This window comes from Coturnix japonica, chromosome 19 (assembly GCF_054131305.1).
Source record: "Coturnix japonica strain WE chromosome 19, WE-NBRP24, whole genome shotgun sequence".
In the NCBI taxonomy this organism is placed as follows: domain Eukaryota; kingdom Metazoa; phylum Chordata; class Aves; order Galliformes; family Phasianidae; genus Coturnix; species Coturnix japonica.
In genome coordinates, this window is record NC_140681.1 from 13,508,144 (window position 1) to 14,082,120 (window position 573,977).

The 573,977-nt window shown below is 44.1% G+C and overlaps 11 protein-coding genes and 9 long non-coding RNA genes across 65 annotated transcripts in view; 11 read left to right on the forward strand and 9 right to left on the reverse strand.

Annotated features, from left to right (window-relative positions):
- The window catches only part of LOC146757862 (uncharacterized), a 197,732-nt gene extending 122,125 nt beyond the window's left edge, over window positions 1–75,607 (forward strand). The window contains exons 4-6 of the long non-coding RNA XR_014935835.1: window positions 55,792–56,112; window positions 65,544–65,623; window positions 71,316–75,607. This is a non-coding gene — a long non-coding RNA (uncharacterized LOC146757862). The remainder of the gene's footprint in view (window positions 1–55,791; window positions 56,113–65,543; window positions 65,624–71,315) is intronic.
- Window positions 75,608–80,863: 5,256 nt separating this feature from the next.
- ZFP64 (ZFP64 zinc finger protein) lies at window positions 80,864–90,228 on the forward strand. Of its 2 annotated transcripts, XM_015882035.3 has the most exons (7): window positions 80,864–80,979; window positions 84,535–84,794; window positions 85,192–85,431; window positions 85,983–86,144; window positions 86,835–86,897; window positions 87,116–87,367; window positions 88,225–90,228. In XM_015882035.3, exons 2-7 carry the CDS (start codon window positions 84,746–84,748, stop codon window positions 89,523–89,525), a joined length of 2,067 nt encoding a protein of 688 aa, XP_015737521.2. In that variant the 5' UTR covers window positions 80,864–80,979; window positions 84,535–84,745; the 3' UTR covers window positions 89,526–90,228. The 2 variants fall into 2 exon arrangements, with proteins under 2 accessions (XP_015737521.2, XP_085375958.1); XM_085519832.1 differs by lacking the exon at window positions 85,192–85,431 and having other exon boundaries at window positions 80,884–81,025.
- Window positions 90,229–147,992: 57,764 nt separating this feature from the next.
- LOC146757863 (uncharacterized) lies at window positions 147,993–161,261 on the forward strand. 2 transcript variants are annotated; one of them, XR_014935839.1, is made up of 5 exons: window positions 147,993–148,248; window positions 149,925–150,023; window positions 150,653–150,780; window positions 157,280–157,351; window positions 159,422–161,261. It is a non-coding gene; the product is annotated as an uncharacterized LOC146757863 (long non-coding RNA). The 2 variants fall into 2 exon arrangements; XR_014935838.1 differs by having other exon boundaries at window positions 159,089–161,255.
- Window positions 161,262–165,813: 4,552 nt separating this feature from the next.
- On the forward strand, window positions 165,814–180,631 carry SALL4 (spalt like transcription factor 4). Of its 3 annotated transcripts, none has more exons than XM_015882030.3 (4): window positions 165,814–166,804; window positions 174,246–176,771; window positions 177,394–177,701; window positions 178,456–180,631. In XM_015882030.3, exons 1-4 carry the CDS (start codon window positions 166,735–166,737, stop codon window positions 178,876–178,878), a joined length of 3,327 nt encoding a protein of 1,108 aa, XP_015737516.2. In that variant the 5' UTR covers window positions 165,814–166,734; the 3' UTR covers window positions 178,879–180,631. The 3 variants fall into 3 exon arrangements, with proteins under 3 accessions (XP_015737516.2, XP_015737517.2, XP_015737518.2); XM_015882031.3 differs by lacking the exon at window positions 165,814–166,804 and adding an exon at window positions 167,187–167,441; XM_015882032.3 differs by lacking the exon at window positions 165,814–166,804 and adding an exon at window positions 169,535–169,707.
- On the reverse strand, window positions 180,031–182,763 carry LOC116654285 (uncharacterized). The gene is made up of 2 exons (XR_004309407.2): window positions 182,590–182,763; window positions 180,031–181,809 (listed from the first exon to the last, which is right to left on the reverse strand). It is a non-coding gene; the product is annotated as an uncharacterized LOC116654285 (long non-coding RNA).
- Window positions 182,764–184,318: 1,555 nt separating this feature from the next.
- ATP9A (ATPase phospholipid transporting 9A) lies at window positions 184,319–231,726 on the forward strand. 2 transcript variants are annotated; one of them, XM_015882050.3, is made up of 28 exons: window positions 184,319–184,507; window positions 189,749–189,893; window positions 190,642–190,755; window positions 193,018–193,126; window positions 198,497–198,555; window positions 199,357–199,408; window positions 199,972–200,066; window positions 200,807–200,887; window positions 201,541–201,616; window positions 204,060–204,136; window positions 204,752–204,912; window positions 205,651–205,793; window positions 206,344–206,456; window positions 207,799–208,011; window positions 211,233–211,394; window positions 215,980–216,072; window positions 216,933–217,016; window positions 217,780–217,950; window positions 219,555–219,653; window positions 219,757–219,846; window positions 219,938–220,082; window positions 220,693–220,757; window positions 221,486–221,641; window positions 222,729–222,793; window positions 223,570–223,678; window positions 224,953–225,010; window positions 226,075–226,278; window positions 227,401–231,726. In XM_015882050.3, exons 1-28 carry the CDS (start codon window positions 184,440–184,442, stop codon window positions 227,535–227,537), a joined length of 3,144 nt encoding a protein of 1,047 aa, XP_015737536.1. In that variant the 5' UTR covers window positions 184,319–184,439; the 3' UTR covers window positions 227,538–231,726. The 2 variants fall into 2 exon arrangements, with proteins under 2 accessions (XP_015737536.1, XP_085375959.1); XM_085519833.1 differs by lacking the exon at window positions 184,319–184,507 and adding an exon at window positions 184,678–184,817.
- Window positions 231,727–241,247: 9,521 nt separating this feature from the next.
- LOC146757864 (uncharacterized) lies at window positions 241,248–243,834 on the reverse strand. The gene is made up of 2 exons (XR_014935845.1): window positions 243,649–243,834; window positions 241,248–241,956 (listed from the first exon to the last, which is right to left on the reverse strand). It is a non-coding gene; the product is annotated as an uncharacterized LOC146757864 (long non-coding RNA).
- On the forward strand, window positions 242,086–319,700 carry NFATC2 (nuclear factor of activated T cells 2). Of its 6 annotated transcripts, none has more exons than XM_085519845.1 (11): window positions 249,543–250,047; window positions 257,172–257,666; window positions 257,986–258,154; window positions 269,461–269,663; window positions 271,013–271,185; window positions 280,541–280,681; window positions 294,008–294,063; window positions 294,957–295,083; window positions 296,436–297,131; window positions 314,604–314,689; window positions 318,303–319,084. In XM_085519845.1, the coding sequence occupies exons 2-10, from the start codon at window positions 257,185–257,187 to the stop codon at window positions 314,645–314,647; spliced, it is 2,091 nt and encodes a 696-aa protein (XP_085375971.1). In that variant the 5' UTR covers window positions 249,543–250,047; window positions 257,172–257,184; the 3' UTR covers window positions 314,648–314,689; window positions 318,303–319,084. The 6 variants fall into 6 exon arrangements, with proteins under 6 accessions (XP_085375969.1, XP_085375968.1, XP_085375967.1 ...); XM_085519839.1 differs by having other exon boundaries at window positions 249,651–250,047; window positions 256,655–257,666; XM_085519843.1 differs by lacking the exons at window positions 249,543–250,047; window positions 314,604–314,689 and adding an exon at window positions 242,086–242,345 and having other exon boundaries at window positions 318,303–319,700.
- A 1,905-nt stretch (window positions 319,701–321,605) lies between these two features.
- On the reverse strand, window positions 321,606–408,164 carry LOC107323218 (uncharacterized). 3 transcript variants are annotated; one of them, XR_014935842.1, is made up of 7 exons: window positions 407,913–408,164; window positions 407,377–407,497; window positions 405,280–405,384; window positions 345,871–345,932; window positions 327,044–327,258; window positions 325,152–325,509; window positions 322,967–324,889 (listed from the first exon to the last, which is right to left on the reverse strand). It is a non-coding gene; the product is annotated as an uncharacterized LOC107323218 (long non-coding RNA). The 3 variants fall into 3 exon arrangements; XR_014935843.1 differs by lacking the exon at window positions 325,152–325,509 and having other exon boundaries at window positions 321,606–324,889; XR_014935844.1 differs by lacking the exons at window positions 322,967–324,889; window positions 325,152–325,509; window positions 327,044–327,258; window positions 345,871–345,932 and adding an exon at window positions 403,954–404,007 and having other exon boundaries at window positions 407,913–408,050.
- Window positions 401,230–412,756, forward strand: KCNG1 (potassium voltage-gated channel modifier subfamily G member 1). 3 transcript variants are annotated; one of them, XM_085519847.1, is made up of 4 exons: window positions 401,230–401,341; window positions 405,680–405,795; window positions 406,946–407,749; window positions 408,254–412,756. In XM_085519847.1, exons 3-4 carry the CDS (start codon window positions 406,991–406,993, stop codon window positions 409,028–409,030), a joined length of 1,536 nt encoding a protein of 511 aa, XP_085375973.1. In that variant the 5' UTR covers window positions 401,230–401,341; window positions 405,680–405,795; window positions 406,946–406,990; the 3' UTR covers window positions 409,031–412,756. The 3 variants fall into 3 exon arrangements, with proteins under 3 accessions (XP_085375973.1, XP_085375972.1, XP_085375974.1); XM_085519846.1 differs by lacking the exon at window positions 401,230–401,341 and adding an exon at window positions 401,557–401,686; XM_085519848.1 differs by lacking the exon at window positions 401,230–401,341 and adding an exon at window positions 402,857–403,504.
- On the reverse strand, window positions 408,751–426,689 carry LOC107323204 (uncharacterized). Of its 2 annotated transcripts, XR_004309422.2 has the most exons (3): window positions 426,287–426,615; window positions 425,737–425,852; window positions 408,751–408,886 (listed from the first exon to the last, which is right to left on the reverse strand). It is a non-coding gene; the product is annotated as an uncharacterized LOC107323204 (long non-coding RNA). The 2 variants fall into 2 exon arrangements; XR_014935841.1 differs by lacking the exon at window positions 408,751–408,886 and having other exon boundaries at window positions 423,782–425,852; window positions 426,287–426,689.
- On the reverse strand, window positions 416,911–418,646 carry MOCS3 (molybdenum cofactor synthesis 3). Its single transcript, XM_015882055.3, has one exon. It carries the CDS (start codon window positions 418,644–418,646, stop codon window positions 417,144–417,146), a length of 1,503 nt encoding a protein of 500 aa, XP_015737541.3. The 3' UTR covers window positions 416,911–417,143.
- DPM1 (dolichyl-phosphate mannosyltransferase subunit 1, catalytic) lies at window positions 418,706–422,916 on the forward strand. The gene is made up of 9 exons (XM_085519849.1): window positions 418,706–418,839; window positions 419,343–419,442; window positions 419,634–419,667; window positions 420,003–420,079; window positions 420,192–420,217; window positions 420,645–420,740; window positions 421,403–421,471; window positions 421,746–421,860; window positions 422,583–422,916. The coding sequence occupies exons 1-9, from the start codon at window positions 418,733–418,735 to the stop codon at window positions 422,685–422,687; spliced, it is 729 nt and encodes a 242-aa protein (XP_085375975.1). The 5' UTR covers window positions 418,706–418,732; the 3' UTR covers window positions 422,688–422,916.
- Window positions 426,690–427,759: 1,070 nt separating the features above from the next.
- On the forward strand, window positions 427,760–449,963 carry ADNP (activity dependent neuroprotector homeobox). 9 transcript variants are annotated; one of them, XM_015881855.3, is made up of 8 exons: window positions 427,760–427,900; window positions 431,960–432,077; window positions 435,575–435,733; window positions 437,058–437,103; window positions 438,225–438,531; window positions 443,654–443,766; window positions 444,485–444,577; window positions 445,762–449,963. In XM_015881855.3, exons 4-8 carry the CDS (start codon window positions 437,065–437,067, stop codon window positions 448,891–448,893), a joined length of 3,684 nt encoding a protein of 1,227 aa, XP_015737341.2. In that variant the 5' UTR covers window positions 427,760–427,900; window positions 431,960–432,077; window positions 435,575–435,733; window positions 437,058–437,064; the 3' UTR covers window positions 448,894–449,963. The 9 variants fall into 9 exon arrangements, with proteins under 9 accessions (XP_015737341.2, XP_015737343.2, XP_015737346.2 ...); XM_015881857.3 differs by having other exon boundaries at window positions 435,578–435,733; XM_015881860.3 differs by lacking the exon at window positions 437,058–437,103.
- A 14,543-nt stretch (window positions 449,964–464,506) lies between these two features.
- Window positions 464,507–477,851, reverse strand: PARD6B (par-6 family cell polarity regulator beta). The gene is made up of 3 exons (XM_015881775.3): window positions 477,559–477,851; window positions 473,781–474,003; window positions 464,507–468,897 (listed from the first exon to the last, which is right to left on the reverse strand). Exons 1-3 carry the CDS (start codon window positions 477,622–477,624, stop codon window positions 468,074–468,076), a joined length of 1,113 nt encoding a protein of 370 aa, XP_015737261.1. The 5' UTR covers window positions 477,625–477,851; the 3' UTR covers window positions 464,507–468,073.
- Window positions 477,852–477,892: 41 nt separating this feature from the next.
- RIPOR3 (RIPOR family member 3) lies at window positions 477,893–521,016 on the forward strand. Of its 13 annotated transcripts, none has more exons than XM_085519850.1 (24): window positions 477,905–478,007; window positions 482,274–482,344; window positions 489,243–489,289; window positions 496,653–496,781; window positions 500,059–500,205; window positions 502,851–502,929; window positions 503,616–503,639; window positions 503,771–503,824; window positions 504,392–504,541; window positions 505,056–505,119; window positions 505,464–505,507; window positions 506,179–506,304; window positions 507,389–507,534; window positions 512,524–512,653; window positions 513,105–513,683; window positions 513,927–514,066; window positions 514,688–514,820; window positions 515,575–515,683; window positions 516,439–516,600; window positions 516,747–516,905; window positions 517,935–518,137; window positions 518,383–518,466; window positions 519,331–519,421; window positions 520,045–521,016. In XM_085519850.1, the coding sequence occupies exons 4-24, from the start codon at window positions 496,681–496,683 to the stop codon at window positions 520,143–520,145; spliced, it is 2,826 nt and encodes a 941-aa protein (XP_085375976.1). In that variant the 5' UTR covers window positions 477,905–478,007; window positions 482,274–482,344; window positions 489,243–489,289; window positions 496,653–496,680; the 3' UTR covers window positions 520,146–521,016. The 13 variants fall into 13 exon arrangements, with proteins under 13 accessions (XP_015737252.2, XP_015737248.2, XP_085375976.1 ...); XM_085519853.1 differs by lacking the exon at window positions 489,243–489,289 and adding an exon at window positions 497,825–497,895; XM_015881762.3 differs by lacking the exon at window positions 489,243–489,289 and having other exon boundaries at window positions 477,899–478,007.
- LOC146757866 (uncharacterized) lies at window positions 479,559–482,017 on the reverse strand. The gene is made up of 2 exons (XR_014935848.1): window positions 481,880–482,017; window positions 479,559–480,298 (listed from the first exon to the last, which is right to left on the reverse strand). It is a non-coding gene; the product is annotated as an uncharacterized LOC146757866 (long non-coding RNA).
- On the reverse strand, window positions 482,959–485,856 carry LOC146757867 (uncharacterized). Its single transcript, XR_014935849.1, has 2 exons — window positions 485,728–485,856; window positions 482,959–483,411 (listed from the first exon to the last, which is right to left on the reverse strand). It is a non-coding gene; the product is annotated as an uncharacterized LOC146757867 (long non-coding RNA).
- A 963-nt stretch (window positions 521,017–521,979) lies between the features above and the next one.
- On the reverse strand, window positions 521,980–548,581 carry PTPN1 (protein tyrosine phosphatase non-receptor type 1). Of its 11 annotated transcripts, none has more exons than XM_085519863.1 (13): window positions 548,435–548,581; window positions 538,887–539,103; window positions 537,606–537,751; window positions 536,523–536,618; window positions 532,999–533,155; window positions 532,071–532,161; window positions 530,477–530,577; window positions 530,207–530,305; window positions 528,757–528,894; window positions 527,695–527,904; window positions 527,232–527,393; window positions 526,416–526,651; window positions 521,980–525,497 (listed from the first exon to the last, which is right to left on the reverse strand). In XM_085519863.1, exons 5-13 carry the CDS (start codon window positions 533,065–533,067, stop codon window positions 525,290–525,292), a joined length of 1,314 nt encoding a protein of 437 aa, XP_085375989.1. In that variant the 5' UTR covers window positions 533,068–533,155; window positions 536,523–536,618; window positions 537,606–537,751; window positions 538,887–539,103; window positions 548,435–548,581; the 3' UTR covers window positions 521,980–525,289. The 11 variants fall into 11 exon arrangements, with proteins under 11 accessions (XP_085375989.1, XP_085375986.1, XP_085375987.1 ...); XM_085519860.1 differs by having other exon boundaries at window positions 532,999–533,268; XM_085519861.1 differs by lacking the exon at window positions 537,606–537,751 and having other exon boundaries at window positions 532,999–533,268; window positions 538,887–539,098.
- LOC107323065 (uncharacterized) lies at window positions 532,738–555,286 on the forward strand. The gene is made up of 6 exons (XR_014935847.1): window positions 532,738–532,889; window positions 534,894–535,019; window positions 543,867–544,179; window positions 545,721–545,947; window positions 546,399–548,943; window positions 552,091–555,286. It is a non-coding gene; the product is annotated as an uncharacterized LOC107323065 (long non-coding RNA).
- Window positions 555,287–573,977: the final 18,691 nt, after the last annotated feature.

Sequence of the window (573,977 nt, forward strand, 5' to 3'; positions counted from 1 at the left end):
ACAGCATTCTTGATGGTTAGCATCATTTGGCTTTCTCCCCCCGCCCCAAGAAGAAAAGCCAAAGAAAGAAATAAAACCTGTGCACAGTTATAGCATCCCAAAGGGCCTCAGCTTCGTCTTGTAAGGGGCATATCCTGACTGTTGTGTTTTAGTGTAACAGGTCTGCAGATTTTAAGCTTACACCACTGCACCTGCAAAGTTATTTAACTTTTCTTAGACCTTTCACACTACAGATGACACTAGCAATCTGACTCTGCAGAGGTTTGTTAAGGAAAAAAAGGTTATTTTGATTTTCCAATCGTTTTGTGGCAGATGTATCTGTCTGTGTGTAAAAGGGACCAGAGAGTGGAGCTGCCTTCCTGGAAAGGTTGCTCCGTGCTGAATGGCTGACCTGTACTTTAACGTGTGACTTCAGCACTGTACAATTTGAGCTGGGTTATAAGTGATAGCCCTTGTTCTAAGCAGGTCTGAATATGTTTTACATTTGATACAACCAAATTGTTTGTATGTGTTCTGTCCCTTCTGCTTAAATTTTTTTCATCACAGGTAGGTGAGGAATGAAACCAGCAGCCAGCCTTCCCATGGCTTCCCACTGCCACTCTGAGAGTCAGCTCAGAGTTGTGCTGGGCAGTGGATTTGGGAACAGTGGGACAGAGTGTGTTCTGCTGTGATGGGATGCAAGCAGATCCTCCTTCCTTAGCAATAAATAGCAGTGGATAAACTGTTCGGCCTTGAACTTTTGTAATATCAAATTTTCAGAGGAAGGGAAGAGAAAAAGTTGGAATAATTGTTTAAAATTATGAGAATGTTTTTTTTTTTAAGAACAAAACCAAAAGAATGAGGAACACTGCAGCTTTTCCCTGCAAGTTTTTAATCTATCTCAGATTCAAAAGACAGCTCACATTCTTCACTGGTAAGTAGGAAACCACTCCAAGAGTGTAATCGTTCTGAAATTCACAGCTAGGATAATGTGGGACTGGAACTCTATCAAGCCTATCCTGAGGAACTGAGGTATGCCTTGGAGGAATGCATTAGATGCTATGGTTAATTAACTAATTTACTTAATCAAGTTTAACAGTGGTTTTAACTTTAATGGCACCATTACGTTTTAATATGAAAATAGCAGGCTGTATTCCGAGCATTCCCTGCCGACCGCCTCCTCTCTACCATCCACTTTACAATTTGATTTTGATTTGTGAAGTCTTAAACCTGCTCATAATGTCAAGCGCATGTAATGCAGAATGTCTAGTGAACATTATGCATGCCCACCTTGCAAACACAGTTGCTTGAAGTCATAGCTCCTGACAGACAGTGTGCATTCTTCAAGAATCATTGAGTTTGCATGTGTTCTTCGAGATGAAAGTGGTATACATGTGTAAATAGAAGTAAGCTAATTTAAGTGTGCTTGAGTGGTTTTCTCAAAGGCCCCCAGTCCCTGCTGCCAGCAGAACTCTCTGGCTTTGTGGCAATGCATTGGAGCGGCTGTGAGGCTGTGTTACGAGTGAAAAATGAAACAAAGAGAAAGGTACTTCAGTCTGTGTTCCTGAGTGCTGAAGGCAGACGCTTCATTCTGCTTATAACTGAGTACCAAATCCTGTCTGCTTGGTGAAGTCCATTCTGGCTGCAGTCTTCCCCAAACTTCTTTTTGTCTGATCTAATCAGTCCTAAACGCTAAACTGAATGACAGAAAATCCTGTTCCCCAATACGGGATAGAAGGTTTCCAGTCTGAGCCCGGCAGCAAAGAAATGGGTATTTGTGGGGGAGGAGTGAGCTGGCATCAGGGGACAGCTGCTGCCTTATCACTGCAGTCCAAAATGGACCCTCACTTTGTGTCAGGCAGCAAAGTTATAGCCCTCCATGGACATCCTTGTTGATGGATTGCTGGGTGACACTGAAATAGTCCCATTTGAGCCTTTCTTTTGGCCGGCAGAACCCTGCAGTTCCTGTGCTCACAGGTGAGCCCAAACACAGCTGCTGGGTATACCAACATTTTATCTGCACAATAGAAATCCCACTGAGCCAAAGGCAGTGCCACACATCCCAGCACTGAGAAGGCTGTCCCATGGACAGGTTTGGTGCTCAGACAGCGCCCAGCACATCCATCACCCCACACACCTTGGCCATGTGCTGCTGCTGGGGTCCCACTGAGGCTGTGGGGAGGCACCACCGAAGGCAGAGATTTCGGGTGTCAGTGAAAACTTGCTGCTGGATGGCCAGATCCAATTTGTAACAGGTTTAATCTGATCCCAGGAAGGGACAATAAATCATTGCTAAACAGCTATGTGTGATTTTATGGCAAATTTTTACTATCGCAGATACAAAGATTGTATTTTGGAGATTAACTACGAAAAGTTTTACAAGAAGTGGAGATAATGAATCACGAAGTCTGTAAGGGTGAACCTCCCGTGCTGGATCCAAGTACAGCTGTCTCATAGTGCTCCGTGTGCATTTTGCTACCAGTAATTTTGTCATCAATTTTCATATTTTGTTTAAACATATTTGTCTTTTGGACAAGATAGGTCATATTTCACACATTTGATGAATTTTCTCCTTGGTCCGGTTTTACAGGATTTGCACTTAATTAATTGCACAACCTTTAATTCGACAGACTGTTTTTAATGGCTGCGTAGTTTCAAGTGCATAAACACAGAGGAATTTCAAAAAGTAATTGTTTCTGTGTCACTCCCATTGCAAGTTGCAATTATTAAAATACACAGATAATAGCGCAGCATTTCTTAGCTCCTTACACTAAATAACGTGCAGCTTTTTTAGACATGTTTTCAAGGTTTTGTTTGGAAGTTGGGGTCTCACCTCAGCACAGCAGTTGCTCCTACACAACCCCTGCAGCCTTGCACAACTATTTGGTTCAAATGTGCCAAAGCACTGGAAAATGGGGCGTGTGTAATCCTGGAAATGTGAATCTTTTTTTTCCATCTCTTCTGAGGGGATTATACCACAGTGTCATTAATTGCTGTTGATGAAACTGTTTGACTGGGCATTTGCTGGAGTGGCTGCGCTTTAAAGTGCTAAACAAATTTCATACTTGCAAAGCTCACACAAGCTTAGCGAAGAGAAGACCACCTTTTACTAGGAGAGCTGAGCACTGACAGCCATGGTGCTCTTAAAAGCTTCTTTAGTTCTTAGCAGAGTCACAGAAGAGGGCCACCTCGCCCGTCCAGACAGCACGCTGTCTGGAAATGTGCCCATCAAGGCTGTTTGTCAAAGCCACCAGGCTTTTCTGCGCCTGGTAAAAGGCAGACAGGAAGGAGTAGGCAAAGGTCAATCCCTGTCACTTCGCTGTAAATGTAATTGTACTGGCAGTTTGCAAGGCTTGCTCGTTCCCTAGCAACTTTGTGTATGTGGGGAAGAGTTAAATACATATTTTTCAGTATGTTGCTTTTCCACTAATGTTGGTGCTGTGGTTTTTTGGTTTTTTTTTTTCTATTTTATTTTATTTATTGGTCTTTGTGGATATTTAGAGGCTTATGTGCATAAGCTGCAAACTCCCATAAGCAATTGTGTGCACCTTTGAAAAGAAATCTGTTGCAGAAGATGGGCTGACTGACTTCTGAGTCGGGGTATAATCATGATAATTAATCTGGATTCTGGCTTCTTTTGCATGCGACTCTGAGCAAATGCAGTTTATGATGCAGATGCTTTACAGACTGTTTTTTGTACTGGTGGTGGTGAGAATCTGGGAGCACTGAGGATACTGAGTGGTTTCTGGTGGTGAGGATTGTTAGCTGGGAACTGTTTGAAATACGTGTCACAGGTGACTTCTACTCATGACAGATATAAGAACAGTGATTTGTAAGATGGATTTTGGTTCAAAAGGATGAATTTAGGGATTAGGCAGAGACATACAACTCCAGTCTGATTTCTTGGGGTTGTCCCCACTTACACAAAGGATGAATTAAACTCATTTATCTTACTCAAGGCTGAGACAAAACGGAGGGGCTCAAGTGCTGCTGCAGCTGGCACAGACCCACAGAGCACAGAGGGGCTGCCCGGGGTGCCCACAAGGAGCAGGGAGAGGTGTTCCACAAGAAGAAATCCCTCTGTAGAGGAGGAGCACCGTCCTGGTTTGCAGCTGTGAGTGGCAGTAGGTCACCTTCCAGTCCAGATGCACTTGCAGTGAGAGCAGGCTCAGGTGCAAGCTGTGTGGATTGGGAAGTGGCACGAAGAAGAAAGCGTGACACTTGGAAAGCCTGTCCTTGTTCAGAAGTGTCAGCTCTGCAGGGAGGGGATGAGGAGTGGCTGTGATAACCAGCAGCTAATCACACACACACCTTTATAAACCAGACCCTGAGATAAGCAGAAAAAGATTGTACTTGATTCTCTGTGTCTGTTGCCTTACTGTGGCTGCAGAGCAGCTAAATGCAACATACTTTTTAAGTGCAGTTATTTGATCTGCCAAGTCATAGGTTGGTTCGTTTTCAGTAGTTAATATTCCCTTTCACTTAAGTTGCCAGTGGAGTCACAACACTTCCACAGCACATAATGGTAATATTGATGCAGAGACAGAAATGCATCCAGATCGCTGTATTAATCCATATTGTTTTAATTTACCAGACCAAATTTCCTGACATTGTTCCTCTGACTTCAGTAGAGTTACACCAGCAGAGAATTTGTTCCAGTGAGTTTTACAGCGTTCCTGACTCTCAGTAATTTATCACTATACACGTCTGCTCGCTTAACTGATAGAATCTAAACGACGGGCATGGTTGTTTAAATTTCTCACTCGCTCACCATAGGTAGCGATAACTCTTTGTTCTCCATTCTCTGTAGTTTTCTGCTCATCTGCAGATCCCAAAGTGGTTTACCGTTTCCATAGCCTTCAACATGCAGTCAGTCGCAGTGTGTTGATGGGACTGGAGCAGCTGACCCCCAACTTCATTGCTCCTGGCAGTGGAGCACATCCCTGCACCCTATGGGCTCTGAGGGGTTTGCTCATAGCAGAGGGCAGATCCATAGCAGGCAGCGTTCACTGGTTTTGTTTGTTGCAACAAGTCTCAACACTGCTGTACTATTACACCAGAAAGAGTTACAGAGGAGGAGTTGGAATCCAGGCTGTGTCCTGGTGAGTTTCTCATCTTTGTTCGTTGCAGATGTTAAGTCACTTTGAGATGCAAGTCATTTCTTTGAAAAAGCTTTCTTTGGGGCTGAAATATAATGGCAGGAAATTAGCTGTTAATCCCGTCTTTTCTTGGACAGACTAGACATGCATAATAAACTCCCCCTTTCCTCCTCCTCGCTCGCCCAGCAATTCAGTTTGACCTGAAAGAAAACATTTTCTTCCAAGAAAGACAATGTTTATGAGGTGCAACCATAGTTTGGCTCTGATGATTAGAGACACATGTATCAACCTGTGCAAAATTTGTGATGGCTGTTTAAAATGAACTCTGGTCAGGAAGACTGAGATCACAAACCTTGTCACAATCAAAACATGGGCAAATGGCTTAAGATAATATTCCAGAGGTGCATCCAAACTCACAAACCCTGCTTTATTAGCCTTGCTCTGGTTTGCAGAGCACAAAGCTCCCTAGAGTGGCTGAGAGGGAGCCAACCTGCATCCCTCCTGCCTGCAGGGCTCAGCATGGAGAGGCCAGCAGGAGGAATACCTGTGTGGCATCACCTCACCTTCCAGTGTTTGCTGGCCACTGGCCAGTCCTGCAGCTCCCTGCCACGTGGCATGGAGGTCTGATAGGGATAGGCGGCAGGCAGGCGATGGGAAGGGCAGGACCTGCCTTAAAGGGCTCACACGGCCTTTTGTTGTCAGTACCAACATACTTGTATTAATGGACTTAAAGTAATTATTTTTCCAGATCTAATCAGGAAAAGAAAGCAACCATGACTATACATAGTGGTGAACAGCCACATCAGTTACAACTTTGAGGTTTCCCCATGTGCATAGCAGAGCATCCATCTTCCTGTGATGGAAGAGCTTAGCTTTTCCATTTCCCTGTTTAACTCTCATAACTGCTTCAGATCATGTTGTAACAGCATGCTGGGCACAGGTAAGAAGGTGTCAGTATGAGGAGACAGCTAGGTTATTTTCTGCTTATATGGCTGAGAATATTTTGTTATTTTAGGGTATTTCAGCAAATGAAGGAGATACCTTTGGGAAATTGGGCAAAGTTCTTCTTCCGAGCAGGGGCGTACATTCAGTCTTTAGTTCATTGCTTCTGGTGGGCAAGCATCAAATCAGGCTGATGTCTGATCAAATCCCTGGCAATTCTGTCAGCTTTTGTTAGCGCTGCTTGATCCTGCCATGCTCAGAAAGCTTGAAGAAAAGAAAAGCAATGGGAAATACAAAGTTAATTCATGCCCTCCTAACTGTGTAGTGAGAGTACTGTAACACATAAGTAGGGAAAATGGCAGTGGAAATTAGAGATCTGTGAAATGTACTTGGGGTGTGTATGAAAGCACGGTTGTGTGTGACAGCTGACAGAGCAGGGGCAATGTTCAGCAGCCTCTCCCTCTGTTGGGCTGTTGAGCATTTAAGGCTTTCTCCCTTAACCACGTCTTCCTCTACCCCAGAATGTTGGGTTTTACATGCCTGACCTGAGGAGTCACCCAGTGGGACCCTTTTCTCCTCCAGTGACTCAATCCCTCATTGAGTTCAGTGCCCAAGAGCCACCACAGGGCCCTTCTGGGCACAGCACTGCTGGGGCAGCATGGGGTGATCCCGAGCCCTGCAGCTGTGCATCCCTGCTACCACTGTCAGTAAGCAACGCTCCTTTTCAGTTTTAAAGCATGGTGCTTTATGACTGTTCTGCCTTATCCCTAAATATAGCAGTGCCGGAACGTCCGCTTATTTAAGTAGTTCCATTTGGTCCTAAATCCATCAGGTTCCTGTAAAGGACTTTAATAAGTCATTGTAGCGAATAGCTGGGAGCTGCTATGGCTCCTTGGGATGGGAAACAGTATGATGTACTTTCAAACCTTTCCATTGGGTAGATTAATTATTTTAAAATAAATAAGCTGCATTTAAAGTTCTTTTTCATCAAAACAATAGGACTTGAAGTAAAATTCATGTGCCAGGCGGCAGCCTTGTGAATTGTAAAGTGAGTTATAAACCTATAGAAAAAGGATTTTATTATGGAAATGTAAACTGTCCCCTAAGCATAGCACAGGGAGGTGATGCTGTAACAACATACTGGTAAGTAATAAACAACAGGCAGTATTATATGAGATGACTGGATACAGCCAGAAATGTATCTGTTTGGGTGTTGAATTATCCCCAAATTTGAATTATGGGCATATAATTCAAATTATCCCCTTCTAGTAATATAAAGTCTGACAGACATATTTTTTTAATATACCTCTTGTGCTGTTTTGCATTATGTCACATCCTGCAGCGTGAAAACCACAGCTTTCCTAACATGATTCATCAGAAATCAGGGGGGAAAAATAGTTGAGATCTGATATACTGAGTACTCTTAAATTACATAGCAGCTTCAAGTATAGTGTACGAGGAGATAGAAGCCGAGTGAATAAGTATGTCTTGGGCTGTCATGTCCATGAACTGGGAAACTCACTGCTCATTGAATCATTTCCTGGTACTTCTGCTCATCCATCGATACAGAGAGCAACCAGACTGAGTTTGCAGAGATGAAAGCCAGAGTAATTCAGAGCCAGCTGTAATTCTTTATACAGCATACACCAAGTATTTTTGTTGACTCCTGCATGACATTTCCAAGGTGGCTGGGAAACCAGGCCATTTGTTACACGGAGCCGAGATCAATAGAAAGCACAGAGGAAAACAAGTAAAGTTAACATCCAGGGGAAAGGACACACAACTTCCAAGTTTGCACAGCTCAGATGTGCGCAGTGTACGTTCCATGGGAACATCCTGTTCTCCGGTGCATGGAGCAGAACATCCTATTCAATTTACTGAAAAATATGAAGCACGAGGAAGCGCTACTGCTTTATGTACGCGGAATTGTCAGCTTGTAACCGCATCTCGCACACACACATCACACACCCTTTCTCTTCTGAGTTTTCTGTGCTGTTGCAGTGCCTCCCATCTCTTTGTAATACATACTCCTCGTTATTTTGAATTCTTGGACCCATCAGAGTTCTCCTTTCCATGAACGCTCTCTGTCCCATCACTAGAAAACATAGAGATCGAACATAGAGTGAAATCTAAGCATGTTTTTGATCAGACAGGACCTATCAGGGATAAAAATCATTTGCTGTAACAGCGGAACTTAAATAATCTAATTTAAATGTTATGGTACAGGGCCTTGTTGACTTCAGTGACTTGAGTGGAAGTTTACAGGGAGTTTGTGCTCATGTTCCAAGGCCTGATTTGAGAGCCAACTTCTCCAAGATGTCTCAGCGAAGCTTTCATGTATTCTCCATTTAAAGGAGGAATAAAACAAACCCGATAGATTGGTCTGCTTAAGAGTACTCCTGGCCGAGGTTTACAAAGAATTAAAACATCACCTGCACTCTACGTGTAAAGGCTTAACTTTTTGATAAACAGCAAACTCATCTACTGCTGCGCTAGCTATTTTTAACCCACCTTGTGAGTACGCTTTTTTTATTGCTTTATACAGCATATCTGATTCTCTCTAAAGCACAAACTAAAAAATCTATCCGGCTGTCATTTGCTGCATAGTGCCATCTATCATCATGCAGCTTGGCAGCTGTAGTGCATGAGCGCGGGGGGAGCTGAAGCAGGAGGCACAGTCAAGGACTTTCGCATGTAACAAAAAAAAAAATCCTTGTCACAATTATTTATGGCTCTTGCTGGGGCACATAATAGGACACATAAAACCTCTGTTTCAGTTTCAAGCACCCTCACATCCTCGCTCCCTTGTCGAAGTTGGTCGCAGGCAGTTTTGCTTTACACATACAATTTCCTGAACAATGCCGAGCACTTGTGAAGTGACAGTGACAAATACTGGAGATGCTGGCTGCGGCTCTGCAGGCTGCTGCGGGAGCAGCGGTGTCAATAATCGGGGAAGGCTGCCAATGAGACCAAAACGCCGCTGTGATGTTCCACTTGTTCAACCTGCTGTCTGCAATGTTTTTATTTTGAAGCTGCAGGAAACTTCTCCTGTAAGGAAATAAAGTGTTAGAGGAACCTGGGCCAGGAAATAATTCTTCATTGTTTGATCTTCGCTGGAGTTTGATTTTGTGATAACTAATATATGGCTATTGCAGAGTGGCTTGATGAATATTTAGCAGTTCCCTATTGGTGTTGGCCTTGTAAGAAGTCCTGTTGGTGGTGGCTGTTCTCTCAGCTCTCCACACAGTCTGTCTGAACTTTGTCCTTCTTGGTGTAACCGTAACCCTGGGCTCGGGGGCAGCTGATGGAGCTATTGGGAACCCTGTCCGCTCCCTCTCTAGGTGTCAGGCCATGGAGAACTGTGCTGCTAATGAAGCTGCCATACATGGAACCCCTCACTTCGAAAAATTCTGCCCAAGAAAAGCCTTGTTGATGCTCTTACATGTGTATCTGAAAAGCAGAGGGAGGGGGGTACCGTGGGATACAACATCTGCCACGCTCGATCCTTGGCTCACAAACAGTTCCAATAATTGCACTGTATTTTCATACTTTTGGGCTTCCACAAGTGCACTTATAACCTGCCTTACCTTCCATAAGATAAAATGTTATATAGTGTAATGTTATATAGCAAAAACATCATTTATCATTTACATCAGTGGGAACAAAAAATACCGTAGAAGCCCATCTATTCCTTTGCACAAAGCCTGCTGCCATATGAGTGCATCAACTGATGTTTTCAACAAGCTGAAAAGTAAATTCTTGTCAGAGGGTGCCTTTCAGATTATTTAGATGGAAGATCTTTATTTACTGTACAAACACATTTACCAATACAGCCAGCTAATGACTCTTTTGCAATCAACCCTTTGACTGAGTTACTGCACAGTGATTTCAGATATTTTTAAAAATTATTATTTAATAAACTTTAAGCTTATTTGGGTTTTTAGTTCTTTTGATGCCACACCACGTTGTTCTTTGCTTGAGATTGACACCAATTTAGTAAGATGTGGCAAACATGCAGCTACCAAGGAAATAGTTTCCTTAGCAACGAGGAACCTACTGACAACGCTCAGTGCAGAACCCACTTTAACCCCAATCTGCAGTTCTGCCTGGCTGTTTCCTCACTGTTCCTCACAGCTGTACACATCAGATGTTAGAGTCCCAAATTTTCCTCATAAGTAAACACAGGCAGCGTCATCTTTGATATATTCGGAAGCAGGAGTTGGCAAACAACTGCTTGCACCATCAAAACTTTTGAATTCAATATTGCATGGCTATGTGTAAAACGTGCGGTGTGCAAGTCTGAGCTGAAGTCAAGTTACAGCACCTGTAAGCTGAGACTGACTGGCATAACCTGGATTTAACAGAGCTTAGGATAAATAATAGGAATGATGTCTGCTGCTGACACTCAGCTTAGGTCACAGGCCATGTAAATGCCAGTGATGGAAGAAACCTGTGTAAAGGCAACATTAAGTTTAGGACCGATAAAAACAGTGAGAGAAACATAAAAGTGTTTCAAAACATTGTATTGAGAATTGCTTCATCAAACTCCTCTGTCACCTGAATAGCAATAACAGTGCTTGTCTTTGATAGAAGAAAAGGCTTACTCCACTTAAATGGAGTTTTGGTTAAAGAAATCTGATTCATGAAAGAAAAATATTTCACTTCATCATAAAGTTCCTTATTTTCATAGAACATAACCTTTATAAATGTGGCCCTGCTGGCTGTGCTTATATTGACTGCCTCGGTGCATCCATCACATGTTCTCCGGCTTTTTGGTTTAGGGGTTGTGTGAGGTGGTCCATTGTCACCAGTAGTAACCCAAGCCCAGGGGATGTTTGAATGCCAGTCCACGTTCTTTTGTGCAGGCCCCTGCAGGCTCAGATCCTAATGAGATTAACAATTCCAAGTGTTCCCAGTTTGGAACAGTCACCTGGAGCATTTGGGAATTATTTTTCTCTAAGACAGTATCAACATAATAAAGGTACATCCTGAAAATCCATGTCACAAACACGCCTGCTTTGCTTTGGTTAATTTTTCCATTTCTGTATAATTTTCTATACTCAAAAGTGTTAAACCTGTGGCATCTATTGATGAACTTTACTCTTTTGCTGTTGTTCAACTGCTGTAATTAAGTTGCTGTATCAGCAGTTCCACACTGAGCATCTCTCTCATTCTGAATGGTTGTGATTTGATTATCTCTTCCATGAACCCCTGCAATTCTGTGGATATGCTTTCGTATAATTAGATGAAGTGTGGTCTGAAAACCAACAATATTTCCTAACCAGTGGGTTTTGAAATCCTTGCTAGAAGGAACACCAGTGATAAAGCGGGTTTTTTTTTTTATTTTTATGCAAATTACAAGTATTATAATCTGCCATAGACTTTAGCATCAGTTGTTCTTCAATTTGAGAAAATGCTGATTTAAAGCATAACTTAATACAAATTATTCAGTGAAGCGTAAGAGTGGGGGAAAAAAAGAAAGAAAAAACAAAAAGAGAGGGAGAAAAAAGAAACATTTTTCCTTTCAATGATTGCAGCCATTTGGTCAAAGGCAGGCAGAGATTCATTTAAACAAATCAGCTGGAATGGTCTATAAATATTTTAAAAAATAATCTTGGCATCAAAATCTCAGTAATGATGGTTCTAAAGTGTGAGTATTTGTAAATAGATGCATGACATACAGTGTAAGGCCAAATCTGGGCTTTCTTTGTGCACTTGTAATTAACAAATAACTCAAACATCATTCATTCCCTATTCTAATGGATAGGCCATTCACTACAGTATCTCTGCAAGCTGATATTATGGGATATTGAGTGCATCTGGAGACTGACATGTCTGCTCTGTGCCCAGAATGCGTACCAGGAGGCTGCAGAGTGCCGGTTTCCATCAGATGCTCTACCAGCTTGTTTCAGTCATGTGGATCACCACACTTCTTCCCTGGTTATCAGACATCTCCTGTCTCCACTGCCCCACTTCTCAGTGCTTGAAGCCAAGTGATGCGGTCCCTCTCAATTCCTGTGTGTCCTATCACACAGGGCAAAGTGTCAACACCAGACGTAATAAATACCAATGCAGTCACCTCTTCATGAAGCCAGCAACTAATGTCATTGGTATCTCATCCCCAAAGGCAACTACAAAGCTTGTTTCAAAGTGTGTGCCTTTGTGGATGTCAAGTAGCAATAATTTCCCATTGACCCCTGCTGGATTTGAGCAGGCAAGTTGGAGGGGATTTAACCTAATCCTCATGCACATTTCTTGAGCCATTCATTCCCTCACACTCAGCCCAGGTGAGACTTCTTTTTTTTCTCTGAGCAGACATTTCAATTTCATGCTTTCATCTCTAGTGGGTAGTGATGCCAAGAAGTAACATGAGGGGTATGTGAGTACTTCAGCTTTCCTGACAGTTGTTAAAAACTCCATATGACCGCACCGCTGCCTGTCGGGGTCACTCAGGCAGAAATTCTGTGACATGCAGCCATGGAAAACTGTGGATTAGGCACTAATGAACTTCCATTACGTTGTAAGTTACAGATGTTCAAGTGTTCTCTTAACAGCCCAAAAAGGCGATAAGAAGAGGTGTGCATCTCTTGGAAAGTTTCTTCTAAACTGGAGATGTTGACTTCTGTGTAAAGAGAGGGAATCCCCAGAGACAGATCCTATCAGGCAGGGAACCAGCAGCTGCCTAGAAATTGCTGTGTGTTACTGAGATTCGTGGGAGGGGAATGAAGCACGTGCACATAGGCGGTATCTCTGCATGGTTTCTGCAAGAGCTGTTGATGTAGGACAGAAGTAATAAACTAGTAAGTTAAAGGCTTTTAATTATCATTAGAAAATAATGCTATCTTTAAATGCAGATGCAAACTGAGGGGAAAAAAAGCAAAGAACTTTGTTTTTAAATTAGCACAAATTAAGGGGAAAAAAGCCACAATTCAGATTTTGTTTCCTTTTAGTTTTAACGGGGGAAATGCTGAATATGCAGTGATTTTTATTCTTACTTTTTGCATTAATAATAATAGGAAATAGTAGATAGTGGCATCTCAGCACAATTCTAATTTAATGAGAAACAATAAAATAGTTTTCCAAAGGGGCCTATTTAGGTCCAAGAAAGGGGGATATTAAAGTTCCAAGATTTATTTTACTTTCGTTAAGGTGTGCTGATGTGCATTTTTTACGGCTGTATTCTGTCTGCTGATTAGATCTGTTATAATTTCCTCAGCTGGAAGAGAGCTGATATTCTTCAGACTGGATAATTTTAGTCATGGTGGTGTTGATCTACGTTGCAAAACATTTCCTTTGGCTTTGTACAAAATGATGTCACAGAAGGAAAGGGAAGCCAATTCTGCAGCCGCTTGCGCAAGTCAAGTTCTTGTTGCATTTAGGAAAGGAAGAGAATGGTAACACAAAACACAGGATGATATCAGAGGAGCTTCTTCATAACTCTGCCAGAAAAATTCAGACTCAGTGCAATGCAGGTCGAGGGATGGGATGGAAAGGCAAGGCTCAGCATCCACAAGCTGGGACTGAATATAGTGTGGAATGGGGTTTGGACACGAGAGAAAGGAAGTGTGATGCCTAAATTAAAGCATATTTGGTATACAGGGTGATTCAGATAAACTTTAAGTCCTCCATACCAACTACAGTCATAAGAAGGAAAAAGAGGAGATCCCTTTGGTTTCTAAACTCTGGTGCTCACTCAGTGAGGCACTGCTGTGTGCTCTCCTTGGGCGGGCTTTTGTTGTTCCTTTTGTTGGTGGTGGTTTTTTGTTTTATTTTAAGAACAGAAAGCTCAGAACTGCTGACTGGAGATGAACGTTCCTTAGCCTTACATGTGAAGGGAATCTGAGGAGGTTGTTTTCTTCAGTGTTTCACTGGGTGATTACAGATCATATTTCTCTTCCTTTATAAGTCCCCTTTGTACATTTTTCAGGCTACAAAGATTTAAAACTTCCTTAGGGAAGCCATAGTCATTCTCCTTAGATAGATGTTGGAAACATAACTGGTATTACAATTTTGTCGATATATTCAAGCATATAATTTTAAATCAGAACATCGGTTATTATTACTTGATACTTTAATATTTAACGGGTACTGTGCTAATTCTGCAGTGTTCTGTGTTTCCAACCTTTCCCCTCTCCTGGAAATGTAACCTTCTGGGGCTATTCCTTTCTAACTGTGGTCAGTGATTCTGTCTGGCGTCGATACCGTGACCATACTTCTTGGGTATATTTCAGTAGACATCAGCACAATCAGAAGTAATACGTATTTGTATACAAAGCACATCATTAACTATTGGAATTCGTATGTAAAACATCATTTGCTAGTTTCCACCTTCTGTAATATCTCTTTAGTTCCCATTATCTTTTTTGTTCCAAAGGTCTGTGTTAAAAAAACGCTTTTTCTTCCAAAGGACACTTGCTGTATAATCCTTTGTTAGGATAACAGGACCATCTGGTCCCATCCATCTCTCTACAATTTGATGCTGGGTTAATTGCACCCTGTCAGCATCATTGATTGACACTGTGTTTTCTCTCTTCACTAAGAGTAGTCTATTAACAATGCCGTTTTTCTGAATTCTGGGAGATCTTTTCACAGCTTCTTGTGTGGGACCTTATACTCTTCCTAAGTTTTGCTATCAACCATCACAATAAAAATACATAAAAAGTAAATTAATAATAGCTATCTTCTGATTTGGTGGATAGGTGCAACCCAATGCATTCTTCTCTAAAGCAGAATAAGTGGGATTTGAATCACTAAATTAGAGGGTCCGTTATTTCTCTAGCAGCTCAAGAATGGGCATCGCTCTTAATCCTGTTGTTAGCATATTCTCACCGCAGAACGCGTGAATTAATGGGCACAACTGCACTGATTTCATCTGAGTTATATTAAGTTACCCTGGCTTCCACTGAGCCCCAGTACTTCTTTGTAAATAGAACCAACTGTGTAGCAGTCCAGACAGCTGCTCTGTATACCAAACGTGATCTCACATTTTAGCAAACACCACCATAGGTTGGTGTATCCCAGTCAGCTCCTGATTCTGCTCTAACATTTGAATCTGTGGGTTTGGCTCTGTTTGTGCTTTGCCATAAGTGTTCCTGCGTTCTCCCTGTGCTGCATTTTACAACACATCCACCAGTAGATGCCTGAAATTTGCTGTTTGCCATGAAAAGAAACAGGCTAGCCAAGAATTTCAAGCAAACCAATTTGAACAGCTCTATTAGTTTTGCTATTCAGACTTTGCACATTTCAATTTGTTACCTTTAAGGTGCTGTGATAGGGAGGACCTCAGATTCTGTTGTCCTGATCTTTTATTCCTTTGTGCTTTATGTAGCTGTTATCAGGCACAGCTCTGCAGCCATGTGTGACATCAGCACACCAACACGTGGGGTACCTGCACTCAGTTCTTCCTTTCACACAAAATGATTCCAAAAGAAGGAATAGAAAGATCTCATACGTAATGTCTGTGTAAAACCGCAATGCAGAATCAGGACCCATGGATCCCATATCCCAGCAGGTGCCAAGCAGTTGACATCAGACTCGGGAGAAGTGATCTTCTTTCTCTCTCTTTTTTTGTTTGTTTCTCGGTTGGTTGGTTTTAATGATAGAATGTCGGAAGTTGGGCTTTATTCTGACTTAGAACAGAACTTTTTCTTACCAACACTTCTTTCGATAATTTCCTTCTGCTATAGTTCTTCTACAGCTTCAGCAAACTACTTCTACATCTCCAGATTCCATTTATCTGGTGCAAGCAATTGAAAAATGCTTTATCTTCAGTGAATATTAGGCCTTCACATAACATATGTGCGTATCGCTTTCTTGGTCTATATTTGGGCTTATATACTTACACTATGAAAATGTTAACTGCAGACCATTTGGGGAAATTTCTTTCTTGTGTAATTGGTGGTTATTTATGTTGTGAGTTGGTTATTATTTATATTGTGAGAGAGCACAAGAGGTCCGTGTCTCTGCACTGGATGCCACCGCTTTAAAAAAGAAAAAAGATCCTCCTCGAAGATCAGTCAGAAGCTTTAGTTTTGATTGTCACATCCTAACTGACAAGGCAAGTGCTGTTCCCCATTGTACTGTAACTGAAGCTGGAATGGGGCTCTTTGTTTTCCCCTTAGATGTTGGATAACTGGCACATCTCCATGTGTGAGGAGATGTGAAGACTCTGTGATATTATCAAACATCATTTCTAAAGGAAATGACAATTCTTTTTGTTACTTTCATTGGTACTTTTACATGGCAGTTGCTATAATTTAATGTAATTATATCTTTCACTGTTTTTCATTCTTCTTTTGTATATATATTCATGCTTCCTCTGATGATAGTTTTCATTGCGGCTCCTGGTTTTCCTATGGAGAATCTTACTTATTACCTCGCTGCATCTCAGGAGATATGGCCCCTAATATCCTTGCTGGATATTGCTCCATCTCGGGGCTTCTCACTGATGAAACAGCAAGATGCTCTCAACATTTCTGTTCTTTCTAACTCTGTCCCCTACCGTATTTTGCAATTGTCATGAGAATTGTAGTTCACTGAATTAATCTTGTTCCTAGTCATCAAATTATTATAACTTAGTTTCAGCAAATACAGTAGCTACTCAAAAAACACATTACGTTGTGGCGCGGGTTGAAATATTGTGCACATACAGCAAATGCGACAAAATTTGCCACTTCACTGGGTTTGCGAAAAGGGAGAAAGGGAGAAAGAAATCCCCTCCTTTTTTTCTGCTGTAATATCACTAATTACCTCATTAGTGAAAGGCCATTCCATCAACAAAAATGTGCTTTTTGTACATTTTATGTGTGTGACCTTGAAAGCTATACACGAAACAGAGGTTTTGTAGCACTTTTTATTCAAGCCAATGAAAGCAAATACCTGCTGGTGTGAGAGATGGTGGAGAAGAAACCCTTCCTGAGTCCCACTCAAGGCAGTGGTGGTGTGCTCAGAGCTGCAGGAGCAGCTGCATGCTATGGCACCTCGCCTGAGCTCCTGTTGCTGTGGGGCAGCGCTGCTCAGGCTCCTGCAAAACTGCTTCTTACTCACATTTTCTGCCTGTTGTGCACGGTTCCATGAGGAGAACTTTGGTGCACCAGATTGTCCTCTATTATTCTTTGCGTCTTGGCAGTTTTAGTTCAAAAGCCTGGTAGGATCTGTAGAGATACAATATGTGTAGTGTGGGATGGTATCACGTCGGTCTGTTGGAGTGTGCTGATTCACACTATCTGAAGAGCTGTCCCTCGCCATCGTATCCTGTCTATAGGAAATATTGTCCACCCTGATTTCTGCAGCATGATGGTACTATGAGAAGAAGCAGATGAGCTACAGGCAGAGATTGTGACTGTGCTTATTTCTGCAGTAGTACTACATAGGTATCACGAATATATGATAGATCACAAAATTAATAATCTGATCACTTAGTTCCCTTCGTTATCTGACTCAGCAGCTTGAACAAGTTCCATTCTTGTAAACATAAGACACATATTGACTGAATCCTATTGATATTCCTATATTTCATGTCAGAAGTTGATACATTTGATCTTTTCTATGGCAAATACCCACTTACAGCGTTAGGCTACTCTGCTGTATTCTTCCAGTTCCCATGGATATAAAGCTTACTCATTCAAGAAGTTGCAATTGGGGTGATTTTTATTCAGGTGAGGCAGGTAAAGAAAATCCATACATTTTTATGAACCTGTTGAGGCTTATTGGCTTAAGAACCTGAAATAAAAGCTCAGAAATCAGTCCCACTGAGGCAGGAGGGAAAATGTAAAATATTCTTGGAGAATTTACTGCTGTGTTAAGTTACCCACAAAGTTTCAGGGAGGGCGGTTGTCTGATTTGATTGTAGTACAGGCAGAACTGGGACTACATTGAAATCAACAGCAAAACGTGATTCTGATGGAATCAAAGCCAGAATTTCTCTGTTATTTCTGATACTGATGAAAATAGTGCTTCAGAATCATGCACCGAGAGAAAATAAACGATCAATCCATCTGCTTTTCCACAGAGCTGATCACTGGGACATTGCAGTTGCAGAAAGGAAGGCATTTGTAGCTGCACTCAAAGCAGCACTCTGAGGAAAGCTCAGTATGACCTTGCAAATTTACCTACATTTGGTAAAAAAAATGGAACTTTTCTGAAGTTTCCTGTGGAGGTAGAATGCAGGTGCTTGTTTGCTGTTGTTTCTTCGTTGTGCTGTAATCTCGTACTGAGCTCCTGGATGGAGCAGCTCGTGCCATTTTCCAGACATGCATCTTGGACAGGGGCTCGTGCTTCTGCCCATTGCTTGGCTCACAGGGCAGCTTCTCTCAAGGGAAGACTGAAGGAATGACCAGCCAGTGTTCACGTTTGATCCCTGCAGGCCTGGGGCAAGTGGGCTCATTTGTACTGTGAGTCCAAATTAAATCGGAGCTACAGAACCAGAGGAGAGGTGCCAGTTACAAGTGGGAAATTCAGAAGCATTCTGCCAGTGTTAATGAAGATACTGTGGGCAGGCAGCAGTGGAAAGCTCAGCATTCAGTCTGGGGTTGCTTCTGCATGTGAAGGTTTAAAATGAAATCAAGTGGCAGGGATTCTTACTGGCTTGTCTCCCCTCTCCAGGCAGGCAGGAGGTGCCCTTAACTCTGCTTCCTTTCCCACACAGCCAGAACGTTCTTCTACTTGTGGAAATTAAATGAGGCAATGTAGCAGTAAGGAAAAGAGTGTAGGCAGTAAAACACAGCTATTGGGATCGCGTATTCCTGCTCTCTAAAAAAAAATCTATGGAGTGTATTTAGGAATAGTGGCAGCTTGTAAGAACAGTGTTTTTTTTGTTCCTATGTCCAGAGACTGTGAGGTTTCACTTTCCAAGACACAGTCATTTTTACAGTGCACTTTCATACTGTCAGAGTTGCTGGGGAAGAAATTCAGTCAGCCATTAAAAGGTGGGAAAGCATCCTGCTGTTATGTATATGAGAGCAGGGCTTTGTCTTGTCACATGTCAGATATGCAGCAGTAGAGGGAGAGAAAATCGTACTGGTACATGATGGAGTTTGCAAGATGTCCTCCAAACCTTAATTATTGGAATGTGTCCTGGGATAAGTGATGCTGTCATTGAACCCTGATTAGTTCAGAGGCAGGGTGGATGCAAGAGGGAGGCAACATCATGTCAGACTGGTTAATTAGCAAGCAAGAGCAACCCAAATTGTACAATCTGATGAGCAATTTGTCACCCACTCGTTTTAAATAAGAAATATGGCTCTGCTTTGCATTTCCTTTTTAGTTCCCATTTTTGGATCTCTCAATGTACAAACCTACTTCATGACTCCTCTGTGGGGTAAGCAAATGTCAGTGTGTTTACTGGTAGGTGAGGTTTACGGAGGGCTGGGAAAAGTGGCTTGTCCAGAGGCTGCACAGCAAGATCACTGCTGAGAAACCTGTGAGTCTAAACTGGCAGCCACGCATTGTCCCCTGGCTTAGAGAAAAGAAAATGTGGTGTAGAAAACATAAAGAGATGGAGAAGAATGTAAAATTCAAGGTCAGAATATTTCATCTGCAGATTAGACTGTCCTCAGCACAGTCAAGGTTTCAGCTCATTTAGCATTCCTAGGGGACACGCCAATTTTTAGGACAGGAGCTTGGGGTAAATAAATTGTGTGTTTTTCTGGGGATGCAGAGGATGCTGAAAGCTGATTTAGCTGATGCATGGGGGTTTCTGTCTGCATAAAGATACTCTTCCTGCCATGGAGATTCCAAACAGCTTCTCCATCGCCTTTCCTCTCAGCATTGTGAACCTGCATGGGGGAAACCTTTGCTAATGCAGTCCTGCACAGTGCAGTCTATAAAGTCAACAGCAACCACACCAAACTGAGAGGACTTTTGTTACTATAGGGACTAGGCTAACAATTCTTTCTTCCGCTGTTAAATTCCTGGGCTGCATCTCAGGAACTGCTTGGAACCGCTTGTGAATGTCAGACTTCCAATATACTTGCAAGCCATTCTTCCTGACATCAATTAGTTCAACTTGATACAAGTTACTGCAATGTTTCATGAAGGAAAACCTAACTCTTAGCAAACTGCAGTTTCTTCGTAAATGATCAGTAAGCATTGCTCTTTCAAATGCAGAAGAATGATCACCTTAACATGTAGCTTGGAAGGTGCTCAGCCAAAAAAGAAGCAAAACCAGCTCCTATTGCTCTTTCACAGCAGGAAGATTTTTTTTATTATTATTTTATTTATTTATTTATTTATCTATTTTTGGCCTGTGAGAAGTACAGAGTACTCTGGCATTTCCTGGATCACTTTGGAAGACTTGCAGCTTCTGAAGGAGTCCTTGAGTGGCTGCAGGAACGAGCATTGCTTTAAAGCATCGTGTCGAGCTTTTATAGGGGTGTCTTGAAGATGGCTATTGCATTTAAAGGCTGAAGAAGGGCCTGTCTTTCTGAAAGCTTGCCTTTTTCTGGTAGCATCAGTTGATCTTGTAAAAGGTATTGTCTCCACCTACAAGCTATGTATTTCTTGTATCTTTGGAGCATCAGAACAATCATGTTATTACTATTACCACTGCAATAGGGACATATATAAAGTGTAAATATTTCCTCTAACTATTTCCCTGCTGTCATAGTATTCAAGATTCATAAATCGCCCTGAACTGCATTGTCCTATTTTCTCTCAGTTTGCTGCTGTTTGTAATTATTAATGCTTGTTATTGGTAAGCGCTTTGCAGGTGTGGAGCAGATGTTTTGTCGGTTTTCTGGATTGAAGACCCTGAGTCAGGGATGCCTGCAGTCTTAATTCTTCAGTGGTCCTTTCCTTTCTTTCTGTGTCAGTATAACTCAGGACCTAATAGTGACCTCTGGGCTGCAAGGGTGTAGGAAGAACTTCCTTGAATCCGTGGCTCTTTGGAAACATATATTCAGAGCCCCTGCATGAACTGAGCTGAACCCAGAAATGATGTTGAGTGCTGTAGGTATCTTGGCAGATCGGTTTCTGTGGTGCTTCCTGAGTGTGATCCAGTGGGTACAATGGCTCCCCACTACTGACTGCTCCACAGCACAGCAATGAAGTGCAGAATGTCTTGTGTGTCTTTTATAGCAGCCATACAATAAATTTGGGTTTTCTTTCAATAGTTTTAACCTGGTGCAGTATACAAAATGATGATGTGTCTCATGTGATGCTAGGCCAAACTCTGCACATGTACCGAATGTAATCCTATAGCAGTCATCTGGAATACAAGAGAGAGAGATGAATTCAGAAATGATGTATGACAAGATAAAGGAGGGGTGAAGGAGTTTCTTTCTCTGAGTCACTCTAAGTTTCTTTGTTTCTCCCTAAATCCTTCAACATACTTTACTTCCAGTGCCAGATGAATTTGATAAAAGAACAAAATATTTATTTCATGGAATATTGTGTTGGACTTCACACTGAGAGCAGGTTGTAACCAGTAAAACCAGCACAAATGTTACCATCACCTACATTTGACCATTAGATGGCTTCTTCCTGTCCATGTGTTAAGCCCTAACCTCCAGGACCTTGAACAAAGTGAGGTTGGAGCAGTTTTGGTGTTGCTCTCCATGTTACGTTAGAACCAGTTTGGGATGTGTCTGTCCCTGCAGCCCACCTGCACCTGCAGCTCTCTGCCTGCTGCTTAAACACGTTTCTCCTCACAGCCCAGAGTCCCGTAGCAAATTCTCCAATGCTGAACGTGGGCTGCACAGCGTGCCATCCAATTGGCTTTATTTTTGAAAAGATAAACTGTGGCATGGTCAGATTTAACCTGATGCAGTGCTGCACTATTGCTTCTGATTGTCTTAAGCTATTTCAAGTCAGTTGCTTATTACCATTTTGGCTAACAAATATTGACACATCAGTATTCCAGCCATGGCTGAACTGACATGAGCATATAAACATGATGCTAAGCAAGCTGGCAAGTACCTTTTGTTCACAGCTACTCAAATTAAAGACAGGTACTTTGGTGTGTCTTCAACCAGAAACAAACTGTGAAAATTCATTTCCCAGTGCTATTTGGGTATTTCTGTAACTCACTATGATCGCACTGCGTATGCAGATACAAGTTAAAAATAAGCTTTTCAACTCTTGCTTGTTTACACAATATTAGAAGCACTTTATAAAAGTGGATGTTAATTAATGCTGTATTTTAATGGTATTCCTATGAATTTGCAAGTAGATTCTGGAGAGACTTTCAGATGTAATTTACTTTCAAAACAATTGGGTTTATCGTGATCAAAATAATTCAAATATTGTTTTTTGATTTGCACTACCCTGATGATGCAATTGGCTGGGCTGAGATGGCTCAACACACACAGAAAAAAAACACATTAAGAAAAAAAAGATACATTTTTCCAGAGTGTTTTTGAAGTAGACTTTCCCCCTCTTCATTTCAATCTGCTCTATTTCAAAGAGAGGTGGGTATGCATTAATTCTTCAGAAAGATTAGCCACGCATTTGTGCTTCTGAAAAAGGCAGTTATATATGAGAGTGTGTGTTTAAGACACCTTGCATGCCCCCAGCCATCAGCCAGTGCAGCCGAGGCACTTGTAGGGTTGTGCAGCCCCATTGAGTGGAGCAGTGCTCACAGCGGTGCGCTCATCGATTGCTCTCCCTGCAGTACTGAGATGGGGTTTTACATGTTTGGAGAGGAATTCCATGAAGTTGTTGAATTGTTACGCAAACTGTGGTGTAAATTATCCTGCTTTGGGGATGTTGTTCTGTAGGATTAGTGCAGAGCTGTGTTAAATGGTAACCCGAAGAATAACACGAATGTCGGCATAGGGCCGCACAACACACCTTGTCTTTGAGTACAGACCAAAGGGGAGGAGCAGGCTTGGCTTGTGTGCTTGCTTAAACACAGCTTTCAGGCAATCACTGAATCCCCAGGTGTGGGCTGTCTTTGGCCCGTGTCTTCATGCTCAGTCCCACAGCAAACCAAGAGCAGATGTCCCTGGGAAACCCTCACAGGCTTTTGGAGAAAGTCCTGTGGTGGCTCAGGAGAACAAGTCCATTAAGTCATTTCTTGCCGATAACAGAACTGACGTGGTTAGAATGAACTGTGACCTCTGACTCACCTGAGTGTGTCATCTGTGTTAACTGCAGCTTTCTGTTTTTTCATACTTGCAAGTTCTGGATTGAGCCGAAGCCAAAAATGCCAAAACATTTTGAAACTATCTGTGCCTGCGGTCATCTTCTTGCCAGAGCACACTAGAAATGTTAGTAATAATGTCTTCTCTCACAAGATTTTTCTCTCTTGCACAAAGAAAATGTTCTGATAAGCACTTGGGACCACATCTGAGCAAGCTGCACAACCAGACATCAGCTGTGATCTGAACAATTGCTTAACTATGTAAAGTTTAGACCTTGAGCTGAGCTTAGAGTTTCCATCTCCGTTAACAACAGCAGACTGGAACCAAATCCTTTATCCAAATGTCTGAACTTCTGAAGGGTTACATGAAGATGTGAATAGAAGCCTTTGGGCTTAGAACCACCTTATTTTTAATTGTTGTTATTTTTACTTTTGTGTCCATTTTCAATGTGTTTAACCAGTACCAAAGGGAGCCCCACTGCACAACGGCTGCTTGCAACTCCAGCGATTCTCCTTAAGCTTAAAGGATGTGCGACCCCTTTTTAATTTTTTTTTTTTATTTAAAGTACAATATTCATCTCTCAATATTCATCTCTCTTCTGAAAGACTGTGGCCCAAAATCTCATTCTTGCAATTACTTTCCCAAGATTCCAAGGGAATGGGGAACAACCAAACTGCCAGATGCCCCCAGAGGTCACAGTTCTCTGACACTTCTGACTAGTAACTGTCTAAGAAGAGCTTCCTCTGCTGTCTACCTATTAATTAGAAAAGGAAGGACAGCTTTCAAATCCAGCTTGGACTCCTTAACTTGAACAGAAGTCTCGGAGCTTTTTATCCAGTCTGTCATTTTCAGAGCACCAAGAGGGGAACGGGACATGTCAAGTGCAAAGATTGAGGCAGCATAGTCAAATATCTTGAAGACATTTTATGCTCTGTGCAGAAATGATTGCAAATGCAGAGACAATAAAACTTGAAACATGTTAAAATCTAGCACGGTTACACATCTGAGTTTCCATTTATTATGGTTCACTATTTTAAAATGGATCCTGAGTCATAAACATGGCTGCCAGGAGGTCCACCTGGGTCCCATGAAAAAGATAATAAATACCCCTTCCCTGACTTTCTTCTGTCATATCACAGATATTGCAGTGATTGCTTTGGGGCTTTCAAGCAGGGCCCTAGGAACCGTGTCCCCTGTGCTTTCCTCTTCTCCATAAGTCGTGGTTATAAAACATTTTCATCTGTGTTCTGTATCAGAAAGCATCTGCATTTTATTATATTTCGTCTTTGTGCCAAGAAAGGAATATGTTTTGGAACTTCCGAGCACCGTTGTATAATTTTCATTAATAAAAGGAGGAGGGAAGAACCATCATCCAGCACTTGAAATGACCTTAAAAGGGGACCCATGCAAAACTGCACAGAAACAAAAGCTGAGGACTATCAGTGTGCAGGCTGCCATTCCTTGATGTCACACCAAGAATGGCTTAGGATAAGCAGTCAGTGCAAACATTTTAAGAAATGAAGGGGGGGGGAAAAAGGAAGCAAGGAAAAAGAAGAAATACGCTGATTACTCATAGAACATAAAATGCCACATCCTGTAGTAGCCACATGTCAGCTCTCTTTAAATATGTTCAGCAGTATAACTGAACCAAGCAGTGACTGTCTGCTCTTTGAAATCTTGCAGGAGAAAGCAAAGCCTTTACAGCACTTCTTATTATCATTTATTTCTAGAATAATCTGTCCCAGCTTGCTGTCAGCAAAGAGAAAGCAGAACTCGCCTTTATTTTTCTGGTAGGAAAAAGGCTGTTGTGGGGCAGCCACAAATCCAAGGAGTCTGCCAGCAAAACGCACAGGGATGTCGTCAGGGTGTGAAGAGCACTTTGCTCTCTCCAGGTCTCATCCTTCCCTTTGTAGGGGGGGTTGGTAGAAGTCCTGCCCACAGGGCTCCATGCCCAGTGCTGCACATGGGGCAGCAGGCAGCTCAGCCCACCTGCTCTCGTCCTGCCCAGGGTTTTGTGGTTGATGTTTATTTTCTCCATGACCAGAGGAGCTCATTTGATCTACCTCAGTTTCCCAACATATAAGAAGAAAAAATACCATTGGTCTTAAGTAGACCCTTTTGAGGGCAAAGAGGCCGTCAATAAGTGCTCTAAACTGAGCAGAGCTTTGCAAGTGCAAATTATTTGTCTGACATTGACTTTCCTGCAAAGTTATGGAGCTAATATTTTAGCTTTCATTTTTTTATCCAGTTTTAAAATGTTATCTTGAAAACGCACAATAGCAAATTTTTACAAACTTTAGCCAATCAGGATCGGCCCTCCCAGATAATGTAAATACAATTAGTTGATTTAAAGCACATTTCATGTTATGCTTATCTGCTAAGTGTTTCGGTTATGGCGTTCATACAGAATGAGTCACTCATACATATTCCTCAAGGAAGAGCCAAAAGATGGAAGGAAAATACAGCCTGAGGAAAAAGTCTATAAAGATTTCTCGCTTTTCTAATCCCTTCTCTCTAATGTTTCTTTGTAAATTTGTCAGATGGGAATGAAATTGCCTCATAACTCTCCAGACGTGAAGAGCATCACTGCACAAAATTACGTACTTGTCAAAGCAAGGGGGAATTTATGTTGGTGTTCCTGAGATGTGATTTTATTCAGTCTATTTCCTTTGTGCACATCATAGCAACTAGAAAGACAAAAACAACTAGTTTATGTATATCTTCCTTTTTTTCCCCCCTGTTTTTTCACCTCTGGTGAATTTTTTAGCTTCTATTTTTCCCTTTTGTTTTCTTATTTCCCCCCTCCCCTCCTTTTATCTACTGCTTATTGCTAGTGACAGTAAACTTCCATCCAACAATGCTGTGATGAGAGCAGCAATGATTGTACCAGCACCAGGCAGTTCAGACAAGTACTAGGTAATTTCCCTATGGAGCTTGTGGAAAGGTGTGGCTTCTGTCTGCTTAAGATCCTGGTTTAGAAACCTGAAACATTTCTTGTAGGCAGTTTAGTTATTCCTTAATGCTATCCATTATATTTTATTCCTTTTAATTTGAACTCTGTGCATTTTCACTGCAAAGATTCTGCTTTTATATGTAGCCACTATGGTTAAACTTACCAGAAACGTCTTCTCAAAATACAAGTACGGAAGTTCAGCTTCCTTGTGCTATTTTGGATGTTTTAGTTCTTGGTGTTTGTGCAGCATTGCTTCCTTGAGTTAAAATCTCTGCTATCACATGAAGCCTAAACCTCCCTGAATTTCATGGATCCTGGCCATGACTTTCTCAAGACATTTAAAAAAAAAAACAAAAAAAACAGGTTTTTAATTATCTTGTTTGTGTTTGTCCAAAATAATGAAGATGGTTCAAAGTGGCATTAATAATTAAAATAAATAAAATACAAATTAAAAAATGACATGAGAATTGGGCCTTTAAAGCATTATTTCTGATGGATCTGTGAACATCTTCCAAGCAGCCGGGCTAACTCATCTCACCTTTTAGACTCCCTCTCGAGACAGAGGTTGAGAAAAGATTCAGATATACCTATACTTCATATTCGGTGTCCTAAATACAGCCCAGGGCTTGCTTCCTCTTTCATGCCCTTCTCTGTCCATCAGCAGTGGAGGGGGTCTGGATGAGTAGCAACTTGGACATCGCTCAGGTGAGAAGAATTAGCCACTTTGATCTGTTTTTCCTCTAGCCTTTTGTTAGGCTGTGTGACCTCCCAGTCTTATTTTGGTAATGAAGAAGAGATGGTTTTGTCTTCCTTGAGTAACAAATACAGTTTGGCTATACTGATGTAGCCACATATGAAGCTTTGTATTACTGAAGATGGGCACAAGTTACAAAAATCAAATGTCTGTTCTTTCCCTTCCCCCCAACCTTTCTGTGTTCACCTCTCTATGTGTATTCAAATCTATTCATATTCCAGGAGTACTAAAGAGTAGCTTTGGTTTGCTTGCACACCAAGACCTGTCATGTTTTTACAAGTAAAAGAAATATTCTTAAAATGATGAATGTGGTGATAGAAGAGGAGGTGATATGCTGAGGATGTCAAGTTTTTGCCAGGCAATGTTGGAAAAAAATGATTTAACTGGATGTTACATTTTCTGGGAGATGGACTGTAAGTTTATTCATTATCTAGCAAAGCAGACTCCTAATATATGCTTCTCAGTACATTATAAAAAATAGTAGGTACCAACACCTGACTTTGGTACCGTCTCTGCTAAGAAGGTGTACATAAAAATACATCTGAATGAGTTTTCACACTGGCTTTGAGCTGCAGTCTCCTCCTCGCAGAGTTCCTCACCAACACTGCTGAAGTCGAATCTGTGGAGGTCGTGGGTAAGGCCAGGTCTGTGGGTCCTCCACAGCATCCTCTCTCTTTCCATCACTGGGCTCTTCAGCTTTTTATGTGACCTTGCAAAAATTATCCATATGCAATGCCAATTGTTCTTTGTGTCTCCAAAAATAAATACATGCTGTATTATACAAAGGGATAAAAGGAAAGGCAGTGTCTGCCCCCGTAGAAGTGGCATAATGAAGGAACAGAGTGTATGCCAGGACAGAGCTCTGCACTACCTGTTTGGTCGAAGTATGAGTGCATTTCTTTTGCCTTCATCATGGTCTGGTCCTGTAGATGTCTGTGTGTGAAATGGTCCTTGAAGACAATGAGCTTTTAATGCTGTTGGTTACTGTAGGTATGTGTCAGCGTTTTGTCTTGGTATGAGTGTAAAATAATGGCTTAGGACAGTGAAGAAGAGTTCCTAGTGCCATCCCAGTGACTTCTTAAAGCAGCTCTCCCTGTGGTCCCGGTGCCGTTGGAGCTGTGTGCCTGGATGAGGAGCTTAGAGATCCCTACAAAAGGCGGGGAGGTAAATACCAGGCTGCATTTTGTGAGGTAACAAGAAGAATTTTTAGCATTGCTTTTTTTTCCCCCTTTTGTGTTGTCCTTACCATTTTGATCAGATGTACGTTGTTTATAACCCCTCGTTTACTGGCCCCAAATATCATTACAACGTCTGCACTATGATATATGTTTGGTTGTTACCCTTTTAATGGATAAAAAAAGATTTAAGTACTTCATTCTGTTGCATTTTGACAGCTGTTAGCCATCATTTTTCCATTCACCTGCATTTAGCAATCCCATAAAGGGAGGCAATCTTAGAACTAACAAGAGCTGGGCACTGCAAGGTGATAATTCTGTATCACTTTGGCCTATAAATACCTGCCAGGCTTTGCGCTGAGTCAGCAGTCTGTAACAAAGTGGCAGCCATGCCCTTTTATCTGTGTGAGTGTTTCACAGCAATTGGACTATCAGCCCCTGCAGTGAAAATCCATAGTATCGATCAGGCTATTTCTCCACTGTAATTCTTTTGTAGGAAATCCCTGATGACAAATTTTATCTGCACCACTTTTTGATCGCTGGTTTGATGTAAGCGATCTCCAAGGGCAGAGTTAAGCTCCTGGCCGTTCCACATTATCAAGCACCAGCTTTATTTACTGAAACTACACTTGTGGTCACCAACGAAAATAAAAAGTGAGAGAGGGAAAGGAAGAGGCGGGGGAGGCTGAAAATTAGAAGTGAAATAATATTTCAAAATGCGGGAGCGAGAGGGAAAAAAATGTTGCATCAGCGACTTGATTGTTAAGTGTAAGTTATAAGAGCATGTGCCGCATTCATAAACACATAAAGAGGAGAAATGTGTTTTGATAAAAACGCCTGCATGATGTAGGGCTGCATCTCATAAGTGGTCTTGGACCTGATCCTGCACGCTTTTGATCTTGTGAGCGATCCCACAGGTCACAGTAGGACTGTACTGCTGAGATAGAGTCATGAGCACAGTTAAAGGGGAAGAAAATGGCTTTACTCTGGTTTTGGACTATTGAATATAGTCTCTGAATTGTTCACGTGCACTTCCTGCAGTGTGCCTGAGCCACACAAGGCTTTCTTGCTGTGTAAGAATGCAGGTCTTCAGTCACGAGTGGTGCAGAGCTGGATTCCACTCGGATGTACAGAAAGGAGGCCAGATGCTCATGACACATCTTTACTTACAAGAAACTGGCATTAGCAGTTCCACCCTGTGGATAAGTTTTGCTCATTAATCTAAACATTTGTCTCTAAACCCTATGCACTGAAATATATGAATTTCCAGTCTACCTGTGTTAAGCATCAGACATTGGATGGAGCCATGGGCAACCTGGTCCTGTACCAGATCTGGAGGTTGGTGGCCGTGCCTGTGTCTGGGGTTTAGAACTTGGACATTATATGGGAGGAAGCATTTTGGTTTTACACATTGTTGAACACAGTCAAATTTCATCAAGTTCAGATTTTCAGTAAGTTTGATCCATAGAAGTTGAACCACAGAGAGACAAAAGGACAATGTTTGCTGCTGTTACTGAATTATAAATCCCAAACACACTGCACAACAATTTCCCTCAAAAGTATCACAGAATAAACATTCATCCTTTTATACATCCATGAATGTGATTTTGCCTTGTCTGTATCTGCGACTGGACCAATGTAAGACCTGATTCATTCATTGCTGCCACATATGTTCCAACTTTGGTTTAAAGCAAGGTATTTCTGGTGCAGTTGCCTCCATGATCATCTTGGTGCCAAAGGAAGGAGAAGGTCTCTTGCACAGTGCCTAGACCATTTTATGTCCTCGTAGGCTGTCATTCCTCAGGAACAGATGACATATTTGAAAGAACACGTGACATGGATTGTTTATAAATTATTCTGATTTATTTATGTTCTATCTTTAAATTTATTCCTGATGAAAAGTACTTAACTGACATCAGTAAAGGCTCTTTTTCATGTGTGTGGTAGAGACGGGTGATCACTAGACACGATATTAAGACCACCAACCCATGTCACTTAAACTACTGAACAGCCATCAAGTAATAACGACTTCCAATTACTACCAACCTGAGCTGGCGTTGAACCAGTGACCTTGAAATACTCTGTATCCCATTAACAGTTCCCTAAGCCATCCAGTCTCCTGGTGTTTGATTGTTCTGAATACAACAAAAGAGCTTCCCTTCATTTTTCTTCATTTCATTTTTTTTAAAAACTGCTTAAAATTAGGGGTGGATAGGTATCGAAATACTCAATTTGCAGTTTCTCTGTATCTCTAATACCACATCTAGAAGAACAGCTTTCATTTTCACTGAGAATGCCTCCTGCTGAAAAGAAATTCTCTTTTCTCAGTCCTTGATGCCTTGTCTGTCACTGACGTATTTTGCACACCTACATCTCAAGAATCAGTAAAAGCTGCCATGCTTCTGCCTTGCTTTACATTGAGCTGTGGTCTTGGACTCGCACAGTGAATCCTGGTGTATCTTCTCTTTTATGTTACAAGTGGACCAGATAACAAGAAGTGATAAATTAGGTGTTAATTTCTGTTTGTGGAATAGCTGACATTAGACTTCCTTAATTGATTAGATTTTTTTATCTGTACTCAGAGACATGAGCTCAGATATTTGACATGTTCACCAGGTCAGGCACCACAGTGCTCCGTTGGGTCCCATCTCCAGCACACCCCGTACCAGAGTAGTGCTTGTGGGCAGAAGGCAGTTGGCACCACAACCAGCACCCAGCTCACCCATTGGAACAGCTTGGCCTTGTCTTATGTGCCCAGATAGGCAGCCTGCTAATGGTAGAAGCAAGGGTGGCAATTCCTTTGTACTTGTCTATTAGAAAATAAACACTTTCTGTAGCATCCACCCAGCTGTAACATTTTGCCTGTTCGTTCACACATTTACGATCAAAAATAGTTTCAGCTGCAGCACTTCAGTGTACCTTTGTGATACCTTCTGTGAGGAAAAGGTGTCAGTTCATTATGGTCCGTACCCCCCAAGCTGCCTGTCTCATAGCCACATCAAGAGATCCTGTGATATTGCTGGAAATTATCATCCTACTTTCTCCTGGTGCTTGGGGCAAATTCACTGTTTTCATTAACATTTAAGATAAATCTGGAAAGAGCACAGGCATTAATGCAGATTACAAGCCAGAAACACTAAGCAGTTACAGCTTCCTTTGAACCACTCAGATATGTTGTAAATACTGAACATTAGTGCTGTGCTGCCCTTGTCCAGATAAATGAAGAATCCAGCCATCAAAATCCAGGCAATTCCCATTCTGCTGAGCACATGCATCTGCAGTCCCTTTCCAAGCTCCATCATTTGGGTTTGATTCTGGGCTGATACGGGAAAAGGGAATTTTGGCAGGGATGAGCAGTCCAGTACTCATCTCACACCCAACAGGATTTTGGTCTCTGGGAAGCAAGGCCCCCTCTGAAGGGCTCATTCCACATGTTTGAACCTCACAACCATGCTCTCCCCTTGAAAATGTCCCAGTGCTACCCCTCTTTTAACACACAAACAAGGCGGCTTTTACATAATAATTCCTCCTTATTTGCTTAGCAAGCAGCAGACCTGAGCTGAGCTGCTTTGACATGGGGCATTTAAATATATCAGGCCTCTCCTAGAAGTGCATCTTTCCTCATCAAACTTCAGAGGGTTTTGTGCAGAACAGTTTCCAGTTTTTCTTCTGAAGTTGTTCTACTGTGCAGAAGTGTCCATCTCCAACTATCCCATCTCCAACTGTTTTTCTTCACCACAAAATAACAAGCGTGTACCCATGTGTTTGTGTCAGTCCTGAAAGTGCTGTCTGTAAAAGTCATGTCATAACCTCAATCAATCACTCAACATTGGCCAACACTTTGGTAGATGATCCAGAAATACTACTTACTGGCATTATACTTCAGCAAATCACTTATTGCTGGCTGACAGCAGCAGCAAAATACTTTATAAGGAGGTCAGATAACCCAAAGTTACCCAAGGATTTTCTTTCTGTAGCTTCTAGGACTGCATCTATTTGCACACTCCTGGGTGGCAAGAAGAGTTCCTAGGGCTATTTAGTGCCATGAATATACACATACTGATGGCAACTAGTTTTCAGTGTCTTTCCCAAAGGAGTGCTGAACTTCAAAACAGAGCTGTAAGGATAGCAGAAGGGATTACATGCTATAGAGGGTGACAGAAGCAGGGTACGCTGATGCAGCAAGGAAGCAGGGTGCTGCTGCGCACTGTAAGTGCATCAGCACAGAGGGGCTGAACCCTTTCTGTTGCCAAACTGAAGTACAGAAGTGGTCCTCAGTCATCTTCCCACCTCATCATGATCCTACGGGCAGTCACCACTGTTTGAGCAGACAGAGAGGACCTGAGAGCAGCAATCTGCAGCTGCTCATTGGAATCACTTTTCTGGAACTATTTCCCTAGAAAATCTGTTTCAGAGAGAACTTCAGAGAGATCTGTGTAGCTTAGGAATTAAATAATTGCTGCAGGGTTGTAATTAAACCAAATTAACTGTTGCTGCCTCTTTCTCTAGAACTAAATTCCAAGATGCAGACACTCGTTTTTCTTTCACTTGCTCAGAAATACGCACATTAAGTTTTCTGTATGTCGACAGAGCTCACTCATTAATCAGTCCATTATGGACTGCTGAAGTGCCACTGACCATTTAGACCACGGAGAACATAACCTGTAGATTTTAAGTTTGCCCTTTCTGAGGCTGGATACTCAAAGTTTATGGATCTGCCAGTCAAGGCATAACAAAATGCAGAAATATGCTTGTAAAAAGAAATGTGATATTTACTGCTCAGCCATGCAATGTCTTCTACTTATACATCTCCCTTGAGGATAACTTGATGCTTTTGGAAGTGTAGTTTGCTTAGGCATGCCCCATTTTCCTCTTTCAGGTTCTCTTCTTCCTTTCCGTTGTTTTCTCTTTCTTCTTTAGATCCCCTTTGAAAAAAGTCAGCCCTTGAAAAAAAGTAGCATTGCAATATTAGCAATGAGTAGTGTTTGAGAGGTAATAGCAGTCTTATTTTAAATAATTTGAAATATAAAGCTGAAGAGCAATTTAGAATGATTATGTTTAAGATCACTGAAGCTTTAGACTTCGATTCTTGCTTGTGCCAAAGCCAATCTGAACGCAGACGTTATGTATTTCTGTCATGGCAAAATCAACATAACTAAAATCAGAACTGTGGTCTGTCAGTGTTTTCCTGGTGAGTTAAGCCAGCAGGCAGGGTATGGGCTCTGTTCATTAGCATATGCTGGGAATTACAGATGTATCGCTAACAGGTAAGTGGCTAAAATGAAAGGTCAAGTCTCCAAATTGAATACGGTTCAGAGTATGAAATCCTCATAACTTGCCTGAGTTACTGTAGTCTGCTATACATAGAGGAGCTATAAGGTCTCTGGTGTTCCCTCTGTCTGTGTATGTGAGTTCATCTGTATATGCACATTGTATTCTGAACACTGCAGTGCTGAAAGGATGCCAACTTGGGGTCATGAAGGCAGCCAACAGTGCGTGTTTTGTGATGCTCAGTAAAACAGAATGTCATTTGATGATACCTGTTGGTGAAAGAATAGAGAACACGCCCTTCTACATGCTGTAACTTTAGGTCTCCCTGCTTTTAACACTTTACTTGCTTTTACGATGTGTGCAGTGAAGAAAATCTCCTGTAAATGAAAGTCTGGCTTTCACTGCGAGGGTTATTCAATGTGGAGAAGCAGTGCAGGCCGCTCTGCTGTGCATAAAAGGTGTTGCCTATGTGCTCAAACAGCTGGGGAGTGGGACTGGGCTGCCCCCTGGCCACAAAGCCCGACTCCATGACAAAGTATATAAGAGTTTGGGGAAATCCCTGTGGTGGGCCAAGGAAGATGATGTGGATCTACTCTAACTTAAAGCACTACTACCAAATGCAGTAATCTGGAAGAGATGTAACTGCTTTTCCAGCACCCACAAAACCCTGCACCGCATGCCAGATTTGTTTCATGAATTTCTCTTTTCTCATCGCCTAAAGCACAATTACAAATACATTATGCAGTGTGAATTTTCACCCTTTTTTAGCATTCAGTGGTGCTGTGAAGCACAGTCCTTTCCCCTTAGTATACTGGGATGAAATTTGTGCATTTCCCAAATATCCCACTGCCTGTGCCATCTCACCATGACCCAGAGAGGGGATGCTACAACCAAACGCTTCCCCTGATGGGATTTAGTCAATCACATCCACAATATCTCCCGACCTCAGCTTTCACGGGGGTCAGGCACCAAGTCTGCGGCTGCTCCCAGGTCCGCACACAATGAGCTGCTGCCAGCCGCAGTGATAATCAGCTCTTGATTTCCAGCTGGGAGAACAGTACCATGAACAAATCAAAACAAAGTCAGACTATTTAGTCAGACTAGTTAGCTATCAGAAGGGGCACTGCTCCTCCCTCCTACCAGAGGGCTTCAACTGCTCCTTAGGTTGCATCTTTCTCTGCATAGTTTTGGCAGAACGGCATGGCACATCACCAGGCGTTGTGCTCCACTTCAGCGTGGTGCAGAACATGACATGGTGTGTTGGCATCTCCTGCACGAAACACGATTTGACAGAAATTTAGAAAAAGTTGTCTTTGGATTGAGAGGCGGTGATCAATTCTGACAGCGTCCTGCTCGCCTCAATATTATCTCTGAGCCGCCTGGAGCCAAATGGCAGCGTGCAGTGCATTTCTTCCCAAAGTTCAAGAGGGTAGATGTAAACACGGGCCGTAAAAGACCTGCATGTCTTGAGCTTGTAGGGGTCGTAATTCTTTCCAGCAAAGTTACCTTTCCTGTTTCTATGAATTACTCTTACATTCTTGTAAGAGATACGGTTTGAGGTATTTATGGTGCATTCAATTCTGCTATCATTGATTTACTGGACTAAACCTGCTCCAGGATATGATGTAAAGCCCCTAATTCCAAAAAACTCTTACATCTCAGCGAGAACAGCATTTTCTGCCCTGTTGCCCTCAAGCAGATGACCAACGGAGATAAACAGAGGGTACTCCACTCTCGGTTGCAATGTGCTTGGTGATGTGAAGGAATCAATCAGACAAAAGCAGATTATTAGAGTGTCTGAGAGAGATCAAACATTGCTGGCATCTTCACCCACACACGGTTGATTTACAGGCAAGCTGATAAAGTGCTGCAGCTCACTGTCAGAAGTACATGACAGCTCCTCTAGCTCTACGGATAAATTATTGCTGAAGCCCATGATAACATTTCTCCACCTAGCAACCAAACATAACAGGATGTGGCTTTTAGTACTAGGAGCCAGAATGATACAAAGAGAAAACACAGAAACTCTTCAGGCAGTGAGGTAGCACATGAAGAAAGGAAGGCATGAATAGATTTTCACACAAATGCACACGCACACACAATGTGAATGTCTGTATCGGCTCTGCCTGCATAAAATTGACTCTGTGCTAAGCTGTGTGTTTGAAAATACATGTGCCAAACTGCATATAATTAGTGCAGGCAGTTGTTGCTGCAGAAGCAGGGTGGCAGTGATGGTAATCATGTAAGAGCAAACGTGTGCAAACGGAAACTTGGGGCTATGGGAAGAGTCTATAGGTGTTTGTGACTGTGTGGCTCGCTCACATGCCTGAGGCTATGATGCACAAGTACATGGGAACATGTATGGGAAAGCATCAGCTATTTCCTTTCATTTGGAAAAGCGCCAGTGATAGGATCTGGACTTTAAATAACCCCATCTTGCTTTTTAAAAAGGCAAATTGAAATAATCCCATTATTCAGAAGAGGGTGTTAAAGGAAGCTGTAATTCAGATGCTCACTGTATTTTTATCTAGCGTCTTATAAAATAATAAGCAATTTAATCTGCTAAATACTGCATCATGGCTATTTAGACATTGGGATTGCTCTCAGAAGTTAAGTTGGGTTAATTAGAGCATGTGCTGTGCACCTATAAGAGGCGACATCAGGCTCTGCCAGACGTGAATGCTTTTCCAAAACTGAGTGCAACCTGGACAAATGAAAATCTGGAGTATATTGACAGTGCGTACAGGTCTGGGGCTCTGCTGGCTCCAAAGCTCCTTCAGCATTTTTTTTGTTAACTTTGAAAGATCCTTCCTTATTTAAATAATGTTTTTCTTTGTTGCTTTATCAGAAATCAACCCACAGAAGAGTAGGGGAATGAATATGGAAATAGCCATATGAAAGAAATTATGAAACCTGTTTATAGGCAGCGTTCTGCCAAATGAACAATCAGAAAATACGATTCTTTTTCTCCCTATGGCTTTTTCAGTTACAAGAATTTAGAAAAAGTGAGAGGTAAGTGATAAATTCTGAGATGTTAACATGTAAGCTGGTGGTATCCCTTAAGTAATTCTTCATATTTGTTAGTTTGTCATGTTAGGGATTCAGTACTGCTTATATTAGGGGCTCTGTATTGTTCATCTGCAAGCTGGGATCAAAGACCAATTCACATTTGTACATTTGATTGTATTTCTTTAGTCAGTGTTGTGATTGAAAGAAGTGCCAGCAAGCAAGCTTGCTGGTTGGCTTAATTAACCGCTTGCACTCATTACTACCTGCACAACTGCATTAGCTGCACACACCATTATGAAAGTGAAGACCTGACTGGAGTGTTTTCCTTATTAATAAGCACATTTCTGGCTTGATTACTTGAAGGACACTGTGATTTTCTGTCTACTGGGGGATAAGTGCAAGAGGAAAATGTGTATTTTCATCATATTTTAAGATCTCCATCTGATTTTATCACACACGACACAGACTTGCAGACGCATTACAGATCGGTTTCTGCTGGACCTCATGGGGAGGATTTAACAGTGCAACTCCTGTAAAAGCCAGCAGAAATTGCATGGCTTAATCCTTGCATGCTGCACTGAAAAATTACCCATAAATATTTCACCATTATGTTTTATTATTTCAGTCAAATTTGTTTTATGTACTTATTATTTAAGGGATAATAGGGCAGGTGTCCCATTTTATGAGGCAATAATCTGGTTCACGTTGGCTCCGTAGTTTATCCCTACCAGTGAGCTGCATTATCGCCAAGGGACGTGGGGAGCTTGTCTTATTATAGTACTAATAATACCTTACATTTCTACAACACCTTTCCTCTAGAATGATCCTAAAGCACCTTACAAATCCTATTAGACTTTTGGCAACTGGGGTCATCTCAAGGATTATTTCAGCAGTGCCTTTTCTGGAGTCAGGATGGAAGCCAGGCACCAGCCCATCCAGCCTCAGCAGCCATCGCCTCACTGAAATTGCCAGATTTCCATGCAAAATTATAATTTTATTATCTGAATCTTTCCCACACACAAAAAAAATCTTTAGAGAATTCCAGATGTGTGTTTACTTGTGTTTTGCATGACTCAGTGTTCGCAGAACGTACTTTTTCATTTGTAGAGGATGGAAACCAGTACCCATTTTTGCCATCTCAAAGGAGACTGAGTCCACCAACCAGAGCTTTTCAATATTAGTGCCTTACTGTGCCAATGGTTATTTAAGAGGAATTTTATTGGCCCCTACCTGTGTTTTCGAGTAGCTAAACAGCTCAGAATGTTTCCTCGTAGCAATTCACTCCAGATAAAATACTTCAGCATTGCGGCTAAGGGTAGTGCTTTCATTAGATCTATCATCCATTCACAAAATATGGCTCTATACGACATTTACATCAGTAAAACAAATCATACTGTGCCTCAACTTTCCCCCATTAGTAACCGAATGGATGTCTTGCCTCACCCAGGCAACAGGATGTGTCAAAAGTTCATTGGATTTACGGATAACAAATCACCAGCTATCTCTCAAGCATTGTGCAAATTATCAAACATTATTTAATGTCACGGAGTGAGCTGACTAGGCCATGATTCAGGCATGTGCTGAAGCACCTTGTTGACTTCACCATCTAAATATCTAAAATGAGAATTCAGAAAGCAAAAAAAAAAAAAAAAAAAAGAAGAAAAAGAAAAAGAAAAAAAGAAAAAAGGAAAAAAAGAGAGAGAAGCTTTTCTTATTCCCTGGAACAAAGTGAACAAAGTGTAGTGGATTAGTTCCTAATCTTACACCCATCTTCTTTTCTGCTTTTTCTTTGGATTCATTTTATTGAAGAATTTCAAGTTTTCATAACTTCAAGAAAGTTGATATTGCAAGGAAAAAAAGTTGCGTATATCTCATTATATTGAAATGTTAACATTTCTAATATTTCCTAATGGCACTACTATAAAGTAAACATTGGAATGAAAAGTTCTATGACAGAAGTGGAGCCTAGAGACATTTAATGTGAATGCGTTTCTGGGGTAGCTCGAGATTTGTTTGGGGAATGTATAGAAGATTATAGAAAATTGGTTCAATTATAGCCTCAATTACGATGTGTAAAGTCATTGTACCCTGCAACTGATGGCAGAATTGGGACCAGGCAGTATATATTGAGAAATATGAAGTAGCTTTTATGTTGATTTCGTACATTCTGCTTGTGTATCGTATTCTATGTTACTGTCTGTTATTTATGTGAAACAGTTTTCCTTTGTTATCCCATTGTTATTTTTTGAAATGATAACCCGGATAGAGCCCTGAGGGTACGTCTCATGAATACCCACACTACAATGCTTTATTGATTGGGAAAGGTCCATTCCTGAAGGAAACAAAGTGTTTTTATAACACATCCAAGTCCAGGTGTTCAGACTCTGTTGGAACCGCTAATGGAAGAATGATTAAAGCAACCAAATTCTCTTCTCAGCAAACAGGCACAGTGCAGGCAGCAGCGCGCAGCCCCGCTGGCACTGCCCTGCCCTCCCCACCCGCAGCGGTGCCCCCTGAGGAAGCAGTCTTCTTCTTCTCCAGAAACCATCCAAACCCAGCTGCCAGCAGCAGCAGCAGCAGTGGTTTTGCTGGTTCTGGAGGATGGTTTTCTGCTTTGTCAGACGCTCCTGAGCAACCGTTATTAATAGATGAGGAAATGTCAGCTGTGCTGGGAGGTTGGCTGTGATGGAGGTGATGGGGACTTGACTAACACTGAGGTTTTTGTTACTGCTCACATCATGGGACTCACTCCCAGGAACTGGAAGTTTTTTTGAGTTTGATCCCTCTGGCCGGAGCCAAGCAGTCCCCAGCAAAGCATGCCAGCACATGTGCAAAGTGTTCAATAAATGCCATGGCTCATATTTGCAAAGAACATTGTGAACATAAATTACAACTTACGAAGCCAAAGGAAGATGTCAGAACAGGTAACAAACATTGCTTGTCACCTAAGTACTCTGTTGATTGGCTCTGAGAATACACGGATCTGTGCGTTTCAGTTAGTCCTGTGTGCTGATCACATTTAACAAAAACTGCCAGGATCTTCTTGTACCCCATAAAATGAGCTCCCAAAATGTCTATCATAGAATCACCTCTTCTTTTCTCTTTCTTTTTTTTTCTTTAATGAAAGCCTCTGGCAGCTGAGAGCTTCTGCAGTTCTCTGAATATTCAGACAATTGAAAGAGGATAAATAAAGAATTCTGTGGCATCCGTTTTTTGAGGCTGTGGATATCGGGACGTAGATGTGTGATGCTTTTGTGATCAGCAATACAATTCTGTATTCATGAGAAAGTAAAATATGAAGTATAGCATGAAGTAGCTGTTGCGTTTATGCTTTATCTTGAAGTAGTAATTGAATAGCTGCTAACTGCTGAATCCTGAAGGGAAACAACAACAAAAAAATCCCTGTATGGTTCCTTGGCATTCTTTTATGCTACAAAAGTTCATCTATCCATCCTAATTTATGAAATGACTTCATATTTTGTTCTTCCAAAATTTGACCAAATACGTTTCAGAAGTGAAGTCTTTATTATCTTGTGCTTTATCAGAGGGGAAGGAGGCTCTGAATTTCCACAAATTATCATTGCTGTTATCTCTTTGAATATGCAGCCCAGACAAAGAGCCCTTTGAATGTAAGGTAAGAGAAGTGCTAACGCGCAGCTATAGGTTGATGCTGAACTCCTACAAGCATAAAAATCCTCACATTTCAGTGCACGCAGCATCTCTGGCCGATAATACACAATAAAGGAAGGCAGAGTGAAGCCCTAGCACCATGGAAAGTTTTTAGTAGTCTGTTGAAGGTGCCATTCATCATGTTATTGAGTGCCTCCGTGATCTGATCGGCTTCCTTGACTCCCATTAAAATGGAAAATAAGGGCTGCATAGGTTCAGTACCTTATAGGTCACAAGAAACTTGCAAAACCTGCGGCTCCTAAGGGCGTCTGACCTGCAGTGGAGGAATGTGGGCTAATTTGTCCACGACAAATGTATTGGCTGCTTTGTTCCTGGTACTTGAGCTACATCAGCACGGCTCAGAAGTCACTTCACTGTACTGCTCTGCTGGATGGAGACTAAATGAAACCACAGTGCTTTCCCAGCAGGTCCGCCCTCTCACCACACCTTTGATGCTGTGGTGTTCCACAGGAGCTGTGAACAGCCTGCCTCCGCTTGGGGGTGAGCAACAGCCAACTTCCAGGCCAAAATACTGACAAAAACCCAAAGCTCCCTGTAGTCACAGAGTGTCTCACACAGCCTGGGACGGATCTGTGCCCTTCCAGACCGCGGGAGGCTGTGAGAACTGTGGAATTTGACTCAGCTGGGCTGCTTCCTTCCTGCACCAAAGTTTCAACACAAACGTAGAATGAAAATTTCTTTCTTCAAACATGATTAATTGCTTTCAAGTTTTGGCACTAATGTGACTATTGGATTTCCAGGGCATCCCATGGTAATGATTAGAACTAAGCAAATACCTCAAAATATTTTCCATAAAAACTCCCTTGAATAAAACATTGAATAGCCTTCAGCTGTGTTCACACCCCTTCTGTATTTGCTTTCTCTGAATATTCCAGTGACTGATTTACGGGCAGAAATCTTAACTGAAACAGCAGTTTTTAAGGGAATGTTGCATACCATTTATGGAAAGCAGAGTTGAAACTCTTAAATGTGAATATAGTAACCAAATGAAGACTAACCGGAGCAAAAACAATATCAGGTGACTTGAGTCCACCCAGTGTCAGTAATCCATGTCAGTGTTCACAACCGCAAAGAAAATTGAGATGGTGTCTGTCCACCATGAAGACTGCAAATTAGGACCAGGTCGAACTTGTTTGGTACTTCACGACTTTTGAAGAAGCTCCTGAGCAGCGAATGTCTGCGTCTCCTATTGGCAACATAACAGCAAATTTGGCTGTAACTCAAAGTGATGTTGGGTCCTGAACAGAGTTGAGAATTTGAAAGAAATTCAAAGTTAACTTTGAACAGGAAAAGAGGCTGAGCTCATTAACTTGGTCGTTTACTACAAATTAGCTGATTGGCCTTAGTAATTTTAAAAAGTGCTTGTCTGCATCCTCAGGATGTCGTTGATAAAGAAGTATTGGCACATCTTTAGTTTTCTTCTGGATTATACAGTTAAGACCTACAGTTAAAAGTGCGCAAATATTGCATGTCTGATTTACATCAATCAGGTGAGATTGTACAGAGGTGACCATGGCATCCTTGGACCCATAAGAACACACAGAGAACTCATTATCAGCTATACTGAAAAGAAAAAAAAGAAAAAAGAAAGATGAACAGTTCTAAAAGGTGGTCTTTAAACTCTCTCTCCATTTTTTCTTTTTTTTTGTTCCACATTTCAAGCTCTTATCCATTCTGTAGCATGTTCCAGAGAGAGATAACTTTGCTCGTACAGAGAACCTCAGAAAGATCTGCATTATTCCCCTATGAGTGCAAAAATATCTTCATGCAATATCTGAAAAACCTCATTTAAATGCTCTGTGAATACAGCCCATCCCAAAGGCCAAGATGTATTCATGTATTTTGGATGATCTTCAGCTAGAAAACTGTGCAGCTAATGCACCCATCTTACCACGTAAAAGATTTAAAATAAAAAAAAAATAGAGAGAAGCTGGAAAAGCCAGCCTAGAGCCTCTAACCCAGATTCATGCTTTTAAATAGAGATAGTCTGAGTATGTTCTTATTACCCAGTTCAAGCAATGGCTAAGGTTCTTTCTTTAAAAATGAAGGGCCAGAGTATTTTCTTTGGGATGCTTAAACTTTATTGCACCTTTGTAACCATTTTTGTAAGGTCTTTTTAAAATAACCAGCATCAAATGACAATTTGAAGGATGGGGAGTGCTCAGCGTTCTTCTTCACAGGACAACAAATGGAAGGATTTCTGAGGTTGGATGTTATGAATGGATATCAAAGGTACTTCATCACAGCCTGGCCAATTCAAACTCGGACTTAGATTATCAGAATATTGAATACAAAAGGCCACCAGCTCTGAGGCAGGATGCATAAGCACACTTTAGTTTCCTTTTTCCCATCTTAAAAAATAATTGGTTTGCTCCCGCCATCACAAGCTAAATGAAGTCGTGCCTTTCTTTTATTAATGACAGCTATTTTCTGAGCATCTTAAGTTTTTCTAAATTTCCTTACCATGAACACTGTTCACTTCACTCTTCACTTCTCATCCTAAGACTGATAACAGGGCTTCTATGAAAATGAACAATCGTGATCAAAGAGCAACTCTAAGATAAACAAATTACAACAACTGGGCATGCTTTGAAATAGCTTAACCTAATTAAACTCAGACACATGCACAAAAGCTTAAAAAAATGGATGTGATTGGAGCTCCATTCAGGTTCAGTGTTGCTTTCCCATGGAAAATGTTGGTGCTTTTGGAATGTCAAATTTCCCAATAAAATGCCATCCTAATTGCTCATTTTTACAGTTCTTTTAATTGTTGAGAGCTGTGCTTGCCAGATGCAGGTCTAACTGGCATGTGACTGTTTTGTGGCTGTGCATATCCCAGTTTGTTTGCGCCCATCTTGCCCTGGAACACCACAAACCTGGTGTGCACATCTGAAAGGCACTTGTGTGTGTTTTCTTACCAAACCCAGTTACAATGTGCAGGATTCACTTTGGGGATTAAAATGGAGATTTCTATGGCATCACCTAATGGCATTGCCTTGACCTGTGCTGCATTGCAAGCTACGTGCATCACTTCAGCCAGGGGATTCTTGATGTTGATTCATCACAGGAAACTTGGGTGGAGATATCAGGCACTGAGATTTTGGTGTCTAATTTTTAACCTCGCTTTCTATCTCCATTTTAAAAGTGTTACGTAAGCTTTTTTTTAAAGAGTTTATATGTGCTAAAACGCCAGGCTACCTGAATTCGTCATCTCCTTCAGTATGATCCTGACATGCAGGAATGTTACACCTGGTTCCCTTCCTTACTCAAGTCAGACACAGAAGCGCTGAGACGCCTGTGAATGGTAAAATGGCACAGAAAAAAAAAAAATAATTCTTCATTGAAGCATCAGTTATCTTAAAATTAGAATTAATAGATTTCTGAAAATTCTGTAGAGCTCAGTATTTCCCTCACTGCCATAAAATCTGGATGCTTTCTATGAGCTTTAAACAGCATGGTTACTATCCAGCCTGTGTTATCTGCTCTTTTTCTGAACTTTTAATTTTATTGATTTTTAATTTCATAATGAAAATAATTTGCTATTTGCCATAAGAAGACAGTAATTTTCTCATTGCTCTTCCTTTTTTCTCTACCTGTTCTGCACTCAGATAGCAAAGGACAAACTGTGACTTGGGGGATAAATGTCTGTGCCAGGACCTCAGCCATGATGTGTGTCTGTCCGGAATATTTGCTGAAAAGGACTTTTCAGTTCATTCTTATCTGCTCCCTGTATTCCTGCATAACTATCTGTACTAACTTTCAGTCTTGGTATATCCTTGCTTGTAAAAGTTTACTGTACTTATGATTTCTGAAGGCCTTAATTGAAAGAAATTGATGTATACATTCCCACAGATATTTGTGCTCTCAAATGCTCCGATTCTGCCTATTTATTATTTCTTTTTCATTTCGTAAGAAGAAAATCTGCAGTAAAATTTATTTTAATAATTGGGAAGTATTAGAAGTGCTATGCCAAATTACCTGTAATTATATAACCTTCTGATTCTGACTGTGTTTAACAGATTAAATGTTCTGTCTTTACAACTTTCAAGGTTAAGTGCTCATAATGGGACATGCTGGTGAGTAGGTCGTATAATCCACAGCAAGTGGTACTCAGCAAACCAAATGGAAGATAGCTATTAAAATCTATAACATACAACTTTAATCTAACACTCAAATTATAAGGGAACCACTTGGAAAGAGCTAAAGGCTATTTGCAGGTTCAATATATTCATTTCGCTCTCAACAGTGATCAAAGTTTGGAACTTCACATGTCTTGGACTGGTGTAAGAGCTAATTTGGAGGAGCTGAAAAATTTCTACTGTTATACCCCCAAGCTACGGTGGTTTTGTAATTGGAGTCTTATACCTGTGAATGAGCAGCTGCTTGCATTACTTGGCTCTCTGCAGATTTGCATCACTGCATTTGTAAGGGTTAAAAGTCAATGAAATGAGTCTGAACACTAAGACAAATGGCACTTCTGTTTTTGCATACAATTTTCTAACTGAAATAGCTCTTTTTTAATTGTTGAACGTTGCTTTCTCTTGAAACACAAGATTGAGAGTCTTTCTGCAGGGATATTTCAGTCACTGTCAGGATCTCCAGATAAGTTTCTGTCTGCCTTTGTTCCATGAATTTCACTTTTTTATCTTGAATTTTCTTTACTTTTCTGATATTTTCTTTTCCTAATCTGTCCTGAAAGCCATGTGAGTCAATGAAGTTAGGTCCAAAGTCTCTTTAGCCTTGAGCTGACATATTAGAAAAGAAGATTGTTTTCTTTATTCTAAATAAATAGAACAACTTTGTGTAACTGTTACACCGAAACTATCGTATTGAAAGCTATCTATCAAAATAACCACACTACTTGTGTGCTGCTGTTTTTCCTCTGTCAGTCCTTGAAATGACCTTGGTTTAATTACCTGCATCTCAATGAGTGAATCTACATAGAAAGTGAAGGTTAATTAATGAAGGATCGTTTCTTACTTTAAACCCATCAGGCAGTGGCTGACAAGCAAGTCTGGTCCACACAGTATTATCCTATATCTCATTAGAAATGGTCAGATTGATGTGCTAGCTCTGGTCTAGAAAAAGGAACAGGGCAGTTTGTTAATGAAGAGAAATGAGGTACTCTTGCAAAATAAATAAAGAAATAAATAATTTTTTTAAAAAATTAAAAAAAAAATAAATAAAAGAAAGAAAAAGAAAGAAAGAAATCCTGTATAGGAGTCCATTATCACTAATGTTGAGATGCAACTTCTTTAACCAGCTCTTTAATTTCAGAAGAGTTTAACTTACTTCTCTTCAACTTACCAAAGCCGGAGGTCTGCTGCAAAGTTTTCCATCTTGTAGTTGCTGTATTTCTTTAACTGAATGAATAATTTTGGCCAAAATCAAGCACAGAATTTAATCCTCTCTCTCATACGTTACTGTAGTTGTCACAAAACCCAGCCAGCCTGTATCATCCTGCAGCTAGTGGCTATAAATGTGCTGCAGATGTTGATGCTTTTGACCTGACTCTCTGAATATCTGAGGAAATCCTTGCCAAGGAATGACCAGCTTCATTTTAGGGCTCATGGCAGCTCCATTGTCATTGCTCATGGTGTCCACCAGCACATCCATAACCATGACTGTCCCCATTAGGATGTGCTTTCCTGTATGCTTAAGGAAGCTATTTCACAGCCCTATAAATGCATGAGGAGAGTAATAACAAAGCAGGTTGAGGAGGGTCTTGCTGTCAGGTTGTCATTCCCATAGTAAATCGGTGATTAAATAATGGTTACTGTCACATGTACCAGAGTATCAGGCCCCCTAAGCTATGACCTCTCTCATCTCCAGCAAACTAAACTCTGTTACTGTGAAACTCAAGGCTTTCGGTTCACTGAAGGCTTTTGGTTTTTCTCCAGAACTGGAAAGTAGGGTTTTGTGGAGATCTTGGAGTTGGACAAAGACCTGAACACCAAGATGTTTCCTTTGGAGAAGTTTGTGGGGTCACTCATGGCCATGGCTGAGCTTTGAACAGATGGTTCATCTAAAGTAAATCATAAGTCATGGCAAATTACTTGGTTTGATAAGTTATTTTCTTAGTTGGGAGCTTTCTGATGTGTTTTTTTACATGTTAAACATTCCTTTGGATGATAATGTACTGATAATCTTCATGGAGTAAAATGCCCACAAAGAATAATGATGGCCAAAACAGAAGTCCAAAAAATATGGATTGGAAGAAGATAGTTTCTCAAAACAAGCAGCAGAAACCAAAGTCCAGAAGTTTTGCTGAAAGCCCTAAGAGCCCTTTGGACGTTGCTTGTAAAGAGGCAGACATACTCCACACATAATTTTGCTATTCCCTGTCACTCGTGTTGTACCAAAAATTATAGATCCAGGCTGCCTTGCGGTTGGAGGGGAAAGCATCAGTTCTTTGTTTTCAGTCATGCTTTGCTCTTAAACGCTTTGCAACTCCTCTACATTTTTACCTTCTCCCCTTCTCAGTTTTAACTACTGATTAAGAAACAATAATGTTAATGAAAAAAGTCTGAAAATTTTGATCTTTTACATCATCTCATCTGAAGGTTTACATAAGAGAAGGCAGGGCTGAGATAAAACCTTTTCTTTAATATGCTGCATAAAACCAAGCTGTTAAAAACATCTAAATGGTAAATTACTCCCACCGTAAGTCAGAAATGCCTTGTGTGATCGTGCTGCTGTCTCTTCCATCAAATGGGACTTTTCTATATGCAGAAATATTAGGAATTGTTTCTGTTTTGGGTATGTGCCAGAATTTAACTCATCACACTTTAATGTTTTCAAGTCCTGAAAGAAAAATGATAGAAAAGTTTTTTGTAATTGTGAAACAGAGCTCATTTACCTTTGTAATTTTCTATTAATTTACTACTAGGATTCATTTTGCATTTAATTCAGTCCTCTAATGACTTAAAACTGTGTCTTTGGTCTTTACACATTTGTGGTCTCAGTCGTGTCAAGCTTTTTCATCTACTTTATGTTCATTTATTTTAACTTTTAGTGGTCTTCTAGCCAATTCTTTATCCTTTTTATTACAAGAGCATGAAATTTTATAATGCCCTAGAGCTTTGTTAGTCAGCTGCTACAAGGTTCTTAACCTTAGTTAATTTATTCTTTCACTTTTGACTTTCAGATATGGAGCATGCTTTAATATTTTGGTTTTGAATATGAAAGTAACTTTTATTAAGTAGGTTTACTGCATTAATAGATCTTTATTTCGTTTATTCATAAATCTTTTCTTCAGGTTAGGTATCCTGCTAGCCACACAACGTATCATTGTACACGATTATTTATATCTGCATCATATCATTTAAACTTTATTATGTTATAATGCTGCTAGCAAAAGAATCATAGAAACATTCAGTAATTTACTAAAGAATCATTGCAAAAAAAAAGATAAAAAATGGGAGAACCACTGAAATTGTCATCTGCTTCATTTTACACGATTATCCAGAAGATATCTGGTTCCGCCATGCAATGACGTAATGCTGGCTGCTCTTGCAGTTTGGGTTGTCACACGGGGATTCGTTAAATCCCCACAGCCACGTTATTATCCAAGAGCTCCATAATTTTATCTTTCAGAAGTAATTATTAGCATTTTCAGCCTAAGAGCAAAGCTTGGAAATCTGAACACCAGACTCCAACTTGAAAAGACAAATCAAAACCAAAACATTACAAGAAAAGAAGTGTGCATTTCTATTTTTATTTCTGTTTTTAATTCCTTCCATTTTAAAGTTGATATTCAGATTTTGTGGGTCTGACTCAAACTGCATTCGGAGTGAGACCTTCCTTCCTTCCTTCCCTGATTTGTGACAGGCTTTGGAGGTCTGCACTGGAAAAGAATCAAAGCTAAACAGCAGAAGATGAAGGTGATACTGTGAAAGATTAGGCATGTGCTCAACCGAGCTACCTGTAAGCATGTTTTGAAGGGAGGGGCTCAGAGAAGAGAGAGGTGCATGAGATCTGGACCTGGAATTAAGTTGTAATATATTCAGCTCTAAATGCCAGAGCCCATCCCCAACCTTATTATTAACACAGTACTGACAGGCTGTTTTTATTTGCCTTCCAAGCCTGCAGCATGTGTAGTGTTCACATTGTCAAACCTTGTCTTTTATGCACAGCTACACAAACTGCTCTTCCTTTTGTCTTAAATGAACTTTCTGAGAACACTGAGGCTTCAGCCACTCAGCCCCAAAAGCCTTCTTGATGAAACCATAGCAGGCAGGCATCTGTTGAATGGAGAAGGCACAGTATTTATAGTCAAAATACAGGCAGAAGTGGTGGTTAGGCAAATGGAGTGGTATGGGCAGCTGCCGAATAGTCACCTCTCCCCATGGCTTTGTGCAGCAGGGGCTGCCCGCACTGCACGGCCATCGCCACCTCAGCACAGCAGAGCTGACACAAAGGTCTGCAGTAGGAAATCAAGAGCATAGGAGAAAGGAGTCTTCAAGGCTTGTGCTGGCCAGGCTTACAAGAAGCAAAACTGTCTATTATTGCACTTCTATACCCTTTGTTTTACATGGATCTCCATTAAACTGTAATTTTAATAGAGATGCATTTTCGTTTCAAAACAGGTAGGAGTGCTTACCATAATTCTCATTCTCAGTGTGGTATAGTTGTGATTCCACCTACGTTATTTACTTGTGTGTAAGTATCAAACTGACTCCAATACCTTGGAGTTTCTTTTCTGTTCTACGGGGAGCTAACATTTAACGTGATTTTTTAATATCTCTGTATATTAATAGATGTATATATATGAACACTTCTTTGTCAGGTAGAAGCTTTTAGTCATTCTGACATGAAGCTTTCATACAGCAAAAATATTACTAATACTATTTTGCCTCTAAAGTGCATTTGTTATCAATATGCACTTAAACTAGTGATCAAGAGTTGGTGGGAGAGACACCTGCTCTGCATTTCTTATCTTTTTAATACCTTAGGGATACATCACTTAATAATTTAGTGCTAAACCATTTAGCATTTTAGCCCATCATCTCTTATATTACACATAGGATTTCAGTAATGTCTGATAAAATTATGTGTTAGCTGCCTTATGTGTGTGTAAAACTTAATAAGTCTTCTTCCCCCCCTCAAGTTTAATAACTGATTTCTTACATTTATGGATGTGAAATTTTATTGCTCATGGATATAGTTTGAACCTAAATCTTCATATCTTATAAATTGATTTTTAGTTTCCTTTTTGACCTTATGAATTTCAATCAGACATTGACCTCTTGTTGCTCATGAATCTGACTGATTTAATGCCATATAACAATAATACTGTAGAAAAGCATTATCATAAGAGCCCACAGGGTTTGCTGAAACCCATAACTAGATTTTGGAGGCCTCTAGCAATAATAATTCTTGACCCAAGTCTATTCTCTAATGCTTTCATCTGTTACTGTTCTGGACCGGCCAGTCCCTCTTTTAGTATGTTCAGGGAAAGTGGTGGAGGCTCCCAGGAGAACACAGGCTAAAACTGCATGGAGGAGATAATGCTGAATATAGTCCAGGAACGTGAAGCTTAGGACAGAGCAGCTCGGCCTGGGATTTGTCACGTTTTGAAGTGACGGGGAAAGGCTATTTAAAAGAAATCAAAAATTCCTGTTTTCAAAGTGGCAGAAATGATGTTTCCTTGTGGTTGCGATTTCCAAAAAATAAAATCTTGATACTAATTTTCTTCCCAGGATGTCTTGTTAATCTTCAGCCTATCGTTATGGCTGCAGCCTGAATAGAGGACTTGAATGATTACTGCTTTGTTTGCTTGGCTGTGCTAATTTAATTTAATTTAATTTAATTGCTTATATGCTTACTGAATAAGTGGGTGTTGATGTTCATTATTCCTTATTTAGAAGCTTACAGTGAAAACAAAAGTGTGAAGGACGTGGGACTTTGGCAGTAATTTATGAGTGCTGCATGTGACTGACTTTGGGCACGAGTGGTCACCGTCTCTTTGCCACATGTGTACATATGCACGCAGATGGGAGTTCCATTAAGAAACTGATGGTTGGGAAATAAGCAGAGAGTCCACATCAAAAATCCTGATAAAACTTCTTCTGGTAAACAGGGCAGGGGTTAAGAAACAGCGCGTGAGCTATGAGCTGCGAAGTACTGCTTCCAGACCCTGGCCAAAACTGGACAGGTGTTTCAGCATGACGGGGCAAGCAGATCAAAAGGGCTATCGCCAGTTTAAAACTCCTGCTGTTCTCAGGCGGTGGCCGGTTTATCAGGGATTTATTTACGAGGAGCAAACTGACACGGTCGCTGTCTCTGAGGGCTGGAGGATAATCTGTCTGAAGCACCCGGAATTAGGTAACACTTAGGAAAGAGGGAGCCCACTCACAATAATCCTTTTCTTTTATGCTTTGTTATATTCTGACTTTTGATGGTAAATTCTATATCTCTTCATGAAAAGCATCAGGTTGCTGTATTTCTTGCTGATCTGAGTGCCTGAAGGAGGCTGAAGGTGCCTGGCAGCACCGGGCTGCTCCCATCAGATGTTCAGAGCCCTGCTGGTGCAGCCCAGACCTTAACCAATGGTCCCAGAAGCTGCCACAGGGAACGCCAGGACTGGCAGCATTGCTTTTCATTTTGAGTGCACACTTGGATCCAGACTACACGCACCTATGAAAGCCTAAAACTGTCTTATTGCTTTGTGGTGATCTGTAAAGCAAAACTCCAGACTGTTTCCTGCAGGGTATGTGCTGATCTGTTCACATCTACATCCTTTTGTGTTATATTTTACAAGCATGTATGCTTGGAGGTACTCTCTCGTTACATCCAGCAACTGTTATTTCATGTCATATTTCAAGACAAGAGAAATGGGAGACGGTCCTGTACATCTCATTAAGGCTATCATGTCCTTGATGCTCCGTGTTTAAAAATTAATTAAAAGTGAAGACCTCTTCGTGACAGTCCAAAAATGTGCTGGCGCAGAGCCATGTCCATTCATCTTTCTCCAGAGAGCTGTTCTTTCCATGCTGATGGCACAGGGCATTATTGGCACGTCCCGTCTGGTTGCTGTGACTGTAAGACCAGCTTCCCAAGGCTTTGGGCGCACACAGTAAGGTTAAAACGTGTGTTCCCAGTGTTACTGAAGCTGCTAGGGCTTCCTCCAGACATCACTTATGTGATGTAGAGTGTAAAATGAAGGTTTGAATTAGTTTTGAATAAAGAATGCCAAGTGTTGCTCGAGAGCCAGAAGTTAGACTAGATGTAATCCAGCAGTGAACTCACACTTCACAAACAGCTTATTACCACTCCCCTATGCAGAGGGCAGTGAGCTTTTTAAAATAGAAGTTTGAGTCTGGTATAGTACTGCTTAAGGGTTTCCAGGTTAGACATGCAATTCAATAGGTGAGTTGTTTAAAATCCAAATGTGCAAGTGGAGCTGTGTGATATTACCGCTCTGTATGGGACGCCAAAGCATCAAAACCCAGCCAAGCCATTCTGTTCTTTTATAAACTAATTAAATTTATTTTGCCATGTCAGGCTAATAATGTCCTGTGTTTATTCCAGCTTGTGCTGATATCTGATATGAGTGAAGCTCTTTGGACCTCGCATTTGTATCTAATTCTCTCAGTGCTGGCAATAATTTTGCTGTTTCAATAACTGATCTTATTCACCTGCTGCTAAAAACACTTGTCATGTCGAATTACTTACCCTGCGCAGATATTGCCGCGATTAGCAATTACAGAATATCACAAGAGAAGTGTACAAAGGTTGGGGATCCAAATTTTTAACTGTCTGTGATCGTGTCCTCATTTGCTGAAGCACATGCCAAGGAGTTCTGGCCATTTGAACGTGCTGGTCACTGGGCTGTGTGCACAGACATAGTAATGGAGCAACGCGATGAGAGCATGAAACCAAAATTCCACATGCCGTCCCCATGCCCAGCATCTCTGTTTGGCTGCTGCCCAGCCCATCAGAAATGTGGGGCCAGGGGCTTGGAGGAATTCATCTGATCCCGTGCTGTGTTTTCTCCATTAGGGAGTGGAGAAGGGAAAAGTAGCAGGAAAGGGAAGACTGGAAATGTTTTCTTCCTGTGGTTCCCAGAGAGTTCTTGATACAGTACTGAGCAGTCAGTTACAGTCAGGGGATCATCAGATATTTCTTCTTTTTTGGCTCTCCAGCTACAGAATCTATTTTGATTTCTCGATGCTTGGTGTCCTTTCTAGCTATGCTGCATTACTCATAACTGCAGCGCAGTGGTAGCTGCCAATACAAATTTAGTCTTTTCTGTTTATTCCATACTGTCCTGTCAAAGCAGATAAGTCTGCTTTGCATTAGAGCCCAAAACTTTAATTGTGGGAAAGTGATGAGTCACTTCAGCTAAGGTAAACCAATGTCTGTGTCAGAGAAGGTTCTTTTGATGTACAAAGCAATGATGTGGCATTAGGGTATGAGCCAAAATCACAGAGTCACATGAAGGCATCATTTCCACTTCCCTGGGACAGGGAGGCTTTTTGAACCAGAGGTAAGGCTGATTTGGGGTTAAGCTGAAAAAAGAGAACAAAACAAGAAAGGGGAGTCTTCCAAGTTGAATTAGCAATTCTAGCTGCCTACTTGTGAACATCTAATGAGATGCTCTTGGGATACACAGAGTGTTTTCCTTCCTTAACTCTGATGTTGTGTTTGCTGAGCTTCATTCACCTTCCTCTGTGTTCTGGTCTGTTGAAGTAGACCTTTACAAGGACGAATGTAGCAAGTCACAGAAGAGTAAATTGTCTGCAGCATTCCTTTGTGATATGACAAATTTTCAGCAGAAGAAATAGCAGAAATTGAGCAGAAATGCATAAGGAAAGTCCATGTAGAAATGATAGAAATGAATTCAAATTCTTTCATTCAGTCTAATTTGGGCAAGACATAACACAATCCACAGTTTGCATGTGAGAAGCACTGAATGAGAAGTATATAACTGGTAAAATAGTACTCGATTAATTGACATTTTCTGCTGCATCTTTATGGTTAATCTCAGCTGTGTGCTAATGGTTCTCATAAGGATCTAGACAACAGTGATGCTCTACTTATATTTCTTATTAAGGGTAAAATTCACCCAATTGAAGAGGACAAGCTTAAGATCTATGCACCCACTTAGTACCACTTATCCCAATTTTCACTTAACAAGGGCGTAAGTAGTGTATACATCTGGATTGTCCTTCTGCACTAAAGTGAATTTTCTCCCTAGTAAATTAGATTGGTCTGATGTGTGCTTAAAAGGAAGAAAATCTTTGCTTTCATGAGGGGCTGTTCTGGGAAATTGCTGCTTGACCTATAACTTAAACAAAAATTCTCAGTTCTTTCCAACTGCTCTGACACTCACACGTGGTGTATTTACATGATTTACCATTTGATCAAACAGCAGAGTTGAAGTAATGGAACCCATCAATCATGAAGGGGAACGAGGTTTTTGAGGGAGCTGCTTGTTCCCTTGCTTTTCAGATCCTTCCTGGGGACCGAGTTTTTAATATGCTTTTATTTTGATGTTTAAGTAAAATTGGTATAGAGTGGGTTGAGTAGCATCATAAGACCATAAGCATATCCCTTGGCAGAAAGCACAGCAGAGTGGAATGTTGTTATATATTTAACTTACATGCAAGTGAGATAAACATAAACAGGATAATTTTGTAAGCCAATAAGCCACAGCAAAGTTGAATTAAATGGAAGGTCCCGTGTGCACTGTAGACGTCTGCCTACTTCTCCGCGCTCAGCCTGTTGCTGATGACAGGTGACACCCCCCTGAGTGTGCATCTCTCTTGTGCAAGTCCCACTATTGTACAAGTACACATTCACCCGCATGAGATGCAACTATACAGAGCCCTCTAGCTTCTGACTTAGAAACAGGCAGCTGGGTGGATGCATACACATCAGGGCCTGCAGAACACCTTCCTGTGGCCTCAGATGCATGTTTTTATTTGCAAGAACACAGGCACTGCAAGATATTCCAGTCACAGTTAATGAAGTCCTTAATGAACCGATGGGCCTGTTTCTTATCTCACTTATGCCAGCTTTAAACCCATGTAACTCCATTAACTTGTTGAGTTGATCCTAATTTTACATAAGTGTAAAAAAGATGAGAACCAGACGTTTTATGTTCTCATTATCTAAGAGAATACGAAGTATGAAGTTCTTACAACCCCTTTGTCTGTTTTCTATCAGTTACAAAGAGCCTTCTGCACTCGCCCACCTCTGGCCCTTCCTGCTTCCCCATCACCCATTTCTGTGCCGTTTCCCCAGTTGTGCTGATCACGCTCCTTTTGATCTCACTGTGGTTTTGAACCTCCTGAAATGGGTTTTGTAAACGTTATTCCTAAGGAGCACGTTCCTTCTCACATGAGTCAAACTCCGCATTCTTTGTCCTTTGCCACACAGCTCTCCTCTAACATTCCGAGCTCATCCCTGATGTAGAGAAATTGCCAGTACTGGAAACATTCATAGAACATGAGTGTAAAACTGTGGAATTGAAGACAAAATCTTTTTCCTATTTACAGTTTAACTGCCTCAAGTTCAATCTCGTCCATCCTCTTTAACTGATGATGATGCTGAACTTTCTCTGTCTGCAGTAGTTTACTTTCCATGTGTACTCTGAATTGAAAGATCAGTTTTACCCCAAGGAGATGCACTCTGTGTACACAGAGAAATTATTTCAGATGTTTTGTTTAACTCTTACTCTGTTTTGATATTGCCCTGATATGACTTACAACGTAGCAATGTACTGTATGTTTCTGCCTCCATAATCAAGTTCAAATACCAGTGTGAACCTGATCTTCAAGAAATTCAAGGCAATCACTTGTGTGATAAGCACAGGTATAGGGCACTTTTGCCAACTTACTCTAAGCACGTACAAAGCTGAATGAGAAAAGTGACCAGCAATGCAACAGGAGCCCCAGCCAGACGTCTGAAATCCCAACAGCATGAATCTGAGCTGACCTACACCATGTTAGCTCTGGAGCAATGCCTCTGACTTTGATGGAGTCACTCATAATTTACAGCTATGTAAGATCAAATATATAGCCCAGAGAACAGAAATGTTAACATGGATAGCCTCTGTCAGGGAAGGGATGCTTATTCTAATGGTACCTCCTGTCAGTCAAGTCAAGACTAGATGTCACTTGTGAGGACAATGGGTCACTCTTGTTCCTCTATTCTGAATATGATTAAAAATATAAAAATGAGAGTTAGGATGGAAAAATGAACTATTTGTAAAACAAATAAGAGAGAAAAACATGTCAGAAAGGAGAATGAAAGGGAACTGCCCTAAACAGCCCCTGAGCAATTACCTCGGGCTCAGCAGAGGGTGAGGCTGTTGTCGGAGCAGCTCGAAATGAACCACATTACTCAGCTGTGTTGCAGAAGTCATTTCCTATTTCATCCTCCCAAGGCTCATGCAAGACTTGTCCAGAAAGTGCCAACTTTCTGCCAGTGGAGGCAGTGAGAGCTCCAGGATTCCTCTGCAGCCAAAGCCAATGTGCGATGAGGGCAATTGCCCTCCAAGGGCCACATATGGCCAAGTCAGACCACGTCAGTGAGAGATGAGCAGGGGCCATCGAGTAACGTTGTGTCAGATATGACCAAATAAATGCAGGGTTCTGGTCAGGACTGAGCTGGGGAAAAAGTAATAAAAAAATAAGATTCAGGAGGTCACATGCTGAATTGAAAGCTATTTCCCCTCTGTGGTAGTGCTGTGGTATGTCTGACTCTTTCCATCTGGAGGTGACCAGGGGTTCAAATCAAGGCTAGCATCCCTTTGTGCTAACTCATGCATCAAATGAGGATTTTTTTTCTGGAAAAGAGAACCTAAAATTTTATCACTTCTCTGTTCCAGATTGCAGGCCTCGTCTGAGATGTGCAGAAAGCTCACACCAGTTTAAAGATACATGAATTGTGCTGTCATAACCATACGATGCCAAAAAGACCTGCTGCTATTTGAGTGACTGACTGCTCATCTGATGGGTCTCAGTTCTGAAGTCCAAAATGAGATTCCTCTGCTTAAGTATGGGCTGTACAGAGATGTGCTTGGAGTCCTGCGACTGCTGCTGAAATCAGTGGGAACCGACTTCAAGCACCACTGAAACACACTCCTGGCTCTCCCAGAATCCTTTTTTTAATTGAAGACGCTTGGATGTTACAAGGTGCTTCTAACAAGGTAAGCTGGAGATGACAGCGCTTTCAAAGCACAGCAATTCCCAAGTATGACAAATACAATAGGAGTGCTAATGCTGTTTGGCAATTTCCTGAAAGGTCTGTGGAGTGGAAATTCAGTTCATTAACTGATGCTGATACCTCCAGAAGTCATTTCAAATTGTTTTTCTGAAATAAGACTTGAACCCGGGTGGCAGAGGTGAACCTGCTCTGCGAGCCTCTACCAGGAGATGTTAGAGGTTCAGAAACAATATTTATACTCCCAAATCTCTCTCTCTTTCTCTCTCTCTCTCTCTTTTTTAAGCTTATTAAAATTAAAAGCATGACCTGCCACATCACATTACATCAAAACATGATGTAACTTCTTAATTTAAAAAAAAAAAAGTTTTAATTTATGATGTTGCATTATGCCACAAAAAGCTTTTGTTTTCCCCAGAGTAACTATAAATTTTTTACAGCGACTGTTTATCCAGTATCTTTGGCAGACTGAAACAGTGAGCGTTGGCAAAAAGCAGATATTTAACAGCTACTGATGAACAGCTTATGAATCACCAGGCTTGAATCCTGGCACACATCTCCCCATAGGTACCTTCCTGAAACCACCCATCTTCCCTTCAGCTCCTTCTAACTGCAGTAAGAGAAACTGACTGATCCTGAGCCATTAAATCTGATCTACTTCATCCTTTCAGGCCTTTATGTTTTTGGAGGAAAGTGTTCTTGCTGGAAAAGCAGCAATGAAATAACATTCCAGGAGCAGTGTCCAGTATGGATTTCCCAATAATTCCAAATCACCCACAAAAATATTTTTGTTATGACACTTGGCATCTGTGTCTTTCATTTACAGATGTGAAAGGGATTTGCAAAGTAGCTTTATCAGCGTAGTTGGATAGATGGGGAAACTGTGGCATGGGCAATAGGAGATGCCATCAGTTGAGCCAAGAATAAGCTGCTCCAGGTCTGCTCTGCTGGTATCTTCCAGATGATGAATTCCTGATGTTTGGCTTCTTGTTCCAGATGCTCCTGCAAGGCAAGCTGGGCTGTGCATGAAAGGCTGCGTTTGTTGGCCTGCATCTCATATACTCTGTTTACTTGTCTGGTGCTTTTTGGGAAGATTGCTCGAGCTAATGGGAAGGAAGCTCAGTGGAACTTGGAACAAGGACTGCTTGTCCGAACAAGGATTTTAGAGCCCTTGGTTTCTGAACAATTGCTTTATAGGGTGGGCTGAGCGCCATAAATCTTTAGCATAGGAGCATGGTCATATTGGCTTAACTGTCTTACTAAGACTGGACTTATTTATCCTACAACTGATAAAAGTCATAATGCTGTCAGTCCCTAGTATACTAGCTGTATTCAGCTTTTACTGCTTCCCAGTTCCATGATCCATAGTGCACATGTGGGGTATAAAGCCTTTTAAAATCACAGCCCCTTAACTAAAAGCTTTTTCTGAGAGAGAGTGTGGTTTGAATTATATTGAGGACCCCAAACAGCAATTGCTCTTGGGCCACTGGCTTTGAAATAGATCTATTTTAGGCAGATATTCCTCTTTTGAAGGGGTACTTCTCTTTATGAGCCTCACTGCTTGTACCAAACAACCTAACACCAAAAGCTCCATGAGTACTTCTGAAGTAAATGCTCAGCAAGGATCCCATCATATGCAGTGCCACAGGAGAGGAGGGGATGGGTTTTCTTACCGTTGTTCAGCTGTTGCTTTGGGTGCCCTGCTGAGAGCCAAATGCAGGGCTAGCACCCAGCCTTCATGAAAATCATAGAGCAGTGTCTGCATTGAGCGAACCTGTAAAACATGCCCTTGGCCAGGAAACCATCCCTCACATCACCCCCAGTAACGAGCACCTGTTACCACTAAGGCACCAGCACGGCTGTCAGCAGGGCTGAGGGCTGCCCAGGTACATCGGGTAACCCCACCTGCACAGCCCAGGGCAGGGGACTGCACCGGCAAGAGCAGGATGGGAAGGAGGAGAAGGTGCTGGGTGAATCCGAGCCAGACTCTGAGCTGTTTTGTAAGCATGGAAGGAATTATCATGATGGAACCTCCTGTTGACTCGACATAAGCGGTTTCAGGTTTTATGGCATCTTACATTATTGTTTAAATTTGTTTCAGGCAAGAAACATACTTTTTAAGGTCAGGAATACAGATTTGTTGGATGCTAAGACACCTGAAAAGCAAGAATACAGATTGTAGGATGAATATTTTACAGAGTAATTATTTAAATATATTCAAGTATGAACATCTTTAGATCCTAAATTTAGTATTCCTTAAAACTATAATCTCACAATAAGATCTAGCCCACTCTCACATTGTTCGTACCAGTCTAATTGTCATTTGCTTTGAGAAGTTGTACCTGGCTTGTTGATTTGAAGTGCCCGGGCCAGTTTGGATGTTTTTGCTGTAAGAGGCTGAGGGCATAGAGGTGCAGCTGGGAGGAGGGAGTCAGTATTAATATGAAATATTAATAAAAGATAACTAGCAGTAGCAGCTGCTGTTGTGAACTCCTGAGTAATGAGTAATCTGGAGATCACTGTAACAGTGATAAGAGATCCAGTGGCTCCCTGAATTACTGGATCATAAATGACATTTTCAGCTCAGTTCTAGTCTGCAGCCCAAGTTGAACTCAGATGTTAGGGTTTGGGTGTTTCGCTTTGGCACTGTACTCAGCTGGATCTCAGAGCTGTGTATCTCTGCTGGTACCGCTCATGTCTCTGAGCTTTATGTCTCATTGTATCAATGAAACAGGCACCTGTGGAAATGTGAGCCTGCCTGCATCTGGCTGAACACAGCATGGCTGGAATTCAACCACACCTGCCCTATTTAAAATCAATGATAAGTGGTTAATACACTGGAACTGAGAGAGCTTCTATTACATTATGTAAAGATATTATAGGATCACACAAAGATCTTTTGTCATTCATGGCATTGCTGAGCCTAATAAACAGCTTACATTTCAGTGTAAGTAGAGACACCATATTAGCAGGTATTGGCCAGGATATAATTGCTGATAACTTTTTCTGGCCACCTGCCCTGCAGCATGGCCTGTGTCCCTGTGTCCCATTGAACCTGAGCTTGCTCAACCACATTGCAGCCAGAGAATGAGCACATGCGCTGCACTGTGACCTCGCTCTAGCTCTTGTATCCTCAGTTTGCTGGAAGTAATAGGTAGGAGTCGCAGAAGAAATTCTTGTCTCAGCCCTCCAGGGTGTTAATCAAAGGGTTTCACACGGACCCTTGGCTTATTTCTCCAATTTGTATCCCTGTTACTATGCCCTCCACTAACCCGAACTGAATCTTCTCTAACAGAAAGGCCCTTTCTCAGCAAGATTAAAAGCAAAATACTTTAAGTAATTTAGAATACAAATGTGCAATGAAATATCATCCTGGGTGATGCTATGAGAAGGAAGAGTGTACAGTACGCTTTATGTGCTTTTAGCTGCTCTACCCTACATGTGCACCCACTCTTGTAACCTTTACTGCTGTGCAAAGATGATCTGTCATTTCTACCAAATTTATATACACAGACACTCACGTACTGAGGCTGCTTTGAATCCTTACTGCCCTCTAGAGAAATTCTGCTAGAAAAGCTCAAACTGACCAAATCAGCAAAAATAATTGCAGTCCTAATCTTAACAACGCGGGCTGTGTGTGGTGTGTGTCACAAGGTCTGCAGGCACAGAAATGAGCCTTGGAGACCCTTTTCTCACACCTCTCCCAACGACCTGGAGCTGTGGCCTGGCTCAAGCAGACTTGTTCCATTTGCTCAGCAAAACCTGAGTTTCCATTATCTGTGGGTTTGGGTGAAAAGAAAACTAAAAGATCGTAATGAAATGACAAGCACAAAGGCTGCCTGCCTTACCTTCTCCATGCCAGCATGGGATGCTTAAATATTTACACTGTCCATCTGTAACTGCCTGGCTTTGCTTTGCTGTTCCCTCCTGTCCCATCCCAGCAGGACATCCCAGTCTGGTGGAGCTGAGGCACTGCTGAGCGCCTCCTGCACAGCCATGTCAGCTCCAGCACACGCAGCTGCCCACTTGCATTCAGAATTGCTGCTGGCCTGAGAGCATTTGTTTATATGATGTAATTCTGTACAACCAAACGATTGCAAGACACGGCAAAAGATGTGGAGGTTATTCTATGGGGTTGGGCAAGGCAGACAGAACAGCAGTTGTAAAGCTGGCAGTGAATGATAGCGCACAGCAGCTAAGAATGTATTCAGCAAACTGAGATCCTATTTTTACACTGACAAAAAAAAAAAGAGAAAAACTGTAACGCGTGTGTGTGCGTGTGTGCGCTTTTATCCCAAAGCAGCTGAGTCCCACTATCCTGCACAACCTTCCTCATTTAACAGGCTGTCAGTGCCGGCTCCTTTCCGTAGCTCTGCCTTTTCATGCCTAATGGGGTTTGCCCTGTACCAGACAAAGCCTATTACGGCGGCGGATCGCGGATGACGCGGTTGGCGGTGGGAGCAGCGCGGTGACGGAGCGGCGGCACGGAGCGCAGCGCGGAGCTCGGGATGCGCTATGGGGTCCGGGCCGTGCGGAGCGGAGATGAATTAAGGGGCTGCAGCGCTCGGAGCTGCGTCGGCACCGTGAGCCTCGTGATACGGGCGGAATCCCGAGGGCTGAGTTACATCGCCCGCGGGTGTGTGCTGAGCCGGAGCTTTACAGCCGGGTGCCCATCGGGTTTGTGAGGTGCAGAAGCCTGGGAGTGCAAGCAGAGGAAGAACGGTCACCCAGAGACAACAGTAGAATTAGTATTACTGTTCGTTTGCTGTGTTAGCACAGTGGGATTCAGGGTGCCTCTCCCTACTCGGGTTCTCTTGTGTTCTGAATAGATCAGGTAGGAAAGGAAATTCAGCCTTCACTGCTGTCAGCCCCTCAGCAGATCAGCCACAGTCCTGAGCTGGACATTGGTTTGAACTGCAGAGCCTTGCCTCCTCCAGCAGACCTTCCACATCCCTTCATGTTGTTTGTGTTTATAACACTGTGCTCACTGGAGTGCTCAGAAAGTGAAGAAGGAGCAGATTTTTATTCTTTTTTTTTTTTTTTTTTCTATTTATAAGAAAAAAAAGAATCAGAACTTTGGGAGGGATTCTGCTCACTTTGAGGCAAAACAAGAGACAGCTCAGAGAGCAGAATTACCATTCCACACCTGGGATGCACAGGTGATGGAGGATGGCCCCTCCTCTACACAGAGGCTTTGGGTTGTGACCATGACTGTCCATTCACTGCTGGACCATCCCACCACTGTTCAGTTTAAACTTCCTTTTCATCTTTCCATCATTAAATTTTTCTTTTTTCCTAAAATCCTTCGAACCACGTTAACAGGGAAGACACCAACCTGCTGACTTGGAGGTGAACAGACAACTTCTCTGAGGCAGTTCCCATTGACCCTGAGACAGAGGGGCACTTTTCCATGGCTTTCCCATACAGACCACATGCTGATGCCTCTGGCGTGTTTCAGCTTTTTGTGCTCCCATCCAATGGGGACCAAACAGGATACCTGGAGTACCCAACAGAGGCAGCTTTTCTTCATGGCAGTTGCCAGCTGCATTATTCCAAACACCTTACCACTGCACGACTTCCTGCACAGAAATGCAGCGTGCTGATATAATATCCATTGCCTTTTTTCCTACCTTTGTCTCTGCCATTATTATAATTCTGTCCTACGCTTTTTCCTCTGCTGAGCTTTCAGACACCTTCCTAATCAACATTAGGCACGGTGAGAGAATGGGTCGTACCGCTGTGGGTGATGTGTGCCGCCGTGTGCGCGGCTGTGCAGTCAGCTGCAAGGTGTTGGCACAGCCCAAGCAGCACACACAGCTCGCTCTCTCTGGGAAGAACTACTTGATTTTTATATAAATGTATTTATATTTATGTGCATATGTTTGTAGGTGTCAAATATTAATTTCCTTTATTCTGATTTTCTCACATTTGCATCTGTCCCAGTGCCTTGTGGTTCTGGGGCTGGGGCGGCTCTGCACAAGCCTTGCCTTTGAGATGCCACAGGGTAACGGGTTTGAACCCATGACAGACGATGTTGTCCTGTGGCATCTCAAAGACCACCCTGCCTTCCTCAAAGCCCTGCTGGAGGCCGGCGGGTTAGTCCATGGTATAAGCACGGATAAAAGGGGGGATAAGAAGAAAGAACAGGTCACGATGTGGCAGAGGTTGAGACGCTTGGCTTTAAACACTTTATGGGAAATTGTAAAACTTCTAAACATTTTAATAGATTAACTTCCCCTTTCAGTGGCATCAGTAAAACTGAATTATCATCCTCACTTTTAACTGATGCCCAGACCCAAAACTCATCCATCAGGGATCATTTGGTGATAAAGCAATCAATCCTGCCGTGGTGCAGAGGGGACAAACTGTGCAAGATACCATCACCAAATATCCTTTCCACCCAAAGCATTCTGTGAGTCTTTGTCAATGAAAGTGCATTTGTCTAACCTTATCTGCTGCAGTATACGTGGAATACAAAGGAAGAAAGTAAAACATGCATTTGATGTACATGTGCAGATGGCAGACACATTACCAGCCCGAGGAGGACTGCCTTTCTCCCCAGAACTGAACACAGCACCTGAAAACCAACCACTGCACCACTTTGTCAGGTACCAAATTAAAAGATGAAAGAAAACACAACACTGTCCTAAAAAATTCTGCAACGTATGAGTGAGTGGAGAGAGCAACTTTTACCTATGGCTGATGTAGGATTCCCATCAACAAATGGGTTTGGGTTAAATTAAGAAGTTCAGCATAGCACAGTTCTTCAAAGGCTTTGTGTTTGCTCAACTCCAACTAAAAGTCTATTGAATTGGACACTGAATTCCCATTTGTGTCCATGAAATTCACTCTTCTGCAACTCTGTGTGTTACAGGTCTGTGATGCGAAGCAGGTGCACAGGAATATTTGGGAAATACTGTGCATGTGCTTATTTCGAGGAATAAGGAAAACCACAGCTATGATATAATACAACTGCCTTGTATTTACAGCATTTAACAAGTAGCATCTCCATAGCAGAACACACCTAACTAGATAAAAACAAAGCAGGGCTTGTTTGGTTGTGTAATTTTGTAATCACAACATTGAGAAAAAATGTTGTAGATTTTGTACAAAAGCAGTGGAATATCTGCCTCTAAGCAGCTCAGCCCGGGCTGACAGTGCAACACAGCCCTGCTGGTGCCACATAACTAAATATCTTTTAAAGGGAATTAACAGGGGCAGCAACTGCAGTGGGGCTCAGAAGTGATGACAATAGGAAATTCTTCAGGGAAGATGGTCTGACTCTGCAGAAAGTTACTGACATATGTAGGACAGTAGAAACAGCCCAGGAGAAAACACAAATCCTATCTGAAGATCGTGTGGCGAAATGTATCAGAAGGAATTACAGGAGATGAAAATGCAAAGGTTGAGTGTAACACAGAACTGTTTGCCTCCTGCTGCAGAGAAAACTGCCATAGCACGTGCACCCGGTCTGAAAGGAGCCAGCAGTGTCAGAACTGCAGGGGATATTGTAAGGGTCCAAACCTGACATCCCAGGAGCAGCTGATAGGAAGTGATGCGCTGTGGCTGCAGCTCTTCCCCGTCCTCCCCATCCGCAGTTTGCTCATGGGATGTTTCTGAAGATTATTTCTTCAGTGGTTTTGAGTGGCTTTATTGAACCCGCAGATAATCTGTCTTTAAAGAGACAGTCCGGGCTCTTAGAACAGAGAGGTAATTATGAGGAAAATGAATTGCATCCTTGAGGTGTGACCCTGTTGAGCACCATTTGGTCAGCAGCAGTTTCAGATGCTAACAGCATGAATAAGTCAGGCCCTGTGGCTGAAGGATTGTTCCTCCAAGCTCCCAGTCTGGCTTTGGCCCTGGCAGCCAATCACAGAGGACACCGAGCACCGCTTCCTGAGATCAACTGTTCAATGTTTTTAACTGTATTAGAACTGACTTCTTGCCTCTGTGCATACGCATGATCGTAGCTATCCCTGTTTATCACCAAGACAGATACACGTGCTAATTAGATATTCCCCAATACATGCAACCAAATCCCAGACGTTCCACAACCCAGAGCCTCCATGGAGCTCCTCAGCGTGGCACTTCCCTGCAGGGAATGCTTTTGGAGCACCTGCGTCCTGCTGCCAGGAAACCGTGATGCTGCATGAACAAATGAGCACTGGTCGAATAAACACACTGGTGAGGTGTGATGATTTCAAAGTGGGAAACCCAGCTACTGCATCGTCACAACTGAGAGGTGGAACCACGAGCAAGAGGCTGTGCATTGGTGTCCTCCACAGTAACAACTGCTGTGCTGTGCTGGGAGCAACAAGGCAGGAGGGCTCTGTGCACACTTCGTTCCTGTTTGTGTCCACGAGTGTCTCTCCTGCAGCACAGCAGTGCTGGGGCTCTGTCTGGCTCCTTGGATGTGTGCAGGGAACCCTGAGAAATGGAAATGATTCTGGAGAACTGGATCAACAACTGTGAATGGATGGAAAGCGTGAAAATCTGTGAAGGGCTTTTGGGTCAGTTTCTGTGTGTTGTTACTCACACTCAGCTCTTCACTTCCAAAAGCACTTTGTTTCTATTTAATTAAATAAGTGAGAACCAACTTCTTCCAAGTGCTTCATGCGTCCCACCCCACTGTGATGGCACTGCAGAGCTCTGCTGGGAATCTGGCTCCAGGGGCGCATGCTGAGCACTTGCAAAATAGAGCTCGTTGAGATGCTGATTCTGAAATGATTTCTGGAAATCTGCTTGCAACATTGGTAATAACTCTCCATTTGCATACACAAAAGCTGACTTTTGGCATGAATATAATTTTCTTACTCCTTCCCTTTGAAATTCTGATCCAGATTGTCTAGACAAGTCATAACTCTCATTTGTGCTTAATGTTTTTTAATTTATTGTTTTACTTTGCTTTCTGATTAATTTGGAAACATCTCTTTCTTAGTGAAGATCTAGTGATAGGAGGTTGGAGTTTTATAGGCTTCTCTCCTAATCCCACTGCTCTGGTCCTACATATCCTTGAAGTTTGCTCTGAAACTCAGCCCCATAAATCTAATCCTACCTACTGGGGTGCACTTTCAGACCTACAGTTCATCCAAACACAAACCAGTGTGCATTTGCTTTCTGTTCCTCCCAATGCTTTTCACTGTAAATGTTGAAGGAGGTGAACCCTGCAGAGCTAAAAACCATTTAACCATGTCGTGAATTTGCTGAGCAAAGATAGCATGGCAAGGCACCGAGACACCTCCAGCGGGGTCTGCCTCTCGCTTCCTCTCTCTCTTTCTTACTCAAAATACAGCTTTTACAAATATGACATCTTAAAATTAAAATGTTTGTTCTGAAAGTAATAGCCAAGATCATAGAATATTTATGTGATCATTAATATTTGAATTTTGAATAATGCATACTTATATATTTCCACAGAAGGATGCAGTGTGCGTCGTACACCGAAGTCATACTGCAACAGGAGCAGAAGCGGCTGTGTTTGCATTACCCGCTCACAGGTATGTAATATCAGATTGTGCTGTTAATTCTCTTTGTTTCCTGGAAATATCCATGTCGGGCTTCTATCCCTTGCACACACAGGAGGTCCACATTCATAACAGTCAGCTTCAAATGCAGAGAAGTTCTGCGCACGTTGCTGTTAATTCTGAAGCATTGGCAGTGCCACTTTTGTAACTCACCCTATTTCATTTGTTGCTAATTGTGTCTGCTTCTTCCCAAAAGTTTTGTCTCTGGGAAATCTAAGCCACATCCTCCACATCCTACCTCTTAATCAGCAATGGTACATCTGTGTGCAAGGACATACGGCTGCATATCAAATAGCACTGCCATGCTCTGCCATTCACCATCACTCTTCGGGATACTGATGAATGTGCTGACAGACAAAGGCTAATTGGCAGACTGTACGGAGTCAGTTTTTGATGACACAGTAGAAATAATAGGAGATGGAGCAGGTAACAAAGAAAGTTTAGAGGGAATAATAATAGAGAGATAGACAGAGAGCATTTCATGCAAGGTGAGCACACGGTCTGAAATACAGCAGGAGGGAACTGCAGGGCCCCAAAATGCACACACACACAAATGGAAACAGGTAAAGGAAAGCTAACCCTGATAACCCGAGGAAGATGTTGCAAAGCAAAGCAAAGCCACTAAGTTGTCCACAGACAGTTCTTTGAAGCTGATTGGTAGAGGACTTCCTATGCTCGACTCTGTAATTAGAAGGAGATTGGCGATCTCTAGAGCATTCTCCCATTAGAAGCCTTGTATGTATTTCTGAAGCTGAACTTTGAGCCTTAGAAAATGAGCCTGAAGTATTGGCTCACATCAGTCACTGTTTATCCACTCCTCTGAGCTGAGGATATGTGTCTGTACGTCTAAATCCGTGGTACAAGTAAGTGCCTGCCAACAGAAACATGGGAGGGTTTACCTGCTTGGTCAGCTAACGGGTGTAGCTGGCTGAAGAAGAACATGTGCACTTCAATCAGTTGAGCCTGTAGCTGAAACCTTTTGCCTTGGTTTTTAAAGGGAGCTGGAGTGCTTGGCTGCTCCTTCCCCAGCATAATCCCATTGAGCCCAGCAGGCTGCGGCCAGACAACATGTCTGCACTGCTGACAGCGAGCTTCCATCAGGGATTTAGACATCTGCCCCATCTAAACTCCGCTTGTAAATAACTGCAGGTGAAGTACGCACCCATAATTATTGTTTTCCTCACAAAAATGTTGGCATTTGATCCTTCCCTTTCTGTTTTTTTTTTTCCTTCATCACAAAGCACAAACATGAAAAATATACCATCACACACCACTCTGTGCACAGAGACGTTTTACCCTTTAAGCCTCAAAAGGAATACAATGCCCAAGTAAATGACCTAATTACTGTGTGTGCGTTCAGCGTGTCCCAGGTCAGCGTGTAGATATATGCATAAAGGCAATAGCGGCTTTGGGAAATAACCTTCCTGATTATAAAACAGCCATATACATGTTCTCCTGTGTGTAAATGTGTGCTGCTGACCGAAATGTAATCACACAGCCTTGCTGATGGGGTACCACAATGGATGGGGAATATGTGCGTGTGTGAAGGAGTTTGGGAAGCTATTTGTCTCCTAAATCACAGACAGCATTGAGTCAGTGCGAGTTACCCTCTTAAAATCCAACCTTCATGTCACCCATTATTGTCCTTAGGTTGGCCCATTTATTGGTGAGCACAGCACTCTCCCATAAAGATAACTTGTGCGCTTGCTTTTAATTTGCCCGCGTCCATAATCTGGGGAGTTATGATTAAAACTGAGCGGTTGCTGTTGGCGGAGGCAGCTGAGGAGTCGTGTCTTTTTCTCCCCTCTTGGCACATGAATCGGAGTTCTAAAAATTCACCGTAGTAATCACAAAATGCTGCTGCAAAGAATGACTTGAGGAAACCTTTTGAGATTTCAGCCTACCTCGTCCCTTTGTTTCATAACTAGGAGGAGTATAATGAATGCAAAAACTCGGTGAATAGAGCTCAGCAGGGCCTACTTTTTTCTCATGACTCCTGTGATTATAATAATTTGATTTTATAGGTGTCTATCCTAAGACCCCAGCTAGGGAGCAATCTGTACTGAGTCATGAACTTTCACATCATTAAATCTCTCCACATTTATTTTAAACATATCAAAAGTGTCAAATAACTTTAGATGTACTAAATTTTATTTGCATTGGGTGAAATGAAGTTCAGCCACGTGGGACAAGAAATGGAATCGTTTCCTGAGCGCTCAGGAAGGCGGTTCTGCTCTCGGATCCGCGCCATTCAGCCCATAGGGCAGCACAGCACATCTCCCATATAGGCCAGGACACATGTTTACAAGGACGGGAATCTGAGTAATTTCCTACACGTCTGAAGCGAATATTAAGCCCTTCTGTCAGAGGGAGGCGTATTATTTATGTTCCTTTTTTTATTATTGTTGTTGTTGTTGATTTCAAAAAATATTTCTTTGTTGGTTCAACGCTGACTCCCGATAGAAAGTGATGAAATGCCCAATATGTTAAAAAACCTTATCACTAAATCAGAAGCAGAACTATAAATTTTGGCTTTTGAAACCGAACTGACTGTTGAGGATCATTTTGCTCCTGAAATATTACAGCAGTGATCAATTTGCTGTAAAATTAAGCAGTTTAGCTCTGCAATCTATAGATGGAAAACATGTTGTTCTTGAGCAAAGTTTATGCCCTGCCCAAGGGATAAATTAAATTTTATGGGTAAGACATGCATTATTATATGCTTATCTGTTTAACATATCATTCTTTTCCACATCAGTATTATAAATATTTTTAATCGTGCATTTGATCTCTTGTGCATATAGCGATATGGTAATTCCCTCTGCCCCCCTCAAAAAAATATGACCAAACACAGTTAATTCATCACAGAACAGGGGAGAATATTCTAATCTTCCTAAGAAATATGCTGAAGATGGAGGCAGAGGCGCTTGAAATTGGGGCTACTTTGCAGTCATTGGGTGGAGCAGAGTTTTCCTGAAGGAAAGGTGCAGGCATGTGACTCATCTTTAGTGTGGTTGTTATTGCTGAATGTTTCTAAGTCTCTAATCAGAACCCGGGGCTGTGATCGGAGACAGTTTACTTTGAAAGTCAGGGAAAGAAGCTGAATGTACACCTGTCATAACCTTCTGACTGGTTTTGTACTCTGCTGCTGGTTTCCTTTGAAGGGTCTGGACTTGACTCCAAGCTCCCAAGCAGAGTTACATGAGATTCAACTAATTTCATCTGGAACTGTACAACTTCTTTACAGAGCTTTGAAAATCTAAAGCATGAGTCCATGCAGTGTTATCTGCATGGCTGACAGCCCTTCCCTGCCCTTACCACCGCTTGTTTCCTTTCAGTCACATCAGCTTTCTACCTTTTGGTGCATGCATTCCACTGACGTTTCCAGTTCCTCTCAGTCTGCTATTGTTTCTTGTGCTTTATTTCCTGTAGCATATGTCACCATGTTTTTTTTCTTATCCAACATGAGTGCTTTAAACAGATACTTCTTAGCCCATAGTTTAGTCCGCCTATAATATGTTTCCATGTGAATAGTCGCTCCGCTCACTCCTGGTACTTGTGTCACTGCCTACAGTATGGGTTACTGAGCAGGATGTTGACAAAGACCTCACTCCATTAATTGACTTCCATGATAATATGCTACAACCTTCTATGAGAACTGGACAGGCTTCCCAAAGGGGCAGAGAAATCCTTCGTGCTCCTCCCTGTCACAGGGTGGAATGAGGCAGAGGAGGTGGATCCGGGACTCCAATATCTCACACAACTCAACTACACTTGATTATTATTTGCTTCTCACAACCTGAAAAGAAACCTACTACCAGATTTGTCTGTCTCAACCCCGCTGAAGCTGAATACTTTCATACATATGTATGGATAGCTTAAGTTTTTATGAGCATAATTTGGGCTTTTCAAAATAGTGACACAATAACAAAGCAAAATTGAGACACGCATGTAATTTGAATACTGATTTGGTTTTATCTCTTCCTGGTGCTGGCACTTTTGATGCTGCTCTTTTCCATTCCATCTCCTCTCTGTTCTGATTTCCCAATGAATGGAATTAGCTGTGAGTGCACTCGCTGCCTCTACCAACCAAACATGAAACATGAGGAAATGTGTGTCTATGACCTCCCGAAGAGTTTTGGACAGTTACTCATTGCTCTTAAGTTCGAGTTTTCTATTGACTTCTTAAAGATGTGTTCCCCATCCCCTCCTCCAGTAGGAAAATGAGCACTGTCAGACAGCTCTCACTGTGCTTCGTGGCATTTTCAGAAACATCAGCCCTGATTTTTATTTGCAGCCATGCAGCATTGCCAGCAGGTTATTGCAAAGGGTGTCATCTGCCTGCATCTCAGGGCAGATGCCTGCAACGTTGTATGCAGACTTGGGGCTGTGTTCACCTTAGAGTGAACAGAAGGTGCTCCACCACCCATTTACTGGTTCACAACATTCAAGTCCATGTCTGCACCTGATGCTGGGTTTTGCTGTAATTAAAGGGTCCTCTACTGTGGGAATTAGGTCTAAGGAAGCTCTGCCATATCTCCTCACCCTTTGTTGAGGTGTAGGAATAGCAGGCAAAACCCCAGTCCCACCCCATCTACATGAAAGCCCACAGGCACTTCACATGCAGCTGCAGCAAGATTGGAGCAGTTTAATGCTGTGGAGAATTTGGTCCTAAAAATTATTCACAGAAAGTACTCAGTGAATAATTTCAAAGAGAAAATTAAAAAGTGCTCAAGGGCAATCTATGAAGAACAGAAAAAGGGGGTTAAATTCACCTAATAAATTATTTGCAGATTGAATAATTCATGGAAAATACAAGCCACATATAGAAGGGTTTGATTCAGAATGTCAGCCTACTCTGCAAAGTGCAGCTACCTCAGAACCTGCCTTTCTCAGGCACCATGTTGGTGTGTTACTGCAGCTGAGTCCCCGTCTGGAGTCAGATGAGCAGTTCCAGCTTTGTGTACCCAACACCCAGCAGCACTTGGTGTCAGGGGGAGATCTGCAAGATCTTGTAAGAGGTTTATTCCACCCCTGTCTGTTGTGGACTTCTTGCACTGGGCACAGACTGGCATGCAGCTTTCTTCATAGCCAGATCCACAGCCTGGCAGATATTTCTCCGTGTTTAAACTTTCAGAATTTGAGCATAGCTTTGCTCACTTGTTTAAAGTTAAACAGATACATAGAATGTGTGCAAGACTACATGTGTGTATTGTTCGCTGATTGCCTTATCATTTGACAAATTGCTATGTCCTGGACCTGCAGACTTAAAACCACTCTTATATAAATGTAAATGAACATCTAAAACCTTCTTGAAAGCTGTTAAACACTTGGCTTTGTCTCGTGGCAAGGAGTTGTGCTCAGCACAAGCAGGGCGCTTTTAATGGTGGATAACATTCTCAAAATGTTTATGAAAGCAGGAGCAAGTGTGAGCACATGCAATGGAAAGCCCAGCGTTTTCATACATAAAGTAGGCAACCAAGGAAGCGTATGAGAATTCGTAAACAGAGTTTTTAAAAGAAATTTAATAATAGACTTCTTAAACTCCCAAATCACTGTCAGACAATATATATGTTCAAAAACCTATAAAAATATTTTAAAACAGTGTATTCTCCTTTTGCTTGGCTGCCAAGATCTCCATTAGGAGGTTTGTGTTTCCTTCCAGCATTAAAGAATATCTCTAACATCTGTAGCAATGAGCGGTGAGGAGTGTCAGTTCTGCTTTGGAAACAAGCAGTGCCATTTGGAAGGGGAAGATGTGAATGATGACTGCGCCTTCCGAGATCAGCCTGCTGTGCAGCAGGAGGTGTGCAGGGCCTCTTGCAGGGCTTCGCTTTCTGAGTTTGCTCTGCACGCCCCTGAGGAATGCAGTCAGGTACGCGGGACTTGGTCAATGGGAAAAGCAACGCCTGGAGATGCTGAGCCCAGGCTGCACGCTGCTGAACACTGGGTTGTGTGTCCATAGGCAGCAGGAGCGAGAGAAGCCCATCACATCGGATAGAGCCGATCTCACCTGGCAGCAGCAGCCACAACCTGAGCAGCACTTGCTTTTTGCAAAAGAAGAGAGGAATTCACTGGGTGCTGGGGAGGGTCACCTCTATTGCTGTCCATATGCTGCTGGCCCCTCTGTGCTTCATTTACACAAGAGTAAATACAAGCAATGATGTTTTCTGATGCCTCAGTAGCTGTCAGTATACAGGTCAGCATACCATACTGCAATTGCCAAATGCTCAGGCAACCACAATAAGGGAGGTACGTACAACTGTAATCCAATGAGCAGTATTTTCTCATTGTAAATTCCTTTCAAAAGAAAGGGCCTGGGTCTGATTTCTGGCTGAGAAATGCCACATGATCTGCAGAGCTGACAGGGTCAGAGCAGTTCACAAACACTGCCCAGCAAAGAGACCTCACCCTCTCCATTTGAAGAAGGAAACACAAACGGATCCCACCAGGTGTTTAGAACTGTGCAAGCAGTGCCCAATGTTCTGAGAGAGCTGAGTGCGATTCTCGTTCTTCGTTACACTGCACCATCACTGTTTAGCATGACAGCTCTCACAAATATTCCAGGTTTTCCCGAATTTTAAGTGGAAAATCACCTTGAAATAAAGCAGCCGGAGGATGCTGCCCCTTCCTTAAGGAGCCATGTAAACAGGTGTGAGTGACACTCAAACTTAAAGACAACCAAAAGGGAAAAAAACCAAAAGTCAGAGTTTCCAAACCCTTTGGGTGCACCTCAGTCTCAGAGCTGCAGTGCCCAGCTGTGCTCCCAAGAGATTCCTGTTGGTGCCAGCAGTTGGGACAGCAGCTGGCAGACATAGCAGCAGAGGTGCGCACACATCGCCCACAGAGGCGCTGCTGCTGGAGGGGCTGTGCCTGCAGGGTTTGTCACTGGATTCCTGATGTTTGTGTGTCACAGACGGAGGCTGAAATAAACCATGACAGAAAGGAAAGATGATGCTCTGCTCCTCGACCTGAGCTACAGCGGGAAGGGGGAAATATCAGTGTTAATCTTGCTACTTCAGCCTGAATCTATGTTCTATTTTGCTTAGCTTTTTCAGCTTGCTTGTAATTTCATCTCTAATAAACATGCGGTTCTGTAGTTATTATCTGCACATAGGCTGACTCAAAAATGTGAATTCATCCTTAATTTTTTTTTTTTTTTGGTTAAAGTTACACCCTCAGTGTTATTTTAACGTAGGGCTTTTTTGTAATGTAATGATATTTAATTTGCATTAGCACAAGTGACATACAATAGATCATGCTATTATCATGATTGATATCAGATGAACGGGCATAAATTCAACATTATAAATTGAGCCTATAAATGAAACTATTATTTTACAGGAATTACTGTAGTAGAAAGGCTAAGGACCCTCAAGTCAACCTTAGTCAAACCCACTCTTTAGACTTTTATATTTTATGCCTGCAATAAATGCTTTTGTGAAAGCCCATAACCGGCAAAAAAAAGTCATTGGAAGTCTATTAATTATAATAATACTATCCAAAAAGCTGCGAGGGCTTATTTTTGTGACATCACTCTTTGATTTCTTACTGCCTTAAATTATCCCTTTGTTGGCTGGGTGAGGGTAACAGTCATACTTTTGTCATTAAATATAAGGAGTTTTAAAGCCTGATCCACCTTAGCTCTAATTGATATTGCTTTCATTTGGCAGATAGTGACCTGATTTATAATTTAAATATGCATCATTATATGCACCTCTTCTGTATAATGAAAAAGCAAAGTTACTCTCATCTTTTCCTGCAATGTTAACATCAAGGAAAAGTATCTTTCTTTTTTCCCTTTTATACTCAGAGCCTAATTGAAAACTGTTCATTGAATTTCAACATGATAGAAAAGTCTTTTTATCTCTCAATTTGTCCATTAGCTATTATAATTGAAGTATCTGCTACACGGCTGAGCTGATATTGTTCTTGTTTAAATTCTGGATTTCTCTAAATTTCCTATGAGGCATCAACTACAAAAATGTGGGTTAGGAGACATCAGCCAACAGTGCTGCCGAAACGGGACGTTAGGAGAGCGCTCCACATGTGTACAGCTACAGAAAGTAGGAAGTCATCTAATTTTACTGGAGAACGTGTTGCATAATAATCTTAACAGCATGACCATAAGGTTTGCTAATTGCCACATCTGTTTAACAGCTGTCAGATGTTTGCCATATGCTGCCATCAATATTACAGCAGAGTACATTACGGGGAGTTTTATTGTGTTCAACTGTTATTTATTTGCCACAGACATTACTGCAGCCAGTGACGTCTATTTATGTTAGATCACTAATTATATTTTAAAGGCTGCATGTAAAATCCCTGTTTTGCAGCTTCCTTAGACCCTATTCCTGATGATGTAACTAATAACTTTTTCCTTACAGATCTCTGGACTGATTTATAAATTTCTCTGTCTGGTAAATAATTCTTCTGTAGAATAACTTATTTATGCTGTTTTTGAAGGGTATTTCTATACCCAAGTTAGGTTTTAATGGTGTTGTTTGTAAGAGCTCAGAAACAACTTTCTTTCTCAAAGAGCCCACTTAATCCCATGCTTTTTCTCACCAGTACAATGGACCGTGGGTGAAAGGTAATTCAGTGCTTACAGCTAAGGATGCCAGGTGCCTTCATTCTTGGCTCCAGGCTGCCCTGGACCCACCACATGACCTTGATTCCTTACAGGACCTTAATTCTCATTTGCCAGTCTGTAAGCTAACAGCACTGCGCAGCTCTACCTCCAGAGCTGTAACTCCAGAGCTCATTCCTTGAAGGCAGGAAGTACGAGGTGATGCAGCAGAGTTACCACTGAAGCACAGAAATAGGGCTCATCTTTGCTGGTCTTTTCAACATTCTTTCATGCTTTCTTTAAATGACCTTTCAATTGGTCTCTGCATTACTTTTGCGTTACATGTAGCTGCTGCAGCAGTGAAATAGGAAGCAGAGATTGACAAAGTGCAGAGTAGGCAAAATATGCGTGATGTGATTTAATATGAGTTGATAGGTGTCACTGATCTCTATTATAAATAGACTGTGTGAATTCCATATGATGTATTATTTATCCGTTGTAGATGCCTTTTTGTTTCATTAATAAAGCTGGAAATCAGACATATACGTTTCCAATGATGAGGTTTTGGCAATACAAGGCATCGTGGTATTTGTCTGCAATTGCTCAATTATTTTGATGATTTTCTTCTTCTTTCTCCATAAATGATTCATGCTCGAGATGTTTGCTCAAGATTCTTCTGATTTTAGCTCATTTGTCCAGCTGAAGTCTTTTTTCCCTCTCTGATGAAAGGAGATTATTGCAATGTAAGGACTCACCCTTTGACCTGAGCTGTATCTCCTCTGGAACACTGTGCTTTAGCGCACAGCATCGTTCCTTTGACTGAGGTTTATGAGGTCTGGTAACTCCAGCAAAACTCACACCAGCACTGTGTGTTCAGTTTAAATCTCCTTCAATGCAGAAACTCATTTGCTCTTGTTCTATCTGCAGTTAAAAGCTTTCTGTGCTTGAGAAAGAGCGTCCATCGCTGTTTACATAGGTAGAAAAAACTTCACATTTCAGAATCCCGAAGCCAGCCGTAAGCAGCAGCCAGCAGTGCCTCCTGCCTACTCTTTCTGAAGATGCTCAAGCCAAGATATCCTCCAGGCTGTTAAAGTTTAAAACAAAAGGCAGAACCGGGGATGGTGCTGGGTGCAGGTCAGTGAGCCCCCAGCCCTGGGGGGCGGATGGCACTGACAGCACTGCCCGCAGCTGCTGTGCTCCCATGGGATCCTCCTTCCCAGAACGCCTCCATCGGTAACTGAAATTTGTCTGCCTTCTGCATCTGATCTCCTTATTTTCTTCTCATATGCCTTTTTAATGCTGTTTGTAGCCATTTCAATTATGTGATTTCCTTATCTGTATACCATTGAGAATACTGTACAAGACTTTATAAACAGCTACTAAGTCTATCTGCCTGTCATTTGGTTTTCATTACGCGAGATAACAATCCTTCTCATATCTTATAAGAAGATATAATATGATTGTTTCCAAACGGAGAGGGGGAAAAAGTCTAGTCTGCATTATACTTAGCCTGTTAGTATTTGTAATGTTAGTGGTGTCAGCACAATCTCCGACATTTTTCCCTTGCTGTGGTCTGGGAAGAATTATCTCCCCAGTTTTCTGTGTTTGCTGCTATCTGCTCTTTTTCTCCATTTTAGACACGGTGAGTTTCTTATCTGGAGCGTGGTTACGTGGCCACGGATTTGCCTATATTTAGTCTGATCACTCCTAACTGTTTCGTGGGGCTGATACACTGAAGAGAAGGATGAGAGGCAATTGTCAACAGCTCACTGTATTAAATATGGATAGATATTATTCATGTAATTTGACAGTTCTTGACTTTCAGCTGTATAATGACAGCAAAACGGTAGGAATTTCAGCAGCAGAACTTCTGTCTTACTTCAAGATAAGCTTATCAACTGTAGCCTGAATCCATTCAACTCATAAGCAGATCAAAACTCATGTCATGCTGAACTGCGGCACCAATTCCTGCTTCCTACCATTGCTTTACTTGTCCATATGGTCTCACTTGTTTGCCATCTTACAGTTACTCTGAGAGGTTTCTGGGAGACCGGCTGTCTCGTGTATTTGTCCAGCACCTTGTACAGTGAAGCCACGGATCTTGCTCCATGCCACCAATTGTTCATGTAACATAAATGCCATGTAATGAAGTGATAATAGATGATGGTCAGCCCTTGGCTTTTCTTCTCTCTTCATCAGTTACACACTTGAATTACAAAGACTAGCTGCTTTCTTTGGTCTCCCATTTAACGTGAAACAACAGCCTGGAGTTTATCTTACACTATTTATCCCAGAACTTCAGTGGGATCCCTGCAAATACGCAGGAATTGCGCATTTCTTTCACCATTTGTGCACTCCCAGTGCTGCAGCGTGGCGTGGCCGCTGCAGACTAAACAGCGTCTTTAGGTTAAGGATTGATCAAGTGTCTGTGGAATTTCCATGCTCCATTACGTGCCTTCCAGATTACAGCACTGTTTCCAAACTGGTGGGATTCAGTGGGAGGGGGTGGAGGTGGAGCAGTTCACTGTAGAAATTTTGGCAACCAAATGTTCAACTTCAAAATAAAAACATAAAAAATAATAATACTTTAAAAAAAAAAAACAAAAAAAAACAGAATTGTAAAAGCGAATGTGAAATCTCTCTCTTGTCGACTCCACCTTCATTTTCTCCTCTGCCAGCTCACTGGAGTTTTATCTCATGGGCTGTGAACTCCTCCAGGCCAGGCCTGTCTTACTGTTTCTGTCTGTGCAATGAAAAGCATAAGAGCATATAAGAACGTACAGATGTGGTTGCTGGCTCGGGCCGTGGGCTGGTGTCCTATCTGCCATCAGCCTTCATCCCCCTGCTGGGTTTTCCATCGTCCTGGGGATGCAGCGCGCTGATGGGAGCCGATCGCTGCAGACTTTGCCAGAATGTTTTCCAAACAATTATGTTTATTAATTTGCCATTGATGTGTTTTTCTTCTCCAAATTTTTCTACTCCCTCCTCCAGTGCCCTCCTGAGCAGCAGAAAACAAAAAATGATCGCTATCAGGATAAGTGATGATATGGAAGTTCTGCAGTTTCTTAGCAATGAGAAATCCTCAGCTGTTTGACTTTTTCTGTAATACATGAGAAGAAATACGACTTCAGGTTCCACTATTAAATGCATGCCTCAGTGGCTCAGATTATGCATTCATAATTATATTTACAATTAGAAATAATGTAATTGGGAATAGATTTTTTTTTACTGGCTGACTGCACAAAATGAGTTGGGGAGAAAATGTAGTTTTCAGGCAGGCTTTCTTCCCCACAGTTTAGGATCATTTAAGTTTCATCTCAGTCATACGTAAGGAAATTACAGGCTAATGAAGTCCGTATGCGGCTGTATTAGATCTAAAGATTGCCAGGCCCATCACTGGGTTCCCTCCTGCACAGCAAAGCCCCAGATCCTGAGGATGCAATGGCAGAAGGACACAAAAGCACTGCAGAAATTCTGCACTTACAGTGTGCAATGGTTTCCTGTAAGTATTTTAATTCTTTTGTAATGGAAAAGAGAAGCTTTAAATGGAGAAGCAGATGAGGAGGGAGTGTGAGGCATCTGGTAATGGAGGATTTGGGTGCCCTGCTCGGTGGGGTTAATGGGTGCTGTCCTGCAGTCAGTCTGCTCCTGGGAACCCCTGAAATGTCAGAGTGGTGCAGAACAAGATCGTGAACTGAGTCCTGCTTGTTTCAGATGGAGGCTGCAGGGCAGCGCTGAGCTCAGATGCAGACTATTGAGACACAGGATGACATTTATGATTACTTTCTTCTCTTGAAAACTAATCAGGAAGTTATTTCTGTGAAAATTTGATTCTTAATTGACAAATGTTAATCTGTTAACTTGTTTTGGTTTTTCCTTGACCATCATTTCCCATCACTGGAAAACAATGGAGAATGCCTTTGTTTGCTGATATTTTCTAAAGCATTTTCCTTCACTCTTTGGCCAAAATATGCAATGAAATGTACGTTCACATGCTTTGCATGGTGATTTTTGTCAGAAAAGCCATTTCCCATCAAAAGGGTTATTTCAAGGAGTGTTTTCACTTGCCAGATTGAGAAGCACGTTGATGCTGGGCTGCAGTCGGAGGGCACGCTCATACAGTGGGCTTCCACACTTCTTGTGATACTTTTCAACAGGGCTGTCACTGGCAGCACAAGGTGCAGCAATGTCAGCTTTAATTAAAACCTTTCTCTTACCTGCTGCACAGAACAGCTGCAGCATAAACTGAGAAGCAGAGGCACCACAACATGTACAAGTGCAGGTTTTGTTGGGTGCAAACAGGAGGCATTACTGATGTGAGCTCTGCTAGGAGACGATTAGCCCCACAAATTGTGTTGCTCCCTGAGATGCTCAATGCAAACTTTTGCTGGTTTCCAGAAATTGGTTGCCAAAACAATATGCAGTGGAGTCAAAAGCACAACTTGGGTAAAAGCCAGCGCTGGGTGGAGAGGCCAACACAGGTACCGTGCGTCACACTGACACTTGAACTGATTGCCAGTTCAGGTGTGTAGAGAAGGGATGGGTGAGCAGCAGTGAGCAGTGCAGAAGGACCAGTTCACCAGCTGTGAGTGGAAAGGACACTGTGGGCCAAGGAGCCCGACCTCTGTGCAGCCTCTGTGATGTCTGGGTATTTCTGAACCCCATCCCCCAAAAGAACCAAGGCTGTCTGCACAAACATGGGAAGTGAAAGACAGTAGGGAACATAGATGATGTCTGCCCTGTTGTAAGCAGATGGGGGGGGGAAGTTCCCTGTGTGAGGAGTGGTGTCAAGGAGCTGAAAGTGACAGCATCTCCAGGCAGCTGGATCTGAACGAGGATGTTTCCCTACAGCCTCAAGCTGCTGCAGTCTCCTCTTCCACTAGATGTGATCTGCAGTGTATTTCTCTTTCTTTACCTGTTTTTTCAGAGGGTTTGTTTGTTTGTTTGTTATTTTGTGAGCGCTGCCAGCAATTGCCTTGTGAAATGTGCATCTCATTTCCATGAGCATCTTCTGAATAGCCCAGGGAAGAGCAACTATAGTACCTAAGTTACCTTTATATAAGATACAGGTAGCAACTAGTTAAGGACGCTTGGAATTTAAACTTGGTAGGTGCTCTGCCTAATATAGCTGAGCTAGAATTGATGCTGGTGTTGAAGTTTTCAGAGGCAGACTATGCTGTTTAGAATGGAATTTCACACTAATGGGTCTAAAACAAAATAAGGGGTGAAAGGAGATTTCAAAGTATACTCTACTGTATCAGTCATTCTGTGTGAACAGGGAAAAATCACAAACACAACCAGACAGCACCCTCTTCTGGACAATACCATTTATGCAAAACTCATACGTAAGATACTGTGGAAAGTAGAGCAGTGCTGGTCCTAAAGGAGAAAGGCAGAGAAGGCGAGATTCAGTAATTCATGCTTTGCATTCAGTTTTCCAAGGAAAATACAGGGGAATATTACTATGCTTTTATTCTTCTGAATGTTTTATATCTAAACGTGAGGACTGGACAGACGCAGTGTCAGCTTATTTCAAAAGCAGATCCCAGTTATGAAAGATTCCTTTTCATCACAGCTTTCCCATTACTGCAAGACCCTTCGGAGGGGTCATGCCCCGGATCTGGGTTAATAAAGTTTATTCAGATGCCCAGGCCAGGGTATTTAGTGAATGATTACATGGTACAAAAGGAATTTTCTTGTTTTTATCTAAGATCAGCTAACCTAGCTGAAGGAGAAGTCTTTTAATGTGGAAGTTGTAAGGGTTTATCCTGAACAGTGAGGATATGAGCAGAACCTTTTCCCACCATTACCTGACATTAAAACAATCCTTTTTGTGGCCCTTCCCACAAACTGCAGTTGAGCACAGGGGGAAGCTGAGAAAGGTGGTTTTGATGCACTGTGCGCACTGAAATTCTGCAGTCTTTTTGTTTGCACAGACTTCACATGTGACAGCAAGATTTATAGAGAGAAACTGAAAGAAGCAGATGATTTTTGGTAAGATTTGGGGTGTATGAATTCATAAATCCTTGTTGTCCTGGCTCGTAGGAATCCCATTCTGTCTACATTTCAGTTTTGTTTTCTGCTTTCCCTCCCCAGTAGAGTTGAACCTGGGAATAGCATCGCTCAATGGCTCGTTAGGTTGATAAAGTGGTAAAAGTGACGATAGCTACAATGGGTACTTCCAGCTCAGAAGCATTTATAGATCTCGAGGGAATTCTGAAAAACACCAGAAAGTCTTTAGGTACTGAATCACATGAAAGTATTTTGAATCTTTAATTTTTTCTTTATATATGCTTTTCTATGAGAATGTCAGAACTGAAATATGGAATATGCTTTTCCCACTTGGTTTCTATTACTTGTAAAGCATTCAAAAGCTTCTAGAATAAAATTACCTCTATGCCCTGCAAGGGAGCAGGCAAAACTCCGCTGAGTATCAAGGGAGTCCCTCTGCTGGTGTTTCTTTCCATTTTTAACCCAAATATAATAATAAAAATGACTGAATATTAGACCAGAGCTGTACAATCTCAGCTCCTGCATCTATTTGTTATCATGTTTATCCCAGCGGAGCTTTACTGTACTTTTCTATTTGCACAAAACGTGCTGAAATAAATTGCACAAACTGCCTTGTTTCCAGATGTGTCGTGTGCGTCGTCACCAGAAGTTCCGCTTCCTTTGGAAGTCTTTTCCAGAACAACCCATCTGCATCCAGAAAAAGAAAGAATCGAAACAGAAATGTGACGAGATGAGATGTGCAGGAAGAGTAAGTACTGCCAACAAGCAACTTGGAAATGAAAACTGTATTGCAGGTAATAGATGATGATGATAATAATAATAGTAATAATAATAATAATAATAATAATAATAATAATAATAATAATAATAATAATATGGTAATAGTAATAAAGCTTTTATTTTAGAATAGTTTAGAGATACTCCCAAGTCTCCACAACTTAAAAAAAAAAAGATTTAAAAATGGGGGGGGGAGGGGGAGGGCACTAAACATCTTCTTAAGGGCAATAAGAGCCTGAGCCCTTCCAGGCCACCACACAAACAAAACTGGGTGGTCTGGGCATGTGCCCAGTGGTAGAACTGCCATCCATCCATCCTGCACCCCCAGAACAAGGGGACTGCATGAACCAAGGCTGCCGGGCAATGCAATCACACACTGCGTGCTGCAAAGCGACTGCACATGATCAGAAATTCCCTGAGTTTAGCCCTGAAACAAAAGAGGGAACTTTTCTAAACGTGGCTGGATTTCCCATTGCGTGAAGGATGCTGGAGCACAGCTGTGTACTTAACCCCATAAAACACTGAGGATTTCCCACGTGTGGGTTTAGGTCTGCTTTCTGACAATGAACAATTAGACATCTCAACATCAAAATGCATTTCTGTTTTGTTAATATTTATTTGAGGCTTAATCACAGTTGTCAATGTGCTGTTTCAGTGAATAATACTTTAATACTGAGTTATTTTGCAGCTCATGCAGCAGTAAGACATATCTGAAGGTACTGGGTGATTATTTGGACTTTATTTATTGCAGAGGAAAACAATGACATTGAAAATATTGTATAAATACCTCATACATTAAACAGCAAAATACCTCCCGTGCACTAGGAATTGCAATGACATTGTTTTGAAACATTTGAAAAAAATAATATAATTATATGTTATCAAGACAGAGACAGATTACCTATTACTTTAACGTAATTAATTTGAGCTCAGTGGATTTCTGTGGCTGTGTTTGTCATTATCCATCAATATAATTACAAAATGCTGAGAATTGGTTTTTAATCTTTAAGTTACTTTAACTGGCTGCTTTTTTTTCTCTGAATCCCCCCTTCATTTGTCTCCATCTCCAACATCTGAAGTGTTTAATTACGATGCACATTTCTCTCTTCATCAGTTCCCCAGCCCACATTCCAGTCTCACTCACGATGTTTTCACATCAGGGCATTTCAATGAGATAAGCTTCCCCTCTTCAGTGGCCACAAGCTCAGAACCAAGTTCATATTCTTTTCCTGCAGTACTGTCGGGTGTTCTCATATCTTTATTTATCTTTTCATACCTCTGTTTTCTATTGTACATTTTTTTAACCTTTTAAAACTGTCTCATCCAGGCAGTGTGAAAGGCAAATGGAACAGCAAATGGCAACATATTTTAAAGAGATTTCTCTGTTTGCCTCCTGCCTGGCTCAGCTAATAGCTCTCTTCCCATTACTTGAATAAGTTTGAGGTTTCCTTTTTCTGAGCTTGGAAGGCAGATTACATTGCCCTGTGTGATCTCAGATGTGGGGCTGCTCGGAAGCTCCTTTAGAAGGCAGAAATGTGCCCAGTTCTTGTCGTACATAAATGTCTGTCTCCAGCAAAGCACCAAGGCCATGGCAGTGCAGTGCAGTGCCCAGAGATGCCTGTCTCCAAGGCCTGATGAGGGCTGACTTTTTTATGCCTCTATCTGACTTCTTTCTCTTTCTCTCATGATTGACATTTGTCTTTTCCGGGCCTTGTTTGCTTGAGCTGCACTCGTAGGCAGCCTGGAGCAGTGCAGTGTTTTCATTTCAGTCAGGTTAAGGGTGACAAAGATTACACATGCATACTGATTTATGCCTTAAAGGCTGGAAATAGTGTCAAGTGTGATCTCAGCTGAGCTCTGCTCGATGACTCAAGTGCTCAGCACAGTGTTATACTCCCAGACATCAATCCTCATCCAGTGAAATGAAAGCTCTGTCCAGAACATCGTTCAATAAAGTCCTGATCTCTAAGTGTTATTAGTTATTAATAAGATAATAATGATACTTTCAATGTTCATGCCAGAGCCAGAGTTGAGCCTTTATTGGGCTAATAGTGCTGAAAGACAAAGCAGTGAGCAGTGCCAGCCTCAAAGAGCAATGTGCAAAGGTGCACTACACAAACAGTGTGCACAGCTGTGTGAGCTTCTGAGAACCCTGCACTGCAAGGTTCTTGTGCAACAGTATGGCCAAATTATCTTTATATAACCTAATATCTTTAAAGATATAAGGTCTTTACAGATGGATACTTGCAGATGCTGTGTGTCAGGGGTTCTTTGAAAACAGCAGTGGGTTGGAAAGTGGATGTTATCCTAAAGATGTCAGACACTTAGTAAACATTTCATACTCTGCATTAGGCTGAAGTCAGTGCTTATGTGACTTGAGACGTCATGTTCTCCTGAGGTACAAAAGGCCAAGGACTTGAACCTCAGGTGCCCACATTGCAAGCTGCCGGTTCTTCTTGTGCAGGTGTCTTTCTCTCTCTGGTTTTAACCTCACACAACTGCCTGGACCTGAAAAACAAACACTTCCCAACACAGACATCATCAAAACCTTAACAGCCCCTCGGAAAACGTCCCTGTGGTCCTCACCCCTCTGAGAATGACAGAAATTCCCATCTGACTGCATCTGCAGCATTATGCAAAATACCAGAGATGGGAAGAACAAGGCGAGCAGTCCAAGACTGAGCGTTTCCAGTTGCTTCCAGCCCTTGCCAGCATAGGAGACTAAGCAGTTCATTTTGCTTCTGACCAACAAGACAGCTCTCTACAAAACGGCTGGAAGGAACAGCGGAAAGGGGTGGAGAGAACTACCCTTTAGGGTGCCAGTTAGTCATATATTCTGCTCTGAATCCTTCCCCTTAAGTAAATTCAACACATCTCTTTAATATTGCCCAATTTAATAATGAAGCACATGTTTCTAAAAGAGCTGGTCATGCACCAGATGTGAAGCCATTCATATCTGACTCAGCAGTGCAACCTCAGATCATTTCAATACTGTTTCCCTGAGACATCAAGCATGTCAGTGCTGTTCCATGCTGTATTTGCTGATCTGCCAGCCTTTGGATAAATGAAAATTCACTCCTAACCAAACTTCTAACCAAATGCTGCTCCTTTTCCAGTCTGAACAAGCAGGCTTGTATTCTAACGAAAAGCTGTTAAACCAGGAGGGAAATAGATTAAAATACGTTACATTGCACTCCATGGCACAGCTGTGACTGCAGCTGGAATGGGTGGCTGTGCAGCCAGGCAGTGTCAGCTGTGGAAATGGGTCACGGTGTTCTGGAAAAAAACAGCAAAACAAGTGAGAAAAGGCAGAGTTTGGATCCGGGGCTCGATATGGAAAATAGCTGTGGGTCTATTGCTCTCACTCAAAGACATGGTTCATTTTGGGTATATTCCCAAATCAGCCTCATCAGCACTGAGCGCATCCCTGTTTCTGCTCTGTACAGGCACTGGCTGTCACCGGACTAACATCAAATCAGCTGCATGTCCAGAGCCAACACAAACGCTTTGATTCTTATCGTTTTAGGAACGTTGGATTCTGAATCGCCTTTCAAGCTCCCAATCCCAGGAACTGGGCGCAGTAACCGGGTACAGCCGCAGCTCCGCTCCGACACTACTGAGCATGCTCGGCTCCTCCACATCCGCCCCCGTTCTGCCGCCCCGACCCGGGGGTTGCAGCTCCCGGCGGCGACCGGCCCCTGGCGGCTGGTGGAGGCTCCGTGCGGGGCTCGGCCGCCATGAACCCGGCCGGGGGGGCGGCGCCGTCCTTCCCCGGCCCCGTGCAGTGTAAGTGCCGCCGCGACGCGAAGGGTTGGTTATGCGCGATCCGGGGCCCGCGCGGCGGAAACCGAGTGGAGTATGAGGGCCGGGCAGGCCCCGAAACCTGAGTAGAGCAAGAAACGGGCGGGAGAGGTGCCCGGGAACATGGGTGGGGGGAACCCGGGAATCTGGGTGAGCGGAGCGGGCAGACGGGATCAATGGGAGTCAATGGGAGTCAATGGGAGTCAATGGGAGACAATGGGAGACAATGGGAGTCAACGGGCCGGGCAGAGCTCAGCGCGGCCTGCACCGGGCGGCCATGGAGCCCATCGCCCCGTCCCCTGCGGCTCCTCCCCTCGGTCCCGATGGGAACCGGGCTCTTTGGGCTCGGTGTGAGCTGCCGGCCCCGCCGCTGTGCTTCCAGTTCCAGGAGGCACCACGGTGCTGGTGGAGCTCACCCCGGACATCCACATCTGCGGGCTCTGCAAGCAGCAGTTCAATAACCTGGACGCCTTCGTGGCCCACAAGCAGAGCGGCTGCCAGCTGAGCGGAGCGGCGGCCGGGGCCACCAGCACCGTGCAGTTCGTGTCCGAGGAGACCGTGCCTTCAGCACAGGCACAAACCACGGCCAGAACCATCACCTCGGAGACACAGACCATCACAGGTAGCGCTGCAGCCGTGGCTGATGGGCAGCAGAAATGCTGCTCAAACTTTCAGACATGCAGACATGTAACTAAGACTAGAGTTGCCTCCCGTGGGTGAAGGTTTGCCCTTCTATATGTAGTTAAAGTTTATTTCAGACCGAGGCCCTGTTGAAATCCAAGTCTTTTAAGTTGGGCAGACAGGTTGGCACAGAGAATGTGGAAGAGCAGTGAAGCGAGCTGAATTCAGGGCTCCCTTCCAGGGATTTTATGTTGCAATCCCTCCACTCTGTGTGGATTTCGGATGAGCCACTTTTCTGCTTTCTCTTCATTCATCTTTAAAATGGGAGCTGTTTTGCTCTTTTGGGGTATAACATTTGCTTGATGTAAGGGCTGGTACCTGGGCTGACCAAGTCTTACCTGTTACCAGGTGACATCTGAAAGCAGTACAGATCTGAAAGAACTGCTTGGCTGTAATTAATGAGCCCTAATTAATGAGATAAGAAAATAATTGGAAAGATTTTACGGATTGAACAAGTTAATGTTATCGAATTGAACTATTTTACGTGTTTAGTTTCTGCACCAGAGTTTGTTTTTGAGCATGGCTACCAAACATACCTGCCTAGTGAGAGCACTGAGCCTCCGGCTGCTGCTCTCGTCTCCACGCCACCGAAAGCACGTTCAAGAAAATCAACTTCCTCACTTGCACAGAAGAAGCTGAACTGCTGGTATCCAGGTAAGATGTGGACTGTGTTGTGCATGTACCACCAGTGACAACAGTAATAGTTTTGCTATTGATTTCACACATCCTGGGCTTTGGTCCTGACCTGTGATGTATTCTGGTGGTGCACCAGCAGGCTTGTATGCAGACGCTGGCCTTGGCCTACAGTCATCCATCACAATGTCAGGACAGCCTTGTCACATTTTTGCTAACTGCTGTGCATGAAAAGTCAGTGTTCAAGGGCAGGTTGGGTGGGGTGTCGAGAAGCCTGGTCTAGTGGAAGGCATCCCTGCCTATGGCAGGGGGTTGGAACTGAGCAATCTTTGAGGTCCCTTCCAACCCAAACCATTCTGTGATTGGGTTTCTTAGCATGTCTGTAAGGGTAGGCTGAGTGAAAGTACGTGGGGAACTTAACAAGTGAGAGTCATGCAGTAAACATATGGAGACACTCATGTAGATGAGAAGTGATATTCATGGGAGCAGAAGTTGAGGTGCTTTCTTATATAAGCCTGCCTTCACTTGAAAGGCACACTTTGATTGTGTAGATAATGATAGACTTGTTGGTTTATTTGTTTTTACAACACAAGTGATGCAGGAAGCATTAAGAAAAAACAGAATGTCCAGAATAGGGTAGGTGGTGGTGGTTAGTTTGTTAGATTTTTCCATGAATTTAATGGTGTGCTTTTCTTATCTTACTGCTGCCAGGTTGCCAGTTCAAGACTTCCTATGGTATGAAGGATATGGAACGTCACCTGCGAACACACACAGGTTTATGCAGTTGCTTTATTTTACTTTTTGTGGGTTTTCTTTTTGGCTTCTTACCAAATGACATGTCTATACCGAGGAATGGCCCCTTTTTAGTAAGCCGTGTGCCGCTATGGGGCCTAGTGCTCACAGCTGGTTGGAAGTGTTTAGCGGGGTTTGTTTTTCAGTGACATCCTTATGATGCAAAAATTCTTCATGTTTTGATGTTCTGTTTGATGCAGGCGACAAGCCCCACAAGTGTGATGTTTGCAACAAATGTTTTAGTCGCAAAGATAAGCTGAAGATGCACATGCGGTCTCATACCGGGGTGAAGCCTTACAAATGTAAGCACTGTGACTACGCAGCAGCTGACAGCAGCAGTCTCAACAAGCACCAGCGCATTCATTCCAATGAGCGTCCTTTTAAATGCCAGATCTGCCCTTATGCAAGCCGCAACTCTAGCCAGCTAACTGTGCACCTCAGATCCCACACAGGTAAGCTTATACCAAAGTTCATGTCTGTAGAAGTTTGTAAGCCATTGGGAGCATCGAGGGTCTTATCTGCGTCTCTCATGTCTGGTCCACCATATATGAAATACTGAAGTTATTTTTGAGCTTTGAAATTGCAACTCAGCCACTTACATCAGGGGAAGCTTTAGCTGGATAGATTCATTTCTTTCATCAGTAAACTTGCCTGTAATCAGCAATTTAAGTAGCACCTTTTTTGACCTTTTTTTATGGTTCTTCAGTTGTGTACGACTGCAGTGGCAGTGTTGTGCTGCAGTCCCCTGACACTGCCCATGCACTTCCTTGTATCAGGGACATAAGCTTTCAGTACTATTCTGTTTCTGTAGTAGCCTGGAACTTACCTGGTCTCAAGGTTAACCCAGAAGTCTCACTGCAGGTCTTGTACTTCAGGCCTGAGATATGCACGTGTTTGTGTTCTTAGACTTCAAACACAGCAGCTGTTGCAGTGTTTATTTTAAATGGTGTTTTTCAATGCTAATTGAGGCACTGTTGCTAAAGGGGGCTGAATGAGAAGCTCCAGTTGCTTTATAGAGTACACTGAACGGTTTTACATACAAAACAAACTAGAAATCGTGATTATCTGAAATACAAATGAAAACAGTGAGTGTGGGCAGGCATTCTCTTGAGAGTCTACACACAAATATGTCAGACCAGGCAATAAATCCTGTGCTCTTAACGTTCCCTGTGTCTTGAAAATATATTGGAAGGTTACAGATATTTAGAACAAATCAACTGTATGTATTTCACTATAGCCTTGGTCTCTCAAGGAGAAAAATGGGTCTCTGTGTCTCATCTGTAATTTGAAATGTGTTCCTTGTTGGCAGGAGATGCTCCTTTCCAATGCCAGATGTGTCCTGCTAAATTTAAAATCAACTCAGACTTGAAGAGGCACATGCGTGTGCATTCTGGGGAGAAGCCTTACAAATGTGAGTACTGTGAGGTTCGGTGTGCTATGAAAGGAAACCTGAAATCACACATCCGTATAAAGCACAGCATGGAAAATACTCTCAAGTGTCCAGAGTGTGAGTTTCAGTGTGGGAACAAAACAAGTCTTCGACACCACATAAGAACTCATCAGCCCGAGCAGCCAGTGAAGTGCTCAGAGTGCAACTACTCGTGCTCCAACAAGGCAGCTCTGAAAGTGCATGAGCGGATTCACTGCAAAGATCGTCCTTTCAAATGTGAGTTCTGCAGCTTTGATACCAAGCAGCGGAGTAACCTGACGACTCACGTGAGGAAAGCTCATGGAGACAAAGTCAAGACCAAGAAGCAAACTGTGGATAAGAAGGAGGGAGATAGGCCAAAGCAGGGCAGCTCCAGGCAGGTTGCCAAATTAGATGCCAAGAAGGCATTTAAGTGTGATCTGTGTGACGCTTCCTTTGTCCGAGAAGATTCTCTCAGGAGTCATAAGAAGCAGCACAGTATGTACAGTGGATCTAAGAATAACGAACTGGCTGTTCTGCAGCTCCAGATGGATCCCGGTCGACAGGCCAGTGCCCCGATTACCGTCAGTCACCTCCAGGTCCCAATTCAAGCTGCTCAGGTTTCTCCATACAATGAGGGAAGGGTCAAGATCATTGTGGGTCACCAGGTCCCTCAGACTAACAGTATAGTTCAGGCTGCATCAGTGAACGTTGTGCCACCTGCATTAGTCAGACAGAACCAGGAGGAGCTCTCGGCCAACAGCCGCCTGCAGCTTCTGGGCCAGGTCAGCTTGTTGGCCCCACCACCACCTCCCATCTCTCAGAGTGAAGCAGGGCCTGTAGCCCAGCCAGCAGTTCTTCTCACAACCCATGACCAAAGCGACGGAACTGCTTTACATCAGACTCTGATTCCTGCTGCCACTGTCAGCAGCCACGAGGCTTCAGCAAACCAAGCTTTCATCACCAGCTCTGGAATCAGCTGCGCTGACTTAGAAGGCCTTAATGCTTTGATACAAGAAGGAGCAACAGAAGTGACTGTGGTTAGTGATGGAGGTCAGAGCATTACTGTGTCCACTTCAGCCCCACCTCCTCCCATTTTCTCTTCCTCCTCTCACACAGAAGCCCCTAAGCAGACCTACTCCATCATTCAAAGTGGAGCCCATACAGCTTTACTGTGTCCTGCAGACTCCATACCAGATTAGCCACAAAGTAACTAAGCAAATTTCAGCAGAAACACTTAGGGTGTAAGTGAATACAGATTGTGTCCTGTAAAGCCAAATAGCCACATACACATTTTACTCATCTGTACTTGGAAACATACATCTTGTATGTGGAAAAAGGTGCGTGTATTTACACACCTCTATTGAAATTGAAGGATGTGTCCTTTGTAAAATGTGTTGCATATTTCACTAAGCAGTAAGCTTCCCAGAAGATGATTCTCATTGTGCTGGCTAAAATAAGAAAGCATCACCTTATGATGAATTATCTTCACATTGGACTTCTTTCCTGTATATGCAAAAAGGTGCAGGAAATAAATGGTCCAAGCCACTCCAAAGTATATTTTCAAGTAATGCCCGTTTCAATCGCAGGCTCTGTCTGCATTGGCTGGATGTGGCCAATAGCTGATCTGTAAGAAATGCCTTCAACCAGGACTAATGCAGGCCTAGTATAGGTTATGTGACCTGTTCCTTTGTATCACTAGAAGCTGGTAGTGTACGATGGTTGATTTGGAAGTTCTTATGCAGAAGACCAAGTTAATTGTTTTTAGAAGGCAAAAGAATTTTGTCTGTTCATCAGTAATTACTGTCAGCACTGTTGCAAATCCTACCAGTAGCACAGTGATCTGTGTCAGAGTTACCTGTGTTTTAAACAGAACCATCGCAAATATATTTTTTACAAATGCTGCTTCAGTTTTGGTTTTATTTGGATGGTGTACGTTGAAGCTGCGTGGGTGGAGGCACCCTTCCATGTTGGCACTGTTCTTTTCAAGTTAAAGGGGGAAAAGGAAAAAAGTGAGTTCATTCAGTTAAAAAATAAGATTTGAATCCAAGCTTTGCAACTCTAGCATTGCATCACAAAATATTAATTTACCATTAAATGATGTGCATATCTAGAATGAACGCTGGGCTGTATTTTGTATTACACAACATTAGAGCTATTTGACGGTGTTCTTGTCAGTAGCAATACCATCACTATAGTGTCACCCAGCTGGAAACAGGCTCTCAGCTTGGGACAACAGGTCCCTGGGTCTGCAGGAATGAATGATGGTTTCACAGCCGAGCAGCGTCCCAAGGACAATTGTTAACATGCATGAAGGCTGGAGAGAGGCTGTTATCAAAACTAGCTCTGAAATTCCCTCCTGAGGAATCAAAGTCAAGTTAAATTTTATGGTATGTGCCAGTGGACGACATTGAGCGATTGCTTTATGTGCTAGAAACATGCTTGGGAAACTTACAAGGATTATATTATTAGGGCCACTTTCTGAATTGGTCTTGCTTGAGTTTTTTCCTGTTTTGTTTTGTTTTCCAGCCTTTATTTTGTGTATGTGGCAGTGCTCCCTGCTGCTTCCCTCTGTGGGTTATGGACTTGGTATACAGCGCAAGGCTTTCAGCTTTACTATTCAGATAGGGAAATTCCATCATAACTTGCAAGTACGTCTTGTTCAAAGGCTGCTTAAACTGTGAGTCTTCCAGTAACACTGTCTTCATCAAAAGGTCGGTTTTCCTTCACTCCTGGGTGCATCTGAGTTCCTGGGCAGGGTTTCCTGCATTAAGTATTTTGTATCAACTATAGGTGGTGCTAGTGATCCAGAGAAATGCAAAGTGAGCCTGTTCTTGATGATATCCTCCTTCCTGTTAAACAGGTCCCTGCTTTTAACTCTCTCCCAGGTACAGGTGGTAAAAATACTTCAGAATCCACTTTAAGAAGTTTCAGAAAGCACAGGTGGAAACATTTTACTTTAGAAGCAACTGATTTTCTAAAAAGTAGCGTTTTGTACTGTTGATCTCCTATGAAGCAGAGCTGCCATCTCGTAGTTTAACAGGAACTGGTCATTTTTGACCCCCTGATGCTGGTTATGTCCTGCATGTATTTTGCTGTTGCAGAATTGCAGTACAGTGCAAGAATGAGAGAAAATGAGATTTTCACAAATCTGATGGTTGGAATTGCATTTAATGTGAGTTTGCACTTGTGCGCTCAGGGGGTGCAGCAGCACGTCCAGGAAACTCATCTTCCATCTCACGTCACACTGGATGTTGCACAGTTCTCTTATCTGCAATTCGGTTTAAGAAAGAAAGAAAAAAGACGTGTTTACTTTGTGAGATGGGAAAGCAGCAGGTTTGTCATGCTGTAAAGACTAGCCTCCATGCTGCTCCTGTGGCTGAGATAAACAGGAAAGATAACAAATGGTGTGAATGAATAGACAAAGCTTAGCGCTGCTTCTTCAGCATTGTTCAGCTGATTGCATTATGTTGAAGTGAACAATCTAGAGTTCCTCCCACCACCCCCAAAAACAGAAGTGATAAGCAAGGCTGAACTGGGAGCAGTTTTCAGTTTTGTTTGACTGTAATGGTCTTTGTGCTCTGGAGCCGGTATAAGCAGATTGTTTTAATCTCTGATGTTCATTTAATACATTCTCCATGTTATCAACAGATTTGTCCCTTGAGAGAGCATGGTAATTCATAACAAGTGTCTGTTGTGGAGTTTGCTTGCTTTCAGGCACGTGGTAAATAAATTGTATGTCCTCCCAGAGTTCTGCCACAGCCACGGAGCTCCGTAGCAACGTTCCAGGAGGAAATACTTTGATGGGTTTTGTTCCTGTTGCTTCAGGATCTCCGTGCCCTGCCTGGTAAGCACCAACATGTGCTCTGCACAGAGCAAGCAAACAGGGCTGCTGGCTGGGAGCACACCTCGCACTGTACAAAATGGGTGTCTTAGAGACTTCACAAAGCAAGGCGTTTTTTTCATGCTGTGTAGAGTTAGAGTGCTGTATAACATGGATCCCATTGCCTGCTGCTGTGACGCCACTGGATGCTGTGATTTGAGATAACTTCTTCCATAAGTTTCAGGAGTTGGGGCTGTGTGTAAGGAAGTTACACAGGGCTGCAGGAGCTGTGCTGGGAGCAGTGGGTTAGTGCGCAATGCAGAACAGACATTGTTAGCAGATGAAAGTTCTTTGTGAGACATGCTTCTTTATTCTGATAAGGGAGAGGGGCTACAAATGGTGGCTCTGTGTCAGACCAGCCAGGTGAGGTGCCATGTGATGGCTGTGAAGCAGAAGAGGTGCTGACCAGGCACCAACGGGACCCATTGGCTGCTTATTGCCCCTCTGTGGCTCTGCAGCCAGGTGGGGTTGTGAGGGCATTTCCCACCTTTGATTCCTGCTCCCATTGAAAACCATCCTAACTTGTATGAATCAATGTTCCTAAACAACGTTAATTTCTCCTTAGTTGTAAAACCACATCTATCAGCCATGATATAACTTTAATTGGGTTGGGATACTCGTGGTTCTTATTTTTTTGTTCTTAAAGCCTGCCAGCAAAATTGCTTTTTGGTGATGACTCTGTGAGAAGTGCTCTGCGGGGCGTTCCCCATTGATTATCTTTCACAGCTAATAGCTTCAAAGGCTGCTTGGTGGACAGTCCAGTTTTACATTTAAATGTAAATCTCGATAGCCTTGACAGACTGATGATCAGACAGAAAGGGAGGAAAAACAGTAAAATTAATGTACAGCTGGTGTAACTTTCACCAACTCCTCCAGGGGCAATTGTAGTAAAATCGAAATGGTTACAGTTTGACAAAGCTCTTTATAATGGATGCTGAGTGAGAGCTTTCCTCTAAAGGTCCGGCATTAATAAGTTGCTAACTGCCACCCAGCCCCAAAGGTTCAGTACAGTGTCAATGGCTCCTGGTTGTGCTTCGCTGGGATTCAGGAGGAGTTCAAAGCGTTGCGGCCGCTGGGGTGAAGCGGGTTTTGGAAAGGAAAAGATGGAATTAAGAAGGTAGCGTGGTGTTGTGGGTGAGTTCTGCAGTCCAGCTCTAACAGATGAACACGTTGTCCAGCTGATGCTGAACAAGACAAAGGGAAGTTGCAGCGTAAGGGATTGGTTAGAAAAGCAAACAGTTTGGGCAGCAGTTACAGAGATGGGGCTGCGGCCCTTCAGTGACCGCGTCTCCTCATGCACAAACAGCTGATAATCCTATCAATGTGAAGTTCCCTCCGTGCTGCGTTTAAAAGCAAGCTGCCTTTATTCCAGCTTCCACTCTGCTGCAATCCGCTATAAATTCCTATTTTATAACACCGACCCAACATATAAATGGCTTAGTTCAAAAGAAAGGCTTTTTTTGGAGGAAGGGGGAGAAGAGTGAGCGCAGTGCATTGTAAAAGCTAAGTGGTTTTATTGGCTCTTTAAAATACCCTTCTGTGCTGAGCTCTATCAGCTCTGATTATATAGAACGCCAGTAGTTATGTATTAAAAAGGTGTGTCTATGGCTGTATTGATACCAGGGTTTGTCCTTTCTGTGCCAGAGGACCCAGCTCTACCAATGCATCAATGGGATCAGATGCTGGAGTTCATTATTTGCTCACTAAACTGTTAGGAGGCACCAAATTAATTATTTAAATTTAGAAACATCACCTGTCACCCATAAAAACACTCAAACGTTCTGTGCTCACACACCTCTGCTGGGGGCCTGGTTGTGATGCTGGTGGAGAAGCATCGTGCTGCAATGCCCCTCGTGTGAATCCCCGTGTTCTTCCATCTGTGTTTGCCTGGTTTTGGATCAGATGTTCTCAGATTCACACGTAGGAGGGCTGTTAAATGCTGATGTTTATTCTGAACTGGTCCAAGCTCTGCAGCCACTCAGCAGCAATGTCACTGGCTGCCAGCTGTGACCCACCCGCAAACGCTCTGAGCAACAGCAGCGCCCTGGTTCTTCTCTTCGTACCAAATGCAGCAAATATAACGTAGCCAGTTCTGTGAGCAGCCTTAAGATGTCACTCACTGACTTGGCCTTGGCTTTTTGCTGCTGCCTTGCAGCAAAGCTCCGGCTGGAGGAGCGGAAATTGGCTGTTACTTTTAACACATCTCCCCCTCCCACAGTGAGTGACAGACAAGGTGCTGATGTCAATTGGCTAGTGTTACAAGCATTAATTAAGTCAACTCAAAGTCCTTTTAGTTCCTATTTCCTTCTGCGGGGACAACCAACCTGCAGAGGGGAAGTGCAGGAGGAGAGGGCAGAGCTGGGTGTGCCAGGGGCACCCACAGGGCTGCACTGAGTGCTCAGTTGTGGGAGCACTGTTATGCATTGCAGTGTTTGGGTCTTGTTTGCCCTTTGCTTGCATTCAATCCTGGCTGTACTGCAGGCCCTTTGGATACACAAGCGTGGTGGTTTTTCAATTTCCATGTTCACTATGTCTGGTTGGATGCTACAATCTAAGCTGACTTTGTACCAAACTGCTCACTGCTGTCCAGCCAGTGTAATATAGTATGAGCAACTGTTCTCTGTCTTTTGTTTTGATAAGCAGGATATGTCTTTGCTTTCCAAGCACAAGGAATGCTGCACTGAAATACAAACTGCATCGGGAGAAGAGAAATGGTGGGCAGTGGGGAAGGGCTGCACCCGTTTTTAACAGAGTTCATCCATTAGGGAAATGAGAAGAGTCATTTCTACTTTTTCACGTTTTAAAGTTTCACTGCATGAAAGTTGAGATCTCAGATAAATCAGTGTATTCGCTTTTTATAAGCTTTATTGCCTTTTATTTACGTAATAATGAATGGTAATAGGCAGCATGGCAAAGCACAGCAAGGAGGGCACACTGCTGCGGGTTGGAGCAGCTCTGATTCAAGGTTTACTACTCTACCGTGCCTTCCTGAACCTTTTTGTGACCCCAAGCGAGTTACTCCCATCTCACCATTCTTCCATTTCCTCTTTCTGTGAAATGATATTAATAGCACCTCGGCTGCAGAGCAGGTTTATTGTACAGGGCTTAATGAATGTTTGTCTCCCTCTGATTGAGACTCTTTCCCGCTGGGGGCAAGAATTTTAAGCAGGTTGATTAAATGTAAAAGGGTTTTAACTCTGAAGTTGCTATTAAAAGCAGAAGGAATTATTTCTCAGAGAATTCTTAATTTGATAGAATTTTCTAAAACACGGCAGCTTCAGTTCTTCTGTTATTTGGTGACTTCAGCTTTCATTCCCATAGGAATGAGCAGGAATGATGTCCAACCTGGGAGGGGGGCTGTGCTGTTGGTGCAACGTTCTGGATGAAACCTTCAGGGCTGTGCAAGGCTTCACATGGTTGCAGGAGGCAGCCGGGCAGCCCCGGAGGTGGAGGGGAAGCCTGGTGTGTTTGCAGCTGTGGTCAGGCAGGGGCTGAGCAGCACAGTGCTGTGTGCCACCTCAGAGCCCCTCTGCTGTGCTCAGAATGCAGCTGGAAGGAACCTGCTGCAGGAGCTGAGCATGCTGCCCTCAACACATCTGCAAATTGCCACAGCACTGTGCTTTATAGGTACTGTGCACTCCCTGAGTCCACCTCCATAAAAACAAAGCCATCTTTATCACAGTAATAAAAGTGTAACTACAGAATCCTATCTCTCTTCTGTGACATGAGAGTAGGAAACTAAATGTTCCCTAAGCTTTCAGAAAAGCTTCAAGAAGTCCCCTGGAAACTGAGCGTGTCCCACATCTTTGTTGCTTTCTGGAGCCAGCTCCCATTGACTGAGAAATGGAGCTCTGAGATATGCATACATTGGCTGTTTTCCCACTTGTATTCGCTGATGTCTCTAATTAACTGTCCTGGTTTTGTAATGTGACATTAACGATGGGCAGCAAAGTGGAGTTTTGTAGGGAAGTCCCACAGCTGGGTGGGCAGGACTGGACAGCAGGTGTTGTGTGCAGCTGTGTGACAGCGGCAGTGATGTGAATTCAGAAAGTGGAGCATGTGGAGCCTCTTCCCAGAGCTGTGCAATGGAACTTTGCTGGTATCTGCAGAGACAACAATGACAGAAACTACTGAAAACATCTTCTGTTGTTACAGTAACGAAGTGCCCGGCCTTGTGCAATGATCTGCTCACACGTGGAAGGCAGCAGCTTCACAGACTGCCATGAAATGGTGCCGGTTTTGCTGGGCTTTGGATGCCAAGTAACAAGTCAGGCTCAGTTCAGCAAGGAGGCTGTTCAGGTTTTAATGAATTCGCTGTTTGCTTTTGTATCCACATGGTGAGTAGTATCATTTTTTGTTTGGCAGTGAAACGTGTGGTCAAACAGCTCGGTTCCAGTTTAAACCTGATGTTGGAGAGTCATTCACACCGTGCTGCGCTGGAGGTGTGACACCATTAGCATGAAACCTCCCCAGAGAAATCCGGGTTTCACGGAGCATGGCTGTGGAAGAATAATATTGGTGATCACTTACTGAAGCTTGATCAGAGCCTCGTTTCAATTTTGGGATGAAACACACTCACTTTGGATAACTGGTTCCCTCTCCAGTTATTGCATTCTCAGCCCCTGCTATTCCACCAGAGGCAGCAATCAGAAAAAGCTGTGCTTGCCCCTCCAGGTTTCTTTTGGGCTAATTATCCCGATGATTAAAAGAACAGCTGAGTGGACTCACAATGCATCACAGGGCCGGCACACCCGGCTCAGCCCTTTGGTTCCCTCTGATTAATTTAGCAAACGAGGCTCCTGTAAACCCGCACAACGTGTGCCTACGAGCAGCTGTGGGTGCCCTGCGGTCCCGGGGAGCCTCGGGCGCGGTGCTGTAACGCGGTGCTGTAACTGAGCGCTGTAACAAAGGCTGCTTGTGAAGTCGCGCTGTCTGTCGGGCCGCACCGACGGCACGAGGCGAGGCCGCCCCGCACGAGAAGCGCCTTCAGTGCCGTGCACGAGGAAAGCGGCGCCGCCCTCGACGCTCCTCGGGGCCGGTAAGTGCGGCGTGTTCGCACGGTTGTGTTCACAGAACGATTTTGCTGCATTTGCTGGCAGAAAACACTGTATGTACATGTATCTAAAATGAGCGAATGCCGCGGTCCGTTTAGCGAGGCTCAAACCCCAGAACCTCGTCCAGCCCAACACAAACCGCCCCGGGGCTGCACGGACCTCGCCGTGCCGTGGGACCGCCCGGAGCGGCCCGCAGAGCTCAGCCACTGATGGTTTAAATCTTCTCTACTTCATCTCTTTCTTTGCTGCTTGGAATGCTATTGATGCCTCCTTTGTCTTTGTAATTGTTTTAATTAGCCACCCAGCATGTGCCCCTGGCAGCGCTTGTGATAGAACGCTGGGGCGGCCCAGCAGGGCGGCGCGGCCGTTAACTCCTTGGGCTCGCGTCGCTTTCCCCCTCTGCCCTTTGCGTGTGCGGCAGCGATGGGCAGCAATAGGCAGCGATTGGGAGCAATAGGCAGCGATAGGCAGCAGAGAGCTGCAGGCGGCCACCTCTGGGAGGCGATAAGGCAGCAGCTGATGCCACATGTGTGATGGTCCTTTCTGGTCCTTGCACGCGGTGTCTGCAGCGATTGCACTGATATTTATGTCACTGTACTCTCAACTTTGCAAATCTCTCCTTAATTATTATTCTTTGGCTCGCCGCTCGTGTTTGTTCTTGCTGACCACATCCTGCTTTTGTGAATGGAAATCTGGATGGTCAGTTACGATGCAGATCTGCAGCTCATTAGCAGCGAGGTTTCGTGCTGGTGCCATTTGAAGACAGTTCTATCATTATGTTGTGAAGCTTCTGGGGAAAAGCAGCAAAACCCAGAGGTTTGTTTTGCCGTTGAATTGTTTGTCTTCAAAGACATCAGCCAGGTCACTGTAACGGCACAAGAAAAAAAGTATCTTATGTCGTTTGTCATCTTAAAATAGAGATGTGAATAGCTGAGGCAGGTAATACCTGCTGAACTAATATTATGTGCATGCTGAGGTATTTCTGGGTTTCAGTTGGGTGATCGTTTTCTGGTTTCCATCCTGAGGTAGATGGAGAAATGTTTACATCTCCTATAGGTACAATTCATGTGGAGAACACTATAATCTTTTACTGGGTGAGCAGGTTACTTAGAAATGTGTGGTGAGGTTAATCCCAAAGCTTCTGTCCTTCTGAAGTGACCATTGTTATTGATGTATTCATAACACTGGACATATCATACAGGCCTCACCTATCATACAGGTGGCTCTGTTTTGTTTTGTTGTTCTTTGAGAGCACTTGGTGAGGTGTTACTTTCTGCTCAGGTGTGATTGAAATCCTGGGTCATCCATTCAAGAATGTTGTTGCCTACAGGATATTAATTGCTTCTCAAACCTTAGAACTATTCCAGCTCCCAAAGGTTAATGAAGCAGATAGATGTAGGACGTGTTCCTAACCACGCGGGTTATCCTCCCTTCCAGAAATATGACACTCACTGGAGATGGGTCATTCATTTTTATTGTTTAAAACGTAACGAAGCATGGCGCTCATAATCCTCTGTCTGGGAACATCTTACTTGTGGAAAACAGAGGCCACAGGGGAAATGGTTTCAAGTTGAAGGAGGGAAGATTTAGGTTGGATGTTAGGGGAAAGTTCTTTACTAGAAGAGTGGTCAGGTCCTGGAACAGGCTGCCCAGTGAGGTTGTGGATGCCCCGTCCTTGGAGGTGTTCAAGGCCAGGTTGGACGGGGCCCTGGGCAACCTGATCTAGTAAAGGTGTATGTTTGGTGGCCCTGCTAGGCAGGGGGGTTGGAACTACATGATCCTTGAGGTCCCTTCCAACCCGGGTAATTCTGTGATTCTGTGATTCTGTGATTCAGTACGTGCACCAGTTTGCTCTTCTGTAGCATAAAACATACTTGGTGGAAATCTGGAGTGAAATGTTAGTTTCTTTAGATGCCAGCAGGCCAGGGCCCTTCAACTCTGTGCTAGACAATACTCCTGAACAGCAACAGATTCCTCACGTGAACTTCATTGTCTGCTCCTAATTTCCAGAAGTTACCTAAATTCCAGCCATTGTGTAAAACAGAAAGTGTTTTAGTGGCTTTGCCTTCTGTATACATCTGTGAAATGGGACAATTTAGTAGGCTGGAAAGGTGGTATAAAACTGTCACACCTTCTGCTGTAACAGGTAATTAAAAATAACGATTAAAGACATCCTTAGAATGATATGGAAAATGAGAGAACTTCATTATTGTTTTCTGAGATCCATGTACGTGTTCAGCATCAGCTGCTGAACCATCCCAGGGAGAGCAGCTCCATCTGTGGGCATCATCCAGCTGCCCATAGGGAAGTATAGTAAATTATGTGGGGGGACTTGCTGCAAAACCCGAAGTTCACAGACTACAGAGTTGAGCACAACACTGCAAAGCACGGAGGGGGAAATTCTACGTCTCCATCTCAGTGATATTGGGGATTAAATGATTTCAGTACTTAGGACAAATAGTAAGTGGGAGGTCAGTAGATAAAGAGATTAGGAGCCCCCGAGAGGTCAGCACATCTTACTGTGGAGTCAGGAAGAAGGCAGATGAAAGAGATAAGTGTGCTGAAGAGCGAGTTGTTTGCTGGCTCCCAGTGCAGCATGTGCTGCCTCTGCAGCTGCTGGAAGTGCCGCCCATCAGGCGAGTGCAGGGCTGTATAGATCACAGCAGAGCGGTTGCTTAACAGAATTTCTTCACTACTGCATTTGGATTAATAGAATCCTGTGTAAGGCCTTATCAGGAAGAGCTGTCAGCAAAGAATTCCAATAATCCAATCAGGAGGTCACGAGTGCACGAATAAGTATCTACAAATCGGATTGAGAGAGCCAAACCTGAAGCCAGGCAATATTCCAGAGATGACAGAATAGATGATTTCACCACGCTGCTGATATAATTAATGGAGATTGATAAGTTCATCACAGCACCCAAGTTTTGCTTGTTGTGCTGGAAAGGCGATAATCTAAACCCTGACAAAAAGACAGATGGACAAAACAAGCAGTGCAGATCGGGTGAGGATCGTAGCTAAATGTCTGTCTGTGATGTTCAGGGTGTGAATATCAGGCATTCTAAAGCAGGTGCGTCTGTTCAGCACCGCATCAAAGCAGATGATAACTGAGCAGCAGCTGAGTTGGAGACTGCAATAAAAATCAAATGACATCAGGGCTGTTTGTGTCAGCATCTTCACCACTTGTTTTGTACAGATCCGTTAATTGGGAATATCATATCAGGTTGTTCTTAGGAAGAAAGAAGCATTTCACCTGGATGACTTAAATATTGGCCTCTTCTCACAGCTCTTCTGTTTCCTGCTGTGCTTATCAGAGCAGCTATCTCGCTGTTTTAAGATTGTCCAGAACTGCATGAATGGCAGAAACTCCAACTTCCACTCATCTATTGAAGCAGGGCTTTTGTGATTTGTTTTTGTTTCATTTCTTACATGAAACATTTCTGTAATGCAGTGTGTGCTCATGGCTGGGTTTTTACTGGGAAAAGCACTGTGAGTGTTTATCATTCTTAATGCGTTTCTTGGCCCAACTGAAAGCCACTGCTCAACTCAGATGGGGATTTCAAAGCCTGCACAGGGAAAAAGACCTGAGTTCTCCCACGTGGAGCAGATGTAGCTCCATGCCTCAGCAGTGTGGGTGGAAATACCATGAGATGTGCCGTGTGCCTTCCTGACCTGGACTTGAAGTTGTACAATGTGATGTTCTTCAGTTTTCTAAATACAGGTCCAAGACTATGTGAATACATATCTATGTACTGGTTGCTTTATTTCTGCTTTGGTGCTGCAGGACAGTAAAATCTGTCTGTGCCAATAAGTAAAATGAACCAGACTTAAGATCAAGGGAAATACGCGAAGTTCAGCTTCCCTCTCACAGGAGGAACTGAGAGTGACTTTGTGATTTAACCCCGTGTGACTGAGAGTTGATTTGGTCCATTGCAGACTGTATAAAGGCTTTCCTGATCCAGGAGATACTTCATATATTGTAAAACTTTGTATTTCTAACCTTTAACATCTTACCAAGAGTACTGTCCATTGCTTTCACGTCATTATCCGAGTTTAAATAGCTCTCATCAGAGCTTGTTCTTCCTAATCTGTAAACCCTGCCTAGTGCTACCTTCATACTTAATCATTCTCCCGCTTTACAAAGCACTTGGGGATCATTCCAATGATAAATTTCAGCTTCATCAGCTTCTGACCCACATTCACTCCACAACCAGACGTCAACCGCTCGTCCCTATCGGTCCTGGGGTGATGTTATAGTGGAAGAGCAGCTGCTGGCATATATATGCTGTGTCATCAAAGGGCAACTGATGTCCCACATTAACCAAATGGATCTCTAAGGAATTTCAGTGATAGAAATCAACTTTCCTTCCCAGGAGAAATGAGGGTAGCTCTGCCTCATCGCAGCTGGGCACTGCACGTGTCCTGGCCGTTGCCTCCCCTGCACCACAGCTGTGCCTATGGCTGCAGGATGGAGGTTGCAGTATGAGGGGACCCTCCATCCTGGGGGGTTCCCTGCAGCTATCTGAGGTGTTTCTGTGCAGATCACACAGTCAGGCTGTGTGGCTAATGGCATTTATGTATCTGTCTGACGACTAAAGGCAAATGGTAGCTGAATTTAAAATGTTCCTGTATATGTCAACAAAAATGGATAAAAGAAAATAATCTTGTTCTTGGTGTATGATTAACCTGTGGAATTTACTGCAGTTGGATATTACTGAGGCAAACAGTTTAGTAGGATTTAGGGATTAGACACATGAATAAGAAGAACATTGGCCGGTTACCTTCTCTAGATTTAAGAAAGGTAATTTCTCCCCAGTGCAATCTGATAGGTAAGGTCAGCAAGTGATCGGACATGAGGGCAGGTAGCACCTCCTGCCTGAGGTTCCCAGCAGGTCTCCCAGGGAAGGAATGGCTGTGCTGCTCAGTGGGGCAAAGCGCTGCGCTGCCAACACTGCTCCCTCCAGCTGTGGGTTCTTTTGGCCCTGTGGGTCAGGACTGTTCCATACTCCATGCAATTTGCCCTCCCACTTTTTGTTCCTTCTTTGTTAATTTCAGTGTGGCCAATACCCATCCCCAGCACTCATTATAACTAATGGACAAGCCTACTTATTGTAGAGTCTGTTAGAGTAATTAACAAGCCCAGATTTCTGTTAAACTGTCTCTCTGAGCAGAGCTGCACTCCAAGCACCACCACCTCTTAACGTTCCTTATTTATGTACTTAAAGGCAGTGTAAACATGTGGGGCAGAACTGTGGGTGCTCCAGTGCTCCACAGCAGTGTGGGGCTGCTGGAATCTGTGGGGCTTCACTGCCCCCTGGCCCTTGAGAAGCTCCACAGAAAACAAATTGCAGCCAGGAGCCATGAGGGCTGTGTGCATGTGGTTGGATAAATCGGTGTTTGCGTGGCACATGGACGTTCCAGGGTCAGTGTTATGTATAGGAATCAGAGTTCCTTTGAAAGGAGACTTAACGACTCATCCAACTTATTAAACCTGATTTATGTTTGTTAAAAAGTCAGGTGACAACTAACTGATGCGTATCTTTATTTGCTTTGTTGTAATCCTGCATTTTTGTTTTGCGCTGGTGGAGATGATGTTTCACTGCTTTAAGGTCAGAGTCTAATTTCAGATGTCACAAGAATGGTGTTGTACTGAAGGCACTCTGCTGCTTGGCGTGCATGCAAAGAAAAACAGCTATTTTGCAACACGAGCTCCTCCGCAGTCATGGCAGCTATAAACTCTCCTGCTGACCTTAACAACTACAAGAAACCAAGTTAAAATCACAAACTTGCAGGATGCGTTTCAGGCTGGCATTCTGCACAGCCGAGGTTTGGAGTTGTTGCAGTAACCCTAATTCATTTTTTCTCTTGTTGAATTGGTCATCAGAAAAATGCATGGGGGTTCTGTTCCAAGTGGGACGGGTGCACATGTGGAGCTCTGGGGCCACAGTCTGTGCCTGTGTGCGAATGGAAGTTGGCTCCATGACCGCAATTAACCAATGCTGGTGTTGTATATTGTCAGTACATAATCCGAGCGGACCCGTTTCTCTGCTGCTCCCACCCCTCCCCCCGGGAGAACGGACAAGCCAGAACTTCTGGCATAATTATTTCAGTGGCTTTTAGTGCTGCCTCGTAGGGCATGAGTGCTGTACAATGACTTATCATAGTGCTGTGCCATGAAACACCCCGTAAAATAATGCTATTTCCTCTGCTTTCTTCTGGACCTTTACAGGAAAGTTGCTCTCGGCCTCCTTAAATCCTCTCACTTTTCATAACGGTGTCTTACAAATAAGAGCAGTGCAGTTACTGGGTGCGTGTTAACAAACCAGGGAAATAAGGCTGAGGTTTAATTCTTTCCACTGTTTTGTTTATTGCTTTGTCTCTAACAGTTGGAAGGAGGGGACAGGGGGGAACAACAACAACAAAAAAAAGTAATTGGATGTTTTATAATTTGAGACCATTTAAAAGAATAAATGACCTGAATCAAAGGTCAGAGCCTTTGTGCTTCATGCAGGAGGGACGTTCGGGTTTTGTGTTCCCCCGAATCTTTTCATACTGGAAAAGAAATAAATAAATAAACAGGCTAAAATAAAACTCCTGCAATCCGGCGAGTCCTGCAGGATCTTTAAGGCTTCTGATTGAAGCGCCTCTTTCCTTAAAGGCTGTGAATATCAGCAGCATTCCTGCGCACTGTAATCAAATACTTTCCCAAAAAGCCGTGGAATGTGCCATAATTTGTCAAAGATCCTCACTGACAAGTTTTTAGTAAAGTCCACTCCTGGCAGCCCTCCCGGCCCCCTGACCCACGTAGCCGCCGACCTCTGACCTTATTTGGGCCCCTTTTATGAGCTTCTTTCACTCTGACCAGATGGCTAAACTATCAAAGCTTTTTATGAGTAAAAACTGCTTTTCAAACTTGCGAGTTGTATATTTCTCTCCATGTTAATGTGAACTATCAACCTAAAGGCTTTAAATGGGAGCACAAAAGGTGCGGCGCAGCTGCGGGCCCTGCAGCATTGTGCCGGCTGGGTGGGGATGTTTGCAGAGCAAACAGCTGATGTCCAGATGAAGACAGTTTAAGGCCAAATAGTTTTAAAAACACCCATCGGAAACCCTAATAAATTATTTCACCCCCCGCTCCGGACGTTGGACGGAGCCCCCCGACGTTGTGTTTGCATATTCACCCTCAGCTACTGCTGCCCACCCGCTCTTCTGTGTGGAGACAGCTACCAGGAGAGGCAAATTAGGACTAATTAGACCAAATTGTGTCAGAAACAAAAATAGGGAGATTACAGACTTCTCAGCCAGTTTGAATTTCAATGCAAACATCTCTGAACACCTGGCTGTCACTGCTGGAGCCCACTGTGCTGCGCCCAACCGCCCTGCACTCGCTTTTGGTTGGAGGTCGTTAATGGATGCTGGTCGTTACTGTACATCTCATCTTGAATATATGCTTGCTTTACCAAAAAAATATTCTGTATAGAATATTAATGTAATACACATTTTATGGTGTTTGACCTTCCTACTTTAAGGATCTTTAATAATTTTGAAGTCAAGCTACTATAAATCACTGGAGGATTAATGAAAAAGAGTTGTACCTTCAGAGGGCTTCCCAAGGGAGCCAGGGCTACGTAATCTGCTCTTCCTCTTTCTCACAGGTTTCCAACAACCCTTTGTTTAACCCCTGCCATTCTGGCATGCTATTCTTGACAAATTTTGTTTGTTCCATGAATGGAAAATTATATATTGCTAAAAGGGTGCAAATGCAAATAACAACATTAGTTCAATGTTGTTAATCAAATGTCTCTCGTGAAGGGTATTTAATTCAGTTTGAAATGAGGGTATTGATAGTTAGGTCCGTTTAAAGTCAAATGTCCTTTCTCTCCCTTTAAATCACAAAAGGGTTTGTTTGCAAGAAAACAATGGTTTCAGAGCAGGGTGGGAAGAAATGGAGTTGGTGTGCTGAGCCTGGTGAGCCAAGGGTGTCCGCTAACAGCGCGCTGCTGGGCTGGATGCTCACCCGTTCAGGAGCACATCAGCCAATGCTGTGCTGCATCTTCCACAGCTCGTCAGCCCCACTGTACTCAGAGCCATCTCCAGCACATCACAAGTGACAATAATGTACAGAAAAATGTGTAAAAAATATGTCATTTTTCCTTTTCCCTCAGAGAAAAACTAAGCTTGTCCTTCTGTCTAAAGCTTTTCACTTTCTCAGATTTCTCTACATGTGACTTGTTAATCCATCAGTCCTGTTTATCCAACCAGGTTTATTAATGACAAATGTTGCTAGCCTTGCTGAGTTATGACTGTAAACTGAAAGAATATGAGGGCCAAGGTGAAAAGGTGATTTCTTTATAACAGCTGTAATTTATCCTGGGCTTTGGCCAGGCCTTTGATTTTGGACTGGCCCTGGATATAGTATTCCTACTGATTGCATTAGAATAGCCCTCAGGGGTCATGCTGAATTCCAGGGCCCTGGAACCAGTTAGAAGAATGGAAGATGACCATATGTGCAGGGTTAGAGAATGATAATAAGGTGCAGCACAATACAAGTCTGGGTGTTGTGGAAATCCTCCGCTATGCCTTGTGCATGCTGTCATTCATACGGACATTGCATAAGAAATGCATCCCAGCTTGGGCAGGAGGAGGAGAAAAGAAAGCAGGAAAAAAGAAATTAAGTCTCTTAGTCCGTGGGTTCATTAAATGTCTCCTGCAATGGGAAGATTTAAGTCTGCCGTGTTACTTCTGTTTAGATTTTGAAAAGCTGAAAGAGGCCAATGCCAGCTAAAGCAGTTTCAGCAATTGTTTCCGAGTATCACCTCTTGTGCAAAAGCCATCTGGTCCTTGTCCCACAAAGAAGAGGGATGGAGAATACGAGGGCCTCTTCCCTGGTTGGGGCTGTGTTCTGTTTCATTGCCAGCGCTCATTTTGGAGATGGGAGCTCTGTCTGTGCAGGGGTGACCATTCTGGTCCTGCCCAGCTGTGGTCTCCTCACTTGGGCCAGGAACCTGGGCTGCTGGGGATCTCTCAGCAGTTCATTTTCTGATCTACTTGCATAAAACCACATCTCCTCCTTCCTGGGAGCCCATATCTTCACCAGGAGACAATTCTCAGTCTTGAATATGTTCCACTTCTTATGGAGTAATTAAAGCTGAAAAAGAGTTGGTAGGAAAGAACAAGTGTACATGTGTTTATCCTGACAAGGTGTTAGGGCACCGTCTTGGTAGAAGTAAACCTGAGCATGGGGCTGTGCTCCAGCAAATACCGACACCATTTCTATTAAGTGCTCACAGATAAGTCACTGCAGGAATTTTCTTTACCTTTTAATGTTCCATTCTGATCTATAAATCATAAGAAATGTCAGGAAACAGGAGGTCTGTGCCCACGCATCCTGCAGTTGGCAGGATTGTCTCTTTGTAGATGCAAGGAGATGATTGCGCTGCCTGAGCAGTCCTGCAGGTTGGTGGTACATGCTGCCACGGGCGAGTTTTCACAGGTGTGAGATTGCCTTTGAAAGAGATCAACCTCTTAAAGTACGGTTTTATTAACTGTTGACAATTCCCATTATTTTCAGGCATGGCTGGTTACACTGTCACCTTTGGTAAACACTGATGCAGCTCCTGATGTCTGCCAGCTTCAAAGGCTTTGCATCAGGGCAATACTGTACCTGAATTCTACAGAATGCATCTGGTCTCTCAGTAAGGCACAGCTGCTGACTGCAGGCCCGTTCATCGAGCTCTCTGGCTGCACATGAAGCTGTGTGCCGTGCTGCTAATCCCTGCACCTACCAGCCTGTCACTAAGTGCCAGATCTGTGATTTGCAGCCATTGGGAGTGCTTGCACGGCTCCGGTGACCACTTTCACGTGAGATCAGCATTGCAGTCAGTCTGTATTAAGACATTTCATTAGCTCTTCCTTGAACATGGTGCCTTTTAGCCTCCGCAAAGCTTCATCACTGTGACCATACATTAATTTATTGCTGCACCAGCTTTTGCCTACTGTCAGTACGAGCCTTCCCCTGCCCAGTAATTCTCCCTGTTGTGAAGCTTCAGATCATTTGCCAGCAGTGCAATAATTGTGTCCCTCATCAATGCAGCGTGCTTGTCCTCCCACATGGGTAAACATATACATTGGAACAGAATAGTTTCAGGAGGAAGAGAATAAGATTTATTTTATTTGTTTTGTGTTTTTTGAGATGCAGGAAGGAAAGGGTGAATATTCCTAATGCACTCACTGCAGTAATGTGGTGCAGAAAGACTTTGGACCTCTGAATTAGTGGGCAGGCATCAATCTTCCCGGGCAGAAGTACTGTGGGTTATTGGAGGTTTCATTAATAAGTGTGTAGAGGCCTGAGGAATTTATCTCAATAAATCCTAATTAACACTAGAAAAATAATACACTTTATTACTTACTATTCTTTCTGTACTCTTCTCCCTAAATCATGAGACTTAAGAATAACTCAGTACTCATTTGGTGCTTTATTTTTGAGTTCTTAGTTCAGGTCCTTGAAGGGTTGGGCACAATTCTGAAAAGAATGAAATGAATTCCCTCTACAGGTAACTGCACCTTGGGCTCGCGTCATGCAAAGCTGCTGCTTTATCTTCACATCTGACATACCACCAGCCTTGTTTGCAGAAGGCTGACCTTGTGTCAGACAAGATGATCTGACTGACGTTTTCTATTTCTGGGAATGATTAATCTGTTTATTAAAAGTGCAGTAAGAAAATCCTTAAAATTTCCTGCTGCATCCCCCTGCATGGAAGCACTCAGGGCCAGGCTGGGTTGGGGCTGTGAGCAACCTGGTCTGGAGGGAGGAGTCCCTGCCCACAGCAGGGGGTTGGGACTGAGTCCCTTCCAACCCAAACTACTCTGTGATTCATTCTATGATTCCATGATTTTCATTGACTCCTTACAGCCTGTGTTATGTTTTCTGAAGATGTGTGCAGTGTGTGGTGTGTGAGATGCTCAGACAGCCATATTGATGTGGGTCTGGGTGACCCTCCTGAGCTGCCAGCTTGTGTCAGCAGTGTGACACACCTCTCCACAACCAGCAAAGCTGGAGGGTTCTCAGTGTTTAAAAACGTGGTGATTAAGTACTAATGAGAGTCATTCCCACCCCCTAAACTTGTACTAGTCCTCCTGGGAAGTTTAGGATGTATAAACCTATTGACTGCACCCAAATGCTCACAGGCACAGCTGGATCTCATGGACCAAGTCCTCTACTGAGAAATTCACCTCTGGTCTGAGCTGTGCAGACATGTGCAGATGTAGCACTTCGCAGCATCCGTGAGCAGCTGTAGCTGCACGTTCACCTTCACTTGCAGTCTTGGTGACAGTCGCATCTCGGAAGCTTTGTGGTGCCTCCTTTGTCCCACAGAATGGCAGTGTGGAGCCTCTGCTAATTCATTTGCACTTTGTTTTTTAATCTCTTCTGAGCTATAAACGCTCTCGGGATTCATTAGATTCGTTTCAGATTTATTCATATTTCCTCTTCTTGTGGCATTCCAGTTCCCAGCTGAAACTGATAAGCACATCAGTCACTGCCATGTCAGCGAGGAGCAATGCTGTACCTTAATGGCTGTCATCATTGCCCAACACACCCATGCGAAGCAAGCTGTGAGGAATGCGGGTTTTCATGCTTTATCAGCTGTAACTAAACATCTGGTTACAGGGAAAAAAATGAATCACTCAAAGTTAATGACGTTTATGATTTCATATAATTCCTTTCAAGCAAAACAAATTCCATTGGAAAAGTATAATAGATTAACTGCAGAACTGAATCAATGGAGGTTTTAACATCGGTGTTATTTACAACCCATCCATTTCTGTTCTAAGCTCAGACTTTGTTTTGTCACTGCCAGCAGATCTTCTGCACTTCTTTTTAAATGCCATCCAAAATGCCTTCATTTTGTAGTTTCCTAGAAATGTAACCGCTGTGAATTCAAACAAATTAATTCACTTTATATTACTGAAACATTGACTTAAAAATGAAGAAAACAAAACAAAACAAAAAAAAGCATTTATATTCTTAAAATGCAGGTACTGCGTGTAGCCATGACAGTTCTTCTCTGAGTGAGCGGTGAAGCAGTGGCACAGCTGCTCAGGGTGCTGGGGTCACCATCCCTGGGGTGTTCCACAACTGCAGAGATGTGGCACTGAGGGATGTGGGCGCAGTGGGGTGGGCCGTGACCGGGTTTGGGGATCTCAGAGGTCTTTTCCCACCTTAATGATATTAAGATTCTATGATGAACAGCTGCAAAGGTGGAGTAACGCAGCCTTCTATAGCATTTCTAATCAGTAGGAAGATCTTAGCAATGCTCTGACAGGGTGTGAAAGAAGAACTGCATTTCCCTTCTGTAGGTGGCAGGAACTGGGTCATGTGCTGCAAGTGGTGGAATGAGCTGCATCTCCTGAGGACGTGAGGTTTGTGTGGCTGTGCTCCCTGCACAACTCTGTGCCTATCTCCCTCATTCCACTGTCTTTGGTTTGCAGCACTACAGGACTAAAGCTGCTGGAGGAGGGAATGAAGGGCAAAAGCCCAAGTATCTATTGACCAAACCTGCTCCCCAGCTCCACCCTGTAATTCCATTCTCAGCCATTGCTTCCTGGTCCATGAGGATTGGGGAGCAGGCAACATGTCAGATATATGTCCTTCCTTTTAATTAGCACTAGGAAATTGTTGTGAAACAGAAGCAGGTGGTAGCAGAGAACTGTGGTAGAACACCAAGGGAAAAGCTGCTGTGAATGTGTGCGTGCTGCTGAGAAGTCAAGGGCTGCCCAGCACTGCAAGCTCTTCAAGCTGCCAGCAGAAAGGATGATGCACAGATTGGTAGACGATGGAGCTTCTCTTTGCTACCCATCGTTACATATGGGGAAAGCAGGGAGATATTCCATGCTGCTGCTGTCTAGGAGATGTCTGGAAGTGGTATAAGAGCAGAACAGAGAACAGGCAGTCTGACAGTACAGCTATGAGCTGAGCAGGAGCAGCCAATGGCAGTATTGTGGTTTCTTTTGTGACAGGGAGCAAATTGACTGAACTGTAGCCTTTTGAAATGAGAAGGGATGTAAAAATACTCTAAAATCATTAAAAAAAATCATCTTTCCTGGGAAATGGTTGACAGATAACTCTGACAGGCCTGACATGGGCTGAATGTGCTTTAGTGAAACCTCTGGCTTCTACTCATTATCAAATTAACATTTGCCAAACTGTAACATAAACTTTTTTGTTGTTGTTGGTTTTTAAGCAAAAACCAGATTCAATTACCTGCATCTTAAGAACGTTGTTCTCTGCACCCCTGAGTCTGGAATTTAGCAGACTAATGGGATCAGTCATCCCCTACTTAAATACATCCTGGACAGCAGTCACAGGAATGTCCTTGTTTGTGTCCCAAATGTACTGTTGTCCTCTTTTTAGCATCTCTGAAAATAAGTGAGAACTGTGGCAAATGCAGACCACAGCAGGTCTTGGCAGCAGGGCTGTCCCGTCACACCTGAGGGTCTATCTCTCCTATCACATTAGTCTGCGTTTCAGGAAGATCTGCTGACCTTTGCTTATTCCAGTTGTCATTTCTAGGCTTGTGGGTTATGACTTAAGTTCAGCAGGTCCATATTCTTCCCTGCACGTCGCTGGGCACAGACTCAGCCTCTGTCCCCGCTCAGTGCTGGTCCCAGTGCACTTGCCACAAGTGGGGCCGTGCCAGCTGCCCTGCTGGTGTGGGAGTAGGTGGGTCGTGTGAGCCCCTGGGTCAGGAGATGGGCAACAGGCAAAGGCTCCATGGATAGCAGGGGGAGAAATGCCTCGGCATCCCCTATGCTGGAAAAAAAGACTGCTTCTTGAGTCTCGATAAACTCAGCTCAGCTGAAATGCCAGAAGTTTTATGTTAAAAATTTGCTGTTTGGTTGCACGGCAATTTAATTACATGAAGTTGAATTGATCCCCTACAGAAAATTAGAAGTTCTAAGTGGAGAAATCCCCAGGCTCCGCTCTGCCTTGTCATGCTGCAATGCAAATCCAGAATAACTTGCTTTAATGAATCTGAGGATAGAACAAAACCAGTGAGTATGAAGTGAAATTAACTGCTTAGTGGGAAGGCACAAAATCAGATGGATTCAGGACCTTTCTGGAAGTACAACGGGAGCCACAAAAATGGACATGCTTTAACAGCCCTTTTTTGCTGGGTAGAGTTTCACATCCTCCCAAATGACACCCAGTTTTCTTCACAGTGCAGCAAAGATCCCTGACTTCTTTCACTGAACTTCCACAACTTATCTATTTCTGGATTTTTCCCAGCTGTTGCTGTAAAATCTGTTATCTTTAATGTATTACCCTGAAAAACAACACACCTTTGAGAAGGCCAGTGGACTGTGACGTAATTAGATGCAAAATGCACATCTAAAAGCTGTTTACTTCCTGTAACACTAGGATAACTACTAATGAATCACCGACTCTGGGGATTCTCAGTTTGTAACTGGATACTCCACAAACCTCTTATCAGATCAACAATGATTTCTGTCAAAAAAAAGAAGAAGAAGAAAAGTGGGGGTGGGCAGGTTTTTTCCCCTCAAACCAAAGTTTAGCCAATATGCGCTGATTCTAAAGCATTTTCAGCATGTCAGGAAGAGTAGTCATGGTGAGTTTGAAGGGATAAGGGAAGATAAAGTGTATCAAAGCAGGATCTGACATTCGTGATGCTATGCAGACCTTTCTTTCTGAGAGCATCTTGCAGGCCGGACTGACAGCAGGGATTAATCCATGCAATGGCAATAAACAATAGTTGAAGTGGGGTTGAGGCCTAACACCTGGATGCGATGTTGCCATCAGTAAGGAAGCCTGTTTCATGCTGTGGGTGAATACTTATGATCCTGACACTGTTGCTTTCTCAGGTAAGGCTTCTCAGACCTCTTTTGTGAACAGATTTTTTTTTTCCTTTTCATATTCAAGAAAGCTGCAGGCTGTCTGATTCAAATAGAATGCTTTGGCGTGCTTTGCATATCACCCTTGCTGTAAGGTATGAGCACAAATAGGCAGGCTGACAGCTTGTGTCTATCTGTATGTGCGTATTTATTCCTTTTAAGCCCGAGTTTTCCCTTGCTAGACACTGGTACCCCCAGGCTGTTCAGGTGGGTCCAAGGGGCACAGCTGGGTTTCCCACTCTGAACATGCTCCTGGCAGAGCAGCTGGGTCCAGGGCCACCACTTTGCATCACCCCAGGCAGAAGGAAGCTGCCAGCACTGCAGAGGGGTGAATGAAGGACGGGACGAGGAAATGTTCCCTCATCACTCTCTCACTCGGGTTACCCATTTTGGCTGTAAACCTTGCCAAAAATGTATGTAAAGAATCTGAGAGGCCTTTAAAGGACACAGAGGGTGAAACTTATCCGTGCACCGGGCAGTGCACAGGAAGTCGTGGCCCTGCAGAACCTTGCTGGGACATCAGCCACGTGGCGGCTTTTTCACCATTTCTGACCTCGTTTACTCTCATGTATTATCTCTGACTCCTCAGGGTCAGCCCATGTAGGTCAGGGATTCATTGACATAGAGGTTCATCTCTTTTTTACAAGGGGAAAAAAAAAAAAAAAGGCAGGGGAGAAAAGAGAAAGTGGGTTGGACAGACTGACAGGAGGCCCAGAGCCATGGCCTGAAACTGAGAGCAGGCGTGGGGGGCACAGAGCGAGGGAAAACGTGCTCCAAGGGACTCCTTGAGCCAAGCAATGGAGAAGTGTCCATGTGGGAGCTGATTGGAAATACCTGCCTGTGCAGACCTACAGAGAGCACAAAAATGGAGGCACAGCATGCAAAGAACTCCATCTCTCCCCCTTCTTAGTGTGTCAGGCTCTCATTTTCCTCAGGAGAAAAAGTTACCTTCCAGACAGTGTTGTGCAGCAGAAATGTCACTGCGGGTTTCTCAGTGAAACACTGCCTCCTCTTGGAGCCGGTTCTGTGTGCTGTGTGGGGAAAATGAGTGTCCCTGCACTGAGAGCTCTGAATCTCAGATGAAGATGTGGTTGAAGGCGCCACAAGTTTTGAAATCTCAAAAGCAGGAACAGAACTGGCATTATAATGATCTGGTGTTTTATAGTATGTTTTCCAGGCAGCAGAAAGTAAGCTCATCTCCTACGACGTGTTTTATGATGGTACTGAAATGATGGATGTTGATCCAGATCCAGACTGCTCCAAATTCCCAAATGTAATTTCCCTTGTAGTTAATTTCTCAGCCTCTTGGCAATGAACTGCCACTAATCCTGGCCACAGAGGTGCCAGGCACTGCCTGATGGGCCATGTAGACCCGGGGCTGGGGTTGCTCTTCCAGCTACCTCACTTCAGTAGAATTACATGGAGGGTTTAATTATCGCGGCCATATGTTAGGATATTCCCTGTGGAAACTAAGGGAAGCACGATAGGTTTGTTGATTTTGTGCCTGAATGCAAAACATGTTTGTAACAAACACCAGAAAATGTGTATTGAAGGTCCAGTGCTGAAGTTGCTTCGTCAAGGAAGGTTTTGCTTAGAAAAGCAGGGAATTAAATCCAGATTTCCCCAGGCCATGTGCTAACTCCATCCTTGCCAGTCTGGACTCTTCGCACTAAATATAAATCAACGTTTAACAAGAGACAAGATCGCTTTCAGCTGTAGTTGTCATCAGGAAGGTACGAATGGCCAATCCACTTTCACCTACCTCATCTCGCTCTTTATAACTGCCCAGTTCTATATCAAAAGTACCACTGGGAAATATCAAAGTGACTCCTTTGAACTGTTCGCTTTGTGTCAGCTCCTACAGAGCCGTTCACCTCAATAAGGAGCTACGATTTTATTTTCTTTTTTACTTTCATCCCTTTGTCCAGATACTTAACACAGATTTATCTCCTTCCCCTGCCGGTTGGCTGCTGTATTTAGATGTTGCAGGACAAATTTCATGTTTTCTGAATGCTCGCAAGGGCTAAAATCTGCGGCTGGTAAGCAGTGAGAGTCTGGAATATAGAAGTCAGTCCGACCAATTCCGTTCTGCTCATCTGTTACTGGAAGCCTTTCTGCTAAATTCAGGCTCACAATTACCCTGTTAATGTTTACAATGTGGCTCTTTTGGAATAGATGGGAAGGATTTGCAAAGTGAATGTGCCTATAAAATCTCTTATTTACATGCATCATTTGAGTGATTGTGTGCGCAGGGGGACAATGACGTGAGTTGTTTCCTATGCGGTGTATTCAGCAGTCTTTTTCATGCAGCGGAGTGGGCACAATGGGTTTTTAGGGGCATTCATCGTGCCCTTCTCCGTAACCCGCCTCACGGAGCTTACAGCAACTTCATTTCAGTGTTCGATTTTCAGAGGAAAGAAACGCACCAAGCAAGGCTTGCAAACCCACCCGCGTAGGGCAATGCCGCAGCTCCAGCGGGGCCCCGTCGGCCCAATGCCCGGCACAGCCCGGCAGAGCACAGCCTGGTCTGAACGCTCTGCGATCTGCTGCGATGCGTTTGTCGTCGTAGCTGAGCCGGACCTGCTGTAAAAGCCCGAGCAGCAGACACAAGCCGGTATTTCTCCCCAACTTTTGTACAGAGTGTATTTCTGGACCCGGTGATAATTTTACCTCCCAGATCTGCAGTGTTTTTTGATTCTGTTCCAAAACACCTTCAGACTATTTACCACTAAGTTCTCGGAGCAGCCCCGAGTGGCAGACAGCCGCTACCGAGCTGCTACTTTAGAAAACAGATAAATAGCCCGCATTCAGTCTCACTCAGCGATGAAACCTCCGTGTCACTGCAACGGAAATTAACCTTTTGTCAACAACTGTTAACAGGAGGTTCGCAAAGACCCTGACTTTCCAAACTGCGGAAATAGCTGAGAAGCGGCAGCGCTCTGACATCTGAATTTTAATACACTGCCTCCTCGGAAAGCTCATCAGGCGGGTAGGGGGAAGTATTTGTGCCAAACGCTTTGATTTGACTGTTTTCTCCCCATTCAGGGAGAGTAGTTGCCCTAACAATGGCATGAATCCAGTGCATCGGTGAGTTGTGTCCCTTGAACTCCAACTTAGGGAACAAAAGACTTCTGAGAAGCATCCATGCAGCAGATGTTTAGTTATCTGAAGTGTCAGAATGCCAATTAGATATTGAACATGGCAGGAGGAGGGTGGAGTTTCCAAAACAAATGAATGATGAATAGGAACAGTTCCCGAGTTTGGTCTCAGGTCCTGCTGTTCTTTTGTAAAATGATTTGTGGCAAATTTGTTTTGTCGCTGAGCCATGGGTCCCTGCAGGATTTCAGGGCTTTATAATCGCCCCAAGAAAACTTAAAAATAAACTAATAATTAAATAAAAAGAAGAGAGAGAGAGAGAGAATGGTATAAGGAGAAAATCCCTGTTTGTTCTAAGCAGACTCTGAAAACGAGCATGATTTAAAGTGTAACCAAGTAATCCCATCTTCCGTGTGGTTCCTGCATAAGGGCAGTTGCAGTCCCAGTCTCGCAGCCTGACAGAAAGAGAATTCTTGGTTCTTTTTGGAGGTCAGACACGAATGAATTCAGTGAAAATTCTTTGTTTTCGAGATTCCATTTTAACCATTTTAATTTTGTTACCCCTCAGTGCCAGGGTAGTCCTGTAGGGCATGGAAGAGGATTTAAAACACCAGCCGGGTTACAGGGTGCCTCCCAAGCTGACTTGCATTTTTATCATCACTGACCTCAGCAAATCCTCATTAGAAATTAACGTAATGGGGACGTTTTCAATTCAGCGTTTTATGCGGCTTTGGGTTTAAAGCCGTTTTCTTTGACTTGCAAAATGCTCGGGATCGTTCTTGCTTAATAATCACAAACAACTTGTAAGTGTACTTGGGACAAGTAGTTCTGTGTGTGTCTGTGTCACAGACGAATAACGCCGGGCAGTATAAAATACCAGGCAAAACAGCAGAGAGGAAATTGGACTTGCATTGACTTAAATAAGCAAGTGCTGTGACAAAATTGTTTAGTTCTCTTTTGACCTCTCGAGGTCACGTTTGACTATTTATGCTATCTCCTAATGCTCTGCTTCTCCCTGCCTGGTAACAATTATGTGTTTATGCTGTTCTTGGCCTTCCCATTTGGCATATTAAACAATTGCTAATTACTGCATAAAAATATGCATTCCTACTTTGGAGCTTCCTGTAAACACCAAGCCACTTCAAAATGCCCCATTTAAACAGCTGAATCAAAACTTGTGTGTTTTATCTATCTGTGTTGGTTGATTTGTTTAAAACAGACGTAAACTAAAGTACTAAAAATTAGCTTTTTTTTTGTTTCCCCCCCATTCAGATATAGATTCTGTAGAGTGAAGAGTAATTTTGGGGGCGGGTGGAGGTCAAACTGCTCTGTGCAAGGCTGTGTATGGCAGCTCCCTGCAACCCCAATGGAAACGGTTTGCAAAAGTGACCAATTCAACCTAATTCAGTATTTCAGTGCATTTCAGTAAAATTGTTAGGCAACAAATAGGTCACGCGCTTTGCCCACCTGGTTCACTGTTGGACTGCTTAAAAGCATTGAAGACTTACCAAAAATTGTTTACAAAATAGGGATTCTTTCCTCACGTTCTTATTTCTTAGTTCATGAACTCTGTTTCCAAACTGCACATTCCTCCAGAGAAATTTCAATGTGAAGGTGACAATGCCAGACGAATCACCAGCTTCCTGGGCACATTTCAGCTTTCAGCTTTTATTTTTAAATGTGTATGCAGGGGCAAATGGTTCAAAGGGAGCGCTAATTGTGCCCAACTAGTTCAAACATGTCTGGTTTTCCAGTTAACCACAGAAACAAATCACTGCCAAAATCTGAACGTGTCTCTTGCTGTCTCGCCCAAAATCAAACCAGCACTGTATCTTTTAATAGATTGTCCTGGTAATACAGCGGCAGGGAGCAAAGCGATGTGACACGCACGCTCCAAATCAGGTATGCCAACATAAACAGGCAGAATCTCTGCACTCGATGACGTTACAGTACGTAAAGCAGTGAAATGGGACAGGAAAGCCATTTCCCATGCTATTTCCTGATTTCCTGCTCTCTGCATTCCTGCACATAAACCTTTAATTCATTTCAGAATGCAGAGGTCATGACAAAAAGTCAGAGGATAAATATACCCTTTTGACAAACAGAAGGTTGACAGCAATTTTTACCCTAATGTTTCTGAGGCCAGGTGTTTCCCATATACTGTATAGAAGTGTGTACCTCTACATGTTTTGTTGGTATTTTAACTGTAAACACTCTTAAGTATTATCCTCAAAATAATTTCTTGGTGGAAAGCAGCTACATTTACTTCTGCATTTGTGCAAGACCAGTGGTCTGCTTAGCAATAAGTCTGGTGTTCCGGTGACTGGGGGTTGCATGGCATATAGTAAATGTCCCATTTGAACACCGTGGATGGAGACTAATTACATACTTGTTGTTCTCTTCTGATTGAGCAAATTAAGTACTTACTTTTGAGTAACGAAGCAGCTGAAGGTTTAACTGAGAAATCATGAAGGAGATGCCAGTGCTGAAGCAGAAAGCACTCTGCTCCCCAAGGCATCCCAGTGCCCCACAGGAGACAAACACAGGCTCCAGGGCAGGGTCCCACAGGAGTGGGCTCTGTGTACCCTCTGTACCCTCTGTTAAGCCTTTTGTAAGTGCATGGAAAATAAGTGTTCATTGTGGAGGCCAAGGCAGAGCCATCTGGTCTTGTCCTCTACAACTTAATACCTTAGCAGTGATGCAGGTAACTGGACATTGTAAAACCACATTTGTCTCTCTGTGAAAATATGGCAGGGTGAGAAAACATTCATTTTGTGGAGGTTGGAGGTGTGTGTAGGCCGCGCTTGTTGGCAGGTGTCAGGAGGGACTCACAAAATGTTTTCTCTGTCCCTTGCTGGCAGCCAACCAAACCCTGCCTGTTTTTCAGTTGAAGAGGCCTTACACGCTTAGTGGATTTTGATGCACGTACTCTTGTGTTTCTAATTCCACCTGGAACCAAATATTCAGCATACAGATATTATCAATCTGTGCGTTTGTGAGCGCCCAAAGTGCCGGCGTGGTTCCATTTGTATACAGTCAACCATGGACACATTCTCAGCTCGTCACCCTTTGTTCTGTTTGCAGAATATCAGTGGATTCAATTGTACTTTCTTAAATAAATCCTTTGTCAGCAGTTCCTAGAACTGGAGCCAGCGGATTTACTGGAAATATTCCATTTCTCTGATATCCACATTTAATTCTACTATGAGCAGTTGCAAGCCATGCCCTCCCCAGTCTTCATTTTTCTCCCTGTTTACAAGCTCTGCTACTGTCTTCATCTGTGAGGTATGAATGAAAAGTTGGGTAAAATAATACTGTACTTCTTCTAGAAATGAATTGGTAACAATTGTCTGGGGGTCACTGGCTTCCTGGCTTTTGCCCTCCTAGCATCTTCTAATGTAACTTCTTCCCCTGAAGAATTAAAGACTACTTAGCCTCGTGCATTAGGACTCCCAAGGGAGATGTGGGCATTACTCTGCCTTAATTTGGCAAGGGTGTTTGTAGTGGCTGACCTACTCAAACACACTCTGCAGAAGGTAAATCCTACACACAGCTGCAGCCTGTTTCAAAACTTGTTTGATGAAGCCTGGGAAATGCTACTGAAATGATAAAACAGTCCTCTTTGCACATAATAATTATTTGCTTTGGAAGTCAATTTGGACTCGTTAGATATCAAAGTTTGAAAGCAATCTTCAAAGACAACTCTCCTTGCCTCCATCCCCCAAATAAAATATGAAGGAGATAAATAGATTTGGGCCCTGTTTGCATATTGATAAGAAAATGTGCGTTTACATCAGTGTAACCAAATACTTATCACAGCCATTACAGACTTCAAGGTCTCTATTAATGTGAGAGGAGGGCAGATCTTCGTTGATGAAATCACTCAATTCATCAGGGTGGGTTTTGGTTCTCTTCAGTTCTTATGATGTGATGTGGATTATTGTGCCATAGATTTACTGAATTTGTTGTATCCTCTCAGCTGATTCAGCTGATCTGCGTTTCCTTCAGTTCCTCACGTGCTCTACAGTGACTTATGTGCAGAAATTTTCCCTGAATTTTGCAGCAGGGCTGCTCCAGTTTCTGTGAGACTGGACCTGAGTTCTGTCTGTACTGTAGGAAAACCTCATTGCCTCTTTCACAATGAGACTTGGATTGTTGGAAGACACATGGGTAGTAGGTGACAACAAATATACAGAGGGTGTACATTGCATGTTTCTGGTAATTTTTGATGGATTCTAATGGCTGTAAACCAGGATATGAATGCTATTCTGGGTTTGCTTACTTTCATTTCTTACTGTTTAAATCCAGAACCTTGAACTACAATGTGATGCCTTGAAGTGTGTTTTCAAGTGTTGTGTCAGATTCTGTGAAACCAGTAAAATTAAAGATATATGATGCAGTTATCATCTGACCCCACACTCCCCAAGTGTGATACGCAATTAGAGGGTGGGCTACAGGCTGTGGAACAGGTCTGCTGCTATGCACAGGAACAACTTAGACTGGGGAAGCAAGTCCCAAATGTTGTAGATATTACCTGCAGAACTGGCGTGACAAGGTGACATTTTTCATGACTGGAGTTTGATGCCTTAAACATACCAGAACAATAACACTACTGCAAAGATTGTGTCCAAGACCCACTTGGCATGCATGTGTTCAGCTCCCAGACTGACTGTTCCTATGAATAAACCCCAATGCTTGCGCTGGCAAATTGCAGTTTATACCATGGATATAAACCATCAAGCCTTACCTACTACAGTGAAAGACAACACAGATTTTCTTCCCTCCTCCCATGCACTGAATTTGAGGTTGTGTTTTTGTTTCTGGAGGAACAGAGGTGGATTTTCTGTACGTCCTGACGTGTTTCAGAAGATGAGCACATCAAGGAAAATTCATTTTGCTGTAAACTTCCATTGTTTCTGTTGGATCCAAGGAAACCTTTGGGGTGCTGCCTCCTTTGCAAACTCTTTAAAGGAAGTACTGTATAGTTCAAAAACAAAAATACATGGGAACTGGCAGAACGTGAGTCTTCACAAGCTCAGGGCTTGCATTAATTGTAGATAAGTGTGTTTTTCCCAAATCTCTCAACCTCCTGAGTCTACAGAACTGTGGCAGAAAATCTCTTTTAAAAACAAAAGGTTGTTTTTGTTGTTTTATTTAAGTTTAATAACACATTTTAGATCCAAACCAAGCAATGTTGTCTCATCAAGTTTCAGAGCATCGTGTAAATGTGGTTCATACCGGGGCTTAACCAGGGCTCGCTGAAATTATGAAAGCATGGCAGCAAAGACAGACAATCTTCAGAGGGTTTTTGGATGGCTCTCTGTGCTTGCAGACCTCTGGGACAGGCTGGTAGTTTCACTCTCAAACTGCAGAGACAATTTCCAGACCAGTAAATGGGTTTGGAGAAGGGAAGCACAAAATAGTGCTTTAATTCGAACTACAGGAAGCCATAGGAGGGATGGGGGAGAGACATTCCCACTTCATTTCTGTTCCCCTATCTCTGCTGGGGTCTGTATTATTTTTGGACGATCACTCTGTGAGTCTTGGCATTGAATATCTGTAGTGCAGGGCAGGGCCACCAGGCCGGCCGTACCAGGACCGTGGTGACTGACACCCGACTCCTTCCCACCCAACTGGGAGCCAGGATGCAGATCTCCACCTGGGAACAGACATCTCCAAATCCCTTTCCCCCTCCTTGGAAAACAGGAGCCCTTTCCAACAGGAGGGCAGTCAGCAGAGCAGCATCCCCTTCATTCAGCAGCTGCTGGCACTAAGGCAGGGTAGTTGTATTTTCAGGATTTCTCGTTCTGGAGGATGAAGGGAATTGAATGGCTTTGGGAGAGGAATTTTTTAATCCAGGATGTCAGAGTTGTGAGAAGGAAGCGGTGGGTTTTGTTCAGCCCTTCCTCTGAGTTGGTTTTCCTGTCCAGCCACCGCTACAACTTCTGGTTCTGTTATTTACTCTGGATGGCAGCAGATTTGGTGTCCTGATTTGGTGCCCTCCCCTCCCCCCCAACGTTATTATCGCTCAAGCTGTACAAAGTGAGCGCAGCATTCCTATGCAGATACTGTTTTGTAATGTCAGCAGTGATGTCTTTTAGTGTTGACTGTTGTCTGCCTGGACCAGCCACTGGGGTCCAAACAATGGCACTTTTTGTGGTGAGATATTTACCATTCACCACAAAAGCTGTAAATGGATTACTATCTGATAAATGGTCAGTCACAAAAACACGCTTTGTGACCTTCCTTCTTCCTCTCCTCTTTGCAAATAGGGTAACACAATGAAATTCAACTTGCACTTAAAACACCTGTGATCAGTTTTCTATTGCCAAATTTCCCCTGAAAATAATGGAAACTGGAGAAGCGTTACGGGATCTGACACAATGAGAAGGTGCAAAATGCACTCAGAAAGAGAGGAGAAAAATGAGTAAAAGCAAGACTTGTCTATATTTAACCAAGATTTAGCTGTAACTGAAGGGAACTAAAACTAAACCCCACATATTAACTGCGAGGCAGTGTCAGCCAGTCCTTTCCAGAAGATATGAGTGTGGAGCTGTCCTGGGGAGCAGCTGGGTTGGCAGCTCTGGCACAGCAGCTGCATGCACACCCGCTGCTCCCTGCGCTGATGCAGATGTGGCTGCAGCTGCAAGAAGCCTCAATCCTAGCCCTGTGACTTTTGCCTACAACTATGTATAAACCCAGGTCTTCTGCTTGAGGTACTGCTCTGATCAAGTAACTCACAACAAAATGCTTGAAAGACATTCAGAATTCTCTTTTTGTTTCCTTTAAAGCACTTGACATGGTTTTGCCTATAAAAAGACTACACAGAATATGTGTATACTCGGGTGTCCTTATTGTCACTGTTGATATGTTGCCATGGAGGAAGGCTATTAATGAGAGGAAATTAAATTAGATCACCTCTGTGCACATTTATCTGCACGCAACACAGCTTCAGTCTTAAGGAGAGGGAGTTCTTGTGGGAAAGCAATTACTAGATGCAGGTGCACAGGAAAAAATGCATTTCTTATACACCTCTGAGGTGCAGATGGTAGTGAGGCGTATGCTGCTCTTTGGCAAGCTGATCATTTCACCACGTTTCACAGATGCAAGGTAATTTACTTTGCACAAATTTCATAATTAGCAACACTGACTGGTTTTCCAGAGTTGTCTTCAGTGTATAACAGATACACTGTTGTTTATGGCAGGGATTGTAAATCATTTGCAGCTCTTCTGGACACCTTCTAAAGATCCTGCAGCCTTGTCTGATGCAGCGTCCCACTGAATGCAACAGGTGGCTGATTCCAAAGTCCTGCAGTCTTGCATCTAGGAGCAATGAGGGGCAGCCTGGGGAAGATTAAGATTGTGATTATCAGGGGACAAGGCTGTGTTTAAAACAGTATGGACACTGTGAAACAGAAGCCCCTAAGAAAGGTCTGTGTGTCAGTGAGAGCTTTCTGCCCCTGGCCTATGGCAATGAAGATGAAACGTGGGTGAAACCTAAAGCAGATCCGCAGCACTTATAGATGCAATACTTTTTCTTCTTCCTTTCTGTCACGTGTTTTGCAGCATCTCAGCCCACAGTATAGAAGCAGAGGAAGAATGAATCCCACAGGTGTGTCCCTGGAGGGGCAGCACTGGGGCTGTTCGCTGGACCCCTACATTGTGAAGCCGGGTCCCCCTGTGAGGGGTGGGTGTAGGGATGGATTCATGTATGGATTTCCTTCTTTTCAGTGCCATTAAGAGGTAGGGAGGCTAATTATTAGCCTTTTGAATCTCTGACCAATCAATTCTGAGTCCATGACAATGCTTCAGGACTCCTTTTGCTTCATGGAAGAACAGATTAAATATTTTATAACTGTGGGCAATTATCCTCAGTTTGTAAACAACAAAATTGAGCCCAAGGTGACAACGTCGGGTGCAGCTCGAGGCATTACGTGTACATGGTAAATATCCACTGTGCTGTGATCTCAGTGAGAAATGGCACTAACTGCTTATTTCAGATGTAAACCTGGTAGATCGTGAAGAAACAAAAATCATACCAAGTACATATGTTGCATGATAACGGTGTTTTTGCAATGAAGGAATGCAGTGTGTACAGCTGATTTAGGTACCTGTGTCACCCTGAGAGTCAGCGATACTTTTTAATTGCTTCTGGACTCCTGAGCTTCTTAGGAGATGTATTTAAATTGATTTGTTTAAATAAACAGTACGGTCCATTTTCTGAGGTTTTGTCACAAAGGAGAATTAAGTAATGGCAGTTTTTCTTCTCTGCTCAGCCATAATCCAGGCGCAATCTGCACAATAAATTTTGCTTCTGGGCCAAAATCCTGTATGACCGCTTGCAGCCCAGAACAGGATCCCACAGATGAGCCACGTAAGCCCTGAAAACAGGAGCTGATACTGATAGCAATCAGTGACCAACCTTTAACTGAGTCTGCGCTACTGTGTGTCACCAGAATACAATTTTGTATGTTAAACAACAGATGTCAGACAGAAGAAAGGAATGAGGCCTTTCCTTTTCTTCTGCTGTGGACCTTGTTCTTCCAAAGCAGCCATTTTTTCAGTTGCCATGACAGTGTTAATAGGAGTTTATCATTTTCCCATGCCTGCTGCATACTAATGAGGGATCGATTCATGAACGTTATCTGCAGGGTGAAGCATGGCCCGGCCGTGCATCCAGGTCCTGGCAGGGCAGCCCTGTGTCTGCAGCATGTTTGTGCCACGCAGGGTTTCTGCTCCTCCCATTTTGCTGCATGCCCACAGTGGGATGTGGAGCAGACAGAGCTAAAGACTGCAGTGGCCAGAAAAGTTTGACTCGCTGTTTCTCATTTGTCATGAGGAAAAAGAGCTGTGATGTATTCATGGAGACAGGGGAATGAGTTCAGAGGAGTGCCATAGGGAGAGCCACGGTTTCTGTCAGGTTGGCATAGCTGGCAGCTGGAAACTTCTCGGTGCCTGCTGTTGGGAGCACTCAGATTCATGCAGGCGGTGAGAGGCAAATTAGACCTCATGCAGGAGAGCACAGGGGTGTCAGATTGTGCCTCTCAGCAGCGTGCTGTGTGCTGCGGGACCAATCCTGACACTGCCAGACATTTTCCTCTGCTCCCAGTGGTGAAAATAGATGGAGAATCTGAGCAATAAGGAGCTGCCGGGAGAACTGGTGGAGGTGCAGCTGAGCAAACCTAAGCATTTTTCTCTAAAAGTTAAAGAAAGCTGAATTCCATGGTACCAAACAGCACGGCAGCACACACTGGAAGATGTCTGTCCGAGATGCAGACAGGAAGGGCTCTTTTCCTTCATCAATTTATCAGCTCCACTGGGAACGTGCTTTTGAGTTGATGATTATTTATATTGATGTTATGTTTTATTATGGGCAGTAAACTGAAAGCCAAACAAGGTCTTATTCGAGCTATGTACGACTTTTCAAATCTGTATAATCGTATTTCTCATGGCCTTGATTCCTATGCGTAAATCAGCAGTTTTCTTTATGGGTTTGTATTTTACTTTATTTTCCTACTGCAAAATGCCAAAGAAATGAGGAGAGAGTTCCACCTCTTCCCACACCCCACACCCATCCATTTATTTAAAAGAAATCTGAAGGTATTTTGAGCTTTTCTTTTTTTGTTATTTGCAGTTGTTCTTTTATCATTATCTTCAGGAAGCAGCATTACCATGTTGTAGATAAGAGGCGCATCCAGATGTGCATATCAAAGGATGAACAACTACTTATTAAGAAAAACTTCTTTTACGCTGAGCGAGGTTCAAAGGAAGAGTAAAGTCTATGGCATAAGCGACAAAACCGTCTGGCAATTCTGTGCATTGTCAACCTAATGCACAGGACTGGGGGAGAAAACACTTTATCAGAAAGAAATGGTGGTGAAATGCATGTAGGAAAAGAAAAGGCACTCAGCTCAAAGGGCAGACGCCCTCCTAGCAGTGACAGTTTTAGCCATTCCTTTAATGCTAGAGCGATGAAAAACTTGGTTGATATTTAAAAAAAAAAAAAAAAAAAAAGGTTGGTTTGCCCTTGAAATATGATTCTTAAAATATAAATTATTTTTAACAAAAATGTCCCAAAGTATTTAAAGGTTTTCATGCCTATATCAAAAGATACACAGCGCGCTTATTCACTGGGGCGGAAGGCAGATTAGGAGGGATTGTGTGCCAGTTTGTATAATGCTGGGAAATGCATGAATTTGCAGTGAGTGGCCAGCAATAGATTCAGGTGTTACTTGTCATCTTCAAAACAAACTGCGCTCTCTCTTCCAAACTAAAGGAAACGTACATATGTTTAGTTGTATGTGTAAATGTGCAGCTCCAGAGCCATGATATGGCTCAGAGCTTCAGGCTGGATTTGGAGTGATCTTAAACAGTGACCTCTCCACTGGCTCTGCTGAGTAGAGGCAGTGCCCTGGGCATCCCTGATTGAGTGTGCACACCTCACACAGACAGCTGATGTTAAATGGTTGTACTCATAAACCGGCTGCAAACACAGTTTATCTTCTTTTCTTATTTTTGTCTTCTCATAATAAGGCACGGACAGTGCAGAGCAACTCCACCTCCCTCCTTTGTGGTTGCCCATAGCATAAGGGGCCAGGAAAGGTTAAAGGAACCATCACTGTGTTGCTCCTTCTGGTTCACTTCCAGAATCTGCCTGCTAGTGTGCTATTTTATTAAGCAAACTCCAACATGTTTCATGCTTACTGTTAGAGCCACGGGCTTAGATTTGCTAAAGTGGGTGAAAATTTGACTGTTTCATCTCTCTGCTTCACTGCATTCACCCAAAAATGTTTGGGATGATATCTTCAGGGAGGGGTTGGATTCTCCAAGGTGAGATCTGTGCTTTCTGAACATCTGCCTACATTGGTGCAACAGCCAGATTCAGATGTCCAAAATTACCTTCCACATCTATGGTTTGGTGTATGTCAAAGTGCTGCTAAGTTTCAAGAGTTCCAGGTTTGCTTTTGTGGGCTCACATGTGAGGAGGTGAGCAGGATGTACTTAGGGCTCATCTTGCAAAGTGCTGGCTGAAATTCACTTGTAAACAGCGGTATTTTTTGTGGTTATTTGAAAGACCATTTGATAGATTGATTGTTCATAATCAATCTTTCACTATGAGTGAAATTAAATTCCATTCAGATTCCTGTAGCTGTAGCACACAATACGGTAGTTTAACAGCTGGCACAATCATTCCAAGTTTTCAAGTTATTTTCGTGTTTAGCTCTATTGAAAGTACGAGGTCGCGATAAGGTGCTGCAATTGATACAGCATCCTCACATGGCTTTACGTTATAATTTCACATCGGTTTTACCTCAGAGTTTCTAACAGGTCAAGTAACCTTCTGATTTCATTTAAAGTTTCCATTATTCTCTCCTGAAAGGGAAAATCTAGCTCTTGTTTGGACAGCTTTGGTAAGCCCAAAGGAAAAATTGGGCATTATAGTGAATACAAAAGATTCACTTTCCATGCATTAGGCTTTTCAATTGCTTTCTTAATGCAAAGTTGGACAGGAGAGTATGGGCAAGAAAAAGAGATCATTTTGTGTCCATGGTCAGATGTCAATATTGACAAAAATAAATGGAATATAACAATAGATTCTTGCAAAGATGAAGGTCATATGACTAAAATGTCTAACTAGACCTTGCACTACAGCTGTATCTTATTGGTGTTGGTGAAAAACTGCTGCTGATGTTGATTGGTCGGGGTTTGTTTTTCATGGTTTAAAGAACGTAAAAAGAAAGTTCAGAATGTTAAAGTGATCCTACTTTAGGCAATAACACCAACGGCAAATCAGAAATAAAGCGCTCAGAGAATTAAAAATTGAAACAGAAGAGCCCAGGGAGGTCAGCAGTGCTCGGCTCATGTGCACATCTCTGCGCTTCTCAGTTTCTTTCTTCAAAACTGAGATGCTGCAAGCTGCTCCCTCTGCCTGCAGGAATGCTCTGACTTCCAGTTTGTATATTGGGTTAATTAGTGATAGTCTGAAAGGCCATTGTGTCTTAAGCTAAGACTTTTCTTCACTTCAGACTTTACTGCCTAAATCAAACCATTTATGAAGTCAGCCTTTGGGGTTCTTTTGGTTTTTGTTTTCCTAGTTAACACCATTGTTTTAAACTTCAAACACAAAGAAATAACTCAGATGCTGTTCAGCTTTTGGGATTTTTCCCTTGGATTTTTTCCCAAGTGGGACAGCAAAATGCAGCCCTGGACAGCAACTTCAGGCTGCCCCAGATGTGTGGCTGTGTAGGTAACTTCTGTATCTGTAGAGGCATTGAGCAGAGTGAACAAAGATTAAATGTCAAGCAAAACCTACTTTGGTTTGTAGAGGAAATAGAAAATTTCATTCATTATTTAAAAATGATTTGAGACCTTTGGCTCAGAGACTCTTGAGAATTTTGAAGAGCCATAATTTATGTGGTATACAAGCTCAGTCTCATTACTGCTGCAGCATCTCGTGTCACTGCTGCTACCTCCTTCTCTCTTACTACGAGAGGGGCTGTAATACAGGCACTGCTTGGTTATCTGCATGGTTGGATATCCCTTGCAAGACTAAAGGCTGAAGCCAGCATCAGATGTTCAGAAAAATATGGACAGTTACCAAATATAAAAAAGGAAAAAAGGACTTCAATTTCTGTCTGATTTGTAGGTCTGATGAAAGCTATTTCTGAGACACAATCTATTTTCATTTTTTATTTTTTAAATATAAATGACTCATTTTTATTAACAACACAGTCAGAAAATATCCTTGTGTCTTGTCTTGTATGTGGGAAAACTGGCCATTAATTTAACTCCTACAGTCAAAGCAGTTGGCCAAAGATCTCTAACCAGGCATTGTTCTTCCAGAGCACTGAACAGCCCCACCAAGTTTGTTTCAATTACACTGCCATTTCCTCACTGAATCCAAAATATTTCTTCAAAAGGCTCATCTGGTTGAGGGTCACGATCATAGGTGGAAGGTCAGTTAGTCATTTGCTGAGACATTCACTTCTCACTCAAATAATCTTTAATAAATCTTAAAGGAATGCAACAGTTTATGTCAGAAGTAGGGGAGGTGAATGGGAAGAGAGGGGTGAAAGATACTTATACAAAACACATTGCTTCAAATGCGATGTAAGTTATCAGTTCTTCCTCTTTGTACCTGTGAAAATTATTATTTTTCTCATCTCCAAATATGAACCATCTACATCACTCCCAGACACAGGGAGCCTTCTGAGCTGCCTTGGTGCAGGGGCCTCCTGGAGCTCTCATAGGAAAAGATCCTCCTGAAAATCCAGCAAAAATACATCAGGGTTGTGTGATCAGCTGAGTTCAGCTCATGCCAAGGCTTTGTGTGGCCCAAGCCATGTGAGGGAGCTTCTGGCTGAAGCTGGAGGCCACCAGTGTTTGTCCTAAAGCAGTGACCTCAGCCCACCTGGCTACCAGGGGACCCTCCAAACTGCCACCTCCTCTCCAACCACGACCAGACCTCAGGTGCTATTTTAGCAGTGCTTCCAATTAATCATTGTGGGTAGAATAAGGTGCCTGGTTTAATCCAGGGAAGCTTCCAAGTGCTGCTTTAGTGCAATGCCAGTGGGCTTTTGGAGAGATTAGACAGATTTATTTCTCTGTTTCTGAATTTGAATAGTAACACTATGAGAAATTCTTATTCTAAATGCAATCAGTCTGGCTCCCAGATTGCAGTAAGTGAGCCTGGTGCTTATCTGATCCTGGGGTGAATGCCGTGGGTCTGTCCTGAAAGCCCGCAGTGCTGTCACCGCATGACAAAAGAAAAGTATGTTAAATAAACTGTTTATCAGATGCAAATAGTGGAGGAAAATGTTTCAATGAACTGCTTGTTGTGCCAGAATATGTGCAGCAATTGAGTGCTTCAGTTTTCTCACATAGGCAGATTTAATGATATTCATTTCATGTGAGTTTATTTTCCCCACATGCAATAGTTGGTGAGGTTTGTTAGATGGAAGCTGCCAGAAAATGTCAAATCTTAGTGCCGATATATCCATATTGGTTTTGCTGCTAAAAAAATAGGCTGATTTCATAGATCTATACTGTGTATATGCTACAGATTTATCCACTGAAAACGAACGTTAGTTTTAATGAAGAGGGTCTGATTCCCCCCCAGGATTATCAGTAATGAACAACTGAAGAGTGTATGAGAGGTGACATCCCAAAGATTATTCTTGCTATAAGAGGCTTTTTAATTTCTAGGCTGGTGAAAGGAAGCTGCCCAGCTTTTGTACAAAGGTTCAGACAAGTCTTTTTACAACGAGCAGCCCTACACCAGGCAGACCCTCTGCAGGTGTGAAAAGGGAGCGCGGCCAATTGAAGTGTGCCAGTCTGCAGGAGGGCATGATCCACTGGGAGATGAGCCGAGCACAGCCTGGCCTCCAAAGAGCCTTGTCAAAATAGGTGTTTTTTTCCAGTATCATGATCAGAGGAGGCAAAACTCAGAGACAGGCTTCTCTTTTCACGACACATTAATTATGTCAGGACAAGGTGGAATCAGGTGTTGAAGGTGAAAAATGAGTACGTGTTATCCCAAGCAGGCTGTGTCATTGTCTGCACAATTTCCACTTGCAATGGCTTTGCTCCAACACTTGTGACTGCAATTCATTGCCAGTGGGAGGATGCAGTCTGCTTGTGCGTCATGATCCATGGGATCTGCAGGAGATGACACAGCCTTTGGTAACAATAATGTTCCCTGAAATCTTGGGGGACCATGTCCACCAGCCATCCTTTGGAAGTGGAGCCTGGAGCATGATGCTTTGTGTAGGGAGGGCATTCATCTGGCCAGCACAGAGCATGGCATTCCCACACATTGCCGTACAGCAGCAAGCCTTGAGTTTGGGAGCTCGATCTGAGCTGCAAATTGATCAAGATCTGATAATGCTTCTTTTGAGTCTCCTAACTTCACAGTTTTGGTACTTAGGATTTGTTGTGCTAAATTCTTCCCTTTTAGGACATTATAAAACCTCTGCTTTCGTGTAATGCATTTGTAAGAGAGTTCTGCTTTGTATTCTGGGCATCTCACAAAATAAGTTTAAATGAAATTGTTGTTTATACTCATAACAGTTCCTTTCCTGCTTCATTTTAAATGTCTGCTCATAATAAAATACAAACCAATCCCGGTGGTTGAATAAGCTGATAAGGCACATAAGCAATTTGGGGATTTTCTTGTTTCCATTAAAAATACCCGATGTCCTGTATTCGCATGGTTGCTAACATGATTTAGGTCTGTCCCACTAAGCTCTTTTCAGCATACTGTAGGTCTAATTGTATGCTTTTCCCAAGGAGGAACGCCAGCTTTTCCCCTTTCTCCACCAGGATGCTCCCGCTGTGAGCCTGCAGCAGAGCTGGGCTCCTCGGGGGGGAACTTCCAGCCCCACTTCCTCCACCAGGTGGGAACAGGGGGTCCCAGGGGCTTCCCCACCCCTCCTTGGGCTCTGCCTCGTTGGTGGTTGCCAGCTTGCAGCCACACCTGCTCAGAGCCACTGAACGGTTTTATGAGAAAAGCAGCTTAATACCTTCCAGTAAAAATCATTTTGGAGGTTCCCACCCCCCTGAGCCTCCCTTTCCTTTCACCCCTGCGTCTCCTCCAGGCTCTGAGCATAGACCCGAGTCCCCTCTAGCACCAACAATCCCATCTCTGGTTTTTATACTTTCGGTATAAACATTTCCTGAAGCTCATAAACACCTTTGTCGATTATCAATGCAGTGAAAGATGTTTATTGCCTAAATATGAAAACGGGGATGGGATTAGAGCTTAAAGGGGCTCACTGCCTGGTGATGCTCTCCAAAGGAGGGGTGGCTTCGGGACCCAATTTCCAACGCGAATACAGGGGCCCCACTTTTTAATTACTTGTAGCGATGATTGCAGCTTCCAGCATTAAATGGTGAGCACTGTCTGACCAAAGCTCATTTTACAGCCGTTCTGGTATGTACCAAATTGAAGGAGGTAAAAGAAAATGGTCGGGGCAGTGGGGGAGGAAGAGGAGATCTATAACTGGCATGTTAATAAAACTCCAGTTTGTCACTTCAGCAGCACACCCCGAGCGTAATAACTAAGCTTCCTTTCTATACCCCCTATGAGCCCCTTTGTATTGACAGATGCCATTTGTTCATTTACGACGTGATAATAAAAACCTTCAGTTTTACTGAATGTTGTTCTTTTCCTCCCCTGACACTGGGGCACCAAATGGTTTGTACTGCACTCAGCAGGCACTTTTCATTAGAGATCATGGCATGAAAATGAACTGTATTTGAAAAGCATTTAGTAGCGAAGTTCTGGTATTGAATGGGCTGCATATAAATCTTCCCTACCTAAGAAGCAGCTTCCTGGGTGCCCCCGCACGCATTAAGCGGCGCGTGCTGAAATAATGGCTGTCTTTATGTGCACTGCTGCATTTGGGAGCCCAAGTGCTCGGATTCCTGTAGTGGTTATTGTATGTTGGTATCACTTTCCTGCGCTGTTTTTTTTAAAGCCCCCATCTAGCTTTAAACGGCTGAAAAATATTTCTTTTGGCTCATCTGTGCTTCCCGAAGCTGGAGATCCTGAGTGCTGCCAGAAGTTTTCACACAGGCACACAAATGAAGTGAAAACTGTAAATTCAGGCATCTGGAAACCAGCAGCTGAGCTGATAATTAAGCCTTTATTCAGGAATGCTTGTAAACATCATCTCGGACTTTATTTCTAAATACCATTCACAATTCAGGCTTACAGCACCCAACCAATGTGACTTGATTTTCAAAGACACCAAATGCTCAGAATTCTGACTGACCTGAGTATATATATGTTCATAGTTCTGTGTTTGATCCAACTTTGAAATTGCTACCCAGAAGTTTGCAATAATGAGTGAAAAATGCAGCAGATCAGTGAAGGAACATCATTTGTTCAGCACGTTTTATTTGTTTTAATGCTGGAGGATAAGGCTCCTTCTCATTCTGTAAGGGAATCCATAGTGACTATCCATACATTTTGCTGGGAACAGCATATCCAAGTGCACCCTAACTTAATACGTGGCAATAATCTGTATTAGTTATTCACAGTTAAGCAAAACCAAAAAGTGCTAATTATAGCAAAGCTAATTTGGCAGTGGAACAAAGGCGCACACCTAGCAGTGTTCTCGACATTCTTTCCAAGACAAAATTCTAGCAACATATCAGAAAGTTCTGCAAGGCTACAATATGGCAATTAGTGTCTTTAATCATTATTTTCTTTTAATCCCTCTCGTTTCACTGTATTTGGCAAATCATCTGTCAGAGAAGTATTCACTAACCACAAGCAAGGCCATGGTAGCTGTTATCACCCTTCCCTGATAATCCAGGAGAGACTTTTATCGCCAGCATTATCACTTGTTGCAGGAGGAGGACGTTGATGTTAGCCCGGAGGATGAAATAGTTGAATCATGGGGAACCGATTTGCAGCGCGGAGCTCAGCTGGTTCCCCTTTCATCTGCGCGCAGTTCTGAGCCGCTGCTGAAAATCTGCTTTGTGGCTGTAATAAAATTCATTCTGCAGCCTCGCACGCACACACCAAATGGTTTGCCAAACTCGGGAGTGTTGCAGTCATCTGGAACAAAGGGAACTCATACGTTCTGGGGGGGTTGTTCTGTGTTTTTTGGTTTTGTTTTTGTTGTAAATCGAATGAACTTAATTGTGATCTTCTAGAAAGAAACTGAATGGCGGGGATGGGGGGAGGTGCTGCTCCGTTCTGATCCCTGCAAATAAAGCTCTGCAGTGAAGTTTGCCAAACTGTAAAGGAGTAAAATTGTCGTCAGGCTTTGTGCGACCTGAAAATCACAGCACTCAGTGCTCCCAAGTGTCACAGCGCAGCCTGCCCCTGGGTACCCCTGTGACATTCACACTGCCTTTAGCCTACAGAAGTGCTGGTGGCTGCATCCCTGGAGCTCTGGAAAGGCAGAATTCAGGTTCTAGCACAGGTAAAAGCTTGTGTGACGTCTCTGTCTCATCTCTGTGTCTGAGCAGAGCTCCTGCCATGCTGGAAGGGAGGCTGCCCTGCAGCTCACCTGCCTGCAGCTCAGTGGGAGGATTTCCTCTGTGCAGTCAGTGTAATTATGTTCATTTGGCGTGGTGACTTGTAAACTGCTGCCTAAATAGACCTGTTTCTTAGACACTGATTGGACTGGAAATGTATAGAAGAGTCTTTTGTAATGCATCTGAAGAAAGAGCTCCATAATGCTCATTAAACACCTATACATCCAAATGCAAGAAATGGAAATAAATGTAGAATGTTTTTCGTATCTTATCTCCTGCTGTTGCACAAAAATGACTTCTGCTGAGCACCAGATAACATCTCCCTCTGAGCACAAAGCGCTGGGGTTAACTCAGAGATCCCCCCTCTTCCCAGGCTCTGCTGCTCCTCGCCGTACTGTAGGCCGTTACTGTGGTCATGCAGCAAGCAAAGAGAGAAAGTGCGTGGTGCACCCTCAGAAAGGAACTAGTAGAAACCTATCTGCAGCAAATCACAGATACGGCAATGCAGTGGGAGCCACCTACAAAGGAAAGCAAAGGGAACCTTCTAATTCTTGCTAGCAACAGCAAGGAAGTTCAGTTATGCAGGGAGGCCTCTCCACCATCAGCTTTTCAGAGTGTCTATGAGTTACATTAGCCCTGAAGTGGTGCCTGTTGCTTGTTTCTTTACAAAGGAGACCTGCAAGACATAAATGCTGAAGAAAGACAATGAGCGAGGGTACAGCAGGCAGCCCTGAGGTGGGCTGTGTGAGGCAGGGCAGAGACCAGCAATTAAAGTCATTGAATTACCCAGGTTGGAAAAGACCTTGAAGATCATCAAGTCCAACCACAGTTAGGTGACTGCCAGCAGCTGGGTGCTTTTTGTGTCATTACAGCATCATGGCTGCCCTTGCCGTGCCCTATGCCTCTTGTCTCCTTACCCACCCTGCTTACACTGCTGCTTGTACCCTGCACAGCTCCGGAGACACCATGAGTGGAAATCTCATGGGCATCATGAGGAATTTCTGAGCAGGGCAGAAAGAGGAAGAGCTGAGCAGGGCAGGGTGTTGGCTGAGGACCCTGAGGACTCTCCTCTGCTGACATCTTCCTGGGCAACCTGAAGCAAGTCACCTCTTCTCCCCTTGCCCTAGTTTCACCCTTTATACAGGGAAATGCAGATGATGTTTCCCAATGTCGGTGTGATGTTGTGACATATCATACTCAGATACTGCATAATGGGGACACTATAAATTCCATAGCTACTTTATCTGATCCAGCAGTCATGAGTCTGCCTGTCTGAAAGTTGCTGCTGTTGATAAGAAAGCATTCCTGCTCTGACATTCCTTCTTGAGAAAAGAGTAAGGAAGGTCTCTGCCATGTCCTGGTGAGCAGGTGCCTGCACTGCAGCAATGGAACGCTCCCATGCTGCGCTGCGCTGTGCTGCGCTGTGTGAGAGCCTCTGGATGTGTGCACTGCTGACCCTGCAGAGCCTCTGCTGCCTTCCTGCAGGGCTGGGCTCATCCCTTCACAGCAGACCATACAGGGATTGAAAGGAACTCTTCTCATGTTGGTGTTTTATTTCTGAAATAGCAAAATGATGGAAATTAATGATCAAAACCTGTCTGAAAAGTAAAACAAACAAACAAACAAACACAAAAGTATTTAAATATGCATGAAAGGTATTTCCTTTGCTATTTAATGAAGTTATTTCTATTGCATTTGACCTATTTGTAGCAGTTTTACACCAAGTTTTAGCCTGCTATAACACATCAGTAACCCCCTGAATATCTTTGCTCATCATCCGCTGACAGTGGACTCTCAACTCCAATATGGTGCTGTGTTATTTATCTTCTGGTGTCAAACTAACTACAGGACCTCCAGAACACACACATAGATTACTCTGTGAGCAGACAGGAAGGGGTTTCCAGGTTACCAATACCAGTGGCAGCACTGGAGGCTTCTCCACTAGGCAGACATCATGACCGTGGCCGTGCACCTCCTTGGACAAAAGCTGTTTGTGCCACTTTGGTGGTGTGACCATCTCAGTAGCTCCAGCGCTGTCTGTATGCCTGAATTTCTGACCCCGCAGCAGCAAAGTCAGAGAGGTTTGTCGATTTTATGTGTTTATTACCAAATTCTCACCTCTCTTCTCAATTTTTTCATTTCATCTTCATACAGGCAGCCCTATGGGGTTATCTTAAATAGCACGTTTGTCACTTCAGCAGTCTGCAAGGAACGTGGCTTGTCTCACTCTGTTTACTGAGCATGTAATGATTAGAGTGAAATGACAGCTAGGATCAAAACTCTGAAATCACTATCTGTATTTTAAACTGACCCCAAGTCTTTCCTGTAACAGAACCTCGGCCACAAGCACTTCAGAAGCTGCAGTGCCTTCCATTTTTAACACCATACATCACTGTTCTTTACTACGGTGGTTTTTGCTGTGTACATTTTCTGATATTTTGTTGCTGTGGTTTTGAAAGGTAGGGATGTACTGACAGACAACTGAAATCAGATTCATTGAGCTCCTTCCGATATATAGGTCTCAGATCAATACACAGCTCCCCTTATAAAGATCATGATTTTTGTGGTTTTTTTCCATGCCTCCTGAGATCTCACACATCACAATGCACATGGAACTAACTTTTCTTTCCCTTCGCACCCCCACACTTCCCCATATGCGGCTGTTTTTCCCCTCAGGGTAACTATGGGAGGTCTGGAAAACTCCTGGGAGCTTTCTTAGAGTGTTAATATGTGGTTTTAGTTTTAAATTAAATATATATATACATAGATAGATTTTTCTTTCTAAGGATAAACAAGTAAAGCTGCTAGTTAAAAACTGTTCTTACAGGAAAGTTCCCTTTTATCATAAAAAGCTTAATACCAGTCAATTGTATTTCACAGCGTTTGGCAACTACGGTATTAAGCATTTACAATTCCTTGTAAAACGTCTGGGCAACCCTGACTGCATTCTCCTGGATTGCATTTTTTTTTCCCTTAATAAGTAATTTCTACCTAATGATCCAATCCAGCATTTTCTGTCCTGCCCTGAAGCGTTTTGTTTGCCTAAAGCAGAATTTTGTCCCTGATATCTATGCGGATCTTTATAAACCTCATCTCTGTGCCGTGATGCTTACTGTGAGCACCGTGATTGCAATCACAAGTGGGAGCAGAGCTTTTTGCTATAAGTAATTCTACAGATAACGAGAATAAGCGTTTACAAGATCAAACTCTCGAGCTCAAAGACGTATACCAGCACAGGAACACAGGCGCCTTCGGATAGATGACAATTTTTTGATGGCAATCAACATGCATTAAGTTATTGGTTATAGCTGCGCTCCCTCATTTTACCCTCGCCTGAAAAATTGGCCAGTCAGTGCTTCAGATAAAGGCTGTGAAATCTGATCACTGGAACTAAAATGGATGGCTTAGCTGCCTAATCTCCTCCATCCCGTTATCATCAGCTCGCAGTCCCCTCCCCAGCCATCGTCACAGTTGGGAAATAGCCACAGACCTTTGGGAATATTCTGCTGAGGCAAAGTAAACAGTTCTCCAAGGCTGTGCGGCCATGGGATGACATGGTGGGGAGACCCAAAAAGGGGAAAATGACTGTTGGAGTGATTTCAGCACTTTCATCTGTCAGATCAGCTTGTTTAAGTGGATAATTTGCTGTGCTGGTAGTAAAGAGTCCTCTGCCCCCACGGCCTCTTCTTCAGAGACCCAGAGCAGCCCAAGGACAGCTGAGGAACTGCTGGGTTTCTGACTGTTGCTCCCATCACCTGCTGCACTCTTTCCAGCTTTGCTGAATGCACACAGGGTTGCTGTCTTGTCAGTGCACTGAATGAGAAGACAGAATCCTGCTGACATCACACTTGTCTTTTGCATGCAGACCTCACTGAGCTTCACAAAAGGCAAAAATCAGTTGTTACTGTTTTTCATGGTATTGTAAAGTATGGCCTGTCTCAGTTTGGTTTGAGGTGTTTATTCCATTCTGCAGGAACACTCAGGCACTGCCATAATATATATCCCACATTTAAACTATATTACATGCTGGAAATTGTTGCAGCAAGAAACAAAGCCAACAAGTGTTCTGCAAATTACTGCAGTCCCTGAGTAAGAAAACATAATAGGGCAGAAAACTGATGGATTGGGCTCACTTTCTGAACCTCTGGAAGTTTCAGCAGCATACATTTATTAGGCTTTAACTGGGCACTTTATTGGTGATAAAGTATCCCTCTCTGCATCCTGTAATAACATGAGCGTGCAAAGAACATGTGAGCTGCTGCTAATTAATCCAGTTGTGATTATCTGGAGTGTTTTACAGTGTGTCATTTTGGCCAGTGTGCCACTGCTCTGTGAGATCTGTGCTCACCCTTCTGAATGAGAGCACGAGCTGCTCCAGATTATAGCACAAATCTCCCAGGTAAATGTATGGGACTGGGGACTTGGCTTTAGTCCTCACCCATGGCATAAGGATTAGTGCGGGAGTAAAAAGGATGCTCTGTTATTATTATATGTTCTATATAGTGTAATATTTTTAGTATTTAAATTCATGTTGAATGTCCTCTGTCAAAAAATGGAGGTATTTCCTACTCTGCACTCCCCGCCCCCCTTACACAACCAAGGGCATATTTAAAACTTAAGGGCAAATGTTCCATAAAAAGCTGCCCAACCCTTTGCAAATTCCCTGCATAACTCTCGTATGCATCCTCTAACTTTAGTCCATCCCCACTCCAAAGTTGTAATTTGCCCTCCAGTCCTTTTCTCTCTTTTTTTTTACAATCGTTGAGATGGCAATTAGCTCAAGAGAAGCACTAAGAGCTTTGCTTCAATCACAGATCCCTCCATCTCAAGGTATATGCTCAGCTGTTTGATGCTAATTTGAATGTTGTTTTACATGAAACATCAGTCCAAATTCTGAACTGTTCCCCCCTTATCTGAGATTTGTCTCATGCTTTCCACCCATGGGTGTGGTGATCTGTGTCCCACAGTCCCAAAGCTGACTCCTTCACACAGGACTAGGTTTTGTTAAAGAAAATCCCTTTAGGCAGAATGCTGAAGCCAAAGAAAAAGCAGAACTAGTGCTGACCATTACTACAGTCCTTTTCTCTATTGAACTCAGAGCTTCACAAAGAGAAATAAATGTTTTCATAAGAGGCCTGGGGGGTTTGGTGGCTCTGAGGACATTGTACCCCATTTTTCTTTAAATGATGTTATTTATCATAAGGATGATGTAAGTGGGGAGAGCTACAGGAGTTACCTACATTTTCCTTTCTCTGTGTATTCTTTTTTTTCCCCTTCTATTTAAGAATAACTAATTTATATGTAAACACATAAATGCGATAAATGTGATAACTTGAAGTAATTGTTACTTGTACTGTGAACCTCAGTGCCAACCCCAGTCCTGTGTAACTCTATCAGTGCTTCCTATTCTATCCTCCAAAGATATCCATTCTTTCTGTGAAAACCCTTTGGGGTAGAACAGATTTAAGGAGTGTTTTGGGGGAGAAATACTATTTTGGGAACCAAATATTGGGGTGCTGAGTGCTGTGAAACGCCCATCATAAGAAGCAGTATGAGGTGCCCTTTGCAGTTTTAAGAAAGCAAAGGCTGCTTGTCATCATGGAGGTAATTGTGGCTGAAAAATGACACTGGACTTAGAATTGTATATGACACTTTCATTCTTGGCCTTCACCCCCCCCCCCTTCCCAAATTTCTACTGCTGTATATTAAGCATCCCCCTTGTGAAGTTAGAGTAGCTCATAAAAGTGTTAAGTAAAAAGTCAAAACTTACATGGGAACAGTTACATTTTCTCTGTGTGGCCATAATGAGGTTATTTATGGTACATGTAGGAAAGATTAAAGGTTTTCATAATAAAGGAAAGCAAGAGCTCAAGAATTGGGTGCCTCCTAACAGCACTGACTCTCAAGACAGGATAAATCACCCAAGCAACCATTAAAACTTCAAGAAGATTGCTTGTAAACCTCCAAGCAATGCCAATAAAGCATATTCCTTGGCATATAGCAGTCCATATGGTGGAGCTCAGCAGTTTTTCAGAACTAAGGGCTATTCACAATTTAACCCTACTGTCTTTTTCCTTATAGGGCGTAGTGCCAATGAACCACTATCAAATCAATGCAGTCTTTAAATGCTGGAGGGTGGGGGGTGTGGAGAGCAGACTGCAACCTCAGGAAAAGTTAACTTAGCAGGAAGGAGCTTCTTGAGAGCATGAAGATGTTTTTAATTCCCGTGTTTAGGAACTCAGTGCCATTTTTCATTATGTTGCTTCGTGGGGGTCTCCCATCATAACAAAATGTTGGAGACACACTTTTATGGGCCATCAGGAAGTCAGGAAAATAGTCCAAGGCCCTTCAGGGTTCTGGTTCATTTACATTTTTTAGAAAGCCAGGTTTGCCCATTCCTTCCACTCTGAAAGGCCAAGGCAGTGAGAATGGCAATAAATCACAGTGTAGGTTTGCGTGTGGCATAACATCAGCAACCACATGGGACAAAGCCAGAAATGCCCTCTTACTTTTTAACAGCAATGAGAAATGCCCAAAGCCAACGGTGTTGTTTCTTTTGTTGCTGTTGTCCCTTGTCAGGAAACCTAAACCAGGAGATGTGACCCTGCAGGCTCAGGCTGTACCAAAGTAGGCTTGAGAAAATGCAGGTAGGGATGTACTGTGGGTTGGCGCTGGCAGCAGGGAGAGCCTCAGAGATGGACCCCGTAGTTCTGCAGAGCCTGTGGGTTGCTTTTTACTTCCTTTGCCACTCTTAACTCAATGGAAGGTACCAAGTGTGACCTCCATGTTAGTTCTTGACCTTGATTTAAGAGAGTACTACAAATTTATGAAGCCTTACTCCTGCACCCCACAGGCTCCATGTGGAATCTGCAGTGAATTTCTGGGGGACAGACTCATTTCCCACCATGACATCTGGATTCTCACTGAGGGGATTTCTGGTGTTGTTGCACAATAAATAACAGTGATGAGGAATACCTGCTGCTATTCAAACAATGGAAACTTAAGCAAATGTTTAGTCTATGGGAAATAGTGGTTTTTGTTTGTTTGTTTGTTTGTTTCCAGGCAATAATATAAGAAAGAAACATAAAGTAAATCTAAATCCCCTACAAATTTGTTAATATTAGTCAGTGGCAAATATATCACTTGATATAAATGGTCATTGTCATATTAATGTTCATGGAGTTGCTCTCAAACTGTGCTGCAGTAATTGTCCTATTTCACTGAGCTCATGGGATGTGCTCCTTAGTGACTGTGTGTAAATATGGACTGAGATTTCCCTTTGGGGGAGATGGATCCCAAATGTCTGTCTGTGCAAACCACGCAATAATGCACCCTCCAGGGCAGTCCTCAGGTGTCACAGTGATTACTACAAAGACTACTATCAAATCTGACTTAGAAAAGCAATGAGCACTCAACCCCCCACCGCCCCCCCACCCTCCTCAGAATGAAGGAACATCAAATTGCATGCCTTGCATAGGCAAGGAATATTTTCCTTGTTTGTGGGGGGGGTCAAAAGCACTAAAGAATCAGAGCTAAAGACTGAAACAGTGAAGTGAATGGGAACCAATACTAAGAAAACAGCAAGTGTGACCCAAGTCCACTAAAATCTCATGGCTATTTACTTGGTCCCCCAATCCTTCTCAGAAACCCATGCGTTACCAGCACAGTATCTGATATTTTGAAGTTCCCCTCTGAATTAACAGTCTGAATTTGCACGTAGCAAAATCTCTCAGCACAGCACCCAGAAATGCCCATGAGACTTGAAGGTAGCCTGGAAATCTTTCAAAGGACACCGAAGATAACTGCACTGGGTCTTCTATTGCATTTCCATTTTATGGCATCTTTTTATATTCTGTAGTAGGCTTTTCTGAATAAAAATGAGACAGCCTCTTAAGAGGCCTTTTTATTATTTGCATTTGGCAAAAACAGCCTTAATGAGCTGTTAAGAGTCATTCCCCAGTCCTATTGTTGGCGATGCATGGGAGCCTGTAAAGTGCTGAAAAGCCAAAAGACAATTTATGATCCCTGATGCTATCCCTTCCTGAGACAATTCTTCAGAAAGGAAGATATCTGGGGAGGAGGAAGTTCCATTATGTAAATGTCTGAGTAACTTTCACCGGACTCATAACTGTGGAATTTGCTATTTTCATTTCACAACTGTTTACGCTCTCTGAGTTCCCCTTGAAAGCATCAATGCCATCATGAGCTGCACGGCCCTTCAGCTCCACAGCGCTGGAGAATAGGAAGATGAGTCAAGTGAAATTCCCCATTCATTCCCAGGACTAAATTCCAAGCAGGCACTAATTAATTTACATATTTTCTTTCTTTTTTTTTTTTTTTTAAGCACTGCTCATGTTTAATATCTGGCGGCAGCAGCCCCTTTGTCAGCACTGGTTGCATTAGCCTCATGCACACAGATCTGGAAAGTGTAAGGGAACAAGAATTCACTGACATATGGGACAAGGGGGTTATTCAGCACCGTGGGGGGAAAAAACCCAACCCTGAAACAAAGAGTTTCACAAGTTTTTGCAGCAGATGGATCTGTGGTTCTTGGCATTGTTTTCCCTTTGAAAATGGACAGCAAGCAGTGAGTGTCGGAGGTGTTTGTTATTGACTGAGGTGCTGAAAAGGCAATCAAATATTTGTGGCAAAGGCAAAGACCTTGGATGTTATCATTGACACCCAGACGTCTCAAGAAAAGAGCAAATATTGCATTCATTGTCTTGTCTCTTACTGTAAAGGCAAAATGACATCTTGCACCAGGTTTCTGTGTATCGATCTGCTTCAGCCCTTCCTAACAAATACTGTAAATGGACGAGGAATAGGTTTGTCAGTGCGACAGTAATTAAGTGATTCTCTCGCTGTCTGAACAAAGAGATGACCCGATGAGCTCTTCTGTTTGTGCACTTTTTCCTGTTTTGAGAGCAACATTCACCTTCTTTGGTAATAAAAAGAAAGGTGGCATTAAGCTGGTGAAGGCTGCAAGGCAGCTGCAAGCTGGCCATCCCGACAAGCTGTCAGGGCCTGGCCTTGGTGTGCGGCTCCCTGGGGCAAATACAGATGGGAACAGCCCTGGTGAGCAGCAGCCCTGTGCCTTCCCCTGCCTGGGTCCTGCGGGTTGCAGCCTGGCAGGCAGGCACACGTGGATGCAGGCAGTGAGAATTCAGGCCATGGTTACATTCAGCTTTTCATCTGGTTTCCTAGCGTACACCATGTTCCTGATTTGCATTTGGAAGTGTAATTTTCAAGCAGTTCTTGACTAAACAACCAAATGTCTGTAATTTGATTGCCTTCCTTTTGTTGGTGCACATAATAGTCACTTCTGTTCTCCTGCAGCAGAATAAAGTTTCCAAAATTAAAGCGACTTCACCTTCCTGAAGGCGCCAGCCCAGGTGAGACTTTTTGCTCCCAGGGAGGACAGCACGGCGTCACATCTCTCTCTTTTTCAGCCATATTTTTCTGCTTGTTTGAAATCCCCTGAAGTGTTGGAGTCTGATCCCGACCTCACATCTTAAAACCAGCAGAGTGACTTTAAGACTCGTTCCTTCTTCCATTAACAGCGACATAACTGCAGTATAATTTTTCCCCATTGGGGAAATATCGCCTTGTTGTTTTGTTAAACCCAGAGTGCTTTGTCTGCAATGTAATCATCAGCAATTACTCATGTGCTGAGCGTTTTGTCACAGTTACTTACTGCTTACAAGCCAGTTATACATAGCAAACAGGGCCAGACTCTCGCTGCTGCAAGCAGCTGTAAGGAGTGTGACAATACAGCCATGCAAATTTGCAGCAGCTGGATTCTTGGCTCCTCACTTGGCTCCTGATTATTTAAAAACGTTCTCTCCTTCTGTAATTTTATTTGCATAAAAACACAGAGCAATAATTTGACGACTGCTCACCCTCATGCTGTGCACGGAAACAAAACATCCCGCGACGGAACTGAGCAATCCCTTTTTTTCCCCCTGAAATCACACATCTTTCGCTTTCTCTCCTATGGTGTGACTTACAAAAGTGGCTTACAGTGCAGCTGGGTTACGTGGGGAAATGAGTAATGCGGAGTTGTTAAAAGAAAAGGATTATTGTTCTGTTAGCTCCTGGAACAAAGCTTCCCAATAAATGTCGTGTTCTGCCGGGCACCGAGTGCTTTGTGCAGTTCATACCACAGTCATACTGTTCCCAAGTGCTCATCCACAGCAGTATTCTTTAATGCTTAACTCAGTGACCTCACAAAAATAATTGGTGTGAAGCAAATTTACTTAGCCCTCTGCCTTTATTTGCTGACTGAATGGCTCCGAGAATTGTGCATATTGTTTATGGAAATGAAGAGAGAAAAGAAAACAGAAAGTTGCTCTGCAGATAAGACAGCCCATGCACAGAAGGAAGGCGGGGGCTCAGCGCCAGTCCCCCCTGCACTGCGGGCACCTCAGGAAGGATGCTGACACACTGATAGAACTGCAAATCAGCTCCGTGACTGCGAAGGTCCAGGACAGCTGCTGTGATTTAAAGCAGTTAACATTTTTGACATTATTAAGTTAAAATTTTGGTTTTATCTGTGAGCTTTGACCAGTAATTATCCCCCAGATACAAACAGCAGTCATTTATAAGCAGATCTCCCAGCTTGGAAGTGAAAGGCTACGACAGATTCTCCTTTCTCTGCAGAAGTCTGTACAAATTCTGGCACAGCCCTAATCGAGCTGCTGGGGGAAGAGTTTTGGCACCAGTTGTATTCCAACCTGAGAGCATCGTGCCCAGCTGCACCTTGCCCTGCACCAACCACAGCTCCACACACCCCAAAGTGCTGCAGGAGGACAGGGCAGGCTGCTGAGCAGCAGGGCAGAACTCTGACAATTTGCTTGCAAATACATTTATACACACATATATGTGAATCTTCCCCATGGAAAAATCCACTCCCGTAACTTAAATCGGTGATAGACTTAACAGCATCGTTTGGCCTGATGTGCATGTGATAGAAGGGCGCTACAAAAGCAGCTTACCAAACAGCTTGCAGAGATTAGCTAACAAGAACTAAGTTATTCTTTTCAGAAGGAGTTATTAGCATATTTTTCATCAATACTATACTTAACAGCTACTACATAGCAGGAAGTGGTATTTAACCTCTTGTTACAATGTAACAAGATTACTTTGTATGGTTATGTTACATTCCATTCATAAAGGCCCTCCTGTGTCCAGTTAATTAGATTCACTGTTTGGCAGTATTAGCTTGAAGAAAATGCAACAAAACGTATTTGGAATATTTAAATGTTAAGCCTTTGTTTTGCCTGTCTTTCTTTCAGGCTGTACTGAGCTATGTAAAATTTGATATTGAGCGATTGGCATTCATTACCCCCTCTGCTCTGCACGGCCTGATGAATGAGGAGCGTTAACCATTTAAATCCCCGCAGCTAATTCTCACACTTATCTGAAACGCGAGAGCCCAAACCGGGTGGTTTTGGTCTTGTTCGGCTGCAGCTCTGTACTGTCAGGACTCTCTTGCTGCAGGGTTTGCTTTCCAGCGAGCTCAGGCTCGGTTTGGACAGGGGCAGGGGCACTTGGAAGGGACTGATCTGATTTCAGAGCCTGGAATCAAGCAGTAGGGCCGGGGTTTGGAATGCCCTATTTCTGCCTGAAATGGCTCCTGTGGTCTTAGCAGTTTTTCTGTGAAAAAGGTGTCCTTTTCTTCTTTTCTTTCTTTTCCTAAAGATTTCCTGGGTTGCACAGCTGGTGCCAGGAGTTCTATTCATCTGAAAGATCCAACAGCAGTTAATAAAAGAATGAGTGAAGAAATAAACTTGCAAAGGCTGCAGGTAATTTGGAAGAGATGCATTGAGCCAAGAGGAATCAGCATCTCCCTATTCCAAGAGCTGATACGCCAGAGGCATAATTCTGCTTGCAGAGGGAAGGGGACATGTGGCCACCTGTGGCTGTGGGCAGCCAGGCCACTGTCCATCTCTGGGGCAGCCTCAGCCACGAGTCTGATGGGAAGGGCCCTCCCATGCATGCACTGGTCACACTGGGCAACAAATTCCAGCTTTTCCACGACTTCTTTCAGATAAGAAATTCTTTAAAATATTTTGTTTGCGTGTTTCCAGACTGCAAAATTAATTTAAAGGGACACTGCCAAGGTTAGCAAGCTCAGAATTTGATTTGAGTGACTGTGTGTGTTTCCTAATGACTTTGTAAAGTCTGCACAGTTCTTTATGTGATGCTCCTTCATTTCATTGTATTTTTTTTCTCAAGACAAAGAAATTTCTCCAGGGAAAATGTATAAAAGCTGCAGGTCTGGCTTCATGGGCACTCCCGCTAGATCTGCCTGGTGCTCATAGGTAACGAAGGGAAAGCAAATTAGAAAGATAGATAGATAGAAAGAAAGAAAGAAAGAAAGAAAGAAAGAAAGAAAGAAAGAAAGAAAGAAAGAAAGAAAGAAAGAAAGAAAGAAAGAAAGAAAGAAAGAAAGCTTCTTTTTCAAGCATTAAAAAAAAAAACACATGAGTTTATTTTAAAAAGCAAAAGGAATTGAACCAAGAGTGCTGTGCAGCTCCTTCAGCAACACGCTTTGAAATTTAAAAACCAAACAAACATGGCAAGTGTTTGTCGGTGGATTATGGGGCACTTACTGACTCCTGCAGCAGTTCCCACACTTCCCAGGGTTGCACTCTCCCAACATCTGCTTCAGCCCTTCCAGATGCAACCAACTAATCCCCACTTCTCCACCATAATTGCTGGATTTATCAGTTATTCAGTTGATAACCTATAAGACGTGTATCCTCCTGTATGCAGTTGCAGAATCTTCCTTTCCTGCTCACCATGACCTTGCTTGATGAAACAAGGAAGTGATGCTTTTGGCTTCTTTGTTGGCCTTGCCCTCAAATACATGGGCACAAATGTTATGTGCCACCTTTAGCTCTGGAAATATGTCTCATTCAAATATTTTACTGACGGCGTGGCTGTGGCCATTAGCTGATTGCAGAAATGACCCAGTTGGAATAACAGAATGTCCCATTCAATACAAGCCCTGGAGTCTTGCTAAAAATGAGGCGATCTGCTCTTGAACTGTGAATTATCATAGAATCAGCAACAAATAACTTCATCTTGAAGGTAAATGCCTATTCCTAGGGCATCACTTCAGAAAGGAAACTCAAGGAATGTTCCCAAAATATACTCAATTAGTTGAATTAAAGAGGTACTCTTACTTCTACCAGTTCTGAAGTTCCCTAAAGCCAGTATAAAACATGTTTCTATAATGTTTTCTGTTACAACTTTGTGTTTTATTGGTTGTTCTGGTGTTCTGTCTTTATCTCAGGAATGAAATAAGGGCACATACCTACTCACGTGGACACCTATTCTTACCTGTATAGATTCATAAGTTGTACAGAGCAGTGATGTAAGCTTGCTCTGCTGCTGAGTGCCCTCTCCAATGTTTTGTTCTGTTTCTGTTCATTTGCAGCAGCCAGCAAAAGCGCACATGGAACTGCACAGCATGGTGAGCTGCTGCAACACAAGGATGGGCTGTCGTGACATGAGGATGGGCTGTCATGATATGAGGATGGTCTGTCGCGACACACCAAGTTTCTGGGTGCGGGTGGGAGCTGTCCAGCAGGGCCCAAAGCTGCAGGGCTCCCAGCTGCTGTGCTGCCTCACACCTTGGGAACCACCATCTCTGTTCTGCTGCACTGGGCAAACACCTGGAATTGGTTTCATCTTCTGTAAAAGCAAGAGAAATGGTGTGTGGTGAGTCCTCCCTTCTTTATGAGCACACATAAGCACACACACACAAGTTTGTGGCCTTGGTGTTAGTGCCAAACAAGTATAGCACAGCTGTAGCAGCCCTCCATCCCTGCAGGAAAGGAAGCATCCACCTGCACAGATCACTGTGGGAAACACAAAGCTGGTGGTATAGGGACCTGCTTAAGGCTACATTGTATCCCTTACATGAAAGAAGTATCTGTAGGAGCACTCACTATTCCCTTCCTGCAGGGCTTTCTCAAGTATCTTTTTTTCCCACCTGTGTTTTAGGACCTTTCCCATTTCACTTCCTACTGGTAAACCATTAAGCTCAGGACCAGAAAGCAACACAACTGCTCCTCCATTTGTCCAGTCAGAGGTTGCAGGAAGCTATATGTGATGAAGCTCAGCAAAGTATTATGTCACACAACAAAATTTAAAGTCTTTCTATCAGGATTGCAGATATGCACGATGTTGGGCATACAAACAAGTAGCTTGTTGAATGGTGGCCTAAAATGGCACGCTATTTGTCAGTATAAATTCTACTTTAACACTTATTCTGGACCACCGTGGTAAAATAAATCATTATCTTTGCCACTTAGTACTAATGAAAAACAATATTATCGGTATTTCTCCTATAGCAATTCACTTAAAGAGAAATGCTGTGCAATTACAGAGGATGGCTAACCATGCCTCTTGATCAACCTGATAATTAATCGGAATAGAAGAAAAAGCCCTGTATTTCTGAGTGCCAATCAGGCAGCAAAGGCACTCCAAACATCTGAAGAAAAAACAGTTTGTTAATTGCTGTCTAGACAGTTTATTGCTGCAATAAGATCAAAACACAGAATACTGAGGTTTGGGGTATGAATCATGCAGACTAAACAATTGTTTTATTGCATTTACAGAGCACTTGATTTATAATGCAGTCAGTTTGGTAATAAAATTCCTCTATTGTATATCCTGAATAATTTCACTTCTTTCTGCATCTCTCTCTTTTAATTCTTTATCAGGATGTTTTAAAAATGTCCTTATGGAGGGGAGATTACTGTTGCATACATATGAAGTTGCCTATCTCAGACCTTAGTTATATCATTGCTGAGCATACAGTGCTCAGCTGAGCCTTTATCAGCTGCTGGTATTAAGGACACGTTGAAGAACAGATTTATTGGGCTGCTGTCTGCAGTGAGCACACTAGAAGAGAAATAAGACTGTCCCGTTGCAAGAGGTTTCATTCCACTTCATGCTGAACCAAAAGGAATAGATCAGGCAAGTGACCTTTTTTTCTTTGGTACTTATTACTCTGCAAAACATTTTTCCTGAAAGAAACGACTCATCTCTCTCCTTGTGTGGGTACCTCTGGAAGACCAAAGTTTATGAGGGGCTTCCCCAGGAACCCAGAAATTATTGGGATGAAGTGAGTTACTCTTGTCTTCACTGAGTGCTGAAGTGAGACAAGGGAATAGCTGCATGAAGCTGAGTCTGCACAATATGCCACCTTTCCTTTGGAACATAAAGTGTTGTTGCCTGTGTCTTCATAAAAGAAAACTTTGTACTGTTTTTCATTTCCCAGTTTTGATCAATTGTGATCATCCCAGTGCCCATGAGATGTAAAGAAATAATGAATCCAAACCAAAGCCCTAAATTTTGAGGCTCCTAACTTCGCAAATCAGACTGAGGCTTTGGTCCCATTGAGCTCATGGGAATGTTGGGTAACTTGGTGGGCACTGTCTGTCTCATGACTGATCCTACAGCTTATGTGCTCTTAGGAAGGCTGGAGCCTCAGGAGTGTGCTCAGATGAGGAGTCTGTTGGAGGCCGGGGTCCACCTGGTGGTTCCACAGGTTCTGGGACATCTACTGGAAGTGTGCACCGGGCACAGACAGTGTGTCCTGTGCTCTAAAACTGTCCTTGGGACAAAAATGCAGAGCAGAGCAAGTGAATTATGTCTAGGGAAAGGCACCAGTGTTGTAGGTGATATGAGCAACAAGTGTAGATGCTGAGAGGAATCAGGGACCAAAGACCATGGAGACTGCAGCACAGCAGCCAGTGTGCAACCCTGTCACTGCCTCCTCCAGCAACACACCTTCACTCCATTGGTTCTATGTGAGCTGTTACAAGAACACGTACCTGGGGCAGTCAACCCGTTGTGCTTTCTTTTACATGGCTTTAAATGCTGTTGGAAGTACTTCTGTTGTTTATTGCTGCTCAATAAAGTTTTATCTTGTGAAAGTCATGATTTATTTACTCCATCTTGCAGAACCGACATGTGCTTTCTCCCGCATCAGCACCCCTTTACCAGATTCATAAAATGTGTTAACAATTCATTTAAAATTCATATAGAAGCCAAGTACAGTTCCTTCCCAAAGCTGCACCGAGTAATATAAAGCAGCACGTGCCCTGACATATGGCACACTGTCAGCATGTGCTCTTAAGGTCTCCCTCAGCTCTAAGTACTGCAGTGTGCTTTTGCAGTTGCTCCTGTGACCAGCCAGTCAAACAGCATCCTCCCATTCCCAAGTTACCACAGAGTTTTTCTTAATTTTGCCTCTTGGCTACCTTGAAAACACAGATTATGGGAATAGTTGGTTTAGGGAAGGACTGGCTGAGAGTTTATCTCCAGCTTTTATCAACCTCCCATTTAATGGGGGCTTTCACCTTCCCAGAGGAGATCTGCTTTTTGCTGGAGTAGGTATGCGTTATGCAAGGAAAAAGGTGAGGTGAAAATCAAAACAAGAATTTCTGTCTATCTCAGTGTGCTCCTCTGGGATAATCAGCTTTGTAATAGCTCTACCAACAGTCTTTGTTCTGAGAGGTGCCATCATTTTGTGCCTTCTGTGACCTTTTACTAATGGCTGTGAAATGTCCCTGGTTATTCCCTTTCCCTGTTATGTTTCGTGTTCTTGCAGTGTAGCCACTCACATCACTGATATTTTCCCTTTCCAGCACCAAGAGCCGTGGCTGTGAGCATGACCCAGGACTGTCCATCTCCAGGCTCCTCACAGCAAGGTGCTGCTCCTTCCAAGTGGAGCCACAACAAGACAGGTGTGGAAAAGCAACCTCAGACTTTAGCATCCTCTGGTATCTCATGATACATACATAGTTCCCTGCCAAATTGTATGTAAGGAATCTGCAGTGCCTCTGCTATACTCTTTTTTCCCTCTCTATTTCTGTTTTAATATTGCTGTGCACTGGGAGAGGCAATTTTGGGATTTCCAGAGGAAAAACTATTGGCAGTTCTGTGCTGGCCCAAACAGTAACAACACAGTTTTGGGGTATGGGCAGGTCCCAGGCGTGTGCTTCAGGCTCTATCTGTCCTTCAGAGGAGCACCCAGCTGGGCAGCTCTGCTCAGTGTGGAGTTAGGAGTCCTTGCTGCATTCCTCACAATGTTGCTACACATGTTTGTGCAATATTTGGCTTATTTGTGCAACATAATTAATGAAACATGTCTCATTGGCACCAGCATCCCTAGGGACCCTAAGCAAATGGGAGCCTCTGAAGCATTAAAGGGTCTTAAAAGCAGAAAATATTTACCACAAGTTTATTAAACCAAGCTTTACTGGTAATAAATTAGCAGCCTGTAGACATGCCTTTTTCTTGCAGAGCTGATATTAATCTTTCGGAAAAATCCAGCAACCTCTTACAGTTTTCATTGCACTTTCCTTTCTTTCAGCTCCCAGGCACTTCGCTACCCAACCTCCGATGTTTGTTAAGCTCTCCCTTCCTATGATGAGCTCTCTGCAGAAAACAGCAATGAGAGAGAGGGACCCCCGTTCGTGTGCCGACCTCAGAAAGTTTGAGGTAGGCACCAAAGGCACCCAGCCTCATACAGTGCTCACAGGCGCGTCTGAGCAAAGCCCCACACATAATACCACGGCGTTATTCCTTTTCACGTAGCCGCTGATCCATGACGCTGGAAGTATTTTAAAGACATTGACCCAGAGTCTCAGTAATGGAGCTGGGGGTGATGGAAATGCCTGTTCGGTTCCTACATCTGCAGTTTAGGTTATGTGATCTTACCATGCTGCTTCAAAACCACAAAACACTGTGGGGGTATTTGCGGATTTGCACATCTCTTATACTGCACCATTGTATGGTAAGTTACACTGGAGCCTCTCCTGAGCTCATGAACAAAAGCCCATTGTGTAAGGGTGTTATACCCCACGTGCTCGGCCCGGGACCTATATGTGTCTCATGAAAGTAGTGGGGATCTTGCATGAGAACTGCTTTCTAGTATTTCTGCTTGGATTTTAATGACATTTGTGCAGGTGCACAGCTTATAAAAGGAATCTTTCAATTCAGCAGCCATTCCTAGTGAAGATGGGTTTTTAGTAGCAGCCTCCAGAATTGTAGCTGCATCACTCAGTGTTACTCCTTTGTGTTTTTTAAGGGGGTGCTTGAGTGTATTTCCAGTAAATGGGGTATGTCTGTACATGGCCGAGGGAGGGCTTGTGCCACTCCATGAAAGTTAAATCAAGTCCAGGACAACTGCACAGGAGGACATGTGCAGAATAAGCTCATCTTTTCAGCACAGTGCTGTTTCACATTAGTAGACGATTAAGTTTTATTGCAAGATCAAACACTTATTTCATGCAGGGTATTCCTAACCGTGTTTGATATAACTTGATAAGAGCTGAAGGTATAAAGTGGTGGGTGTGATGGAAGAGGCTGGTGACAGATCCAGAAATGGATCACAGTTCAGTGGATCAGCTTAAAGGGACTGTGGGGAAAACAAAAGGTGGAGGGGCTGCTGCTGCCACTGCTGCCCCACGAGTCCCTGTGTGGTGCAGCTGCAGACTGGGCTGCTGGGAGCCCACCGTGCTGCTGGGCCATGGCAGTGGGGCTGCCCAGCTGTGCTCTGCAGGGCACCCCTCCCCCTTCCTAAATCCCGCAGGGCCCAAGCTTATTTGTACAACAAACAAGGCCCGACTGGAGTTTACCATGCAGAATTGTGCTTCTGTAATATAAATCAGCTGCATGCGTATTTAATTGCAAAGAAAATAGAGCGGTGACTTCCACGAGGTTCCTTCATTGGTGGCCATTGCATGAATACTCAATGCCCATTTGACTTCATCGCATTTAAAGAAGTGCATTGGGCAGGGTTCTCAAAAAATGTCCATCAGCAGTGGCTCATTAAGGTATTTGGAGTCGCAGGCACAAGCGGGATCAGAGTCACCGCTTCTTCTAGTTTCTGTCACACAGGCACTAACCCTTTATAAATCATTAATTTCCAGACTGTTTATTATCCGGGGGAAGTAACAAAGCAGTAGTATCACGTAACACATCCTAAGAATGCCTTGTTCATTTTAAGAGCAAATAAAACTAAATAGCACCAAGTTGTTAGTGATGCAGCCTATGAGACGGAGCAGAAAAACAAAAAAGGGAATGAATCAGACTGGGGCCAAAGAACAAACAGGGGAACGGGTCAAAAAAGCTCCTGTGCGAGGGAGCCTCCACGTCTGTATCTTCATGCAGGCACTGTTTGTTTGCTACCAGGTGGAAATTGGCTCTGCTGGCTGCTGGGACAGCACAGCGGTGCTATGGGTGGGAAGCTTTCCCCAGCTGCTGTTGCCATCCGTCGGCATTCTCACAGGAATGATTTAGCTCCTGTCTGTGCTGCGGGGAGCAGCATTTCAAAAAATAATAATCAGAATTAATTACTTTGTCGAGAAAGCAAACTGCTGTTGTTTTGCTTACAAGCCCCTTCTGTAATGCGTTAGTCGCATGTTGTGACACAGAAATCAGTGCTGTGTTTGTGTCAGCTGTGCCACCCAGAGCTGCAGTGCAGGGCGGGGGGTGAAGGCAGGAGAATGGGACCCAGCTCATAGTGCTCCCGGGGCACTGCTGACAGCTGAGCCGTGCACCTTTACTTATTCCTCTCAGTTCTGCCACTAACAGCAATGCCAGCCACTGTCGGGCCTCATGAGCACAGAGCGTGTTGGCTTCTTGTCAGCTTAGCTTAAAGTCCCTGGTTCCAGAGGCAAAAAGCCCTTTTCTGGCCAGCATTACTGAGCTGGCACTGGGCTGGCTTTTTTCTCGCCTCATTCAGCAGTCTAGTATTATATTTCTGAAGGTGATGCTAACCGCAGTCCAGGCCTCTGAGATGATGATGGTCCACGTGTTACTTATTTTCATCTCTTAAGGTTCCAAAACACTCTGTTTTTACAGTTGCTATTTGAAGTTATTGTCAGTTACAAAATATTAGAAACACAGTTTCACCTATAAAATGCATGATTCATTTAATCTTTACCATATTTTGTTTTACATCGTAAGGAAGCATTTTAGTCTGACGAGTACCACAGACGTGTAATTAGTGCTTTATGCACTAAACTTGATTATAACTTACACCGTCCTCCCTGGCTCCAAAAATCCTTGCAGATTTGCATTCGGTTGCTGCCCTCTCTCTGAATGGAAACATTTCAGTTCAACCATTATCATTCAGACCACACTGGTACCTTTCCATAGCTCGGATGTGGTGGCAGTTTTAATACAAGAGTTTAGGGGAAGTCTCCAATTAGGCATTTGCTCTATATCTGGCATCTACCAGACTTTAAGTGATGACCATCTGATTTCTCTAGCTGAGGTCTGCCTAAGTCAGAGTTTAATGGGCATCGGGACTGGGAGATAAAAGGAAAGGGAAACTGCCTCTGAGGTATTTCTGAATTTCAGTGAGAAGGAGGCACCTGCCCTGGCTGAACGAAAGGCCCTTTATCCGCTTATGTCCAGCTGCCAACACCTTTAAAACTCGGGCAGGATGCTTTGGCTAAACACGTAACAGCAAATCCATTAAGAAATCTCCTTGTTCCTTTGATTTGTTCTTTGCACAGGCTGAGAACTGTTGGCACTGAGACGGCCCTGAGGCAGATCTGCCCTTTGTAGCTTTGGCTGAAGAGGACTGAGGTGTATGAGCAGCTTTAGGGCATCTGAAAAAAGGGCTCCTCTGATGAGCTCTGTGCTTCTGGGTGAGGCATCGCGGGGTGGAAGCACCCATGTGGGCAATGGGCCGGCTGTGTGCGGGGGGGGCCTCGCCAGGAGGAGGGGGCAGCAGGGAGAGTGGGGCAGGCCATCCATTCTCCTATTACAGGCCATCCCTGTGTTTATATTATCTTGTTTAGCTTACTCCTAATGCACATCCTAAGACGTACCTCTAATACACATCCTAAGACATGTTTATGAAAATTCTTTATAAGCAAAATATTTTACTTCCATGGAGGAAGTTCACATACAGAGCAGCCTCAGCGCTGCGCGGTCCCACCGTGCTGCTGCCCTCTCTCCCTGTGCATCTTTTCCTGAAAGATCCAGCCTCCAGCCCACCCACATTACTGCAGCAAGAGCCAATAATCGTAACATATGGATTCTCGGCCAGTCTTGTTTTGTTCTTGCTAACATGTTTGCAAGCAGTAATCATTCTTCAGAAGATTAAATACTAATTAGGGCTGCAGAAGGTGAGTTGTTAGCTGGACAGCCGGCAGTGGGATTTTGGATCCATTTTTGGTTTTCATTCTTGAAGTGCTCCTTCACAGCGGCCCCCATCCCTTCGTGCTGCTTTCCTTCCCTTGGTGTGATTCTGCACCGCCCACAAACTGGGAAATCTGAAACATCAGACGGGCTCAAATCAACGGCATCATCGAACTGGCCGAACATCAAAACACACCTTGGTCTGAAAAGGATTTTGAGCCTTTACTGAACCCATTGACTCCATTTGTGAGTGCTCAGCAATTCTGAAAAACAGGCAAGAAGCTTTTAAAGATTAAACAATAGCCCGACTTCAGCAGGAAATAAAATCATTTAAATTTTGAAGAGAGACACATAAAAAGGGGACGTGACATTCGAGAGATATTTTATTATGTTAGACAGCAAATTCATAGGAAATGCTTTTTCTGTGGAGAGATTTATGGTGCTGAGGGACTCACGGCCATAGAGACAAGGTTTTAAAAGTTTCAGGCGCAGACTGGATGACAGAACTATCTTTGTTTAACTGTAATTGCTAATAGTGTATCTGCAAGGGTTGTTTAACCTCAGGCTTCGGGGTCTAATCTACACTCTGGTTTTCAGGTCAAGATGAAACCTAACGTGGTGACTGGTTATCTCACATCAGCTTAATGCAAGATCCTTCTTACTGCCTGCCCTGAGCACCCCATCAAGCACTGGTGCTCAGACGTGTCAGGAGGAGGTGCTGTGCAAATGCCCTGCAAAGGGATTCTGCCATTAGAAGACAGGAGACAACTAGACTTAGAAGGGCAGCAATAATGGGCAACTTCTGCAGAAGTTTTCTTCCCTGCTGCTACGATGCAGCCCCAGAGTCTCATTCTACACAGACCCAAGTCCTACACGCCCAAATCTCAGACTCATCAGAAGGCAGAGGAGCACAGCTTGCTGCACTGCTGCACTCAGCCTTCTCCTGCATTATTTATGGTTATTCTCTTTGGGAAAGAAAACAAACAACAACAAAAAACAGTAAATAGTTTACACGCTTTTAAAACTCATAAATATAATGAACCCAAGGCAACTTGGCAAAGCTGCCTTATGGCTGGTGGCCCACCTTGGACCTGATCATGTGGTCGTGTTGACATGTCTTTCTGCCTCCAAGGAATCTGTCACTTGGAGCCAATCTGTCACAGTGACACACCGCCCAGAACTCCTCTTTCTCTTTATTCATCCATTACTTTACTTCCTGCCATCCATCTCCCTCGAGATTTCCTTATTTTTGATACCTGTGCCAAGTTGTATCACTGCCATCTATTTACCCATTAGACTAAAACCAGAAAGAGACTGAAGCCATCAGGGCAAAATCTGATTACCTGTATCTCTTTTTATTCATGTATCATTGATGGTATCTGGAGAACTGAACGTGCACTGGGTTTGAATGAATAAATTTCAGATACAAGTGAGATAAACATAGAATTCTCATACAACTATTTGTTTCTCTAAGAACTTCAGTTCTAAATGAAACGTCCCAAAGGAAAAGTTGAAGAGCCCATTCCTTGGTCTACACAGGTGAATTTATGGATGGTTTTCATGCTTCCTATTTTGCATTATCAGTAGCACGCTTTTGCTGGGCTGAGCATCAGGTGAGCTAAATGTGTCTTCATTGGCACAGATTCAGGGCAGAGCTGTACAGGAATTAGGGGACAGCCTGCAGCACCCCTGGGATGAGCTAACTGGGGTTTACACTGTGGTAGATGCATGTGGGCTGCAGACACTGTCAATCCTTTCTTTGTTTCCTGAAATTTCAAGCCCCTCTCAAGCCTTTAGCTATATAATGCCTTATTTTAGCATAACTGTGCCTGATAAATCCCCGTAGATACCAAAATATGTGAAAAGCTGCTTAGCCCTGGGGAACACCCCCAGTACTTCATTAGAAAAAGATGGGGTAGGGTATCTTAAAGCAAACAAAAAAGTGATGTCCCTATTATGGAATTCCGTGACTTGAGGTAAACCAACCCGAGCCCAGGAAACTGTATCCTGGGTTACTCATTCAGAGTGTTCCTCCCCAAGAGGCAGCTTGTTTGTGTACGGCTGCCCCGGGGCTATTGCTGCAAAATTCCTCGTGCTGAAGCAACTCCATTCATACGGGCAGGGCCTGAAATAACGCACAGCCAGGCTGACTCCCAGCCAAACACGGGGAGCTGCAGTTACAGCCCGACTGATCCGAGTTCAGTCATCTTTACACACAGCACTATCTATTGAATTGAAAACACAGAGAAACAAAGCTGGAGGGAGAAACTGCCTGTGTTTGTCTAGGCTGTGCATCCAGCCGACCTCCCCCACATCTCCAAGGGTTATAGAATGTATTAACTGAGCTTCAGAATACCTAATAAATACATAATTGCAGACGAATTTCCCCTTTCCTAGATGTGAATTTACAGCGGTGACAAAATAGAAGAAAAAAACCAAAAAACACAGCTTTCTTCAAACTGGAAAGAAAGAGCTCTGAGTTGCTGCCCCAGTGAGCTGTGCTGGTGAGGGTTTGGCACAAGAAGGGCAACTTGGAGCAGATAATGGCTGCATCCCCCAGAGCCACCCACGCCTGCTCCAGCCCTGTGCCCGTACCCTGCACCCACAAACTATTTCTTTGTGGCTGTGGTCTGAGGAAATGATCCAGCTGAGTTTGCAGCTTCTTTGCTGTCTGTTTCTCAGCCACTGCAGCATAAGAAGCACAGGGGAAAGGTGGGAGCACATAGCTGTGATGCTGTGCAGTGCTGATGCTAAATGTCATCAGGCTAAAGCTGGCTCCGTGAACATGGAAACCCAAAGTCTTATGCCATCCAAACTAAAGCCTTCTCCCATCTTTTCACAGTAACTTCACCCCGAGAGGAATCACCGCTCCTCCTGATTGCTTCTTTGCCATCTTCTGTGTTCATAAAGCACTGTGAGTACTGACTGCCCAAGACAGAAGGGGAAATGAGGGTGACAGCCTGCTTGCTGGTCAGACAGCCTCTAACAGCAGACACAAAGATGGGGATCTGGTGCACAGGGGGTGTGATGAGCAGCTGAGCTGCCTGAGTTTGTTCAACCCGGAGCAGAGACTGAGGGGAGGCCCAGCAATGGCTGCAGCTCCTCATGGGGCAATGGGGCCTGGGGGGACGGCTCTGGGGAAGGGCTGGGTGGGGGAAGGCTGCACCCCAGAGAGCGGTGGGTACTGACGGCCACAGCGGAGCTCAGGGAGCAGTGGGACACTGCTGGGACACAGGGTTGGGCTCTGGGGTGGTGGGACCGGGTGCTGTGCTCCCACTTGGGATGTTCTGTGATTGTACAATGTTGAGGGAACACCCTGCAAATTAATGATGCGTGATCAAGTCTTTCAGCCCTCGAGCAACAAGTGTTACACCTCGTTGACACAGCTGCAGGGCTCATAAATAAATGCGTTTCTCAGGGCTGCCTCAGGTGGCCCCCAAGTTTTCTCCCCTTTTATTTTTCTTAAAAAAGAAATACAAAGAGCGTTTCAGCTCCCAAAATCTGCCAGCAAACCTCCAAAATCAGACTGCAACCGGAGCAGCTTTGGAGGAAACTTAGTGTATGAAAAATGATCTTCTAAAAACCATACAGATTTCTCTGTATTGATTCCTGCAGCAGCATCTTCTGTCTCTTTTTCTTCTCTTAATGCATTTCTATTTCTTCCAAGCACAGGGGAAAAATAAAAGCCACCAAAAACCAAAACAAACGTTTCCTTTACAAAACAGAACAAAGAGTTTTTTCTTTCCAATCAGTAATTTCGTTTTCTTTTGTAAATGTAAGAAGAAACTCCTGAAAAATCAATATATCGTTGCCAAGTCATACACAATCGGGAATGGTGCAAGCTTAGTAAATAAAGGAAATTGCAATGTTTCCTCTCTTCGGTCGGCCTTTACTGCATCCAAGGTGACCGCCCAGCTCCGCCGTGCTGCTGGTTTGTTCCTCTCTGAAAATGTAAAAGCTAATCTCGGAGATGAAAAGAAAAGTTTGAAAGGAATTGTTCTTGGAGTCAAAATTCCTGGTGTCCTAAATTACAGCAACCCCCACCCGGAGCGATTGGCTCCTCGAGGTAATCTGAGCTCTCTCAATTAACTGGCACAGAGATAAAGATTGCTCATGCTAAAGTTGTCACATAACACCGGGCTTAGAAATTGGAAAATCTCAAGCACAAGAAAGATACCTTTTCACTTCTATCTGTAGCTTCAGCGTGTATCAATATTTGGATTTGGTTTATACTCTCTTGATGTGCAAAACTGAGGGAATTATATACTGAGACAAAGGAACGGGACTTTTCGTTGAATTACCATGTTAATTGAAATGTAGAAGACACCATTTACTGTCTGAACACTTCAGAGTTTCAGTCTGTTGCTTTCGCAAGGCACCGCTGCCATCTGCAAAGTACATGTGGAGTTCTGAAGCTCAGACCGGAGCTCCTTACAGACCCACGAGGGGGGAAAAGATGTTTTAACGAGTTGTTTTGCACCTGCAATTAAAGAGACATGCAGGCTAGTCTAATTTACACTGAACCTTAATTGCAAGCATAAATCTTGGTGTTCATACGACAGAAATAAAACCTCTCCTGGCTATTCATGTTCTGTTACAAAGGAGCCGAGAGTCCCACAGCTTCATTTTGCTTTGTTTTTCATGATGACAGGATTTCTTTTTGGGTATGGCATTGCTTTAATGCATTTGTCACTGTCCCTGAAAATACCCAGTTGCGGAGCGTCAAAAAATACCCAACAAATGAGAAGCAGTTTGTCCTGGAGTTCCTCTGAACCCTGGTGCCACTAACAGTCAGCAAACGGGGTGGGTGAACACGGGCGTGTGGGCTATCCTTTATGAAGTGAGCATCCTGCAAAGGGGCTCTGCTGCCCTGGCATGTTTGTGGAGGGAGCCGGGATCGAGAGCATTACAAGAGATGGCTCAGGGGATTATAGGACTGCTGAGGTCACTTTTATCTTCTAAACAATATTTCATGTGTGGAAAGGCACTTTGAGCCTCCTGGGGTGAGCACCGTATGACACCGGGTCAGCAGCCCTTACACAAAGAGCAACTGCATGATGAAACCTAAAGCAGAAGGTAACAAGAGATCATCCACAAACCAACCAAGAAGCACCCCGGGGTGGGCGCCTTCCCCCAAAATGTCTCCTGCAATTTATTTCCATATCAGCTTGAATATTTGGAGGTTTTTGAGGATCAGGAAAGGAGACTGAATGAGGCCAAGATGTAGAAGACTGAAGAGACCCAAAGCCACTGTGGAGCACCACGGCCACCCTCCACATAAAGCTGATATCTTTATGGAGACTCACGCTGCAGCAGGACTGGATGCTCTGGGGGTCACATTTTGATTTAGTTTTAGTGAAAGGAGGGGCAGTGAAGGGGCTGCTGGATTTGTTTCACTTCTCTCACAAAATGTATTCCTGCTTGAATTATGAACCTGCTGTTATGCTGATAAGCCTGTTTATGGTGTGACCTACTTAACCACAGCTCTGGTGGCTCGAGGCTCGCAGCAGCGCAAAGGCCAAAGGCCCCAAACAGGAAAAGATATCATATGGGGAAAAAAAGAAGTTTCCAAGCCTTTGTCCTTTACATGCTGCAAGGTGTCAAGCACTGAACCAGCGCTGAGACCATTGTTCAACCAACTGCTCCTTTCAAATGGAAATGTCTGCAAAAGCCATGTCAGCAAAAGGAATTCATTGCTTCAACGTGGCTCCCAGCTTATATCCTACAATAAAACCTGAGGCCTATTAGTTCATACTTAGGACTTGTTACTGGGTTTTAAAGCTCCTTTCAGGCACAGTTTTAGCCTAATCTGGCCGGATCACTAGCAAGGTTATGAAACTGCAAGGTTATGTTGCCTTTACTTGGGAATGTGTGTCGAAAGGCTGTTTTGCCTCTTGTTTTTTTAAATAATGTCTTTCTGCTGAAGGCAGAGGAGCTGTACAGGAGCAGTACAGGACTAGCTGCGTTCACACAGGAAACAGCATCGAGGCTTTCCCAAAGTCTCTTGATTTTTCAGCTTCCATGCTCTGAAGATATAATTCCTTTCAAGTGCCTCACATTGGGTAGTATCCAATTATATTTGTAATCCCAATCTAATTCAATCAGAGACTCCAATTATAGCTGATCTGTCTTTTAATCTAGTTAAAGTCTGTAGACTGTGCTTTGGCTAACATGACAAAACTAAAATTCAGGCTGTTGAACACTTGTAATCAGGGATAACCATGTTACAGCTGGAACCAGCAGAGAAGGGGGAGGTTTGCACAGGACCTTTCCTCATCTAACAGCCAAACGCTGCATCAGTTTTACCTGCATCTAGCTATCTGCCAAGCTTCTAATTACAAACGAGCTTAATAAGGACTTCTGGGCTGAGACAGATCCATCAGATATTTTAGCAGTGCACTTTAAGGGACAGGCCAGCTGACACACACAGAAGTGTAAGGCCATGGTGCAACACCACAGACGCATTAAGGGTTTTGTAGGTATAGAAGCAGACGGTGTGAAAGAGCTGTGAGGGGAGCCAGACAGATGGAAATAGCTCTGCTAGCTGCTCCTGCTGAGTTAGTATGACATCAGAAAATACAACTAACCAGTGTCAAAGAAACCAAGTCCTAAACCAGTCTGACCAGCCAGCATGGATGAGGTCACAGTGAAACAACTAATCTTCATAGAAGGAAATAACTTTGCAGTTTTTTGCTTTAAATTTATACCAGAGTTGTTATAAACTGCTGAAGTGACCCTGGCTCGTGAAACAGCAAAGATGCCCTATTGTGTTTAATCATACTCAGGAGCTGCTATTAAACTTAATTACTTCAGTCCCACATCTCACTTGCTCAGTTTCAGTGTGTTTATCCACCGATGCCAGGTCCCCTCAGTTCCAAGGGTTGTACTTCATCTGCCCCAGTGAAGAGTAAAGTGTGCTCCAGCCATGTGGGGAGGTGGTATACAAACAATGTATGACCTAACACTAAAAGATCGTTTCCTGCCCATGGTTAAGCGTGTAGTTTTCCATTTGGTGAGCTCACAGCTCACTGCTGTGGCACTCCAACATTTGCATGAATCAGACAAAATTGTTATAATCAAAATCATTATAATCATTCATTTCAAATAGTAGCACTGGACATCTCAGCAAAACTAGATTAATACATTTAAATCAGAGTGTTTTAAAAGAACATTACTTGCAGCACAGAGAATGTACTGCTGTCATCAAGGCTTGGTCAAGAATTAAGCTGCAGGAAAGATGGAATGAGGAGAATGGGTGATATTTTCCCAAACCTTACACTCAGTACATGATCCATACATTGTAAAAACAGGAAATAATTCAGATGCAAAGTTATCACACTCTTATATTCCATCAATTTTCCATCTTATTCATGGCATTAAAAAAAAAACACCAACAGAACTCGCTCCTTCCAGACATCTAACTCACCATTCTGCCTACAAGCTGACACTTCAGGCCAGGCAATGCATGTATGTCCTTCTTCTGCTTTCAGGCCCTCATTCAGATAACTTAGTGTTGACTTCGTTCTGTGTACGATTTAAGTGATAATGTTTGGTTCTTGGTGTTTTCCCTCCCTGTTGTCTTCCAACCAGACAAAGCTGGAGGGCTCAGGTTTGAGTTTGTCTGGTTTGGACCAGAATAGAACTGATAAAAGTAATGGAGAAACTGCTGTAACAAAAGAAATAGATCTACAACGTTAATTAGTATATTAGTAATCATAAGTCATAGAAGCAGAGAGTGAAAGCTAATCTCACTAAGTAGAAAACCCTGCTAAGTGGTATTTTGACATAATTCAATTTTGATCTCGTTGCTTCATTGACATAAAGAAGGAAACACATCATCCTCTGAGCTGTTGCTTTGAGTCTTCCCTGCATGAACTCAGCAGACTTTCCTTACAACCTGGGAAGAGATGTCTTGAAACAAAGCCAGCTCTGTACCACAACAGGCAATGTGTGTCATGTGCCCCTCACCAGGTGCAAGGAGCAGCATTTTGGGAGAGCACAAAGTATTGACAAACAATGAAGCAATAATACCTGCAAGTCTCTCATTGGTTTTCCAAGACAATAAGCATGTGGGGGGAGGACATTCCAGTTAGTTACCCACTGAATTGCATTCAACATAGCCACTTGATTAAAGATTTTACCATCACATTCAGATATGGTTTGGCACTCATTAAATATACATATATCTCTCATGATCAAAACCCATTGACTTAACTCCTAGTTCTGAAAATGCCCACCCTGATGCCCAGGGTGCACGGGACTCCTAAATGCACTGCTAGGTTGTCCCCTGCAAAAAGGTCAATAATGAGACTTCTCTGAAGGCTCCATTGCAGCTTAGTGTTAAAAAGAGTTTGTGTACCTTGTCTGGAAGGAAACGATCTCACAGGATTCCTGTTACTATCCGGGATGTACCACTGGGTCATGAAATTCAATGAAGGCAGCACCACAATGATAAGTTACACTTACTGCTGATCTTAGTGTTTATTCAGAAGAAAATGGATAAATGTTGCAGAGCAGAGTGCAAGCTGCTCACTAAGCAAAGTGAATCCATTCCTTAAAATACGTGGTTTGTACGCTTGGACAATGGTGGATCCCTCATTTCTGCCACCAAATACAAGATATTACAGTAGGACTCTTCTCACACTGTGAGAAATAGAGCTGATAGTGTTTACTCTCGCCTAGATGAAACGCTGGGGCATTTTAACAAACATCCCCGCTCTGTTTGTTTACCTGCCGAGCCCACATGCTTCTCATTCCTCCTGGCTGGAGCCAGTTGGTGGCTCTTTCACAGTTACAGTTGTACCCCTCTGCTCCCTCACAGCCGCTTCCTGCATCTTCAGTCAGAGGCAGCTGTGGCAAAATCTGTTTTATTTGTGATGGCACAGAATGCACAAGGACTGGTGCCCCATCAGGAGCGTTGATGTTAAGGAGGTGGTATTTCTGTAGCATTATAAAACGCCTTAGAAATAGCAGCGTGGCCAACCTGAGTGGGACAGGCTGAGTACAGGATGAAGAGGGAAGGGAACTCCAATGGGTATTTCTTACAGCCCCAACAGCTTCTTTCTCCTTCACCTTCCCACGCTTCAATGGAGATGATATGGCCACCTCCAAACTCCTCAGCCCCACAGTCGATGTTCAGGTATTGCTTCAAGAATGCAAAATAATGTAATCCCTCCACAGAAATCCCAGCTGGTGGAGCGCTGTTATTGGGAATGGGGCAAAGAGACAACCACAACCCCACTCATTTGGCAGTGCCACTCCTGCACAGAGCGACCCCCTGGCCAGCAGGGCAGAGTGCTGTGCTGCCAGCAGTGAAGGTGCAGTGGGTGCAGAGCTCACTGCACAGCACTGCAAGCTGCCATTAGTGCTGGCAGCACGCCTGTCACCAGGGATGCTCAGTGCTGGAGGTGGGTGGCAGGAGATCATCCCTCCAGACTGTTCCTAAAAAAATAAATAAACATGGAGCCAGAAAAGGAAGGCTGCTGTGTTTCAAGTCCAGAAGCTGTAATCGTGCTAATCCATAGGACTGGGCTGAAGCTGAGCCACATGCCTTCTGCATATGATGTAGTCACTCAGCTCTGCCTATTCATAATCACTGCTCGATGGGAACAGCTCCTGAGCAAAGTTTGTTGGGCACATTTCTGTGTGCCCTTATTTCCCAGCCCGTTGAGCTGTCTCCTTCTCTTCCTGCCTCCCCATCCCCTAATACAGCATCTTGCTTTTTTCTTCCTTAATTCAATGCTTTCCAAGTCCCCTTCGGTTCCCTCACTGTGACAGAGCCACACTGACTGAAACCCCTGTCCTCTGAAATCAATACCAAAACTTCCATTGATTTCATATAATATATTCTTTTAAATTCAGTACAAATGCTCCATGTGAGATGCCCATTTTAAATATGGATCTACTGTACAGGGCTGTCTGGCTCTCAGCGTGATACCTAAACCAGCGTATTTAATAAATACACTGATGTGGGCTGGCAGCATTATTTGTAATAAATGAAAATATGTTGGTTATGCTGAGCATATCAAGTGTAAAAGGAGAAAATTCATCAATGTAAATACCCATCTGCGGATCAATTGCTATCAATCTCGTTTAACAGTCTATTTCCCCAGGACACACTTTGGAGACAAAGAGCATTTCAAACTGCAGGCTAAACAGATCCAGGGAGTTCCTGGGGAAGTGTCAGGGTGGAGCAACACCAGACAAAAATTATTTTAAATACCTGTTAATCTGTGCTATTCTATATTACCAAACACAGAGATTCTCCTGTGTGTTAACAATACCCCATGGAGAGGAGGACTTTGTGAGGCAGTGATATTTGTCTGCAGATGAAAGGACAAGGAAAATGGTGTGAAAAACAGAATTTTCCCCCAACCTCCAACTTGTCCAAGGGGGAGGGCGATACCTTCTGCTCTGACGGATTTGTGTTATCCTTCCCTAAATAAAACCCCTCAAGAGACACTACAAAAGAAAACAAAACTCCAAGAGTACATACAACCAAGTAGATCGTGGTGCACTGTTCCCCCAGGTCTGCAATACTGAGGTCCTTCCATGGCTGGCCCACACAAACCATGATGCAGTCAGTCCTGCTGTCCTACGGGCACCTGACGTGGCCGTGTCCACAGCACAGACTTTAAGATAATGGTACAGATCCCAATTTCTGCTGATAAAAATGCTGATAAAGTCACCCGTAAAATGAGACTGTGGCATTGTGCAATGGGCTGCGGCAACAGCACGGCCCCATCATGTACCATTGTTTCCTCCCCCCACCTTCTAGCAAGATTTGGCTTTTTCTCTCTAAATCACTCTCCTGAGTCATCCCCCCGCCCCCTCCACCCGCAGCTCTATGGATTGATGTTTGCACTCCCGCAGCTTTACAGCTGGGGAAACGCTGTCCTCATTTTACAAGTGGGACATTGAGGCACAGACCCCAGTAAGCAGTTTGCTGAGGGACGCAATGGCAAGAAAGCATGGAGTCCAACAGGCTGAACCTCCATCTTCTGAATCCAAATCAATGCAACCAAGGCCAGGCTGGATGTGGCTCTGGGCAGCCCGGTCTGGTGGTTGGCGACCCTGCACGCAGCAGGAGGTTGGAAAGAGATGATCACCGTGGTCCTTTTCAACCCAGGCCATTCCGTGTTTCCATGATTCAATCACCCCTTGACCACATCAAGCACTCTCCGGTGCCTTCTGTCACCCCACTCCATTTTTTCACAGCAAAACCCCCGGAGGGGATTCAGCAGGGAAGCCGAGGAGCTCAGCACTCCCACGCCCGTTTAGCAGCCCACGCTTCCAACCCGTCCCGGAGCCGCTCGCCATTCTCCGTGCCACGCCGGTGGGCTCCGCCGCGCTGCGATGGGGGCGGGGGCGGCGGGCGGAGCGCAGGGCTCCGTGCCACGGATGGCGGCGGGGCGCTGACCCGGCTGGGGCCCGGGGGGGGGCAACGGTGGGGCGGTTTTTTTTTTGCGTGTGATCAAACAGGAGGGAAAATACGCAAAGGACTCGGCTCTGTACTGACACAATGAACGCGGTGCCATCACCCGCTTCGAGTTTTTCACACGAATCTTTCACGCGTGCAACGTTTGTTTGGTTTTTTTTTTTTTTGCTTTTCAAAACGCGACCGGCTCCATTCGGTCGCTCCCCAGAAAGCGAGACTTAAAAGAAGGCTTGAAACAAACGAACCAGCGCCACGCGTAATTACGCGCCGTGTGGATCCGCTCGTAAAGCCCCTCAACGTGCAGCACCGGCAGACCCCGCTTCGGACAATCGCTGCTCTTTCCACCTTATCTAACGACAAGGGGGGTCAGCATTGTCCCGAGCTCCTGCTTTAGGGAGGAAAAAAAAAGGGGGGGGAAATAATCTCAAAAGTACAATATAAAAAGCGCAGGTGAGATAAGGACGGTATCACAGTATCGTCATATCGTATATCGCTATATCGTTATAGTGCCCGGCCGCCGCGTGTTTGTTTACTCCCGGTGGGGCTCTGCGCTCCCACCGCCCCCCTCCCGGGGCCGCTCCGCCTTTGTCGTCGCCGCGCGGGGCCGGGCCGGGCCGGGACTACATCGCCCAGCGTGCCCCGGTGCGCCCTGATCAATGGACCTTATTTGAATAATCTGTGAGCCCTTGGACTCAGGCCAATCAGCTGTCAGGGACCCATGATAAATCGCAATGCATTATTGATAATCATAATTACTCTGACATGCGCATTCCGCCCAATGGGGGTAATTTCCCAACTCTAGGAATTTGTTGTGAAGAGGAAAATAATTGCTACTATTTTGCTCCCGATGCTGGTGCACCATGTCGCGACGGAAGCAGGCGAAGCCCCAGCACATCAACTCCGAGGAGCAGCCCCCAGATGCTGCAAGTGGTAAGGGGGGGGTTGGGGGGGCGCAGAGCTTTGCAGCCCGGCTGATGCGCGGTGGAGGCAATGGGGCGATCTCTTGGGGGGGGGTTTCTTTACCCTCGTGCTTCACCCGGATCCCCGCTGCCTTTCTGGGGACGCTCCGCTCCCCTCCGGGGTCCCACCGCGGAGTTACTCCATAGGGTTGCCCTCCCGGGCGGTGGGGGGGCGGGTTGGCGTTGCCTGCAGCGCGGCCTCTGATGCCCCGCTTCCCCCCACGAGGGACCCCCCCCGTCCCGCGGAGCAGCGCCGGGTCCCGCGTGGGGGGCGCGGGGTGCGGCGGCCCCGTGGGAGGGGACCCCCAAACCTTCCCTGGGGCGGAAAGGATTTTGAGTGGGGGGGGGAAGGCGGGGGAGGGGGGGGCAGGCGGAAGGAATTGTGAACCATCTTCTCGGGGGTAGGAAATGAGTCGTTCTGTTTCCCCGTTTTGCCTATTTCTTGGTAGTTAGAAGAAGACTTTGTAGGGCTTTTAAAAAGAGAAAAATAGAGGTGTGTGTGGGGGGGAAGTGCTCGGACTATTTTTGTTGGAGATCACAATCGCCCTGGACCTTTTGTAGCTTGACCTCCAGCCATCTTTGATTTCCGACTTCCTAAAATAACTCCGGTGAGCTAATGCGGGGTGTGCGGGAGCGCTTTGTATTTGGGTGGTGCGGGGGATTTCGCTCCCACAAATAACTCTGCCTCCTTTTCGGTGAGCTCGAAGCCCTTTGCCTTGCGAAAGAAAGAGGAAAGGACGTACTTAAACTTCGGATAGCCCAGAGTCCTGGGTGGGCGTGCAGGGAAGGGGCTGTTTGCCGGCGGTCACCCACGGGAGAGAGGAAGGCTCGGGGCTGTCTCCGTACCCGGCTTCCCCCGACGGAGCCGCATCTCCCCGCGGGGCTCCGCTCCGCTGCGGGCTCTCCCTGCTCTCCGCACCCCGAGTCGGGCAGTGCGGCGGAGCGGGGGCAGTTCCCGGGGTGGCTCCGGGGTCCGTTCCGCTGCGGCGTCGGACGGTGCGGGGAGAGCTCCCCGGCTGCTGCTTTTGAGTTGTGGGTGTTGTGATCAGGCACTTCAGCTCTAGAGCTTTGGGGGGGCTCTTTGCCTTCCCAAGGGGCAGCTTTTCTTGGGGGGGTGGGGGGAGACGACGGAGGATTCCAGACCCGGAATTGGTCAGTACCAATGCACGTTACGGTTACGGGAGCTGTTGATTCCCAAACCGCAGGAGGTTCGGGCTCTTAATTTTTTTTTCCTCCTCCCCCTTCTCTCTTCTTTGAGTCGAAATGTGCAATTGTTGGGTTCGGTTAATGGTGACTTAAGAATCGGCAAGCTGGCCAGAAGGCAATAAATCCCATGTTTAATGCATGACTGTTTTCCTTTGTGCATATGGGTAGGTTGGGGGATGGAGGTGATGTTTCCACATGTAAATCACTGCCCGCTGCTGGAAAGCCACCTCCGGGGCTGCTCTGAAACAAAAGGGTTAATAACTCCTGATGCGGCCCATCGGGGCGGGGGAGGTGTGCTGCGAGGGGAGGATCGCTCCACACCGCGCTCTTGGGGCAATGGGCAGCTGCTTTTGTGTTGGTCGACTTTTTTTTTTTTTTTTTTTTTCTTCTTTTCCCTCCCCCTTCTTTTAACATATCCCTCCATCAACCCCCCCATGGGAGCCGGAGCTGCGCGGGCCAGGGGGAACCTGGCGAAGTTCTCGCCCCTCTGGGGGGGGGTTGATGGTTCTGCTGCCGCCGTGATGGTGCCGGGGCCGCCTTTGTGGGTCGCGGCGGCCGCTGGGAGCGGAGCGGGGGCACCGGAGCGCCGCCGGGATGGAGCCGGGATGGAGCTGCCGGGCGCCGCCCCGCGGCCGCGCTCTGCCGGGATCCCTCGGTCACGGCACATCCCGGCATTGCGGCCCCGAGCTCTGCGGGAGTTTCGTGCCTTCCGAAATTAAAACACGTGGCTTCCGAGTGTCTGATCTCCGAAGCGGTTCCCGTGTTCCCTGCTCCAGGTGTGTCCGAGCTCTGAGGGTGCATAACAAAGTGGGAATACGGCAGACATTCGGCTGGGACGTTATCGAGAGCATATACATAATCGAAATAATAAAATCAAGCCCTTATCTCTTAGTTTGCAAACGCCCTTTCTTGTTTTGTTTCCCGAAGCGATGCGGACCCACCTCTGCGAACAATGCGGCGCGTTAAGCTGCGGCGCGGCCAACGGGGCGATCAATTAACAGGTCAAAAAATCAGCAGGTGGGCACCGGGGGATCCTGCGGCAGAACGAAATTAGCATTTCCACAAAGGGGGTGAAAATGCCCATTGTGCCCCATAGCCGCCACTAAAAATATATATAAAAAACCGTCTGATTTATTCTTAAAAATACAGTATCAAACTGCAGCTTTTCTCGGGGTGGTGCTGGATTTCTTCAGTTCCCTGCTCTGTGCGTGGAGTTGTGCTGATGCTGGTGAGGTGTTCGACGAGGAAGGTGACGGGTTTGGTGCCGGCGGGTTTTATTCTTCTTATTAGTTTGGGTTCGAGCGTTGGGGGTTGTTGGGACCCGCGGGGCTGCGCGGCCGAAGGGGCCCTGGGCTGGGCGATGCCCGCTTGTTTTTCCTTTTACGTAAGTGAAACATTATATTGGTTGTAGTGATGGAGCCCTTCGCCGGGCTCGGCGGCATGTGACGTTTTGACAGAGCTGCTGCTCTAACCTTTGCCTCCTCCCGCTTGCTGTGGGTGGTAAGTTGATGTCAGGCTTACAATTAGGACTCTCATGCAATTGACCTTGGCAGCGGGGTTTGTGCCGTTTAGCTCGGTCTTAAACACTGTACTCGTGTTAAGTGTGGTCCGGGGCGGCCGCGCTCACAGCTGCGGGAGGAGCGCACCGCGGAGCTCCGCGCAGAGCAGGTAGGGCCGGGCCGGGCTGCCCCGCTGCTCGTGCTGGGGGGGGAAGCTCTGTGTTTTGTTCCGACGCTTTTGCTTTGTAGCGGGACGGGGAGGGGGGGGGCTTGGCTTTAAAAAAGAAAAAGAGGTCATAGTGATGCACGGGTGGCCCGTGGGTTTGCGGGCTCCGCTCCCCCCTCCCCGCTCCGGGGGCGGCCGCAGCCTCGCGGGCCGCGTGTGCGCTCCGCTGTGCGCCGGGGTCCGCACGGCCGCGCCGGGAGCGGGGCGCGGATAACCGCGGGTGGGGGCACTGCGGCCGCGCGGGGCTGTAAAACCCTTCGGAACCACCTCCGGGGGTTGATGGGGCTGGAGCGGCGCTGCGGGACCCTCTGGCGTGTGGGGGGGCTGCGGGCGGTGTGCTGGGTTCGACAGCAGTGCTGCCAACTTTATTCTTCCACGTGCAGCCGAACGCGGCTTTGCCCTTTGGGTGCGGTGTTAGCAGAGCTCACAGTGTCCTTTGTTGAATCTTTGGTAGAAGGATGACCAAAAAGCAAATGAGGAAATGGTTATATACGTGGTCAGATGGTTAAAAAGTGCCTTGAGGAAACTGAAGGCACGAGTAGCTGCAGTCGGTGGTAACACGTGGATGGCTCGGGCAACAGATGCTGCTGGTGAATTCGGTAGAGAAACAAGAGGCCTTTGGATTACTCTTGTAAGAAACTGGTCCAAGGCTCTGCATACTCAAATGAGCGATTTTATTTATTTATTTTTATATAGTTGCTGTTAGATAGAATGCTGTGTTATTTTGTATTGGGGCTGAAGGGAAAGTTCAGGCAGTTCTGGAAGCAGCCAGACTTGTCAGCTGGAGGCAGGAGGGGCGGCAGGGCAGTGCTGGGGGGCACAGAGGGCACCTGGGGCCGACTGCTCCCAGCCTGCAGGAAATAGGCACGTGCGTCCACAGCTGAAATCATGCTGAAGTATTAGAAGCTGATGGTACCTGGTCAGTGGGAAAAGTGCTCACCGAAGGCATTAAACTGCCCAGAGGAAGAGAGAGAAAACAGCTTTGGGCCTGAGTGATTCGTCCTACGTCACATCCAAGAACATGTTCTCACATTTGAAAAAAAGAGGCTGCTAATTGCTGGATGGAGCAGTGGGCCAGCAGCGCCCTGCTCGGAATGAAATCAAACCAGATAAGATTTACTTCTCTCCTCTTTTACTGGTTCTCCCTCTCTCAGAAAACCACCTCCCTTAATTTGAGCAGTGTGGATTTTATCAGCCCTCCTTGTCGATGACCGCCTTGTCCTACACAATAGTGGATTTTTTCCATCCATTTGCCAGTGATTCAATCTAACCCCCCTGCTGGGTTTACTGCATTCTTCTAACTGATTGGATAACTAGATGCTGGGAGATAACATTCCTGAAATTCGGGGGTGGGGAGATTTAAAAGAAAAAAAAAAAAAAAGCAAAAACCACAGGCCAAGGCCAGGAGAAGCCCTGCCCATGAGCAGCCTTTGGAGATGGCAGAGCACAGCGCTGTGGCTCCGGCTGCTCTGGAACTGCTCACAGAGTTGGGGCTCTGCTGGGTTCAGGTGTGGTGGTGGTGTCAGTGGGGTGCTGGAGTGCTCCTCTGTGTCCCAGCTTCTGTGGGGTAACTGAGCACCGTATTCCTATGTGTATCTTCAGTACCACCACCAACAAAGCATTCTGAGATAAATGCTGTGCTCAGTTTCCCTGAGTTGTAGGGAAGTGTTAAGCCTTACTTTCCCTTCTGTGTCATAGCAGGTCAATGCAAGCTGGGAATTCAGTTCATTTGGAGCGTTCAGCTGGTGCCTTCTGTCGGATGGGGGAACTGGAGACCAGAATGTGATGGTAACTGTGCTAGTGGCTGCACAGAGCCCCACCTGCTGCTCCTGGACCTGGGGATCTGCTGCTCCATGCAGCGGCAGAGATGTGTGAGACCAGAAAAGTAACTTCTGGAGCTCCTCAGAGTTATGGGAATGGGGAATGTGGGTTGTGCTGGAGCTGGAGGGGAATGACAGTCTTTGGATGTAGCACAGTCTTATTGGTGAAAAATAAGAAGGAGCTGTTGAGGGGAGGGAGATAAATGATGATGTGTTTGGAAGTAGTTTAGCTTTGAGAACTTGTCTGGACATGGTTATGCTGGAATAGCTCCTTGAGGTGGGCTGCAGTCTGTTGTGCAGCATCCCTGCTCCACCTGAAGCATTTCATGTGGCCACCACGGAGGTGCAAATGGCGATGTGATGTGTGTGCTCGCAGGAGAGGTGGGCAGAAAGTGTTGTGCTTCCTGAAGGAAAACTTTTGGGGTATTTTGCAACACAGGGGAAGGTAAAGCTCCAAATACTAAAGGGCTCAAAAAAGAGACTTTGCTGTTTATGGTTCTGTGAAGTACCTGCTGGGTGGGAATAGTTACCCATGTAGTCAAAGAAAGACACAGGGCTTGTGCAGCTCAGAGAAGATGCCTTTTCCATTCTTTGGTGTTTTCTTTCCCATTGTAACTGCTTGGATTCTCCCAGAAATGGGAGCTTGAAGACATCCATTCTTGACCTCAGCTGACACTAATTATTGACCAAGTCCTGAATCATGTACTTCTACATAAATACTCTACAGATCAGACTTGGATTTCCGTAGTTCAATTGAATTCAGACACATCAGTTTCCCATTTGCAATGGGGAGCACGTCAACAAAACTCTTATTTTCTTTCATTTTCTTTTTATTCATTTGTGAAAGTTGTTTGGAGGGGGAGGGATGAAAAAAAGTCCATCGCTCTCCCTGTGTTGCTGTTTAGATGTGAGGTTTGAGTTCAGTGTTGATCGTAGCTAAGAACGCCTCTTCTCCTTGCTCAGGGAGATCTTGAAATGTGACCTGTAGTGAATGTGTTTAGCAGAGTTGTGTGCGCACAGACCTGGACGTGTTGCCCTGCAGTACAGCAGGTCTCCAATACGCAGAGGTTTGAGTTGAACTAGTTTTCTAACAAAGCTTTTGTGTGTACTTCCATCACTCCACATTCAGCAGTCGAGGTTTGGATTAGTTGAATATATATCTATTTGTTATACCCTTTTTACCCGGACGAATGTCAAGGTTTACAATATCACCCCCCCACAGAGCTCTTATGCTGCCCCAGAGCAGACGGTGAACATGCTGTGGCTGCTGCCCAGACACCTCCACCCTGCCGTGTACAGGATATACATGTATCGGATGTGTGGTTCAGTTACACCTTTAAAATAAAAGCCACAGATAGCTGGTGCTTGCAGGGTGCTTGGTTCCATTTCAGGATGGTGTGGATTAATAGTGTGGAGCTGGAGCTCAGCCCTGGGGTGAACCACTGGAGGTGCAGGACCTGAATCCAAGGGCTCTTTCAGTTTAGAAGTTGTCGTGTGGGGGCCTGCAACGTGGCCCTGGTGTGTGTGGGACATGAGTGGAGGACTTGCTTGCTGTACCCATGGCACCCATAAAGGCTGGGGCACTTAGTGCAGGTTGCAGGATACTGCGTGGTGCTGGACTGTCCAGAGCTGCGCCTGTTTCCCCCTCACTGCAGTGCAGGAACGTGGGGCTTTGCCTCCTGTGTGCTCACCCACCTCAAGCTCAGCTTGGTGCTTGAAGGGTGGCTGGGTTGAACAAAAACATCCTGTTTTGGTTTAGAATTTCTCGGCCTCTTTTCCCATTCTGGTACTTCCCTGAATCATATTTTGTGTGTGTCCTCTGCAAATAGTGCTCTGTTGTGGGGCAGCAGCAGGTGGGGGGCAGGAGTGGGCCTGTGGGCTTTGTTTCCTTTTAGGGAGATAGAAGGAATACGTTACGGGTGCAACTAAGCACTGCATCCTCCTTGGGTCTGAAACTTCATGTGTGTCACAAGCAGGGCTGCAACTCTTTGCTCTGGTAGTTGTCAGCATCAGTGTAGGTTCATTCCTGCCTGTGGGATTCTTGTAAGTTAATCGTTGTCTTGTTATTGCAGTGACTTTCTGGAGGCTTTTTCAGTTTGCTTCTGAAATATTTCAGAGCTAATATTGGAGTTAAATTTTGCCTCTGTCAGCCCTCTTAGGTAGTAATTACCTTCGTAATGGAGGAGTAAATGTCATTTACTGTATTGGTTTACGGTGAAGAACGAACTGCTCTGAACTTTGTGCTAGCAATTTCTGTTAGGCCATTAACTTAAGAATTTTGAATTTCAAACAAAAATAACCAAACACAAAGCTTACAGTAATCAGGTTTTTCTTCTGTTAAAGTGCTTGTTCTGTCTCACCTGGGTTACACTCCATTTTGCAGGGACATACTGGCTTGTACTGTTTCATTTCTACCTGGATGAAGGGATTTGCAATAAGCTTCTCAGGTCTTGTGAGACTTCCTTTTGGTTGGATTTCTGGAAAGCAGAACTGAGATGCATAATTTCTTAAGGCTGCAAGTGTACTTGTGGCAGAGGAGTAGGGTTTTAATTTGCAAACTGAGCTGTGGGACTCTCAGAGCATCCTGTATCCTTGGTTTGCAGCTCTGATGGGGCCAGTCTAAATCCAGCTATTAACGTTGTGACTTTCTTTTGTTTTAAGGGAGTCCACAAGACGTCCCAGGTGATAGAGATGGCGAAATGAGCTCCAAAAGGTGCCGAACAGAGGAAACCAAGATCTGTGAGAAATGCTGTGCAGAATTCTTCGATCTGTCTGAATTCCTTGAGCATAAGAAAAATTGCACTAAAAATCCACCTGTCCTAATAATGAATGACAGTGAGGGAGCCGTCCCTCCTGAAGGCTTCTCCGAAGCAGCTGTCGGGGGCTTCTCAAGTGACCGAGGGGATAGCAGGGCACGCAAGGATACTCAGGCGAAGGGCTGCACTGGTTCTGCAGAGAAGAGAGAAGGAAAAATTGATGTCGAATCGGTAGGAGGAATGTACCTCAAAATAGAGCCCCCAGCTGCACCTGCCACTCCTGGGCTGAGTTATCTACCAAAATCCAAAGTACCGAACACTAATGTGACTTTGCAGACGATACGTGGCACTAAAGTGGCTGTGAATCAACGTACCACCGATGCCATCGCTTCTTCAGCCGCCAGCTTTAATGCTATTCCGATGATCCTGGAGCAGCTCGTGTGCTTGCAGCAGCAGCAGCTCCAGCAGATCCAGCTGACGGAGCAGATTCGCATCCAGATCGCCATGATGGCCCCTCATGCCCTGCACCCCTCCATAGCTGCTGCCACCGACCCACTGAAGGCGCTGGGTGCTCACATGTCTCAGCAGCTGTCGGCCGCCGTGGCGCTGATCGGGCAGAAGGCGGGGAGCCAGAGCCTATCGCTGGAATCCTTGAAGCAAGGCAAACTACCTCATGCTAACACTGGTGTTGCGGCCGCTGGCTCGCTGGCTGCCGGCCTCTCCTCCTCCTTCCCCCTGAAGCCGGAGGCGAGCAGAACCTTCGCCGGCTCCATTTCTCGGTTCCCAAATCCTTTGCTACCTCAATCCTCCCACTCCGTCATCTTCCAGAATCCACTGTCAGCAGTTTCTTCTGTCATAGATTCCTCAAAGAGGGTGAAAGGAAAACCTCCCAATATTTGTGTGTCTGAAAGCAAATCGAGCGCAGAGGAGCCATTCTTCAAACACAAGTGTAAATTCTGCGGGAAGGTCTTTGGCAACGACAGCGCCCTGCAGATCCACCTCCGTTCCCACACTGGAGAGAGACCCTACAAGTGTAACATTTGTGGTAACCGCTTTACAACCAAAGGAAACCTTAAAGTGCATTTTCAGCGTCACAAAGACAAATACCCTCACATCAAGATGAACCCTTACCCGGTTCCTGAGCACCTGGACAATGTTCCCACAAGCAGTGGGATCCCGTATGGGATGTCTGTGCCACTGGATGAGTCTAACCTAATTGTGGATAGTAAACCCCTGCTGACAACCCTGCCTACCTCCACAGCCTCCAGCGCTCCTCCAAATGCCCCAGGCCTCACAGGCACCAAGGAGCCGGCTGCCTTCTCTGCAGATCTGCCCTCACGGCCTTCTCCAGACAGTGAAGGTGGCTCTTCCTCATCTGGGGTGGTCGGTCACGAGTCAGGAACGGAGCAGAGCTTGAGCTCCCCACAACCTGCCTCCAGTATGAGCATCTTCCACGTGGGCGGGTCAAATGAGCAAGGCTCAGAAACATCCAAGCTTCAGCAGCTGGTTGAGAACATCGATAAGTCCACTGCGGACCCCAACGAGTGCCTGATCTGTCACAGAGTGCTGAGCTGCCAGAGCTCCCTCAAAATGCATTATCGAACCCACACTGGGGAGAGGCCCTTCAAGTGTAAAATCTGTGGCCGTGCCTTCTCCACCAAAGGGAATCTTAAAACTCATTATGGTGTCCACCGGGCCAATACTCCTCTGAAGATGCAACACTCGTGTCCTATCTGCCAGAAGAAGTTCACAAATGCAGTTGTGTTGCAGCAGCACATCCGCATGCATATGGGGGGACAGATACCCAACACACCCATGCCGGAAAACACCTGTGACAATGCCGAAGTGGATCCTGCTGCAGCTGAGAAGAACGATGACATCAGCCGCCCAGATGAGAGCATGGAAAGCATGGAGATGGAAGAGGACCTGGAGTCTCAGGATGGCCCCAGGAGTTCCTCGAAGCCTCCTACCCCATTCGATGCACAGTCAGAATTGCCGGCCACAGCTGCTGGCTTCTCTGGCATTGCAGCACTGGAGAATCAAATGAAGATCGTTAACTCTGCTCTGAACCTGCAACGGCAAAGCAGCTTGAAGTCCAGTGACAATGGCTCTACAGAAAGCGATGGCATGACAAATGATTCATCTTCTGTGGCCGGAGATCCAGAGTATCAGAATGGCCGGAGTCCTGCTGCCTCTGAGTCTGCCTCACTGCAGGCTCTGTCCCCAGCCAACAGCCAGACTGAGAGTGTGAGGTCAAAGTCACCGAGCTTCACCAGCCAAGAAGATGTAGGCATGGGAAGTAAATCAGAGGGTCCTGAGAGCGCTCCTGGAGAGATGGAAGGGGTTGTTGCTTTGGATTTAACTTATGGCAACATTGGTCGCAAAGTCATTAAAGAAGAGCCTGGGCTACACTTTGCAAATGGAGAGTATGGTGAGTAATGTGAAATGCTGGCAGTAAGCTGGGTTGGGGGAGTGGGATGGAAGGAAGCCTTCTTTAGCAGGACTGACAGGAGGCAAAACCTATTCAGTTTCCCCTTCTCCATTCCAACCAGGAGATCTTTCCTGACTCAAGACTCAAAATTAAACAAAAGTTCACAGCTTAAATACTGTCTTCTTATGTAAGGGGGGAGCACAGGTCCTTTAAATAATTAGGGGCTGTGTACTTGCTGTCTTTCTTGGTCTCACCTGATACCTCCTTGTAGCTATTTAAAATACACACATTGATGTTCTATGGAAAACTGTTTAACCCAGGGATGTGGCATTAAAACACCAGAGCATTTTGTGGGGCTTTTGAACTCTTTAGCACTGATAATGATGTTTAGCTGAATTTGATGAGGAAGTGAGAATGCTGAAGTCTTAAGTTTGCTAGGAAAGAACAGAAATGAGAAGATTTGAGTGTAGCAGCCCTACCAAGGGGCTCTATATGGCTATGTAAGCATGCGTCTCTAAAGGTGGGGACTTCGGTATCCCAGACAGCTTTTTCCTTGAATACAGGTGGAGGTGGGATAAATACTGTGTGTGTATATATGTGTATATTCCTTTTTCCTCTCAAGGTCGAAATAGCATTCCAGCTGCTTTTGTTAGAGCCCCGCCAGCCCTCATAAAAATGGAAATACCAACTGACCGTCCCATTAGCACTAGCCATTTCATTGGCCCCCCAGCTCTGTCCCCTGGTGTTGCCCCTCTCCTCGTGCCACGACCGAAATTCTGCCGTCCAGCCAAACAGCACATCTGCACTACGTGTGGGAAGAACTTCTCCTCCGCCAGCGCCCTGCAGATTCACGAGCGGACCCATACAGGGGAAAAGCCATTTGCCTGCACCATCTGTGGGAGAGCCTTTACAACAAAAGGGAACCTGAAGGTAAGCTGCCTCCTGCGTTGTTGATCCCCTTTGCTGGGGAAGGCCTTACCAGGGAGGGAGTGACTATTGCTGCTAGTGCAGCCTCTGGGAACAGCTGGGTCTTTCTTTTGGTGCTTCAAACAGTCACTTGGACTCCTGTCTGTCTGTCTTCAGATTAGCCCATTTGCCCTACAGGGGACTCGCAGCTCCCTCGTGCAGTCTTATGAGAACCTCTTCAGTTTGCTTGCATAAATGCAGCTGGGGTGGGAAGAACTTTAAACTGTGCAGTTTGTGAGCAGTCACCTGTGGGAAGCAGCAGCACCTTGTGTGTGGCATGGAAGATATTAGCTTAGGTGTAACAACTCTTCCAAACTGCTTGGTGAGGCTTTTTTTTCCCCTTTTTTTTTTTTTGCATTGAGTAGTACTTTTTCAGTGCAGCCTGTTGATGGCAAACCATGTGGCTTTTCCTTTTTGAGAGGTAGGGGAGCAACAATGCTGATGTCATTCCACAGAAGTGTGGGAACACATTCCTACAAGCACTTCAGTAGTAAGCTGGAGAGCCGTGGTTACATAAGGCTGCTGAATGTTGTACAGGTGGAGGGGTGAGGATAAAGGTAGGGTAGAACAAACCAGCTTAAATACCTACCTGAAGGCACAGTCTGAATGCACACATAACTACTTCTGAGCGGCTTGGCTGCAAGCAAAACTGAATGTGAGCTTGTCATAAAAGAATTGCGGCATTAATGATTCTCTTTGTTTTTCCCCTCTTGGAAAGGTCCATGTGGGAACTCACATGTGGAATAATTCTGCCAGACGGGGAAGAAGGCTTTCAATTGACAACCCCATGGCTCTACTTGGGAATGACCCCAAGAAGGTATCTGAAATGTTTCCCAAGGATATCATGGCTCCTTCAGTGAGCATTGACCCCACAGTATGGAATCAGTACACAGCGGTACTCAGCAATGGCATAGCAATGAAGACCAATGAGATCTCGGTGATCCAGAGTGGCGGCTTACCGACCCTTCCGGGCTCCGTTGCAGGTGGTTCGGCAATAAACACTGCTACGGTTACCAAAACGGATGGGACCCAGACTGGGACTGGTTCTGATACGGAAAAGGCTGGTGGTGCTGCTGCTGACAACGTGCCAAAACATCAATTCCCTCACTTCATGGAGGAGAACAAAATTGCTGTTAGCTAAGGACTCTACTGAAGATGACATACAGAAAGAACAAATATATATATACAAACATATATTTTTAAGAGATTCCACTTCAGCCTCCTATTTTCCTATTGACGTGCAAATGATTTTATGGTTGTCTTTGTAAGATTACGTTGCCCAGAGTACAATCATGGTATTGCTTTGCAAATAGTAAATAATAAAGAATAGGATTTCCTTTTATTTGGAAAGATGCGGGTCTTGCAAAGTAGTTCTAACGTGTGACTTTAATGTGTACAGCCTTACAGAAGTTTCTACAACTTGAAATTCCAAAGGTTTCGATTATTTACCTCTTCATTTAGAGTGAAATACTTGGGGGTTTTGAATGGAGTGGAAACAGCCTGCTGTGGGTGGAGAAGCTTGTATTTACTGGTAAGAAATGAAAGCTGTTAATGCGGGTAAATATCCTAGAATGTCTGCCACCCTCTTAGAAGTAGTTTTTCTGTTAATTTTTGGCTCTGTGTGATTTCTGAATGTATTTTTTTTTTCTATAATGGTGATAAAAATGAATTTTTTTTTTTTTAAATTTTTAAAAAAATTCCTTTTTGCCTCAGAAGTTCTATGAAAGGAAGTTGCTGTTTTTCTTCAATCACTGCTTCTAAGGAATTCTGTTGTGCTGACTGCTGCTTATTTAATACTACTACTAGAACAGGCCTCCAAGTTTAGTGCCAAACTCCCTCCTTCCAAAGACGTGCAGTTTTTCCGAGATGTTTTATTTCAGAGCCCCAAACCAAATGTGGGTGGGTGTGTATATACTTTTTTCTTTCTTGAAAGGGAAGACTTGCCTTGGAAGTCAGGTCTGAAAGCTCTGCAAGGAATCTCAGGTGACTGTTGCAATTAGGCATGGGAACTAGCTTCCTTAGCAAGAGACTTTGTTGTGGTGTTTTGTTTTGTTTTTTACTTTTATTGTTTTTAATTTGAGTAATTTAGAAGATCAGTCTGTGTAAACCTGTATTTAAATATGAAGTATTCATGCTTAGGTTAAATGTCGTGGGTTTTTTGGGGGGTTTTGGATGGCATTCCTACTCTGGTCATTAAGTTTCTTGGTGGTCTGTGAAGTTACATTCTGCCAAAATGGTAATTAATGATCCGTGCATATTGTATGAAGGTTGCTGGGATGGTCATCTGGATTCTAAGTTATCTACCTCATTTTTTTCTTTTTGTAGATGTAGTGTCTATTTTTCTATTAATGACCACTGTAATAAACTGAGATTCAAGCAGATGCTTCCATGCACTATGTGAAACCAAAACCCAATGTATTAGTGGGAGCACCTGAGGATTACTGGACTGACCTTTCACTATTCCTCTAATGTCTACTGGAACTGTGTGTAATGGGATCTAAACCGGACTGGAAATAGCATTTGGTAAAGAAGGACTGAGCGATGGAAAGAAGTCTTCGTGGACCGCAGGAAATCAAGTCCAGTCTCTGTTGTGAAAGGCTCCAAAAGTACAGATTACCAAAAGTTTGTGTAATGTTGTTGCACCTGATTCTTGCTTATGATCTCTGTATGCCGAGTTGTGCCTTTCCTGCTGGACTTGTAAGTGAGAACATACCAGTACCTGTTTACACTGTAAGATGGATATTGTTACATGGAACATGCAAAAGGCATCCCTGTTGTCAAGTTTTCTGCATTGTGAATGTATGACTTTTATGTAAGAACTCTGTAGTTTTGAGTATCTACTGATGAGTTTCTGTTGACGTTTTGAGAATAAATTTTGGGATGGCTTTTTCACACATAGTGCTCAAGTTTTTCTGCTGAAGCAGAATGTTTCAAAAAGTGAGCAGGGACTTCAAGGTGTGGGGCTCCCTCAGAGTGAGTTGGGTAGCAGCTCCCTAGGTTAGGCTGATGAGTGCAGGCTGGAGCAATGCATGAGTGGCCATGGAGGTCTGTGCTGGGCTGTGTGGGTGAGCTCTGGACATCTCGTGTTCATTGCTGACCTAGAAAAGTGTCTTTTTGTGCACACCCAGCACGGCAGGAAATGTAACTCAGAAGCAAAATCAACCCAAAACCATCAGCTGCACGCTGCTGCAAATTATTACATTATCTATTTTATCATATTTTCTGAACTTAGAAAGCAACTTATAAGCAACTGAACTTAGTTGCTTATAATGAGTAGCTTTCTTTGTAGCCTTGTGCTGTTAATGCCGCTGATACTTGAGAGGGTGTCTGACAGATGCTGATTTATTGGCATGGGTTTTAGAGCTCATTGTGTCTAAATTATGTGCTGGCCATCCCAGCCAGTCTAATGCAGCATCCCTCTCCTTTCAGAGTTCCTTATGAGTCTCACTGCTTGTCGCACTGTGTAGCCCAAAGATTAACTTCTGGCATGGGCTGCGGAGGCACATACTCCAGTTAGCTATCTCAGCTTTAAAACCAGGAGGCTACAGGAATATGGGCCAGCTGTGCCCACATTAGGGCTGATGGGGCAGAACACTGCTGGGTGTAATGCACTGCTGCTGCGGTGAGGCAGGGTCTGCCCTGCAACTCCGCGTGTGTTACCTTCCTAGTTCTCCAATGGCTGTGGGATCCTGTGCATGTGGTGACTGAGAGGGCTTAATCAGGTTAACAGAGCTGATTTAATGTCCCCTTGCACTCCAGAACACCTTCTTCTGCACATTTTTGCAGGAAAAAAAATTGTCCATGTTCAGGGCAGCAAACACACATCATTTGTCGGCATGTTGGCTGTTTTGGTGAAGCCAGCTTGGTTATGCAGGTCCTTAATGTTTAGCAGGAGGTTGCTCCATTTGCTGGCTTCAGTATCTACAGTGTCCTCGTGTGTATTCTCAGCTCCTGGTGTCCAGATTTGGAAAAGTGTGATTTCTTTGTTGTCCCTTCCTCAGCTCCCCCATCAGTGCTGTGGAACTGCCACGGTGCCCAGTGCCTAAAGGTGGTTTTGGTAAAGTTTGCAAACCTAAAATGTATGACAAATGGATAAGCCATTGATTCTCAGTTTAAAGGCTTACATTTCTTTGATCCCACCTACAGGACGTGTAACAGTAAAAATCAGCATGGGAACAGCTTAGAAAACAGCTGAGGCTAATTGCAAAATCATCTCAAGGGCAAACAGAATGAAATGGGTGCTTATTTTTCTTGAAAAAGCCCCTTTTTCTGTCTTTGTTCCTCATACCTGCCAGTTGTCCTAAAGGAACGGCAGCTTGACAATATTCCTGTTGTGAAAATGTGATATTGACGGATTGTCCTCCTCTTGATCAGCAACACATGATTGTGTGAGGAGGGAAAGGATCCTATCTAAATACTGCACTTCCTCGGATCAGCGTGAGAAGTCTCTGCTCTGCAGCTTCATTATGAGAACGCCAAATGTTCTCTCCGTAGCGGAGCCTATGGCAGTATGGGCTTTATTGTAGTTTTCCTTAGCAAGTGTTGATGGATTTATGGAGGGCTTCATTAAATATAGGCTTAAAGGATATCCGCTATCGCCCACTTGTCAAAAGAAAAAAAATAATATCAAAGCCATCCACATGGCTCAGAGATGCAGGTGTTAACAGGGCATTGTAATCTGGTAGTGTTTAACTCACCCATTAATTGCAGTAGTCTTGTCTGAGTTCAGACACTTGAAAGATAAATTTAAGAGATGAATGCATCCCAAGTAGACTCGGGGCACACAAGCAAGGACAGCATGCAGCTAACGGCTCCTGCTCTGATATCCCTGTTCATTTTGTGTTTCTCTTACCAAAATGCTCCTTCCTGACGATGACTGTGCAAGCAGCTGCTGAGCTCTGGGAGTGGGCATCTTGCTTTGAGTGAATGCCATGGCCCGGGTCTGTCCCAGTAGTGCCTTGAGACTGTGATGTTTTACCTCCCCTGAGCTTCTGTTTCCGTGTCATCTGTGTGACTGAGCCCATGGTGTGGGGGAATCATGCACGCATGCCTGCAGGTTTGCAGGCCCTTAGCAACCAGCTCTCTGTGCCTGCACGTTTGTGTGCCTTGCCAATGGAGCTGCACCGTGTGCACTGGGCTGCATTTTGAGACAAAGAAGGAGTATCCTGGTCTTTGTAAAATGTGCAGTTATGAAACGAGGTAAAATGCCACAGTGTGAGCTGCCTGTGGAACCACGGGCATTTTGTGTGAGCAGTTACACAGCTCCAGCTGAGCCACCCCCTTTGATGTCATAATTGCAAAAAGCAAAAGCAAACAGTTACACACAAACTCTGACAGGACTTCTTTTGTTCTTCGCTCTTCTCCTTAATAAACAAATAACTAAATAGATAATTATTATACATATAATCTTTCTTTCCTTTTTCTTTCCTTGTTTTTCCCTTTTGCATTGGGAACGTTCTGACAGTTACTTCAGATTACATTAAGCTTAATCTTAAAAAAAAAGTTCCATCCAGTTGGAATTTGATAAGCTGAAAAATGGAGTGTGAGCAGCCTCTGAAGGATCGGAGCACAGATCTCTCTGCATGGAGGCCAATTCTAGGCAAATTACTTGGTAAGGGAAAGGTTTTGCCAACGGTCTGCAAATGGAAAAGAAAAAGCTGGTTTTGAACTAGATTTTGTGGTGACCAGGACTGCAGCAGAAGATGCTGAGATGGACATGTAGCTCTGCTCTATTTGATTCTTATCTGCACTGGGCATTTCCTCCATCCATAGAGCGCACAGCTGAGAATCTGGTGGTTTCAGGTAGGAAGGAGGTGGTCAGCAGGAGGTGGTCATCCCTCCATGCTGCCACTGGTGAGGCTGCACCGCAAGTGATGTTCTCATTGTTGGGCCCCTTTCTACAGGAAGGTCACTGAGGCCCCAGGAACATACCCAGAGATGGGCAGCAAAGCTGTACAGGGCCTGGAGCACAAGTCTTATGGGGAGTGGCTGAAGGAACGGGGAAAGAAAAGCTTTGCAAAGAAAAGCTTGGAACAGAAATGTTGGGATAACGCCTATATGAATGTATGGCTGAAATCTGAACCAGGTCTGATTGATCTGGAAGTAAATCTTGGCTGGGTGTGGGTGACGGTCACCAAGCAAGAACGATGCAAGGGGCAGGGCTGGGAAGCCTGGTCCTGTGATGTGGGTGGAGGGATGGTGTAATGGGAGACACTACCAGCACTTCCGTACGTTCACGTGAGCTGGCTGAAGGAGGCAGAGGACACGCAGGACGTCACGGGCCTTCTGCTCTGGTGAAGCCCAGATGGCCACGCGTGCAGAGGCCGAACGTGCAGGAGGCCAACGGTGCCAGTATGGGGGTGCTGAGATCGGCTGGGAAAATGAGCTGGGGGCACCAAGGGGAAGCGGCAGGTGGGACGAGGGATGCGGGCGGGCAGCGGGAGCCAGGAACACGGTACCCAACAACACGGTACCCAGCAACACGGCACCCAACAACACTGTACCCCTCCTGCGGGCCGCGAGCTGGTGCCGCCCGCAGGACAGAACCGAGCCGGGGCGGGGCGAACCGGGCGGGGCGGGCGCAGCACCTGCGTGCTGGGAGTGCGGCCCCCTCGGCGGAGCCGCCAGACGGCGCGGGCCGGGCCGAGCCGAGGCGCTGCTGGGAAGCGCATCCCTCCCCGCTCCGCCCCGGCAGCCGCGGCCATGACCGACAATATCCCGCTGCAGCCGGTGCGGCAGAAGAAGCGGATGGACAACAAGCACCGCAGCGGGTGAGCGCTCCGCGGGGCGGCTGCCCGAGGCCGGGGCTCCGCCGTCTCGCCCCGCTGCTGCTGCTGCTGCTCGTGTCGCGGTTCTGCTCGGGGAGGACGAGGCTCCGCTCGGGGCCTCTGCGGGGCGGGGGTCGCCGCTGGGCAGCGGCTGAGAGAGCGAACCGGGAGGGGAAGGAGGAGGAAGAGGAGGCCGGGGCTGGGCGCCGCTGACAGGTTGCTCCTGGCGCCATTGCCGTGGCACGCCCGGCGCTGGGAAGGATCCAGCCGGGCGGCCCCGAGAGCCGGGGCTGGGGGACAACGCGGCCTGCAGGTATCGCAGCCCGCGGGGGGTCGGTGGGCGCGGAGCCGCGCGGCCGGAGCAGCCGAGTCGGAACCGGGAGCTGCGGAACGGTCCGTGGGAGCGGCTGCGGCTGTGACAAAGCTCTGCGACTGTATACAGCTTTAACTGTATCAGTGAGAGCAATACAGTATCCTCGGGTTGGGATGTTGCGGTGGGATGCGTTCTGCCGGTGTTTCCAGGCAGGAAGCTGAGTAAGATGAATGACCCGTTAACGTGATTTCGGTGGGAAATGGCACTGCCGTGCACACGGGTTGATGTGCGCGGGGTATCCAGGTTACCCGGCTGTCAGGTTGCCGTACTGAACTTGGGCCTGCATTGGGTGTGTTTGTAGGAGCGGCGAGTGATGCTGGCAAAATAAAGCAAAGCCTCGAAGGAAATAATGCCTGCTAGAGCGAGAGGGGATGGTTATTATAACAAACATTATGGTCTGTGCTGATGGCCTTCATTCAGGTTCCTCTGATTGAAGGTACTTAATAAGGAGTAGTTCATGTAATGAATAAACTACCAGCACAGTTTCTGTGAGCTGACGTAGCAGTGACTGTGGCAGTTAATACTGAGCTGGGAGGTACGTGTGATGCAGCACAGAACTCTCCATCTCCTGCGTGACATGCGTTGCTGGACAGGTTCCACAGGGTGCAGCCACCATGGCATTAAATTCAGTGATGTGATTGAAAAGGCTCAGAGAGAAGAGGCAAAGAGGCAGCCAGAGAAATTTCTCAAAGCTTCTTGAATCTTTTTTTGTCAGAAAGTGCTGTGATCTCTGACACGTCTCTATTGCCACGTGGTTGGTAGCAGCTGACAGTAATAACTTCCATTTAACCTAAGTTGCAGCTCAGTGGCACTGGACCTCACCTGGTCAGCAGACACACAGATGGTGCTTCTGTGCCATCAAGAAATGCTGCCGGTGTAAAGTTATGAAGGAAGATTACGTGGGATTTTTCTTAATGGCAGTCTGAGTGACTTGGCGTTGGGTTTTCTGTTTGGGTATGTGATTGCTTCCTGGGAGCTTACGTCTTGTTTTGCTGATTATTAGGCTGTAATTCAATCAGATGGTAGTGTGAGTAGCAAAGTACTGAGGTGGAGGAAATCCAAAGCAACTGCAGGAGGAGTCAGCCTGCAGGCCAGGGCAGGACCTGGGGTCAGGTCCGGGATGGAGCCTGGGGAGCCCTGAGCTGTCATCAGGACCTTTCTTCTGTTTCCTCTGAGAAAAACGCAAACAAAAGCACTCACAAGTCATCTTTGTTTGTACACATGAAAACCTGCTGGTAACCAAGCTGTGAAAGGCTTCATTTGGACATAACCTGACTGCAGTTTCTAGCATGTCTGTCTTTTTCCCCAGTGGGGGCAAGTTCTTAGACACCAAGCCAGCAAAATCTGTCTTTGGGAGTGAGAAATAGATTCCATTTCATGGACTGAATGACTTCATAGAAATCTTAGCATAAATGCCCCATTCTCATACCTAATTCTTATACAGGCAGCGAAGGGCAGGTGTCATCTCAATGCTGCTTTGATTACAGCCTCAGCCTGTAGTGCTTTGAAGAGCAGGCAGGCAGAGACTCACACAGAGGCTTTGCAGAGATGAATAATAGTCCAGACAGCTGAGATCTGTGTCAGAGAGAGAAAGCATGTGCTCAATAAACCAATGGGAGTAGTGGTTATCTGTTCCTGAGCATAATTTCATGTGGATCTTCCTGGCTGTTGTCAAAGTGTGTGTGCGCTCTGTGCTTTGTGCTTTTGCATCTGTACTCCTTGAATTCAGCCATCTTTTCCAGAGGCCTTGCAGCACTGTGAAAACCACTCAGATGTGAGCCAGTTGGGAGGGGGGAATGGCACAAAGTGTGGATTGTTGGTGGTGTGGCTTGGGAGCTCCAGCTTCCCAGGGTTGGGTGCTGATGGGATGTGAGCTATAGGCTCCCAAAGCACCCGGGCACTCCTTTCAGTGCACCACAAGTTTTTCCCTAAATAGCTTATGGTCTCATTCTGCAATCATGCAAGGCTTTTTTTGAACCCAGCAAACTACTGTGCTCATAGAACCTCTGCAATGTAGAGAGGCCTTGATCCAGGAACGCGGGAGGGAGAACAGGGAATGAGACGGGGGAGGAGGAGCCTTACGGTCTGTGTGTGCTCTGTGGCTCCGCTTAAAATGGCAAATTCCATTTCAAAGTCAACAGAGGGAGATGGGAGCTCCTGGCCACCGCCTGCCTGGGTGGGTGTGCCAGGACTGGGCTGGGACAGCGCTGTGAGGACGCAGCTTTCCCAGCACCGGCTGGTGGCAGGACATGGGCTGCAGGGCTGGGCAGTGTGCCTGCCTGCATGGGCTTAGTTCGTTTGTTTTTAATATCAGTAGACAATTGTTTATATGCATTTAATATACTGATCTGCGGGAGGCTGGTTTGTAGGTTGCAGGTCCTTAACAGTGTCACGTGTGAGAAACACGGAAATGTCATCTGAGAAATAGGATTGTAGGAATGATTATAAATATGTGGATGTGCTTCAGCTCTGATTGGGCCAAACCTAATCCAGTTTTAGGAAAATGTGGCACCTTTTCACTGGTTTCATAAATTAAAAGTTTTTATAAGCTTTTTTTTTTTTTTCTTTTCCATTTTCTCTCTAAAATGTTTCTGTCCAACATGCTGCCTTTATAAACAAGAACTGCTGCTGGTGGCTGCTGTTCGTCACACACCTGACAGTGGAATGGGCAGCCCGGGGAGGCGGTGGAGTCACAAAGCCCGGAGATGTTCAAGGAACTTTTAGACATTGTGTTGAGGGACATGGCTTAGTGAGAACTGTTGGTGATGGGCAGATGGTTGGAGTGACTGACCTTGGAGGTCTTTCCCAACCTTGGTGATTCTGTGATCGTTCTGTGTTTGAGCCTTGTCTGTGTTCCTACCAGCAGTTCCATTGCTAGCAATGTACCAGGCCATGCACTCACTGGCACAACTCTGAGTGCCCAGCAAGGCGCACAGGGTGCAGGCAGTCTGTGGGACAGGAGGGGAACAGGTTCAGGGAATAGGGGTGAGTTAAATGCCATCCTGGGGACTGGTACCTGCTTTCATTTAGGAAAGCAAGAATGAAAAACATTCTCTTTGGGGATCTCCTTGGACGTATTTGAGATAAAGATCAGCCCTGCATGTGTTCAGCTGGGAGCAGCGGGGCGGTGCCTGGTGGGATTCCAGCTCTGCAGCTGAATGCTGTTGCAACACATGGCTTGGTTATTGCTGGTTGTAGTATTGTTGGTATTATCTCATTGGTTGGAAGCTTCGTGGGGTTGTTTTGTTTTGTTTTTTGACAAATTCCTTTATGTTGCTTAGAAGCCTTGTGTACAAAGGCTGTGCAGGAGACTTTGTGGGAGAAATGCTGTGTATTCTTAATGCAAACGTTGATACTTCTGGTACTTACCTTTGAAAACTTGCTGAGCAGGAAGTTTTTCCTTTGTCCAATGAGGCTTTAGGTTTGCTTTCCCTGTAATTCAGGATGTTGCAAAAGCTGTGAGTGTAGCAGGGCAGGAATGTCACAAACCTGTGACTTTGCATGGCAAGGCCTTCATGTTTGTACTGAGAACTGTTATTTTTAGATGGATTCTCAAACCTCGTAGTAACACATTGTTTGTGCATTTAAATTCCAGCAGCCCCAAGTGTCTCTGCAGTGGGAATGTGCTGGGAGGTTGTGGCTTTGATTGCAGAACATGTGTGAAATTTGGGGTTGTTTCATTTTTGAGAAGTTATGTTGCACTTCCGTCCCTTTGGAGGTGCTGTCAGTGCTGGAGGTTGCAGTGCCCTTCAGGAAGGAGCAGTTATAAGGGGTTTTGCAGTGCTAGGTATTAACTTCCTTCTAGACTGACAGCAGTGTAATTGCATGTAAACAGCTGGGTGGAGCACACTGCTCTAAAGGTGGAACGTCCTGTGTACCTGATGGGGTTCACTCGCTGTTTTCTTGTGCGTTCTGGACTAAATATTCTGTAAGTTACTGAACTTAATGTGTCTGGAGTTCTGTTTGGAGGTTTAGGTGTTGGCCTGACGGTCTGCCCAGATGGCTGGAAATGGCTCTGGGGCATGTTGGTAAATATCAGCTCAAGTAAAATATCTATTAAATGACAGTAATTTGCTGTTCAAGCTTTGTCCTACTGGGAATATTTGGATGTAGGTACCTACCTCCTTTTGCTGTTAAGTAGGATCCCTAAAAGAGGCCCAGCCTACAGAATAAACAAAGGTGACTGGTTTCAGGTGTCTGGAAGGGTTGAGTGTTTCCCACCATAGCTGGAAACCCATCCCCATGAAGCTGTGAATACCAGCCTTGTTCCTGTGGGCAGAGCCTCTTGTCTGGATTGCTATCATTCTGAGTTCACTGGAGTTAAAACATGAGATCCTGACTAATCTTGTATGATTTCCTCCATTATGGAAAAAAGGGATACTTTTTTTCTGTAGGCCATTTTACTTTTTTATTACAATCTGAACATGACCATTTAATCTGTTATCCATTCAAACTTAGTTGAGAGACAAGTTGCTTGTGAAATGACTATTTATCTTATCTCTTCATCTGCAAAAGGAAAAGAGAACTCCCAATTAAAAGGTATCAAGCTAATAAAATATATCGCTGATGTGAAGTTTGTGAACATGTTTGCCCCATGTTGCAAACAGCTTTTGTGATGTGGGTATCGTACGCAGTTGTGTGTGGAAGAAAGACTCGCTCTTTAAGTTTTCTTAGTAAGACAAAGATAAGTTTGTAGGTCTGCCCCGCTGGCTGGTGAGGAGAGCTCCTGGTTTAAAGGTGATTTAAAGTGGTGGAAAACCGTAGCAGCTGAGAGTTGACTGTTTGGCCTGGTTGGTGGAGAGTGCTTGGGGTGTGTGTGAGAATCATGATTAAAGGTTAACTCGGTTTAAAATCAGGTGTTCCTCTCATAGGTGCTGTGAGTGCTTAAGATGCTGTGGGAGAAGAGACCCAAGGCCTCGTACGGTTTGGCTTGGCCACCCAGAGAAGAGAGACCAGAGATACCCCCGCAATGTTATCAACAACCAGAAATACAACTTTTTTACCTTTCTCCCTGGGGTAAGTGTGAAGAAAGTTGCTTCTTGTCATCCTACCCAATGCTGTGCCCAGTTCCAGTGCTGTTACATTGGGCGAGCACAGAAGTGAATGGTACCATCTGGTTTGTGTTTGTGGGTTGCCTTCAGGCTGCCTGGGCCACAGCAGAACAGCCCCATGTGTAGAGGGGTGATGGGGGACTGTCACTGCTGGGGGAGCATCCTGCTGTGTGGGACGGGCAGCAGCTCCTCAGCGTCCATCATCCCTGGCAGAGCAGCTGGATTATCCATCCTACCCTTCTGGTAGCAGCAGCAGAAACAAGTCTGATTCTGCCCGCTTTTAATGTCAGAAAGCAGTCACTGTCTGGTTGAGTGTTAAGATAAACCAAGTTTTCTAAGTTCATCATCTTCTTCTAATGTCTACACTGTGATTTTTTGCAAACCAAATCCCGTAGCTAGCAATGTTACTGTTTGCTATGAGTGTCTCCTTGCAGAGTGGAGGTAGTCAGAAGTTTAAAACCAAAACAAAATGACTTATTTGTGTTAAAGTCTCGGGTCTGGCTGTGTGGCAGTGTTATCCAACCAGGATAACATCAACCAGGCACAGTAGGTTGATCTTCAGAACAGAGTTTCCAGGAGGACTTTAAGACTCCTGTAAGTGAGCATGGAGCATGTATGTACTGACAAAGCAAGCAAAAATGTTTCAGAGCATTAGTTCAACTGGTCTAAACTCTGTAATGGACCTCTCTTCTCTTTTTTGTCTTTTCTATTAGGTGTTATTTAACCAATTCAAATACTTCTTCAACCTTTACTTCTTGCTTTTGGCCTGCTCTCAGTTTGTTGTTGAAATGAGGCTTGGTGCACTCTACACATACTGGGTTCCTCTGGTAAGTGATTGGCAGTTTATTTATTTAAGAAACTTTCATTTTTTGACATTATTTCTTTTGCTTCCCTTTTTCCAGGGTGTAAGTTTATACCTTAAATCATTTTGTTAGCTGACTGTTTCAGGCTTTGCTCTGTACGTGTCTCATAGATCGTTGCTCTGGCTTTAGGCTCTGTTTTGTACAGCTGTTTCTGGGGTGTGAGAGGTGTCCGCTTCTACCTTGTTCATCAGTGGGATGCCAGCAGAGACAAAGCTCTCAGCCACTGCACATGGTGACTACAAAGGCATCAGGGTTTTGTGTATAAAGTGATGAAGTAATAGACTTCCCCGTGAAGATGGGGACTGGAGTAAACACATTCCCCTGATGATTAGTGTGTTGCTCACAGCTTCTCTGAAGGCAGGGTGTGCTGGTGGAGGGTCTGTGAGGGCATGTGGCCCTCCCAAGGAGCCCAAGCACAGGGAGCCCAGACCAGCCTGGTTACTGCAGTGAGGGACCAAAGGGCACCTCTCTGAAGTGACCTTAAAGAGTGGCCATATGCGCAATGGAGGCAAATTATGCTCTCCTGCCAAACAGTTTGACCTGCAGTTTAGGCGTAGGTCAACAGACTGATTCATGGTTTAACCACATTGTGAAATACAAATGAGAGAAACCTGAGAAACAGCCCTCAACAAACCTGCATGTAAATTAAATGCTATTTTTTATTATAAAAAACATATATATAAATATAGAGACAAACTTGCAGGTTTGTCTCCTACCTGTTCAAGGTGAAGATATTCCTTCTTTTGTCTGAGTGTTTGCCCTTTTCTTTTGATAGCCATATGTTTTGCCTGATCAAAGGAAATCAATAATAATCAGTTTTGAAGCAGAGACTCATATGCTGTCAAATGATGTAATAACGAATAGTTGTGTGGGGCTGTTAGATCTCTGAACTGCACTGCATGAACCAGTCAGAACTGTGCAAATGCTTTTATATGGGGAGCTGTATTTTTCTCCCAGCTTTTATCCAAGTGCAGCTGTTATTTCTCTCTTTCTGTAAATATCTTTCCTGCTGCACTTCAGCTGACAGAGCTGTGGAATAACTTTGATTCAGCCTCTGCTGCTCAGAGCAGAAACTGACTCAGGTTGGGTTCATTCACCTTCCTGAGCTTTGAAAACTTGTTTTTAGAAATCTTTTTGTGCCTTAAAGAAGCATTTAAAAAAAAATGGACTGAGATTTGCTAATGAAAGCACAGTGCTCTGGGACACCATTTGTTTGCTGCTTTGTGAAAGAGCTGTGGTAAAAATCCATGGTTCTGTTGGAAGGGGGTGGGATGAGGAGGATGCAATGGGAATTTTTCTTGCCTTCCATTACAGTGAAATCCTCGGTGTAAGTCCAGAAAAAGTAAAAGTGCAGCTTGAGGACATGGCTGCTAAAGCTCTGTTTATGCCAAAGCCTGGATCACACTCTCTCAAATTAGTACTTACAAACGCATTTGCAGTGTGAATCCAACAAGAATATCACCAGATCCTATTCCCCATGTACACCTTTCTGGTTTTGTATAGGCAGCTGTGACTTGTCTGTGCCAGGTGAGCAACTGGGGATTGGCTCCGGAGTGGCCAGAAAGCAGCATAAGAAAAGTCTTTGTTCACCACTGGCTGCTGGTCCCAGGGCAGGGTAGGATGACCTGTGTGATGGCATAGTGAGATTGCACATGTGGGAATATTTTGAGGTCATTATTTGAAGACTCTTCAAGTGGCTAAAACATAAGCTGAAAATTCCACTGCTTTATTTTCCCCCACCCCTTCCTGAGAAGCAGATAGGAATTTCTAGCAAAGCACACAGATGCAGATTGCACACAGAAGAGAAATGTCTGTTGCTTTCTCAATTTGTTGGTTATCGGAATGAAGACTTGCGTGGTGTTCCAAAGCAGCACTGTGGGGTGCGGCGCTTCTCTGTAAAGGTTGTCTGATGGATTCCCAGTTTCAGCATTTGTAAAAGCAGCAGCAAGTGCATTTAAAAAAAATGAAGTAAATTGCCCCTGCTTTGGACTCTGCACGTGCAGTTTGAGTTGGGGAAGTCAGACAGGCGTGTTGTAAAGTCTGACCTGTCCAGGTGATCCTCATCGTTCTCTGTGTGCCAGAAACGTTGCTTTTATTTGTGGCAGGAACTTTCCCTCTCAGTTAATGAATGGCATTACTGCTGCCAAATGTAGTGCACGGCGCCTGTTAGAGGCAGATGCCTTTTGTGCTGCCTTTCCATCCGCTCTTTCCCCTGCTCTCTTTCAGGGATTTGTGCTCGCCGTTACCGTCATCCGAGAGGCCGCAGAGGAGATCAGGTGTTACATGCGCGACAAAGAGGTGAACTCACAGATCTACAGCAAGCTCACAGGGAGAGGTCAGTGCTTGTGGGGCTGTGCTGGGAGCTGCGTGTGCCTGCAGGAGCTGCCCAGCATCGCAGCACTGGGGCTCAATGCACAGCCTGCGGCACCGCGGGCTTCCATGCAACTGATGGCATTTCTTTTTTACTCTCAATTCTGGCACAGGCCAAACCTTTTCTCCAGGTTACTGTTCCTTCTTGGTAGATTTGAGTTACTGAAGGAAATGAAGTTGGATGTGAATCGCCCTGGGGTTTGGGGGTGGCTTCTTCCAGAAAGGAAACACATTTACCTTTCTGCAGAGAGAAGTGGTGCGGGAATGAAAGGAGGGAGGCAAGTACTGCAAGCATATGGTAGGATAGATTCGTGCTGTGTTTCGGTTGCTGATGTTGTCCTCATTTTCTCCTGACCTTCCTCTTGCCTGTGCTTCTTGCTTGGTCACAGTGCGAGTGAGAGAAGCAGATGTAAGAACAATTCCTATAAAAGAGCACTTCGTATTCCTTGATGGGAACAACTGTGTGCCAAAGGAAGCGAGGGGGGTCCACAGTGTCAGGTTATTTGCAAAAGTATTTTACCAAGAATTTAAACCTTGGTCTGTGAAACTGTCAGAATGTGCTTTCTGCAAAAGGAGACTCAACATGTGAGGGTGGACGTGGGCCATGTGGCCATGTCTAGTGCTGGGAGCCCTTCCAGTCTGCATGCTGCAAACCATAGTTCAGTTCAAGTACTCCGTCCTGCTGGAGCTTGTGTATGCACATGCTACCTTTTAGGTGAATTGCTTGACACACTGACATGCTCCATCCCTTGCTGAAATGCAGTACTGGTTGAGTTTCATAGTTGTTTTGTGGCGTGCATTGTGCAGGTTTTTTGCTAGAAGAGGTTGTGTGTGCTGTTAGCGCACCTTCCGTGTGTTTCTGTAAGCAGTGACAGATGCAGTTCCTCAGTACTGATCTCTTATTTTTGTTTGCATCTTCTTTAGCCCCATCCTCCAGCAGTGAGGAATGCAGACCCTCGCTTCCATGAGCACAGCCTGCAGCCCTGGTGCTGCTCGCTGCCTCTGCCTGTTGTTTACACTCTGTCACACCTAACAAAGGAGTTTAAATTCTCATCTGAAAAATTGAATGCTGCCTTGCTATAGTGACTGCTAATACTGTGGCAGTGTTGGTGATACTACAGCTTTGTTTTTAAACAGGGAATTAACTGAATTTAAGCAACTTTTTAAAAATTTTTTTATTTTATTTTCAAGTTTCTTTGCTATGGAAGTTTACACCCCTGAAATAAGATGCAGTGCAGGAGCATGCTAGAACTGCACAGCTTCCAACAACTTCACTTTAAGAATAAGCTTGCTTTTAAAAAGTGATTGCTTAGGGCTGTGTATGTTTCACATGCTGGGAATTATGAGACATCTCCAAACTGGGGAATCTGTGTTTCTGAATATTAAATCCTCTTTTAATAACATGTTCTTACTACAACACTTAAAGTGCTTGGCAACCAACAAAAGCCTCACCCGAGAGGGGTATACTACATCTATTTAAAAATATAAAAGAGTTGCCTTCTGGATTCCATTCAGTGATCTATAAGGGGCCTGACCTCTCCTTTAGTTCTTTTCATATTGCTATTACGTTTCCCATGAATGATTTCCCTTCCCCCAATCCTTTAACTTCTCTAATTTTGTGAAAGAACCCAAGCAGGATTGGCAGCTGGGCAGTGGTTGAAAATCCTAAGCCACTGTGTTTGTTATTTACACACGTTTGGTGTAGAATCGGTAATGAAACCCTCAAGCAGTGTAGGTTAGAGTCAGAAAACCACAGAAAATTCTTTATGATTGTGGAGTCGGTTGGGGAGCGAAGCCATTTTCTGTCTCACGTGAAGTTCAGCATCTGTCAGTAGTTGAGCTTTTCAGAGGACATGAACATCCACGTTTGAAAAGGCCGCCACCTCTGAGAGTCATTTCTGACTGCGGCAGCAGTGTGTGATGCCAGCATGGCTGGGGTGGGTGGTGGGTCTGTGAGTGGATGTGTCTGTGTGAGCAGTGGAAAAAGGAGGCTGACTTTCAAGCAGAGGCTTCTTTGGGTCAGAAGTAAAAGCAGGCAAATAGCAAAGCTGAAGTAAAAGCAGGCAAATAGCAAAGTTGAAGTTAAGTTGAGAACAGCTGAATGTAACTATGAATTTTTAGTGCAGCTGGAAAACTGCAGGTAGGGCTTGTTTTGTTTTTGTTTCACAGCACAGTTTGTGCTTTGGGATATTGGCACAGCCCTGTAGTGCAGAGGGGCACTCTGCTCAAAAGCCCTCTGGATTGTTGTTGGCTGGTTGAAGGCTGACAATAGTTTCACTGCTAAAACCAGTGCTTAGGATGGGGAGATTAGGCGAGGCATGATGCCGAGCGCTGCTGTTCTTGGAGACTGGCAATAATGGATCTAATGGCTCCGTAGCTTTCTCCAAGCTATTTTTATTTCCCCTGAGTAATTGCACTAAGCTGCCATTAAGGTGACTGGAGAATAGTTTTCCCATCTTCAGCCTTACTTCCCCACATCATCCTCAAGGCTGAGAGTACATTCTCTGGTCTAAATGAAGTCAGGTTGACTTAAGCACGTCTGTGCGTAAACATACTGAAGTATCAACCAACAAAGCTGCCTGTGTGCTGTTCTGAGTGAGGGTACAGGTGAGCACAGATATGGGAGCTTCCCCTGCTCAGGGTGCTCCGGTCCCCACACAGCCCAGCCCTTTTAATAGAAAGCTCTTTCTTTAAAAGACATTTGTTTGGGTTGTAATAAAAAATAATCAGATCTCAGTCCCCTATTCATAAACTTACAAACCTCCTTGTGTTCAGTGGGCTGTGTGCTGACTTTCTGCATGATAGAAAGCTTAGAACCATGCTCACAAATTCTTGGTTTGTTTTTCTTCTCTCTCTCTTGCCCTCCCTGGGTAACACTGCATAACAGAGAGAGACTCCACTGAAAGGAATGGGAGGAGACCTCCTATGGAGGGGTGCTCCTAAAGATACAGATCATTGGCATTTACCAGCCATAGAAAAAACAATATTTTCCCAACCCCTCTGAGCCCCACTCTGCAGTTTACACAGTGTAAAGCTGTAGAAGCCCAAGGTTGGGTGCAGTGCATCCAAACCACCCTTTCATTTCTTGGCACGCATTCAGCTTGTTTGAAGAAACTGCTCCACAATCTTCAGTTCCAGATGAGCTGTTCTGAACTCTGCCTTAGCTGTGCACATCTATGGTGAGATCTGAAGTTCTCATGGGACAGAAGGCGGCGTCTCTCCTGGCTGATGTGCTGAGTACTTTAAATAATCTGCTTTGTGGTATGTCCATTGCACTGCAAACTGGGTGGTGATTCCAAAGGCCGCAGATGAAGTTGCAGCAAAGTGTTTGCATTATATTATCTCCTTCCTGTTTTTTCTCCAAATCAAACAATTCAGAATGAAACGTGAATCACGTTTTAAGAACTGATTTTTTTTTTTTTAACAGAAGATATCATATTTAGCTGCTTTTTTTGTACTAACAGTCCTGGGTCTACATAGAAAGCACTTCTAAATGCCTTTATAAAAGCAGCTATTTCTTATTGCAGGCATACTTTAATGGCAGAGCAGTACTGGGAAATGAAGCAGTGGTGTTATTAGCTAGTTCCTGAAATGTGCGAGAAAACATCTAATGTTTAGGAGCTGGCTTCCTTGCAGAAGGAGAAAGGAATTGCAGAATTCCCAAGATCAAAATAAAACCCATTCCAGTAAGTTGCTTTATGGGAGTCCTGAGTCAAAGGAAACATGTGATTGTGTACCTTTGTAGAGGGACATCTGGTGCAGACTGCAGAGATGTCATCCACGAGAGGCCGGGGCTATGGCTGGGGAGCAGAATTAGGGCACCTCGCGTGCGTATACAAGAGTTGTAAAAGCATGCAGTGCTTACGGAGCTCCTCTCTTCTTTCACTTTAAACAGCTGATGTTGGGAGGGTTATTGAACAGGGAAATCTGTTCCAGTTATTTTTTGGAAAACATTTTGGGGCAGATAAAGCTGTGTTCAGAGTAGTGATGCAAAAAGCCCTTTACTACGTGTAATGATAGGAAATAATTGTGCTGTAGCTTTGCCAGAACGTTTGTTTTTTTACAGAATGACTTTATTTCATTGAGGAAAAGTGATACAAAACCAATTCTCCATTCCTGAGCCCTGCAGGAAGCACTTCTGCACTGCCAACCACCAACAGAATCCATGTGATCGTGAAGAGAAAATGTCCCTGTAGGGTTAAAGGAGTGCATCTCTCCTCCCATGGGCTGCTCTGCACAGGGGCTGCTGTGTGGGGTTCAGACCTTTGCACAGAGGAATATTCAAAAGCACTTTTTGTTGTTTCATGAATAACCGTATTAAAAGGGGAGGCAGAGATGTTATCTGTCAGACCCTTTTAGTGTCAGAGCACCTACGTAGCTTTAGCTGGCCGTACAGAAGGCTGCCAGGGATGCTTTTTTGCATCCTCTCAGAGCACAGCTTTTCTTTTCAAGCCTCTGCAGTAATGGACTCTTAATCCCCGGTGCTTTTCCTGCCTGGCAGGGATGTCTTTAGCCCAGCATTCATTTTGTTTACTTTTTTAAAGAAACAAACAAACAACCCCAAATGTAAATCTCTCAGATGGCAAAACCCAGAATCTGCAGAAGGACGATGAGATATTTGTGCAATGGCCCGTGACTGCTTATAATTTGTAGGAATAATTACAGCAAGCAAGGAAGTCTGCGTTTATTAGCAGCAGTGATGAAGCATGTTGTTAAGCACACAGTGTGTCACCAAAGCAGCAGGCTGCCAGGAGCCCAGAAAGGCTTTCATTGTTAATTTGGAGCAGAAACACTGAAGCATATCCTGGGAAGGATGCTAATGAAGGGACTGCCAGTAGTAAAATCCCAGTGACCTTTGTGCTTTGTGCTAATTTCTGCTCCCCCTCCCTTCCCCCTTCTTCACCCCTGCACAGCTATCTGGCCAGTTAGCCCTGAATTTGGAGGTGCAGGCAGAGGGCTGTCTGTGCCAGGGTGAGCTGCCACGTGCCTTCCCCACTTCTACCCAAATCACAGCATGTTGTAGAGGCTTTAGTTGAAGTACAACAGACAGACATGGAGAGAGAAGCAAGGTTTAACTTAATTGATTTTTAAATCGCTAGTTAGTTTGAGAACGTGAATCAGGAGCTGGCTAGTGATCTGAAATTACTGGCCAGCTGTTAAATTAACCCTCTGTTTTGGAGCTACTGCAAAGAAAGAAATATGTAGGTGTGTTCTGTAGTGCCTGTTCTCTGCAGGGATGGCTGCAGTGTCAGAGCTGTCACTGGGGGTGACGGGCAGCAGCCCTGCCCTGTCCTGCTGCACGGGGCTGTGACACGCTGCTGTCTTCCCTCTGCAGGGACTGTGAAGGTGAAGAGCTCTAACATACAAGTAGGAGACCTCATCATTGTTGAAAAGGTGAGCCTTTATGTGTGTTGTTTTTGGAAAGTGCTTTTCTTGGGGAACAAGATATTTGATTTATGGTAGGCTTACAATATTGGGTGTTGAATAATACAGTATTTAATTACTTTTCAGGGTCTCCCTTTTTCCGCCTGGCCCTGGTAGTAGCATCATTGCCTTTACAAAGCAGATCTCAGAATAACAGCCTATAAGCGGCATTTTCTGATCACCCTGTAGCAAGAGAAAAAGACTCCCTGACCCTGTCTCTGACTGCTGAACATTGGTTAAATGTCTGATGCAAATACATCATACAACATCAAAATGTGTTTGGTGTAACCAACACAGAGGTGGAGAGACAGATCCATTTGCAGACACTGGGCTGTACATTTTCCCTTTGTTTTTTCCATGTGAGCAGCTGTGTCCTCTAAAACTTAGTGTGAGATACTGAGTATAAAAACAACCCTAATCCCGGTACCTGTAGGCCCCAGGTACTGTGCTTTCCTCTAGCATAGATCTTCCTTGAAAGGAAACCGGCATTGGTTTAACGTTTCTTCTGAGCTCAGGAGTTATCAGTGGCTCTTTTGTAAAGCTAGACATTGGCCAGTCTGGTCAGTGGGAGCTGGCTCCGGTTGTTATTCTGCACTCGGGATTCTGCAGGGAAGTGAGCTTAGGATTCAAAGCAAAATGAATCCCAAACCTCAGCTTGACAAAGAAATGCTCTTTCTCCTCTATAGCCTTTGCTTGTGGCCGGGGCTGTGGAAGGAGGCTGTGCACGCGTGTGGGGTGTGTGCACAATAATGGCCTTTCTTCTTGTAACAGAACCAGCGGGTCCCTGCTGACATGATCTTCCTGAGGACGTCGGAGAAGAATGGTAAACATCTGGAACCAATTGTCAATATAGCCATTAACCTTTCACTGGTTGTTTAGAGAAAATTGTCTTTTGAAAATGTGAAAGAAATAGATAATAGTAAAATTTAGAAGAGATGGGGAATTCAAAGGCTGTAAGGGACCACCGGCTCTCAGGATGTTACACTCGGATTTTGTTTGCTACTCCAAGAATGTAGGAAGTTGAATGGAGGGTGAATGAGGTCACAAAATGCCGTGCATTATAAATGTAAATCATTTTACGTGCTGTTCAGGTTTGTTTTGTTAAGTGTGGAATAAGGAAATGCTTGATCTGCATGTTTATGGAGCATGGTGACTAATTTCAAATGTCTTAAAGGTACAGAGCAGAATCCTGCTGTACTTTGGACTGGTGGGAGGAAACAAATGTATGATGTGGGAATATAATTCCTTGATTCTTACCTTATTAACAAGTATTACTTTAAATGAGGTACCGTTTCCAAAGAAAGGAAGATGTCCTAGAAACAAAACCATTCTATGAGCTGTAGGTGTACCTACACGAGGGCACTCATGGGTGTGGATGCTCCCCAGGGTCTTGCTTCCTTCGCACCGACCAGCTGGATGGTGAGACAGACTGGAAACTGCGGCTGCCGGTTACCTGCACCCAGAGACTGCCCACTGCCTCTGTAAGCTGCCTGCTAAACGTACTCACTTTGGTGAAGAGGTATCAGTCAGTCACCTGAAAAATGTTCCTCTGCTTCAGTTAATGGTTTGGAGAAACAAGTGAGCATTGATGTGCGCAGGACTGGGTGCGTATGGCAGGTTAGGTCTGGCAACAAAGAGAAGATTTGGGGTGCGGTGAAGCTGACTGGCTGTGCCACGTGGCTGTCCTGCCAGAAGGAAGAAAGGGAGAAATCTGGGTCCCTGCTTTACTGATGTTTTATGTAAAGTTGCAGGAAGATTATTTTATACCAGACCTCTTAAGCTAAACATTCTGTCTGTGAAGTGGGTAGTTTGCATGGAGTCAGCACTGGAAGTGCTGCTCAGAACTGACGTATCTCCTTGTCAGCATGGAACTATCCTCATAGCCACTAAATATTGAGAGTTAGGATGTTCCTTGGTTACCTTGGAAGGTCCAGACCTTCTCTGGTAGGAAGCAATGTGTTTGTTAGGCTCTCTTGATTTTTTTTTTTCAGGCTGCATTTGCTTTTATGGGGCACTAACAACCAAGTAACTCCCAGGAGTCTCTTTGGTTTTAGTCCAGTGAATACTTCAGACCTGCTGGCAAAATGGTTATATTTTCTCTTAGGTAGTTGGGCTCAAGAAAATAGTATAATTTAAGTAACTAGAAGTGTTTTGTTAGAAACATTTGTATGATATTAAAATGTGGTTGTCTAAATGCCTGCCCAAACACATCTGTTTTTAGGACCTGCTGCAAATCCGGTCATATATATATGCAGAAGAGCCCAATATTGATATACACAATTTTGTGGGAACCTTCACAAGGGTAAGTCCTGCTTACGTCTGCTTGAAATAATGAATGTACTGTCTTCTGTACCAACCTGCTGAACACCAGCAGGATGCCAGACTTCTTTCAGGAGTGATGTGAAGTTCTGCTCTTCCTTGTGCCTTTCCTTTCACTCTCTTTTCTTATTTTTTTCCCCCTCCATAACCAACATGAAATAAATCTGAAACAAGAATGTTGTTTTTGAAGCTTTGACTTGGCAACAGGTTCATGGGCTGTTTATGATGTGGGACCTTCCACGGATGGCATTAGGTGTGAGCATTTGGACTGAGGTTGGTGGTTGTGTATGTGTGGTACTCAGAAGGAAATCACTACCACAGTCTCTGTAGGGTTAAAACCTTTTGCCTGTGAGAAAGTGGGGGTTCCTGGTGAGCTTCTCACTAATCTCTTTCTCAGTGCAGTGGCTTTCAGCAGGAAGCGTCTTCACACATTTTCTTCCAACCCTACTTTCTCTGCTGAAATCAAGTGTTGTTTTTCAACCCATCCAGAGATCTCACTGGGTTAATGAAAATCCTCCATCTCTCCTAGATGCCCTGTGCTGATGGAGCATCCCTCTTCAAGCACCCGTGTGTAACTCCAACAACCTGCTGCCTTTTAAGTTACTGACACAGTTTCTTATTTTCCCCCTATTGTAGGAGGACAGTGACCCTTCTGTGAACGAAAGTTTAAGCATAGAGAACACCCTGTGGGCCAGCACAGTGATTGCATCAGGTAAGGAGGAGGCACGTGTAAATTATTTTTAAGGGAATATGTTAACAATTTTGAAGGGTCTTTTTGTAATGGAATAATAATCTCTGTCAGTTGGAGAAATTAGCGGTCAGAGTGAGGTTTCCCACTTGTCCTAACACCTCTGGGGAGCTGGACTGGCAGCTAATTGCCTCTTGGACATTCCTAGATGAGAAAGAATTAGAGAGGCCTTTGGGCACTTCTCTAGCATCTAGGACCAGAATAGCACTTAATTGCTCTCCACATTGACATCCTAATCTGTAACAGAAACAGTGTCAAATAGATTCTGGTAACAGAAGCTAAGATGAAAGATTTCCAGGTAACTGCTTCCACCGAGTTCATCTTGCATAGTTTTAAAGAAGAAAATAAATACAATCTTTGACATACTTTAGTACATGCGTACGATAAGCTTGAAGGCCTGAAATTAATCAGGGCCCTCCTGCAGAGGCATGTCAAAGTAAAAGCCTTGCTCCTCTCCTGCTTAGCATGTCTGTCAGGATCACAGGACAGCAGCTGGGGGAGAGTGAAGCTCAGTAAGCAGTGCTGGAGTAGGGGCTGCCGAGTGGAGGGACTTTGCAGTGCAGTACCGTGATGTGCCTGGATTGCTAATAGTGGGAAGGAACATGAACTTTGAAAGATGTTTATGAAGTACTGGAAAGATTCTCATTTTCCCTTTTAAAAGCGGAACATATGATCAGATTTTATTCCTTTATGTTTCCATCTAGCCTTGCTCAGGATCTTCTTTGAAACATATTACAATATTGTTGCAGCAATGTGACCAAAGGATGCTAAAAACTTAGTCATCCATGTGTAGTTTGGCCAAGTAAATAGTACTTATAGATTCGTAATTGCTATGTGGAAAGTAACCTGCCTTCCTGCTTCCTGCTTGCAAACACCTTGCCTGGGGCTGGGTGGCTTCTGACACCCAACAGGCTGTGCAATGCTCTGCCTCAGTCCATCCTGCTCTGGGGCAAAACCCACCCTCCTTTCAAGTATGAGTAAAGCTATTTGTACAGATACTGTTGTCATTTCAGCTGGTGAGTACCTATGACCTATAGCATGTCCATTTTTGTTTCTCCTATGGCAGCAATAAATAGCATGTTGCAGTTTAGTTCTGCAAGGAAAGCCTGTAAAAAGAAAATGTGAATATCATTTTTCCTCCTCTGTAAGCAAATGCTGTGAAGTCATGGTGCTGCCATCGCTGGGGCAGCCCTTGCCTGTAGGATGGAGCAGAGCTATGTGACTGTCTCCATCTGCTGCTGTGGTAGGAGGGTCCAGCTCTGACTGTTTACAGTTGATTTGGAGTAGCCGTGCCATCTGCTGATTTAATAGCAGTGATCTTACCCCTCCTGCCATCTGCCCATAGTGATTTGTTTTGTTTTTTCTTTATTATCTCCAAAGGAATGTTGATCAGCATTTTTAGTAACCGCCTCTTTTGAGTTAATCTTATTTAAAAATGATACGCTTTCAACTTGTTAAAATTCTGGTCATTAATGTCAGCAGCAGAATAGTGGTGTATTAAAAAGGCAGTGTATCGGCGACAGTGCTTTGGTTCCCTTTAGTGGTGGTTTTATCTATTTTTATAGACCTGTAACATTTTCTAGTAGCAACCAGTGCTGGCAATAGCAGTTTTTAAACTCATGACTGCAGCTGCTTTTTGCAAAGTCTTTATGAGAAAACTGTAGAAAAACAGTGGTTGATAGTACCAAACCGTGTTGTATGTCTGCAGAAAGAAAAGGGAGAAAGGTGTTTCTCTCAGATCTCTAGAAACTGCAGGACACAGCATTAAAATACATGGGCTCCCAGCAGCTCCATCTGTTGCAGTAAGGTGGGAGTTGGTATGATTCAGCTTTCAGTAGGAACAGCATTTAAAGGAATACTCAGCTAAGATATAGATTTTAAAATAAGATTATTCTATCTTTAAAGCTTGTGGAATTTGTTGGTTTTACTCTGATTGTGGCAAACTTCACCAATAAGGAGCAATCATATCCCAAAGCACCCATTTTGTGTTGGAGTAAGGCATGCTTTAGCACACCTAAGTGGGGTTTGGAGGGGTGGGAAGAAGCAATTAATCCTTCCTCCTTCTCTGCTTTTATTTATTTATAGTGAGTAGTGACAAGTACCTTCAAAAGCTGGGGGAGGGTCATGAAAAGCCAAGCCAGCAAAGCATGCAACTCATCTCTGCATGCTCCTCAGCTGCATCAAGTCTAGCCATAAGGGCAGTGTGGTTGGAGACTTGCTGACTCCTCCTAGGCTGTCCTCTGTTCAGCATCTGTGATTGCATGGATTCTACATTTCAGATAACTCACCCTTCTAGTCCTTGTTACCATTGCTGTAGGAGCTGACCTGCTAGAAGTCAGTTTTAGCTGCAAAGGCTATGAAGCAGAGGTTCTACTTCTTAGGCTGATGCATGTTCTGCTTTGCTTAGGTACTGTTGTGGGAGTTGTCCTCTACACTGGAAGGGAACTGCGCAGTGTGATGAATACTTCAAACCCGAGAAGTAAGGTAGGGTAAGGAAGCAGTAATATAATAACTAAAATTGGCAGTAATTTGTCATTAAACAGAAAAATAAACCCATCCAAGGACAAGTACATACATGCTTTAGGGACAACGTCAGGTGAACAATGATTTATATTTTTCAGCCTACTCTTTAAGGTAGTTACCATATCAGAGGTTGTTGTTTTTCTTTAATTTGAGCCTGTTCTTCATGTACCTGCTCACTTTTTTAACACTGGTAATGCTGATGACTTACATGGTTATAATAAAGCAGTCCCAGGTAGAATGGGAAAGCTTATTTTGCTGTGTTCTGCTGTAGCAAAGCTAAGATAGGGAGTGGGGGTGTTTATACAGCCTGCAGCTTTTGACAGCATGAGTCTTTTCTTGGCTCTTCAAACATTTCTCAGCTTCCAAGAGATGGAAATCCTATTTAGTAGGAGCTCTTATTTAGCAATCTGGCAACAACATTGTTTATAAATTCAAATAAGTTTGTAGTGTTTTAAATAAAAAATAAATGTTGATTGGTGAGGAATAACTCTTTTGAATACAGGGGCTCATTCCTTTTGTATTAAATTGAGCTGATGACTTTAGTGTGGCTGGAATATCTTGATTTTATTTCTTTAGATTGGTCTCTTTGATTTGGAAGTGAACTGTCTCACCAAGATCCTGTTTGGGGCCCTGGTGGTGGTCTCACTTGTCATGGTGGCCCTTCAGCATTTTGCTGGCCGTTGGTACCTTCAGATCATAAGATTCCTCCTCCTGTTCTCAAACATCATTCCAATTAGGTGAGTCAACTACTAGTTCTTCCCAGCAAGATACCACTTCCTTTGCATCCTCTTCCCTGCTTCTAATGTGGGCAGACACGTGAAGTCTTATGTATTCCTCATTTGACAACCAAATTTAGAAATAGAATTGCTGTTTGAACATAATAGTTGCTTTGTTGTTCCTGCTGAGTTGAAGAGTTTTTGTCTGCCCACTGTCTGTGCTCCCTAGCGTAGGCTGCAGGTCTGTGTTTTAAGGCCCTGCCTCTGTGTTTGGACTGCCAGGTTACTCTGATAAGAACAGAGGAAAACATAGGGAAGGAGTGATACTTATACAGCATAGGACCCAAATGCCTTTAGGAAGGGACTGAAATTTTAATATTTAATTGCACCAAATTAATAAGCAGATTGTTATTTTCAGTGTAGGTCAGGGATTCATTTTGGTTCCATTTTTAACCTGCTGTCCCTTTATCAATTACAGCGTCCTTACTTGTCTACATTCATCATCCTCACAAATTATATCTGTCCTTCTCCATGTAATGCTGTCATATATCTTTCTGAATTACAGTACCAGTGCAGCAGTGCGTACTTCTCCCCATCTGCTGCCCAACCACTCATTTTGAACATCCTTCTCCTCACACTCTTTGGCAGTTCAATTGCAGCATAGAAGCCCTGTGCTTTCATTACACTGTGGCAATTCATGATGATTTCTTTCCAGAGTTTTGCTTCAGACACACTTTTTCTCCCTTTGCTCCTCCATAGTTTGCGTGTGAATTTGGACATGGGAAAAATTGTCTACAGCTGGGTGATCCGCAGAGATTCCAAAATCCCTGGGACCGTGGTTCGATCCAGCACTATTCCTGAGCAGCTGGGGAGGATATCCTACTTGCTTACAGATAAGACAGGTATTTATGTAGAAGATACTGCTTTGAGTTGTGGTGTGTTGTTGTTTGGCTTTTGAATTGTTATATTAAACCCCAAGTTGAAGGTAAACATTAAAAAAACCAAACACTTTTAGAGTTAGTTTTTACAGCAGGATGAAGGTAGCCTGTGTGTATGGGCAGAAACATGCCAGCAGTCTGCCCGCTGCCTTCCTTGCTTCTTAGAGATGAGCTGATTCAGGGAACTAAGCTGTAATCAAAAGCTTTGTCCAGCATAAAATCTTGGCCCTGTTCTGGTTGTTCCCAGAAGCTGTTTTTGGTTCCAGCAGGACCTGAGCTCTGCCTGCAGCTCTTTCTGGCACTGACTTTTGGGTGAACAATCTCATTCTTACTTACTGGTACAGGGATGTGCACTGTCATCTTTAGCCCCAGCCTGTGCTGAAAGCCTGGTGCAGTGATCGATCCAACTTCTGGACCAGTTTCTTTTGCATTTGAGATACAGCAAGGACAAGAACATGCCCTGCGGAATAGGGATGTTCGTTCACATTCCATGTTGGTGCTGCTTCTGTTGCAGGAACTCTTACGCAGAATGAGATGGTCTTCAAGCGACTTCATCTGGGCACAGTGGCGTACGGCCTTGACTCCATGGATGAAGTGCAGAGCCACATTTTCAGTATATACACACAGGTAGAATTAAATTGGATTGTTTAACTCTTTATTCAAAAACTGGTTTTCCAGGTCACCAGGCTAGCGATGAATTAATCTGCACGTGCTGTGTCCTGAGGTCAGACTGTAAAATAGTGTACTTCTATGTAGTTATTCACCGCTTACAGCAAACACAACATTTGCTTCACTGGGAAATTAACACAAGATTACGGTTACTGTATTAAGTCACCGTTTGAAATGCTGCCTACAGGGGAATTAATAAAGGAAAAGAGGAGCCATCAGGACTCGATAAGCAGGAACAGAGCACTGTACTTAAACAAATTAAAAACAAACAACAAAAACGACTAAACAAACCAAAAAACAAAAACAGACCAGATTTATTTTCTGTCATTTCATACTCAATCTCCAGAGAAAACTGGACTACTGGTTAATTATTTGCCAATGTTTTCAGTATGTGTCGAGAACGTTTTGATGGCTGTCTGTCCCGCTCTGAAGACAGTGCTGCATGTCGATCTAAATGCCCTTCAGCACCTCCAGGAGTTTACTGTGTTCGGTGTGGTCAAAGCCTGTTGCTGCAGCGCTCATAAGCTGCAATAGTAAATCAGAAAATCTTGTGTGCTGTAATCACTACAGTGTGGAAAGTAGCACTTGGCCTTACACTGAAGGACGTGTCTCATGAAGCAGTCATGGTTATGGAGTGAGATCCCCAGTGACGGGAAGCATTTGCAGGCAGCGATTCATTTGGAAATGTAGTCCTTATTATTTGCTCTTATTTTTACCACGTTGTGGCCTTTGACCTGGAAGTGAAACTTTTGTCCTCTTGACACTAAAGGTTAACAGAGCAGGAAACCAGATTGCTGCGTCCCCTCTTCCACCAAGATAATTTAGTAATTGTGCAATTATCTGACGAGTCCCACTCTGATACTAAAAATAGTATTAAAAATTAAATGAATGCAATTAAGATTTTCTGTCCATAGAACTCGTCTGTTTTCTGTTTCCAGCAGTTCTGTGCTCTTGCACGTGGAACCCAGCTGAGGCACTGATGTTCTGTGGGGGCACAGTGGTTTCACCAAGTCCTGTGCCTTTGGCCTGGCACCCATCGACACTGGGCAGATCTGTGTCACCGTGCCCTTTCCTCATGTATTTTATAAAAACGTGGGTGATCTTGTTGTGCATACCTTCCTCCATCAGCGACACTGATAAATGGGTTGCTGGTGTTCAGAATTACAGTGCACAATGAGCACATTTCATCCCGAGGACATAAAAGTTTGCACAGATCACATATTATGTGGTTTTCATTGAGGTTAAGTGTTGATCAGAGTCATTTTCTCTGCGTTGAAGCTCTGTTCTCCTTTCCCATAAGCAATCTCAGGAGCCGCCCGCTGTGAAAGGCCTTGCCCTGGCCACCAAGGTGCGTAAGACCATGAGCAGCCGCGTGCACGAGGCGGTGAAGGCGATCGCGCTCTGCCACAACGTGACGCCGGTGTATGAATCCAACGGGGTGACGGACCAGGCTGAAGCTGAAAGGCACTACGAGGACTCGTGCAGGGTGTACCAGGCCTCCAGTCCTGATGAGGTCAGTTTGTGGAGTTCAACTTGTGTTCCCACACTCGTCTTTTGTCCAGGGTGTATTTTGTTTGTAGGTAATCACTGCAGTTTCTCTGGCAAAGGTGGAAGCTGTGCTGGGTAGCCCATCTGTCTGGGGAGGTATCACTTCCTATGTGGGGCAGCACTGTAGGATGACCCACACAAGCCAGAGGTTCACAGCCTTTGGGCTGTGCTGTGCCATCTTCCTCCAGCTCTTACTTGTGCTCTGTACTTTTGGAAGGCTGAAGTTTTCTGCTTTCCATAAGAATCCTACTGAGAACACCCATTTGATGGATTCTTCCATTTATTGCCACAAGTAAAACAGACTTCCCTCCTTTGGCAACAGAAGAGAAATTAGCATTCCTCATAGTTAGAGGTGAGGACTTGTTTGCAAATAAATGAATTAATTGGCTAAAGACCCCGAGTTGCCAGTTCTCTGAAATGTGTGTGCAAGCACTGAAAGGCTGACACAGAGCTTCCATGTTTGGTGCCATTCAAAACATTCCCTGTGGAGTTTTTTGTCCCCAGGCTGGCAGTTCATTCATTTCAGGTCGTGTATCTTGCCTGTATTATGCAAAAGCTGCATCTCTGCTTTCCCCTGTTCCACTGAAGTGCCTGTAGTGACAACCAACGCTTGGCCCTCCCTGGCCTGGGAGCTGGTGAGATCCTCGCACCCGTAACCTGGGTCTGTTTTGCTTACCTGCTTTTCTCCTCCAATGTGTCGTTCCCCCCCATGAAGGCAGCTTTACAGAAAGGAACCGCCTTTGGATTGAAATGAGATCTGAATGATTTCCAGATGGAATTTTCTGTATTTGAGGGTTTTTTGTTTCTTTTTCCTGAAGCATTCACCAGATCCTCAGTTTATTTACAGAGAAACTATGGCATATATATGTCAGAGATTTTTTATTTTTATTGCATTATTCTACCTTTAAATATTTATGCAGCAATTTGTCTCAAATGCCAAAGGAATTACTGTTAGTTTGTTCATTTTACCACAGCACAATGACTAATCTTTCCAGTGTTTTAAGTTTTATTTTCCCTTTCTCCAAATGTCTTCAGTGGAGAATTGCAGTGTGTTTGGAAATCAGATATGCTTTGTTGCACTGAAGAAATCTCTTCTGTGGGTCTTAGATACACAAATATTGTTTAGATGTCCTATGTGTGTGTCACTCTAGATGGTGCAAAATGCAGGATCAGCACAAGTCAAGTCCTTGAGAAGAGAGCGATGCTGTTAAATAACATTCCCTGTAGGGGAATGACTTTAGGCTCCGGTTAAAGGCAGCCTTTGAAATCCTATATCAATAAAATATTACCATGGCAGGGAAGGTCAGTTTATGAAATGAGCACAAAAACTTGTATTCTCTTTACCTTAACAGTGAGGGTAATTTCTACCAGTTGGCACAGGATTCATTTCCTGTAACAGAAAGCAGGATTTCCTAAATTTGTTTCCTGTGCACACTGCCATTTAGAAGTCTTGAAGTATCTTTATTCAGATATCAGTTACAGCCTTGGGGCTCTGCATGCGTGTCAGTTGTAGCCATACAGTAACTAACAGGGGAAATGAAATAGATATAATCTGATCAGAGATAAGAGTGCCTGAGATTCCTGGGCAAACAGTCTTTGACCCTGACAACCCACCACAGCTGCCAGGACATGAAAGGGTGCTGTGATCAATGGGCTTCTGCCTGTTGCCTGTATGCCCAGGCAACCCTAAAAGGGACGTTTGTAGAGAAACTCATAGCGCAGGAGGATCAATTTGTCTTCTTAGAATGAAGCTTATTAGTCAATATTCACTTTGGTGGCTTGGATAATTCAGTTATCAGAAAGAGCAACGTTGGGGGGATAGTGTGCTGTGCTGCTGTAGCTGCTGTGGTCTGTAGTGCACAGATCTGTGTCTGACCTGGACGGGACAGAGCTGCAAACTCCCGGAGTGCACTCAGAGATGAACTGTGTCGCTTTTCCTCTGGGGTTACTCACAAAGCAGTGCAGAGACTGGGAGGTGGTGAGTTACAAGGGGTCAGCCCCACATCCCGAGTTGGATGTGCTTCACCTGGAGGGCTACTGAGGGCTGAGAAATACGATGTGCACAGCGTAGCAGGGATCCCACACTGCTCTTCCCATCACTTTCCTTTCTGGAGGTTCAAATGCTTTCTGATGTAGGATTGGAATGAGATGCTGGCAGGAGGGAGGAAGGGGGTACCTGGAAGAAAGTAGCAATGGAGATGCCTTAATAGCCTGAGTGGGGAGCAGAGATTTGTGTCTTCTGCCCATGCTGGTGAGCTGTAAATGTCTGATGAACGTTTAGTGCCACATACACTGAGAGTGTGCTTGTGTAACATCACAATGCAACAAATTCAGTCATTGCTTATTAACCAGAGCATTAGAAACCTGTGCTCCGTTTCTGCTCTGGGAGGTGGTGAGGAGGATTATGTGGCTGTGCACTGTAACGCACTGAGGATGTCTCAAGGAAAGTTGAAAAAGAACCTCAGTGATCCTTTGATTTGTTGCAAACGTTGTGAATAAGCCTACAAAAACGTGCTAACATAAAGATAAATCCTGATTCAAAATGACATAAAAGCCTTTAAGGACAAAGCCTAATCAGCTTATGGTTTTTTGCCTGATTATTTAAGACTAACTTGAGAAATATATTTTGGGTTGTTTTTTAATTCTAACAGTAGATGAAAGGAACTCAGAACACAAAGGATTGATTGTCCAATTAGACCAACTGCATTAACTTCCTTAATAAAATCCTGAGTTGATGCGAGTATTTATAGATTTAATTTCTACCTGTATCTAATGATTTCCCACAATAAATGCCATTTACACCTAAGAAAATTTGGGTAATTATTAAGTAAAATTAGAGCTCCAAAAGCCCAAGGAATAATTATCCTTCATTCAGCAGCAGCCCTGTGCCCAATGCTCTCAAGCTTTGCAAATGTCACTGTAAAATCCTTGTAGTATTTTGTGTTTGTCTGTATAAAGTGTCCCTTGATCTTTTCATCGGGCTGCTGATACACGGGCTCGTGTCAGCTGTGCTGCCATGCTGAAAAAAGTAGAAAGAAAAAACTGATGTGTGGAGGGAAGTATTTCTCTGCTAAGAAGTGACAGGCAGCTTTTTTTTCACTTTCTGGCTCAATGAATGGGAAGGGTTTTAATTCATAAAGCGTAATTTCGGAGCTAGATTACAGCCTGCTCTGCCTTCCCTCTCAGGTGGCCCTGGTGCAGTGGACCGAGAGCGTGGGCTTGACTCTGGTGGGCAGAGACCAGTCCTCCATGCAGCTGAGGACACCGGGCGGCCACATCCTGAACTTCACCATCCTCCAGATCTTCCCATTTACTTACGAGAGCAAACGCATGGGAATAATCGTCCGGGTAAGTGGCTTCAGCAGCGCCCTTCTGTCTTTGTGACTGTCCTGTGAGTGCACTGTGGGGGGGTTCGGTGCATTTGCTCCTGATGATGGGGAAGCGCTGCCCACACCTCTGCTGGCTCCCGTGGCAGGAGGCATTTGATGTAGCTGCAGGGAGTATGGTGGTGTTTTTTCCTGAGCTGGCAGCTCAAAACCACACTGAGAATGCTACATTGAGTTTGAAAATAGCTGAGTGGAGGCAAGAGGGTGCATCAGTGCAGGTGGGTGCGTTTAGCAGCAGGCAGGCACTGCGGAGGCTGAATGTGTGCCCAGCTGAAATGGTGCACGTACCTTCATCATTCTGTCTGCAAACACAATAGGAGATCAGACTCTTAGAAGCTCATTACCTTGGAAAGAAAAAAGAAGAAAGTGTGGGTGTTTAAAAAACACTAGGAATGAATTGGTGCCATTATTGTTATTAGTTTTCATGATAGTGCTACTGATTGGAAGTTAGGAAAACGAAGGAGCCCAGCTGAAGTGAGCCACTTCCATTCTCCTGCAAAGCAAATGAGAGGAGGCAGCTGAAATATTTCTTTTGCAGATAATTAAAACATCCTTGTTATTTTTACTGAAAGCACAGGCGGATAATTGGTGTCAGGAATTTAAAGTATAATATTTAAATAAATGATTTGCCATTTCACTTCACGTGATCCACAGCCTTGTTATTTAGAGTAAGTAAATATGGGTAAGACTGATTTTTTTGCCTCCTCTTGGTTTGAGCTAAAACTAGATTGCTTCCTATTTATTTTGGGGTATCTGGGAACAGGATGTAAAATTATCTTCTGCCTCGTGTTTAAGGTACAGCAGTAGTAGGAATCACCTTTGTTGTTGTTAGAAGCAGTTGTAACCAGTATCTCATACGTGGGCTTCCTATACAACAGATTTATCTGGTTCGTTTGCGTTGTTAGCTTCATAGACCTGAACTTCTTGGGAACTCAACCCCTGTCAGAAACTGCACCATGAAGGGATGATGTTGTCATGTTGTGGGCTGATAGGCTGAGCTCATACAGAGCAAGTGGTGTATTAAATGTTTGAGTCTACAGCCCCAGCTGAATGTGTTTGAACACAGAGTCCCACAGATGTGCCATGCTGCATGGGATAGCTGCCATGAGCAGCAAGTGCGATGTCTGCAGGTGGATTGTATCTTACATTGAAAGTGATACAGAGACAACAGGTGACCTTTTCAAGTCCTAGAAGAAAAAGGTGGGTGATTAATGCCCTTCCTCACACCACTGCTTGTAATAAAGCACAGACTTTTGTTGTTGTGTCAGAGGTGTAAGAAGTGGGCTGAGCATCAGAACCAGAGAGTGTTTCATTAAATTGTGTGTTCAGCAGAAAAATACGAGATCTGAAATTCTTTCTTCTCTAAGTGGAAAGGTTCCCTTTTATCCCCCCCTTTATGTATGGTAAAACAATAAGATACAAAGCAGCGATTTGAAGCTTATGCCTTTTGAGATAACTGTTAGCTACATTCCTCTCATTTAGGAAGAAAAGGTTTCCTCCTGTGCATTGCTGTGTTTAACAGCACTGCTGAAGAAAACAGCAAAGCTCCCACTGCTGGTCAGCAGGAGCAATGCCAGGGCCAGAGCCGGTGTCTGTAGAGCAGGTTTGTGCCGTGAGCAGAAGCACTGCCCACTCCTTGTGCTTGTTAAATGCCTTCATTTTGCAGCTGGTGAGCTGCTGCTGTGCTGTTATAGCAGCCCCCTCTGCACCCCATGCAGAACCAGGGTTTGAGGAGCAGGTGCTGACTGCCTGCAGGTTACCCACCTTGTTCCCATGTGCTCCAAAATACTGTCTTAAGGCAGTTTGCATTAAGAATAGTTTAACAGTAACTGACAAATAAAACTATTGGATGTACATGTGTACATGTGTAGGCAGTCATGTTGGTTCTGATCCAGGGCTTGCAAGGTGGTGTGAAGTGTCAAGGAGACAACAGAAGCAGAGTGCTGGGAGGGGGAAGAGAGCTGCAGGGCAAGACTTCACTCAGAACTGCACCAAGTAGGATTCAGGCGGTGGTATTTTCTGCTCAGCCTTACAGCTATCGCCCATTATTAGAAACTGCCATTTTTCAGCCAGCAGGAGCCATTGTGAGTGCCCTGCCAGGCTTCCTGCACGACTGGGGTCTGGGGTTTCAGTAAGTGCTACATGCACAGTGCTGAGCAGTGTCACAGAATCCTCGCAGCGACTGCAGCTCCTTTGCTGGTCCTGTCCTCTCTGGCCCTCACAGAAAGATTTCCTCCAACACACAACTCTTAGTAAATAAAGCAGTCGCTGATAGTGAAAACAAGCAGCAGATGTTGCCTGGCTTGGGATATTTTTGCAAGGTCTGTTTGTTATGTGTGATCAACTGTCATTTCTGTAGCCGATTATTTCAGTTCTAAGAAGTCCTGTTTCAACAAAGCATCCGCTCTTTGCAGTGCTATTTACTTACTTATCTTCTTGTAAGGAGGCCTGTTTGTTTGACCACAACTTTTTCCATTCTTCTTTCTCTTTGCTTTTTTTCCCCTTACCCATGTGGAATGATCTTTGTTGCAAAGCAAAGATAGTGCTATTGTCATATCTGGAATTGAGAGAAGCCTTTGAACTGCGGCCAGACTCAGACCACGGTGGAAAAAGATGCTTCTCCAAAACAATGTAACTGGCAAATCTCTGTGTGGATTTATAGTGCGATCTCACCATAATATGAGAACGCGGTAACCTCCTACTGAACTTGCTGAGAGGAAATGACTAATGCAAGGAGATAGCTGATACAGTATTTATATTGGACAAAACCTCTCAACTATCTTAGCCAGTTCTGCAGCAGGGGAAGTGGAGTCCTTATGCAGTTTCCTACAGAGATGTTGTTGGACACTTGTAAATCAAATAATTGAATAGATACCCCCTTACCTTTACCTCTGACAAAAGTGTGTTGTGTTTTATTTCAGTACCTTCTGCTTGGTTTGATAGTGGTGCTCATTTTGCGTTGGGGAGCTGGGAAGTATGGCTACTGGTACATGAAGGCTGAATGCTTCAGGGCTTTGAAATGAATTCTGAAGCTTAATTGTAAGAATTGTACTCGTGAAGATCTTTGAGCTTGGTTAAAAAACTCAGTAAAGGATCTTTGTTGTCTTTGGCCACTTAATTTTCCCATCCAGGACACCTACATTTCCTCTTTGGATTTTTAGTGCCAGCATCAGGTGTCACTTTTTCTTGCTATGGAAGTAGACTCTGTGTCACTGGTGCCATGGGACATCAGGCTTTCACCTGCTGACTTGCACTCTTTGTGTGGAATTGGCATCATCACCAGTTTCAGTAACAGCAGAACGAATTAATGCCGATATTACACAGCGCAAAAATGAAAGAGCATTTATTATGCTTTTAAAAAATTATATTTAATTTTCCTCCTTTGTTCATGGCTGTGTATTTCCAGACCTTCCTGAGCTTTTGTTTTTGTGTGTGAAGTTTATTTTCCTCCTATCCCTGGTGGCTATCTTGGTTGATGGAGCGGTTTGTTTCTTACTCATTGTTTTGACTCCTTTGAGGAAATTGCCAGAGTTTCCATTAGCTTGTAATACTGATAGCTGTGACCTCCTTTGGTATCTGCCTGCTTAGAAGGGATTTTTTAATTTGTGGTAATGTAAATAGGCTTTGCTTGCAGCCTGCAAATGACTTGTATCAGATAAGGCAGGCAGCAATCTAACCTTTCTGCAGCAAGCGTAAACTTTAATTATGCCTATGCTGTATAATGTAAAGGAGGCAGATTAGAGCGACTTTCAGTCTGTTAAGCCTTGTGTGTCTGTTTTATTGTTTCGATAAGTATGAAGCAGGTTTTCGGGGCGAGGGCCAGAGGCTGTTTGAAGGCACATGCTGTCAGCATCACGTGTGGCTGATTAAGAAGCTGATCATACTTGGCCAAGAAGGCCAATGGTATCCTGCGGTGCATTAAAATGAGGGTGACCAGCAGGTTGAGGAAGGTGGTCCTCCCCCTCTACTCTGCTGAGGCCACATTTAGAATGCTGTGTCCAGTTCTGGGCTCCCCAGTCCCTAAAAGATGGATCTCCTAGAAGGAGTCCAGTGGAGGGCCACGAAAATGGAGAGGGGTCTGGAGCATCTCCCTTACGATTAAGTGCTGAGTAACATGAGTCTGTTTAGCCTGGAAAAAAGACCGAGGGGAATTTGTTAAATGCTTATGAATATCTGAAGAGAAGTGGGGGGCAAATGGATGATGTCAGGCTCTTCTTGGTGGTGCATAGCGATAGGATGAGGAGCAGTGGCCTAAAACTTGACCGTAGGAAGAGATGCTTTACAGTCAGGTGATGGAGCACTGGCACAGGCTGCTCAGAGAGGTGGTGGAATCTCCTTCTGTGGAGACACTCAGGACCCACCTGGACCCCACCTGTGTGACCTATAGTAGGGAAATGCTTTAGCAGGGGAATTGGACTCAGTGATCTCCTGAGATCCCTTCCAACCCCTGAGATTCTGTGATTTTGTGAAATACTCCTTACTTGCCTTTCTGAGCCCACTCAAAGTGCTCCAATATTGCCCCAGCTTTAACTCTTCTGCTTCTTCAGGATGAGTCAACGGGAGAGATCACCTTCTACATGAAGGGAGCAGACGTGGTGATGGCTGGGATCGTGCAGTACAACGACTGGCTGGAAGAGGAGGTACGGGGCAGTCTCTCTTAGTACAGGGGTTCCTTGTGTAAGTGCTTTTCTCCTACCAGGGCAACACCTGGCAAAGCTTCTGTTGTCATTGTGCCACTAAGGGGACAAGTGCTAAAATTCCTGTAGGCCAGAAGATCATATGTGCTGGCAGTTCATATATCAAAGCATAACCCAGTGCTGGGTTAGTCTTTGGCCAAACAAATACGAAGTAACAAGAAAATTGTGTGGCAAGTTCAACCTACTTAGTGCAGAGTAATTTCCATCAATAAAGTGGATGTTGCTCAAAACTTTTTGCCATCCAAGGTCACCAAATGTGTCATGAGCCTGGCTCTATGTCTGGATTTATTTCAGACTGAAAAGTCTAGTTTCTAAACTCTGTTTGGCAGCTTTGTGCTGGGATACGTGCATCAGATTTGCAGTAATGTTGACACACAGTTTGTAGCAGTGGCTTTGGTTACTGGTTCTTTCCAGCCCCACACCTCGACATTCACAGAAATAATGCATTGGCCTTATTTTACTGAGTTTATGGCCATAGATTTCAAATCATCAAATCAAAGCTATGTGTTCTTAGAGGCAGAGCAGACAAAATCAGTGGGGCTGTTTTTTGCTGCAGTGATATGGCAGAGGGGGACAGTTTTGTTTCTGATCACTGGGATAGATTGCAAACCATTTCAGATCTCCTTTTTCTCCTTTTGAGTTTATCATGCACTTTATCAGATGTTACAGACTTGCTGGGGTTGCTCAAATGGGACCGTTATTTTCTTAACCTGCTATCTTGCATTGCAATCTCTGAAATGCTGTGCATAAATCATCTTACTTGAGATGCAGTTTATGGTTTACAATGTGATTCTTCTTTCCAGTGTGGTAACATGGCTCGGGAAGGCCTGAGGGTTCTTGTTGTAGCCAAGAAGTCTCTCACTGAAGAGCAGTATCAAGACTTTGAAGTAAGTGTCTTGTTTTTTCTGTTTCATTTTCTTTTTTAAACAAATAATGGCAGAATTGGCTCTCACAGACCTTTCATGATAATGCTGCCTCTCATCTCCCTAATCCTTCTGCTAGAATTGCCATTTTTCAGTGTCTTGCTGTTCTTTTAATCAAAGTGACTTTAAAAGTGATGTGTGGGAAACTGGATCCCATCCAGGAACGTCCCAAACAGTTCTCCATTCCTGCTTTATAATCCTCTGTGCTGACATGTTCTGCAGATCTCCATTATTTGTTAGCAAATAGTGTTTGCTTGGGGCAGGGTATTGGCTTTTAATTTGCGTTGTTGCATTTTGAGACTGGGGAAAGCTGCAAACATCCCACATCCAACACAGCCAGGCTTTGTGCGTGGGATCTGTTAGATGGGCTCCTCTGGGCAGGCAAGATGCGAAGGAGAACTGCAGCCAAACACAGAGATGAGATGGCGGAAAGATTTAAGATTCTCTGTGATCCTCATCTGGAGAAGTGTCAGTCCCAACAGCCACGGCTGGGCCCTGAGGTGCTGGGGGTCATTCACAGGCTTTTCTGTACATGCCAGAGCAGAAGAACACAGACAGACTACCTGAAACACTTATTCTGTAGCAGCACCTTGTGCTAAAGGGACATTACAGGAGGTGTCTCTGAATGACAGCTAAGAGATTGCTTTGGGGTGGTGCTGCCTAGCTCTGTATTGCACGAAAATCTGAGCTAGCTGTTTGAATGTGGCTTTGTCTGCTCTGTCCTCAGGCACGGTACGTCCAGGCAAAGCTCAGTGTGCACGACCGCTCGCTGAAGGTAGCCACGGTCATCGAGAGTCTGGAGATGGAGATGGAGCTGCTGTGTCTCACTGGGGTGGAGGACCAGCTGCAGGCGGATGTCCGGCCCACTCTGGAGACGCTGAGGAATGCTGGCATTAAGGTCTGCATAACCCACCCCTGGCATGGGCACCTGGCCCCTCTGAGTCTGCAGGCAGAAAATGGAGCAGTTTGGGGCTGTGCTGGAGTATCGAGCGGGTGCCCTTTGTGAGCCGGACCAGCGAGTCTGGCTGATGTGTTTGTGTGCAGCTTTAGGTCCAGAACGTGCTGGAAGCGGGGGCTGCTGCTGGGCCGGGGCTGTCAGTGCTGCGCAGCAGCCACTGGAGGGAGCGTGAGCCACGAGAATGAAGGGCTGGGGACGCGTCCGGCTTTTCGGGCTCCTGCGTCTGATGCGGGCACTGAAAACCCGCACCCGCCGGTGGGGGATCCCTGCTTAGTTTTCCTCCCCGAGAACCTGTCGTTCAGATCCCGGGGTCGCAAAAGGGTGAAAGGATGGACTGCCTTCAGATTTGGACTAGAACAGTCAGTAGAAAGTTTGTGGTTTTTTTTCTTTAGCTTCTCTACTTTTCAGTATCAAAGCAAGCAAAATCTTGAGCAGTGCTGTGAATCCAGCAGCAGGGCTGTGCTTGGGGTTTAGTTTGGAAGTGGAACTCCTGGCTTAGGGACACCTTCCAGGAGTGTTTTCAGTTTGGGGCCATCCCCATGAGCAGGACAACCTCGATCCACTCGCTGGGCACACAGCAGAAAGCCGAGCTGCTCAGCAGTGCTGTGTGTGCCTCCAGCTGGGAGCTGGGTGTGGGGCTCACCCTGCAGTGCATCCAGCTGCTGCTGGGGGTTCCTTAGCACAGGGCACGCAGGAGGTAAATCACAGCTGGAGGCAGGCTGATAATTCATCAAAGGGACTGTTCTGCTGAGATCGAATCATTGCCCAAGCTAAAATTACTAAGCCAATAAGTGAGTCTCTGTGTGTTTTCTTCTTCTTTTTTTTTAAAGGTTTAAGTGTTTGTGGGTGTTGCCTTGAAAGTGTAGGAACAGCCGTGCAATAAAAAAGGCAACAGAAAACAAAGGAAAACCAAGCAGCAAACTGACATATTTACTGTATGGAGGGAATTCTCTGCCAGATCATAGCAGAGCGTTGCTGCTGAGTATGGCTTCTGGCATTGCTTTCTAAAATCCCCCCCTTGCCAGCATGAAATAAAAGGAGCAGTGTTTGTATATTTATGTGTGTGTAAAATAAAAAATATTAAAGAAGAATACAACAGAAAACCTTAACGCAAAACCAAGTCAGTCTGTTCCAGATGCACACATCAGCAGTGAGCTAACCCCAGTTGCATCATCCGCATTGCAGGCAGGGCCGTGAGGGATGTTTCTGCAGAAGGGCCTGTTTATTTCAGCACATAAGGAATGGTCGGGGTGGGACATGTGAACACACACGTTCATGTTCTTTCGATTGCGTTTTGTTGAATCTTGAAAAACTGCAAGTGGAGAAATGCTTTATGGAGCTGGTAACCTCTTCTGCATTTTGGCCTCTTGAAATCTTTATTTTTAATCAGTGAGAGTTTTCTTGTGCATGTTAAAATAGGGCTTTTTTTCTTGTTTTTAGAAAGAAAACGTGTGTATGTGTATCCTAAGAGTCCTTTCCTCTAGATGTCCTGCAGACGTGGCTCTGAAGTTCTGTGCTTAACACAGTGCATACTTGGGTTTTAGGTGTGGATGCTGACGGGGGATAAGCTGGAGACAGCCACGTGTACAGCAAAGAATGCGCACTTGGTGACACGCACACAGGACATCCATATATTCAGACTAGTGAGTAACAACCACGTGCCCCAACCAGGACACCCAATTCTGGGAGGGAGAACTGAGGCTGCCCCGCAGAGCAGCCCGTCCCTCACACCATGTTTCCCTGCAGGTGACGAATCGTGGGGAGGCTCACCTGGAGCTGAACGCCTTCCGCAGGAAGCACGACTGTGCGCTGGTCATTTCAGGCGACTCTCTGGAGGTAGGGCTGCACTGCACGCTCCGTGTCTCACGTCTGCTAAGGAGCGTTTGTGGAACAAACGTCAGTGATGCTTATGTTCCCTGTGAATCAGGTGTGTCTGAAGTACTATGAGTATGAGTTCATGGAGCTGGCGTGCCAGTGCCCTGCCGTCGTGTGCTGCAGGTGTGCTCCGACACAGAAAGCCCAGATCGTGCGTTTGCTGCAGGAAAGGACGGGCAAACTCACCTGTGCTGTAGGTAAGGGCTGCAGAGGAACCTGAAAACAGTTTTGTCTTCCTTCAAAAGTGAAGAGTTTGTAGTTTAGTGTCTGTAGGGGCATCTGTAGCTGTGGTTGGTATGGCTACAAGCAGACAGAGATTGAATTAAGAAGTGCGTTTTGGCTGCGTACACATGCAATTAGAGATCCTTTATTCTCACCAGAGATGAGTGACCATAACCCTGGAAATGCTGAGATAAGGAGCTTTTAAATCTGTGTGTGGAGGATGACTGATACGATGAAGATTTGCATCTGGGGATGCACAGATGTTTGGGGTTGTACCTTCACACAAGAGAGTTTGAGCTTCATCAGACACAGTGCTATTGTTAATGTGAGCTCTATGGCAGCATCGCAGGTAAAGTGGTGCACCTGCCAGACAATTAACTCCTCACTGACCTCCAGTTCATGTGGGTGGAGCAAATGACAACCTTCTGAAAGAACTGAAATTCCCAAGTGGTAATTTTAGATCCCACTTTTGTTAACAGAGTTCAGTATTTCTTCTGGTATTGCAGCCTGGTCCAGGCACCTTTGATGAGGCTGAAAGTCATCTTTGTAGCTAAACTACCAATTAATCCATGCTGTGACCTGCAGGTGACGGAGGGAATGATGTGAGCATGATTCAGGAGGCGGACTGTGGTGTTGGAGTTGAAGGAAAGGTGAGATTGTCTTCCTGCAGCAATTCAGAAACTTGTTAGCAAGGAGCTCTTAAATGAATCCTCTGTGCAAGAATGTGAGAAGCTTCCACAAGAGTAATCAGTGAGCCCCTGGGGAAGTCACAAGCAGCTTTAGCAGAATTAAAGTTTCTTATTTGATTATTGGGAGATTCCCTAAGCTTGGACCACCATGTGAACTTTGGGATTTTTAGTCACATGTAGGTGCTCCAAACACCGGGGTTATGATTGCTTTAATAGTATGCACTCTACACATGCAAATAAATGGGCTGTATTACTTTAGAAAGCCCCAAGTTAGAGCTCCAGTTCCTGCATGTGGTGTTGTTCCAAGTGAAAGGACTGGATCTGGTGGTGGTAAAGACTGCTTGCATCATGCCAGACACTAGTACTGAGGGAGCTGCAGAGCCTGAGCATTTGTGTTCAGAACCAATGGGGTTCAAAATGAGCGTGGTGTTAACACGTGTGTTGTGGATCATAATGCAGAGGGTTGCTTAGAGTCGGAGGCCAGGATTCAAATGGGAATTCTTTTCATAGTACTGCTCTTTGCTTAAAGGCTGTGGTGGAAAGCAGAAATGCTGAGGTAATGCTCTTCCCCACCTAACGTGTTGCACGTTTTCATGAAATTCTGTCATGATATCTTAGTAGGAGTAATATATTTCTTTGTTTCCAATAATGAAATGATCTGACCGTGCTTTGCTTGCTGTTGTACGCAGGAAGGCAAGCAAGCATCGCTTGCAGCAGATTTCTCTATCACTCAGTTTAAACACCTGGGTCGTTTACTGATGGTGCACGGGCGGAACAGCTACAAACGGTCTGCAGCTCTCAGTCAGTTTGTCATCCACAGGAGCTTGTGCATCAGCACAATGCAGGTGAGAGCACGTTGTGTGGGCTTCTCCCTTGAAGAGGTGGCCAAAAAATGTCGAAAATGAAGGTTGTGCTTTTCAGTTGGAGTGCTGCTATTTCTTATGAACATTTGCATGGGTTGGAGGCTGTTACTTTGTTATGAAAGCACACAGGATCTTCGTGTAGGACAAACATCAGGAAGTTTTCCAAAACTGGACAAGCAGTACTTTGCCTCAGGAAACGCTGCTGTGTTGCAGCGTGGTGTGGTTGCTTAGTAATGTTACGAAATACTGAAGATCTAAGGGAGGACAGTTCTCTTAAGGCCTGTGCTGAGAAAGTGCACTGATTTCCAGGTGTGTTTCAGGTCAGGACTTCAAATAGTGGGACCAAGGGTAAGCACCTGGCTGACTGGGCCTGGCCTGAGTCACAGTTGGATGGGAGCTGCTCTCTGGGACGTGTATTCCTGTACCGTGGAGTACAAACACATTCCTCAAGAGTACCAACACGTTTTAGTAAAATACTTGAGCTTTTGAGATGGCTCGTTCTTCCCTCCCATCCTTTTAGAGTGAACGTGTTGGAGGCAGATAAGTGGAAATGAGAGACTGAAACTCAAGAGGACAATGAAGCTGCTTCAGCAGCAGAAATGTATCCAAACCTTAAAATCAGAAAACAAACCGATAATTTCTTTAACTGACAAAAGATTAATCCTGAACTCATTGGAGTTCGTAACTTGTATGAGTGAGCGCTAATTGTTTTACACTGTAAAGGCATCGTCCAGGGAGGGAGGCAGGAGGAAGTTCACACCTGTCCTTTATGGCATCAGGACAGCTTTGGTCAGAGCTGTGGGCTCTGGAGGAGACTCTTTGTGTTCTCTTCTCTGGAACTGCATTACAAAATGTTTTCCACGTCCAGTTCTCCAGTGTTTGCTATTAAACTTAGATTTCATCCAAGGTTTGTGGGAATAGAAGGGGTTGATGTTACATTCTTCTTTGTCTCAGGAATTTGGAGAGCTTCCTCCAAGTACTTTTCAGTTTGAACGGAGTGTATTCTTAAGCTGCTACATGAACTGCAGTATTTAATGCCTGAAAAGCTTATTTCTTTTTCTTTTTCCAGGCTGTTTTCTCATCAGTATTTTACTTTGCTTCAGTCCCCCTCTACCAAGGCTTTCTCATCATTGGGTGAGAGCTCATGTTTTACTAATAGTGTGGAAAACACATGCATAGTGATGGATTTGGGTTAATTAATATAATATGCAAGGTGTGCACATCTGTGTTCTGCGTATCTCACAATACTGCTTTGGAAGGGTGTGATCCACTCCCCTCTCTCTGCTCCTCTGAGCTGAGCCAAGACACCAACAAAGTGCAGACACTTTTAGAAGCCTTTTCAGAAGGAGAGTGTCACGTTCAGAAGGTCAGACAGTAACAGCAGTCCTTGTTCCAGGAGGAAGTCCTGGTGAAGAACAGGCAGGTGGTCACTGTGGGCTGGAGCTGTGCAGTATGGAGAGCCAGCACCCAGCAGTGCCAGCAGGTGGAATTGACTGCTGCAGTGAGCTGAGAGATACCAGTAAAATACACTACTGTTGCACTTGCAGTCCCATTACTTTATAGGCTATAGCATGCTTGATTAAAAACAACCCAAACCAGCACATTCATCCCCACTTCCTACTGGTACAAGCAGAACTCAGCATGAGCTGTAGAGTGGAGTTCAGGGTGGAGACAGGTCTGTCCTTGGCTTTGTTAATAAACCTATTAACATCACTTGCAGTACTCGAATCTGATCTGCCTATGAATGTTTCTAATCACAAGCTATTCAAAAAACAAATCCTACAGGTTTTTCCTGTGTTTTATAGTACATCCATTAATACTTGGATACTGTATTTCCATTCTCAAACAGAAATGCTAACGTTGTTTATCTGGAGTTTAAATAATTTATCAGTCTTCTACCTTCTTCTCAGGTACTCCACAATTTACACCATGTTTCCAGTGTTCTCCCTGGTCCTGGACAAGGATGTTAAGTCTGAAGTTGCAATGTTGTACCCAGAACTCTACAAAGATCTCCTTAAGGTTGGAGAGACTTTGGTTTGTTTGGATTGAGGGCAAAACCTGATTTTGATTGGAAATTCTCTGAACGTTTTAAATCAAATGTGTGATCAGTAGGTGTGGGACTCATCGTTGGACATATGTATTTTCAAGCAAAATTGTTTTAAATGGAAGTTTGAATTAACAGATACAGATTTCTGTACGGTTTGTTATTGAATACTGCATGAAATACAACTTATTGAAAACGGATGGGAAATAACAGTTGCATTCAGTGGGAAATTAATAGTAAATAACATCATTGATTTTTTTCAAAATAAGGGAGAGGAGAAATTGCGGTGGGGTCTGCACTATTCTGAAGCCAGAAACAGGGATAGCGGGTATGAGTGTTGGATCCAGGTTGGAGAAGGGAGGAGGTTGTCATGCAGCTCCCTGGACTTTGCCTTCAGGGTCATCTGAAGGGACCTAGAAATTTGGTTGCTGTGTGTTTTGTCGCTGCTTGAGCATGAAGGACAGAGGTCCTTCTCAGACTAAAGAAGATTTATCTGGTACTTACGTAGATATATCAGAAAGATAAATCTTGTCCTTGGTTCCTTTTTTTATTTTTGGTTTTCTTTTCTGGAAAATTTTTGGGATAGCTGGATATGTGGACTGGGAACATCTTTCTTAACTGCAGGAAAGGATGGACTGAGTCTTCAGCAGAGCGTTTCCCTCAAGGATTTCTGTTAAACAGATACTCTTAGAAACAAAGCCTGTTTTTCCAGCAGCCTGAATAAGTCTCCATCTGGTTTCACTTGTATGTTGTCTCTGATGTCATAAACCACTAATTCTCCAACCATCCTTAGGCCTGGTCTAAACACAGGGGTTTTTGTACTGGTATAGCTGTGTTGGCTGGAGAAGGTTTTTTTTAAAACCTATCTGCCTTCAATATGATGTGATTTGTGTGTGTCTAGAAGTACAATATTAATATCTCCACATTTGTGGATGCACACATCTTATATTTCCCAGTACAGTGACTAGGCTCGGGAGTCATCTTTGCATTGAATTGATTGCGTGTGCAGTGAGGAAGAGATTGTACTGATCTGTGCAAGCAGTGAGCATCCATGGTCCCAGGCCTCCTTCATACATCGTGAAAAATGAGAATAGAAAGGCAGCACCGCAGGGCTGCATGGTCTGGTTTGCTTTCTCTCCAAGTCACCCTCAAATTCTCTTTTATTAATTGGTAGGTTGATCTTTAAGTGAATGTTCGTAGCAGATAATGCCAACACAGCTTTGTCTTTTTTTTTCTTTCCCTCTCTTAGGGACGACCACTGTCATACAAAACATTTTTGATATGGGTCTTAATAAGCATCTATCAAGGTAAGAAATCAACTTCTGCTTGTACTTCTTCAAGTTCTAATAAATACTTGTTTGTATTGTGGGAAGTGAGTTTAGCAATATTATCTGCTGAAATCTCATACAGTAGCACCCTGTGACAGAGTTAGCGCCTTCTGTTGCTGGATAAATATGATGGCAAGGCCAGGGCATTTACAGAGAACTCACAAGTGGTGGAGAGCTAAGGCCAGAGGGTGGTGAAGTGAGGGAAAGATTTATCCTTGAGCTAAAACCACTATCTCGTCGATACTTGGCCAAGGTGACTTCACTTCTGCTGCGCTAAATAAGTCGAAAACAATTGAACTGGTTGCTAGCAGAGATGAGACTGAATGAAAACTTGAGCAGCCCTAAGTGTTGGAAAGTTCACAGCTGGATTTGAACTTTGTGGCTGGAGCTCCAGTCACTTGAAGGTTTTCCTTCCGAAAGGAGCCTAGTGTGATGGATGTTGGTGCGGATTACTCATGTTGTTAATGTGAGTTATTTGTGCAGGTGGCTGTGCAGGGCGTAGTGAGCATTCCCCAGCAAATCCAGAATAGGAGCATGAAACAATACATTGTTAATTGTGCTTTAGTGTGAACTCCTATTAGGGAGAAGTGTGAAGGAGTAGAGAACTTGGCTGAAGTAGGCAAAGAGAAGCTAACTTGAATGTACTTTGCTTCCATCTGGGCGCTGAGACAATGCAGTGGGTCTTAGGAATCTTTGATATCCTTTAGTTTCTGAGCAGTGACCAGCTGCTTTTCTGGGAGGATGGATTTTCATGATTATAGGAGTTACCAGCTGCCAAAATACTGTGTGTTCACTTCCAATTTCCACGTGTCTGTGAATATGATAGGCTATTAAAACAATCTGGGCAAGTGTGCAGTAACTTTTTTCCCTGTCTTATCAGTTGTCTCCTAAATAGTAACGGATCCACTGTTTTTCAGTAAACCTGTGGGATGTAATGACAGTCTCAAGACACAGCTGTGTTTCAGTCTCTCCAAGACATAGCAGTAGGATTTTAGAGTTTTGACTGTTTGGTTAAAATACTCAACTGGTCTACGCTCTTGCAGGTAGCATCATCATGTACGGAGCGCTCCTCCTCTTTGAGTCTGAGTTTGTTCACATTGTCGCCATTTCCTTCACATCGCTGATTCTCACTGAGTTACTGATGGTGGCACTGACGATCCAGACATGGCACTGGCTCATGATAGTGGCTGAGCTGCTTAGTCTCTCCTGCTACATAGCTTCTCTGGTCTTCTTACATGAATTCATTGGTAAGGTTAAATACATTTTTCTCCATCCAGTTGCTTTATGACCTGAATAGTTAACTGGGCCATAAGAACAATAGTTGGATTTAAAGGGTTGTTGATGATGTCAATGTGATAATAATAATGATGCTTCTGACCAGAATAAACACATTTTGTTTTGAAGGTTTATGGTTTGTTCGTACAGCAAAGTGCTAGAGGAAATAAAGTTAGTAGGCTGTGCCGCTCAGCGAATCCCATCCCTGCTTTCAGAGCTTCACCACATATCAGCTGTCGAATGGAACAGTGATCTTTTATTTCCATGTGGGAACTGGACTTGAGGCTGAAAATTTGATCCTCTCGCTTTGAAAAATTTCACCTTTTAACTGGATGAAGTAACTGCCTCCTAAAACTTACCCAACTTTGTCCACTTCCTCACAGGCCCTTCTCTTTTTTAGTTTAGGTGTTTTTTTTGTTTTTTTTGTTTTTTTAATTTTGGCTGGGAGGGAGCTAATCCATTTAGTCTCCATGGCTAAAGGGAAAAAGGTGAGGAATTCCAGATTTCCAGATCCCCCCTGATAGTTATCTAATTACACATCGGGTTTGTAGGCTTTGTTCCAGTGTTTGTTCAGGGATCCACAAGATGTCACTACTTCTTCCATAAAGCTCTTTGCTTACACTGGAGGCCGTGAGGGTAATTTCCTCGTGGGCAGGTCTGTGTCTCTTACAGATGGGTACACTAGCTCTATCTCGAGCAATGCTGTAGCTATTTTTGTAGTGCCTGAGGTATAACTGAGTTGAGAGGTGTTTGTTTCGACTACCAGCCAAGTAGCAGAGTCTAAGTCTTAAGAGTCAGTGTACAAGTAGCCCTTTTAGGGAGAGCTCAGTATTTCCAGGAGGCGATAGCCCTGCTTTAGATGGGGTTTGCATGTGCACTTGCCTGTGGTGACTTTCATGCCCTGCTGGAATCCTGCAGGAATGGGTCATGCAGAAAGCTCAGGCATTTGTGACACAGGCAGAGAAGTGAGGTACCAGGGGCAATTCTGTGTGTGGGGGAGGTGAGGCTGTTTGAGAAGCACCATCAGACTGCATCACCTCTCTGTACCTCTTCCCTGAGCGTGTTTCTCTTTTGTTGTCTTTCTCTTTTTACAGATGTTTACTTCATTGCTACTCTGTCGTTCTTGTGGAAGGTGACTGTCATCACTCTGGTGAGCTGTCTGCCCCTCTACGTCCTGAAGTACCTGAGGCGAAGGTTTTCTCCTCCAAGCTATTCGAAGCTCACGTCCTAGGGCTGCTTTCCTTGCGCGCCAAGGACAAATGCAGCACAGGGCTGAGAGACAGAATCATGTAGTTGTTACTGTAACAAATGCGTCTGATATTTGCATAAGGATCATGTGGTAATCTCTATTACATGCTGCTTCACTGAAACAGACTTCACAACTAGCATGAATGGAAACTGACCGGTACAAGGGGGCTCTTTGGAGAGTGCAGGCACTTGTTAGTTCAGCCGCTTTTTGTCACTTTAGTTCAACTTAACTGGGGTCAAATGCATGCAGCTGCGGTGATGATTGGTTTCCCACGTGTGGTTAAAAGCATCCAAAAGCTGCTAACTGACCTCAAAACTGATATTTGACGGTTTTTAATTTACTTTTTTAAGTATCCGTGGTGTTCCTTGCTATGTGTTGTGTAGTTTTGTACTATTCATCTTTTCGGTTCGAGTAGGTACGTTCCTTTTACATCTTGGAAATCCCTTTATGTCAGTGATGCGCTGTTGTGCTGACAGCAGATCCCTGATTTATGGCATGCTGTTCCCATAGTGGGGCTCCGATCTACACACACTTGAGAATCTCCCAGCAGTGCTCACCCTAGTGATTCTGGTGGTATCCAGCCATCAATAACTGCAGAGAAATGTAATCCAAAATGAAGAAATGGAGATTTGTTTAGCTTTTGTGCTTCCTGTTAAAAGGAGCTGGTGACATAATAGCTTTACTGTATATTTATTTGTATAGGAGAGAATTATCTAAACTAAAGCAAATTTCCTTTGGAAAATAAAATTGCAGTTGATCAGACTTGAAACGTGTTGACAACGTGAGAAGAGACTTTTGCTGTTCTGCAGACAGTGTGGCAGACTGTCTTGAATCCTTGGAGACTGAAGGAAAGGTCACAGAGCTGCTGCTCCTCACAGCTATACCGAGTCTGTTTCCTGTTAGGGCGGAACAGTGAAGATGGGCTGCAATAAGCCGTGGCACTCCTGGGTGGGTGCTGTTCGTGACAAAGTCCCTACAGAAGGCAGTTTTTGAGAACCTTCCAGGTGCTTCACTCTAAAAACCAAACTTGAATCAGAGGCAGGAGCAGGATCTGGGCAAAGGCATTGGGCTTGTATGCAGAGCAAAATATATACGTATTTTAATCTGGTGAGCTTTGCTTTTGAAATGAGATTCAGCCCCCATTGTAAGACAGTGAGGACAGTTGCATGTGCACAGACAGCTCGGGAGGATGGCAGTTACAGGAACTTTTTGCTGTCGGGGCTGTGCATCAATCGTGGCTGAGCTCGTGTAGTGGCAGCCATCCTCATCTAATGGCCGTTCAGTCTGTGATAAATTAGTTGCTTTCTGTCTGGTTCCCACATCACAGAAACCACGGTGGTGGCTGGCACTGCCTGGCGCCGCTGCAGGAGCAGCAGAGCTGTGTGCCTGCACACCCCGGGGATCGGGGCAGCCCGTCCAGGCCGGGCACTGCACGGAGCAGACGCTCCTGCTCGTCTCTGTGCCACGCAGGGCGCCTTTCATGGGCTGCCAGCTTCTGCTGCCATTGCCACAGCCGCTGTCGCAAGCGGCATGAAAAGCTCTGGTGTGAAAAGCAGTGGAAAATGGGAGCGTTGTTTCAAAAGGAGAGCTGGAGTCTGTGCGGATCCACAGCGGTACGTCTCGGATTCTCAAGTTTAAGATTGCTGTGGATAGTGTGCTGATTGCTCCGAGGAATGCTTTGGGTGACCTGGGCAGCATTCCTTGTTCTCAGTTATGGAGAAGTATCAAAGAGAAAGGAAGCACGTCCGAAGGAGTTAGAGCAGAAATGATAATCTGTGTGGCCTGGGGGTTTGGAAGCAGCATTCCATATGGCCTTGTTGTTATTTCACGTGGGGAAAACCCCCCTGAGATCAGAAAGGCGTGTTTTCAAAATGTTGCCTTTCTTCTCTTCCAAATTTTTCCTAAAAACAGTGATAGTATCATAGTGTGCATTTCCACCCCCCTGACACATGTTTGCACTGGGAAAGGTGCTGTAAGTCCTGTACCGCTCAGCGGTTTGTCTCCAAGGATGAAAAGCAGTGTCTGTGCAGCCCTGTCTTGGAACAGTTGGGCCAGCAGCATGTTGTGAATGATGCCATGTGCCAAAAGGTGCTTCACATTATCTTCATTGCGACTTGCTGTGATTCCCAAACAGTGTCAGACCTGCAGCTGTTCTGAGTTCCCGTCAATATCTGGTTTAAGTAGATTCAAATACAAGAATCCAGATTCTTTTGGCAGCTTCTTGCCACTAAAAAGTCCCCATCATCCTTTAGAAGATGCATCGTGATACGCATCTGTGTAGGATCCCCATCCCTGTGTGTGTGAACGTCCCACGGGGACAGCAGTGCTGTGCTACCGCCTGTAAATATTTGAGTTGTGTCTGTGGTCGAATTCACTGTTTCCCAAAGTCAGTACAGTTTACACTGAGTGGACCATATTTGCAAAATATTGGCTTGCACCGAGGACGGGAGTGACCAGTGATTTCAGTAACATTTATTCAATCATAACCTGAGTGCTGAAGGCCCGTTTGGTGGCAGTGGAGCAGTCTGTGGCTGTGCTGAGGTGGAGGTGGTGCTCCTGTGCACAAGGTTGTAAATCCAGCAAGGAATTTCTCTCTGGTTTGACTCTGCTTTTTTTAAAGCAACCAGAAAATTCAAACTGCCATCGAAGGAACAGCAGGAGAGAGGAGGGACTGTTGTGTTTGTCAGCTTTTGCACTTTATGTCTGCAGTTAATTAAGTTATTGAAACATCTTTTTAAAAGCAGAGTGTAATAAATATGTTCCTGCTTACCCTACACGTGAATAAATGCGCTCTCTGTTGGAAATTTTAGTTATTCTTTTTCATCCAGTGTGATCATAACTCGTGCTTCTTGGGAGCAAAGCATTGTTTTCCTCTTGTGAGCAGTACCTTGTGTGCAGATTCAGTCAGAGTTCTTTCCCCTCCCCTTTCTGTTGTTCTGGTTTGTGTACTGCAGCAGCTTGTGCAATGTGTGAGCTTTGGGACTGCGCCCCAAGTGCTGCTGTGGGACGGCAGTGCTGCAGTGTGCTCCTGCTCCGCTGCCTGCTGTGCTTGGCAGAGTGCAGGTTTTGTGACACACACTGTTCTGGTCTTACATCACAGCAGTAACTCCAGGTGTATTGCATCCTTCTTCATTTTTTTCCCTTTTCTCTCACATGTGTTTCCCATGGTTTGCCCCAGGTTTATCCTTGTGAACACTTGTTCAGATCAGCTCATACTGCAATTCAGTTGCAGCATTCTTTATTCAACAGCAGCAGCTTAAATCTGAGCACAGCCTTATCAGAACTGGGCTGAGTGATGAGTGGCATCCCTGGTGTCCTCAGTGTTGAGAGCTACATGCTGAGAGCTGCAGCTGTGGCTGGATCTGACTGAGCAGCACTGAGAGCGTTGTGTGTCTGTGGTCTGCTGCACGATCACAATTAAATGTTGTGACAAACTCCTTTGCCCTCTGGAAGGGATTTCTGCTGTGGTTGGGCAGGATTGATCAGGGAGCTGTGGTGAGTTACACGTGTGAATCCCTAGAGCTTGTCTCCTGGCTTTATCTTTTAAAGTGAGCTGCTGCATCATGAGATGCATCGTAAATCCTTTGTTTGCAGGAGCAGTGCTCAGCCCGGGGCAGCTGAGCTGTACTGCATGCAGCTTGTGGTCGGGTGTTATTGCACACAGCTGTTCAGGTGGGGTTGGTGCATCTCTTTGGCTGTGCAGTGAGGGCCATCTCAGGGCCTGCTGGGGTCTCCAGAATGAGCTGGGTAGGCTCATTTATTTTGTATTTATTATTGGTTACTTCAGAGTTCATACACCCTTTGATTTGCATGAAATCCTGGGTTCTACAGCTTTGCCAATATGGTCCATCATTACTGCCTACTACAATATGTGTACTTCTATGCCTTTGAGAACATTTCTAATTGTTAAAATTTGTTAAAAGTTAAATGTTAATTTAATTTTTAACGGGGGAGATGGATTCTGGTGTCAAAATGGTATTTACTGTGATGCCAATGTTTTGTACTTGTCATCTAGTTAAACAACGTGTAAATATACTCTCTGGTCAAGAGAAATATGAATGCCAATTATTTATTGTTCTGTGGAGTTGTACGTTGCAGATGTGTAAGAACTTAAAAGGGAATGTTGTAAAACAAGGTGGAAAAATAAATTTTATGCAACTTCTGTACTTCATCCATATATGCCGGGTGTGATGCACCGAGTCGGGCTGGGTGTGATCCATCCAAGGGCGGTAAGCATCTTTTCAAGCAAGAAGGAAGACAGCTTTCATAGCAGAAACAGATAAAGTAAATCGGTAACTTGAGAGACTGGTTAATTAGAACAGGAATTAAAAGCTGTCCCGTGGACAATTACATCCATAGGAAAAAGCTCCCTTTAGATTCTATAGGACATGGATGCCAGCATCGCACCCTCTCCCAGCGTTAACCCGTTGTGTACAGTGTTAATGCAGATATTAAGTCAGCAATTTCTGTGATGTTCATGCACGTCAGATGAATGTTGAGGGCTCCAGAAATTACAGGAACAGATTTCTCTCCCAAGTGTTCCCAATTTCCCACCCCAAATGGGTTACATAAGCCCTGGTGGTTCTTTTAATTTATGGACGGTTTCTTTTAATGGTGAAATGTGTAAGTTGAAAGAGTTAGAAATAGTTTTTCTCAACTCACTCTGGAAAGGGAAGGAGAAATTCTCCATTTTTTTTTTCACCCAAATGTTGCATAATAGCAGAAATGTCAAAGATTTCCATGGGGTTTAATTTCATTCTTCATCTGGCTGTGGTCGAACCAGCAGTTTGAACACTGCAGGGGTTGGCAGATTTTTGGAAGATCACGCATCCTGGGATAAGTTTTCAGCCTGAGCTTCACCAAAGGATGCCAGAGGCCTTATTTTTCAGATTGTGGTTGTATTATTATATGCTTGTGTCTTTTTTCTTTTAAAGAGACGAGGAGGGAAAAAAAAAGGTGCTGGCTGGTAATTGGGTACCAAAGTGTGGCCCTGAGCCTCGTGTGTGGTATGAGAACCCAAAGAACATTACCTTCAACCATTTGTAGAGAAGAAAAGCGTGTCCGTGTGCTCTCTTGTCCTCCTGATGTCTCGAGTAATGACAGCTGTTCATCCACTCTGCATCTCCGCTGCATTGGCGTGGCATTCAGTATCACTGCCGTGACAACTATGTGCAAGGAAGGTAATGCTGCTCTTCCTGTCTTGCAGCTGGGAAATGGGGGCAGGCAGAGGGGGTTCCCTGGGCCCTACCCAACACCCACATTGGAGCATGGAGTGTAAATCTGGTTTTGATTGTCAGACTTCTTCCCCACCTTAATCTCAGAGCGAAGATACTTATTCCACAGAGTATCCCAATGGCTGCTTTTAAATCAGCAGTGTGATTGAAGGCTTCAAAGCAAAACAAAACACTGTTCTGTTGTGTGGAGTTTTGATAAAACACAGACCATTGGTTGTATTTTGCTGTGTTTCTCCATCTTGAAATTGAGCCTGCACCAATGTATCAGCCTAATGCCTGCTGGGTGCTGCAGCTTTCTGGGGCTGCAAACATTTCCTTGCCCTAAAGCTCTGGGCTGGGGGTTCTCTGGGTCACACTGAATCTCTGAGTTTCTGCTTCTTGTAGCTAAAGGTTCGGATGGTGACAGCCTTGCAGGACCTGGCCTTCAGAAGAACGTCCCGTCCTTCCCTCTCTGCTCTTTCTCCCTTTGTGGCGCAGGACCTGTTACTGACTGAGCGGGTTACACAAAAGGACTTTCAAATCATTGCGTTCCCACTTTAAAGCCTCCTTCTCTGGGCCTGCTGGAGTTGTGCACGTAAGGAGGAATATTGTGTGCTGTTCAGATTCTCTCACAGAAAGAAGTAGTAACAAGAACAATCTGTGCAAAAGAATTTAGCGCATTAAGGATGGGGGTAATAGTCATTCTCATTTGTCCTTTTATGTGAACCAGATTTTATTTTAATGTACGCTCTGAGTAGCTTAACCATATCCAGAAACTTGTTTACAAGGGCAAAAGTCGAATTACTCGCAATATAAATTAAGAGCACGAAGAGAGGTGGATTGATGGTGCTGCGTGTTCCTGCTCCCCATCCCGAGGTGCTCCTGCAGCACACACCTTGCTGGGCACGTGGGATGGGGCTGCTCTGCACTCCTCGTTTCACCACACGGGACGTTTACCCATGTGTTGCACATCTGCTCCAAACGAGCTGTGCTGCGGCTCTGCTGTAGGCGTTACATTTCTCTGCTGTTGGACACGGATCTGTCCTGTGCTGGCTCTTGCATTTTTAAGACATGTCACTTCTGATTCATTCTGTACAGTGGTGGGTTTCAGTAACATGTGACTTGTCAAAAAGTGATGCTAATTGCTACAGATTTTTAAAATGAGGCTTAGTGTGGCTATTAGATAAAGTGCTGCAGGATGGTGCTGACGGAGCACGTTAACTGTCCCAGCAGCAGCAATGCCATGAATAGAAACACAGCTGGTGCTGAGCCCATGGTAGGGGATGCAGGATTCCCCTTTATGAGGACCAGTGTTACCTCTGTCAGATGGTGTCCCTGTGCTCCTCGGTACCTTGCTGTGCTGTGCCTGCTGGGCTGGGCAGCACATTAGCCCACTCCCCCTGCAGCCGTGGCTGGCTGGGAGCTGGGAGCCAGAGCTCATTTCTCTCATCACATCTTATTCCCTTCTGTCTCACTCTGCAGGATCTGACCTCTGGGAAGAGAGCAGAGTTGCAGTGATGGAGGTGCTGCTGCCAGCAGGTGTCCACTGAGGTGGGACCCACTTTCACCATGGAGGTGGTGCTGGAAGCATCTACAGCTCTCTCCAGCCATGTCTCTGTTAGGCTCCATCCTGTTCTTACATTTAACATCCAGCAGCCATGAGCTGTGGAGCTTCAGAGCCCTAGTGAAGAGCAGCCAGCGCTTTAACTGCTCTCTTGCCAAGGCTTCCTTAGCATGAGCCAGCAAGGAGAGCTGTGCTCTTGGAGCTGCTCTTGTGCTCAGTGAGCCCAGGGAAACCCAGCTGTGCTCACCGCCCTCCAGCCCTGCAGAGCACCCCAGGCATCACAAACCACTTGGGCTGCACATGCAGTCCTTCCCTTAATTTTTGGAACAGTCGCATCCCGGTGTTTGTTAATATAACTTCAAATACTTAATAGGCCATCTTGGATTCATTCTACACTGCAGCAATTCAAGCCCAGTGACAAACAGAGAAGTGATTTTAAGGCGAAGGTGAATAAAATTAAACTCGGGCAAGCAATTTTTCCGCTGAAGTGTGAGCTGGAAACTAACACTGTTTTTCCCTCATCTCTGTTTGCCTGTGTCCAAGGTACATAAAATCCCCAGAGGTGAAGACCAGTTTTGTGTAGGACCCCGTGCTACCATGGTCACAAATGAACAACTCCAGGGAAGCGTTTATCAGCGATGCAGTATGGAACAGGAGTCGGGACCTTCTCCACTCTGACAGATGGGCTGTAAAACGAAGACGTTTCAGAAAGACCTGGGTTAGATGTTATCAGAGCCCAGCTATTTTCCTTCTCCAGATGTGCCTCTTTCTAGACTTCAGACGCCTTTTATTTGTTTGTCAGAATTCTGAATGCATTGCTGCCTTGTAGCTGGATCCAGATAACAAACCCAGTGTGACAGTTTGCATTTTAGATTGAAATTTGTCCCAGAATCGATAGGGCAGCTGTTCCCCGGCCAGAAGTTTCATTCAAAGCTGCCCACTTCTGCTCCTAGGCAGCATCGAGCCTCCTGCTGTGATTGCATTTTGACATCTGATCTTTCCTATACACAAGGAGAAATGATCCAGGAAATAAATTTGTAAAGTAAAATTGCTATTTGCAGTGCTGAGGCCTCAGGGGAGAAAATCCTTCTGAACTCAGAGAGAAGCGTGCAGGCTGTGCTGTGTTGTGCTGTGCTGGGGCTGCGCTGCTCCGCACCTCCAGGGGTCCTGGTGGCTTTTGTTGGAGTCCCAGCCTAATTCTTGCAGCTCCTTGTTACTGAAGTGTGGAACTAATTTTTACAGGTGCGCTGCTCACCATAAATAGTCTTCAACAGAAAGAAACGTCTTGTATTTCGTATCTGAGTGACAGCTATTTCCTTCAGCAGCCTCTGTGTCTTTTGGGATCTTTCCCCACAAGGATGCGTGCGGGCGGTGATTTATGTGATCTCCCTCCCCTTTATTTCAGCTCCTGTTCTCATTCTGCCTTGGAAGAACATAATGTGGCAAAGCCTTCAGTAAAACCAGAGCCTGAAGGAAATATCAGGTGTTAACATCCAATAAAAAGCTAACACACTCGAATGAACCGGGATTGCGAGGTACCTCTTGTACGGCTGAGGCAGGACCTGACTGAGCGCAGCATTTTTATGATGGTTACAGGTAAGCACTAATTACAGCCCTGGACTCCATCACGAGCCGACTGTCAGGCTGACTTACTGCCCCAAGTACCTACAGTGACATTGCAAGTGCTTTCTGCTCCTTTCTGTAACTGAATGCAGTTGCTCCTGAAGGAACTTAGGGAGTAAATCTGAGGTGCTGAAAGAAATATTGCGCTAGAAATTACGCTGTAGGGAACGTTTTATATGCTTTGGGGTAAATTAATGCCTGGGGTTGGGGTTTTTAGGAAAAAAAAATCTTTGTGCACAAATACACACTTAAAAATACACTTTCTTTCAAACACCAACCGCTTTAACAACGGTGTAAATCAGATTTTACAGACCACATATTTCAAGTATGAAGTTCATTAAACGTGTGAAATTCTAGATTAGCTGCCGGGTGTGGCCAGAGCTCCAGTAATGAGTCGTAAATTGTGCTTGGGATGCAATATCAGATTCCCAACCCTGGCAGTGGTACTGAAGGCGCAGAACCACCTGCATAGCCTTTCTTCATTATCATTGTTTAGTTTAGCTATCATAGGATATAGTAAATGACCACATCAGTGTTTCCATCCCAAACCCACTGTGCAGGTGCCTCACTGGATTAGCTTGTTGTTGTTATTAATAAACCAACCTCTATCTTAATGTAACTAACACCACTTATTTACAGCTGCTGCCCCAGCACCCTGGGATGGGATCTCTCTGCTCCTCTGTGCACTGTGTTCACTGTACAGGGCAGGACGTTAAGAACCATTTCTTATCCTGATTTGGCCAGCAAAGGGAACTTCCCAGGTAGCAGCGTGGCAGGGTTCAAGGTGTGCTGTTCCAGATGTCAGAATGCAGCTGGTGACCACAGCTCCGGCAGCCCAAGCACTGAGAGAAACAGGTAAATGGACATGTGTTGTTTGCTGCCTTTCCCTGCACAGAGAAGCACCCCTCTAACTCCCAGACGTGACTAATGTCCCTCCCAATTACTGCAGTGTGTAATCGCTCCTTTCAGCTCTCTCATTCCTCTCAATCTCACCTTCAAAACTTGGAAGACAAAAACAAAGAACACCCGGTGGCTTTATAATCTTAAAGAGAAAAAGACTTTGGCATGAAACCAGTATCTTTATGGTCTCATCCCGGGCTCTTAATTGCTTGGTTACTCCTGCTTTTAAAAGGAAGTTCAATTTTATCCTACACGCTTGCTTGCAGAGGGCCTCGGAGCTGCTACCCTCATCACTGATAGTGGTTTGTAAGGCAGTGCCAATGTGGAAGGCTTAAGTGTTCCCTGAGAACAATGTTTGATGTTTGGATAGGAGCATAAATCATGGTGCATAAACATCCGTCGCTGTACAAGTTTGCTAATTGAGTGCACCAGGAGATCGTCGGTTGTGGAGAAGATCTAGAGCCATTTGCAGCACAGTAAATCCATCCATTGCTCTTATCTTTGAGCTGTTGTGTCTGGGTGCTGCTCGCACAGCTCTTGCTCCACCTGCACCTCCCCTTTCCCTCAACACATGCCCTTAAACCCCTCATTCTAGATCCAGCATGCAGAGCTGGGGCTGGGGTCTGCAGTGATTGTGGGATGCCTGTGTTCAGAATGGGTTTTGGTGCAGCTGCAGGTGCAGATCTGGTAGTAATTTTGCTTGCAGCCTGATGTGGTGATGGTGGGCACTGCCATACACATGGTGTTGTACCGTTGTGCGTCTGCTTTGCAAATATGTTTTGCTCTGTCTGGAATCCTGAGTACTACAGGAGTCAGATGTGTGATGGGTAAAAGAGAAGAGTGCAGCCCAGGATGGGACTGTATGGGGTCAGCTGCAATAATTACATCCTCACGTCCCTTAAGAGGACACTAATTCAAGAGCTGCCTGAGTAAAGGCAGTGAGAGTGGGGCCCTATTGTTCTGTGAGTGAGGAGAAAGACATTTATTTTTTCCTTTACAGGAAATTTTTGAGGGGAGGGGGAAGAGAAAGAATGTTCTCTACACTTTCTTCACCATCTTTCTTATTTGTGGTTTTGTTTGCTGAAGCTGCCTTTGTTGAGGGGCAAAAATGAAAATCACTTCTTACTTCCAAAAGTTAGTTTTAATATTCACAAGCAGAATCCTTTCGCTGAAGGCCAGTTCTTAGGAAACACAGTCACTGTGACTCCAGAAATAGCCTTCCAGTTTATTGGATGTCGTAGAATAAAAGATTGAGCGGTTTTCATTGCAGATGAAAAGCTATTTTTCTTGTGGAGAAAACGTTCAGATGAGGACAATCCGAGTGGCTCTGATTGCAGCCTGTGAGAGCTGTGAGCCTTCCTGAGCCACGTGGAGATCATTACCAGATCAGACACTCCGCTTGCAACTTAATTAAGTGCGCGAATACTTTATTCAGACAAGTGCATTGTCAGAACAGGCTTTGGTTGGTTACACGCTTGCTGGAGTCACGGTGCTCTGGGGCTGTTACAGAAATGGAGAGAGATGCCAGTGTGCAGCAGGCAGGCTGTGCTGTGCTGCTGGGTGGCTCAGCCTGTGCTCACTGTGGTGAGGGCACAGCGGGTGCCTGACTCTGGCGGCCATGTGGGGCTGTGCCCGCAGCACATCGCCCGGTGTGTGCTGTACGTGATGGGGAGGACTGTATTTACCTTGGAAGGGCCATCAGCTTTTGTCCAAAGTGCTGTTGTTGTGAGCCTGAAATACCTTTGCAAGTGGAAAACAGAGATGTCTCCATGAAGTCTATTATGATAAACTCTCTGGGCAGCTGCCCCGATGGCCCGCGAGCACATCCTCAGGAAGCCTTGATGTCTTATCTCCTGGAGAGCATGTGAATTTTTTTTTAAACAAGCGATTCGGTTTTTATTGCTAATTAACGGCACAGAGCCAGGCAGGCCGCGTGGCTCCCAGCGGGGAGTGATGCTGGGGGGTTTGGGGGGTGGCTGGCCTGGCACCCAACATGCTGCTCCCCGGCCGGCTGCCGGCCCTGCCTGGCACTGCAGCTCTCCATGCCAGGCAGGGAGCTCCTTGCTCAGCTCCTTGCTCAGCTCCTCGGCTGTGTGCCCAGCACACAGGGGCTGCAGCAGTTTCCAAACCAACCTGTGGGCCAAGGCTGGGAGAGATGTGTCCACCCCCCCCCCCCCTCCTCCCCATCTCCATCCCCCAAAACTGAGGGTCCTGGTGGCAAATCTCAGGGTGATGTGCATGCAGTGGGGCTGCCACTGGGGGGTAGGGATGTGGTCCAGAATATGCCCCTGAAAGGAAGAGGAAGTATTCTCCTAAAGAGGGAATAAATAGTTATAAATATTAGCTATTAATAGCTCCTTACCTCCAAAAATAAAATCCCTTAGTGATACCAAAATAAGAAAGCAAAGGAAAGTCGGAGGTATTTGGCCTTCCTTTGAAAAGGAAGCTAAAAATAACTATATATATATAAAAATTTCTCGTTTCTAGGGAAAGTCTCTGCCCCCGCATCCAGCCTGCACAGTTATATAAGACTTGAACTATATCCCCCTTCTCCTCCGCGGCCGCTCACAACGCGCTGCGAGCAGAGCCAGATGGAGAAAGGTTCCGTCAGGAAAGTTTAACTCAGCGGGGAAGCTGCAGCCAGTGGAGGACAGGATTCTCTCGCTGAACTCTCCAAAAGACTTGGAAATCTGACAGTTGTGTCATATGCTGGTTTGGGGAATGCTCGCAGTCCGGAGGAGCCGCCAGCCCTCTTTCACTTCGTTCTTTATTTATTTTTTTTCGCTTCGAGCTGAGTTTAATTTGGGTAGCAGGATTCAGCATTTTTAAGTTGGAAAAAACTTGGTGGAAGAAGATATTTTAGGAAAACCCTGTCATGTGAACTAGCGGGAGCCGATCAAACCGAGCTATTAAAAGAAAGACATTGTATTTTTAAACGGTCCAGACTAGGGAAGCCAACCTGTGTGCCATAACTGCTGAGCCGTGACTGCTCCCCCGATTATAGCTCAGCGTGGGATGAGGTGAAGCTTTCCATTGGGGTCGCCCATTCTCCGCTCACTCTGGGATACCCTTTGGCAGGGCCCCCTGGGCTTTCCCCCCACCTCCCTGCTCTGCTGTGGTGCCCCGTTCCCCCTCACCTCTGCTGCAGGGCTGTGCTCTGCCTGAAGCCCCTCAGATCCTCCTCAGCTGCTGATGTGACCCCAGTGAGAGGGGCCGGGGTGAGCAGGCAGTGCTACAGAGAGGAGCATGTGGGTGAACACTGCAGAACTATGCTGCACTCCTATCCAAGCAGGGCAGTACTGTCAGATGCCCCTTAATATTTGGAAATAGAAAATGAATGGCTCTGACTTTGCTTCAAGTGATGCAAATGGGGATCTGGTCTGGAACTGTCTTGGAGAGTGTGCAAAGTTGGCTCTAGGGGTGAAACCTGTGGGCTCTGAAAAAGAGCAGTGTTGCTGGGTGCAGTAGGACCGCCTCCATCCTGGAGGAGAGCACCCACACCCATTGCTCCAGTGGTGCATCATCACACACAGTGCCAGCAATGCTCAGAGCTGAGAAAGGGCAAATCCTGTAGGTGCAGGGGCAGTCTTGTGGTGCTGCCCTGCTGGCTGCTCCTTCCTCCAATGCCTCCTCATGTACCCTGTGCTCAGCAGTGCCTTTGTTGTGCAGGGTGAGCTGTGAAGGGAAATTTCCACGATGCAGCCCAAAGGGGAGAGTTGCAAACGATACTGCTGCTCAGAGAGCAGTGGGGCAATAGAGCTCATCCTCTGCAGGGTTTCCCTGGGAGCCCCCAGGTGTGTGTGCAGGAGGGATGCTCAGCCCCGTGGGGTGAATGCACTGTGGGACAGCGCTCCCCAGCACCCTCGGGGCTCAGTAGCAGCACACTGCATTTACAGGGTGCGGAGCTGGAGAAAGTATTTCCGCCCCTGCACGTCCAAAAATGACAAAGGCTAGGAAAGTGAGGTGCGCTGAGTTTCCCTGGCCTGCCTGCAGTTGCTAGCCTGCAAGACAACAAACTAGAGAAGCAGAAAGTTTGATTGTGATACCTCCTTCGAGTCGATTTTGGGACTCAGAGAGTGAAAAATGGAAACGGCGTACGGGTGCCAGCCAGCCCTCTGCGCAGCGCCGGCCAAGTCCCGCTGCAGTGACTCACTCCCCGCTGCTGCCCAGGGCTCCAGCTGACCCCAGCAGCCACCCCGGCTCCCAGCGCGGCTCGGCGGGGCTGAGCGGTGCTGTCGGTTCGGGAGCTCACGATCGCTTCTGGGGAGGGACACACGCGAACCCAGGCGCACGCAGGCACCGCACCGGCACCGAACCAAGAGGCAGATGCTCGTTAACGTGGCAATGAAAACTCTGTGTTGTAGGCAGCACATGGCTCGAGACATCTTTGACTTTATTTTCCTGTTTTCTTTTGCTTTATTTTCCTGTTTATACATAGTACGTGTAAACACACCCGCGTTGTCTTGGTTTCAGAGGCTTCCTTGGCTATTTCTTTCTTGCTGAGCTCCACGTGTATCAATGGAAAGCTGTGGGGTCGCTCCTCTCTCTTCTAAATGAATCCAAAAATAGAAGCAGAGAGGTCTGTGAAACACCACCAAACAAATTAGCCCCTATTTTTTTTTCTCTTTTCTGTTCGTCTTCTGTATAAAGACTTGAAGCAGCAGTAATTAGAAGCCAAAGCCTGTGCCAGTAATGAGATGGGTATTAATAGGGTGCTGGCAAATTTAAAAGACTTCAATATAAGCTTGGGACTCGAGTTCTCTCAATGATTTATTCAAAGGTAAAAGCAGCAGCAGCCTGAGCTCGTCTCTGCTGGGAAGAAGGAAAACTTCTGCACAGAAGCCCCGTTGCTTTGAAAGGCTTTGCAGTGCCTGCGAGTTTTGTTTAAAAAGCACACACTGGGATTTTTAACATCATCCATATTTCTTTCTTTCTCGCTCTCTAGCTTTCTGCTCAACAATTAAGTGCTTGTGCTGCAGACTGAGAAAGCCGCAGAGCTGCCTTGGCCCGGAGCTGGGAGACGTCATGGATTCCTGAGTGTGAAGTTTGCAGGAAAGCCCTCGGTTTGGGAGATGGAGGCGATCCAGGGGTTTCCATGGCACTGGGATAAACAGGAGGAAACAGTGAGGGAATCCCGTTATTTTACAGCATTCAAAGACTATAAACACTCGGAGCGGGGAAGGAAGTGGCCTTTCCCTCTCTAGTAACCCTCATCTCAGAGCAGAGAACTGACTTCACTTCAGGAACAAGCTCAGCCCAGTTCGGATCCCTCTTAGCACCTCCAAACGCTTACAGAGCAGGAGGGGTTCCCTGTGTCTGGGCAGCACTGGTCGATCATGGTTTAAAGAAGACTTTTTTCTTTTTTTTTTTTTAATACTGATACTTTTTTTTTTTTTTTTTTTTTTTTTTTTTAATTTAAGTTCCCAATGCAGAGAGAAACTGCCTGCAGGCTGCTTCATTACCACCACATCATGAGGTCTATGGATCAAGGTAGGGTCTCGCTGTGTCTGTGAGCTGTGTGTACGTCCCTGTGCCTTTCCCCTTCCCAGCACTGCGCCGCTCACCCCGCGGCCCCGGCGCTTCGTTCTGCCTCGGGCAGCGCGGACGAGCGGGCAGGGAGGGGGGTCGTGGCAGGAGGGTCCCTCGGGGACCGGCCGGGGTTTGGGTTCGGTTTGAAGGCGATACAAAGCTGTCTGGAAAAGCCTCCTTTAAACCTCAGCCAGGGAGGCTCTCCTCTTCCAAGCCATCACCCGAGGAGGCTCGCTGTCAAACCTCCGGGCCGCTTAACCCTTCCGCCCCCTGCCCGGGGCTGGATCTCAGGGCTCCGCAGGCGGCTTCCCCGGGTCCGCCGTCGGGCGGAGGCGGCGCTGCGCTCGGACGGGCGGCTCCGGGCAGCGCTGCGGTCGGGGGATGCGGGGGGACGCGGGCTCGGAGCTCCCCGGGAGCGGCCCCCGCTCGGGGCGAGTCGGCTCGAGGGCTCCGGAGATTCACGGGGGGACGCGCTCCGCTTCTCCGCCCTCGCCGCGGCGTCTCGGTGCCGGTGGAAGGAAGAGTTAAGCGCGGCGAGAGGAGGAGTCTGCGCCGCTGTCAGCGCCGGCGCCGGGGTCCGCTCGGTTCCCGAGCCGCTTCCGCCGAGATCCCCCCATCTCCTGGCGGGTCGGAGGCCGGGGGGCAGCGCGACACGCTCCGGCTTCGCCTGCAGCGGCGAGTGCAGCTGCGGGCACAGGGTGTGGGCGCGGTGCCGGGAGCGGCCGAACGTGGGGACGCGGAGAGGAGCGCGGGGCCGTGCGGGGGCTGCGGCCGTCGGGGAGCGAGTGTGCGGGCACAGCCGTGCTCGGAGCTCCCGGCAGCGGAGCCGGGCGCAGGACGCTCCGCGCTGGGAAAAGCCCCCGCCGCCCGCAGCCCGGCGCTCGTACGGAGCCGGCGATCCCAACGGGAGGCGCCGGCTGCTCCCCCGGCCCTGCAGCCCCCTGCCCGCTCGGCACCGCGCCCCGAGGGCCGGGCGGGGAGGGGAGCGCAGGTGAGTCGCTATTTTGGTAGCGAAGCTGCGCTAGGGGGCAGGAGGTGGAGGATGGAAGCGCTTTTCCGCCGACTCGTTCCATTTTCGATTCTGTCCCGCTCCGCCGCCGTCTGTGCCCGCTGCGCCCCGTGCGGGGTCGGGGATGCGAGGGAGGGACGCGGCCGCTGCCACGGGGCTGTGCTGGTAGGACTCGTAGTAGAAGCGATTTCCTTTTTTTCCTGCCTTAGGAAGCTTCCCAGACACCTGCCAAAATACACTCATTAATACACGCACCCGAAAGGGATCATCCGAGAACTCGGTAGAGCCAATGGAAAGGCGCTGACGGGCTTTGCACCGCCTTAGGATCAGGCCATCGCTTTGTCTCCTGGGTCCTCGGTTTTCTCCGGCCACAACTCCCTCTATCCTGAGCACCTCAGCTGCTCTTAGTCACTCTCACAACAACCCGGAGAACTTATTCTGCTGCAAAAGAGGAGGAAGGTGAAAGACGGGAGACTTTTTCTCCTAAGTAAGGTCATGCTCTCACCTGCCATAGGGAAGCCATGTACCTCAGCACAAGGCAGCGCTCTGGCAGCAGCTGCTGCTCTTTCTCCCATTATTGTGCAGGCACTTTCCCCAGCAGTTCCACTCCGCAGTGCCCTACAGTCACAGACTGAAACAAAAAGCACCGTGTTTTTTTCCAGATCCAATATCTGAGCGCCCAGCAGCCGCTCCAGCAGCGCAGCCACACGGCACAGCCCCGAGGTGCTCTGGGTTGCACTCCTGGGCACGGGCACCTATTTCTCCCTTAGGCAAAATTCCTGCTTCTGTCAGTGGCACGGCGGCAATGGGAGTGGAGTGTGACAGCAGCTCTCTGTTGTGTCAGTTCTGCTCACAACCCGTCCGTTAAGATACAGCGGCTTAAAAATGCTGGGAATAAATAGCACGTGGCACTTTCAGGATCAGGCTCTGGGTCCGGGAGGATTCCTGCATCCACAAAACAGTGCAGGAGTTTCATTAATGTTGGGTGTGTAAGAAAGTGTTAATAATTCTGGGCTCTAGCCCCATTTTACAATGAGAGCTGGCTCGGAGTGGGGAACGAAGGCTGTACGTGGCTGTTTGCAAAAGGATGGTGCTTCTCTGGCTGTGCTCCCCTGAGCTTCTGCAAATGTCAGCAGGACGGGGACACAGCAGAGGTTTGCATCAGGTGACCGAGTCCCTCTGTCATCCCGTTTTCCCACATTCCTCCTGCTCTGCCTCTCCAGGCAGCCCCTTCCCGTGTGCCAACACGCGTGGCGAGACGGTTACAGCAGCTCACAGCCAGTGAATCACCTCCGAGTCTCTCTTACGGGGCAGAAATCGCATTCACAGATGGGACACTGACATAATTGGAGCACTCTTTTATAACATTCCAATAGATATTCTAACTGAAATGTTTCATCATTCATTTTTTGGAAGCGGCCAAGGATAATAATATCCCAGAGCTTCTTTTCCACTACTGGCTTAATCTATTTTTTTAAACTATGATACGCGCATTCCTTTGGTTTGCACAGCAGACTTCAGAACTTAATGGGAACGTGGAGATATGAGCAATTTTTCCATCGTCCTTTCTTGCCAAACCGCTTTGAGCCTGAAATTGGGGGGTAATATCTCTGACTCAACCTGACCCCAAAATTGAATGGTTGTCTGTGCAAGTGCGTCCCTTACAGAAGTGCCGGAATATTTCCCCCCTTCCGCCGCCTCCCGTTCCTTTTTCTCTCCCAGCGCTCCCCGCACTTCAGGCTGAGCAGCTCATCCACTGCAGTCTGAGCTCATTTGAAAGCGCTTGGATAAAGTCCACGTGCAAGTCCTGGTTGCCTGCTAAATTTCTGATGTTTGCCACATGGACCGTCAGGACTCTTTGGTTTTTAAGACAGCACGGATTTGTATTTTCTCTGGGTTTCAGCTGCTGAAGTGCAGCATTTTGAATATACCCTTCTCCGGCTCTTGTTCTTTAGCGCTGTTTAATAGGAGTGTGCTGCAGTCGTACAGACCTGGTTACGTGTCGTGTGGTCCTCCCGACCATCAGCAGTCAGCACACTCTGAGAAGGGTGTCTGCATCTTCTTTCAACTCGGAACCTCATCCAACCACCCGCTCTACGGTGCAGGGAACACAGTGGGACGCTGTAAGGAGAAACTGGAACTCGGAAGCAGTTTACTGGATCTGCGGCAGATTTAAGCATTGAGAATTACGTTAAGCACTTTTTAAATCGTAGTTTGTATTACACTAAATGTATTCTTAGCTCTGTTTTTGGATTCCTCGTCCCCAAGTACCCAGGTAGTGCAGCAGTCACATACTTCTGAAGTTTATTAAGGCAAAGTGCTGCCAAGGGCAAACTCTCATCCAACTATGTGGAAAAGGAGTGCTTCCATTCTCCAGTTCCCTGAAATGGCAACACAGTGTATTTCCAGTTATGCTCTGTGCGGAGGCTGCTGCAAGTATACGTGGCTGCAATTTTTGTTACTGCTGCCAAGGACAGATTTTGCTTAACTCCTTGAAACACCTTTCTGGCTCATGAGAGCAGTGTTATAGAAAACCAGGAGCTGCTGCTGTGTCCCAGAGCTCTGCTGTGGGCATCAGGAGCTCGGGAGGGGGGAAAGGGGGGTTGGGGGCTGCACTGCTTGTGAGAGCACTGAAGGGAGCAAAAAATGGAGGAGCTTTATGGGGAGGAAGTGTTTCTCATGTGGAAAAAACAGAGTTAGGGAAAGCAAGTAGTATTTCCAGTCCCTTCATGCTGCATTCTAGCCTTTCTCTCCAGTCTTAATGGATAACAAGCATTAGGAAGCATTTGTCACATTGTTTGGGTTTTTCCTCTGATTTGGAGTGGCTGGATGCCTTTTCTGAGTGCACATATTGAGCGGAAGAGCCCACAGTTTGCTTCAGCATTGTAGTTTTCCTGCCTTTTCTTCACTGTAAATTATTAATGGCTAAGTATCTGTAAGTCTTGTAGCTGTAGCAGCTCAAACACCCTTTTCTAACTGTTGGCTTAAGAACATGTTTGGGGTTTAAGTTAAACTCAGTCCTCAGAGTTCTCCAGAAGCTGCAGCTGTCACTCAAGCTGCACACTGCAGCTGCTTGCACCCACTGATGGCTGGTTTTGTGCATTTCCATTTAGGCCAGATCTGCACTTTGTGGATTTAGAACACTTCTGTTCTAACGGTACGTTGGTAGGTTCCAGCACAGCCCATGGGGTGCAGCACTGCAACTCACACCCCTGCACACTGGAAGCCTGTGGGAGCTGTTACTCCCATATGACCGATGTCCTCACGTGCCCTGTGCACACAGGGGAAGCCACACGGCGATGTGCCCGGTGGCTGCAGCTCCCTGACATCTGTCATGTTGTCTGCTGGGCAGAAGAGCCGACTCCTACAAACTGAGCTAATCCCTGCATTTCTCCAACACTTCCCTCACTGCTGTCTTGTCACCCCAATTCCTCGCCAGTGTCAGAATTTACGATTCGATGAATTAGCAGCGAAGCTATTTCGCATGACATGGTCCTCTTGGAAAGCAAAAGGTACATTTTCCATTTGTTGAGTATTACTAATTCTAGGAGTAGCTGAGGATAACTTCGAAACTGTACATTCTTAATGGGTTGCAGACGAGCCAGGCAACATAGGATAAAGGATCGAGACTGAGCAGAAGATGGGGTCATTTCCCCATGCTCTCTGCCAGTCATCCATATCTTAATTTGAAAGGCCAATGTTATCGTTTGTGTCTTTTCCTTTTGTGGCTAATATAAATGATGTTATCCACTCGTGCTCCATGTGTTGTGAGCTGGAAGGCTGACAGCTCCCTTTAGAGCTAAGCCAAGATCAGCAAGTATATTTGGTTTTTCTAACAAATTTCACATAGAACAGCCAATGATAAAAGGTTAACGCTCCAGCAAATGGTAAGCATCATTTCAGAACAGATAAATAAATACGCCAATTTAATATATTTTGTTCTTCAAATTTAAACACTGGGGAACGAGTGGAGCCCTCAGACTCAGCAGCCCACGCTCCCTGCGGGGCCGCTCCCTGCGCACGTTCCTGAGGGCAGGAGCTCAGCCCCAGCTGCAGCTTTCTGGGGGGGCCCAGCTCTGGGTCCCAGTAGCCGTGACCGCTAATCACCGGCTGCGCAGGCTTCCCTGGCTGCACCCGGCGGCAGCGCAGCCCATTCCTGGCCGAAGCAGACAGTAAGGAACTCCAGAGCGCGAGTGCCTCGTGTAGCGTTAGGAATCGCTGCAGCAGATGAGGTAGACTTTAACTGTGGTCTCCAGCTCAACCGCAGAGAGACACTGGATCCTTTTCAGCAGAGCGCCGGCAGTCCCCGCTGCAGGCAGGGAGCCACGCGGGCGGGAGGAGCCGCACACGGCGCAGGAGATGCACACAGCCCTGGGCTTTGCACACTGCTTACACACACACACACACACACACACATACACACACACACATATGTGTACATACAGCTGCACGCTGACCGTGCAGAACCCCACTCCTTGCTGATCCTGGCTGCTGTGCGGGAGGTTCAGACAGCGTGATGTGAGAACGCAGTTGTATTACTGGGTACATTATACATTCATGAGAAAAACAAAAACCAACTCTCTTTTAGTCTCTGCTGAGTTAAAATACGGCACTGATTGCAGTGACATCCCTCACTAGTCTGCTGGCTGTGAATGGGGAATAATGGCTTCTCTCTAAATCACGCTCCAGTGGCACATGTGTAGACAGAATATACCAGTAGGGTTCCTTGCTATTTCCAGCTAACTGTCTCCTCCTGTAGAGGTCCCAGTATAAACTGCAGCACAGCAGGTCTGTGGGATCACCTGCCCCTCTGGAAGGTTGCTTCCCCTATCCCTAACCACATTCAAGTAAAGAATTAATGTCACTAAGGCCTGATTTCCCACAGCTGTGCCCTTGCAACAGAGAGCCTCGTGCAGTGTTTGCAGTCACCAATAGGTGCCCCTAACACATCCCAGAGCTGCTGGCACGAGGTTTGCTGAGCCCTGCAGCTCAGTGGAGGAACTGGTTTTAAATAGCAGGAAAAGCCCAGTTCTGGTGCTCTGAACCAGAGGATGGAGAAAAACAGTGTGGTGAGGAGGTCATTCCTTGGCTGCCATATTACTGATAAAGGGGACAGGTTACAAACCTACATGCTATTGATGCATTCTACGACTCTGTGCTGAGATCCTGGCTGATGTGCACCATGTAAAAGGCTTTTGGTGAGCTTAGCCAGCAGCTTGGGGTCAGATTTGTAATGCAGTTGATGTTGTCCTGCTAACAGGCTTAGCAAATACAAACAGGTTGAAGTAAATATTAATACACTTTTCTAATGATCTCAGTCCATCTGCCTTTGCCCTTCTACTCTGCCCAGACTGAGAGCATTTCTCAAACCTACAGACCCAATGACAGCAATGTGCACACCAGTGAAGGGGACCATACAGCCAGGTAAGCAAGGGAAGAAAGTCCTCTGACCACAGGTGCTGCAATCACACAAATTTAGGATCTCCAGGTGAAGACACCACTGGTGGCAGCAGCTGTTGGAGGGCAGGGGGCTGCAGGCAGGCGGAGCCAGCACGTGGGGCAACGGCTGCAGAAAGTGCAGATGAATGAGGCAATGTGGTGGAGGCGGCCAAGGGGCAGCAGGATGGCTGGCAGTGCTGGCAGTGTGGTCAGTGGGGAATGTAGGGGTAACTGGTTGGTGAAATACTTTTTGTGAGCAGGGCAGGGAAAGAACAGAGGCCTTGTGCAGGGTGAGCTTCGTGTTTCTATGGGTGTCCCAGTTAAGAGAGGTTGACCTGTGAGAGCAGGAGATGTGCCTGCTGGTGCCTTGCAGAGAGATGAGGGAGCACATGGCATGGGACACAAAGCACCTGGAGAAGGCAAGGGCAGCACCTGGGCTCCTGGAGCTGCTGCAGGCTCCACCAGCGTGAACTGATGGCTGGAGTGGGGGAGGCTGTGAGTGGAACACGAGGCAGTGCTCAGCGTAGAGCAACGGTGCAGAGGGTGGTTCACCCCGTGGGAGTTCAGTGGGACTTCCCGAGGTGCCCCACACCACCGCTACTGCCAGCACTGTGCGAGCCCATCGAAAACCCCCACAACCCTGCGCTTCCCTTTCCCGTTTCACTTCCCCCGCTCCTCTAGCATCCTCTCGCAGCAGCCACCCTTTCCCCGGGGCTGGGGCCGGTACGGGCCGGGCAGGGCAGGGCTCCTCCTCCCCGGGGGCGGCTCCGGGCTGCAGGTGGCTGCTCGGGAGCAGGAAGCTGCTACCGTTCGACTCCCGATCCCCCTCGCGTGCGACCGCCGTCGGGGCAGCGGATCCGGCCTCAGCGATCCCTGGAAGACCTTATTATTTTTGTTTGTTTGTTTTCTGCCTATTTTCTCTCCCCGTTTTTTTTTCCCCTGACTCCTCTCCACTTGCACTTGGAAGGATAGCTCCGGTTCCCATCGCCCTTCGTGCTCCTGTAGCAGCAGGCCAGCTCCGATCGAGCCTCCCGCCCCGCCGCTGCCCGCCGGGGGTGGCCGCGATGAGCGCCGCTGCGCAAACTGCGGAGCCCGACCCGCAGGACGGGACCCCCGGGCACTGCCCCGGCCCCGGCCCGGCCCGGGACGGCAGCCCGCAGGAGGAGTTTGATTTCTCTATTCTCTTCGACTACGACTACCTGAAGCCGATCGAAGGTTGGTGAGGAGCAGCCTCGCCCCGACGGGGCCCCGCTGCCGGGGCCGGGCGCTGCCTGCGGCCGCTCGGGAGTCCCCGAGGCGCTGCCGTCCCCCCGCGGGGTCGGCCTTGGGCAGGAGCCCGGACCGCGGCACGGGACTCGAGGGGCGTCGCGGTGCCGCAGTTGGCACCTGCGGGCGGTGGCTGCCCCGAGCCCGGCAGGTTGACCGAGCGTCCGCGAGCGGCCGGGGGATGAATTTCTTATGAGTTACAAAAGTGGTGCACGTGGGACATTGAGCCCAGCGGTGAGAGACGAAGCACAAGCGCTCGGCTCCGTTAGTCTCCTTGTGAGCGTCGTCGTCGTGCTAGCGGGTGTGCTGGGAGCTGGTGCAAGGCAGAGCACGACCTGGGGGGGCAGGCAGCTCCTGCTCCGGGTTCAAACACCGTGCACTTCAGCCTAAAAACAAGAAAAGTCAGCCTGTTCTACTTCCCTGAGCTGATGCAAGTCTGTGGTGCTACCAGCACTGATGTGTTCCCTGACTTCCTAAATGATAATTGTAACTGTCAATGGCACTAAAAAGTAGTGTTTCCTATCCCATGAAATGCAGGTTTGTGGGAAGCAGACAAAGCCAAATGAGGCAGGGCCCAGGGGATGGATGGCCAGGAGGTCGTTTCTAAGATACGTTGGTTGTAGTTCTGCAGAGCTGAGGAGGTGTTTTGTGAGGGCGTTTGTGGAAGGAGGCCAGTAGGTCTGAGCTGGGGTGTCCTTGGTGAAGTGAAGAGTCCATCACTCACCTGTTCACACACACACACTGCCAGCAGGGCAGCTGGGCAAGGGTGGGTGATGGCAGCAGGTGTACAAAGCTGGATGTTGTTTCGAGGTTCATTGTAGATCAAACTGTACTGAAAGAAATCCACGATGGGAAGAGGTCAGAAATATTAATGGAAATACATTCAGTCTCTGTGAAAGCTTCAGATATTGGGTTTTTTTGTTTGTTTTTTGGTTTTTTTTTCATGACTTCTTTCTTCAGTGCAGCGTCCTGCTGTGGGGCACGAAGGGGGAAGTTCTGCAGCACATAATAGTGCGTAGGTGGGGGGTAGAAAGTTTTAATCTTCTCAACCGCATAAATGCGGAGCAGCGTGTGCTTGTAGTAGAAGTCACTTCCTTCTTGAGCCCTGCTTTCTCCCCATCTGAATGGCTGCAAACCATAATTAGTAGTAATTTTGTTTGTTCCAAAGATGGAAATCATTAGCATAAAAAAAGAAAGATCACAACCATATATACCAGCATTGTAATCTGGAGAGCATTCTTTCTCGCTTTGAAAAGCACCAGGCAAAGTCTGTAAGCAATCCAGTGTACATCCGTGACCTTTCATGTACAAAAGATTAAAGCGTGTTTACACGAGAACAGAAAATGTTCAAATTTTGGGGAAGGGCTTTTTGTCCACATGCTGGTGGTAAATGATGCTCGTTGTTCATGTGAGATTCTGGCCCCGTCTGAACTGCGGTTGGGAAAACAAGTCCTTTCTGTGGAGGATTCAAAACGCACCCAAAGCCACAGGAGCATCCGATGGCAGCGCTGCAGCCTCCTTCCCGCATTCAGGGCCCGTCTGAGCGGCCCCAATTTCCTCCGAATCCAGGCAGCTCCACCCCCCTCGCAGCTCCTGCAATAACAAATCTCTGCAAACAGGCTCAAAGCCTTTTTTTAAAGAAACAACGGGAACCGTGAGGCTCTGGGGGTGGGTCGGGGGAAGAAAGCACTGCTGGTGGGTGTTACCAAAGCTGTGATTTGATTGTATCCGCTTAAGCTGATGTTTTCAAAGTAGGATCTGTACCACAACTTGTTGTCATGGGAATGCCAGAAATATTCTTACTGAAAGCCGCTGGCGTTCAGGAGTGCTGATGTGTGCCTGAGACAACAGGAACAGGGACCGCTATAAAAGCAACAGGGGAAAAAGAGTCAGTAAAAACCCTACGGTCAATATTATTAATATTAGATATTCCTCATTAAGCCAGCTGTTTCCATAAGCAGGAGCCTTGTACCCTGTGCCATTTTCCGTGTGCCTTTTCCTGTCCTTGCCAGACATGGTTTAGACATCTGCTGTGCTCCCCAGGCAGGAGGGATGGGGATGGGGACAGATGTGCTGCTGGAGCTGTGGGGCCGCTCTCCCGGCTGATGGGGGCTCGTAGTTTCACTTGGGCGAGGAAGATGCTTTCTCTCCTGTCAGAGAATGAGTTAGATTTGTTGAGCCATGGATGGGGTGATGCATGGGATGAGAGCTAAACTGGCGTGTTGTTTGTTGACCTGAGGTTACTGTGGGATGATCCTCTGAGTGGAGTTTTGAGATTTAAAGTTCGAACAAAACCCACGTTACAATGAGGCTCCAGGGCAGCAGGTGAGAGCAGCAGCTGGGTGCTTTCCTCACAGGACCCAGCCCTGTAGCTCAGCTGTGCTGTTACATGTTGCAATAAGGATCTATGAGGAAGCGGCTGTGTGTGTATCATAAATGGAGGGGAAGTAGGGAATGTTTGTAAACGTTACTGTTCTTCGGAATGCTTGTTAGTGCATAGACAGCCCCAGGGATTGCCACATCTGGGAGGTGTCAGACCCTGGGTAGGTGTCTGCCTCACTCCTTTTCTCCTCAGTTCGAAGCTGTCAGAAGCAGAAGAAGCACTTGCAGCTCGGTGCTGCACCTGGCTTGGCAAGGCAGGACACGATGTTCTGCAGCAGCCCCACAGCAAGGAAACAAATGTGCACATGTAGCAGAGAATACCAGATTTCGCTCAGGAAACCAACTTTCACTTTGAGCTTCCAAGCAGTCAGCTGAACTGCAGGATGCTCAGCTTTTGGAAAATGCCACAGTCTTGGCAGTGTCCCTTCGAAATGACAATATGCAGCTTAAGAACTTTTGGACTCTTGTACGAATAAGTAACTCCATTTAAATCACAGGAGATGCGCTGCTGCAAATGGATGAGGACAAAGCTGTGCTTCTCCCCTGAGCTCCCCCATCCCACACACAGCTGCTGTCCACAGCTTTTCTTAGGTGATGAGTGGAATGCAGTTACTCTGACGGTCTGTTAATCCTTGGTTTCACGCTAATTGGGAGGGTACTTGGATGACATGACAGAATGGCTTTGAGGCTGCTGCCTTGTGTTAAAAAACGTGGCAGAGGATGGGCTATTGCCACCCTGCATGCACACACCGGGACTCAGAGACACCTCGGGCCAGCAGGTCCTACCACTGTGAAAAGGTGAAATCCTTTGGAACTTCGGTCTGCTGATCTATTCCACCTGTGTTTTAACTCTCCTTGTTAATTGCATCTGATGAGAGCACCTGGGGAGACTGTGGGGGGAGGCGGGGCCAGGTGCTGAGTAGTTGAGCTGCTGGTAGCAGTCGTGTGTCTGTGGCGTCTGGTGTGCTGTTTATTTATTGCATGGGAGCAAGCAGAGCCCTGCTTTCTTTTCCTATTGTGAGAGGAGGAAAGATCGTCCTTTGAACAGTGCTTAAAGACTGCGGGGCAGAGCAGGAGCTCTGGAGTCAGTGTGGATGCAGTGCTGTGGGGTTTGGAGCATCCCAAGCAGGGCTGGGACTCGCTGAGCCGTGGGGTACCACAGGGGGTGTGACGGTTTGTGTAGCTTGGATGTGAAGCTTTCTTTAAACTCCCTTTAAACGGCGTTTTGTTGGTGAATCAGTGGGTGATTCAGCAGCAGAAGCAAAGGCTGAGAAGTGCCCAGGGGATGGGAGGTGGGGAAGCACTGTAATTACATGTGTGGCACAGAGGTCCCACAGGAGCTGGGTCGCTCCCTGTGACGTCTTCCCACCCGTGGTCAAAAAGCTGTGCAGGAGGAGCTTGGTGTGTATGCTGGGTTGCAGGGGTGGATGAATCCTTGGAGATGGCAGAACTTGGGGTACAAAGCTGCACATCCAGAGTTTCCACGTGATGATTTTAAAGCTACTTCTGATCTTGCAAAACAATGCTGTTAGGTCTCTTGGTCCTAAGTCCTCTTGGAGGGGATGCAATGGCCCCTCACCTCCTGCTGGGGGGCAGTGGGGTTGCTGTCTGTCACCTCTGGGTGGTGGTTTGCTGCCCTCTGCTCCTGGGGGCAGCTTTTCCTCCCCACCTTGTGGAGCTGCATAGGCGCTGCTGCCTCCCTGGGGCCGTGTGCCTGGAGGCAGTGCCCTGCCCTGGGCTGCTGCACGTTCATGCTGGTGCTGGGAAGGCAGAGGGGAACATGTGGGTCCCACAGCTCAGGCTGCTCAGTGCCTTGGCAGTGAGCTGAGCAGCCAGCCCTGCTCCTGCTGAGGCACAAACAAAAACTTCTACTGATTTCAGCAGCAGAATTCTATTTCTGGAATGCAGTGCTTGCTGCTTTGCCCAGCCCCCCCCCCCCTCCCTCCCGGTGAAGTCAGTGTTGCACTGTAGCATCACAGGCGTGGGCAGCAGTGCCTGGGACAGTGACTTCACTGCAGCTCTGAAGGCACGCAGGGCCTGGAGCAGTCCCAGAAAACCCTCATCCTGTGGGGACTGGAGCCCTGGTGCTGAGCCTCAGCCCCGTGCAGCCTTTCTGCTGTCTGCAGCTCAATCCCAGCCCAGTGCTGCTGTATCGATAACTTGGTGGTGGGGCAGCAGAGCAATGTTTTTGCTCTGAGGAAGGCTGTGGGTGTTGTCTGCTTGGCACACGGTGCCTGCTGTGCAGTGTGAGCAATCTGGCTTTGCGTGGCCGTGAAGTGCTGCAGTGCTGTGAGGAATGCCGTGTGGAGGCATGGTTCGTGTTGCAGCTTGTGGTGTGCATAAGTGGGGTTATTATCATCTGGAGCATGGATCCTCCTTGGGATGGTGAATGTGAAGGGTGAAAGTGCTCGTTTAGATGCAGTATTTCAGTGAAAAGCAAAACTAAAGTCATCTGAAGGCTGATTTTTAATGAACATAAAGGGGGGGAGGGTGGTGTGCCAATCTCAACACACCAGATTCAGTGCTTGGCACGAGTTGTGAGGAGCTGCAGTGTTGTGCTGCCCAGCAGCTGTGGCACAGATAAGGAGCAGATATGTGGGGCAGCTGCTGCTGGAGGTGCACTGTATGGGGAGCCAGGCCAGCCCTGTTCCTTGGCTGAAGCTGTGATGGTGGTGTGAATCCCATCTCCAGCCTTGCTCTGTTTGGTGCTAATTTTGCTTTTCTGCCTTAATTTAAATCCAAATGATTCTTCTGAAAGCAGTGGGAGTGATGTTTTGTGTGACTGCCAAGAGGTGTGCTGCTCTACTGAGCCCTAAGGAGGGGTGAGCCGCACCAATATGGGTATGATGCAACAGAATTTGGGTGATGTGAGTGACACGTGAATTCCCACGAGTGAGATAATGGTACTGAGAAATACGTGGCTCCAAGTTCAGTTACTCACTGCTTCTTCTCTGATCCCCAAGGAGCGATGGGCCAAGACTAAGTGCCAGAGGGAACCTTAAGAGCTCTGCCAACTGGACTCCCCAGTCATCTCTCTCTGGTTCTATCCCATGTGGATGCTGTGTGTGGCTCTAGTTGGTGTTTTTCAATTAGCACTATGCTCAGCAGTTCCTGGTAAATTGCTCTTTAAATGGTTTCCTCCAGGTTGTTTCTCCAGCACTGACGAGTCCCATACTTGGGAAACACATTCACTTTGGAGGGGAAAACGGGGCTTATCATCAAAAAGTAGAGTTGGCTTTAACTTTTTTTTTTACATTACAAACCCATCTGTGGAGGGTTTTGCTTTCATGTTCAGAAGAATTCAATAGTGAAAGCTAACAGAAAACCCCTGAAATTAAATCACAGTCGCTGTGTGTAGAAGCATCAATTTGGGCTTATCTGCTTTTGCACAAAGTGCAGTTGTCTCTGACCTGGCTCTGTGTGCAATGTGCTGCTCATGGGAATTGCTCCATCGTGTTGGGTGGGAGGCGGAGAAGATGTTGGAGTGGTTACTTGGATAATTCAGTGAAGCACTCCTTATGTGGCACACGTTCTGATTTCTGATCACCCGGTGCTTTCCTGTGCAAAACTTGTCACTGAAACTCACTGAGGTGATAAGGAGCCAAACAACTGGCTTCTTATTTTGAGAACCTGAACTCAGCATTGGTTTCGTGAAGCCTTTTACTTTGGCTGGGATTTGATGTGTAAGAAATATTTTTCTCTCTATCGAAAGCTGTTCCTCAACGTTTTGGTTTTATGTAGGCTCACTTGGAAGTGGTTTCATGATGTGATGGTCTCACTCCAGCTCACAGCTGATAAAAGTTGATCAGAATTGCAGTACCCCAATTAGTGCTAATGGGTGTGGTTGTCCAAATGGATAGGAAGGCCAGCAGGGAGGTTGATGTGTTGTGTACCCCTCCAGGTGACCCCTCTAGCTCAGGGCTCGGGTTGTGGGAGTCCACGGAGCAGCATGGAGGTGTTGGCAATGCTTCTGTCCATGCCTCATCTGCTCTTGAGCTTCTCTGGCTGTTAATCCAGTAACTTTCACAAGTATTAATTGCAGTTAAAAATAATTAAACAAATATTTACCTAATATCTGATCACAAGCAGTATATAAATATGCATATTTTTAATCCGTGATTGCTCAGCTTCTGTAATAATATTTATAGTCTTAAAGAGACCCTTCTTTTTCCAGAAGAACCGACTCCACATAAAACCAACAGCCCACCCTCTGGAGTTGCATACGCTCATGATGTCTTGGACTGTGGCCTCAAGCCATGCCCCCTGCCTTTTCCTAGCCTTTCTGCAGATCCCATGGGCAGATATGGACAGCCAGATAGCATAGGGACAGCACCTACACACCCTGCCAGCGCCGCAGGGGCCTCTGCTCCGAGTCCTAGGATTGAAATTACTTCATATCCTGAACTGATTAATTCAGGGGGTCCCTTCCGCAGCAGAGACACAGATGTTCTTTTGGTAGAACATCAGTCAAACTCAGCTACCACTAGCCCAAGGGTTACCCTGCCTGTCCCTGGCTTTGAGGGCTACAGAGAACCACTGTGTCTGAGCCCAGCTAGTAGCGGCTCTTCTGCAAGTTTCATTTCAGAGACAAATTTATCTCCTTGCACATCACCATGTGTTTCACCAAATAATGGTCCTAGTGATGACCTTTGTCCGCAGTTTCAAAACATCCATACTCATTATTCTCCTAGAACCTCTCCAATAATGTCACCACGAACAAGCATCACGGAGGAAACCTGCTTGGGACAACATTCACCATCACCACGTCCCAACTCAAGGTCTTCATCGCCAGGTGCAAAACGGAGGTACTCTTGCACTCAGCAGCCTTCCACCTCTCCACGACAGTCAAGGACCCCCTCTCCACAATCCTCTCCGCGCATCCCCCTGAGAGAAGACAGCTCTACGGTCACTTACACGCAGTTGTCCAGCGCTCCTCTTTCCATGGATGCTATGAGCAGCCTTCCTACAGATCCTTCCTGTGGTGTTCCCACCAAAATTTGGAAAACCAGCCCTGACCCTTCATCAATGCCTTCCCACAAAAACAGCATTCCGTGCCACGTCTTTCAGACTGTTGACTTCCACGGGCCCTGCGAGCAGGAGGACAGGAGGAACTCAGCACCAGAATCCATTTTGTTGGTTCCTCCATCCTGGACAAAGCAACTGATGCCAGCAATACCTATCTGCAGGTATGTAATGCTTCTTGTGGCTGTGGGTTCTCTGACAGTGCGATGCCCTATCCCGTGTGTGGCGATCCCTAGGGAGTGTTTCCCTGGGTAGATCCTGCTGCATAGCAGAGCTACGTGCTTAGGGACAGCAAAGGTTAATGGGAGACCAATTCATTATGACTGTGAGGGATGGAAGATACGGGTTTGGAAGAAACATTGTTGAATTAATTCATTGGTTCTGCACATTAGTTTGCACCAGGGGTTTTTCATGGGCAAATGTATCAGAACTTTGAGAAGTGAAGTGCTAGAAGTTTCATCTCGCCTGTCTCTCTGTGCCCAGCTTGCCTGTCCAGTCACTGCCGCCCCTTGAGTGGCCGCTCTCCAGCCAGTCCGGCTCCTACGAGCTCCGCATCGAGGTGCAGCCCAAGCCCCACCACCGTGCACACTACGAGACCGAGGGGAGCCGAGGGGCTGTGAAAGCCCCGACTGGAGGCCATCCTGTGGTCCAGGTAAGGGAATGGAGAGGAAATGCATGGGGGAAAGATGGACTAGCTTATGGTGGAAAGCTGTGTAGGGAACTGATCTGAAAACGGGGAGTTTGTGGCTCTGGCTGTGATTGTGGATCTTCATGAAGTGTCTGAAGTTGGATGGTGGTGTTTCTGGAAGTTTGGGAAGTTGGTTTGGATTGGTTTATGAAAACTCAGGAATTGAAGAAAAGTATTTGCTACTTTTTCTGGGCTAAACACTGAATTTCTGTGATCCATCTGTCATAAGATGTCTAGATGCCTTAAATCCCAATGGAGCCCATTTTACCTTGAAAACAGGCTCTCTGTTGGTTAGGGTGTTCTGTGATGCTCAAGATGTAAAGATATCATGCCTGGGTTTCAAGCTCAGTGACTGACCAAGCTGAGATTTGAAATCAATAGCAGAATGTGTTAGATCTACAGCACCGTGTCCTCCTAGCTGCAGTGGATGAGCATTTCTGAGCCTTGTTGCCCTGGGTTCCTGCAGAACAAGTTCCCATGAAATGCAGGTCAGAGAACCTCACCTGCGTGTGATTCAAGCACTCGTTACACTTGTTTCAGGCTAGCACCTGTTTTATGTGTAACTTACTGATAGTTTTGCTCATCTGCGGTAACTTGCTGTTTTCTTTTTGTCCTGGATATTTGACACCAATAGGAAATGGTACTAGCTGTAACTGTGGTGTGATAAGGAGATAGGAGGGCATCAGAATTACATAACAATGGGGATGAATTGAAGAAAACATTTGGCCTTTTTTAAAGCTGTGGCTATACAGAGGATGTGTTGACCAGCTTTGTAACTCTACAGAGAAAGGATGAATGTGTTTAAGCAGGAGCTCCCTCCTGAATTGGGCTGATTTCTGTAGGTACAACACTTTCTACCTCTGAGATTTTGCTTGTAGTGCTGTATAACTCTGGTTCTGGTCCTACCCATGCTTGTGAGAAGGGAATTCATGCTGCTGAAATCAGCAAACCAAATCCAGGCTGAGAGAGATGAGGGTAACCAAATTTGATCCTCAGCTGATGAGCTGATCCATGGAAGGGCTTATTCAATGTTCAAAGTCTGTGGTAAAGAAATGGCTGAGCAGCTGGACTGTAGCCATTTGGGGCCACATCAGGCTTTTCACTCATTTCCTGCTCATTTCAGGCAGTATCGCTCAGGAAGGAAAGCCAGGCTTTTGGTCAGCATTGCAGGGTATTGGTGTGATACTGCTGGTAGTTGCATGGCACCTGCCTGGCTCAGCCACAGCTATAGCTTTCAATAAGCAAAGTTGGGGTGCATCCTTACAGCTGTTCCATCACACTCGTGACTTGCTACAGGAAGCCCAGGCCAGGCAAATGCAGAGGCTTTTGCTCAGTTCTAAGCATGTGATCAATACTAGTAATTTCACTGAGTTGATCTGTGCTTGACTTCAAACATATGTTAAATATTACCCTGCAGGCTCAACCCCTTTTAAAATCAAGCCATAAATTGTTAAATCAATGAATGTGTTTACTTTGGTTGAGCTGGACTTGTGTATGTAAACTGGATGCTTAAGGGTACAGCATGATAATAAATAGCAGTCACGTTTGCCATAACTTAATAGGTGAGATTCTTTTTAATTTATAAACCTGATAAGCTCTTAACCCACCATGGTGTGTTGGCAGCTCTGTGGATGTGTGAACTGTATATGCAGTCAGCACTCGCTCATTTCTCAGTTGCTTACAAACAGTATCATTTACCTTCCCAAGATGTTCCTGACCTCTGGATGTTTATTGCAGCCAATGAGTTTCTTGTCACGTGGGTAAATAGAAGTGTTTTGTTTCCTTCCTGTAATCAATATCAGTCAAAGAGGGATTTATATTTTCTGTTGGAGATAGGAACTGATATTCCTAGTTCTATCATAATTTGCCATCAAACTTCGGGATCTTAAACTGTGAAATCAAAGATCCCCGTTAAAGTCTCCCAAGCAGATGTGCCTCCGCACAGCTGTGCCTCCATATGGGGGAAATATGGACAGTTTCTTTATGAAGGTTTATTATAAACCTGGAAGTATTTGTTGGATCTCTGTTCACTTGAATGTAACAGAGTTCATATGGGTACAGAGCAGTGAGATAGTTGCACCTGTACAGTTTATGACATCTGAAAGTCATGAAGACTAGTAAAATCCAAAGCTTTCATGTCATAAGTTATTTGGCTTCAAGGCTTTTTTCCTTCTTCCCCCTCAGAGCATTTTAACTTTGGTGTTCCTGTCGGATTCCAATATCACAGACAAAATGAAGCAGAAGAGATTTCTAGCACTGTGGAAAGTGTGCATGAGTTTCAGGCATCTGATAGCAAGGAAACTGAATTACTTTTCAGCAGGCTGTGTCTGCTTTCAGCCCGGGAGCGGAAATGTGGTGTTTGCCTGGGGATGGCAGGGCTGCTCTTCTGCGGCCTTCAGACCTTGTGTTGGGGCCTGGGTGCTTTTGAAATGTCGTTACTGAGCACACCAACCACTCTCGGGTTGGTTGGGGTGGTTTTTTTGAGCACACAGACCCCTCCACTCCAACCTTCTTGAGTCCAGCACCGTCTTAAACTTTTGGACCTCAGCACTGAGAAGCCACATGTGCCCTGAGTGTGGAGCCCCACCAGGGTGGTGGTGTTCATAGAAAGAGTGAATATCCCATTTGTGTTATTGCATTTTACAACCACTTTTGTCAAACTGCTATTCCTTTGTTTTGAATACTTTTTCCAAAATACATATTTTTCCTAATTTCCTGTTAAATTAACCCTTTGTGCGGCTCATTACACAGCTGAGCCTTCTGGAGGAAGCAATGCAGGCTAGTTTTTGTAACTTGGCCTTGGTGTGCAATATTTATTTTTTTTGAAAACTAATTTTGCATGCAAGTTTCTTCTTCTGGGCGCTCTGAAGATACAGAGCAGCAGGTCTCATATCCTCCAGGCCTTATCTTGTGGTTTATCTTTCTGATGCTGCTTCCTCCTCTTCATGTCTAGCTCTGAGAGCTCGTGCTCTGCACCAGTTGTATGCTCCAACTTTGGTGGGAGAAGAGTCTGATCAATCAAAATGACAATTTAGATGGGCTGAGCAGAAGAGGCCATTTGCGTTGTTTACCCAGGGAAGGAAAGGAGGAAGCATTAATCTCATATAATGTTCTCTAACTTCAGAGACCACCTAGACACGTGGAGAAGTCTCCCAGTTCAGTTCTGAATCACTCTATGAAGGAAGCTACAGCTTGCTGTCAACTAAAGTGAAACTTGAGCCTTTTTGAGATGTAGATTAAATGCCAACATTATGCTTGTCTGAGTGTCCCTTGGATGTCGTATTGCTGAGAACAGCAAGGAAATCCGGAGTAGCAGGGACAAAGCAGAAGTTTGCACGCACGTAGCTTCTTGTGGACCCATCCAGTTGCTGAAACAGCAGAGGAGATGTGATTGTTTTCCTTCTTTCCATCTCTTTGACTGAAGTTTGGGGACAGCTGCTGCTTTGTACCTGACTGCTCAGGGCTTAGAAATAAGTGTGTTTCTCCTTTGCATGTGGGAAAATGTGGCAGTAAGAACCTTTGTGCTTCAGGGGGACAGATTTTCAGTTCTTCAGCAAAGACAGTGATGGAAAACAAAATGACCTATTTGATAAGGAAAGGCTGGATGTGAATGAGCTTCTCCCCATGGACAAGAAGAGTCTCTGGTCCCTTAAAAGCCATAAACATGTAGAAAGCTCAGCAGTTCTGTTTTTGTCCTGTTGCTTTGCATGAAGGCAGACTTTTTTTCGTGATTGAACTGAAGTTATACGTAATTGTGTGATGTTTTGGGGAGCTCTAAGTAGAGCCTTTGTCCTTCCTTCAGGGCGAGAGAAAGGGAAATGAAAAGCTTTAAAGGAAGATGAGCAGTTGATTAATGCAAGTGATTATCCACACACTCTGGATACTTGGATCTGTACTTGCTTCATTAGAAATAGTTGCATTCTGAAATATGCAGGGTTCTTGTAGGTGGTCAAATAGATAAATGTGTGCTTTACTGCTGCATTCACCTAAAGCAACTCAGAGTAGTGACAAAAGGCATCAGTTTCCATTGTGCATCTGCCACGGTCTATAGAGAAGTTGAGGTGTATTATTTTATTGAGATTCTGGGCAAACCAGGCACAGGGCCCTCAGCTGCAGGGATGTTCATGTCAGCCTTGTTTCAGAAGCTGAGGGGAGGGGTAGCCCTGATATGAGCTTCCATCCCACTGCTGCAATTACATCTTTGGTGTGTGTTTGATTGTAACAACACAGTGAAAGGCATTACCGAGCGCTGAGCTTTGTGCAGGGCTGTGGTGCTACCCAGGCCTGCAGAGCAGCACTGCTGGCATGGCATGGCATGGCACAGCAGCACAGCATGGCAGTGGCACAGCAGCACAGCCCTCCTTCCCCTGGGTGGTCACTTTTAAAACTGTGGTGACTTTCACTGCCTCTTTATTTATTTATTTATTAAAAAGAAAAGGTAATTGTGGAGCTGTTAATGGAACACACAGGAGCTGCTTTACAATAACAAATGTATGTTCACTTTCCTTTTATATTTGAATTTTGCCGTGTGTGTTTTCTTGTGGTTTCCAAGTCAAAGAAGACTTTGTTTTCTAGCCTAGGCTTCCCGTGGGGCTCTGGCTTGTAAATGTGTGTGACTTCCAACAGTCAACTAATTGTTTTGCTTATTAGTGAAACCAGAACCTTTGATGGAAACTCAAAGCTAAATCACAGCTTGCTATCGTAATTTACCCTCCCACAAGTGGGGCTGGATGGATTCTGTGCTGGGGGCACATGGAGGTAGTTGAGTTTGGCCTTTTCTGCCTGTCCCCCTGCTCAGGGAAGGGGAAGTCAGAGGTCTGGGACAAAGCTGGTGCTGCTGCTTGCATTTCCGTAGCATTTGGCCTCTGCAGGCTGTGCTGGGCATGTGCAGCAAAGCTGGCTCATGCTGTGCCATGCTTCTGTGTTCTCTCGTTGCCTTTACTTCCTTCTTCTGGCAAAGGGAAGCCTCACACAGGCTCCTGGCTGCTGTTGTCACTTGGAGATTCTGCCCCCAGATCACCGTGTGTGACAAATTGTCTGTGTGTTTCATGCCTAATTTACCTGCAGGATTACTGAGCTTGTTTGCACAACTGTTGCGATTGTACAGCATCGAGCTGTTGGTTCTTACATCCATTTGCTGCAGTAACATGTGCTATTGCAGGGATTGATGTGCAGTTCTGAGAATGCAGACCTTGGATTTAGATCAACCTGGGAAATTCTCTTCAAAATGAATATACCATCAAACGCAAGGGTGGGTTTATGGTGAGAACAGCACAAATGAGATTTGGTTCTTGGAAATTTCCTTATGATTTCTGTTCTTTTGCTATGTCCCCAGTACATAAATTGAACAGAAATGTGACAAGTTTCAACTTTATTGCTCAATGTCAGCTCTAATGAAAGCAGACGTGCAAGCCACTACATGGTGTGGTGTCTGGAGGAGGCCTTTTATTAATTACTGACAGCTATTGGTATGGTTCTCTCCCTGACAATACACTTCTCCATCCTCGTCAGAATATTGGTGAATAAAAGCTCCCCTAAAAAATCCTTGTAAGTGTTGCAGCCAGAGAGTTTTAATGATGGGAATTAACCATCAAATCCAAAACACAAAGTTCCTTCAACCACAAAACGAACTGACCAGGCACTGCAGAAGAGCTGTGGCACGCAGGGTCTGTTCAGACAAGCCCATCTTCCTCTGCTCTGCTGCACCTTGTCCTCAGATGCTTGCTGGCGTGGAAGGCAGCCTGCAGGCAGATGAAGTGCAGACGGGAAAATCATTGGTGGTGTCAGAGCCGTCGGGGCACAGGTTCAGCTCTGGAGCCTCTGGCTGCTTCAGGAGGAAGGTGGGAGTTGGGGGAGTGGGGCTCCTTCCTCCGGCAGCCGGCACTGAGCCTGCAGGCTGCCCCGTGTGCGCTGAGGGGCGATCCTGAGAGTGCTTTCTTATCTTCTCCTGTACAGCAGGAAAAGGGAAGCAGTAGGAGGAAGCGATTTCTCACGCGGCTTTCTATTTGCTTCTAATTAAGTGCTGCTGGTTGAATTCTGTTTTCCCACTTTCCACCAACGCCTGATGGTGGCCCCTCTGAATCACCATGGCCACACACATGCACACCCCTTTCAGAAGGAAGCTGAAATGACTTCCACCAGGAGACAGCAAGTAGTATGCAGCAGTTAATAGACTGAGCCTTGTGTTACAGTGAGCTGAAACAAGCAGAAGAGCTGCTTTATTTTGAACAAATTAATTCACTAGGTTCAATATCCTTATTCCCCAGTTTTATACTCTCCTTCTGGCAGTAGCTTGTGTTGTCTAGACAGGAAGATGTGCAAAATCATCTTTAAAGATGTGTAGCATTATATTCCCTAGGGGGGAAAGGCCTCAATTCTCGACAAGCAAAGCTCTGTTCGGATGAGTGGGAAACAAATTATTCTCTTCTACTCTCACAGGCCATCAGTGTCTGTATCACGCAGCCTGCATCACGCAGGGCTCTCCTGAGGTGCCTTAAGACTTGCAGGTGCTCCTGCTGCTGTCTGGTAAAGCCCATCACTGTTTGTTTAGACCAGGAATTTGGTTTGTAGATGTGCAACTTGAAGTCATGAAGAATTAAAAAAGCAAATGCTGAAACTTTCAATAGTAGCAGAAACCAAGATCTTGTAGCTGGTGAGAGCTGATAGTGCAAATTGCAGAGAGGCTGGCAGCCCCTGCAGCAAGGCACAGTGTGGCAGCGATGAGTTCTCACCGTGCTTACTGCCTGTAGGGCCTGGCATGTCACTGCTCCTTGCTGCTCTGGATTCCCCATTTAAGAATATCTGCTCTTCCTACTTCCTGACAATAATACAATGTATATAAACTGCAGTGATATTTAAATTCAAGTCAATACGTGCAATATTCAAAAATCTGAGTTCCAAAGGTTTCTCTGAATTCCCTCTTTGTATGCACATGTTGTACCTGTAGCTGACCACCTACAGAACCTTAATGGATTTCACCTTTCTGCTGCTGTCAGTGTGTCACTCCATGCTCCCAAATAGCGTAACCGAGCAGTGTTGCAGGCTTTGCTTTTCAAAGAGATTTGCTATTTACACAGTGCTGCAGAGGTGAACCTGTGCTTTTAAATCACCGCAGGTTATGCAGACTGTGCAGCTGCAGGGTTTGATTCATCTGCACACTGTGAGTTAGGGACTGATTTAGGCTTGAACTTCAAACTTGCTCTTTGATTGTTATGTATTCAGGTCTGCCTCCTTGGTTTATAAGATATGAGTTTTGAAGTAATTCAGGAAAAATAATGCCTTCTCTCATGTGCCCAATGTGTGGCCTCAGTGGCTGCAGCTGCCAGTGCTACCTCAGGAACTGGGTTTGAGTGGGTGACTGGGCTGCCCATGCACAGCTGCTGATGGCACATCTGCTTGTGTTTTGCATGTAGAGTTGCATGCGCCATTCTGAAAAGGGCAATTACCTCCCCCTTCTCCCAAATTTGACTGCTATTGATCTATGGATGCGGTGCAGAATGAACGAATTTTGTTTATGCAGAGATGAGCCGATGATTTTAATCATACCACAAATTTCCATTTTGTTTAGAAATCCAATCGTAACAGCAAAAGTGAACAAGAAAAGTCTCCTTGTTTTCTGAATGATGTTATTTGTTTATCTGCCGAAGTGCTTTGCATTTCCTTGGGTCACAGACCAGCCCATGTCTGGCCATGTTAATATTACAAGAGTTATGCAAAAGTAAAGTTTAAGAAAAATCTTTCAACTGAAAGAAATAGGATCTTAAAATCCCAAAATAGAGTATGGAAAGGTACACATCATGTCTGGCTTCTCTTTCCCCTTGTGGCAAATGTGACTCAAAGGAGTTGGTTTTTTTCCAGCTCGATCTGTATACAGTTTGGGGGAGTTTTATTGTGAATAGCTCACCTTATAATACACAAACATGTTTCCTTCCAGAGTTCTCTATTCATAAATCTTTCTCAGTTCCCACTCTCCTGGAACTCAAAGGCAGTAAGGCAGCACCTTGGTGCGGGGCTGGTCCTCTGCCCTCATCCCTGGTGTGCTCCCACTCCACCTCAGCAGTGAAGCATTGCGTCCTGCCCCTGGGCAGCTGCAGCTCTGCAGTGCCAGCTGTGCTCTGCCCTTTGAGGGATGAGCAGAAGAAACTGCTGAAAGTCCTGAGGTGTTAGAGGAGCTTGTTGCCAAGAGAGGAAAAATGAACTTCATAATTATTATTCAGAATTTCTCCGTAAGGTTCTTTGAGACCCCTTTTGGCCCCTCTTGGTGCCTTCAAAGGAAAGGTCAGCTTTCTGATAAATAGTGAGGTAGGTGCCTAGCATAGAGGAGGCGAGTGTCAGTACAGACCGACAGTCTCACCCAGCTCAGTTTTGAGGAAAGGTGTGCCTGAAACAAAACCTTAATGTCTTCTTTGGTTCTAGTTCACAATGCATTTCTGTGTGTGACAATGGCAGCACAAAATATCAGTTCCTTCCTGTCCCTGTGAAGAAGGCTTAGCCTCCCCACTGCCTGCTGCAGATGGAGAGAGGTTATACAGCATGACTGAAGCAATGCAGTAAGTTAGTGGCAAAGCTGGATTTGAAACTCTGACTTTAACCTTCCCACAGAAGTTCTGTGAGCTGTCCATCCTCAGTTTTGTTCCTAAGTCATCCTGGTTTATTCTTGGTGTATGAGTGGCAGATGGAAATGCTTGTGCTAAATGATCACCTGTATAATCCTTTAAAATGTAAAATATAAGCAGTTAACTCAAGATAAGGACGTGCATTTTTAAATCAGGATGCTTAATCTTTTATTTATCTTTTTTTCATTGTACTTGATTCATAAAATGCTATTTTGATTTACAGTAATGTCATCCCAAAGCAATGCTGCGGGGCCATAAGTTACCAAATAATTAGTTTACTTTCTTCTGCTGATGAAACAGTTTATTGTAAATCTGATCCTATAGAGGACAAGGTCTTTTATGATGTTTTACTGCTCTCATCCCTCAGGTGACAAAACTTTGCCCTATGAACAGACAGCTGACTCCTTTTTTAAGCGTGTATGCATTTAGACAGGGCTACTCCTATGTATATGTGTGTTATTAGAAGACCAGGAATAGTTTTATCTTGGAAACGTGGTCTATACATGAGCAAAACCACCACTTACAATCAGTTTTCAAGGTGATCAGTGTTAAAACCTGTGTATGGAGCCAGTTCTGCTGCAGCTGCTACTGACTGTGCTCACTTGAGGTGAATTTTCTTTTGTATTTATTACCTGTTTTCCTCTGTTCCAGTCACCCAGTGATAGCTCTGGGGTTCATAGTTGCTGTTGCTGTAGCCATTCTCCAGCCCAAGGCATCCTCTCATCATCCCAGCTGGGTCCACAAAGAATTGTGCTGTCAGACATGATACTGTGCTCAGTACTTAAAAAACTCCTCTCTTCTCCCTCTCCCCTTGTAAAGACAAAATGGCTTTTTTTCATACAATGGCTTTTTGCTGAAGGCCAGGAAATCCTGGATTTTGAAAGTACCATGCTTCAGCTGCATTTCAGTATTGCTCCTGGAGGACCTGGGCTTAGTGGGCCTCCATATGGGTAAGCAGGGGGATGATTCGCACACTCAGGTCTGTTCCCAATAGACCTGTCATCCAGACCTCTGTTGCCTTTAGTCTTCTTTTTGCCTCACTCTGCCTCTTTCTGAACCTCCTCATGGCTGCCATCATATTTAGCACATTCTAGGCAGTATCGCTACTCCAGTACCAACAACCCTTGTACTTGGAGCCCAGCTCTGCTTCTCCTCTGCCTTGCTGCCAACTGGCACGTTGGCACAGAGCCTCGGATCCTAAATTCCCTCCTAATAACTTAGCAGAGTGCTTGTGTGAGTGAGTTATTGTAGCTGTCTGAGTTGTGTCTGGGCTGGGTTCTGAGGTTCTTCTGTGCATGACCTGTGTTTAAGTCTGTTGGCTTCAGTGGAGCTTTGGGTTGTAAGGTCTCTGGGGCACGGACATCATCTTTGTGTGCCTTGCAAATATGTGCTAGATGAGTAATGGTAGCTTAGCAGAGTGAGTGTCGCTTTACATTTGCCATACTGAAGGAAGGCTGCCAGGATCACATTGATGCTGCATGTGGTCCCTTTCCGTGGGGGATTAATCCTTCTATGCAAAGATACCTCCTGCTGACTGCTGAGAAGAGGAAGAAAAAAAAAGAAAAGAGAAAGGTTTGGCCATGATTACTGTTAGCTTAATCTTCCTTTTTTTGTGATCTTCTCGGACTGTTTGCTTTGCACAACTTCATCGAGCTTTTGTATGTGGACAGAATAATTGAAAACAAATTTAGTGCTTCTCAGACTACAACGTTCCCTTTCAGCTACATCACCAGCTATGTGGTAGATAAATGTCTGGTTTTCATTTTTGGTTATGTGAGAAATTTAGGATGATTTGATTTGTAATTTTGAATGTTAATGAACAAGAAGAAATTTCTTTGTCTTCTGGTCTACGAAGAAATTCTGGCTTTCTCGCTTCTCTTGCAGCAAATACTGTTTAGGAGCATGTTATTTATTATGGAAGGGTCTGTTTGTGTCTTTGAACTGTAGAGGGCCTTGCCTCTAACTCAGCCAAGTCTTCACTGTGTCACAAAACAAAAAGACCATCTCTAACTGTACAGTATTTAGTGGAAGGCAAAAGGAGTGGCTGAAGGTGAACCAGCAGCTGGGGGGAAGGATGAATTTCAGTGAGCAGGGACTCAGCCCCACATCAGTGAGTGTGGAAGAACAAGAGCATATATTCTTTTAAGACTGTGTAAGAATTTTGCAGACCGAGAGCTTTGTAGGGTGGAGATGTAGGTGTTAAAAGGGAACATCCTCCCTGGAGGAAGAAGCTGGTGGGCAGAAAATATGGTGCTGTGAGCAAACAGTATGTGAGCACAGTGAGGCAGTGGGTGGTGCATTTCAGCAGCGGTGACAGGGACATGACAGACAGGCCACACTTCTGATGGCCGTGCAGAGTTTTCTGGGTGCAACTTGCAGGCTCCTGTTCATTGCTGGCAAAAATGCATGGTTAATGATGATGACTGAGTTGGAAAATGCAGTGTTTTGTAGCTGAGAATTTACTCTATCAAGTAGTGTTATTGTGCTCTTTGTATCTGTTGTAGTTTCTGTGGAAATAAATACGAGGCATTACTTTTGGAGAGGCTTACTTTCCAATCTCCATATCCATGAGCATCTCAGTACCTCTGCTTTGTTTCCTGAAATGAGGGTGTTGGAAGCTCTGTGTGTGATAACTGACTCTTAATGTCTTGCCAGCTTCACGGTTACATGGAGAACAAACCTTTGGGTCTTCAGATCTTCATTGGGACAGCAGACGAACGGATACTCAAACCTCATGCTTTCTATCAAGTCCATCGCATTACAGGAAAAACTGTCACCACCACCAGCTATGAAAAAATTATTGGCAACACCAAAGTTTTAGAGATCCCGCTGGAACCCAAAAACAACATGAAAGCAACGTAAGCATATTTCTTTTTATTAGCAAAGTTGTGGATGTTATTTTCTTCCTCCCATGGAAAGCAGGAACTTAAATGGATAAAGATGTCTGTCCTGGAAAGACTCCCCTTTCCAAAGCCTTTGGATGATACACGATTGTAAGGCCCTTATTACTAACATTTGAGTAGACAGTTACAAGTACCTGGGAGAAAGCTGCTCACAGAGTTACCATTCATCAGCTAAGCACGCACGTGTTTTTGCTGTTTGCCCCATTGCTGCTGCAATAACTGTATGGTGATGGTCTGTTGTACCCAAAGTCAGAATGGTTTGGTGTGGACTGAGGAAAATGAGACTCAGATCTCAAGTCCTTATGCCATGGGGATGTGAACAAGGAGCAGTAGGCAGCAGAGAAAAAGCATACATTTCATTTTACAATAGTTAATGGAATAGAAAACATCTCTCCTGAACTCAGCCAAGTGCTCTGGCCATGAAATTGCACTCTGTTGTAATAGGTTACCAGAAAAGCAAGTACAGGCACATCTTTTCTGTATTATTCCTTGCAGTTTTATGGAGGCAGAGGGATGAAGTGGGCACCAGTCTGAAACTTTGGGCTTGGATGTGTGCCAGACTGCATGAGAGTGATTGCTCTGCAGAGGGAAAAGCTGTATCTCCATCCTTCAGAGGATACTGACGAACTTGGCAGAGGCTTTCTTTTTAAGCCCCCCTGCGTCATCGCAAAATCCACATTCTTTCTTTATATATCTTCTCTTTTTTTTTTAATAGAATATATATCTAATTTCTCCCTTTCCTCCAGGCCTCTCCTTCCCTCTGCACCCAAAGAAGTAAATAAAAGCCCGCATTTTAAATTTGAGCAGCCAAGTGCTAATGGAACATGGCTGTCTCTCCCTAACAAGTAACCCTAGAATAATAAAGCCCTGCACATAAGCAGTGGTGCGGGGGTAGGAAGCTGAGCTGGATTTATCCTCCCCAAATCTGATTTTCATTCACATGGAACGTGTGGTATCTTTCAAATGGATGCAAAAAGATGTTGGCAGTGCTGTTAATACCGTCAGTCACTGTACTCTCTGAGCTGAAGAGCTTAGGTCCTGTAGCTATGAATTGGCACTTCCTCTTGCCTGGGCTCTGCTGTAAGCCAGCTAGTTTGCTATGCTACACAGGACTCATTAGAAGTCAGCCTGCACATAAACACACAATGTTGAGCAGCAGCACTGGGTACAGCAATCCTTGTCCCCTCACTGCCCCCTCCTGCTCTTGTCAGCCTCCCTTTGTGCAGGGCTGTGCTGAACAGGAGCAGAAGAGTTTTCTTTTTTACTGGGTTGTGCCTGATCTGAACAGCCTGTGTGTTTGGCAGCATTGACTGTGCGGGGATTTTGAAGCTGAGGAATGCGGACATCGAGCTGCGTAAGGGTGAGACAGACATCGGCAGGAAGAACACCCGCGTCCGGCTTGTCTTCCGCGTGCACATCCCTGAGTCCAGCGGCCGCATCATCTCTCTGCAGGCAGCATCAAACCCCATTGAGTGCTGTAAGTACCCCCTGAGATCTGCCTGGAGCCAGCATGGTTGTGCAGACAGGGTTGAGATGCATCGTGCTGTTCGTGCAGGTGGATGTGTGCTCTGAGGAGTGGTCTTTAGAGTGAAGGTGCAGCAAGCTTGTGATGTGCAAGCTGGTGGTTGGAGACTTGGAATCTGGACCTGATTTGGATTCCAGCTCTGTGATGGGAGCACAAATGAAGTGGAGAGCAGATTGGGTTTAGAGGCTTGTGTCCATCCTGGTTGTCTTTTCTAGGTGATAGTGCTGCTGAGGTGTGCAGCTCGGTAGGCTGCAGTTGAAGCAGGGAAAGCCCAGGCTATTCTGGTATTCCCCTGAGGGACAGAAGAAAACTCACAGTTTTGATTTCTAGGGGCATATTCTGTAAGCGTGTAAGCTGAAAACCTGCACCTCCCACTTGTTTTAACGTTCTGGATCCTGAGAAAGAGAGGCCTCCAGCGAGGTGCCCCCAGGGTCACAGTCATTTCTGGAAGGGCTCCACCCACTCTGCTGGTTTACATGCATCCTGTGATGCTTTTTGTTGGTAAATGGTGTCTTTTTTGCGGTTTGGGGATTTCACAAATACAAAATGAACAGTTTTCCTCTCCCTTTGCTGAATGACTCACCCCTTTAGCAGAACCTGTCTTGCCATAAATCATGTTAAAACCATTGAAGAGTTTCTCATGTGCATCTTATTTATTTATTGAGGTGCAGACTTACTTAAATAACAGCTGCTTATAACAGGAGAGGAGACAACTTTGGGTGGAAAATCACGGCAAACTGTAACTAGTGAATCACTGATAAAAACAAACCAGTGGAAATGAATTTTAAAAAGCAAGGCTAAGGAGACAATGATGGATACGTACATTCTCCTGGCAATTTGTATGAGAGAATACCAACTATCAGAGTGTTTTACCATTAAAGAGAAGTTTCTGGGCGCTGTGAAGGGAGTGGAGAGTAGTGAAAGTCACTACCAGCTGTCTCCAGGGGAAACAGGATTCTCTATGTGACCAAGTGCCTGAAATGATAGTGGCCCCAGGTGTGTCCCTGCGGAAACAAAGGCCCATTTGCTTGAGGAAACACTCAGTAAACTGCTCATTCTGTGGGCAGGAAAGGAATTGCAGTGAAGGATCACCTGGTTTCTTCCTTGGTTTCTTTTCCAAGTGAAAATAGCTTATTTTTGCCTGTTATGGGGATGTGCTCAGGTGGAGAAACTGTGGGTATAACACATTTGTCAGCTGTGCAGGCAAACAGCACAGGTCCAGATGGATGGTCCCTGGGCTATGTGTGAGCTCACCAGTCACACCCCAGTTATTCCAGTTCTCCTACCAGAAAAACAAACACCACTTTCACTAAGAGTGAGCTGGGCAGTTCTAAGACCCTTCTGCAAATACGCACTATATTTATGTCCATCATTGATGAGCATTCAAGCAGAAATCTAGTCATGGTTTACAGAGTAAGATCACATTTTCTGAACTATATGTGCACACCTAATTTGCCTGTGAAATGACTATTTGCACCAGCTTGTTTACGATGTCGAGGCATTCATTCTGAGATGCGCTTACTTAGATGAGTCCTAGAGGCATAAAAAAGCCAAGAGTGAAGATATTAGTCAAGTGACCTATTTATAGGCTTTTTATAATTAAATAATAGATCTATTATAATTAAATGGAATGTAAGAAATGTTAGTTAGGCAGACAAGACAGTATGTATGAGAAATGTGTTTTCCTGAACTCATGGAAATAGAGTATGAAGTGATCTGGAGAAATAAGCTTCTTCCATTTAGAGTGTGTGTTACATATTTACAGGCTTTTTGCATTTAAGTAGCGCTTCCTGATGGCAGCCTAGTTCTGGGAAGATGGTTAAAACCATGAGTTGTTTCAGCCAGCACTACTATCGTGGGCTAAATCACACCAGAGTTGGCAGTTGAAGTTTCTCACAGCCTGCTCATGTCGCAGTGCTCAGATAAGAACAGATAACCTGACAAGCTGTGGTATAGTAGAAGTAGGAGCCCACTGGCTCCTCCTCGCATCCCAGTTTCCTCCTTTCCATGCTGCTGGGATTCTCTTTTTCACCACTGTTTGCTTTTTGTTTTTTTTCATATGGCCACATGGGAGCCCTTCTCCCCACGGCCTCTCCTGGAAGATCATTTCTTTCTGGTAGCTGTTAATGATGTCTCACCGGGAAAGCCTCAGTAAGTAGCAGCTTTAGGATAGATAACTGCTGTTTCCCCAGCAGTGGGGTTCTCTGGAGAGAGCTGTTGCTACCAACAGAACATCTGAGTGCTCTCCTCAGCAGAAGCCAATCCTGGCCAAAAACTCCCACCAGTGTCAGCAGATCATTAGCTGCAATGAAGCAAGAACTGTGAAGTATCTGCTTTTCTAGGGGGTGATTTGGTTCTGCCTCATCTGTGTCACATTCAGCACTTGACAGGTTTTAGGAGGGGATTTCACAGGTTCAAAGAACCATCCGGAGCAAGTTCCTCCCCAGGCAGCTGTGTGGGAGGAACACAGAGGTGCTATATTGTTAAATGATCAGTTATGCCTCGAAATGAACCTCGGATCCAGACATGCCTGCACATTGAGCAGCTCGCAGAGGTCTTGTCCTTCTGCCTGTTGATTTGTTCTGAAGCCTCTGAGGAGGCAAAGGCATCTGAAAGCCCCCTGATAATTGTAACAGGCTATTAGTAAAGCTGCTGTCTTGGAGGTATGGCACTGGAAGGGTGAGAAAAATCTCTTCTGATCGTTGCTCCACGCTGACCTTAAGTTTGAGCCTAAGCATGAGTCCTAATCTCTGAAAGTATTGAGAATATAATTGGAACAAAGCGCTTCTCAGTTACAGTCCTTTGCTGCCAAAATACAGTATTGTCATCATCACCACAGCACGTCTGAGATCAGAGCAGCTATCACAGAGCTGTGAACGCAGCTGTTGTCACACAAGGGAGTGAAATCTCAGCCATGAGGAGTCCTGCAGTTAACTTGGCCCTTCGTGTGCAGCCATAACAACAACAAGGCACACAGTGAGTTGCCCCTGGAGAATTTTGGTGTTTGCAGACCTGGTTGTTATTTTCAAACCAGTCCAACAATATCTATAATATCAGTTCCATTTGTTTCCTTTGTTGTGCTGAAGCTTGTTTCTTGGTGAGTGGTTGATCAGTGGAGTTGTAGCTCTCCTCCTTGGCTGAGATATCCGTGGGGTGGAGGAGGAGCAGCACTGAAGGCATTTCAGAGCACCTACAAAAGCACCTGTGAGAGACTGCCTGGTTTCCTTCCTGCTGCTGGAAAACTGCTTAATGCAAATGTCTGAGATGTGAATGTAGGGGTAGAAGTCCGATTCACACTGTCACAGATTTAATTCTAGTGGGTCATGGTCAGAGCTGCCCAAAGCGTCTCACAGTTCTTGTTTCATATAATCTGTGTTTGCTGAAACTGAGCTGTGCTCATGAATCCCTTAAAATGCAAATGATGACACTTGGCACAAGAGAGAGAAAAATTCTAAAACCTTGTTCTTATAATAGATGTTCCACGGTGGTAAAAACAAAACAAACAAAACTTATTACTAAAGAACAGTGTGTCCATCTAAGGAATTTAGAATAGTTTCTATTATTGACAGTATTTTGTTCCACTGAATCGGGTCAAATATTTTATTTCCCTTCAATCAATTTCCCTGGAAGTTTCCTTTATTTTTCTCTCCTTCTAGTAGATTTTCCCATATTAGACAATCTGAGCCTATGATATTTGACACATTAATAACTCCGGAGGAAAGAGCGAGTCATTTAAAAGAATGCTGTCCTGGCAAAGCAGGGAGCACTTTTCCTCGGCTGTGAGTTGTGCTGGCTGGAACACAATGGCAGGCAAGAAGGAGCCCTGCTTTATTGAGATAAAAACATAGAAGCAATTGGTCTCTTTGCACCTGAGAGATACTTGTTGGCAATTTTAACCAGAACTGTGATAATTAAGAGAGCAGCATGGGTTCCAGTTGAATTCAGGGAATTCCCTCCATTCACTTCAATTTCAAGATGGCCATGCAGTTGTACGTAGTGCAGCTCACACAAAAACTGCTGCTTTTCCTAACGTGAAATTTGTCTCTCCTAAAGCACAGAATTTTACCGTTCTGACATCTTTTGCTACCTGCAGTGTGCAACCAGAAGATTTTAATCTGGAAAATCTGATTTAGAAGGAGAATGCCCACCCTTTCTGCAGGCTGCAGGCCTTGCTGCAGGGCTGAACTCCAGTTTACTTTATGCCTTTGCAGTACTGCTGCTGCTGAAAGTAACCAACCCAGCCTACTATGCATTTCTGTGCATAATTTCTGAGCATAATTTAAGCTTAGCAGATCTCCTCCACAAGGGATTAAAGGGAAATGCTGTGCATACCCGCAGAGATGATCGACAGAGAAGTGAACCGAGGCCATGGTTTTCCTGTCATTAATCACATGCTGGTTTGTTGAGCTGGCTGCAGTTCATAGAAAGTATCATACTTATCTGACACTGCTGCCATCGGTGCTTGTACTCCTTCATATGGGCATCAGGAAATAAATTATGTGCAGAGAAGGAGGAAAAGTCCTCTATTCTTGGCACCTTTTTCTTGGGTGGCTCTGATCAAACTGCAATTCAGTCTTGCTGGTAACAAGTTGGAATCTGACACATTTCAAGGCTTCGCAACACAGTGGTTGGAAATCTGCTTTATTTATGTGGTTCTCACTTAAGCCTTCTGCCACTCCATGCTCTTACCAGGAGGCAAATCAGCTCCCACAGTGCAGCTCCCAGCCTTCACCTCTTTGCCCACCCAGAGAGCTCAGGGTGCTCTGGTGTGTGATGAATGGGATCAAAGTCTCTTAGGACATTAATGCATTGGATAAGCAGAGGGCACAGGAGTGCTGCTCCTATCAATCCTCCTACAGGCAGGCAGTTTGCAATAAGTAAACACAGTGTGACAAGAGGAAAGAGATATTTACTTTGGCTCATTAAGATTTGCGCTGAGCTGGAAGAATTAATCCCACAACAAATCACACTGCTGCTAAGGCACTGGTGTTGCTTCTAGGGTTTAGGAGGGTTTTTTTAGCATCAGACAGGCAGCTCTCCCTTCTCCAACCCAGCAGGAACTGGTGGCTTGAGCCAAGAGCCTTTGGGGGTCTGAAAAGTCGTGTTGGGGTTGGTGAGTCATGGAGTGAGGGCTTCCAGCAGGCTGGGGTGAGGTGGGAGCAGGAGGTCCCAAAGAGAGACCTGGACATTTGGCCTGGGGCATCTGCTGTGCTGGAGGTGCAGGTCTGGAGTCCTTTCAGTATCTCGATTTTAGTTTATGCGGCTTGTGGTGACAGTTACAGGTAATTAGAGGTAATGCCAGCTTTGTCCTCAGTGAGTCATGGGTGGTCCTCAGTCCTGCTTTTGATCATCCAGGATCCTTCTGAACTGTGCTCAACAATAGGATCAGGTATAAGGACATCAGGGCAGTTTAAGCTCTGGATCCAGAGTTGAGGCAAGTGTCAGCAAGATAGCACAGAGCAGTTATTCTTTGGCCTGTACTACACAGAAATTTGCATGGAAGCCTTCAGCCACTCTGTGGAATAAGGCATTGAGTAACTACAATGATGGAAAGGCTATGGAGTGTCTGCCCTGCAAGCAGTTGTGCTCTGTGTGGAGTTCACAAGCCTGTTCCTCCCCAGAGGCAGATCACATTGGTGTTTTCATTCTGCCTACGTTTCCTGATCCAGCCCTCACTCTCATTGCTCATGAAGAAGAGAGATTGCCTAGACGGTTCCTCTCTGGAGGCTGTTAAGATACATTTAGCTTCAGTTAAGACTTCTCATAAAAAGAGTCAGCATTAGGGCAAGACAAGGCAGCACCTGGAAACCCTCCAAACTGGTGGAAGGAAGCATGATGCTCGGGCAGTACTTGAGCTGCTGGTGCAGGGGATACATGGAGGAGCCACACTGATAAAGGGATAGAGGGGCTCTCAGGCAAAGCTGAGATTTCCTAAGGGGCACGTATGAGTAACACTATCCCAGGGGGAATTTGGAGCCACAATAGATGTTTCCAGGTAGTCATTGTCTCAAAATATCCCCTTCCTAAAAACCTAAAAGCCTCTCTGCCAAAGAAGGACCAATTGCAGGTGCTGTGGGAGGTGAGGAAGCAAGAAGAACCCTGCCTTGGTGCTCTGCTTATGGTCAGCTTGTACATTCCATGTACAGCATGCGGCCCACCAGCCTAGAGGCTGAGGTAGTCTTTACTCTTCTTCCACCAGCTGACACAGGAAGGGGGACTACAGGGACAGGTTGTGTGGCATGACAGCAGCATGTGGACCCCCAGGCACTGTGGACTGGGCAGGAGGCACAGGGGCTGCATTCCTCCCAGCTGAGGCTGCCCAGGGGTGATGCAGTGGCTGGGACAGCCGCTGCCTTTCTCTTTTGTGTCACTGTTTGCATTGTGTTTCTTGGCACCATGCATCCATGACATCTTGATTTGCAGACAGTCAAATAAAATAGAAAAATAATGCCCCCTATTAATAGGTTGGCACACTGCTCCAGGCCAAGTGAGAGTATTTCTATAGCATTTGCTTTGCTGCCTTATGTCAGTAACTGTTGCTATTGAAAGTAAACACCCCAACTGGTTAAATCAACAGTGTTTTGTTTATTCAAAGCTCATAAACTCCAGTAGCTGTAGGTCACTTTATGAAGTGTCAACCCCTGGGGGAAGAGAGGGAATAGTGTGAAATTATTGCATACAGTCCACCCATCATGAGCCATAGAGGAAGGGGATTTATTGGCAATTAATATTTCTTGCAGAGGAAAATAAAGTAATCCTGTTGAGGCAGTTCCATGCTGAACCTTGAGCCTCCCTTCTAGTGAAAACGGGGAATGGGGTGAGATGTTCTTGCAGGCCTGGGTGAAAAGTAAAATCTTGGAAAATGAAAACTGCTTTTTTAGAAAATGGTTTGCAAACCACCCAGTGGGAGGAGAACAGTGCTGGCAAAACACACAAGAGGAAGCCTGGTGTTCAGTAGGTAGATGAATTCCTCCACCTTTCCCTTTGGCATGATATCTACGCTGTGAAACTCAACTGGGAGATTTCTAAATGACGTGATTCTGCTGCACGTTTAAAGTAGGTGTGGGTTTGGGGCACCTATAAGTTACTAATTCTGGGTCTGGTTAAAAGCTCTTCTGGAGATGCCCATAGCCTCTGCCTGCTGTAGCTGTGCCTGCACAGAGCTTTGCCCCAACCTGCTGCTGGCCAGTGTGGGGCTGCATGAGGAAATCCCAGAACTCCTCTGCACGCTGCAGACTTGCAGGCCGTGTTGCTTAGCTGCCCTGCTTGGCTGAGGGTTCCTCAGTGTACCTGCTGCCCTCCCCAGCTCCCTGGTAGGTCGTCACAGTGTACACAAACATTGTGCTGGATGGAAGTTGGACCGAGTCTTGGTCTTCAGCAGCCATTTCCAACTTGCCTGGATCCAGATGTAATTAAGATGACTCAGATGGTAATTTCCAGGCTAAAATTTGTCCTTCAGCCCGAAAAAGCCTTGCAAACCACTGGTCGGTGGGATGACAGGTTACAGAGCTCTCTGTTGACTCACTGCAGTCAGTAGGAGATGTAGATTAATCTGCAATTTTGAAGATTTGGAATGCTCAGGAAGTGAACAGTATGGATTGAATAGGAATAAACAGTGTTCAGGGCACAGTGTAAATACATTTTCTCTTGAGTGTTGTAGACACGATCTTGGTTACTGCTATTAATTCGTAAGTCTTTGAGGTTCCAAACCTTTGTGATAAATCCAATTATGAACTCATCAAAAGTGTGAAGATTTAGGGTTTGGAATTAATCATGCAGCCATGTGAAAGAAATTAGCAGCTTCTGTGAAAGTAATCTGAATATATATTCTTAATTGGCAGCATCTTAGCCCAGCTGTTGTAATATATTTGAAGGGAACAATGAGTCATAAGGTTGTTTTAAATAGATTTTTTAAAATGCCTTTTGAACGGCGTAAGAAACTTACGGGTATTGACTTATTTGTATTGCTGACAAGCACAAAAGTTGTTGGATTGCAGAAGGGCTTCCGCTGAGCTTGTCTTTATTAGAAAACTTGCCCTCCCACCTATGGCTGTTGACATGGTTTAATGCTTGTGTTTTCCCTCCAAATATGCCAACTTTGTTTTGATGCAGTGGGAGAATTTGGGCAGCTCTTTCTGCAGCCAAGAGCTGTCAGGTTTTCGGCTCTTGCAGGGTTGCAGAGCAGTAAGAGGATGAACAGGGTGCCTACACCTCAGCTCTGCCCATGTAAGAGTGGAAGCCCAGCACCGAACGTGTAGGATAGATAACATGCCCTTATTTTGTCCCAGCAGCAACTGGTGTTCAGAGAAGGCAAGACACAAGTGCTCAGGGCCTCTTGGGAACAGAACTTTTGTTACAGAAAGTTAAAATCCAGCCAAGGCAGCTGCTAAATAGATGAGCAGCATCCTCTGGAGGCCTTTCCAGTTGGGGTGGATGAATCTGGAGGAGTTTGAGTGCAGGTCACGAACTCACAGTTCACCAGCCCCAAACTGCTGCCCACCTGGTCTGCTCACAGGGAAGCTCGTGATGATTTCCAGCTGTCTGCACTGCAGGGAATGATTCTCACATCTTCACTTTCTTCGGCTCCTGCTACATGTGAGCAGAGTATTAAGGTGGGCTCACAAGGAAGGTGAGCAGGACCCTCAGAAGCTTTCCTGACCCTGCATGTGGCCATTTTAACAGGAGGAGGGGAACTCAGGTGGACAGGTGGTGCTTTCTAGGTTTTCTGAGTGGGAATAGAGAGTAGCACAAAAAAGCCGGAGCTGCTGTGCCCCCGGCTTCATGGTTGACCCCCGGCCGTGTGTGGGCTCTGTGTGTGCCCATGGAGACAGTGCGGAACCAGGTCTGACATTGGGCCTGGTCTGTGGGAGGCAATGGGCATTTGTAGAAAAGGTTTATTTTTATTTTTTTTTCTGAAGGAATTTGGTGTTATTCAGTGGAATCCTCTCTGCAGGTGGAATTTTTGGGCTCCAGAGCTGTAGTGCCTGCACTTGAAAATTTGGCCATTTATTTGGAAACAGACATGGGCAAGTTCCAGCTCATTCATCCAAGCTGTCCTTTTTCAAGGACAAGGAGTAAGGCCAGCACAGCTGAACGCTGCCGCCAGCTCCTGAATGTTTCCAAATAAAATGCCTTGAGTAAGTTTATTTTTCCCTCTCAAACCTAAATTTAGCACCCTGGAGAAGCTGCTTTGGCAGTCATGCAGATGGTAACGATGACAAGATCAATCTGTGGATAGTTCTGGGCAGATTTGGAAAGTGCTGGTAAAACAGAGTTGATTTCATTCATGTCTGTGTTTTGTCCACAGCCCAAAGGTCTGCTCATGAACTTCCGATGGTTGAAAGACAAGATATTGACAGCTGCCTCGTCTATGGAGGGCAACAGATGATCCTGACAGGACAGAATTTCACAGCAGAGTCTAAGGTTGTGTTCACAGAGAAAACTTCAGGTAAGGCAGTTTTTTCCTCACTTCCCTAATGAGATAAGGCAGATCTGCAGTACTGTTGTGTCTTGTGGTATTGTCCTATGGTTTGTGCTCAGGAGTACTCAGCCCTTCTCTAGTGAGTGATCCCCTTCAGGTTGCGCTAAGTAAAACCAAATCTCTTGACTTGAGTTAACCATGTGAGTGAAATTAGTCCTGGGAGCAAACATCTGCATCGTTGGCCTTGCAGGCACTGTTGGAAAGTAAATCAAAGCCATGTCGTGGGGAAGGCTCACAAGAATGCAGACACTGGGGATCAGTGGAAAAAGGACGAATTATCAAAGAAATGAAATGACCATTACGTGCTTTAGTGAGCAGTACTGTAGAAATAATAATTGAAATGAGCATTTCTTATTGCAGTGAGCTGCAGTCAGAGGTTGGGTTTTCTGCCCTTAGATGTCTATGGGGGAAAAATGTGCATGGTGTGCATTTTAGTATCAAAGCAAAATATTTTTATACACATAGTGAGATACAAGAGTGCATCACTTCATCTTCTATATTTTTTCAGATATTTTTACGTTGATTGTTTCCACATTAATAGTTTCTGCATCACTTCTCAGAATCCTTTTAAGCATAAACAAAAGCGTTTATTTCCCCATTGTGAAGGGAAACAGTGCTGAGACACTGGGTTAAGTTCTGCAGCCATCTCAGCCTGTGCACACCCGTGCTCCTGCCCTGCTGAGCGGGCTGGTGCTGCATTCTGCACACAGGTTTGTGCAGCAGGGCCCAAGTTCATCCTTGGGACAAGAACCCTCAAAAGCCTGTTTTGTTCAGGCTGGAACAAAACAAATCAAATTCAATTCAAAGAGAGAACTTACCTGTTTCAGCACAATACTATTATTATTTTGTTTTCAGCAGACCTACAAGTTTTAGATCATGTTTTGCCAGAGGTTTCATGTAATATTGCTAGCTCTTGGGCAGCCACGAAGGGCTTGGCTCTTTATTTGCTTGACTTACACAGAGCCAGTACAAGATGCTCCCAAGCCCTGGCTGGTGTTGGATGAACATAAATAATAACAATAATGAGTGGTTACTGGGAGTTATTTAATTGCCTAGCATCACCTCTGCTGCTTTTGCCAAGTTCATGCTATTATGTTTTCCTAATGGTGTGCCATAATGAGCATCACTTCATTTCTGACTCAAAGAATACCTTGCCCCAGAAAGCATTCTCAGTGTGGTCTAATAGTTCAGGTGGGCAGCAGAAGCCCAGCATTCTGCTGTAGTTAGTTACTTGTTTTCTGGGAGTGGGAGTTGTTTCTTTTCTATCATGCATTGGCAGGCATTTCATCTCACCTCACTAAGCAGTGTTTGCATTTTATTGGATTTTTTAAGGCTGTTTTACAAAGTGACATTTGTTTGTTTGTAGATGGTCTGGACTTGAAACAATTTACCCTTCCTCAGGCTTGATCTTTGTATTTTGAATAATGTGCTCTGTAAGGAGTTAACAATGGGCAGGGAACAGAAAAGCACTTAGCAGTATGAAAGGCCAGACTCTGCCATCCTTTACTCTTGTTGGTTTCAGAGTGACAAAGGAATTAGCAGTACTAAAAAGCAGCAGTTTGTTTCATGTCAACTTTGCAGTCTCTGCTGTTAAGAAAACACACTGTTCCTACATTGCCTGTCAGTGATCTATGGCAGAGAAGGCATAAGCACTTTTTCAAGTGACTTACAAGAAGGGGTTTGAGAAATTTCATTTCCCAGGCAAGTTGCATGTGTGTGATTTATTGGGAAATGCTTTTGGCAAAAAATAAGAATCAAGCCTAGCACTGATATATATGGGCATCCACAGGTAAAACTGAGGGGAAAAAGGCATTTTAGGGGACCCGATTTCTTCTCATAGCACCTGCAAGGCATGCTGTTTCTCAGTAAGGAAGTCAGTAGGCCTCTGAACTGTGAAGGCTCTGATGAGCCTGTGCAGTCAGTGCAGTTTTCTTGGCGCTCTTGGTTTCCTTTTGAGCCCATGAATTAATTCCTTCCCTCCATGCTGCCACTGTTCCGTCGATGTCAGCGAATCATGAAGGTGCATGGGAACATGCTTGGCAGCCCGCGATGGTACCTGTCCCAAGAATGCTGTGCAGTAACTCAAGGAGATGATACACTAAGAAGGAGGTAGCTCTTAATGCCATTTCGAGGAAACAGCTGAAGTGCCCAGCCCCTATTTCCGTATGAGAGTAGGGAAGGCTCTGTCTGGAATAGATGTTAGAAAGTAAAAAGAACAACAACATTTTCCGCACTAAATCTAAAGCTTTTCTTCACTACTGGGGAAACTGCTCCTTTTTTTTTTCTTCTTTTTTTACCTCCTGGTAGCGGAGAGCCATGACTGATCCCAGCAGCAGCGCTCAGTCTGGAGCAGAGATTTGCATGCTGGTGTTCCATATCCTGCTCTGCTCCCCCGCTACCTCTGCAGCCAACCTCAGGCTGCTGGATTTTGGAGGAATGATTGGCAGAGGGGATGGTTGGAGACTGGGAAGCCTAATTTCAAACCTTTTGTCTGGATGAGAAGTGTGTGCACAGTTTGCTGGTTTGTAGTGTGTCTGGGGGACTCTGCGCTCTGCTACAAGCTTGGTAGTTCCTTGTGTATCTGTTCACTGCTTTATAATTCAGCAGTAACTCTTTCAGATACACCCCAAAGTGCTTTTAGTGTGAAGGTTTCTTTCTTTAATAGATATACATTAAGATGAGGAAGGTTTAGAAAATGAACTGGATGTGCAAATTGTGCAGGGACTGATGTGACTTCAGCCGAGCACAGTAGATGGAGAATAAAGCCTTTCTGCAGGGCTTGTACAGATTAATGAGTGTCCCAGCCAGGCTGAAAGTTGGGAACTTACTCACCTGTGACTTTCAGCTTCTCCCTTTATGAACTGTAGACTATTCAAATTACTATTACTGCGCCGTGCCTAGTTGTCATTGTGTTAGGCTGCATGGACACAGCAAAAAAGGCCCGTTCTGCAACTGAGTGTCTCAATTAGAAACGTTACTGGGTGGAAGAAGGAGGTGGATACTGCACTCACCCCAGAGAGCTTGCTTGCTGCAGCTTCTGTCTGCACAGCACTGTGCACAGAGCTCTGATAAGCTGCTCAGCAGCAAACTAAACCACAATAAACATGAAGGTGGGTGGATTGCTCGCTGCTCGCATGACCTGCCTGTCGCGTCCTCTCCCAGCTCATGATGCTGCCCCGGGGAGCCTCTGAAAGAATGGTACCTTTGTGAAGGCAGGAACATGCAGCAGCTCTCGGGGGAAACACAGTTTTCTCGGAGTTTCATTTTAACAGCCACAAGCCTTCTCTGTGCCAGCAAGCGCTATTTGATTTCCCACCTTTGCTACTAGTTTTAGCTCTACCAGTAACTGCAAGGGTGAGAACAGCAGTGTGGACAAGTATCTATTGGGTTTTGGCATGGTATGCTGTACCCTGCTGATGTCTTTGGTTTGCCTGGATTTAAGATTAGAGTAGCAAGATTCCTTTTTCTTTTCCCAAAAGGTTTTGTGCAAGCACTTCTGTGCAGTGAGGTGCTGTCCTGTTCAGGGTTTCATAGATGTTCCACCACCTGGGTCTACCTGGGGCCTGGGGTGTGGAGGTGTCTGTATTGTGCCAGGTGCTGGTGTTGAAGTCTTACAGGGCTGAGTAGCCTGCTCTTGGGGCTCACAGCTCAGATAGGTTTTGCATTTCAGATGGATACTTAAAGCTTTCTTCAATTTCCTCTGGATTTTGTGGGCAATTGTTCACTCATTATTGTGACACAGAGAAATGTGGAACTGTTTGTACCTGCGACCAAAATACAGAATGCTTCTGAGAACAATAATGAATAGTTTTTACATCTCTGTTACAGAGCACAATAGATGCCATTTTCCCCCTAGAAATACCTGGAAAATAAAGAATACTCCCAAAATTACATTGGGATTTCATTATGAAATTAGCCGCCTTTTTGCATCCTAACTACAAACTAGTGCAATTAACTCACCACCAGGAAGTCTGTGAAAGACTCATTCTAGGCTTGCCACAGGAAATGGCAGCAGGAAACAAACTGAAGAGGCTGGAGCTCAGTGCTTTGTGTGTGATGGAGGGGATGAAGTGCTTGCGATTGAACTGCTGATGCCTAAATACGATTAATGTTCTTAATGCTAAGGTTTACCAACATGCAAGCATTGTAGTTGTAAGTTCATTTTAAGGTTGTGTCTTTCTGATGAACGATTGTAATCTCTGGCTGCTGTCGGGCAGGGAAGTTCATGCATTAGAAGAAGTCAGTGCAGCACATGCAGAAGCAGAGCTGGGTTCATGATCTGAGCTCAGACAAACCTAACTGAGCCTATCTATCAGAGTAAAAATAAGTCAGGGGAAGTTATGGGATGGGATTACCCAGATAGAAATTTGTGAAGTGTGTATTTTTTTGATTTTGATCTGGAAGAGAGAGCTGGGAAAGTAACCCTGTGGCTATCAAGGGTTTTGAGTGTGCTAAAGGTCAGGGGTGTTAGTGTTTGGGTACGGCCCACATCTTACAGTGCAGTTAAAAAAAACAACAACACGTAGCAGTTTGGGAATCCCCCCTTGTATTTGTTTTAATTATCATGTCATAATTTGCAAGTCAGATGCTGTTGGTTGCATTGTTTACTCCCATTTGTATACTGGTTACTGCTGCTCTGCTATGAGTGATAGAGAAGTTCCGTGTTTCTCCAGAAGAAAAGTGCAAATGGACTGGCTTTCCTGTGCCAAACTCTAATGGTGGCCGCACGGACATCATGAATCATCGCTAGGACAATGTGGGTGGTGGAGGAACAACCCAAACAGAAAGCGTTCATCTTTGGAGGAGATCCACCGTAAATCTTCCAGTCCAGCGACACAGTGCAGGGAGAGGAGGTGGTGCTCTCTGCGCCCTCTGAACTGATGCAGCTGTCAGGTCTCTGAAGCGTGGACATTCAGAGTCCATTCAACAAAAATAAATCTTAACAGCCTCCAGATTCGAGCAATAGAGTTCTAGGGTTTTTGTTGTTGTTGTTTTGTTTTGTTTTTCCCTCGAGTTCTTTTATGTGTCTGTCTCAGTAATATTTTTATGGCAGTGGTTTCTTAGGATGCTGTTATCTGGAGCAGGTGAATCTGAGCATACCTGAACATCTTGAACATCTGCTGCTTTCAGGAGAGCTCACTGCAGGGCAGGAACAGGACTGCTGTGCTCAGTGTGCACACCAGTCTGCCCTGGGAATTAGTGACAGCAGTGAGTTGAATCTTTTTTTCTGTGCAGTGCCTGTAATGCTGTGTGTGAAGGGAGGCGCTGAGCTCTGTTCCCCAGCTACGAACCACAGAGCCTGTGCTAGCACTCAGAACAGCAGGAGTATAAAGTCCTGTCAGTCTTTCTTCTTTCCTCTCTCTTTTTTATCCTGTACCTCCTCTAGCTCCATCCTTTACCCCTCTGGCACATCTGACAGCTTTACTAAAGCATTTAGAACACGGTTCACAGTTCATTGCGTCACCACCATGCCCATGCATGAAAGTAGCACACGCCTTCATGTGCAGCTTCAGGTGAGCATCTGGCCTCCAGCGTGTGCCTGTCCTAAGGCTGGGCACTTTGTGCTTCTCACATGCACGTTTGTGTGTTACTGTCCATGGGAGGTGGCTGTGGGAGTCAGGCTCTCATTGCACATCCAGCTGTACTAACTGCAATGGGTTGTGTACTCGGAAGCAGACAGGTTCCTGTTTTATCTCAGTGTCTTACATTTACATCCCTTGCAATGACTTGACTATCACTAGAACAACAACAACTTTAGCTGTTCTAATGGTATCCGTCCCACTTGCACTGTGTACCTCTATCCGTACCTCTTTCCAGCACTTCTGTACATCTCTTACTGTAGACATGTACTTTGTTTTAATTCTGAAAAAATCATTTCATTTCTTTGAAACAGACTGCTTTTGATTTTAAAAGCAGCCAGGCAGGATCTGTAGGGATTTTGCTTTCAAACTCAGTTTTCAGTATTGCTGTTGTACCACAAGGGAGCAGATTCTGAGATTTCTACTTGCTAGAAAAGTTCTTGTTTATAAAGCACAATACGTTGGGCCCAATGATGCTATCAATCTTCCTGCACCACTCCCTGCAAAAGTTAAAAGGAAATCACAGCTCCCTAGAAAGGTTTTATATTCACAACTTCTTGATAGGAAGAGTGATTATTTGTTACATACATCTTTGGTTCGAATGTACAATTGAATAAAAATAAGCTAAGAATGTATAGCTTGGTACAATTCCACCCTTCTGGTCTGCAGCTGTAGCAAGAGAGCAGAGGACTTGTTTATGAAAAGCTGCCAAAGAGTCCAGTGAGATGGGGCAAATCCTTTGCTGATGGGGAGACTTCAAGAAGTGGTTTTGGCACAGTGACCTCTCAGCTGTATGCTGCCAGGCCCCAAAGGGAGGAATAGGGCAGCCTGAACAAGGGGTGATGTGTTGTTTGAGCTGCAGCCCCTATGGAGGCTGAGTTCAGAGTCAGTGTTGCCTCACATCTGTGAATCCCAAGGCACGCACTGGCTGACACCATTGCAAGTGCTCTCCTATGCAGGAAATGCTTTTTGCAGCCGATACTTTTTGTGATTATGTGAGTTGATGTTTATCTGCTCACAGTCACTCAAACAGCTTGAAACGTGAGACAGTCTGCTGGACAGTGCAGTTTGCTGTAGGAAGCTGTGGTGGGAGGGCATTATGACACTAAGTGTGAGCAGAAGTTGGCTTGTGTATTGGTAACAGTGAGGAGCTGGGGCTGAAGATTGGCATCTTCTGTGGGAGATGTGAAAGGAAATTCTAAGATCGTCTAAAGCAACATTCCCCTTTTCTGTTGTGACAGCCTGAAATGCCTCCCCTTACCCCAGACAAGGGACTGGATGGCAGTCATCTGTCTGATGGTTTTGGTAATGATCAAAAAATGTCCTGGAGAATTCCAAAAGTAGCAAACGACTTTCAACAGTTTTCTCTTTCAACTTAATGATGCAAAATTATTGATGCAACTTATTCAGCAAATCAAAGATGAAAGAGAAACACAAAACATTTTGAAACTTTCAATTTTTTTCCCCATATGCATTGAACAGAGATGTTTTGTATCTCAGTTCAGCAGACAACCTTAAGGCTCTCATGCAAGCTGAAAGCTCCGCTCTCTCTCTGGATTTCTAAAGCAGTGAACTGAAATAGGTTTAAGCAGGGGAGAACTGAGAGGAGCAGAACCTGGGTCACAACTCAGTCACACACACTGCTGACTGTCCATCACAGTGTAGGTTTGTAAGGTATCTTAACCTGAGGCAAAATTTCAGCATCTGGTGAAAACAAACCAACAAATGACTCTTTATTTTGTTATGGAAAAGGCTAAGGGAGAAAGTACAAATCTCTGGGGATATCTGTGGAGTTGGCGAAACTGAGTGATACTGGAGTTTGAAATGATTCCATTTGTTCACAGTATGTGAAGTTCTGCAGAGAGTATATGAAACAAATTTGTTATCTTGCTCTTTTCCTGATAGTGTAGAAAGCATGCAAGCACTGCTAGCACTTTTTCTGCTCTGCTCAATTTGTGGCTAGACTTTAGCATTAAAAGCTGCATTCACATATCCAGCTGCAAACCTGCGGAGCGCTGGATGGGATGACCCAGGGGTGTACATTGTTGGTCTCTGTGTCAGGAGACCCATCTGATTTTGATGTTAGCTGAAAGTGATCACCTTACAGATTAATCTCCTCTCATTATTATGCCTTGCAGTGCACTGTATTGACGTGGCTGCACAGCGGAGCACAGGACTTGCTTGGTAGCTGTTGCTGCAAAAAGAGAACTAGGGAGGGTTGGGGGAGGATTGTTTTCTTTGAGTTTCTGTTTGTTCTTTCTGAGCAAAAGAGAAAGGCATCCAGCAGATACCATCATTTATGAGTGTTACTGCAGAGTAACAAGTGTTAATCAGGCAGATTTGAGTTTGCCCTTTTTTGTTTATCAGATTGGAGAGTTTCGGGGTAAATAGGACATCTGCTGCGGTCGTAGCTGCTGAAAGCCCAGCAAATCTTTCTGTGCACAGGTTTACTGTGTGGCCAAATGTGCTGCTGGGGCCAGGTGTGCTTGTAATCCCTCAGGACAGCTGTTAGACATGAAGCTGGGGATCTCAGAAAAACACTGCAAAACAGGAAAAAATCTAAGGATCACACAGACAAAAATGCAAAGGAGTGTGTGGCTGCAGAAATGGAGTTGCCATAGCTGTCAGAGGCTCAGCGAGACAGGGTGGAATCCAGTGTTTTGGAAGGTTTCCCCGTATGACACAAGATTTTGGAATTTTACAGCTGGTAAATCCTTATTAACACAGGCAGCCCCTACTGGCCTGGATTCCCTGGCTCGCTGTTTGCTACGGGGGCGCCCAGTGGCAGCATGCCTGGTCCTCGTTATTCAGCTGTGAATCTTAATTGTTTGAAGAGAAAATTAAAAAGCAATAATTCTGGGAATAAACAAATGGCAGGGAGACGAGCTCCCATCACCTGTTGACAGAAAATTGATCATTTAAAAAGCTGGCACAGGGAGTGGAATTCCCTATTCTCCCACTTAGTCATCGCATCCTGGTGTGACTCATTTTATTACATGGAGGTTCCCAGTGGTTTTATTTTGAGAGGAGCTTTTGTTTAATAATTTATACACACACACACACACAGGCACACATACAAACACACATAATTTTAAGAAAACAACTAATCTATTTTGATGAGTTGGCATAAGGGGTTATTTGGGAGAGCTCTGGTATGACAGGCTGCCTCTGCTGCTTTCACTGCTCAACTACTGTATGGTTCTTTTTAGTGTGAATTGAATTCCTCAACAATAGCTGGGGAGAAATCTCCTCTAGACTCGTTCTCACTGTGCAAAATGTCAGATGTGGGGCTGGGCTGGATGGCGAATGACTAATCCGTTGGCCTTTTACCTCCCAGACCTTGACTTGTAGCTTTGGCCTTGGTGACTCAAACTCACGTCCTCAGTGAAATGAAGGCACTGGCCTCAGCTCTCTATAAACAGAGCCTGGTTAACTGCAGTGGGCAGCCCTGCTTCAGAAAGAAAAAGAAATCAAACTCAGTGAAAAAGTCAGTAGCTCTTCTTTTGCAAGCTGTAATTTCATTCATGCTGTTTGCTCTGAAGTTTAAAAACTGTTCTGAAGTAAAAGGAGGCCACAAGTGCTTAGGTCTGGGTGCTCAGCAAACACGAACCAGAGTAAGTTCCCTGCTAAAAGCAGAATTAGTCCTCAAAAAGAGCAGGAGATTTGTCCATGTTTTCCCCTGTCTGTAAGGTTTCCACATCCCAAAAGTATCTGTTTTGCTGGAAAGCCCTTGTTATTCGCTTTGCTCTTGAGGTGGCTTAAAAAGCCCTGCCTGTTTCCAGAGTTGCCTGTTGTGTACTGATAAAACTTGACAGAGGCAATTGTTGGCTGTTCTTGGAAGAGTTTCCCAGAAGCACGTTGAGCTGGAACAATTCACTGCAAGCCCAAAGGGAACGCTGCAGAAACGCGTGGTGGGGGCAGCTGCCCCACTAGGTACCAGGCTGGATTTCTGCATGGTTTGCTGCCTGGGAAAAAAGGTAACAGGTTGTTCATTAAGTAATTTGTGTAATGCTTGACTGAAAAGCAATGTACATTTTCAGGCATAAAATCACATGCAGGCGCAGGATCCCGTACAGAATCGGCACAATAGTGCGCTTAGTCTGCAGCTGGAGAGAGCTGCAAAGAAAATTTCCTGAGCCTCTCAGTCCATCAGTCATACTTGTTCAAATAAAGCAGTAAGTTTGTTTCTCTGCAAGTTACTGACCCCAAAGTCATGAGTAAAGGATCATGAATAATGTGTAAATGCTGTAACTGGTTCAGAAAACCTTTAATTGGCTAGTTAAAAAAAGCCTTAGAAGGGGCTGCAGAGAATCACCCCAAGTGTTCCTAATGCAGACTGACGTTTTGATTTTCCCCAAAGTTTGAAGCAAGATTTTTGGTATGATCACGGCTTGAGCTAGATAGGGTAGAATTACTTTCTTCCAGCAACTCATTCATTCCTCCGAAGAGTGCTGACACAATCAGATCTCTCATTGGGGTTTAACGCTACGTCTCATAACCCTGAAGCAGCACAAAAATCTCTATTTCCTGAGCATTTCACTGACCTGTGGTGTTAAAGACTTGCCAACTAAGACAAACCATTAAATGAGCAGGGAACCACAACAGTAAAAATATTGCATGAGGCAGCCGTGGCTGGTAAGACCTCAGGGTCTACATCCAAAAGTATTTTATCATCTTGAGTGGAACCACCACTCCATTCAGAGATGTGGATTGAATTCCCCATTGGGGAGGTGGAGTTTGAGATGCACCACACACGTGGAGCTGACACTGAGCTTTCACGTGGGCCATATTTGTACCAGGACGTCCTGCAGTGCTCTGCATGGTGTGTGTCGCTGCCGACACAGCTCTGCTCTGCACTTTGCCTTTTTGAAAATGCTTCAGCAGAAATGATGCCATCACACTATTGCAGTTTTGCACTAGTGCAATTATTGCACTATTGCACTGTAGTGTTTCCTTCTGCCAAAAGCTCGTTGTAATCTGCCTGTCTGCAGGGGTTAAAAGGAAACAGAATATTGATTAAATTGAAGTAAAGTTCATGCGTTCACAGCTATGGAAGTGACACGTGAGACAGATGGAGCCATATCATTGGAATTTAAGCATGGAGGTCAGCAAGTGAGCTGTGGAGTGCTTATATTCAACAGGGCTTTGGTGCCTAAAGAGCAGGAATTGACACTGCTGACAGATTTGTTAGGATCCTGTTCAGAAGCTGCGAGCATTATTATATCCAAACAGAAGCATCCATCATTGTTAGAATGATAACACTAGATACCATTATTTCTTGTTAGGTTGGGCTTTGTCTCATTCTCCCCAGACTTTGGACTCAGCCTAAACATCATTTGATTTTTATGGTTGGCTTCATTAGCTTTTAGCGCAGTTTCAGTGGCTGGGTTACTAAATCAAGTCAACTGTGACTGCGGTTACATATGCTTCACAGGCCTCGTGAGTATGGCAGACGACTTTCACAATTATTTCTCTTTTATTTTTTGCATTTTGGACTGACAAATCCTTTTGATATCTACCTTCTATGCAGAGTTAGTGCAGTTGCATCTGCACAGACTGTTTGAATTTAACAGTATAGAAACAGAGATGAAAACACTGCCTGGAGGGAAAGCAGGCAGTCAAGACATCTTCATATTTCATTGCTGAGACTATTCCTGATGCATGTCTCTATTAGGACTTTTATGTCACATCCTGTTTCGTATCTTTCTGTTTTCTTTTACCAGCTCTTCCTCAGAGGGCCATAAAAATTGTTCTTTTGGAGTTGTTTTGGCATATGTGGTAAGGTTCTTTAGCACCTACTATGATGGTTTCTTTTCACAAGAGTTACCTCAAAGGGGAATCCCCCCATTAAGTATTTATGCCTTGTCATCAGACGATGTATTTGGTATCTGCAGTATTAAACCCACAGCCTCCCGCTTCCCCAAATATATTTATTGTTGCAGCCATTGTAAAGCATTAGCTGCATTAATAGGGGTTTAGATTTAACCTGCATCAGCCCAGACCAGTGGCCAAAGCAAGTGCTTGTTATTAACTAGTGGAATACTTTCCATTCATTTGCACAGCAGTCCTCTGGGATGGCAGGGCTAACAGCAGCCAGAGCAAGCTTGCTGCTCCAATTACACTGCTTACTCTGACTGTCTCCTCCCTGCCACCCATTGCTAATCCACATGATAGTGTGGAGAAGACAACTGACCTGCTGGGGGGAGACTTGAAATGCTGAAAAGAGAAGCCAAACACATTTTGTGTTTCCTCCTTGCAACAAAATGCTGTGGCAGGTGCTGGAGGGAGGTGTTTGGACATTGCGTTGCAATGGTGATGTGTGTGTGTGTGTGTGTGTGTGTGTGTGAAGATCAAAGGGAGGAAGGGGCACATTCTGGGCACCCAGGGAAACCCTCCTCCTCCTTGTGAGTGTTCAGGGGCCAGAGTGTAGCTGAGGTTTCCTGGGTAAGGGATGGCAGAGGAGTCACGGTCCTGTCGGGCTCACAGGGCACAGTGGGACCCAGGGGCTGAACCAGTGGGGCAGCTGCGATGCAGAGCAGCAGCGTGAGCCCTTCCTGAGGAGATGATACCCTGAGAGCTGGGCACATCTGTTAGCTCAGTGTCTGCGGAGGGGAGAACAAAGAGAAAGCAAGAGAAGAAATGCAAAATGCATTTAAAAATACTCTTTCATTTCCCTTTTTGCCAGAAGCAGAAGTACTTAAATAACACAGGACAAAAGCAGCTTTTGCAGCATTTCCAAGAATCAGGAAAAATAACAAGTCCTCTGAGAAGAAGTGTTTTTATGAGACTTTATGCTGTGCTACCAGGCCTGGGCACGCAGGAGGGGAACCCTGCAATTCCTCCCTCTCTAATGCAGATGCCAGCCCCATGACTGCAGTATTTCAGAGCATAATACTACTCATTTTAAAATGAAACTTTCAGAAAGATAAGAGGCTCTTTTTTTTGAGGGTACTGGACTTGTTCCTATGTCAGAGGAGATGTATTTCTTATTATCACATGCTGAAGTTTTATATTCCACATGCAAGAAGTAAGTATATATAGTAAGAAGCTCTTATATAAGGAGCTCTTCAGAGAAGGCCCTGGACACCAGGCTGACCGTGAGCCAGCGGTGTGATCTTGTGGCGAGAAAGGCCAATGGTACCTGGGGTGCATTGCACAGAGTGTGGCCAGCAGGGTGAGAGAGATGATCCTTCCCCTCTACTCTGCCCTGGTGAGGCCACACCTGGAGCACTGTGTCTAGTTGCATGCTACGGTCTCTGTGCACCAGAGCTGAATTTTTACTTGGGCTTTCCTTTACCTCCTCACCCCCACTGTCTCTATTGCACTGGTGGGGAACTGTGTGGTCTTAGCTTAAAGCAGCAGAGAGTTTGCTGCACCCCTGACCCAGTGTGACCATTAACAAGGTATGTGACCTAATGGTGCCCTCCCTCAGTCAAGCTGTCTGAAATCAAGTCTGCTAAAAAGCAGGTGTTGCACCTGTGTGGAATATTTCATTCCTCAGTTTGCTTAATTTCTATATAAACATTTAATTTTAATATGTAAGTCTTTTCCTGGCGACAGAAGTGTTCGATGATGTATTTAAATTAAAAGTTGTTCCTTTTGGTTGAAATTAAGTCAATTTTGAAAGCTTTGCTCTTAATTTGCTGCTTCTCTCTTTCTAAGCCTTATGATTTTAAAAAGGTACAGTTAGGTTAATACTGTGATGTTCTTCTAGATGGGCAGCAGATCTGGGAAATGGAAGCAACAGTGGATAAGGATAAGAGCCAGCCTGTAAGTATGCAAAACACTGGATGTCCTCTCCTTGAGCTTCTCAGACAGCAGCTTGTATTCAGGGGGTAGTTTCCAAAGAGTGTCTCAACAGAAAGAGCTGCTATCTGACTGCTCTGAGGAACAAATGTCAAATGCTTCAGTAGTAGATGTGCTGCAAAAAGAAACTATTCATTTAGCAGTAACCCACAGCAAACTGAATAACTGCTAGATTTTGTGTTCTCGCAGAAGACTCTATTGTATCAGCCCAGTTTTGAAAGAGTGCTCTGCAGGATGCTGGCTGTCCTGACTTCCTTTTGCCTATGTGGAAGTCTTGGGTGCACTGTACTGTGCAGGACAGGATTTGCACTACAGTATTTAAAATTAACGTTGGTCTTTCAAGGGAATGAGTCTCATTGTTCACTTTGCTACTGGGACTGTACTGTAGTAGCTCAGCACATTTAGGCACTTGCATTGCCATGGGCCATGCCTGCCCTTGCGGAAGAGAATGAGGCACTCACTGTTAATTTCCATGGAATCAAGGTCTGGCTGTAAGTAAGAAACCTATAGAATAACCCAGTTTATTCTAACACAGAGAGGGAAATCTACAGTACTTATTTGTTTATCAAGCACCTATTCTGTGTCTTTTCTTTGGATCTGAGATCTCTCTCTGCAAATTGAGGACAACATCAAGTACTGGAGAGGATACAGCACGTACAAACCAGTTTCCTAATACCAAAGATATTCCTGTTTTTCACCATCTGTTCTTTTTTCTTTCTTCCTCACATACTCTTCATTATAGAGATGAACTGGAAGTTTCTCTTCCTTTGTCCCTGGGCACGTAGTGGGGGAGATGCACGCAGCAGTCTGTTCTTGGCCTGTTACTAACTCTGTGCCGTCACCCTTCACTGTTTCAGAGCATGCTCTTTGTAGAAATACCGGAGTACCGGAACAAGCACATTCGCACACCTGTGAAGGTGAATTTCTATGTCATCAATGGTAAAAGAAAAAGAAGCCAACCCCAGCATTTTACCTATCACCCAGGTAATTCTCAAGGACAGAGCAAGTTGTTGCCTAGTTCTCATAAGCAAGATTTTATTTTCCACTGTGTTGTTTCCCCATTATATGAGGATCTAAATTTTGCTAATTTGATTCAGCTAATTGCAAATAAGTGCTCAACATCTGTTTGGTTTAAAGGATGCATGTGATTTCAGAGTGAGAATTTCCCATAGACTTAAGGGGACAGTTATATAGGCCCTGGACTGATTCTGCCTCTTCACTTGATGGGAGTTTGCCAACAGCTTCAGTGGGAGCAGACTCAGTTTGTGACATGATTTGACCCTGTGATAACAGTGAGCATTGCTGACGTGTACAACAGTAAGAAAACACTGGATCTGGGAAAATTAACAAGGGCTTGGTATGGAGGAAGAAGAGTAATATATACTCTTCAGAATGGAACTTGTTGAGAAAAATACAAGTGCTTTTGTGATGTTTTGACTCTTGGGAATTGGTGAGCAATCTCACAGAAAACACAACAGGATTACTAATGAGATTCCCAGAATTTCTTAGCTTTGGCTGGGAGAAAAACGTTGTGAGAAAATCAGAGTATTGTGCTTGTGGAAACCAGAAAGCATGAAATAACAGTACCAGATTTTTTTTTCAAGCTTCAAAATGATGTCTTAATTTGACTGGTTTCTAAGCAGACATTCATCCTGGTTTTATTTTAATCTGCTCCAACTTAACAGTTGTTAAATTGTTCTCCTATTAAATAATACTGGAAGGTACAATTTAAGCATAACCTCTGAAGCAGACCACTTCGGTGTAGAAAATCTTGTACTTCCCAAACAGGTTACTCTGTTACTTGACCATCATATAGTTTCCATTGTATGATATTTCTGTACTGAGAATGTTACTTGTAGCAAAGGACCTGGAAGCCAGCTGTGAAGTAGTTCAGCACTGCCTTTGGTCACCGGCTAAATGTTAGGCAGAAAAATGAAGTGCTGTACCTGTCACAGAATGCCTGTTCATTCACTCTTCTTTTCAGATGCAAATATGACATGAAACACCTGTCTGTGGCTGTTTCTTATTTTGCTTATGTTCCAGAATGCCTCTTAAATGAATTAATATAAGAGTTAAAATATTGTATTTTTCAATATTCAGAAATTTATGGTTAAATAATTGGTTAAAGACTTTATGGAACATCTTAGTACAAAATGCTTTCAAGTGAGAGCCTCCTACAATTGCATATGTATGTTTTGTTAAGTTTAATGCCTGTGTGATATGAGCCTGCACATGCAGGTCTTGTGAATTGTTTAAATCTCTTTTTACTTCAAGGAAAAGCTCTCTGTTTCTCATCAGCTTGTTACAAATAACATCTTTTGCATGCTTTATTGTAGTACCATCAATCAAAACAGAGCCCATTGATGACTATGATCCAACCTTAATCTGCAATACAGTACACAGTGGCCTGGGAACAGTAACACAGCCGTACTATTCACAGCACACAATGGTCACCGAATCCCCTTCCTGTCTTGTGGCCACTATGGCGCCCTGCCAGCAGTTGCGCTCGGGCCTTTCTTCTCCTGATTCTCGATACCATCAGCAGAACCCAGCTGCAGTAGTTTACCAAAGAAGCAAGAGCCTGAGCCCAAGCCAGCTGGGCTACCAGCAATCCAGTTTGATGGCTACACCTGTTGCTATTTCAGATGCCCATAGGTCAGTGCTAGTGCATGCTGGTTCCCCAGGCCAAACTTCAGCAGTGCTCCACCACTCTCCAGGCAACCAGCAGTCTTCTCCAGTGATTCACTACTCTCCAACCAACCAGCAGCTGAGGTGTGGAAGTCACCAAGAATTTCAGCACATCATGTGCTGTGAAAATTTTACATCCAGTGTTGCAAGACCAAGCCAGCCCCAAGTCAGTCAAGCACAAAGATTAAGTCCGAGTTCATATCCTACTGTGATCCAGCAGCAGACAGCTTCAGGCCAACGGGCAGCAAAAAATGGACCACCAGTCAGCGACCAGAAAGAAGTATTACCAGCTGGAGTCACTATTAAGCAGGAACAGAATCTGGACCAAGCATACCTGGATGACGGTAAGCACCACTGTTTTCTTATATGGGTCTGATGGTTGGAGGAAGGGGAGGCTTGTAAATCCCACCTGTTCCTTGGCACAGCAATGATGTGGCCTCCTCCTGATGAGTGTGTGTATTTGCTGTTTGCTCATATAAGTATGTTTTTTGTCTTTAATCGGTTGCATTTTGGTAGATGGTAATGCACTACAGCTACCGTGCAAAAAGCAGTGCTCAGCAGAAACCCTCTGTCTTGCTTTGTGACATGGAGTGAGCTGTCAGGTTTCAAGCTGTTGCCATTTTGTTTCCATTTGCCAAGCATTACTTTGGAAAATGGAGAAATTGAGACAAAACGCACTTTTAAATTATTTTTTTATTATTCATATCAGGGCAAAGTCCACTCTGTAAAATGCTTCTGTACATTTTGTACCAAAAACCCCCATTGAACAGTCTATCAAGGCCTGTAATGAATGGGGTTGTGCTGCAGGCAAAACTATTGCAGATGTTCTAGATGAACAGTAGGACATTGATAAGTAAAACAACGCTGTTTCTTTGTTGTGAGCTTTGCAGATTTAGCCTTTAGGAATGAAAATAAGCTGGAGTAAAGCTTTCTTTGAACATATCCTGCTTATTCTTAGGTAGGCAGATACTGGCAAACTGGTTGGTTGGTTCTTTTAATAAAATAGTAGGACTGTTCCTTTCAAGAGGAAATCAATGCAAAGTTAATACTAGCTGCTGGTTGTTACAGTCATGAAGGCCACTAGCACTACTCACATTGGTTTTACTGGAGCAGAGTGAGATTGCTTGGTGTATTGCTGCTAATATAGTGTGTCCTTACAAAGTAAAGACCTGATTTTTGCATGTATTCACTGGTCTTATCCTTACAATCTAGTAATTGCATGCATGATTTGAGATTTCTCCTTCAGAAACCCACTGGAGTTGTAAAATGGTGCCCATGAAAGAATTCTTTTCCCAGGTTGAAGTACTGAGTGCTCTGTGGTTGTGACATACACAGTTCTGCTGCTTTTGTGGACAAGGTAGAATGTGTGCTGTTTACTCCGTTGGTCTCTGTTTGAAATGTCATTGATAGCATTTTGGTGTAGTGACAGTAAAATACAGAGAGTTTTTACCAGTCATCTCCTTGTCTGAAGAGAAGTGTCAGATTGGGCTGTAACAGTGAATTTGATTTAGGAAATTTGCTAGACCTGCATGAAAACAGCTAAGAAAATCCACTTCCCGTTCAGAGAATGGGGCATGATAGCAAAGCAAGATAATCTTTCTGGTGATAAAAATGAATGCCATGTTACAAGGTACTTTTAATATGACTAGCTGAGGGGTTCTGTGTAGAAATACTTGGCACAAACCTTGTAAAGGAAAGAGAAAGGAGGAAAGATGAAGTTAAAGCCAGCAAACTTTAGTCAAGCCCAAATTCACTTAAATGAGCTCCCAAAACAGACCACAACATGAGTTTCAATGGATTTTGAATTAGACCAGAAACATGTAAATACAGCATAGTTTACAAGGGATGTGCTTGACCTCTGTGCTAAGAGGAGCCATTAGGCAGAAAAGCAACAAGTTAGAAATGAAATTCCAGGCTTCTGCCTGAGTGTTAGAGATTAATTTATCAATTCTGCTGCACAAATCAAGCAAGGTGACATTGGTCACATCCAGCTCCTTACTGACTTCAGTGAGTTTACATCAGTTAGAAGTGTGACTTGGAAAACTGTGATTTACTTTAGGACTTTGCAAAACTTTTGATTCTGAAATGTTCAAGACTTGAATTGAAAAGCCACTTTGTTTGCTGCTGGGGAAAAGTGACTCAGAACTTAACAAAAGCCATATTTTTCCTAACTAGAAAGTTTATTTTTGTGCTTCATAGTATTAAAAGAAACCAAACCCAGAGGATTATGGAGGCTTTGCCCTCAAATCCCTTTTATCCAGAAAACTCTTCTGTGATAAAGTGAGCCGTTAGGTCTTGTTGTGATCTTCTACAGACAGATACTGAGGTGATGGTTCCCCAACCTGGCTTGGCATGAGTGCACTGTCCTGTCGCTGATGTTCATATGTTAGGCAGAGACTGTTCTGGTGTCTTTCACTTCCCTTCTTTTCCCTTCCCTTCCCCCATCTTCCTCCTCCCTCCTCTTTGTTCTTCTTTCTCCATATTTCTGCTGACAGTCCAGCTTTCAACCCTCCTGCATCTCTGACCTCTTCTTACCACCTCTTGTCCTCTGCCTTCATGGTTAACACAAAGCCTTAATGTTCTGAACTTTGCTTCTATTCTGAGCTCTGCCATGAGCTTCTTATGTGCCTTCAGACAGGCCCTGCTCCATCAATTCTCACATCGGGTAATTTGTTTCAAATGCAGGTGAAGACCATAGGAAGGTTGAGTTTCAGCCAAGGCCTCAATTTTGTAAAGCTTGTCACTAAAACCAACCACGGCAGTAGAAGTTGTTTTTTTTTAAAAAAAAAAAAACAAAAAAAAACAACAACAACAAAAAAAAACCTGATTATTTGCAACTCCATCCCAAAAGCATCAGTGTTGACTTGCACAGGGCAAAATGGAGAGCAGGAGTGGCTGTGGCCTGGGGCACTGGCTGTGCTCCTGCTGCAGAACCAGAGGTTTCCTGCACAGCCCTGGGAAGCTGCTCAGCTGCCTGCCACAGCTCCCATCTGTCACACAGAGGTACCGGGATGGTGTGAGAAGAGCAGGAGGAGTGTGAATGTATTGGGGTCAAAGCATTCAGACGCCACATGATCTGAAAGCATCTTGTAGAGGCTCAGTGTGGATATGGTGTTAGGTCTTTCCACATACAAATAAATGGACGTGTAGCTGTTGTTTTATCAACCTGCCTGCACCAGATTTAGTCGTTTTGTCTTTAGCTGTCACACTGTGCTTTTTACTTTACAAAGAAAAGTGGTTGTCATTATTCAGATGGTAACTATCTAACCACATCTGACACTCAGAACTGTCTGCGCGATACAGCATCTTTAAGTGATTTTTGGTGCACCAGTAATCTTTAATGGGGAGAAGCGAGGCAGATGCTTGTGCAGTGCAATCAGACTGATGATTGGCAGAGGTGTTTCACTGTGAAATCAAGTATTCCAGAGAAAATTGCAGATGCAGAAGAAACTTCTCAGACAACTGATCAGCACTGTGTGTGATGGCATGCCTGTAATTCACCCTCACCCCCTTTGTTGTGAGCAATGTGCTCATCCCCACCACAGCCTGAAATCAAATGCAATTCTTTCCTCTCCTCCATGGACAGGAGGACTTCTTTCTGAGCAGCTTTTCTCTCTCCTTGCAGAAGGTGGGGGCTGTTGGAGGGTGCTTCAGTTTGATTTATAGTTGTCTTCATCGTGTGTCTGCACTTGACAAATGCACAGAGAAAAAGAGTGATCCAGGGCAGGGAGGGAAATGTCCCTGTTTCCCTTTATTTTAGACAGGAGTGAATTTGCATGTTACAAATGAGCTGCGGCTCAGTGAGGGCAGCAATTTGCATCACAAAAAGCCATGCTCTGTTTTTAATTAGAACTGCTTTTCATAGGTGTGGTCATTTCTGCCTGGACAGGGTTTTACCAAACGTGAAGCACGTTTGTTCTCTGAAGCATTTTGCTCAAGCACACCAGCAAAGCTGTGTGTTCATCAGACTCGTCCCTGATGCTCTGACTTTATTCCAGATTTTCTGTTCTCTGCCGGGACCTTATGCCACTCACTGCGTGCTTCATTTTGGATTGCTGCTGTTATTTGTGTCACATTAGGACTGAAGTCTTGCAGTCACATGCCAGAGACCTGCTTTGCTGGGTGTGATATGAAAAAAGAATGAAAAGATGGAAGTAGAAAGGTGGTTGTATCGGGAAGCAGGTCTCCTGTGTTGTGTCACTGTTTGAAAGTTCAGCTCCTTTTCAAGACTGCCCTTCTCCCAGTAGCCTTTCTGAGTGGCTGTCCTGCTGCCTAAAAACATGCAAAAGGAAACAAAGTGAGAAAAAGAAAAACCCATACATCTCAAATCAGCAGTGGAGGAAGGAAGAAAATGAATCAAGTGATTAAAACCATAGTTCCACTGGCACCTCTTTGTTCTTGAGCTCAGTAATCTGTAATTGGTGCAGTAAGTGCCCACAGGCAAGTTGTGTTACAAAGCGTTTCCTGTTCAAAAGAACATGCAGACTCCATTAGGAGACCAGGGGCACGGCTGCCAAGAACTGACAGTGCAGGATGGGTGCGTGGACACTCTCTTAGTGCCTCGATGGGCAGAGTCCCACCAGGAACTGATGCACCAGGACAATAAAGCCTGGTCCACACGATGTGCTGCTGTATGAAGGTTTAACCAGTGGACAGTTATCAGCAGAAAGCCCTCAGTTTTGGAAGGCATCAAGCAGTTCTCAGTGATAGTTTTGAAATGCTGGCAGAGTCACTTGAAAAAAAGAACTTGTTCATGCATTTAGGAATTGAAAGCTTCTAAACCACAATAAAGTCCTTTCCCAGACTTGCTGTCCATTTACTCCACGCTCATGGCATTCCTTAGACGGTCTGAATCACAGACAGCAGACAGCTCTTATAAAGAAGACCATAGACACCCATCTGTTGGAAGACATCTGCCAAAATAGGCTCTATCCACTTTCAGTTTAAAAGGATAACAACAATAACATTTTTCAGTCCAGTGACACTATTCGCTCAGTGCAGAGGAACAGTAACAAGCTGAAATAATTCCACTGCAGAAAGCAGCAGGCAGGGCTTCTCCCCTGCTCTTACAGATGGATGGAGTGGAGCATGGAGCTGCTGAGTGATTTACCCAAGGTGATGCAGAATGTCACTGGTAAAACAGCAGCTGCCCTGAGGGATCCCAGGCTGCCAGGACCCCAAGCCACATCCTGTGTGCAGGCACAGGGATAGCAATGAGACGGTGAAGGTACAGCGTAGGTGTGACCCACTGCTCACAGGTACCAACAGGAGGACTGGCAGAGATGAGAAAGAGCAAAGCTGTTGTAAATCAAGTGCAGGGTGTGAGAAAAGAGAGTTGGGGTCTCCCTGTCATCTAGGGGTGACACTGAGTGTTCTGCACAGAGTCTTTCAGTTCAGTCCAACTCATAACTGTTTGGACAATGCTTTTTTGAAATGGAGGCTGTTGAAAATGAGAAATGTGAAGGTAGGAAATGGCTTCTGACAGAACTGTGCAAAGCAGGAATGGGGGTTAACTCCTGGAGTTACCATTTTGCACTGAGCTGGAGCAGTACTTTCTGGAAGCCTTTACAAGGCTCGTTTAGGCAGCTTAACACGTAACTGTGCTGGTCGAGGTGGCTGATTTTTTTCTTTTCCTAACACAGCTATTATGGTGAGAGCCCTTGTACAGACACAGCTCTGTCGGTGCAAAACTGCTGCAATCAGTACATCTGCTACCAAGGCAGGGAAGCACCACCAGCTGTGTCATGGAAGTGTTCGGTACCAGCACGGCCATGGCTGCACAGGGAGGGTTTCACCAGCAGCACCGGTGCCTCCCAGCTGGTTGAACTTGTAGAGGTAGCTGAGGCCCATGTCATAGAGTGGATTCTCACATGGGTAATAATTGTATGAGCTCAGCTTTGTATGCTTACCACCTCAAAATGACTCCCAGTGCCATTACTTCCTGCAAAGGTGATGCAACATGCTGGATTCATTTATTAGAAAGATGTGTTGTAGGGGGGGAACTCTTCCCCCTGAGAGCTACACCGGCAGCTGGGTGTGCGCTTGTCCTCGCGGTGTATCCTGTTATCTGCCCTTTAAGATCAATACTTTGCAATTGAGTGTCAGTGTAACCAGCAATCTGCATTGCGTCCACGTGGCAGCTCGAAGGTTTTGCTAATTCTTTGCAATTTCATTGTGAGTCTTGGAATACTGATAGTGATTTAAAGTACCTGTGCAGGCAGCTGCATCAGAATGAGATGTTTTTCTCTCAGTGATCTTTTCAAGTTTAATCCAAGAAAAGCAACAAAACATGAAAACTAGGACCGTGTCTTGGTCTTCCAGAATCCAGATGGGCAAAAAGGATGCGGCAGGGTTTGACTGCCTGGTTTTAAAGGCGATCTCATGGTTGTTAGGTGCATGACTCACGAGCCTTCAGCACCTGTGTCTGGTGTTGATGCTCTTCAAAGTTTCACTTGTTACAAATGCTGTTAGTGTTAAGAATGCACAGAAGTAAGGAAAGGGTAGAGATGTTTTCTCCCCTGAAAGCCTGGTATAGTGGGAGGATTCCCGTCCTGCTGTGTGGGTCAGGGAACAGGCAGCTCCAGCAGTTTTCAAACTGTACTTCCGAAATCTTGCAGGCAGCTGTAGAGCCCCATTGCATTGGAAAGTTGGGACAACATCTGCACATTGACTTTAACTGTTGTGAAATAAGATGCCTGGCAAAAATATTAAAGATACACAGCCTGCTTGTGGTGCAAACTGTAAAGCAGTTACAAAGCCTTCTGCTATAGAAGAACAGCAGGGTTCCAGCACGTTTCACACCAGCAGCACTGTTGCAGCTGAGGGCAGTTGCTGGCAGGCAGCACAGCAATTGCTGGGGCACCTGTGGCCCACTTTGCTTTTTGTGCCTCACAAGAATGAAGCCTTGTTGGTGAATGATTTAAAATTCATTTTTCTTCCACTTGCTTTTCATACTTTATTTCTTAAAATATCATTATTTATAAATCTTTAGCAATTTAAAATAAAAGGGACAAACCATCTGAATTTCCTGTCAAAGGCGATGTTCTTACACAAACTCTGAGCAGCAAGAGCCACTTTTCTGCCCAGCAGAAGCTGGTGTGGCCTTACAGTACTGGGTCACTTGATATTGCTGGTTACTCACCAGTTCCAAGAGACTTCTACGCTGTAGCTTGGATGGAGTCTGCTTTTAGAGGAGTTGTAAAAGCAGACTGGACAAATGCACAAGACAATCATGCATTGGCTATGAGAGGCACTAAATGACCTAATAGGTCAGTACTACTTCTGTGATTTGAAAAACAAGCAGCACATCTGTAGTCACGCCAGCAGGGACGTCAGAGATAGGGGAAAGAAAGCAAATGCTCGAGGACCGTAAAGTTCCCTTCCCAGCATACTTGCTTCTAATGTGAGCTCTCAACCAGCTGCTAACTGTCACAGTCCCTCATTTTGTAATGTAACTTTTTCTGTGTTTGCCAAGAAGAAGCCAGAGAAAGGTAAAAGCCAACCTAGAATGTGTAAACAATGCAGTTGTGTCTGAATCATCTCTCTAAGTCCCCATGCTTCAATTTTGCAAGCACAGAAATCTGGGCGTATATCCAGCTGTGAATTTCACAGATGGAGCCTCTTTCTAAAGGGGTCTGTGCAAAAACCTAAATCCAAGTATTCCCAGCTTTGGAAACTGTCCTGTTCTTCAGTGTAGGTGCACGTCTACTGCAAATACTACAGTCTGGCAATTAAAACTCTGACCTCTCTGTATTCATATGACTAATGGTCTGATAACATTGACTTTGAAAACTTGGACCTGAGTTAGAGTTAAGCAGTGGATTATGTTAGATATAAAGGAGTTAAATCTTCAGCTACTACAACTTAGAGCAAAAGCACTGAGGATCAAAGGACTTCGGGGGTGATGCCCATATGACTCAGCAGAGCAGCACTAATTCACTAAGTGAGAAACTGGCCTAATACTCTCCATCTCCCTGCAGGTTCTCTTAATCCACACAGTTCCCATTTTAATCAAGCCATGTCTTTTTGTGGGTTTTTAATTTGGAAACTGTTTGTACTCCAAAATGGACTAAAATGTGCCCTCAGCTGAACAAACACTATTTATTTACGATGAAATTGCCATTGAACTAGATTCAGTAGGAAGACTATTACTGCCTTCTGCCCATGGACACTCAAGTGATAGGTTTGCATCTGAGGGAGAATTTTCCCACGTGGATAACTGGCAGGTGTGGCAGGGAAGGGCAGGGCACAGCATCCATCTGGGCATGTTTTGGCTCATGGCAGGGCAGGTACTCAGCAGACCTGGCGTGCACCAGGGTGCACCTCATGGCAGGGGTACTTTGTAGCTGTGCAGGGACTACCAGGTGACACTATATGGCTTCATCCTTTTCCAGTGCTTTCATGTTGACTTGCTCTTCCTATGTGCAAGGATGCGGAGCCTTTGTTGTTAACATGCAGAGGATAATTTGGAGCAGGGCAAAAGCACTAAATTGGAGGAGTGTGAACTTGCAATCATTCCCTCTGATTATCTGTGCCAGGGGAGCCTAGTCAAAGATTCCCAAATGGCGGTGTGGTTTGGTGCAGTTTCTTAATGATGAGTGACTTCATCATTCGTGAATGAATCAAGTCAAATGTAGGACAAATAGTGAGACACATGAATGACTCTTATGACATTTGCAGTGTCTCAATCAGTGCTGATTTATTTAGGTGGTTTCTAAGTTTCTTAGGAAAGAGTGAGAATGACTAAATGAGGGGGGAGCCACTTCAAAAGAAGGGGAGTCAATGGTGAAAGTATTGTGACAGTTAAACCCCCCCCCCCCCCCCCGGGTTCAGTGGCTGTCATTATGAGCAATGCAGCACTGGGGATGTTGTAAGAGCCCAGCTCCAGGGGGCTCAGTAGCCCCATGGCTGGAGGAGGTGGAGTGATGCACCCAGCGCTGCTCTCCTGTCCAGTCAGATACCTCCCACTGCCTGGGGGATGTTCACAGCCCCCCGGGGTTTCCCATTGCTATAGCAGGCTCTGAAGGTGACTGTGGAGATTCTGGTGCTGAGCAGTTCCTGCCCTCAGATGTTGTGTGTACAGAGTGGGTGCACAGCTTCAGACACACGAGTCACAGGTCTGCCCCATCACCCCAGAATAAAGCTTGGCATTTCTGTAGGTAGCAGACACTGCCCAAGGAAGCTGTCCTGTTGGCTTAGGTGTGTCATTCAGTTCAAGTCCTTGGATATGGAGTAACTGTGTATTTGTACAGATTGATGTTTGCTAAAGGCTGGAAATTGTCTGAAAACGTGGGCACTGGGCAGGTCCACGGAGCAAACTGGCATGGCTTGAATCAAGTGAGGAGCAGGGCAAGTCAGAGAAGACTTCTGAGATTTATAGTTTTTAACTACATGATGTCTTGTGTGTCTTTTTTCTTTAAACTTACATTAGTTTTTCCTTGTCTGGTTTCTTCTTTACACATACGCATTGGCTTTGAGTGGGGTGCTGTCTTCTTCCTTGTAATGAGTACCAAGGGCCTATCAGCCAGCAGACAAGCCAAGGGAACTGCCTGTGTGGAGGGCTGGCTTGGAGGAGTAGCTTTTAGTGCTCCTCTAACCAATTCTGTCATGCAGAAAAGCATCTCTGCTCTTCCAAAACCACCACTGAGTGCGAGTGGCTGTGCACTAGGCTGGAAGAAACCCTTTCTGCATTCAGCATTCTCTATAGGCAGCATCCTCTCTGCAGTGCAAACCAGGTAGCCATTAATCCCATTTAGACTGTAATATTTACAAGTGTTTCGTCACGTTGTGGTCAATATAAGAAGACATTCATTTCCTCCCATGCAGTGAGAGATGTGTTCAGCCAATGGCTGGGCTCCGGCAGGAGCCTCCCACTGCCACACACAGCCACGCTGGCTGCACTCGGGTGGCTCTGGAGTGAGGAATGGGAACGGTTAACCAAGGGCTGTGTCTGCTCCTGCCTTACTGCAGAGGTCGCTCTGCTCGGTGTGTGCTCACCAGAACCTCTGGAGGATGTGTCTGTTCAGGACCCACACTGCCTTCAGCCAGCAGGCAGATGCACAGTGATCCAGGGAGTCCCTGGCTGTGGCACACAGTTAGAAATGCTTTGGCAGACAAAGAAGTGAGAAAATTAACTTTCTCGTCTTCAGAAAGCAGTGTGAACCATCATGCCTGGATGGATGGAATTTGTTTTGATAGCAAAACAAGTTCTATGGAAACCATTGTGAATCCTGCAGCAAGGCTGCCCAGGAGAATTGGGGAAAGCCGCTTTTGTTTGTTGTGCTTGGCACCGTTTTGCTCTGGATGAAGATGCTTTAATTTTGTGGGGAGACCCAGGAGAGCATTCCTCTTTTTCCATACCAGAAAGCCTTCCAAGATGGCATAAGCGTCCCCTCTTTCCAGCTGCTCCTTTCCAAACACACTGTGCCTCCTAAAGATAGTCTTCACAGTGGCTAGGGCTGGTGGAAAACATGAAGCCTGCATGGATTAGCACAGGAATTCATTTGGGCTGACGAATTGGGTTTCCCTCTATAAACAGCACTAGTGTTTTCGTCTTCTGGACAGCACAGCAAACTTCGCGTCCTCTCACTCCTCATCCCGCCTCTCCCACACTGTGCATGCATCCAGCAGCCTGTAACAGACACACGAGGTGTTGCTGCTGGGGGTGGAGAAGAGCAGCCCTTCAGCAAGGCATTCCCGGCCCCCCCTTCTCAGACGGGCTTTTTCCAACCCTTTAAAAAAGACAGCGTGGTTGTTTTGTTTTCTTGGTTTATTTTTGTTTCCAGGTAAAAGGGGAAATTAAAGTAGTCCCTTCTCGTCTGGTTTAGTGACCTTCCAAGCAGCCCACACTGTGTATTTGTGCACTTTGCAACTTTGTTTATCTTCAGCTATGATACACTTTATCATCTGCAGGACTCTGGGATTCTCTAAAGAGAGTGTTGTCCGCTTCTTTTCCCCACGGACTTTGGTCTTTTTCTTTGCTCCCAGTATTTCTCACGTTGGTTTGCAGGATGTGCTGAGTTCTGTAGCCCCTCGCGGACCCTGTGGGTGTGAGTGGCCAAGGAGCTGTGTGCAGGATCCCCACCCCTCCATCCCCCCCAATTCTCCCTTCCTGCTGTAAACCCTCCACCAAGCCCTTCCCTGGTGTTCTTCTAAATGCCCCTTCTGCAACAAATGCACTTTTGTAGAGCTTATGCGTTCTTTTGAAGCTCACCGGGGTCAATAATCGCCTATTATTGTTTCCCTCATTGCTCAGCACAGGCTGCACTGAGTGTGTTTCTGTCTGCCTGGCTGTTCAGTTGTGGATGATTTTGTGTGACTTACTTACTGAGTATGGAATTAGAGTTGTGCAGACAAGAACTGGAGACTTAGGATTCAGCTGTCAAATGGTTTAAGAAATAAAGCCCTATCTATCTATCTGTTAACCTCCCTTAATCATTGTAAAATCCAAACCCTGTTAAAAGTTCTTTCCTTGGAGCCTCAGTGCTGTCTCCTGCCCTTTAAGGCGCAGTGTAGGCATTGCCATACTTTCAGAAACAGCAGTTGATGCTGGAGTCAAGATGCAGGTGGCTGCAACTGAGAAGTTTTCTCTGCCGCATTATTTGCAGTTTCTCTGCCATATTATTTGCTGTAGAGGCCTGTTTGTGCAGGTCCTGACCGACCCACTCTTCTCTGGTGTGGTTATGATGGAATTCCCATAAGGATAATAAGGAAGCTGCCCCCAGGACCTCAAGGCGCTGGCCCGGACACAGACTGTCCCCCTTAGAGCAGGCTCACTGAGGTTTTGCAGTTGTACTGAGAGGCAATGTCTGCTTCTGTCTTTGTGCATTATTTTTTTAAATTGGGCAGATGTCTCATCCACAGTGATTTAATTGAGAGTAAGTAACCAAAATACCTTACTGAATCTGGCCTTGCAGAAGATACCAGCGGCTTCATACGGTTTCTTTATGCTGTGTGTGTATTAGCTGGGGCATTTCATTCACGTTGGCAGTCACTCTCCTTCTGAGACCACTCAGAAAGACTTGCAGTGATCTTGGCCTTCAAATTTGCTACTGCTGTGTCTTCCAGCTGTCTGTGGCTAGTTCCCCAACTGCAAGACAAACAGTGTTCCCGTTCAGTCTGTGTTCCTAGCTGAAGGAACAGCCTGCCAATTGCTTTTGAATGTGTTCTGTAGTCAGATGAGATCACATCACACATAAGAAAGTTTTATCTTTATTTTAGGCAAGAGGGTGTTTTATCATAGCGTGGTTCCAAAGCCTTCCTTGTTGGCTTGGAATTCACCCAGGAAGTGTAGCAATGGATGGTTAAATACAAACTAATAGGTTCAATATGAGCTACAGATGCAGAGCTCGTGAGCTGGCTGTGTACAATCGTGTATAGAGTAGAATGCTGTCATACAGCTGATGAGAACTTGGGAAGGATTAGGACAGTCTTGCTAGATACTTGCAGCATGCCCCTGAGATGCTGCATTGCACAGAGCATTTTGCATCCTGCCTGAGTTGGGATGCGAACAGCCCAGAGACCTCACAGTACGAAAATTTGGGATGGTTCATTAGATCTTGGGAAGGATTCCCTAGGGCAGTCTCTTTGGGTGGTTGTTGCTACATCTTGATCTAGAATTGGGATGGGGGTCTGCAAATAACTGAGGGCTTATTTCTGAACAAATGTAGATTATTGGGATGAGGATAGGAATAGACCTGGCTGAACTTCAACTAAAGATAATCACTTCAACAGCCATTGAATGTGGAGGAGCTCAGTTCCACCTCTGGTAACTTATAACCCCTCTGTTCTCTGCTCCTCCTGTTTCTCTTCTCATTCTGAAAACAAAAATTTTATGGTTCATGCTGCTGACTCAGATTGAAAGCTGTAAGTCTATGGATGATGCATACACATTTTTCTGATGCATTCAGGCTATTTCCCATCAGAGGCTCCTGGCCTTCTTGAGGTGAGATGCAAAATCAGTTGTAGTATCTGCTCCATAGACTCCTCTGCACTCCTTTCAGTTACTTAGTGCATCTCAAAATTGTTCATAGGCCATGCAGGCATTTCTCCTGCTACCTTGGGTCAGTGGCTCTCTGCTATTTTCTCCTTAGAACCAGCTTCAACATTCAGACTTGTTCACAGGGAAACCTGGTTTGCTGAAGAGGAGCAGATTCTGTAAGAATCCACAAGCCCTGCAAAGTTAAGACACACCACAAGATAAGATGCCAGAGAATCTGAGCCAGTAAATAGTTCTCTGGATTAATAGACATAAGCACTAGTGCTCAAGGGAGAAAAATAGATTACATTATTGACTGTTCATCCCCTACAAAACTGCCTGAAGGGAAGGGGAACACGGTTTGTTTCCCCTCAATTAAATGTTTGTTAAATGGCTTGTTTCCCTTCAATTAAATATTTGTTCTGGTAGTTCCTTTGTGACAGAAATATGAAAAGCGGCAGCACTGCCTATTCCTGTTACTTTCAGCTAATCCTGACCAGGCTGTAACTGTTCTTCAGTTCTTACCCTCCTCCCCCCCCCAATTTACTTCCTGTTGAAAAAGATACAGCTTTCTCCCGTCCATTCTTTTTTGTTTTTTTTTAAACATTTCACTGAATGACTCACATCAGTAAATAGGTTAAATGTAGGGGAATGATGAAACTGCAGAGTGATGTGAATGAGCAGAGCTATCACTTGCTTTTCCTGCCAGCAGTTGCTATTTAGAGGCACTGCGGTATCTGTTATAGATTTCATTAGTGTTCAGACCGTGAGGTGTGTAGGAAAAATTCATCACCAACCTCCTTTGGTTTTGCTGCTTTTAATCTAGAAGAAATGTGTGCTAGTACCAAGCAGCATTGCTTTCCTCAGCAGTTATGTAGCAAATGAACGAGGTCAGGCGTGCACGGACAGAAGTAGAGGTGAGCACTGCTCAGCCCAGAGCTTCGCAGCAGCCACAGGGTGAGCTCAGGAGGTAGGAGTGAGAAAGCAGAGACCTCTGCCTGGTATTTCTTAAGGCTCAGTCCATCAGCACAGTATTTCTGTATTTATTTAGCCAACTAACCTTGTTTAACAAAATGAACTCCATCTCCTTCTGATATCAGTGTTTTATTTATGATGTGAGTCTTCTGCTTGGAATATTTTGCTCGGTCTTGTTGCACATTCACTAAAACTAAACACAAACTTCATCTTTTCTCAGTAACTTACTATCAACTAGAAAGAGCCAACTGCATGACTCAAACACGTGTCCTTCCCGTACAATCTCAGCCAAAACTCTCTGGCATTGGAGTACTGCAGAATGAAAGTCATATCTAAATATATGTGAGCAGAAAAAAGTCAGTTAAAAAAAGACTTTGTTATGGAAAGCTACTACAAACTAAACCCACAGTGGCCTGGAGTTCCTCATCACACCCAGGCTGATCTAGTTTTCCACTTTCAAGGTACGCTACCCAAAGTGGCCATTGACACAGAAGAGCTGCACAAAGCTGTCAGGCCTTGTGGTGCCTTATGTAGTGACTGAGCAGACAAAGGGTTTACCTAGTAACTAAACAGAACATCTATCATCCTTTTGACATACTTAATACCTGAAGGTATCCTTCTCTCGCAGCCAGCTGGTACAGATTCTTCTTCCATAATGCAGACAGGGTTTTACTATCTTTGGATAAAAAAAATTAAAATATTTAAGTACTGAAATTCATCAAGCAAACAGGAAATCACACTCAGGAGCACAATCAGTCCTTTCTCTCGCTGCTCCAGTTCACAACACAGAACAAGGGCATGTGTGCGTATGTCCTACAAGTATCACATAATTCATTCCCTGGAGACAGTGCCTGGAAAGCTCAGCTCAGGTTTCTAATAGATTGGCACGGGGGCACCTGATCAGCCTTACAGTCCCTTCCTCCAGCTCACCATAACACAATGTTTGGCACCTGCTCCTCCAGGACAGTGTGTCATATGTAGACATACACTTTTTGCACTCCTGGTTTCAGCTCCTTTGTTATGGGGTCTCCATAAACTGGTCTAGCAGGGAATTCAACAACGCGTTAACACCCACTTCTCTCCTTACTGATTAATTGTGTGAAAGTCCTTTGGCTGTGGAAGTGTAGTGATTTCTTACTAATCACTTACAGGTTCAGATGCAATTTATTACTGATTTACAAGATTGTAACCATTTGTGTAACAAGATGAAGTGAAGCATGGCAGAACAGGACAGGCACCCTGCAGCTCAAGCTGTGAGCAACCTGGTCTAGAGGGAGACGTCTGTGCCTACAGCAGGGAGGTGGAACTAAATGATCTCAAAGGTCCCTTCCAACCCAAACCATTCTATGGTTCTATGATCCTTTCAAGTACTCGGAATTAATTTTTTAGAGATACTGAGGATTCCAATCTTGATTGATGATTATGGGTTTATACATATTATGTTGGTGTCTTACACTGGTGCCTATTAGGACGTTAGACAGCTCAGAACCTCATGCCTTTGGTAGGCAGGGATTCAAGCTACCTAAAGGGAAAGCTTTCCTTTAATGCTCTCCACTATGTCCATGCACTCAGTGTATGCTCATTCTGTGCAGGTCATCATCACTTCAAGCTGTTTTCTGTTAGCTAGGTGTGGGATATTTGACTTTTAAGTGTGACCATCACAGTCTTCCAAAGCCACTAGGCCTTGCTTTCTCCTCAGTTTTAACACAGACGCAGCACAGCAAAAAGCTTTTGATATTTTCTGGAAACAAACTGTACAGTGGAAGCACTCAGAAAACCCATAAGATCTCAGGGATGGTGTGACAGGCAGATCTGTGCACTGAGTATTTCCTTCTTGATGCTTTTGATGTGCATTTAGGACACTGGGTGGTTATTTTTGGCAGAAATGCTAAATGCTCTTTTTCTGCAGACGCACCCAACTTCCTGTTAGAGTTTTTGGGTATCACAGATACTGATCTTATTGCATCTGTAAGGCTGTAATGTGAAAAGCACAGCAGTAATAGCAGAGTGGCACAGCCCTGGGCTTCAGCAAATGAGAACAAGCCCAAATGCAGCAGCTGTGGACACAGAAACAAAGGAAGAAAAACTGCTTATATTTGGAAGGCCTCCAGCATGCAAGGATCTCCAATGAGATACCCTCATCTGGGCTGCCAGCCCTTAAATGAGGCCTGGCAAGGGGTGGATCCTGGCTCCAGCCCTTCCATCACTCAGGTACATTGCTTATACCTGGCCCTGCCTTCCCCCCGGGTGCTCCATCACTGCTTCAGGCTGTGACTCAGCATTTCTGCTACAGCATCTCACTCTGGAACCACACTGAAGTATAAGGGAAGGATATTTGAATGTTATGAGTGCAGACTAGATCCTGCAAATCACAAAGTTTAGCTGTTGATTTCAGTTGGGACAGGCATCAGATAAAATTATGTATTTTATTTAGATTGTGTTTTCCATCAGATATTTATTTTATGATGTTAAATTCATGGCAAGATGCTGAGGGGTTTTGAGACTATTGAAACTGTTGCAGCCTGCGTCCATTGTAGGACTCAAATGGATTTGGAGCTCTCTTTTCTTGGTATCAGTAACTTCTTCCAACTTCTTCAATCTTCTTAAGTAATGGAGGTGGCACAATTGCTGTTGAGTTGGCTGGTGCTAAAGCAGTTTATAGTTTACACAGATTTCATAGATTGCAAAGAGGACAAAAAAGTTCCAGGATGCTTCAGCTGACGTTATTTTAATAAGGAATAAAAGCCTTCAGAGTGGCAGATGTGTAATGAAAGTTAAAGCTCACAACTGAGCGCCCCGTGGCAGTAACACAGCCCAGTTTTCCAGAAAAATCCTTTCATTGCTAGTGATTTATAAGACACCCCCCAGCCCTCCTATTTTTCCCCAGTTTTAGGATCTGGGCTCCCTATGCCCAGTACACCTACGTTTGTATTTACCAGTCAATTAGTTGCTCTGCTTGCATGTGCAGAGCCTGATTTTCCAGGATGCAGAGTATAAAATAGGCTGTGTACTGCGTGGTAGGTTCCAGTGCTTGATACGTGGCTGCACAGTCTGAGGGAGCCAACTAAAATATTTCTCTTCTATATATAGTCACCTGAAATCCAGCAGCAAAGACACATCTCAGTCCCGTTCTCAATACCAGCTCACTTCTTAAGATGTATTTTTTCCTCCTTATTATTGGAATTTTTTTTAGTTTCCGTATGGTTTTGCAGGAAGTGCCAAATGCTTTCATGATAAATTTGAAAGAAATCTGAAAAGACAAGACAGAAAAAAGCATCAGAATTTTTAATATTGCCATTTGATGAGAAAAAAATCACTTGATTTGTGTTTGAAGGAAAGACTGGCATATTTCCTGCTCTTTACAATCAAAGCAATGTCGAATTTACACAGCCACTGTGCTTAGATCTGTTATGTAAAAGAAGGGACTGACTTTTGGTCTGGCATAAATGTGTCACGTTTTATTTGGGCCACGGGGATGATCCCATCAGTGAGAGCTTTGCCAAAGGCAGTGACTGCTGTCTGACCTGGCTTAGGAGCTGCACTCCTGAGGCCTCAGGCCAAACTGCCAGCACTGCTCTGCTGTATTGTGTGACCAGTGCAGGTCTGTATATATTTTTTTTTTCATACTTATTTTTAGATATTATCAGTTGAGAAAAGAGGGGGGAAAAGGTAAAACCTTGTGCTGGATCTGAGCAAACTGAAAGGTCAGCGGTTAAGTTCTGCCTTATGTATTGTATATGGTTAAATGTCTTTTTAATAAGTTAAAACACAAAATGAAAGAGTAGCTGAACGCTGGCATTTGGCCTTGCAACGTAGGTCCAAGGTTACTTTTTTTCTCAAAAATGGTTTTGCAAATCTTTTTCAGAGCTGATAGATACACACCTTAGCTGGATACAAAACATTATATGAAAAAGAATGACTGATCTTTGATCCAAGCAATCAAAAAGAAAGGTAATTGGAATTTTTCTGCCTTTTCTCCAGCTGTGTGTTTCTCTTACCCTTTATTTATTTATGTATTTTTTCAACTAAGAAGTCATGCCCCTTTTTGTTTGGCTTAGAGAGTTTAAAATCTCACTTCATTTAATTTTTTTTCCTCATTCTCTATCTTCCCCACGTGCGTACCACAGAGCTGTCCTGAATTAGCTGAGCCTTGGTGGGCAGGGAAGGAGAGACGGGGCTGTGCATGCGGGGCTGAAGCATCCTGCTGCTCCCAGGTGGCAGCGAGGACATGGTTTGCCTGCTCATGTCTTCATGGCACACTAAAAGCTCAGGGTTCAGCTTTCCTCTCCAGTCCCTGAATTGCCATCAGGCCCTCTCCACGTGTCTTGTGCTGCACGCATGTAAAGCGCTTCCTGGCTGTATTAGCAGAGTAAATGTGGAATAGCTGGGATCGCTGCCCAGCAGTGCGGTGCAGGGTGGGACCCGTGGAGTTCAGCTTTGCCCCTAATGGGACCCTCACTGCTGTAGGATCCTAAAACCCCAGACTGCCACAGATACAGTGCAGCGACAGTGTTGACTCCATTGGTGTTATTCCAGACACATATGTGGAATGACACAGTAAAGCTGTTATTCCAATGTGTGTGTGGATGCGTGTGTGTGCACGCATGCATATGAGTGTGTGTGCATCTATAATCAATTACAAGGAGCCTGATTTGTTGCCAGCTAAAATTGGAGACTGATTTCTGTCTCTGGACTACTAGCTGAAGCTCGGTATTTAATAGAACCCACTATCATCCCACAAGTGAATATGCTCCAGATTTCTATCTGAGAGGATGCAAATTAGAGTCTTATACATCCCTGAGAACTGGAGCCTGAGAGACTGACTCTAACCCATCAAAGCTGAGTGCTTAGGACAAGGGGGAATGGTTTTTAACTATAAGGGAGAAGGTATAGGTTATGTGTAAAGAGGAAATTATTTACTCAGAGTGTAGTGAGGCCTTGGCACAGGCTGCCCAGAGAAGCTGTGGGTGCCCCATCCCTGGAGGCATTCAAGGCCAGGCTGGATGGGGCCCTAAGCAGCCTGATCTGGTCAGTGGCTGCCAGCCTGTGGCAAGAGGTTGGAACTGGATGGATGGGCTTTAAGGTCCCTTCCAATCCCAGCCATTTTGTGATTTTTATATTCTTGAGAGACATTTTAACCATGCTACTGAAAAGAGATCTATGGGATCTCAGTGCAGGATCTCAGCTTCCTCTGAAGTGTAGATACAACACAGTTTGCTCATTCTGTTTGCCCTGCTAGTGATTTGCATTTCAGTGAATTACACCTTAGTCTGGATCCATATGCTCCCAAACTCTGAAGATGAGTGATGCCACCAGACTGTGTGGTATTGACTCCAAGCAGACTGGGATCCATTTCTCCAGGCATGCACACAGTCATCAGATAGGGGCTCTGGTTGTAAATCAGGACTGGATTGCTGGATTTACACAGCCTCCTCTTGGAGCTCCAGTGTTGCCCAGCTGCAACCAGGCCACTGCAACTGGAGCTCTTTTAATATTGCTGCCCCTCTATAACCTCAGCCCACAAAACCTGCTGCTAACCTCCAGTGCAGCACGCAGGAGGGAAAGTGAAGCCTGCAGGCTGGGTCAGCCATCACTGCACTGTCCCAGCTGGGTCTGTGAGCTGGACCGCACTCAGTGGGCTCGTGGTTTGCTGCTGCTGCTTTCACTTCACCGCATGCTCAGGCTGAGAAGCAGAACCAAAAAGGGACCCCACAGAAGGCTTAGCAAGCCCCTTTTAATTGCCTGCTCCTTCATCTAATACTTAACCCTTCTTAGACCAAAGTGACTGTTGCCTCTGACGTTTCCATTAGTCATGGCTGTATTAGAAGAAGGGAAACTCGCACAGCATTTTTGGTACGCTGGCATGTCAATAAATAGATCGCCCTGCAGTCTCAGCCCACTCTTTTTTAGAAAGGAAATGACCCTGTGAGATGGGTGCCCACTTCTTTTACCTCACTGCTATTTTTAGCCGAGACGCTGAAAAATTTCCATTGAAGACCTGCTCCTCTCATTTCCTGGGTAGAGCAAACAGGAAGCTCTTCTGAGTGAGCTGCAGGAGGGCTCGGCCTGAAAGTAGAACAACCTCACCTCCCTCTGGTTGCTTGTTCGCACTGCAGCGCACCGAGCACTGCTGTGATGCGCAGCCACGGGCTGGAGTAGAAAGCTGTGCAGCAGGAGGGGGCAGGCTGGCAGCCACCTGTTCTTGGCACTGTGCTCTGCAGCAGGCGCCCATCTAGTTGAAATCAGGCATTTCCTGGATGGAATGAGAAAGAAGAGCTGAAATCCAGGCTGTTCACAGGGGGATTTTTGAGCACGGAGGGTGGGAAGTGCCTTCCTTGTGTCACAGCATGCAGCAGAGACCAGGGCAGCTCGTAGTCCATGAGGAGTACAGGAACCGCAGCAGATATCTGTACAGCAGCAACGTGGAGCCTCACATTAAGCAGATAATTTCTTTTTTCCTGGGATAAGATCCATTGCCTATAGAGAGGTTTCAAACTAATAGTCACACCTCTTAAAAACTATTGCACGAGCTCTCCCAGAGATAGTAAGAGGATGGGCACGATATTGTAACCGTGATAAATTACCATTTTTTGTAAACATTTCTTGTTTATTCAGAGAATTGTGAAGTCTTACAGCTGCAGACCTGTCAGCCAGGCTTGGGTGAGGGGTTGCTGTGCTTTGAATTAGTTTGTGCCTTAGCTTTGAAATAACAGTGGGAAAAAAATATATAGATTTGGAGTCCGAAACCTTAGAAAATTCGGCTTTTTTTTTTTTTTTAAATGACAAATTCGTCAGGGAAAATAAGAGGTTTCCAAATGGAGGAACCCTCCTCCGTATGTGCAGGATGGGATGGCTGTTGTGGGTAACGTGCACTATCATTCAGGTTGTTCTGGACAGAGAATGAAGTGATTCAGTGTCTTTTGTTGAGCCTTACTGCCAAGCCTGTCCCAGCCTCTCAGACTGTTAGAGCAGTGCATTGAAATTTGCTTCTGCTGCAGCCTGCAAACAAACTATAACAAAACGTGAACTGAATAGAGGCACGAGTCAGGTTTTTCAAAAGAAAAGAAACACAAAAATGTCAACAGGTGAATTGCAGCCTCTGTCTTGTCAGCACGACCTGTTTATTTCCTCCAAGTCAGGCCTTTCTCTATATAGGATGTTCTCATTTCATCCTAGTGAAAAGTGATAAAATGTTCAGGTACTCACAGCTTGATTTCAGTTTGCCCAGGTGGAGGAGCTGACTGTGAAAGAGGGAAAGAGCTGTGTTATGTAGGGGATACAGTGTGTGCCAGGGACATGGAACAGGTTGTCAGTTGTTTTCATGGCACTTGAAGCATGTCGAGCCAACACAGCCCCCTCTCTCCTCTCCTTCCCTCTTGCTTACCAGAAGTGCTTGGTGTGGATTATTCAGCCAACACTGTTTTCTAGTTTTAATCAAAAAGTGGCGGTAATAGCAGATAGATGATGTTCTGAATTGATGGCAGGCTGCACGAGGACTCTGCTTTTACTGCTTGTGACTTTGGAAGTGCTCTTAATGTTTCTTCCTCTTGCTTTTATTTCACAGTTAATGAAATTATCAGGAAGGAATTTTCTGGACTCCCTGCCAGAAACCAGACATAGAAGAAGATTTGTGAGACAACTTCAACCAAATCCTTCCATAACTGACCTCTTAGATCCTTCCAGTGCCCCTGCAACCTCCTGCTTCCTTAACTGTTCATCTCAAGGCACCAGTTCAATGCAAGGAACAATGTATTGGCATCAAGCTGACAGCCTTGACTAAGCAACTCACCACCTCTCTCTGTAAACATCGAAAAGGGCACCCTTCCTTTCGTCCAAAGATCGCATTGTTCTCATGTAACTGAGCATCTGTCTGAGGAAACACTTCAAGCCTGCTGCAAAAATCTAGCTACGTATTGATGCATCTATCTCAGTAGTAAGGGAGAAGTAAGATGGCACTCCTGAACGCCACGCAGAGCAAGGGAGGTTATATGTTAGTCTCTATTTGGGTGGGGTGGGAAGCGAGGGAAGAAAGAGTAATATATTGTGTGAAAGGGCAGCAGCACTGTGCAGCTCACTGACAATGACTTGCCTTCCAGGTCACAAAGCCCTTCTGAAAAGTTTTGTTGTAGGAAACCGAGGCAGCTGAAGTTTACTCTGCCTGTGTCCATTCCGGAAGCAGAAGCTGTATCAGTATTTCGAGCTGTAGACTTCAACCGAATGTGGGAGTTTTCTCCATGTTTTCTTGTCAGAATGGACAGGGATTTGATGGAGAAGGATGCTCACAGAGGGCCAGTGAAAAGAGCAGTTCAGCAGCTGTTACACCTATCTCAAGGTAAATGGAACCCCTGTAAACAGAGATGGATGCAAAGGAGTCCCAGCAAACACCAAGATTTGATGACCCACCCTCATTTAGGCAGTGTGTCAGCGCATCTTACATATTTTCTCTCTAATGAATTGCTGCTGTTTCTTCTCACATAGAACCCGCTGTTGACTGGTACCTTGTCTCATGTAGCAGCTGTAATGTTTAACCACACGAGCTGCACAGGAGAATAATTGCATAGCACAGAAGCTGTACGTTCCAGAAAAAGTATATGCTTACTTATAGATCCTTTGTCTCTTTAGCACTGCAAAGCTACCAGCAGCTTCAGGAAAGGTTAAAATTCCATGTGAGTTAGCGTGTTATGTTTTGCTTTGTGTGTCTGAATGTAATGTACTGACAAATGCTTATCATGGTAAGAGCTGCCTGCAGCCATACAGTGAGCAAGTTTGTAATGTCTCAGTGCATCCCTGTTACCCCAGTGGGATGAAAGCACACCTGGAGTGGCTGATCTCTGCAGTAAGAGGCTGCTGCACTGTGGGCAGCAGTGGTTTTGTGAATGAGGAAAGCTGTACTGTTAGGGCTCTGAGCCTGAGCTCTTTGTAGAAAACACAGCAGACCTGCCCTGTTCTCAGCTGCTTCCCAGCAGAGTTCAGCAGTGCCCACGTGCTCACAGCAGCCACTGGGCTGTGTGAATATTGAAGACCAGCAGAGCAGCTGCCTGGTTTGCTCCCCCGTGCTGCAAGAAAGATGCTTGCACCAATCCCACGGGCTGCAGGAATAGGACTGAGGCTGCAGTGCCTTCTGCATAGTTCAGTGACTGGCTGTTAAACAGCACTTACACTGCACAGCTGGTTCACACGCCTCAGATGAGCTACTTAGTGCCGTATTGCTGGAGTCTGCCATCCGTTGTGTATTTTTAATGCATTTTATGGATTTTTCATTTGAAAACTTTCTAATGCCAACAGTTGCCTGACAGAAATTCTTTACTGCAGCCGAGCAAAAGAAGAGCCCAGATGGGTCTCTTGGCTTGGAAGTACCAGAAGCAGCCATCTAGTTTTCCCTGATCCGACCTGTGAGGGTAAGGTAGGAGAAATGAAAAAATAAAAGCACAAAGCCATTGACAGCAAACCAGGGTCCCCAGGTTACCGACAGAAAGCTCTCTTCTGCTGGATCTCAAATTAAGAATCAAACCCTGCAGGGTTCCTGAGCAGGATGTGCCCTTACCTGAGCATGAACCGGGGGGTCGGTTGTGTGCTGCTCTGGGGTGTTCTTTTGGGCAGTTTGCTTTGGAGAGCAGGAGGGTGTATTTTATATGTACGTTTAATATATGCTACAAGTGCTTTACTCATGCTTGCACTAGCTGTATTTCCTCCTCATTTTTAAAGGCATAGATACTAATCTGGATGTGTGTTATTGTAGGGGCACATACACGTCTATCTATATACTATAACCACGTAAGTGTAGATGGTTATATATATATGTATACACATCTGTGCTTCTCTCTGAACACACACACCAGTCCTACAGCTGGCTGCAGCCACACAGACCTGCTGCCACACGGAGCCAGCTGCTGGAGCGAGGGTTCGTATGGTGTACATAATACAGACTACATTGTAGTGGTTTTATTTACAGCTACGTCAGGTCAGGCTGTGCTACTCTCACCTGCTTTTACATCAACTGTTAGTTGCATAGAACAGCTTTTAACCACTTCATATTTATTTCCGGAGAGGAGCATCCTCAGACATAGCATCATACGTCGTTGCCTCTTTTCAAAAGAAAACAGCTATGTTACAGATATATAGCAAGGCTGAAGAACTTCAGAATATGCAGTACTAAATTATTTCCTGTTCTCGCTGAGCAGTGTTCCTCCAGTATTAATCTTTGTGGCATAACACACCTCGCTCCCTTTCTGTACAAGCATTAGATTAACCTCAGAAGAGTTAATGCCATTCCGTGAGCAATTTGTTCTCACTTTATCTGGAAGATAGCCATATTTGCACATGAGGAAATTCTGTCTTTCCTCAGTTATCTGAATGTTTCACCACAGTGCCTTCCTGCCATTGTACCAAAGGCCTCCTTGTGTGCAGGGTGAACAACTCTAATGCATTTTCCATCAAAGTTATACCATGCGAAGTACGTGGGGCTCATTGGAACTCAAAGTTCATCTCTTTCTTTTTTTCTGTGCGTGTGTGCATTTTTTTCCTTCATTTTTTCCATCCAAGCTTTGGCTGCAAGTACAGGATGAGCTTCTATAAACGTCTGCATCAAATATATGAATGCGTAAAATAAAACCATCGTTCATGATGTGTAAACAGTCTGAGAGCGGAATGGGAGTGGACAGATACCAGGGAGATGTTTCTGTGTCAGTTGTGAGTGTTGGAAGCACAGTTTGCCAGGAGAGGAATTGCTCGTGAAGATGCAATGAAGTACAAAGTCCCGTTTTTGTTTTTCTCCATGAGAATAAGCAAAGTGGAAGATCTGAGCTGCGATGGGATGAAGGTGTCTAATGTACGTGTTTTTATTGGGAGAAAGAATGTAGAAGAGCCATGGGTTTTGCACTTGCTTTATTTGTATCCATGTAAATATGTATCACTTCCATTCTTCCTGTAGGGATACGGCATTTTCTGAATGTAGGATATTTCCAACAACAGCACTATGTTATTCTCTATTGTATAAAATGCTGCTGCTTGATAACGTATCTAAAACAGTTCTCAAATTAGCTAGCATGTTTTTCAAGTGTATTTTGTAAACCGTATCTTTACCAAACAAAGCATCTGTGCTTTTGGTCTGGCCAAATATGCAACGCCTTTTGGAGTAAGGATGGTATTTATAAAGGATGGATCTTTGTTTCTTGATTTTCTATGCAATTGTTGTGGAATTGTTATTGCCCCCAAAAGTCGTATTGGATCCATTTTCCAAAGACTTCAAAGACAGCTTTAAACACTTCCAAGGCATGTTTCTAAATATTTCAATCTTTTTGTCCCCATGTTTCTTTCCAAATTGGTTTTTAATAGGGAACAATTATCTGCCAGATGGGATTCAAGAAAATGGCTCTCATCTTATTTTCAGATCTTGAGTTGATTCTCATCCTCATAAAGTTTACGCCCCGTGAAATCACCTGATGTTCCCGTTTACCTGCAGTTCTCCTGGTTACGTACATGAACTGCAGATTTCCCAGAAACTGACTGTTTTCCTCATTGTTTACATCACACTGATTTCATACGTGTGCAAGTGGTGCATCACACGGCGCCTGCTGTGACACACGGGGAGTTGTCATCCCTTGTTCATCTCAGTTCAGAATGCGTAACCCACCTTTCTGGATGTTGGCATCTGTCCTTCACGTCTGCTACTTTTATCAGAGCAGCAGGTGACAGCCAGTAAGAATCTCTTTAACAACCAGTCAGTATCTCACCCCTCTGGGCTGTTTAAGATTTGTTTCGCCATTTTCCTTGTTCCTGGTGTACAGAAATAAATAAATTGGGACCAAACCAACATCACAGTGCAAATTGGAAGTGAAGATGCTGACACCTGGGGAAAAAGTTCATGTTTCTTTCCAATAACTCTTTTAAAATAGCCAGATGGGGCAGAAAGTTCTAGAATGGCTGAGTCACCAAATGAATAATGTTCCGTGCCATCCCCAGTTGTTCCCCCATCCTCCACAGCTGCAAGGACTGAAGTGCTGCTGTTGTAGCAGAGCTCCAGCCCCAGTAGACAGCAGCGTGGTGAGAGCTGGGGATGCACACAGGGGTAACTGCTGTGGCCTGGCTGGGACCTGTGTGTGAGTGCAAGATGACAATGTGTTCCCCTGGCTCAGGATGCCCAGGTCTCCTTGCTGACACTCCCTGTGTCCAGGAAAAGCCCTGTTAGCAGAAATACATGCAAGTAAGCAATCATCTCTCAGATCATTCTAGCAGATGTCTTTTTAATCAAACTGCTCAAAATCCTAACTTTAAGAACTGAAAAAGAGTTCATATCATTTACATTCCTACAACAACATGGTTAACCTCCAATGTAATTTTTTTTGCTATTGTCTGTAAAATATTTTTATATATTGCCTGTACTGTGGTAGTTTAGCAATAAATGAGAGGATATCATCTGCTGCATGAGTGTTTGGTGTATTCTTAAACACCTTCCTCTCCATCGACAAACAGAAAAAATGGGGTCCTCCCCAGAATACAGCAATGTGTGTAAGGCTCTCAGAGTACACAGAGCTTCCTTGGAAATGCAATGCCTGGCCTCCCTTAGAATTGAGATCTCATTCTATTTCTGTAGATGAGTTTGATTTGTACAGTGATACCTCAGCAAACATCTTAATTTGCTGTTATTGTCCACTTTCCCTCATGCCATTCCCCACCCCTCACTGCCACCCCACCTGATTGCCCACCAACAGGCACTCTGCAGGGCTCCCCTCTTGTTACAGCATTCATTCATAACAATGAGTAAATGTCCTTCCCTGGCACTACATGGCTTTTGGAGGCAGGGATGTGCTCTCTTTAGTTTTTCTTCATCCAAATCTTCATTCTGTGTTTTTCTACTGGAGACAATCAAAGATGCATTTCGTACTACTGGAAGGATGCCCAGAGCCCATTATGTCTCAGTAAGAGTCGGGTTTATACAGCATACAATTAAAGACATTTACCTTCACAAAATCAATATTATCCTTTGCATTTAAAAACAGATTTCAGACCATATTTGATGCATTTGTTGGACATGGAGCAAGCGCTCTGCCTTGCTTATTCACAGAAGCCTCAGAGAAAGAGCCATGTGGAAGTTCTTAACTCGCAGTGCCCCATTCAAAGGCTGGGAAGCTCATAAAGCAGAAAAGCTTCGCCAGCAAAGAAGCTGTTACTGACTGTGGGAGAACATTTTATGATGAGTAAATATACAGCACACAGGATTTTAGCTTTGTTCAGCAACAGGAAAATTTAAGTAACTTAACCTGGAAATTCCACAGCTAAGTGCTGAGGACTTGAGCACCTGAGCTGATACTCTGGCTTTAATTTATATCTTGGGTCCAAATGAAAGGACTGCAATAGTACCCCCGATTTTTAGCCTTAACAGGAAATTTCCTGGATTCTGAGACTTCACTCACTCCTTTATGCCCCTTCAGCACAGGCTGCTGTGGTAGCAGCAAAAGACCTGCTCACATTTCTAATGAACATCTGGGTTTTGTATGAGGACTCGCTTGTTCGCGTGCTCAATTGTGTAAATACATGATTTACAAGTTCTTTTTTTCCTTAATACAGATGTAATTTACTCAATTTTAGAAGCTGCCCTTCAGCTTCGTGCCAGATCCTTTTCTAAAAGCACCTCCACTGTCCCCTTCAGGCGGCTGCTCAGAAGCCCATCCACCACCTGTCCTGCCCCATCCCTGCTCAGCCAGGCAGCACACAGCAGTGCCTGCCTGCTTCAGAGATGCACAGACACCGACCTGTTTGTGCACTGCAGCCTGATGGCCACAACTCCCAGAGCTTCTGAATGAAGCAGACTCAGAGGCCCAAGCTCAGTGTCAGAGCATGTCGGCTTCTTGAGAAAAGCTAAAAGCAGGGCAAAAGCAAGGGGATCCCTTTGGAATTTGGGCACCCGGTGATACTGAGCTCCCCACTGTGACCCTTTCCCAGGTACCTGGTGGGGATGGAAGCTGCTGAGGTGAAGGGTCCAAAGGGTTTCTGTCCACCTTAGTAAATTTATCATAATCACTCTTTGTAACATCGCTGGAAGCTGTGTGGCCACGAAGACCTCCCCAGGAGGGTGATGGGGTCAGCATGAAGAAACGCTGAAATCTGAGGCTGGCAGCTTGTTTAATTTCTTGGCTTTCATGTCTGGATTTGCTGGATGGAAGAGAAGGGACACAGAGAGCATTTTCCTTTCTGAGTTGCAGTGGCCGCTGTGCAGCTCAGACTGACATTAGCAGCAAAGTGCATTTCCTGGTGCTTTTCAGTTTCCCAATTCTAAAACAGTTCTATAAATCAGGATCCTCACTGGCCACCTATACATGGCATTGCAAGAAAGCACTTTGGCTTCACTTACCTTTAAAAAGTAGGATAAGAAATAAATGGGAGATACAGACACGACTGAGCCCTGCCCACATACCTTTCATTTTCTACTCTTCCTTACAGGAAGGGGGTCGTTAACACCGTGTCTCACAACGGCTCTGCTCGTATCCCGTACCAAATTGGCTCTTCAGGTGCTTGTTATTCCTTCCGAGCGAGCAGAGCTCGGGCCGGCACAGCGGCTGTGCGCAGAGCGGAGCCCCGCTGCCACCTGCAGGGCGGCCCCTACAACGCTCCGCTCCGCTCCCGTGTCCCCGCCGCGGCTCCCGGCTCCTTCCCCAGCTCCCGCAATGCCCAGAGCAGCAGGGTGTCACGGCTGTGCCCTGTGTCTTACGTGGAAAGCCGTGTTTTTCTGTCCTCCACGCAACTCGGGCAGCCCCGCACCGCTCGGTTCCCTGCTAAGAAAACAGAGTTTCCCAGGACTGAGCTCTGCTGCTGTGTTCTGTGCAGCCGGTAATGAGAGTGGGTGATGCCTCTCCTATTATAAAATAGGAATTAAGAGCTGCAGTGGGTGACATCCCGGCTTTCCCAGCACTGCATGCTCCCGTGCAGCCCCGTTTCACAGATGGGTAAACCACACTGGGAGCAGTCAGCAGCCTCAGCCAAGCACTGCTGAACACCAGCATGGGAAGGACAGACTCAGACAATGGCCACTCTGCTGTCCTGTCACTATCAACCCCTGTAAAATGTCAGACCCCTCCTCTTAAGCATTAGAAGGCCGCAATGAGGTCTCGCTGGAGGCTGAACCTCTCTGGCTTTCTCATCCTGCCTCCATAGCATGGGAGCTCCAGCCCTCCAAGCATCCCCAGACCCTCATCCAGCCCCACTCCAGCAGCCTCACATCTCCCTGTGCTGGGGCCAACGCCTGGATGCAGTGCTCCAGATGGGACCAAGTGAGGGCAGAGCTAAAGGGGATGATCCCTCCCTGCCCATTGCCAGCCCCCTGCCAATGCAGCCCAGTGTTCTGTCAGCAATCTGGGTGCAAACACACAGATTCACAAAGTTACAGTAGGCTGCAGCCATCCTGTACTGAGGAACAGTCCCAGAGGAAGACTGAGGGCTGGCAAATGTGGGCTGGCTCCAGGCACCTGAAAGGTGAGCAGCTGCCCCTACAATGGTCTGGCACAGAAACCACCATTCACATTGACACTGTTGCTGTTGGCACCGGGTGTCTGGTGCAGAGAAGGAGAAACACAACCCTGTTATTCTGCTGCCCTTTGTTTCTGATTTACAGCTCCCTCTAAAGTAAAAGTGAGAGGTATTCACTTGTGGTATGTGGTAGAAAGTGGGATTTCAGGACTGGCCAAAATACCTCCTCCTACATTTGCTGCAAAGGCAGCAAATTCCACATTTATTTCCTCTTCAATTGGTACAAAATTTGCACACTAATAAAGACAGCATGGGGAAGTTGTTAGGAGCAGATATTCAAGGTCTGTTTTCCAGTCTGTGATAATGTGGCCTTGTCAGTGTTCAACCCCAGATCTCACTCTTTAAGGGCTGAGGGTCCTCTCCCAGCATGCTTATGTTATACCTGCTACTGCTCTCTGCTGCTTTGGGGGTTTCTTCTTCTACCAGATTCTGTTCTGCAGGATTAAGGCAATCTGAATGGAAGCATGAGCTCAGAACAGAGGATGCTTTGCAGTCCCTGATTTAGATTCTATAACATAACCCAAATTTCCAAGGGAGCAGCAGTACTCTATCAAAGCAGGACTCTGACAAGTATGGTAACAAGCAGCATACATGAAGGAGTAAACCTGCATGAGCAGGCTGATGTGAACAGGATGTGTCCCTATACAGACCTGCTCATGCTGATCCAGTTCATTTCCTTCAGCTTTGTTACAATCAGAAAGATTAATGCAGTGGAAGGGCAATACAGGACTGTAACAACAAAAGGATCAGCATAGATACATAAGGAAGAATAAAGGTGCTCACCTGTCTCAAAGATCTCAGCTCACAGGAAAGGTTCCACAAGGGAAGAATCTCCAGCCAAAGACCCTTCCCCACTGCAGTCAGCCATTAAATAAGGTCTAAGACAGGTGCAACCAGGCTCCAGCCCTTCTGGTCTTAAAGCTGAATTGCCTCCACCTGTGCTCCCAGGGCTGACCGGGTCCTTTCCCCAGGTGCTCAATCAGTGCTGGAGTTAAAATCTGTATGAATTACAGGGGCATATTTATTAATTAGTTTAATTGAATTCTGCTTCCACACACCTCACATCATCTCTTGGTTCCTGCTTTCCTTTGCACTTACCCTGTACAACAGCACAGAGGTTTCATCCCACAGCTGCAGACCCAGATAACCTTACATTTGTCACTCATGGGCTGAGGGTGGCTCTGCTCTGCCTGATGAGCTGTGAGCCCTCAGCTGTGCTGTGCCCACATGGAGCAGCTTACAGCCATTGCTTCTTGCTCATCTCTGTGCATCTGAGTGCCCATGTCTGGAGCAGTGGCTCTGATGGGCCCTAGCAGAGCACTCAGTGTGCACAGAGCTGCCAATAGCATCGGGGCAGCATCCCACAGCAGCTTTGTTCTGCTGTAGAAAGAGAAAAGGGGGGGGGGTGGGGGGGAAGGAGAGGAGATTCATCCCATGAAGCATTTTCCTTGGTTGCTGAGAGACATCTGACTCTAAATCTCCCTAATGAATAAACACAGTGCACTTAATTTTGTTTATGAAAACAGACTGATAGTGATGGTGAAAAGGATGAGTCAGTGCCCTGACTGCAGGGGTGTGCTGCAGCTGGAGACACTCACCGAAAAGCAATGCCTCGGAAACCAGAACTCTCCTCTCAGATGGTGCCAAGAGATGCAATTCCCCCTCTAACAAAAACCACCAGGGTGCGGGGAGAGGGCTGAGGCACGTTGATGGCCGGGCAGTGGGCTGTTGAGCAAGCACTGCCATTGCTATGAAGAAGTTGAGAATTTGTGAATGAGTGGGGCATGATCATCACCATGGGCTGTGCATTTCCACCAGTGACGGACAGGAGCTTTCATGCTGCGCTCAGAAACATCTGCACCAATGGAGGTGACCACTGTCAGTGTCCCCACAGCTGAAATGCAGCACCACAGCCTCACTGTGCCAGCACCAGTTGGTCTCCATAAACATTCAGCCAGAGGTGGGGGGAGCTGATGCCCACTGGACACTGTTGTGTGGCACCCTGCCACCACGCCAAGGGCCGGGCTGCTGGATCTTCATCTCATCCTCAGCTCATTCCTGGCACTTCATAAATAACATCAGCCCTTCCTTCACATCGTGGGCCTTTTGTTTTTGTTCCTCAGTTTTACTGATGTAAATCTGCCATATTTGCATGGGGCCATGCCGTGGTGATGAATGATGCTGAATAAGGACCCTCTCAGCCAATTTTCACTTGTACAGAGTTTCATTGTGTGGAGGAGGGTTAACACACAGGGCTCTGTTCAATCAAAATGAGGTAAACAGAAGTTCAGCACTTTTCCTTCTTCCCAGAATTTAAAAAAAAAAAAAAAAAAAAAAAAAAGCCCATTTTCAGAAGACCAAACATGGAGGAGGGAAAGAAACTTCAACACTAATCTACTGCTGCTCATCTCCCATTGGTGCCAGGTGAGATGCACAGCAAACATAGCAGCGTGCCTTGGGGAAGGCAGAGGGATGGCGGTGTGTGCAGACATGGGGCTGCTCGGGCTGGGTGAGCTCCCTGCCAGCACTGAGGAGTGCAGAGAAGGCTCACAGGGCTCTCATGGCCTAACACTGGTTGCCTGTACCCCTTGGGGCTGTTCTTAGTGAATAGGTGCAGCTTGCTGCCTTCCTCGCCCAGCCATGCCCCAGCCATTTCCCTGGGTTAGGAGGAAGCTGTGCTTGCAGAGGGCTGCCAGTTCAGCACCTTTCAGCAGCAGGAGCTGCATGGTCAGCTGGCAGTTCTACCACAGGTGCCACACATACAGCGAGCCTCCATACACCAAGGATGGTGAGCAGCAGCAGAAGGGCCCCAGCAGACGCAGCCATCACAAGTCCAGCTGTCATACACTGAAAATATTGCCCGAAAACTCCAGGAGTTTCTCATCTTTTTAGCGCCATAATTCCCCCCAAGATGCAGATGGTTGAATCACAGATGGGTCCTTTTTGAGTTCTGTTAAAGCCTCCGATTAAACACACACACACACGGCCATGTCCTTTGTGGCAGTCACACAGAGGCATCACTGCAGGGAAATAACGGCCGGTAACAATTTTCCCACAAGATCCATTTAAGTGCCCCAAAGTACTTGTAATTCAAGGGGGAAAAAAGCTCTATTAGAAACTAGTTCTGTGGTACTGAACTTGGCTCCCAGCAGCCCCCTGAAAACAAAACTAAAAGCCCCAGCGCTGTAGATTAGTTGGCTTTTCACCAGCTGAGTCTTGATTGAAAATCAGATACAGATGTGGACAGAAGAAAGCAGCAGTTCCAGCTCTCCCAGCAGCCACTCATTGTTGGCACATCTCAGCAGAGTATTGGAGCAAACCCGGACTGCCTGGACCGCCCCGCAGCCCTCGTGCGGCCATCCCAACCCATCGGGATGAACAGCGCTTTTCTACAGCACGGAAAGGAGGGATTCAGACACGACCAAAGGGCTCAGATGGGAAAGCTTAGTTTTCTTACAGCTGAAGGGTACGTGTGCAGCTCAGTGCTAAGAGCGAAAGCACAAGGCAAGGAACTCACGGCCCAGTTTGTCCCTGGCGGTGCGTGGAGGGCTGCAGTGCCCAGCCTGCCACAGCAGCTGGAACCAAGTGCGCTGCAGAGCTCGAAGGTCCCTTAATTTAAGAAAGAGTGCTGAAGAAAGAGAGTGTGCGATGATAAGAGATGTTTTGTGCGGAGCTGGCGGAGGAGAATTGATGATGTGATGACTCAGTTCCCCCTCCAGCAGCAACAACCCTCAGCGTGCGCCTTCCAGACCAGCCGCTGCCTGAGGTCCATAGCTCACATCAGCAGCACGTTCCTGGGACAAGGAGCTGCCTGCTCTCAAACTGAACTGTTCTTTGCAGGAGAAGTACCTCTTTTTCTCTTCTCTGTATCACCACAATCTCCTTCAGGGGCAGACAGGCTGCTGGGGTGGCTGGCTGTGTTTGGGGCAGGAGAAAACACTTTGTATCAAAATAAATTGTTTGTGAATGAGTCCATTTATTGTGCACATCTCAGACGATTCTAACTTGCCCTGCCCAGAAATACTGGGAGAATTACACTGAGAAACATCCATTTCCACACGCAACTTGACCAGGTTTGTTGTTTTTGCCCAGTTTGTGCCCATGCTCGCAGTGCTTGCCGTGCCCATCACACAAACCATGTGTCACCTCCTGGCCAACAATGCACCGAATGAGGTTTGACTCAGAGCTGCTCACCACCAGCAGCACAATGTGTTCTCACAGTTTCCTATAGAGGCAGAGCCAGAAGGTATCTCCCTGCCTTAATTATCTCTCTCTGGGGAGTTGGAACTTGGAACATCTCTGCAATACTGCCTGGCAGTGTGGCTTTAAGAAAAATACATGGATAGATATTATAATGGGCAGCCCCAGAAGCACTGGTCTTCTACAGCAAAAGAATCTGAGAACAGGAATACCAGTAAAGTGGGAAGGGTGGAATAAAGATCCTTGCATTAGAAAACCATTCGCTAACAGCCATGGATAAAATATCAGCTCTGGTTCATGACTCATTTCTGAACCTATAACTATTCAAACGCCGAAGTACTTTGAGCCATATGTAGTCACAGTAAATAGCAACAGGCAATGGAATTCTTGCTCTCAGAGTGTAACATCTCACTGAAGAGGTCTCTCTGCTGAGCCAGCCGCCCTCACCCCTCTCTCCTTTTTCTTTTTTTCTCCATCATCTTGGATTCTACCTCTGTTTTTCTCCCAGGAGCACCCACCCCAACAAGCACTGACAGCTCTGCAGAACCCCCTTGACAGAAACACGGAAGTAGCCTATGGATGTTTACAAGAGCAGCTTTCAGATATTTTACACAATCAGACACTGCATTTTTCTGGTGATAACAGCTTTGAAGCTATCTCCACCTTATCCAGCCATCACTGTTATCAGCCCCAGCTAAAGACAAAGTTAACACTGCTCAATGGCCTGTAACTCTGAAAAAAGATTTCTCTGCTTTAGACTCTGGTTCTATGGGCACCCACTTCTGCTGAGGAGAGCTGCAGGGCCAGGGGAGAGCATGGTGAGAAGCAGACATTTGCTGTGAGCAGGCAGAAGCAGCTCACACTGGCTGCAGTTCAAAGCAAAATGTGTCATAATCAAAACAGAAAGAACAGGACCTCCCCCTCCCACCTATTAACACTGCAGTGCTCTGCTGCTTCTCCAGTTTACTTACAAACATTCATTCAGCATGAATGCAAGATCTAATACATCACCACTAAGGCCTCAAAACATTGGCACTATGGTAAATGCCATTTGGGGTCTGGACATCCAACATGAATGTTATGTCACCTGCACCAACACACCTCTGTCACTTGAGCTCCATCATTGGGGTGGGACCATCCATCTCAAAGAGCAAATCGATGTATCACAAGGCAGCTCACTAACAACACTCATTAGCACAAACCAATTAAAGCTGGCAATCTTGGCCCACAGCCCTCCCCCTCCCATCTGGAATCTCTGCCTAATCAGGTTCTTTTCCTCTCATCCTTACCCTGGCACATTGAGATTTTTTTCCAGCCCTGGAAGTAACCACCATTCCATGACAATTGCATTTTCTAGTTTATTTTTTCCATCCTACTTGCTTTGTGCAGGGCCTGCATTCAGACCGTTGCAGCCAACATGCCCCAAGCACACCCTGTCCTGCAGGGCAGCCTCTCTCCTGCCCATCCCTGACAGCACAGGTCAGGAAGGTGCGGGTACTGCTCAAAGCTCCTCAGATACCCAAGGGTTTGACTTCACAAAAAGGACAGTCCAGATGTCTAGTCCTCTAGAGAAAAACGCTGTGTGCAGATGAGCCCCATGATGTACAGTCTCTGCCCACTTGGCTGGCTGTTGGCTGCTGGTAATTTGCATCCAGTGTGTGCAGAGAATGGTTTGATCCAGGCTCAGGATTCACACTGGGAAACTGAACTCCAACATACACAGTGCCACTTTTGTCTAATGCACCCAGATTATGCTGAGGAGAGCCTGGGTCTCTACAAAGACACCCATTTTGCTCAAAATATTCCCCAAGACAGAGCAAGAGCTGGCCTCAAGCCTGCAGCAAGCTGCTCATCTGCAAGTCTGGACTTAGAAATGGACTCAAACATATGGCCTGGGTGATCTGGCTCTTCTGTTCTTGGTGCCTGCTGACCCTGAAATATAAAGATGAATCATGATTTCAACGGCAATAATTTCAGCAGAGCCTTCCAGCTGCTCTGGAGCTGGATCATCAGCCTTCCTCCTCTTGCCAGAATGGACATCAATTCTTGTGCTAGACCAAAATCCTTTCTGTTTCTTTGCTATGGAGCTGTGTCCTGCACTAGGACAGCCCAAGCCAGGAACTACTTGCCATCCCAAAAAGCATGGCCAGGCCTCCACCCAGCAAGATTCATCTCTATTTCTGAACCATCCACCAGCTGTAACCTGCCTGACTTTGGGCACTGAGTGCCTCTCAAACTATAGGGCCCCACCACTTACTGCCCAGGTGTCAAAGTATGGAAGTACATGGGGCATCTGTGCCACCATGTTCACAGTGAGGGACCACGTGAGGGTCTTAGGTCCAGATGAGTACAGTGTCAGCATGCAGCCTTGCCAGCCATGAGCTGCCCATGATACATCCCACTTTCCTTGAGCAGGGCGACCTACCAGCACTGCTTGCTTCCTCCATCCCTATGGGAATACATGGCATCTGCAGCACATTACCATCCTTTCAAAGAAATGTTGTCTACATCAAGTAGAAGCATTTAATTAGCACTTCATTCCAAGCATGTGGTTCAGCTCACAAATCCATTTGGGGCCTGAGATGATTTTCAAGGGTGGGTGGAAAAGAGTCGAAAATGCCAGAAGGCCAATGTCGTCTGCAGCAGTCCCTCGTTTCTGTCCTCACATCGTTGTTAACTTAGCAGGGAAGCAGCCATGGGTTGTAGCACCATTGAAGTGAAAACAGGCCCTGGATGCAAACACCAAAATGTCATAGGAGCAATATTTGCCAATGCCATACCTCACCTCCATGCTGCTTCCCACCTGTGGCTGTTCTGCAGCTGTAGGGTCCCTAACAGGGCTGTCCCTGTACTGCACATCTCCCTCCCCATCCCCACGCCCAGACATGTGGACAGGCAGTTCGCACAAGGGGCCTCGCCCAGGGGAAGCCCTGATGATTCAGACACCCCTCTGAGTCACACTCCCTCCATGGGAGAGGCTCCATTGCAGCTGGCCAAAGTGGGTAAAACTCTAAGTCTGGGCCTGGGGAGAGGTGGGTGGTGACACCACGTCCAGCTCTGCGCCTCTGCTCCCTGCTGCACATTTCTCACTCCCCTTGGAGATAAAGAGCCTCACGCACAGCCTCATTCTAAGTAAATAAGCACAAAGACAGTATTGTTTAATGGAACTTGTCCATAATTTTATCAGTTCCTTTGAGGACTGAGAGATTCAAGCATCCGTATTGGCCTAAATATTCCTACTTGGATGGAGAGCCAAAGCTTCAACTGTGAGCTTGCTGCCAAGATCAAGAGCAAGTCAAAGGACATTTACAAACAGATGAGAGCAGTGATTGCACTGGAGCTGTTGGAGTGACCTGGCCGTATATTTTGCACTTCTCAGGCTGAAATCTGGATCTGATTTGCCTCAGATTTTTGCCTTTGTTCCTTCCTGATGCCTAAAATAAAAATGAGTAAATAACTTGGTACACATAAAGAATATAGTGTAATTACTACTGGGACAAATCTCTGTCAGACATTATGGCAAAAGGACAAGACCAAGTAGCTGTGATTTTTGTGTGTTTTATACACACATGCACATATCTGTCTATTCCTAGATAGATACAGATATGTCTATTTATATCTATCTGCATCTATCTAATGAAAACCTCTTCCTTGGCTGAGCACATGCAACAGCTATTAAAGCCAGCGTGACTGTGGTGAATGTGCATGTACAATCATTGATCATCTCTTGCCAATTTTCTGTGCCAATAGTTTTCTATCTGTGCCTTGCTTTGGCACAAGCAGTCGTTGCTGCAACTGACACGGGTAATTCACAGCCACTGCAACCCACGGCACTGCAACCCCCCATCACTACCAATAGCACCACACTGGATGAGCCGGACTGCTGTCATTCTGATGATGGAAGATTCACAGAAAATTCAAATGTTAATGCAGGTTGGAAGGCAACACACATCTCTGGAACTGCAGAGTTCTGATTTCCAAAATACAGCAAACAGAACATTAAGGCTGCTGCAAAATCTTCGGTTCAGGCCATAAAGGAACCTTCTGAGACCCATATTTTACACGCCGGTCTGCACTGCCAAGCAGCCTATAACTGTCTCCATTCTGCATATGTATATCTTGCACTTCTGAAACCCCAGGGCTGCATTTGTAAAGCAGACACTCAACAACTTTCCTTTTTGTGTGCGCTGTTGCTTGTCTATACGTTGCTGCACAGACTTTTTCTTTGGCAGGGAGTTCCAGGCACACTATTATTATGGGCACAAATATGGATTTCCTTTGACAATAAAGTCCATAACATTTCACGAGGTAGAACTTCTAATGCTGTATCTAACACTGGGAAGCTTTGTTCTCTGCAGTGGTATTTGAGCTCATGCCTGTTTGAAGGCTGTCGTATTAAGGAGCTGCTCTGTGTCTCATGTGGGATTGTATATCTCATAGCAGTGTGTAATTTAGTGACTCCACTCCAGCAAATTACAAAGTTCAAGTCAGACTCTGGTCAGACATGGAGCAGTGAACAATGTGTGCCACCAGCACAGCTCTCCTGGGCTCTCTTAGCAGATTAAAATGTTGGCTCCAGTTTGCCAGAATGTAAATGCGAAAGTTTCTTGTCCCGATATTTGCAATTACTGTGGCTGCGTGTCTGCTCACAGTAAATGCAGCTGGAAAAGGCTACATTTTCTTTACAGAATTACATAATTCAAATCATTCACACATGCTCCTGGGAAAAGCGCGGCTGTCCAGCCCCAGCCTGCTCTTGCAGGGGTCCATATCCAAGCATGAATGCCAGCAGCCGCAGGAGCAGCACTGTGCCACTGAGCATCCCCAGCAGCTGCCACAAAGGGGGCTGCTGTGCCGGGAGGGAGCAGCACACAGAGTTACTTTCCTGGGGGAGCACGGGTAAAGAAAGTGCATATAAGGGTAAGAATTCTGGGGAGGAGACCTTCATTTACATCCTCTGAAAATACAGAGACAGAGCATAAGGAGGAGAGGGGAAAGACAGCTTAAGCCATTTATTTCTGCTGGCTTTCTTTCTCCTCTGCACATATCCCCTGGAAGATTTCCTGATGGCACAAACGACTTCATGTGTATCTTGTTTACTTTTGGCCAGCATAGCTTCCTTTAGAGTCAGCCCAGCCCCTGTTGGGAACACGCGATAAATCTGGCTTCATCCAAACTCTCTTTTGGAATAGGCAGGGGTGTCCCTGTCAGCATGTCAGGTTAGGAATGCTCTGCTTGGTTCAGTAGAGCTGGCTGTTGGTTTCATCCAAAGGCCAACATTAACTTCCATCGTCATTTGTTCTCCAAAACTTGTGGTCTTCAGAATTGCAAGCTTTTCACTCATTTTTTATAGTACTGATTTCCTTCCTAAAGTGAATTCCTTAGTTGCTTGTTTTGATAGTAAATCAAGTCAGTTGTATCCACTAGAGATCGAGGTAAAAACTTGATCTTGAAGAATAGAAGAAAAGAAGAAAATTTTAGAAAATTTTCAGGATGATACCTGAAAATGATCACAGTACAGAGCAGAATCCGAGTTATTGCTTCTAACACAGATTTTGGGGTGCTGCTGGAAGCCAATTCAGACATGAGCTTTAACATCCACTTCTGAACAGTCACTCCAGTCTTTCCCACTAGGAAGCCTGTAGGTTTCATCATTTTATGAGAGGAATTGGTCCAGTGTGGACAAAGCCAATAACATGTTACACTTTCTTACGCTTATCCAGAACCACAGCCCTGTCTGTAATGGGGAGAGTGAACCACAGGGTAAAGGGCTGGGTGGTGGTTTTCCTTTTCAGGTCACAGACAGATCACTTCCATGGCTGTCAATCCCCAAGTCTCTTCCCAGACATAACCTTACTCCTCTCTGTGTAACCCAGACACTGCTGCATCCTTCAGACCTGCTGATATTCCTTAAAACTCCCAGGCCCCGCTCTTTAACTTTATTTTCAGCCCAAGGCATTTGAAATTTATGAATGCTGAGTTCTAGGTTGCCTGCTCCAATTTTCATTCATAAAATATATGCTTGTATCTCCTGGGGTGCAGATTCTGCACTGCCCAGCTGGTGAGCTGCCAGGCAGAAGCGTTTGTTTTCTCTTTGTGTATACAGAAGCAGTTCCTGGCAATCAAGCACAGCTCAAAGGAGCTTGAAGGCATCGTGCCATGGGGACATGTAGATCCTGGCTGACCACAGTCACGCTGGTTGGTGCTGGAGCACACAGAGCGTGTCCTCAACTGATAATCTCATCTGGTACAACAGCTGACGCTGGGAATTTTCCTGCGCTTGCTCTAAATCACAAAGCAGTTTCATCTCTGTTCCACTCCCACATCTTCTGGGAGAGGGAAATGCAGCTCTGCTCATCACAGGGCACACAGCAGGACTTAGTGCCACAGAATAGGAATGCAAAGGGCAAGGTTCTACTGCGCTGATCAAACCATTAGGCTGAATGTACTGCACTGTGGACATCACTTATTAATATCATAATGAGAGGTACCGCGAGTTATAAAAACAGAAATCCTCCTCAACAGAGAAATCTGCCTTAGAAATCAAAAAGGAACTGTTTGTATTTGGGGTTTCATTACAGGAAAGAAACTCTTCCAATTTTACTTTCTTTATAAAATAAAAATAGCACCAGGGTTCAATCTGAAATCTAAATCCTTTCTATTTGTGTTAAAAACAGTTCAGATTTCAGGGTGCCTTTGTCCAGAGCTGCATTTCCCTCCATTTCCTTTTGGCTGTTGGCCCTGAATTCCAAATCTTTACTGTTTTCTTGTGGGTTCCATCGAAATCCCTCCATCAGACCATTTCCTGTCATTTTAGCCTCCCTGCAGCAGATAAAACAGATTTAAATAAAAATCAGATTATTTAACATATTTGTGTGTTTCTTTTTAAAAATAACCAAATTTTAAAAGTAAATTGAGATAAAAACTTATATTGAAATAAAAAATTAATATAAGCTTCTGAAAATTTGGTCTACACAAGCACTTTTCCTATACACCCCTTTTCCTCTGCTGTTGCAAAGGGAGCCCAGCAGTTACTATCCAGCAAACTGGACATTGAAATAAGGCAATGAGCTCCACATGGAGCAGTATTCACACAGAGGACTGAAAACCCACTTCAGCACTGAAGCAGCAAAGAAGTTTGATTTCTTCAGCTTATGCACAGCAATGGGTGTGAGAGCTGAGCGCTGCTGGCTCAGACACGTTGGCTGCACACTGATGAGAAGCAATTGGTTCTGTGCTCTGACAGCTTCCCCCTGTCCTGAGCGCATCCAGTTTGACTATGAAACATGCGTGGCTGCACGTTTCCTTCTGAGGGCTCTGCAGGGCTGGTGGGCAGCTTTTAACTGATCATTTTAAACTGCTGCATTTGTCATTTTCAAATTAAATTTTGGCTTTTATTCAAAAGCAGTTTCACACCAACTGGAAACAAAACAAGCCACCCTGTAAGCTGTATTGGTTAGGTTGGTTTTCTTTGTCAGGGTAGAAGCTACTGATTGCAGAACAGCCCAAACACTGACCCCAAAGGGGGTCAAGACAGAACAAGCCACCTGCATCCAGGATTTCAAAATTAACACTAAAAACCATTTACAAAGCACAAAAGCAAAGCAGCCTTAACTCAGCTGTTTGAAGCAAATGCTTCTGGTGGATCGGTTGGATTGTGACTTTTATTTATCACTCACATGACCTAAATCCGTCGGGCCCGAACGTGCCCTCTGTCCCAAGCAAACCCGGCCGTCCGGGCGGTTTATTGTGGGACGAGCGGGAGACACCGAACTGGTGGATGTAATAATCGCGTACCGGTAAAAGGGCAGCACGGGGCAGCACGGGGCAGCACGCCGCGCCGACGGGAGCCGTTCTCCCGCACAGCCGCCAGGGGGGTCCCTCCTCCTTCCCAAGCCGACCCGGAGCGCTCCGCTCACATCCCCGCCCCGACGGCACCGCCCGGCTCCGTTCATGCACGTGCAGCCAATTAATAAGGAACCAGCCGACTTGTAACGGCGCTAATTATTTACGTATGCACGTTAAAGGCTCATTGTTCCAGGACTCCTACACGAAAAATTAGCGCATGTGGAAGCCTGAAGCTTCTTTTTTTTCTTTCCATCGTGTGAGAGCGTCAGCAAACCCCGCGCTGTTACTCGGAGGGCTGTTATTCACAGGGCTGTTATTCACAGGGCTGTGCTCACCGGAATCCGGGGGCTTCTGCTGAAAGGCCACGTCATTCGGTTCGAAGATGAATGCTCAGTCACAGAGGGTGGGCTCACCACAGAGCGGGAGCTCACCAGTTGTTGGCTGTAATGCCGTGCCCACCATTACAGCTCTGCACGCAGCTGCTTGTGCTGCACTGACAAACCCTACAGCCTCACAGGGCCTCACAGTGAAAGCCATCAATTTATTTTAGGCATCTGGATCCCATGAACATGGCAGCAGACTGATGTGGCTCAAACCAAACGTGCAGGTCAGAGGCGGCCTTGCAGGGCTGGGAACCAGAGATACGAGTGATGTGCAGCTTTTCTCCGCAAATTCTCCTCCTTTAAAAAACAACGTGTCTCCTCTCACTGTAGGAAGCCTTAGCAAAGGATCCTGCCTAACTTTCCAGCTGCAGGGCAAACCCCCTCATCGAGGTGGGGCTGCAGGAGCAGTGCATGGGCAGTGCCAGCCAGCCAGCAGAAGGTGCATCCCAGGGCTTGTAGCTGGTGGCAGCATGGGGAGGTGAAGGTTGATCCCAGGTGCACGTAGGAAATAGTCAGTATTAAAGAGGGAAGGAAAGTGTGAGCTATGCTGTTCTACTAATTCAATCAGTAGACTGGAGCTCAAATATGTCTTTTGTTTTCTGCGTATCAGCTGGACATTCACATTCCCTGATATTGTTCCTCTATCTCCAGACAGAGCAGCATGAGCCTGGTGTTCTGCTACTGCCTGCACCACCACTGTGTCTCTGCAGCCACAAAAGAGCAGTCTGTTCTCCTTTAAGAGCAAAACCTTCAGATCAAAACAAACGTCCCCTGAGCAGATCCACTGAAGCAGAAGCAGACCGTGCTGTCCTGCTGAGAGCTGCTCCACACCATCCCAAAGGTTCAGTGTCCACGTGTCGTTCCTACTTGTTGACTAACTGGGTATTGTATTCCCTGTATTCTACTCACAAGTCAAACTCCCTGTTTAAGGACAACTGGTCCCACAGCCCCCTCCCTCCTGGAGCTGCCAAGTCAGAGAGCAGTGACGTTACCATAACATTTGATTAGCTCAGTAAAAGTACCAGAGAACATTTAGTACCAGAAGGGGCATGATGGGACATTCATCCATCACATTGCCATTGAGCTGCTGCAGAGAAGTTTCAGGTGACCCAGCCTCTACCAGGCTGCCTAAGCCCAAACCTGTTTTAATATACATGGTTGGTTGCTGAAAACCAAGGCGCACCATGGCTGCCTGGGGGGAGGAACATCTGAGAGGTCTGCTTTTCACTGGCTGAAATGTGAAGAGTGCAAATCACTGAAGCAGTTTAAACAATCTTAATAAAGCCAGCTCTGAGTTTAGCCTGCTCAGCAGCCGTCCTGGTGGTGCTCCAACTCCTCATTGGGAACCCTGCTGTCTTCTCACCACAACGTAATTTTTATACAGCACACGGGTGTGGGATGTCATTCTTGTTGTGTGCTACACATGTACAGCCCTTTGTGCTGTGTAAATCACAAGGCTGTGGATGGAGAAACACAGCCTCGACTGCTGGGCTGTCAGAGTCTATGGATCAAAGCTTACCCAAAAGAACTGCTTTTATTGCCAATGTAAAACTACATGCAAGAAAAATCTTCACTTAAAACAGGTCCATAGAAGAGAGAAATAATTGAGATCATATTCTTTATCACCAGGAAGGGATGAGCTTTAAAAGTGGTTTCATTCTTCCTTACAACTGCTATCAATCTTGACCTTCCCATACAACTCATCAACATCTGAGTCAGACTTATTTCTCCTTTGAATAAGGGGAAGAAGTGATGAATTTTGACAAAGACATCTTTATGCCTCAGAGTGTGTCAGAAATCTGAGTTAAGGCAGAACTAGCAAGGCCCCCGAATCCTTCAAATAGTTTGAAAAGACTCTGCTCCTCACAATGGATCAGGGCTCTATTTGCACAGTATGCCTCACTTCATCGTCCCACCAGTTATCAGTGATCAGGATGGGAAGAGTCTGATGAGAAAGAGAGTGAGGGAGAAGAAGCGTAAGAGGTTAAAACATGGGAGATTCTTTAAATAGCACCACATTAGTGAGACAGAAAGCACAGAATGGCTCACACACACTTTTCACCCCTGTGAAACCCAACTGACCGAGAGAAATGTTTCTGCTGGGAATGGGTGAACTTGGTTTGCTTCCCATCTCGTCAGTAGTTTGTTCTGTGCTGCAGCACCGATGGTTCCTGTGAGGGATGGAAGAGTTGTGCACGTGGGGTAACAGAGGGATCCAGCTCCAGGAAAACTGCAGCACAAAACAAACTGCTTTGCACACAGACAGTGATTTTGCACTGTGTTACTTCTGAAAGCCAGATGCCTTTTTAGAGGGCAGTAGAGTTTTATTTAGCAGTGAAGCCATATTTAGCTTTAATTATGGGCAGCCTGGCCCCAGGCTGTGCCACCCCACGGAACTGCAGTGATGGATCCGGGTGCTTCCCCACACAGTTCTCCCACCCACCCTCAGCAGTGTTTCTCAGCACATCCCTGAATGGGTTACATGAGTGAAAACAAGCTCACGCTGTTGCCTAGTGAGGTACCCTGCGTAATTAGTGACTGTCTCTAGATGGTATAAATAGTATTATTAATTACACTGATATTAACACTGCCACTAACGCTACAAGGTCTCATTGTGGATACAAATTGGGTTTGCTGCAGGATCACAAGTCATTAGCAGAAGGAATCTGCTGCTTAGCCCTCTCTGCTCCCTGTGCAGAAGGCACTCACAGGCATCAGGATGTCTGTGTGCTACAGGGATATCTAACAATATCATGCTGTATTTACCAGTATCTGTCTGCAACCCTAACTGGGACCAGGCACAGAGACAGGAAACTCTCACAGTGCTCAGTGGGGGGTGAGAAATGACCCCCACTCAGGCAGAAATGGAGGAAATCTCATTAACAGCCACATCTGCAAGGAGGCTGCAGTTCTGTTTCCTCGGCTTTAGTCATCAATCAGTTTTTATTACTTTCCTTCCTATTGCCATCTACGCTTGTGCTACTTTACACTTTCCCAAGTTAATTAATGCTAAAGATTAAAACGTACCTGTGTGAGATGTCCTACTAGAATTAAAGGGGAAAAGCATTTAGAACTAAAGTTTGATGAAAGAACCGACTGGGGAAAAACAGCATTTGAGATGTCAGCAGCGAGTGCATCTTCCTAAGGACTGTGATCTCAAACTTTTGGTTTGTGAGGCAGATTAAGGAAAACAAAGGGAAAACAGAAGATCCCTTTCCTGGTTAAATCTGTTTTTAAAACCTCCATATTTGGACAGTGTTTTACTTGGGAACATAAGAACACAAAGGGCCCCAGATGAGTGTGTAAGCAGCAATTTCTTTGCATTCTGCACAGGAATACCAACCCCAGATCAAAATCCCGGGGGCTCTGCAGAGCCAGGAGCTGTGCAGGGAACTTGGGCCTGGAGCTGCTGCTGGCTTGTAGCCCAGCTGTGATTGATCACGTCTATCAGCATCCCCGGGCTGCTCTGTGACTCAGGGCCTGCTGTAAGCACATTCATTTGAATTCATGATGCTCATAAAATAGAGCATCTAATTACCATTTGCAAGCATGCAGTTTGTGGTAGGCAGCTCGGAAGCTGTAGATCTGAATGCAACAAACATCAGTGCAGCAAACATTTGGAGGCTTTCTAAAAACCCATAAAAACAAGGGCTTGTAATAACATTTAATATCAAAATGCCAACATTCAGAGGACAGAAATTGTGAAACTGGTGGGGAAATGAGCAGAAACCCATACACTGCACCTGGGAAATAAAAAAAAAAAAGCAGCAGATTGGAATTGTGAAGCATTTTCACTATTAATAAAACTTCAGCAGCTCGAGTTGCCAGGGGGGTGGGGGAGAGAAGAATAAACACCCAAATGCTGGAGGCGGTGCTAAATGCATAGGCGGGACTATTTGTAGCCACTTCCATTCTCTTTGTATTTCTGAATTAATTCAGTCTTCTTTAAAATTGTCATCAGCTTCAGAGAGAGCTGCAGACTGATGGGGTTCCAAAGCACGTGGTCTCCCAAGTGGTGGATGTAGCACTTCCTTCACCAAATACCTCTTCTAGCACAAAATAACCTAAACCTACACCTCCCATCCCACATTAGCTTTACACTACATTAATTTAGTAACGTTGCTCCTAAGCTTAGAATTAGGACCTTTGATATCTCATGCAGTTTCAGCACTACCCTACACACCCCGTGTTACCTGCATTCACCCCTAACTAAAAATACATTGGGTTTTGTTATTGGTTGGGTTTTTTTTGTTAACACACTTTGCTGTGTGATTTTTCCTCTTTGATTTTCCCCACCTGGCTAGATAAGTTGAAGGGCTCATTCTGCAGAGCTGAAGGCAATTCCCTTCCTTACTGCGGTGTGCTCCAATGTTGGGATTTCCAGCTCTGGAAGGAGCTGGGAGCTGGCAATGCAAAGCACAGCTCTATTTCTAAGAGAAGCAGAATGCTTTTATTCAAATATGGGCATTCAGCTGTTTTGTTCTTTGCTGCAGAGCAATAAACACATTCCTTCTGCAGCTGCAGGATGGGTCACTGCTAAATGCAGAGTCCAGGTTTGGACACACAGCTAGAAAAAATGCTATGGGTTTCAAAGGATCACGAAAAACAGTGCAAGCTGAATCCTGTAAAACCCACTGGCATCTCTTTTTACAGTTTCCCTGTTAAGATAAAACATACAGTTTACTTTCAAACTGAGCTTTAATGTTTGGGAAGAGGAGTGGTGTCACAGTAAGTGAGCAGGCACATCTCTGCTCTCAGCAGCAGGAGCTCCGAGCCAGGCACAGCTCAGCACAGGTTCCCTGCTGGCAGCAGTGCTAACATGGGACTGAGCAAACAGCTGCAAACATGAGGAGAGGGCTGAGCATGGAGCCCTACGGATAGGGAAAAACCAACGACTGTTTTTGGACTTGTAAATAGAATATATGTGATACAGAAGATGTAGCTGGAGAACGAGCCTCGTCTTTGTCTTTGTTCTTCCACAATGCAGCGTTCTGACTATACTAACTTTTTCTTTTTCTTTTTTCTTTTTTTCTTTTCTTTTTTTTTTTTTTTTTTTTTTTACTTTTTGAAATAGATTTAAAATATTTTAACAACTGAAACTTTGAGAAGATGATCTGAATAGAAACCACTCCACTGCACTCAGGACCCTCCGGCTTGAAGCCACACTGTATGGCTCAAACACCAGCACAGGTATGAGGTACTGTCAGAACTACACCATTCTCAGTCCTTCCCATGGCTTTGTGGGGCCATCCAAAGGCTCAGCAAGGTGAGACCCCCTCTGTGCTCCATGCCAGTGCTGCTGCATCCAAAGAGACACAGTGACACAGTCCAGCTGCACCAGGAGCACTGAGCTGCTGCCTGCTGCTCGCTGCTGAGACACACAGGATTCTTAGAGACCTCACTCACAAAAAAACACACTGCTCAACTTGCAAGAAACCAAAAGATATCAGCTGGCTGAAACCTGCACAGAGGGAAAAGAACTTTCCCAGTTCAAAGAACGTCAACAATTGCATTGGAGTAAAGACCAGAAGGGAACCATCAGAGCCGTGAATCCCCGCCTTCAGAGCTCCCAACCCTCTGACTTCTGGCTGAAAACATCAACGTTGCCTTTTTTGCATCTGGAGGAGGCAGGGGGCAAAGGCTGCTTGGAGTAAGGCTTCTCCTTTGTGCCCTCAATGGAATCCCTCAGCACACAGCAGCCGGGAGGTGGGAGGGTTGAGGTGCAGGAGGCTGCATGGCTCCCCGTGCCCGGCTCCTCGCCCACCTCCAGGGCAGCCAAATTACTAAATCCCCCATGTGTTGTGAATTTCAACCTTCTGTTTTCTCTGCCACTCTCTCTGGCACACAGGAACATTTCAGCGTGTGCAATCCTTAAATGTCAGTGTAATGGGAAGCAGATGACTCTTTTATGACAGCAATTTTTCACTCACTTTTCTTGCTAAAACTGTGCAGCAGGAATAAAAAATAGATTTGGATGGTGAAAATTGTGGTTTAAATCAGATGCCATCTATTTCTCATTGCTTTTCCCACGTGAAGCCCAGAAATGCATTCAAGTATCAGCCTCCTTTCAGTCTGCTCTGGTGCAAACAAACTTATGAAGCATTGCCAGCCCTGTTGCGAGTGGAGCTTTGTTACGGGCTTAATGACCTGTGCTGCTACACACTGCAGCACACCCTGGGTGCTGCTTCAGAGGAGTGGCAGTGTGTGGCAGACAGCAGTGCTGTGTGGGGTGTGATGGCAGGAAGGGCACACAGCTTTTATCCTGTTCCTCCTCCCAGCTCCCTTCCAGAATTTTGCACGAGGCACTTGCGCAGCCTGCAGAAGGAGCCAAGGATTTAATGAGCCTTTGAAAGTTAAATAGTTTGTAGATGTGACAGTTCTGAAGCCTCTGTCTGCAGAACACCAAAAAAAGCTCTGTTTCTGTACATGGATGAAGCTGAACTACTGAACACTCATCCAAAAATGTCCTCACAAAGTATGGGAACTGCCAGCTGGGACAGGTGCACGTGTTTAGGAAAGTCACCACCTAAGGATATGCTATTGCTGCTACAAGTGGACAAAAATATCTGAGACTGAGAGGATAAAACAGCATTGAAAAGGTGGACTACAGATGTTACAAATGCACAAGAAAAAACAGACAATTCCTCGTCAAAATACCATATTTAGGAAAGAAGCCTAATGATCTTTCTCTGAAAATGAATCAAAAGAGCTGCACTGTAGGGTAATGCAACCATCCCCCCTTGATTCAACAGCTCTTCTAACACCACTAACGTGAGGAGTCTTGAGTTTGTTCTCTTCTGCCTGAGCCCTTACAGCTGTATGGGCAGTCTGCAGCACAGCTGGCTGCTGCATAAAGGACTTGAGCTGCACATTTCACCACTGCCATAGAAATGCTGCACCCAAACAGATGCACAAACACTGTAAGCCCAGAGAACAACATCTTAAGCATGTTCTGAAAGTGAAAGAACCAGGTCCAGATTTGATCCTGGGTTTCTAGGCTTAGTCCTGGCTGCCTGTTGCTGACACCACATTCTTCAAGAGCTCTTGCTACACTGGGGAAACCACCAGGCAGCCTTGACAGGGGATCCCATCACCTACTATGTGAGAACAGCTGACAAAAGAACACCAACCAGGACATCAAAGGGAAGATCTGCCCAATGCAGCATGTTTTCCACTTACCCTGCTTGGTTCTCAATGAGATCTTGGGGGTCTGAGGCACCTGAACAGGCAGCACTGTTCACCTGTAAAACCAGAAGAGAACAGCAAACAATTCAAATTACTTTTGTATGAAGGCAGAACAAATGATGTTATTTGCAATGCAGATATGATTTCAAGCTTCATTAGCATTTTCTTTAAGGTCTGTTGCCTCTATGCTCAGATGGAGCGGTGCTTCCCAGACTCCCAGCCTGTTCCCAGCTCTCTGCCTGCTTCTTGGTTCCTTTGATTGGGGAAGATAACAGAAGAACACAACAAGCATCAAAATCGATGGTGATAACATAAATTGCTTTGCTCCAATTTGGAACTAAAACCTGAAGGTAAGTTTTCATTTTAGTGGAGTAAATTCTTGATGAACTCCAACACTGGTGTTACTCTGCCTTTGCTTGAATCGCCTCCGGGAAAGTAAATGTGTATGAACTTGTGTATCGATTTCCACAAGCAGAAACCCAGACCCTATGAGCTTTTTTTCTGTTTTCGAGAGAACAAATAGAGAAAAGTGAGAAAAAGATCGGTAAAAATGGAAATGTGAAGTAAGAGCTCCAGGATGTGGCTGCTCTCAGCTCCCTTCTCTCCTGGGTGCTCCTGCATTTACAGTAAGGAGGGGAGATTCCCCCATGGTGTGAGAGTGCAGCAGCACTGCAGGTTTATGCCTCTGGGGTCCGGGCAGGAGTGGGACCACAAAAGCAGCGCAGCAGTCCCAGCACTGGGTATTTATTGTGCCTGGTGCGGCTCCAGCACTGCACTGCTCTGGGCCTCTCCACATGCACTGGGCATAGATCAGCTACGGGGTAGATGTATGGTATGTGATTTGTCTAACATCAAGTAAATACATTTCATAGAATATATGGGAAAAATCTACTGTGGAAACATGATATTATGGACTGAAAAAAGCTACACACTGGGTAAAGCAGAGGGATTGAGCTGGTTTACAAATTCAGGCTGGTAGGATCATACACGATGTATAAACCTCCATGTGATAGGGAAAAATCTTATCAACTACTGTAACTCTGTAACTGGAAATATTGAGATATTTCCCTTCTGAGCAAGCTCTCAAGGATGGCTGAAGGGTACAGAAGTGCTGGTGTTCTGACTGTGGCCCACTAGAGGTCCTGCTCAACTCAAATTGATCTAAACCAGCTTTTCTAAACCCGCTTCAGTTAAATGCGATAAAATGCAAATGAAAACATGCCCAAATTGTGCACACAGAATAGATACATGGATGCGTACACTAAATTTAGGATATGCAAAATTGCTTCTGTTTCACATGCCCAACAAGTGCCAGTACAGCAGTACAGCAGTCCATTGGTATGGCCAAGGCAGCTGGAACATGGACTGCTGACCAGACCATGTGTGTGATCACAGCAGCCACACAAAGCATTAATTACACACCTTTTTGTACCACTGAAAAATAGAGCTGAATGCCAGGTGCCATCTTCTGCCCTGTACTAAAATCCTGTCTCGAGTTCACTGAACAGCCTGCTGAGGTTCAGCACGGGGCTGCCAGGAGCCCATCTGGCACTCAGGGTTCTTGCATGAAACTGGGTGCAAATTGTGCATCTGCCACAGCCAGGCACCATCAGGAAGCGAGATGTGAAAAGCTGGCTCTGCTTAGGGCCCTCAGCAGGCAGCCCTGTGCCACCAACTGCACTGCAGAGCAGAAGGGCTCACAGCAGTGCTGGGGCTGAAGCACACAGAAAAGTTGGTTGCACAGCACTGCAGGAACAGTGCTGAGAAGGCAAAAAAATCCAAGAGGGGAACTGAGACGTGGACTATACCCAAAGATAAACATGCACCCATAGGTGCTGTGATGGACTTTGATTGAGACGGAGCTTAGCGGCTTTGGGATTCCAAGTGCTCCCTCTCAGTCACTGTCATCTCTGGTAAATCGACCCATGGTTGTGTATGGGGAGCACTGGAAACCAAGAGAGCCAGCACGGTGTGTCACAATGTCTGCATGCTGTGAACACATGGCAGTCATTCACGGCTTTCACAGCCCACATTCAATCTTGCTCTGGCATCAGAACAGCCTTACTCAGCTCCTACTTTGCTCTTTGAGTCATAACTTTTTGTTTTATAGACAAAAATCAAGTTTTCTACCTTCTCAGCACCATAGAACCAAGGCAGGGAGCAGACTCCCCTGCATTCAGCACAGGGAAGCAGCACAGCTCCTGCTGGCAGCAGCTTTTTCAGAGCAGTGGCAGATGCAGACAAACAAATACCAGCTGGTAGAAAAGTCAGGTCCTGATGTCTCATTTGGGGTTTCATTTTTCACCTTCTCATTTGAGATTGCCTTTAAATCAACACAAGAGGCTCTCCAAGGCTGCTCACACACCATCGCTGCAATAAACCTCTCTAATCATATCTTGTGAAGACATGAGTCATGAGCAAAATTCTGAAAGCCAAAAAGGCTTTAAAATTAATCTAAGTAATCATCACATCACCACCAGTGCTGCCTAAATCCTTCCTGCAGATCACTTTGGCATTCCGCAGATAAAGATAAGGGATGTTTCAGAGTCCAGCTGGCCAAGCTGCCTTAGCCCGTAGGCAGAGATACGAGAGGAGAAAAGCCATACAATACTGAGGGTTGGCTGAACATTATCTCTGTCTGTCCTGAAGCCTGAGCACCCAGACAAGGAAACAATTTCTGAACAAAAAATTCAAGGTTGTATATTTTTACATTTTCCCCACACCCCCTTCTATTCTCATTGTGGTTTTTTTACCTGTTCAGTTAACCTGAGAGCCTGCAGTGCTGCAGCCCAGGGCAGCTCTCCACATGGCTTTGGCATGGCCTGTTCTGCAGAAGCCTCTGCCTCAGGGACACCCACTGCCTGCCCTGCCCATCCCTCTGCTTGCAGTCAGACAGCTTCACATCCCGCATGGAGGAAGGCTGTGTAGCAGAGTCTGAGTGAATGAAATTACATTATCTGTTGGGGAGCTTTGTTAGAACTGAGGAAGAAGACCACGGATTGGAGAGGCCTATTAAGCTGATCTGACCTGAGTCAAACCCTGCACCTATGGACAAAGGACAAACAGGATGAGGAAACTGTTAATACTACAGCCACGGCCCTCCCAGTTAGAGGGGAGAGCGTGCGAGGACTGCGGCAAACACGGGAGGAATTTGGGATTCTGTAGGCGTGGATCTAGCACACAAAGTTCCTGCAGCGCTTGCCTGAAACAAAACAAGGTCTTTGGTGTCACATCAAACTTTCACAAAGTATTAATACGAACACACTCCATTCCTCCATAAAGTCCCATGGAAACGGGTCACAATCTTCTTGTCAGATTGCATCTGAAAGGCACTATACATATATTTTTTTCTATTTATATAGCCTGCATCACCATAGTAACTTACCCATCTGTTAATACTACACAATCTCTTCCTTTAGTCAAGGGAGGGAAAATTCCCACAATCAGTGCTGGAGGTTACTGCACCATTTCCAGGAGTGGTTCTGAGGAACATCACAGCTTAACAAAGCCTGGCTGCTTGTACTGCCCATACAGCCCACACTGCCCATACAGCCCATACAGCCCACTGTGGGAGCAGGGAAGGGAGGCTGCCCTCCAGCACTGTGTCACAGACAGTGCTGCACTGGGGCACAGAGAGGAGTAGAATCAATTCCTGCATTCTGCTCCATCTCATGCCAACTCAGCTGCTCTAAATGCTAAATTTCTTTTTAATGCTTGAACTGGAAAAAAAAGGCTGGAGAGAAGCTGAGCCCACAGAGGGGCCGTGGGCATCACTTACTGCACACAGTCACTGAAAGCTGCAGCACTGTGAATGTATTTCTGACTATGTTTTACTTCCTCATTATTAAAAATGGGCTGCAGTTGATTCATAGTTTTGCTGCAGTCAGATGAAAACCAATTACCATCACAGTGCAAGCTACTTCTGGTGCAGACTAAGAGGGAAACGCTGCTGAATTCCTCAAGCAGTGGCAAATACAGCTCATATTTTTGCACACTGGGCATTTCCTACCAAACTTTGTACAAGCAGAACTATGCTGACAGTTACACGGGGCCATCACTCCTGAGTGGAGCATAATCTTTCCTCTTCAGAGGAATCATTGGCTGAGGTGAGGTCGGGGTTGGGGCAGTGAGCTCTGATGCCTCTGGGTCCCTCCTGCCACATCCCAGACAGTGCTGCTTTGCCCCACATTTTGGAATGGCAAATTATAATTAAATTTGTGCAAAATAGAATGCCAGAAAGGTGAAAAGGCTGTGCTTTAAATCTATGTAAGAAATACAGTACAGGAAATATTTTTAATTGATTTTATGAATTATGTCCATTTCACGCTGCTGTGCACTGCCTGCATTGGGGAATCAGCAGTTTGTCACTGCAATGGGCTCCCAGCTCCCGCAGAACACACACTAACAAGAACCAGGAAACAAGAGCACAATAAATACTGCAGAACAAATGGGAATGCTTGTCACCGCACAACTCGTATATTTCCCTTCAAAACGAGTCTCACTCCTCCTTGGCTTGACAACAAAATGTGATTATCTTTGGCCTAACTGGAAAAAAGCCTCAGAAAATGCTGATTGCTCCACAAAGTCATGTGTCAAATTGTAAAGACATTTCATTTCAAAAAATGTAGAACATGTGGGGACTTTCCAGAGCAATCAAGAAGAGGGAAATGTTTGCTGCCTGCAGCCCTCACTTGCAGACCTTTTCTCCCTACATCAGCCTGCAGCAGCACCCAGCACCCTGGCAGTTGCCTTGCTGCAGACAGGCAGCCACTGAAGTTTCAAGATCTGCATCACATGAAGTTCGAAACCCCACCTTAAAGCACAGCTCAGCTGCATTTCTGCCACAATGAAAATATCTTCTGAGGATGGAAATCAGTTTCTTTCCCAACTCCATTTTTAAACAGCAAGTCAGAAAGAAAAACTACTTCCTTCACTCTGTAAGGGTTTTCTCATCTCTGCGCCCTGTGATAAGTGCAATTCCAAGGTGCACACACAGTGCCAAATAAGGAGGTAATGGTCCAAGACAGTTCCTTCCCGTGACAAAACAGCCACCATCTACAGGAAGGGAGGAATGCAGAAGGGAAAGTTAAGCAGCCCCTCCCTCTGGCACAAACGAAGCCATTCCACTCATGCAGAGCAGGAACACAGCAGCTGCATGACAGCAGCACTGAGCATTCTCATGTTTCTGAGTTTGTGGCATCAACCACCAGGCAGGACTCTGCAGCAGCCCACACAAAACGATGCTCTGCATTCAGTATTGCAGGTGTGCACCACGGGACAGTCACCTGGAGCACACCAAGGCAACAGCTCCATGGGATTTCAAGAGCAAGAGCACTAAGAAAGAAGCACGTAAGCACTGATCTAAAACAGAACTCCACTGGACTAACCAGACCCCTCAGGAAAATAACAGCTGTGGCCACAGAAGGTGCTCATTGCTTCAAAATGCATCTGTAGTGGTTCAGAGGCATCTCTCATGCACATCTCTTGGAAAAGATCTGCATGATGGTTCTTACTGTCTGAACCAGTTGTTGGTAACAGGCTCCTTGTAAGCAATGATACCACCTAAATGCAGAACTCCATGCTGTACTCACAAGGGTTTTATTTTCAACCATCCAATATCCCAACCCTCTGCTGAAGGAGTTTTACCCTCCCTGTTCACATCTGTGTGTCACCCCGAGGGCTGTGGGCCGGCCATCCACCAGCTGTTAGTCGTGATGAATTCTCCTCACCCAGCCTGGGCTGCAGAATGATTGATTCTCCTTTTCTGAAGACAAATATTTAGAAATCTACCTCCCTTCCCAGTGACGTGACACGACTCCCTCTCTTAGTTTCATGCTGATAACAGCATTGGCACAACTGCAATTCAGATTTTATTATTTTTCTATCTCATAAAATATAGAAATTTAAATCACCAGGGAATTAGAGGGATGAAAGGAGCATTATGTTTACGCAGCTACAAAATGTGGTTTACATCATGTAACGGGACATGTTTAATGTGGTTTTACACAGCAGCCTTTCATCATTTACATTTGCCTCTGGCTTAATAAACTGTGTCATTCTGTTTCTGTTTGTTATGGTTGGATATAAATGCTTCCTAGGCAGCATCCCCATGAATCACACCTGGAACATGGAAATTGGCAATCAGCATTTTCATACATCACTTACATGCTTCTGCCTCTCAGCTGTAAGCTTTAATATTTTATTTAGGAGGGTGCCAAGTGCTTCCAATTACACTTGTTGGCCACCCGTGAGCACCAGCATCAGACTGCGGTGCAATGTATGATTGCAGCCCGCTGTCCTCACTGTGGGTAATGCCACGTTCCAGGAGTCATCGTGCTGATCAGGATACATCGTGCTGCTGGAGCCTGTGACATGATTTGTGGTTACTACTACAGCTAAGAGTCCTTCTTCACAAAAGACAATGGGGTTAATGATAGAAATCCTTTTAGCTCCAAAAAACACAGGAATCTACCTCCAGCCTTCTGTGTACATTGGGCACGGACAACGGCAGCAAGCGGAGGTGGATCCTCTGGACATCCTATCACCTTCTATCTCCAGGTGAGACCTTGACATCTCACCCTCATGGGCCGAAAAAGCCCCTCTGAAGAGCAGGGCTGCAATGCCCATCCCAAGCAATACTCCATGGAGACATTGCAGGAGCTCCTCCCACGCTGAGACTGGTTGACTCAATGTATATTTCTAAGCCTACAGCCACAGTGGGATTTCACAAAAGAGGGAACGTGTATTTGGAAACTGTCAAGAAACAGCCACCTTCCCACTGCAGCCATCTTTGGTGCATCGGAGCTGCCGGAAGCAACAGAACTGAAATAGGGAGGCTGGAAATGCTGCACGGGACACGTTTCTAACCCCAAGCTGCTGTAGAAGCAGCTTTCTGCTGCTTTTTGGCACCTGTATAGAAACTTCCTGCCCAGCAGCTGAGCCAAAGCAGCCCTACAGGTAGCTCCAACGCATGCACATGCGCAAGGACTTGCTGAACAGCCAGCACTGCCCTGCTGATTTGCAGCCTCAAGCGATGGGGAGGCTGTGGTGCTCCAGATGCTCACAGACAGAGCAGCCCTGGCTGTGACACAGCCCAGCAGGGACTGCTGCACACACTGAGGTCATGCTACTTTCCTGGAGGGGACGTGGCAGTGAGACACCCCCGGCAAGACAGCAGCAGTCAGAAAGTAAAGGCAGATGCTTTGGAAATCTGTTTTCCAGTATAAACATGTCCAGATTGTATTGGACTGAGTAATTTCACATCCAATAAAAATAAGGGTAAACATCATGGAGGATTCTTTAAAGATCTCCCTTCATGGGCATTTTTATGCAGAAGCAGTTTCTGATCTTTAGAAAACTATTCATTTTATGAAAGAGATTACAAGCAGAGATATCTAATCTCTCTCATAGGTTTTCATTAAAAATCAGGAGTTGTGCAGAGCTGAAAGTTCTCCAAGATTTTATTAACTTGAGCAAAGCAGTGGGAGTAGTAACAAATGTGGTCACAGCGAAAAAGTTCTGCTCTTTTTATAAACTTCCACTTTCTTCTGCTCAACTCTGAATTTCTATTCTTTCTTCCTTCACTTTCTGACTCCTGTTCATTTTGAGGTTCATGGTCTTAACGTAAATCTAGATACACTGTATATGATAAAGCCTCACAAAGATTACAAAACTTGTTTGGAAGTTGCATTTCTATAGGCACACCAAGGAATGTCTGTCATAAAGCAGCCTAAAATGGTCTTCACAGTTCAATAATCAATCTGTGAAGTCAGCATAATAGAAGCAATGGAGGGTGAGAGGAAGGAAAAAAAATAGTAAAGGAAATGAAACAGGTAATAAAAGGTTTTTAGACGAAATCTGTAATCAAAAGCAGGAAGGCATTTCAGTGGAAAGAAGCCGCCCTGCTTGACAGGAACTGCAGAGAAGTTTCTTGTCTTACTGCAGAGCAGAGGAGTGCAAGCAAAAATTGTGCAGTGTATGGAAAACCACTGTGGACAAAGTAACTCTGGGATGGAAGTGGAGATGTGGAGAAAGGAGAACCCAGTGATGGATGGGGCTGTGTGCCTGCAGCATGCTCCAAAGGAAAGGACAGAGTGAAGGGTGCAGAGGGCTGTGAGCTCTCCATACTGATTGGTACTGCTTCCGAACTGCCAAACCTTTATCCAGGACACAGCAAAGAGGAATTTGAGACATTAAGTTTTTGAGCAGTGCTGGCAAAGGAAAGGAAGAAGTCAAGAGAAAGAAATAGGCAGGCAGTCAAACTTTGCTTTTAGACTGATCAGTCTCTGAAGATCACACTGCACTCAGTAATAGCACGGGTGGTTTCCTCTCACAGCAAACTCCATTCCAAATAATTACAGAAGATAGATCACAGCTGCTGTATTAATACATGCACACTCTATTAAGGTGTGAGAGGGAATAGGCCAGAAAAGCAGAGAGCACTTCTGCATTACTTCCACATTTGCAATCACTGCAGTTAATCCCCAAGTTCCTTAATCAAAACTCATAAAGGAAACAGAGTCAATCAAATCAGGAGAACTATTGCCTGAGTAACTCTTGAGACAAGATTGAAGACTTTTGCAGCACTACATTATTAAACGTGATGGGCAAACCCTGATCTTCTAATAAGGCCAAGTATAATAATCTCCATGCTCCTAATAGCTGCCTTCACCCAGTTTAAATACAGTATCACCAATATACTTAAACTGTCAACATCAAGCAGGCTTGAAAACCCCATTGAAATAGAAACCAATAAATTTAGGTCTTGAAATCATCACAAGACAATTGTCTCACTCTCATCAATACTTTACAAAGCAAAAACAACGGCAGCGTACAGCACGTGTCTTGAAATGCGCGATGCCTAATTAGACCCTTAGACATAAGGAAAAACTTCTCTCAGAGGGTGGTCAGGCACTGCAGTGGCTACACAGGAGTCACCATCCCTGGCACTGTTCAAGAGGCGTCTGGATGAGCAGCTACATGATATGGTTTAGTGGCTTATGGTAGTAACGGTGATGGGGGGATGGCTGGACTTTGGACCTTGTAGCTCCTTTCCAACCTTGTGATTCTATGACCCAAAGCAACAAGCACAATCAATAAGACCTTCACTAGGCTCCCAAGTGTAAAGAAAAGCGCCTGGATTAAACATGTTGTAGGCAAAGTTTAAATATTTCATGTCCTTACCAAAGATTTTTCAGGGGATTTAGAAAACCCACTGCAACCTCATGTTGTCTAAAACTTTTTATGGTACGTCAGAACCTACTTTCCAACACAACATTGTAAGAAATATTATGATAAATCCATCCTATGTTGGCACTGATACATTGTATTCATGATTTGAAGTGATAAAATACCTCTAATGTGATGTTTTATTGCTTTCATAAATCAATTTCACGATGTCAGTTACATTTCTGGTACCCATTATGAAAGATCTCACTCTGTTATTGGACAGATCTATTTCTGTGCACAATACAGTATCCTCCTGCCATCGATCTCAAATACTTCCAAAAAGTTCCTCAGTGCCCGGCGTTCTCATTTCAGATCCACTGAGATACAGGCATGTCTGAACAGCCTGGATTTCAAACAGCCATCACCCACAGGGCTGTGCAGGCATCTCTCAGTGCTGCAGTGCACAATGAGCTGTGCCCTACGGGTCTGCACTTATTGAACTCCCACCACCTGCATCCCCACTGCCATGCTATGCACCGTGCACATAAATAAACATGTTTTTGTTTTAGTTTTTGTACATCAACAGTCTAATCCTTTTAGAGGTCAAAATGCTGAGATGAAAATCTTATGGTAATGGAGTCATATAGGGAAAATGGACGTCAGGTCCTACACACATGGAGAGAAATTAAGATTTTCTAATCAGGTCATGGACGTGAATCCAGCTGGACTGGGAACACTGCTTCTGCTGTGTGAAGAGAATTTGTACTTTCAGACTGGGTAGGAATCAGAATATACAGAGAAATGTGGAAATAATTAAAGTAGAGGGGAAAAAAACTCATATTTAAATTTCATGCTTAGGTTCATTCAGAGTTTGAGTTGAAGGCATGAGTCATCAGATCTCGTGCTACTCAGGCCCAGCCCCTGGAGAGCATTAGATTACACCAAGTTACAGTCTGTACTCTGGCAATTAACCAGATTTGCTTTATTGGCTGGCATTTTTCTGATCCATCCTATCTGAGTTGCAGCCTGGCCTCCACGAGCCCCAGAGCACTGCCTGCATTACTGCGCTGTCACCAAGCCACGCTCTCCAGTTCTTGGGCTGCCAGGACCTCAGGGCTTCATCTGCATTAACAGAGAGTACTCTACATCTGTATCAACGCCGGCCTGAAGGACTTGATCCCAAGTGGCTCTGAAGGACTGTGCACCACTTTTCACAGGAGCTGAGGCTTTGGAGTTATTGGCTGCCACAGCTTGCGGGGAGCACATACACACATGCTTGGGGTGAAAAGAGTTGTTCTCTATCCCACCCATATCGCATCCCTTCCCTCAGCAGTGCTAATGCCTCGGGGTACAGAGAGAACTGTCGGATGCCTTGCCTGTAATTGAAGGTTTTGGTGGGAGGAGACATGGGATTTTTCTTTGCTGTACATCATTATTTGTATAGATCTTTCCTCATTGTAATTCTGAGTGGGAACGAGTGCTGCTCTTACTGGAATTCTCTGTACTGCTTCAGCTCTTTTCCTTTCATGTGCTCCTGCACAAAAATCATTTTTTAAAATGTAGTGCAATTTAATATCAAGGAAAAAGGGAAAGCAAGAGTCTGTTTCAGCACGGTACCAGAAGCCCCCCACAGCTCAGCCCCCCAGAAAGACAGTGTGCCTTCAGCCAGAGAAGATGGAGCGATGTTTCCATCAACTCCTGCAGTGCATCAGGTCACTTCACAACATAATTGTGCATCAGGAGCCAGAGACCATTCTGTTCTGCAGTCCATGACCACGCCTCCAACTCAACACAAAGGAGATCTTGAGACTGTGATTCTATCCTGGGTATCCAATGGCACCACAAAACAGAAATGCCAATGCAAATAGGAACTGGAAGTCTTAGCTCAGTCCAGCAATTGCCTGAGATGATCTCAGGAGTCTGAGTGCACTCTGCTGTACACGAGCTACATTCTCCTGCTATCTGATGAATACTGATCAACTGTGCAGCCACAGAACCATATTTCACTTGAAAGATGGAGTTTGCAGAGATGGGACTTCGATAAATGCATTATAAGAGCATTGGTCTGATACATTTTCTTTTATTTGCCTGCCTCTCATTTTTTGCACACGTACATGAGTACTAACAAAGAGGATTTGGTTGTTAATGATCAGACTTCTGTTTCCTCAAACAGCTTCTGTGCCCTTTGGAAACCCAATAAAGTTAAAACTTCATGAATAATTTGGGTTTAATTCTCATGCTTCATACAAATCTCTCCACTTACACCTCCATGCTCCACTCCATCCAAGCTTTCATTATTTTTTATACTCAATCTGGGCTCATAACTTTCAGAACGTGACTGTGGTTTTAAACCTCTGCCCTCAACAGAAACACATTCCTGATGGTGGGCTGTGCTTTGCACCTCCCTGAGATCTTTCACAGCCTTTCACATTACATGTTCCTGCTCCTATTTCATTACATTCTGGAATTTAAAAAACAAACAAAACAAAACAAACAAACAAAACAACAAACCATAGGACACATACTTGACTGGTATCTGTGTTTTGTTCAAAAGAGGGTCTGAGCCTTCCCATCCATTACACACTTTGTTATCATTCACAAGATACAAGATAGCCCTAGACAAGCAATGCTAAACTCCGGTCTGCCAGAGCCTTGATACATTCTGACTGTGATTATTTATTGTTGTGTCTCGCTTTGGTACTGTAGCACCAGAACGTGGTTTGCTCTCTCCACGCTTCCTTCGGGCTGTTGTGACAGAACCACAGAATCATGGAGTGGTTTGGGTCGGAAAGGACCCCAAGGATCATCAAGCTCCAACCCCCCACTGCATGCAGGACCACCAGCCTCCACATCTAATACAAGACCAGAAGGACTGAGGAGCAGTGATGGGGAAGGGACGGTGCCAAGATAAATTCCCATCTACAACATATCTCAAAAGCAGAAAAATGGAGATTCTTTTTTCATTCCAATCTACAGGCTTCAAAATCTCCCCAAAACTCTGCCCTGTATGTGCCAGCACACAACGAGCCACCAGATTCAGCAGTGAAAAACAATTTCCAAAATGGGGAACATTTTAATTCATCATTTAGAAATTTTTCCATCAGCTTGCCCAGACCACTTTGCAGGATTTATGAGCGCTTCATACCCATCCACGACCATTTCACTGCCAGCCTCTGACAGGCATTTCATCTTACAAACCTCTGCAGTGGAGCACGAGCCTTATCTGACCCACCTTACCTACAGCCTGGCCCTGCCTATAAAGAGTGTAGGCACATCTCTAAATGTTTTTCTCATCTTACTTGTCAGACTTCTCAGCAAGGCATCTGCATTGCAATGTATCAGGCACTGAAGTTTTCTCTGTATTTCACACAGTCTGCATTAAAAAATAACAAATGTTCACTAAGTACACAAGCAATTTCCCATAGCTAAGATCTGCTTCAGACTAATTTCTGTGATGCCTTCCACAACCCCCGCTGCCATTCACAGCGTTGGTTGGCAGAAACAGTCATGCCTACGACAGCTGTTTGAAGTCGGAACCACAGTAAAACATGGATTAATTTTAATGTATTTATAAAGGTCAGCACACCATTAGGAAGCCACAACTGGGGAGGTCAAATCAGTTTTCTCCGCTTTTTCTTCCATCTGACAATGAATCTTTGAGTTGCTCATTTTTTTTCTGCTGGACCCACCTTTACCCTTTGACAGTGGGGTATTTTCTTCTGCTCAGCTTGAAGGGGTTGTTCTAAGTGAGCAATTCAGACATGCCCCAGAAAGACCATCCACTAATTTGGTTCTTAAATGAAGAACATCACATCTCCTGTTTGATAGAATGGAATTAAGAACTTCTTTGGCTTTCAGAAAAGCTGTTTACTTGTTGGGGTTTTTTGTTTGTTTGTTTTAAGGCTAAGGATGTGTGCACACTATGCCCCTTACTTCCAATAGAAGGAGAAAATAATCTTTTCCTTTCACCTGTTTCTCACTGCAGGGATATCCTCTCACTGCCACAAGTTGTGGGTGACATCTGAACCGAAAGCCTGCTCCCACTGCACGAGGGGAACGCATGCAGCATTCACAGCTGTGCAGTGATATTTGCTTTAATACCCTTCCCAGACAAGCAGAAAAGGCCAAACCAAATTGCTTCTGCAAAATGAAAGGGGTGAATTTTAAGGGGTTACAGCTCAAGTACAAACTGCAGAACAAATTGACAAGGCCAGTTTTCCACAGCTTGCACTTATGTATTGCTGCTTACACTCCTATCAATTGGTAACATTGTACTCCATATTTGCAATTCAAAAAATACTTTGAAAACACTGAAAGATCTTTCCAGGATTCCAATACATCATTCCATGAGATGGCAAAACAGCAGCTCTGAAGCTAATTTTGCAAAAGCTCACTGTCACAGAAAAAAAAGCCAGATTCAAAGAAATACCTGGGTGACGTAAACCCAGTTCTGGTGTCTTTGTCCCAGATGGGGACAAGCTGAGGCTGCATTATCACCCAGCAGCTCCAGCCTGTGGTCTTTGCTGGTGTAATCCCCAGCACCACCAAAGGGACTCAGGAGGACAGCAGTGCTGTTACAAGCATGGCTGGGAGCATGGGCTACAGCTGCAACCCACAGAGCTCCCACACAGGCTGCCCATTTCTTTATGGTGTTTAATTGATACGCAAATGTCAGGTTTGTTTGGTTTTTAATTATTTCTCTGCTTGAGATATTATTAAGTTCTGGAAGAGGCAGCAGCTATTTGTAAAAGAAAAGAACAGCTTCTTAGCCATGCAATACTGCAAGTACTGCAAACAAAACGTGCTTGAAGTAAGTGACCTCTCTAGAGGGCCTAGGAGTGTCTTTCCTGAAAACTAGCCAGAAAACAGAGAATTGTTTGGTTCCCTTCAGTTCTGAGCAAAAGAAAAGCTGAGAACATCAGCACAAATGTTTCTGCTGTATGTCCGTGTCTAAATCCAAGCACAGTTTGAGTGGTGAATCTTCCCAGTCCAGAGGAAAGGCACCATGCTCCAAACCTTCAAGAGCCAAGGCTCTCCATGGCAGGCACATTCCAGCCTCTGCTGCTGGGCATCACCTGAGCTGCAGTTAGTGTTAGTTAATTAGTGCCAGGGATGCCCAGAACCTCTGGGTGCTGTTCAAAATCCTCTCATACAAAGCGGAACCTACAACATCTGCTTTGTTGGATAATTACACCTGCCCAACTTTCTTCCTTTAAATGAAGGAATCTCTCTAAGCCCAGGTCTGGTAATTTCCGCACTAGGAGACGGGTGAAGCCTGCTGACATTGTTCTGAAATATTTCAAAGCATGCTATTCAAAGCCCAGGTTCTAAAATAGCATTGCTGTTAAAGTTTAAATGCTAGAACAGAAAGGATAACTTCTTTTTCTGTGAGAAGACACAGAAGAATATTAATCAGACAGAATTAGCTCACACTGGAATTTTACCACATTAAGACTGACCCTGCGCACAACAGCAAGTGCTCATCCATCCCAGTGCGGTGCTCCCATAGGAAGGGCCAGGCTGGATTTCATACACAGACATAACAGATGTATTTATTTTCCCGAATGGCACATTTCAGCTGTAGCATTTGATGAAGACTTTGATTCAACCTTTGCTCATAACCAAGCCCAGTGACTGTGAGATCCTGGCTATGCTGAAATAATTGTACAGAAATGCTGACACAATTTATGATGAAAGATCAAACCAAACTAAATGAGAAAACCCATCATTCACCAAATTTCAAGTCACTTTGTCACTTGCTGTAGAGCAGCCTGCAGAGACACAGGCCTGGATTTCCCTTTGTTTGCTTTTAGACAATAACATCACCAACAAAGTGAACTCCAGTATTAAATCTCACACAGTCTGTGACAGCAGTGACACGTGTCAGCATGTACTGAAAGAGAAAAGCCTTCAACCATTGGAATTAGAGAGTTATTCCAAAAGGACGCATTGTTTTTCATAAGGACAAGTCACCGATATGAATAGAAGAAAATTACTAATGCCATTTGACAGGAAACGAAGACGTGCAGCTGCAACAAGACCAGCAAAATGTAAAACATCATTAAAACCTTTAACTCCTCGTGCTGATAACTGTGCATAGGGCACATGAAGAACAGTGCCCAGCAAGGCTCCTCCTCACTGGCTCAGGCAGAGGCTGTTAGAATGTATCTGTGCCTTCGGAAAAGGTTTTGTCAATGTCCAAGCACAGCTCACAGTAAAATACTTAAGTTTTGTAGGGTTTTTTCATGTTTTCAAATGGATTTTATATAAATAACGGCAATATGTAATTACTGTCCTGATTTTGTCCCTGAAGTTCTTCCACTGATACCCAGACTTAATGTAAATAGCTGAGAGAGTCAGAAGCATTCGTGGGGAGATAGCAAAAAGCCATTACCTGATGGAAGATAGCTCAGCATTTTATCAGTGTTTGACTAATGGAACTTTGAAATTGGGTAAAATAGGAAGAGAAGCAGGTCAGGGCCAAACACCAGCAGTGAAAGGATGCTCATGAAAACTGCTGAACTCTCAGGGACCCAACACTGCTCCGAGCCACAGAATTTCTATCAACATATTTGTAGTCCTCTATCGCATACAAAGCGCCCTGAAGTCTGCACCTCCAGCCAATATTTATGAAGTGAATATTATTTCTTTAAAATGAGTCTCTAGAGGTTTCATTATCACACCTAGAGCTGCTCTTTAAAATTCCATACAGGGGAAATATTGAATAGATTACATCTGTTTGTTGAAGTTTGTGTTATTACTTGAAAACATCACAATCTTTAAAAAATAAAAAATAAAAATAAAAAAAAATTGGATTTAACAGCTATAGAATTAGATCTGCACGAGAGGCATCTCCCTCTAGAAAGCTCTACTACTTCTGCTCAGCAGAACAGTAGTCACCAACCATTACTGTCAGCATCCATCTGTATGGAGATAAGGGTAACTTCCCCAACAGCCACATGTGAGGAAGGCAGACATCAGGGAGAACTGCCAGGAGCTTAAGTCCACGCACAGCTGAGCAGTTCAGTGGGAGTGGGAGGCTCATATCAGCTTAGCACCACAGAAAGTTGGGCAACTCTCACCTCAGCTGTTCAAGGGACCTCCAAAGGCAGAACAAAAGGGCTTCAACTGCTCCTTCAGAGGATGAGTGAGAGGAACAGTCTGTTAGCACTGAATGCATTTTTGCTGACTCCCATGAAGGATCTTTGCAGCTCTCTTCCAGCCATGCACATCTGCCAGTCAAACCACGAGGTCTCTGGGAGCCAAGGGCTCTCCCATGCAGCAGCCCATGTTAGACAGAAACCTCACAGCCTGTTTTCACTTCTGGCAAAGAACCAAAGCAAAAATCTTCAAAACTTGTTGAATATCTCACGAGATTTCTGTGTACAATCTTCACTACAAACAACCACGCTGCAGTTGGCAATAGCAATCCAAGAACCACACAGCACTTATCTTCAGAATCGGTACAGACAGAGAGATCTTATTAAGACAGGTGGCACTAAAAGATTCCAGGCTGGCTTATCCTGAAATTGGGCAAGATGATTTATGAGATTTTGATGCTATTGAATTTAAACTCTGATTCAACCTTGGACGTGAAGCAAAATCTGATGTACATCTGAACGCTGACAGCTCTTCTACAATATACGCACTCCACACACTGACCCGGCTATTCCCTAACCCAATTTAGCCAGCAGTGATCAACAGCAGACCCGAACAATTGAGAGTTGTTTTCCTCCAAATCTGAGAAACTTTACTCTGACTCAGGCCCATCATCATCCCAAAATAGGGAAAGGGAAAGCAGCCAAGTCAAGGAGAGGAGGAGGAAAGGGAGGAGCAGGCAGTTTTTCTGCTTTGGGAAAGAAAAGCGTAGGGAAGCTCATATGTCAGTGAATTCAGACAGAACTGGTATCCAGTTTTTAATTTTTTCTTTACCACTAAATTCAACATTTCCACAAGTCTTGAGATAGCAGTGAAAAGGAAGAATGGGCACAGCATTCATTAGGCATGAAAAGTTTTAATTCTTTGGCATGCACGGCTACCAGCCATGTAGAGGACAATCAGAAATCCCTGCGATGAACACAGCAAAGGACTTCAAGGGGAAATTCCCACCCTAGAAATGTCCCAGACTACACTTGTTTCTTGGGGAGGGACACTGCCATCCTCTTCTCTCACCCCTCTGAGCACAGGACAGGGAAATTCTCCCTCTCTCAGAGTTCTGTGTATGTGCAAACAGCACTGTCCAGCTTTGCAGATACTCAGCATATAAAACCAGAACTGCCAGAGGTGTCTGTCTGACCAGGGGTGATGTGGTGGTCATTGGAAAGAGAGATGAACCGCATGACCAAAACCAAAGCATTAAAATGAGAATCCATCCAAAGGAAAAGCAGAACCAAGGTCCACCCCTTAATCCTGCAGCAGGTGCAGTGATTTCTCAGCGGAGGGGTTTTGTTTCTTTGCATTCAGAACAGCAGTAGATCAGTGCAAAGGTTTCTGGTTCGGCTCTTTCCCTTCACACCTGCCACTCATTGCCCTCCTTGTGCCCATGCAGATGCCAGCAAGACCCCTCAGACAGACACACTGAGTGCCAGAGCTGTCTCTGCTCAGCATCTGCTCCCTATGGAGACCAGTTCACCCAGGGCCAGGTGCCCTCAGGTGCGTTCTGCACAGCTGGCAGCAGGGAGGATCTCAGAAATGCTCACAGTTACTGTTCTTATTTCTTAAGAGTAAATTTCAAGCAACCCCAGTCAAACGCAGCTCGTGCCAGTCCCTGTACAGGAGCCCTGCCTGAAGCACCAGGCTGCAGAGCTGACCCTGCTGTCCCCTATGGCCCCAGGGACGTGGAGGTGCAGCTCTGGGGCACGTCGCCTTCTGCACCACCCCACAAGAGGGACCAGTGCTGCAGGCTTGTTGCCATAGCAGCCATAAGAAAAGTCCATAAATAGAACATCTTCTGCCAGCAGGATAACACACACATGGGCAGGAGGATTCTGCTCCAGCTTCTTACCATGCACTTGCTCCTCAAATATACATATACGATGTGTATATACGTCTATGTATAATAAATGAATGCATTTCAATTAATACATATGCATATATTTATAATATATAACTACGTATAAATCAGCGTATATATGTGCACATAGAAGAGCCATGATCAGAAGCGCACACAGTGACTTGACTTTCCCCAAGCTGGAGGGATGAGCTTTGTGACACCCAGGGGAGGAGCTCAGTTCCTCTGCTTCTGCTCTGGCCAAAGAGGGACCTTTTTTTTTCCCCTCCATTAAGTGCACAGCTTGGAGCCCTGTGTGAGTCCTTCCAACCCTGTCTAGAGAAAATACACCAACCATTTTTGCTTTCCCCTCTTTCAAGTATCAGAAAGGACAGAGAGGAGGGGCTGCCCCACTTATGTGGGAGGAATGCACAGAACAGTTCAAACTACTCAGGTGAGAAAATCTGTCAAGCAAGAAACAGCAGGGGACTCTGTGTGATGTGTGCAGCTGCCTGGCACGAACACAACCGCTCTGCTCAGATTTCTCTATGATCCAGGGGATCTTTATCTCAATCCCTTCAGTGAATACCATCATCTGAACCCTCTGCTAACTGAAGGTTTTACACAAAAAGACATTTCTCACAGCAGTCACATTACTACTATTGTTGTTTTTTTTCTTTTTAAGCTTTTACACTTTGGTGGTGACAGCAGTGAGGTGCCTTCAAACTGCACTCCCCCAGCAACCAAAATAGCTGCATCCATTCACAGCCATCAGGGCTCCCTGAAAGGAAGCAGACTCTGCACTCCAGGCCCTTCCAACTCAGTGTCAGTCATTGCTCCCAAATACCAGACATTGCCAGCAATACAAAGACCTGTGCCTTCCAACCTCCCAACACCTCATGCCCTAGTGCTCCCCACAGCCCCTTCATCTCCATTTCTGATGTGCACATACAGCTCCACAGGCACCAAAATAGTCAGTACTACCCTCAAAACCCCTTTGTGCAACATATCCCACAAAAAAATCTTAAAATTCTTTGAAATTACTCAGCTGGGGGAGGGAAGCAGTGCCATTGAGCCCTTCTCCACCCCATTTGCTTTCATAAACACAGAAACACCTCTTGGTCATCCAGGTCCTCTGTTCCTGTGGCTTATTTTGGAGGCAAGAATCAACCTCCATGTTACAGATGGCAGCACTGAGACAGAGAGACAGCATGTCTGACCCCATTAGGGTTCTATCCAGGCCTACTGAGCACATTTATCTTCTACCTTCAAGAACATTTTGCTTACCACTAATGCCCTCATCCTAACTGAGATTATAAAGATATCTAATAAGATTAATCGCTCTCTCTTCAGAGACCCGTGTCTCATACACACCAGATAATACACTGAGATAAAGGAAGATGCAGATAAGGCTGGCAATGAATCTGATCACATTCTTATTATTTATCCCTGCAGCTGTTTTAATCCCACTGTTGTTGGGCTAAACTACAAAATATATAACACAGTGCCTTTTCCTCCACCATTAAGGATAATTAATGGCATCAGACGGTCAAAGACAAAAACCCCTCACAGAAAGTCCACAGTAACGCAAAGTTTCGCTCTATTTTCTTCCAAGATTTTCTTACTAATTGCATGAAAAGTCATTGCACACGTATGTAAGAAATGAAGATGACTACACATGAAAAATTCAGATCCCTCATCATTCAAGCAGTTGCAAGTTGCATAGAGGATTATCAGTAACCTCTGCCTCACCTGTACAGCCTGCTGATATCACCGGAGTTGAAAGGATGTAAAGAGACAGCAAAGCCTTCTTTATATGTACTCAGAGATTTTCATCCCAAAGGCTGCAGAGAGCTTTTCCAAGATATATAATGTGAAATAATTCAATTCTTGTCTGAAGTGAGACCATCTCTGAGGGGAAACATGATACATTTATACAAAGAGATATAAAATGTATGAGCAGAATACGCTGTGCATTAGAACAGCGCTGAAATGCTCTGCTCAGACATAGGGTTAACATGCAAGTTCTTCTAAAAGACGTGTGCAGCCATGAGGTCCTCTTTAAATCAGAACTCTGGCTCCTTGGGGCATGGCTCAGCACTGACCCGTCTGCAGTCTATGCCTGGCAGTGTGTCAGGGCTGCAGAACCCTGCCTTGATCCTCCCTCTCTTCTGATCATTGTCTCCTCAGTATGTCAGGAGCTGGGCAAAGGGTAAAACTTGGCTGGCAACTCACTGCTGGGGAAAAGGCTGATAAAAGAACAAAACTTCTTGCTAAAAACAGCAGTATTTGAGAGCTGAAGCAACTCCACAGCATTCCAGGGACAAAAGTAACAAATTACAGGTTACTCGCTGGTGACTAATAGACAACTAGGCACGTTTTCTGCTGATCCTTCAACAAGAAATAAGAAGTTTCACCAAGGCCTTCTCAAAGCAGCATGGTATGAACTTGCCCTCTGCAGTTAACATGACACAACTCCACTGTGACTGACCTCAGCAGCACCTTTCCCATGTGGATATGGATCCTGCAATCAACAACTTTACCAGAGATTCTTGCTTTGTAAACCCCTTGGGCTCACTTCGAAAGCTTAGATCTTGATTCACATCAAGCAATAGGGTTGAAAGGGAAAGTCTGAAGTATCCACTTAAGGAGAATATATTGTATATACACCAAATAAGAATGGTAAAGAATGTCTTCATGAAATAAAATCTGTGGACAAGTGACACAGAGTACAACAGACCATGCTCTCCTTGCTCTCATTAGCTGGGAGATGTAAGGCCAGAAATTCATACACATCACCTCAGCTAATTTAGTTAAAAGAAAGGCAGTATAAGCACTAAGCACTGCTTAACCTATGCAGGAAAGAGCCCAAGTGAAAAGCTGTATTTAAATCTTTTGAACGCTTATAAACACTCAGCACAGAAGGGCACTGTTACATTGGACTCTGATGATATAATTAATAGGCTTGCAGCAATCCAGGAGCTCTGGAGAAGCACTGCAAACAAAACGTGGTGCCAGGCAGCGAGGCAGCAGGACGTTCGCTGAGAGCAGTCTTCAGCAGAAGGTGCATTGGGGTAAAGCTGGTGTGGTCAAATAATGAAATTAACAGCAGATCAGCAGTAGGGGAGGTTAATAAAAGTACAGACTGATTTTCAGCCTTTTTGACCTTTAGTTTTTAAGGAAGGGCAAATTCTCCCACCAGAAAACATTGCTCAGTGGGAGTGCTAGAGCTGACAGATGAGGCTGCATAATGGTCACACGGATTCTATTTATTTTTTCCTAATTGAGGATGCAGTAAAGGAAATATTCTACTCCAAATTTGACGCAGCTTGTGACATATAGAAAGGAAACAGAGAAGTGGTTTTCAGTCAGATCACCCACTACGTCGAAAATAACAATCCACCCTGCGCGCTCTGACAAAAGAACACATAATGGAACTAAAACTGTGCTGAGAAAAATAGTCTGTTAAGCTTCCCATTCCTCTGAGGGCTGAGGTCTATTTTTAACGTGGAGAACTGGAGCTACATACGCCCCATAGAAGCTGCCTCACTGCAGCCAATTGAGAGAAGCAGTCTGCAAAGCATTAATAATTCATCTGATTCAGTTTAGCTGGCATATTTCAGCAACCAAACCTCACCAAACTCTCCTGCTAGGAAAGAGAGAGGAGATATTTCAGAACAAGTTTTCCCCCTCCACAGTGTGTTCTTTTCCTTTCCATCCTTTAATTAGCAATGAAAAGCCTTCACAGGCAGCACTGGAGATGAAAGGTCTCTGTATAACATTGGGATGGAAAAGCAGAGACACGGGTTAGAAAAGATTTCAACAAACCACCAATCCCGTTTACTTTTGGTGAAAGGCAGAGAATTCCGTGTTCCTCACCAGTCAGTTCTAGAAGTTACTGCTGGTACGGTAGGAGCACCAGGCCTGGGGCTGCCAGCTGCACTGCCACATCTCAGCCAAGGGCAGCCTTAAAGCCAAACAAAACCAGGATTTAACTTGTAGGCAAAGCATCTTTTTCTGCTGCCCTGACACTCCTCAGCAGGCCAAGCCCTGCATTTATGTCCATCCACTGGAGCCAGTTACTTATTAGAAGAAATTCACAATTTACATTATGGGGTTTATTTTGCTTTTATGCTCATAATTCAGGCCTCTTAATTCCGCTCTTTCCTGCAATCCCAGATCTATAGCGGCTCCTATTAAAAAGTTGCCTGGCACAAAGCCTGCATCATTTGCCTACTCGCTGATGCCAAACACTTCTGTTTTTCGCATCTTCTTCCAGGATTCTCAGTGCACGAATCCCAGCAGCCATCTGCAGAGCTCTCCTCCACCCCCAATTCTCAATTACTTTCAGCCTAAGCAGCAGTTGCTCCAACATTAAGATGAGATTTCCATGAGACTCTGCAGCTCTCCTTCCATTTGACTGAGTTTCTAGCTGAGCATCTTTCCAGTTTTGCAATATTGTTCTAATCAGCCAAACATCACCATTGTCATTGTCACAGCTCCTGGACAAATATGTTCACAGTCCTGCCACTCACTTCATGCAAGTCTTACAGATGAATTATATCTCCCTGTACCAAAAGATTTCCCTTAACTGTCACACAAACTCCCCACCCAAACCCGTGGAACTTCAATAGCTCTTTCCAAGACAGCAGGATTTCTCACAAGGATTTCATCTTCTCAGAGGTCTGAGATCCGCGCTAACAGACAAAGCAGGTTGAACACTTGTTTTATTCTTTTAAGTGTTCAGTTATTCCACTTGGGTAGCATTGGAAAAACCTACTTTATCCTTCACTCATTTCCCAGATGAAATAAGGGAGTTGTGTAATCTCAGAACATTTAAAGGACGCTGATTGTTGGCAGGTGAGATTTCCACCCATCCAGGAAGGAAGGACAGCTCTCAACTGCTGCTCTGATAACACTCACTACCAGCAGCAATGTGGCTGTACCACCACCTCTCATCACCTCTGGCCTTCAGTACTGAGCTGCACAGGGCTTCCTCCTTAGGGCCCCCCACTCTCCAACCTCCCCTATCTTGTACTCATTTTGGTGCCTCTACTCTACTTGCTCACACCAACCCAGCTTAAGTACGCATGAGTGTAAGTATTTTTTCATTTCTGTTACCTGTATCTTCTGGTCACACATTTTCTAGCTGAAGTGCTGAAACAGAATCAGATTTCTTGCAGCAATTTTTAATCACATTAAGAAAATAAAACCATCTCAAACTTTTGCTGCACTGCAAGCACTGCTCCCAGACGCTCATTTACGATCCTGCTGGCTCTGCTACATGAAGATGTGGCAAAACATTTAGAAAAACAGCACACTGATGAGAATTAAGCCAATTTGAACACTGCCACAAGGAGACGGTCCCTCCCTTCCCCAGCTCAGTGCCAGCATGGACAAGAGACATCAGTGCCTGTCTGTGTGTGTCAGGAGGGGAGAAGAAAACGCAGTCTGCTGCCACTTGAAATCCGAAAGCAATCTTATGGTGTGGGGCACTGCAATTACTGCAGCTGAACCTTGGGTAGGACACAGACATACTGGGAAATCAGAGCATTACTCCAGTGCCCTCCAGCACACAGAAACTGGATTCCTTGGCTCAGCAGATCTCTCTAGAAAGAAGAGTAATGTCAAGACCATCTCTTCCCACAGTTCTGAATTAACACAGACTAAACACTAAGCACTGATGGTTTGAGCTTTCCAGGAACCAATGCATTTCCTCTGCTGTGGTGACACAGTCTCTGCTTGCAATCCCTGCAGGAGTGACACTGATTAGAAACCTCTGCCATTGCCACCTTCGTCCCGTGACAGGACACAGCACAGAGCAGCTCAGCACAGCAAAGCTGAGAGATGAGCCAGCCACTCAACTCTGCCTGCAAACCTGATCTGGTAACTGAGAGCATTCAGATTCCCCCACACCCAAACAAAATCCCTTGGATTTATTCTTTTTTACTGAAAGAAATCTATTTGAGCAGCTGTTGTACTGCTCTGGTTGCCTTTGTTCCATCTATTTAAGCTTGTAGTAAGTGTTTGCCTTGGATTTTTTCCTTTCTCTATTTTTATTATTTTAACTCAGTGGGCTCACTTCTCTTCCTATACCCATGCGACATCACTGCAAGAACTGCAGAGGACTGCAGCTGTGAGGATGATCAAACAAGCAAAGACATCACTGAGCCTTAATCGTGGTCATCATCCCAAAGCCCGGCAAACAGCAGTGCCTGTTAGAGGCAGACCCAGGCCTGACCTCCTTCACCCTACATACCTCATTACACAGATCAGATCCCAAACCCCTGAACTCCCTCCAAGCTCAAAGGGTTGTGAGCATCTGTACAGCCCCACCTCTGTACCTGTAAAAATGGATCCCTGTAGGAGGGAAAAGCAGCCCTTTCTGGCACTGATGTTGCACTGAATTGCTGATGTGAGCTTGAAAGTGTGGGAGCCTAAATAAAAAAGTTATCAATTCAGACAAAAACAAAGCAGCCCCTTCTCCACCCAACATGCCACGTTAAACTGGAAGTGTTTTACATCATACATCCTGCTTTAACTACCTCTGTCAATCCAGCTCCCTTGTAGCTACTGAAGTTCACACGCACGTTGAGTTTGATATTTCCCTGCTCAGTTAAGCCTTCTCCCACACAAACTCCTCTGGCTGCAGCAGGCAAACTGCCTGCCAAGGATGCCAACAAACAAAGCAGCAATGAGCACTGAGCATATAGCAGGTCTGTTAGTGCAGGAAACGCGACAGGAATGTGTCACAGAAGCTACATTTGCCTGGCCAGAATCTATTTTAAATGCACAACTGTAGAGCTGGAGATAATCTCATTAAATAAAATGATTTTCTGTTCAGCTACTGAGCACACTTCCCTCATTGCCACGAACACAACCACAGAAACTGATGAAAGCTCCATTTCGCTGCATTCTGACAGCACTGAAGGGTGGCTCAGGATGTACAAATGGGTTGTTTGTGGGTTTGGATTTTGTTTCAGCTTCACACTGTACAAAATGCATTTGCTTTCTTTCAGTTGCCAGTTAAATGAGGAACAATTGAATATGTGTGGCACAAGATGTTTGGCTATTTTTTGGAAGTGAATAAAAATATTGATTTTCTTTTTCTTTTTTTCTATTTTTTTTAAAAAGGGAGTTTCATAGGAAAATCCATACGAGACTGAAGGCAGAACCTGACTGACCGGTCTGCAGGTGTCTGCCTGATGAATCCTCTGTTCATTTGTGAGTCTTTCTGCCAGATGTTCCATTTTCTGTAAATGGACTAACAAGGAAGCAGTGCTCACCCAGCTTCTCTTGTGGTTTATTCACAACCATTATTTGTTCCAGCACTTTGTGCCTGGCCACAGAGAACACTGCAGAGTATTTCTACTGTTTCATCAGAGCAACTCTTCAGACAGAGGGAGGAAAGCAGACACTGATGGCAAGAGGAACAAGTGATAAGAACTCAGCCATCCCCAGGTATTGTGACATGCTGAGGGAGAATGCAGTGCTCTTACTAAAACTACCTACTACTTAACAACATAAGAAGGCAAAATAAATAATCAAGAACTAACCGCGTTCACATTATCTCCAAGTCTTACTTCTATAGTGTCAAGCCTAAATTTGAAGCGTTAGTAATTAATATCGTTGTTCCTACTTCTAAGCACAATGTACTATGGAGACACTTTGCATGAAACAAAGGAAAGATGCATCAGGAAGTCCTATGTAAGACATTCATATTTAACAACACAGATTAACTACTCTGGAGAAAAATAACAAATAGTAAATGACTGCCTATAAAACAAGTAACTTGCTCCTAGAATGCAAGTTGTTGGAAAGGATAACACGAAACAGCTGAAGCTGCTGTCCATTACAATTCAAACTTGCAGTGAATAAAGGCAAGAAGTGCTATGGAGATCAATGCAAGAATCTTATTCAAGTTTCTGTTCAAATACATGGTGATATTTGGCAAATAAACTCACAGAGCTGAACACTACAGAGACAGTTATTTATGACTGACAAGACACACAAGATACCAGACCATATTACTTTGCAACAGAGACAGTCTATGCCAGATGTTTCATGGCACTATATATTTTCATTCCTTAATTAAAAGAAAAAAAAAAGCCACAAGAAGTCCCAAGTCACAATCGTTACAAAGCTGTGAAGGAAAAACCTAAATCAAGTCTCTTGCAATTCTCTGAGGACTTCAATTTTAAGTATCCAATAAAACGGACAGATAACTGTATAAGCATAGATCCCTTCACCACTTTTAATTAAATGTGACTCATCTCAGTCACAATTTTCTTGGAACATTCAGGTGCACTTTTCTCAGAGGGTAGAAAACAGAACACAATAGGATAAGAATTCGGTTAACCGGGAAGTTAACCTCACTCTGGAGGGGAGGTGTGTACAAAGATCCAATATGTTACATGGAACAGCAAAACGATGTGTCACACACTGTCTGTCAAACATCACATTTTCTTCTTCCTTCCAAGAGCAAGGGAATAGAAAGAATCTACAGAATTTTAACACAAGAGAATACCAAGTTCATAATATAAACAGATACACACTAAAGCACAATAATCTTCAGAAAAACCTGTGTCTATTTCTCCACATCCAGTGGAACAAGACCTTTTCTATTTAAAAGGCGCACGATCTTCTTGGGAAAGATGGCAGAGAAAAAGGGGATCTTTCAGCAGGGAAGGTCAGTAGGAAGAAAAAGCTTCGCAGGCTGCTCCCAAAGCAGGGATCTCAGGGAGGCCTGGCTCCCCATGCCCTGTGTGCCCAGGAGCCATCACCGAGTAGGACATGACTTCCCAGAACCAGGCAGCACTGCAGCCACATGCAACAATCCTCCTGCTATAAAATCCCTAAGAGACATCAGCCAAATGCAGCTGCTGAGCATTGGGTAGAGGTGTGTGCATGCACATTTTGAAATTGAAATTAAGGTGACTGGTGAGCCAATGTGGGTAAAGGAAGAAGAGATTTAACTTGTCTGTCCCTTTAACTGAGTCCAACCCGATGTCCTGCCAAGGACCCAGAACACTTCCAGTTTAGTGTTTTTCCAGATGACATGCGACTCATGGGTAGAGGGCTGGCACAGAAACAAATGTAAGAAAGAAATGCTTTACTGGCCTGTCAGAGAAGCACAGCTGAACAACTGGAAAATGTGAAGATGCTTTGCCTCATCTGATGCTAAGGGGAACCTGGAGAAGGTTCCAGATTCTTGGGACACTTCCAAACAGAAGTTTTGGAATCCTAACCAAGAAAGTCCCTTTAGCTCCTGGGCTGATTTTCTGTTTTGTAACAGAACAAGAGAAATATGTTTGACAGAAATGTCTTTCCCTTAAAAGTGAGAAATGAACAAAGCTATGTAGTTAAAGCACCATAAAAGGGAAGTTTCTTCATGTTGAGTGAAAATAAATATATGGAAGGATTGCGCTACTCTGCTGTCAGACTCGTGATCAGAGCTTTATTACACTGTGCGATCCTCCAGCATAAAAAGGATACAAAAAGATCACTACAAAGAAGCTGAACCAAAGCAGACGGTCCAGCCTTAATCCCATCACTGCTTTTCTCATCCCCTTGTCTCCACTGATCGCCTATTCTGCAGAAGGAGCTCATCATGCACTCCTGTATAAATACAGCATTAGGGATTGTTCTCATGGAGCACTTTGCATTGAACCCCAGCCTACACATAAAATGAACAGGACTTTCAAGCCTTCATGGTAGGTGACCTTCTTAACAGAGAGGGAAAAATACTGACAATGGGCAGAACCTTAATGGGAATTACCTGTAATGATTTACTCCAGTACCTTAAACTACCCCCACACCTTTGAGTTTTAGGAGGATTCAGATTTCTTTCTTTCCTTGTCTTCTGTATTTGATGTGAGTTTCTGGGATATTAAAACAGTTACTGTTGGTGCCACAGCTGTCTACCCTGGTGATCATGGATTGACTAGAAGTTCTATTTAATGTATAATGTTTTCCTCTAAACTTACCTACACTATTTATTAGAAGATAACAGCTCAGGGAAGAAGCCATATCTTCTTAAATGTTTGTGCAGTGTGTAGTAAAACAGGCTTGTTCCAAATATAATAAGTGTTTAAGTAGGAGAAGGAAGGGGTGGTTCCTTAAATCAGAAATAATACTCCTGCCAGAAGATGCTCATGGAAGCATAATCTTAATATTTACTTAGCTTTCCAGCAGCACTGGGTTTGCACTACTATTCATCACCTCTTCAAATACTGCACAGTGTACCTAGATATAAAATATTAGCCACAAGGAGCTTATCAGAATAATACTACATCAGACCTGTGCTTTTTTAAGTATACATTTGGGCTCAATTAACCTTTACCTGAAGTCAAGGGCAAGAAATATTTCCTTATTAAAATGTAGGATTTCCTTCCCTTACCCACTAAAGTTTCAGAAGCAGAGAGCTACACAGATCTCACCTCTCACCCTAAACAAGCTCAGGAACAAAAAGGATTGTAAGCTCCTAAAAACCAGTGTTAGCACTGTGGATTCCTGCTTCAATGACATCTTCATAGCCCTCTGTTAGTATCCCAGCAGCTGCAGCACTGCTAACTACAGAGGCCTCCTGCTGGTTCATTCATGTGTTCAGATCAGCCCAAGCCACCAGCACTCTTCCCAAAAGAGAAAGGATCCTCATAGGGCAGACAGCATACACCAAACATAGACGGACACCCGAGAAAGCCCCTGCAAGCCAAGGACAAAGGGAGAGAGTTTTACATGTGCAGTAAGTGCTACTTTTAAGTAAGGCAACAGCACCTTTCACCTGAGCATACAAATGGCACTTCATTGAAAGGCTTTTGTTTCCAGTTTGTAGTATCCAAGACTGTTCCCAGGTGTTCTGTACTATTTGCAATTATTCCTGTTGCTCTTGCCCACCCCCTGTTTATTCTACTAGGAAACTACACACAACTGCCACTTTACAACAGACTTGCACCCACCAGCACCAGGTTTTATTGGAACTCCATGGACCACAGATATAAGGTCCAAATATGGAAAATGCTTTTACTTTTTTTAACAAACACAGTGTGACACAAATACCTCTAACAGCAAGCACCTTCTCCCCACTTATTTTGCTTATGGATTTCATTCTATTTTCATTATTTTAGTTCTAAAACCTTGAGTGAGCCTCAAGATTCTTAAAAAGTAAATTGGCTGTTTTTCATCCCATGAGAGCTGCCCATTTTTGTGTAACATCGTGATCAGAAACATTTGGAGAAAAATGCATCTGAGTGAAAGGGAACGTTAAAGGGCAAACTGTGTCAGCACATCGCTGCGTACAAGCAGGATCTGAGTGTCTTTCAAATGGAGTCAGAGCTCTGACATTCTGCCTTGGAAATGCTGCAGCAGGTGCTCCAACCAGCAGCACTCTGCCCTGATGCTCAGGTGTGGTTCTCATCAATAATGGATCTCTCAGCATTCAATTAGATTTCTTCACCTTTTAAAGCTTGACGCAGCTTGTCCATTCTCAGGAGATCTTTCTCCCCTTGAGGAGCCCCAACACTTTGTTGTCACAGTTCCTAGAACTGCTTGCTGGCACTTGGCCCAGACAAATTGTTAGTGAACGCCTGCCTTTATTGCCCCTGAAGGAGACAGGGAAATTGACAGCTGTGATAAAGGAAATAAGTTGGATAGTTGAAGGCATCTAGAGTGCTGTTCACATTCTAAGTACTTCAAATGATCCCCTGAATACTTACAGACCTCCAAATCAAACTTGGAACAATGAGAGCTGCAGGGACAAAGTTCTCACTGCACATTGCAAAAAGGCTCAGACAAAGTCAGACTTTAAGATACAGTTTCAGTGCTGTAAGATAAGATTTCAGTGCTGTAACAAGGCCCTGCGCTCCTTTGGAAGCATTTAATTCTGGGTGCTCCAAACTTAACAATTGTTATAAAATAGAAAATACACTTGCTTCCCTCACTAGAAGGCAATGAAACCCTTCCACTGTACACTACACTGAGCAGTCATTACAACAGAAGACTGATAGACAATTTCCTCCCCAGCTGCATGTCAGACTCATTTCTACCCTTCCAGTAAAATGTAATTAGTTGAGCTTTGTGATCACCACCCATAATAATTTTTTTCTGTAATGAAAATCCTGTATAATTACCACATTCTTAATAAGAGTTATTAGATGACCGTAATATTTTCAGCTTGTCTGTGCTTTCTTGCTGTTCTCAATGGAAGGAAGACAACCCGTTCAAGAACACTTGTAATGCAACGGGAGGTATAATAATGACAGCAGAGCAGTATCTGAGGTCTACACACATGTGCACACAACCATAGGAGCATTTTTCCTGCAAAGCCAGCAACTTTACACTGTAAATCTGACCACTGATGTTAACTCTGTACCAGCACCTAATCAACATGCAATCTGATCAGCTTTCTCATTTTCGTCCACCTGCATAAATACAAGTTCTGCTGGACTCACAGATTCAAACTTTGTTATCTAACCTGTAGGCAGCTTCAGTTACTGTAGGAGTTAATAGGCAATTCCAGGAGCTGCCAAGCAAGCCCATATAATAACTGAGCCATTTCACATGTTAAAAGTAAGGAACATTCCACACCAAAGTGCTGCCTTTCATTTATACCCGAAGAAATCCTCCTAATAGCTTCTAATAGCAGTGTTTAAGAGACTTTTCTTTGGAGTGCACTGTAACGCCTTTGTTCTTTTCATCCCCTTGCAAAGCCCACTGCAGAGACCAAAGCTATAATTTCCTCTGCCTGTAAGAGTTCCATAAGTCTACCCGACCTTTAGAAAAATACACTTTTCCTCTCTCTGCATCTCCCCTAAAGCACCTGTTTTATCACAGTGGCTTCAGCCCAGGCCCTCCCTGCACTGCGGAGCAGCAGCAGGCTGGCATCCTGCAGCACCAAAACCACGCACATCTCCCACTCACTGCCTTGCTTAGCAGGATGGCTGGCAAGCACACAAGAAAGCCATCACTAGGCACACAGAGCAAAGAGCACGCTGAGGCTGGCGTGTTATTCTGTTCCTGCCAGGGCTGTACTACTCACCAGTTCCTGAGGCACAAACTCCTTCCTAATGCCTGTCATTAGCCCTGCGTGCAGCCTTGAGAAAATTACACAGCCCAGTATTTCAGATGTGCCCCTCATGTCAGCCTGGCATGTGCACTCACTTCAGCCCACTTGCAATTTCTTAGAATTTAAAATAAGTCATTTAGAAGTGAGTTGAACTCTTAGACCAGAGGGTTTCCTGCGCGCCAGGGACATACAGGAGTACTGAACACAAGAGCATAAAGGAGGGCCTCTTTTACAGACTCACAACATGCCCCATCTCAGCACAGACACAAACAGGACAGATTGTGGACTCCACCCCATGTGCTTCAGCAGAAAAGCACAAACCAGGAATGAACTTCTCAGTGGGGCAGTATCTAAGTGTCACAGCCAAGGTGCACATCCAAGGACTTGCCATGACTGACAGAGACTCAATCAGCTGCTCAATCATCTCAGCACTGAAAAAATATTAAATAATAAATCGTGTGCCCCCGGTTGGATTGCCCCAGAGCCAACCATTTCAGAGCCAGCTGCATGTCTAACAGCAAGGACCATGAAGAGCTGCTGAATTAAGTTTCAGGAACTGTTAGAACCTCAGGAGAATTTATTCAGTGGCAGAAGAGAGAAAGATCAGAAATAAAGCTACTGCCATTCTGTCTCAGTAGAAATATTTCACAATATTATTAAATTTTTAAATGTATTAAAACTAAAAAAGGCATTTAAGCAATGCAAAAGCTTTCAGCTTTGCAAGGATGTGTAGCCTACCAAGCTGTAACTCAGCTCAGTCCCACTTTAACGCTCCTTCAGTGATACTGTTTCCCTTAAAGCTAAGCACTGCCTGGAACAAAACATTTCAAATAAGGGTAATAGAGTTGTGTCTGAGAATTCATTCTGAGATGCAGTGCAATCAGTCTCATCTATGGACCAAATGAAAACTCATAATCACTAATTTACCGTAATCGAGCAATGACCTCATACTGTTACCAGAAGAGCAAGCAGCTCACGGTCCTCTTACAAAGGGAAAAATAAGATAAAAGAAAAAAGGCAGCTGCCCTTCTTAAGACGGAGCTCATAGGATCTAATGTCCATGTGAGCTAACCAAGTGTTTGCCAGTTACAGCAGTTTGTTCAGGTACATGTGAGCTGTGGCACTAAAACGTATTCATGACAGCATAAAGTTCGTTTCCCCTAACAAAACGGCAGAAGAGCATTAACTGCTGTGTATCGTTACATCAGTTGTTTGCACAGTCCCTGCACTTTGTACCAGCACGTCACATTAGATGTACAGTGGCACTGCCCTCCCAAAAGGATTCTTCCAATGGCACACTCCCAGTGAAGGGAATTCTTTCTGAAAGCTCCCTGCCACCCATTCCCAATTACCTCCTAAACCAAAAGCAGCAGCAAAAGATTTTTAGCTATTTTTCCCCCATGGAAAGAATACAATGATCTGAAGACCTCTGAGCAAGGCCATCCCTGCAGGGCAGTGTTCCTTGAAGGGCTGAAATCCAAGTAAGAGTGGACAGAACTAGGCACACTAAAGGAAAGGCCTGTCCATATTGTTCTTTCGTATAAGGGTTCTTGGCTTTTATTTTAATCATTTCAGGGAGGAAAAACGTACAGTCTGTTTTGGGCAGAAATACATTCCTTTGACCCACTTTATTGCAGGCACTTTTTCTTGAAGAAGCCACCTGCTTCCCCTCCATTAAATTCCAATGCTAGGACAATATTAGGTAAGGAATTATTAGGCAATAGTAAAAATGCATTACTCTCCACATACTGATAAGCTATTCAATCAGTCATCTATTTTTAGCTCTGCTAAGCAATCAGGATGCTGTTCATAAAGCACTTCACCTTAAAATATAATTGCTTTCCTCAGATGACATTGTTGTGCTCTGTTCTTTTCATGTTTAATGTGAAAATTCAAATAAAGAGAAAGATAAGGTGAGATCTTGAGAGTTGTGCATATAGGTCCGATGTCTGCTCTGACCTCTGGGGTGTTTGTGTAAAGCAGAGAGATGCTGGTTAGGGCAGTTACATCAGTGATACTGTCTGAGATGTCCTGGGTCTGTTGTGCAGAAAATGACAGGCTCATCCATGGATCAGAATAGTACAACATACAGAGCACCAGTGATCAAATGTCTTGAAAGACATTGGCTATTCTTCAACAATAGAGCAATAAACCATGACACATTTGTGTTACTGAAATCAGAGTGGGCACAATTAACCTTGCAAAGTAACAAGAGAAATCTTTGTTGTATCATAAATTACCTTCATTCTCAGCACGTTTTTTGGCTGTCACTGTCACGTTTGCAGAAAGGATTCGTCTTTATCTGAAGCTGTAATTGAATGCCAGTAGTTACCTTGGTGACATTTAAAAGTCTATTGCAGTGCTTTGCTGTCAACACTTTATAATACAATAAAGTGCCTCGTGGAACAAGTCAGAACACAGCTTAGAAAATAGTTCCTATGACAACTATATAAATTGTCAAATGGACAGCAGTGTGCAGGTAAAGAAAATCCAGGCTGTGCTAAACAACAGCCCGGAGCCGGACTGCAGCCATCTCTGTGATTAAACCAATCTCCAGTTCTGTACATACTCCAATTTTACACAGAAACTGCTGAGAATGGTGAAACGTGCCATGCTTCAACGTGTGCCACCTGAGCAGACTGCTGCTGGGACTGGTCATTAACAACGGAGGATCACAACGTGGTGAGTATTGCTTGCTGGACTTAAAATACTTGATTGAATTTAATTATCAGTCAAATACAAGATTCCCATTCTGCTTCCTGCAGCACATCATTTGGTGTCACACACTGGAACACAGCAGCACTGAGATCACATTCACTCCTTGTATTTGTAGATTTATCTTTCAGTCACCCAGAAAGATTTGTTTCACTGGCACAACTCTGAGCTGTGTGTCTAAATGAGAAATAGAGCAGTCAGAGCTGCCAAAGCTGCAGCCCTGCTCACTGCCCGCACCAGCCCTGACTGCACAGACCCAGGAGGAGAGCTCAGTGCTCAGTGCCACCCTCACAGAGCTGCCGCAGCCCAGCTGTGCAGTGGTCAGCACACAGCAGCACTGCACTGCACAGCTGGGAGCATCGCTGGAGCAGAGGGGTCTGAGGAGAACAACCCACACCTTTGTCCCTCAGCACTGCCTCCACTCCATCACCTCTTCCTCAGTCCCTGCCTTTTCTTTTTACCTCCGTTAAACATACTCGGTCCTCACAGCTGCTCCCACCATATCGCCTCAGATGGCAAATCTCTGCAGCACATGGGCCTTCTGTGCTTCCACCTTTGGCCATCTGGGTCATGAATGCAGAAGCATCTGGAATATTGGCCCCTGAAGAAGGGAAATATTTCCCATTTTCTGTAAAACCTTCAAAAATTAGCCATGGCCTCCCGCCAGCCCTTCCACCCCATACAGCAACAGTGACTTAGTTCAGGTGCTAATAAGATTTTCTTTGACAAAAATTAGGGAAAGGGAACCTCCTCTGAATGCAGTTCTGTTACAGTACGGCAAAAACGAACAACGCTTCACAGTCAAAAGTGCAGCAAAAGCCTCTTTGCCACATTATCTCAGAGAAGAGAAATCCACAACAAAAACTGATAAGCAGCCACGTCCATGTGAGACAAACGCTGTGAATGGGGAGGCTGCATTCCTGCCCTCTGGTCAAGTTTTTACCTTGAAAAAGCACCCGGAATAAAGGAAGCTGCCACTGAGGAACACAAAAGTTATTTGTGTACAGGAATGGCTCACAGAAAATTAAACTACTGCGGAAAACCAGAGCTTATTATGCGAGAAATGTCATAAGCTGAAACATACCAAAATCCTCCCTCAGGATCTGAGCAACATCAGCTAAAAATACCCCTATTGCATGTCATTTACAGATTCAAAGGGCTCTTTAGGCTGTTTAGATTATGATCAAACAACACTCGATACATTTCTTTCTACTCGTGACTAAAAATAGTGCCACGTTTTAGGTGTTCTGATTGCTTTCCTCACTTCGTTTTTATTTCTGTTTCTAATTCAGACTTGGAGTTCTCCTCACCCTTGCTGAAAGCAGAGCCGTGCTTGGAGCGGGCTGAGGGAAGGTTCGGCTGTTGCACACATTGGTCACTGTTCCTAATGAAAGGCACAGGACTGAACAGGAGATATCACACAGGAAATGCCTACAGAGAACATCCCTGATCTGTACAATAAAGGGCAGACGACATTGTGACAGCCTGTATTCTTGTCCTGTACCTGCTCACATCTGTGCTTTGCAGGTGCAAGCACTAAGTAAGGTCACTAAGCAAAGCCACCTGCACACACCTTCCCAGCAGCACAAGGAGTATCCAGATGGCAATGGCAAATATCAGGCGTGCCAAGAAGGTGCAGGTTCTTCACCCACAGCTTCCTGGGGGTCCCAGGTGTTCCCTGTGCTGGTATCACATCACATAAGGCAGCAACATCCTCTGCAAGTGGCCCACGCTGAGGTAGGTGGGAAGGAGCACCTGGGCACTGTGGAGCTGCACGTGAGAAGAGCAGTGAAGGTTTCAAGAGCAGCTGATTTATAAGTCTCAATGCAACTCTCCAGTTCTCCCATCTTTCAAACTGAAAAGGAGTTCAAGAACTTTTCATCATCGTGCTGAACATAAATTACCATCATTTTCTGTTATGTAACATGATTCATGCAAAGCATGCACTGGGCTTATTCCAGTTTCCACTGAAGTCAACAGAAGTGTTCAGCACCTCTGAAGAAGCAGGACATGCTTATTCATGGGCATAATTTATGGTACCCAAATTAGAACATTGTCCTTAAGTTACTAGTGCAGAAAAGGATGACTTCTTGTTCTTTCCTTTCTGTAAGGATAATAATGGGTCGATACCAGAATTTACTCTCAGATCTTTAGTGCTTTGCATAGAACTTACCAAGTTTTCAACAAACCATAGCACAAAATACTGGAAATAGTCACTCCTAAAATCCCTTGCAATCATCCATTAGGCCAAATCAGCTCCAAGATCATTGCCTGTGTGAGCCCTCACCTCCAGGATGTGTCACAGAGGAGTAACTAACACCGATTTTCCAGTACAAGGATATTAAATGTTTTGCATGAGTAAAAGCCACCTTCTAGAAAGGACATCTGGAAAGCTGAACCAGAAATCCATGAGTTAAAGCAATAGATTAGTAACTCTTCTCATCCCGATAGTCATTTCCTCATTTCACCATCTCTTCTTTAGAAGCCTGGCAGCAGTTTGCTGGTCTGGCCTGATGTCTCCATATGCTGACCATGACAATTAACTGCAAAGCCACCCCTTGAGCCCCTGTACCACCCCACCTCCACCTCAGCACAGCTGCATCTCCCTAGACATCTCCTGTGGAAGGAAGCACTAAAGTGTGAAGCTTTGATCAGTGGTGTTCGTAGAGCAAGCAGAGGAAGTCCTTTCTCTTACTCTGGAGAGCTAAGCAAGTGCCTTTCCCATCCAGCTGCTATAGAGCTTCCTCAGCTTTTCATAGACACTGTGCTTTGCAGAGCAGGTAGGTCCTAGGTCAGTCCTGCTAGAGAAGGGATAGAGGAGTTAAATTAAACTCATGGGCTGGGAATACACCAGAACCAGCAGGAAGACTATATTTTCCATGCGCCACATGAGCAGATCTTGTTTTTATCTAGTCCCCCAGGCCCCACACAGAGGATGGGCAGATGGATCCCGCCAATCACTTGATGCCACAGTTGCCCCACACAAATGTGCTTGAAGGAAAACTCTTGCAGCACTATGAACAAGGCTATTATAGGAGTCCAGAAACAACAGCTTGTGTGTTCACAATTCTATTCCAGGATTCATACTCCTTCAGAAAACAGAAGGCCAATCTAATCTAATCATCTAATCCTCTTGACTTCAAATCCTCTGGAGGAAGACTGTCCACTGTGCTGCAGGACAGAGCCATGTGGGCTGCTGCCTCCCCTGCCTCTGAAAGCCAGGGGCCTCACTATAAGCTGAACTGATAGTGTAAGCCAGTGGCACTAAGCTCAGCTGGCATAGAACAGGAGCAGCAAGCTTTGCAATTGCAGCATTTACATTAAAATATCAGGCTGGTAGAAGTACATAAACTTTAATATTTTATTGGTTTCTAAACGTGAAAAGCCAAAACTGCCAAAACTTCATAGAACGTGTAAGTCACCTGGTGGAAAGGGACCTGAGAACTATCATCCTGATATCATTTGTTTCCTTCAATTAAAAATAACTGATAAATAATAAACAATCTGCAGCTTGGTTTACAAAGACACGTAGCAGAATGGGGTGAAGAGGTACAAAGCTCCTGGAGAAGGGCTTCCTCAAGGAACAGGCTGTTTCTGAAATGATTTCAAGAAATCATGTAGACATGGCAATTAGGGCAATGGTCAGTGGGCATGGTGGTAATGGGCTGGCAATCAGACTTGGTGATCCTAAAGGTCTTTTCCAACCTTAATGATCCTATGATTCCAATACCACCCAATCTCTGCATGTTCTTCTCTGTGCCCTCCAGCACCAGTCCCCTCTGCTTGCTGAAAAAGCCTTTGCTCCCTTCCTTCCCCAGATCCATGCTCCACTTGTTAACAAATCTGTCTCTCCGCCAGGGACAGATTGGCAATGAAATGTTTTATTCTTGGATTCTAATGGCTCCATATTTTGTATTCAAGATCTGTTCTGTAAAGAATTGCATTCTTCAGGCTGCCTCCAACTTCCAGGTGAACATACAGTTTACCTCAGAGTTTACCCTGACTCAAGATAAACAGTGGCCTCTGCTCCTTGGCCACACACATTTGCTGCTTCTTCTCACAGAGGGGCACAGAGCAGACTCCACACTCAGAGTAGTCAGCATGTCCAGGCTACTAACATGGGCCAATACAGGTGTGCAGAGAGCTTCCTTCACACCTCATTTTACATCTGCACATACACAACAAGCAGTTTAATTATTATTTTTTAATCCACAAATGTGCAGTACCACACTGGTACAGGTACCCCAGAACATAACCCATGCCAACAAAACAACCAAAATTGTAAAAAATCATAACCCAAGAAAATGTGAGTGCCTAAGCAGGACAACCCTCCAAAGAGCAATTAAATCAAGTTCTTGTAGAAGCTGAATCTTTGTGAGCTCTCTGCAGTTGCTCTAAAGTAATATGTGTTGCTGGTTCAGTCATCCCTCTTTCAGGAACAATTCTCCCCTCCAGCCAAGCAATATATGGCCTAAAAGCACATTCCCAGATGGAAAGCTTCTAGGCTAGAAATAAGTTGACAAACCTCAAACAAAAGTTTTGTGAGTAATGTCTGAACCAGGATTGTTTTCTAAAGCACTTACCAGGAATTGAAAGTAGAATTAAATATTATTAAAAAGCTTTTCCATGCCTCAGCTAGTTTATGGAGATAAAAGGAGATGGGGTTTCACAGAATCATAAACGTTGGGAAAGTCTTCTAAGATCATCCAGTCCAACCATCTGCCTGCCACCAATACTGCCCACTAAATCACATCCCTTAGTGTCACATCCAAATGTTTTCTGAACACCTCCATGGACAGTGACGCCACCACCTCCCTGGCAGCCTGCACCAGCACCTGACCACTCTTTTGGAGCCCAAGAAAGTTTTCCACACCCTACCGGAGATCTCCAAATCTTTTAGGATTGAAGACCTTCTTTAAGTCCTCAGACACACTGAGCAAGGCATACATGCACTTGTAACAGCCTCCTGTACCTGCAGCTGTTTTACAGTACAGGCATCTCATCTTCTTTCAAGCCTGGTGTACTCAATTGTAAAAGTGATGACAATATTCAACAGTACTTATTTCACAGGAGGAGGTGTGGGGATGGTTTGCAAAGCAGTGATTCACTAACAGCTCTGTAAGCATAGAAATGATAGGAAATTGTTCTTTTATTATTGCTAACCCATTAATACAGTTTCACTATCTGCAGATGTAATACAGCATGCAAAAACAGCTAGAAATTAAGAGTACAAAAGACAGGAAATCCTTTACATTAAATCCCCAGCAGCAGTTTCATGGCAGTGTAACTCAGACGTATCAGCCTAATGTACACAGTGGAGAATAATGGAAGAATTTTCTGAAGCTCAGAAGTAATCTTAAAACCTGCATAATTTTTGAACAAGTCTCATATTTCCAAGAGGAGAAATCTATATGTGAAACTGCAACGAGGTGACTGATGATCGTTACCTTGGTGACATTTAAAATTCTACCACCATGCTTTGCTGTCGGCGCTTTATAACACAATAAACTGCATAGCAAAGAAGTCAACTCATTACTCAGAGTGTGCTTCCAAGACAACAATGGCCTTCTCCATACCCAGAAGCTGTCACCTCACCAGCAGAGCTTTGAGAAGCTCAGCTTACCCAACAAGAGTGACTTTGTGGGTGTAACAAACCAAAAAGCATCTGGGAGATTTCCAAAGCAGAGCCAAAGAGCCCAGCAATATTCCTGACGTGCTTTAAGTCACACACTGGTCAATTCTTGTTAACCATATTAGGGCTGGGAGCAATATCAGCGCGTCATACAACAGAGCAGAACACTGAGGACCAGATTCAGGCTTTCCTTTCAGAACAGCAATCCTTGAAAGGAATTAAAAAAGTCCAAATTCTTCCCTCAGATTTAAAGTCCCGATGGCCATCAGGGTAAGTCCCACTGGAACTGCCCAGTAACCAAGATCATCTGTGCACTATGTTTTTAATATAAAAATTGAAACCCGCAAAGAATAAAATGGTCCATTTTCCTATAGAATTAAAGGTCTCAAACAGAGTTGCAGATACTGCTGTATCAGAGTCCCTTGTGCCATGTGTAATTTAACATTTCTATTGTTTTAATTGCTACTCAGAAGTCCACCTGGTTTTGGTCAAAGCCAAGCAGATGGTTTTGGTGGAAGACATGAAAGTTCTGTACATTTCCAGCTCTGCAGGCTTGAGTACAATGATCTGTTTATTGATTTCAACACACATGTGGGTGGTTTAACTTAAAAAAAACTAATATTAGGCATCATGTGTTACAAAGTAAACTTTCACTTACAGGAAAGTTGTTTCTATAGAAACTAATGTTTTCCTACCAACACATTTCACATGAAGGTTGCCATAGAAACAGAATTACGGGGATGTGTTCAGCAAAGAAGTTGTCAATAGCTTTTCTCCAGCCCGCTGCATCGTTCCCACCTCATCTACCTGAGGATGAGCACAGCACCCTGCCCACCTGGGGATACACCTGTTGTGCAAACAGGAGTGTGGAATATTTCCTACCCATCTGAGAGCACGATTTCCCCATGTGGTTTCATATCCACATTTTCAGAAGGAACTGAAATGCTAAGTATTGAATCACCATATAAACCTGGGCAAATTGGGGCTAGTGTGCAGGAAGGGACCAGTGGAACACCCGCATCTGCAGGAAAAAACTGAAATTACTACATTGGAACCACCAAGCAGTTCTATCCTGCATCTATTCTCATCCTCCCATGAACCTCAAGGTGTTGCTTGTACATGTTAAAGGGAAATCAGCTCATACCAGGTCAAGGACTGAATCTCCTATGCTTTTGAGCATGTATTTATGCTTAAGCATTCCCAAGGGCAGTATACAGACTCCCACTCACAAAGGCAAACCTGCAAAAAGATCACAGCTATAATCTGGCATTTACATAGTAGCTGGGATTTTAATTACTATTTGTTCATTACCTTACAAATGTACACCTGCAGAACTATCACCACTCCTGACCTTTCTCCTCTTCCCCATTACTTAATTTCTCACTCCTCTTCCTTGAGATGCTTCTCCCCCAACCTCTCCACCATTTAATTCTCACCTCAGCCCTTCCCAGAGGTGTATTTTCGTTTACATAAGCAGGCCTTTCAGCCTTTACCTTTTCCTTCTACTTAAATAAGAGCTACAACAGACAGTTCTCTAGACTCAGCCATGATGGCTCTTGCTGAGACAACTCATTTGTCAGAAGACAGGGAGCTGCAGCACATGTTGCTTCTACAAGAGACTGCAACAAGCAGCTGGTGGCTAGCTGTAAAAACTGTCTTCCTCCACCCACTTCTCATTAAAGCCAGAAGTAGCAGGTTTACATCGTTTGGTACATCACTCCGCAGCGTTACAACAGAGTACAAATCCTATTGCCTTTGAAGAATAAGTTTTAGGCTGAATGATATGGCTCCTGTTTCCACTAGAGATCCAACAATGCAGTCTGTAACAATAAGAAATTAACTGGGATAGACCATCATGGGGGTCTGAAAGGGACCTCTCCATTCCGAGTATAACAGAAAGGAAATAAAAATCCAAGTTCCAAAGAATCACTTGACAATTAAAGGAGAAGGTTATATACAGGCAATTACATGGGCAGCAATTTGAGAGCAACCTCAAAATTCCTTTTTCTGACAGGTTCTATGAGTCTCAGTGAATTTTGCTAATTTATATATACAGGTCTCACTTACCCTGGCCACTGTTTGCTTGCAAAGCCTTAGGCTGGAAACAGCTCAAGCCAAAAGCTGTTGTTTGTCCACGAAATGCTAAATATACTCTGGATTACATGCAGACAAAATTTTTACCAACTTTTTAGGTCAAGGTCCACACCTTCATTTTGGCTAAACAGCAGTAAACTTTAGCTGTTAAAGTAAGGTGATTAGGAGCTGTATTATTTCCTGTATCTCTTTACATTTATCAAGCTAAATCCAACTCTCAGTTACAGTGTTTAAAATCTGCATTCAGTCATTGAGATTCAACAGCGAAACAGAGAATTCCATTCATTGAGCTCAGCTATTCTAACTTCTGGCTGTAATGGATGAGTGATCAGGGACAAGCCCTGTGTACGTAGACACCTGGAGGACAGCATGATCCTATTTTTGGATCAATTTAATCAAGAAAAACACGAATAAAATTCCAAACATTCTCAAGTTCTTCACAACTCCCCCTCCAGATGGACTCCATCCATACTGTGTGTCATTCCTGCCACTAGTAACACAAATTGTTCTGCTATTCACGTGGCCTGGTTTTGGTTAGAAGGGAAAGCATACCCTGGGGACAAATGCTTTTCTCTTTTCCTGAAAGTCAAAGCATCACGCTTTCACTCATACCTCACACAGTACACATATTTAAACCTCTCTGTTTACTGTTCACATAAAATCCCCTGGTCCAGCCTCAGCCCCATCTAATTATCTGGTCAGTCATCTCCTATACATCAGGCCAGGCTAATAATTCCAGCGTTTCAGAGTTATTCCAAGCTGATGAAGGATTTAGGGTGCAGTTGTGTTTCAGAAGTTGACAGCGTCTGAAGCCGTCGGTGATTTGCACCGCTCATTAAATCAGGGAAATGAGTTACAGTGATTATAGCTCTCTAGGTCCTTAACTAGGCAAAAATCAGGGCTTTTAGAAACTCATTTAAAAGCACAGAAGATGCCCACGGCGGGGGGAGGGGTTGTAGGGAATGGAGCTGGGGAACGGATAGGACAATTTCCATAAGCGATGAAGCAGTAATGAAAAGGGAAAATAAATCCACCTTCTCAAAACGCACAGAAGTCCCTCAGATGGGGCTCCTTCCCTGCACCTCGCGGCAGCTGCTGCCTGCAAATTGCTGGAAGCAAACCCAGTAACAAAATTAGCTTTTTCAAATGGCAAAAACAGAAGGATGCAAACTGCAGCATATTCCCAGGCTCACGCTCCAACAAAATATCCTGTAAGAATTTTGTGAGTTTTTTTTTAAAGGAAAATGTTAAAAATTCAGGCTGGGAAAATGGTTAGGCTCTTAATAAGGAAGTAAACTTCTACCCTGAAGTCAAATTGCACTGATTAATTACAAAGCAAATGACATTTCCTACCAACAATTTCCACTAGTTGTTTTTGCAACTCTGCAAAGCAAACCAGTCACAAGAAAGCAGTTTGCTAAGATTGTGGGCAGCATGGCTTTGTGTTAAGCCCTGAGTGCTTCTGGAGACACCTGGCCAGATATGAACCTTTTGGCAGACAGAGGACTGAGGATTTCTCAGCCTAATCCCATGAAACTGGAATGGAAGGTGCACCTTGTGAACGCATCCTACTGACTGTATGGAATCACACACAGTCAGCTCCACTTCTGAAAGCAAACTGAATTCACTGTACCACCCAGAATCCAAACAGGAGAGGTTGCAACAAGGCTGGTGTATAGTTGCAATTACAGAGTAAGCAGACAGCCAGAGGATATCTAAGAAAAGACTCACCAGTGCTGAGGCTTTCAGTCAAGATGGATGCTCACCAACGTTGAGACTTGCCACAAAAACTCCTCAAAGGAACAATCTCAAAACAAACAAACAAAAAACTTAGTGGTGATCAGCCCTTAAATGGAGTCTAGGAGAGGTGCAGCTGGGCTCTACCCCTTCTGGGAGCACAGCTAAATTACCTTCCCCTGTGTTCCCACAGCTGACTTGTTACTTGCCTCAGATGGTTAATCAGAGGTTCAGGCTGTGATCAACAGTTTCTGTACCTATTATCCACTGGGCAAAGCATAGGGCAAAGACAAGCTAGCTAGACAGGATGACCTGTAGCTGAGGGGGGGGGGTGTTTCTGAAAGCCACAACTGAGGCTCTCCGGAGTTCCAACACCCTAAATCCTGCTAGAAGTGTGCTGTTGTCAGAAAAACTATAAAGATATCAGATCTCCTAAACTTACCTCATGTCAGTATAATTTCAAACAAGCTTTGATGGAAAATACCAGCTACTGTGGGCTTCTGTGCTTTCTGTAATAGTAATGAATGCCTAGGTAACAAGATGAAGAGCTCTTACAAAAACAGAGGAGACAAGCTGGGATAAACTGTAGCATGTACTAATATCCACCCTTGTTGACAACACCCATCTGTAAAACCAAGGTCTGTGCAGCCAAGGGGGCTGAAAAGCTCAGCTCTCTTCAGAAATGGCAGCCTGCAGTACAGTTTGTCCAGGCACTGTTCTCCCCATGTCTACCTTGTGGACTAAAGGGATTGAAGGAGACTTCCTGACTCCACTGAAATCAACGTAGGTACATTGCCCATGCTCAGCTCCATTTGCTTGGTAGCACACATGCCAGCAGGAAGGAGAGCAAAGCCATTCTTTTCTACCAGCTACAGTCAGCATGGTCTTTGTATGTCTTTGTACCTCTGGGACCAAGATTATCCAAAAGTTGAGGTTCACGCAGCATAAGAGAAAGCAGCAGTTTCAAGTTGAATTTTAAAAACCCGCATCTGTTCCATTTGTGTCCTTCTAACTTAATCTCACAATCTCTTTGTCAACAAACAGTTCACATTTTAAGTCTGATTTATTCTGTCTTTTCTCATATTGAGTGCTGTAAATTGATGGCTGAACGTGCTACATCCCAGGCATTCTTAAGCTGGAGGGTTTGACCTGAATGCTAAGAGTTAGTGAAAATGATCAAAAGAGTAGAGAGCAGAACAGGAAGGGTGAGATCAGCACATGGGAGGGAAGAAAGTTTGGGGAAAGAAAAATGGTCAACAGCTGTGAGGAAGAAAACCAAACACACATAACACATTGCTTTCAGCTGCTCTGAAACTCGGGGTTAAATACCTCTGTCATCACTGCAAGTGTTACCAATAGATCCAGAAGTAAAACACTGATTTTGAAACAGAAATCAACATATTCTTCTGAAGAGCAGAACAGCTCTAAGTGCTTTTTTGTAATATCATATTTAACTGCTCCCAAAAATAACCTGAGGGCTGTTGATGCTGTAAGACACACACTGCCACTGCTGAGAATTCACCGAGCAGCAGCCGAGCTCTTGGGTCCTTTTTTCTGGGCTGCCTTAATGTTTTCAAGAAAAAAGCGCTTCCAAATTCCTCCTTTGTAAATCAGTTGAAGACATTTTGAATGTGGGTGTCACCTGATTCTTGTTCTTCCTGGTAAAACCATTTTATATACCAAAGTTTTCCAATACTCTCTTGTCAGGACATTAACATGCAGTTCTGTTTCTTTCCAGCAACTCACAACAGTGCTGCAACCCAAATTGTTTTCCCCCTTCAAACCAAGATATCCAGGGTCTGCATCCCTTTATTTTGTATTTTAACAATTAACCATTAATATTATCATCCAACAGTGTCTTTCATTAGCACACTTCTTCACATAGTCTTTGTGGTATATAAATTCATTAGCATAAAAGATCAAAGCTTCATTTACGAGACAAATGCCATAAACAAGAAATTAATTCAAGAGGCCCATTGATTCCAAATGAGAATGGTGATGTTAATTCCAGTGTAAAAAAAAAAACCCTCTCAATCCAGTAATTAAATTCTGTTCCACCAGATACAGTCAAGCACATGCTCTGCCTTCACAAGGACTGATTAACTGACCCTAAGATGACACCATCCATGCAGCAGTGGGTATCAAACTGTCCCCATGACAGAGCCCAAGATGCCACCTCCTGCTGCAGGAAAAGAGAGCTCTTTCCTTGCCTTGCGAAGCACACCCCCATCACAATGCAGTCTTTGCCTTCTGTTTCTCAACAGCCCCTCCCTAAATTTCTCACTCCAAGGATGAGGTTAAACTGAATTCCCTGATGCAGAATGGGAGGTGATGTGTGCTGGATGAAGCCTGGTGCTGCTGCTGACATTCTAACTCTCACACAAACCTGCTCACCCTTTCTTGGCCTGATGCTGAGCTGTGTATTGGTTTTGCATGGGGAGCACGGCAGGCCTCCATTTGTGCTGGTCACCAAACCACACGCTCTGCTTTTGCAAGTCTCTTTATCTAGATTGATGAATGCAAGCTTCAGAAAGAGTATTTCAGCAGCCTCATATAAGGGACATTAGTCACTGCTGCCTTGGTGCCTAGAAAGAGCCATCCATTTTGTAAAGCAGACAGACGTAACCTTGGAATGAAATGCAGCAGACTCACTGACCTGGAGGTTTTTTACTCTTTCTGAATCCATAGCTCTGATGAGACCTGTGGGAGTTTGGTCTTCAAAGCAATGCAAGATCATGACAATTAGAAGACCATAACAACCAACGTAGAACTGATCCCCCGGGCAATCCATACAGACATCCATCACTAATGGAGACAGCCGCTGAAATTGCTGGGCTTCCCTGGACCATCTCAGTGATGGAACATCTGGCTGCTGTGGGAACAGAGGACTGCATGTCTAGATCCCCTGTGACACAGCTGGCAATTCGTGAAGGCAGAACAGCATCTTTAGTCTTCTTCCTTCCATAAATCCACATCTGAGAGGCATTAAAACCATAAGCCTCAGCACTGACCTACGTAACTTTCTGAAAGAAGGTGGCATGTAATAAACAAGTAGGCTAGAAGGAAGAGACCAGCAAAGTTCTACAGCTTAGAAAGTTTAAAGCATAACAACTCCTTTTTGAAAACAAACAAACAATGCTAAGTATGCATGCAGTGGTTTTGTATAATCTGTTCTTTGACGCCATTCTTAAACTAAGGGTGATCTCTAACAGCAACACTGAAATTGAAGTGCAAATGCATGGGGCTGAAGTGAGTTTCACAGCAACACCAAGGAAGCAAAACTAAGATGCTGGTCAGAGCTTTGTGGCTTTGTTTAAGAACACATGCACTGCTTGGGAGCTTGGGGAAGAAAAATTGATTTTCCAGGCACTGCTATAAAACATGCCAAGAAACAAGTGTAAACCAGACAAAGCACAAACTATAGCAAGATAGCAAAGCATCCAAAATTTTCCATGTGTGCCTATTTATGGAGGGAAGGAATTATCCTATGGTGAGCTTCGCTCCCTCTGTCACAGGTCAACAGACGAGAAACATTTGTAGGAAGCAGAATGGTGTTAAAACTGATGTGCACAGAGGCTGAGCAGAGCTGCTGAGTGCCCAAACAACTGGTCTGGATCTGAGGAACAGCCCTGCTGCAAGCCCAGGAGTGGAGACAGTTTGTTATAGAAACAAAGCGGGGGAAGGAAAGACTGGTTATGTCCAAATACTTTGATGCTGTTTGTTATTACAGGGCAAAACGGATGCATAACTGGCCTTTCACTGAGCCCAAAGGAACTAAGTTGATTTATAGGTATATTACTTCAGATCGCACTATACAATCATCTTATTGAAAACATCTTTAACTCATGCTACAAGTTATACAGCCAGGAAAATGTACAGATACAACAGGGGGAAACCTCACAGAAATAAGCAGTGCTACCAAAGCAATGCAGCAGGAGCAGCACTGTGCTAAAACAGCTGTGGTGCTCTACTCTATAGAAACTGAAGTTTGAGGTTAATTCAGAAAATAATTCCACTTGAATTAATTGCACACCGTTTATTTCTATTAATTGCACTACTGTTATTTCTTTCAGGCTATTTAACCACGCTTTCCAAAACTGCAAATGGTCGAGCAGATTATCTCTGTGTGCTGAGCAAAACTGTGCAAATCCTGAGTTCCTTCCAAGAAATGGGCGGGTGGAGGAGCTGCCATTAGTGGTGTCCCACTGTAGAGAAGATGATACCCAGACAGTGAGAGCAACTGCTGGTGATACAACAGGGCAGAGCACTGTGCATGGAGGAGCTGTGGGGCTCTGGCTACAGATGTGTGTGGATAACCAGATGGACCACTCCCAATTTTCAGAGTGCCCCTCGGAGCAGTGAGTATCATTTGTGAGATTATGCATTAGCTGAACACGGATTCTGAACTTGGAATAAATCAATAATTCATCTGAAAATACAGCTTCAGCCCAATTAGTAACTCACAAGTGCCTGTGAAAATGTTTAGGATTATTTTTATCAACACATCAGACATGCAAACCGCTCCAATGGGTAACACCGCATCTTGTTCCTAACACGGAAATATTCCACTGTCTCCAGGATCACATGGAATAGAACTGAATCGTTACGCATATTCTCTTCCCTGGAGAACGCTTGAAGCCTTTCATTATTCCAGCTATATATTCATTATTAATCCTTTCCAGATCATTGCAAAAGCGAATGGCTCCCAGATTGCATGCAGCCTTATGCACCACAGGGAGCGGTGAGCAATCAGTGCAGCAACATCACTGGACACATCTTTTTCCAATCCATAAAGGACCTGTAGATCTTCCATGTCTATACAAGTGATCTCAAGCAAAAAAAAAGAAAGATAGAGGAGGGGAAAAAATTACTCCTGACATACGATACCAGGTCAGCACAGATATCTGAAACTGAGAGCTTTCCCCAGCACTTCCCACACCCTTTGATTCTGCACCTATACAAGGGGCACCAGAAACACAGGCTCTATAGTTTAATCTCAGGTGAGAAGTGAACACAGCATGTAAAACCACTTCTGGCTGTAATATTTAGCAACGCAGCCAAATAGGATTTGTTAAATTGTGTTTTACTGAGCAACACCAATGTGCAATGAATAAATAAGAGGCTGAATGTCCTATCAGGACAACAACCAGCAGTGCTTCCCATCCTACTAGCCAGGCCTTCAGCACAACCCCAAAACTGAACCTACATTCTAAATGCTCAGGAACATGAGCCTGAGCTGGCACAGCTCCCTGCACGTGGGCAGTAACACATAAGGAGCCTTTTTTTTTTTAACTGACACATGTGCAGAATAATAGGCAGAAACATTCATATACTTGCCATCACTTCTACCCACTGTGCAGGTGACCGAGCAGAGCACACAAACCTGTGACAAATCCTTCATCTAACGGGCAATTAGCACATGCCAGCTGAAGGTACATTTACAATTGCTCCACGTGCCTACAATTAAGGGCTTTGATCTTCCACAGATTCAAGCGTGTGTTTTAGTTGAACGCCTGAGTCACCTCGTTAGTTCAGAGGGAACAATTTGCTTCCACATGTGTTCAAAGGCCGCATGTAATGTATCGAAGCGTATGACTTAGCAATGCTGATGTCTTTGCATTTTTGTATAATCCTGTACTCAGGGGGAAAGATTTGACGTTGGCCTGAAATCCTGGCTCACCTTTGCCTTATCAAGGCAGAAAGAAGGAGGAATGGTTCCCCACCAGCAATGAGTGCACTCCCAAACCTGTTGCTTCTGGTGGCTGCGTGCTCCTCAGCATAGAGCTGGATGCCAGGAAGATCCCAAATGAATAGTCACTGCTTGAATGGCATATACTGGGTGCTGATATTTCTGGGGTGGTTATCAGATCCCTCTAATCTGTGGCACCAATCTGCTGAATGGGACACTTGTGCTTCATTCCTCATAGTGAGTACATCAGATTTGTCTTTCGCATAAGAACAGAAATCCAATGCAGGACACCATAGGTTTCCTGCTTTAGTGTAAACACACTGATGAGGAAGGTAAATGTGCTTCCCATCTCTGGGGGCACTCAAGACCAGGCTGTGTGGAGCCTGGCAAGAAGATCTCTGGAAAACTGCTTAAAAAACTGAGCTGTATTTGGTTTATTATTATTATTATTTTGTGCAGAACTAAGTAAACAAAGATTGTACAGAATGTGTAATCTGTTACCTAAGTCAGCCTTCATCTTTTGCCTGCTTTTCTTTAAACTTCTGGGATATTTTTATGCACATAAAAATAAATCTTACCTTCATTCTGCTTTGGCCCATTTTTATACTTTTCTGTGATAAATTATTCTTTTAATTTGGAGTCTGGAGAAAAGACCAGATAGTTGTTTTCTACAGACTGAGACATCACTGCCAAAGTAAACTGAAACCATCCCACACAGGCAGAGTTCTTGTCAGTACAGAAATTTGGGTGGTGCTGTTCCAAACTGGCGCAGCAGGTAGAGATGGTAACTAGGCCAACAGTGACAGAACCAAGCAGAGATCATTTAGCACATGGATCTATTTATTACTGCCATTCGAAAACATTCCTGTCTCTATAGTAGCACGGTCGTCAGTAAATATTTTCCTCCTTTCTTTGCATTTGGTAGTTAAATTTATTTATTTTTCTTTTTAGATAGAAACTATCATACTAGACAGGAACTGTCAGATCTGAGCCAAACACATCCCAGTGTGAACCCTTCATGTTACAAACGATTTTGTCAGGAAAGGATTGAATTAAGTACAATTAAGACACAACACATTGCAGAATTTGGTCCTGAAGGTGTTGCCCAGCACAGATGTTGCTCTTTCTGTCTCCACAAACCACGTGTGTTCAGAGCAGCTGTTGTGACTGCAACCACTGATGGGAATCAGTGTAACAGCTCTGCTCATCCCACACCAAACCCAGAGATGCTGGAGCTCCAGGGAGGATGCAAGATCCCAGGGAGTTTGGTTTGAGACAAAAACCTGTGCTCATAGAAAGTGCTCAGTATGTGGAACTGTGCTCTGCTAAGGATCATGGAAAATGCACTGCTTACTGCTCCCCTCAGGCAGCAGGACAGCAGAGATGCCACAAGGATGCTTAGGCATCAGTTTGCTAGGCACTGCTCCAAACACTGTAGTGCTTTGCTTGTCCTTCTTGCTCAGTGCATTATCCCTTTGGCATCCTGCTACTTTTGTCATAACTGATTATAATTTCATTTTGGAGGAAAACTTTGCACAGACTGTTCTGAGTCATGGTAGTGAGCAACCACATTCATTCTGGAGGTTAAATTTATACCTGCCAAATTGGAGGCATGAAGCACAGTGAAAAAGGATTCAAAATGAAAGATCCAAACAAAGTACTCCTGACGGAGACTTGAAATGTACAAAGGGTTCGAGATTCCACCTCGACTTTCATAAGTTATTGTGAGAATTTTAAAAAAATAAGAGAATTCGATATTCAGGAGAGGTGCGGGGAGCAATGAGACCGGACTCTCTCCAAATGACCACTATATTCTGGAGAGGATTTTCAAATTATATTAGGAAAGGATTAAAAATGCAGCAATTTGTGCTGCTGGCATCACACCAGTGAGATGAGCTATAGAAAAGCAGTGGGAAATTCACCATTGGGGCACACATGAGAAATATAACAGACCTTCCTCTGCAACACACCAAGAATCTGGAACTAGTTGGACAGTGTGGAGCATCTCCTGAAAGATTGTTCTGCAAGAATCAGCATCCATAGTATAAGTGAGTCCTTAGTGAGAGCTCCAAGGTGTCGCCGCCCAGAGCAGCTTGGCTGCTCGCTGGAAGCAGAGTGCTGGGGTTGCTCCCAGAGGAGGCTGTGCAGTGCTGGGCCGCTCCACAGTTCTCCCAATAGAAGGCGGAGCAGACAGAGCCCAACTGTGGGTTCCGAGGGCAACAGCACGTTGTGCAGGAGGAGATGGGGATTTCTATCTGCTAAACAAAGGGAAAGTCTCAGGACTCACAGCATCCCACACCAGGCGCCACTCTAAAACTGATGATTTGTTCATTAAACAAAGCCCCTGTTGGCCAAATGCAGCCTCCACCTTCTGAAGCATGTCAAGCTCCACAGCTGCAAGCATGACTTGCTCCCCTTGGCCTCCGAGTACAGCTCCATTCCATAAAGGGCTATAGCACAAATATTATAAGCCTAATACTGCCTTAAAAGTGCTAGCCTTCACATAAACATGGCTAAGGGGATTTATGCCAGGCCCTTGAAGAGAATTAGACCTGACCATCAGCAAGCAGTCTGTGACTTTCTTCTCGTGCTTGTTTTGGCAGTTCATTCTAACAGAATGAAAAAGATGAGAGAAAATGAATCTAAACATCTCCTTTGCTGGAGATAATCAGCTTCAAGATCTTACCCCCCTTTTACTTCAAAAGAAAACTGCTGAGGAACCGCAGTGCTGCGATACGCTCCACATGTGCTGCTCACATGGCAGCAACTGAAGCAGCTCAGCAGCTCATCGCAGGAATAACAGCACGGCTTTTAGTGGGGACACAGCTAAACTGCTGAAGAAACATTTGTACTGATCTCATTCACTTCTTTCCTCTCCTAGACATGGCAACACTGATGTAACGAGAGACTGCACAATGCTAACATGAGTAGTTCACTTTTCTAAGGTACATGTGTCTGTAAAGAAAAGCAAGGCTGCAAAACAAATGTAGACAGATCTCAGTATAAAACACACGTCAGTATGTCCATAAAAAGACCTGCCTGCATTAATTCTTCAAGTAAGCTGTGTTTCTTCCTATGGAGGAAGTGTCAGTCTGTGAGCTGTTCCAGCAGTTTCATCAAGGCAGTGAAATTTTCACTGTTTTATGAGAGAAATAACAAAAGTTAATGTTGCTCTTCAGTTCCCAGCAGTCTGGAGAGCCAACAGAGAACTCAGCAGCTCCATGTGCACACACCCCAAACCCTTCCTTCGCCAGGTTAAACACAGAAGTGGCAGAAAGGGCAGATTCATTTGGCTGATGCTGGAAAATTACTCTTGTTTGTATTGTGCAGCCTCAAGGAGCCGCAGTGGTGGATCCAGCCCTCACCATGTGAGCACAAACAGAATTAACAGCACTGGTTGAACTGCGGGATGCTTCAAACCCACACCAAAATCCACACCAAAATTCACACCAAACGAGAAAGGACAATAATCTGTGAACACCCATTCTGCCTACACTGCACAAGAAGAATCAGCAGAAGCTACAAGTGCTACAATACTTATAGACAAGGAGAAGCCAAAGAGCTACAGAGCAGATGTGACCTTGTGCTACAGTTACACCTGTGACCCCACACCGATGCTCATTGACACTGAAGGAATTCGGACATGAATTTCAACGGGAAAAACAAGCAACATTGTTGTGACCAAACTCCACACGGGTGGAACTGAAGTCTGTAGGCTGGAAGGGTTCCTGGTAGGAAGATAAAGCTGGGCACAGCTATATCCAAACAGGAAATGTCGAGGAATGATCTTTATTTTTAGATAAGATGTGAGTTTCAGAAGATCAGTGAATGTGAATGAGTAATGCATGGTAAACCACCAATGGAGAACCTGATTTTATTCCTATGATTCCTACACAATTATTTTTAGAGCAACATTTCACAAACTTAATAAGAAGGAAAAAAAATCTTATTAACTAGAAAGCTGGTCTACATTTTGAGGCAATTTTGCTCTAAGCAAGACATGCAGCCGAGCAGTAATTAGGCACAGTAACCGCATTATGCATGTCTTGCTTCTTGTGCATGAGGGCCCATTTTTGAATTACAAGAATTACACTTTGTTTTAACTCGGAACTATCCTCCCCCAAACCAGAAAACCAAACTTGTCCCCAAAATGGCTTCTTGGGACTCTCCAGACCCTCCTATACTTTGATTGTTAAGTGCTAATAATTTCAGCAACTATCAAATCATAATGAGACAAAGTAATAACCCAGACAGAGGGTTGGCCTGAGGGATGTGGGGTCACATTGCCAGGCTCTGCCCACGTGGTGCTGTAACAGTGATTGCTGTGGGCATGCAGGATGTTTTTGCCTAATAAAACATTTCTATTGTCTTTTTTTTAACTGCATCATCAAATATGTTATTAGACAAACCAAAGTATTGTGACTGAGGTAATTGTTTCACATTTCCTTAATGTATTATGAGTATTAAAAATTGATAGAGCTAGAAAAGCGAATGCAATGGAGGCCCATTTTGCCTTCTTAAATACATCTTTGAACAGAAGTGAATGCCTGAAAACTGACTGCCTGGCAACCTCGGGTGACATCTTGACAGTCTGTGGAATCTGTCCTCAGGAACAACTTGTAAATCCAGCCTGGCGTTAAGGACTCTCTCCCTGTTAAGTGCTTCATACCGCAGATTGTGTTTGGAAAGCAGGGTCATTTGGTCTCACTATTTCTTTCCTTGTCCATGACAGAACAAAATCCTAAAGGGCTGACAGTAAGAAGTCATTAATTTGAAAGGCTCCAACTCAAATAGAAATGCACTGTGGGAAAGGAGCTGCTGAGTTCAGCTTTCTCCATTTTCCCTGCAGAGACCTGAGTCCAGCTCTTGGGACTTCATCTTGAACTAAAAACAGGAAAGAAGTTTGGGAGAACTGGTTGGTATGAGGATGGGTGGTACGAAGGAGAACAGAGGTTGTGTGCTATGGTGGAAGCCAAGAGGAGCGGGATGGCACGAGCCTGTTCCAGCCCAGGGGGATGAGAGAGCCTTGTGCTGAGCTCTGCCCTCCTTCCAAATCAAGCAAGGCAGGGAAGTGTCTGTGGGACCCAGACTTAGCAACTTAGCTCAGCAGACTTAGCAGGTGAAGGCTGGGAGCCATCCTAAGAAACCTTTCCAAAGTCAAATAAAAATCATAGGCAATATCAGGAAGTGCCCACTGCCCACAGCCGCCAGCAGCCCTCTGTGCACAGCTCCTGCTTAACAGCTACAGCTGACAAGTGTAAGCATGAGTAGTTCGGGGTGCCCACACAACTCTGAAACACAGACTCATTTAATTTTGGGGAAAGAAAAAAAAAAGAAAAAAAAAGAAAGAAAAAGAAAAAGAAAAAGAAAAAGAAAAAGAAAAAGAAAAAGAAAAAGAAAAAGAAAAAGAAAAAGAAAAAGAAAAAGAAAAAGAAAAAGAAAAAGAAAAAGAAAAAAAGCCACAGAAAAGCACAAATGACTATAGTATAAGTTTTCAATTTATATCGCCATAGCAACAAAGGTCCTCAGTTGAAACGAGCCCCCCCCGCTCCCGGTGGACGCGCACGGCGCTCCGGGAAGAGGCGGCTGCAGGCGCTGAGGTCACCGGCCCGACCGGCGGACGCGGAGCGCGGCTGCACCGCTCCGACAGCGCTGCCCGGTAGGTGCCGGTCGGTACCGGTCGGTGCGGAGCAGCGCCGGGATGGGAGCGGTTTGCCCACAGCCGGGTCTGTGGCAGAGCTGAAGATGCTGCTGTCTCCTTAACCCTGGAACCAAGACTTAATTCACGCGTTCAAACAGAGATTTCAATCCACTCAGAGTAGTTTCTACCCGGACGTCGTACAAATTTCATTCAAAAGTAGACACAGGAAACGCTCTGCTGATCTTTGGCCATCAGCGTCCATCTGTTAATCGTCACTGTGCACGGCAAAGATGCCACCGGAGCAGGGAGCAGTTACCGCTTTTCTAAAGCCATTGCGAAGGGGCGCCGGGGAAACGGGGGGTAACGGAGATGCTGTGATTGATGCTTTGACAGACACACTGAACGTCACGCTTCTTTAATGAAAAAGAAGCAAAGACACAAACCCGCACGGAGCGGGCAGAGCTCCACAAGTTCACCAATGCCGCCAGCAGCCCCGGGTGCCACCTGCGGGCAGCCCCGCAGCTGCGCCGGGGGTGACGGCGAGGCAGAGCGCCCCGGTCCGCAGCACCGTTACCGGCTGCCGGCCCCGTCCCGTCTCCCCGCTCCTGCTCTGCCCTCCCCCTGTCCCCGCTGCTGCTGCCGCTCTCCTTTGCTCCCGCACCCCTCGCCCTCGGGAGAGAAGCGGTTTCCGCGGAGGGAATGGCCGGGAGCTCCTCCTTCCCCGTCCCCGCCGTCAGGTCAGCCCGGTCCCGCAGTCGGGCTCGGATCGCTGCGCTCGTCCTTACGCCGCCCTCCTCGCGGGCTCCCCGCGCTCCGCGAAGCCGCCCGGCCGCCTCCGGTCCCGCCGCCATGAGGAGGTCGGACCCCTCCGCCGCCCGCCCTCCCTCCCCCGGCCCCCCCCGCCGTCTCCGCCGCGGTCCGACCGCCGTCCCGCCCGCCCGCACACGCGGCCGCCCCCGCCGCCGCACCGCGCAACGGCGGCGCAGCGCGGCACGCACGGCCCGGCGCTGCCGCCCGACCTGATGCCGCGGGGCCGCCGGATGCCGCGCTCGGTGCCCGCGGGCACGGCGGGCAACTCGCAGGCAAGTTTGCGGGGAACTTTTCTTCCGGGAGCCGCGGAGGCCGGCGGGGAACAGCGGGGCATCGCGGCCGGTCGGGGGGCAGAGCCCGGCCGGGGGGTGTCCGCAGGGTCCCGCTGTGCTCCCGGAGGGTTCCGCGGCGGAGCAGAAGGTGCGCGGTGTGCGGGGGGCGCTGCGCCCCGCGCCGGGGGCGTCTCTTCCCGACGGCGCGTCGCTTCTCTCCGCTCCCGCAGCGGCGGCTCCGTGCGGCTGCGCCCGGCTTCGTGCCGCGGTGCCGGGTACCGGCTGTCGGGGCGCTCCGTGATGCTCCGTCAGCCCTTCCCGGCCCTCGGCCCCTCGCCCCGGGTCCTGTGGCTGCGCGTGGAGGCTTTGCGTGTCAGCTCCTTCTCTGACGGATCTGAAGGTCTTTTATAGTGTTATTTTTAAAAATGATGGACGTGTCTTATTATTGATGTATTTATCGGCTTCTGTTCGTCGGCAATTAACTGTTCTTTATAGACAGTGTATTTCAGGCAGATTATTTTTGTATTGGAATATGAGGGGAGGAAGCAGAGAAAACATGCGTGAAAAATTGCTCCGTGGCTACAGATTTCTTCATTGTAATATCAGAACACACGTCTGTGTGAATAAATGACAAATCCTTTACTTTTAAAGGCAACTTTCAGCGCGCCTTTCTAAAACTGCTCAAACATGAATCCATTTCTCTGCGAGAGAACAACTGCAGTTATTACCTGCAATGTATTCCAGAACATTTCCTGGGAACATAAGGCACCTGGCAAAGTTATTTCACTTCGGATTGTTATGAGAAGAATAAGGCTCAGCTCTGTCAAACAAGACACCAAGCAGTGTATATTTGTCACAGTTCAGTTTGCAGGTTGTCATACGACGCCCTGAATCAGAACACTGACCAGATCATGAAGAGCAGTTTGCAGATATGAGAATATCTTTAGCAGATGTTGTGTTTTTCAGGCTGACTTTGTGCTGTGTGTTGATTCTGATAAGTGTTACTTTGATGTAGCTCACTTAGCAGAGTTGAAGGTCTGTGTTACTACGTGATGAGCTGCAGGAGCACGGCTTGAAGTTTTTCAGAGGAACGCCCTGACAGTGATACAGGATGGAAGTCGTGTGTCAGGAGAGATGAGTTTAACACTGCTTGGAAACACTGCCTGTTTTAAACGGGGAGAGAGTAAGGAGTGCCGGATCACTGAACGGCAAAGCTGCTTCTTACAGTCACTGTATTCCCTGCACTGAAATCTGAAACTTCTTTATAGCAAATCTACAAATGGTAAAGAGCAGCAGAGAGAAGTTCTAGGCACTGGAACGGATCGAGGAGTCTGAGGGAGAGTTACGCATCCTCCTTGCATGCTTGCTATCACCCAGGCTCAACTTTGAATTGTCTGCATCGCGGAGCAGTGTCAGGTCCTTGCAGGAGCTGGTTACATCAGAGATGCACTGCAGAATTTGAAATGCTGCAGAGGACACGGGAGAAGGGGAGAACAGAACCTGAGGTGGAATTTTAGGATGTTACTTACCATTTCTATTTCCTTACTTCAGAAGAGCATCTTTAATAATTCTTTCCTCACTGTCCGGGAGTCTGGCACCCTTCCTGAATTTCTACTGACAGGGACGGCAGGAGCGATTTCTAATCCAATTTCTTCACCAGACATAATGGATAAGAATATCATCTTGAGTGAGAGAGATTTCTGAGAAGATGTTACGTCTTGTTCACGCCGCCCCATTGGCAGACACCAGGAGCCCTGGTTGGGGCAGTTCCTTGGGATTACAGCAGTTTCTGGAGACTGATTGGTATTGTATAACATGGTAAGAGTCAGCTCCTGCCCCACTGAGCTTATAAATAAAGTAGAACAGAAGGAAAGAAGCTCACAGAAGTGATTTATCCAGGATGAGCCTGTCTGATGAGCGAGGCAGCCGGAAGGAAGAGCTGGGATTCACAAATTCCCAAGTGTTCAGAAGGTGGAACGCCATCTCAGGTGGCGGGGCTGCATCTCTGGGCCCTGCTTTACCAAAGCAGTTTTATCTGAAGATTTTACTATTGTAGCACAAGGCTGAAGTTCATCTTGTTTAATCATTGATGCTGGGAAAATTGTCGATATAGGCTAATGTGTTTTTCTGACCTTATATTAGTGTGTTGTCCTTAATTCTCAGTGCATTTCTTATAGCTAACCCAGTGTCAGACGCCTGCAGAATATGAATAAGGCAGTTCGGGCATTTTTCAAGCTCATAACAGAAAAACTCAACAAACCTTTTGTGAGATCTGTCTCTTCTTAAAGGAACGCTGATCGTCATCACATAGAAGTGACTTCCTAAGACAAGAAGCATACAAAGAACTGTGTGTCTTTATCTCTGTAATCCCTTTAATCGGACCATATATGGGCTCTTATTTTCTCCTTCTCTCTTAGATATAAAGTTTGGTGTTTTGGAGGTAAAAGAACCACATAAATAGCGCATGTGCAGCATCAAATACCGTAGCTGCCTGCATGGCATCTGGGGGCTTCCAGTTCTGGCCATGGAAGGAGGAGGAGCCACCTCCTATAGGCAGTCATTTGGTGCCTTACACAGGGGATTAATTAGCCCAATTTATTGTCTCATGCAGGTTGGGAAGCTGGAAGTGAAGAAAGAAGTAATTTTAATTTGCTCTGTTGTTTCACAGTTGATGCCTCAGGGTGACAGTGTGTGACTGACATGCGCAAACGTTTACATTTATCTCTGCCCATTTCTTCCCATTGTGTCAACAATGGATGTGGTGGGAGATCAAACCAGTCACAGAGATGCGCTGCCTCCTCGTTTTTCCTGGCTGAGATTCAGAGGACAAGTTGTTACTAGCCAACATCATCTGGTATTACAGAAGGGAAATCTGTTAACTTAGTTCCCATTTACCCACAGTCTTCCGTTAATCATAATCTTTATTCTCTTGAGGCAAGCCCTGCTTCAGACATAGCTGAGGCAGAGGGGACAAGCCTTGTTTCTAAATAAGACGACAGTCTCTCTTAAGGAGAAGAGTATGTTGGGTAGTCCCATTTTTCCTGCATCAAACCTGAACCTGAGTTCATGGCCTGAACTCCTGGTGGTATTATTTCTACAGATGGGATCCTGGGAATGCTTTGGTAGGAAACAGCTCTTAGGTCATTAGGAGCGCTTCTGTGATGGGACTGCGTCAAGATAATTGCCAGGTCAGATGTTCCCTTCTCCCACTGTTCGCTGATCGCAGTGCTGCAGCTTTCCAGGGGGCACAGTGCCGCTGTGTGCTGTGATGCTCCGCTGATGATCCCAGTGTTGGCCAGGATTTCTTCCAATATCACTTCTTAATATGTTTATGTTTCATGTTAACGTTCCTTTAGAAAGCAGAGCTTGCAGATCAGGAAAGATTCTCTGAGTGCAGCCTGTGGGATTTTGTCAGTTCTGCACTCTCCCAAAGGAGTTTTAGAATTGCCCATTCCCTGCCATGGGGATTATTTCCAGACCAATGACTGTGAAGGCAGAGCTACTCAGCACAGCAGGCACAATTAGGAGGCACCAGCTGTAGACATAAGGACACTACACTTTGGGGTGGTGACAAAACCAACCCCTTTGCTTACCTCAGGCCAGGAAATGGTACCGCAGCTCTTGAAGCTCTGAATCACACCGTGCCCTTTCTTGTGTCGTCCCGTAGGCTTTCTCCTCCCACAGTCCCACCACAGGCCCTGTAAGTAAATGAACGGTCTCTGTTTATACTCCGGAATATACACATGGAACACCAAACAGTCTCACTCTGCTCAGAGCTCACCTGGGAACACCTGTTTGTAAGAGCACGTAAGGAGCTGTTCCATTTACAGCAATCCTCCTGGGAAGTTTTGGAGCACAACTGGGATAGCATATTATTGAAAACATATTTTAAGTCCCCATACAGCAAAGAAGGCCTGTTGCTGTTAAACTGAGTTGCAGCTGTGTTTAAAGTATTTTGCTGTTGTGTATTGATGATTTTTTCTTCTGCAACAGGTATGTAACACCATCGATGTGGGTTATAAACCTCATCTTCTGAAAACAACAGTTCTGTGTTTAAGGAAGCTGCTCTAGCAGGGATATACAGCCCCAGGGTGCATAGCAAAGAGGAGGTAAGTGCAGCCAGGAGAACAAAACTCTACGGCTATTGAAGTGAATTAATTGTAGTATTTGTTACTTGAGGCTAGGAAGTCAAAGTAGTTTTGTATAACAAATATCTACTCATCACTGTACAGTCTACTTAATGGATACATACTGTTGTCAAATGAAATTCAGCAGCTCCATGCATTGAGTTGTGGCTGGCTGTGGAGATGGGCAGCCCAGAAGCAGTACTGCACAGCTCTGTGCAGGGCAGGCTTTCAGACCAGCTGCATCAAGGTGAGTTGGGCAGCTCGAGTTCAGTATTTCCAGTATCCCTGATTTTTACCCATTTGAACTTTGTGATCACTTTGTTCTGTGGGCTTCACGCTGCTTTTGTGTGAGCAGAATTTTAACCTGATTTTCAAAGTCATCATAAGTATGTTTGGGTTTTGTATAATTACAGCCTATTTCTGTGCATAGGGTGCTAGTTGTAATTGAAATAACATCCCAGTATTTGTGCAGAAACTCTGTATTTCCAAACAATCTTCTGTAAGTGAGGCTTTAAAAAGGGAGCTGCCACGGCATGAAATAGACATAAACTCTGTACAAATGCCATCATCAAAACTTCCAAAATTGTTTCTGAATGGCCTTTTAGAAATAAGTCTTATACTGTTGATGCTGTTTTTAAGTATTTTGTTGATTATAGCACGACTCCTGATTCTTTCTGTACACTTAAGGGATACCAAAATATGGGATTTTTATTTGTAATAGTTAAATAAAAAAAGAGATTTACTTTCCTACAAAACACACTTGAATTCTGTGTTCTTGCTGATACTATAATAATTTTTGCACATGCCACATGCAAGAACTGCTCCTGTTTTCAATCTATACCTGCAGGGAACTGAGACCACTGCATGTGAGAGGGGAGAAGTTCCCTAGTTTGACAGAAATGCCAAGTAGAGCTCCTGGATAAGGAGGCAGCCTTTGAGAGAGTCAGTTCTCCCTGGCTGGACAAAAACAGCCTCCCCAGAAAGCTTTTTCTGGCTGCATTCAGCCCCTGCTGTTTTCCTTCCAATTATTTCATCAACCATAAATGTTTTTTGAGCCTCAGTCACTACATTTGTTCCAAACTCAAAAACAACCAGTCACTCACTAGATCCGTGTATCTGGTTTTCATTCCAGAAGACACTTAACAAATAGCAAAGGGATGTGAAGTTATCTTCCAAGATGACTCTTCTACCTGGAGAAAATTCTGATTATGACTATAGTGCCCTGAGCTGTGCTTCAGATGCTTCCTTCAACCACGCGTTCTTCCCAGAAACAGAAACCCTCAAGGGCGTCTTTTACCAAAGAGCCAAATTAATTCACCCTGAGGAGGATCTCCTGAAAGCCTTTCACCCTGATGATCGGAAGCATCATATTATTATAAACGTAGGGGGCATTAAGTATTTGCTCCCATGGACCACGCTTGATGAATTCCCACTGACACGCTTGGGACAACTAAAATTCTGCAACAATTTTGATGACATCCTAAACATCTGTGATGATTACGATGTGACATGCAATGAGTTCTTTTTTGACCGCAACCCGGGAGCGTTCAGGACAATCCTGACCTTTTTGAGGGTTGGAAAACTTCGGCTCCTGCGTGAGATGTGCGCGCTGTCCTTTCAAGAGGAGCTGCTCTACTGGGGAATTGAGGAAGACAACTTGGACTGGTGCTGTAAGAGGAGGTATCTGCAAAAAATGGAGGAGTTTACAGAAATAAATGAACGGGAGGATGATCTTATAGAAAATGAAACAACAGGTGAAACAGCAGAGGAGACAAAAATTGGCTTGTGCATGAAAAAGTTGCAAGACATGGTAGAACGACCCCAGTCTGGCCTCCCTGGGAAGGTGTTTGCTTGTTTGTCTGTTTTATTTGTAACTATCACAGCAGTGAATTTGTCCATCAGCACCATGCCTGACCTGAGGGAGGAGGAGGATAAGGTAAGTTCCCTTTTCAGGTTAGGAAACGGAAAGTGCTGGGAGGAGCAGAACAGCTACAAAGTCTGATGATGTTGATTTGAATGGGGATTTTGCAGCTGCCTTTAGATGGAAAAAAAAAATACACAAAGAATATTTGAAATCATATATGACTGTATTCAGTTACCTGCAAAAGAACCAGTCGTGTCGAGTTCTATGTCCAAAGAAAATGTTGTTCCTGGGCATTCTTCTATAAAACATTCTTTTCTGTAAAACCTCGTTAAGCTTTTATTTGCTATTTAGAATGCTTGAAATTACCAAGCAGTATCTTCTGTGGAATAAGTAGTTCTTTTCTAAGATTTGCCTTTAACTCGTTCCAATTTGTCATTGTGTTTTTCCATAGCAACAGCTTCAACTCCTTTAATATTTTGGGTTTAAAGAAGCCCACAAAACTCTCTTCCTGTCACTGTACCAACTAAAATAGTTATTATCCGAGTGCTGATTACAAACTCCTCCTCTTTCCTGCAGGGTGAGTGTTCCCAGATGTGCTACAATATTTTCATTGTGGAGTCTGTCTGTGTGGCGTGGTTTTCGTTGGAGTTCCTGCTGAGATTCATCCAGGCAAAGAGCAAGTTTGCATTTTTGAGGAGACCGTTAACTCTGATCGACATAATAGCTATTCTGCCATATTACATCACTTTGCTGGTAGACACCACTTCGGTGGGCTACAAGAAGCCCAGCTCTGGGAGCATCTACCTGGACAAAGTCGGTCTGGTCCTCCGAATACTCCGTGCCTTGAGGATTCTGTACGTCATGCGGCTGGCCAGGCACTCCCTGGGGCTGCAGACGCTGGGGCTGACCGCCCGCAGGTGCACCCGGGAGTTCGGGCTCCTGCTGCTCTTCCTCTGCGTGGCCATCGCACTGTTTGCACCGCTCCTGTACGTCATTGAGAACGAGATGGCAGACTCGCAGGAGTTCACCAGCATCCCTGCATGCTACTGGTGGGCTGTCATCACCATGACCACGGTAGGCTATGGAGATATGGTTCCCAGGAGCATTCCTGGCCAAGTGGTGGCACTGAGCAGCATACTGAGTGGCATCCTCCTCATGGCATTCCCAGTCACTTCCATCTTCCACACGTTCTCACGCTCCTACATTGAGCTGAAGCAAGAACAGGAAAGAATCATGTACAGGAGGGCACAGTTCTTATTAAAAACAAAGTCTCAGATAAGCAATGCTTCACAAGGGAGTGATATTTTATTCCCAAGTATCTCTACTGACAACAGGGCAGTGAATGACATTTAAGTTGCTGTTTTTCCTCATGTCGAGCAATGTTCTGTTGCATCACATTCCATCTTTCACTTTGCTTTGGAAGCATTTTACAAAGGTAACCCTCATTTTGAAAGGAGGAAAAGGGGCTGTTAACCAGGAGCTGATGTGCTTTAAGAAGTCTCCAATTATTCTGTTTCTCCCCTCCAACCTTCCCAGGCTTTCATGGAGATCACACAGTGGGACTTTAGGGGTGAGAAGTTCTCTGACAAAAGTAACGTACCATTCTGTACTCAAGAGGATGTTTTGTCTTTTGTACTGCACATTTTTTCCAACTGAATCACAATGTATATAATCATTAAGCAGGCTGTCATTTTTTTCTTGTATATAAATAATGTAAATACAACAAAATTAATGGCTAAATTATCTCCCAGTAAGATGCCTTAGATCATGATCGAAATAACTACAGAGGTTTGTCCCACTGTGCTCTTAAAGAACATTAAGTCAGATTTGTCATTCACAACAGCAACCGTACATTTATTTGTAAGTCAGTCCTAATCATGGTAAGAACAAAACAGAGCCGAGCTGTTTGTATCATAACCTCACTGAAGATGCAAATACTTAGAGCTCATCAGCTTCAAAATTTAAATGATGTTACAGTATTGATCCTGTGTCACTGAATGCAGGACTCCAAGGAGCAGTCTTCTGAGTTTTGTAGCATTTAATATTATCAAGGGGAGACTAGCTGCAAATCAAATGAAATGTGCATGGTAAGATGCCAGTCGTTCCCTACCATCTGTTTCCATGTTTCTACTTTACCTCAGATATGAAACAGAATTAAGAGAGGTCTGTTTCCAGGGAACACCCTACTGTTGCTTGACAAATCAATATTGCAGCTACCCATTCACATTCAGCATTGGGTTCTTCAGAGGGAGCAGAAAATATGTGGTCGTGGGAAGTTGCCAATGAGGGGAAAAAAAAAAAAGAAAATATCATTTGAGTCATGGAGCGGGGGGTGCTGACAGCTTTATCCTTTCCTGTCCTCCATCATGAGGGACTTAAAAGTTAACTATACTTTTACCAGTATTAAAGACATCACGGTAATGGAGAAAACTTTGAACAGGCTACAGAAATGCAGTTAAGGCCAAAAAGCGCAACTGTGTAATATTTATCCACACAGGTGGGTCGGTCCAGATTCCTCATTGACATCTGGGGCGGTACCTGGCTCAGGGGGGAGCTCAGGTTTGGCACCTGCCCCTGTGCAGATAAATGCCAGACCTCCCATTTGTTGTGGTTTGTGTAACAACGCAGGAGACAAACTCCAGAACTTCAAAAAAAAAAAGAAGTATGCAATCCACTTGTTTGACTTTGTGTGCTCAGAGGTAAAGAAAAGAGAAACTCATGAACTGCATTGCATTTACAATTCCCCCCCTGCATTGACTGTTAGGAGCTCAGGAGGTTTGGAAGTTCCCATCACATTTACTGATGCTTCTCTAATCCAGTTTGCAGAAGCCCTGTTGCTGACTGGTCTTTCTGGAGCAGGTTGCTGGGAGTTCCAGCAGACAGGATGGTTTGGTGTTTTAGATGAGGGCCAAAAAACCACAGAATTCGTTCCTCAGCCCAAGCTGGTTGGTCAAGCCTTCATTACGTTGGTTTTGATTTCAAATATCTTAAGTGAAATTTGAAGGCGTTTTGCTATCCTTATTTTTAAGGAATAATTCCAAGGCTTTAAAGAGTGCACTTTATGAACAATTAGGGCTCTAAAAATCTTCTGTTGTAGAAAAGTATTCCTATGGAGCATTCCTACAGAGAGCTTACACACCCAACATAAACTCTTGGTGATTAATTATGTGCCAGAGCTAGGAATGTAACCAGCTTTTCACTCTTGATCATCAGCTTTAATTAGAGTTGGATAAAAAACAGGAACATCGTGACAAAAAAGGGACACGTTTTCCATCCAGAATACTCTTAATTTCAAAAATGTTTGATCATCTGTAGCATTGGCTTCAATACAAGTGCTATACATCCTTCTCCTTTTGTGTCAGCATTCATTACAGAAAGAAGTGGTAATTAGATTGTGAGCAACAGTTGCCTATCTCAGACTGCGTGTGACAAACTGAGCCATACATTTGGGAGTGAGAAGGGAGAAATTGAGTCTCACCAAATAAAATCTAAGCTTATTTCCCCTTTATTCTTGCTAACAAATCCATCCATTTTTTCGTGTCTCTACATTGAGTTAATGGTCATTTATTTCGTGTGTCACTTTCTTTTAATCCCAGAATTATAACTTGATTCTCAAGTCCTTGTCCAGAAAAAAAAGATCACCCTGGAGCTGGGTGTTGGTAGAGCAAACCTGTGACAGCATCCCCCCTGCTGGGAGCTCTGCCTGAGCCGGGAACAGCTCAGCCTGGCAGGATGTGCCCCTATACAATTTTGTGCTTGGCAGCACATCACTTGTAAGCACATCAACACGTCTCACTATGAATCACTGTAACAAACTTGCTTCTGTTTTATACAAGGTAATGCATACTGCAGTTCTTATGCTAAATAAATCCAGATATACGTCTTAAGAGCACAACGTTAGTATGAAACCCACATGCTGCGTTCTAGCTTTTACTGTGAAGGCGGAACATTTAAGGTGATTATGCCTCTTTAGAGTACATTATCTGAGATTTTAGTCAAATTCATGAAAATCATGGGCCGATCCAAAAGCTGACTGTTTCCAGTGGCACAGCTGACAGCTACCAAGTCAGCTATCACTCCTTTTGCATTTTAACAGCATGTGCAGTCAACAAGAAAGTTCCAATAGGAACACTTTGTGCTTTTATGAAGTCAAAAGAATGTTAGAATTCCCACTGACAGAGTGGTGCATGTCTCCAACAGAGATAGACTTGCATTGCTATTTATATTAACCTGTGTATACTGCAGAAGTACATACACTACAAATTCAAACAGCAATAGCTGTATTAATTTTGAGTAATACAGTGTTAGGCTCTCCTTTCTGTGTGCTTCTTAAGGACTATCACAGTGCTATAGGCAGGCACAACCACCTGCAGGAGGTGAGACAAATGGGTGCAAATGGCCAATGCAAAAGTAAAAGAAGTTTTGCTGTAGAAGGTTCTCATTGGTACCGCTGCAGCTCTCTGTTACTCTAACCAAAGTTCATGGGAGTCTCTCAGTGAACAAAAGCTCACCCCTCAGTCTTCCCGCTTTGGGCTGTAGACACTCAGCCAAAATTTGAATTAAGCCCTTCCCAGAGAGCCTGAAGTCATGGCCTCATTGCCAAAAGCTGGAGTTCACAACAGAGGGTGAGCATCACTCCCAACAACAAAAGTACACTCCTGATGTTCTATTACTAGCACAGGAAAATGCTTAACATGAGATTTACCCACTCACCACTTCCTCTGTGGTATTTTAATAAGCCAAATTCAGCATTGCTAATGATCTCAGTGTTGCTAACATAGAAACGATCATTTAAAGGACTGGAAAGTTAAGAAGATCGATTCAGATCCCAGCTGCCAGTCCAGTCAGGCACTTCAGCTCTGTGTGCTTTCTGTCTCATCCTGTGACATTAGAGTGTAAGTCCTCAGGACAGCAGTTCTTGTATGGGATCGGTCAGCAGGACAATGTAAAATCATACACCACAAATAAAGATAAATGCACATCCCACAGGTGAAGGAGAACATTGCCTGCACTGCACTGAAAAAAAAATGGTCGGTTTGGCTTAATAATTATTAACAATAAAACCAGAACTTCCTCCTCCCTTTTTGCTTGTTGTTTTTCTTTCTCATGATCCAGCGTCTCATATCGTCTGAAATACTCCCTGGAGATCACTGAGGATACCATGACTGCTATCAGTTCTACCAAAGGCACGGCAAGGAAATCGCAGGGCTGTAGAATCAGGGGATGCTTCAGCTCCGCAGTGAGGGCCGATCGAGGGTCCCACATTGCCACCTTCGGGCCGCTCCAGGCAGCTCAGTCTGAGTTTATCCTTCCTAAGTCTCAGACCTTTCTGTTGTTAAGCCAGCAGTCCACTACACAAAACAGGAGCTGCCTTTCATTGCTCATGAATTGGTGAATGCCCATTTGCATAAGAGACCTCATTTCCCAGCCAGATCTATGAGAGAAGCCATTTTATATTTGGAAATAACCTTTCTTCGAGAGTTGAGCTTCGGTCTCTTAGCAACAGCATGGGCACCTTGCATGAAGTGCAGCTCCTGGCACAGGGGGGCCTTGGGCCAGAGCAGCCACAGAACACCCACTGCAGGTTTCCTCGTCCAGAGATGAAGGCTCCCATTAGCAAGAGCTGCAGCCAACACACACTTCTGGGCTGTCCTGAGGCTGGGCCACTGTTTGCTGCCACACCTGTAGCCCAGCATCCCGTCCACTCACAAACAGCAGCAGCCCTCTGCATGTTTGATCCTCGAGCAATCTTCCCAGGGAAGAACCAAAACCATGCACATCATGGCCTGCACTCCTGTACCTTGGCAGACCCTTCCATGTCTTCATTCTGGCTACAGCTGCAGCCAGACTGAAGCTTTCAATAGATAAACGGCACCTTTAAGTAGGCCTGACACAGAATGGATATATTTCTGACTGGGAAACTTGTATTGCCATACACTAGCTCTACTGCAGTAGATAATTATGTTTCCTTTTTTGACAACATTCACAACAGGTGCCGTTTTGGATGGAAGCTATTTTTTGTTCTTCAGTTTTACCACCTGCACGAAATAGCAGAAGTGCAGGTATCTCACAGTACAGGGACACTGTCACAAATGTATCTCAGCTGGCTTCTATTCTCAGCTGAGCCAACCATGCGGAACACATTCTGAAATCAAGATTGAATTAACCCAGCAGTGCTTAAAGACTAGAGAATGGGCAAGCTGAAAAGACTTTCCTGCCATGCAGACCAGAAGCCACAGTGTAAGGCAAGCAACGGGGCTGGTATGTTTCAACAGTGGTAGCAAAACCACCAGGGGTTAATACCACAAACCAGTGTGTGTTTCCTTGTGGTTTACATTAACATTTGCTAACTGTGCTCCAAATGCAGCTACCCCTATACATGTTCATATTTTACTCGTCTGTTGGACTACAGAAGGAAATGAGCGCCCATATGGTGTCCACTAGGAGTTCGAAGAACTGATGCTTCCTCTGAGGAACTCCAGTCAGTCGGCAGCCAGTTATCCCTGCTTTTGATTTCTTGCCGTTCTTTCTCCTTCTCTCAGCTGCTCTCTTTAGCAAAGTATCTTCCTCTTATTTAAACCTGCCATTTGAAAATTACTGCATTATTTTAACTGAAGTAGGCAGCCAATTTTCACAGCATTAAACAAGTCACCACAAACAACCTCCCAAAACTTGGCTTGTTTGCTCCAGAAGCAAATCTTAGCCATAGGATGTGCTGTGCCTGTCTAAGCCTCTCCTGTTCTTCACCAGAAGAGCTCAGTAAGCACAAGCAAACTGCAGATTACTTTGGACCAGAAATCCAAAGACAAGTTCTTTTCATTATCAGCACTTCTGTCCTGGTTTTATCAGTATTTCATATCATAACCAGTTTGCTGCCTACAGCAAAAGTAAACAAGAGAAGTAGAGGAGGTTTTTTTAAGCTTTGTTTTAGCATATTTATTTTACTAACCAGAGGGGCCCACTTTGTTTAGTGGGGAATTGGACGTGGCACGTGAAAAACTCAGGTCAAGGCTCTGAAAGAAATGATGCTTCTCAAAAACACTCCAGACAGATCAGTACAGTTCCAATTTCTCCTTGGGATGCTGTACGTACTATTCCATCTCCCTGCTTTGTGCCATTCTATTTCCCTGGTCTTTTTTCAAAAGAACTGTACATTTGTACAAACACACCTCAGCTCTTGCTAAGGCAGAACTGCATCTGTTAAGGCCTAGGGAACGGTTTGGTTTACAAACCAGCAGTGCCACCTAGCAAACATCCTGAACAGTTCGCTTCCCTGGTATAACTTTACAAAGCACAGCACAGAGCTCTCATACTACAAAAATGTAAGAAAGAAACTTGAGCTTGCAGCATTTCCAGCTTCCAGTGCACAGTTTTGTTCTGAACAATTAGATTTTGACCCAAAATTATGCTTACAAATAGGATAATGAAGATGATGCTCACACAGCTAAAATTGCAGTACTTGAACTTTAAGAACTTGCTTTGGACACGTCCCTTATAGATTTGTCTACCAAACAGACACACTAATTTTTGTTTGAAATAACACATTTCAATATTAGGTGAGTGTTGAACTTCTTGGAGTTCTGAGATAAGTTTCCTGCAACCAAAATAAGGAAGATTTCAGTTTATCAAGGCACGTTAATGTCATGTGTTAAATATATTTTTGACTTACACAAAGGCTAGACCAGATTGATTTGCCATGCCTTAAAATAACCACCATGTCTCAGGAGAAACCAAGTTTGTGTATTTAAGTCTATTCCCGAATCCTGAAGACCTACATGTGGGAGACATTCAAACACGTAATCAAGAACAAATGCTGCAGCCACTGTCTATTCTTCTAAACCTCCACCAGGAAGTTGTTTCCTGCAGTTCCTGTGCCAAAATCCAGTCAGCCACTTTAAAAGAGAATATGATCAAAGAAGCAAAAAGAATCCTCACAACATCAAGAGACAGAGACGAAAAGAAAGACAGTGCTGGCTGCCCTGACCCCTTCTGGTGAGACATCAGACTCACTGCACTGTAAGCTCCTTGAATAAAGCAGCTCATCTTTATTCACAATTACAACATGCACCAATATTTAGACGGTACTTTGGCAACAATACAAAATGAGTTTTATTGCTTCTCTTAGAACTTCTGGAGATATGCTATGACTGGTGTGAAATCAACACGTGTTTGCAGTGTTTGAAATCAAGCCAGAATGAAAGGTAAACTTCCAATAAGATCAATTTGGGCTTAATAATAATTCTCTGGCTCTTGATTTTCCACATCATCTCCCAAGAGTCCAGCACCTCTTGAAGACAGTAAAATTTGTGTAGTGCTTCCACAAGCCCACACAGACAAGTGGACAGCAACAAAATGTCACACCAAACATAGCAGCTCTTTTTTCTTTCACAGTTTCTGTAAATCTGTCCCTAACAAGTCATCAGGAAAAGACTATAAACACAATTTCTATCTCCTGGAAGCAGCACGCATTTACAATCAGCCTTCATCCTGTCCCCAGAAGTATCAGTGAAAGGTTCATAGGTTCACCTTGCATTCAATGACTGAAAAGGATCACTTCTGCAGGTCAAGGAGATGTATGACATACCACCAAGGGTTTAGCATCAGTAGGTCGGACATTACAGAATCATTGCCATTGCATTCAACACAGAAAAATGAAAAACAGGTCAGTCGTTTCAGGTAAGTCTCTCTGGTTTCTGATTCCCGAAACCCAAATTCAACCAAGCCTTGACACCCTGCCTTAAATGGCCTTGACTCACAACTCTCATGTTACTTATCACAATTACATTGTCTTGGCCTTGAGTGTTTTTGTTGTCCTCTAAACTACAAAGACCTCTCTGTAAATAAATAAATGTATGTTACTGCTAAAACCCATGGCACATTACAATAAAGTAGGTGATGTGGATGTTCCACAACTTATTTTGTTATAATATACTTTTTGACTATTAATTGTAACGGTAATATTCTTTTTCGCCTCGTGTAATGCAGACTGCTCATGGCAGGTGTTGTTTTCCTCTTCAGAAATTAAAACGGAACCTATATCTTTATTAGTATAATTGCTTAATTGCTATGCATACATGATAAGGCCTCTGGCACCACCCTGTTGTGAAGCTATTTCTTATTCATTCAGCTTATCTACGAGAATTAATTCGATGTACGTAGCTCTTCATAATAAAATAACGCATTAGTCATTAAAAACAAACAATTATCACATGCACAATTAACCAGTCATTCACTTTTAAATAAGAACCACTGAATTTATTTCTTTCCATTTCCATGAATCATTTCGTATTTTTACATTAAAAAAATAATAACCAAGCATCTATAAAAATACATATAACGTAAAAATACACTATTTAAAAGAGCATTTACACCTCATTTGACTCACGTGATGTAGGTGCTGCACAAAGAAAATTAAACTCTAGAGAATTTACTGTTAACACTCATCCTTTCTTTAACATTGGGATTTTTAGTACTGAGGAAATGTGGGGTCAATTCTGCTGGCCCAAGTCATGAGCCCCCCTTTAATATCCTTCGCTAATATAGGACCAAATTCTTTGTCGGGTAACTCCTGCAGAATTCTTACAGCCTTCTGGGAGTCATTTCCTAATTTGCAAACAACATACACAGGAAAAGACGCTTGGCCATCAGTTCTTTGCTTTTCTTCACAAATTCTTTTTTCTAAGTATTCCAGATATTCTTTGTCTTTTTCTTCTAATTTACTCAGAGGGATGTGGACAGCATGTTCCAGGCGACAGATGTCCACTTCAACCTGTGGCCGAACATCCAGCAGCACGTGAGGAACTTGCTCATCCAGCAGTTGTTTGTATTCCTCCACAGATATCCTGTCCTCACTGGACAACAGATGTAAAGTTCTACATTTGTCTGTGGCAGAAGAACCACAGAACGCCTCATAATCCTGAAGGGCAGTGACAGACGGATTGTCACCACAGACGGCACAGTCTGATTTCTTCGGTCTCAACTTGATGTTGCGAAACCGGCCCTCCAGGGCATCAAACATCAGCATGAACCGATTGAAGGTGGAACCCATCCCCGAAACGATCTTCAACACTTCCAAGGCCTGAATGCACCCCACGATGCCCGGCACGACGCCCAGCACTCCGCCGTCCGCGCAGTTCGTCACCGTGTCCGGCGGGGGCGGTTTGGGGAACAGGCAGCGGTAGCACGGGCCGCCCTGGTAGTTGTACACGACCAGCTGCCCCTCCAGCCGCAGGGCGCTGCCCGACACCAGCGGCTTCCCGGCCAGGACGCAGGCGTCGCTCAGCAGGTACCGGGTGGGCACGTTGTCGGAGCAGTCCGCCACCACGTCGTACTGCCGCACCAGGCGCAGGGCGCTGCGGGAGCTCAGAGCCCCGCAGTACGGCACGTAGTGCACGCCCGAGTTCAGCCGCCGCAAAGCCGCCGCGGCGGACGCGGCCTTGGGGACCCCCGTGCGGGCCTCCCCGTGCAGCACCTGCCGGTGCAGGTTGCTCGTCTCCACCACGTCGTGATCCACCAGCCCCAGGCGGCCCACGCCGGCCGCGGCCAAGTACTGGGCGAGGGGGCAGCCCAGCCCGCCGCAGCCGACAACGAGCACGGAGCAGCGGGCGAGCAGCAGCTGCCCCCGCACGCCCAGCTCGGGCAGCACCAGCTGCCGGCTGTAGCGCTGGATGTCGGCGGGGCTCAGCGCCGAACGGCCGGGCACGGGGGGGAGCTCGGCACGGAACACGGCGTCGGCGGCATCAGCAGCATCAGCAGCATCAGCTGCATCCCGCTGGGCAGTATCATCATCCCGCTGGGCAGTATCATCATCCCGCCGGGCAGTATCATCATCCCGCCGCTCGGTCCCATCATCCCGCCGCTCGGTCCCATCCCTGTGTCCCTCCATGACAGCTCCCAGCCGTTCCCGCAGTTCCCGCAGCTCCCGCTCCCGCCGCTCGATCTCATCCCTCAGCCGCGCCGCCTCCGCCATGTCTGACAGCAGCGGGCGGACCCGGTTTCCGCCTCCGGCGGGACACTTCCGGCCCCGCCGCCGGCCCCGGTCGCAGCGGCGCTGACATGGCGGCCCGGCGCGGCGACAAGGTGTCGGTGCTGCTGCCCACGTACAACGAGCGCGACAACCTGCCGCTGGTCGTGTGGCTGCTGGAGCGGACCCTGCGCAGCAGGTACGGGCGGGACGGGACGGAGATCCGAGCGCTGCGGTAACGGGCACCGCGTCAAACGGCCCGCACAGCGGGTCGCGCTGTACGAAGCGCCGGTATCCGCTGGTGTCTGCTGATATCTGTTGATATCCTCTGATATTTGTTGGTATCCGCTGGTATCTGTTGATATCCGCCGGTATCTGTTGATACCCGCTGGTATCTGTTGATATCCGCTGATATCCGCCGGTATCTGTTGATATCCGCTGGTATCTGTTGATATCCGCTGGTATCTGTTGATATCCGCTGGTATCTGTTGATATCCGCTGATATCTGTTGATACCCGCTGGTATCTGTTGATATCCGCTGATATCTGTTGATACCCGCTGGTATCTGTTGATATCCACTGATATCTGCCGGTATCTGTTGATATCCGCTGATATCCGCCGGTATCTGTTGATATCCGCTGATATCCGCCGGTGTCTGTTGATATCCGCTGATATCCGCTCCCGGGCCGGCTGTGCTTTCAGCGGGACGGATTTCGAGATCATCGTCATAGATGACGGCAGCCCGGACGGGACGCAGCAGGTCGCCGAGCAGCTGCAGCGCTTGTACGGGGCCGACACCATCGTGAGTTGCTGTTATTTCTGCTCTTCCTGTCTCTCTGTCTCTGATTAGTTCATTTTTATGTACCACGTGGATTTTTAACAAATGAAAATGAGTTTTTCAAGTATTTTTATACCTAAAGATATAGAATTCTAAGGCGTCACAGAAGTAATTGAAATTGTTCTTCAATTGATGTATATTTTTATGTCTTGCAGCTTCTAAGACCCAGACCAAAAAAGTTGGGCCTTGGTAAGTGCTGGTTCCTGCTGGTTTGTAGTAAGTAGATAAAGAGATGAGCAGTGCCCGCGCTGCTTCTGGACACATCAGTTCTGTAGCACCCTGCTACCAGGGCTTGTTCCTCTGCATTTCTAGTGCAGTGACAAGGGTAACGGCTATAAAAACTAGTGCTGAATTAAAAGGGGGGAAACAGCTTTAATATCTGACCGTCAACGTATCATTTTAGGAGCATTTGGTTAATCATGTTGTGGTGAAACTTTAAGATTTTAAACCAGAAGATAAAGCTGAGTTTAGGAGATCACGTATGTTAAAATACAGAAGGAAACTTTCCGTCCTGCTTTCATCAGGCACTGCCTACATTCACGGAATGAAGCACGCCACGGGGAACTTCATTGTCATTATGGATGCTGACCTGTCTCACCATGTAAGCTGTATTTTACATATATATATTTTTTTAATCCATTATAATTACATTTTCCCTTATGTCCCCCCACCCTCCGGACTCCTTTCTCTAATCTGTGTTCTTTATATTTCAGCCAAAATTTATTCCAGAGTTCATCAGGTGGGTGCTGCTTCTAGTTTAAACATGTAAATGCTCATTGTTTTGTAGGAAGATTTGAGAGCTGTCTCATTGTAGTAAGAAATGCTCAGGGCAGCACTTCCAGTACAAGTGATGGGGCTTCACTGGGTTTGTTCCAAAATAATTCAGGGGAAAAAAAGTTTCCAACTGGACTAAAAATCCCCAAATTTAAACTAACAGAGCACACGTGTGACATGTGTGACACGGTACTTCTGAGCTGAGCAACCATTACAAGGAACAGAAAACTGCTTTTAAAATGCATAATGGTCATGGCTTGTTTTGCTGCGTTCTCTATTTATTTGTTTAAAGTTGCACATTTTATACTGAGTGATCCTTTTTGCTTTGCAATTCCTACTCACTTCATACAAATGTTCTTCCTGTTTTTCTGATAAAAACCTATTTCTAATAGAAAGCAGAAAGAAGGCAATTTTGATATTGTATCCGGAACAAGGTACAAAGGAAATGGAGGAGTATATGGCTGGGACTTGAAAAGAAAATTAATCAGGTCAGTGGTGGTTTGTTTTTTCTTTTTTTTCCCCAGACATCTGCACCTAAATTTGTTACTTAGAAATTAATAAGAACTCCAAGTACAGCTCTCAAACAAAAAATCTACGTGAGTTGAACTGTACCGGGTACTGCAAAATGGTGTGAAGTAATAGAAATGTGCACAGTTTGTCTTCAGTTAAAGCCATCAGGAAAGAATGTAGCAGTAAGTTCATGATAGAACAGTTGGCTGGTTCAGTGTACAAAGCTGCGTCAATGTGGGACATTTCTGCCTCATCATCTTTCACCTTTGAGAAAAGGTGAAAACAATGGACGTTCCCAAGTTATCCTTTTACATCATGTAAAGCATGTGCACATCTGATAGCTGTGAGCTACGTAGTCACAACTGATTTACAAGTATAGTGACATTTTTCATTTCTAACAATCTAAAACTCATTTTCCCTTCAGTAGCTCAATAATCATTTAAATCTGGAAAATCTTAATGTTGTGTTTTCACTTTAAGACAAACATTCATTAATAAAATTTAGCAATGAAAACATTAGAAATGTAAGTGCTCCATATTAAGCTACATATATGTATATTTTTAAACTTATTTTCTAGAAACTCTGCTTGATCCTCCTGCATTGTGAGCTGGGCTATTTTGACATTTGTGTTTCCTTTTAGTCGTGGCGCCAATTTCCTAACTCAGGTTTTGCTGAGGCCGGGTGCATCAGATCTAACAGGGAGTTTCAGGTATGGTGTGCAGGTCATAAACTCCATAGCAGTTTCTTAATTTCAAGTAATAGGAACTGGACTAAGAACAGGCCTTCTTTAGTGAAGATTGTCTCTTCTATTTGAGAAGGGTGTAAGAAATACAATGCAGGATGCTCCAATGACTTTGTTACTTATTTTTTTAAATGATGGTGATGTGAGTGAATGATTACAGTTAAGGTTCCTAAATGCAGAGCGTTGATTTCTGAAATTCAAAAATAGTGCTTTGTTTCATTTCATTTGTAATTGCTTTCAGGTTATACAGAAAAGAAGTATTACAGAAATTGATGGAAAAATGTGTTTCTAAAGGCTACGTCTTCCAGATGGAAATGATTGTTCGGGCCAGACAGCTGGGATATACGATCGGAGAGGTAGAGTAAAACTTGTGATAAGTGTATTGTACTTCCATTTAAATGCAGTTACAGGTTACAAGGACAGACTGAGAGAACGGGCTCTTCAGCCTGGACAAGAGAAGGCTTTGAAGGGACCTTATAGTGACCTTCCACCGAGCTTTCTTTTTCCTCCTCTTTATTGCAGAGACACTTGTAGCTTGGTTGTCTCAAAGTATTGCATTTTCTCCAGCAACCTGATTCTGCTTCAGATTTATTGCCCTCTGTCATTGGTTTGTGTTCTTCTCCAGCTTTCCAGCTCTTGCAACTTCCCACTTGTAAAATTTTTGATGTGCTCTCTACTGTCCTTGAAAAAGAACAGCAGTTGTATCCTGTATTCCCAGCGGTCTTATTTGTTGCCTGTTATTTTTAATTGAATTGCTCTTGGTAGTGTTGGAATTCACTGGAATTCTCTTTGCAGCCAAATCTCAGAAACAGTTCATTGCCATTTTCATAACCGTGAACTGCTGGAGAGCTCTATTCTGGCACTTCACTCTCTAAATTGTATTGCATTTCCATATGAACATTGGGTATCATTAAAGCCCTTATAAGAGGAACTGAGATGAAGGAAGCCGACTGGGTGCTTTCATACCTCACCTATGTAAGAATGCTGTAGCATGGCCATGTTTTGGTTTGGTTTTGTGTTGCAGAATTTCTCATTATGTTTTGAACCTTTAAAATAATTTTGCTTTTTTTCCCCACAGGTTCCTATTTCATTTGTTGACCGTGTCTATGGAGAATCTAAGCTGGGAGGCAATGAAATAGTCTCCTTCTTAAAGGGACTCCTGACATTGTTTGCTACCACATAAGACTTGCTCCTAAATTACTTTTTTAGAGAAACACTTTCTGCCATCGCTGTGGTTTGTAGCACGTAACAGCAGAATGATAATGTGCCTGGTGACCAGAAGAACTGCTATGAACTAACAGTTAGATGAACCAACAGTAATTAACTGAATGGACTGTATTGCAAAATGCACTGTTCAAAATAAATGAACTGTATGTGAAACTAGTCAAAATAAAGACATACACCCGATGTTACTTTTGTATAAATGATGATGTCTTGATGAAGAACACAAACAGAGCTAAATGATCTGTTGCATTTAGAAATAAATCATTATTCAGCAGAATTTTAAAGATGATTTTGAACTAAAGGCAAGAGAGGTCATAAATATAGAGTTTCTTATCTTTGTTCTGTGTTCTGCAGATGGTATTTTCAATATACAGCACTGGGTTTGCTTTCTTTCCTCAATGCAGCCATCCATGGCTCTTAGAGCTGAGTGGAGCTGTTTTTCCAAAACTGACAACAACTTGTGTTGTTTAAGAAGAAATATCTGAACAATCTCTGGGTGTAGAAGCCCACTGAAATCTTGTGTGAAATCTTCAAGTTACTTTAATCTGTTTGCAGATTCTTTTAAACAAGCCTCTTTGGAACACTGCCTATAGAAATGCTTAGCATCAAACAAACAAAAGAAAACGTATTGTAGGAAAACACTGGCCTGTAACGTAAGAAGTTGTGTGAGGATAGCTGTGCTGTCTCTAAGCAGTAAGAAATACAGCTGCTATGATCTCTGCCCAGACAGCAGCAGTCAGCAATACGGGGTCTTCTAGGGCCAGAGGTCACAAAGGTCCGGACGCAGTCATGGTTTGTGGGTCAGTCCGGTGCTTTTTGAATCCCTTTGTAGGCTGCTGCAGCATCGTTGGGCAGTGAGCTCAGCGATTCGTACAAGGATTTTGAGGAGAACTCTACTTTAAACCTGTCACCTACTAAGTTCATCACATATTCCCTACCGTTTCCCTGTTTTCTTGTGTGTTATTTTATAGACGTGCTTTTTCTCCAGATCGTACTCAGTCCTGTTTGTTATTTCTAAGTTCCTCAGACAGAAGCCACCACCAGTTCTCACAATACGAGTAACAGATGACAATTCTGTTGTTAGGGGTCGAGTGCCCAGAGCTCCACGCAACGTCTTAAACACGTACTAGGGATTTATACAGCAGCATTTTAGGTTTCAGTTCCTTTCTTAATAACATTGCAATGCTCTGCTTGCCTTGTTTTTGGCCACCACAAATCCCTGAATTAACGTTAACAGGAAATCTTTCACTCTATGTCCCTGGTTTTACAGTTCCGCATAAATCAGCTTTTCTTAATTACATCCATATTCATTTCCTATGAAAGCACAATGTACTGCTAATGTACTTTACTTTCTCCATTATACTTCCTTAAGAATCTGTGTCTGCTCGCACTCAATCATTTGGCAAGAACAGGAGCTTTAGTTCCTTCCTGGCTTAAATCTGTGTATATCATGGCTGTGTTGGCTGGGCATGCCAACAAAGAGGGAGAAGGTAAGCTGCATTTTGTACCAGTAACATCCTTTCCTCTGGGCAGCAAACTGAACACTTCCTTTGGCAAACAGGCAAGGCTATGGGGAAGAGACCTCTCGTTTTATTGTCACTGTGGTACATGAAGAGATTCTCACACCAGCCTCAGTTGCTCGTATCCATGAAAGAAGCCAGAGCACATGCTAAACTGCAAGAATATAGTCCCAACTTGGGGTTAATGAACAGGTTGCAAAGTTTTGCACAGTGCTTCACACAGTCTATTATATTATCTTTAACCTGTGTGAGGCGCTTGCACTCTGTGTAGTTTCTGAGGACATTTCAATGCACATCTCTAGTCAGAGCTGTGCTAAGTGACCTAAACAAGCTTGTGTTGAAGATGCTTGTTGTACAAACCAAAGCTCCAGCTTTGAAAAGAAACACTCCTAGGGGCTGCTGAAGTGGATATCACCTATTGTCAATGGACTTACCAGCTGATCAGTAACAGCTGGGCTGTGAGCAGCTGTGGTCTCCTCATGCCCTTAACACTTCCCAAAGCTCATGCCCTGAGATGTAGAATTTCTCACTCTTAGTCATGTGAACCTCAAAAGGACAAGCTGAATCCTTCTGACTACATCAATACAATCCCAAAGCTGGGACAACCACTTCTTCACAACCAGGTCCTAGTTAACATATCCAACTGAACTGGAAATCAGTATCAATATAAGATCCCTAGTTTATTTTGTTTGGGTACTGGGGTGAAGAGTCGTCTGGTCTGAAGTAGTGGGAACTTGGCTTCAGTTCTGGCTTGTTTTTAAAATACGAATCTCTAATCTGTGCCTGCAGTAAAGATGTGCCTAGTTCCAATATGGGCAACAGAATAAAACAGATTTTCCAACGGACTGTGTAGAAAGCCAACTGCAAGGCTGCACAACCTTCTGTGTATCAACAGTAAAAAATAGCAATGACTAATCAATAATATTTATCCAAGGGTCTATCAAGATGACTAGCATAAGCATGGATTGAAATCTTGGCACAACTGAATTAAATGACAGATTGTCTACCGAGTTCAGTACATTGGACTTCAGCAGCAGCTTTTCACCAGTCAGCATTTCAGAGCAGTTTGCACATTTTAACATTGGGATCAATGAGAACAGAATATACACAGACAAGAGGATTGCTTATCAGACATCATCACTGTGTTATGACACAGTCCCCCAAGGTGTCACACTGTAGAAGACATGGCTACAAAAGCTAATAGCAGAACTTCTCTAAAGCACAGGAACTTCTGGAGTATCATTTTCTCTTCTGTGACCCTGTCAAGTTTCACCTTTTTGCTTCAGGCACAGTGGCTATGCATAGCATCTTATGTACTGTGATTGGTATCATTCAGAAAGATCTGAGCACTAAATGGTACTTCCACATTTGTTTTCCAGAACAGGAAAGATCTTGACTGAGCTCCTAATTGCTGCTAGAGTGCCCAGCTGCCTTCCAGCCCACCATGTGTGCAAGAACAATCTACAAAGAAATGACTGGACTTACTACCTGGTGAAGTTCATGTCCTGACTCAAATGTGCCCAGAGTTCTTGTTTCCTCTCCATTTTTCCCTCCTGCCGGCTCTTGCAGGGGAGGCATGTGGCGGTACTTTAGATGGGCTGATCCTGTTAAAATAATGTAATTACTTGGTATTAGAGCCTGAATGTAGGAGAAGTGAAAGAGATGAGCTGCATGAGAGTGCTAAGTTATTGAAATTTTGAAGTGAGGCGATTTTTAATTAGACTTTCAGTTTACATCTTTCATTAAGAAATTCCTCAATCTGAATTCATTACTGACAACATGGAAGGTATCAGTCTTACATCCACAAACACAGTGTGGTTTGTCATGGCGGAACATCACCTCCAAGGGATGATGGATATTTGACTGACCCAGCTTTCCACACGTTTTGGCCCCGGTTCTGGGCTGGGTGCCACCATCACAACGTGGCTGGGCAGCTTTTTCCAGCTGGAGTTTCCCTGATGTTGTCAGTTCTGGGGGAATTGCTCAGAGCACTTTTCTAATCTCATTGTTCTATTCTATGGAGCTCTGCTCCTCTCACCTCGTGGCACTGCCGTGTGTTCCTACATCCATCTCGCAGACTCCAGGGCTGTTTTTAGGTGTTAGTGCTCCACAAACCCTCCTTTCTTCCACTAAAACACAATTTGCTGTCGCAGGTAAGTTTTGTGCGTGTCCATTCTGTTGTAAAACAGACTTTCTGACACCTACTGACTCTTGTGGCCACTGATGGGTGTCAGTGAGGAGGCTGGTGAGATGAAGGTATGATCTGCACACAGTGCTCTCGCTTCCACACAGTCCAACCAGGAATTCTTAGGCCAGGTAACAGATCATCACTGAGGTCTTTATGGAAGGTACCGATGTGAATGGACAGCAGCGGTGCAGGCTGGCGGGATGAGCCGTGTTAGCAGCGCGTTGCTGCTCTGTGATTTGGAACACACCGCGCTCTGTCACCATTGTCACCACTGTCACCATTGTCACCACTGTCACCATTGTCACCATTGTCACCATTGTCACCATTCCCCCCATGTCCCGCCCGGCTCCTCGCGCTGTGCTCACCCTCAGGTACCGCTGCCGCCTCATCCCGCGCTCTGAGGCACGGAGCGGGCCGGGCTGCAGGCCGAGCGCTGCCTGCTTCGGCGCTGCGAGTCTCGTTCCACACCCTGACACCTCCGGCTGCCCCGGGTCCCCCGGCCCCGCTCGAAGCCTCCCCCTTTATCCTGCCCCATTCCTTTATCACTCCCCATTCCTTTATCTCTCCCCATTCCCCGCTCCCCTCCACTCGTTGCCGTTCCTCGTTCCGCTCATCCCGGTCTCTCCCTGAGGCGCCGCACGCGACGGCGCGCAGCCGGCCCCGGGGTCACGTGCGTGTTGCGCGGTCACGTGTCCCGGCAGGCGCGTGCCCCCCGCTCCATGTGTGGCTGTAGTCCCGGCCGGTGGCGGATGGATACCGGGCGGTGCCGCTCCCGCTCCGTCCTTATGGCGCGGCGCCTCCTGGCGGGTCGGGGTAGATCCCGCCGCCGCCGCCGGTCCCGTCCGTCCTTCTCGCGAGAGCCCCCCGCTCTGCCCCCCCCAACCTCCCCCTCCCGCTCCCAACCGGTTCCCCGGTGCCGCGTTGGCTCCGCACGGCGGTTGCAGCTCGTCCCTCGTGGCGGTGATGCGTGCTGTGATGTGGATGTGATGCGGGATGTACCGGCGGTGCCCCGTTATGTCTCGGTTCCCCCCCGCCCCGGTTCGCGGCCCCGTCCCCTCCCGCCGGACAATGAGTCCCGTATGCTAATGAGAGCCTCGCGTCACTTCCGCTCTTTCTCGGCCGCCATCTTGGCCAGGGCAGGTTCTGGGCAGGACGGACCCGGCCGTATTGTCTGCACGGCGCCCCCCCCCCCCCGGCCCCGCGTTCCCGCACCCCCCGCCCCGGGACCGAACCCGGCGCCGCCGCCCCCCCCCGCAGCGCCGCCCGTGGTGCCCGTTCCCGCACACCGCCCGCTCCTCCCCCGCCGCCTCCCGCCCCTTTGTCTCCCCCGCCGCCGCCGGCTGCACCGCAACGCTCCGCTCCGCCCGCGGGGACCGGCCGGTACCGGGGGGAGGCGGCTCCGCGCCCCGAGCGGGACAAGCGGGACAGCGCCGCCCCCACAGCGACCGGCCGCGCTCAGCTCAGGTACGTGTGCGCCGCGACCGGACCGGGCGGCCCCCGCCCTCAGCGACCACCGACCCCACAACCCCCGTCGTGTGTCCGTGTGTGTCCGTCCCGGCCCCGCTTCGGGCGGGGATGTAGCTCGGAATCCGCAGCGCGGCGGATCGTTGCGGTCCGTTCCCGTTCCATCGCTCCGTTGGACGCACACACCGCTCCGCCGCCGTGTGTGTGTGTGTGTGTGTGTGTGTGCGCGGTGCCGCCGCTCCCGGGCGATGCGGGACGGAACCGGGCCGGGCCGAACGTGGCGGCGGTTCGGGATGGGGAGCGGCCCCGCGCTCGTTCCGCCGCTCAGACAAAGGCGGCAGCGGGGCCGTGCAGCCCGGCCGGGACGGCGGCTCGTTCCGCAGCCATCGCGGTGTGATTTCGTCCCTTTGGTTCCTTTCCTTTCCCCCCATCCCTCTCTCCCTCCCGCCTCATTCACACCCGCGCTGTCTCTCCCGCTTGATGCCGTGCAGAAAAATACCAGCCCCCACCCGAAATGCACCGCAACCCGCCCGGGAGATGAGTGCGGGCGGCAGCAGGGGGCGCGAGCCGCGCCGGGCAGCGCTGCGGAGCGGGAGGGACCGACGGGCGGACGCGATGCGGCCCCGGGGTGTCACCGCACGGTGCGGGGCGACGCGCTGCCCGCAGGAACGGGACGGGGATGGGGATGGAGGGACGGGGGGCAGAGCACGGCCGGGTGTGCGGGACGGACGGATGGATGGGATGGACGGATGGATGGATGGAGCGCGGGGTCCGGCGCTGCTGGCGGTCCCGGGAGCAGCTGAGCGCGGTGTGTTTAGTGCGCTGTGCTCAGTGCGGCTGTAGCCGGCCGGAGTTGTGCGCTGCGGGTGCTGCGGGACGCGGCCGTTGCCATCGCGATGCTCTTTGTTTGTTGGAGCCGGTCGGTGGATGTGCGGGATTCCTTGTAGCAGAGCTGCTGCTCCTGGCCACAGCTTTGACTGCCTGTTTCCAGGTGTTGTCACTGCTGTTTTCTGGCCCCATTTGGCGCTCAGAGCTGCATGTTGGGTAGCAGAGGCGCGATCCCCAGCTGTCAGTGTGGCAGAGCGGTGCAGAGCTGCAGGATCTCTCCCGGAGCCCGTCCAGCTGTGGGCCGTGCAGCTGTGCTTACTGCCGGCCTCCATGGGACAGACATGGACCGTCCTGCTCAAAGCAGAGATGGTTGGTTTATAGCGGGAGCGTTTCTCGGCTCCTTTGTCACCTGCTGAGCCGTGTTCTGGTACCAGCACTGCTGTACATTGAGATCTCCCAGCAGTAATGTGCTATGTTGTGCTGTGCTATGCTGTGTTATGTTGTGCTGTGCGGCGCTGGGGGTCGCTGGCTGTACCAGCTGCTGCTGAAGATGTTTCGGGTTCATTCCTATGTAAACTCCACTCAGAACAGTCGTGTCTTTTTTGAAGTGCAGCCAACACTTTGTTCTCCCAAGTAGCGCCGAGCTGGATGTTTGTGTTGTCTTGGTAGTGAACTGCCCTTCGTTACAATAAATGCTATTTCTTCTCAAGGAACTTCTTTTTAAAGAAGACGAGGACTTTTTGGTGATGAAATGTCTGGGTACAGCTCAGTGGGGTCAGTGCGCACTGACACATCTTCAGTGTTCCCTCCTTAGGAAACAAATCGTTACCTGTGAGTTGAAGCGGTGCCTGGGTTCAGATGGGAGTAACCCCTGTTGGGTCACTGTTCTGAATGGGGCAGTGCTGTGTGGAACTGCACAGTGAGAGTCGCCGTGTGAGGTCACACAGGACGGGCTCTTAGAATGGCCCCGGTCCCTCAGCAGGTTGGGGTGTGTGTGCACGGCAGGGCCGTGCTGCAGGGCTGCCAGCTCCAGCATCCTCTGGGATGGGGCAGGTAACGGAGCTTCCCTCTGTGCGGGATGGGAGTCAGCAGTTGTCAGCAGGTGCCCAGTAGCGCTGTCAGGGTTGCTGTGTGTTACCGTGGTGTGTTACAGCAGCACTGTAATTAGGCATGGAAATGGTTTGGCAGTGCTATAAAGTCGTGTTGGTTGGGTGCTTAATGGTGAGCTCCGCGGTTTCTGCACTTGCTGTTCAAATGAAGGAGATGCCACATGCGTTCCCAGGGCAGTGCTGTGCTCCGTTAGTGCCTGAGGTGAGAGCTGTGCTGTCACGCTGCAGGAGGGGCGATAGGTGACTGTACAGCACAGCTTTCCTGCTCCGTAAAAACAGTAAATGATAGAAGTAAATATTGAAGTTTCGTGTGGCATTCCTGCAATACACAACAATATTGGACTCATGTTGGCAGCCAAAAGTCATACAGTCCAAACATGTTCTTCATAACGTGCCGTTACAATGGCAGCTGGTCTGGGAGGTGTCACCACAGATGGTAAGGTTGGAGAATGGGCAGTGTGTGTGGGTACTGCCTGTGGGGTGGGGTGGCTGCAGGTACCACCGAGAGCTGGATGAGAACTAGTGACCTTACAGAACTGGGAGCTTATTGTTGTTTGGTGTTTGGAGTTCTTTTGAGATGCAGAATCTGCACATTGAGGGTGGACAGAACAGTGCCAGGTGAGGGCAGATGCAGTGGATGCAGGCAGTGGGAGGGATGCACTGAGCAGGGCTGCTGTCTCTGCTGTGTCCCCTGCAGGGCCGTGCTGTGTCTGTGGGTGCAGCCCGGTTTGCATTGCGGTTCCTCTGTGTTTGCCGTTGTTTTTCCATTTTGCTCTTTGAAATGCTGATGTGTTGCTCTCCTAGAAGTGCAGCAGCTGCAGCTAAAGCAGCGTTGTGCCATTTGGATGGTTAGGATGGGCTCCTCTTTGTTTCTTTGTGCCAGATAGAATTTTTGTGAGCATTATTCCACATTACAGCTGTTAACATGGACGCAGACCTGCTCACATGAATATGTCGGTACAAGTGTGTGCTCCTGACAGTGTGAGGGAGTGTGAGCTGTGGAGGTGAGAACAGACAGCGTTGGTGTGACAGTCAGGGGATAGAAATGTCTGTGTGCATTAGAAGAAAACAAAAAAAGAGTCCTAATTATGATAATGTAGTGGAAGTATATATGTGCATATATACAGACAGGAGGGGTTTTGTGTGTATGTGGAAGGTTTGTTTTGATGTGTTTTGGGGAAGCCCTTGGCCTGTTTGTTTGGGGCCCTCAGGATCCAGTTCAAGAACGAAGCTCGTGTTCTAGATGTGGATATTTTCCAGGAGGGCCCGGCTTATATTTACCTACCCCAGGGCCCTGTGCCTCCAAAGGAGAAAATACTTGTTCTTGAGAGCTGCTGTTGAAAGAGAAAATGGGCCTTGAATGTAGCATCTCATTCTTACTGCACGGTAACACAGGATGCTTCTGAAGGTGTTACGGTGGCTGATGGCTTTAAATAAGAGTGGACTAAGTTCTTTCTGTAGGGAATCACTTTGTGCTCACTGCTCTTTATGTCCTTGGAGGGCCGGGTTTTCTTGTTTGTTTGTATTAAAGATGGTATTAAAGATGGCTGACCAAGAACTGGTTCTTGTGGTTGGGTCCTACACCTGTGCGATTGTCTGTGACTGCATCACACCCGCAGGTTGTTGGATAACCCGATCAGGTGGAAAAACGTTCTATTTAAAATCCATTTTTAAGAAGTTAAACAATTCGCAGGAAATAGAATTTGAGTCACTGCAAACAGCCCGGCCACCAGAGCGATGCTGGTGACCTGCCCTGTCCCCGTGTGTAGGGCAGACCTGCTCTCCAGCCTGCAGTCAGCAGCTCTTGTTCCTTCCCTGCCCCCGGCTCCTTTTCCCTGCTCCACACCTCAGCCATTCTTTCCTTCGCCCCTTTACCTCTTCTGTGTATTGATTGCTGATGTGCCTCTGAATCTCATCGTTCTGCTTGTGGTGCATCTGGGCCAAAGGGATTGTTAGTGATGCAGATTCATAGCAGCAACAGTATGGGGGGCAAAACATCTCCTGAAACCCAAGTCAGCAAAATATTTGTCTTAAAAAGCTTTTTCTTTTTGTCCCTAAAAAAAGTTCATGATGTTTCTGACCTTCTGTTTTCTTTTGTTTCCTCATTGCTGCTGCTATGAAGCCATTGAATATCGAAGGTTCCCGAGTCAGACGGAAGACAGCAGTAGCAGAGGTGGATTAACGCTGGAATGTAGTCAGGGACTGGAGCACTTGGGAGCTATGCTTAGAAAGGGAATGAGGTAAGAAACATGGAGCGGTAAGACTGATTTTAAGCTGTTGTTCACAAATTTTACCCCATCATGTAATACCGGTATTTGTATATAGTGTGTGAAGCGGCGAGGCAAAGGAAGAACAGTTAGCATCAGCGTACTGCACAGACTGTTTTTACATGTTACATACTTACGTGCCAGACGGGTGGTGAGATCCTTGCAGTATCCAACCTATCTGCCGCCTGAGAAAACATGTTTTGGCAGGGTTTTAGATGAGCTTGGGAAGTGTTTGTATGCTCTCTTTTGTTTTGTTGTTCTGCCACTTCCACCAGCATGCAAGCAATGCATTCTGCAGTAGGGCACAGTAAGGGATGCAGTTTCAGCAGTGGTTTAAATATATCTGTGTGCTGCCTCTGCAAGGGGTGGTATCAGCCACGATTCCTACTGCTTCACTTGTGTAAGCAGCAGCACTGCGGAGCAGGAAGAGCTCTGGCTGAATTGGGCTGCTCTGCCACTCAATCAGTTCTGTGCTGTGGTTGCTGACACAGTGGTGGTGTCAGGAAAGCACGATAGAAGATAAGACTACTAACATTTGTAATTCCTGATTGTATTTGTACAGTCAGTGTAATCCAATCATAAGGTACCTGTATCTCGTTCACTTGCTTTATTTTTGAACATTTTACAGGGACTCGTATTATGATTTATTTATTTTTTTTTTGAGCTTTAGATTGAAAATCTGAATGAAACACGCTTCTGTTTCCAAAATCATTGTATGGGATTGTTCATGCTTAGCTACAGTCCACACAAAGATCATGTTCTAAACTAGTAAAGCATATTCATGTGGACTTTTTTCCCTTCCTTCTGGAGTGTGGATATCATGGTGTAGGCAAATAATATCCTTCGTGCTTCAGTGACCTGCAGTCTCAATTTCACATTGCTGTAAGGCAGGCAGGCTTTAGTGCCATTCACACACATCTGTAAGAAATAGCCCTAAACTAATAAGGCTGTTGTACTGAGCACGCATACTACATATTTATTTCATTACACGTATATGAATGCATATAAAATGTTTATATTGGAGGACTGTGAACAGCAACAAAAGATATAATCTGAGATGGCAGTAGGTGGGGAAGCCTAATTCTTGAGCTGCTGGAGCCTCTAATTAAAAATTACCTGTATGCTGAAGTTTGCCCTACAGAATGGATGCCACATTAGAATGGATGCCACTTAAAGCTTTTTGAGAATGCAGCAGAGATTGCCAGAATTGCTTTTGTGTGTGTGTGTTTTCAAAGGCTGTTTCTTTAGAAGGCATTCAGAGTCAGCTAACGCTTATTGTTAACAACCATCAACCTGTGCCATCAAAATAAGTTCGAGTAGAAATTCTCAGTAGAGCGCAAGGTAACAGGTTGTTCACGAAGGAAAAAGGAGTTGTGGTTCCTAGAGCAGTCAGTCTGTCTGTCTTGTATTTTACATTGCAGCAGAGAAATGACACAATGCACAAATTTCTACTGCTATGCAGAAATTGCTAAGGAAATAGTTAATTCCCTGTTAGTTATGCAGTGAGTGTACACACCCACCAGATGGAGCTTCTGGCACCAGTGGAAAATTCCAGAAATCAAGCAAGAATGAGAAGTGTGTGAATGACTGAGGAGGATCTGTGTGTGCGGGGCTGCAGGAGGTTTTCTTAACCTTTAACAAAGGAAAGAGATGAACGGAGAAACTCGGCCTCCCTGGGAGTCCCACTGCAGCCATCCTCCACAGGAGGCTTTCCTCTGTGATGGAGGTTGGAGTTCTCAGGTTGGTGACTGGTGCTAACAATAAACTCAAAAAGAAAAGAGAAAACATCTCTGTAAACTGCTGCTGGGGATGGCGTGTAATCACAGAAACAGGACGTTGGAGTTATTAGCCAGAGGGTTTCTTCCAAAGAAACTTCCACTGTGGTCGGTTTTTATGTTAGTACTTCATTTCAGGATGTTTTCTCTCCTGAAGGAACATTTGCATAGGGCTGAAGTTGTTCTAAAACCTGATTTCCAGAAAAGTGGTGCAGACTGTCCTTTTTCTTTGACACCGACTTAATCCCTGAATTGGTTTTAAAATCTTCTGTTAGTTTTCTTGACTGAGTGACGCTGAAGAATTAAACTGTTTGACTGTGAGGGGAGTCGGGGTTTGTTGTCCCGGGGTCTCGCAGTGCATTGACCAGATACTGAAACATGCTCATTAATTCCCTTCAGTTTCAGTTATCATTGCTTTGAAACACCATGATAGAATTTTAAAGAGGGTTTGTTTGATTTGGGCTCTCTGTAAACTTCACATCTTTCCAGTGCCCAGTCCTGTTTTGGATACAGGCACAGATCAGAGGAGTTGGAGGCATGTGCTTGCTGACCTGCTGGGTAGTCCAGCACAGCACTGCGCTCACTGTGTTGGAGTTGGAGCTGAGAGGTGCTGGGACAGACGGTATCTGTAGACCATCATGTTAGGTGGGCAGAAGGTGCTGGAGGTGGTTGAGCTGACAGGGATGTGGAGGTGCTCTATGTTCAAATTACAGCTTTGAGAGCAAATCCTGTGCTGTGACAGAACAGCCTCTGTCCTAGGATTACAGCTGACTTGAAGATGAGCCCTTAGTTATCCGGCATTTCAGATGTGCCGTTAAATTGTAAATCTCGTTAACAGGAGATGCGGGTGCACGGCCCCTATGAAAAGTAGGCCAGAAATGCTAAAATAAGGAGGAGTCCCGCAGAAAATGAGAACTGAAATGCTGATTGTGAGCCAGTGGTTGAGGAGGAGGACGGCTGTTCAGCTGCAGCATTTATCTTCTCGTGGCAGCTTTTGGTAGCCTGTAGTTCTCTCAACTGCTCCCTGGTATATCTGACCTGGTATTTTGGTTTGCTCACCATTCCCTGTCCTGCATCCCGCCTGTCGCTCCTCCCTGCTCAGCTGCCTTGGAATGGTCAGGTCCTGTAGATGTGAGCTGAATAGGTGTCAGGCCTTCCCAGAGGAACAGCACTGAGGCTGCTGTTACACATCGTCCCATGAGCCACCACAGAACTCAGACTTTCCTCTGAATCCTTCCCAGGGAAGATGTCTCGCTGGGGTCAGAGCTGGCAGCAGCATCACCTGCTTGTTTCCCACAGTCTTGTAATTTAAGGTGGAACTGTGTTGATATGGGAACCCTCTGGGAAAAATCAGCTGTGAGGCAGTGCTGCTGTCAGTGTGTGTGTGCAACAGGAGCAGCTGGTGCTAAAGTCAAAAGGTTCCATGAGGTGTGAATAGGAGCATTTGTCACAGTATCCTGCTGGATTTCCAACTCATAACTTGATTGAACTCTGAGTACTGAACTGTTCCTCAGGTAATGTCACGTAGAGAAATGGGCTGAAAGCCCATTGAGTGCACCCGCAGTAGCTCCGTGTCAGTACAGGTACCGTATGCGTGGTTTATAACGAGTCCTTCACAATGAAATGTACGTTATAAATGTAAGATTGCCCTTATGACGTTTCTTATTCTCACCTTTAACGCTTTGTTTTGTACAGCAGGATATGACCCTTCTTCTCTGTCCGGGCTTTGGCCTCGCACAGTAGGTGTAATATAATCGCTGACGTGGGCGTTCTGGAAGGAGAATTGTTTTTGAAGGCTTTTGCATGAAACTTGTCCAATGAGTCTGAGACGCCCAAGCACCATTAATTTTGGAGGTAAATGCCTCGTAATATATACTGAGTAGATTGGGTAGAGTTAAGATTGTTGTTTGGAGAGGTATGGGCAAAAAATAGCGGTAAAGATAGCTCTGTTTGCTTCTGACGTGAGCATTTTGAACTTAAAGGTACACCAACTTGAACTCCAGAGGAATTGTGGGCCCGGGGGCTTTGAGCTCAGCCGCTCTGGCAGCTTCACTTCAGTGGGTTCCTGGTTGAAAGATTTCCCCTGTCGTTTGGTTGGCCTTAATAAACCAATGGGGGCAAAAGTGAAAGGCAGTTCTGGCTGTGGGAACTGCCACAAGAGCTGAAGCGAAGCGGGGAGAAACCTGTGAGATGTGGCATGGGAGTGAGAGCCGCGCTGAGTTCAAGGTGACTGTCCCTTTAAGTTGCTCCTTGAAATGTGCTATTTTTTATCTGAATCTCATTTTAAATGCTTAATTCTAGAAGGTTAACTAAAACTGTTTCTGAGGTATTTTCTATCATTTGTCTGTGAAGTCGGTTGATCGTAGTGGAATATAATGGGAGGGAAGGGAGGAATATCATAGTTAAAAACAACAGAAAACTAAAGCCTAAAGCAGGGAAAAGAACCACAAACAAATGAAAGAAAATGCAACAATTATGTCCCCAAAGGGTTGTTTTTAATGGCAAATTGTAAATGTCAAACCTTGCTTGGAGGGGTGTGGGGCGGAAGTTATTTGCATGAAGCCGTGACTGAATTTAAAGTTTATTCATGTTATCATGAATAAAATGAAGTTACTGATAAAACCGAAGATAAGGTAGATAAGAAAAGTTTAGCTTGCTATAGTAAACAACAGTGATGTGGTACCGGCACACAGCTGATAAGAGAAGTTAAAGCTATTTCAAAGTTGGGAAGACTGCACTGATGTTCATTTTGGATTCTCAGTGCTTTCTGATGTTAATGACAATGTTAATAATAATTATTAATACAAAATACTTCTTGATACTTAAAAACAGGCTGTCGAGTAGAGGGGTATCCTGTACTTTGTAATGAAGTAGGGTTTAGTACAGTCTGAATTTTGTGCACTAACTTGTTACCAAACTGCATGTGTGTTTTTTCTGCTGTGTTTCTCCCTGCTACAGCCCTTCCCTTTTGGTAGCATGGATATTAAGAAAAGAGAGTTTGAGTTATTAGAATAAAAATGGTGGGATCCTGATATATCTCTAACAAAGTCTATGGACTAGAATAGTGGGCTTTAGTGTTTGGGGGTGGGTGGGTGGGAGGGAGGGGAGGAGGATATATTACCCAGGGAAAGGGAGCAGGATCTTAGAATAAGGGTTTGAAACATTGCTTTTTCTGTAGGAAAAAGATGGAGTATTGCATGCTGGGAACAAGTGCTTTCCATAAGGTAGCTAAATTTTAAAAGTACATTTGTTTCATTTTCTTTTAGGCTTTGTTTAAGTTTTCTAATCTAGTAACTTTGTCCTTTCTGCAGTTCTCATTTTGATTAGATTCCTCTGCAAAACTCTCTTCTAAACAAATTCAGAAACCAAAAACAAACAAACCTGGGCCACAACTGCAGTGTGGGATACTACTGAAATGTTGGTCAATGTGCATGGAAGAGTCTTTAAAGAATAGTAGTAGTAGTATAAATTCTTTCTGTGGTCTGTTTTGTTTTCCATAATGTCAGAATTGCAGATGTTAACATTTAACGATGTGGATGTGTTGGATGACTATGGAGAAATGACCAAAATAAAGTGATTTGTTAAAGGCAGTCTTAACTGACACCTTAAGAAAACAAAAACTCGTCAGGCATGTTTTTGGCAGAAACTTCAAGTAAATAGGTACATTCTTTGTTCCTCAGTTCTTGTGAATAACAAGACTTGACACACGTAGAGAAAGTTTGAGTAGATGAGTCAGGACTTATTTCATTAACTGCAGTTAAATGTTTTGGCCAGGTTTCCCAAGGAAACAAAGCTTGTGTAGTTTTTCAGCTCGTGGCTTGTCTCCTGCTGGCCTCTCGCTCCTCCCAGCCAAGATTGTGTGCCACTTTTAACCCAATTTTATATAGATGGAGATCTGAAAAGAGAAATAAGTACCTTTAAGCTTCATTAACAGTAGATCTCCAGTAAGGGAATAAGGCTTGAACATTACCAGGTTTCTTTCACCGTCAGCCTGTTCTCTCAATTGGATGCTGCAGTGCCAAGTGGCTGCTAAAAACTCTGTGCGAGGAGCTGTAAGAGGGAGGGGACAGGAAGCATCCTGCTTCAGCCCAGGATTGCTGGGGCTTAACTTTTCTGTGCTGAATGTGCACCAGCTGCTGAGGTGCCAGTGAGGTATCGTGCCCAGAGCTGAATGTAGCAGTTTCCCTAGCACTATTTACTACAGAGCTAGCAGAGACTTATAGAGGAAAGAAGAGAAGCAGTAAATTATCCTGGCTTTGAAATACTCAGCTCCAAATGAGAGTTGTTGTGCCTGAGCGAGTGCATGTCATAGTACATTATTCCATGGAATACAATATTATTACAGGTACAGCAGCAGCTCATGATGCCCCGTAAAGCTTTTCTTTCCCAGAAAGAAAAGCAGGCTCGTGCCAGGGAAAGAGATATGTTAAAAAAGAGGAGGAGGCGACAAGACTATCTCAAAAGAAGCGTGGACCCACAGAAAAATGCAGAAACGATAAAATGGCACAGGGATGATGAGAAGAGGAGAGAAAATGAGCAAGTTAAGGACAAAGATATCAAGAAGCGGTGGAGACAGGATGAGAGAGATCGACGAAAGAATGTGGACGCTATGAATTGGCGCAGGGAAGATGAGAAGAGGGAAAATGAGCGAGGTAAGGACCAAGAACCAGCAAAGAAAGGATGAGGAGGCAAGGGGAAAAGAGCAACAAAAGGATGGACCTTTTGAAGCAGCAGAGGGATAATACTGGGGAGAGGGGAAAAGAGAGTAAGAACAGTTTCATTTTATAAGTATGTGCAAAAACTAAAAATGTTACTGTCATTCAGTTTCAGAATTATCTGTTTAATGAACTATAGGCCTTGCAGAGCTAATTACTATGACAGGATTGACATATACAGATGTATATAAACTCAAAGTTAGAATGGGATAGAGTTTAAATATTGCTTTTGAAGTTGTCTGTCTTGCACGCTTGCTCACAGTACTGTCCTGCACAGCGCAGTTGGTAACACTGTGTTTCAGATCACCATAAAGTTCAGGTTTTCTCAGTCTTCATGGTATGATTAAATGACAGCATTAGGACATGAAGGGTCAAGCAAACATGCTCACTGAAGGTAAAACTGGTGCTTTATTTGTATTTATAATAATGTGCCCAGGAGATCATTGTCCTTACACACCTGTGGATTATTTTTTGTGCAGCAGGGACCAGCTTTTGTTTGCACTTTTCAGGGATTCCACACCTTCTTTTTTTTATTTGCCATTTCATAGCGATGCTTTTATCAGTGTTGTTAGATGCAAACACCTCCCTCAGTTCAATGCTAAGGGTTGGCAGCAGTGGTGTGTGTGCTGGTTGTGCGAGGGTTTCCTCGTGGCGTAGTTAGGCATAAGATAAGAAAACCGAGACTAGTCCAGTGGTGCTCTCTTAGTTCTTTTCTCTGCAGGTGTTTCTCCTATATTATTTCTTCAGGTCTATAAACTGCTTGTGTATGAAAGTCACCATTTTACTAACAGGACTGGCAATAATAAGTCATTATATTTGCTGCTTGGTATAACGGTAGCAAATGTCAGTCATCAAGTAAAGCCTATTAAACAATTCAAATCATTTTGTCCAAAAACAAACAATGAAAAAAGGCTGAGGCTTATTTGGAATGTTTGTTGAAGGCTGTAGGTAGAGAAGGAAGCTGCCTTCATCCGGCTGATGGATCTCCCGACTCAGAATAGCACTGATCTGCTGAGCTCTGCAGCCACGTGCCAGGAGGTTGGCCATGATGTTCTCAGTGAAGTTGGCAGAAGTGGAGCAGTCTTAACATCTGCTGTTACCTGTTCAATGTTCTGGATGTTTTTAAACTGATGGCCACAGTTCTTTCTGTTTGGAATTTGAAGCATTAGTAAAAGTAGCAGATTGGTGAAGATGCAGTTTGCTGATGGAAGTTGCTTCAAGTTTATCTGAGTACTAAACTCAAAAAGGAAACAAAACAAAAACCTGGAATTTGGATTGTATGAACTGTCTGTGGCTGTGCTGTGCAACTTCCATGCTGGAATTCTTGTGTTTCTTTCAGTTGTGCCATAATTGAGCACAAGTCCTGATCTCCTCTATCTTGGTAATGGTGCACTATTAAGTTTCTAAGCTAAGCAGCAGTTTCCACTAGTAATGGGTCTGTTCTCCCTGTTTGCTTTTGTTTCTCCTGAGGGTTGCTCACATCCTGCTCCTATGAGTGTTTCAGGTTGGATTTTCTTTCCTCTTCTGTTAGTTTCTTTCACCAGTTATGGCTGACAAGCTCAGAACATTGAAATAGAGAGAAAAATCCTTTTGCTGTGAAGGTTGATCTTCAGTTTTCAGATGTGAAGATCTGATAAATCCAGTGGCATGATGTGTTGTGATAGGAAGATGTTGATGATTTCTTAGGAGCTGGCTCTTGTTTTGTCTCAAGGAAAAATCTGGTCTCTTCACAAGCAGATTGATTCCTCAAGTGAGGATTTGGGCTATGGAGGAAATGGCACAGCTTGCTAGAAGCTTTAACATGGCTTTTGAGCACTAATGTTTCTACAGTTGATGTTAAGATTTAGGGTTATCCCAGAAGGCAGCTACGAGGCTGTTTTCTCCTTGGATTTGTAACTCGTTGTGAAGCGTTCATTCATGTCCTGCACAAAAGCTGACGATGCTGTTTCTTGTATTTTTTGCGTGTGCAGGTAATTAGAAAGAAGCTACTGAAAGCATGCAGAAATAATGTCCTACATCGACAGCAATTCGTATTGAGTTGCATTGAGAGAAAGTAAATTAATGGAGCCAAGATTAATTTCTTGGCCACGTTCACAGTTTCTTGTACTTGCACAGGGAACTACAGCAACAGGAGCTTTTATTAAATGAAGGTTCTTGAGTGTTAAAATATATATATTCTAAGGAAAGTAAACCTGTATTAACTTGATTGGAACTCTGCTACCTGCTGTCAGAGCTGTGTTTTCCATCACATTACAGTGTTGCACTTACACTGTACAGAACTGGCCTTGCTGATTCTCAGCTCTGTTAAGTATTTTCAGTTACCACTTACGTCTTCTGGTGTAAAATGGAATAGGTTCAACTTTTGAGTTATATTAGATGTATTTACAATAGAAGCAAAACTGCTGTCTTAACATTGTTTCCTTAAGGAAATTTTAGTTCTGCTTGTGGAAGTAGCTCAACTAATTGTAATGTTGTAATGTCTGAAGTGCACAGAAGTTACTCTTTCTGGACTTTAGATGTGGTTGTTTAATACAATCATTTCTTAATACAAATGCTTGCAATGTAAATATCCAATGTTATTCTCAAAAGCTTTTTCACCATTTATGCATTTATACTTTGTCATAATTGTATTATTTTTACTTTGCTGGGAAATAGCCTTTGTCCAGAGGTGCTTACAGAGTAAAGCTGAATAACCACAGCACAGCTGCAAGGATGGGCAAAGCCTAGTACACAATACAGACCTATAACATTTCATGCACATTAAGTGTTTTTCTTAATTCTGTTCAGCGTGTGCCTTTAGAAATGGTTTTTGTGAGAGAAGAAAGAGCAGGGGAATAAAATGAACATTCTCAGAACAGCTGATAATGGAGCCATGAACTCGGATGCTGTTTTTGATGAAGTAACTGGTTTTTCCTTGTCAGTTATTGAAACTACCAGGACGTTAAAGATTCAGATTCAGGCCTTGTTTCCGAGTCCTTCGTGAGGATGAAAAAGTGACTTTGGCCAGGAGTGAGTAGTGTCCTGAAAGGATGCTGTGGATCAGTCTAATTACCCAAATGACAACATCCACTCTTGCATCATGAGGGAGAATGTATTAGGCCTGGATAGTTTTTGTAATGGCAGATAAGATGCTCCATTATAAAGGTGTACAGATAGGAATGAACACAGCATGAAGAAACAGCAGTTCATGGCTTTGCATTCAGTGTCTTTAGAGGCAGTAACTGGTAAGAGTGTAATTTTCTGTAGTGATCTGTTTAATCTGTGCCATCTCTGAGAAGCAGAGGATACCTGTGGAAGTGCTCTTCATAGCTGGGTTAGGGTTCTTATCTCCAAATGAGTTACCAGGCTGATAAGCGACTCTAGGTGTGAAGTATTTCACAGGAATGCTAATCCAGTTCTTTGTATTCGTAGAGTGGTTTGAGTTTATCTGAAATGAAAGGTTCCAGGTAACACAGAAAGCGACTGCTTTGCACTTTAACTAAATTACTGGGTTTTTTTCCTAATTCCAGTCCTTTTAATTGAGAGTAGAGAGGAATGTTTGCTGAAATGCCCGTATAGTCACAAACATCAGTGTACCTGCATTTGGAATTTAGGTCAGATAAATACACTGTGCTTATACTCAATTCTTATAATAAATCTGACTTGGAGGAAATTAATACATAACGTTGAAGTAATTGTTTCCTGGCCTATATGATTTTTTTTAATTACTATCATTAGTGACTTTGTGTGATGTCTCTAAGCAATGTCACTGCTGCACATAATTTAACTGAGTAATTTGGAGACCTGAGATTTGTAGACTAAGTCAGCGCTTTGGTTTCCTAGTTTTTATGTACAGTGTTTCATGCAGCTGTATTTCCTCCCGGTGATGGGTGCTGGTGCCTGGCTCACACACACCACAGTGTTCAGCAGTAGGGGTTGGTTTTCTATGTCTGAAAATTTTACTGTAGACCCTTATATAAAATTAGTATTGTTTCTTCTTCATACCATGACTACAAATTAGAAATCAGTCCTAATCATGGTGATCAGTTTGCTACTCTTAGTCAAGAGCTGTTTCTAAATTAATTGAATTGGAGGAGATGAGAGCTTAGTGACACACAGCACTTGTTGACTGTGAAGCTGGTGGGTTTGTGTCAGTTCTGTTTCTGACAGTAAGCAGTTCTGGCGGCAGTCATGGAATAGCAAGTCGTTAGTGACTGCATTACAGCATTACCTAGTAAAGGTTGTTGGGAGAATGAACATTAAAAGCCTGGTGTGTACACAGAACCGTGTAGGACAGGGCAGATATAGCAGGGCTGTGTTTGATCGGGAGCAGTTGGTTATTGTGGTCACAACCTGCATCCTTTGTACTTGAAAAAATTCTGTAGTAAGTTCTTTGCAGCTCAGAGGCCGCTCTTCATCTCATGACAAGAGGTTTTTGTTTTTCTGACTGAACTATTCAATGGTTTTAAGCTTCAGCTCATTCTGAATTCCAGACTTTTCCATCCAAGAAGCCCATTCTTAGCTGATGTAGGTGTTCTCTGGCCCTGCAGTGATTAATTAGTTGACAAGAATAAAAAAATGTCGTGTTCTAACAAAGCACGAATTAGTTCACAGGAATATCAGTGATAGAAATGCAGCTGTTATCTTCTGAGATATTTTTATGCAACAGACAGTGCAGTATTAAGGCCTAGTGAACAAGATCACTCTGCTTTGAGGAAGAGCCTTTCTGTTCATTGCGGGCTCCCCGGCCTCTTCCAGGAGCAGCGCGTATTGTCAAAAGACTCCTGCGTTTCTGCTGGTTTGCAGCTGAGCTGATGATGGTTCTGTAGCTCAGGAAGTGCTCAGTGTAAAGGTAGCAGCATGCAGACTGAGAACTGCTGTGTATGTGAAATAAAGCCACTTATTGGCTCGTGGAAGGAACACGAGTGCTAACAGTAGGATCTGAGAATTCACGTATCTTACAGATTTAGACGTTTAGTTATGGGGAAAATAAGAGAAAATTACTAATAATGAAATGCAGCTCTTCATTGGACAAAGCACGAGTGACTTAAACCTCTTCTCTTACTTTGTTTTTCAATAGAAACTATGTTCCAACTTCCTGTCAACAACCTTGGCAGTTTAAGAAAGGCCCGGAAAACTGTGAAAAAAATACTTAGTGACATTGGTTTGGAATACTGTAAAGAACACATAGAAGTAAGTATGGCGCCTCTCAGGTGCTTCAGAGCTGAAAGGCTCAAACGTTAGTGGAAATGTGAGGCTTCAGTTCCTTTTTTTTTCCTGCTTAGTGAAACGTTGAATTCTTCCATTAAGTTTTGAAGGATGTTTCTGGAATCTCCCATACCCTGATCCCACACCTCACTGCTGTTCTCAGCAGCTTCTGAGAGTGACTCTGGGATTCCATTTGAGCTTTGCTGTTCAGGCATTGCTACCTCTGCACTGTTTTGTTGTTTCATACAAAGTGTGATTTAATTAGTAACTTGAGCTAAAATGTGCTACAGGCACTTCTGGGAAAGTCCAGTGGAGACAAGATAGACCTCAGGCTATTTATGACTGACTTGATGTATGTTGATGTTGAAGATAGGTTGCCCTTTGGGTTGGGCTCCAAAGGACAGCATTCGCTAACTGGACGCTTAAAATAAATCTAGAGGTAGTTGTGGTACAGGCTGATCTCGTGGGCCATCAGTTTAACAAACTACTTACATACCTGTGTTAGTTCCTAGAAGGAAAAGGTATTTGTGTACACCTCCAAGTAACGCACTTCAGTACACAGATTTCTTTAATTAATGCTCTCTGCTGTTTGCCAGCAGCATGTGAGTGAGAGGACTGCATGAATGCTTACAAGAGTTGCTTAAGGGAGCAGTTGGTCTGGGTTTTGATTGTCCGTACTCTCTTCTCATCTTCCCCTTTCCAGGATTTTAAGCAGTTTGAACCTAATGACTTTTATTTGAAAAACACTACGTGGGAAGATGTAGGATTGTGGGACCCATCGCTTACAAAAAATCAGGTTGGTAACGGTTTATGTTGTTCCAGCACATTCTGAAGATTGTTCATATTAAGGGGCATTTCACAAACGTGCCAAGAGCTTTTCCTGTGATTTTACCCACTGATCGACTGTCTTTGCTTCAAGGGACAGAAAAAAGGATTTATTATTTTAGGAGCAATAATCTCAGTTTTTATTTCACTGAGTACTGATAGCAAAATATTGGAGAAATGGCTGCTCAGAATATCATATCCTTTGTCAGCTCCATACCAACAGTTCATCTGTTCTCAAGCTTAGCACAGTTTCATCTGTCTTCACCAATTCTGTAGTTTGTGGTAATTTTGTTACCTTTTCTGTTAGCATAGTTTTAGAAAAACTCTAAATGAACAGATAGAACAGCTGCTGTCTCCACAGCTGTAGCTGTGTGCCACGTCAGGAGTCTCATAATCTGAGGTTTTGGCTTAGGCGTACATAGCTCTGTACAGAGGGTGAAGTGATGCTGGCAGTTTTACTTCTTAGATGTTTAGTCATCAAGAGATGGAAGTGGAAGGAGGGAATGTTTCTATTACAGTAATTTGAGTTTACTAATTAAATGTGTTAAGACAGTGTATCAGGGTATGGATTGGAGTAGCCTCTACCATCATAGACTAATACCAGCATTTACAGGGCAGTGAGAAGGTGAAAAGTCTCGATACAAACTTCAGAACAGCATTCTTTATCTTAGAGTTTGTTACTGATTAAGACTTTTAAACAGAATGGATGTGAAGTGTTAGCTATCTGTATGAATGTTTGGGATTAGCAAAGGGAAATAACTCCTGTCTTCTGGATGCAGTCTCATTCTACACCAGCGGTCATGCTTTTGTTTTCCAATATAATGAGATAATGGTGACCGTTTGCATGCTTAGCTGCAGGGAATGCAGCTTCTGTTGGCTGGTGGAAGAAATGTTTATGTTTTATCCTTGAATGCTGAGGGCACAGCCAGACTCTTGAGGGACCTTTTAAATTGTCTGTCATCACCTTGTGTGTGTTTGGATGGTAAACATGGGGCTTCATCTGTAGGCCAGGAATTGCAGAGAATAAATTGGTGTAAAGGTTTGAGGTTGTTGCAGTGGGTCTTGAGACTTGGGTTGTTCAGAGAAGTTCAGGGGTAGTCTTTTTCCAAAACCTGCTTTTCCATACTCAGTTTGTGCTGTGTTCTTTGTTTTAAGGACTATCGGACAAAGCCCTTTTGCTGCAGTGCATGTCCATTTTCCTCGAAGTTCTTTTCAGCGTACAAAAGCCACTTCCGGAATGTCCATAGCGAAGACTTTGAAAATCGGATTCTCCTTAATTGTCCATACTGTACTTTCAATGCGGACAAAAAGACTTTGGAAACGCACATTAAAATATTTCATGCTCCAAATGCCAGTACACCAAGTGGAGGCATCAGCACTTTTAAAGATAAAAACAAGCATGATAGCCTTAAACCTAAGCAGGCTGACAGTGTAGAACAAGCTGTTTATTACTGTAAGAAGTGCACTTACCGAGATCCGCTGTATGAAATTGTTAGAAAGCACATTTACAGGGAACATTTTCAGCATGTAGCTGCTCCTTACGTAGCAAAGGGAGGTGAAAAGTCACTCAATGGTGCCGTTCCATTAAGTTCCAGTACCCGGGAGGAGGGTAGTATTCACTGCAAACGATGCCTTTTTATGCCGAAATCATATGAAGCTTTAGTACAGCATGTTATTGAAGACCATGAACGTATAGGGTATCAAGTGACAGCGATGATAGGTCACACTAATGTAGTGGTTCCAAGATCTAAACCTTTGATGCTAATAGCTCCAAAACCACAGGACAAAAAGCCTATGGGACTCCCTCAGAGGATGGGTCCCCTTTCCCCTGGGAGCGTTCGATCTCTTTCATCACAGCAGATGATGAACAGACTCACTATACCAAAGCCTACGTTAAATTCTGCAGGAGTAAATATGATGTCAAATGTTCACTTACAGCAAAACAATTACGGAGTCAAATCAGTGCCACCAAGTTATGTTGGTCAGCCAGGGGGAAGGCTGAGCTTAAGTGGTAATGCACCAGTTTCTATTCCACAGCAGTCTCAAACAATGAAGTTTTCGAGTGGAAATGGAAGGCCTTATACTCTTGGTGAACAGAGATCTCAGGCCTCAGCAAGATACTCTCTTCAGTCTGCCAATTCAACTTCTTTGTCATCAGCTCAGTTGAAACAAACATCGTTATCTCAGTCACAGGCAGCTTCGAGAGTGTTAGGTCAGTCTGGCTCAAAATCTCCTGTAGCTGCTACAGGTCCTTCTTCTGTCAACACATCATCCACACAAAAGTGGAAAATCTGTACAATCTGTAATGAGCTGTTTCCTGAAAATGTGTATAGCGTCCACTTTGAAAAGGAGCACAAGGCCGAAAAGGTGCCTGCAGTAGCTAACTATATAATGAAAATACACAATTTTACTAGCAAATGTCTATACTGTAATCGCTATTTACCCACTGATACATTGCTTAATCATATGTTAATACATGGTTTGTCTTGTCCGTATTGCCGCTCAACCTTCAATGATGTTGAAAAGATGGCTGCTCATATGCGAATGGTTCACGTTGATGAAGAAATGGGACCTAAAACTGATTCCACTTTAACATTTGATTTGACGCTGCAGCAGGGCAGTCTCACAAACATACACCTTCTTGTAACGACCTACAACCTGAGAGATGCTCCTGCTGAATCTGTAGCTTACCATGCTCAGAACACCCCTCCAGTTCCTCCAAAACCACAGCCGAAAATCCAGGAGAAGTCTGATGTACCTGTGAAAAGTTCTCCACAAGCAGCAGTTCCCTACAAGAAAGATGTGGGGAAAACTCTCTGTCCTCTGTGCTTTTCAATCCTAAAAGGACCCATCTCTGATGCACTTGCACATCATCTACGGGAGAGGCATCAAGTTATTCAGACGGTTCATCCAGTTGAGAAGAAGCTAACCTACAAATGCATTCATTGCCTTGGTGTGTATACCAGTAACATGACTGCTTCAACTATAACGTTGCACCTTGTTCACTGCAGAGGTGTTGGGAAGACTCAGAATGGCCAGGACAAAGGTACGTCGTCATCTCGGCTCAGTCAGTCTGCAGGTGTAGCGCCTGTAAAACGTACTTATGAACACATGGAATTCTCTCTGATGAAGAGAAGGAAAATGGATGATGACGACTCCCCCTCTGCCTTTGAGGAGAAGCCTGAGGAACCGGTAGTTCTAGCGTTGGACCCCAAGGGTCATGAAGATGATTCCTATGAAGCCAGGAAAACGTTTCTCACAAAATATTTCAACAAGCAACCATATCCAACTAGGAGAGAGATAGAGAAGCTGGCTGCCAGTTTGTGGCTATGGAAATCTGATATTGCATCCCACTTCAGCAACAAAAGGAAAAAATGTGTTAGAGATTGTGAAAAATACAAACCTGGTGTGCTGCTTGGTTTCAATATGAAAGAATTGAACAAAGTTAAACATGAGATGGATTTTGATGCTGAATGGTTGTTTGAAAACCACGACGAAAAGAATTCCAGAGTTAATGTTAGTAAGACTGTTGATAAAAAAATAAACATAGAAAAAGACAATGAAAGTTCATCAGACAGCTATGAGAATATAGAAGAGGAATACAATGAAAGCAGTAGTCCGTTTGGTCCACATATTTCTGACATTGGTGAGAAAGCGTCTCCTGGTAGCGTAGCAGAGAACCCAGAGGATGGCATATCCAAGGAGATCATTGAAGAAAATACTTCACCACCTCCAGAAAAGTCTGATCAGAAACAAGAAGAGAGCTCTAAATATGAAGAGATTATTTCTGCCGAAGAGCAGACAAAACTGGCTGGTGATGTTTCAGATAGTGAAGGTTATCAGGATGATCAAGATGATGCTGCTGAATGGAAAGATGGAGCTTCACAGTCTGAAAGTGGGCCTGGTTCTCAGCAGGTTTCTGATTTTGAAGATAACACATCAGAAGTAAAGCCAGAAGTGTGGACAGATGAATCCTCACAAAGTGAAGATGCTGGTAGCAGTAAACCGACTGCCGAGACAAAAGGAGGTGGATCTGAGAGTGATGAAGAGCAGTCAAAGTGGAAGAATCGTTCCTATGGAAAAGTAGAAGAGTTCTGGGCTAAGGACCAGTCGCAATGGAAAAATGCATCAGAGATTGAGGAGAGCTTGTCAAATCAGCAGATGGAATGGCAGAATAGCACAATTGACAGTGAGGATGGAGATCATTTTGACAATGTGACTGATGGGGTAGCAGAACCAATGCACAGCAGCTTATCCGGCGTGGAGCTGAGCAGTCAGCAAGCATAAGCTCCTCGATTCAGAAGTGTCAGTAAAATGATCCAGTCTGCAACTGTCTACACACTTCCATTTCTGTATGACTGCTAAGCTTCAATTCTGACTGGTACTGCCTTCCAAGTGCTAGGTCACGGTGAGTGGTGTTACCCCAGTGGTTGTTTAAGGATGCTGTTGGCTGACCTTGCTTGAGAGTACTTGCTGGGATGAGCACAGTAATTTAATGTGAAAACAGATAAGCTGGTGGCTCAAGAATGCACACAGAGAAAAGCAGAGGTTTATTTTATCTGCATTTTCAACATTTATTTCACTCTTGTACATGTTCAGTTGTATGTCTTTTTAAACATTACCCTTTTTCACATGGTAGTGTGTAGGGCCAACATACAAGCTACCAGTTCAGCGTGTATAGTAGACTATGGGGAAATTGATTTTTTTCATGTATCATTCTGAATAGTTGAAATGTATATTTGTACAGTCTTTTAGACCTATTCAAGTGAAGCTTATGAAATTGTTCTTGTGTACCCATCATAGATTTGTTTCTCTTTTTTAGTGTTGCCCTGCTGTGTAATAAATGCTGTATTTAGTTTACTTAGCAAAAGCTTGAAACTGCTATAGTATGAATTTTGACAAACTTAGTTTTTGCACATAACCTTGTACAATCTCAAAAACAGAGGCCAGCACCATTAAAAAAATATATCTGGACTCTTATTGTATTATAGAATTTTCTTGTTCTGAATATCCTTGACATTACAACAGATGACAAACGTATTTCAGAGCCATTTTCTGAAATCTTTTAAGCTAAAGATGAAAAGTCACATGCAAGAAACAAGTTTGCAGCTACTAATTTTGACACCTTTTAGATCTGTATAAAAGTGTATTGTGTTGAAGCAGCACACTTAAAACAGAAGTGCTGTGTTTTGGATATTTAGTTTTATCTTTAGTTAACACCAACAAGGTGTTGCATTCATTTATACCATCTAATATATGACACACTGTTGTAGTATGTATAATTTTGTGATCTTTATTTCCCTTTGTATTCTTCATTTAAACATCTAAATAAATTGCTGTATTGTGCTTACTGTAAATATCTGCTTTATTACGGGCAGTCCCACCTTGCTAAATTTTGTGGGGTTTTTTTGCTTGGCGTTTTCTGTTTGGTTGGTTCCTAAAGATGCTGCACAGCGCTGCTGGGGCACGAATGTACAGTATTTTATTACTGAATAGACTGATCTCTTCAGTGACATGGAGAAATTGTACTAAACTCACCTTGAATTTCTCTTGACTATTTAGCATTCTAGAATGGTAGTTTATTTATAAAGTTGTAGTGAGCTTTGTCCATAGAAACAGCCCATCACTTACTTGTGTATTTCATTCCTTTACAGTTACGCCAACAAAGATCACTTGCACATATTGAAATGTTTCTTAGAACTGTGCTTCTGAAATGCTGCCTGTTGAGGGCGAGGGATAGGGAAGGTATGGGAACATCATTTAGACATGGAGTGTGCGCGCCTTGCAGGCTACAGCCTTTAGGGGGATGGCAGGGGGTTGAAAAAGTAAATACTGAAAAACCCACAAAAACGTGTTGAAATGAATGATTGGTTTGGTCTGATCAGTCCTGCATTTCTGCAGGTGTGCAGTACAGGACAGCCATTGAACCAAAACATCACTGAGACATTTACTGACAGCGTCTAATTGTGATGAAAACCAAATTATACTTAGAGCAATGAGCTTGACTTAGGTAGACATCTAATAAAATACCTAAATATTTACTTTTTGATGCTTTACAAGGACTAAATTTACATGTGAAATCTTCATTAATGTTATTAAGGAGGAAATGGTTCTGTTCTTCAACATACTACGCAGCAGAATTCACAGAGATCGTGAGGAGGGTTAACCCCGAGCCATTTCAGGTAAGTGTAAACACTACTTTCTACTGGTAGAACGAACAATCCAAATTCCAAACTATGTGTGTGTTCTGTTCTGCAGCTGATTCGTGCTTGCAGAGCAGCCAGCTCACTCCGACCTCTTAAATCAATTCTGAGCAAGCAGTTTGTGTCCCAGGTCTGGCCAGAATAGAACAGAAAGAGCCCTCAGCTAAAGAATTTCCTTTAGCCAGTTTACCTGAATTGAAGCAAAGTGTTTTTTCATCTGAAGCATTGTCTGAAATGTAAAGGCTTAACTCCTGAGAAGGAAGTGGGTGATTAGCGTACACATTGCTTCTAGATACAAGACACCATTGTGCAACAAAAGCTTTAAGGGAGTGTGACCCGGTAATTTGTTTTGACAAATACCTGAGCCTGGCAAGGATGGCCTAAGAATGGTAGAGGTATTTGCGTCTTTATATGACACTTCTAACTATATTCCTGTGGATGCCCCAGGGTTTGCTATTCCTGTAACACTGAACCATCCCTTCTTGCACTGACCTGCAGGTGAGATGCACCACCTCAGCACGTACAGTTCTCCCAGATGTGTTCCTACACAACTTGCTGCAGTTTCTATCAGGAGCACGGTGTCTGTACTGTCCGTTCATTTCTGTTAATAAAGAAGCTGATGTTTTGCTAAAAGGGTCGGTATAGTGACTATTCTGTGCCTTTTGTAATTAGTTTTCCTTTCTGTAACACAAGTTCATTTGTAGTAATCCATTAAGATAGACTGCGCTGCAGGGCACAGACACTGACTAGGTCTGTCTATTGCTTTGTATCTTAATTCACTTTATCTTTCATCACCAATTCCACTAATAAATATGAAAATGTTGAGTTCATTTATTTCAGCATTGGAAAAGCATTGGTCTCCATGGTTGCTCAAAGCCATAGAGCTTTACTTTAACCATTAGCTTTCCCCCCCCCCCCCCTCTTTCTCCCTGCTTCCCTTTGTGTATATATTTGTATTTGTGTGTGATCTTCCAGATCAAGTTTTTTTCAGTGGCATTTTACAACAGGAGCATTTATTTCTATTTCTTCACACTGTACTATTTGCAGAGCAACTGCCTGAAATGTTTTATCTCTCCGAAGCAATCTACCATCCCGACCAACCCCTCCTTGTTGCCATAGTGAGACCTACTGTACGTACATAAAGGAGACGAGTATCTCCTAACCTAAGTACACAACCTTCTCTTTATAATTTTCCTTATTCAGATAATTGGTTTTTGTTCACCTAGGGAAAAAAAAAAAGCAAAATGCTACAGGTGGGGAGATGAATATTCTGCTTCAAGTTCTGGTTAAACAGAATCGTCATTACAAAATGGCACATCCAGTGGTCCATAACAACTGCAGAAAGTTTATTCATATCATTCAACGTATGTTACACACAACAGCTTTTTAAGCCCCGTTCCTGCTTCGGAGCGCTCGAAGCTTTGGCCATTTGTGGTTTATTGCATTTTTAAATTCAGACCCTGATTTCATGCTCTGTGGTGTAACCTGATGGTTTGTGAGGCTGGCAGTTTGAGCATGCAATACCACCATATTCTTTCACCTTCTGATCATTTTAAGTACACAGATGTGAAGTTTTATATATTCACTTTGCTGGTTCTGTAAGTTTATGGCGTAAACTACTGTGATCAAATCATGGAATAAACGTTGCAGCCCCTGTATGGCCACAGTATGATTGGAAGGGTTCAGCTTCTCTTTAGAGATGCTAACCAAAGATCTGAAATGTAACAGTTGCTTCTAATTATGAATACAGATAAAGTGTGAACCGTAAGAACAAAATCAGCCTTTTATAAAAGAGAAAAGAATTAATGATTTTGATACTTGGTACCTACATTGTTCATAGGGATAAAAGTCTTCGGTTGGGTAGTTTTGGCAGATCTTGAAGTGCTGCTCATGGTCTGAAACAGAAACAGGACAAATGTAAATATTTCCTGCAGCTTAAGATGAAGTAACTTCCAAATCAACACACAGTTACAGAACTGTTATGGTTGGAAGAGACCTCACAGATCCATCAAGTCCAACCATCGACCCATCCCCATGGTGCCCACTTATGGTGCAAACTTGTTTAAATTCCTTTCACAATATCTTGGAATATGTATCTTGGAAATCCCCACACAGTGCTGTGAAGAGCTGAGGGACCTCTGGCCAGCAACTTCAGCTCAGTTGCATTTCATGTGAACTAGAGGGTAATGGTGAAAACAATACTCCAAAATACAGGTGACATCGAGTGACCGGGTCAGAATTGTGATAGTGCAGCTTTAATCCAGCAGAATGAGCTGCTCTTTTATACACACACACACAAAAAGCTTCTCAGCCACCAATATCTGCATGTATTCTTGACTGTATGGTCAAAAGATACGGGGGGGAAAAAACAACATCTTGTATTAGGAGTTATTATACAAGGTAGCATTTGCTTTTGCATCTGATTCTCCAGGTTCAGCTCAGCAATCACCTTAGCAGGATTAATACTGAACAGTTAAAAATAGGGTAGAACACAGGGGAAATTAATTTTAAAGCACAGAAAAATGTAAATTAGTGAGCAATGCCAGAAGAGACGACTAAAGAAGAAATATAGAAAGGGATTTGGTTTTGCTTCTGGGGCTTTAAAGAAATCAAATAATTGATTAATCCTGTACTGAGCAGATCAAATATTTCAGTAGTACAGTTCCAACCTAAAAACTTTGCTAAAATCTCACCCTCAAGGGCAAATTATGAACCTCTCCATAAAATTAAAGGTTTTCAGTTTAAAAATGTTACTTCCAGATCACAGTTTTTCTTCAGGCTGAACAAACTCAGCTGTCCCAGACTCTTCACTGATCACGAGCTCCAGACCCAGCACCTTGATGGCCTAACCCTGAGCTCCATCAGGTTTATAAATATCCTGTACCAGTGCCCTCAAAATGAGAGATTCAAGGTGCAGTTTAAGAAATGCCGAGTAAAAGAATAAAGATCTGCAGGTACATCACCATCATGTCATTGCTGACGGCTTCACACTTAGAACAAACCTAACATTTCTAAATGAGAAATAGTGCTAGAAAACTATTTTACATAGAAGAAACAGGTCTTGTCTGAGTAACAACCAATATCATAAATCATTCCTGTGCTCTAGAAAATCCTGTAATATTTGGGTTTTACAGACCCATATGGTCCCAGTACAAGGAGCAACCTGGCAACGAAGGAGTTGAGCAGGGATGCTCTGGGGGTGGAACAGACGGACCAGACTTGTCTGGAAGAGCCACTGTCGCACACACACACACACACACACTCTCTCTCTCTCTCTCTCTCTCTCTCTCTTTCCTTGCATTTTTATTCTTGGCAAATCAGAGAAGCTTGGGAAATATTTGCAGGTCTGGCTATTTCAGTAGGAGCAGCTCAGCGAGGAGCACACAGAAATGACCAAGATGAGTGTGCAGTATAACTGCTGCTGGGAGAAAATAATTTCCATACTAACTGCTTTATGATGTACCAGCCACAGCCTTGCACCATCCAGCTGCAAGAAAAAACACCAGCACCCAAAGGCAAGTGTGTCATTTCATACTTTCTCTTTCCAAGCCATATTGACACATGGACTGCGACAAAATGAACGCTGAGGCTACAGGAAATCTGCACTGAATATAAATACATTATGAAATAGCTTTTAAACTCTGCCCTGAAGCACTTCCTGATTGGCTGCCAATGATGTCACACATCCATAAAGCCCAATAAAATGCATGGGTTAACAAGGCTTATTTCTATGAATAAGCTCCACGCAGCAGGAGCCCAAGCCTTGGCCAGGCACACGATTACCAACAGCATCTCTCAGGTAGCTGAAACCTGGTAACCTCAGGCCTCAGAGTCCAGCTATTGCTGCTTCTGCCTTTTTTCAGCTTCAGAACCATGGCAAAAATGCAAAAACCCACAAGGTCAGTGTCTAGAAACCTCAGGCTTTCCTTGATGGCTCCTAAAGGATCCATTCACTGCTGAACCTCAGCACATACCATCAGATATTTCAGGTGGAACAAATTCATTAACTTGTAAACACTCCTCAACCAGCTGCACGCCACCGACAAACCCAGAGCGCTGCTACAGCAGCTCCAAGCAGGCGCTGCATCCCATGTGTTAATGCACCATCTGCTCGTGCTGCATTTTATACCACAAGAAAAAAAAAGTGACTGCTGAGTAAAGGCACCAAAAAAACAGAAACAGGAGAAACTTGGCCTCACTCAGCCATGAACTACGGGATCATTTTTTAGTTTCTTTTAGACACACACATACACATCCTACTCAGAGACAAAAAATAAGTAAAATCATCTTTTACGTTATTGCTTTTTCTATCTATGCCTGGAAATTTTAAAGATAAAGCAAAAACAAAATGCCTGTGCATGTTTGCTACTCCAGACAGCAAGAAATTGGCCTCAGGGAGAAACAGTAAGAGAGCTGGGGGAAGGGAAATATGCTGGGAGTGCATAAGGAACCGATGTGTGTGCGCATGTGTGGTGGAAGGAAAGAGTCACCACCGCGGCTCCTAGAGGATCCCGCACAGCAAAGCACCTTTATGCAACACAACCATTACACAGACAGAACCTCCTGCCAGCCACAGAAAATGGCCCACTCAGAACAGGATGGAAACTGCAGATGAATATCTCCCCACGTGTGAAATGTGCAATTTTTCAGTGAGGATTAGAATTCAACTTTAAAGAAGTCCCAGCTCCTTATTGCCTTGAAAACTGAAGGCAGGCAACATCTTACCCTGAAAGTCAGGCCTGTGACTGAGAGGATTCTAAGACATGATGGTAAGCGTTGCTTTTGTTTTGGTCAAAATGGCATTTCATCTGACACCCAGGGTAAAGGATGCAATATTCCTAATAATGCTCCTGAAGAGCATCAAGTATTTCAGTTATATGAGCAAGAAGGAATTTCCTATGACATGAGGTAATCAAGGAATAAACATTTCTGAAGCTACATACGAGGTTCTGATTAGCTACTGCCGAGCAAAAGAAAACAGGTAACAGGTCTAAATTTGTGCCTTTTTAAAGCTGCCATGCTTTAAATGGGTGCTTGTAAGCAAAACACCCCGTGCACAGCACCTGCCATTAGCACGCCAGAGCCACTGAGCAGCAGCAGGACAATGGCTGTTGTCTGATCTAGGTGAGCAAATTCCAAAGCAGGCTCCTCTGCAGAACGTATTGGGGAGAGAATTATGAGCGGTGATGGTTCATGAGATGGGAACTGGAAAAACCTCTTCATAACTGTCACTGCACAGCAGCTGTGCACAAACACCCCCAGTTATAATGTTAAAGTCAGTGCACGAAACTTGAGCTCTTGACTTCTGGCTAAATATCCATGTCATCCACTTCCTGGTTCCAGTCCCCAGAACCATTTTACCTTCACAAAAAAAAAATAAAGACAAAAATTTCCTTTGGTCACACAGAGTTTGATTTCTGCAGCCACTGCTCTGAAGAGACACGATTACAGAATTATACAGCTACAGAGCGAAGCGGAGAATACCATGCTGCAGAGATAATAAGCCACAGAAATATGCTACAACAAAGTTCTCAGCAAGCTCACCACAACTATGGCTGGCAGGAACATCATTTCTCAGTGGATTAAAATACATTCGAGATATTTAACCCTTACATCACACAGTCACTGTGTGTTTCTGCATCTCAGCTGGTGTTTAAACTGCAGCTGGTAGAGCTTAAGCTGGAAAACGGTATCAGCTCAGAAATGCAGGAAGGGGGAACACGGCCATTCTTTGTTTAGCAGAAGAGAACGGCTTTAACATGTTGCCAAACATTTCATTTGTATTAACAGGAGGGTATAAATGGCACATCTGTAACAAAGACAGCGGGATGCTGGGGGAGAAACTCAGAAGTGACTCAGCTGCACCTTCCACAGCACAAGGCTGCGATGCCTGAGGGCATCATGCAAGGAACGCAATGAGTGCAGGGTGAAGTGTTAACAATTGATATAATGGCACAGAGCTGCATTTGGAAGACAGAAAGGCAAGTACAAAGAGAATCTGACATGAATATCCTGTATTGTCCCAAGACCATGAGCTGCTGCAGAGCTGCAATGTGTAACATGCAAATGCTTAAATCCATAAAGTCACTGCTTGCTGCATTCCTTCAGCAGCAGCCAAGAAAAAAACAGGGTGGAGAAGGATCTGCCACTTACTTCTCCAGCACCAGCCAATATCTTTTCCATAACTAATTCCCTTTAACTCTGCACATCTCTGCTTTGTAAAACGTTTCTGAAACAAGATTTTTTCCTGCCATTCAAGGGCAAATACCAAAGCCAGGACATCACACTGCAGAATATACTGAAAGCTCAACACTGTGAACAGAGACTGGAACTAACGTCTGGAGGAGCTTCTTACACCCAGATGTTGGTTTCTATTTTCCGGCACAGATCGAGCCAACTTAAAGAAAGGCAATATTTTATAGCTCTTTACATACGTAGCCAGAAGCTTTTGTCAGTGAAATATAATTATAGTTTAAAAGCAGTTTCTATGTCACAAAGTGGATGAGAGCGCTGATGTAGGCGGCCTTCTGGAAAATGAAGCTTTTCCTGATGGTTCTTTTCATTCACTTCATCTCTACTGAAATTGTACAGCAGGAATTGGCTCCATTACTTTCAAAACGCAACTGATTGTTTGCACCATGGAACAGACTTTCAGAAGCAGCAGCCAGCCCTCTGTTCTCTTACACTTCTCAGGCTCAGGTCTGAGTTCTTACGATTATCAGCTAGTGATATTAGCTAGAAGGAACAGTTCTGGTTTTAAACAAACACCAGTTATCAAAAGATGTGTGACAAAAAATACGGCAGTTACTGACATTGGGGTTTGTTCCACTGCAAAAGATACGAGGGAAGATTTTTCACCTAAAAATCCACATTCTCCAATTTTCTAAAGCAGATTTCCTGCCCATTCTCCAGGATTGCTGAACCGCATTCAGCCGGAGCACAGACAAAATCTTTGGACAAAAGATTTGATATCACAGTTTCTCTCATGCAGGGTTCAAGCTTTATGGGAGAAAGGCTTTTCTTCCACAGAGCTGCAAACTTCACAGGAGAAAGTTACGTCCTCAGTTTTGTTCCCTCAGGAAGTGTTATATTCTCATAACCTGCCAGACATGCACAGTCATATTTGTAATTTATGTTTGTATCCAGGGGTATTTAACAGCTCCTCCTCATCTGCTGAAAGCAGTTTTCAAAATACTCACGTTTTAAAGGTGGGGCAGTTGCATATTGCATTAAAAAGACACCGTGGCTCATCTCTGCTTCAGGCACTTCCTCTTCTAGGAAGGAAACGTGGTGTGCAACTGTAAATGCCTGTGGAGAGAGGGAAAACCACTCATGAAAATTAAAAGCACCTGTGCTGAGCTTCAGCATTGTCCTAGACAGGCACCAGGAGTCAAAGAAGGTTGAACAAGATTTCAGAATACGCTACTGCTGATGTAAGTAACAAGGGGCACATACTCAGAGGGAGAGTACGGACGTTTACAGCCATCAGAAGAACCACAGGTCATGGTCTAAAGCTGAACTGCACAAAATGCATCAATGGCAACTTCAAAACTACAACCCAGCAGATTCTCATGATTCTCATCCTATTTGATGATCCTTTACACGGCAGCTTCTCCCTTTTCTACTCCTGAGAGTTTAACTTCATCTCTCCTTTTAAAATCCCTACGAACGCTAAGCATTTAAATTTAAAGTTCTAATTAAAACACTATCTACTGCTTAAATTACCTATTTAATCTTGTGCTTTCAGGTTACTGCCATTACAGATGATAATGCTACTGAGAGCAGCTGATTTCCAGTCAATCAAGTATTAGCTTCGTCTGACGACAATAAAACCTCTCAACAAAATTCTGCTGCATCCTTCAAGGGCGACCTGCAGCCTAGAACAAAGACTATGGCTTTCTTCATATCCCAAATTCTGATGCCCCATCACTGTATTATGGGAATGGGGTGAGGGGTCAGGAAGGGCGTAATTCCCCTCTCTGTATTAGAAGGAGGGAAAAAATGAGTAAGGAGCTCTCTGTTGTTTATCATACTTTGGGGATAAGTAATGGCTTAGTTTTAATTTTCTTTCTCTGTTCTGAGATCCAACTAAGCACACACTGCAGTGCAGTTCAATTGTCAAGTGTGTTATTTCTTACACTGAGGTATTCAATTCTGAAAATCAGATGGGTTTCAATTGGCTCCTACTTTTGCTCTAAATTGCCTTACTTCTGTTTCCTGCCCTTCACCTCTGTCCCCATGCTGTACACATCCATACAACATGAAGCATTTTGATAAATGCCAACATTGCTTTGAAAGCAAAACTGCATTGAATTTAATGAGGACTGGCTGAAAGAGTCAGTTGCACTGTCCCCCCCCAGTTACAAACACCACCAGAGGACATGAACTCATAGAAGAGCCTGAGGCTAAAGAGATGCCAGCCTGGAATTAATGCCACAGACACTCAGTTCCTCTCACTCCTGAGTCAGTTAGAAGCGATTTGGGGCATTACACAATTTATCTAATCACGTTTTAATTATATTTTTCCTAGAGGCAAATTTGCCCTCAGCTGACACCAACACCAACATGCTGCTCACTAAATAGGGTGAGGGCATCACAGTCAGAGCAGCTTCCGTCATTCAGGAAATAACAAACACCGAAAGGCACCAGCAAAACGTGTGTGTTGATGACAAGGCTGTCAACAGCAACCTGGGTATGTCAGCGCTGGATGTAAGACTTAAACCATTAAAGTTATATATGGTTTCACAGAAACTCCTGCTTTGAGAAAAGCAAAACAAAACAACTTTGTTATTAACATCAAAATCCTGATTCCTGGACGCTACATGGGATGCTGCTGAAAGGAACCTGACACTGCAGATACTGAATAGAAAGGCAAAGAACCAGCACACCTACGGCAGCGCTTTGATGCTCCAGATACGGCCGATGATCCGCATAGCAGATAATGACCCTCAGCCTGCGGGTTGTGGTGGGATGTTGTAATGAAGCGCACAGAAACTGGGCTGATATTCTCTGTGGAAGCAGCTGGCAACAGAAACCAGCTCAGAGCAGGTAAAAAGCGCCCTGGGCCCCTGAGAACAAACCAACCATCTTCCACATATCGGAGCCAGCAATGACAGATTGATGGGAAAAAAGGGATTAAGGGGTAATTAACGACTTAATTAAAGACTCAGCTGAAGCTACAAAACATAGCACGGCAGGACGCAGCTCCTGCCACAGCCCACACGCACCGACAGCAGCGGAACCAGCCGGCGCTACCGGCCCCGTCACAGCGGACACGACCCCGCCGCCCCCCGCTCCATCACGCCCCGCCCCGCAGCGCCGTGAGCTCCGCAGCGCCCCCTGCTGGCGGCCGGGACCATCCGCAGCGCTGCCCGAGCCGCCAAGATGGCCGCCAAGATGGCCGCCAAGTTCTATGGCTGTTATTATGAAGTAATTCACACTGACGATGTGAGCACACAAAGCCCCCACCCTCAGCACACACCCAACACTCCACCAGCACAGCTCGCCCTACAGAAGCCCTTCGCCCAGCAGTTTCCTCACCACCAGCTGAGCTCACACGGATAAGGATAATGCTGCTGCACCACTCCATGGGCTGTGCAATCCGTGTGCCTTTCCTGCTTACAGCACTGATGGTCCCAGCTGCGGACGCTGCATCACAACGCAGCGATTCCAGAACTAGAGACGAACTATGTCACAAAGAAAGGCAACAAGAACTGAGCACGTGGAAGTTGTGCCTGTCTGCACAGCGATGAACACACACGTGTGTAAGACGCAGCGCGGCTGAGGACATAGAGCTGTTTGCTGGGATGCAGCGATGAGCCCCGGCTGGGTTCTGAGCAGCAGGAATGGCCCCAAATCTCTGCAACTCTCAGGAGCAGCACTGAGCTGATCTGTGTGTGCATAGAGGGATGGAGAGCAGCTGGAGGTTCTGTGTCTGCCTAGTGACCACAGCTCACAGCCCGTTAATGGGCATCGTGTCTCACCGAGCTCTGGGAAGTCTTCAGCCACGTGCTACCAGCAGGGCTGGATTATTCAAAACCGATATAAAGCGTACAGCCTTGAAACGACCGGTTAGCAGCAGCTGTCACAGACTGAGGGGCTGTAAAACAAAGATAAATTCCAATAATCTAATAGAGAATGCACGAAAGAAACAAAAAACTGCATTAGCTGCGAAGTTCACTGTCCTGTTCTCAGCAGAACGAATCAGAGAAGTATCCTGAGCTGAAAATGAAAACCAACCATTCATTTCTTTGTCCAATCAGATCAGCTCAGCTCAGTTGTTTAAGTCAGTTCATTACATGGACACAAAGGGATATGCAGCCTGCTGCCCACTTACAGGACAGATTCGAGGCAGGATAATACACCACGGTCTGGAAAACCTTCATGTAGCAAAATCTTCTCCTGGACTATGCAAATACTTTGTTTTTCATTCATTATTATCATAGTTTCTTTTGGGACAACTGTTAATCAAATGTAACAAACCAGTTATTCTATGCTAGAGACAACCATTACTGCTAATTGCACGATGATAAAAGCCAAAGTAAGGCAGGGCTCCCCGTTACAATCATCTGCCATGGAACAGCACACGGGGAGCCTGCTGTTGTTAGTTGGCAGCATTCCTTGTTTCTTTTTAACGTCAGTTTGAGTGGAACCTGGTAACACCAACAGAACCCAGGCAGCTGACACAGCGCTGCCATGAAACTTCCCCCTGAGCAGTTCACTTGGCAGTGCCGTTCATTTCTATGGCCGTCAATAGCTCTGTAGCAATCCTTGTTCCTGCACACTAGAGCTGCACAGAGGACTGACCGAGCAGCTCTGAATCCCGGTGTAAGACAGGAGCTGTCGCTGTCTAAGCACCGCAATGAGGCGGATATCGAGGTGTTGCTGCCGGCAAACAGAGCCGAACTGCCAAGTGTGGGAGTGGAGCGATGGATTTGGTGCGATGTATTTATCGCAGAGCACGGACACGGGAGATAAAACCGAGGGAGCGATGATGTAAAGGGGCAGGATGGGGACAGCGCTGCGCACGGGGCGGCTGAGGAGAAGTTTTCCCATTATTTGTTTCCTTAGAGACGAACATGAAACACATCGATATTCTAACGCCGAAACGAAGGGGGTAACACCCCCCCCCCGAGCCGCGACCGGCCCCGCATCGCCCCGGGCTGAGGGATCGGAACCGATCGGAGCCGGCCCGACCCGCATCACGGACAGACCGGAGCCCGACGGACCCGCAGCGCCTGAGGGCCGCGAATGACGCCGGGCAGCGCCTCACCGGCACCGCACCGACACACAGCGGAGATACGGCACCGACACACAGCGGAGATACGGCACCGACACACAGCGGAGATACAGCACCGACAGACAGCGGAGATACAGCACCGACACACAGCGGAGATACGGCACCGACACACAGCGGAGATACGGCACCGACAGCGGAGCTGCAGCCGCGGCCACCCGCGCTCACGGAGCGGCGCATCAATCCAGCGCCCGGACACACAAACGTTCCGCCGCCTCCGGATCCGACCCAGACAAACGCGCTGAGCGACGCGGGCAGAAACAAACGGGCACAAACGGGCAGAGCCGGAGGCGGCCGAGCCCCGCCCCGCCGGTACCGGACCCGCCGCCACCCCGGGCCGCTGTCAGCACCCACCTGCTCGCGCTGCGCACACACCGCCCGGACACGGGGCTCCTCGGCCGCCGTCCCCACACGGAGCCCGCCCCGCCCGGCACCGCCCGGCACCGCCGCCCTCAGCGGGACGCGCGCGACACCTGGCGGCCAACGGCGGGAACGGCACGAGCTGGGGGCGGGGCCACGAGCAGCGGGAGCGGGAGGGACAAAGAGCGGGAGGAGAGAGGGGAGGGGGGGGGGGGGGGGGGGAATGGGAGCGGGACGGGGACGGGAGCGGGCTGCTGTCAGTGGTGACAGGCCGCCATGGTTTAATAACTTTGTAATTTTACTGTCAATATTCCACAGGTCGATTTTCGTTTAAACCGTGACACAGGATGAGGAGAAACAGCCTCGAGTTACACAGGATAAAGGGGCAGGATCGATAACGGGGTTATCACAGGACTAAGACTTAAAGTCCTTAAACTGCACATTCCCTTCATGTAACCTCACACAGCACCCAAAGGAACAAAGCTCTTTATATATTCGGTGCTTTCTCCTCAGCACAAGACTTTAAAATTTTTGCTTCCTCCAGACGAATCCTGCTCTTTAGAAACAAACAGGCTGGGGCTGCATTCGGAACAACAGCAAAGAGAAGGAAAACTTGAAGCCCCTGGAAGGAAACACGGCGTCCCACGTCAGGAGGTGGCACAGCTCAGTGACGGCTCTGAGCAGAGCCATGGCCTGCAGGCACACAGCACTGCATGGGTTATTGATTGGTACAGCTGGTACAGCTGGTACAATAAACACATTTTGGCTCTTGCGAAGTTAAACATTGCTCTGTATCACGCTGGGACAGCTGCATTCAAAGCACACAAACATCCTCCTCTGGAGAGCAACACGGGCGCAGCATCACAGGGCACAGCACCAACCTCGATCACTGACAAAATGCAAAGTATTTCCTTAGGTAATGAAGCAGAAAGGAATGTTAATTCTAAGGACAGGATATTATATCTTATTAGCAACACTTCTAAATGGCTGTAACGTGAAGTGCTGGTAAAATAGCAGCACTTCCCCAAATCGCTCCATGCCGCAGGTTTCTGAACCACTTAAAAATAAACAAACATCCTACACAAATTCCTTAGAAGAGCCCGTCTCCTGTTTGAGAGGGAAAGCACACAGCTGGTCGGGCAGAGCTGCATGAGCAGTCTGAATTCCTCAGCCTTGGCTATGATCTCACTTCACAAGAACCAGACGTTCCATTTCTTGCTTCTCCAGCATCCAAGAGCAACACTGCTAACATGCAGTGCAGATTTTTCTTCACACTAGCACTGGAGGCATCTACGAAGCTACTCTGAAGCTGACAAACCTTTTCTGCAGGACCACATACAGCTCTCACAACCAGCAGAACACCCAGAACTAACCCAGCCAGACCTGGATTCGAGGGGTGCCACAGCTCACTGCAATGTGAAAACTGCAAGCTGAGTGCTCAGCACTGACCCCAGTCTCTCTCCTTGCAGGAAGGTACAGCACAGAAATTCTATGGTTTGCTCTGAGAACAGCAGTTGCAAAAATACCTAAAGAAACTCAAATCTTCTGCCACCAGGTAAATTTTTTCAAGGGCTGCCAAAACATTAGATAAGAGAGAGAAGATTTGTAAGGGGACCGGGTACAAGTTAAAGATTAATACAGTTGTAACAAATACTTACAGTAAAGGAAAGCCTCCAAATCGCCAGCAGCGTTTGACAAGTGATAGATGAGAGAACCCTCTCCCAGACTCACATCCTGCATTCACCATCAGATGTCTTCAGGCAAGTGAAACAATGCAAAATTCATTATTAGCAGCTACTGTAGGAATCATAGAATGAACACATTGAGCAGCAGCACCCAGGGACAAGTTCCAGCACATGCTTTCCACACATAAAGCTTTGCTTCAGAAAAGGAGCAGAGGAAGAAGACGTTAAGGCTGCAATGTGAAAACAGACCAAGTGCCCCAGCAGAAACCAGCCCATCTACAGTCATTCTTCAGAACTAGCAAACATGGCGCCCTTCCTTATTTTTACATGTCAAAAAGTAATTAAGAAAAAACCCATTTTATTTCTATAGATCCATTTATTATTCCAGTCTGTAAAAATATAGGACTAATATACAGCTACAGCTAGCCAGATTCATAAAATCAATCTTCATTCAGTGAGCTAACAATGTACATTATACATTGAAGTTGTAAGAAAAATACTGATATTTGACATTTTAAACAAGTTCATTCATGTAAAAATCACATTCCAAGTAGAATTTAATTAGAAAATACATAATATTCACAAAAATACACATGTTAAAAGACAGGCTGTGAGAACATTGCCCTAAATTCAGCTGTGGAAAAACACACGATTCACAGTTAGGCTTGACTTACCCAGTACCAGAGCAGAACTTCAAAGTAAATGCAACTTAATTCTATGAAGAATTTGCTTGTTTCTCCCAGTAAGGTGCACTTATCTCCCAGCTGCAATGAAGGAAGGACTTCCCCCATGCACGTATACAACACACAACACTACACAGAGGAACTTCAGTTTTCTGCTCCATTTTTTTTTTTTTAAAGTAATTTGAATATTTATAAATTAATTTATAAAATCTGGGTTGAAAATACAGTTTACATATACAGGATACTTAAAACACAAAGATTACATTAATAGCAGCTTAATTTTGTCAATCATGCGTAGCATCCTCACTATCACTTCTGGATTTCTTTTAGCTAAAGATAAAAATCTGTATGAAACAGTCAAGCCTTTAAGCACTTTCTTCCAAGGAGAAAATCGTAAAGATGTTAAAAATTCAGGAGGTAGTGAATTAAAGGCTAATGATACCAGCATATTTAAAAAACCCCATACTGAGCCTTAGTACCACTTATATATGAAGTTTAGCCATTCATAATCAACCATTGATCATCCTGAAGTAACAATTAAAAGTATTTCGTAATTAACAGTGTATACATTAGTAAGATGTGGAAGAACTTTAGAAACTCCATGGTCACTGCAGCAGTCAGCAATTACATGCTGTGCAGCCCGTCCCTGTAACCATAAATAAACCTACAGGTCAGTTTTTATTATGTATACCTGGTGCTTTGTTTTAATCAAATCCCAAATGCTTAGTCTTGTTATGAGTGTTATCAAGTTCCTGTAAAACAGAACATTACTTGTCAAGAGTATTATCTCCTATTTGGATCAATTAGATTACAGGATTGCAGAAAAGGTCCTAAGAGATGGATTTCCATGCAGTGTTTAGTGGACCCTAGTTAGTTTTCTACAATTCTCTCATACTGGCAGACATATCCAATATATCCATGCATCTGTTAGAGAACAAATTGGGTAACACAGGAGTTTGGCAGCACACTAACTTTGGGTGTATTTCAGCAATAAGTTACCTTGTAATGTTCTGTAATTATCATGCTCAGAACCAACCCTCCTGTCTAATTTAACAGCTCATCTTGCATCCGAGCTGCAAAACACCAACGCACTGAGCAGACCCACAGGGTACATCCTCTGAGTGACAGCTTTACACCTGCACTGAGTGCGCTACCAGTTCATCTTCTGGATCCACAGACCTCACTCTTTTCTCATCCAAGTGCCTTTACTCCTTTTAGTTATTCGCAATACATTCAAGTAAGCAGAAGGCACAGAAGTGCAAACTAGCATAATAAAAGTCACCATCAGCTGATGATTTCATACAGGAAGGAAAGTCTTTGATAAAGCAAGAAGATACTTTAAAGTAAACAATCTTCCTTTAGTAAAGGAAGTGTAGAGAGCAGCACTGTCAGAAAATGAGTTATTGAAATTTACATATTGCAGAATGAAGACATTTTCCTCATTTCACACCAAGCGGATATAGTTTCTTCATATCAATAATAAGCAAAAATAAGTAAAACACTTCAACTCCTGTGAGATTTGAACTCCAATGTTGAGATTATTAATTTCAAATTCAAGTGCATTAAAATTTAATGCCACTAACAACTGAAGTAACTTCATTTATGTTACAAAAAGCTTAATCAAATACACTTCTAGCCTCTGATACACTATGAATCCTGGTGCAGATGCCTTAATACTAAGCTTCTAGTTAGCCCCACATTAGTAAAGTTACCAGAGGTAGATGTTTCCCCAGAGTAGACTGGGGGGGGAAAAAAAAGTTAGTCTCCTTTCCTGCCTGTTACATAGAATCATAGAATGGCCTGGGTTGAAAAAGACCACAATGATCATCCAGTTTAACCCCCACAGGGCAGAAGACACTTCCAAGAATCTGGAAGCACAGTACAGAGCTGGTCACATCCTGCTGCTTTCTTACAGGTTGACTCAGACTGCTGGATTCCTGTTGAGAAGCTCCATTCACCTTCTTCCCAACTTTATTAGTTCCCATCTAATTTTCCTGCAACAAGTAACGTTCCCACCTGGGAAATGTGCTTGCTTGTGCTTTTGCAGCATCAGGACTTGTCATCTGCATTTTGCTTTATGCATAGCAGCTCTATAATGTTCAAGACAGCCAGTGGTGCACAGGAAAACCAGCATTTACAGTTTGGTTCATTAGAATGAATAATTCTAATACCATACTGCTCAAACAAGTTCTATTAAAGTCTCATCCTGATTTCAAACTGTTTTCTAAATACAGGGATTTAAGTCAATTTAAGCTGCTTTAAATGTGTAGGTGTGAAGAAAGTCATTTTCACATCATTTAGACCCAACAAGCTTTGCTAGCAGAAATCTTTACAGCTTCTGCTAGGACTGCTTTTTGTTCTTTAAAACATGGATTATGTAATATCATTTCCATAGAATTAACTTTACATTTGATTTGTTTAATATTCACTGAGATTAGCAACAAAATTTGACAATGTCCTAAATATTGCAAACTAAAATGAGAGCAGATCTGAGACACAGAAGTGTCAAAAGCTTCACATTTGGATTTAAAAATCATAGTGTAATTGAAAGTAAATGAACCTTGCAACAAGAGGCAAATTAAAAACAATATAGATCATGACTAACAAGCCTGTGGTTACACACTTACAACGGGATAGTCAGCCTAAGAAGGCCCCATCTAACTGAGGATAAGCTGCTGACCTCACATTGTGCCGCTGCTCAATGACTCAGGAACTTGAGCAACCAAGAGAACCTCTTTCCCAGCCCAACTCCTGCTTGTTTTGTTTTCTCATATGCAGAGCCACACAGACAGCTCTATCAGAAAAACAGTAGGCCAGGAGAGGAATGAACCGACTAAAGCGGCTCCATCATATATAAGCAGCACTTCAGTTGAACGTGAAACCACAGCACATTAGATAATCAACCTTAGACACTAATGGAAGTTTAATCCCATAGAACCAGTAGTATTTTGCATTAAAAAAAACAAAAATAAAAGTACCATTAAGAGAAAGCTCACAGCCATCTCTTAGCTATCCTTCACCTTCAATGTAAATTTCAGTCAGTTATCAACTATTATATTTGTGAAGTATTTACATGGAAGTGCAGTCAGTCAACTTACAACATTGTCATTTTCTTACATTTGCTATCTTTTCCTCCTTTTAAGCAAATTGCAGTGCACAGTAGATGGAGAGGTATAAAATATTATGCCAAATCAAAAACGTATAGCATCTTTGCTCAGTACAAAGTACACCAATGTATTTTCATAGTGTTATTATAGTTCCGTCTTCTTCTAATGACTTATGATCTGGGTTCTGTACTTCACATTCCATGCTAACGTTGCATGCTGAGTGATTCAAGTTCACCTCACCGGAAGGAAGGAAGCCGTTCTGGGTTGGCTCATGGAGCAGGTCAATCTGTGTCAATGATTCCAGGCTGGTGGGTGCAGCTTTAGGAATTTGCTGTGGCTCACCGCTATCTTCAATAATAATGTCCTCCTCATCACTCTCTTCTTCTCCTTGCAGGAAATTTGCTAAAATATTTGGCGTGCTGCTTGGAAGACTGGATTCAGTCGACTGACCGGAGCTGCCAGAATTCCGACTGTTCCTCACAACATTATTTCTCTGGTTTGCTGGTCTGACTGTAATGATCAGGTTACGGCTGTTTGCAATCATCATGTCTGTAACTTGATCAAGGCTTTTTCCTGAAACTTCTATTCCATTCACCTCCAGTACTTCATCATTGACAGCCAGCAAACCTGTGCTTTGAGCGAGACCCCCAGGGACAAGCCTAGATATGAAAATTCCCGGAACTTTTTCTAATCCATGTGGCGTTACTCTGACACTGGAGCCATCCCGTATATAGAATCCAAGGGGTTTGTCAGTTCCATACTTGTAAAGTCGTACCCTGCGATGGGTTTCTGGAAGAATATCTACGTCTATAATAGAAGACACTGGTCTGAAGTCTTGTGGCATGCTAATGACAATGTGTGGTTTCTTCTTGTGATTATCTGGACGTAGCACATTTGTTAAGACATTTTTCTTCCGTGTCATAGTATCGGTACCAAAGGCACTGTAGTCTGCATCTTCTGTAAGACATAGCACACTGATGATTAGATTGCTTTATATGTAGGCCATATAGCATCGCTTTCATTATTTAGGTTAGCAGAATGAACAGTCTAGTCTAGAAGGTTTCTGGCTTGCTACAGTAGAAACATTTCTCTCTATACTTGAGACAAGGACTCTGATGCTACATGATTCATCAAGGCTTGCAAGGTTACCAAAGGAAAGGACAGCTCAAAAAAATTAAAGTTAGCAGAGTAAAGAGAAAGAACTGTATTCTAGCTGCACGAGAAAGGTTAGAAATGGAAAGAACAAGTACATTCCTAGAAACATTTTAATTTTATTCAGAGTAATTCCATTCGTTAGTTTTCTCTCCTCAAGTTTCGGATCATCGTAAAAGAAAGAATGAAAAAGGGAAAGCAGCCAAAGTACCCATTATTGCCCAGCTCCTGGAAGCAATCCAAGTGACCTGGATTCAAACTCCAGAAACCTTATTGCATTCTGCACTCTTTTCCCTGCCCCCATGCAATGTAGGTAAAACGGCTGTGGAACAGAAACAAAGGGACCTTGCATGCACATACTTCCAGCAATGCTGTTTGTATAAGCAATGCTGCAGTTGCCACTATTTGATAGGAAAGTGCACAAATGACTTGTGTGTGTTTTATTAAAAACAAACAAACAACAACGAATCAAAGCCATACAAATATTTCTAATGGAAATAAATGTGTTCTCCAGAAGCAACTTCTTTTGTCCAAAGAATGCCCATTTTCCAAAGCAATCTGCCATGTTAAGCATGCTCTAACTCCAAAAATGATGAACTGAGTTTGAAACGTTTTAAATCAGCTGTTCTTCAGCAGAAAAACTAAGCAGAAAAGACTAAAAGAAAATATTAGATCTAACATCAGGCAAGAAGGCTTTAGAAATAGTGTAAGATCTGTTCATTAGGTGTCTAAGAGAGTCAAGTCTGTTTGTGGCAAAAGGTGGCTCAATCTAAAAACACCCAAAGAAAAAATCCACCTCCCCAAACAAAGCCTGCAATAGGTGGACAGTGTTTCCTGCAAAACACTTCTGCAAGTGCAAGCTTAACACTGCGTAAAATGTATGTTGAGATATCTGAGATCAGCCATTAATAATCCTGTGCTCCATGAAAACTAACATGCTGAGTTCTCAGACAACATGAAGCAATTCTTTTAATCTTTGCATTAAATAAAAGCTATATGTCAAAACATCTAAGCAGAGGCTTTGATTCTTGTATCATAGCTAGAATTAAAAGCCTTACAACACAAAACTAGTGCAAACATTATGAAGTTGCATAATTTCTGGGGAAAAAAACAACAAGGTCAATGAAGAAAACTCATCTCTCCATATCTCATATCTCTTCCAAACAGCACAACTGTTTAGAAAGTTTGTCCAGCAGCAGAGAAGTTAAAGCAATACTCTGGAGTACAAAGGCATCTTTGTTCTGGCACCTCGCTAATCAGTTTAAAGCTACAGGGAAAGATATTTGGGCATAAAGCCAAGGGACAAGGTATTAACTGCAGATAACATTAAGGAGAGCGGCCACATAGAAGTGGAGTGATTTGTTTCTTGCAGTTTCAAACTCAAGATGGCACCGATCTGTATGGACGGACTGCAGGGAATTTAACACTGCCTGCAAGTGTCAAATCTGGTTTCACATCAGTTCAAGACACTCACAATGGTTTCCCCATCTCCTGGCAAACCAACGTAACTCACAATGAGCAACTTCCCATTTGCACAAACCCCAAATCATTATTATATTGGAATAAGCGCGCAACTTACCATTTTCAAATAAGGCCCATTAAATCACCTCTTAAATAGGCCCAAATTACAACAAACCCACATGTTTTTTCAGAAACTGGACACAAACAGAAGGAATCTTCTCTGGAAAATTGTTTTTAAAAGTTTGTTTTTCATGGAAAAAGGAAGTTCACCTTAAGAACTAGAAGTGAATTAAGAACCTCCTTTCTACTCTATAAAGCCATGCACTGGGCATGATGCACAGGAATATGAAATTACAATACAGAACACTAAGTGATCTTTATGGATTCCAAATTGAAATCATGGTCTGACTTCTGGTCTCTATGAAGAATGTATTCAAAACACAACCAACCCCCCAGCTGCCCTTCATTGTCTGTGGGGACTGTCTCTCCCTTGTTGTTATTCACAGTAAGGCTTTTCCCACAGACAGAGCGACTCCCACACATCTGGATTTAATTATGATACAGCAGTTCAACGTTTAAGTTCCAGATGTCAGCAGTACCTGTTAATCTCTTAAACTCCCAGATGAAATTCCAATATGCAACTTTTCTACAAACTGATAGCCATAACTTGTGCTACAACAAGTTCTAATTCAGACTTAATGCTGAGACAAGTGTTACAGAAACACTAGTTATAGTTAGAAAAACCTGAGAGGATGAATAATTTCATTTCATTAAGGGATATCCAGGTTTCTTACCACATCAATCAGTATACATAAGTCCTTTGGATGCATAACCTCCCAGTTTTCACAAATCAACAGTCAAAAGTGAACATCAGATAGAAGCTGCTTACCCTGACATGCCATAACTCCTTAAGTTAGACTTGCACCATCACCACTGCCACATACTGCTATCATTACAAAAGAATCCTGTTGTTCTCCTTCCCACACCTTAAATCCTTCTTTGGATACAGGTTCAATGTTATTTATGCTCCATTTTATCATAGTTCACTCATACCTTACATGAGCTTTTAGATCAGCAAGAGAACATAATAAAGTTTCCAGTCTTTTAGAACAATGTAAACTCCCTCCTCTGTTCTGCCACCCCTCCCAGCCAGCAATAACTTTTGGCCAAAAATCTTCAATTCCCATCTATTCTTGTTGGGAATATAAGGAAAAGAAGTTTTGCTTTATAAGAATCTTAAAAAGATTTTTCCAGCAAAATCTTTAGGTGATTCAACAGTTTATGGAAGCCACAACAAACCTTACAGGAAGAAAATTAACTGAATTATTTATCGTGAATAATAGTTTCAGAGCAGTGCAGATCAGAGCAGCCCCATTAATAGCACGCATTAGTTCAAACACTCAATTCTCAAATTCATAGATGTACAGACAATAACTGTGCAGTTAGATGGACTATACATACCTAAATGGTAAGACTGCTGCACATAGATCTCAAACGGCTCAGCCTCATTTGTAACTAAGTTATCAAAAATAACAAATATTTCCTTGCTTTCCACTGTAAAGGCCCCTGTTCTATACAGCTAGGATGCTGATGGATTCATTCACAGTTAGAAGTGACCAAATAACACAGAATGCAGTACAGTGCTGGATTTGGATGCCAGTCTAGGTTCCTTGTCACCTAGAACTCCATAGTCAGAAGACTATATAGTTCCTCTTGACAGGGACTATTTTCTATAGAGCTTTTTCTGACAATCAGTTCTAGCATTATTAACATTATTAGATTAATTAGGTTAATCTTATTTCTAGTTGTGCATTACTATCAATTCTATTCTCAATTCCTTGCACCAGAAACGTAATAATAATCCATCAAACTTTTGAAAAGTATGAAGAACAAAGCATAGTAGATGTAACACCAGTTACAATTAGCATCAAGTGTTTAACACTAGTAACAATTTAAAAACCATATGGTGTTAAATGTAACCTCAATAATCCTAGTCTGACAAAGTGGCTTATCTGTCCTCCTCATATGGCTACTGTAGGAGATTAAACTGAATCAGAGCTTTTCTGCATTTACATTCTCTTAACAGTTCATCTCCTTGGCAATACAGAAATGAAAGCACACAGACCTCACTGTATTAAGATCCACACAAACAAAACAAACACATTGTCAGAAACAGCACCTGGCAAACAGCCACAGCTTTTGAATATTGCTTCTGTGTCAGACTGTTTGTTGTGGAGTTTATTACTTTGGAGTGAGAACGTCAATAAAAGCTTCTGGTGCCCAAGTATTTTCTAGGGAAAACAAACCTGTTGATAAGCAACAGCCAGAAACAGCACACATCTTTACAAAGCAGCTGAGCAACTCATGGTGTGTTACTTAAAGAACAATCGCTTCACTGTTTGTCAACACAGGATTTGCACAGTTACATTCATATACACACAACCCTGTATTTAAGTAGAAAATCTACTAGTGTAGCAGTAAGGTTTGTTTTAATTCAGAGAACAAAGAAATCTCAAGTCACATCCCTAGGACTCCATACTCCCCAACCTCCCACCCCCTTTAGATCTCTACACTGAATATTTCTTTCTGGACAAAAACACACACAACTTAAAAACTGAATTCTGCTTCACAAATGAAGGCAAACACTAAAAAGACAACAGAACTTGGACCCAGGATGCGTGCAGTTTATAAAGCCAACTGACAAAAATAATCAGCACGCACACTTGAGGTTGGCTGACAGAAATCACTGCCATTTTGAAAACTCCACATTGTTTTCTCAGGAAAGAGTTACAGAAGCAGCATATTAAAAGTTAGTCTCTATACTGACACATAACACTTTATTTATGCAGTAGGATTCCTTTCCACCCTGTAACAGCTTTTCTTTCCCCTTGTCCAATCAAGACTGGAATTTTAAATCAAACGCATCCAACACACAGACATAAAACCCTATAAATCCTGAGTTCAAAGTTCATTTGCATCAAAATGAAATCAGAAAGAAGCATTTGCTATAGATTTGATTTGATTTTATCCAACCAAACTAAACACAAGCAAAATGCATGAAGTATAAACAGGCTGCCTGAGGAAACTCTTGCAAGAGAGATGTGAATAAATCTGATCATCTACAGTTGTGGAATTCAACCCAATGGAATGGGGCATTTACTCCATTCCTCATACCGAGTAAACACTATAATTATAAACAAGTAATTACCCACTTCAAGCACACTTACCTTTCCTCTGAATGAAAATCCTGAGTAGGGGATTGGCGGTGGAAACTGCTTTATGATAATTGTCATCGTTATTTATAGGCAGCAGATCTCCGTGAATGTCTGTATATCCCACGAGAACATCGACGTTGGGAATCTTGTGCACATGCTGCAACAATCCATAGAACTCCTCAAACTTCCCGGGTTTGGACCTCTCCAAAGAGAACCGCCGAAATTCTGCTCCAAACTACAACAAAATACATCCTATTAACATGGAAAGCTAACACACAATTGAAGCACAAAAATATTCTGAATGTTTTGCAATTAAGAGTGCACTAAGAACTACAAACAGCAATTCTGTAGAGGCATAAAACTCCTATTTGCATTGTGGTATTTTTTCCTCCCCAAAGTTTTCACAAGTTGTTTCCATCCATGTACATCAAAGCACTCACTAACACAGGAACGTGGCATTAGGGTGACAAACTAGTGCCAGAATAATTGCAGATTCTCAGACATTTATTTATGAAGTAAGAGACATTCTGGGTGAGGGGGAGAACTGATGCCCAGCACTGATGGTGGCTGCTCAAGAACAGAAAGGAGAACAACCGACTTTTTATGGCACGTGGCGACCTGCAATTCTTCAAAGAAGTCACAGAGAGCTTTAGAATGGCACATATGCATTAATACAGAGCTATGGTTAACATATGCAAGACAGAACTGCTCATATTCCTAGTTGTTCTGAACAGAAATGAAAAGCCACTTTGACCCAATGGATACAAAGAATAGCTGGTGATGTTCAGTACAAACCGTGCAGTAAAACTTTCACGAGATGCTCTTATATCAATTCTGCTTCTTTCTGGAGGAAGGAAATAAAAGGGAGCAACCAGCCGCCCCTCAAGAGCATTCAGAAGATTTGCCTCTGCTTCTGAAAGATTCCAGCTTGTAGAAGAATTAGAAGGACAATAAGCTCCTCAATACAAAATACAGAGCAGCCAATTGGTGGCATTTTTGTCAATCCTGTCACTGATGGACAATGAACATCACTTCAAACTATTCCTTTACCTGGCTCAATTTTAAGAAGGCGAGGGCACACTGAATGAAACGCTGCCAGGAGTTCCAGTCTCAGTATCACATGGTGGGGTAGGTGTTACACACAGCAGGTGGGGAGGTGTAAATTACCAGGCCTCAGAGCAACCCTTACCTCACCACTGATTAAAACAGCTCTAGAGAATAGAGGCCTTAGAATTCTCACATACCAAGGCACGAAAATAAGGAGACAAGGACCCTATTGTTAGCACATTAACACCGCCCAGACTCAAACAGGCACAGCAGAACAGCCTACACACTATTAACACCTCATCTTCAAAGTTCTCAAATAATGGAATTCTCTGGGGGCACTCTAGAAATATTCCTATTTCAGTCACTTTAAGTCAGAAGAGATGACTCACACAAAGCAAACAACAGCCTGCAGGAGGAGCTTCCTCCACGTCAGAGGCAGCTGAAGTGTGATGTCAGTGATGGAACGTGACCGAGTTCCTGCTGAACCTTGCTGCAGCTATTTCAAGTATGAGCGCTATGGAAACTCTCCAAGCATTGTATCAATCTGCAGTTGTTTGGTTTTGAAAGACAACATAGTTTGAACGGTTAAGTAACACTGGAATTTAAAAGAACGCCACCAACAATCTTACTCTCAACTTGAAGCAAACATGGTGTGATTGCAGCAAGGATATGAACGGTCACATTTCCAAGCATGTGAAGTTAATTTTTCCCCCCACCATTTCCACAGACGTTATGCTCTAACAAAACTTGCCACATGCTCAGTACTACGAAGCTGATAAAGTAGAAAAGCTAAACTAATTCCCTGTCCATATTAATCTCATGTAATAATTGTCTATATTAATCTCATGCAATGTTTCCATTTGATATCAAACGTTGCACCACATTCCACACCGCACTAACAAAAATGTGCAACTTTAATGAAGCACAGAAACGTAAAATCAGAAGAATCAGCTGGAAAAACACAGCACAAGCTATGGCAATGTACCAGGAATTCACCTGAGATACCCACGTGAGTAAGACTCGCTTATGAGAAGCATCTTTATGTCCTGTCTAATGCTGCATGCCGCTGCTACACTACCAGTCTTAAGCAATAATAACAGAACATAAGACAGATACATTTGCTGGAGCTTATCGGTATATTAGATTTCATTCCATACAAAACAAAGAATCGGAAAACACTATTCCCACTCACAATGGGCTTTGCAGGCATGGGTTTGTCAGTCGGTGCATGATTACTGAGTTGGACTACCTGAACACAGCGTTGGACACTGATGGCAAGCCTTCAAATCTTACAGCACTGCACAGGAATGCTCCCCTCCACCTCCCACACAGCTTTTCTTTCTTTTTTGGAGCTTCTTCACGGAAGGAAGATGACTCCTCTGATACATTAAATCTAGATACTTGAAAGTAATGCATTAGCGACAAGTAGTTCAGAGAACGCCTCGATACATTCTTCATAGTACACTAAGAGACAGCCCCAACTCATTAGACCTGCTCTGCAGAATGCCAAAGGAGGCACCACGCAGCTGATCCCTAGACATACTTGTAATCAGGCAATGCACACTACAGGGGAGGCTTGAGCTGTGACAAGAAGTATTGTTTATAAACACGTTATTCTGATTGCTTTCAATCCTACAAGCACATAGATTAAAACAACAAACAACACGCTCCACTGACACAGTCACAGCTGTGCTTAACCAGCATTTGGGATCATGGCAGCCAAGTATTCCTTGGCATTGTGACTTCACCCATATCACAGTTAAGTTAAAAACGAGCAGTAATTATCATCCATGCTAGTCCCAAAAGCGCAGCACTGCTTTTCATGTACAAGCACTTGTCACACTAGTGTTTAAAAAACAGACAAGAAAAAGATCCCCAGCTCCCGGCTGCCTCTCCTACACTGCAAAGGGATGCTTGGATTGCAGGAAGGAGCAGAGTACGAACAGCAAACAGACCCGAGCGGCTTAGGAATAAAGAGGCACAAAAGGACTTTTTTTCTTTTAAACCAATGAAAGAAAACATCCCCACAGGGCCGTGTAGTTTGGTGTGATGATGGAAAGGATTTCACAACAACGCATTTCTTTAGCAGCTTCACACCAGTTAAGATTTCACATCTAACGCATATTAAGATTTACAGTTGTAAATGTAATTAACTGCAAAAGGACAAAGTACCAAAATATGATCACGGTAAGCCAAAAAAAACCCCAAGATCTGTTTCAGAACACTGAACATCTGCCAGCAAAAATAAAACCAACGGCAATGGATGCAGAAATGATGCAGAAATGCCAATAGACACATGGAGCCTGCGGAGATCTGACAGCAGGGCTGCTGGAGGAGCCACAGCGTGTACATACATACACATACATACACACATACACATACAGCCTCGTGAGAGCTCGGCCGGCATTAAGTTCTCATGCAGACTCTGCCCGCAGAGCAGCCCGGTGTGATGGGCAGCGATCACGGCCCGGCGTCCGTCACAACCCCCGACCCGACCCTGGAACGCCTTTAGCCTCGATCCCCCCCGAGCTCCCACCCCCGCCCCGCTCGCTGCCGCCGCTCGCTGCGCACACCGGGCCCGGTTCCTCCGTCCCGTCGCTCGCTCAGTCCCGCCGCGCGGTTCCCGCCCCAGGCCGCGCTGCCGCAGGTGAGTGACTCAGTGACTCAGTGAGTCCGTGATTCAGCCCCGACCCGCCGGGCTCCCCGCGGTTCCGGCCGGGCCGCCCGCTCCCCGCTCGCCTACCTTGCTCTTCACCTCCATGGTGCCGAGGCCCCGGCTGCCCGCAGGCCCGCGGTGAGGCCGACTCATTCCGCCGGCTGCTCGGCGTCTGCTCTTTTCTCTCGGCCCCGGGCGCCCACGGGTGGCAGAGCGGGACGCTCACGGCCCGGATCCCCCCGGATCCCCCCGGATCCCCCCGCCCCTCACGCCTCCAGCCGCTCCTGGCACCGCGGCGCCGCCCTGACACAGCGGTACCGGGCGGGGCCGGCGGCTCCTGGCACCTGCCGCCCTCACACCGCGGGACGGGGCAGCGCCGCACCGCGCATGCGCACACGGGCGGGGCCGCGCACCTGCCGCTCGCGAGCATGCGCACTGAGCCGTGCGCGCTGAGCGCGGGACGGCGGCACCGAGCACCTGCCGGGTTGAGGCGGAGCTAGAAGATGGAGGGGGAGGAACCGCACGGAGATGAGGAAGTACGGAGTGATTCTGTGTAGGGGCGGGGGTGGGACGAGCCGCGGGACCTTTGCTCGGCACCGGGCGGGTCTGGTGTGCGAACATGGGGCTGTGCGAGGGAACGCGGCCCGGCAGCACGATGCGCTGATCTGTGAGGGAGGAGTGGGACAGCGCCGGGACAGGGAAGGGAAGGGAAGGGCGCGAGTGTGCGGGGTGTGAGACTGTACGGAGCGGGATGTGTGTGAGACATTGAAACATGACTGACTGCATCCTGCTGGGTGTGACTGCCCCAGCCCAGGCCGTGCTCCCTCCCTGTCCCTCTCATGCTCTTTAGGCCTGTCCTGGCCGTGCAGTTGTTGGACTTTTCTGTTTTAACCCCCGTCCGTAACCTGGTGACACGCCTGAAGGGTTTTCTGTGACGTCGTTTGTGTGCGTTACACTGCGATAGAACAACCATTATTGTGTAACCGTCCACATAGTGACCTTGGGGAGGTACCGGCAGACCTTAACTTGGGGACCGTGTCACGCCTAAAATCTGAAGAAAAAGGATTTTTCATTTACAGAGTTTAGTATGTAGAGGGAGGAAGAAAGCGTGTGAGTCGGCTTATTGAAGTCAAGAGCCCCTTGCAAACCTCTGCCAGGTTTTTAAAGCAGTCAGTTGCCGTTTTCCTTGGAAGAACTTCCTGGAGCTGATCTGTGCCTGCAGCCGATTTTACTGTGGAACATTTCTGGAGTCTCACCTCAGATAAGGGGTTTTTTCTATCTTGCATTCCTAGGATGGCTGGAGTTCCACACTGTGGGTGTGGTAACGTGCTTCAGGACTCAGGGCAAATTCATTTCAAGTCTCTGGAACTGACCTAATAAAGAGTATTAATCACTGGCATGCTCTCATCACTGGGAGCTGACGTATGAGGAAGGAATGCAATAAACAGCTTGATTTCAGATCAAGATACAGTGAGAGGCCGGGAGCAGCACAAGTTTGAAGAGCTATTTTAGTCACAGAGTCTACAAACCTGTGACTTGATCATGACTATTCATGGCACAACCAGTTTCAGCTTCTGTGAAGTTGAAAGACAGGTTGGGTTTTGTAATCCCTGGATCAGGGGGACATTCTGTTTCACTGCAGAGAAGTCCCTGGCTACTGCTGTCCCGGATGCTCTTTCAGGTCCATAGAACTGTGTTACCATCTGAGTTGCAGAGGACTCTTGAAGCCATCCAGTGCAACTCCCCTGCAGTGAGCAGGGACGCCTGCAGCTTGATCAGGTTGCTCAGAGCGTGGTCCAGCCTGGCCCTGAGTGGGACGGAGCACCCACCCAGCCCCTCTCTGGGCAGCCCATTTCAGTATCTCAGCATGGAGCTGTTCCCAAGCTCCCAACCATTCCGGCTGCTTTCGGACCTGCTCAAAACGAGTCTGTGCCCTCAGTGTGGACCCAGGGCCCAGTCAAAGTGCTGTGGCAGGGATGGCTGAAGAACCGAAGGCAGGATCTGTGATTTTTCCATTGCGAGAACATTTATTAATTTACCAAATGATATCTGCAGCCAATCGCAAAAAGAATGACAGCGCCTCATAAAACAGTTCATTATAATTTATTACTATTGAATTATTAATTGCAGGCTGAGTGGCCCCGGGCTGTTCCGGCGGTGCCCAGCAGGGGGCGATGTGCCGGGTTTAGCTTGTAATATTTTAGTATTTCATAGATTTATTGCTGAAATCATAAAACGAGGTTAGCAGTCGTTGTATTTAGACAGTTCAGTGTATTGTTGGCTTGTTCTTCTGAGTTTATTTTTTGCACGCATTCATGGACAAGTCAAACCCACTGTGAACTTACAGAGCCTACCCAGACAGACGTTTATACAATAATATAATAGAGCCGTCACTGTTCATTAACCAAACAGCACCGATGCAGCGGTAATAAGTGAAAACAGAGAAGAGCAAGCCGAGGGGAGGAGTTCAGCTCTTCCATGTATGTCACATCTGGAAATACTGAAGCTGTGTGAGTTCAGCCTCTGCCCCTGTTCCTTCAGAGCTCTGTCAGCTACTTGGTCATTCCCTCCTGATCTGTAACTCCATGAACTAAAATATTCCAGTGTGGGCAGAGATGCAGAAAGAAGCAGAAATCCTGCGCTCAGAGCTCTGAGGGCACGTAACTACAGATCAGTTTCACTATAACACACCCAGAGGAGCTCTCAGTAAATATTCTTCATATCGGGATGATGTCTAAAGTTGGTTGTGTTGTAGTAGCGAAAGTGCATAGTCAGTATATTGATAGATGATCTACTTCTGTGCAAATTCCTTCATGTTCATAAGCATCTGGGTAGCATTTTAAAATCAAAAGAATGTAAAATGAGAAGAGGGTGGAGAGACAAGTAATTGTTAGCATACATGTTACTTGCACTGAGCAGTAAGAAGTGCATTGCTTTCTCCAGGTCAGCATAACAACTCTATTAAGAGGAATAACTGCAGAGTTATTAGCTATTGCTGGCACAAACAGAGCTCTGGCCAACAGATGCCTTTGTTAGAAGTTGGTTTAGTCTGGATCTTCCTGAGTAGTTCAGTCTGCTCAGGGTTTGCTGTCTGTTGTTGAGTTGGTTTAGAAACCAAACAGAAGTTACTTAAGCCAATACTTTAACAATAAAACTTATGTTAGTCTGATTATTCCAGAACACTGGTGGGACTGGAACAGTAAATGGGTACGTTTTCAACCATCCCAAATATTTTGTTGTAGAATGATCTTTTTATGAGGGCTGCTCTGAAAGTAATGCCTCCTGTTTTGTGAGGTTGGCCTGTGATGTCAGAGGTGGATGTTGCTGGTGTGGCTGTAGGGGCTGAACCTTCCCACCAATGTCCTGTTCCATTTTGTTGCTGTGTGACAGCTGGCAGCAGAGGGGCAGCCTGACAGAGTGGTGTCTGATGTGGAAGTGTGTATGGAGTGAAGGAGGGAATTGAATTCCTCTGTGGAGGGAAAAAAAAGGCACCCACTGACATTCATCAACGATGGGTGAATGTTTATGGAGACCAACTGGTGCTGGCACAGTGAGGCTGTGGTGCTGCATTTCAGCTGTGGGGACACTGACAGTGGTCACCTCCACTGGTGCAGATGTTTCTGAGTGCAGCATGAAAGCTCCTGGCCGTCACTGGTGGAAATGCGCAGCCCATGGTGATGACTGCACTGAAAAATAGTGTTTTGTAGCTGGGAATTTGCTCTATCACATAGTGGCATTGTTGCTCTTTGCATCTCTTGGAGTTTGCATGGAAATAAGCAGGAGGTTTTGTTATGTCTCCTACTTACAGAAAAAGTGTGTGCAATGCCTCAGGAGCTGTGATGAATGTTGGCTGAATGAATGCTCGTGAAGTGGGAGATCATAAGGGAAAATGGTACCAGTGGGTTTTTTTGTGTCACTTTAGGTCTGAGAGACATCTCAGTGTTGTGTTTTAGTTTTTCTTTCTAAATATTATAATAGTGGCAACTATTGAGTATTTTATATGCATAAGATTACTAAACGTATTTATGCGGAAGAATGTGAAACGAGCTTGTAACAATAGTTTTTAGTTTGTATCCATTGTTTTCAAGGATATGTACATTGTTACATTGTAGAGCTTTGAGCCCTGCTGCATGGTGAGCTGCACTGAACAGCAGTGTTCAATTTGGAAGTTCTGTAGCCAAGTGTTTTATTACAGTTTCATGGAAAAGGAGAATGTGAACAAAACAGTTGAGCAAGTAATCTGAAATGCAGTTAAAAATAATCAAAACCAAGCTTGAGCTGCATAAACAACCAGATGAAGACAGAGCAAACAGAGAACATAAAAAATAAGCTGAAATCAAAATAAGTAAGACCAATCCTCATCTGAATTAAATACGGACATCTATAGCGGGAGTGACTATGTACTAACCTTGCTATTGCTGAATGATCACAAGGGAAGCAAGCCCTGTCAGTAATGAAGTTCTCCTGAGGGCACGTCCAACTTCTGTATGGCCAGTTCATTTTCTTCGGGGCACTGCCCAGTTTCCTGTGCTTTGTCAATCAACTTGTGAACTCTATGGGGAAATGGTGCTAAAAAAACCCACAAAACCAGGGGAAAATGGCAGATGGATGAGACACACTGTACAACACGAGGTGCTGTGCCCAAGGCAGGAACATGTTTGAGTGCTGGTGTTTACAAAAGGCCTGGCAAGACATTGCTCAAAAGCAAAGAGCAGTGATGGGGTGGACTCATATGGTGAGGCGAGGAACCCGGCAGGATCTCGTGCTACTTTCTGCATCACCGATTCCCATCTTTTTGCCAGGTTCACCTGGAAGGTGCCCAGCGAGGCAGCAGGACGGAGCTCATCCGCCTGCCTGAGGAAGAGGCAGCGAGGTCAGTGGTGGATACGGTGGGAGGGGGCAGAGGGGGATTTGGTTAATGGGGTGTCATTGCACATGTTTGGTAATAGGAAACACGGGGGAGGGTAGAATGGGGAATGGCAACGGGAGACAGAAAAGTTGTGATGAGGGAAAGATGGATGAGGGTCATAGGAGGACGGAGTCTCAGAGGGGAGTATGGGAGAGGAGGAGTGAGCAATGAATGGGAAAAATGAGAAGGGAGGAAATCAGAGCACGGAGGAAATGTCTGAGAAGCAAAAGGGTGAGAACGTCGGTGCGGGGCAGGGCTGGATGGCCCGGCGTGCGGAGCCGGCGCTGCACGAAGCGAGAGGGCGCTGCCGATGCGCCCTGCTTCATAGCAGAGGGTCCGAGCAGCGACCGCAAGCTCGGCATGTGCCGGAGCCTCGCTGCACTTTCCCAGCCCCCCTGCCAGCATGAGGGGGGTCGGAGGGAGGGAGGCAGCGAGCGGGACGGGGCGATCGGCGTCCGGCAGCGAACAGCCGCTGCGGAGCCTCGGCTTCCTGGAAGCGGAGCGCAGCTGGGTGGCGGACGGCGGCGATAAGCGGCGGCTATCGGGGCCCTCCCGGCAGCGCGGCCTTTTCGCGTCCCCGACGGCCGCCGCGGCAGCGCTGCGGGACTGCCGGACGGACGGGTAGTCGGCGGTTGGCCGGGAGCTCCGAGAAGCCGAGCCTGGAGAGCCTGCTCCGGGCGGAGAAAGGCAGCGGCTCGGCCCGCTGCGTCCCGGAGCTCCGACCCGGCCTCCGCCGGCGAGAGGTATCGGGGAGCGGCGTGGCGGCGGCGGCATCGCTTTGGGCATCAGCAGAGGGGCCGCGTTCGAGAGCCGCGGGGCAACCGAGGCACCGGCACCGCACCGGTGAGAGCTGCGGGACACCGAGAGGGGTGTCTGCCGCCTGCGGGGGGTGGGGAGATCTCCCTGGGAGTACCGGGCTGCTGGTGTTCCCGGGTGGGCTGTACAGGCGCTGGGAGATGCGGGAGCCTTTTATCCAGGGGAAAACACGTTCGTGCCAGGAAACACCGCGGAACTCCTTGTGAGGTCAGTGCCTGGATGGAGCAGGTGGAAGAGTTAAAAAAGAAAAAAAAGCAGGACAACGTTTGTGCCATCCTCTGTGGTTTGTGTTTTGGAGGTGTTGTATGGACTAGTTGTGTTTTACTTGCTCCTAAATATGGACTGAACTTTTGGGTCATGGCTCAGTTACAGTTTGCTTCAGACAGAATTTAGTTTTACCGTTTAATAAATTTTAAGTAAGTTGGGCCATGTGGAAATTGGCTTGTTCATCAAGCAGAAAAACTTGAAAGAATTTGGAAAAATAATGTTACATATTTCTTGAACATGGGAGCTTGAACCAGAGACAGAGTACAGCACCAGTGCTCAAAACTCTTGGTTCTGTCATTTCCTTTATTGGTAGCTGTAACTGTGATTTAACAGCTGTAATATGGGGGCTACACCTTTTAACGAGAGGCATTACGTATTCTTTTTGGAAAGGCTTTAAAACAAACAAACAAAAAAGTATAGGAAGATCATTTGTTAAATGTAAACAATGCAACATGCATCTGAGGGAACATTTCATGCTGAATGGAGAGAGTTGTCTGAGAAAGATGTGCTGGTGTCTGATGGAACGTGAATATTCCAAACTTCTCACTTCTGTTGCTTTCTCATGCAGTTGCTCACTTCCATGGTGCTGCTCTGATTTCTGCAGTGGATGATGTAAACGCTGCATGTAAAAGTGCCAAAACAAGGAGGAGGTCTTACAGAGGGGCAGGCCAAGCTCACTTAGGGCCTCAGGTCTGCAGGGGAACTTTTCAGAGATGCAACGCTTGCAGTGTGATAGTGAGCAATGAGCTTGTTAAAATTGTCCTCTAATTGGGTTCTGGATATTGTTAGAGGAGTAAAAAGGCATCTGTGAGTTGGGAGCTTCTTTGTGTCTGTGCTGTACTCTGTTCTAGAGTCAGTAACTGATGTGAAGGAGTGGCATTCCTGGCAAGAGCTTGGATCCAAGAACAGGGAAATATAGGCCAACAGCTTGTTATGCAATGGTATTCCCTTAGGGGCAATATTAAGACGAAATTATTTCCTTCTGTCAAGATGAAAAACAGCAGCAAAGTTGCTCTGCAGTGTTCACTGCAGCCCTGGGTTGCTCCCTTCGGATCATTTCAAGCAGGGACCTGGGACCATGTAAATAGCAGATCCACCAACGTCATTTTACACCCTTCCACAGCTAATTCCTTCTTAATATTCCTTTGCAACGTCCTTTCTTATAAAGAACCTGAAAGGTCGAGGAGGACCATTGTAGCTGAAAAGGAAGTCAGTCCACTGGGAGGGGAACGTTAGGATCTTAATGTGCCTCTCTCTCAAACGCTGAAAGAGTGATAACGTAGAGTTGGAGTGCCCCAGAAGAGAGCAGAGACTCTGGGTATAGAAAGTTACACAAAAACAAGGGAGTGAGAAATGGCTCAGAGGGGCTCATCATTGTGCTGTTTGGATGAAGTGAACAGTAACACTAGATTGGAAGAGAAACAGACATTTTATGTAAAATAGTAGTAGATTTAATATTAATTTAATATGCATGCCTGGTCTTAGCCTAAGGCCTGAGCAAAAAGGAACAGAGTTGAATTATCCCAAATGTTATTGGCCAGAATGTGATCTGGAAGGTGACTGGCTGGTGACAGTCCGAAATTATACCTACACGAAGTTGTGCTAAGATGCCAGCCAGCCTCAGAATCCTTGATTTAGTGCTGATCACAAGATGACACCTCTCCTAGGCCAGGACGGATATATAGGTTTGTTTTGGACTATGCAATTTTTATCCACTTTTTCCAAGTTTTCAATTTCTGTTAATAGTTTATGCTTCCTAAGAACTGATTGTTTTAAACCATTGTATTTTCACATACTTGGTGCCCGAAACCATAATTTCTATTAAATTCAAAACTTTAGGGAAAAAAAAACAACCACCAACTATGTGCATCTTTGTGCACGGTGCTGTCCTATGAATTTGGAGTATGGTAAGCAGAGACTGTCAAGCCGAGGTGCCCTCTTTTATTACTTATTTATTCAGTTGTTACTTGTTCTCTGTGAAATTTAATTTTTTAAAAATCTTATTTTACTTTGCTATGTTGCATTTTGTATAACCATACTTTTAAATGTTCACCAGTTTGGAAATATATAAATACTTCCTTTGCTTCTCATTCTTTATACAAATCTTGGATCTTTTCCATAGTTGAAAATTGTACTGGAATATATAGATGTATGGAGGAGGTACAAACAGTTAGGTGAGCTTATGAAAAAGTTCTGCCTTATAATAAGTGTCCTGGAAGAGAAAGCTTATGAAACGTAATCAATCTTGGAACTGAACTGCTTACCATTGTCACACCTTTGAGTCTTGGCAGGTTCACAGGCACATACATCGCCAAACAAGATCTGCCGCAAAGATAAGAAATTCAGATTTCTCCGGCATTCCTTATTCAGGCAGAACTCCAGTTTTGGGTGTGGAAGGAATGCTGAACTGAGCCTCGAGCTTGTGTCTGCACAGGTTAGATGGGAACTTTCAGTGTAAAATTTGGATCTGAATCTACATCTGTATTTTGCTGGAAGAACACTGACATTTGAATCCAGGTTTCTCATTTGGGTGTTCTTTGGAGCTGAGTTAGTCCTTGTGTTTCCAAGCTGATCCAGACTTCTCTGTAATTAGTTTACATCCCTTCTGTTTGATTCTGTGAGGAGATAAGTAAGTCTGTCTTTAGGTAGCAGAGATTTCCCAGACAGATACTGTAAACTTGAAATATAGGTACTCCGAGTTTTCTTCAAAATGTTCTTTGGGCCTGAAGTGCCTTGTGCTTGGTTTCAATCCAGTATTGAATAAGACTGGAAAGTCTGAATAATGTCAGTTCAGCTGCATTTGAGTTATTCAAGTGCTTTTTAAGAATATGTACTTTCCACTTACATTTTTTCCATAATTCTTTGCGCTTACATAAACCTCTGTGTAAATTGCCACATTTGAGAAGAAGGGAAAAAAGTCATCGTCCAGTGCTAGGACTCAATAGATAACCAAATAGGGAGGAAACTGAGAGACCCCAGTGTGCTTCAGGGTTGCAGTGTTTACTGTCTATAGAGTTAGCATGAACAGGTTTACGTTTCTATTAGTGCAGGCAAAATACGATGGAAATAAATGTGGTTTGAACTCAACAGTTTCTGTTACTGAGCAATTTCTGCTTAGTGCTTCAAGTTATGTCTGTCTTTTTTCCAGTGAGTAGCTCATCTGTGCTTACGCTCGGTGACTGAGCAGAGCCTGGCACTTCCAGGAATTTATTATCTCTGGCAGAAGTCTCGTTAATGTCACTTATTGATAAGTGAGAAGGTAAACATGCGGCTGATTAGGTACCGCACTGCCAGTGCTTTGCAACTAGTCTGTTTTCATGGCACAGCACACAGTGGACCTCCGAAGGAAATTTCTACCATATATTAGTTTTTACAATCATTTTTACTCTGTGGTTTTGGTTACCATTTATCCACTTTTTGCTCCTTTCCAGAGTAGGTGTATTTTTTTTGATAATTAGCAAATTTCACTGGCATGAGAGAGATCATTTTCTTGTCTTGCTAGGAATACTTCCAAGAAATACGTGGCAAGTTTATTAACTTCTAATGTGTAACAAAAGGGAGATTTAACGTACCAAAACAGATACTCTGTATTTGCTGACTGTGAAATATTTGAATTTAGTAGCAGTAAGAAGATCACAGGACTGAAGAGAGGAAGCTTGTGGAGGCCAAGGCAGATGTGAACTCTGTAACCAGTTGTTCTGGTAGAAGGCATCACCACACTCCTTTAGAGATCTCTTGTCAGACTGTTTATGTCAGCTCTTTCTACCCAACTTTCAGGACAATAAATGTTTTACAATAAGCACTTGAAACAGTAGTCTTTGCTCAGCTAACATTTTTGGACCGGAGTAGGTTTAAGGAGCAGTAAGTTTAGTGATCAGTAGAGATCATCTTGGTCTTTCAAAGTCAAACTACGTCCATAAGTGAGTCTGTGAGTTTAACTCTTTTGATTTATGATTTTGAAAAGTGTATTGTTGTAATTCTGTTTAGGTCTGAAATAATCTGAGAGTCTCCCAGGCAGAATCAGACTGTTAAAACTTGAAGATCTAGTTTAAAAGTAAATGTAATTTGGTTTAGACTGTGTTTTGATTAACTGTTCATTTTATCATATGTATCCTAACACACATTACTCTGTCAGCTGTTTCCAAAGCAATCTACTTTAGAGTGTTTAATATTTAAGAACAAATTATCTCAACTTTGTTTTTTTGGGGTAGTTTGCAATTAAACATTCTTTCAAGTGAGCTTTATTTAGCTAATTCCATCACAAAAATAAGATCTAGAAGAATGAAGTTCAAGCTAGCCAATGTTTATTTTTACTACTAATAATTTATATTACCGCAGTCCCAAGGGGAAAAAGGGCCCCACTAAACCCAGTTTGCTCTACATGTAATGACCGTGTCTCACATAGGCTTATACAGCAGATGATTCTTTCTTGCTGCTGTGCATCTGATCTGTGCTGTAAGGGAGCAGATTGATGAACAACATCTGAAAACAAATCAAGTTTTTATTTATTGATTTATTTTAAGTTGAAGCTAGGAATCAGGGGGGAATTCTGGTGTATCTTTTTATACAAAATCAGCACTGATGTGTTTTTCCAGTATGGGACCAAATCATGATCGCAGCGGTTTTTTCGTTCTCTGAACGTGTCTTTGGGAGCAAGTTTAGGTAGAGAAGCAGTGGTGCTAAAAATGTTTCTGAACCAGCAGTATAAGACTCTATGTTTTAAGGCCACACTGGTGGGTTAAGTTAGTTTAAAAATTCTTCACTTTCATCAAATTTTCATCAGAAGCTGAGGTTTTCACAGTATCTGACCTCATCTGCTTTTTGTTTTACAGAAGCCTTGAAAAATGTGATCTAGAGAATTCTTACTCTTGATAAATGCAAAGACACAGAGGACCAACTTCTGTAAATAAACTGATTCCAATAGAGTTATAGCAGTTGATTTGGAAGGAGGATGGAGGCTGCTCTTTATGGAATGCTCTTGTGAGCTGATGGATAGGACTGACACTGGGGTCCGTAAGGCTGCAAAGTGGGAGAGCCTGGATGTCAGTGCAGCTGTCCAGAGTTTGTGAGTGGACTTAGCACCTTTCTTCCCTCCCCTCATATGGACGCACCATTCTGTTCTGCACCATTTCCAAAATTTCACATTCGAAATCTAGATGGAAATGTGCCTATCTGTTCCATATTCCTGCCCTCATTAGCTCATTTAAAGGGAGTAAAACATCTGTTTCCAGGTACAGCTGTGTGGTATGTGCGCTTTTTTCCCTCTATACAAAATCTCTAAATCTGGCTATTTAAGACAGATTTTATAGGAGCTGGAGTTGGGCTGTGCAAAGTTCACCTCATTAAGAGCAAACTCAAACCAAATAAAAGCAGAGAATCACAGCGTAAAAAAAAATGTGGGCTACGAATGTCAGAGCATATGTATTAGATATTGGTAGGGAATGAAGGGGGAAGTACAGATATATATTCACATAAACTAGAAGGTTAAGTTTTGGTTTTTTTCCCACAAGGAAATGTACATGGCTATGGAGTGTCTACAGAAAGGGAACTTTAGCACAGCATAGTGTTGGTATGCTATGACACCTTCCCTAGTTTGTTAGAAAATATGAGTACAAGCCTCTGTTAGAAGATACTGGGGAAATTCATCCTAGATAAAATGTTTAAATGTGCCAAATTATGTCTGAAAATTCAGCCGTTATCCAATGAGAAATATTCTTGGTTGTCAAAATGTTCATGTCCCTTTCTAAAAATTACTCCCTTTTCAATTATCTTAAAATAGGTACCAAGATTCACTAATCAGTACTGGAAATACTGACTTTGAAGAAAGTAAGCCTGTGCCTACTCAGCATTAAAGAAACTGCTTTGCTTTAAAATACAACAACCATCTCTTTCCAAACAACTATTTTCCTGTTACATGACATTTTGTATGCTACTTCTTTTTCCAATATTCTTTGAGATTCTGTTCCTAACTTAACAACTTCATTATTTCTGTGGTACAAGGTTGTCTTGATAACATCTGTGGGAATAAAACATTATTGCAATAGAAAGTTGACTTAATGGCGCAATTCACAGAATCATCAAGATTGGAAAAGACCTCTAAGGTTACCTGGTCCAACTGTCCACCAGTCACCAACATCTCCCACTACAAGATGTGCATCAGTACATCTAAATGTTTCTTGAACACCTCCAGGGATGGTGACTCCACCACCTTCCTGGGCAGCCTGTTCCAGCACCTGACTGCTCTCCTGGGGAAGAAGTATTTCCTCACATCCAGCCTGAACCTCCCCTGGCACAACTTGAGGCCATTCGCTCTAATAAAGGGACGGCTTTTATGATCAGACAGCAAAATGACAAATGGTTTGTCCTTCGTCAGAAGCGTGTCCTGGGACACATGCTGTTATAATGTGATTCATAGCCTTCAGTTTTTGAAGGTATCAAAAGACATCCCACACCCTGTAGAACATTACGTTGCACTATTCGTGGAAGAGTGTCATCTGTTTTGGTTAATGTACCCTTCTCGGTGTAATAGGCCAAACAGATATCTATGCATTGTAGTAGATTCCACTGCAGCTTAGATCTGGGACTTTCTGCAACCCTAAGTCTGTGATAAAGGACATTTCTTATTTCATAACTGACCTGGCAATTGGCTTTCAGCAGGCTTCTGCATTAGCTGGTGGATGGAGACATGGTCGCACACAGCAAGTCTATCTGTACACATATTAAGGCATAGATTGGGGAAAGTGGGAAGAATGAGAACTATTTTGCAGAAGAATTTTCCTTGGGAGTTTTAATTAAGGAGAAACTTCTGAAAGATGGAATGTAGGAATCAGTATCTTGCTGCTGGGCAAATTTTTCTGTCAGTAATGGAAGAGCCACTTCATTGCTTGTAAACTGCTCTCTCCCAAAGCCATCTGCTTCTTCTCTTGTTAGGAATTTGTTTTTAAGTATTCGTTAGAATGTAGCTCACTGCAGAGTCAATTTCTGCCAATGCTGAAAAAGCTGCATGTCAGACTATGCGTGGAGCCTGCCACATTCCTCAGTCTCTGATTCACGCTTGCAAGTTTGTCATCAGGTTTGAAATTGAAACCAGAGAAGTGAGGAGCAAGCCCTGCGCTCATAAATCAGCTGGTAATGGTGGGTTGTTCTGTGCCTTTCCCTGAAGAGGAAAGCAAATCTTAGTGCAAAAGTCTTCACAGCAACCAGAAGAGCTCTGGTGTCTGCAAAATGTGGAGAAACTGCATGTGGCTACATGAACGTGCCACAGACTGGCAAAGGAAGTAAAGGGGGATTTTGGCTAAGTGCAGTCTGTGATCCTTCTCTTATTACAGTCAGTGTGTGGTATGTGACTAGGTCTCTATTGTGCCTCATTTGTTTGATATCTGCTGCCACTAGAGGGAGGTACAAAACTGACCACGAAATTGTGCCTTGAAAAATAGTTTCCAGGTCATTAACTGAATATGGGCTAACTTTTGCTGCCCAGATTCTAAGGGAAATCTGGAATAAATGACTGATTTCCTCTGGTTGTGCACAACTGTTGCTGAGATTAGAACTTGGATCTGTATGCTTAAATGAAAAGTAATTAGAAATACAGTAACATATTGAATTGCAAGCTTGAAAAACAGGTCATCGTGGACATGAAAGTTGAGTCCTGTGTTCAAAGAGCTACACTAGAAACATTACATCAGAGACACTACTTCCAGCACAGGAGAAGCTGTCTGAAGTGACTGCTTATGATATTTAAATTTATTGCTGCATGGCAAACTTCATTTCCAGAAGCTGGAATAAAGCTGTAGAAAGGCCTAATGACTAAAGCAGTAACTTGGATCAAAGCTGTTTATCTGATTTTGTCTTTATAGCTTGAATATAGTTAGGAGGAAAGTATGTCAGAAATGTAGTATTTAAATATATACTTAAGAACTGAATCTGCTCAGAACAAATAAAATTTTCAGAAGTATGTAAATGAGTAAAACTTTGAGGCCCTATCTTTCTACATAATGTGAAATTGGAATATAATAGTAATTAAAAATCAGTGCAACTAGGTCTTAGGACCTAAATTATTACTGAGATTGGATTTATATTCCCAAATCATTTGGGATGTTGAAAATACAACCAGACAGATGAAAGTGTGGTGCAAAGTAAAGGGCCTGTCTCACAATCTGAGTTGGGCTTGTTTTGGGGCCAAAAAATTGTGGAATGCATGTGCACGTATGTAGAGAAACAAAATCTTCCATTTGCTGCAAAGCTGCTTTGTTATTGTTCATATTGCTCAGTCTTAAAAGTGCAGAAGTGTCTGGTGAATATGGTAGAAGAATGACTGCTCGTGGATCCGTACAGCTACATCCACTGGACTTCACAGCACCAAGATGGTTTCCTGCTTGGACTGCATTTTTCAGCTCAACTGTGAACAAGATCAGCTGCCTACTGTGTTTTCTTCTCATTATAGGAGCCAGAGTGGAGAAAGAGATGAGCAGGAAAATTGCAAAGGAGAGGCAAAATTTATTTCTTGGTGGTTCAGAAACAGGCAATACAAGACCAGGGGAAAAATATTCCAAAGCTCATTGCAGGCAGCCACTTCAGCTACTTCTCTCTGTTCTACCATATAAATCTGATAAAATATCAAACATACGTTCTCCATTATTTGTAATTGCCCTGTCCATATGGTGGCCTAGTTACAGGTTATATGTGTTGGTGCCAGATGCTAATTTTAGATGAATGATATCCAGAAATCAGAATTTCTGTGTTGCAGTGGGTAACATGAAGCCTATTCGGATTGTACTGCAAATTTTCATGGAGAGGATGTATCTGAAGAAAGGGTCCCTATTTGTGTTTAAGGCTGCATTAAAATAGCAGCATTGAGATATAGGATGTAGAGCACTTTTGTCTCCCTGACTCAAGTGTCTGCTAATCTCTAGAAAAATAGCCAGAGAATTTTTTCTTAGTTCTGCCAAAAACAGTATAAATAGAATATTTGTGTGATAACTGAACAGAAATGCTTAAAAGTTAAGGGGTTGTAATCATAAATTTGGAATGTTTTTCTAGCAAATAGACATTGCTACTGAGGTCAGTGGTTTTTCTAAAGAATGTTTGAGAGCAAAGATTAAATACAGTGTTTATTTTCCCACTGAATTCAACACTGTGCTGTGCACAGGATGGTCCCTTCATTCTTTGCTCTGTCATTCTTCATTACATATAACTAGTAATTAGGGCTGAGTTGTGCCGCTATCACATCTCAGGGGTTTCATTAACTTTGAAGGTCGGTTGTTTGGATCTCCACTGCTGCAAAGTGCTGAGATCTAGAAATTTCCAGCCTGTTCCAAGGAACATTGAAATCACTGGAAGAAGCTCCAGTGGTTCAGGCCAGACATCCCTAAGACTTTGTTCAACAAGTTTGACCGTATTTTATGTTTCTGAAGTCCTTGAGTGTTCATCGTGTGTTAGTTATAGACTGTGAAAACTGACGTTTGGGAGAAATGTTGCAGAACCAACAAGGGCAAATTTTTATGGTTATCATGGTGGAGAATTGAATTTTCTACAACCGTGCACTAAAGACGTTGTAGTCAGCAACCTTCCAATGTAGGGATCTTCCTGAGGTTGTGTTGTGAAAATACATTTGTTATGTGCAAAATTAAATTAACTCAGTTAACAAGAAGATAGAATGGCTCTGTCATCCTCCCAAGTACAGCTAATGAAACTTTTCAAACAAAATTATGTCTAAAAATAACAGCAATAATAAAGGAAAAAGCATGAAGTGGTATAAGGCAAATTGTCATCATCATGACATGTATCCATTATTCCCTTAATGGTGGGTACCGATATCCTAACGAGATACTGAGCTACTTGCTTCCCAGGCTGTCAATGTGATGCAAGTTTCCACAATTAGCTGAAGGAAACAGAAGTCTGGTAGTTTTTTGCAGATGCGCAACTAGAAGGAAGCGTGTGTCACTTAACTAAAAGGTCATTCTCAAATGGAATGAATCCAACGCTAAGACAGCACAAATACTTTAACAGTAGTTTATCAAGTTCAAGAGAACCTCTTGGAGATACTAAAAGAAAGTCATGGCTACAAGTTTAAAGTGCAAAACACAAGCAGAAGTATTTTGCAAGAAGTCAGTGAGTCATGTTTTCCACATAAAACTGTTGAAGCCATTGTGCTCTAAAACAATTAAGTATGTGACTAGGGTAGGAAAAGTTTAGCCACAAACACAGACACCAAATTTTGTTCTGTAGAAGATGAAGGTCCTTTGGCCTAAGTAATCCCCTAGTGCTAACTGAGGAGAACATGCAGATGCAGTGAACTCACGGCTGCATAAAAACTCAAATGTTTGGCCCTGTATGTCTGGATAATCACACTGAGGGTGAAATGCTACTAGTCTTGTGGGGCATAGCAAGTCATTGAAATACAAAGTTCAAACAAGGATACTCCCTTAATTTTACCAAAAAATCACCTCTTTTGATTTATATTATAAACATATTTTCTAAGACCTGAGGATCTTACGAAGTTGCAAGTATTAATATATTTGAGTATGTTAGTATCCAGCACTTTGTACATCTGCTTAGGATTCGGTAACGTTATAAGACTTTTTGAAGATGCTGTTTTGTTCCAGTTGTTCAGTGTTTCTGTTGCCTCTGGCAGTAAACTCCTTCATCTTGGCCATTTGTTTTCATGCTCCACATATGCCATCCTCATGCTATTGTATTCACATTCTGTGGTTTTCGGAAAGATTAAGAGTGAGGAAGTACCTGTGCTCCCCAGGGTACAATCCTGGTATTTAAGAGTTTTGGAGACACTGGCATGTGGAGCAGAGATTACACCTTTGAAGACAGATAGAAACTCAGCTTTGCCCAAGCAGTGTGGGGGTGTCCTTATCTGATTGATTCTTAGCCTAAGGGGGCAGTTGAATTTGGGACGACTCAGGGTAGTTGTAACATAGCTCAGCACTTTTATACAGGTACTCTGGCTAGCAAATCCATGTTTAAACAACTGCATTTGTAAATGTCTCTTACTATTAAATTATTGCCATTACATCCTTCCTATGGACTTCTTGTCAGATTCTGTGTATGAAATGAGCTGTTACATACTGGTTACTACCAGTATTGTATATGCAGTTGAATACCAGGAGGTATTTGACTTTATCAACGTTATTTAAGAGAGATAACCCCTTTAAGGGTGCTTTCCTAACATCATTCAGATTCTCTCATTCTTGAAGGAACTGTGAAAATGTGCTTGAGAATTGCATTTGAATGTAGCTGTCCATGGCAGCTGGGCATGACACAGCTAGTGGCCTTGAGCTCTGAACATTGTGCTGTTAAAAATGCAAACAACCTACTAGTATTTGTAAGTGCTTACAGCTCTGCATAAGTGAGATCCTGCAGGGTTTAGTGGAGGTGCTCCTTTCCAGTATCTACGTTGATAGATGGGGCGATCTCACTAATCTTTGAAGCACATTCATAATATAGGAAAAACTTTTGCATGGAGCATCTGCATTTAGAGCTCTTCCTAGGAGTTTGTTCTTCTCCATGCAAATATATATCATGTTTTCTTTTAATCAGTTAAGAATTCTCAATAATTTCAAATTGAGTTTTGTATGAGTCAGAAGTAAGAACTGAGAGAGGAAATTAGGGTTTGGCCCCAATAATGGCCTCATTAAAACCAAAGCTGCTAGTTGTGGTGTTTATATTACACCAGCTTGAGGGGAGAAGGAAGAGAATTCTTCTGTATATTAACTGTCTGGGTGATTTTTTGCAGCTGCTTTGAGGAGTATGTCTGTTACTTACATTGCAACTTGGATTCTATAGGCATATGGCAAAGAGCACAGTTCTCCAGAAAGCAAGAATTTGACTGATGGAAAACAGAAAGCAGCAATCTGTAGGAAATTTTGCGTGAGGAGGAGCACAAAACAGAAATTTACTGTTGAAACCAGACTTCTGCCTCGGGCTTAAGTATCCCACTCAAGCCAGTTCTGCCAGACTTGAGTGTGGCTCTGCACAGATGTAAGGAACTACTTTTGGGACCTAACTAGGCCGAGAACTTAAGTGTTTTCCTGGCATTCAAACTGATTTGGCAGTACACGGGTTGGCATGAATTCCTTAAACAGTGGCACAGTTACAGGGCTTTTTTAAAGCCAGAAATGCAGACAGCCTCTGAGCTTAGGTTGTCCTGGCTTCTATGAAGTTAATTTGTAAAACCAGTCAGCAATTGCAGATAGTAAGAGATTTCATTTCAGACTACTCAGTAGCATGTTAGTTGTATTGTGGATTCAGCAAGACCAAATGCTGGGTCCTGCACTTTGGCCACAACAACCCCAGGGAGCACTGCAGGCCTGGGGCAGAGTGGCTGGAAGGACTGTGTAGAAGAAATGGACCTGGGGGAGCTGATGCACATTCAGCTGAATGTGAGCCGGCAGTGTGCCCAGGTGACCAAGAAGGCCAATGGCATCCTGGCTTGTGTAAGAAATAGTGTTACCAGTGGGAGCTGGGAAGTGATTGTCCGCTGTGCTAAGCCGTGGTGAGGCCACACCTTGAGTGCTGTGCTCAGTTTTGGGCCCTTCGCTACAGAAAAGACCTCGGGGCCCTGTAGGATGTTCCTGGAAGGGCAACAAAGCTGATGGGGAGTCTGGAGCACAAGTCTTATGAGGAGTGACTGAGGAAAAGGGGGTTGTTTAGTCTGGAGGAGGATCTGGAGATACATTACTACTCACTGCAACTACATGAAGGGAGGTTGTGGTGAGGTGGGGGTCAGCTTCTTCTCCTGCATGACTAGCAATAGAACTAGAGGGAATGGCCTCAAGTTGTGCCAGGGGAGATTCAGGTTGGGTATTAGGAAAAATTTCTTCTCTGAAAGAGTGGTCAGGTGCTGGAGCAGGCTGCCTAGGGGAGGTAGTTGAGTCACTGTCCCTGGGGGTGTTCAAGAAACATTGTATGTTGTACTAAGGGACATGATTTAGTGAGGAAATATTGGTGCTAGGTGGGAGGTTGGACGAATGATCTTGGAGGTCTTTTCCAACCGTGGTGATTCTATGATTCTGTGCATGGCAACAGAGTAAACTTGTATAGCAGACAAGTGTTTTTTCTCTATGTAATCTGCCTTTTTTCTGGCTTTCCACTTTCTTCCAGCTCAGCACTTCCAGCAGCGCAGGTCTGAGCCTGAACTGCCAGGGTTTCAACTCATTTATTTTTCTGTTCATTTCAGAATCCAGCAGACTTACTGATTGGCAGTCATGTCGGTCAAACTCACATTCGTCTCTTCTGGTGATGGAGGTGGTATCAGTAGGAGTTGTTCCTTCACTGGATTCAGCACTGTGCAAAGCAGAAAGTTAGCGTAAGTAACATCACTTGAAAGCGGATGTGATTGTAGATATGACCTCACTTACAAGTGCTGAAGTAGGTCTGATACTAAAACTAAAATGATTCAGTTTTCAGCCCAACACAGTAATTGCTAAACCATCCACTGTTTTTTCCTTTTTGCTTATCATATGTTGTTATGTAGCATTGCTTTATGCAGATGTCTGTCCAGCTTTTCCTCTAGAAGAGTTCTGCATTTAGTGATGCCTGTATGGTCTGTCGAGTGCTTTTTGAAGATGTGATATACAAACGCAAAGTAGTTTCATCTCTAGCTACCAGTGCATGCTAGAGTAATAACAAAGTAAATTATTTCCAGGTATCGTACAGAGTTATTGGAAAGTATTGTACTCAATAAATAAATAAATAAATTCCAAGTGCATATCACTAAACTTCTGGACTTGTTTAGAAAAAATGTATTTTAAAGAACCAGAGAACTGCATTAACTTTTAGGTAAACATATCATGGTAAAGTACGAGGTGTGAGCAGAAATGAAATTCCAACATGACTGTGATATGATCAAGAAGTCTTTATACTGGAGTAAATCAACTCGTTGTGGAAGCTGGAAAATAGTCCTACACCCAGCAGGAATTAGGCAGCTAAAATTACACCAATGATCTTGAAGAAGACACTGGTGATAAATTATGTAGACAGACTTGAGCTGAAGTACACTGTGGGAGTTGTAGTAGGGAAAGGACCTACCAGAAATGGGGTACAGCTGTTTCTGCAATAAAGAAAGTCTAAGAATGCTCAAAACAGAAAAATTTCTTTATCCCATAAGATTAATCTGTTATTTCTAGCTGCAGTGGTTTTCTAGACAGATGCCTATGCATTTTTCTCTGCATTTTTTATTATATTCCTTTCTGTTATTTAGGTGTTTAGTCAGACAGTTTTGTTCAGGAATCATGACACTAAGAGAGATCTTTGTACTGGCTACTCAATCATAACCTGGCAGATACCCAGGAGCTTTCTCCAACTTGGTTAGTTTTAAAATCACCCTCTCCTAACTTTATTCTTCCTCAGGCAGCATTGCAAAACACAGCAGGAGTCTGCAGGGGCCCTATGCAAGGTTTATTCAAAGGATGACACACAAAGTAGGTCCACATGGGTTCTTAAGTAGACGCTAAATGTACTTTTGTGTTTGTTTAGCAACATTCTGAGGGTCTCAATCAGACACACTGTTTAATTTTTTCTTCACAGTGGTCTCCACAGGAAGCGTTATTACTGTTATCTATAAAATAGGAAATCTGATACTTACAAAACTAAGTTCACAAGGGAAAGCAGTGACATAGTAACCACCCTTAAGTACTGTCCTTAAAATCACAAGCCAGCTGTTCAACATTTCTATTCAATGTGTGAAAATGGGATTCTAAACAGCAGTGCGCTGAGTACCTATTGGCTGTGGCACTCAGTAGAAAATACCGGGGAAAAGAGTTTCAGATCACAGTCCGTGCCTCTTTATTGCTTGCATGCAAGACTTGAAACTGAAGGGAGGTGGTTTCCTGTATTTAAGCTTCGCAGTCTGAAACTCTGAAGGCAAACACCAAAGCCTTTTGTCCCCCCCCAAAAAAAAATAAACAAAAATGAGTAATTTGGGCTTTTAATTTCAAAAGTTAAAATTATGTTCTGTGTGATATCTTGCCATTCAGACAGATGAATACTCATCTAAAATATGAATATGTATGCTATTCTCTTCTTTGCATGAAGGAATTTTAATCAGTGAACATTCCAGGAGACAGTTTTAACTGTTGTTATTGGCTGGACTGTTACTTCCAGAGTTATTCCTGTTGAAAGTGTATCACTTTGCATGAATTACTCAAAGATTTGTTATTTTAGAGGGGAAAAAATCCCTCAATGCTATTGTGGATTTTTAATTTAGCATTTATGTTCCTTGGTATTGGTAACCTGAGCTCCAAATGATTTGGTTGATCGATGCTTTACATTAAGCCATCATTAAAAAAAAAGTCACCTGAGATAATCACTGGGGTGAAGAAACTAAATATCTAGTGATGTTTGGCAGCAGATTAGAAGTTAAAAGAAAAGAAGCAGAAACTGAGCACCAGAAGAATAAAGTAATTCCTGGAATGTTTCTAGAATAGGACTGGGGACAGCTCTCAGGTTTGCTGCATCTATAATTCTATCACCCAGCTTGATAATCTTGTTAGGCACTGAGTCACATGCTTACACCTTAAGGCAACCAGTGGATAATTATTAGGTCTATTTGAGTTCATCATTTCCCCAGGTGAGCTTAATTTAGGGTGGCTATAATAGAGAAGGTGGAAAGCTTTTCTGAATGCAACCAGTTGGCTCAGCTTTGCAGAACAGGAACCTTCTTTAAAACAGTGTTATTTTAGAAGCTTGGCTTGTGGGGAGTGTTAACAAAGCTAGATAAAAATACTTGAGACTTAAAAAAGTATATTAATAGAGTCAAGCCAGGCAGTAACTTGACAGTCTGAAAGAACCGTTGTAAAGAGTTCATTTTCTGCTTCAAATTTGGCAGATATATAACTAATGGGTGGGGTGTTGTAATTCCTCAGGTTAGTTGAAATGGTCCTACATATGGGACTTCTGTTAGAGATGGTATTTAATTTTGGTTTTGCAATTGTTTTTAGAAGAAAGTGAGGTGTTAGATACTGGAAAAAACAGTTTGATGGTTATGTCTTGTATGTAACCAGAGCTTGGTATTATCTTCCCTATAATATGCTGAGTCTCTAAATGATCCTTTAAGTGGTTGATGAAGGTTGGCAAAGAAATCTAAAGGCTTTTTTTATGTTAGCTTTGTCAGTCCAAAAGTGAATAGCTTATCTCTAGCCTCTTGCTAATGTTTTAAGGATAATCATGTGTGTTTGTTCTACTCTGCGTACTTGTGCTCGAGTAAGTGCTTAGAAATGTAAATTGTTTAGTATTTCTCTAGAGTTTACTGGTAGCTGGAGAACAGAAATCTCCTTAAATCTACTTCTGCTTTGCAGTTGTTAGCAAAGGTTTGTTGCCTTATTGTACTGGATTGCAGATGAGAGACAGAGTGATCTTGTCCTGCAGCAAGAACTTGTGTCTTTTATGCATTAGATAATTAAGGCTGTGCCTTAATTTTCTAATATTATCTCTGGAAGTGTTTTCGCTGTATCAAGAGCTTTACTCTTTTCAGTAAAGCTATGGGGCATATAATTTGTAGCCTGGAAACACTGTAGGTCAGATCTCTCTTTTCTTCCAGGTGATGCATTTTTCATCTTTTCCTTATTTCCTTTCTTTTCTTACAGAAAGTCTCTCAGCAGAAGCTCAGTGAGATCAAGAATGTCATTTAAATCCCCCAGGGCTTATTCTTCACTGCAGAAAGGGGCAGTCATCTGGGATCCAAAACCACTGCAGGTGAAGAAAATTTTTGAAGCTTTGAAGAAAGGACTTAAGTAAGAGCTCTTTTAAATTCTTTAACTTATAATACCTAGTCATGCTGCTTAACTCTGTATATCACATTGTTCCATGTCCCCATCTGTCATACCTAAATTTACATGATAACTTCTCTAGACACTGGTTTGGAATTTTGGAAGACAGCAGTTTCGTTTGCACTCAGCCAATCTGACAAAATGTTCTGGGTTCTCTGATGTTTTTGTTTGTTATGCTTCTTTAAAAAAAAAAAACAAAAACACAAAACAAACAAACAACAACTACAACAAAAAACAGTGACGAGTAAAACTCTGGGAAATTGCCTGTTATTTGTGGAGCAACTGAGATATCTCAAGAAAGGGAGGCTTTCAGAGGATATAGAGTGGGAAGCAGAAAGCCTGAGGATAAAGAAGATAATTGAAGAGGTCTGTAATTGTAATCAGAGATCCACCTGAAAAACTTAGTTGACTTGAGGTGATGAAATAAATGTATAGTATGTCCCCATGTTCCACTGGCAGTATTAACAAGATTAAGCTCCTTACTTCAATTTTATTGCTTTAAATCTAGTTCTGCTTAAGAGTTTTGATCATAATTGACTGCACAGACAATGCTGCGTTAGTATGAACTTGACTAAAAAGGATGAAACAGACCATTTTGTCTGTTTTCTCTGCCTGGCAGGTATGGGTGTAAGCAACAGGCATAATAGAAATCAAACAGAGGGCTGGCAGTGTTTGTTTGGGGTGTCCTGGCTTTGAGGGAGCTGTCAGTTTCATTACTGAAATGCTGATATTACTCAGTGCTTAAATGGCAAATAAAACATGGGTGAACTTGCATTCTTGGTATTACAGGCTGTAATAAGATGTGGTGATAAAATGCCATTTGTTTCCATCTTTGATTTCACCAGTGACTAAAACTTTAAACTGCATTCTCAGACCTTACTGAGGTGTATATGAAATCTTAATCATTACATCTTAAATCATTAGAATTTATGTCAGTGAACCTGGTCTAATATTGTAGGAACTTCGTTTATGCTCTAAGGCTGCTGTTAGAAGATAAAATAGCATCCCTTGGAATTGCAAAACTTGTAACTTTTTCCTGCTGGCATCCCACAAAGTTTCTTCCTGTATTTTTCTGTTTTCCTCAGAATTTTTTTACTGTCTTAATTCTGATTATAGTTTTCTTGAGAGCATGAAAAGCACTCTAATAACTTATGTGCTCACAAGTGTCACTTTTTTTTTTTTCCTCCAATAAAGAACTATAAAGTCCTGGCCCTAAAATAAATAGAAGAATTAGTAGATGTTTTACTAGAAACTAGATTTAAAATAAATAATAGAATTAAATGTTTTTGCAGAGTTTAGAATTTATCACAGCTTAGGGAGGAGAAACTATAAAGTGGATCAGAGTTTGTTCCCAGTTTTGCAGGGAGTGCCATGTGATCAGACTCCTGCCAAAACTGAGTAGCTGACTAATTGACTAAAGTAACCTACAGAAAACAACTGTATCAAATGGCAATATGGAGTCCAAATTTTAAGTAGATACAGACTGAGACTGCTTGGTGTTGGGGTAACTTGAGTTTTTAGTACAGAATGTTTTATGTGCCTCTTTCTTTATAGTTGTAGCAAATAACTGTTTTCTGTTAACCATCTGGGTTCCAGTCCATCAAGCTGGCAGCGTTAATGTGCTTTAACCTAAAAGAAAGCAAACTTTCCTGCCAGCAACCCTGGATGCTCCTGCAGTGAGCTATTAATGGGCAAGTGTGAAGAATAGGCAGCTGAATGCTCAGCCATTGAGTATCTGGGGTTGTCTGATCTTGTAGCAGTAAGAAAATTAAATGCATCAAAGCAAACTTGAAGTGTAGTTGGCTAATGTGAAATTATTGTAACTGCTCTGTGACTGTGTCTTATGTAGTATATACCAAGTAGCTTTAATTCCCTTTTAAATGTGAGAGGAAAATCTTACCTGTGTTAATAGCAAAATTGGAAGGAGATATTCTCAGCAGAAATAGTATTCTAGAATTCTTACAGGCCATCCTTTGCATGCAAGCAGCTGTGAAGAGGCCAATTGGCATCAGGTTCTTCACACTTTGCAGAATAGTTCCTGCTCTGGAAAAAGTGACAGTTGCATTAAGGAGTTGTCTAGCATTCTGAAAGGTGCTATTCAGTTCTGTGTGCTAAAACAGTGGATGATGTCTGCCCTACCTTACATACAGAGTATTTCTGTAAGTTTCATTCTGTAGCGCAAGTGGTCAGTGCTGCAGGTTGTTATGTTTTTTAAGATGGCATTATTTATTATTCCTTCATAACTGTAAGAAAATACTTGCTGAACAAATAAACTGATTTTTTTTTTATTTTTTTTTTTAACCTCAGATAAGGTGTTCTGGGATTTTAGTGGGCCTAGGTTCCTCTTTTACAGGTGTTCCTGTATATCTGTCTCCTGATCCTCTGGAACTAACTTAGCATTGAGAACAAATAATTACCAATGGAAAACCCTTCCTCATTTGTTGATCCATGTCTACCTTTAAGGCCATTCATCCCTCTTGAGAAGAAAATAAGAGAAATTTCTAGAGAAGGAATTTGATTTTTTAACATTCTGCTGAAAAAATGTTTGAGAAGGTGTCATAATGAATGTACCAGAAGAACGTAATGTTTCTTGTTTTCTTCCTCTCCAGTGAGTACCTCAAAGCACATCAGGCTGAACTGGATTATCTCTCTGATCGACACAAAGATACAAAAAGGAACTCCAGATTGGTATGTTGCTCTCAATACCTGAATGAAATTTAAAAGGCTGGCACAAAAATAGATGATATCTCTCACATTTGGAACTCTCAGGGGGGTTTTCTAGTTAAAGCACTGAGATGAGGTCCAGCAGCTCATCACAATCTAGAATTTATGGAGCAAACTGCATTTACATCTAAACTTGAAATTTCCCTCTTTCAGCATTCACCTTTGTTTAGTTCTCTCTCCTTTTCTTACTGGGGTTATATTTCCTCAAGTCTGAGGTAGAAAGACCAGGCTTCGTTTTTAATATCTATTGAATATGTATTAGCAACATAGATTCTGCTCTGATCACAACTCCCTAAAATTACCTTCAGCAGCAGTGCTAATGAAATGATAACTCACACATCAGAATTTCTTTCATTTTGGGAATGATAGGCAAAAAAATAAAGTCCTGTGCACCATAGGCAATGTCCAAGTCTAAAGGTGAGAGGCCTGTTGTCTCAATTCAAGCATCTGTGGTGGTGATAGGGAAGCAAACCAACCACGCACAGAAATTGTGACTACTCCGAAAGTTTTTGGGCTGTCTCTTTGTAGTAAACAATATATATTAATTTAGTGCATCTAGATTAAATACATATATATCATAAATATAAAAGAATTGTTAATTTAATACAAATATGTCATCTCCTGTTCAATTTGTGCTGTTTGTCTTTCAGGCCTTCTACTATGACCTTGATAAGGTAAGTGTTGTGAGTATTGCAAATACGGAAAAAGTAATGATGCTTACTGTGTTACTTAAAGACTTGTTTAGGAAATACTGAAAAAACTAATCTAGTTTGTTCTCTCTCTCTCTACCTACCTACTTCAAAAGCAAATTCGCTCTGTGGAGAGATACATTAGAAAACTGGAGTTCCACATAAGCAAAGTAAGGGAATTTTGTCTTTTATGTGTGAGACATTTCTGTGTAAGCAAACTCTCTGAATAGAAAATAGTTTGATTATAGTTTTCCAGAAGATAAATGATACTAGATACTTTCTGAAAGCTATAACCACTCTTGGAAGAAGGGGATTTTATTTATTTCCTTGAATGTTCCTATTCAGGCTGAATGTTTGCTTCGTCCCAACCTGAGTTTGCCTGTGAAATCAATTTGCAACTTCTGCCAGTTTTTTCAAGAAGTATTTAAGTTTGCTTTTAGGACATTTACATGTTATCCCCCATCACCTCTGACATGTGCATGTCTGCTTCTAAAGGAATTAAATCTCTTCTTAGACGTAGCTAAAGGTATAGGTATATTAATATGTTTTAAGAGAATCAGCTTCCTGTTTTATGAGTAATTTTGCCGTTAACAAAGTGGTACTCTACTTCCTGTCTTCTTGTCTGATAACTTAGAGCAAATTATTTCTCTATATCCCTTCCTCTTTTTTCTTTTTTTTTTCCTCCTCCATTAATGACTGACAGTGTTCCTTATTGAAATTATCCACAAATCTTAAAGGTAGAAGAACTCTATGAAGCTTATTGTATCCAGTGCAGACTGCGAGATGGGGCCACTAATATGAAACATGCCTTTTCCTTGTCTCCTTCCACCAAAGCCTCCAGGGAGAGCCTGGTGGAGCTCTATAAGAACTTTCAAGAGTGTACAGAGGTAGGAATTACTGCTAACGTGTAGTGAAATCTTGACTGTTGCTTAGCATAAAAGGGCAGCAGGAGTTGTTGATGGCTTTTCCAGTAATGGGGATTTAGAAACTTAATATGTGATTTAAATACAGCGCATAATGCGAACTGAAACTCATGAGATAAAATACCTTTCAGGCAAAGCTTTGGTTTCCTCCCAGTTTTTGTCTACTACTCAGTTTGGCTTCAAGTTCTCATGAAGTGGAAGGTTGTTGGAGTTAGGGTAGGATGGTTGGATTGCAGTTGAACTTGATGAACTTTAAGATTAGGCTCTTTTGTGGAGAGGCATCACAATTTTCTATCTTGACAGTGGTACAAGTGGCCTCTCCATTGACCTCCACTAGTGCAAGTGTTAGTCTGTTACAGAAAATAAATATAAGCCAAAGTCATTTAAAGATAGCATGAGAACATGACATGTATGCAAAGGGAGCTATTCTATTCACTCTGCTTTTCAGTCCTAATTGATTGTTCAATATTTCTTTTAGGACATGTGCTTCATAGAAGGGGCGTTAGAGGTCCATTTAGGAGAGTTTCACTTGAAGATGAAAGGTATGTTCTTGTCATATTTCTTTCAAGACTCATTAGTTCAGCAAATGGACTCTAAACGAATCAGTTTCTACCTAGGAAATCCAAAATTAATGTGAGTTGCTTCCAGTGGTTTTCTACATCTGACCCTGACCAGAATTTTTGGCAGACTTCTGTTTGTTTCAGTGCTGTAAAACAGATCTAGAATGTTATTTATATTTGAGTACAAAAGCTGACGAGGAGTTTTGGCCCAGTGGAATAACTTCTGCATGAGGCTAAGCATGAAGAAGTATTAATTGGGTTACTGAGGCTTTGTTGGGACCCCTGTAAAACTCTTCAAGTATCAGGAGCTTTTCTTCTCTTTTCAGGCTTGGTGGGATTTGCACGTCTCTGCCCAGGTGACCAGTATGAGGTGCAGTATATAATGATTCATTTTGTCATTTTATTGCTGTGAATTTGCTGCTGAGGAACTGGAGAGCAAGGGTACAGTGTGTAGAAGGCAAGTGGGAAACAGGCTGTGATAAAACTGCGCTCTGTCTTGATGAGGGCAGGAGCCCGTCATATTCACTGGTTACTAGGGCTTGAGGTTGAGTAGGGAAGGATGTGAGTTAAGTGTTACCAGAGAGTGTTCAAAGATGTCAGTGATTGTTTATTAGGACCAGCCTGGTAGGTCTTAATTCTAAGGCAACTTTGAAGGTAAAGTAACAGTTGCTGCATGTTTCTTGGAAGACTGCCCATTGTATTATTTCAGTGCAACTTAGTACTTCACAAAGTTTCTCTGCTAATGATTCTGTATCAATTCCAGTGTGCCATGTATTTCTGTACCTCTGCACCACATATACAGCAGTTTTGAAGGTCTTCTGAAGTGGATGAAGCATATAATTAGGCATTGATTGAAGATGCTAAAGCTCACAACCTGAACCTTTGCCTCTGGTCTTCTGCTTTTATCCAAGGTCCTAAATACATAGTGATCAATGAAACAGCGTTGCCTCTGCAGTTTTGGAGTGGAGTTGAGGCTTATGGTCTAAAGAGAATGTTCTGGGCTATGCTGACCTAACATCCTTTTCTCCTCGTGATTTCCAGGTTTTTGTGCGACTGGGGCGCCAAAAATGGAGGTTGAAAGGCAAGATTGAGACTGATGACAGCCAAACGTGGGATGAAGAAGAAAAGATCTTTATACCCAATCTCCATGAGCAATTTGAAATCAAGGTGTGGTGTATAATGGTTGGGTTGGAACCAGTGTGTTAACAGGTCTTCTGCCATACTGCTTTACCTGTTAGCCTACCATGCATTTGTCAAAGCACTTCAATAATTTTCTTTTTCTGGACATGTAAAAATGGCAGTTAATCATTTTTCTGTGTATTAAACAGAATTGTCTGTTTTTCTTTTGGTGCTCATAGCACTGGTAGCAGTATTAGTGCCTCTACTTTCCTGTGTTCTGGAGTCCAGTATGTATATTTAAAATAAATCCTGGATTCGTATCTAGGATGTTGCAAGTTTCTGTGGGGGAAGCTTATGGTCCTCATATACCCTTGTGCTGCTGCCACTGGCTTTGATTATGGCATGTACCTATCAGGTGGAGTTAATCCTTAAACAGCATTTCCAGTGTAATTTGGCATCTTTCATGGGCTGGACTATGCAGCATGACTCCTGTCAACCTAAAAGGAGCTGAGATTGATGTCTCTACTGGTTCCTATCCTACTAAGAAACTGTGCCAGTGCATGTTTTCCAGTTCTGGTAGTTCTTTTAAAAGAGCTGCTGCAGTATTTCCCTCCTAACTGGCAGCAAGAACTTGGTTTCCTAAGACTGACTTTTTAGCACTTTGCCAAAAGAGCCTTTAGAGGTATCCATATAACACCTCTCTTGGTGCCACTGTGTGATGTAGATTGGGTGAGAGGGTAATTGAGAGGCTTCTTTTGTCATAATGCTTGTAAAGTAATACAAATTTTTCTGACACACTTTGTCTTAGAAGAGCTAATACAAAGCTTTACACTTTTTTTTTGACTTTTAAAAGTCTGACTAATATTTTTCACGTTGTCCTCTTCTTTCTGTTATTAGAAGTACTGTACAGCTCTGTCTTCCTTCACTCATGAACCTCTCTTTTTTTTTTGTTAACAATCCGTGGCATATTTATGGGAATATTGGCTCACAGCAGTTTAGGATCAGGAATCAGGGCTTTAAGTTTGTTTGGGCTTTTGAGCAGATCTTAGCCAGGGATGTTTTCCTTTCCATGCATGTGAGTTGTAGGATTGTTTTTTGAGAAGAAAATGGACATATCTGTCTGTCCTAGCAGGTGACAGAACTGCGAGGACTGGCCACAGTTCTAGTTGGTGTTGTGACATGTGACAGCATAAACTTCTTTACAACCAAGCCTCAAGCAATCATTGTGGATATAACTGAACTGGGCACTATCAAGCTACAGCTGGAAGTCCTCTGGAAGTAAGTACAGCTTAGAATTTAAAAAGCTGGAGTCAAAAATATGAAACAAATAAAAGGCTCTGAAGTATGTCACTGAGCAGCAATCAACATCATAGTTCTCTTTCTGTTTTTGCAGAGCAGGTGCGGGATAGATAGAAGCCTTGTGCTTCCTCACAGCAACCACAGTCACTTGGCCTGATCTCTGGCCCTGTGGGTCCAGTCTCTGGGGAGGTGGAAGGAAAGGGAGGAACCTATTTTTGTGACCCTTCATTTCTTTGAATTATTCTTATCACAACCATGGGTAGCCACAAGGCTGACTTGTAGGCTTTTACCTAGTTTTACTATTTCTTTGAGTGAGCGTCCAACTCTAGCTGCAAGCGATGTATGTACACCGATAAAACATGAACAGTAATCTTAAATACATTGAAGAGAAACTGGAAATAGAAGCTTCTAGGCACAAATAAAAAAAAATATATTCAGTTGAAATTTAGGACGGTCACTATTACCAGGCCAAGAATCATTACAAAATGAACCTACCTAAAGACTTGACACCTTCATATTTGCACTATGATTGTGGTTATTGATGTAAAGCTTGTTTCTGCACTGCAGGGAAACTTGGTTACGGAGACACTTTTAAAACAATTGGCTATTTTCATTGTGCCTGTGACTTGTTTAACTCTTTTATGCTTTAAATTTGCACTTTTTTTGTACTGGATTACTAATGTTATTAAAAGCAAATTCTTGTTTTTGTGGATGCTGCGCTGAATATTATTCCTCACTCTAATCGTACCACTGTAGATCTTCAAGGCAGTACTGTTATTTTTATTGTGTGTCATCTTACTTGAGTGCACCACTGTAGTCTTGCCAGGCTGTATGTTCTGTTCTCACTCAATTTGGCTGTGACTGAATGGATGTATGATGAACCTAATGTAGTCCTTTCACAGCAGCATTATCTGGTATATTTTAGTTTGTGACTCTGATGTCTTTGTATTGTGTGTTCAGTCCTTGTGCTTAATAAGACTTCTTTTTAATATTAAAATGACCTGCTTTCCTGAGAATCTCTGAAGAAGTGAGAAAAATCTTACAGCTAGTTAACAACTGACTTTTTTTTTCCTGGGTTTGTGAGAGTTTTGTATGTATGAATACCATGACATAAAGTTGCCTGAAAGATGGCTATTTTGCTATCTTCCCTAAGTGGAAAATAGTTACATGACCCTAAGCTTACAGCAGATTAGATGATTGTTACTGGGAATGCCAGTTTCTTGGGAAATTGACAACCACTAAATGTTTGGAGCTTTTGGTACATACTGACAGACTCGCTGCCACAAATTAAAACTTATTAACCTGCTTCTATTGGTACCATTCAGGGATTGTTCTGGGATATAGCATGGTTGATCGTACAATAGCTTTAGTCTCCAAAGCACATTAGTATTCAGAAAGTCAGAAATATACATAACTTAAATAATTTAGTTATTTGGTTGTGATAGTACCTCACAGATTACACTATAAGGGAAGGGGAAATGGCCTCAAGTTGCACCAAGCTAAGTTTAGGTTGGATGTTAGGAAACACTTCTTTACAGAAAGGGTAGTTAAACACTCCAATCGGCTCCCCAGGGAGGTGGTTGAGTCACCATCCCTGGATGTGTTTAAGAGCCGTTTGGATGTGGTGCTCAGAGATATGATTTAGTAGAGGGCTGTTAGGGTACTATGAGGCTGTGGTTGGACTTGATGATCTTTGAGGTCTTTTCCAACCTGGGTAATTCTATGATTCTGTGATAACTTTGGACCAGCAAAGATGAGTGCTGCTATGGCATTTGGAAGCACTCACCCAGCTTTTTAGAGTTGGCAACATCTGAGCAGGGAGCGGGGCTAGTGGTGATTCACTTCCTTTGGGTGTTAATCCCCACTTGGAAATTTTTCTCTCTGTGAGAATATTCCAGCTGCGTGTCTCTGCTGCATTTAAGTCTTGTGAAATGCCTTGGTACTCTACCAAGTAGATTCTCCAGAGCACTTCTGCATAGAACTGGCAGACTTCTCCACTTCGACAGCCTGTCTGATGAAGGTCCTTACAGAAAAGAAGTTGGATGATGGTAATTGAGGGTATTTCTATTTTAAGAGAGCACTCAAAGTAATGGCTGTTTCTTTTGTGTAAGAATAACTAAACAAATCTGTCTGCTACCCCCAAACATCCCTGAAAAGCCAGCTTTCAAAATGGACCTGCTTTGCAAAAAAATTGAAATGTACTTCACTCTTCTACTTCTAAATGTGTATTTTCTTTAACTAGGCTGCTAGTGTTATGGCCTCTAATAAAAGCTTTTGTAGATCATGCCATAAGGAGCATGAATGAGCTTGGGCCTATTGCAGAATTGCTTTGCTGGTTAGTTTGGCAGAATACATTGGTTTGTTTTGGCATAAAATAGTTGGGTTTTTTGTTTTGTTTTTTTGCTAACCTAATCTGAAGTCTGAATTTTCAGTCATGAATGACAAAAAGAAAACCTGTATTCTCTTCTCAAAGCTTCAGCTAGTGCCCTGTGCTGGAATCTAAAGGTTCCTGCCACCCAGAATAACTCCTCTAATTTCAGCCTGCTTTGGATCGATGCTGGCCTGGTTCACAAGGATTCCTGGAGCAGGAGGAAAACAAAACTTTAAAGGAAAATAAAAAAGGAAATTTGAGTTTATTTTGTTGGAGGTGGTTTTTTGCATCCATATTGCTAGTCTTTCTCATATAGATAAAGGCTTTTGTGAAATAAATGCTCACCTGGGCATCCTTAGGCAGCAGTCCAATATATTGCTGTGCTTTCAAGACAAATGATGTTTCAAAGCATGTCCTATAACAAGCTGCACTAACCTTGACATCTATGCTCGTTATGCTTTGATGAACTGCAGAAAACAAACTATGCTCACTCTGTTAAAAGTACGTTGTTGTTTTCACATATGTTCAATAAGGAGGGAATAAAATGAGTGTTGTGTTCTGTTAATAAGTAAGCTTAATCCATTCAACCAAAACTATTGTGGATGCAGGCTTAATAATGGAATTCAGATGCATCTATCCACTGAGTGCCTTTCTGGCCCTGCAGGTATTTAACACACAGGATGGGTGGACAGAGATTCATTAGGGTATTGTCCTGGCAGTGAGAGAGAGGAATTCAAAACCTCTGAGATGGAGAGGGTTGCGTTCAACTCTTTAATGTTTTGTCTGATTACTTACATTTGTCTAAAAATGTAATTTGGGGACAGTCCTCTGTATGCAACTGATAAAGAAATGTGGAAGGATGATAAAATAGTGGAAATACCAAGTGTTTCATCCTTCCCCAGTTTAGGGGCTTTGATAACATATATCTTGCTATTATCCAAGCACTGGTCAGTCTGAGATCCAGTGATAGAACAAGAAGCAGTAGGCACAAGCTGGAGCATAGGAGGTTCCACATAAATATGAGGAAGAAACTACTTCATGGTAGGGGTAACAGAATGCTGGAATAGGGGTCTCCTCTGGAGACATCAGAAATCCACCTGGACACGTTCCTGTGTGACCTAGTCTAGGTGTTCCTGCTCCAGCAGGGGGATTGGACTAAGGTCACTTCCAGTCCCTAACATTCTGTGATTCTGTGTAATTTCAGGAAGTGTTTAGACAAGAAAAGTGAAAGCATCTGCTAATGACTATTAATGGCAATAGTCTGCTTGCAGTGCCTGGTATATGACGTGTCTAAACTTTGATTTGCTTTAAACTTGAGTATGTGTCTGGGGGACAACCTATTCTAGTCACTCTCTTTCCTGGGCTTTTCTGTTCTGACTTCTGAAAATGTCAAGACATTGGGTGAGATAGATTCTTAGATCTGTCCCAATATGCTGCTTTGTTTGCTATATGAACGTGGAACAAGGTGATAGATCATACTTACAGAGTTTAAAAGCAAGAGATAGTAGATGCTGTAAGAGCAGATGTCATTGTTTCCAGTGTTTGTTCACCCTTCTTTTCACTCTCTACTTGCTCTCCTGCGTTAACTGTAGGCTTCTCTGGAGGGTGTCTGTGTTTTGCTAGAGGGTTCTAGTAACTGTCAAAAGCACAGTTATGTATACTTCATTATTCTTGTCCCTTTCCTATTAAGTGCCACTTTGCATTACTATATTGCTGTATTAAAAGCTAAAAATGAAAAATCTGAGGAAACGATTCCTGTGTCTCTTAAGAAATGCTGTGGATAGAAGCAATTTGCTTGCATCAATAAACTTAGCAGGCTTTGACCGATAGGCTCTTTCTGTCAGAAACCAGATTTATTTTCTGCATATTGAGACAATACAGATGGTGGTTAACATGAATCCATGGAATCGGGCTGTTTGATGAACTGCAGCTGGGTGATACTGGTTGATTTAGCCAATTATCCTGTATTAGGCTACTTCATGGAATGGTATCTCCATGCTGAGAAAGACAGTGGTGCATTGCACTGAAGGATGGTGTCCATGTGTGACGTGAGAAGCTGGAGAGGAGTGGAACTCTGCCCTTCAGCTGTTGTTAGAGAGCAGAAGTTCATTTTCGTACAGTCAGTCAGTCCTCAATAGTGTCTGGATGGTTTCAGTCTTAATGTAGTTCTGTGTTGTACAGCTAAATGCAACTATTCTCTAGTGCTACTTTGTGCTTTCTTTCTTTCTGCTATGGTGTGTGTGTCTATCAGAAAGCATTCTGTGCTGCACTGGTGTCTATGTAGGAAACTGCGGCAGGACAGAGAACTCATCAGGCTTTGCAGTCTGTTGGACTTGCCTTCCAAAGACTGTGGCACAGGTCTCTGTCTAAAGGGTGTTTTGATTTTTGTATGTGACACGCAGTATTTTTGCTTATTTCTTTTTCAGCTGATATGATCAAAGATATTGGTCAGAGAGGCAGTTAGTCTTTCTTTCCTATTATTCCCTCAGTTGTTTACTAAGTGTCACAATTCTAATTCTAACAGCTGTTCCTGTTGCTAAGCATAGCTGTACTTTCTGGTCTTACTGACAGGTTGGTCTTTGTGTCTTCTGCTACAGCCCCTTTGATGCAGAGAACCTGTTCTTGTCACCTGGAACTACCGCCAAGTTTTCTGTGGGTAGCAGGAAGAGCTCTTTATACAACTGGACCCCACCTAATACTCCCAGCTTCAGAGAGAAATACTACCCAGTGAGTATGCAGAAGAAGGCAAAATGCAGAGCGTAGACCTTGAATGTGTAGATCTGATTAGGCTATTGAAGATCACACTCAGAAATGTGAAAACATGACATTCCAGAGTGGGTTATTTTTATTTTTACTCTATTACTTGGAGCTTCATTTTAGATTTTGTAAAAGATATTAAATCACTGTGAAATATTTCTCTTGGCAGTCAGAATGGTAGGGATGTGGGCATGTGTTTTAATCCTCTATGCTGGGAATTGCACTAGGAGCCAGTCTCAGTAGCCTTAGTGCAGAACATTGTCTTAGAACCAGTGTGTTCCTCTGTGCAGAACAGCTCAGTGGTTTTTCATGAGTTTGAGTGCATGTGCTTTTAAGAACTGGAAACTGGTTCTTCATCCCAGGTGGCACATCATGCTTTTCAGTAGTATATGTGCTTACTGCTTATAAAATTTGTTTGCAGTCTGTTTTGCAACAAAGACAGAACCAAGGGGATGTAAGTGGTGAAGCTCAGCCTCCCAGCATATTAAGTTACTTGGCTGCCTGTGATTTTGGTGTACACGAGAGGAGTAAACATCACAGTCCTGCAGAGACAAGTGAAGGAGACTCATTCAGCTCTGAGGATCAGAGAGTGACAGAGTCCAGCATTACAGCTCCAGCTCTAGACAATAGGACGTTGCCATTGGTGATTATTCAAGAGACTTGTGCAGAAGAGCAGCATCCTCTTCCAGACCATGCAACTCTAGATATTCTGAAGAAGACTCCGTGTGTGGACACATTTCCAAGTAGCCCATCTAGTTTTCTGAGTCGTGGAAAAGGCGGTAGAAGTTTAAACCAGACCAGAAGTCGCCATCTGACAGAACAAGAAAGCAATAGCCAGAAAAGCTTGAACGCTGCAAATGATGCAAAACTGGATGGATCTACAAAGTCAATTGACAGGACTCTCCAAGAAGTGTTAAATTTGCTAAAATTCCATGATGTTGGTCAAACCCAGCTGGAGAAATTGGAATACCAAGTTTTAACTCTGAGGGATAAATTAAAGGTATGGTAATATTTTAACACTGGTATGTGATGTAGTTTCCACTGTTATTCCTAAGAGATAAAAAATGTTGTGACCCTGTAGTGGGTTTGACATCAGGTTATATCAATGGCATGTTCCCAATAATAAAATATTAAAAAAAAGCAAATTTGTTTGTGATTAAGAGCAATTTGAAAAATCAATCAATAAATTGTGTAAAATGATTTAATATCTACAAATAACATTTTCCCCTTCATTCTTCAAAAGCTAAGGACACTTCATCACAAACATTCATCTATGGAAAGTTTAATGGTGGAGACAGTGCTGGAAAGTTTTAACTTTTTAAATGCTGACTGTAGCGCTGATGAAGTTTCATTATTTGGAAGCATAAGAACAGCCAGTATCAGGTGGGTGTCTGCAGCACTTTGTTATAGGTGGCAAGGTAAAGGGGAAAGCAAAGCTGATCCCATAACTCTTACTCATAGATTGTTTGGCTAAGTACAGATTGTACGGAGGTGCTAACAGTGTGAACATCCAAGATAGAAACTATTTGTTTTAATATTCTGAGATTCATAATTCAGAGTGGCAGACTGAAATAGCAGGAAGCTTGAACTGAACATATGAAAAACATTGGAGAATGACACCCTCGGTAAGTGATGGAATGCCTGATGTGCAAGAGTATTACAAGCAGGGTTGTCTGGATAACTTTGAACAGTTGTCTCACATCACACTTTCTTGGAAGCATTTTCTATTATTGATTCTCCAAAATAGATTTTTCTGGGATCAGTGGATCTGATATTACTGTTGTGTAATTCATTTCTAGTTCTAGAAATAGTCCTCATGTTTTCTAAGAAGTGTTACAAATGCAATAAAAAATACTTTTGTGTCTTAAATGCCACCTGGTTTATGTTTCTGCAACTTGTTTGAATTTGTAAAAGTGAGGGTTGCACTCTACTGAGATTGCGTGTCTTCATCCTTATTTGGTAATATGAGATCATGTTTTAATCCTTCTTTCCTCTTCGCAACAGCACGTACAATGACAACACATTTCAGTCCCTGAGCTTTGATATGAAAACAGAAACAAGAGATGTAACTACTGGTGATGACAGATTAGATGTACTTTTAATAACTCATCTGAAGCTGTGCAAAGCACTTTTGCAGGTAAGAAATAGCTGATGGGATTGTGAGGTGGTTGTTGTAGCTGTTGACTTTTGAGTAGAGATACAAATAAATGTGTAGGCAGTTCTTTTTGAAGCGGAAAGATTCCGAATAGTACTTGAGTTCCAGCAGTGCAGCAGTGTATACGTGCATATGCAGAGAAGAGGTCATGCAAATATCATCCAAAACTGCTGCCTTTTTTACAGCCTCTTGGTTTCCTTGAACTTGTGGTAACCAAAGCAGGCTGCAGGAGGCTGGTTTGGGTTGAATTTTGTGTCAACAACATGTGATCAATTTTTCTTTTCTTTGTGTATGGAAAAAGCCGTATGCCTAGGAAGAAACTGGTGGCTCTCAGGGGGAAAAAAAACCACAGCAGAGTATTTCTCTCTGTTTGAGACCTTGTCCACCAACTAATTCAGATACAGTGCTCAAAGCACAATTTTGTCCTGTGCTTGCATGGCCTGCAGAGTACAGTGTAACTGTTAGTACTGATCTGCTTCACAGTTATTGGTGGATGAGGCAGATGTGAATTTCAGATACTGGACAGCCTTTTCCAGTAGAATGTCACTTTATGTTGTTCTGCTCTGCAGCTTTGCGCTCAGAAGCGAAGCCATGGTGTGATGAGAGAAGAGACCATTGGAGAGAATCTGGTGTTTTCTCCAAGACTTTTGATATGTGCTTCTATGAAACACTCATTCATCTTGAGCTTGATGCTGCCTTTTTTTTCAACCACTGACATTAGCATGTTGCATTTCAGAAACTGAGGTCACCAAATGTAGCCCAGATTATCCAAGAAAATGTTTTGGAAGAAGTGTCAGAGCAGTTGCAAGTCCTGGGGGATGTCTTGGATATGTCTGTTGAAGAAAGTGAGTAAATGCGTATTGCCAGGGCGTACCGGTGTGTGAGAGGTTCAGGGAGAAACTGAGCTTTCGCAGACGTGTCAGAGTTTCATTTTAAATTCTTTACAGATATTCACAGAATTTAAAAAGCTCTTATAGATAATTTCTCATTTTTTATTTTTATTTTTTATTTGAGAAAACAAGTGTCATGATTTGTTTTCCTTTTGTAAGGAAACAAAAAAAATTGTATAATTTTGTATAATTATATAAATGTATATGTATTTGTATATACATATATGTGTGTATGTATGTATATGTGCATATAAACATATACATATGTGTATATATATGTATTTTGTATAATTATATATTTTTTTAAAAAAGTCTGGTTCATGAAATAACTGAACAGTGAGGTGTGTCTTAGAAACAGGGATGTGTGGCAGACAGTGGAATTAGCAGTCAAAGAGCAGCAATTTTGGAAACCTGACTCTGCTGATAGGGAGAAATGAGTGATGATTCGAAGGGCAGTAGAGCTTTGCTATAAGGCATCTCATTCAGGTCTCCTAATGACAATTTGAGGCTGCAGTCCAAGCTTGCTGAAATGGGTGCTCGCAGACATTAAAATACTGGCAGCAAACCTCCTGCTTTGAACAAAGCTGTCTATATGATGCAAATTCAGTTTATGCAAATAGGTATCTAGATATGCCATCTGGTGCCTAATTTCTCATGTAAAATTCAAAATCTGCTAATGCTCACTAATTTCCTAAAATATGATTTTTCAGTTATTCAGAAGAGTAAAAAGAAGAAGCACTATCTAAAAATCTGGAGTGATGTTGCAGACCCTGGCAGTATCCTGTTTGCTTCAGCAGAAAGATTCTGTCAAGTACTGAAGTACATGTTGGCGCTCAAGATGAAGGAAAAGTACCCTGGACAATTAGAAACAGGTACTGCTCTGTTCCTTGAGCCACAGGCCATTTCAGTTGAATTTGACCACAAGAATGAAAATTATCCTTACGCCTTTAAAGAACATCTTGTTTTGGCAGCTCTACAGCATTTCCTTTATTCATTTGTTCTTTTCTGTTACTTTCAGTTCTACGAAGATTGCTAGAGCAGATCGTCACCTGCGATGGCTTGCTGCCTTCTGTGTATCTCCAAACAGAACCAGTTACTTTATTCCAATTTTATAGCTACCTGGAGAAACACCAGGTTACCAGCCTGGAGAAACATGTAGGAAGACTTGCTAAAGAAGGTAATGATGGCACTTGGCACAGGTTACTGGTGCAGATCAACTTTGAGAGCAGAGAACAGCCCAGCATTGCACTGGCAATTTGTTTTAATTCCTCTTATGACCATGCAGTTTTAGCACAAATAGGACAGAGTTGCTTGACATCTGACCAGGTAGAAACAAAACTGTGTGAAAGTTCATCTTAACTGTCAAAATAAAAAGGGGGGGGGGGGGAGGGTTCTGAGATATACTGAAATTTAAACAGAAACTGATTCAGCAACAATCTACATCTAGATTTTAGGACTGTGTAACTGCCTGTAGCTTTGTGTGACTGCATCTGCAGCAATGACACATATAATAGCTGTAACATTTCACAGGTTACTGACACGTGAGTTTGCAGAGGCAGCCAGTGTCTTGTTGAACGTTGTCCAGCATGAAGGCATTGGAACTTTGTGTTAGAAAATTATTTTCAAAATGATCCTGATCTGGCAGCATCTTTAATCTTATTTTGATGGAAATGATTTATCTGTTAGGAGACTGAGGACTTGTGCATCAGGAGTAAAAAAGATCTGTAATATTCTTCAAATTCAAATTGCAATCCAGCGTCTCATTTTTTTCTGAAGAGAAGCATGTTTTTCTCATCAACTAATGCAGCTAGAGCTTTATGAACTGCTTAAAAGAAGTAAAATGCTCGATTGTCTCATCCTTATTTTAGGAATATTCCGGAGGTTGTGATGTCCACAGGTGCAGAGATGTCTTGCACTGCATGTTGTACCCAGTGCACCTGGGTCTGTTAAGGAGCAGGGCTTTGTTGCGTGCTGTGAGCTAGAACTGTGAAATGGTAGTCACTGCTCCATGGAACAATGAGAGGGAAAGAAGACAGGATTGTCAAAGGGGCAGTCATCCTGGTTTGCTCTCTGCCTTACTTAGCGTGCTCATTAACCATGTGAACAGCTTCAGGTGGCTGAAGGAGGCAGAATTAGAGAGGAGTTAGTCTTGTTGTGGAAATGTCTTCTTTTACCATGTGGTGATGTTAAGTCCTTTCACATGCAGTGATGCTAATTGAAGAGCTGCAGTGCCCTGGACGGCTAAAGACCCTTAAAAAATTGAAAGGGAAGCGTCTGAATCGGCTCCAGCCCCTGCCGCAGTCTTTGCGGCTTCTTGGGATTTTACAGCTTGATGACAACCACCGCGTCAGCAGAGCAGCCACATCCTGCCTGTCCCGTGCAGCAGCAAACAAGAACTTCAGGGAAAAGGTTAAAACTTACTTCTTCTCAGCTTTTCTAATTAGGCGCTGAAGTGCATGTTATTTGTTTTGTCTTAAAACAGTACTGTTACCCTTTGTGCACTTCATTAATCTGAACTGAAACCACGTCAATGCTCAGGTGATTTTGTCTGTACCCTTTATTCAGTTTCACATAGATAAAACAAAGCTGATGGCAGTCTGAATTTGAGTTCTTGACTATACTGAAAGGTATGAAACTTTTCTTTTGTCTTTCAGGCTCTCCTTTTTTACACTGATGTTTTAGTTGGCAGCGATGCAAGACTTCAGCAAGCTGCGTGTTTGGCCCTTAAAAATCTCAGAGTAAGTATTTATAGCTCTACTTGTATCTTGCCGTGTCTGGCAAATTGCTTTTGAATCTGGTAGGGTTACTTTTTCATCATCCTTTTGTCTGGAATTAATGAATTCTTTACCTTCCGGAGTTCCAAAATTTAACTGCTGTTGTTAAAAAGCAGCAGGTAGAAGGGGTGTCTCAGTTTAATCTGACAGGCATGGTAAACTGGTAGAAAGGAGCTTTCTAGTTTCTCCAGCATTACCACAGCAGATAGTGCGTGACTGAGGACATCTGGTATGAGGGAGAATGAGCAGTGGAGTTGCTTATGTATGGAGTCAGTTCTTACTCTTTAACTGTAGAAGTTAAATCAGTTAATCTTATTTTAGTAATAGCTGACAATAGTCAGAAAATAAAAACAGTGTTTGTATTGCTACTATAAGCAATTGTCTGAATAGATTTAAATCTACCTAACAGCCACAAGTCTGTAATAAATTTGCACACAAAGGATTACTGATAGTAGTTTCTACAAACATAGCCATAAGATAGGCCTGACAAGCAAGTCTTACTCTCCAAGTCAGATCTGCTAAGCAAGTGTTGCCATGGCACAGCTTTTCAGAGATGGTCCCGATTGTTTTATGCTAATCTAACAGTACTGCAGCAGTGTACTGGGGACCAGAGTTTAAACACTTTTTTATGTCTTAAAACAGGAGAGAAAGGATAAAACAAAAGTGATATAATGCTCAGAAAAATTAAGTGCAAGCCAATACCTCTGGGGAGAAAAGAAAGATCACAGTCAGACACAAGAAGAAATGGGAGTTAGTTTGCATGTGTTTACTTTGAAAAGTTCATCAGAAAGTTTGATGAAAGGCTACTGTTGCATTTTTCTCAAATAGGGCATAGAGAGTATTGAGCAGGTTGCCCACCTGTGCCAGTCTGAAACAGAGGATGTAAGGAATGCAGCCAGGGAAGCAACGCTGTCCTTTGGTGAGTCTTCATGCAACTTAAAATGCAGATTCCAAAAAATAGTGTGAAGCAGTGCAAAGCCAGAACAGGTCTGAAGCTCTGCTTGTGTTGTACAGCCTGAACACATTCTAGACTCTCAAAATGTTTCATGAACGACTGTTTCATACCATTAAGGGGACACATACAATAACCAACTTTGTGCCACCGATAATGACCAAAGGCTTCTATTGCTGTTTGTAGAACCCAACCAAGACTATTGTAGGATAAGGTTGTAATTTCCCTGCTCTGCTCTTCCTGAAAATACTTAAAGAGTCACGCTCAGTTCTGGGGATCACAAGAATGAATTCACAGAAATACTAAGACTCGCATGCATTACAGAACACATTTTCCAATCGTGATACTCCATGCTGTTAATCATATGGAAATGTTTACAGAGGGCCTGATTATTTTTTAAATGAAGTTTTCTCTTGGAGACTTGTAGCAGGGTTTGGAGCACTGCTGCTTTGTGGAGATTTGTCACTACTCTTTGTTCTTACTAGTTCTGTACGAAGTCGCAACAGAAGTATTTCTCACTATTGCTTTTGTCAGGTTAGTTCTAACTGCTTTCTTTTCCTCAGTGTGAGATGTATTTTCTTTCTCCATAGGTGAAAAGGGACGACAAGCCTTTGAGAAAATGGACAGGATTTGCTGTGAATTAAGGGACGCTGTGCAGCAGGAGGCTGAAATTGAGATCACAGTATTTTAGTAGTGGAGCATAAGGAGATAAGTCATACTGTCCTCACAGCCACTTGTGGGTACCCCAGGGTTTAGTTTTATTGTTTATCAGCATTTTCTTTACTTATACCCTGCTGTGTACATGCTGCCTACTGACAGTAGTTTTGTTTCCAAAGTGAATGCAGTTTGTAATCGGAATCTAAATCAAATAGACTGGAATCTACATTTTTTTTCCCCCACTTTCAGCATTGATAATCTGAAATGCTGAAGAAAAAAACAAACTGGGGTCTGTAAGAATGTCAAACCAGGCTGCAGTATGAGTGAAGCCTTCATCTCACAGCAGTGATCCAAGAGTCCATCTAGAACCTTGCTGACAACTGATTGTTTCCATCAGCTGCCCTGTAAGAAAATCTGGCAGCATTGCTTGATGGTTTCTTTTCTTTCTAATGTGGTGCTGCTGCAGAAGGAGCAGTGCCTTGTTTCAAAAGCTGTTTTCTTTTCGTTTTTATTTTTTGTATCAGTGCAACTTAGAACAGGTTTGAGCAAAGATGGGCAAGGACAAATAGTGTAAATCCTCTGCAGTTTACAAGGGAAGTTATTTATCGTATTAGCCATGTACAAATCAGACTGCCACACAGGCAGAGCTGTGTAAGTTTTTTAGGGCAAAAAAGCATTTTATTCTTTTAGTCATAGGTCGGTATTTGTATAATCATGTGTCACTGCCAGGCTCCTTACCCCCCGCTTCATGTAAGGGGAGGGTAACCATGATGTGAACCATGGCTTCAGGTGAAACACTTGAAAAGGTGTGTGTGTAAATATTTTATATATAACACTTTTTCTATTCAGTATTTATTTGTTGGATTTTATACTTTCTGGACTTCTAATAAAACTTTTGAGACAAATCCTGCATGTCCTTAACGTGGGTATATGGACAGAATGATGGGGAAGGTGCAAAGAACGGCGGTTCTGTGTACCAAGTCAGGGTGTGTGTCCAGTAAGTACGTCACCCACTTACTTCCTATCCGCTCTGCCACATTCAGGCTTGTACAGTGCAGGCAGGCCTGGCTGCTGCTGTGCTGTCAGTATTGCCCTTGGAACGTGGGGCATCCTGAAACCCTGCAGCTCTTTACTCGTGAGCTCTGAACTGCGATGTTCAGGTCGCGCTGTTCCATAACAAACTAACCACACTTAGAGGTGGCTGCTCATAGGTTTTGTAACTCTCCTTTTAATGTATGTAACTCTGCTTTTCATTTATAGATGTATTTACAAGTACAGGACAGGCGTTCTCTGCCTCGGTAAGTTCCCTGCTGCCCCGGCAGCTGCCACCCGCTCTTCCCTTTGCTGGCAGGGTGCTGTGCGGAGCCGGAGCCGGGTGGTGAGTGGTGAGGTGTGTGCAGGCTCTGAGAGCACAGCGCAGCCATGGCTGCTTCAGCGCCGTGTTGTGGAACTACTGAAAATGCTCTTCTCGAGCACTTCTCCGGTTGTAGCTTCCTTCAAAACCTAAACAAAATTACTTTAGTTCAAACAGCGCAGCAGTGCGGTGATCCTGTAGTCCTTCCCTGCCTAAGGCAGCAGAAACTCTTCACAAACTTGTGACGGAGTCACTATGTTGTGTACATCACAGCAATTACTCACCCAACATACTTCAGTGTTAACTGCTTAAAACGAATGACTTGGGATGGGAGGATAAACATGGCAGGGAGAGGCACAGAACAGAACGGGGCAACTCCTCTTCCTGGAGCTCTGACAGTAACACGTCAAACCCTTTCCAGGAAGAGAAACAGACGTTGTTCAGTGCAGATCTGCAGGTAATTCAGAGCAGGCTCCGGCAGTGAGGAAACACACAGCGATGGGACTCAGGTGCGTTCTTTAAAAAAGGAACTTTATTGTTACAACTAAAATGGGAACTGAAAACTTGTATGGGAAATTGAGAAAACTGTACAATTTTACTGTAACTTCTGAGGTCCTTGCAGTGGCTTACACAAAAGACAGGATACCTGAAAATGTATTATACCAAAACATTGAACTTTTTTGGTTTTTATTTTTTTAAAAAAGTTTATTCTATGGCGATCTGTAAAAAAAGAAAGACCTGATGCGTAAATATTTGCTTAAGGCAGATAGCAGAGCAGCTCACTAACTTTCTAACAAGTTTAACATGGATTTTTGTCCATTTTCCAAGAACAGGTTAACCAATACACCCACTTTGAAACGCTACAGTATATACACACTCACTACTAAGTACACATACAGGACACCAAAACAGAAATGTTTACAGTTCAGTATTACAAGCCGTGTCCACACCTCACTGGGACAGCTTAAGTTCTCCTGGATTTGGAATGGGTGACAGAAACAAGAAAAATACACAGGCAGAAAAGAGGGTGTCAGAACTTCCTCTGCAGGAACTTTCTCATACTGCAGTAATTTGTAAGTGTGGTGCATCTGAATTATGCTGGAATCAAAGGGAGGATGCTTTACTTTCCTCTCCAGGCTAATGCTTAAAACATCCCTTCTTGGGAGCAGTACAGTTTGTTTTCTGTTTGGCTTTTTTTTTAAGGAGAATGACAACACTTAAGAGCCCAGGTTAGCAGATCAAAGCACACTATGTCAGTCTTGCAAAGAAAGGTTGTTCTTTGTCCCCCAGTGCAGCTCTGAAGGCAGCACAGCAAATCACACCCTGAAGTCACCAACTCCTGCTTGCTACCCATGAGCAGAGGTGAGGTGTGGATACGGCTTGCTACGCACTCTGGAATGTCTGCACTATACTCACTCAGCTGAAATGAACCATGCTAACAACCAGGTTATGCTGAATACAGAAATTTAATAGGAAGTCATGCCAGGTATCAGGCGGGTACATGTTAGTTATCTGATGAACACCAAGCCCATCTGTTGCTGAACAAAGATAGATACTTCCAGCATCACCCTTTCAACCACAGCCACTTAATGATCAGTTCATGCAAATATAATTTGGGCACATCAGTAAGCAGAAATAGAACTTGCACCTTTCAAGCACGTGGTATTTAATCAGGACACTAGAAGACTTTACATGCATTCTAATACAAATGATGTATAAATGTTGCTTTAGAACAATGTTCTACCAGGTGATGGAGAGAACAATGGGGAGAAAGCAATCACACACTGTATCTTAAATACACAGATGAGCCATTATATATTACCATTTTTCTATACTCATTTTTCATGATTCCAGTAATACCACTAGATATTGACTGGTTACAGCGTTCCTCTTTTCCAGTACTGGTCTGACCAACAGTCTCACAGGTGAAGCATCCATTCCCAGTACTACCTGAGGATTTAGTATTGTACTTGTGAAAAGCCCTTGATGCAAGCTTGACAAAAGACAGAAGAGAAACAGCTCCCCTCCCCACCTCCTTGTTCACTGAAGGAAAAGAACTCTGCAAAAATAAAACCTGGAGTGCAAAGAGACTTAAGTACTCCATAGTGATGTTTGCACTGAGAACGGTGGTTAAGTGCCATAAAGCATTTTAAAACAAAAGGAACTAATTAGCAACGCTGTTGCAGATCAGCCGACATGGTTTAGTCTCATTCACGACACCTTTTAGTAGTGAATTTTACTCTTCTGTTCCGTGACATCAGCAAGTAATTCTTTGCTGCTACTGTTTAAATTATAATAATTAAGTACTAATGTGAGGAGCAGCATTGACTAAGACTGCTCAGTGCAATGCAAGCTTCCAGTCACAGTTCTACCAATGCACCCAAATCGTTATTTGCAAACACTCAGATTATTCAAGTGCTGGGCTCCAGCTGAGCAGAACCCCCAGCACAGCAGGGCACAGAACAAAACCACCCATCTCTTAGCTTACGTTACTGAGGACAGCAACAACTGTGTCTGCAGTCTGTATCCACACACACCTCTGTGTCCAGCAGTCACTGAACTGCGGATCTTCAAGCCAAACTACACCAGTATTTCAAATCTTTGCTTCAAAATAAGCAAAACACACAAATGCTTGCATCAAAAGCCAACTGATACGTTCTGAGACCAACATGTCTTCTGTTGAACATTCTATGTCTTAAGGAAGCTGCCACAGCATTGACGGCTCTGGTTTTCTTGACATGCTTTCCTGCTCCTTACCTGCAGTGCCTCTGAGTACATCACCTCCCAGCTGTGGCAGAAAGCACGCTATCCACGGAGCAGGTGTAGAGTGAAACTGCGTCTTACATTCCAAATGATGAGGTTTATGAACTGGTCCTTCTGAATGCCAACTGAACAGCTTCAAAATGCTGGTGGACATATTTTGGTTGAACTTTCTTTCCTGTTTCTTTCCCTTCCCTCAATTTCTCCTAACCCAGAATACAAATGTAAAAACAGCTTTACAAAGGATGGTGCAATGTAAATAGGTATATGTGCAAGTAGAGCGCAACAAAAGTCAATGAGAAGATACATTTCTTTTATATTAAAAAAGAAAAAGAAAAAAAGAGCTGGACATGTTGACATACCCTGAGCAAATGCAGAAGCCTGTTTCTATAAACAACGTAAAACAATAAGCTCTTTCAGAAAAGTTTTGCCAAGATTAAATACATCAATACCACAGGCACTGCCCACAACTCAGTCCTTAACAGATGAAGCAAGTTAAAAATAAAACCAAACCAAACCCCAAACCCACCCAACCGCAGCTGCCCCCGCCCCTTCCAAAAGGTTTACATTCTCCAGGTATGTGGGTTTATTTTTCTTTTCTCGGGAACTCATCGATGTAAGTGATGTATTTGGCTACAACACTTGGAGAGTACAAGCAAGTTTTGTTTGCGCCTGGCTTTTCTGAGACACAAAAGAAAAAGAACTGGCTTTTTAAAAAAGGCTAAGAACAACAATGTGTTGTAATTCTATTATTTAGTTAAAAAAAAAACAAAAAACAACCAAAAAACAAAAACAAAAACAGACTATTTGGCATTTTCTCTGTTTACTCCTGAATATTTTAAGGCCCTGAGATCAGAATATCACGTTCTTGGGACCACAGGGCTAAGTAAAACCCTAGTGCATCAATTCTCTCTTTAAGCCCAAAGTTCTGGCCTTTCAACCTAAGATCTATCTCTGCGGAGATGAGGCTCACGTGCCTCAAGGAGCTTTCTTGTACAGAAGCTTATTACAAACCGATCAAATTGTTGGTGTTTTTTGCGGGGTCAGTGGTGCTGACATGTCCATCAGTGAAAACATACCCTGTAACACAGATAAGCTCCTGCTGTGAGGAAAGTGAACATGCATATATTCACTAGAAACGGCTTCCAAGTTGTCATCATGTTCTCATCATCCTCTTCTATGCTTTCTGACTTCATCGACTCTTCTCTGTGTGCTGAGACGTGCAGGTTTTCACCAACAGTTCTCCTCCGAATTTCAGTGTCTTGACTAGTGCTTAAGGACAAATAAATAAACGTTCAGTGCTGGATTTTCCCTTTAAAGAATGAGCTGACCCAACCTTAACCACCTCTTACTTCCACTGCTCATCCTAAATCTGCTGTCTCTGCAGCCACTGAGACAAGAAAGGGCCAACCTGCATCCAGCTGAGGAGAACAAGGTTCTGAAATCAGCTGCTCAAAGAGTCAGAAAGTGCTGAAATTATGGTTGGTTTGTACTATTGTAAGAGTGGCCAGGAGCACTGTGATGGCTTTTAATGATGGAACTGAAGGTTTCTCCATCTTTAATACTCTTTAATGCGTTTTTTCTAGATAAAGACCTCCATCATGTTGATAGTATACTGACATATAGAGAGGCTTATTAACTTTAACTTTCAGATCTGCTGCATTGCTACTTCCATCTGAATTTAGAAATGAGTTAACCAGCTCTACACCACTCGGATGGAGCAGGAGGGCCATCTAGTGGCCAACAGGTCGCAGTCATACAGCACTTCTGTGTGTTTGTCACACCTGACAATTGAGGTTGCAATGACAGGTAGAAAAGTTCTCTGTTCGTGAGCCCCTTCTACTCCTTTCATCAAAAGCAGCTTTGCTTAGGATTAATTTCACATTTCTAAGTGCAGCTAAAGCTGATCCGCCCAGCTCTCAGCTCCACGTCCAGTGAAAGAGCTCCTGTGTAACTGAATGTAACGTACACATCACATGTAAATTGAGACTAAGCCACCTTGCTCTGCTGCCACTTCTCTCACTACAGCAGGATCTCGATTTAAAAAAAATGCTGAAGAACTTTTCCATAAAATATGCACAGACTTTGTTTTGGAACTGCTGTTATACTAATTCAGTCAGCGTCTGTTCAGGATTTTCCATATGAAATGCCATTTATGAACAAGCTGAAGTGGGAAACTAAATGAATTACCTGTCTGTGATCAGTGGCACAGATGAAAAACCTCTGCCATCTGGAACCATCTCTTCAACAGTGCTGACTGAGGATCTAATCTCTTCCTCTACCACTTGATGCTTAGGAAAGAATTCTGCATGTTCGTGCATCCTTCCATTGTGCATTTCTGAGGTTCTCTTTGGTGGTCGGGGAGGAGGTGGGGTATGTTCAGGTGGTGGGTCCAGATCTTCGTTGGAGAGCTCTTTCCACTGTTCCTTCAGGGAAGGAAATGCCCTGTTACGTTTTCCACTGTTTATTTTATGTAAACTACTGTAACTTTAAGTTGGCAGGGGTGTTACACTCTACCTTCTCATTTATTTTTAGCATGCCTGTTCATTTGCATTGAAAAAAAGGGGAAAAAAGAGACACAAAAATAATACAAAATCTAAGCTATCTGCAGTACACTGAAGACATCAGCTATAAAAGGAAGAAATTTTAATCTACATCTGGAAATCTTAAATAGCATGAAATAGAACCTATGTTGCTAGTTCTGCTGTAAGAATTAATTGCAGTACTTAAATTTCTGCCTTCTTAGAAAGCTGATGAAAGACATGGCAATGACAGCCAATCTACGCCCCAGTTACGGTGCTGAAAAGTACACAGGCACCACCTATTAGTCTACAGGACTACAGGAAGTATTCTGAGGTCAGGCAGTGAAGTGTTGTATTTTAGTACCGCATAATATAAAAATGTATTGAAGCCAAAGGAATTTAAAGCTCGTTTTGTTCTTATGCTACAGTTAAAAAACGCGTTGCAGCTTACTATACATCTGGTTCCACAGTTCATAATACTCACTTGCACTGAAGCATCCCCCATAATGAATTTTGCCCCCTCAATTACAGCTAAGTAGGAGAAACGAAGCTGATCCGCTGTCTGTATAAGTCCCATTCTGTACTTCCTCATTTCTAGGAGAACCTGTTTAACATCCACAGAAGAAGGATCTTTCCGTTTGTCCATCTGAAGATAAAAAATTTGGAACACACTTTATGCTCTGATGAGATTCAATACGATGACTGGCTTCACAGAGCAGCTTTCAGACCATTCTACCTATTGCAGAATTAATACACTAAGAAATGGAAGATCGCACTACCTTAGATTTAAAATGAAAGACTGTCTCAAACCAGAATATGAGTAAGATAAGAGAAATAACGTGCAAGAATACTCCACAGAAAACACCACAGCTCTTCATAGGCCAGAAGAAACCACTGTTCAAGGGAACTCTACTGAAACAGCGTATCATCTCCACAGCAGATCTTACCAGCAGAAGACACGTATCGACCAGACAGAAAGTTCCTGATCTGCCAATTCCTGCACTGCAGTGCACCACAACAGGTCCATACTCGGGGTTAAGTGAGCCAGATTCTCTCACTTTGAACAGGAAATTGAGGAATGAAGCAGGAGACTCTGGGACTCCAAAGTCAGGCCACGTAGTATAATGAAAGTGCAGAATCTCTCTGGTTTCTTGCATCTGTAAAAGACAGTACTTATGAAGTCTTTCAGCTGGATACACAATTTTGCAACTATTCGAATTACAGCTGCTTACAACAATGTTCAAATGAGCAAATACAATCCCTCACACGTTCATTTTCCTAGCAAATACTCTCCTACATACTCTCCTACAGTTCTCAGAATGGTGTACAGCAACCTACAGAAGCCCCTTCCACTTTCTGCAGACAAACACACGATCACAGGTTGTTCCTTTACACCTTATTCCAAATCTCGAACATTTCTCCCACGACTACTGACTCACTGCTGCTCACATCCTGTACAATGCTGAGGTACAACCGTCCAAAACATGCCAAGGGCAGACAGACCTCTTAGTACACCAAACTGCAACAGCCAAATCCTTACTCTGCTGTCACTCAACCAACCAAATTTGTATCTGCTTTCTCACATTTCCTGGCACAAGATGCTCACAGTTGAGCAAATATCGATTACCTTCCAGTACTGAGCAGTCTGTGGGCAGAACAGAACTGTGGCTAGAATGCCACAACATCCACACTCAGCACTGCTGGGAACCTCAGACATTATCTTCAGTTACCCACATTCAGTGAAAGTGAATGGTGATATTCCTCGCCAGCCTCACTCAGGAACTTTCCATCAGGTGTTACTGCTCTGAATGACTGTTCTTGTCTTTCTTCTCTGCCAGAGTAATGCTCCAATACCAAACATCTGATACAAAACCATCTGATACAGAATCATCGATTCCAGCACAAAATCTGCTGTATTTCACACCGGTCTTTTTCATAACCTTAGTGACAAGGTGGGTCTCACCTCAGAGTGATTAAAGAACGTGGCTGGTAGAAGCTTCTGTACTTACTGTAAGGTTTTCCAATTCTAGTTGTCGTACTGTGTAATATGATTTTATATCTTCTGATATCAAGGTGAGTTTCAAGTTTGTATCTTCAAAAAACATTTCCTTCTCTTCCTTCCGTGGCCAGTACTGCGCACACTTTATCTACAAACAAATGGCTGCCAGTTATGCATCGCTTATACTCGCATAAAAAGCAAATATAACTATCTTAAAATATTGCTCTGATTTTATTACAAGGACAAATTTCAGTGTGAAAAGCACCAGTCTTCCCTTATGCTGAAAAAACACATCTTGGGTAATTTTCTTTTTTTGTGTGAGTCAAATTAGTTTGACCCCAACTGACTCATGAAAATACCTAAGGACTGAGGATAGCTTTGTGGCAGTAGAGCTCTTCCTTCTACATGGAAGCTGGAAGAGTGTATAACAGGGCTGCACCGCTGTGGAATATTATTAAAATCACCAAAGGCATTATTTATTTTAGCTTGCATCAGACTATTAACAACAACCCCAAAAATCTAGTTACTTTCTAAATATAAAAGCTGTAGAACATTACCAAAATGTGAATTTACATCTGTGCTGCATTTCATGCATTATCTTCACTGAAATATTTCCATTTCAAAAGAAGAGACGTTAACAAGAGCAGAACTGAAGCATCTTTATTCTGACTGCACTGTAACACTTAACTTATAATTGTGCAATTCTGTCAGTTTTTACAGCTGCTTTTTCTCCAGATTGGCACAGATGCCAAGCCCAGCTGAGGAGCACAGGATGGCAACTGTTACCATACAACCAAAGCTCTGAACCCATGGATGTACAATTAATTCCATGCTTGACCCATGCAACCCTAGAAGGGCTGAGATGTTTCCTCTCAAGACAGCAGCTAGTCCATGTGCAAGAGGAACCAAATCTTTTTATCTATCAGGTTAGTTACTTAAAATAACCTCAGCTATTTGTTTACCTGTTTTTTCCCTTCATTGTCTGTCTGTCCTGTCTGATGTAAGACCGTGGAGGATAAACAGTACATGTTAAAGTGACATTTAAAAATCTGAGTTCTTACTGTGTGTAGGAGACGTGGAATCAGGGTGACCCTAAAGCCATTTCATATTGTTTCTGGATAATGTCCTTTGAGAGGCACGATTTGTATATGAGAAGAACTCTATTCAGATACTTAGGTTAGAAGCAGAGACCAGATACTCATTTTTGCAGAGATGTGGTTTTAATGTCTTACTGCAGCCAAATTCAGCAGAAATTAAAACCTGCAGGTACGAACTGGATAGTTTTCTGACTTGAAGATTAATTCACCAGGTAGTCAATCATAAGCACTACTTGTTAGATAAAATTACTTACAGTCACATTTTTTCACCTCTACAACAGTTCTTTTATTTTCTTTTTCTTTCTATTTAATTTAAAGCAAAACATACAATGAGCACATAGCTAAGACCAGATAAATACTTACGGATCCCTTTTCCATCACTCTGTTCAACATGACAACACCACGGCTTTTCTGTTCCCAAACCATCTCCCAGAAGTGACCACAAGTATTTGGCAAAGGTCCCTGCAGAGACAGAATAACCAGAAATGATATTTTCTGTTAAAATCAGAGCAATGTTTCCCAGTAAAAAGTTACTGCCTTAGGCAATAAATTCAGCAAATATCAGGCAACTTCTCAAGCTGTAAAAACTCCAGTCATCCCATATTTCTATTGTCTGCAATACACAGCAATTACCTGCGTAAGGATGTAGCTCCTCTGGGCCTCTTCCATTTTTATTAAGCTAGCATTGATGTAGTCATTGTCACCTTGGTTGAGCTTAATTCGACTGTGATCAACTGCAGAATAAATAGAAAACACTGGTTAGAGTACACAGAACACAATACTTGCACAGCCTCATCAGATGTTAGGTTCAAGAAAGCTGAGTTTTCCTGAAGAATCAAAATTGCTCAATCACAGAAGAGTTCTCTGGTATCCCCAGAGCTTCAAGTACCATGTAAGTATTATAAGAACTGCACCATCCCAGAGCACTGAATGCAAGTCAAACTCCATCTTCTAGAAATACACTGCAAGAAAGAAGTATTTGCATCTGGTACTCACAGTGGAAAGGTGCAAACCAGATCACAATGATGCATTTTACAGTTACAAAGTTACTGGTTTTAAATAACTCCAGTTACACAACTGCTTATCTTCTGCAATTTAAGCATTCAAAATCAGCTTGTTAAAGGTCTGACTGAACATACATTGAACAAACAAAACAGATTTCTTACCCTCCTTTTCCCCAGACAAGCACAAAGTAATGTCTAGGAATAATGATTAAAAATATAGAATTACAGTAAATGTAATGTTACTGCTCTTTCGTTAGGCTCTATTTTCTCTATATAGTAGAAAAAACACACACAGGAAAAAACCCACAAAGACAAGAATTTTCACACTTTACAAGAAAGGTGAACAGATAATAACTTTCAACCCCTAAATGTAACAATCTGTTGGTACCAGAATACAGATAACTGCCCAAAGACAGAACCTACAGAACCTCCGTATTTAAAACAGGTCCCAGTGCTGCACCTTTATGGTAACCTGACTGTGAGTGTGTAGTGCAGAGAACCCAGTCAGTTCAGCAAAACAGTGACAAACTTTCTCTGGTGTCTGCAGTAGCACCTCTAAAGTCAGCACACCAGGCAGTGAAGTCTATTTATACGTGGTAGTCTTTGCACACAGGATCATGGAAGGAAAGACAGCCTGCAATACTGAACAGCACTGTTGCTGCAGTGCCTTGCACAGAGGACACATGCTCAAAGACTGAAGTCTCACCAGTATTCACCAGAACATGCAATGACAATCACTTCAGAAGCACAGGTCTCACACTAAGATTACCACCTCTGCAAACTTCCTTTTCTCTGTCTCAGATAGTTCAGGATTTATCTCCAGTGGTCATGCTCTTTATGCAAGACTTCTCCATCTTCCAATAGCAACAATTATGCTATATTGACTAAAAGGATGCTCTAGTAAGTGTACTGCAATAGAAAGGATATTTTTTACTTTTGTTAATACTTCAGCCAGCCTTCTTCCCTAACATAAGGGAAAACAAGTTCCATTCTTCAGTTTTCTACCCACAAACACAGAATTACTGTATGTTGCTACACTACAATCCTATAAATACAATGGCATCCTCTGCCATCAATCTCATAACTTTATATATATACAGAAATAATGATCTGGGATCTCTATGCATCTAACAGAAGTCTTAATCTTACACAGAGCATTTCGTTGCCAGAAATCATTAGAAGTCAATGTCTGTTACAAACAATGGAAAAGCAAGTATACTTACAGGGGCTGACATCTCTGTACCTATTTCTGTTTTTGTTTCTGGGATGTTTGGCCACTTTACATGGAAAATCACTGGCTTCATGCCTGATGTCCTGAAAGAAAACAATCAAAACAGAAGTTTAATATATGAATTCATTCAATATCACCCTACCATTAGCTATTTGAAGACAAATAGCCATTGCAATGCAATGTAAGCAGTGCTTCTGACACTACAGTCAGCTAGTTGTAGGCATGGAAATAACCTCCCCAAGAACGTGAACTGGGCATGGTTGTGTTATTAAATCACATCAACACTTGGGAAAGTGTACAGATTTCTTCTGTGCCCGTGTTCATTCTAATTAGCGGGTATTACTGATTGTTTCTCACCACCAGCTAGTTTCAACATGCTTAACTAGAAATTGAAGAGTTATTAAAGTAAATCCTCCTGTTCTTTATCATACCCACCTCATCATGGGAGGTAACCAAATACTAAATGCTCAGCTAAACTTGTGCATCCAAACAGCTCCTGAAACCGGGGTAAGTACTTTCAGAAGCAAGAAAGTAACAGTCTTGTACCATGTGTCAGTTTTTAATAGCACTGTATTTATTTTGCACGTTGTCAAAACGAGTACATTACTGTATTCTGCAAAACTCCATTGTTCAGATTGCCAAATTGCTTCAAAGTCACCATGTGCCACAAGTAAAAACGTCTTTCTATTCTGATTTTTTTGAAGGTTACAATAGAGCTGGGGGTAACCAGGGATTTATCCATCGCTCATGCTGAGCATCGGACTGACTTTACTACTTGGTTAAAGAATTACACGAGACTTCTCAAATTTCAGTAAGTTCAAAATACAGTTTGTCCTTGAAAGATATGACCCATAACAGAAGAAGTTCAGAGTAGTTGGCAGTAATGCTCTACTTTTGCTGTTTTGTAGCCATGTACTCACGGCCAGAACAGGAAACAAATGAACTGAGTCGATATAAGAAAACAACTGCAGCTTCCTTCTTTGACACATCCATCTCTTTCAATCCATGTTAGGAGCACATCTTACACTGTTAGAAGGACAGTGACTTTTGAGAAGATGAAATGGCTTTTCTTGACAGCTGTTTTGCAGAAGAAAAGCTTTGCTATCTTTGTCATCAAACAAAGTCAGTGCCAGGAAATAAACCACAGTCCCACTGAACTTCTAAGAGCTTCCATGGCAGTTACTCATCTCCTACAAGAAAAACAATCACAGAGACAGGATCCAGATCTTGACTTACCCAAACATAGAAGTCTACAGATAAAGAACTTTGGTTTAACCTCATCACAAATAGACTGTTGCATTTGACAGCCCAGATATGCACACAACTCACAAATTCTGCACAAGTGGAGGTGACCACTATCAGCATTGCTCAAACGCAGCACCCATGCCTCCCTGTGCCAGCATCCAATGGTGGGTCTCCATGAACTTCCAGCAAGCATCAATGAATGTCAATAGGAATGTCTATTTTCCTCATGGGGGAATGTGATTCCTCACCTTCACTCCATACACACTTCCATGACAGACTGCCCCTCTGCTGCCAGCTGTCACACAGCAACAAAATGGAATGGGACACAGGTGGGAAGGTTCAGCCCCTACTGCCACACCACTAATATCTGCCTCTGACATCACAAAATAGGAGGCATTACTTTCAGAGCAGCCCTCAAACCAATACAGAAAGAACTGATAACCTTCTGCCTAGAGAGACTCCAGGTATCTGTTCAAACTAATATCTGAACTCCTGTCACTGTCAGGGGGGTCACTACACTCATCTTGTGAGACGTAAGTAAGCTGCCACAATGATTAAAGGGCCCAGAACACACACACAAAGATTGTTTTCTGTGGTCTTGATGAGTAATACCACACTTGCCACGTTTCCAAGCAAGGAGCCCCACACATTTGAGGAGCTAAAGTTTATGTATGCCTCAATTAAGGTATTACTGGTTTTTGTTTGTTTTTAAGATACTTTATTTTATATTAAAATATATTCTTCACGTTCACTGAGCTATAAACGACACTGATCTGTGGCATTTGTGTCCTTTCACCTTTTCCTGGAAAGTATGTTGACTAAAAGCCAAACAAACAGCGCAGCACATTGACTGCTTCATAGACAAACACTGCAGTCGTTTTGCTCAGGACAAATATTTTTAAAGAAATAAAATGAAATTGTAAACGTTCAATTAAAAAAAGAGAGAAAGAAAGAAATGTCAGCATTTGTGCATTCACCTTATTAGCAGTTTATACTCTGTTTGCGAAAACAACACGGTTTTTTCTTATGTACTAGTCCTAAAATTCCAACCACATAACAGTCTCTCTCTGGAGATTGCTCCTTTGTGGAGTTTACTGCAAGCTTTCAACACAGGTGAGCATTTCCATTTATTACCGATTATCTTTCACAATAATCTTACCTAACCAAACATATGTTTAACCTCTGTTTACTTATTGATCGTACACCAGCCAATGAAAGGAGTTATAGGAAAAGCAGGAAACTTCATCCACTCTATGACTTACCACCAGTTCACTTTTATTATGCTGTTAACAGAGCATTAGAATTTGCACATAAAGAGAAAAATGGGCTGTGGAAGAACACTCTGAAAGTTTGTTAAAGACATAAGGCTACAAAAAGGAAAACATTTTTCATGTCGCTGCTATAGTTCTTTGAATGCTCTAACATTAAGTTTGTTCTTGTTGCTGGCATTACATTCCAAAATAAATGTTTATGTCAAATTGAACTACTGAAACGTTAAAGGGTTTCAGTGAGCAAGAAAACACCTTTCAGCACGCATACTGATTTCGATCTACCTGATCTCTCCAAACAGCCAATACTGCAGACACATCTTTCCTCAAGAACTGCAAACATACCAGTTAAGGAAGCTGCCCACTGAAGACCATTAGAAGACACACCTTCATTGCTTTCATGGATGCTCCTTGTGTTCTCCAACCAGGTTAGTTTTCATCTGCAATGCTCTACCTAATTTGGCTTCTGACTTTGGAGCCAGCATTTCTCACTACCATTTTAGGAACCCAGCTACTACACTGTAATGCTCTTTGGTTGACAGCAGCATTGGAACGACTATACTTCTCCTTTCAGAAGGGAGGATATTTCTATGAGCAATTTCTCTAGCTCCTGTAGGAATGCTTTTGCCTTCCCTGGTCCCAGGAGGCAAGGGGAGAAAGTTTGAGATTAGCTCTCCTCCCCCTTTGGTAGCTTTATTAGTAAACACCTGGCACCGGACGCAGACATCACTCAGCATCATCAGAGCCAAGCCTGGAAATCATGAGTTTCCTTTACATTTCTAGACAGAAAGTATTTCAAAATAGAAAAGTACATCTACGTTAACTGTCAGGGGCCTGTTTTCCATCAGGACACAAAATCAGAAACAAGAAGAATCAGAACTATTTTCTGGAGTTTGTCTAGATTTTATTTTCTTGACTTGAATTGGTCTGGATGTGTCTTACCATCATGAAAAACAGAAGTGAAAAATATAAAGCTTATGAAAACAGAATGAACTTTAGTCAGTGTTGGATGTCGAAACTGATAGTTAAACTGGGATCTTACCTGTTGCAGTTTAGAGGGGATACAGGAAGTAAGTAAGCTATTGGTGTTAACAGAAGTAAAAGAGAACTAAAATAGTTCTTTTAAAAACTGAATTCTTATCTGGAGCAAAAGGAGCCACGTATGTTTTCAGAAAGCACAGTCAGTTAAAGCCGTTTTTTAGACACCAGCGTTCCATATGCTACTTTAAAATTAGACTGATACTGAACTAAATCTTTAAGATCTTTAAATCGCTGGACAGAACTTGGAAGGTTGACTTTATCTTAAGAATCAACAGAAAAGCATATTTTTAATGCAAACAACAGCATGCAAGAAATTCTTGGAGAAAGGGAATTCTCTTGGAGGGGAGAGAAAGGAAGGAATATATGTGTGTTAGAGTGATAATATGTAAAGACCTTACAGGAAAGAACAGTTACTTCACTCCGGGGATTGCGCCTGTTCCTCTGAAGAAGCTTTTAGTCCAAACTTGTGCAAGTCACAGACATGATTATAGTGGACCACAGACCAGACACTATTGGAAGAGCTTTGTTTTGTCTGTATATTCACACTGTTCTAAACTAAAAAGTAACGTATTGCTTGCACTAAAATTGTTCACTGTACTTTGTTAATCAGTGGGATAAATATACATTAATATAATTTTTGGAGGTAATAACATGGGTACTACTGAGAACTAGAAACATTATAAACTGGCTAAAAATAGCAAATTGAATTCCTAGCTTAGTCAGCTTGGCAGAAACAGCTGCGTTCACTGCATCCTCTAATTAGTTTGCATATTATAAGAGCTTCAAAGGTTATTTCCATCTTAGAAACCTACCAACTTAGCCTTCACAGCACAACACTGTTACCATATTAAATGCAACAGCAACCGTTTATTCAGACTGTAGAGACTTACCACTAATTTTTCTGTACTGTTTCACTTATATAGGCATATATTCTTATCAAATAAGGTAAAGACAATCTCTTCTCTATCTGGAACATTCAGAAGAGCCTGTCTCAAAAGGAAAAGAAAAAGTCCAGTTCATAGCTGCTCACTTGTAAACACATGCACCTTGTTTAAAGAGTTCTCAAATCTAATTTCAGTAACCACTGCACAAATCTACTTAGCAGCAGTAACATGAAATAGATTTGAACATAGTTCTTAAGCACAATACACCAGAACAGCCTTAGATTTTTATTGTGAGCCCTGTGTTTTAGTGATAGAGACCAGAATGTTTTATTTTGGAGACTTTCATGTTCAGATGATGAAAGAAATGATTTAGAAATCAAAGTTATTTTTTAGCTAAACTGTACTTGTAATATTACTGTACCTTGGCTATCCAGCCCCAGTTACTGGTAGGTGCTACACTGAACACACTGCATTACAAAGGCGAGATTTTCAAAACACCAAGTGTGTCTCCAAAGTAAACAGTCAAACATCACTGAATGTACTTGGTAAAAGCAGTGGTGGGCCAGTGTTGAGCATGTTTGAATATCGATTAATTGTCAAAATGTCATAGATGTCACAACTAAAATATAGCAAGCTCTACACCTACCAGGTTCTTACTCAGCAGAAATAGGTACATCACTGATGATGAATAAGAGATGAAGAACAGCATGCATTATCACAGGGTTTGAAATAAGCATTTACAATATAAGCCATCATGTTTCTAAATTGTGTAAGAATTGTCAGCTATTTATTTCTGTTGATGAAGGCTAATTTTTAAATTTACTTTTTCTATAGAGCACTACAGAAAACAGCTGTAACAAAAAAGTGTGTTAAACCTTTAGAAGGGCAAAGCAATACCAACAAGTGTTTGATATGCAAAGGAAAGGACTTAATTCTAACCCAAGGAAACCTTGTTCACTGCTTTGAAACACTAAGCAACTGGTCTCACTTTGCACAAATGATTCCACTCATATCAAGTACTACGAATATCTAAAAATCTACGAAACATTTTCTAATATATTTGCAAAATTTAAGGGAATAAAACCTCACCATGAACACGATGTGCTAAACATTGAGACCACTTCAGTATTACTCTTACATTTAGAATACTATGCGACAGACAATGGCTGTATTTCCAAACTTTCTACTAGTTCCATGAAGTTTCTCAAGTTATGAGCCCACACGTAGAGGAAGTACTAAAACACACAAGAAAGGAAGTGGCAGGAATTGTTAAATAGGAAGTTGTTATCTCTACATGACCTATTTAAAAAAAGAAAAAAAGATATTTAATGATAAACTTCATTTCCTTGAAGATGTTTTTATCATATGTTGTTTTACTGGCCTTCTCGAGATGCCATTTTTAAGTTTCAAGTATGAGAGGCATTACTGGATTTATTATGAGGAATCACTGTTCACTACCAATGGTACAAAAGGTACCAAGTCCCTGCTGTGAGTGGGTTTCCTACTCTGTCTCCTCTCAAATCAGGGGATCATTCAGAATCCCAGGAGGTTCTAACCTACAGCATAAGAGCACTCCACTGAACATTAGTAAGCATACAGGCAATGGTACTACACTCTTTATTAACAAAAGCTTTGTACCATCTCTAGCACACTGAGATTCAAGTGTAAAGAAAATGCACAGTGTGTCTGCATGCCCACATGCACAGAGGTCAAACTCAAGCTTTGCTTCCAGTGAAGAACCAGCAAGCAGCCTTTTAGTACTGAACTTCTTCCAGCATGTGGCCCACATTGCTATTTGGGAACACTGAGTACCTGAACTGGTTAAGAATCATTTGCAGAAAGAAGTTACAAGTATCCCTTTTGTAAGCTAATTTCAAGAAAGTCATCTGGACTAAAATTTGAAGACATACTGGATTACAAATTTGGATGAACAACTTGTTAAACGGATCCCAAATGAAACATTTCTGTTGCTATTATAATCACAGATGCCCACTTTGCTGTACTTTGAATATTCAAATTTAGAAAGGAAAATTTCAGTGACGAAAAAAGCCAACTGCAATCACTGAATGGTGCAATCTACAAGTTGCCAAGCTACTGCAGGGCACACAAAAACCTGCTGAGAACAAACAGTACTGCTGCAAACAGATAAAGCAGAATTAGGATACTCCCGTTTTCTCACAAGCTGTCAAATATGTGCTTGGGACCAAGAAAGAGCTCAACTAGTTTTACTTTACAGCTCACAGCTTTCTAAACCTGAGACAACTATCTCACTGAACCAAATGGATCTGTGCTCTGAATGCAGCTCTTGGGGTAAGCCAAAGACCGATGCCACGTCCCTCCTCACATACACACGTTTATACATTTGTTTACCTGACTATATGGCTGCCAGGTCATGTAAGGGCCGGACAGATCACATGCCACGTGCACAAGCCCACGGGTTGGTAGCAGGGATGGAACAGACTGTACAGCCTTCACCTGGCTCCAGGGCAGAATGGTTGGGCACCTCTGCTCTACGTAAAGGTTCAGCAGAAGAAGTTGCACTTAGAGTTGACTGTTTACACAACTATTTCCAGAGCAGTAAACTGTTCTAAGAAAAAAAAGAGAAAAATCAATACCTTTTTTTTGAAAGACAAACTTAACCCTTGAATGCCAACAGTAGAGATGTTACATTCAGTGAACTCACTCAGAAGATACCGAGACTGAAAATGGATCTAGGAGCACTTTGCTCTGCTTGCTGCCCTTCAAGCACAAATCCAAGTCTGCATTCAGTTTTCAGTTACAGTGAATACTGACATTGCTTTTTACTCAAAATAAGCCTGGCTACCAATGTGTGTTAGCAGTTGGTTCTCACAAAGGAGGGGTGTCTCTAGAATAAACAGCATGTAAGAAAATTGGTAAACAACAAGTCTGACAAATTCCTGTGGAAAGACAGAATCTTTCCATCAATTCAAAGCAAGACACACCTTCAATGCTAAAACTCATTCTATATTTTATTATTTCTCCATATTGCAAAGTAATACCCTGAGGCAATGACAGAAGCAATCCTGCATCGCAAATGACTGCTCTAATTGTCACTGCAGTGTGAGAGAGCTTTCAACTCCAGTTAGGCAGGTTGCTTTATTCCCATCTGAAGGCTACTGAGAGTTTAAAACAGCATCAGTGTTAAACAGGCACTGCACACAATCAGGATGAACCTCCACAGAGATGATGATGCAGGAAGGATTAGCACTGCACTCCAGTATATGAGAGAGTCTGCAGAACAAGACAAGCTGGGACTTCAAATAACTATTTCATATTCCCCATGCTAATGAAACAGATTTCTCAGTGAACAGGAGTTGCATGCGTCAGGCAAGATAAACAACATTTGCCACTTCATGTGTCTACTGTTACTGCAAGTTTAGAGTCATTCACTCAGGGAACACCAAATTATCCAACGAAGCCACACAACTATTGCAACTGCTGTTTCCACCATTACAGCATCCTATCTGGAAATGCAGAACTCTTATGACTTCCTTTGCTCCTCTCTCACAGACCAGACCCCTGTGCTGTACGCAGCTCACTGTGCCAACAGCCCAACCAGAGTCCCACTCCTAACCCTGCATCTCCTGTAAGCCATTGACAGCTTTGTGATTTGGTGGCTATCTAAAACTTGCTTGCATTCTTAGCACACATCTGAAACACTAACAGAAAGAACTAGAAAAACAGCTTTCAAACATCTTAAAAAAACAAACAAGCAAACAAACAAAAAATCAAAACCCCAAAGTTTACCCCATTAAAGCCTTTTCTGACCCCAGTCCCCACCAAAAGACCATTATCTAAAGGTTTCTAAGCACTCGTTCACAAATAAAGGTTATCAACTATTAGGATCACACCCAAGTACCTCCTACTGCATCAGCAATGCTATGGGCAGTCAATTTTACACCGAGGGATGATTTTTCTTAAACCATTCAGAGACAGAAATTTGCATAAAGAAATGCTTTTATCTGCAGAACACATTGTTAGAAATTACTTTTATGTAAAGAAACCTCGGAGGTCATTGTTGGTTTTCTTTCTTAAAGTTCTAATGTATACATTTATTATTATTGTAAAATAACATCGGAGCGCTTGCTCCTAACTAGAAGCAATAGTTAAGTAATCCATCTACTCTTAAGAAATAGAAAGCATGTAACATTTTTTCACCCCAAGGCCCCACTTTCAGAGAAAACAGAGAACTCAGCAAACAGCGAATTACAAGGAATTTCCTGCTGTCAGCCACAGAAAAGCAGCCTGTACGCTACACAGCATGGTAAGGCGATCAAATAAAGCTCAGCAGAACTGACTCAGTTCCAAACTGAGATTCTGAAGGGTAAACCTGACACAAATTACGTCATACTTGTCATTAGTTTCTTGTTTATCAATACAACTTTGAGGGACTCTGAGAGCAACCACGCTCCACTACCGACAACTGGGCTTCAGGGAAATTATTGATCAGCTGTCTATGTAGTATTGCTTGCTGTCAAATGAAACAATCAACCTCCTCAGCTCAATATCATATTTCTCAGTACATTACTGATTTAACGGCAGCTAATGTAACATGCAAGGATAAAATGATGGGGTTGTTTCTTTGCTACATGCATTGCCCTTCATTATTTACGAGTTGAAGAGACCAGAAGGGCAGAACTGCTCTTGTCGTGGAAACTGTGGGCCAGTTCTGATACCAGTGCTGGGAATGAAAACACAGCACAAGTTGAAGCAAGATTCCCCCTCGTGGTGCTGCAGGTGTTGCTGGGCACTGCACAGTCCTGGTGGGCAACTGAAACCATTTGGTGAACTAAAAAATGACAATTATCACTTTTTAATGTAATTACTCTGTAAAAGTATTACACAAACATTTCCTGGCATCGAACAGCCATCTACTCTGTCATTCCTTGCTGGTTTAAACTCTCAATTTTTCTTTCTTTCCTGCAAATATTCATAAATCATACAGACTGTGTGGATATTGATTTGGGCTGTTCATTAGCTCTGCAGTGTTTTTTTGGTTCTCGGTTCTCCCTCCAGTGATCTGCCCTACCACAACCAGCTGCACTGACTGCACAGGAGACACTGGGAAAAAAGCAGCAGCAGAATGGAATCAGGAATTGAAGTGTTACGGCTCCTTTTTGTGTCAGATGGAGGAAGCTCACTCTTCCTTAGTCACAGGCACATTTCTAAAATAGATTTCATATTTTACTTCCTGCGAACACACCAAAAGGTCGCGCTACTCGAGCTACTGAAACTTGTCACATGGTGAATGAGAAATGATAAAAACAAGCAATTTGCATTCAAACGTTCACAAGTGAAGATCAGGAGAACATTCCTCTTTATGCATTGACCGCTTGCCAAATAAATAGAAATAACCCAAAAAACAGCGTGTCTTTGTAAGATGGCTCACAGCATTGAGGACTTGATGAATCGAGCACTTCAAAGAAGAAACATAAAATTCTGGGAACATGAGATACAGGAAAAAGCACAAGAAAGATTACAAACAGAGCAGTTACTTTAAGTTCAAGATACCATTACCTCGCAGCTTTCTCAACAAGCAATTGCTCTAGCACCAGAAGCACTGTGAGCTCTGTGAGCACAGGGCTCAGCTCCCACCCTGCCAGCAGCCTGACCCACACAGCCCCACACTCTCATTACATACGCAGCCTAATGCAAAATTTGCTTTGTTGGTGCTTTATTTCCTACTCCTACTTACATAGAAACCGTTTTAACCTCCTACAAACAGGAAAAACACTGCGCCACACAATTCAAATCTCATTAAACAGTATCACAACAGCTGGTGAGCGAAAGAGACCTTCCTCATCATTGACCAACTGCACTGTCAACACTGAAGGTGCCTTTATATCCCTGTAAGTGTGTTACCGCAGTATCCACAACAACCAATTGCTGAGACAATTACAGTTTCACATGGTGGGAAAAGGCCCAGATGGTGACGGCACAGCAGACTTCTTCCTGTTCTTTCCACTGGAGGACACTGAAGTGAAAAGAAGGAACTAAGCACTGCTTCAAGGTTTGAATCCCAGCACAGAGGGACCAAAATGTCTAAAATCCAGCTTCAGTCCCTGACAATGAGAAACAGGGTCAGAAATGCGTGCTTAGTGCAGGTATTGGTATTCCATTTAGCTAAATCCAAAATACACCTCCATGAGATTATGCTGAATTCAGAAAAAAGCTTTTTTAATCTGCTGTCTTTCATTAAATATATGCCCAATGAGAAAGCAAATTTTTTTTTGCCTCCACAAGTAGATTAAACAGCAACTATGATCCATGTCCAGTACCACACCAATCAGCAAGGACAGGCTGGTACACATTGAATATCCACCAATCGCCCACCACGTGGACCAAGGTCCAGATTTTTCACTGCTGTCCCATGAACATTTCAATGTAGAAAGCACAAACCCAAGTTGAAAGCACATCAGATACCACTAATAACAATCATGAATTTCCTATCATCACTTCTATCACTTTTTCTTAGTAGAATACAGCAGGCAACTTATTGAATCTTAGCTCTGTCTTGCGTGTGGGAGAGAAAAAGCACATCTCAATTCACGAGCTTTGGTAGAAAATGAACTGGTGTTTGTACGACATGATCTACAAAGTGAACACACAAAGGCGTTTTGATGTTGTATCATAGTGCACCTCCCAGCCAAACCAGCAAGGGCATGTCTACTGGCACCAGAGAGATAACAAAATTAACGTTTCTTGTGCAAATCAACGTGAGACACGGTGACCAATGACTTAAAAAAAAAAATCTCAACGTTCAGCACTGTAACACATCAAAGCTGGCAGATCAGATCAGGTTATATTATTACTTCTGAACATCACAGAGAATCTGGTTCCTTTTATTTTCATAAACATGCTTCTTTCAGGAAGAAAAAAAAACACACCCACCATACCATGTTCTTCAGCAGGTCCAGATGCACTACACCTTGTACAGAAGTACAGACACTAATTAGAGTTTAATATTTCAAAAATAACTATTTTTAAAATTTCATGTAATTCTGGGAAACGTTTAACACTGACAGACAGCACGTTCAGTTCAGTGTGTGGATTCCATTTAGAACCTTGGGCAGCCCTCTAGCTGTCAGTCTTTGATCTCACTCCGTATTAACCTTTTTTCAAACCAACACTGACTGCAGAAGCTGCAGAGTTAAGCAGGGCACACTGGAAAATTTTACACTCAGGAAAATGCTATTTATCCAGCTAAGGATTAGGATTTTCTGGTGGTTTGTTTTGTATTTAATTTTTAAGGCATATGGTGTAATATTCAATTTCCAAATATTTACCCATGTAGCCTTTAATAAGCCTCTGACTAAACTCATTTTGCAGACTTTCACCTAGCAGCAGTTTCATCCTCACTGATGAACAAAAGCCTCTATTTAAAAGGAGAACATGGACTGCAAAAGATGACAATGGCCAGAAGAGAAAATGCACATGCATTCTGCATTACCTGAAGCAATACAGGAGCTGAAGTTTTTGTCATGCAGTGCTAACCTAATTTGGAGGTATTAGAAACAAACAACAGCAACAAAAATAAAACACAGAAAAACATTTGCAAGAACGTAGCAGTGATATTTCAGTGTGAAGCACAGCCTAGAAAGTCCCAGATAAAGAGAACACCCGGAGAACATTCATCTGCAAAGTGAGTCTTTCAGCATGATTTCATGATTTCATTTTAATGTTTACTTGCCTATATGACGAACTTGTTGCTATATGATTTAAATCATATTATTGCCTACTTGATTTAAACTTGACAAGAATATTTCAAAAGTTATTTCAGTTTCAAAAATGCTCAGTCTACCTTGAACACAATGCATTTGATTCTGTTTACAAGTGCTGTTTCTGTTTGAATTCAACATCATTTGGTGTGTGGTTAACACTGCATTCTCTGTAACTGTCAGTTATGGAAAACAGAAAGGAAGAAAGAGGAACAAGTAATGTGGAAGAGCCCACTAAAACCCTACAGTCCTTGTGGATGTACTCAGTAGCAGACACAGTACGGTTAGTACTGTGTAGCAGCCCACCGATACGGTTTTCAGATTTTTGGTAAATTGTACCCCTTAACAGAAAGCTACAATAAGGAAATACAGGCCCTGTTTTCATTCTACTTACACCGATGCTATAAGAAAGGACACTTCAAGTACTGGTATTTTAGACCATAGATTCTGAAAAACAAGTGAAACTGAGCTGCTCAGTAGCTCCAGTGAACAGGACTTTCACCATGGGAATTGGCCATCAGCAGATATGATCGGTCTTGACCTGGAAAGGTGACTAGCACAACCAGCCAATGCAGCTGAGTGCCCTGAACATTCTGAATGGCACAAAGCATATTAGCACTTGTAAATGAAAGTAAACTCTATTTTTTCACAGAGAAGATAATGACTTCACAAGCTACAGGGCCTCAGTTACTTGTTCTGTCTCACCTACAGTTCTATCAAAATTCTGTGTCTGTACAGCATTGGAAAACATGGCATTTCCTTAGCTGTACTGCAGGCAAAAAGAGAGCCCCTGCAACTATCAATTCTAAGGTAGCTCTCTGTAATCAGAGTGAATTAAATTACACCTTGAATGAATCAACACAGCACAAGTTAAGAAGTGGCAAGGCATGCAAGCAGAGACTTGCACTTTCAAGGAACAAGAACTGGCAGAATCAGGCACAAAGATGCATTTACAATAAGCTGTACTCATACTACAGTTTATCTGCTCCAAAGAAGTAAAAGTTTGATAGCACCAAAGCAGAAGAGAAACAAGCTTGTAGACTGCAGCAGGGCAGCCTGAGATCTCACGGCAGCTTATAAACCAAAAACACTGGTAGGACTTCCTGTTCATTTACTTTAAAAATATAACACAACCACAGTATTCTAGGTTTACAGGGCGAACCATTTTACAGCTTGTTGCTTTCAACATTAAAATCCACCTACATGTACCCCAAATAAAGAGACAGTGGTTACACGTAAAAACGTTTTCCACTTCTTTTCTTTTTGGGACAGAAATATTCAGAATATCCTTGGCTGCTTTCTATATCTCTCCCATTACTTGTGGGAAGTTTACTAACTCATGTCTTTTCTACTAATTTAGTTTAGGGAGATTTTGGAGAAAAGTCACATTAATATTAGTTCTAAACAAAAGCACCAAACTTCATTGTTTGAAGAATTGTGAACAGTTACAGTATTTCTCTTGCAGGTCTCAAACTGCACTTAACTGTAACATATGTCAGTTTTCCACGGGGGGGCACAGCAACAGAGCCAGTACAGCGCCCAATATTCCCCATTCTGAACAGACCTGGAAATCTAAATGACAATCAGTTCTTTCTTATTTTGCAATCTACAGCACAAATTCTGCACCCTTCACGTGGAAAACTAACGTCGAGCAAATGTCATAGATGCTTCAGTGAAAACCAACAGTATCAAGTTAGTGCGGGTTGCAGTGTCTGCTTTGCATGGGATTCCTAGCTGAACGCTGAATAATTCACAGATCTCTTTAATGTTATTAACACATCAGACTTAATATCATTAGCCAACATACTAACATCAACCTACCAGGTTTATGTAAACACAAGAAGCAATTTAACCTGTATTTGAGGTTTGTGTTTTTAAGATAGTATCTCATTCTACCAACGTGTGTAAGGAGTTAGAAATCAAAATTATTGAAGACTTCTACATATAGAATTACCATTAAAATTTGGTACTGAATTCACTACGTCAAGTGAAAACCTGTATCTCCCCTCTTTCAGTTTAAAACCATTCCCCCTTAGCCTACCACTATCCACCCCAGTAAAAAGTCGTCCTCCATCCTGTTTCTAAGCTCCCCTCAAGTGCTGGAAGGCTGCAATGAAATTTCTCCTGAACCTTCTTTTCTTAGCTTTCGGCTCCTGCTTTTTGTTGTGACATCTCCACAGTGAATGCATTTCAATCCTCCTGGTACTCCCATTCTTTCAGAACCGGGTGACTATTGCAGCTGAACACAGCTTCCTCTTGGACAAAAAAAAAGAAGCTTGGAAAATTTTATGCCTTCAAAGTCATGTGGCATCCACACAGACCTCCTTACAGCCACCCCTGCAGTCAGCTTCACCTCCCTGTTGTGTTCCTAATGCCTCCTCTAAAAGTCAGCTGTATCTCTAGATCAACGATATAGCCCAGAAACAAGAGGAAGCGATTCTGATAGTAAACCGTGTGATGTTTCATTCAGAACATTGGTGAACACATCTGGATTTTAGCAATCATGATCCTAACACCTACACAGTAGAAGTACATGGTATGATTAACCCGGAGAAAGACTCTTTAGAAAGAAGAGACTGTGCCAGTAAGAAACATTATTCCACTTAACTCCATTCTTCAGGCAAAGATTGGTATTTGTTGGAAAACTGCATTGATCATGTCACTGCCAAGACATCACAAGCATGGATTACAGCGAGGTACGCTGTTCTAGATGTATATGATCTGCCACAATGTCACTTAAAACAGCTGATACTGAAAAGCAGGATGCAGTAGAATCTGAGTTATGTGATGCAGAAGCACATACTTACTAACCTTAAAATACAAGCAAGAAACCTTAAAATACAAGCTTCTCATGCCTGTCTACAACTGGAAGCAAATCACTTCATCTTGTTACTTTTAATTTGAATATCAGTCCTCAGTCAAACCTCACTCTGTGACAGTCTGAGCAGAGACTGCGTCACATCATTCAGAGAAAGCAGGAAAAAATATACCAAGTGCTGCACTGGAAACATGCCACAGCCCTCGTTCCTTATTAACCTCACAGCTCCTTATGGATTCCACCTCAGTAATTAAACTGCACCCCTGGAAGCTGACCACCTCCATTACAGCGCTGCTACTCAACATCATTTCCTGAGCGCTCAGCCTGCAACAGACCAAAATACCAAGAGAAGTTTAACAAAAACACATCATCATACGAGCACATGACTTCCAACCAATACAGAGTTAGCGAGCACTGAGGCTCTGCAGGAAATGAAATCCTCTGCCAAAAAAAATGACTTCTCTGAAAAAGATAATCAAGATTTCATAAGAAAAATGTCTATTTTCCCACTGCCAACCAACAGGAGATGCCCATCCTGCAAGCTGGTGCTTTCACAGCTCACATGCTGCTGTTGTGAAGCTGGAGCTCGTTTATTTCACTTTCATAAAAACTCATTTTTTGCCCTTTTTCTAATGTCCGCTGTCTGATGTGACTGAGCACATCACAGTATCGCACACAGCTGCACCTCCCCTCACACCTCCGGGATAAACACACAGAGCTCTTTCGAGGCAGAAGACCTGCTCACAGCTGTGTGTGTTAACCTGGATCCACCTTGCCAGCATCCTCAGAATCATCCGTGTTTGCAATAACAACACCAGAAATTGGCTCGTTACAAAGTAATAACAAATGCCACAATATAACTGCACGAGCGTCACCAACCAGCTGCTCCTCGGATCCGCTCTATCGCTGCGGACCGAGCTCAATGACAGCCGGGACCCGCTGCTCACAATGGGACCGGCGGCTCCAAAGGCCGAGAGCGGCCGCGACGCGGAGGGACGATGCCGGCAGCCGGCGGGGAGAGCAGCGGGGCCTGGGCTGCACGGGGCTGCACCGAGCCACCCTGAGCGCCGCGAGGAAAGGGAAGGAGGGAACGGCGAGTGATCCAGCACGGACAGGAGGAACGGAAAGTCGCGACAGGGGCGACGGCAGCGGAACGAAACGGAACGAAACGGAACGAAACGGAACGAAACGGAACGAAGGCAGCGGAACACAACGGAACGCGACGGAACGCAGCGCCGCCCGCCTGGAGCTCCGGCCGGGGCAGGCGCTGGGGGAGCGGAGCCGGGCGGCAGCGGAGAACGGCCGCGAGCAGAGCGCTCCTCATCGCCGGGTCAGAGCGGGGCCGGGCGGCCGCCCCTCACCTGGTAGATGGCGGCCCAGCTGGCGGCCTGGTCGAGCCGGTGGAACTCCTTCTCCATCTCCATGGCCGGAACAACGCGCCCGGCCTGGCCCCGCTGCTCCGGCTCCAGCTGCTGCTGCCTCGGCCCGGGCTGCCCGCTCCGCATCTCACCCCGCCCTGCTGGGCCGGAACTACGCAGCCCGACACCAGACGCGACGTCCGGGGCGGCCGCAGCCGCGGGGTTGGAGGGGGAGCGAGCTGTGTTGGTTTGGAGCCGGGAAGTGACTTACTGAGCTTAGGAACGTTAAAGCTTTAGTTTGCATTTCTGATAAAATTCAGCATTGTGAGATTACCTGCGTTAAATCAGCCAACATCATGAATATCAATCCAGCTGCCTGCAAATACGATCCATGCTGCTGCTGTGCTGAGTGCAGCTCTGTAGTCACTAAGCCAGCTGTAGCAGGCGGCATCTCCAGCGTCCAACTGCTGTTAACTTGCTATTAACAGTCACCACACCTAATGCTACTGACTGTACGTATCTGTGCCATTAGTCTACGTTAACATCCCCTTTCTTGAGCAGAACTGTAACATTTTGTTATACAGAGCTGATCTTCCAGCGTGTCCTTTTGCTGTTACACCTCAGGCATTCCTAGTTCTGATTCTCTGTTTGGTTTTGGTTCAGCATTTGGGGTTGTTCATATGGAAGGTTCATTTGTCTTCATTTTGGTTTTTGCTAACAGTGCATCATGTAAGACTCAACAATTCAACTATTAGCCCTGGGTTACACTGAAGAATCTGTTGGGGAGCACTTCTGGCCTCTTTTTGGTGAGGATAGCTCTCCAAAACACGTTCGAGGTGATGGCATTGCTTCATTGCTGAGTAAGCCCTCCTGTGGTTTCTAATCTAGGTGAAGCAGGCGGTCCACTTGGCCTCACCTCCTCGTGAGAACAGACAATACCCTGCAGGCTGTGCTGAAGAGGAAACAAACAGAGGACCCTCAGAGTACAGGGGTGTAAGAAAGCAAGTGGCAGTTTGTCAGTGTACGGCAGCACATTTCATCCAACACACAAATACCAATCTCTGCTCCAGGGCACTTCAGGGCTATGACTGTGGGAAATGGCATCAATCCCTGGCTGCTGCAGAATCACAGCATTTTCACTGCAGTGATGCATCTCATGCAGGGCCATGCAAACCAAAGCCCTTGATGGAAGGAGTGCTGTGCAACAGCAAGACATGTAGGTTTAGTAGCCTATGGATGTAGCATGTGGCACAGGGAGAATCTGTATCCTCAGAGAGACAGAGAAAGGGACTGGCATGGAAGTGGTGTGGATTGCCATGTCCTGGGTTGCCCAATCAGCTAGAGAACAGCTGCAGCCACAAGAGGCTGGTTTCACTGTGCAGCTGTGGCCCTGTAGGGATCAAGGCCACAACGTGAGTGGTTTCACATGGTGAAAAGGGATCAGGAGCAAAAGAAGCTGCAGACTGGAAACTGAACGTTGGTGGTAGTAGTGACAAGGAGATGCAAATGGAAAAATAGATATATGTTTCTGATGGTATAAAAAAATCTAAACATTTTACTAAGAGCACAGATTTCCTGATGTGTGGTTATGTTCTCATACAGCTCATCAGGTGACATATTTTCCACGTTAATAGTTTGGATGTCACCATCTGCTTGCTATGACTTTGTGTGCCATAGTGTTCACCTCTGCTTCAGAGCTGGGGTGGTCATGGGTCTGTGTCTCATCTGCCATGTGACTGTGGTAGATTTGTCACCATGGCCAGCGTAATCTTGAGTTTCAGAGAGATAAGTTTAGAGTGTGAGAACATGATTCACACATCAACAGAGCTCTGTAGCTTCCAACCGTAACCCAGCTCATCGCATGGCTCTTAGCAGTTCTCAACCCTAACCTGGCCCTAAAATGGTTTCTAATAAAGAAGATATTGAACAATAAAAACTCATGTAGCAATAAGAAACATATGCTTCATTAATTAATTAATATGCTGAGTAGTTGTCTCATGCTTAGGCTGTCTCTTTCTCAATTTGGCCCTGTGTGGAAGGGTCCATCTTTGCCCCATCCAATCAAGTAAGTTCTGTTCTATTTTCCTTTGGTACGGGGTCTTAAGGCTGTTTTTGAAAACTGCTTTAATTTTCAGTTTTTTATTAAGAATTGAGTCACTTTATACACTATTTCTTTCCATTCTTAATTGTGAATATGCACTTTTCCCAGTGGCAACATATTTCTGTAATTCTATGCTCCTGCATGGGAAATCAGCTTGGCTGGTTTTATACATTTTCTCAGTGAATTCTAAACTATCTCCTCAAGACAAAATAGTACAAATGGTAAAAAAAAAATGTGCATCTTATGCCACAATCTAGTGGTGACTGGGATAGAACAGGTAGTAGAAATGAACTGATTGGACATTCTATGAGAAGGTCTGAGTTAGGGATTTATAATTTCATTTGAAATTGGTGGGGAAAATACACACAATTAATGCTGGGTTTGATTCCACAGACTCCATGCTTTTGCCCGTCACAGTAGAGTCAAAGGTCTTAAATATATTCCAGTAGAGAATGTGGGCCAAAATTGACCACTTAGATCGGAGGACTGTCCTCTATGAATGTATGCAACCACTTAATAGATATTTAGGCCTTAAATTGCACTCTGCACCGCAGAGCATTTCCTAACAGTCTGTACGGAACCTAAAATCTACCTTACAAAATACTAAAAGTTGCAAAATCTGCGTAGCATTGCAGGAAAAAGGCGGAGGAGATTAAAAGCATTACTAGTGATTAGATCCTTGTAATAATGCTAATAATGGAGGATTGAGTAACTGAAAATGTGGTTTAAGGGCAGAACACTTTTTGCACTTTTAGAGTGGAAGGCAGTCCCTTGCCAAAATCATTCTGCCCTAGGAAACATTGCATCCTCATCCCACTATATTCAGAGCACATGCCCTTTTCAAAGTACATTAGTTTAGCTGGCTGCACCAGCATTAAGGAATGATCTGCCAAAGTTCTGTCTAGAAAGGAAAGGACCATCTACCTCGTATCTATAGATGGGCGTTTCAGCTGTCAGTGATGCTAAAAGGTGCATATGGGGAATGTGCAGAACATATGCTCATGTGCTCTTTTTACTGTTTCTGACACATTTTGGCCTTCGTGGTTTTTCTGGATGTGTTAAAGGCCAACGTGCTGTGGCAGAAGCACATAGAGGTGGCTTCTAAAGAGCAATTTACCACTAGATGGCAATGTAGTCCTTAGTGCTCATCGTAATCACGGCTTTGAAAGAACGTTTTACTGGTAAGAATTTTCGGTCAAGCAGTAATTAATAGGGAAATAGTTTCTGGAAAGACATTTTATGGCTAATGCTGATAAAATAAAGTTGCACTTGCAGAGTTAACTCTATTTTTGAGGCAGTAGGTATTAGGAAGTCTGTTCAAGTCTTGCCAGGTTGCTTAGCTTTCTAGATATAAATATAAAAATGTAATTGATGCTGTCACACTCAGGTACAATGTGTGCTTTCCTAGAATGAAAAATGCTATCGGTACATTTTTTGATTATCGAGTATTTTATCCCAGGCTTTTACTTGCTGTTTTATGATTTATTTCGTGTTTGTATTAATGAGAATAAAGCTTTCAGCGAACTTCCTTTTAATAATCCTTTCTTTTTCTTTACAGTAGAGATAGAAAATCCGAGTTTGGAGTCACCTTCACTTCAATATTCTAGAGCTGCAGAATGAATGAGTATTTAAGTCTGGCCTTAATACTTGTTGGTTTGAAAGCAGAATAATTTTCACCACAAACAGAAGGTGCAAGTGTTCAAGGAACTGTCTGCAGTTAATTCAAAGCTGTGACTGCTGTTTGTACATATGTAAGGAAACATTAACTTAAGTCTGAGTTATTGGTACACAGTTAGTTTTAATATTGAGACCCTTGTGTAATTGATATTGCTATTACTGTAGCATGGCATTCAGTGCAAGCAAGCCAGTTGCAGATTTACCCGAGTTTGTTATGGTGTTTTGCAGGCTGTACCAGGTTAATTCCTGACAATGTACTTAGTCTGAAGGTAAGTGAATTATCTAAATGAACTGCTGACTAGACTAGAGGCTGGATACCCAAAGGAAAGTGTTTGGAAGCAATATTGACCCAGCCTCACCTCCTGTGCCACTTGCTGCTGGTTTCTGTGGTTTGCTACCCCTTCAGTTGTTCCCACACAACGATTTGTGCAGCTGCACTCGGAAATGGATCTAGAAATGCATCTACTTAAAAATAAAAATAAATACCAGGTTTCCTTCTGGCTTAGTTTTAGGCAGATCAGGCCTCCAGTGCAGTGAACTGTGTGGCTACACAGACTATTTCTTCTGTACCAACCAAGTATATTAATACTGGGGGAAAAAGGTTACCAAAGACAAGCAACAACACCTCAAGCCACTGTTGCCACTAAATTCTTCATCTCGAGACACAACTAGAACTATTAGTTCAGTGTTTCACAGTAAATTATGATTTAAATTAATATCGTATTTTAAATAATTCTGACTGGATGTAATTCCATGTGCCACCTCCTTATGGCCCATGGATATATTCTGGGCTCTGATGAACGTAGATAAACATTTCTGAGGGCAGCTCAGAGTAGGGCTTTATGCTTTTTGTCTGGGAGTAGAATTCTTGAGAGCCTTCCAGTTTCAGATAAACTGACAGTGGAGAAAAGTAATGATATGAAAATAAGAGCATGCCCATTTTAGTAGGGATTTAGTAGGGATTTCTTTATTCTTCCTGGTCATCATTTTTATAACAAAGGAAGTCCTACTAGCAGGGCTGGATCCCTTTTTTGTAACTGGTAAAGAAGATGGAAATTTAACCAACCAAATTATGCTGGTTTCTATGAAAAATACTGTCTGTGAAAACATAAAAGCACTTTCAAAATGTCAACATTCCCTCCTATCTGCATGCAGATCAATACAAATGGGTCACAGTAACCTCTTACAGAGCAGGTCTGCATGACAACTAGAACTAATATGTATCTAAGGTTCTCAAAAAAAACCAAAAAACAAAACAAAAAACACCCAAAAGCCAGTAACAATAATGAAAAGTCTTTATCTGGTGTATCTGCCCCCAGCAAGGCAATGTATATCAGATGGGTCTGGGTGATCTTGTCTCAAGATGACTTCTTTTAACTTTTCATTGTAAGAGTTAGAACTTTCATTGATACAAACAAAATTTTAATCTATTTATTGTTAGTACATATTATAAGTATATATTCTGTATTGCTTGTTTCACCGTTTCCTTGTCAAACGATTGGGTTACTATGATACATATAAATGTGTTTGACTGACGAAATGTAGGATAAGTTCTCTAATCGTATGTGTAATTATCACCACTGCATGCAGGAAGCAGTGCGTGTATCCATCTTGGGGCAGCACATGCAGAAGCAATGAACTAAGAAGCTGAAAAGACATTTCTGCACTGTGCGGTGGTACGAGTGGTGCAGGTGCTGAACTAACATGGGAAGATGGGGCAGCACACATCTGCAGATACATTACTTGGCAACTACAACTAATGAAAGTGAGATGTAGCAAAACTCCAAATGACCCCAGTACAATAGTTGCCTGTGAAAATCATAAGATAACTGAGTACAATGCCTTGTGTGGTGTGCTGGGCCTGAATTCAGCTGAGAACTAAATGGTAAAACAATTGACAGAACACTTGAAATAGTGTCTGGTGATAATCCAGAAATGTTGGTCATGTTCAATGTACCCCATGGTTTGTGTTCAGCACCCTTGTAGTTTAATCAGGAGACATAAACTCCATGGGAGCACAGATTATTGTCAGCTCTTTGGGAATCTGAAGGATCTCTTAGATCATTACCCAAATTATGATAGCTTGGAAGTCTTAACATTTCTGGTATGCATATAGAGACATCATTTTTGCTACTTGCCATCAAGGAATCTTATTGTTGCAGGGCTACAAGTATCTGGTTTACATTTTGCGGGGCTTGTGTACAATACAGCATGTTTGTTGTATCAATTTTGATTGTTTCTCCAAAGCTTTGTGCACAGAAAGGGAGGTAGCTGAGAAAACTGATGTGTATCCACTTGGTAGTGGGGACAGAGGTGCAGGCTCCCTCCGTGTGGTGGGAATCTCATGGGCTGCTTTCAAGACTACGAAAAGTAATTAGCACTGAGTGCTGAGTCATAATCAAGAAATCCTACAGCACTGGTTGTTATTAATGTTACTTACTAGTAACAAGGCTTCGGTGTCTTAGGCTGCTATATAACAGTTGCTATCTGTCTTGTATATTCCCTACTATCAGCAATAATGTTGTGATTTAGAAGAACATTGGTTCCCACCTGACAGGGTACAAAAAAGATGTTTGTTGCCCTTTTTTTCTTCAATGGGATTTTATGCTTACATAACTGATTTAACTCTGATAGCATTACTTCTGATTTATTAACAAATAACAGCGAGTAAATAAAAGATATGTTTTCCCAAAGGAGAAGAGTGAAAAGATGAAGAGGTTAATACAGTATATCTATACACATGTATAACATGTATGTTATACGTTAAATAAACTTGCAAATGTATTTTTTTCAGCATTAAAAAGCTGAGAATAACAGCTAAGCATGGAACGAGGAAGTTTGCTTTTGTTACAGCAAAGCATTCTCTAGTGTTAGAACATCATGTTTTATGAGGTGAAAAATATCTTTGCCAGAGCACAGCTCTAATTGCTGGAAAAGTGTCTTAAGGAAAAAAAAAAAGAGGAAAAAAAAAAAAAAAGAAAGAAAGAAAGAAAAGAAAAGAAAAGAAAAGAAAAGAAAAGAAAAGAAAAGAAAAGAAAAGAAAAGAAAAGAAAAGAAAAGAAAAGAAAAGAGAAGAAGAATTGGACTGTTTTTGTTTTTGAGTGAAGAATCACGTAGATCTGTGCAGTACATTCCAGAATGCAGTATTTCAGAGACACAAAAATCTGCTGCTCCTGATTTCTATATCCAAAATAGAAGCATTCAGGTAAGCTTGCAAGGGAAGTAATTGAGAACCAACTGAGAACCTTTTAGCCAAACATTTTTTGTCTAAAAGTAGTATTTGGTTAAAATAGAATACTAAAATAGTAAAATAGTACTGTGACTCGTAACAGGAACTAACTTTTGTTTCCTCTGTCTTAGAGAAGACCCTTGAAGAATCCACTGCTTGAAATGTGGCTGCCTGTCTGTGCTCCTGCTCTGCTCCTTCTTGGGAAAAAAGATGGGAAGGTCCAGAGTTTGTTCCAGACTGGAATCCAGCGACACGCCTGGAGTTCACAATTTTTCTCAGAGTTTTTTACTGTCCAGCCTGAAGTGTACAAATAATAGTTTAAATACAATAGCTTTTAGTGCTTTTAGCCTTTGAATACCATTCATCTTGGTTTTACTCTGCCTTTTCTGGGACATGTGCGTATCATGTTTGTCCCACATCTGTTACCCAGATGAACAATGCCATGGGATGGATGCATGACTCACCTAATGGCTTGAAATCCTGGCACCGTATCATTGGCTGTATACACTCGAAATCAAAAAACGTGTCTTTGAACAATAAAATGTTTGGGGCTCGTTTGCCTGTGTTTAGGTTTGCACACTGCACACATATTGACCCCAACTAAATTACGAAGAAGAGAAGATCCCTTAAATAAGTTATTAAAACTACCACAGAACTTGTTAAATGAATGACTGTACAGACAGTGGAGTTGTTTCTAGAGGAAATCTAGATTTCTCCCAGACAAAATCCAGTTGAGATAAGAATTGTTCATTGGATCTTCAAAGCCCAAAGGATTGTGAGAAATATTAAATTGAATAAGTTTCATGAATTGTTAATTTTATTTTTCACTTCTGTGAAGCAGCTCATATCAGTGTAGAGCCAGGCATGGGAGAATTATGGCTACATATGACTGAAAACATTACTGTTGCCTAAACACTGGTTATAATAATAAAACACTGGTAAAGCAGAAGTAGCCCAATATCCAATTATCTAATGTCTCTATCTATACAGGGCAGTTACTCGGTTATGTGTAACAGTTTTAATTCTTGCTATCAACATACCTAGTAATCTCATTATCTTCTTTATATATGCCTAGCAGTAGTTCAGAAATGCATTTTTTCCCCAGCACATTGACTGTGATGTGACTATGAAAAGAGTGGAAAGAAGTGTTTGGTTTGCTGCTAATTGGCCCCATCTCCTTGTCTTAACCCACTCTCCCAGCTACCGCTGTAAGTTTCTACTTGTTGCTGTTTTTTTCCATCTTTAAACTCTTGTCCCGGTGCCAGAACATTATGTTCCTGGTTAGAGCCGTGACGTCAAATGGTATCTGGCTCCAGGCCAAGGAATGCTGCTGGGAAGGAGTGAATGAATGAATGGATTTTTCAATTCACATTGTAGTTGCCCCTTTCAGAGCCAGGAATCTTCTTGCAATATTCATTCAACCGGCTAATGTAAATGTTATCGGTGTTCCTTACTACGACTAGAGGGAATTTCAGAGAGGATTCAGGACTGGTGATGGTCACTATAACCATAATGGAAGAAATATATGAATCAGTGCAAGCTGCCTGCTCAATATAGTAGTAAAAAGAACCCCATGCCTGCAGTAGTTACTATTCAGTGTTCAGAAACTGAAAGGGGTGAAAAACACGCGTGCTCACATAGTTTGCATTTCTATCAAAAATAACCCACCCTTAACTCAGCATAGCAGTGCACTTCTTTTGTCTGTACATTTGTAAAGCTGAGGTTTAAAAATTCCAATTCAATTTGGGATTTACCACTGTGAATTAGAAATTTGCAGGTACTGACAGTGTTTTGTTCCTGGGTTTTCACTCTGCTTTTTAAATGAAAATCTTCTCTTGAAACATCTTCTCACCTGAAGGATAACGTTCATTTACTGCCTGCTCATTTTCATGATTTGCTGATTAACAAATCATTGTGATAGGAACAACTGTGATGACATGCTCACCTTCAGCTTAATCACACAGATTTCTTTAATAGCCTGATGTATGGAAAATGTAAATTGAATGTGTAGAACAACCACAGTTTTAGCAGGAGAACCAGGCAGGCTCTTGATTTTGTAAGAAACAAACTAGTGCACATACAAGAGATACACAGGTGAAGGATCAGCAGTTAAATAGCTGCCAAAGGGGAGGTGGTGCCATGGTTACACCAGCTGGAGTCCATTACAGGGCTTGTGCTATATGAAGCCAGGAACTCCCGAATAAAGGATCAACTAAGGGTTCTGGGCTCTTTTATCAGGCACAGTGAAAAGAAGTTTAAGCATTCCAGTCTTTATACTTGTAAATCTGCAAGCTCACAGAATATTATGACAATAAATGTTTCACTCTATGTTGTAGCTAAAAGACGCTGTACTCCAGATTTTAAAAATTCACATTTCTAAATGAATTTTGCTAATTGCTGCTACTCCTGGATGAATATAAAGATACACTTTTTACCATACTTCCACATGGTAGGAAATGGTGCTAACCCTATTTTGGTATCCAGAAGATGGGCAAGACATTGTTTAAATAGCATCACCCTGTTACAGCAAAATACCTGGGTTCTTAGATGTATCTACTAGCTCACTTGTCTTAAGGAATTCATGATTCCCTGACTTACTGCTTAAATTGGTTGCATGAGAAACTGTTGATCACAGCCTGAACCTCTGATTAACCATCTGGGGCAATCAACGAGTCAGCTGTGGGAGCACAGGTGAAGGTAATTCAACTGTGCTACAGGAAGGGGGGAAGCTCTGCTCTGCCTCTCCTAGATCTCATCCAAGGGCTGACCACCACTAAAGCAGGATCTTTTTCTGGAGATGTTTCTATGTGGAGTTTTGCAGCGAGCCTTGGAGTTGGTGAGTGTTGGCATCATAGTTTGGGGCTATTTTGCAGCTTACTGCAAGTGGGCAGGGGTGTAATGGTGTGGTGTCATGTGGGAAGTAGCCAGAGCAGGTGGGTTACTGAACAGAGGAGAACATTGCAGGGCTTGTTGTTTGCTGAGATGTCAGACATAAAAGCAGTAAGCTTTTAAGAAATATAAACAGATAAATAAGAAATACCTGTAAGCTATGGAGCCAAAGGTACCTCTAGTATGACTGAACAACTCGGGCACTTGGCTCTGGAGCTGTACAGTGAAACATAATTGCCGTCCTTCCAGGAGAAACAGCTCATCTCAGTAAAGTGCCATTTTGCAGATGTATCTACTTTTGTGTTCTGGGTCTCTCCAAGTGCATCTTATGTACCTCTTTGCACCTCTCGCCTCTTAATATAAGCCTGCAGAGGTCTGTAGCATTGACCAGGTCTGAGGCTTTAGTGCTCCAGAGCTCTTTTTCTTAGAAGCTGTAACAGATCCATTTATTTTTTTCCCAGCGGAAGAAAAGGGCTCAGTAATGGCTGTGGGAGCTTAGTAAGGGCTGGACATTCTGCACATTGTATTTGAATTAGTTCTTCCAAGTTTCCGAGCTTCTATCTCAGCCAATTCAAACTGTATTGATCATCAGAATTAAATACAATATAATCAAACTGGCTTATATGGTGGCGCTTCTGAATCCAGACTGTGTTGCCACACACAAGTACAGGGAGGTAAACAGTGACAAGAAATTAGCACAACTTCCTTGAACTGCCCCAGAAAAATCCTCTTTTATTCACAGCAAAGGTTCAGAACAGCTCATGTTTTAGTCGAACCACTTCACTCATCCCTAAACGAAAACAGTTGCAAACAGTGTCAAATGTACATAGCCTGGGGCACCGTAAAACAATCAAGTGCAAAGACTTTTCTTTGTTTTATTTATGTACTTGAAGCTAAAGAAAAATGCCAAAATTCTGCCCTTGAACAATTCATGGCTGTTCACATACTTTACCCCATGCAGTAGTTACATTTTTTCCCTAATCTAAGAGTTGTTTTTGTTTATATTTATGTTTCTATATTTTTCTGTATCTCATTTGTTCACTTTCTCTGCTTCTTAAAAACATCTCTTCTCTTTAGAAGTGGCAGAGAAGGAAAGAAATTGGGGTGAAACCACAAAATGTTTTCATTTTCTTATAACAAACAGCTCTTTTTTTTCACAAGCTTCTGCAGGCACTAAATACCAAATATGGCTTGAGACAATAAATTATAATGTCCTTTAGAGAAGAGCTGGGAAAAAAACAAATGCATTTGTAACATGTAAGAAAAAGGGAAATAGCTCGTTTATATTCAACTCTACATTGTCTCATCATTTATTTTTGTAAAAGGCAATAATGATCATCATCCATGTGCTGCTCACTTTCAATGTGCTGCAGTCTTTACGTATATAAGTAATATTTCTTCTGTCTTTTGAATTTTTATGTTGTGTAAAAGCAGAAAATGCCCCATGCAAGTTGAGGCTGACATTTTCACAACTGTCTTGTGTTAGTCTTCATTGGTGGCATTCTGTGTTGAAGTTTATGAGCAAGCTCCATCTTAAGCACAACAGTTAAGCTGGTGTTAGAGCTCGTGTAGGAGAAGTCACCTGGAGGAAAGAGATAAAGTTGCATTTGCCCCACATCTCAAAGAGAGCTGAATTAATTACTTGTAATAACAATCATCCAGGAAGGTTTACTTTCATGTGTCGATGTAGCATAAAGAGAAATTCATTTATAATATCCCAAGGCAACGTTCCACAGTAATGAAATTATGAAAGGGGCCATAGGACCCTTGTTCAGTTTGATACTTAATTCTCTTTCTTGTGCCTATAGTCAGAATCTTATCATTAGACACCCTCAAGTCAAGCTTAAATATAGTTTTATAGGTCCCTGTTAGGATGCTGGAATTCTAAAACCATGGTTCAATGAGTCAGGTTCCAGTGCCCCCTTGTTCTCCTATGACCCAGCCAGAGTCCAAGGAGTGCAGTATCTGCAGCAGCTTAATTTCTCTGCCTTGAATTCCATCTGTGCATCCTTGTTTCACCTTCTCCCATCCAGACATACTTCCTTTCCTGTTCATTCAGCACAATATCCATGTTTTATCAGCAGGTGAATCTCACAGGCTTCTGTGCTCAATCCAGCTATGCAAAAATTATGCAAAAAATAGGCAGATCCTACATAAAGCTGAAGCGTGTTATTATCTGTGTCTTGCTTTAACAACCAATCTCTACTGAAAAATGTAAACTTGATGGATAAGAAATGATTAATGAGATAAGGAACAATTTCTACCTTTGTGGCCTATATACCAGGTCAGTTCATAGGTTAACTCCTATAATTTTTGTTCCACGCTTGTGTTTGTATGCAATGTTTTGGATTTAATAAAGTTGAAGGAAATGTTTTTAAAATTATGCCAGAAAAATTCATATTCATGTTTGGGAGGGACCTCTGAAAGTCATCCAGCCCAACTCTCCTGCTCACAGCAAGACCAACATAGAACAAGTTACTCAGGATCCATGGCCGTGAGGCTGTTGCCGGTACCAAAACAGCAGTGTTATCTCTGATGATGTGTTGTTTTATGTCACCTTGGTATTTTAACTATGGAATTGACCTTGTAAGCAGAGCAAAAGGTGACGTATGTTATGCTTCGTATTGAAAGCGCTGTGTGTAATTTTTGGGGTTGTCCTTGTCTGCATAGTGCAAAATGTTTGAATGATAGTGTTTTGCTTGGCTTCTATCCAGGCTTTTTCAACTTACTTCTCTCAGTGTGTGAAATATTTGGTTGGTAATTCCACAACAAGGTCTTCTGTCCTCTCTCAGGAAGCAGAGACAAAGGCAGTGGAAGTGTCTGTCTGTTGACAAGGGAACAAAAGTGGTTTTAGTGCTTATGATTCGCTTACTTTAATGAATCAGTTTTGCATAGACATATCCTGTCAGAGGACAAGACTTGGAAGCTCAGGTAAACCGCTTCCTCTTGGATATACTGTGGCACTGCTACTTTTTCAGTTACCATTTCTGCTGTATTATGGTCTGTCATCTCCAGAAACTGGGGTAGTGGATGGTATGAGGCATGTTGTACTGAGGTCAGGAGGAAGCTATGCCAAGCACATTCCAACGAGCCCTGTTTGTTGCCAGTGTGTGCAGAAAGCCCGACTCCTGCCCATCTGTACAAGAAATGATCTCTTCTAGAGGCAGAGGTTTTCTCAGAACATTAAGGGCTTTCCATAGTTCTCATGTAGGTTATACTTACAGCGGGAGTGTTGCTTGGGTAACAGTTTACATACGTTTAAGAGACCAGATTTTATCTCTATTGTTCAATCACTCTGGAGTTTTTTCTCATAAAATTTCTATTGTAAAAATGGAACAGAATTTGATCCATTATGCTTAATGGTAAAGATGGTAGATGATTAGCAGCTGCTAGATGCAGAAAGGTCCTTTAAATTTTTGATGTCCTTATCTTAGTACAGCAGATCCCTCTCATCTTAGTATCGTGCTTTGAAGAACAGGGGATGCAAATAGAGTACACAAATTTGCATGATCCTTTAATGACAGCTTAGGTTTACATTACTATATACTATTTTTTCCTTAACTGTATCACGCAGAAGAATTCAGACTATAACAGTATAATTATAAATTTTAAAATCTCTTAAGACAGGAATTTCAGAATTCATATTAATATTTGGGTTTTTATCTCAAGTACATATATTTGTGTTACCAAGTTGTGAAGCAGGAACTTATGAGTGATCTTGGATAAACTATTTCTGCCCTACATTTCTCGTAACAGCTGTTGACGTATCTTCTCACCATTAGTGTTAATTGTTTTTACAGTGAGAAATGACATCTTCTAGAGCCCGTGTCTGTTTGACTCTGCCACCCAATGGTGTACTTTATTATTACTCACTGTCTTCTCTCCATGTCTTACAACCTGTTCTGTAGTTATTTTATATTTCTGATATAAACTTTTCTCCAGTCACACTAATTTCCACATTAATGTAGTAACTTTGTCCACAGATAGGAACTGTAATAGAAAACTGTCACTTGGAAAAGGTGTTTATGTAAAGTCTGGATTCTTATATCTGTGTTGGTGAATACCTTATTCATACTGCTGATGTTTCACTTTTGGAACTTTCTTATTTCTTTATGGTCCGAGTTTCTTTGAGGTATTACTGCAAAGGCCTAAGGGGAAAAAAAGGATAAGAAAGAAAAGAAATAGTTGTAATTGAAACTACTACCTTTTGGTATCTGTTATGTCATAGAAACACAAAATGTTTGCCCCTTAAGTGTTTAAAAATGTTGGATGATATACATAAATGAGATCTTTATATGCTTAAACCATAAGGCTGAATTGTAGTACAACCTCTCAGCTCTTTCTCATGCCAGGTACTGCTTCCAAATGAAAAGCTTTGCTCTGTGTTAAGCCAGAAAATGTGCCCAGCATATCCAAGCAAAGGGGTCATCTAATCTTTGTGGGACAATTAGATGGTTCTCTAGAATGTGTACATCAAAAAGCTGTGTGGAGTGGGATCTCAGGGTTACTGCTAGACCTGCCATGCCTTTCAGGTGCTCATTGGTGGAACATGGAGTTTTTGAGGAAATATACAAACTCATTTGTCCTTATCAGCATGTGTCCAAAATAAGGGCTGTCAAACCTGGCAAGTCCTGAACATGCTGTACCAGAAGAGCTCAGTCACGATGCTATGAGGCTGTTTACTTTGCTTTTCTGTCTGAAGAGTTATACAGGTGTGTCCCTTCTGGGAAGATTAGAAGGGTGGGAGTTGAGAGGGAGGGAATGTTTAAGAATTAGGGTGATAATAAGCGTAGTGCTGTGTTGGGAAAATCTGACTGAGCCCCAGGACAGGATAGTTTTAAAAAGCATGGCAAAGGTCTTCAGTGCTGGGAAGAATAATTGAGTACGTTACCATCTGGTGTGAGTGTGTTCACTGACAGGGTTAAAATGCCAGCATTTAAGACATGTAGTATTTACATGACTTGCAACCTACCTAGCCTTGAGATAGTTAAAAACGGAGATCCATCTCAAAACAGAGGAGAGCTGGAAGTATTATAGACTGTGTTTTTAGATTACATTCAGGCTTTACTAAAGGCAGGCTGCATGCCTATTTCCCACCCAAAGGTAAAAATCATTCCTTATATCTCTGCTAGTTTTTCTGAATTTTTATTTGCTAAAGCAAAATGATCAAATATTTGCATCTATTTTTCCCAGCAGTTATGAATTAATTTGTTTTGGCCATTTAATGTCCTTTCAGTTTGTCATTTTATGCCCATTCAGGAGGGGCTCCTGATAACTTTTTCTACTGCTTATTATCAGTGCAAACCCATTTGGAAATTTGACTTGAGGTTTATCCTCTCAGGACTGAGCTTTGAGGCCTCAGTATGTGTGTTTAGCTTGGTAGGGGTAATCCCACTGGCAGTCATTGTTTATGTTATGTCACATACACTAATGTCTCACCAGCTGCTGGATTTTTGAACAGGGTTTCAGTTTCATTGAGCTTTAAGTAGCTGTGCAGTTTGTAAACCTTTGTGTAGGCACATCTGTATGAGTCTGTATGTAATCACTAGTAGGGCTCATGTGCTGGGGAACTGCAGGAAAAATTACCTGCTGCGAATCTACCATTAGCTGAATTTCAATCTTTTTTAAACTGTTCAGCTGAAAGCGCCAGAGTGAACTTTTGTGTTGCTGGAACAAAGTGCATATTGCAAAGTATGCGGTGAAAATGTGTAAGGAATGTTGACAGTTTGCAACTGCGTTAATTTAATGCAACTGTAGGCAGTATTCAATGTCATGACTGAATGCAAAGAAAAACAAAATTGTGTCTGGTGGAAACATCTGGATTCCAGTTTTGGTGCCAGTAAGTTCTTTCCCCACTGGTAAAAAAGATTGTAGAACTACATTCCTTTGGGGTAATGTGATTCATAGGAATGTTCTTCAGTGTGCTCCTGCTCTTCTTCTAAATTTGTAGCTCAGGGTCATTAGCTGGCAATGGCAGCATTCTGGGACTGAATCAGAGAGAGGTCAAAGGGCTCCATCCTCAGTTATGCTGAGTTTTCAACTGGCAGGTAGGGGCAAATGAATACCTTTACTTTAGACTTGCTTTATTCTGACATAGAGATAGGTAACCAGCAAGACAGCCATATAGATCAGTACCTTTATCTGGGCATTTAGAACGTGAAGGTGGCCAAACCCAAACACTTTGGCCAAATGGCACATTCAGTGAATTTCTAATTATTTAAGGATGATGTAGTATGCAAGATCACATGATGTAGCTGTGAAGAGATATTCAGGAAGTCCCACAGGAAGGTACAGACAAATGTACCTACATGTACAGATGTGCTAAATGTGCAGACAGTTCTGAGGCCAGCACTATGAAGACTTGACTACTAGAGGTGGGTTCAGCTTGCGTGTTAGACCCTGATATGTAGAGGCCCTGTACAGAATTCAGAAGTTAACTGCAGGAATTTGAATTGACATGGGAACTGACATTGAACTGCACGTTAGCTGAGTTAACTAGATTCTGATGGAAGTGGAGGCACTATGATCCACTGCATGTCTCACAACTGGAAAATTCCTGTTTTGTGTGTGGGGACGGATTTGTCTTGAGGTATAGGGGTAGGAGTATGGAATGAAGAGACATGGCAGTGAAGGATAATATGAGAGTGGGGTCTTAGTTCAGAGAAATGGGTAACTACGAGGATAGAGAAGGATACAGTTCTTTGCCCTGTGAAACTTTTAGAATGTGGCTGTGACTAAAGAAGTAAGTTAGTACCTCAGTGCTGAACTAGATCTTTTTGATGTATTATTTTCTTTCTTTCTTTAAAATGGTTTGTTTTTTCCTTAGTTATTTACCAAAAAATCCCACCTTTATTCAGGCAAGGTATGTGTTAAAATTTGAGGTCTAGCATTAAGTTCTGAATACTGTCGATTCATCACTGACTGCTGTGCAGTCTTAATGTGGAGCGTGGCCAGACCCTCATACTCTGCATTTTCTTCTCTACTGGAGGCTGTCATTCTAGAGGGAGAATTGCTTTATGTGTTGCAGGAGATCTGAACACTTCCAGGGGCTCATGAAGGCATCACAAATGACAAAGTCAATGAGCTGTACATGGTGGAACTAGTAAGTGCTCTTCCATTGAATTGTGAGCAAAGAGGGGAAAATGTGATGGACATTTTATTTTGAAAATGGGAAAATGCAGAATAGGAATCTGGTGCCAGATAATGATGCCTGCAGTTATTTCTAGAAAAAAAGATCCAAGAAGTTTGTCAGCATTGAGACAAAGGTTCTTATTCAGAATAAACTTCCACTACAACCATTTGCCTTTAGCAGTGGCTTGAACCTGCTTTCCCCTGGCCATGCTGCAATTTGCTTTAGCTGCCACTAAGTTCAATATGTTCTGTATCCTGATACAGTTACTGCAGCAACACAATTTTAGGTCATGTCTACACCAGGTGTGTGGACCTTACTCAGCTGTAATCATGACTGAGATCCTAATTCAGACAAGCCCTGAGGCTGTGTACACTAAATCAAAGGTACGTGTACCGGCATGATTAACCTGCTTCTAAACAATAGCAACAATGGAATGGCAGCACAAACTTTACATTATTGTCTAAACCCACTGGGAACATGGTGGATGTATGTAAATAACTAGATGTATTGAATTTGATGCCTCTACTTCTCCAATGCTATTGCTAACTCATGTTGTAATTGTACATATGCTGTTCTGAAAGAAATGCTTCCTATTTATTTCTTTGGAAACTACAAAGCTACGTGGCACATAATAGCACTTTTTGATAGACAAAATTGTCAGCTACAAAACACTGTTTTGTTTGTTTGTTTTTCAACGCCATCAGCCATCACCATTAGCTGTGTATTTTCACCAGCAGTGAACAAGAGTCTACGTGCCACGCTTGTAAGCATCTGCACCAGCAGAGTGGTCACCACTGCTGAAATGCACCACCCACCAACTCACTGTGCCAGCATCCACTGTTTGGTCTCCATAAACTTTCAGCAAGCACTGACAAATGTCAATGGGTGTAATTTTTTCCTTATGGAAATTTGCTTTTATTTGCTTCATAAACACTTCCACATCAGACATCACTCTGTCAGGCTGCCCCTCTGCTGCCAGCTGTCACACAGCAACAAAATGGAACTGGATATTTGTGGGAAAGTTCAGCCCCTACTGCTGAGCCACCAGCATCCACCTCTGACTTTGTGAACCAACGTCATTAAATAGGAAAACATGCAATTTGTGCATAAAGCAAAATGTTTCATTAAGGAGAGGATGAATTGTATCTGAGGAAATTATAGTTAAGAAAGTTACAAAGATGAAAATTAAAACAAGATGGGAGAGAAAGAGAAAACTGATCAGGGAACATCTGACTTCAAATTGTGATATCAACCAAAGCTTTTATAGAGATCTGATAGTATGACTCACAAGCCACCTCTAAATTGCCGTAGGCACAGTATTAGTATTTCTTGTATGGATCAAATCTAACGTAAATTCAGCTGAGGAGGCAGCTGTAACAACAAGGAAGAAGAACAGGGAAAATCCCAGGTGCCTTCCCATAAGCCACCTGAAGAACTCGTCCCACAAGCTTCAGCTGTTTGTTTCCATCAATACCACCCTTTGTACACAAAAACACAATCCATGTCTGGACCTGCTGGTGGCATGGAGAGCAAAACAACCAGGAAAGCTGAGCTGTGTGTCAAGACTTGTTCTTGCACCGTGAGCAGCAAAGCAGAGTGTAGGGATTCAATACAGAGAGACCGCCCCTTCTCCGACTGGAAGGACGTGGTTCATACTTTGGATTCAAAATCTCATTTAAATGATAGCCATACTGTGAGTATTACTTTCTGTAAACAAAGTCTGCAAGACTGACTTCAGTGTTACACTTTGTTCACTAAGACCAGGTTTTTTAAAGGAAAGATGAGTGTTTCTGTTGCTGGTTTCCATATTTATAGTGCAGACGTGGCCAATCTGTAGCTCACTGGCTGTACAACTTACACAGGAATTGAACAGGGTTTGTGAAAATGCCTGGAGAAAGGCAAAAATGTGCATCATCTTGGCAAAAGCAAATACTCCTGCCATGTATGTCATGTATTGAGCAGATCTCGTGCAAGATCATGAACGTGTCTGAATCTTGACCTGTAAAAGCAGCTTATGTCCAAGAGCTGGAAAGTTTTAGGCTGTCATGTTTAGAAAAACACTAAAATATTGCCAAACCAAGGAGAAAATCATGAGTTAACTGGCTGAGGTGTCACAAGAGAGCTGGGTGAATACTACTGGCAAGTATCTGTTTGACTAATTTGTTTCCATCAGCTTCAAGTAATATGTCTAATGTGTCTTCATTCTTCATCTGGTTACATTCTGTAGTGAATTAAATATGTTCTTGGTCAGTCTGCACAGACTTTGTTGCAAATAATTTTTAACATAATATCTTTTTTTTTTTTTCTTTTATTACACATTTACGCTCATAGAAGCCGAGATTCTGAAATCTTTGAAGTTGCTTTCTGTGTTCAGTATCTGGAATATAAATGATACTCTGAGATCCTACATCAATGCAGTTCGCAACCTAGAGACTTCTGCTACAGGGAATGACAGAAGTGCTGCGAATGCTCATGATTTACTTTCATATGTTGTGAGTAGCAGTATTAGGGTAGGCTGAGTCAGAACTTGTGCAAGAAGCTTGTGCTTCTTGGAGAGTATTAGACTTGACTGGAGGTAACCTGGACATTGCAACACCTGCTGTGGAGTGGAGTAATGGAACCAAACAAGAGAAAGAGTTGCAGGAATAAGAGTATGGAATCGGATACAGCAGAACTAATGTGCTGGGAAAATAGGATTGATTTGGACATTCAGAAGCAGATGAAAGTGTGGATAAGCATCTGCAGGATAACACTGTCTTGCTCTGTACTTTGTGGAGGGCTGACAACATCAAATAAGATATGAGTTGGAAGTGTAGGGGAGTAGGTTTTCACAATCAAAAGGTAGATAGATCAGAACTACAAGCTGAATTAAACGGTTTCAAGCATCATTTTTGTAACTGCTTGCTCTTTGTATCTTTTTTTACATTTTTGACAATTGCTAAAAATAATTTCTGCCACTCCTGAAAATTCACCCTTAGTAATAGAGAGAATATAAGTAGATTCACTGATGTAATATGCAGGTTTTTGTTTTGCCATCTTTGGGGTGTCGACAAAATGACCCCAAGCAATAGAGATTCAGCACAATTCAGTACCTGCCTTGATTGCCTGTTCGTTATCATCTACTCTTGGTGCTGTTCTAACTAGAAGCAGAACATAGGACAATATAGAAGGATAAAATGTAGCATAGGTTGCTGAAGTGTTGACAGCTATGTGCTTGAATATGCATGATGTGTATGTACAGATATACAGGTATCTGTATGCACACAGCACCCAACATTCATGGTTGTAAAGAATTCTGCCCTGAATCCTAAGAAGCTGATGCAAGGAATTGCCTACAGGTTTATCTCAGTTTGCATATTTTTCACCTTAAGTAATACAACTATATTGTTGTTATAGGCTGTTATATGTTGCTATGGTTATTTCCAGGGAATTATGTAAAAATACTAAATGTTGCTTCTGTCTGCATGGTGAATGTTGTAGAAAATTATATACCTCATCTTCCAAATGATTTAAATTCTCAATACTGACTCTGGAGACTTGCAGCTGTTGACTGGTGGGATTACATCTCAGTGAATGAGTAGTAAGTAGGCTAATTCTTGTAACAAAGCACAAGGAAGATAAAGAGAGAGAGTTCCTTTGGGTCAAGAGGAGGTTAGGAATGCAGGTCTGCTGGAACAGGATCAGATGGAACTGATGAGTATCCAGCAGGCAGAGAGCCCAGTGTTGCAGGCATTGCAGGGTTGAGAGGAGAGCTCTGGAAAGAGCGCACACATGGAAATTACTACTCTAGGACATCTTGCAGAACAGATAAGCAGCAAACTTAAATGATCCAGTAACCAGTGACAAAATCTTGTTGCTGCACCATAAGAGAAGTTTAGACACTAAGTCACTGCAGCACTTCTCAGCTATACCTTTAATGGGATTGAGGATGACTGGAAATGCATGTGTTGTTGTCTAGTGTGTGTGCCATGGAAATTAGCCTAGAAGGTGTGGAAGTAATAATGTCTATTTCATAAACAGCAATACAGAAGGTGTAGGAAACTGTCATATTATGTTATTTTATGTTACATTTCAGTGCCACAGCAGCCTCACCTGAAATGAAGTAGCAGCAGGGGCAATGACTTACAATCCAAGAATTTCCCATGGAGAAGCCACTATCTGCAATATGGGTTTTGCAGATCTAAGGTCTTACCAGTGAAGACAAATTACAAAAGGAATTTGCTAGCAGTGACTCATACATTTGTGGCTACATTTCATCAATGACCAGCATGATTCCAGATAAACTGCAGAGCCAGCTGCAATGCAATCCAGCAGCACAGCAAACATAACTAGTCTGGAGAAATGCAACCAGCTGCTGGGGCCTACAGTAAAGCTGTTCTGAGATCAGTAGGCAAATGCTTTGTGTCGATAATAACCTGTGAAAATAAATAGATATTATCAGCTGCAGTTTACAGTTGTTGACATACACATCTGTTGCCTCTGACTCAGCAAATAATAAATGTAGTTGCAATGCAACTTAAGAAAAGTCTCACACTGAAACCAGAAAGAACAGCTATTGGCAATTCCTGCCAGCATCTGAGAAGAGGAAAGGAGGAGGAGCTTCTAAGGGAGAAATGTAGCTGAAGGGAAAGCCTGAATTTAGAAGAGTTTTCAGTGTTCAGTAAGAAAAATATAAAATGCTGAGTCAACAGTGAATATATCTGAGAGATTAATGATGAGTATAGAGCAGACATGAGGGCATCCTCTTGTTGCAGTATGGGAACTCTGTCATTAGGACAAAAGCTGTGATTGTGAGGAAGCCAAATATGATGCTCGTGCTGCACAGTCTGCTGAGTGGTAGCAGACATGAAACCCATGTAGGTATGAGCAGAGAGAACTTGGAAAGGTTTTCTACAATAAGAAAACTTTTTAATAACGATCATGCAAACAACTAGCAGAAGAGAACCAACTGGACCACATGGAACAGGACAGAGGTACTGATTAGAGTAAAAACACATGCTGCATCACTAACAGAAACAGGAGGGAGAGGCTGATCTGAAGAGCATCATCCTTCCAACTTACAGTCCAGCATTACTCTGAGTTGTTGTGGGTTTTTTTGTTTGTTTCTGAAGTTGGTGCTTAAACAAAATTTGGGACAGTGTAATTTCTCAAGATGAATCTGAACTGGGAGGGCTGAGCACATGTGGGAGGGAAGAGTTTGCAGCAGAGCATTGGCCAGTTGGCAGCTGAAAGGAGCCACACGATGGCAGAACCTCTGGAAGCTGCTCTCTCCACATAAAGAGCCAGCTAGGTTTGCAAACAAGGGATCATTTCATGACATAGCATAAAGCAGAGAAAACACTGACTTTCCACAATAGCTCAGATGAAAGCACATCTTTAATGCCAAATACATATTGTTAGTGCTGTGGACTGCGGAGAAACTGGAACACTGGTTTAGAACTGAAATGTGAAAAAGGCACAGGAAACCTGTCACTTGCAATTAAATTATTATATCTGGCCTTGTGAAGTTTCCTGTAGTGCTTTAGAGCTAACAATAAAATTTAGATTTTATGCAAAAGAGAAACCAAGGAGTTAATAATTATGTAGAAAGCTGTACACATCAGAGTCCTGACAGCTTAATTGCTATGCTGACAGCGTTTGCTGTTTCAGGGATCTAATGGTATTTTCATCTGTAAAGACTGTGCTGAGTTACTGCAATGGCTGGGATGCAGACACACCTCATTAATGCACCTGCTGACAGAGGGAACACGTGGGTGGCTCTCTCAGGCAATGAGAAGCAGGTTAAAGCACCTGTCAGGCAGTCTGGGCATCCCCCTGGGTGAGAAGGGATCAAGCCCACATTTATGGGCGTTTGGGAAAAGAGGACAGAATAAATGGTAGTTGGTTTAGTTTTATCCGGTTCTTATTTTGCAGTTCACCAAGAACATCAGTTGAGCTAATAGCATACTAGTCCTTTCTAGTAAGCATAATGTGAAATTTGAGCTAGTTTCATTGTTAGTCTATGTCACAAAATATACTATTGAAATCTGATGCCATCTAACAACAGCCACCTTGTGCCATTCAAGGGGATGCCCCTTCCATGCTGTGTGAGTGGGATGTGGATGTTAAGATTTACATTTTCCTCTCTCTGGTTTTGTCAAATAGGCTTTTTCCTCTGAATAGCTCCACTATGATGCTTTCTGCCACCAGAATTTCCTTTCTAATTTATTTCTTTTCATTGCTGGACCAACTTCTAGGGATACTGACATAAGCATTATGTCAGTCCTTTTTGTTATTGCAAACTACGTTGTGCTTCAGGTTACACAATGATATGTAAACCACTGTGGCTGTTTCATCGTCCAATATTTTATGCTGCAGGACTTTTAGTCCACATGTCTTATCACTTGCATTTGGAAAGGGTTTCCATCTAGCCTGTGTTTTCTACCTAAATTGACTAAGTTTAGTCTTTACTTCCTATGTGCAATTAAATTTGAATTCCATTTGTAGAATTAAAGCTAACTTAAATAAGCACCTGAAAATGATGTGGAAACCCTTACTAGTATCAGCTGGAGATCTTGTCCATCTCTTGGAGCATTACTTCTTGCTCAATCTTCCTGCTCACAGTGTCACCACTTGAGCCGCAGGCTCCTCACTGTGACTGTCTTGTCCCATCTGTCTGTCATGTTCTTCTGCTCTTGAAAGCTTCTTTACCACTTCAGATTGCTCCTTAAGGGAAGAAGCAATTTCACACTCCCTCCACAGGATTTCTTCAGACCCAAGACTTATTCTTTAAAGGAAAATACCACATGAACTGAGAACAAATCAGACAGATATTAGCCATCAGAGAAGACTGTAACAAACTTAAACAAGATTATACTTAAATGTTTTCTCCAAAATCACACTGTGTGGTTATGGCATGAGCAGGACTAATCCCCATAGCTACTGACTGTTTAGATGTGTGCTTCCACTCTGGATAACAGCTTACTGTTGTGGGGATGGGAGGGTTCTGTTTTGTATGGAAGCCTGTAGGAAGCATTCACAGGCTCTTCTGTGACACTGAACCATATACACGTTGTGTCCCAAACAGGAACATGACAGTTGAAAACTTTCTTAATTATTTTGCCATTCTTCTGTACAAAGCAAAAACATTCATAGTATAAATGCTTTGCTTTGGTGAGAGTGGCAAACCTCACAGCATTTGAGCTTTCTTCACAAGGCAAAAGCAAGGGCAGCTTCTGCATGCTGGATTACACAATACTCTTGTTTTGGGTAAAGCTGGCACTGTCCGCTGCCTGTTGCTGCAGGGGAGCAGCTCTTCTGCTGGCCAACCAGCAGGACAGAGAAACAAAATCTCTTCAGTAGTAAAATTACCAATTTTTACTCTGATACCAGTGAGTGCTCTAGTTGAGTTCTACATTGCTCAAAACTAAATAAGGATGAATGTGCTTTATATCCAAAGTACTAAGAGAGGAGACAGGGCTAGAGAGGTGAAGAGAATTGTCCTTTTGTGCATCTCATAATTTCCCTTTCACTATTGCTATTATTTGCCCAGTCGGAGCAGGAATCCAGCTGTGTCAGCATGAACAGCTCTGTGCTTGTAATTCCTTTGCCATTTTTGATCCGGGGCACTTTTATGTTGCCTTAATAATGTAACTGATGCATTTAAATCTATATTTTGTTTCTTAAGAGAGAAACGTAGTCACACAACTGCCATGTGTAGTAGGTATCTTGACATACATATTCAAAGCTAGTGATTAGTTAGTGTGACTTTTTGCAGTCACCAGAAGCCAAGCTGAGTTACCTACTGCGATTCTCTTGGTGACACTATGGGCATCATAGGACCATAGAATGTAACGTGGCCAAAAGTTACAGGAACTGTAATTCATCATCAAGGTGAGGACAGCTTTCAGGGAAATACCACAACATCCTGCCTCTTTGGAAATTCTGGCTTCATAGTTGGGAAGCTACAACTTGCTTGACTTCTGTTTTTAATTTTGTCTCCCAAATGTGTGGCTCCAGATGTAGAAGGCGAGCACGCAAACCTCAGCTTTAGTCCCATGGTCCTCAGGACATTTTGATTTTGACATTTATCATATCAACCTGCGACCTTACATCTTAGAAATATTGATCACCTTCCATTTCCAGTGAATTAAATTTCTGAAGAAAAAGGAGAAATTTAGAAAAAGAAGAAATTAATTTCAGTAACACGTGTGATTTAATGTTTCCTTTTACAGTACAGTATGTGAAAAAAACACAAAGTGAGATAAAAAGCACTGTAATTTTTCAGTAAGCTGAAACAAAATACACTACTGCCAATATGAGAGTGGATGATTCTTTGATGTGACAGGTTATGGTTATCCAGTGCATTAATTCTGTAATCAAGCCTAATCCCAGTGGATTAGAGCCAGATAACAACCATGTTTCTAAAGTAAGACTTGTAAGAAGCACAGTCACAGCCTGTGCTAGTAGAGTGGTGAATCATGTTCAAAGAGCAAAGAAGGTAGTTGTGAAAGTTTTGTAACTGCATGTATTAATTGAA

Excerpts from the sequence above, each read along its gene's own strand:
- ZFP64 (XM_015882035.3), top strand. The coding sequence starts at position 84,746 with ATGAACCCGGCCGGGGGGGCGGCGCCGTCCTTCCCCGGCCCCGTGCAG. Across the intron at positions 84,795-85,191 it reads CTTCCCCGGCCCCGTGCAGT|TTCCAGGAGGCACCACGGTG; the intron begins GTAAGTGCCGCC and ends CTGTGCTTCCAG. Across the intron at positions 85,432-85,982 it reads GGAGACACAGACCATCACAG|TTTCTGCACCAGAGTTTGTT; the intron begins GTAGCGCTGCAG and ends TTACGTGTTTAG.
- SALL4 (XM_015882030.3), top strand. The coding sequence starts at position 166,735 with ATGTCGCGACGGAAGCAGGCGAAGCCCCAGCACATCAACTCCGAGGAG. Across the intron at positions 166,805-174,245 it reads GCCCCCAGATGCTGCAAGTG|GGAGTCCACAAGACGTCCCA; the intron begins GTAAGGGGGGGG and ends TTTTGTTTTAAG. Across the intron at positions 177,702-178,455 it reads CAACAAAAGGGAACCTGAAG|GTCCATGTGGGAACTCACAT; the intron begins GTAAGCTGCCTC and ends CCTCTTGGAAAG.
- ATP9A (XM_015882050.3), top strand. The coding sequence starts at position 184,440 with ATGACCGACAATATCCCGCTGCAGCCGGTGCGGCAGAAGAAGCGGATG. Across the intron at positions 205,794-206,343 it reads CTTGCTTACAGATAAGACAG|GAACTCTTACGCAGAATGAG; the intron begins GTATTTATGTAG and ends CTTCTGTTGCAG. Across the intron at positions 211,395-215,979 it reads GCATGGGAATAATCGTCCGG|GATGAGTCAACGGGAGAGAT; the intron begins GTAAGTGGCTTC and ends CTGCTTCTTCAG.
- NFATC2 (XM_085519841.1), top strand. The coding sequence starts at position 249,897 with ATGAGCGCCGCTGCGCAAACTGCGGAGCCCGACCCGCAGGACGGGACC. Across the intron at positions 257,667-257,985 it reads CCAGCAATACCTATCTGCAG|CTTGCCTGTCCAGTCACTGC; the intron begins GTATGTAATGCT and ends CTCTGTGCCCAG. Across the intron at positions 271,186-280,540 it reads ATCAAACCCCATTGAGTGCT|CCCAAAGGTCTGCTCATGAA; the intron begins GTAAGTACCCCC and ends TTTTGTCCACAG.
- KCNG1 (XM_085519847.1), top strand. The coding sequence starts at position 406,991 with ATGACTCTTCTACCTGGAGAAAATTCTGATTATGACTATAGTGCCCTG. Across the intron at positions 407,750-408,253 it reads TGAGGGAGGAGGAGGATAAG|GGTGAGTGTTCCCAGATGTG; the intron begins GTAAGTTCCCTT and ends TCTTTCCTGCAG.
- MOCS3 (XM_015882055.3), bottom strand. The coding sequence starts at position 418,646 with ATGGCGGAGGCGGCGCGGCTGAGGGATGAGATCGAGCGGCGGGAGCGG.
- DPM1 (XM_085519849.1), top strand. The coding sequence starts at position 418,733 with ATGGCGGCCCGGCGCGGCGACAAGGTGTCGGTGCTGCTGCCCACGTAC. Across the intron at positions 419,668-420,002 it reads ACCAAAAAAGTTGGGCCTTG|GCACTGCCTACATTCACGGA; the intron begins GTAAGTGCTGGT and ends TGCTTTCATCAG. Across the intron at positions 420,218-420,644 it reads TTTATTCCAGAGTTCATCAG|AAAGCAGAAAGAAGGCAATT; the intron begins GTGGGTGCTGCT and ends TATTTCTAATAG.
- ADNP (XM_015881855.3), top strand. The coding sequence starts at position 437,065 with ATGGAGTATTGCATGCTGGGAACAAGTGCTTTCCATAAG. Across the intron at positions 438,532-443,653 it reads GAAGAGGGAAAATGAGCGAG|AAACTATGTTCCAACTTCCT; the intron begins GTAAGGACCAAG and ends GTTTTTCAATAG. Across the intron at positions 444,578-445,761 it reads CATCGCTTACAAAAAATCAG|GACTATCGGACAAAGCCCTT; the intron begins GTTGGTAACGGT and ends CTTTGTTTTAAG.
- PARD6B (XM_015881775.3), bottom strand. The coding sequence starts at position 477,624 with ATGAGTCGGCCTCACCGCGGGCCTGCGGGCAGCCGGGGCCTCGGCACC. Across the intron at positions 474,004-477,558 it reads CCATGGAGGTGAAGAGCAAG|TTTGGAGCAGAATTTCGGCG; the intron begins GTAGGCGAGCGG and ends ATTTTGTTGTAG. Across the intron at positions 468,898-473,780 it reads GATTTTCATTCAGAGGAAAG|AAGATGCAGACTACAGTGCC; the intron begins GTAAGTGTGCTT and ends TATGTCTTACAG.
- RIPOR3 (XM_015881766.3), top strand. The coding sequence starts at position 496,681 with ATGTCGGTCAAACTCACATTCGTCTCTTCTGGTGATGGAGGTGGTATC. Across the intron at positions 500,206-502,850 it reads GCTTTGAAGAAAGGACTTAA|TGAGTACCTCAAAGCACATC; the intron begins GTAAGAGCTCTT and ends CTTCCTCTCCAG. Across the intron at positions 507,535-512,523 it reads CAGCTGGAAGTCCTCTGGAA|CCCCTTTGATGCAGAGAACC; the intron begins GTAAGTACAGCT and ends CTTCTGCTACAG.
- PTPN1 (XM_015881768.3), bottom strand. The coding sequence starts at position 548,578 with ATGCGGAGCGGGCAGCCCGGGCCGAGGCAGCAGCAGCTGGAGCCGGAG. Across the intron at positions 532,162-548,434 it reads GCTGGGCCGCCATCTACCAG|GACATCAGGCATGAAGCCAG; the intron begins GTGAGGGGCGGC and ends GTTTTCTTTCAG. Across the intron at positions 526,652-527,231 it reads TGGGGGATGCTTCAGTGCAA|GAACAGTGGAAAGAGCTCTC; the intron begins GTGAGTATTATG and ends CCTTCCCTGAAG.